At 35.0% G+C, this 576,716-nt stretch overlaps 4 protein-coding genes, 2 long non-coding RNA genes and 1 other non-coding gene across 15 annotated transcripts; 6 read left to right on the forward strand and 1 right to left on the reverse strand.

Moving 5' to 3' along the window:
- Positions 1-7,522: 7,522 nt before the first annotated feature.
- Positions 7,523-7,594, forward strand: trnam-cau (transfer RNA methionine (anticodon CAU)). Its single transcript has one exon. It is a non-coding gene; the product is annotated as a tRNA-Met (tRNA).
- Positions 7,595-8,421: 827 nt separating this feature from the next.
- On the forward strand, positions 8,422-31,026 carry elac2 (elaC ribonuclease Z 2). Its single transcript, XM_015356713.2, has 24 exons — positions 8,422-8,983; positions 9,217-9,267; positions 9,357-9,427; positions 11,233-11,297; positions 12,395-12,452; positions 12,871-12,939; positions 13,325-13,483; positions 14,270-14,325; positions 14,516-14,574; positions 14,666-14,738; positions 15,504-15,616; positions 17,699-17,797; positions 18,693-18,831; positions 19,687-19,772; positions 20,630-20,751; positions 21,692-21,788; positions 22,533-22,671; positions 23,331-23,369; positions 24,819-24,928; positions 25,783-25,882; positions 26,198-26,318; positions 27,408-27,486; positions 28,325-28,469; positions 30,192-31,026. The coding sequence occupies exons 1-24, from the start codon at positions 8,631-8,633 to the stop codon at positions 30,483-30,485; spliced, it is 2,697 nt and encodes an 898-aa protein (XP_015212199.2). The 5' UTR covers positions 8,422-8,630; the 3' UTR covers positions 30,486-31,026.
- Positions 31,027-32,672: 1,646 nt separating this feature from the next.
- On the forward strand, positions 32,673-178,815 carry dnah9 (dynein, axonemal, heavy chain 9). Of its 3 annotated transcripts, XM_006635123.3 has the most exons (69): positions 32,673-33,079; positions 35,007-35,203; positions 36,027-36,185; positions 37,662-37,792; positions 38,262-38,473; positions 39,858-40,091; positions 40,425-40,592; positions 43,115-43,231; positions 44,837-44,987; positions 45,172-45,286; positions 45,807-45,875; positions 48,928-49,054; positions 49,606-49,861; positions 51,206-51,447; positions 53,262-53,397; positions 53,494-53,690; positions 54,544-54,968; positions 55,247-55,469; positions 55,699-55,865; positions 56,217-57,087; positions 57,615-57,745; positions 58,340-58,466; positions 59,600-59,752; positions 61,146-61,271; positions 62,028-62,267; positions 63,214-63,374; positions 65,698-65,854; positions 69,040-69,144; positions 73,771-73,928; positions 74,667-74,805; positions 75,443-75,730; positions 77,134-77,344; positions 77,508-77,635; positions 78,047-78,155; positions 78,539-78,686; positions 79,543-79,717; positions 83,645-83,818; positions 85,364-85,571; positions 89,712-89,877; positions 90,869-90,971; positions 92,410-92,649; positions 100,283-100,444; positions 101,613-101,809; positions 102,627-102,789; positions 103,244-103,367; positions 107,744-107,886; positions 109,516-109,677; positions 110,323-110,556; positions 115,598-115,858; positions 118,578-119,003; positions 119,430-119,549; positions 120,243-120,431; positions 123,962-124,197; positions 124,636-124,758; positions 125,050-125,254; positions 129,189-129,353; positions 131,153-131,293; positions 132,835-133,005; positions 133,548-133,670; positions 139,584-139,777; positions 141,319-141,467; positions 143,483-143,610; positions 150,600-150,827; positions 155,851-156,042; positions 158,484-158,675; positions 161,333-161,503; positions 164,755-164,937; positions 171,547-171,936; positions 178,350-178,815. In XM_006635123.3, the coding sequence occupies exons 1-69, from the start codon at positions 32,729-32,731 to the stop codon at positions 178,575-178,577; spliced, it is 13,395 nt and encodes a 4,464-aa protein (XP_006635186.2). In that variant the 5' UTR covers positions 32,673-32,728; the 3' UTR covers positions 178,578-178,815. The 3 variants fall into 3 exon arrangements, with proteins under 3 accessions (XP_006635186.2, XP_015212044.2, XP_015212043.2); XM_015356558.2 differs by lacking the exons at positions 32,673-33,079; positions 35,007-35,203; positions 36,027-36,185 and adding an exon at positions 37,179-37,258; XM_015356557.2 differs by lacking the exons at positions 32,673-33,079; positions 35,007-35,203; positions 36,027-36,185 and adding an exon at positions 37,181-37,262.
- Positions 178,816-183,400: 4,585 nt separating this feature from the next.
- On the forward strand, positions 183,401-195,989 carry LOC107078458 (uncharacterized). Of its 3 annotated transcripts, none has more exons than XR_011190476.1 (4): positions 183,401-183,489; positions 191,423-191,489; positions 191,822-191,879; positions 192,990-195,989. It is a non-coding gene; the product is annotated as an uncharacterized lncRNA (long non-coding RNA). The 3 variants fall into 3 exon arrangements; XR_011190477.1 differs by having other exon boundaries at positions 193,324-195,989; XR_001479393.2 differs by lacking the exon at positions 192,990-195,989 and having other exon boundaries at positions 191,822-192,972.
- Positions 195,990-200,761: 4,772 nt separating this feature from the next.
- Positions 200,762-320,985, reverse strand: shisa6 (shisa family member 6). 5 transcript variants are annotated; one of them, XM_015356709.2, is made up of 9 exons: positions 320,916-320,985; positions 319,157-320,135; positions 303,309-303,469; positions 295,600-295,698; positions 292,789-292,857; positions 229,249-229,287; positions 217,818-217,880; positions 211,868-211,993; positions 200,762-204,599 (listed from the first exon to the last, which is right to left on the reverse strand). In XM_015356709.2, the coding sequence occupies exons 2-9, from the start codon at positions 319,699-319,701 to the stop codon at positions 204,019-204,021; spliced, it is 1,683 nt and encodes a 560-aa protein (XP_015212195.1). In that variant the 5' UTR covers positions 319,702-320,135; positions 320,916-320,985; the 3' UTR covers positions 200,762-204,018. The 5 variants fall into 5 exon arrangements, with proteins under 5 accessions (XP_015212195.1, XP_015212194.1, XP_015212197.1 ...); XM_015356708.2 differs by having other exon boundaries at positions 211,841-211,993; XM_015356711.2 differs by lacking the exon at positions 292,789-292,857 and having other exon boundaries at positions 211,841-211,993.
- A 211,131-nt stretch (positions 320,986-532,116) lies between these two features.
- On the forward strand, positions 532,117-534,418 carry LOC138241269 (uncharacterized). The gene is made up of 2 exons (XR_011190478.1): positions 532,117-532,576; positions 533,275-534,418. It is a non-coding gene; the product is annotated as an uncharacterized lncRNA (long non-coding RNA).
- A 20,794-nt stretch (positions 534,419-555,212) lies between these two features.
- Positions 555,213-575,324, forward strand: foxk2b (forkhead box K2b). The gene is made up of 9 exons (XM_006635372.3): positions 555,213-555,722; positions 568,718-568,912; positions 570,022-570,169; positions 570,695-570,841; positions 571,363-571,556; positions 571,973-572,169; positions 572,572-572,868; positions 573,371-573,580; positions 573,934-575,324. The coding sequence occupies exons 1-9, from the start codon at positions 555,427-555,429 to the stop codon at positions 574,119-574,121; spliced, it is 1,872 nt and encodes a 623-aa protein (XP_006635435.1). The 5' UTR covers positions 555,213-555,426; the 3' UTR covers positions 574,122-575,324.
- The last annotated feature ends 1,392 nt before the right edge of the window (positions 575,325-576,716 follow it).

A 576,716-nucleotide genomic window follows, 5' to 3' on the forward strand; every position in this document is an offset into this window, starting at 1 on the left:
AATGATGATTATAGTCAAATAATTTACTTGTTGACTTTCACAAGTCACAGTTTACAGCATGAAATATCTATGAACACTTTAAGGAATGAAAGTGTTACATAATAACCTTCACCCTTCATATATTTTCCCCAGGCAAGTAATGTTCAGTTTTGCATAGTTTTAAGTTGTCTCACATTGGTTTGGGCCCAGATAATTCTCTTTGGTCTGTTGTGCTAATCTTCAAAGAGAAGCCTGTCCCTTGCTGGATCTTGGATTCCCAGAAGACATATTGACATGGTGACCTCTTATGGTCAGCCAAGGACTCATTTCCCTCTTTGAACTACACCACAATGGCACAAGCAAAACACTTAATGAGATATGTTGCAGATAATAAAATGTGTCAGCCATTTACTATCACTGAAAATAAACAATTTCTGTTTTCTTCTGCCAGTGTTCTAGTGTATTGACTACATGGTTCACTGGCTGCAGAGCTTTATTTACATTACATCAAGCTGTAAGTCCAAATCTGCCTGGTGGAAAGATAATGCACTGCACAAGCTACAGAATGCTAAATAAAAACTGCATTAATATGCATGTTTGTTTCCTGAATAAATGTTTTAAAGTTTTTTAATAGTACAAAATAATTCTTGCTTATACTTATATAGTGCTTTTCTGGACACTCCACTCAAAGCGCTTTACAGGTAATGGGGCCTCCCCTCCACCACCACCACCAACGTGCAGCATCCACCTGGATGATGTGACAGCAGCCATAGTGCGCCAGAACACTCACTACACATCAACTATCAGTGGGGAGGAGAGCGGAGTAATGAAGCCAATTCATAGAGGGGGATTATTAGGATTATTACTTTTTCCCAGGAGGTCTCCCATCCAGGTACTGCTTAGCTTCAGTGGGTTGCCAGCTGTGAGTTGCAGAGTGATATAATAATAAGATAATTCAGCAGGTGAATTAATTTACAATTTCTAAAGTCCAATGTTTTGAGTCTTCCTCATCGATACTAATATAAGAACTTAACAACAGTGTGGAAAATGCGGACCCCAAGATACAGTATACTCAGTAATCCAAAGCATGCACATTTGGGTGGTCTTTTAGTTTTTGGCTTGCAAAACCCAGGCTCCTATGATGTACTCGTGGTCCTCTTTTAGAGAAGCCTGACCAGTTGCAAAAAAAACAGTTCCCCACAGAGGTATTAGTCGGCAAACTTCCACTGTGGAACAACTCTTCAGTCGTCTGACTGGAAGAGTCAGAACAGATGAATTCCAGGTCAAACTTTAATTTTTATTTCTTTATCTCTGCTTTATCTCTGCTTTGTGCCCTTTGCTTGCTGGGGCAGGCTATGGCCCCACGGCCCTGGATTGGAAGAAGCGGTTAGAAAACAGGTGGATTTTTAAAGGCTTAATATTTTGTTGTGGATTTGTAACAGTATTTGTATTGATAGGGATACACTGTTTCAAAATCCTGTGAAAAGACTGGTTCAATCAACTCTTAAACAATGTTTAAGACATTTTTGTCTAAGAAGATTATTTTTTTAAAGTGCAAATTTGTGTGGTCTACTGTTTATTGAACAATTAAAGTATTTTAGGCAACAAATTAAACTGGAAATCAAATAATAAAATAATGTGCAAAATGATCAAGTGTTAAGATACAGATAGAGTTCTGGAATAACGTCCATCTTCTATTTATATTTGAACAAGATGACAAAGGCCAATAACAGGAAGGGGAATTTTCAGTACAGATGCGTTTTCATTGAAGCATTGTCCCCACTGAACTCTTACAGGTACAAGAATTACATAAAAGATTAAAGCTGGGCCAGTGCTTTAAGAGGGTTTGGCAATGATGAACCTCTAGATAACTGGTAAGAACTGCATATAATTTTAGTTAATGATCTTTTCTTCTTAATGAGAAAATCTCAATTTTCACATTACATTTCATTTTTAACTCAATAATTCAATCCACACCTTTAATGGGAGACCTCTTTAATGTCGAAGTGCTGGAAGAATATACTATACACATAGGTATTTAAGTGTATTACATTAGTGCCCATTATACAAAATGAATCGGTTTTGGATAGGATTTGATTCGAAAGACAGGACTAAGTAACACACTATAAATAATAGGTAAGGACATTTTCCTAAATAAACAGTGGTACAATTAATTATATAAGCATTATTAATTTATGAAAGGGAAAGTAATGTGTGTGTTAGCAATCATTTATTTTTATTTAATAAGATCAGGGAACATGTACTTTGCTTTAAATAAATAGTGTGTTCCACCTACATTTTAACACATCTGAGGTTTACTAAAAGAAGACAAAAGAGAAAACCAGTTGCACAGAAAATGAAATGGTAAGCACATCAATACTGGCCTTCTAATACCAATATTAAGTAATGCAACTAAAAGGCCTTTTTGAATAGGGCTCTCCAACTATACTGGGACAAAATATTTTTTCTAATCATTGAGGGAGTTTCTAGCATTTGCAGTTATACTTCTTTCCAACCTCATATAAGATACATAATTACATGTTTCAGTACAATACCTATCATTTGAAACGGCTTGTGAAGTTAAAGTACATAATCTCTATAATTAATTACTCAAAATTATATATACTGTACCAATAAATGTAATTGCTTTAGAATTTAATTTTTTCCACCTCGTCTGTTTAAAATTACTGGAAAGGTGTGCAGCACATTTTGCAAAACCTTTTCTGAGTACAAAGGGCATGTGGAGAGCACCTGTATTTTTTTACAATAGTAAACTATCATCTTAATTACATGACAAATATATCTGGCAAATTGTCTTTTATTAGCAGACCAAAAATGCATTCTAAGCTGCTCCTGTTTGACGCACACAGCAACATTTTAACTGAAAACCAACTCACTCATAAGTGAGATACTGCAATTGCACTTTTTTTCATCTAAGCCTTCCATGTATGCTTACTGGCCAAAAAAAATAGAATAGTCACATATCTCTACTTACTAGAAATTATGTTTTGGACCACTGTACACAGCAAGAACAGCTTGAAAAGTATTGGCTGTATTGTATTCAACAAGGTTTTTAAATGTTTGTAGCTTTTAAATTGTTTTTCATGCAGAATAAGCTTCAGCTAAGGTACAACTGGAACTTAATTTTCCACCATTTTCACTTGCGTTCAACAGAACTGAGATTTGTTCATAGACGGGAGTAGAATGTAGGTCCACGCTGTTTTGACCATTGGTTTTACCTCATTCAGCAAGTCCATGTAAGCCTACACACTGCATGACTTTCCTGTCTAGTGTTTGAAAGCTCTAAAAGTTTTTGCACAGATGCTCCAGATAAAGAACATAATATCCATTTGCTAGTCCTCTGATTGCTAAGATCCTCCTGGAGTTCACTAGAAGCAGAGATTCAAGATGTCTCCAATCTGTTTCTCTAGGTGGAGAGAGATCATTTTCAAATAGTTTTAACTGTCCGTTCAATCTCTTTGTGATTGACGTTTATAATCAAGTGATTTGTCAAACAAATGATTTTTCAAGATGAACAAATACTATCATGCCCATTATAAAAAGCTTTTATCTAGAGGAATTGGCTCACATCTTCAAATATGAGACGTGAGTATAATAACCATAAAGCATTTAATCGAGACTTAACATTTCCAGTAACTATCCAGTTACCCTTTAAATTAGTCTAGTGGTGACTTCATATGGACACTGCTCTCCAAATGATTATTATAACATTAGCCTTCTGATCAATTATATTAATAAGACTTAGAAACAATCTGCTAGTTATTTGGTACTCATCAAAGTGTAATCAGAGCTTGTAAGAAGGGTGTTTATTGTCAGAGTCTTTTAAGCTTTTCTGACATATCTTATGTCAGAAACAAAGTATTGTTTCAATACTATGTAGTGAAGGACAATGAGCATAATAAGTGTAATTATAAACAAATAAATTATACAGTATAGTGCTCTGACAGACCTTTCAGGAAAGATACAAGCTATTCACTTGGAAGACACATAAAAATCATCACAAGAATGTCCCTGTTTTCTTTGTGAATATAATACATGTTCTACAAAGGCTTTTCTTCTCAGAAACTGAAATCAAAATTGTGAAGTCATATTCTTTTGCTAAAGATATAATTACTGAGGTATTGACTACATTGATATACTTGCGTGTTTTTCCTACTTTGTGCCATAACATTGTCACTGTTATCATCAGTTTCTGGATTTTAGAAAATTGTACACTAAATGCCAGATTTTGATCACCTTTGTGTGTAAAATACTAACACAACAGCAAACATCTTATAAAGCTTAAAGGCAAAGTTTTATTCAATTTGTTTTTTTAATGGGCTTTGTGTAGAATTTCAGAATTACTCCTAACAACATTGGTAGCAGTTGAGGAGTTCCTATACTTTTATTAGGATTTTAATTTTAACTGGGATAATGTTTTATGCCATGGACCTTGGAGTTGTGCAGAATCATTCTGGATGAAATCAGTAGAGTGCAGGGAAAATATAAGTATTAAACATTGTATTCATCATCATAATCATTGTGAATGTTTTTTTTTTCATTTATACATACATTATCTGTGACATTTAATTTTAAATGGAAGGGCGTAGCAAATGACTTTGTACTTTAGTCTTTTTCCAGTGGTAATGTTATTGTTGTTTCTTTTGTTTTACCAGTCTGTATTTTCCTTTTATTTAGCAATATTTTTGCAAGGGTCTTGCACATACATGCACAGTACTTTCCTGCCCAGGATAGGATCATTAATACATGCATTAGTGTCTTACTGTTTATGAATCGTATTATTTGTTGTAACTATTTTTGCTAGGATCCTCCTAGAAGCAGCAATTCAAACTGTTACCAATTTTGAATGTTTTATGTGTGGATCCACAATTGCCTTCTGTTGTGTTGTGTTGCGTCATGTTTCTGTTTGCCCTCTGTAAAGTTCGACATTTTGAAAATGTTTGTACCGTTACTGACCCCTACGTAACTGGAAACCTACCTGTCAATTGGGTCTAAAGTATTTAAACCTGGCCTCTGTGAGGTGACTAGTTAATGTGGTAGAGACCTACTTGTGAGAAGAAGGGAACTTTTTGAACTGTTCTAAGTTGGGTTTGTTATTTGCTTTGGGTGAATAAGGTGAATAAGCCATCAAGAATCACAGCTCTAATCCCAGGCATAGAGGTAATGGTGTTGAACTCCTTAACTGCCCTATCATAACAGCCATATAACTCTGCAACCCACAACTAGCAGCCCACGGAAGTTAAACAGGTGTGAGCCTGGTCAGTACCTGGCTGGGAGACCTCCTGGGAAAAACTAAGGTTGGTGCTAGATGAGGTGTTAATGGGACCAGCAGGAGGCGCTCACCCTGTGGACCATGTGGGTCCTAATGCCCCTGCATAATGATGGGGACACTATACTGTAAACAGGTGCTGTCCTTTGGATGAGACTTAAAACCATAGTCCTGACTCTCTGTGGTCGTTAAAAATCCCAGGGCGTTTCTCGAAAAGAATAGGGGTGTAACCCCAGTGTCCTGGCCAAATTTTCCTTACCAATCAAGGCCTCCTAATAATCCCCATCTATGAATTGGCTTCATCACTCTGTTCTCCTCCCCACTGATGGCTGATGAGTGTTCTGGAGCACTATGGCTGCTGTCGCATCATCCAGGTGGATGCTGCACATTGGTGGTGGTGGAGGGGAGTCCCCATTACCTGTAAAGCACTTTGAGTGGAGTGTCCATAAAAGTGCTATATACGTATAAGGAATTATTGTTATTAACTGGATAAGGTGACGAACAAGGTTGTATTCATGAGTAGTGCAGTACCTCCTGGAAGTTGGGGAAAATTAGAGAAACCATATGTATGCAACCCCAACCCACTAGAAGCAGCACTGTCCAACAAAGAGCAATTGAACTCGAGAATCCATTGTCCAGTTCATTTCAAGTTTGGAAATGTTAGGGTATGTTGCGTTATATTTAAATTATTTTTAGCAACATGTACTAGCCTTGCAGTCTTTGAAGTTTTGACTGTTAATGTGTTAAAGTCAGTAATTATATTACTGCACATGCCATGATCATCATATACTGTATTTTCATATCATAACATTATGAAGTGACAGTAGTGGTGCAGACACTGAGGATTTGGTAACATATTTTAAATCATCAAATAAATCCAAATCTACAAAAAAGATTGCTCTACCAAACATGAATCTTTGTTTTGCAAATATTATAAGCACAGAGCATGTTAAATAAGAAATCTTATTTTTAACAGTAAAAGCTGATGTTCACCTCTCTATGCTCTTTGTTTGATCAGAATCAAGCAGTTAAAATATCTTTTGAGTTCTGTGGCCCCTGGCTAGCAGACCTTATAGTACCTCACTTTTTAGCATCTTAGGTAATGGTTCTTTCATGGGAATCAATTGAAAATAAAAGTTTTGTTACTCATAACAAGGAACAGAACACATTGACAATTGTCACTATAAACCACACAAGACTGAATTTTGTACCTGTCTCACTGGATAAATATTATATTTAAACCACCCAAATGACAAGATGTGTTGGTTTTAGGGTAATACTTCTTTATTAACATTAGAAAACTACTTTTACAACAGATTAAGGACAGATAAGGCAAGTGTTCTGAAAAAAAGGGGGCAAATGTTTTATTCTTGGTAATGAACTTCAGCAAGCATGTGGGTAATAAATTTGTGTTTTAAACCACAATAACCTTTAATATTACTTTTGCAAAAAGCTTGGTTAAAATATCTTACAGAAAACAAAAAATATCCGTATAACCTGTTTTCATTTTGTTATCCGGTTACTTACAATTTATAAAAAATGTGAATAAAAAATAGAGTATAAGAGAGATATATATATATGTAGCTTCCACTTTCGACTAAGTCAAAAACTTTGTATTAGTATTATTGCCAATTTGGTTCATAAATCTTGTACGTTTTGCGCTTAAGAAATGTTGCGTTTTACCTAACATTATACATAGTTGCACCTTACTTAGACCGTACTTTCGCACATGATCTGAACTTGCCGTGTATTTTGCATATACTATAAAAAATATCTATCGTTTGTACATTTGCACTGTACTATAAAATGTGAAAGTACTGTACTTGTGTCTTATATATACTGTAATGTCTACATGTTCCGCGCATCTGTACTGTACTGTGAACACATACTGTGACTGTGTTTTTGTGTCTCCCCATCTTTTTTATATTGTCCAATGTAATTATGTCAGTAATGTTAATGCTACTTTTGCATCTGTGTGATTTTTGTGTTGGGCAGGTTCCGAATGTGCCAACACAAATTCCTGTACCTGACACGTACTGGCGAATAAAAGTGATTCTGTTTCTGAGTTAATCGTATCATAATTAGATATTTTAAATAAAACCTATCGATTAAGGTAAAGGCTTAAATAGGTAACTCGTGAACTGAAAATGTTACGCAATGACGATTTATTTATTTAAAAAAAATTATCATTGATGTGATTCAAAACTGTAAAGAAAAGTCATAATCAAAGATTAAAGCAAAAAAACCTCACCGAGCAGAGTGGCGCAGCGGAAGCGTGCTGGGCCCATAACCCAGAGGTCGATGGATCGAAACCATCCTCTGCTAGCTCTTTTTTTTTCTTCCCCCACACAGAAAAATAAAAATAAATTTCGCTATTAACAGATGTTAGAATAAATGACATCGTCTTCTGAATTATGAATTTCGGCAGTGAATTTAATACATACACTGACTGTGAGATTGTGCTACCTAAAACAGATAAAAACATAAATGGTAATGTTCACTTATATTTGGTGTTTGGATATATCACACCTTTTTGTGCAGTTTGATCTACAGTAGGTTATCCTACAGAAAAAGTTAAGTAGTTAAGAAAATTACCAAAATATCAAAAGTGGAGCTTTTAGCTTACATAAAATAGCAATATTTTCACATTTTAATGCAAATTACAAGAAGTGGTATAATTTCTCATTGGGGGTTTAGTAATATAATAGTAATTATATGTTTGTTTTACAACTATGGTAGTTAAGCATTAATACAAATTTCTACTATTTGTCTTTTATGTCATGAAAATGTCAAACACGGGTACTATTCAAAATGCACAAATGTAATTGCGAAAACAAGTTCTGTCTACTGTACTGAGCCGTTATCTTTTCTAAGCTTCAATTGTGTTTGTAAGCAATCAAAAACACTCATATTGCACATCAATATTTCCCCTAAATATTGATCTCTGTTGATTTTAAATGATTACACAAAAAACTCAAGATTAAACAATATATAACTTTTATTACACCTTCCTTCCTGTTTGCTTCTTTTTCGAAACAAGGTTTCTTACGTAGACAATAGGACTGCTCGGTTACACAAACTGCCGTACAGCTCACCGACAATTTTACTGTCTTCACGCGTTTATGATGAAGTCTGATGTCATCATAAAGCGCCGGAAAAGTGGTGAGAGTGGACCATGTGACAGTATGCTCTATTGCAGTTTAAGCCTTGTGACTAGAAGCAAAAAAGGTATTAAGTTAATGAAACCCTGAAAACGGAGTTTGCGGTACAAAGAAGAGAGGAAATCTTGAGGGAGGAAGTCAAATTTGACCTGGCCCAAGTGACGTTCAGTGTAATATCTTTAGTAGTTTACGTCATCTGAATGTTTATTTTAAAGAGATTTCTATTCTTCAATTGTACATCTTCTGTGCTCCTTCGAATTCCTTACCCTGTTGGCAATAAAAAAACGTGCTTTTACAGTGTATGGAGTAAAAACTCTGATTTAATCCAGCCTTGGTGCCAAATCAGATCAAGTATGTCATTGAATACGGCAGCAACCGAGAGAAGGGGTTCGAAAAAAGCTAATCAACGCAAAGACATTTTGAGGCACATAAAGTCTAGAGAACAGAGGAAAAACGCGGACCTCCACGGACCTGCTACTGTTTATGTACAAGTTGTGGGAGCAGGGAGTCGAGACAATGGGGCTACGTTATACGTGTTTTCTGAGTACAACAGGTAAGAAAACTACATTTCTATCTCGAATATGAAATGAGCCTATATTGCAAATTCCACCGACTTTTATTTAACTGTGAACATCTTCATTCCTCTATAGTTCCAGGAGTTTTGCTTTTATCATACATTAAAATGTTTGCTGTTATGACTTAGCGGGTACGAACAGCGAAGGTGGGACAATCGAACATATTTTTGTTTGAAATTCTAAAACATTACCATTTGTTCATTTTTTGTAGGTATCTCTTCAACTGTGGAGAAGGAACACAGCGATTAATGCAGGAACACAAGTAGGTGCCAAATTAATTAGTCCAGGTGTAGTATTTGTCAATTAAATATTGGACTAATTTGGAACTGCTGTACTTTGCTTTTCTTGCAGGCTGAAAGCAGCCCGTTTGGACAACATTTTTCTAACAAGAATGAGTTGGCAGAATGTTGGAGGACTGGCAGGTGAGAAGCTGCTGAGAAAAGTTTACATTCACCAGCTATTACCAGGAGTCCACATGTATTTGAGACTTGTATTTCTCTGGATTCTCTGGTTTCCCCCCACAGTCCAAAGATATATTAGTATGTTAATTGGGAAGATAGGCCCCCCTGATGTGTCTGTGTGCCTTGTGATAGACTGGAATGTTGCTTTCCAGGAGAGGTTCTGGCTCTCCTTCAACCCTGAATTGGAAAAAGCAGTTCGAAAATGGGTAAATGCATAGCAAACAATTAAAAAAAGGAGAAAAAATCGTTTCCACTTTTAAATAAAAAAATAGTTGAAAATAAAAACTTCTCAGGAAAAAGTTTTAGTCCCCTTGGATTTATAGGGTTAGGGATAGGCTTTCAACTTTGAATTTGTACTTAAGTCATTTTAGGTATTGTGTGCTGAAAATCTTTATAAGACTTTGGTAATACTTTGTAAAAACTGAAATAATGTCTTTAATTTTTGAAGGGGCAATATAATACGCTATGTTTACAGAATGCTGCTTATTAATAATACTGCATTCATGTAGTTTTAAAAAAAAGTTAAATGAAAATGACATGTTGTTGTTGTCATGCTGTTTGTGTACTATTTGTTTTGGTGTGGAGGTTACTGCTGCAGCCTCACAATTCTTGGGTTTAGCGCTGGATTTTGGACTGGGGTGTGGAATTTGCCTCTTTCTCCCTAACCATTTGGGCTTTTGATTGGTGTTGTGGTTCCTTCTCACCTCCCAAAGACATGCTATTTGTTATATTGGTGTCTCTGAATTGTGTCTGTGTGCCAAGGGAAGGAGTGGTGTTCTGTCCAGGGTGTTATCTCTATTTCATGATAGGCTTCAGGTTGCTGTGGCTCTGGCCAGGATTAAGTGGATTTATGAAAATGGATAAATGGAAAAATACAAGGCTGCTCACATATCAGATGATATAAATTGTTTTATCTTGTTCCTAGCTTGTTTATTATCTCATGCAACCTTTTTCTGGAAGGATTCCAGGGAGTCAGCTTCAACCACAGTTGAAGGGAGTATTACAGGCATACACAGTTTTCTGTAAAGAAAGGTCTTGTTTTCAGTCCTTTGAAATTAGTTTACTTGGGGCCTCCTGTAAAAGAGCATAGATTTACATTTGATGCACAAATGACTGTACAGTAAAATTAAATCTGTGCATTTTCTAACCACATTATCTTACACAGAGTTGCAGGTCTCCTGGCAAATAATGAGATAAAAGCAGAATAAACTTCGGACAGGATGCCAGGCCATTGCAGGGCACACTCAGACACAAACACACACACACACTCAACCAAGGCCAGTTTTCCCAGAAGCCAGTGAACCTACCAGTATGTCTTTGGACTGTGGGAAAAAAACCAAAGCACCCGCAGACAACCCATGTAAACACGGGGAGAACATACTCCATGCAGATAGCACCCCAGGAATGAAGCCCTGGATTCAATTGCTGCAAGGAAGCAATGGAAGCCACTGCACCACCAGGCCACTCATAAACTTATTCTGTATTATTATATTTAATTGCTGGACAAATTGATTGACCTCAAAACGCACCAGCAGCAAACCCTGGAAAAAACAACAGAAAAGGGAGTGCATCTTATGATTTTATTTCTGTACTTTTATGGTTTTGAGTACAAATCACAAGTGTGCCACTGCTTTTGTGCCCTTAAACAAGATATGTTTCTCAGTAAACTCTCAGGTGTATAAACTGATAGAAATATCAGTTGCTTTGGATAAATATGTCAAAAATAACAACATTGTTTATTGAGCCTTTGTTTTTTTTGTGTGTAGGGATGATATTAACACTGAAAGATACTGGGGTCCCTCAGTGTGTGCTTTCTGGACCGCCGCAGTTGGTGAGTAAAGCTTTTCACAGTTGAGAATGTTGTAGAATTCTTACAATTAACAATTCATTCTATTTATCTGGTCAGCAATACTCTTTTTTTTCTTACAAAATATAAGTGTATGCATTATTTTGCTGTTAGTTATGAATGTTTTGCCAAGCCTGAATGTTTCTCTTTTCTCATATTACTCCAACCCTCCACTGGCAATGGACACATCTGATTGAAAACTGTAGTTCTCACTTTCCATTCTGTTCCTTGTTATCTTCTGTCTCTTCCCTCCCTGCACTCTTCTCGCCTTCCCTGCTCCTCCATCTCCATCAGACTTTGCTTTTCCTCTTCATTCTCCCTCTTTCACAGTCAGTTCACTCTCCACTTTGTTCCTGCCTGCTTTAATGAACTGCTTGGATTCTGACCACATTTTAGAACTTGCTCAAGACTCATGTTTAGATAGATCCAATGATCTCTCAACTGCATTCCTCAAGTAAATATTAATATTCAAATTGTTCGTTCTCAAACTGATAATATGCTGCCTGACTATAAAGATGGAATATATACCAAGCGGGTGTCTACATTATTCTTACAAATCCACCCTTAGTTTGCTCTTCCACCTAGTTAGACTTAATTTTTTTGCTATCTGTATTTGCTATTTGTTATCTTACATGCTTGATTGTTGCTAGTACAGTATAATTTTCATTTATATTGTGTATCAGGCACCGTGTATCAGAATATTTGCTAAGCAAAAACTAATTTGTACTGCATGTCTCAGTTTGCAAATGTCTTAGTTATTTATACCTACTGTAGGTCTCTCACAATTAAACAAACCCTTTTTTAAAATTTGGTACCTTTAGTTATTATGTGTAAAAAGCCCAGTTTGGGTTTTAATGCTCAGTGCTTTAATACAATCTACATATCTGATACATAGTAGTTGAAGCTCTTTGATGTGCCTTCTCTTAGAGTTCTATACCACAGTATCATAAAAGAATTGTTTTTCGCATCATTTGGCGCCATCTAGTGGAGTTGTGTTGCTACTACAAATCGTTAATGAATTATTCTCTGATATACAGCATACTTTGCTTTTGCTGACTATTTCAATTTTCATCATATTTAAGGAGAAATATGTGAATGCCATTCGTGTATTTTCTGGACCATTGGAAGAAATCAAATTAGGTACAGTGCATATTTTCTTAAACATAAAATTATGTTTTATTTATATGTTTTGTGTTTGTGTAAACCATGCTTCCTCTTTTCTGTTCCCACTGAGATTCTCTTCTCTATTCAAGACTATGAAGATTTAATGATTTTAGTCTATTAACAAAGTGCTGGAAATACTTCTGTTTGCTCTTCTCTGAACTGATTCCAGAGCTTTTTTGTTACGCCATGACCTAAATAGTATACAGTTTTCTCTCTTATTCTTTTATTTAAAATCTACTTAACTCTCTTAGAGACAAATTAAGTATATTTATGTTGGTGCAGATTTTAAGTTTTAAGTCTTCATTATGGTTTTGCAAATTATGGATTGCTAGTACAGTACATTTAAATATACATAAATAAAATTGTTCTACAATTAAACTTTTTGTATTCCCAGCTGTACGACCCTACACAGAACCAGAATACTCTGATGAAACAATGACTGTTCATCAGGTACCTATATTTGGTAAGTATGAGTCGCAAGTCATAAAATTAGTATTAAAGACATTTTTGTCTGATTTTTTTTGTTGTGTATGGTTCTGCTTGATCCACTCTACTGTTTCCTGAGGTTTTTCTGCTGTACCTAGAATTATAATAGGAATGAGTTTAATAAAATTTCTAAATTTCTAACCATTCCACATTCTCACACATTTAAAAATGTATAGCTATGTGGCATCTCAGTTCTTCTGTACTTTGTGCGGCTCTCTGTATGAAGGGGACATGTTTGACATTTGAACAAGTAAGGGTTTATTCCATGCTGAAAAGAAGAGAAAAGAAACAACATTTCAGCTGTTGAGCCTTCTTTAGGTGTGACAGATGTTTGACATGTTTTTTTAAAAACTTCCATAAAGCCAAACTAAAGCCAGACAAAAGGAAGCATTCCCCCAGTCCGGAGAGAGGCAGCCCCAGTTGCTCTTCTCCGCCATGCCCTCCGCGGGCTGAATGCTGGAAACCGGGTGGCTTGGAGGAAATCCCGACTGAGCGAATGATGGGGAGGAGTCGCAGTCCAGGTGAACTGCCCTGAGAGTCATTAGCACATGTCAGTTTATTAAAGGGGTGCAGAAATCCTAATTTCTCAGACTGGTTATTAGATCTTGGTTACAAAATAAATTGATGTTCTAGTAAAATTTGACAAATTTCGAATTAAGCACAAAATCGTGAACTTTGTGAAAGCACTCTTAAGTTGCTGTATTGTTGCAAACCCCTGGCCACTGGCGAGAGCAAGATTTCCCACGAATTGCGACATGATGCGAGTATATGATAACAAGTAAGGCCACAGAAATGTTCCAAGATCATCTACATGCAGAATTAACAAGTATGAAGTATTTATCTGCAAAATATATCTTGCAGTTGAGAAGAGTATTTCTGTTGGATTAAAAGAGATGTAGCCTAATTACATTGTAAACAAGCAGGCTTGTGAATACATTACAGAACATGGCACTGTGCATACCTGGAAATTGTCTATTTTGTGATGTGAATTGAAGGTTTTACATGGTACTGTGTAGATTTTGTTTTTATTGTAGTCAGAAATGCTCTCATCTTTCTAACTTGTTGCAGTTCCTCTTTAAAGAACAATGCTTTGAAAAGGTGTTAAGCAGTCTGTGCCTTGTTAACTGTTTGCTCAAAAGTTAAACTCTAGTGTCTTCTTCACCTAAACCTTATCCCAACTGTATTGGCATTGCAGCAGATCTGCTGAAGGTGGGGAGGATAAATACCCTGCTGCTTTTACTGTGAGTGATTTAGAAGTTTTTGAAATTGGTATTAAGTGGTTTTACTCAGTGCCTTGTGTCATGCAGGTGGAAGTCCCAAAACAACAAGAGATCCTTCTTTGGTTGTTGCTTTTGTTTGTAAGGTAAGGGTGAAAAAATCTCCAATGAAAATTAAAGATTTTGTAATCCTTAAAATTTAAATTGCTCTGCAGGGAAGATATCTTATTTGCTACCAGGTAATTGCAGGAGTCATTGCTCCTAATGACTGTTTTTCATATTTAAAAGGATTTGTCTTAATCTTTCTTAATCTTTAGTTAATATTTCTATTTGCAGCTTCATCCAAAAAAGGGGAATTTCCTGGTGTTTAAAGCCAAAGAACTTGGATTACCAGTGTAAGTGGCTTATAAGGTTTATATTTCTGCCCCTTTCTTAACTTTATCAAAGCCTAGATGTGATGTTTTTTCTACCTTCCACTTTTTTTAGAGGTACAGCAGCTATAGGCCCCATCATCGCAGCCCTTAAGGATGGGAAAAGTGTAAACTATGAAGGGAAAGAGGTACTTACAGATTTACATAAATATTATTGAAGTACTGAAGCTTTCAAACTTAATCATCTTTTGTTTTCTTGTGCATGGAAATTCTCCTGCAAAGGGCTCCTCAGCAGATCAGCCAGGTTGCTGTCTCAGAGTGCAACAGTTCACAGTTGAACTCTGTGGCCCAGACATTTCTAATTTAAACCCTGTTCTTATCACTACCTGATTGTGACTGACATTTCCCAAAGTTGTGATGCACAGTTGAATGAGTGTCACTGGGATTGGTTTGGTATTAGCAGGCCGGAGCTCTGTTGGCTTTTGGTGCAACAGTGACTCTTGTGAATTGTTGGATGCCTGTGGTGATGTAATTGAGAGATATGCCACTACTGTAGTAATGGCAGTTCTTACTATCCTGTCAGGCGCTATGGAATCTATAACATGTCAGTGGATGAATGACGCTGGTGTTATATGTGTCAGAGGACATATCTCATTCATTGCCAAGCAGTTACAGGACTCATTAGCAGAGAGCTGAGTGTTAAAATAATTTGTCAATCTAAATTGGAGGGATATACAAAAATTGCTGCATGATGTCAGTAGTTGGTTTTGAAAGAAATGAGAACTAGATGTGAATTCTATTCAGAATTTGTTATACATATTTTTAAATGTATAATTCAGTTCTGAAATGTATAATTGATTTTTTTATCTGCTTTTCTGACTCAGCTGAAAGTGAAAGAATCTCAAAATGCTTTCACTGTTGGTTTTTCACTTTTTCCTTGCTATGTAATATAGATTAAGCCTGACGAGGTGTGCACTCCTAGAGACCCTGGTCCAGTCTTCATTGTGGTAGAGTGTCCATCTGAAGAATTTATTGATCCAATCAGTACCAATCCACAACTGAACAGGTAACATCTGAGGATGTGGTTCTTCCTCTTTTTTCTGATTTTTTTTTTTACTGTTTTCCAGCATGTGCGATTCACCAAATTACAGGTGAAGTGAATATTTCAGTAAGACAAACCAGGTGCATTTGCTGGCAGTCATGTTTTCAGTGAAATTGCAAAAGAATGAAGCCTGTTTTAAGTTATGTTGGCAACTCATTTAACAAGCTGGCTCTACAGTGATGCATTTGTAAGTGCAGAGGACCGTTATTTAATCAAATATTTTATTCCCAGGGAGGTAGTTGGTTGTTTTAGTGATTTACAGTTCATGAGGCATTCTACCCTTCAGTGAGAGTCTGAACATTACATTTTAGACATGGATTTCTGTGGTGGGGATCAATATTTCAAAGATTTTTTTTAGACCATGAGGAGAAACACCAGCAAGGCTTAATATGTAAATTATTACTGAAGGTGAGTAATGTAAGGGCTTCCAAATTTATTCATACTCACAATGAAATTAGAACAATAATATATGTGTATATGAGCTTTACAGATTGACTTGCTATAAAACATTCTAGAAATAGTATATTGCAGCATTAGTAGCATTGCACAGATGAAAGTATTTTTTTCCTCGATAATTGAAGTTTACAATTCACGAGGGTCACATTTATTCACATTTAATATCATTTTGTAAATACTCTTCTGGTATGGATTTCACTGTTAAAGTGACTCCTGTAATGTGCTCTGAATGTATGCCCTTATTAGTAGGAATTTCTGACTATTCCTTCAGGCAGAATTTGCTCTAGGTCCCTCAAACCCTTTGGTTTCTGTTTGGCAACTGTTTTCTTGTGTTTTAGCCACATATATTAAATTGGATTGAGATCTGAAGATTGAGGGAAGTCAGGAACATTCATTCATTTCTATACATTTAGATATGTCTTTTGTTAAATTCAATGTTAAACTTAAGGCAGTTGTCAAGAATGTTAATTTCTGGTCAAATGTGAGCTTCTTGGGAACAAGGAAACCTGTTTTTTAGCCAAAATGTCTTGGTACTTGTTGGAGTTAATGATTCTCTGTTTTAACAGGGAATGTTGGACACATAGATGCAAAACCATACCAAAATATATTAGCCCATAGGTTCCACCACCATATTCCTTTGGGGACACAAATGTTATCTCAACATGATCTTCACCTTTTTATGCTAAATGATGATGCTGATGAGCACGTCCAAAAGCTTAGTGTTGTTTCATCTGACCTTAAGACATACTTCCAATTATACTATATAGAAGCAGTTGGCAAATTTCACCTACAGATGCCAGTTTGTGTTGGAGATCTCCAGCTGTTTCCTTTGCATTTATGGTTTCCTTCTGAATCACTTGTCTCACAGCCTGAGGTAGCAAGATATACACTTGAATCTTCCTAGATATGCTGCCACTACATCAGTTGCTTTGAATTTATTACTAATGTATGCAAAATGGTATACAGAAAATTGTATACTTTTTGTGTTTACCTTTGCAATCGTCCTCAAACTTGTGTAGGTCAATAACCATTTTCTTTCTTCAGAAAGCTTCACTATGATGGTACATGCTGCTGATGGTACATGGGAAACCTTTGGAGACAGATGTGTAGTTCTGGAGTTCTCAGTCGCACTTCCAAAGAGCAAAATGCAGATATTTTAAGAAAATATTTTTCTGAACGCAGACATTAGTTCAGAACTCATTCCGTTGCATTTTTATACATATTTCATTGGTGGCTTGAATAAATCTGTAGAACATTATACACTGTATACATTTTTATACCCTTAAAATTAAAGCTGTGAAAGATGTTGTCCAGTATCAGACAAGTGTATTATAATCTGCACCTCATACATATGTTCAGAAATATAATTGTTTCCAGCCCCCCGAAGAGTTTTCTTAATATTAGTTCTAAATTAATATGAATTCTTATGAATCCATTGTGGTATTTTTCCAAAGGTGACAAGTATCATATCCCTACTTACTGTAGATATAATCACATTTTTCTTAAATGTTTTAATCAAAACTGCTGTGGGCTGATATAAATTATGGTAAAAATTAATTGGTATGAAGGAGTAATCATGTTTATTTTCAGGTATCAGTGCAATGGAACAGAAGGCTCTCCATCATTGGTAGTTCATATTACTCCAGAATCTGTTTTGGATACAGACACCTATAAGACATGGATGGAAAGGTACAGTAAGCAGAACTAGCCCATTACATTTACTGTGTAGTTTTAGTTCAAAGTGTTAGAAACTAGAGTAGCTTTATGTTTTGACAGAGACCTGGAATTTAGTAATGATAAAGGAGTTTTTTTCCTTAGTCCTTAAAGTTGAATTTTAGGAGCAGTTTCAGGTGATATGTTTAAAAATCATTAAAAAACACATTTAGGAAAAGAGTAACTTTTGTACAACTAATTGGGTAGCTGCGTCAGCATGCATAGTCTGCAAAGGAACAAGTAATAGGTTTATTCCATGCTGAAAAGAGAAGAGAGGAAACAATGTTTCGGCTGTGAAGTCTTCTTTAGGTCACTAATTATACTTGTTACTTTGGTCATATTGATATGCAAATTATATCAGCTACGGTATCTTTGCTAGTTCTAGATATGACTTTTCAGAGTTCGCCAAACAACCATGTAGTGTAAGATGTGCACCAGGGTGCAGTACAATCTAGGACACATTCCAGGAAGCATTCCAATGCACGACAGCATTATGCACTAGAGAGTGCCTTGACCACGATGCATGAAGTGTGAAGTGTGCTTTATGTTTCATTTATGCTTTATGTGTATGCTCCATTTGTATGTTTTTATTTTCCAAAATCATTGCATACTTTGTGCAGTATTCATGATGGAGTTGTTTAAGTGAGCTAACTGATTTTTAAAAATCCCTGTATATTAAAAGGGCAATACAGTATCATTATTTTTTTTACTTCAACCAGTTATTGCAACCGATCAAACTGTAAAGAAATGCAGGTTTTCTTAAGGATTTAATTATAAAGATTGGTGAAATGTAATAAAAGCCGTGGACATGAAAGCATTTTCTGTGGGGTGTGCAGTAACTTGCAAAATATCTTTTCTTTTGTTTTGTCAGGTTTGGCCCGACAACTGAGCATCTAATTTTAAATGAACAGGTGAACACAGTTCACAACATTCGGAGCCACAAGATTCAGACTCAGCTCAATTTAATTCACCCAGAGATATTTCCAACACTAAAAAATTACACCACAAAGGTATGCTCGTGTGTGTTGCAGGACGTCATTTTGCTAAGAAGTAAAAAAATAATAATAATTACTAGAAATTATTACTTTGTTTTTTAGCAGTATCTCAGCATTGTTAATTTATAATGAATAAATGTTGAATATATCTTGTGAAGCACAGCATGTGACAACTATGCATGTCGTGGTTCATTGCTCTATGACACACTTTTCATGTCACTGTTAATGCTCTTGAATAATTGTGCAACCATCCACAACTTGAAAGCCATTAAATCTGTAAAATGTTTAAACCACCAATTCTGTGTCCTACTAAAGCATCTGTATTTAAGAAATACACTCGATTAGAAATACAGATTTCTCTAATTCTGAGTTTCGGAACATATGCTGTAATGATAATTGTGAAGTGTTTGCTACTGTAGTTGTGCATCTGTAAGTCATGTATTTTCAGATACAGTAAAGGCATTTCCAGTTCACAAATAGCATCCTCATAGACCTAATCTCTATCTTCTTGTTAACTGAACTATTTTTAATTCCTCATGTAAAACCAGGCACAGGTATACAGATTTATAATATTGATTATGCATTGAATACATTTTCAGGTGTGTTCTGTGTATAAAAATATAGATCGGATTTCATTGCTTTCAAGTAGTTAAATATAGATTTCAATTAAGCAAAAGTGTAGTGAAAGAGATTGTTACACCAATATCTGTTTAACATGCCTGCTGTATAATGTTAACTGTACAGTTTATACTGGCTGGGTATTGCTTACAACTGCAAGGCTGCTTCCAAATGTTATAATTATCGAGTCAACAGTTAAAAGGGCTGTTTCACAATGGAAATATCTTTTAACTGCTCAATGATTTTTTGAAGGACAAACAAACTGTGTTACATCTCCCTAATGTCAGAGGGGAGTGTCTGCTTAAATTCCAGCTGAGACCCAAGACAGAGTGGCAAAGGTCAGTTGTTCTACTTAATACTAACATGCACACATTTGCATACTTTATCAACACAAGATAAAATTAAGCATGTAGAGTAAAATAGAAATAGCAAAGTCATTGAAGCTTTTGGATTCATTTTTTTAATCCACATTAAGCACACAAATACATGGGCACAAATACTCTTAAAATGGCACAGATTGGATATTTAGTTTATTGGCCTAAATATTTCAGAATCGCTACATTTAAAGACTTTCAAATGACCACAGCCCCATGGTCATTACAAGAACAGTATCAGTTTCTTGTAGAAAATGTTAACCAGAATTTTTTATTTTATTTGAGCTAATTAGGTCCATTGTGATGTACAGTTGAATCAAAGGAAAGGTTTTTGAACAGATTACTTGCATTGAGATTGTACTTTTCATGTCCCCCCCCCACTTTATCCTAATATCCTCATACTGCTTTTCACTCTGTGGACATTCTACTCATTCTGCTTTCCCATTTGGCTATGGCCCTGATTGCTTCATTTAAAGACATCACAATTCTTTTTGATTCATTCAGGATTTCAAAACTGCAAGATGCTTCATAATCTTAGTTCAAATGGTTTGTATGCTTGACATACATCACAAGACACAAAGCATTATGCATTTTTTCTTTTTTTTATTACTGCATATGTTGCAATCCCAAGATTTTTTCTAATGCAAGACCTGTCTTAACGCCTTTTGTTTGGTTGTGGTAAATCATACATGTCTATCTTTGTAAGTGGTGAATTTAATCAGGTGGCTGTCTTGAATTATTTTTAATTGCACACAGCAGTATTCTCAGTGTGGACCCTCATAGATGCTGAAGATTTGATTTATTCTTGTTTTCTTCCACAGAGACGCAATTCCTTTGTGTGACTACGCAGAGTTTATTAAAGAAGCATCAGAGCTTCCTGGTTTTCTTAAAGAAGTAGAGGAATGTAAAAAATCTCTGTCCACAGATGCCTCAGATTTATCTGGTAAGAAACATTCAAAGAAACAACTCTTGATGGACAGTATTCAAATGTGGCATGAAGTTGTAATGTGCTTTTTGACAGACAAATTTATTTTTTAAAAAATTCAAAAGAATCCAGGATTCACATATAAATTTAGCATCTCAGGCAAACTCTCTCCAATGACTTAACTTTGAAATGTTTTCAAATAGATGATTGGAAGCACATTGGGAATTATTTATAATTTGAGAGTTTAATTCATAAGAATATTAAAAAATACTTTATTCATTGAAGCTAAAATTAATTGTTGTAAATGAAACAAGTTACTTAGCTTTAGAAATATTTGTATTTGTTTTTAATATCACTGTGTATAACATTAAGGTAGAAGTAATCTTGCTCTTACATTTTTAACGCTCAGTGTAAATAAACTGCATTGATAGTTCATTGACAACATAAGTAACTCAGATGTTACTGTAATGTATATTAAAAAATATACTGTTGTCAATAAGAAGTAAAATTCCCTTTTGAAGATTTTGTGGATTGCTTTTAAAATCATTGAACGATTTAAATTATTATTGTAACAACTTCAGAAGTCTGATTACAAAGTAATTTACTTGTCACTGTGCATGGCAATGCCTTTGAGAGACTGACATTTGCATTGTTACTATTGCATAGTTAAATTCAAATACAATTTCAGATGAAATTTTTCACATTTTGCACTAAAATTGTTTTATTTTTTCAACTAAGACAAAGTGATTATTTTGTAATAAGGGATTTTGAAAAAGCAGGGCTGTGATATTTTTTAAGGTTTAAGGAAGACTCAGTCTCAAACTGATTAATTTAAATACTAAGAGGTCTGATATGAAAATTAAAGTCTTAATAAATAATGCCACAAGACCATATATTTAGTACAGTGCCTTCAGGTTTGTCTTTATTGTCTTGGTACTTATTGTGGCTTATTTTCCAGGTAGAGCTGAGAGGTACCCAGAGGTAGTCTTTCTGGGCACTGGATCTGCTCTTCCTATGAAGATTAGGAATGTCAGTGCAACTCTGCTGAACATTAGGTAATTACAAAAGTGATTTGTACTCTGCTTTCCCAAAGCCAGGATTTTCATGATAGTTTTTACATTAAGAAAATTTAATTCTTTAAATTAATTTTCACAAAGCTGGATAATGCTAAGAAAAGAGCTATTAATTTATAATTTATAGGACTTTTTAGGCGCTGTCTATAAGATGAAAACTCGTTGGTTAATAATAACTGAATTTAAAAAGACTGATTCGGGTATGGGAAGTCACAAAATAAAATAGCCCTTCTTCACTTAAAGATACACATTAAAGATAATGTAGTTGCTGATTAATTCCACAATTTTCTCAAAAATCTAGTTTTTGGCTCATTAAATACATTTACCATTATTTGAAATAGATTTGCATCTACAAACATACCCAGTTCTTTGCTGATGGAAGTGTTAAATACTAATTTTGAGGTTCAAGACAGCAAAGTGTCCTGTATGCATACAACCTAAAGTGTGTAGGAAAAGTTTTTATTTTGTAAAGTATTATTTTTCCTTTATGAAAAAATGATTAAATGCTCTAGGTATCACAAAAAGAGTCATGGTTCACATGGGTTCGAATCCCAGATTGTACTCTTGAGTAACATCATTCAGACTGCTCTAGTAAGCGAGCATTTGTTCTCAGTTGACTTACCTTGTAAAAGGAAAAACTAAATATGGTACTCAAGGCATATTGAAGTGAGTGACAGAAATTGTTTTTATGTGTTTGAATGTACTGTATATGTTGGTCTTATCTAGCCCTACTCAGTGTGTCCTGCTGGATTGTGGGGAAGGTACTTTTGGACAGCTGTGTCGTCACTATGGCAACAGTGTTGACGAAGTTCTGTGCAACTTATCAACGGTCTTCATTTCACACATGCATGCAGATCACCACACAGTACGTAGACCATCTTTCTCGTCAAGGATAAAGTGACTGGCTCTCTTTGAATGTGAGAGGTTTTACAGTGTTATTTTAATTCGTATTAATTGTGCAATAGAACAACTAAGAACAGTTACTGTAAATGTTTTATTATTCAAAACCTTTTAATTTCTGTTGCTTTGACTTTAACAGTATTGATATGACTCATTAAGTGAAGAAAGTAAAGGTGTGTATATGTAACAGATAATTATAATTAGGCTTTAAGTGCACAAATTAACATAGCAAAACATTTGGCTTTGTAAACTCAGTGTTTAATCTGATTTTGACAAGTTAATTTGGTTATGTTTGGCTAGTGTAGTGGGGGCTCACTCATTTAAAGCTAAGCCTGATACTTATATTAGTACAAAAGAGATGATTATTTAATCAAATGCTTGCTTTTTGTGAATATGTAATTTAAAAGCAACTTAATGCTTCACAGCTGAGCAATTTTTTAGCAAACTATATATATATAATAAATTAAGTACTCAGATGTGTTGGATTGTTAAAACGTTAAAAATAATTTCTTTAATCCTAAACCATTTAAATTAAAAGGCTGTTTTATTACAGCTGTTTTTGCTCCTCTGAAGCACAAAATGTATCAAATTCACTGAAGATTATGTAAATGTTCTGTCTTTCAGGGATTATTGAATTTGCTTTTACAGAGGGAGAGAGCTTTGGTAAGCATACCATATACCTGTCTGGTAAAAAATCCCCAGTATTTTGATAAGGGACTGGTAGAGGAGCAGATTAGGTTAGGTTGCTTTCAGAAGTGAACTGAGACAGACATAATTCTTACTTGTTTTTAAAGGGGAACTGCAATGCTATTTTTATTTTGGGGGTTTAGAAACGATCAGCATTGATGAGTCCATTTCAACCCACAATAAAATAAAAATGTAGACAGTAACAGGTAAACCATTTAGTTCACATCACATAATAGACAAATTTCCAGGTATGTGCAGTGCCATGTGCCGTTATTCAGAGCGAGGCAACAAAACATCCGGTGAAGTGATGTGGCCTTATTACATTGTAAACAAGCAGGCTTGTGAATACATCTCTTTTAATCCAATAGAAATGTTGCTCTTGACTTCAAGATGGCTTTGCAGACAAATACTGCGTACTTATTAACTCTGTATGCAGATCACTTTGGAATATATCTGCTGCACAACCTGTACTTATTTGCTCGCACATCACATTTCATGACTAGTGACTAGTGAGCAGGAAGGGCCACTTCACATCACAATTTGCTTAAATTCTCACTCTCTCCCATGGAAAATCCTGGGGTTTGCGACAAAATGGAGACCACACAGTACTTTCATACTTCGACACAGTTAATGATTTTGTGCTTAGTTCAAAATTAGGAAAATTTTGCGACATGTTTGTTAATTTGTTTTGTTACTGTGATTTAAAAGGTCTGAGAAATTGGGACTGCAGTTTCCCTTTCAATTCTAGTTTTCCTATTCTTGCTTTGTTTTCATAAGTAAGGCAGTTTTATATATCATGAATAAACTTTTATATGTTTTTCCTTTTGTGAAAATACAGCTCAATGTTTACAATCTAATCTAAAATTATATGGCCACTTAAAGTAGAACAAGGCACATACAAACTGTGTATCAACAGTAAATGTCTACAAGTATAAAATTGGTCAAAACTGAATTAATGACTAGCTTAGGCCTCAGGTCTTATTTTTGTTTTAATATATCTTGATTGTTGCATTCATATTTTTCAGGTGATAGTGCTTTTGAGTAATTTCAGTCTTTTTTTGCCATTTTTCAGCTGTCTAATTTTTCTCTGCCTGTTGCTTCTAAACTTTATATTGCCTAAATGTGATCATTATAATAAATTGTTCAGTAGGCTTTAAGCAGTAGTTGGTTAATGCACATTTAGAAGCAAACAGCCTAAAGCCTGAATGTTTGACTGTAATTAATATTTATATAAGCAGATAAAATACAATTTTATGTAAATGGAAACCAGAATGCTGGGCCAGTTTGGAACTTTGTGGTCATTATTCTGCGTAATCTACAAGTATTATTAGGAGCATTAAAGGAAGTATATTCTTTCCCTCTGATGCATTTTTCAAAAACAATATTTAATGAGTGTTCTAAATAAACATCTTTGCTTTCTTTCAGAATTCTGTTGGTAGACCATTTACCCCCATTTATCTGGTGGCTCCCATTCAGATTATGATATGGCTCAACCAATATCACGACCACTGCCAGGAGATTCTCAGCCACATCAAGTAAGCAAAACATTTAGATACTTCAAATGAGTTTCCCTAATTCATTTTTCCCTGTTTATATCCTGCAAGTATTTCCATTTTATGCTTCATTGAATTTTTTCCTCAATGTAATTAGTCTTTAGTTGTACCACCAAAATGTGAAATGACTGGACAAATGTGAATGAAAGGATATCACATGGGGGAGTATTTCTGAATTAGGACATGATTTATGAAAGGATTTGGTTGGATGTGCAATTATCAACACCCACTAAGCTTTGAGAAATATTTTCGCAATGCATATTGGATGGAATTGTTACTTAACATGTCAAATAGTAACCTAAGCCAGGGCTTCCCAATTTTGGTTATTTCTGGCTTCTGGTTTGAATTATGTTTTGTCTGAGCTTTTAGTGAAACCCTTAATTGATAGAATGCATATGAATTATTAATAGCATATAATACTTATACCTATTGGTATTTAGCTGCATTTCATAAGTGTCTTAAAGTCTCCTAAGTTTGAGTTGAAATGGAAGAAAAAATTGTAAGGCTCCAATAAAATAAATTCATAGTTCATTTAAGTGAAAAGCTTGACTGAAACAAAAACCAGTAGGTGTGGATGTCCCCAAGATTGGGTTTGGGAGCCCTTGATATCGTAAAGTGGTGAAAATAGTTTAATAATATAATCTGCTCTCCGTGACAGTGGTGTATAATCTGAAAACAACATTGAACAAAAAGCAATTTAAAACTGTGTTAAAAATATAAGCATCGGGTATCAAAGTGCTTTTCATAAGCTCTGAAACATACAGTATCTGCTGTTTTATGATTCTTACAAGTCTAAAATGCAGTGGAAATACAAGCCTTACCTGTCTTTCCTTCAGCATTATCCCCACGCAGTTACTTGTTGAGGGAGCCGAGGTGACCAAATCCAGAACCAAGTCTTTCATTCATGCCCTGCACAAGATGTCCGATTTGGAGAAGGTATGGATACTTAAGGGAAAATACTGATTAACTGTAGTTAGAACACAATAGGACACAGAATCTGCCAATAAAACATACCTTTTTAACATCGGGTTAGGGCACAATGCAGCATTAGGAATATGCAGTTAATTGGGTAAGTTATATCATGAGAAATATAGACTGTATGTGTAGACCGACCTGCTTTGTATTACTTACCTTCACATTACCAAATGGTAGAAGGAAAATCGTTAATGGAATTGGTAATATTGAGACAGTAAACTGAACAGTTTACTGAGGTAACTGACAACCTTTGTGTTTCTTCTTTTGTGATTTTAGTTCCAGACCTGCATGGTTCATCACTGTAAGAATGCCTTTGCCTGTTCCCTCACACATCTGTCTGGGTGGCAGGTAGTCTTTTCTGGGGACACAATGCCATGTGAAGACCTGGTGCAAATGGGTTTGTATTTCAGCCTCTGTTGTGTATGTGTATCTAGACAAAAAAACATGTAAAGTTGCACTTACATGCAAATACTTTTTTAACCATTATATAATTTTTCTTTTTTATTAAAAATAAGAAATCTTTGATTTATGTTAAACAAGATCACCCAACACCTTGCATAATCATTCTAATAAGAAATGAACTCTCTGAAATTCACTTTAAATTAGTGGCTTTGTTTCAGGCAGCATATTGAACCATGCAGAATATAATATAAAGTGATGTTTCACACTGATCAAAAACTTTGCTAGTATTAATTACAATCTTGTGTATAATCTTAATCTGGAACACTTGGAATACTCTGAAATTTAATTAAATTCATATCGTGCTTTCTGTAGGTTCATTTTCATAAATGTATATTTTTTAAAACATTGTCAAATTCCAAACTATTTTTGAATTATATATGTCTTTCTGCCAAATAACTACAACTTTTTGAGTGGAAATACATTCTCAATCTTTTTGCTTTTTTGAGATCTTTCTGTAATGCAAAAAAACAATCATAAGCCTTAAATATTAATTTAAAAGAATCTATAAGCAAATCTATAAACAATTCCGTACGTTTTACGCAAATCAGTTTTTTATTTTAAAAACTGGTTGAAGAACATGTATTCTAAGATGTAAAAATTAAATCTCTTTACGTGAGTTGTAAACCATACGATTTTGTGCTAAGACTTTATCCACCTTTTCCAGTCTTGCTATTTAGTGTTTCATCAGTCATTCCTTCCTGTCTGAAAATCCTAAATCCTGCTAATCTTTGTTGACAGATGAAGCTTCACTGGTTTTATTTTTTAATTGTCTTCCACTGTTGGATAAACCTGAAGAATTTAATTTCAGTTCATTATGTCTGCTGGCAATTAAGGTCTGGTTAATCCTTACTATAAGCACGGCAATGTAAACAGACTGCTTTTGCTGACTAGCCTGCTTTGTCATTATATGAGGGGGATGAGGCAAAAACTGTTTCTGCAAAAAAGTTGCACTTTTAGAGGGGAGTTGCATCAGTTGTTAGCCACGGTGTCTGTAAAACCTTGGTCTTATTGTTGTATTTCAAAGGAAAGAATGCTACTTTACTTATTCATGAAGCTACACTAGAGGATGGAATGGAAGATGAGGCTGTTGAAAAGAGACACAGGTAAGTAATGTCTACAAAGGTGAAGAAGCTGAAAGTGGACATTTTGAATACTGTACAGATGTAAAATTCTAAAAATATCTGACTTTGTTTCTGTAGCAGTAATTCAAGATGAAGATATTAAAAATGTGGCATTACTTTAGCATGCAGCATTACACTTATTGGACTAATCAAGAAGATTTCTAGTTTGTATTAAAAAACAGTTTTTTAATGTAGTATTAGTTTACTGTAATTATTCCATTGATTCTCTTTCTGCATGTACAGTATTGACATTATTGGCAGACAGAAAAAAGTGGGTTAGTAATGCCAATGATGCATTATAACTAACTGTGTAAAAGTGAAATGTGAACTTATATATATTATGCTGCTACATTATCGTGTCATTGGTTGTCAGGTGACCTATTAGAAAATACCAAACTGATATTGGTATATCAGACTTGTATAAGGGAACACCTACAGACAGAATGCCAAGCAGCGACGTTTTTATAGGGTGACCTCGGGAAAACTAAAATACACAGCCATAAGGCAATAAGTGTTTTATTTGTACAATGTGTAACTCCAAAGATCACAAAAATGCATGTCTCTTTCTGAGCTCTTGCTAAACTACTTCAGTGGTGCTCTGTAATTCTAGTAGGTAGCTGTGTCAGCATGCGTCATCTGCAAAGGAACAGGTAAAGGTTTATTCCATGCTAAAAGGAAAAGAGACTCAACGTTTCTTTTGAAAATCTCTTGAATTTTGGTTGCATAACAAACCCAGACTGTGTAGTGTTATATTTTCATAGTCATGTGTTTTCAGAGTTTCAACTGTTCTAACTATAGAAGCAAAACATTTGTTTTACAGTACTACCTCACAAGCTATTGGGATTGGAATGAAAATGAATGCAGAGTTCATCATGCTGAACCACTTCAGTCAGAGATATGCAAAAATCCCCCTCTTTAGTTCAGATTTCAATGAAAAGGTTGGAATATCTTTTGATCACATGAAGGTGAGTATAGGTTTATAGTGGGGTGATGGCTGTATTGCTGAATCAATGTAGCTGTTTCTCACAGATAACTGTTAATTGAATCTGTATACAAACAGGGATATGTTTTTTTTTAAGTGTAATTGTCATCATTGATCTCATTACAAGCTAAAAACAGGACAGTGAACTTTGTATTCATTGCTGAAGGTGGTTATATATGAGCATGAGAATGACATTTTACAATTTTAAACCTTTACAAGAAGAAGAAAAGATGTGAGTGTGTCTACGTCTGTGTGTGCCCTGTGATGGACTCGCAACCAGTCCAGGGTGTATCCCGCCTTGCACCCTTTCCTTGCTGGGATAGGTTCATGAAGGTGGATAGGTGGATGAAGTAGTTTCAAATTGGATGCATGGCATTCATGTTTAAAAATAATTTTAGTAATATTTTTAATATTATTATCTATATTTGTATTAGATCTTTTAAGAAGGATAATTTGCTTTTAATAAAATAGCACTTTCCCATATTAAATATTAATTTCATGTGCTGTGTGTTCACCGAAAAAAATCACTATTCATTATCTGAAATGTATAGAACAATTCTGCAACTTGTCACTTAGTATTTGGAAAAAATAACAATTCTTTTATTATCTTTAAACAATGTTTACGTCTATTTCGATACTCCCAATAATTTACTGGAGATGTAAACATTAAAAAAAAATGTTGTGCCTTCAAAAACATTCTTTTTGAAACCTAGATTATTTCCTGTGGAATGTGTAGTACTGATCTTCAGTATCTATTTGTTTCTGTTAAAATACATTTGTACAGCTGTAAGAAACAATCCATGTGACACAATCTTGCTCAAGGGTACAATATTAGTGTCCCAACAGGGATTAGAAACCACAACCTTCATGTTGCAAGTTTATAACACTAACTATTAATACATTGTGCAGCAGATTGAGGTCTCTGGCATAAGATAGGAAGTGCAAGTAAAGAATATAGAGTGCACGAACTGAAAGTTTCTAGATCACAAAACTTTATAATAAAAAAACATAAGTTCTATTACCTGCATAATTGGATGACACTGACTTTTTAAAACGTCAAAAATAAAGTCCAACAATAGCCAGAAAATTATTAGGGCATTCAGTGTTATAACTGTCACATTCTCATCTTGCAAGAAAGCATTCCTACACTCTGCTTGTGTGAAATGGTTGTGTCCTTCTGGAATGTTGTCTCATCTACACTTGTTCCCACTGGAAAGGCAGCAAGTGAGGTCCCAGGATCTGATCAAAGCAATACCATGCAGTCTGGTTGCAATCAATCATTACAGGTGGAGTTCAGTAACAACTACTGTAGAAGCTCTTGCCCAGACAGTCGTGTTACCACTTCCTCATGGATTTTGATACAAAATAGTGTCTTATTCTGCATGTCTGGGTCTCCCTCATTAATATTCATCACTGTGGAATACATGAAACCTTCAGTGCTGTTTCCTTCATTTCTTCATTAACATTCACTAACTTAAATCACCTTATTTGCACCCAATCAACTCTCTGTTAAGGTGATTGAGGGCGTATACAAAAAAGTCATTCAAGTGCGTTGTGATCAGTCATGACCGGTCAATTAATAAAATTGGTGCCAAAACATTTAACAGTACAGTACCTATAATCTTAGCAAAAACCATGATCTTGTATCATTATGACTTGATGTAATGATCTAATTGCAGTATAATAATCATTGTGTCCATTTTAGATACGATTTGGTGACTTTGGAGCCATACCGAGACTTGTGCCACCGTTGAAAGCACTCTTTGCAGAGGAGATTGAGGAAATGGTAGAAAGACGGGGAAAACGGGAACTGAAACAGATGAAAGAAGCCAGTTTGGAGTGTCTGCACTCTGGCCAGCTTAACGTCGAAGAGATGGGGGGTCTTGCAGTATCAGGAGAGACAAGCAAAAGAGCACAGAGCTCCCCCGTGGGTGGCAGTAAACGAGAGCCAGAAGAGGAAAGGCAGGACGTGGGAAGCAAAAGACTGAAAGCTAGCTAAGAAGACAAGGAAAGGTGTTCAGTTTATTTAAAAAGAAAAATGTAAGCTACTATAATTAAGAATTTAATTTTTTAATATCGGATATTTGTGAGCTTGAAGTTCCAAGAACATTTACACATGAAATGATGCTGTATAACTAATAGTAGCAAAAGCTTTGATTTTGTGAAAGTGCTTTTATTGCCGTTAATAAAGTTAATTTATTTTGCCATCTTACTTTTTGTTTAAATCCTCTCCTTTTCTAGTTAAAACCATTTTTTAAAACAGTTTAAAAAAAACTGACATTTATTTAAAGACGAGCAGCATGGCAAGAAAGATTTAACTCTAAATGTAGCTTACATTGCAAATAATGGACTGTATGAATGTGTAAATTATTCAGCAAGATCTTTACAAGAAATGTTTTTGGAGTTAAAAAGTTATTGAGGTGTTAAGCTTGTATATTATGTTAAGAGATGTCAAGACTTCATTTTCACACTGTGTCAACAAAACACTGTTAATGTCTTATGGAAATAAAAATGGGCAAAAAGAAATACACAAAGCTCAACCACGGGTGTCCTAATTTGGTTTGAATACATCTCTACTGCAGATTCATGTGTTGATTTCTGTGGGAACCATGTTTTCAATGTAAGCTTGGATATTAAGAGAGAAAGATTACAAATGAGAGGAGGTCATTTGCCCTATTTTGCTCATTTGGCTGCTAGAGATTTATTTATCAAAGGATCTTTTCCAGCCTCATTTTTTTCAGTATCCCATGCAATCTGATTCAACAGCATGGATGGCAGTTCTACACCACATCAACCATTTATTAAGAAGTGTTTGCATTTCTAGCCTTAAATCCTCTTCTTAGCTTCTTCTTTTGTCATTCAATCTTCGTTTCAGGAAAGGTCCTGAAGTATTCATTTGTGTTGACTGCTTGTGAAGATTTTAAATACTTTAAGTCCCTTCTTAGTTTCTGTTCAAGACTGAATGGATTCAGTTCCTTTGACAGTCTGTATATGATATTCAGGTTCAGGAATTAAGCTTGTTGCCTTTCTTTGAACACATTTCAGAGAAGCAATATTCCTTTTTTTTCTTGACTTTTCTCAGCTTAATGTGTTGAAAATTAAGGTGAACGTAGACTACTCAGTTCATTGAAATCTCTAGGAACATTACAAGCAAAACAGTATCACTGACGACTAGCAGTGCTTCATTTTTGCTTAATTTCTATGTAGAAGCCCTTGGAAGTGTGTGTGTTAATGATGAAAATGAAAAATCTGTTTACTACCAGAGTATTGTCAGCAGCTGGTACAGGATTTTTCATTTTTATCTTCAAGTTTGTGGGATAATATTATCTCCAATTGCTATTGAAGTCACATCACCATCCTTATCTACCCCCTGTAGTGCCTGTCATATTCTGCTTCCTCAATTCATATTTAATACCTCATTAAATATATTTTGATTTTCATTTTAATGTTATTAAAATTAATCTGCACATAACTACTTGATTTCTAATTTCCAGAACTGGCATCTTATCTTAAGAGTTCACTTTAGGTTTATTCATTATTATTGATGTTCTAAAAAGACAAAGTCGCAATATTGTATATGATGTGTACAGACTATAAGAGCGCAGCAGAAGAATGCGTCATACAAAGCATAACGCTTCACGTTTCTGAGATCATGATTGTCAGAACGCTTCAGCAAGCTACTTGCCCTGGCAAAGGGGGTTTATTTTAAACACATTTTATTATCGGTCTCTACCATACTCTGCACGGGGAAATCAAGAGTGGTGAAGAATTTCATCACTGTGAGAAAAGCAGTTTCGCCACAATTCCATCTGCATGTTTTTCACTAAAATGTGATGTCATTTTCGATAAATCGAGATTAAAAGGCTCTTTTTACCATCAAAAGTGCAAAAATGCTTCCAAAGTATTCAATTTAAAGCTTTTCTTTGTGACGCTAGAGATGTAGTTTGCCCATGCATTTTTGACATTTAAACATTTAAGGCACAAAGTCGAATAGTTAACTTTTGTCTTCCTCAAGTGAAACAAAACTTGCAATCAGTTACTAAGGAGTGTATCCACAACCACCTGAAGAGAAAAACTTTCAGAGCCAAGAGAGCGTGTTTGTCTCTAAAGCAACAGCAACTTCATTAATGCAAACAGTCTGTTACTATGGGAGCAGAGTAAGAATCATTAAACTTAGGACCTGAAGTAGCGCCGGTGTTCACTCCTCCGCAATCTCTGTTTAGGTTACGAGGGAAAGTTAAAATGGGGGATACACCTGCTATAGATAAAAGATATGACTTTCTTGAAGAATATGTATTAAAAACATTGAAACTGAAGGCCGATCGTTGGCAAAAATGTGTAGGAACCGAAGAGTACAAACAAATAATTCGGGAGTTTTTAGATAGGACTGATCAAACTGTATTAGTTGTTTCTTTAAACGCAGCAGGGCAATTGATTCCCACAACTGAATTTCCAGCAAGCACTAAAAATAAAGCCGTTTACTTTGTGAAACGCTCCAAAGACCTTCTTACTCCAGAATCTATTAAAAATAGTTTATTATATGGAGATTTGTCGTATTCCCCACTGGATCAGTTTTCTGCGCTCGTGGAAGAGGTAAGATGACATAAAAGAACCTATCAGCTATTTGTTTTTCTACTGCGGAGTTTTGCAGCGGTAATGGTGACGTTACATTTTGTTGGTTTTGCAAAGTTGTGTATGGCATTTCTGGTTTAATACGCTTTGGTAGATATTGCAAACTAGATTTCCAGACCTTTAATGGCTGAGTTGCATAACAAATACACGACGAGGCTGAACAACACATTCACAATTAAAGAAGACATGTTTAAGATATCTGGTTAATTAAGTAAAATAGGGAGAGAACACCTAGGCTGTTAGAAGTGATTGCAGCCGTAAAACCTAAAACAAGAATTATAGGAAGGTTTCTTAATGGAAGAAACACATTTTTCCTGCGAAGGATGTTAAATAAGAGACTAAACTATTTCAATAATATCACGATTTTCTTAGCTTTGTGTTCCCAACACTTGTTCATGTTAACGGCTTAACAGTACTGGGCCTTGCTCAGCCGTCTGCAGCTCATGGATTAGCACAGGTGTCTGTTTATAGTAAAAGTACATGTGACCTTTCCCAATGATATATTTAATCTGTCAAATTCATTTTAAAAACTAATATCATGACCTGACACAGTGCTGTCTTGTACTTTTTTAATGCATTTTCAATTGCCCTGTAAAGCACACTTTAGAGCCTTTTATACTAGAGTTACTCAGGTATTAAACCCTAAACTTCACAGTGTACCTTAATGTTGGTTTAATGAAAACTGCCATCGCGGAACGGTCTTTATTGAGCCAGATAGAAGGCTCCACAGCCGAAATGTTGTGTTTTCTTTCTTCTCTTTTCAGCATGTTATAAACCTATTATTTGTTTATACATGCTGACTTGTTCAGTAAAGCAGTGTAAATGGAACGTAAAAATGGCCACACTGTACAGTATATAGACTGTATATAGACTGTGGTCTTTTCAGTTTAAATGTTTTTATAACTAAAACCTACTGTTTTTTTTTTCCATTAGTCGATAAAACTTTAAGGTTCTTTAACTAATCAGCTGCTTGATTTGCACTACTGAGTTTTGCAGTGGTAATAGTTGGTTAAGGTAAGAAACAAATTATTCAACCTGTTCATGTTGAACTAAAAAATAACTTGAGTTACTGAGTCCAAATTAAAGCCCAAGCTTACAAAAATAATTTGTTTCACATGTGCCTTGCTGTTAAAGACTTAGAATTTTGATTCATAGCACCTCAATTATTTGATTTCCACTCACACCGTTTTTATTATAGCTGAATAATAGAAGTTGGCGTTGCTGCATATTTTATATTAAAAGATATCCTGTTAGCTTTCATCTGTCACTTTTCTAATTGTAATGATATTTCAAATTTATAATGAGGTATAATTATATTATGTAAGTTTACGTTTTGATAAACAAAATCCAAGTACACCACAAAATGTCGTAACGAGTTACTGATTATTTTGAAAATATTTATGTCAAATGAAAAACTTTATGAATATATTTTTGTGTCCTCTGATATTGTGTGGTACAAATGTATCAAGACTAGTGAAATTCTGTAGAATGATTGCTCTCAGGAGACTCGTTGGTTGTGGGTGCTTCAAGATTAATAATAAAGGTTAAAATTGATGCCTGAATCTGCCAGTGTGTGTGAAAGAAAATTGAATAATCTAGCCTTTTAATGTTCATTGTACATTCACCTGGATCACAGTCATTTGGTAAAAATATGAAAACTGAATATAAAAACCTAGCCTCTGTTTGCTACTATAAGCAAAATAGCTTCTGTGTATTACAAAGAAATCTCTTAAATTTGAAATGGATTGCCCAAAAGTCAGTTTCATAAAACATTACAAGAAGTCTGAAATGTCATGTTTTATGAAAAGTCATGAGATTGAGAAGTCATGAGGCTGACAAATGACAAATGGTGAATATAGCTTTATTTTTTATGGCAATATTTTAATAGGTGGTAGTTCCTGTCCTGTCAAATAATAGAAACCATCATGACTGGCCACATGTAGTATCGCAGGATATTAAGCGACACATACATGCCCTGAAGAACAATGTCTTTGTCGTGGCTGGACAAGTCCGAGGAAAGACGTTACTTCCTCTTCCAGCTGGATCGGAGAAAGTAGAGCACGCTGCCTATGAGAGAGAGAAAAGGTAACGAACAATGGTTTGATTCAGATTACTGAAGTCTTGATTAGGTAGCTCTTCCATTTTGACACCACAATAATGTGCACCTGGCATGGTCTCATATGAAAGTGCTTTGTTATTAATCAGCTAGTGTCTTATCAGCCACACTTGCAGATGACTGTTGAGCGAAGCTCCATGCTGCTTGAAGTGAAGTGAATGCATGATTGCACAGCAGAGAAAAGAATCTTTCATCTGAAGCTGTCAGATTTTTTTGTCTTTATACAATCAAGTGCTATATTTTGGTTTAATTAATTCTTCATCCTAGCCAACTGTCGACGCAGTTTAACTTTCTAGAACTTAAAATGAAGTTATTGGTAATGGAGAAATCAACAGGGGCTTTTTTGAAAATGTAATGACTTTTTGGTACTCTTGATTGTTGAGTAGCATATAGTACGTAAACAGTAACACCTTTCTTGTGTGTTTTAGTCATGTTTTTCTCCTTGGCCAATATGAACAGTGACTATGAACTATGAAATATTGTCACAGACATTGTCCCATCAAAGCTGTCTTCTGAATATGCAAACAACCATCAGTTGTTGTTGTCTAAGGATTATTATTAGTGTTTAGTATTTGCAACAGACAGAGTTTCATTAAACAGAGATTTTCTGTGATTTTATGCTGTCTGCAAATATGTGTCTTGCAGGACAAAATATGACCTCTTAATCCAAATGGTATTATGCAGCATGTAATGTTCCTGACTTTAAGTGTTGATTTACTGTAGATAGAATGTTAACATTCTCTCTGCAGAGTTTTCAGATAACCATATTTTTTTCCAATGTAAATTGTGCAGTGGAGATTTGGCCGACAAAAGTATTGTACACTCCATTGAGTCCATAGTGATAGAATGGAGCCATCAGATCCGGGAAGTTTTGAAGAAGGATTCGTCAGAACCACTCTTAGAGGGCAAAAACCCAACACCGCATATAGAAATGCAGTTCTGGAAAAACAGGTAAATTACCAATACATTATTTCACATCATGTCGTCATGTCCCGTCGCCCTGCTTCTGTCAGTTTTAGGTTTCTTTGCATTTAAGCCCTTGAAGACTTCATTGGATCCATCATTGCCTCATTTGTCTAAATTACTTAACATCTATTAAGTGTTATCAGTCCTACAGTGCTTAGCTGCTAAAGTAGCATCCTCTATGAACTAATATTTACTTTGAATCCTTAAACTATTGTGATTTATTATTTGAGTGTTTTTCTTGTTGTAACTTTAGCTTTATTGCATCACAGTACTTGTAACAGTGATTTTCTTACTACCAACTATGAAAATGATACTTTTTAAATTTATGTGATAGATGCCAATCACCATGCATCCTGGAGTCTGCAAAATAAAGATGACCTTTTTTTTCATCTGTACTGTAGCTATTGCGAATTGTATTGTTTACCATGAATGGATTTAGATGATATTCCTAGCCCAAGGAAACTTTCATAAAAAATAAGGGTAAAATGGAGTGATGTAATCAAAATGGTTTCAGCTTGATACAGTAGGAGAAGCAAAATATGGTGCACAAATTAGAATAAATACAGTATCTGTTGTAAGGCAACACTGGGGCTCAGTAGTTTGTATTGCTGGATTCCATTCCTCAGGTTTCTTCCCACTATCCGAAGACAAACTGGTAGGTTCATTTGCTTAATTGGGAAAGTTTACCCTCATGTGTGTTTGTTGGTGTCTGTGTGTACGCTGGCAAGCTGTCCAGAGTGTATCCTGCCTTGTGCATGTTGCTTGCTGGGATAGGCTCTGGCTCCACCCTGACCTTGTACTAGAAAAGCAGTTAGAAAATGGATGAGTGGAAGTATCTGTTGTTGCTGTCTGAAGAACTGGTTTGTGAGAAGGTACCACAAGGTGTTGAAGATTGTTTAGTACTGATACTTCTTGATACCTGGTTGTAACACAGGGGGTGCAGTGGCTATGAGAGGCAGGAGAGTGAAGAGAATGAGAAAGTAGCAGAGAGACCAAGTGGGAGTATAAGGGGACAGGAGGAACTGGAGACTATAGAAAGCTGATTAGTAAAGAGCGTGGTAGGTAAGACCAAGGATCTTAAATTGGATGTTAACAGATATAGGTAGCCATTGAATTGTGTGATTAAGATAAGTGATGTACAGTATACACATTTACAAAACACAGGGGCTTTTTTGAGGAGGAGGTGGTTTGTTGATGCAATCAGGCTAGCTGGGAGAAAATTGCATCTTATCTTTACAATTTGAAAGGCTGTGACAAGACATTATTCACATGCTCTAGAGCTCTGTGAGAAATGTGCTCTATGATATGTCCTAATAACACTGATAATATGTGTCCTCCTGCACCGCTTTCTTATCTCAACTAAATACGTTGGATAAGTAAATCCAAACAGAACTTAGCAGTATTGTCTTCTTAGTTCGCTGTTTTCATATTTACAAATGTTTTCCTTTTTCTTTATTTTAGATATACTAATTTGGAGTGCATTTATGACCAACTAAAGTCTGCAAAGGTTGCTAAAATGGCAGAGCTACTGGAAATAATGGAAAGCAGTTATTACCCAGCATTCCTTGACATGCTCAAGGATGTTTTAGCAGGTGATTTTTGTGTTGTGGTACGCAAATCCTGTCTAGATGTGTGGGGTATTTTCCTTCTAGAAATACACTTCTGAAAGTCTTTGCAAATTAATGAAAATAAGCCTGTCAAAGGTTTTGTTAGTGACTGAAAGAACATTTTTGTACTTTTTCATAGATTTATTAGTTTCTATGACATCCTAAAGCCATTGGTCCACCACATAGCAAAATAGCAAAATAATTAAACTGAGGTATTTTAAGCAACTGTTCATTAATCATTAATTATCTGTGCTATCTTGTTTATTAAAATGCATTAAAATCCAATTTATACAGCAATGTAGACTTTAAAATAGAGAATCTGGATTTCAAGGTGAAAAGCTGTGCAAATGCATGTGAAGCATGTTTAAATTATATAAGCATTCCATCCTTCAGGTTGGTGCTTTTAAATAATGACATTGACCAGTTTTCCTGTTCTGCTGTGTACTCATTCCAGCTCTAGCTGAGGCCAGAGACATCAATATTCACCTGAAGCCTCTTCAGCGTTACTTTGAGGATCTGGAGAATGTGGAGTTTAATGAGGCCAAGGCCCAGATCAATCCCTTGATGCACGTTGTTTGTCTTCTGTGGGCAAACTCAAAACACTACAACAATCCAGGAAGAGTTATAGTACTGCTACAGGAGATCTGTAACTTGCTTATCCAACAGGTAAGACTTCAGCTTTTTAAAAACAACCGTAAAATATCTCCAGAACATATTAGTTGTATGATTCAGATAATTCAGTTCATTGCCTATATGTAATTTGGAGGCTTGAGTTTTTTTTGTATTTTCTAATGCAGTACTTTCTTATTACACCCACAAAGACAATTAACTCATTTAAGCGAAAATTACTAACCTTTCTTTATTGTGGGTGGTAAATGTAATTCAAAGGAAATGCTTCTTGTTTGAATAATTTAAAACAACTACGGCCTGTTTTCATGGTCATTAACTCTAAACTTACTTCATTCTCATTAGTTATTTTTAGAGACTCCCAAAAATAAGCACCACAGTTGCTCAGTATGCACCTGAGATATACAAAATGGATTTTAATTTAAAAAGAGGCTGTTGTAGAACCCCTATTGAACAGAGTGGTTGCTATACAACAATGGATTGTGGAGATTACAAGTATGGTATTTAATCTTAACAATGCCAGTATAGTGCTCTGAATAACATTCATAGGTTCTTTAATTAGGTTAGAACAGTTTGATTAACAAAAACAATCTAAAGGAAATCAAAATGCAACATATAGTCATTTAAAAATGGCAAATTCTAGAAGATGTTTGGCACCGTAGACAATTAGCATTTTCGCCAAGTTTAAACTGAAATTGTATTCCAATATAGATATTCCTAGCCTGAACAAAGTGTTAGCCCCTTTTCTAGCTGGAGAAACCTCCAGCTTGATTTACCACAGTTGTAATTATTGCAATAAAGAAAGGAGGACAGATGAAGTTAATAGGTTAATCTCACCTCTTGCTCACTTTCCTAATGACTGCAACATTTTCATACAAAAACATACATTTATACAAAACACACAACAAACAAAGAGCAACCACCATGTGATCAAATAAGTGATAAACTACAGATACACTAACAATATGGATGGTGCAGATTAAATGCATGCAAAATAAAAAGAGAAGATGCTGCCATCTTCCCCTGCCTAGGAGCAGAGTTCTGTAATGGTTTATAGATCAAGAGAATCATTTGAATGGCTTTATTGTTATGCCCATAACCATTTTCCAAAGAATCTAGCTTTAGAAACCTTAGTTCTTCAAATTTAGTTGGCAAGTAGTGACCAGACTCTTTATGTTTTGGAAAACCTGGGACCAAAATACATGTTAATTTATTGCACAAAGTAAATATAGAATCTATGCTTATTTTTTGTATGCAAAATGAAATGAAAGTACATTGAATCAAGAATGATAATAAATTTAGGCAAAAGATTAGTACAATAAAATTTTTCTCAATTAAACATTACACATACTGTATCTTTGGATTCAGTATCAATATATTTTGGTTTACTTCTTTATATATTTCCTTTTCCTTGTTTTGCCAGGCTCGTGCCTACCTGGGACCAGAAGAAATTTTGAAAGGTGAGACAGAAGAGAGTTTGAACAAAGTGCATGAGGCTCTGGAAGTCTTGCACCTCTTCAGGAAGACGTACGAGGAAAAGAAGGCAACTTTGAGCACGTACCAGAGGAATGGCCAGGAACTGAAAGGCTGGGACTTCTCCTCTGCCATGGTTTTCTCTGGAATGGACTGCTTCGTTCATCGGGTGGAGACGATAAAGGCAAGTGCAATAGGTATTTTTTTTCTTGGAATATATTAAAATATTCCTGTTCTTTATTTTTAAACTTTTCCCACAAGCTCTGAATTTTGCTCTTTAGCACTGTCCCAGTTTCATCACACTGTGCGAAGTCTGACTGTATAACTATGCCTTTATGGTAAAATGGATAACCCGTGTATCTATTGGCCCGTTGTACAGTATCTATTGGCCCTCATTGCAGACTCAAAATAGAATGTTTTTACAAGTGTAACTTTTGCAAGGAAACCTGCAGAGTTTTCCATTGTGTGCTTACTCACTCTTTCTAAGGGCAGCAGAGAAACATGTTTTTGGTTATAGGATGTGTTACTGACCACCCTGGACATGCTGAAGTTGGAGAAGATTGAATTTGGTGGAATTCGTGGGAAAGCTCTCAGCCAACAAGTTTTGAGCATTTATGAGGAATTCCAGGAAGTCTACAAAATATTCACAGAAAGGAATTATGACTGCCTGGACACAGATAATGTGGTGAGTGAAATGAAAATGTACCTTTATCAATTTATCAGTTTTTGAGGGTGACAGGTTCAGTGATGAAAAGTTTAAATAATTAAGTCAAAAGTAGTTATTTCCTGTAGTTCTAACATATCTCCCTATGCTTACCTGTACCTGTATAATGTTTCTTACTTTCCAATTTTTCTTATGTTTATTATTCAATTAAAACATGTTGATTGCATTAAGTGTAATTAAAATAGATGCACATCAGTTTATTGAAATTAGTTGCAGGAAACAAAAACATTTGTTGCAGAGCATATTTCCTTTGGGGTGATTATGCAAAATAACGTTTCAGCAAATAACAGAAGATTAAGATCCCATCCACACTACATAACCAATCTTGAGAACTATACTCTAAAATATTATGTATAATTGAGCTCAACACACCCACACTGATTAACAGTTTTTTCATTAGTCATATTATTGCCTTCACACTTATTAAAATGTAGTTTGGTTACAATTCCCAGCAGTCCAATGGATAGTGAAATAATCCCTCTGTGCACTTAAGTTTCTAATGTCTGTAAATATATGGTGATGGAGTCAGAGACTCTCAGTCTATACAGAGTACCCCTAATGGTGTGCACGCCCACAGAAAATATAGAGTTTCTTGGGTGTTTTACCTTCAGATGAGCAAGGTTCTGTATCAGTAATTGAGAAGACAACTGAGGCACACTCAACAGACATATTACCTATGGTGTTTCTTTGCTCCAGATATTAAACACTGCTTTTATTTCAGTATCAGACTACATGATGCCCCTGTCCACCAGTTTTCAAATTGGCCTGTCATGTTTCCAATATTGTGTGAGCCGCAGCCCGAGCCCCTGTATTTTACATAACCAAGACTTGTGCTGGAGGTCAGGAAAAAATGATTTGTTTTGAATAACTGTAGAATATTTTACAATCTTTTATTTATAAACAGGATTATGGACTACTTCCTGAGGTAATCTTGTGACAAGGTCCCTAGTTTGAATTTTTCTGTAGAAATACTAGTTTAAATAAACAGCAAAGACAAGACTTAAGTTCAAGTTCAAGTTTATTTGTCATTCCAGCCATATACTGTACAAGTATACAGTGGAGCAAAATATCATTCTCCAGGTCTACGGTGCGAATACTGACAAGACAATGCTATAGACAATGTAGACATAGACATTTCTGACAGGGTACAGGGTACATAAAGTGAAATGTGCATAGTGCAATTTACTTTACAGGATTGTGCAAAGAATTGTGCATAGAATACATCAGACAGTATGCCTGACATTAGGCAAAAAAGAACTAAGTTTCCAGATTTGGAGTAGGTGCAGTAGGTACCAGGAGCTTGTTGAGGAGCCTGACAGCCTGTGGAAAAAAGCTGTTACGGAGTCTGGTGGAGCTGGCCCGTATACTGTGATACCTTTTACCAGATGGTAGGAGGGCAAAGAGGTTGCAGGAGCGGTGGGAGGGATCGTCCACAATACCGAAGGCTTTGTGTGTGCAGCGTTTGTGGTATATGTCCTGAATGGATGGAAGGGAGGCTCCAATGATGTTTCCTGCTGTATTGACAATTCGTTGCAGGGACTTTTGGTTTGAGACCTTACAATTCCCAAACCTCCCTCGATGGTACCTCTATAGAATGTGGATATTATGGGGGAGGGAAGGTTTGCACTTCTCAGCCCCCGCAGGAAGATGAGACATTGCTGTGCTTTTTTAGCTAGGGAGGTGGTGTCCAAATGAGATCATTTGTGATATGCACACCAAGAAACCTAGTACTTCTAGCTGTCTCCACAGGGGAGCCGTTGATGTGCAGTGGGGAGTGATCAGCACAGGCCCTCCTGAAGTCAATTATCATCTCTTTTGTCTTATTTAGAGTATATTCAGGACAGATTGTTGTTTAACCACCAGTCCACTAGTTGCTCCACCTCCTCTCTGTATGGTACCTCATCATTGTTAATAATGAGGCCCACCACTGTCGTGTGATCAGCAAACTTGATTATGTAATTTGCACTGTGCATAGCAGTGCAGTCAGAGTTATCATCGTGAACAGGAGTGGGCTGAGTGCAGAGTCCTGGGGGGTTCCAGTGTTCAGTATAGTGGTACTAGAGATGTTGTTTCCAATCTGGACTGTCTGAGGTCTCTCGGTCAGAAAGTCCAGAATCCAGTTGCAGAGGAAGGCGTTGAGATTCAGCAAGCTCAGTTTCTGGGGGATGATTGTGTTGAATGCTGAACTGCAGTCAATTAATAGCATAAGACTTAAGACATCAGCATAAGACACAAGACTTAAGAGAAAATAAAGTTAAAAATAAGAGGGTCATATTGCTAGTTGTAATATTTCCTTTATCTTCTAAGTTATAGCTTGTGTATAGTGAGAATGAAAGAAAAGCAGTTTTTACCTGGATCATTTTTATTTTAATTATACAGTACCACTCTTCTGCATTTGCATTGAAGTTCTGCTTGGCATTAGAAAGATAGAAAAATGCATGTTTTGGTAACAAAAGACTAATTTTTGTTTCATGTAAATGCAGGAATTTGAAACGGATGTTTCTGCCTTTAAACAAAAAGTGGAAGACATGGACAGGCGTCTGGGTGCAATCTTTTGCCAGGCATTTGATGACGCATCTGGTTTGGAGCATGCCTTCAAGGTTAGTGCTAGTTACCAAGGAAACAGCCCCTTGATGAAAATAAACCGTTTTCATAGCTGTGCTTTACATGAACAGTATACCACTGTACCAACACAAGGATATAGAAATGCAGGTGTATTACCACCTGCCTTCATGTTTTAAATTGTGGTAGCATTTATGAAAAAGTAAAAAAATAAAAGATACTTAACTTGGTGTGTTCAACTAGAGTTTATTTTTAACCATCAGTGCATGATTTTTCTAGTGCACTAGTTGTGTATATCCAGAATTATTGTTTAGTATGGTTGTAAATGGTTATCACAATACATACAGTACACATCAAATGACTTAATGTGCAAAATCAAAAGTTATTTTTATTAAGACTTTTTGTTAAAAAGCCATAGCCGTATACAGTATGAGGTTTTAAACATAGACTTATGAAAATTAAAATTCTTATCAACCTACAGTAAATTGTTATTTTGAAGTATGATCTGAATAGTACATAGTAAAAAAAAAATTCAGTTTAGGCGGGAGGCAACATGTCACAACAACATTCTTCAGCCATTCCATTGCCTGATAATTGAAAAACTTTCAATGTTGTAAAATAAAAACAAAACATGAGATGAATACAACTATAATTGTGCTTCAATAACTATTACCCATACATTGATAACATGGAAGACATGATGTGCGGTTCAACAATTTGCCTTTTTTTCAGTGTTTTGCCAAAATACAATTTCTGTAATGACTTTTCAGTAATAACTGTGTTAAACAGAATGAAAATGGTGTACTTCCTTTTGTTGTAGTTATTTTTGTGTGTGAGTTTTGTGTGTGCAAGCTTCCTGTTTGGTTTTCTGGATTGTTCATCTTTCCAGACTGTCAATAAGCCACACAGGAATACTGTATGCTGTTCTGTTTTCAATGTTACAGAGCTTTCCACTGAAACTGAGATCATTAGGGTGTGAGTGGATGTCAGGGTCTTTCAGCACTTTTGTGACACATTTGGAATGTGTTGATATAAGCATTTACAGTGCTAAGTCTTAGCAGCTATGGTAATGTTTGTTTGAAGGATGGTGAACAACATATATAGGTATACAGTCTAATTTAATTTCATTGTATTTGTTTAAACCTTTTTTTCTTTACACATTGATTTTAAAGTCTTCTTCAGCCAGATCATGAAATTGAGATGATAAATTCTAAATTTAGCTTATAACATCTACCATTATGTTAAAAAGGTTTGCAATGTATATTATTAAAATAATAATATACCAATATACTGGACTGCTGCACTGGTCAGCTGTACGTAAAGATTCTGAAACACTGAAGCACTGAATTTTGCCTAAAAAAGTATTCTTAATAAATTATAAGTAATATGTACAGTATTATGGGGGGGTTTAAAGAACTAAAACATGTAATGGATCTTTCAGACACATATATCTTTATATATTCTTTATATATTTATCTTTATCTTTATATATTTTTAAATAGATTTTCTTTACTAATCTCTACTCTCTTTTTACTAATGTTTGCTTGGTGTTTTTGTGTGCAGGAAAGCTTTTCTTTTTACCTCTTAAAACCTATCGAATCTCACAGAGCTGTAAACAGATTTCTGAGCTCTTTTTCTTTCAGGTGTTAGACATGTTTGGCAGTCTGTTGGAACGTCCCTTGATAGCAGCCGATGCAGAAGACAGATATCCCCTCCTCATTAGCATGTTTGACAAAGAACTCGACAGCGCTAAGGTTCTTTTTAACAAGCATGTACACAAAGAAGAAGAACTGGGTAAGCGTCTTCATAGAAGAAACAAGCCTGTATTCAAACTAAGATGAACTTTGATGTCTTTTAATAAAAAAAATTACAGTGTGATGACATTATCATTTGTTGTGTTGCCTTAATCTGTGTCGTCATGATAACAGGATAAATAAGCATGAAGACCACTGACCCTGTCCCCCCGTTTTTATCTTAGGTTACACGCCTGTAAATAAAAACATGCCAGTTGTAGCAGGTGGGCTGCGTTGGGCTCAGGAGTTACAGGAACGTATTCATGTACCTTTTGGCAATTTCCGCCATATAACCCATCCGTAAGTAAAAACAGGTTAATAGTGCAAAGGCCTATGTGAATTTGTTGCAAGGCACTTAACATATAAGTTCCCCCTTCTGTTCATCTACAGTTGGCTGAGCTTTGTAATTCTATTTGGTTCAGTATTTACACTGTTTTAATACATAGAGCTTAATAAATCTGGTGCATCAAAGAGAAAAGACTTAATTTGGTGTTTAAATAGAAATGTTTTAAAAAATATGTGCAGTGTTTGTGTACTTGAAAAAATTGAAATAAACGACTCCTTGAGTCTTCTTGATTTATGCCGTCATTTACACTATATAAATCAAGTAGACATAGTTTTTAATTTTTTAAAATTCTTTTAGGAATAACTCTCCATTGTTCATTTTATGTTATTGGTACTGTACATCTCTTGGGCTATTGCAAATAAGAGTTTGAAAATAAACTTTTGTGTTCGGACCAAAGCTGATTTTGTTATATTTAAATAGAAAATTCATTTGTTTGGCTTTAGTCTTCATGTCATTTTATCTGTCACTTTGTAGATGTATGGAATCAGCTGAAGGAAAGAGAATGATACAGAAATATGAAGAGATGATGGAATTACTTGACAAGTAAGTCATTGCAGACCATGAGATCCCAAACTTCTATTGCTTACGTGATAAACCTGGAAATCCATGTGTAAACATTAACATTTTAAAAAGGCAGTCATTCTTTTTGTGCTGTATAAGCACCCTTTTTTTCTCCCATTTCTGCCATTGCCATTTTATCATTTACATGTGCAGAATAGTGTAAAGAATGGTTTCACTTTATGGAAGTACTGGCAGATCAGAATGGTGGTTACTTTACCAATCGAAGTTAAGAAGCTCCAGAGAAAGGTCTTGTATTACATTGTATCTTTGTACTCTACTTGTAGTGTAATGGTATTTTGATAGGTTTCGATAAAATGATGAATAGAGGCCTTGCATTGCTGTATGTATTACTGTTTTAATTTTTAATTTGGTCCTTGTCAGTTAAAAAATATTAGAATAACCTGCCATACAGTACAATGTTTTTTATCTTTCCCTGTTGTCTTAGTCTGTAACCTGGATAAGAACATAATGTTATTTTTAGAGAGTAGGCTATTTGCTCCATCCTGTTTGTTTGGTTGCTAGAATCCAATAATTGTTAGTAACAAACAAGGTTATTAACTAGGAACCATGTGTTGTTCAGTGGTGGTGTTCTTAATCTTGACAATACACACTGTGTATTTAAAAGAAAAGGTTGTAAAACTAGTTCTCATTGTTGCAGTTGAATTTCTTTACAGTTATAAGTGCTTCTTTGATGTTTGCAACATCCCTATTGGGTGTTGCTATGCACACGTTTAAATGGCTATGACAGTGAAAAATAACCAGTTACATAGTTACTAAGGTATTTTAAAAAAATCAAATCAAAACAAAACATTTTTTATGTGAAAGTTACATAATTCAGTAAATTATTTAAATAGTATTTCACCAAAACCCTTCCACCACAAGCTACCTTTTGTACCATTTTGTCTTTGACATTGTCACCAAGGTCTGTCTCTTGCAAGTTCAGGGCTATTCTGGGGAGCTGTCAGAGCTCTGTCTTTAAGAAATGTTTTATTTTAATTTCAGCATGGTGCATAATTCTGTTGCACAGAGCAGAGTAAAAGCATATCTTTATTTTATTACCCAAGGGTGAAACTCCAGAGCCATTGTCTACACTGGACAAAAGAAATCTTATTAAAATATAAAACAAAAGCTTCTGACAAAATCTTCTGGAAGTCCGTCTCTTGCTATAAATGTGAATCTCTCACATATTTGGTATACTGCTATTTGGGAGTTTCTCCTTTGATAATTACACCTGGGTTACATATTTCCACACTCTAGGGAGTGTTGTGTAGTCTGCTTGAAAAACAGAACTATAGAATTTGCCAAACTTAAAATATTTCTTATAATCTCCATTCTTTGGAAATTACCTGAAGTCTGTTTGAAGGATGTGTCCTGATTTCAAGGTAAGTGTTTCCCAGTTGAAAAATAACAAGCAAGTTTAACACTGTACCTCCAATGCCTGGCGTCTTGTTAGAAAGATACTTGTCTATTAGGTAACTGATTTACAAAAAAAGCAAGTCAAGGCAATTAAGTGTACATTATGTGCAGCCATTACTTCCCAGCATACAAAGGGGACTATGATTTATTGTTATTACTTTGCCATGTGATTGCTGTAGCCCTTGTTCCAGAGTTTGAGATGAATAAACCTTAAAACTAAACAGATCGGGCCTCAGTACAATACAGACATCCTTTATATGAGCTCTGTAATCGGTTTATTTACAGATTGATATGATGTTTCAGAGACCTGACATATTATGTGTCTTCAGTGTCACTGATTAGAAAGAATAGAGCTGATTTTATTTTTTTGTGAGTGTCTACAGACGGTTATTTAGAATCCCATTCTGTGTACAGTATTCCCATGAAGCTTGTAGTTACAGTGAAAATGTGCTTTCTGCTGTGATGAATCCTTCCCTTTATTTAACATGCTCTCCCTCATTTTAGCAGGGTATTGAGAAATAGCAGCATATTTCCCAGTTGACAGGAAACAGTATTTGTTTTGAAAAAGTAAAGGCACAAGTGAAGATTACCTTTTTGAAATAATATACCTTTGTTGCCTTTCCCCCTATATTTTGTTTTATTTTCTTTATTACAACCACATATTGTGGTTTTTAACTCATAAAATGACGTAATCTCTTTAAAATTGGAAAGAGAAACTTATTTAGTAGAACTTATGACTGATTTTATTTGAAATATGCCATCTAACATAGAGGATAAATCTTAGGAAACACAGGAGCACTTCAGAGGCTTCACCAATTAATAAACTCGAGGAACACTCTTGTCTAAATAGTGTGATTTTGACACTTTTGCCAACAGAATAAACAAGTAAGAACAGTTATTTTATGTTATGTTTGCAATTTAATACAAATTTCATATCTGAATTTTAGAGACTGGGTTACTTTCGTAGTAAAAAAGCAAGTTGTAACTCTAGCAAAGAAGTGTCTAGTATTTGAACTGACGTAGAGTCTGAAAAATGTGTGACAGCTGGACATTACAAATGTTACATTTCTAAGGTTCCCTAATATTCTTTCTCTGCTGTCATTTAAATATGCATTTGTTCCAGTTATGTATTTTTCCTCACACAGAACTTTATTCTTTATAAATTACTTACTGTTACTTACAATTGTACACTAAAAGGAAGCCATTTGTATAAACTGCAGAGCTAGGCTTGGAGAAGACAGACTTTCATCCTGCTTTGCTTTTGAACTTATTCCAAAACTATGCTGAACTTCGCTGTGACTTCTTTCATCCATACAGAACTAACACTTTTGGGATGAAAAAACAGAGTTTAACATTCTAAATGACACAGAACAAGAGAGACTGCATACATTAAAATAGTGTTTCATACTTGAAAACACACGCACACTATATTGATGTTTTTTTCTTTTACATATTTTGTTAATACTAGGCGATAGTCTGTTTGAGGGGATTTGGGTGGAAAGGTTAAGATGTAATTATTTGAAAGAATAGTTGAAAACTTTTAAAATGCAGCCACTGTTTGTGCTTTGGAGAATTCATAGCAACAGAGGAAGATACTTTATTTGATCTTGTGTTTCAGTTACTGCCTCAAGCTGTATGACATCTGGACTCGCACAGTAGGCGAAAAATCGCAGTACAACCTCACACAGCCCCTCCTCTCCCGAGACCCTGCGACAAAGCTTATTGCAGTCAATTTTGACCCTCAGGTGGGTTTGGACTTTACTTCTTCTTCCCCACCTTAAATTTAATACTCATCCTATAATTGCGGAAGGAGTACGGAACCGCTTTTAGAAAATGTATTAGAAATGTCTCGATATGTATTTCAGAAAAGGATACTTTTACAAAATACTAGGAAATACCAACTTTTACAAAATAATTTTACTTTTTTACAAAAATAATATTACTTTAGAAGAGTGAGATTATCATATTAATGATTTGTGATTTGATTATAAATTAAACTCAGTATGGTGCTATAAAAGTGATTTTTAGTATATTTTTCAGAGATGCAGAGGAATTTAATTCAGACTGAGCAATACAGTAAGGTTAAATGCAGTATGTGTTTTCAATTTTCGGCTTTGGAATTCCTGACCTGCGTGATACACCTGATTAATATTTAAACTGTATCTCCTCTCTCTTGTTTTGATTGACCCATGTAATTAAGCCCAGAAATAGTTTGATATCAGGTACAAATCAAAACCATCTGCTCTTTAATTCAGTTTCAGTGGTTTGAAAAAAATATTGTGCTTTTATCTTGCAGTTGGTGTCTGTTTTGAGAGAGGTCAAATATCTGGAATCCAGACAGACAGAGAAAATTCCCAGCACAGCTGCAAAGATCTACTCCAAGAAGGAGTTGTACCGACAGTATGTAGCCAACTTAGATCTCACTGCTGGCTGGTACAATAAGGTGATAAAGACAGTGCTAGAGGTTGAATTCCCACTAGTGGAGGGACAGCTACAGGACATTGATTCCAAGCTGAAAGAAGCAGAGGAGTCCTTAAACTGGAAGGAAGAAGGTGAGAGAAGTCTATTGATATTCCCAGCTTTTACAGTTTATAAATATCATCCTTTGAATGATTGCACTGTTTAATCTCACTCTGCGGTCCCTCCCACCCCTCCTGCAACCTCTTTGCCCTCCTACCATCTGGTAAAAGGTATCACAGTATACGGGCCAGCTTCACCAGACTCCGTAACAGCTTTTTTCCACAGGCTGTCAGGCTCCTCAACAAGCTCCTGGTACCTACTGCACCTACTCCAAATCTGGAAACTTAGTTCTTTTTTGCCTAATGTCAGGCATACTGTCTGATGTATTCTTTGCACAATCCTGTAAATTAAATTGTCTACGTTGTCTATAGCATTGTCTTGCCAGTGTCTGTCTGTATTCCCACCATAGACCTGGGGAACGATATCTTGCTTCTCTGTATACTTGTATATGGCTGGACTGACAAATAAACTTGAACTTGAACAACATGCACAAGGACTCTCCTAAATATTCCGCAATATCAAAAATAATGAGAATACTTCTGGTCCAGATAGCCAACCTCCAGTGGCTATCTCCAGCTACGACACTTAGGAATTCCATTAGATGTTCACAGATCTTTGTGATGCTATGTATACACCAGTCAACAAGAATTAAAATGACTCTGCATTAGTTTTTTGTGGTGGTTCCGAACCTTTTTACAGCCTGAATTATATTTCCTGTTTTTTTTTAACCTGATAGCCACTACCTGTAAACCTTTGAGGCTGTCTGAAGTGATATGCTAGCCGGGTCTGTTGTTGCTTTTAGCGATGAACCTAGAGGCATTTACTTCAAGAACCATGCCTCTTGTGAGATCTCCAATATCAATCTTACGTCATACTAGGTCACTGGGTGATATTACCACTTCAATGGACAAAACGGATCACTTCTAAGCCCTGTACAAGCACAACCAAGTTCATTCAGCATTTGGTTAGGCACAGTATTTCTGTTATGTTCAAAGCAGGAATGTGCATGCTAACTGCAGTGTGGTGATGTGACTTTACAGTGAGTTTACATTGGGATAGTGGAAACTTGGAGTGGTACTGTTGACACAGTCAAAGTGTAATTGGAAATGAATAATTATTGTAGTTTGGAAATCCTTTGACAGGTTGTTTGGAGAGGGGTAGATAGTAGGGCAGTGGTGGGAAAATGTGTTCTGTTTGATCAGTAAAAATGAATAAAAAGCAGTTTACAAAAAGGGCAAATGCCAAGAAGAAAAGTAGCCGAGTGTAGTAAAATTAATTTGCATCTTTTGTATTGCATTTATTTTTGAGATGTAGAAATTGTAGAGACTGGGTTTTTAACATGCTATTTACAAATGTCTCCCTATTCATATGAACAGGAATTTGGGATTATATCCAGCAAATCCGGGATGCTGTCCATGACCTTGAGAGACGACTACAAAAAACAAAGGACAACGTGGAGGAGATTCAGAACATCATGAAGTCCTGGGTGTCTCCCATCTTTGAGCGAAAAGAGGGAAAGAAAGATACTCTTCTCAACCTGGAGGACAGGACTGAGCGTCTGGAGAAACGCTATAGCCACATTAGAGACTCTGGGGACAAAATTCATTCTTTAATAAAGGTACTGGACCTGTTTCAACAGGATTTGTTTGATTGTTGCCTAATCATTCATCCTTATGATCATATTTTTATTCTTTGGCTGCTCTGAAAAATTATCAAGAAAAAAAGTGGAGAAGGCTTTCTGGAGCTTCTGTTACATTTGTTTTTGTTTTGTGGATTTAGGAAGAAAATGTAGTTTCCTGGAGCATTCTTTTTCAACTGTACTTTGTGATGTGTGCACTGCTATTACAATGCCCCTCACATTTTCCTGTCTATACATTTGATGATAAAATTATGAGCATACCAATATAAAAATGCGAAATAGCTAGAAAACATTTATTGGAATTAAAATGAACATTTGTTTGTAAAGACTGAGATTGGTTCTAAATAAAATGCAATTAATATGTTATTGCTAATACTGTACTACTGTTATGGTTATTGGAAGTGGCTGTTGAGGTGTCTGAAGAGAATGGTCAACATCTAGCTAGTGTCAACATTTGCAGTTCTCGGGAGCTTTTGCTGATGTGTAGATTGTGGGTTTGAGAAACATTAATCAAAGGAAAAGTCTGATTTACCTTGGATAATTAAGTTGTGGGTAAATCATTGAGTCATCAACCGTCCAGGAAAACAATATAATGAGACAGGTAGAGAAATGTAAGAGAACAGAGAGAAGACACATAAGAGAGAGTAAAGGGAGACACCAGAGGTGAGAAAGGTTCTTGTTCAGATCGACTTGAAGGACCCGATGCTAGTTAAGTATTTGAACCTTAAGAGAGTTAAGGCAGCTTGCCATTCTGTTGTTTTTTGGAAACTCTGATTTCATGTATAGAGAATCCCTAGGTTAAAAACGATCTCTCCTGACCTTTTTTTAGGAACAGGGTGATGTGTTATATAGAGAGAGTTTTAACTGTAGGCCTTTTTGTGTTTAGTTTAGAAGGCAGGTTTATCTCTCTTGTTTGCCTATTGGGTGTTATATAGGTTTTTAAATACTTGGTAGTAGTCTGGGGTTTTTCTGGTTGGTTAAGACATTGGCTTCTGGGTTGCCTTTTCTGTAAATAGTGTAAGTTTTATGCTTTATGTTGCATTGTGTTTTATTTAGTGAGTGATTATTATAATTCATACATTTACCTATGATTTATTACTCCACTTAACCCTATGCCAGAGAACAAAGATCAAAGTTCAAATAAAATCAAGATCTAATTATGGTGTACAGTATGGCCATAATTGGCCATTATGGCTCTGGTGTATTCTTGGCAATATTTACAATTTGGGGGTTATAATTATTTAATTTACTTACTGATTACTTCTTAATTATATATAGATACTTATTTTTTTAACCCCCTAATTTAAACTCTATCTTAATAGCACACCTTTGAAAACACTGGAAACTGATTAAAGGGACTACTTTCACACAAAACTATCATTTAACCCTAAGTTTTAATTTTAATCGCTCCCCCTGTTTTATTATTATTATCATTTTGTGGTGCTTTGTTTTTAAAGAAAGTAAGGTAATATTTTTTGTAAAAATTAAAGAATGCAGTATACATGAAGAGGACACATTCAAGGGTTCTGTCACACTCGGTTTTATCAGTTTTATTCTGAGCTTTATCGCTATGGCAACACCCTTCATCTATACAAAATGTATAATAACCTATTTCATCAAGTTTACAATGCTCTGAGTGTGACTCAAGGAGTCAACAGGCCTTAATATGAATGACTTGAATGCTCACAAGCCAGTATTGGACATTTTTATATTCCTCTGTAACCCTCTAGGAAATCAATAAAATGTCCTGATCTGTTTATTCTGTTTCTAATATTTTTCTTACTTTTTGACAGGAGAATCTAGACCTTTTCAAAGCTGATTCTGCCTCAGATGTTTGGAAAGCATATTTGGATTATGTGGATGAAATGGTCATAGATGGATGTTTTAACAGCATTGAGTGCTCCCTTAAGTTCCTCTTAGAAAATATAGGTAATACAGTATAATGCAGAGGATTACTTTCTGTTTCATTACAGGTACTGTTTATGGTTAAATGTTTATGACACTGGCTTCTTTCATTCCCCTCAGATTCAAAGGGTGGCATGGTGCCTTTGTTTGAAGTGATGTTGGATCTCCGTATTCCAGAGATGATGTTCCATCCTTCACTTGACTTTGGTGCCACTGATGGGTTTTATGACATGATGGATGGTATTATCAATGACATCTATAGGATTGCTTCACTGGTGCCACGTGTTGCTGAATACAACACATTTCCACATTATCAGGTATTATGGCTTCTGGTCATTTAGTGTTGAAATACAAAAAGGCAATTGACCCTTAAGGCTGAAAAATATGGCAATGAACATTAATATACTATTACTAAACACTCAAATAGTCATAAATAACTTTGCTCTTCTATATTTAACCTGCTTGAATACCATACATTATGCATCTATGTAAATGACATGTAAATCATTAGATCGAGTCAGACGTCCTATTAAGTGCTATTATTTATATGGGGAAAGTATTTCCTTCAGCATAGATTTTTTTAAAGCTACCTAAATTGGTGATCATGTATGTAATTGAAGTGTCTGTTTGGTAAAACGTATTTTAACATAGATTGTTAAATTTCTATGGTTATTTTTATTTATTTACCATTGTATCATATGAAGGCAGCACAGTTGTGCAGTGGATAACACTGCTGCCTTGTAGCCCTGGGGCCCTGGGTCCAATTCTGTACCTGGGGTGTTGTAAGTGTACAGTTTTTATGTTTTTCACGTGGCTTTCATTCAGGTGCTGTGGTTTCCTCCCACAGTCCAAAGACATACTGGTAGATTAATTGACTTGTGATAAAACTGGCCCTCGTGTGAATGTGTGCGTGTTTGTGCCTGTGTGTATCCTGTGATGGACTGGCATGTCATCCAGATTGCCTTGCTCCTGTTGCTTGCCAGGATAGGCTCTGGTTCCCCTGCAACGCTGTATTGGATGAAGCAATTAGAAAAAGGATGGATGTGCTGTGTATTAGCAATTAACTTACTTACAGTAGATGGATTAGCTTTATATTCCCTAGGTAAGATTATGCAGCAGAGTCTGATGGTTATAGAGGGCATACTTTGCCTGTATTTTCTGTCATTTCAGGCAGACATGGAAGACATGGCAGATCTGGCAGACATGCGACAATACCTGATGGATGGTGTTCAGCAAGTGATGTCTAAGTGTTGCGATTACAGGAACTCCTTTGACCATTACTCCTACCTCTATGTGGATGACAGGAAGGAATTCATGCGCCAGTTCCTATTGTATGGCCATGTCCTCACCAGCGAAGAAATAGAAGCCCACGCTGAAGATGGGGTTCCTGAGACCCCCCCAACACTTGAGCAGTTTAGAGAGCAGGTTGACTCGTACGAGAAAATTTTTGATGAAGTGAACCATCTAGAGCCCATCACCGTGTTTGATGGGTGGATGAGAGTTGATGCCCGTCCTTTTAAGAGTGCTCTGCTGAATGTCATCAAAAAGTGGAGTTTCATGTTCAAGCAACACCTGATTGACCATGTGACAAATAGGTATGACGTCCAACAGAACACTGAAGAGCCAGTCATGCAGTGATGGTTCTTATTATACTTCTGGTTCATATACTATACCTATAATTATACTGGTAAAACAGAATAAAATGGATAAAATCATTAATTTTGAGATTTATTAAAAACAAAGAATTATGTTCCTGGTGTGGGCATGTACACAAAATTCAAACTTAAAATATCAAACTTATTGCCATTCATGACTGCATATGTCTAAACGTGCCTGTCCCAAAGCTGTTATTACATTATGTTTGTCTCCACAGCCTGTCTGATCTTGAGGAGTTCATTAAAGTGGCAGAAAAGGAACTAGGCAAAAAGGTTGAGGAGGGCAACTACAATGCCCTGGTAGAGATTATGGGACACTTAATGGCTGTGAAAGAGAGGCAAAATAGCACAGATGAAATGTTTGAACCTCTGAAGCACACAATAGACCTGCTGAAGACTTATGAGCAAGAATTACCAGAGGAGGTGTACAAGCAATTAGAGGTATGCTTATTTGGCTAAACTTGTAATTTGTAGCAGAAAAAAAAATAGTATTGTGTTTTATATTGTTTCCCTGTAGAAGTTTTATTTTTTTATATCAATAAAAGTGTGTCCTTTGTTTTACTCAGCCTGACTTCACTATTATGTCTTGTTGAAGGCTTGTTGAGGACAGTATTATTGTTAACACTACACTCAATATTAAGATTTTGCACTGTGGTTTACCTCTGAGTAGGAGCTGCCTGAAAAATGGAACAATGTGAAGAAGCAGGCGGTCACTGTGAAGCAGCACGTTGCTCCTCTGCAAGCAAGTGAAGTTGCCAGCCTCCGAAGAAAGTGTGCAACCTTCGATGTAGAGCAATACAACTTCAGGGAAAAATTCCGCAAAGAAGGGCCTTTCAGGTAAAAAAGGAGGAGAAATCTTGAAGGCAGGGTCCCGGTTCTATATGTAAAGATGTTGCTGGTAGGACCTATCTTACATATCAGGATTTTCTTACAAATAATCTATGAGCTGTACTTTATAGCTATCTGCAGATTCCCAGTGTTTGAATTTTTTTTTGTCTGGGAATTATCTTTATATAAGAATAAGTATCAAGCTTTCAGGTTAGATTAAGAAAATTCTGTATGATTTAATTATACCTTTATGTTAGTTTGCTTTGAATGTAATGTTTGAATGTTTGTTTCATGTAAAATGTAATACTTTAATCAGTATACCATTTTCACTTTAAAAACCTTTGCCTTATTTCCTCATAGATTTGACTCTGTAAACCCTTACAATATGCTAGATACAGCTCACAAGCAGATTTCAGAAAAGGAGGCCACAATGGCTGCTATAGTAGAATCTGCTGGCTTGTTTGAGGTTAACATCCCAGACTACAAGCAGCTGAAGCAGTGCCGAAAGGAAGTTTTCCTTCTCAAGGAACTCTGGGATATGATCACGATTGTGAACTCCAGCATGAGTGACTGGAAGACAACCAAATGGAGGGAAATCAATGTGGAGAACATGGAGCTGGAGTGCAAGAAGTTTTCCAAAGACATTCGAGGCTTGGATAAAGAAATGAGGGCATGGGATGCATTTTATGGGCTGGACAATACTGTGAAGAACATCCTAACCTCCCTACGGGCGGTGGCAGAACTCCAAAACCCTGCCATCAGAGAAAGACACTGGCACCAGCTCATGCAAGCTACTGGGGTCAAATTCACCATGGATGAGGACACCACTTTAGCTGATCTCTTGCAGCTGAATCTACACAACTTTGAGGATGAGGTGAGAGGCATTGTTGACAAAGCTGTGAAGGAAATGGGTATGGAGAAAGTGCTGAAGGAGCTCAACTCCACGTGGACAAACATGGAGTTCCAATATGATCTGCACACACGGACAAAGATTCCTCTACTAAGGTCTGATGAAGAGCTCATTGAGACCCTAGAGGACAACCAGGTCCAGTTGCAGAACCTTATGACCTCAAAGTACATTGCCTTCTTCCTGGAGGATGTCTCCAGCTGGCAGAAGAAGCTCTCTACTGCTGATTCGGTCATCTCTATCTGGTTTGAGGTCCAGAGAACCTGGTCCCACCTGGAGAGCATCTTCATTGGCTCAGAGGATATCCGATCACAGTTGCCAGAGGTATGGACACTAAAACTGCTGCCTCTCGTTTGAGATGCACAGAAGCGTTAAATATTTTTTTAAATGTTTATTATTTGAGATGGTGTGATCTCTGGAGATAACAGTAAAATGAGGAAAATATTTTATAAACGTGTTATAAAATCTAGAATCTGGAAGATTATATCAAGCTATATTATTGTGCAGATTCTTGTGCATTCAGTAGTGTCTTAATTAAACTAATTCTTTGTTTCCAAAATAGTGTACTAAGAAATCTGCAACAATCTGCTTATACTTTTTAGATTTTTTTTCTTTTATGATCTTAATATTTGTTATAAGACATAAATGTTAAATTTATGGTTTTCCTTGTCCTGGTTTGCTGTGCTTTAACAGATATAAACACTGTATAAGTGATGCTTCTAAGTAATATCGGGTACCAGTAGTTAAAATGTGATCAGATAATCACGTAAGGTAATTTACCGGGTCATTTCATTATTAATTTTCTAATAATCCAATTTCTCAGAATTAAGCCATTATTATTTTTCCAACAGGACTCCAAGCGCTTTGAAGGCATTGATACAGATTTCAAAGAGCTAGCAAATGATGCTAATAAGACTCCCAATGTAGTGGAAGCTACCAACAAACCTGGTCTCTATGATAAATTAGAAGATATTCAGAGCAGGTGGGTATATGTACTATAAATACAATATTTAGATTTTTAGTGAGATCGGTTGAACTATAGTAATAGGGAGCAATTAATTCTAAACTAATGGAACTTAACTATCTTCTATTTCAAAAGAACTAAAAAGATCTTACCCACAAAATTAGATGAGAAACCTTCAAGCAAATTGTGTGGCACTAATAGACAAATTTGGTAATAGACATTTCAGCCGACCACGTTTTGGTTTTATTACGAGATAGGGAAAAACTCTCATTTTACTAGAACGTGACTTTGAAGGGACCGAAGATTAAAGTTATGGTTTAGAAAATATAAAAAGGATTATAAAATGGCAAAACAGGCTTAATGCAATACCGTAGTAGCAAATCAGAGGAGATTGGATTTCTTTTGATTTGCATGGACAACTGTTCTGAAACTGTTCATTTGTTTAATTCACTGCAGTAGTACTTAGAGCTGATCTCTGCTTCCACAAATGTGCTTAAGGATAATTAGGTAGTAATTGTTGAAATAGTATTGCTTTTTCCCTTAAAATAAAATTAGTTCTGTTTCATGGTAGAATATTTATCCTTAGATTATATCTTTTCTAAATTGCTGCAGGCTTGCGCTGTGTGAGAAGGCTCTGGCAGAATACCTGGACACCAAAAGGCTGGCCTTCCCAAGGTTTTACTTCATTTCCTCTGCTGATTTGCTGGATATTTTGTCCAATGGCACTGACCCTCATCAGGTAGATATACTTCTTAATTGTCTTAGGATCTGAAGAACTGAATAGCATCTGTGTAGTTGTGGTGAGCCAGTTGTGAAGCCAGTCTCATGATCTCATAAAAAAAAATGCATTGTCTACCACTGAGAGTCCATTGATTGAAGCTGCCGCTTCAGGTATTTACCTCAAGAGGGCAGTGATTTTCATTCTCAACCATTATCAACCTCAATGTACTGAACATGTGAAAATTATCTTGCTTAGAAAATTCTTTGTAATAACCCAGGGCCCTTACTAACTTTACACTAAATAAATTTGCTCCTGCCAATGAAAGAATTATTCTATTTTTTTTCACAAAAAATAGGTTTTACTTAATCAAGCTAACACTGTAGCACTTGAGCTTATATCTGCTTTAAAATCTGTGAACTTGTAAGTTTCTTGACACCCACAAGCTAAGTCTTGCTGTATCCAGCTTTCCATCAATTTTGCCTTGAGGTTTTCACACATTGTTTTCCACTGTTGTTGAAATGTGCTCTTATGATATTAAAAGCTGTTCTCGTTGCCTGACCCAATGGACTAATAGCACAATAGCCACGGAAATGTGCTTTTACACTGACATCATTTTAAAATTATACAACACATTATTACATAAGTAATTAATATGCTTGAGCACATATTACGTGGTGTATCCAAATGTTGTGCCAGTTGTCTTTTGGGAGATAAGAAAACAGGCAAATATACATTATTTTTTAGTTAACTCCTTTACACTTTCAAATCCAATATGAGATGCCATGAAAGACCTAAAGCTGTTGTATTTCAGCTCTTTAGCTCTGCATGTAAGCTCTTTTAATGAATAATATAACATCTGGACATACTATAATAATGTGCATATCTAACCAATATGAAGAAATATGCAAAGCTAGCAAGCTGTAAATATGGGACTGCAAAATAATTTAAATATCGGGTTTCTGCAGAAGGCATGCAAAATGAAGGAAAAGTAGCACATGTTTGATCTCAAAGAGAAAACTATTGAAGGGAAAAAGTAGTAGGTTAAAACATTTTATTACGTTTGCCCCCCAAAAAAACCTTAAGCAATGCAAGATTTCATTAATTTAAATTTCAGAAAGATTTTATCAATATGTTTTTTCTTTGCTCCATAGGTTCAGCGACATCTATCCAAGCTCTTTGACAATACAGCAAAGATGAAGTTTCAGACTGACGCTGATGGCAAGCCATCTAAAACTGGGCTGGGAATGTACAGCAAAGAGGAAGAGTATGTTACCTTCAATGAGCCATGTGACTGCAGCGGACAGGTACAATGGAATTGCTTTAACTACAGGTTATTAGCAAATGAATATGATTCGTAGTAAGCTGAAGTGAACATGGAAGTATATTGTACATCCATCCATTATCAGAAAGCTGCTTATCCTGATGAGGGTCTCAAATTGGAGCCTATCCAAGCTGAATAAGGTGCGAAGCGGGCATGAGAATGCATGACTGCTCTCTACGTGAATGATATGCCATTCCATCTCAGGGCCTCATGTACACTGTTTCTTAATTCATTATGCTTCACTCTAATTTCTAAAATAAAAAAAACATTTGATGTGTGACGGTTGCTGTAGAAATAACTTTTTAAAAATCAGTTCCTTTATCATTATTATTGATGTTGAGTTGATTGAGTTGATATTGATTATTGAGTTCATAAATATAAAATAGCATAAATATGTGAAGCAAAATAAATGTAATGACCTCTTATTCTCTTGTGAATGTCCCTGTAAAGCACTATGCGTGTGATTATGCGTGCAGATATGAAATTAATCTGATTAATCTGAAGCAATTATGCAGCTACATTCAAATAAAGTGTTGAAATTCTCCGTAATGAAAACAAGCGATAACATCCAATCTGTACACATTTTTAGAAGGGCTGTAATAAAGGTTTCTCATTGCCACAGCAAGGTCGTGTTCTTTGAGGATGTTATGTCCTTTAGAATGCATATTCTTGGAAAACATTGGATCATGTTAAATGATTTGGGGAACCTTTGAGTAGAGGTATTTAATATCATATTAATGGGTATTACAGTATATAAGCCCCTTAAGTCTGCATGCATCATCTTTGCAAAAAATTGTCACAAAATGGAACATTATAGATGTTTTTCCTCAGCCCAAGATAACTGTCTCCTTGCATAATAGGGAAATATTTTTGTAAGATTTCAATTTTCCATGTTGTAACTGTTCACTGTATTTGTTGAATTTCTTGTTTTCTCTTTTTCCGACCCCACCTCTTAGCACATTTTTGGGATATGGCTACATCAGCTGCATTTTAAATCATTGTATGTGTGTAAAGGAAAAAAAAAGTCTTTTAATGTTGGTCTTTTGACATCAAAGAAATTATGTGAGCTTTCTAGGCTGTGTGCTGCTGTATACGGTAAATTATTTATGATTGCCCTGCAAGGACTTCAAACACTGTTCATGAATATGTACTCAAAAAGATGTCATTGTCTCCTAGGTTTGAAGCTTAAAGTCTGGAAAATATTCAGTATATCCATCACTATCTTTTTTTTTCTCTCCATAAATAGATACAGTATATGTCCAATTTTTCTAAGTGAACAAATAAAGTATTTCATCCTATTCCTCACAATGCATTTCATGCCATTCCAAAAACATAAGTGAAATACATTCATGAGTTCTCTGAATGTTTGCTTTGAGGTGGAGGTCTGGTTGAACCGGGTGCTTGACACCATGAGAGCTACTGTCCGTCATGAGATGACTGAAGCAGTTGTAGCTTATGAGGAGAAACCCAGAGAGCAGTGGCTTTTCGATTACCCAGCGCAGGTATGTTTTTTTTTCTGCTAAACTCGAATTCCAGATACATTATACATATACATTTCTCATGCCTTGACTAATGGTGTTGTAATTTGTTTTCAGTTCACTGTCACTTGTGGCCGGTTTCTTTTTCAAGTAGAAAAAAATGTTGCTTAACATTTGATGCAAGCTTTCTTAATTATCAGTTCATGTTCAAAAATACTGTGGGAATACTCTGATTATTTTTATTCTTTGGAAATATGTCTTTTCTGTTATCTGCAATTTACTTGTTCATTGTTCTTTTACTTTAAATCCATCCATTCAAATTAAAGTTTAAAGTATCTTATCATGCTCTTTCCCTGTTACCTCTGCAGCTTTGACCTGATCAATTAGGTTTCTGTTAGTCAGGGACTACCAAGGGTTTCTATAAACCTTATACATTATACTCTTAATTAGATGACCTTCCATTGTAGAACTGTATATAAAAAAACACAATTATTTGTTACTGGTTTATTAGTCTGCATTAATTCTACAAGTGGTGTGAATTGAGTTCGATACCTTGAGTAATTATGATTTATGCTCCCAGTACAAGTGGCACTGGAATCATCTTATGCATTGGGTTTAATTGCTTAGGCTGTAGGGCCAAATCTTTAGGTAATAAATCAAGATTGGATACTGGCGGAAAGCAGAGTTCTGTATATATGTAGCTGCTTACACTAATTATACATTTTTCATGCTTGTTCAGCTTATACAAGAAGGCCATTTGAAATGCATCTGTATTTTTAGGTGGCTCTGACATGTACGCAGATTTGGTGGACAACAGAAGTTGGTATAGCATTTTCTCGACTTGAAGAAGGTTATGAGAATGCCATTAAGGAATACTACAAGAAACAAGTGAGCCAGTTAAACACCCTCATCACTATGTTGATTGGTCAACTCTCTGCCGGAGAAAGGCAGAAGATCATGACCATCTGTACTATTGATGTCCATGCCAGAGATGTTGTGGCCAAGATGATCGCTCAGAAGGTACAGAGTGCTAACTGCTTCATAATGAAAGTACCACATTAAAACATTCCTCTTTGTTAAATGCTTAACACATGCTGTTTCCTTCTGCTTTGATGGTTTTAGTAAGCCAGTGATTACAAGTGCTAATGCAAAAAATATGTTCACCCATTAGATCTATAACATTATTTACTGTTACATAACAGCTAGAGTAGTTATAGAAATTCTCCTATTTTATAGAGTTATAGAAATGCTTCAATTTTAACAATTCATGTTCTTTACCAATCAAAGTTATGGGAAAGTTCATTACAAGTACGTAGCTCTTGAGAGTACTTGTGTTGGCTGTCCATCTAAACAACAAATTAATTTGATTAGTGATTGATTACTGTACATCTTGTGTAATAAGAATACTAAAGATATAAAGGTTATTCTTATTAAATAATACTTCTGTGACAGTGGAGCACACCTCCCACTGAACTCTCTACTCCGCGGTGCGTGGGAATGCGCAGCTACAGTACCACACCTGAGGCTAATTAGGTCTGCTATTTAAGATCCCCACGCGTCTGCAGACTTTGTTCAAGTTTAGAACCGGAGCATTTACAAGACAGCTACAAAAGACAGCATACTCTTTTCTTTCATATACGATCCTCTTGTATACCGAAGAACGATTGCCTTTCCAGACAATTACGCACCAGCACACCGCTCACTCCCTGACCAAGGATAAGAAGCGCTCTGCCGGTGTTCAGGCAGGACCCTTTTGAACCCGACACTATTACACTTCTAACATCGTCTTTCAAACATCTTAGTGATATTCTGTAAAGACAGTACAGTTCACCAAGCACAGCAGACCAGGCATCCTTGTATTTTACTAACAGTTCTCAGTGTGTTGCTCATTTCTGATATGGTCTGTATAATATGCTCAGAAGAGACTCTCTATTTGACATTCTGGCGTTTTTTTTTTGTCCCACAGGTTGAGAACTCTCAGGCATTTGTGTGGCTGTCTCAGCTCCGACACCGCTGGGATGATGAAAGGAAGCATTGCTTTGCGAACATTTGCGATGCCCAGTTTCTGTATTCATATGAGTATCTGGGGAACACGCCACGCTTGGTTATCACCCCGCTGACAGACAGGTGAGCTGCAGGCATACTGCAAAATGTCTTTATAGTCAGGTCTCTGGATTGTTCTGAAGCTATGCTTTTATTTGGTTCTTAGAATAAGCCAGAAAGGATGTAGAAAAAAACGATGGAGAGTTATGGGATAAGGCTTTGTATTTGTTGTATTGAATACATATTACTTGAGTTGCAGTCCTTAATGACCATAAGTTATGTATGCATTGGCGCTAAATAGCACCTTGATTTGATAGTTGTTTTTGTAAATTCTGTAGCTGAGCCATATGCTGGGGCGAGGCATTGGAAATTCAAAACTTCAATGGGTGATCTTGCCAAGAGTCCCAGGGGGAACACAGAACCTGAATTCACATGTGTAAAAAAAAGAAACCTTTATGTCGGGAAGGGAACATCAGGCAGGGGTGGTTCGATTTTTCATTCCACAGTGTCCAATCCTAAAGTGCCACCTGGTAGCACCAGCTGGAAATGAGAAAATAAAAATGAATCCGTTTAAAAACACATTTTTAAATGGCCTTTCTTTGTTTCTCTGATACAACCAAAACATTAGTCTCTGATAAATCAATCACCATATAATTGGCTGAACATATGGTTAGTCCCTCATCTTGGCATTCAATCTCTAGCAGTGTCAGAGACCTGGCTTAGGTCCAGATCTAATGCAGAGAGCACATTTAAAACAAAGTGTGGGTTACAGAGTAAGTGGATTTGTGTGCTGTATTTTAGTTTTTTGGAGTCTGAAAATCAATAAACATATTCATTAGCTGTGTTTAAGTTTTCTCACTTTCTTCCCACCTATTTTTATTTGTCTTTTAAGGTCTGCCGAAGATCATTTAATCATAGTTACAGTACTTATGGTAGTTCACATTCTGGTTATACTTTTAAAATGTAATTTAAATAAAAAATGGTTTTAGGTTAAAACCAGTAGTAATACTAATCAATACCAACATCTAAGTTTTTAGATGGATTAACAAAACGTTTCTGACACTGTTGATTTACAGTGTCAGAAAAATGTTTATGATTCCAGAATTATTTTGACCTGCACCACCATATTGTTACAAATTAGTGGGGTCAGGAAATATACCCAACCATAAGTTAAAATGTGAGGCAAGTCAGAAATGGAGAAGTGGAGTAATGGCACATTACATTTTCTCTGGTACAGTTTTGGTGATAGAGAAAATAATCAGGGTCAGGCTTGATGACAGGACAAATATCTATCGACAATACTTCAGACAGACAAAACTTTCCTTCCACATCATGGATGCTCAAAAGTGAATGGAAATCAATTTCCCTATTCTAAAAATGCATCACTAAGAGAATATTTTTAGTTTGAACTTTTAACAATGCAGGAAGTTGGAATTTCCTAAAATAAATAAGAAAGCAAGATCTAAAATAATGTTAAGATTATTTATCCAGAATCTAGACCCCAAGACTAATTAGGGGGTACTTTCACATACAACAAGCCTTGAGGAAGAGGAGGGTGATGTTCCTTGTTCCATCCTTGGTGATGTTGAATGTTCTTTATTATGATTCAAGATTCATAATTAATCATGACGTTAGTTAACTGAAACAAACCATTATAACCTTCTAATCCTTTGATCATCTGTGTTTATCTGCCTCTTAGCTATCTCACATACCTCATACCCATTGTTTTAGGCTTTCTGAGTAAGGATTTGAGACAAGATGTGAACTGCAAACGACACCCCCAACAGATCATATAATACTAAATATAGTATATCAGAATATTATATAATGTGATTAACTGGTGTCCTGTCCAGGGTGTTCCCTGTTTTGCACCTGTTTGTAGGATAGGTCTTTCCCTGTGACACAAAATTTGATGAAGTGCAGTAGTTAGAACATGGATGGATGAATATTAACACAAACATATACAAGAATTGTAGGTATACAGACACACAATTTAAACACAAGCCTTAAAGTTCATTGTCAGATGAATGCATGGGTATTTTCTCTGTCAGTCATATTGCATTGTCCAGTAGGAAGACAAAACACTTTAGACATTGTCAGGCTCCTGGGTGCAGTTAACTTTAGAGATAGTGCAGTTAGTGGGTGTGTGGAACAAGCTACTCAGCTTTGTTGATGTCGATACTAATGGATTTCTCATAAATCAACTGGGTGAGATCTTTACAGTTATAGTTTGTTGCGATTATACAAAATAGCAAGATGGACGTGGAATTACTTGTAAATCTGTTACTAGTATATTCTTTCATAATTTACTTTGGACTAATGTAATGAGAAATGGGGGTAGTATTTTATAGCTGTTTCAATGTAGTATGAACAACATATAATACAGTATATATTACCTTTATATTAGGTGCTACATAACGTTGACCCAGTCTCTTCATTTGACAATGAGTGGTGCCCCAGCAGGCCCTGCTGGCACAGGAAAGACCGAAACCACTAAGGACTTGGGCCGTGCCCTGGGAATCATGGTCTATGTATTCAACTGCTCTGAACAGATGGACTACAAGGTACTGTACATTTCAGCAATGCATTTAGAGGAGTCAACATTCTTTAATAATTCAGAAAAGACAGTTATTTTTTATTAATGTTGCACTGGTATTTTCATGCTTGATAGGAATGGAGTGAAGAACTGACTAAAAAGTCAAGGGAACACTTGAAACAAATTAAATTGTTGGAATAGGGACTTAAATAATACAGAAGAGGAAATGTCTTGGGACAATATTTGGACAGTATAAATTTGGCTAATATTACTTGCTAAATTATAACTCCAATATTGGCCTCTTGTGGCAGAGGAGACAGATCTGGTTGGCTGGTCTTACTGCAGCTAAAGGGGTGTTGGTATTATGTTCAGTGCCTCTGCATTCCCTCTCCTGGCAACATTGAATCCTGTCTTATCTTGGTATTTGTGTAGAGCTTTCTAATGCTCGGATCCATGTTTCCAGGGAGATATATTGCTGTTATTCTGTTCCAGTTTTTTTTAATTAAAGGCTGGTTCACTGTACCCATATGGGAATATTGAGGAAGTGCACGAAGGCTCCTCCGTCCGCCTCAACCTTTGAACCTTTCCCTGTCTGACACATTGTACTTTCCCCAGCAATATAAAATGAGGGTCATAAGTGTTGAAAGAGAGGCACGTTCCTCACTGATGTTGCCTTGAACCTGTAGGTGATCTTTGAAACTCTTTCTCTTTTTATAACTTTGTTTCACGTAAATCACAACCCATACATCAGTTTATACATATTTGTGTAAACATATTACATTATTCAATAATAATAATTATGTGTTCCAAAACATATCTAGGACTCACACTGCCAGTCTTAAAAACTGGTCTTCTCAGTGCATTCTACTGTGCCAGAAAACATATCATTCACTAGTCCAATGAGGGTAATTTGTACTTTTGTGTTTTAATGCATCACAACAATTGAAGTTTCTGTGAGCACACTAAAAAACAGGCATGGCGAAACAACCAAGCTTTGGGTTGTGACAAAATGTCCAAAATACTTAGAACCATGGTTTTTAATTGTGGAGTACTGAAAAACTGACATTTTTTTGAACATACAGTTATCATACAAAAACATAATAACTTTGAAACTACATCCATCCATTTTCTTCCCATTCAGGTTCGTGAACCAATTCAGGCAAGCAATGGGCACAAGGCAGGGTACACCCTGGATGAGACACCAGTCCATTGCAGGGCACACACTGATATAAACATGCATGCGTATATTCACACCAGGATCAGTTTTCTCAGAGACCAATTAAACTACTGGTATGCTTTTGAACTGTGGGAGGAAACCGTAGTACCCGGAATAAACCATCACAAACTACAGTTTGGTACAATTTGTTTCATTGTTATTTTGAACTGAGTTTCATCTTATTAAGATCAATCCCTAGAAGCAAAGAGTCTTTCAGGGGAATGTGTCCATTGACTCATATTTATTTCCCTGAAAATGCACTCAATTCCTCTGATGTATAGGTTGTGACAGTGGTGTGAACGATTTACAGAGAAAGAATGTTTTGAAATTTATAATAATCTTTACTTCTTTACCTGAGATCATGTGCTACTGCTTATTAATTCTTGCTCTTCCCTGGAGGGTGTCAGTCATACTCTGAGCTGTTTATTAATCTCCATGCAACACCTTTCTTCCTCTGCATACAGGAGACAGATTAGTTCAGCTCTGATAGATTAGTTTATTTACCTCCCAAGCGATGTCTGAACAGCCTCCTCAATTTATTATTTTTTTTCCTTAAGACATGCTTATTTATTGTACTGTGAAATATACTGGTCAATGGAAGCACATCTGTAATCTCCAGGTACAGCTTGTTCTGCACTAAGTATCCTACCAAAAGTAGCATCATTAAATTACAAATATCTAAGTCTCTGTATCTTACATGAAATATATGAATACTTTTGGGGGAAGATTGGACTCTATAATTAATAGCTGAGAGATGCTAGATCAATTTAATAATTGTTTACTTTTATTTTTCTTACTTTCTAATGCTGGAGTTCAATTGGGAAAGATAGAAATGCCTGCTCGTGCTGTGTTTGTATTTAGACCACTCTTGAAATACCAAGATGGCTGCCATAACCTAATATCAAGGTTACATGCTCATTCAGACTCTTTTTAAATTCCTCATGAGTGCATATTTCCTTCAAATGCTTACAGTACCTGTCTCTTTCAAGTATTGATTATAGTAACAAGTAATAGTGAGTGCTCAAAATAAAAAAGTGACTTTAATGTATGTTATAATAATGTTATAAAGTTGTTTCTATGTATCCAGTTTTGTTCCAGTACGCTTTTTCTTATGTTATGATAGTGGTCCCATATATTGATGATGGTGATTTCGTTCTCACTTGAGCTCCTTATGGTGTTATTTAGGAGATCAAAGCAGTCAGTGATTCCTTTTAATTTTATATAAGGAAACACGGTAAAATGTGTTGTTCTCAATCATGTTCATGTGTCTGTGTTTTAATAAAAGGTTGGGGTTAGTGCTTCCAGAGGCTGCCCTATGAATTCCTTTTTTGTCGTTTGTATTTCTACTCAGAGTTTACCTTATAGTCTATGTGTATTGTGCTTTGAGGGGGTGTTGGCAATGATGTGTTGATTGTGTTATAAAAGTGTGAATATTAACGTTCAACAGTAGCTTGAATTATTGGGGATTGTGTAACAGTGATGCCATCCCTTTGAACCAAGATGGACTAGAATCCTCCTGTAGCAGAACTCTTTTTCAGCCTTGCTGAGCTTGTTGCTGTTGGGAGAGTGGCGCTGAGTCCTCTCTGAGCTCATGAGCTACCATGATTGGATCCTGACAGAGGCAGAGCAGAGCTAACATGATATATAATGATCACATGAATTATTGTGCATGCTGATCATACACAGTAATCTGGACAGAAAAAAGTATATTTGTTTTATAACTTACAACTTCTGAATTGCAAACGTGTGATTCTGACAAAACAATGATTATGAATCATTAATCATTTTAAATAAATGACACTTTCTGTTACATAGCATATTGGATCAGTCCGTTTCCGTATATGTTTAATTAGGAACAGTTAAAAAGTTAAAAAAATACTATATTCAGTTTTAGCAATGTACCTACTATAGCTTGGAATGCACTAGCAACATATTTTACCAAATCTCAAGGTTTTAGGTAAGGCAATCTTGTGACAATTATTTTTTCTTCCTCTCAGTCATGTGGGAACATTTACAAAGGCTTAGCACAAACTGGAGCCTGGGGCTGCTTTGATGAATTCAACCGGATTTCTGTTGAGGTGCTGTCCGTGGTAGCTGTCCAGGTAGGTGAGCTGTTATAATTATTGTTGGAAGCTGCATTGTAATAAAACCATTAATGTATGTACTTTACATAGGACATACTGTATTTGTGAGGGGCCTAGAAAATTTTCTTCCACACAGTGATTCTGCAGTGAGTGACAGTATGAGATACTTCTGCTACTGTATGTGCCCATACAGTTTCTAATAATTTCTTCTGTCATTTGTTTTAAGAATTTATTAATGAAGATCTCCCCAACACTTCAAAAATAATTTCTGAGAAGTATTTATTTTTTGGTTTTATTCTGTATTTCTGTAGCCAGCTTTGTCAGGACATTTATCTTCAGCTTGACAGCTTGACATATTGGTATTGCTCACTGTTGTGTTTTCAGTTGAGCTGTCTACAGTTAATTTATCATTTTGCTTGAAACGTGATTGACATGAGGAACAGTTTTTTACAACTGAAGATTCAATGTAGAATTTCAATTCCAGTCCAAATCTTGGGAGGGATTAGAGCTTGGCAAACACATCTTGTAGGAGTTCTTTGTTTCGTCCAGTTTTTGTATGCCCTTGGCTTCCTTAAACTAAGTTTATAGTGAATAACTGTGCCTCCAGAAGATAAACGGCATGTTTTACTGTAATTATTTTTAGTGAGTTTGACAGATTTCATGTTTTTTTCTGTCTTCTGAAGCACAAAGATACACAAAATAGAGTAACTTAGAAGATGCAGAGAGCAAGAAGGAGTGTAGGCAAGACTACAACGAATTTGTTCACTGTGCTCTTTATAGTAAATGCTATGTCAGAATTATGTCCATTGTATATGGAATGTTTATTTCCTTTTTAAATGCATTAACAGTAAAAACTATAGCCAATACAATACATATATATTTTTATTATTCTCTTACAGATACTTCTTGATAATCCAGCCATTAAAATCAAATTTCTTTAGGCTCCATCCAGGCTCCAATTCTGTTATCTTAGGGTAACAGGAAGAAAACTGGCTGGCTAACATACAGTATGTTTCTCAATTCAGTTTTTCATCGAGAGTGAATTTCATGCAATAAATGTTTAGTACGTTAGATGTCTCTAGAAAATAAGTCAGAGTGTAGGGGAGTAATGAAATACATGTAACAACTTTATATCTTCAGGTTACAAATTATTAGCTTTAACTTTATTCTGTTAAAGTTATTCATTTTGGACTAATATTCTGATTTCCAATAAAACAGTAAAATCACTTTAGTTTACGTTTGTGATTGTAGTTAATTTATGACTCTCTAGGGTGACTTATAACATTTTTTTATTTACTTGCAAAAAAGAGAAACAATTATAGTCTTAAATTAATAACACCTTTAAATGGTGTAACCTTTATATGGTGCTCTTTTTTTAATAACTTTTCTAAATTTGCTGTAAATGTAATTTAGCTAAACTTCGAATATCAGATCATTAAAATTATGTTTTACTTGTTTAAAATTATAGAAATGAATATATAATTTTCATAAATATGTAGGCTTCTCAAAGTGCTGTAAAGAAAGACAACAACAATAAATAGAATACACAAGATAAAACATAATTACAATACACAGAGGAGACCGTCGATGGTGGTACTAAGTATAGTAGGAGCAGAGGGGTAAGAATGGAACCAGTTAAGTAAAGGCTCTTCTAAAGAAGAAGGTTTTGAGTCTGGATTTGAAGGAGTTTAGAGAACTTTAGAGGTGACTCTTTGATATCCTTGGGAACAGAGTTCCAGAGCTTTGGGGCATAACAAGAGAAAGCCCTGTCACCCATACTATGTAGACGGGCTTGAGGAACAGGTACGAGACCAGAATTAGAAGAGCGAAGGTTGCGAGGTGGGGAGTAGGGTGATAATAGATCAGACAGGTACTGAGGTGACAAGCCATGCAGAGCCTTATAGGTGAGCATGAGGATTTTAAAGTCCACACGGAGTTTGACAGGAAGCCAGTGGAAGGACTCCAGGATAGGAGTAATGTGAACTTGATATTTACAAAACAAAGTGATTGGTATTTTGTAATCAAATGCTTTTTCAAAATATTGGTGGGGAAACAGCAAATTTTGTAACTTTTGTATTTTCAGAGCCAAACAAGCTTTATCTTATTGGCGTGATTTGTGTGTAGCAGGGTTAAGGACTTAATAATGTCCTCAGCTTCGCAGTCCCATTAAACTGCCTGTATAGTTTTCATGTTTTGTCTTTCACAATAAGAACACTTCTTCATACACCAAAATACTTAAATTAAGACATGGTAATTTCTAAAGTCATTCTTAATGAGAGGATTCAGTAGTTGAAGGAGATGGTAAAGTACACTCAGTGCGGCTTGCATGCTTAGCAGATCAGCTATTGTTGTAGTTTGCTCCATGAAGAATCAGGAGAGCCTTGAAATAAATGCACTGTTGAGTGCCCTTTGACACTTTAGCATCCCTCAAATAATGAAGCATGACATGTGGATATGTAGGACTTGCTGAAGCTTGTTGTGAGTAGTCTAATGCCCTTATAGACATCATGGTGTTTTTATTTACAATGACTTAGGTCATAACTTCCTTACAGTTTGTGTGCATTGCATCTTATCCATAAGTTTATCTTTTTTATGTTTAAATGTGTAAAGTGGGTAGATGTGATTTTTATTGATACCTTCATATATTTTTAGTCAGCATTTAATGTTTCAGTGTGACTGTTGTAGGTAAAAATGTATTACTTATCAGAATGAAGACCAAGAGAATAGACCCATGGAAAGCCTTTTTGTTTCAAGCAGCATATATGAATGCATGTAAGCTCTGTACCTCTTTAATGAAATATTGTTTTTCATAATCAGTATAATTTCATAATATATAATATCAGTAATTGAACCAAATTCCTCCCCTGCCGGTTGGCCCATTATCTCCTCAAAAATGTAAAAGTTCAGTACACACTCTTAGGCTGCAATGTAGTCAGGCAAGAGAAAGGTGAAGAAAGCCAAAGAAAAGCTGGAGCTGAGTCAGTGTTTTTGATTATCCTTTCATTACCAAAGCTGCTGCAGCTCAAATGAGAAGCACAGGTCCAGTCTTGCTAATGCTTGAAAGTAACCACAGAGACACTTAAATGGACCTTAAACTCCCACAGTTATCTTAGACTGTGGTCGATAATTGCTTTCCCACACGCTCTATAATGAGGTCACTTTAACCATTAAAGCACAGAAGCTGGAAGAATGTCTTGGACAAGGAAATAGTGTTCTAAAGCTTTAGAACTTCAGACCTCTGGCTCTGTGCTTAAATAAAGCTTGCATCTCAGGTGCAGTAAGCTTTTATGATCTCACCTGAGGTGTCAGTTTATGGTGGAAATCTCAGATTTCCACTCAGTTGTTTGAGTGACAGCTTTGCAGGCACAAAGAAAGAGGGCCTGGATAGGAAAGAACAGTTCTGTCAGCAGTATATTTTATCGGTGGCATGCACAGTCGGCAGGTTAATGTAATCTATTGACTTGTAAAATTGACTTGTGTAACACCTGATTTAATAGAAATTTTAGACAGCATAATTATTTTTGAGGAGGCTTTTCTAGATTAGTGGGCTACTTTATGTGATTAAAATTATTCAATTTGATTTCTCGCTCCTATGAATTAATATCCCCTTCTTTATACAATATTTGTTTTTATTATGGTTTACAAGTCCAGCTTTTTGGCAAGGTTATTACATTAACATAGCCCCAGAAACTTAATTTAAAATATATTTGTGCTAAAATAAATCAGGAAAATCTCATTTACTCAGAGTAGAATTTATTAGAAATTTAAAACATGAAAAGCCACCAGGAATGAATGTAGCTTATTAAAACAGCAAAAAATGACACTTGAGTGGAGGACAGGTAAATAATTTTATCTTACACTACTTAAATCAATATACATAAAAGTCTTTCCAGTAAATAGTGGTAGCTGTTTTCAATCTTACATAGATGCAGTAGTAACTGTAGTAGTGGTGCAGTAAATTACAAGATACATTGTGCTTTCCAAGCTGTTGAAGTCATTGCTGTCTTTCTATGTGACACATGCAGCAGTGTATATATGTAACAGTATACTGTAGTATCAACATGGTACTGTTTTACATTATAAAATGTTGCTGTTAGCATTTTCTTTGTGATATTATGTGGTGGTGCACACTAAGAATAGTTGTTGATGGCTTTAGAATTGAGGAGAGCAAATTTTGAACATATTCAAAGGGATTTATAATTTGAAAAGGCATCTATTCAAAACAAAAAAGAAAGGTTGATTTATCACTTCATAGTGACCTACCATCCATAAAGCCATTTATCTTTTAGCTAGTTCCAAGCTCCACAGTGCCTGACAGGAGGAGTGACAGCAATTAGAAAAGTGGCTCACCTCTCACTGACATCACAGCCAGCCTGCAGGCACCTGGGCAGTCACAGGAGTCACAGTTTCAAAGTGAGAGGTTTGAAGATCTCTAAGCTTTACCCCTGTGACTTTCTGCCAATTCCACACTGCTGCTTAAGGAACTCCAGTCACAGTTGAATATGAAAAGGCCCTGCCTTGAACTTGTGATGTTTTGATCAAAGAGCTTGACCTGCAGTCAGAATGGGAGCCTGTAACGAACTGTTTGATCAAGTTAGAAACCCCTGTAAAGGATGTTTTTGGCATTTTCTTGTCCCCTTTAAGGTTAAGAGTATCCAAGATGCCATCAGAGACAAGAAGAAACGTTTCAACTTCATGGGAGAGGAGATCAACCTGTTCCCTTCAGTTGGGATTTTTATCACAATGAACCCTGGATATGCTGGGCGTACTGAATTGCCAGAGAATCTGAAAGCTCTCTTTAGGTAAAGAACAAAATTACCCATCAAATAAGGAATTAAAAGAGGCAATACTTTTCCACAGCATCACAGTCTCCCCAGGATATTTCCTGCTTTTTGCCCTGCAGAATCAGAAATTATCCAGTCTTTGAATTCAAACATGACTCGAGTGGTGAATGATATTTTATACCTGTACAACAGTCAATTGAGTTGAAGTCAATCATTGCGTTTTTTAGCCTTTTCTGTAATTTTAGTTTCCATATATTATATAATCTATTCATTTTTAATACTGATATGTATTGTGTCCACTGGGTTTGCAAGTTATCGGCATATCCATATAGGTTTTCTCCCAGTGCTCTGGTGTGACATCTGGCCGTGAGTGTAGAGCCACATTGCGCCCTGTGATGGCTGGCTTAGTCCCTGGATCACTGTGACCCCATAAGAATGAAGCTATTACCAAAACATGATGGATAGGGCCCCGTTTACTTTCTGATTCCCGTTTTATTCACTAGGATTGTTTTTTCAGATTTTCATTTAGCAGTAATAGATTCTAGACTAGAGAGATATATGATTGTCTTTTTCTCTATTTTTTTTTAATTTGTGGTACAGTACTGTCACTAATTACATTATGTACTGTACAGTACATTACTTGTGCTGTTGTTATATTAAGCATTTATCTATAGGATGTTAGTGCATTCATATGCAATAGATGGTTGTATACATGGATGTCAGTATTTATTTCAATTTGCTGTTCGTATTTTTCAGGCCTTGTGCAATGGTAGTGCCAGACTTTGAGTTGATTTGTGAGATCATGTTGGTGGCTGAAGGTTTCCTTGAGGCCAGACTGCTAGCTCGAAAGTTCATCACATTGTATCAACTCTGTAAGGAGCTTCTGTCCAAGCAGGTAGGTTCTGAGCTATATTGAGTACTATTCAATGATTACTGATCATGGTACACTCTATTGGTTTTAACTATTGCATCAATACTGAATCACCTCTTTGAGTTGATTGGATACAGCTAATGAGGTGATTTAACCTGTTGAATGTATAGCTTGGTGAAAGAAAAGAAAGAAAAGTGTATAAGTGTAAGCAATTATTATACTAAAATAATATTTGTTTATAAAAAAGTATAAATGAACAAGCTTTATATGAACCCTAACAGGACATTAACTGCTTTAAGCTGGAGTCGTTTTTTTTAATTGCTTTTTGTTGAATAAAGTTTTTCTTCCATGGTGAGAATTGACTCACTTTAATATTTTGAGAAGTTTCTAAACACTCAAGAAACACTTTTCTTGACAATAGAAAAAGCCAACATCATATAAAGATGACTTATTTCGCTTCTGCCTCTCAGTTGAAATAACTATACTTATTGACTGATTTGCTTTTTCACGTCTTTAGGTAATAAGACTATTTTTGGTATTGAAACAAACATCTTCTACATTTTAATTTTAAAGCAAACTTATCTTCTGTACAAATCCAGAGCATTTAGCAAAGGGAAGCACAGTTTTCTTTGATTTTGTCAATAATTTTCTGTCACTTCAGGATCACTACGACTGGGGTTTGCGAGCTATCAAATCTGTGCTTGTTGTGGCTGGATCACTGAAGAGAGGTGACCCAGGGAGACCTGAAGACCAGGTTCTGATGAGAGCTCTCCGAGACTTTAACATTCCCAAAATTGTGACAGATGACATGCCAGTGTTCATGGGACTCATTGGAGATTTGTTTCCTGCTCTTGATGTCCCTCGGAAAAGAGATCTAGACTTTGAGAAATATGTGAAGCAGTCTGTTCTGGATCTCAAATTGCAAGCTGAAGACAACTTTGTGCTGAAAGTAAGTATGGAATGAACAATGTAGTTTGATCACTGCATACCCTGCTAAAGTTCCTGTGTTCTAAGGAAGCACACACTTATTATTCTGTTGGAAATAAACTAGACCTACAGTGTTGTCTGACAAAACAAGTCAATTTTCCAAGAGATGGGTGGGTGAAAGACTGGACAGACATATAAACTGAGTTACAGTTGTACTTCAGAAGTCTGTCCATGTCCTAATTTTTAACATTTGTGTGAGGAGCTATAGGCTATAGACTGTGGAGCTATCATATAGAGTGCCATGGGAAATAAGTGTAATCTTTAGAAGGTCAAAGGCTCAGAAAAAAAATGATAGTATTCTGTATTATGGTACTCAAGGAAAGCATTTAATACTCATGTTGTTGGAGAAGATGCTTCTTGGGAAATGGTTTATACCTGGAAGGAGCTACCAATGAAACAGAAGGTCAAGAGATCCATTTCACTAACAGCACTCTCAAATTAAGAAGCTCTATAGACTGTAAGCAGCAGATTCTCTTTGGCTGGTTTGAAATGTGGATTAGGTTTGTAAAGTGCTTATCTGTTAATAATGGTAACCCCTATGTGACATCACGTCAAAGCCACAATCACAAAACGTACTAAAATGATGGGCCTTACTGGAGCAGTAGGGGGTGAAAGCACAGTGAATTGTATTGATTGAGCACATCATCAACAGAAAACTAAAGGTTCCTCTGTCTCAAAAGGAAGCAATTTACTGTTGCTTTTAAAAAATGCTTAAGGACATCAATAGGTGTTAAAGCCCTGTGTTATGTCTCTAGAGTCCTGCTGTATATTTAAAGTGTTTGGGTGGCATTACTTGTTTTTACTTGAGCATGCTGTCAGCCTCAGAAGACATTGTCAGTTTCAAAAATAATGCTATGGATCAAATTGGATGAAATAAGCAAAACAGCTAAAATAATCTTTAGTCTGTGTATTGCTTTTTAATATTTTTTGCAGAATTTTTTATATCACACCATGTTGTTCGAGGTTTAAATAGTGTACAAAGATTTTAAAAATTAATGTACTGTAGTACAAAATGTGCAGATTTCACATGACTTGAGTTTTCTTTATTAACATCTTACAGTCAGTCTTAATTTTAGTCTAACTTGTCATAAAATATAGTTCTTTATAAATAAAATATGTATAAATTCCCATTTTTTTCTCTATAAAAATATAAAACTAATATATGTTAACTGTTATGTAGTATTTTGACAGAAATTATTTATTTTCTACAATCTATTTTTAAAAACGTAGGAAAAATAATTATTTTCACTTTTACATCTTGCTACCATCAAAAGAAGAAATCAGTCTGTGCTGGATGAGTCCTTTTAATAACTCAGCGTCCTGTGACAGCAGCTGATTTTGTGTCCTACAACCCACTGTTCTCAGGTGGTTCAACTAGAGGAGCTCCTGGCAGTGCGCCACTCTGTGTTTGTTGTGGGCAATGCTGGGACAGGGAAATCCCAGGTCATGAAGTCGCTAAACAAGACCTACCAGAACATGAAGCGACGTCCAGTCTGGGCCGACCTCAACCCCAAGGCTGTCACCAATGATGAGCTCTTCGGCATAATCAATCCAGCAACAAGGGAGTGGAAAGATGGTGTGTTCCTTCTCTGCCTTAAATTGAATTTGTTCTGTTACTAAATCTTTTGCAAAGTGAAATTGCTTCTTGCCTGATTTGTTTTATATTGTCAAACACCCAGAGGAAGCCTGATTTATCACATGTCTTAAAGATAACTGCATCTAAATGTCTTTATTATTAGGGCTGTTTTCTAACATCATGCGTGAGCTTGCTAATGTCAGTCACGATGGCCCAAAATGGATTGTACTCGATGGAGACATAGACCCCATGTGGATTGAGTCTCTAAACACAGTCATGGATGACAATAAGGTAAAGCTTTTTGTTATTAAATCTCAAAGAGATTCAGTCTCTGATTTAGAGGGTAGAAAAAGCTTTTCATCAGTGTAGTAGGTGACAGAATTGTTGGTGATCTAAAAGTTAATATCAAGATCTCTTACAATCACATTAACTGTATCATGCTAGCAAGGTTGAAAGGTTGAATTGATCTGTCCTCTGATCTAGGTAATGGTGACCCAAATGTATATGTCATGCTTACATTATTATCAGTGTCTAAACATTCTAGCAAGTATGTGTTTATAAATAAGGAATATCCATTCTAAGAAAATGTGAAATCACCTGTAGTGAGAATATACAACACATAATACACTGAATAATAACACCTGAATTTTTTTAGTCTGACCAGAGTTTGAACTTCAGCTTGATTTGAATCTGCTATAACAGGTGCTCACCTTGGCCAGCAATGAGAGAATTCCTTTGAACCCAACCATGAGACTGGTATTTGAAATTAGTCACCTACGGACAGCGACCCCAGCCACTGTGTCCAGGGCAGGCATGTGACTTTCTTCTGTAGCAAGGACTCAACTTGTTATGACTGTATATCAAATCATTCTTTGTTATTACATAACGTGGAATAAATATTTATTAACCTTCTTTTTTCAAAAAGAAAAACGCAGTTAAATGGTTAACCAAAATAAACTACTATTAGAATTTTGAAGTGATAAATTTGCAAAAAGCTGTTTACATAATATGGTGTTAGAATTTAGTTTAGAATTGTAAAGGCGTTGAAATTGCACAGACTAATTAATTGTACTAATTCCTTCCATGTTACACAATCTTGGAAACATATCTGTTCTTTTTACCTTCTGTCTAATGAGGGACATAGTTTTGTACTGAGTTCAGGTTATTCTCATTGACTTTAGTTTTGTTGTTCAGGTATCTTGTACATAAACCCAGCTGATCTGGGCTGGAATCCTCCAGTGACAAGCTGGATTGACAAGAGAGAGGTCCAGTCAGAGAAGGCAAACTTGACCATATTGTTTGATAAGTACCTTCCTCCCTGCCTCGATACCCTCCGAACAAGGTACCCAGCTAAAATTTAGAACATTTCAGAATAGGTAGATAACTCTGTGAAGTGAATATTGCTACTGTATGCAATATTTATAAATTCAATGTATCATTGTCCTGGCAAGCCATGACAAATAATGTAATACCCCAAAATAATATACAGTAACATTCTGAAATGCCTCTTTTCTAATATAGAAGACAAAAGGTTTTATGAAGTCAGCAGATTTATGTATTTAATTATTTCATAATGTTCTCCCAGCAAATTGGCATCTTAAAATTACTGTACCAGGTGTCTGGTACTTTCAAGCCTGTAATTATGTGTCTGTGCACTGGGAGAAAGTAATTGGTCCAGTTCTCTCCAAAGAGAGCTCATATTTTTGCTGATATTTTGGACGAAGATCCCAACAGCGTAAAATATTTTTTTTTCCGAAGGTGTTTAGACCTAGTTTACAGCATCAGCAGGTATGCATTTCCTTAGGAATAAATCACACTATTAACATTGCATCTGATGCCAAAATGATTAAATCAGTTCCATGACCAACTGATTTTCTACCTGGGCTGCTGTCTATGTGGAGGCTGCATGTTCTGTCCGTGTTTGCATGGGTTTCCTCTGGATGCTCCAGTTTCCTCCAACAGTCCAAAAACATACTGGCAAGTTAATTGGCTCCTAGGAAAATTGGCCTTGGTGTGAGTGTGTGTCTGCCTTGAGATGGAGTAGGTCCCATCCAGGGTGTACCCTGCTTTGCACCCATTGCTTACTGAGATAGTCTCAGGCTTCCCCAAAACCCTGAATTGGAAGAAGCAGTCAGAAAATGGATGAGTGGACAGATTATTTTCCCCTTTTTTGTTCAATATGTTTTTCTTTCTTCAAGATTTAAGAAGATTATTCCAATCCCAGAGCAGAGCATGGTTCAAATGCTGTGTTACCTCCTTGAATGCCTGTTAACGAAAGACCACACTCCTCCAGACTGCCCGAAGGAGCTCTATGAGTTGTATTTTGTATTTGCAGCCATCTGGGCTTTTGGAGGTGCAATGTTCCAGGATCAGGTACACATTTATTTAGCTTTCAACCGTTAAAATGTCAGATGTTTTTAAAATGCTATTATTTGAAGTTCAGTTTTAAAGCTGCAATTCATTTTTTGATTGTAAACCGTGTAAGCTATTTCCACCTTATTTTATAGTATTTCTTAGCGTGTTTTTTTAGTATGTGGTGTGCTTATGAGAGATAAGATGTTAGTACCCTCAGGTATGGTATATGTGCAGCTCTTTCCCCTCTGGAGTGACAAGGTAGTTCTGCTAAATATATATGATAAAAGATTCTGTGAATAGGCCTCTCCCTTAAACAATTCTCTGAGCCATCCTCATCATCAAATGACCAGTGTCAACCAAGGAATCAGTCAAAGATAAACAAAAGCTTTTAAGCTTTTTAAAATATTTTTTATTACAAACATGAAAACTGCTAATTTCTGTGGTTCCTGCAAAATCTTAGACACCATGAAACAATAATAGAGGTGAATTAGAACAATAGCAAGAAAATCTGTGTCTAAAGAATGGAAAATACCAAAAATAGGAAGATGAGAGCTGCCTCCTTTGTGAAAGATGACCTAAAAGAGAAGACCTTTTCTCTGAAAAGTTCTTTTCAGGTACATTACAAATCTTTATCCATGTACAGAAGGAAAAACATGCTGTAGCTTTAATATTTTACACATATTTACACATCTGCAACAAAACCTTAACTTTCTAGAATCCCAAGAAGGATTTGTGCTAAGTTAAAATGTATGTGTAATCTTTCTTTAATTACAGCTTTAAAGTCCTTTTTCAGGGCATGAGGTTTCATGTCTAACTGTAAACATGAATACAGAGTGGGGTGTTACATAACAAAGGAAGGTTATAAACTTGGATCAGCTTGTTGTGTGAAGCTGAGATTTTTACAGTTTCAGCTTTGCATTTTTGATCTTGGCAGCTCCATGGTAACATGACATCTGACTTCTTCCCTGGGGTAATAATTATTTTTGCTTTCAAGAAATGTACTTCACACAAAGAGGTAAAGTCTCCCTTCCTAGTTTGCGAGATGACCCACACCTCTTGTGTGTACTCATGCTCTGATCCAGCTGTGTACCACTGAACAGCAGCCAAATATTGCCAGAGCAATTTCCTCTGCCAGCCTCCACATCCTCATACTTTAGTATAAGATTAGGAAATCTGACAGTGAGTATAACTATATTAGTGAACTAATAACAAAGCTAGAAAGCAGTATGTTGTGGTTTTACTTTTACTGGGACTGGTATCAAGGTTCCAGTTATTATTAAATTATACAAGAAGAGAATATGTTATCATCTTAGAAATGTTAAAGGGGAACTGCAATACTATTTTTATATTTGAGGTTAGAAAGAATCATCATTGAGTGCATTTCAAACCACAATAAAGGTAAATAAATTTACATCACAATATAGACAAATTTTCCAGGTATGCACAGTGCCAGAATTAGGCACGGAAACTTTCGGTTACGTGAAGCTGCCCTTCAATGTTTACAATGTCATAAATTTGAGTATGAGATTATAAACAAGCAGACTTGAAAATACATTTTATTTAATCCAATAGAAATATTACTCGTTTGGATCTTTGAGACAGTTTTGCCGACTGATACTATGTACTTTTTAACTCTGCATGCTGATCCAGTTTATAACATTTCCGCGGTGAAATGTGTGCTGCACAACCTGCACTTATTTGCTTGTACATTGCATTACATTACTGGTCGATGTGGCCGCATCATGTTGAAATTTGTGGAAACTCTCTCTGGTGAGACTAAGGGTTTGAGACGACATGGTGACTTACAATACTTTCACGATGTTCATGGTTTTGTGCTTAATTCAACATTTCTCAAATTTATCTATACCATCAATGGATTCATTTTGTTATCAAGATTTAATGACTGGTCTGAGGCAGTGGGACAGTAGTTCCCCTTGAAGATGATATAATCTTTTTTGGTTGTTACAAGATAATCCAGAAAAAAAGATAATTCAAAATTAGATTAGCAACTAACTAAACTGGTTAACCAACCCATGATTAAACACTTTTTCAGGAACATTGTCTTTAGAAATCTTTTGAATGTAGAATCCATTTTCCCATCTCCCTCCTCTTACAAGTACTAAGAGATATGATAGAAAAGTTCCAGTTCATTTTTTTCTCAAACATACATTCCCTTGCTGTATCAGTGGCTAAATTGAGTGGTATAAGATTCATTTCAAAGTCAGTCACCCTCACTAACTGCAGTTCTTGACAGAAAGATATGATATTCAGAGAATTAATTCCTTTGGAGTGTCATTTTGTGCCAAAGGTACAATGCTGTGATAAACACCTGCCCTTTGCATTCGGAAAAGTGAACCAATATGACCACTGTATCTTATTGCATTGAACTAGACGTGGCCTTGAAAATGACCCCTTGATAATAATAGGACATAATAATAATTTCCACAGCGTTTCCTCAACTAGTGTGTTTTATTAAAAGTGAAGTTTATACACATAGTTTTCAGGATGTGGGGACACAGAATGGACTTCTATATTGTATAATGTATTGCACTATATCAAGTTTTCAAGCCAAGTATTTGTGAATTTCTTTTTGTTTAATTTTCAGTATTCTTCTCATTTTCTGTATATTAACTATATTTTAAATTTATATTATTCAGTAAGAATAAAAATTTCCTGTTAATATTCTGAGAGACATTAAAATACAACAAGAGATATCGATTCTAGTGCCCATTTGTTGTGTATTTAATAGCACACACATTTTAAATCAATAGCTCTTTGGTCATATACTTAATGTCATTTCCATTTAAACAACAAGCAGATAGACTTGTTGATTGTTAGTTATGATCAGCCATTGAAAGAGACATGATTTTAAAATGAACATGAGCATATCCTGCTTAAGTACTGAAGAATGGTATGATTGAAGTTGATTTGTGAGAAGACAATCACGTTCACCTGATCCATCTGCTTAAGAATTTGCAGACTGCAGCAGCTACAGCACATTAACTATTATGCATATTAGTTGAATAACTGGAACCCGATGGTTGCACAAAAAGGATAAACCAGTGATGGTCTAAAGACACAATTGTCATTTTTTATGGTTCTAAGAGCAGAGAAAGTAGTGGATTGTTCAGTTCACCAATTAATGCTGTTTTAACATCATCAGACCTAACAGAAGGCAGTGTGTGTGGAGGCTTTATAGCAAGCATTGGTGTGTTATTCAAGCTAACCAATGCGATGGTTGAAGTGTGAAGAAGTAGGCTGAAATCTCCTTTAATACAAGAATGCCTCTATTGTAGTTTGAGGGCAACCTTACTCCTCAATGATACATTGATGAAATCCCTAAATCAACAGATTTTCCATTCCTACAAGCTGATCCAAAAGTGTTGATTTTCTCCTTAAAACAATGCAAGACTAGTCATTGCTGGGCTTATAATGACATGATTTTGGAAAAACATTTTTAAGATTTCACTATGACCAGTACGGTCATCTGACCACAACCCCTTCTCTTGTTCTTAGTACTAGAGAATGGCTTGAGTGGGATACAACTGCAAGTACCCAATCTTTGCAACTTGGTTACAGCTGCAAAAGAAGAGGGGCAAAACATCTTGTGGCAGTCTGTCCAGAGGCTCATCATGTCTTATTTCAAGACTGCCGGGATTGTATTAATCCTCAGGAAGAGCATACTTGATACTGACTTTATAATATTCTTGCCTTGACAGAGTTGACATTTTAACAGAGTTTCACATTCTGCAATGAACATTTAGGGATTTAGTAGTTAGGGTCACATTTTGTTGATACTGTATATAGTAAATACAGCATGTAACATATGTTAAATACATTGTACCTGAGTATTTCCTTTCTTGTATCAACATACATAGCATGAAATTATATGTTTTAGATTAGCTTTGAAATAAGAAATGTTTTTTTTTGTTTTTTCATTTGCAGCTGGTTGATTACAGAGTGGAATTTAGCAAATGGTGGGTGACGGAATTCAAAACTATCAAATTCCCTTCTCAAGGCACAGTGTTTGACTACTATATTGATCCGGAAACAAAGAAATTTGAACCATGGTCTAAAATGATTCCCAAATTTGAATTTGATCCGGATATGCCTTTGCAGGTTTGTAATATATACATATATTATATCAAAGTGTATGGAAACTGACATTTAAAAGTGTAATTATTTGTACTTTATATGTTTAAAGTGTTATTTATGTACTATGGCACAAAGAAATGTATTCATAATCACATCTTTATATACAAGCATATCAGTAATAAGGAAATTAATTACCTACCCTGTGTTAAAATGGAGATGGACCTGGTATCTTCTCTTGAAAGAGCTTTCAGAAAGTGGAGCAGAGAAATTAACCATAAGCTTCTTTTTTAATCAGGATCTTGTGACAGTCTAATCTTTCTGAAATAGATTTAATTATCTTCCTGAGAGCGTTTTGATGGATGAATTTCAGAACATTTTCACTCATTTATAGAATGGGTACCCTTATGTTTAAAGGTACCAAGGAGAAAACAGTCAAGTTCACGAAGGAGCAGTTACATTGATTGTCTTTGTTGTTTGCTCTTGCTTTGACATTTTTTAGACTGACAAAAATGTGAAAAAAAATCTTTGAAGTGGAATGCTTTGAAATCATTCTTTCAGTATTCAAAGTTATAAATCTTCAGCCACAGGTCCTGTCTGTATTAATTATACTTTTTTGGATTCTTGTTTTGGAAAATTCCTCAGAACGTTTACTTTAATCTGATTAAATTGTTGGTGTTTTACGTTTATTTTAACAGGGTTCAGTTTGTTAAATGCAGTGACAATTGTCACAGTAAGGATCAAAACCCCAAACACAAATGACATTGCAGTGATTCTTGTATAGAAAATTAAACTCTTCCTGATTTAGAAGACTTTTAAAAAATTTCAACTCAAATCTGGAGGTGCTTAAAATGACAAACCCAACCGTTGCTCATAAGAATGCTTCCTTTTCAAATTGTGGATGAGCAAGTGAATAATTTGTCCAAGGGCAGTCCTCCTGTAATGCATTTCTAAGATAGATGTTATCTTTTACCTTTTTTCTATTCCAATTAACATTATGTTCATCCCTTTGAAGCTCAGGGAATCCTTTGGAATCATTGCTTTATAATGCTAATGATGGTTAATTTATTTTACGGACTGTAGCTTGTAGCTGTAGCTCCAGGCTGCATATGGAGGATACATTTTAGATTTGGAAACTTTTCAAGACACGCAAACGAAAAACCCACAAATACAGTTTTTATATTCTGAAATAGACCGCTGGAATGAATAAAACATTTAAAAAAAAGAAAAATTTATTTACACATTCAGGCACCTTCTGGCTGTGCTGTGAACAAAATATGAATAAAAGGCTGTGAGTAAAGTGCTGAATAGCTTGTTAACATTTTGACCCAATCATTTCTTCTTTTGATTCATGAGATGTGAATCAAATATGAATGGGATATGAATCCATTTGTTCCATTTGAAAGTGTGCTTTTCCAAACAGCATTTACAATTAACTTGTCTTTTTTGCTGCATTGCCCAATTTTTCATCCAATTAAATAAACAGGAATATCTAAACATTTTAACATTGCTTGTGATCTTAACAGCTGAACAAAAGCACTGAGATACTAATTTTGACTTGTGGGTTTGTAGGCCTGTCTAGTACACACCACTGAAACTATTCGGGTAAGGTACTTCATGGACAGGCTCCTGGAGCACAAACGACCTGTTATGCTGGTGGGAAATGCTGGGACTGGAAAATCTGTACTGGTGGGAAATAAACTGGGATCTCTGGATCAGGAAGAGTACATGATCAAGAATGTACCTTTCAACTATTACACCACTTCCGCAATGCTCCAAGGTAAGGTTATTTTATTTTCGCTGTCATTCTTTTAACGCAGCCTATCCATTCTACAAGCAACCTTTTAAGGATCTGGAAACCTCCATGAGAAGTTTTCCAGAAGCATATTTATTGGAACATGTTTTCAGCATGTTTTAAGTAAAACTTCCGGTAACGTGAAGCTGCCCTATGACATTGTAAACAAGCAGGCTTGTAAATAGATTTTATTTCATCCAATAGAAATATTACTCTGTTGGATCTTTGAGAGGGTTTTGCCGACAGGTACTATGCACTTTTTAACTTAAACTGCATGCAGATGCAGTTTATAACATTTCCGCGGTGAAATGTGTGCTGCACAACCTGCACTTATTTGTTTGTACATCGCATTACATTACTGGTCGATGTGGCCGCATCATGTTGAAATTTGTGGAAACTCACTCTGGTGAGACTGGGGGTTTGAGACAACATGGCGACTTACAGTACTTTCATGATGTTCACAGTTTTGTGCTTAATTCAGCTTTCTCAAATTTATCTATACCGTCAGTGGGTTAATTTTGTTATTAATTTATCATTTAATGACTGGTCGGAGAAATTGGGACAGCAGTTCCCCTTTACGATTATATAATCTTTTTTGTTTGTTACAAGACAATCCAGAAAAAAAGATCATTCATATTTATTGGAACATGTTTTCAGCACTTTTTAAGTAAAAATAATTTCTAACAAAAATGTCTAAAACAAAGTTTTTAAAATTTTAACACTGTACCTAAACACTTTTGAGTTTAGCCTTTATAATTATAAAGTGATTTTGTTTGAGTTCAAACCCAAATTGTACTGTTCATTTTCTGTAATTAAGGGTTTCCAGTAGTGGAACATATTTTACTGACATTGGTATTATTTTGCTGGCGTGTGAACAGTAGCTCCTGTAGCCTCCTCTGGTGAGAGCAGTTGTGCAGTGCCAAGATGGGTTGAATATAAACTGGCAGTTATGCATCAGTGAAAGATGATAAAATATTATTAATATGAAGTCAAACTAGTGAAAAAAGAGATGTCTATCCCAGTTTTTATGCACATTTCCATAGAAAATACAGATGAACTTCCATCTTAGATCTGTTGTAAGTGGTCTTTTTGGTTAATGCAATGAATAGTTACTCTGTAATCTTTACACCTAAAAACCCTTAAGCTAGCAATTATTTAATGGTCATTTATCTAAATCATAACAAAGTTTGATGCCCATAAATCTATCCCAGAAGGTTGTTAAAGAATGTGGAAACAATCATTGCTCGCTATTTTTTATAAGATTAACTAGTCTATTAATGTCAAAAGGTCGATGACGTTTTATGTGAACTTTGGGATAAGTGTATCTATAAAAATTTGTTATCTTACAGGTACATTTCTGTTACCTTTATAATAAATTGTTAACCCACCTTTTATAAATCCCTTTAGTAATAATATATCAATTTGAACATTATATTATAATGTTATATATTATTTATTAGTATATAATTATATATGGTTCATTAGATATAGAACATTAAAAAAGATCACCACACACATTATACAAATAAAAAACAAGTAACCATAATACTGTACAACAAGCGCCACACCCCATGTCCCAGTCCCTATTCCTCTTACCCCCACAACAGTACTCCCTGTACTCAGACGTTATCAAAAATCTTTAATAATTTTCCTTGAGGGCAAGGTAATATTTATATTTTCAAAAATTTATTAAATTGTTTAATTCTGCAGTCTACTCCTCAATGCTATGAAATAGACTGCTTAAGAATTGTGTCAAATCATTTACAGTCTGAATTTTATCTTGAGGATTAAGATGCTGATATGGGCCCCCATAGAAACTATTTCTGCTGGAAGAAAAAATTAAACAAAAATCCACAAATGGTTTTAAAATAAGTGGCGTAAAAGTGCTGTTACATTAACATTTTTAAACAATTTTCAGTTATTTCATAGTTGTTTGAAACATATTTTTTCTAAAATCTGCTTGCTTATTTTACTCTAAATATTTGCCACCCCAGAAAGAAAGAAGCAAACAAGATGCTTTTTAGGACTCCAGTGTAGATGTATAATTCTTTTGTTAGAAATATTACAGATACAAATAGCCTTTTTTGTACTGATTTTCCAGTGCAAATCAATTTTTACTGTGGTTATGATGCTGAATAAATGTTAAATGATTTTATTAGTTTCATTTTATGTACATTGATTTTGTATGTTCTTAATTGCAACACGAGACTCCCAATGTCAATATGTTCTCAGCTGCTTTAATTTTGTGGATTTCACATTTAATTTTAAAAAAGGCTTCGTTGGAAAATAAAACTTTGAATGTTTTTTATATTCATCTGTAGAATATTTAGATTGCAGTCTACATTTTTATCTGGAGAAAAATGACAATGAATATGTTGTGATGGTCACCATCAAATAGATAAATGGATTTAAAATAGGCAATTTATAATCATACATTGTTAAATTTACATAATCTTTAAAATCCTTTCTTAAATGAAGAAAAACCTTCTATCACATAAATTGCCCTAATTTTTCCAGAAAAATGTTCCGCAGATGCCTGCACTTAAGCAGATATAACTTCTGTACAGTAAAGGAACATTGAAAGTGTTTTAAGAGTCCAGCATGTGTTCTGTAGTGTCAAACCATTAAAGAAATAAATTATTAAACAAATCTGAGTGTAGGATACATTAATGTAGAAGAAAAAAAAAAGGCTAATTCATGTACAGTATTGCACAGGAACTTTTTCTGTGGGTATTGCATGCAGTGGCTATCAAAAGTATTCTCCCCCCTTGGAATCTTTCACATTTTATTGTTACAGTATGGAATCGTAATGTATTTAATTGGGATTTTTTGCCGTTGATTGACACAGAACACTATAATGTGAAAGTGAAAAAAATTCTGTAGATCCTCCTAAATTAATTCTAAATATAAAACAGAAAATAACTGATTGCATAAGTATTCTCCCCCCTTGAGTGAATATGTCGTAGAGAAACCTTGAGCAGAAATTACAGCTGTGAGGCTTCTGCGATAAGTTTCTACCAGCTGCGTACATCTAGACACTGCAGTTTTTGCCTGTTCTTCTTTGCAAAATTGCTAAAGCTCCCTTAAGTTGGATGGGGACCTTTGGTAAACAGCAATTTTACACACATAATAAAAAGTCCAAAGGTGAATACCCTTGATAGCCACTGTACAGTTTCAAGGGGTGCATATGTTGGTTTTTATGGTTTGGTATGTACTGTGTATGGTCCATTATGTGGATACTGTAGGTGATTTTTTTAAATAAGCAGTGAGTTGAGCTGGATGACCAATTTGAGAATAAAATGTAAAATATAAAAAAAGGCTTGCACTACACTTGGAATGCTTTAGCCAAACATTACACTTGTTTTTTTTTTTAATTTACAGTATATGTAACCAGATATATCAGTTCATAACAAGTTCAGATTTACAGAAGGAAGACATTCATGCAGCAGTAATTTGAGTGGAGACAGCAGCAGTGTCCCTGGGAGTGTTTGAGTGATGTGGGGTTCATGGCTGCACTTGTACTCTATCACCTTAAGTATGGGAACAGTGAACCTACCGTATCTAGGCCTCTTGTGCCAATGTTCATATGTGCTTAAGTTGCCATATTTGTTGCTGTGAATATAAACATTATTATATTTTAGCTGCCTTTGTAGTTTTCTGCCCATTTGCTTTGTTTTGATTAATTTAGCTCCCCTTGGGATATCGTCTAAAGTGAGTCAACTTCACTGGTACCCAGTACTTTCAGAATTTTGTAAGATTGTCATCTACAGTTCTCTGTGTGTGTACTGTACCACCACGTCTTTGAAAGGCACTGCAGTAAGCAGGTGTGACATTGATATGAAGACAGACTACTGTGACTTTGTACAGAAAATTCCAAGAAGAACTGTAAAATGTACAGTAAAAGTGATGTTATGAAGCAGGGTTATAGTCTATTCAACAGCCCTAAACATTAAATGCATTTTATTTAGACCCTGTCAAAGGTCAAAGGTGAATTTTGGATTTTAATATGGACGTCTTAATTTCTCTTACGGACCAGTTTACACATATACTAATTGATTAACTCATAGATAAAAAAGTTACAAAAATTCCTTTGTTGTGCATGTTTATTTTCTGTTTGTTTTCTAGCCATTTTAGAAAAGCCATTGGAAAAGAAAGCTGGTAGAAACTATGGCCCTCCTGGCAACAAGAAACTGATCTACTTCATTGATGACATGAACATGCCAGAGGTGGACACATATGGTACAGTGCAACCACACACTCTGATCAGACAGCATATGGACTACAACCACTGGTAAGTGTAGTTGTCTGTATTCATAAATCTGCAGAGCATTTTGGAAGCCTAATGACAAAGGAAGAATCAGAAGACCTTAAATTTGCTGCTACAAACTACAAGCACAAAAATGATTTGCAGAATTAAAAAAAATCTAGAGGTGCATATACATACAGTATGGCTTTATCTTTGATAACTATATTAATTTACAATTGAATTACAGTGTGGAAAAATAGAGCTCTGTATTATTATGATAAATACAGTAAGTTTACCAATATGCAGTATATATAGAAGCTCGTATTGGAATACTTACTTTACATTCAGGAACAAGTAAACGTTTTTTCCATGCTGAGAAGAAAGGAAACAAAATGTTTTGGCTGTGGAGCCTTCTTTGGGTGTGAAGAAGAATGTTTCTACTTACTGTTTCTACTTACGTTCAGGTTATACATTAAAATTGACTTTGTATAGACATAAGTGTTTTACTTTTTTCCAGACTGTATTGTAAAATGTTCAGTTTTGGTCAATGATTAATTGTAAAAAGTCATTCTTGCATTAACTGAAACTAGAGTGCAGTGATATTTGTTGATGAGGTCATCACTTGTCATTACAATTAGTCAGAAGTTAGGTTTTGCACGTACAAGGGTAACATGATGGTTGGGTGATTAGAATTGCTGCCCTGCAGCGTTGGAGCCCTGGGCTCAGTTCTAGACCTGGGGTGCTATCTGCATGGTATCTGCTTGTATGTTCTCCCCATGTTCATGTGAGTTTCTTTCATGTGCTCCAGTTTCCTCTCACATTCCAAAGACAGTCTTGTGGGTTAACTGGCTTCTGTGATAATTGGCCCTGGTGTGAGTGTGTGTCTGTGAGTGCCCTGTGATCAACTTGGGTCCCATTCAGGTTGTACCCTGCCTCGCACCTGTTGCTTGCCAGGATAGGCTTTGGCTCTCCCACGACCCTATATTGGACAAAACAGTTACAAAATGGATGGATGGATTTTGTCTCTTTGCCCTAGGTATGACAGAAACAAGTTGTCACTGAAGGAGATTCACAACGTGCAGTATGTGTCCTGCATGAATCCTACAGCTGGCAGTTTCACCATCAACCCAAGGCTGCAGGTATCTACTTGGCTTTTCTAAATGTATCCTGATGATTTATAATCAGCTTCTGGGAGCAATCTAGGCATGCTTAAAAAAAAGAATAAAAAAGGAAAGAAAAATTAGAAACATTATTACTGCAGTCACACCCACAGAGAACACTGTGTAACTCATCAAAAGGTAATTTGGGTTCTAATAAGGCACCTGGCATGGTGCTGCACTACTCACAAAAGGCTGGAAATAAAAAAAAGGCCAAGAGCAAAATGCCTTCTCCCACCAGCATTGCTAAAGCAAAAAGGGAACGTTTCAAGAAGTATATGTGGGCCTGCAAATAGAGCTAAAGTGTGTGTATGTCAACTTTCAATAAATCCTCCAGTTTAAAAAAAATGTATTTGCTAAGTAACAGAGACATAACCCATCTATTACAAAATACATTGTAAAAGGAAGGACTAACAAAACATTTAATACGTCCAAAAGTAGTAGAACCAAATGACCAAAAGTTTTTCTTTTCTTATACATTTTTGCTTTACCATGCTGATCTAATGTTATTGCATTAATTTTGAACACTTAATTTGAGTTGGTATATTTTATGGAATTGGTGTTTCAAAGATGCAAATGTATGGAGTAGTGCTTCCATATAAAAACTGGCTTCTCATATAAACAGGAGAAACTTGCAATAACTTTGGTGGAAGATTTGTCCTGGAAAATAAGATGATTGTATGAGAACTGAAAATTTGTTTTCTTTTATGCACCATTTTTTTATATTTACTCTCAATTACTGCTGTGTTACTTTTAACACATAACATTTTAAAGGTGTTTTAGCATAATTTAGTCCCTCATTAACAGTTCTCAGGGAGTTTTAACAGTTTGCTAAGACTTAACTTTTGAACATGGACATATTTTGTTGTGATAAACATCTCTTATACTGCATCATGTACTGTACTGAATAGATCTACACACAACAAGCTGTAACAAACAATACCAACAACATTTAACATGAAAATTTAAGTTTAAATAATCGTCAATCTACATTTTCTACAGTTTAAAAGTAGCATACTGATTGCAGTTGATGATAGTCACCATATTTACAGTACATCCGAATTGAAGCAGATTAAAAAAAAAAAAGATTTCTGCCAATGCTAAAAGTGTTTGGGTTGTTTCGGTTACTGCTGCAGTAGCACAGATGTACAGGGACATCTTTAATCTTCACAGGTCCTGACTCGTTTATGAATATTTTTTTAAAAAATCCATCCAGAGTGTCTTGCACCTGTTGCTTGCGGGGGTAGGCTCCAGCTCACCCATGACCCTGGATTGGATAAAGCATTTAGAAAATGGATGCACCCCATCCACAATGTGAACCCCCAAACTTGCAATATGGACAAGCATTATATACAGTAGATACATTTTGTAGTCTTAAATTAGAACTCTTCATTGGGTTACTTTTTGTTTTCATTTTCAGCGTCACTTCTGCGTGTTTGCACTCTCATTTCCTGGGTCAGATGCTTTGGGGACCATTTACAGCACGATACTCAGCCAGCACCTAAAAGTGGGGAACTTTGGAGTGCCTCTACAGAAGTCCACCTCCCAGCTTATCAACTTAGCTTTGGGACTGCATCAGAAAGTAGCTTCAACATTCCTCCCCACAGCCATCAAATTTCATTACATCTTCAACTTGAGAGACCTTTCCAACATATTCCAGGTAGGCTTTGAACAGTTTTCTATCTGTGTGTTTACAACAGACTAATGTAAATATATGCAACTGCATATTTAAAATTATATAAAAGCAATCATGTTCCTAAACAGTATATAAAACAGTACAAAAATAAATTTAGATTTTGGTTCATGAGATTATTTTAGAAGTCATGCTTCCCTGCCCCAAACCAAACAATGTTTCTGGACCTAAGCTGATGTCATTTGCAGCACAGAAGACTATTTAAGAAGTATTTGCTTGTGAAAGTTTACACCATAGAATGTCTAAAGTTAATTTTTGGAAGTGATTCTGTTGGCTTTAGTATAAGTTAAACATTCAGCTATCTTTCCTTGAAAGGCATGGAATAGAACTGGTATTCAGGTATGATTTTGTGGCAGAGAGAACCTGTAGGAATGTCTTGACAGTAAGTGAAAAAAGAATGGGTTACATCCCAAGGGGATAGTTAAATTTTAATATATAGCATGCATCAATACACCAATGTATCAATAAATCTTAATGCCTCAAAGCCTTTGATCCAGCAGGCAGGAGATCAATCAATGACCTACATGCATAGATTTTAAAGACAAAATCGCGTGTCATTCAAAAGAAGCAAAAGCATAAGCTTAATATACTTATTCTTCAATTCGTTCATTTTCATGCTTTCAGAATGATGCGCACAAGGCATTTAAATGGTTTTCATTAAATAAAAGTGTACAATTATTTTTTTCTATAGCATTTGTGATTTCATGATTATTTCAAAAGTAATGTCAAGTGTAATTGTATGAATGGACAGATGTAGAGGCTCAGGTGTTGAGTAAGGCTTTTACATTACCTAAATTTCAGTTTTTTTTAAAGAACCAATATCTATACAATATCTAGTATTTAATTATCCTGCTGAAAACACAATTATTTCATATTGATTTGCATATTGATAATGCCTATTGACAGTGCCATGATCAAATTATTTTTTGGTAAATTTCTCTGTCAAATCTCTGTCAAAAAAATAAACATTTCTGAATGTGTCTATATCACAACATGTTAGTTGTTTAATGTCTGGAATGTTTTTTGTATTAACAGTTTACATGTGTCAATATTTCTAATTTTAATTTTTAATTTTAAGTTTAATTTTTAGAAATAATGCATTGTTTCCTGTTGAATAATATGAATTTCACTCTAAGTAGTGATGTAGTAATGGGCTATTCATGAGACTTCCATATTCCTAATGAATTAATGATACAAAGTAACTTATTAAAAAGTTATTTTTAAAGAGATATTAATAGGACAGGAATGGGGCATGACAAGCTGTTTATGTCTTATTAAAATACCATTTTAATCCAACCTTTAGTTGAACCATTAAAATAATATTGGACTAATGATATTAAATATAGTTGACAGACCTGGTGCTGGTTGCATTAAAACTAAATGATTTACTTACCATTAATTGATCAAATTTAAAAATAGCATCAGTAAAAGTGTCACATAGTAGTACAGTGTTTTATCTAGTCAAGAATAATGGATGGAGCAGTATCTGTGGTTGTATTTATCTTTGTCTTTAATATAAGCTAGCCCTTGGAAGTAGTTTAATGTATTCCCTCTGGAGACTGATCAGCAGATTAGGTTCTAGTCAGACAAGAAGTTGACTGCCTCTGAGCTCTGAAGTTTGCTGCTCTCTTTTTGCCTTAGTGCTTTATTTAATCATTTAAGATAGTACCCAGTGGATATAACTTGGGCCTGGGTGTTTATTTTTTTTAAATGAGACTTATTTTTTGTAGACATTGAAAAATGGAAACACATTGTCCTTTTCAGTGCATACTGTTTCTTTTACTGTGGGGCTGAGGGCTTCACCATGCTAGGGCAATCATTGTTATAATTGTCAGAATGGATACTACCTGAAGGATAAAACGTATGTAGCTGAAATAAACTAATGCTTTTCTATTGAAATCGGCCAACATTATATTAGTGGCTTCACATTTGGATGGCAGGTGAGAACAAGACCATACAATATGCTGCCTGCCATATGGAGTGAGTTCATTGAAATTGGAAGAACCTTTTGTGCTTCATTTCTAAGAGCGTTTGTTATTTTTATTATTTTCTTTATTTCAAGACATATTTGGAAATGAATGAAAAAAAGCTCTTAGAGACCTTTCTAACCATATATGCATTTCTTTGAAGGATTGTCATCAATGAACTCTGATCACATTTCTTACTGCTTCTACTTACTGTAGTGCCATTGGCTGGAAGGGATAGAAAGTAAACTCTGTAACGAAAAGGAAAAAAAAACTCCCATTGTGCATGCAATTAGAACTGATTTATTTATTTAATGTTTATGTCTTCATAACTATAATTTGAATTGCAAAACATATTTGGATGTCTTTCAAAGAATGAATGAATGAATAAATGCATAAGCAGCCATATGTTATTGGCATCTCTCATACACCATGTGTTTAGTTAAAAGTTTTAGTGAGAATGACAGATCAAAGATACAGAGTACAAAGGCTCTTTTATGACTGTGGCATTTAGTAAGGGCTTTTCTTTTCATCATCAGACTCTGGTTTTGCTGTACTGAAAATCAAGGTCATAAATGTCTCAAGAATATAGGACACCTTTTCCCTGGAGGTTTTGTGAACATCTCACAAGCATTATTATTGGAGTACTGAAAGTAAGGAGTGCTATTTGTATAGCACAGCGTGATCGTAGTCGGTCTGTTTATGTTAATGTAGGAACTGTATTCTAAATGAACAGCTGATTTTTTGTTAAGCAATATGTCCCTGTTTCCTTTTGGCACAGGATTGTCTAAATTTAATTTTAAAAGGTATAAGTGTCTCATAAGAACAGCTTACTTTTTACTTTAAATTTAGGTCTGTGTGTGGTGGGTATTAGCTAATTATTACTGAGCTATATGGAACCATTGTAGCATTTTTTCTATATAAAGTTTCTCTACTCATTTAAAATATTGACTGACATTCATGACAGAAATGTGGCATTATGGATTCATTGATTGTATCCTGGGACTGATGGAAAAATACAGATAATATGGTTTTGAACACATTTTTGAATGGACAAATACTTCAATAAGAGTTAAATCTGATTACAAAATATAGTACTGTGAATTCTGCATCACAATAATTAATCTTATACTTCTTTTCAGATTTAACAAGTCACAGAAGTGTGGAAAAAAATGCATTAAACTGCCTCACTTTCAGAGGTTTTCTGTCTTTTTTTTATAAAGTTATAGACAGTGGAATATCCTTGATATAGGAATATTCCTTGATTAGGAATTCATGAGAAAAAAACTGTTTCTCCTGCATTCAGTGATCACATAAAAACTAAATTGCTCATTGCTTTGATCGTAGCTTAAGATATCTGGGATCCTGCCTGGGTCCCAGGGGGTCCCTGTGGGTCTCCCACTACTGTAATGAAGGCCTGTATTATACAGTGTACAAAGCTAAAGTGTGTATTTTCAGTTAGTTTTATGTAAAAACATTAATACGAAAATGTGATATATTTGAAACTCACTTCATTGTTTATTTTGTAAGAAATCAGTCATATCTAAACAGGATTATATCTTGTAGCAATGGGGCTTCCTTGTGTTTTGCCTTAACGAATTAGTTAAAATTGTTTAGAGTGCTGTTTTATACTCCTGTTGTTCTCTGTTTGTTTTTATTTATTGGCTACTGAGTTTCATGTTTCACTCTTCTGACTGCACTTAAAAACAGAGATGCAATCTGATGGAACTCCTCAGGTGTCCATTTTGGAATATGGAGTCTCAAGGATTCTAATCAGTTGTGTCAACATGTAGGCTAGTATAATCATCTTTCTCGTCATGTTATTCATAGATTTATGCTGGTGTTGAGTGTACAGCATATGCAGCTTGTCGCATTCTGTTTCTGTGCAGCACATTGATTTAAAGCTTGCAGAATTCCTGATTTCCTTCATTGAGCTGGCTTTCACTATTCTAATGTACTTTGAAATACTTGAAACAAGACGTGTTCTCAGAAGAAGGAATAATTTTAGTAAAGTGGAGGGTTATGTGATATCAAAGAAAATATAAAAATCATATGCAACCTGATTTTTCTTTTGTGAATTGCATTAAAGCATTTGTACCATTCTAATTCATAGAAGAGTTATCATTAGACTGACAATACATATCTGTTAATCTATTTAATGATCATTACTTTTTACAGTAAAACAGCCTGTATTTTAGTTGTTTCTTTGTTTTGCCATTGTGTAAACTTGCATTGCAGAAAAACATTCCCATCAGCAAGCTGAGCTGCTTTGCCGTGGTTTAGGGTTGCTTATATGTTTACTGTAAGCATTTTGCTGCAGGTTTTTGCTTTCCCTCATTGAAACAACACAGAATCTCCTAAGAAGCTACTTTTTCTGCAAGCATATTTATATACTGTAGTAGCACAGACTACATGATTTTTAAAGTCTTTTTTTAAAGAGTTTAAAGATTTTTCCAGTAGTTTACACAATTTTGCAATAGATTTAATTTCAAGAAATGCTGATTTTATTTTTCTGTTATTTTCAAAGTTTTCTTAGACAATGAAGAGTATATCTGTCATGAGATATTTCATGTCCGTGTGAGACTCAGGCTCAGTTTGGTTTTTTATTCATGATTTCTTTTACACTTGTGTGAAGGAGCATCTTCCAGATCCGTGTTATATACAAAATGTCTTATGAATTAGACATAAGTTACACTATACATTTGGCCATTTTAGATCATGTATATTTAACAAGTTGTTGGTAATATTAATCCTTACTGTTTGCATGTCTAATCATTGCAATTACTTGGACCATTTAACAATGTATTCTGAAGACAACTGTCACATTGCATTCAATATTGTGACTAATGACCTTGCCCTTTGGTACAGATGCAGTGACAGCTATGATTTGCATCAATGCTGGTGAAATGTGAAGCATCTGTTTTACCACACATTTTCATTCTACCAGAAGAAATAAGAAATAATGCGCAATATATGTGTATCCACATCTATATCCCACAGATTGGCAGAGGCTTGTGGTGTAGATGAAATGGAACTGACTCCTGCTATCTTAATTTCATGCTTGGCTACCATGTAATCATCCCAATGGCACGATGACAGGTTTAAATCTCCCAGTGGAAAACTAACAGGAGATGAATGGTGTCAGTGACCCCATTAATTCTTAGAGCCTGTTTTTTTTTAAAAATGAGAGATCGACAGAGTTCATTTGGTAATGATGACCTGCAATGATAGGTTGTTGCAAGGCATGATATCATCATATTTTGTTAATGATTTATAATCCTGAAATGTCAAGCACTTAGGATTCTATTTACAGAGGCACCGACCTTTATAAGCCATAAGAGAGGTTTTCTTTAAACAAAAATGTTCTCTTGTCTTTCAAAAGCACGCCCATTTCCCCATTTAGGAATTTATACTTGTCACTTATATTCTTGCAGATTTAAACAAATTGTGATTCTGATGTTTCAGGTTCCTTCATTAAGTTAAAGCATGGTCATTGATTTGGAAAGTGGCTTTTTAAGGGCCACATATCCGCTTGTATGTGGTGAATATGATTTTCTAATGATACTATGTGCTTGACATTTCAGGATGATAAATCATTAACAGAATATGACAATAGGGTGCACTGCAACAACCCAGCCATTGCAGATCATTGTTACCAAATTAACTGCAGATCTTTCATATTTTCTGGCATCTGCTTATCTATCTTGTCAATAAATTATATAACTACAGTATCTAATTTGCCTGTTTACCTATGTCTTTTCTTTTAGAAGAATCCTTTAATATATATTGTATTTTAAATCCATAAAAGCACCTTTTCACAGAGAATTTCCATTAATTCATTAATTCATCTTTTCTGTAAGTGCATCCAGGTGTAAAATATGACTGCTGAGAATAGTAATTACAGGAAATTGCTCATTGTCTGCAGCAAAGAAGTGTACTGTATAACACCCAGGTTTGTTGTCAGAATGAATTCCACAGTAAATGCATGACACGAACTGAGACAGGGGAATTTTTCCTTTATAATTAACATAATTATTTGCTGATGCATCCAATCATGATTGTCTCTTGAGTCAATCTGTCACACTTTTCCAGCAGAGAGCCTATAGTGATGCGCAGTAGGGGCTATGTCCTTCTCGACTTGGGATGCCATATCCAGACACTCAAAGTTGACATCTTAGTGATACTTTAGCATCCTGATGCATTTGTTCTGATAGCCTGGCAAAAACAGACTTCTAGGCAGATTTAGAATCTGAAAGTTGATACCGTGGTGCTGCTCTTGCGGTGGCTGTACGCTTTCTGTATTTTGTGCTGCATATTTTAAGGACTAAATTGCACACGTTGATGAGATGCCGATATGCCCTGATCTTCCATCTTGCTGCCCGAACATTTCCTCTCCTGGTATTATTTATGTGCTCATTTTCCCTTGAATCCAGTCCTTTCACTGTCTTTGAGATCCCACAGATGAGTTTTCATGAGGAATTCGTCTATTTCTTTCTTTTACCTGTGGAGTTTTTTTATTAGTCTTGGAAATGAGATCCAGTTAAGGCCAGATTTCCTTGTCAGCCATGGAAGAGAGATAATAGCTTGCATTTTGGTGTGATAAATTGATATTTTACTTCATCTGCTTTTTTAAAAATGAATTAATATAAATATTTAAGTTCCATTGAACTCTCAGGCTCTTATACATTATATATAAAACAATTTGTGCATTTAATAGTGCTTTTAAATGTAAGAAAAAATATTGGATCTGGACCTACAGTACCCAAGCACTAGACCCTTACTGTGAAAGTTTAATGGCTTTCCAAAATAAAGTGTGTGGTAGCCAGATTGCAAGTGTTTGTTTGAAAGATTTTTGATACTGCCTTATACATAACATTAAGCAAAGATGGATTTTAATAAGTGGTTCAGGTGGGTAGCTGCGTCAGCATGTGTAGGCTGCAAAGGAACAAGTAACAGGTATATTCCATGCTGAAAAGAGAAGAAAGAAAACATAAGTTTTTGGCTGTGGTGCCTCCTTCTTTGGCTCCACAACCAAAACGTTTTCTGTTTTCTTTCTTTTCTCTTCTCTTCTCTTTTCAGCATGGAATAAGCCTATTACTTGTTCTTTTTAATAAGTATATGACTCTTAATTTATAGTGGGATTGGTTGAGCAATTAATAGAAAAAGTACACAAGTGAATAATTATTAGATAATAATGCCAGGTAAGCAGTTATAGAAATGCACAGTGTGATGAGCGAAGCTTCAACAAATAAGGGTTTAAATTTATAGTAGTTGACTGGCCTTCTTGTAAACTTCTCATTGTCATGGTAAGGATCTTTCTGCCTTGATATAGCTTATTGCCAACAACTGTATCTACTGTATCTATCACAATGACCCCAATCAAGCAGTGAAAAATTTTAATTACATTTATAATTGAAGATTAAAATAAGAAAATGTATTTAAAACAAACAATATTTATTTTCTTAAGAGCTTATTACAGTTTGTACAATGTTTGGACCTTATTTTGCCCAACAAATATATTGAAGTATATCTATCGCTGTCAACTTTATGATAATACTAAAGTCTAATATATTCTGAAGTGAAAGAAGAAGGTCTTAGAAGTCATATATCTAATCTCAAACTTAATCTTTTTTCAGGGCATTCTATTCTCTACAAACGAGTGCTTAAAAACTCCTCAAGACTTGATGAAATTGTACCTGCATGAGTCAAACAGGGTCTACAGAGATAAGATGGTTGAAGAAAAGGATTTTGAGATCTTTGATAAGATACAAACTGATATGGTGAAAAAGTTCTATGAGGTGAGACTTTTCAGAGTTTGAGGACTCAAAGCATTTTAGGTCATTAGGTCAAAAATGCTTTGGAAGACCACTGACCGATGTTGCAAATGGTGCAAATGCTAATTAGAAATGCTTGCATGTCCTGACAGGCTGTAGTCCATGAGTCCTGCAAATTGGAAAACATTTTTTTATGTTTCAATTCCCAGCACACCCTGGCTTCTCAGGTTTAAAAATCAAAATAATAATCCTGACACTTATATAGCACTTTTCTGGACATTCCACTCAAAGCACTTTAGAGGTAATGGGGACTCTCCTCCATCACCACCTAAATTTAGCATGGAATGTTTACACAGGAGTAAAAATAAAACAACATTTAATTCATATTATCTAAATTCTAGTATTGTTAATACATTAGTAATGTTTAGAGATGATCCCAAAATGAACACAGTAGACACTGTGTGGCAAATATAAAAAGAAACACTTAAGATATGGCAAACACCTGGAAGATTACATATAGTATAGACAAGTGTACAGTATTACATGCAGGTAGCCAAAACATAAATTATAAGTGTTTAAGATAGAAAGCATTGAACTTCAAGATGCTGTCTTTGAAAAAGAGTTGTTTGCTGTACTGTATCCTTTATGTATCATTTTGATCTATGATAATTGATAGTCCCCAATTGACACGATCAACACATCAAGCTTACTTAGAACCAATGGTGAAACATGAATCAGGGCAAAAAATTCGGGAATGGGGAATTACAGTACATTTCAGAACTGAGACAAGGAGACTTTTTTAAGAGATGTGGGAGTCTACAACGCATTACCCTGCCATAATTTTATTTCAGGAAGACAATTGAAATACTTATCTAACATCCTAACAGGCCTCCCCTGATTTGTGACCTATTGCAATTATGGAGCCAACTACTGTGTGCCTTCCCAAAGCAGTAATGCCTATTCCTGAAACATATCCATACCTCTCATGCATTCATAGCACATAGTGCCATGCTGTAACATGAGTAATTGAATAGAGTACATTTGATTAATTTAACAAATTTTCTTTTGTATACAAAACAATTCTTAGGAAATCAATGGGAAGTCACGTACACCATTTAAGTAAAAGTATTTATAATTATAATTTTCAAGAAGCATTTAGCAAAGTGCAGATGTCTTATTCGTTTTACATTAGGATATTGAAGAAACCCTGGAGGAAACAAAGAAAATGAATATGTACTGTCATTTTGCCACTGGAATTGGGGAGCCTAAATACATGCCAATACAGTCATGGGAAACCTTAAACAAAACACTTCTGGAAGCGCTGGACAACTATAATGAAGTCAATGCAGCCATGAACCTTGTCCTTTTTGAAGATGCCATGTCACACATGTAAGGCGAACAAAGCATGTTTTCTAGATTTATTATTAATTGCATCATTAGTTAAAACCAGTGAGTTAGCACATTTTGCTTTCTGTGGTTTTCTTAAGCAGTGGCACTCTAGGGAAGCTTGGAACAGCAAATTGACCAGGTTAGAAGAAAAGAAAATATGAGGTGTATTTTTTACCGTATCAGTCATTGATATTATTAGACACATGTTATTGAGATTCTCATCCCAGCTCTGTTGATTGTGTCCTACAGACCAAGAGATTACAGGCTCAGATCATGACTGTATGCTTTGTGGCCATTTGTCACTATAATGCTAGTTTTTATCAACAGCTGTTGAATACTTTGACTGATTTTTTGCTGAAAATTTCACAGCTTCTCAGTAATAAGGTGAGGGTAGTGATAATTTTTAAGACAGTTAGTCATAGGTGAGAGGTGGGCTGATAGAAGAAGCTTGATGCAAAGTAGGTACAGAGGAGTGAAAGTGTATGTGATGCCATTTTGCAATCATCCGGAGAACTAGTGAAACCATAATTTTATTAGAGAGACGTTTCTGACTTTTTAAAATTTGAGTTGCCGGCGTGGTTAGTTTTAAAAATCAAAAGTGGCACCCTTGATGTTCATTAGAGCGTTTCAGTGTTCAAAGTGTAATTGTTTTTAGAATCTGTTCTTGACATATCATTCATTCCAATATCTGTGCCAGTCTCTGCAGTTTAGTTGGTTAGTTAGTAAAAAACTTCTAATGAATCTCATAAGTAATAGCTTCACTACTTGATAGTAAACGTTTTCCTCCTTGTTTAATCTTATCGTGCTGCCAATGTAGCTGCCGCATCAACCGGATCCTGGAGTCTCCCAGAGGGAACGCTCTCCTCGTTGGTGTGGGCGGCAGCGGTAAACAGAGCCTGACAAGACTGGCAGCCTTTATAAGCTCCTTGGAGGTCTTTCAAATTACTTTAAAGAAAGGGTACGGCATTCCTGATCTTAAGGTAAGTCCATGTTTAATGAATGGTAAGGCTTGATTAAATATTTTCACCGTATTTCCCCCTTCTGTCTCATTAAATCTTTTAATATCTGTGAGGCACTTGAACATGGAAAGAATGTGATTGCCATACATTCAAGTACTTTTGGCAAATGAGTTTTTTTTTTATCCAAGTTTTTTTTTTCTTTGGATACTGTGAAATCCTTGATATTAATGAAGCGATTAGCTTGAAAGGACTGCAACTAAAATTGTGCATCAGCACAGAAATGTAGACATAAATGCAAACATAGGGTAATCCTTGAAAAGTGAGAGCAGCTTTTTTAATGTACAAATGACCAGATCTATTTAATGTCTATGAAAGCTTGCGTTCTATAAAAGCTAAGAGAACCTTGCATTCTGTTTAGCCAGTGAGATTGCTGTGATGTAATAATGGATTTAAATGTTTGTTTTCTTTGACTTAGAATGATTTAGCTGCGCAGTACATAAAAGCTGGACTCAAGAATGTTGGCACTGTATTCTTAATGACTGATGCCCAAGTTGCAGATGAAAAGTTCTTGGTATTGGTTAATGACCTCTTAGCATCAGGTAAGACCTTATTTTGAGTCCGTAATTCTATTTGAAACAACAAATCAATCGATGTCGCTAATAAATTACTACTTTAGTAGTCCTGTGTTGAACTACGGTATATGTTATGTATAACAGTATTTTATTATTAATTAATATGTGAAAAATGTTGGTTTTATTTAAAACATTAATATGAAAAAAAATTGTTTCCTATTTATTTTTAACATGTTTGAACATAAGAAGAGTTATGTACAGTACAGTAAGACGCGGTCATCCTTCATGTCAATACCTAATACTTTTCATTTGAGTAGATTGTAGGTGCTTCTTGATTCATGGCCAACCTTACCAACCTAGTCCAGAAATCACATGCACTTATTCTGTAACACTACGCACCATGTTTCAGTTCTGATTTTGATGTAATGCCCTTTTCTGATTTCATCAATATCTTGTTGTATAATATACTGTAGCTGTTGAAAGTCTACACAGATATGTCATAATATACAATTGATGCATTACATTATGCAAAACACCTCGACAGCAGCCATATCACCCTGCAGCTCACAACTGGCAACTCGCTGAAGCTAAGCAAGTATGAACCTGGTCACTACTTGAATAGGAGACCTGGGAAAGCTACGGTTGCTACTGGAAGAGTTATTAGAGAGGCCAGTAGGGGGTGCTCAACCCGCAGTCTGTGTGGGTCCTCATACACCAGCATAGTGATGGGGACACTAAACTGTAAAAAGACACCTTCTTTCAGATGAGACTTAAATCTGAGGTCCTGACTCTCTGTGGTCATTAAAATTCCTGAGGTGTTTCTTGAAAAGAGTAGAGGTGTTACTTCGGTGTCCTGCCCAGATTTCTCCCTTGCTTTTACCAGCCATGGCCTCCTTATAATCCCCATGAATTGGCTTCATCACTCTGTACTCCTCCTCACTGATAGCTGGTGTGTAGTGAGTGTACTGGTGCATTATGGCTGCCATCGCATCATCCTGGTGGATGCTGCACATTGGTGGTGGTGGAGGGGAGTCTCCATTACCTGTAAAGTGCTTTGAGTGGAGTGTCCAGAAAAGCACTATATAAGTGTAAGGAATTATTACCTCAAAGAAATCCTTAAAAAGCAAACAATACATAGGAAAACCCATCACAGCAGGATAAAATCAGAAGCGCAACTGTCAGAGACACCATATTTAACATGCAGCTTCTAGACAATTTTGCATTTACTCACTACCCGCAATTCGTTCTCGTATTCTTTTAAGATATTCTCTCTGTGTATCTCTATGTAGTTGGTTTTTAATGCGGGGGTTTCGCCATGGTGCATGGGCAGAATAGATTAATTGATGAAGAATTTTTGTCATTGTTGAAAATTCACTGATCTTAAATTGATTAAATGACTTACTTACTGTATGTGTTAAATGTTTTTTTTTCTAAACTGCCTTTAACAAATGAGGAGGCGTATACAGGTTTTGTGTTACACTCAGAGAGTAATGGGTTTATTTCCTCCTCACTGCCCATAGATTTCAAGACATTTTAAGCAGTCCCACAGGAAGCAGACTCAGTGGGATGTGAAACAGAATTGTTGAAATGTCTCTGTCAGAACCATTTCTGTATGCAAAAGGCCTTAGAGGTTTTTGCATGATTAAGGAAAATTACTACATTTTCATAGTGAATATAGCATTATGTGTACAGTATTTTAATGTTTTCCCCCCATTGAAATGCCACCTCCCTGATATGCTAAGGAATAACCTTATCTGTAAGGGTTTTCTTATAAAAAGCTGACCAGACTAAGCAGCTTTCTTTATCTCTGTAGAATATGCATACGAATAGAATAATGAACAGCTATAAACTGGTCTTACAACATACCAAATAAATATTTTGAAAGTCTACTGAAAGCTTGCAGTTCATGTTTAATAATACACTTCATAATTCTAAACTTAAAATAAAAAATAACTGGCAATTTTCATTTGATATAAAATCAAGTTAATATTTTGAGTTACATTTTATTAAACAAGAGCTGGAAGTTATTAGAGGAGCAATCATAGTTGTGCCCTGTTAATTACAATTGTTTGGGAAAAGAAATGTCAGATTTGGGTTTTTTTTACGCTGCACTTTTTATAATACATTTTATATTAATAAAAACAATGTCTTCACTCCATTTATAACCTACAGAATTTAATATTTCTCCCAAATAAAATAATAAAATTGTAATTAAGATAAAGTTCACCATTATCCAAGAGCACATTGATCCACTATGTTTGCTTCTTTTAACTTCTTGTATTTTTAAATTCATCCAAAGGAAGAATGTAGCATGATAATAGAAAACAATTATGAATACTGCATACATGTATTTTGGTTATACAATGTTAATGATACAATGAAATATAAAATTAAACTAGATTGATTTTAACTGATTAAAAACTCTCTTTACAACACCAAGTGTATAGCATAATCTGGATCGGTTTGATTAGAGGGATGCAGTGGTTAACACTGACTCTGTGTTCAATTCCGGACCTGGGGTGCTGTCTGCATGAATTTTGAATGTTCTCCCCGTGTTTGAGTGGCTTTCCTCCTTGTGCTCTGGTTTCTTCCCACAGTCCAAAGACATATTGGTAGGTTAATTGGCTTCTGGGAAAGCTGTCCCTGTTGCGAGTGTGAGCCTGTCTGTGTCTGTGTGTCTATCTTGGGATGAACTGAAGTCCTGTCCAGGGTGTACCCTGCCTTGCGGTCATTATTTGCTGGGGAGGCTCTGGCTCCCCCGTGTCTTTGTATTGGAGAAAGAGGTTAGAAAATAGATGGACAGTATTGATTAGGAAAAAAAAATTGGTTCATTTTAAAGTGCGATTCTAAAATTTTGCATTTCCAGGACTCTAATCTCTTTATTGAAGCAGGTAGAAGCACAAAGAAAACTAACTGAAATTTCAGCATGAGAGTCATTTACATTAAAGTGTATCACTGTGGTGCTATTTGGGGAAAAAAGTTAAATAAATCCTTTTGGCATTGTTTAACATAGAGAACTGAGATTCTAGCAATATGGCATGTGGGCAGATGGTTTCAGTACCATATGTAGAAAATCCAACTACATTTTCATTCACCCACGTGTAGTTACTGTATGATTTTTTCACACATATCCATACATTTAATATACTGTCATGCTCTTGCATTGTGTGCACTGTGAGATTCTATCTCATTCCTCTCATAGATCACGGACAAACATGTGCCTGTTCACTGGTGTCTTAGCCCTTCATGCCACACGTTACATAAATCATCCCACAGATTTTAATAACATCTTACAGTAAGTTGGCTAATTAGGGAATTCACGATATACAGTAGCTGTCACATTCTCTTCTTGTAAGAAAGCTGCTATTACATGAGCTATATGAGCACTTGTATTGTTCGGCTGGAATTTTGTCATGTCAAGATAAGCCTGCAAGAAAATCAGTAAGTCAGGTCCCATAATGTGAGCAGTGTAGCACTGTATCACTACTGGAGTTCTAGTCACTCCTGTCCAGACTATTACATTTAAACTCGTCAATTGATTCAGGAAGATCTGCACCAAACCTTGATTCTTTGCTCAAGAGAACTTGGCTCCCCTGCTGGCAACTCCATCTGTGACCTTGCTCAACATACCAGTGCCACAATTGCATTGGTCTCTTGATCAATGGGGCATACCGGTTCCATAACATTCAATAGGTTAAATTGCCTCACGATTTGTGCCCAATCATCTCTGTCAGTAATACAGTGATTTATTTCTTATGCACTCAAATGTGTCACAGTTAACCATGAATGATCAATGAATCCAAATTATGTCAACAACAATTAATCAATATGCAGAATTTATGTATTTAAAAAAACATTCATGGTAGAATAGTGTGATATGTTTCTTTTGATGCCCAGTATATTAAGATTATTACACACATTAATATTCTAGACTGAGTCAAGATGGAGATTACAGTGCATGGGCATAAAATCTATGAGCCTACTGGAAATTTAGAAATATTTAAAAACCATGAGATTTAATGCATACCATGCCATATCTGTGAAGATATTGACAAATACCTAGCACTACAGCTGCCAAAGTACGTTTCTTATGATATGTTATTGTAGTAGACCTGATTTGTCCTCAACATATTTCTTTTCTTGGTAACTTCTCTGCAATATATAGTTTCAAACCCTGGCAAAGTCAATTAAAGTCAAAATGGACAACACAGTATTTCAATAACCTTACACTGCATGACTGTGATTAGTAATATACCTTTACACATATTACAGTTCTTTAATTTACAGTACTGTAATTTTTACTTGCATTGTACAAGTGAATTTCCTATAATATGTTTGGACTTTGCTATTTAGACATTTTGTCCTAAATTACTGTCAACCATATGTACTGTATATAACCACAGGAGAAATCCCAGATTTGTTTCCTGACGATGAGGTTGAAAACATTATCTCTGGTGTAAGGAATGAGGTCAAGGGCCTGGGATTGTTGGACACAAGAGAAAACTGCTGGAAGTTCTTCATTGATCGTGTTCGGAGACAGCTCAAGGTGTGCTTGGTTATCATCCTCTTTATTCTTTTGTGTTTCTACTGTATGTACAAAATTCGTTAACTAAGTTGAATTCAGTTTCTAGTTGCTTATGTATGCTTGGACCAGCACATCCTCATTTCTTTCTATTAAATTACTCCACTAAAAAGATACAGTCAGCTAGAGTTAAATTGCCCAATCCATATGAAATTAAGACATTTTTCATAGCATGTCATTGTAGCTTCAATCTACTAATAGTAGCAATGAAAAGTGCACCCTTGTTTTGATTTAAAGGAAGACCACTTAACAAGTGTTACATGTACAGATTTTGATGTCCAGTGAAAGATAGATTAGACAAAGTATTAACAGAAGTATGCCAGTGTTGTTTTTATTTTCTTAAGCTCCAGGTACATTATTCAGTTGAGCAAGACATTGAATTGTATACTGAAACCAGAATGGACATTTTCCTTAATTCTATGTCGATCAAAATCAATTTAGTTTATTTGTTCTTTTTTGTATTCTGTTGTAATTGGGACATTAGTGTACTGCAAGATATTCTGTTTTCTAATTGAAAAAGCAGTCAATCTAAAACAAAGCTCAGGAGATTTAGAGCCTTTGATTAATGATCTGTTGGCTGTACAATTCTAATTGGCAATATTTAGTAGGCAGAAGAATAATAAAGAATTTAAAAATGAATCTTTTGCCCTACAGTTCATTTGACACAAGTGTCATCATATTCTCTCTTTTTTAATGCAGTACATCACATTATCTATTTGCCACTCGTTGCAGAAAGACATGTCAAGTAGCATTTCCACTACAGCTTTTGTCTTTCAGAGGCTTGCTGTTCTTCCTGGAGTTAATTAATCCATTCTGTCTGTTTTATTCATATTTTCTAGGGCTTATTTAATAGTTAAGAAAAAAAAACACAAGCCTGTCTGTATTTTTTTTCATATCCATTATTTCGCTTGGTAATATTTACAGGGAAGGATACAGCTTTTGTGTTTGTTGCCATTTAAGAAGACTATTTCTCTCTTTGTTTTCCAAAGAAGCTGGACCTGAAACTCTAAAGCTACATTATTTTTCGTGGTTGCTGTGCCTCTAAAACCACACATTTAAACAGCGAATTGCTTTTATAGCTTTTAGTTGTTTGAAAACCATTTTGTCTGGAAAGAGCTAGCCTATGTCAAGGACCGTGACTGGGGCTGTGATTAGGATGCAGTAGATGGGCCATAAAAACAAGAAAGGCAAGACATGATAATGATTGCTGATATGGGAATGTATCCGATTCAAAATCAGATTTCAAAATACGAACCGAACATTGTTTGGAAATTAAAAATCAGCAGTTTTGTATAATATCAGAATTTTAGATGATTTCTTTTTTCGTCGGGAAAACCAGAGAAGAAAATTTAAAAGATGTCCTCTTTTTGATGGGACAGAAGCATAATGCCTTGAGATTATTGTTATTTACTGGACTGCTGTGGAGGCTTGTTATTTTATCCTAAATTGGAATGCTTTAACTGAAGGTCTGAAAAGCAAAGCCACCTTGCTGTTCAAATCAAATGTATTTTGATTTCATAAAAGATTCCAAATCTATAATTAGCTGAGATGATGCATTAATAACTATGATTTTACTTTGCTGTTCTTTTTTAGGTTGCCCTGTGTTTCTCACCTGTGGGAAACAAGCTGAGGGTACGCAGCAGAAAGTTCCCTGCTGTAGTGAATTGCACGGCTATTAACTGGTTCCATGAGTGGCCGCAAGAAGCATTGGAATCTGTCAGCTTGCGCTTTCTCCAGGAGACAGAAAACATTGAGGTGGGCACCGAGTCAAATATGTCAAATCAGAGAAGTGCTGGCACTTCTCACCTGAGTCAAAATCTAGTAGCTTAAAACCTGTACTCCCTGCTAACTGTATAGATAAAAGAAGACAGCTTGAGTGGATGCCAGGATCAAATGCACTGGCCAGTATTTTTTATCATTTCCTTTTTTTCATTCAATGGCCAGATGAGGAAAGACTATTAATCATTTTGTAAAATGTCCTGTTTAAGAAATGTAACTGTCCAAACCAAAACAGTCAGTCAAGGCTGTACTGTTTAAATTGATTTTACTGTTGTGATGCTCATTTGATATTCAATTATACATACAAAGACATAATATAAAACAATCTTTATAAAATATAAAATCTTTATAACCAGCTAGTCACGTCTCATCTGTTTAAAGAGACTTTTACTCGTCACAGTCTCTGATGCTCATTGGGTATCAGTTTATGTATTAGTAAACAGAAAGCTCAAACTCTATTATTATTATCTATATCTATATTATTTATAACCAACATGCACAATGCCTTTTCCCTTTTTTATCAAATTAACCAAATATACATTGAAATTGATCATTGCTACAACCTATAAACAAGATATTTTATTTTACTTTTCTTCTCTTGGCAAATTTACTATCTTTCAGCCAGCAGTAAAGGAATCAGTTAGCAAATTTATGGCTTATGTTCACACCAGTGTGAATGAGAACTCCAAAAGTTACCTGGCTAGTGACCGTCGGTTTAACTACACCACTCCTAAGTCCTTCCTGGAGCAGATAAAGCTGTACCAGAACCTTCTGGCAAAGAAGAGCAAGGAACTGGCAGCCAAGATGGAACGCTTGGAAAATGGACTTCAGAAACTGAACAGCACATCTGCACAGGTGACATGCTCTCATTCCCTATTTGAAAAGCACAGGCTGTTCATCTGGTGAAAGCCAGAACATTCTAGTTTTTAACAGGCCTTAAAAAGTTTCTAGGTCAGACAAAAACTGCTCACTGTTGCAGTGAATAAATGGAAGGAAAATATGCTTAGAATCCTAACTTTGAACATATTATGAAACAGTACCGCAGGGAACAATGTTGAGAAAATATTTACAGGAAAAATAAGAAATAAAATAAATCACATATATATATAATACAGTATTCTGCACATAAGTTGACCTGAGTATAGCACATTGTAAAGCAGTACTTTGCATCATTTACAATGAGGCCACAAAAGATCTGGTTTACTAATGTCAGCACCTTTGGTGTGTTAGTGTCACATGCTGCATGTTTATTATTACCACATAAATCTTGCTAATAAGTTTAAAAAAAAGTATCCCCACTGTATCTATTTATTAATATGCGCATGATTACGAAGGCATGCTTCAGCTCAAAAATCACATCTGCAGGAATAGATTAGGCTCCCACTGAAATTTTCTCAATCCCCCAAAAGACCGAGCCCCAAACAGCAAATACTAAAGCATTTGCTGACTTTAATTATTTTATAGCTCATTAATGTGTACAGCTGAGGGGAAAAGCAAAAATTATGAGTTTAGCATTTTTTACTCCATATTTGTCTTCGATATGTGCTCTTTAATTGGAGTTATTCCTATGCTATAGAACAAAAAATACTCGATTACTAAAAGTGTTTTTTTGATAAGGTGGAATACATTTTGAGTTTGGGTTAAAAGCTTTTCAGAGGCTAATGTCTGTAAGGTATATCTTTAATCTTAGATGCTTTCAGATGAAATGCAGCTCACTAATTGATGAGTCATCATGTTTAATATCTTAGGTGTTTTTACCGTTATTTCCCGGGAATACTTCTTGTTCCATCCAGTATTGATTTTTTTTCCAACATGTATCTTTACTAACTATGCTAATGCACTTGGAGTGGGTTGCTATCTAAGCCCTAAGATGGTTTGGTTAATGGAGCCTCCTACAGGGGTTTAAGTCTTTACAGTCAATTTAGGCACTTGTGAGTGTGTCCCTAAAGCTGAACTATCCAAAATGTGCTCATTCATTAATTTTCCATCAGTAATACAGACTCATTCTGCACTCTAAGGCTTTTATTTGTTTTTCAATAGATCCAAGTAGAAAGTTGAATGATTTAAGTTGGCTTTAAGTAATAAAAACTGTGTATATGTGTTTTGTAAATGCAATTATAGTGTTATTTGCAAGTCTCTTCCAAGTGTTATATAGCCCTGTTACGACCCCAAGTGTCTAGGGGAAAAGGGGTGTAACATTTAGGATAATTCTTTTGGAAGCAGGGAGAGTTTTGGTGAGGGACTAGGAAACGTGATAAGGGTAAGGAACTAGAGTGGTGCCAAAGGAAAGAAAATAACAAACAAAAATGGAGCTGGCTAGGACAGTGAGGGAAAGCTAATCTGACTACAAAAGAAAACCCGAAACACACGGTCTTCGGCGTCTTCAACACCCTAGCTAACCTGCAGACTACCCAAAACCATACAAGAGAAACGGCACTCACCCGTACTAAACTAGTGTACTAATACAAAATCTACTAAGTGTGTAAGTGTACCCAACAACCTAAACTAACCTTATATACAAAAGTTCACACAAAAACACAAGTGAACCAGGAAGACAAATAAGGGAAAACCAGAGTAATAAATAGGAGCAGGGTACAAAAAGAACACAAAAGTTGAACATGTAACACTGGGGCAAGGTAATGACAAAACAAGGATGAACACACAAACAAATGAAAGTACAAAGAAACTAACGTAAATCCAACAAAACAACAAAGCCGAAGCTATACGAAAATACACACACACAAAGCAAAACAAACCAACAAACGAAGCCGAAGCAATAACCAGGAGCGAAGCGAAGCGATAACCAAAACCGAACGGGACCGAAGTCAAACGAAAGGCCTCTCCTTGCTGAAAACCTCCAGGTTATATACTGAATAAGATGTGTTCTGATTGGCTGAGAGCTAATTGATGATGACGTCATACTGAAAGTGTGGTGTAATGGTGGGCCAATGGGGAAGGGAGAACAATCAAGGGTCAAGAGTGTGGACATAACAGAAAAAACACACACAGAACACACACTGGGACGTAACAAGCCCATATGACTATTAAAGTGCTCAGTACTTTCTTATCACCACATCTTTGCCTGCAATACACGTTTTCTTTCTGCTTTACCTATTTACTCTGTTTTTCATGTCATTCAAACAGAATGACTCCAGGCTACTGTTTTATGCTGGAAGGTGCATCCTTTCTTGTAATTAAAAAGAAGTGACATACTGTATACAGTCACATTGCTACAGCCTATACATGAAACCCCAAACCTGTTCTTCAAATATCTGTTCAGTTCACACTGCACACGGTAGGGTGTCATTGTCCATTTGGAGTTTTGTATTTTAGCAGATTGTTTGCTAAATACTTAAATGTGTAGTTTCAGTGGTGGTTGTCTTCACAGCTTGAAGTCCATCTTTCACTTTCAGCTGTCAAAAATGAGGAGAGTGAAACATTATTGTTAAAGCTTATGTGAGCACTATCGCAGATTGGATTGCTTAGGTACTGGTTACTAAACTCTACATCATTAATAGCCAACTAGATTAATCCTATTCTAACATATCTTGTTACAATCAAATTATCAGTTTCAAAACATCAAAAAGGTGTTTGCATTCCTTATAGGCCTTATGCATTTTTTATGTGTTTAATTGGCAATATTTTATAAATAAATTCCATAGGCTGCATGTTTGACAATATCAAGAATAAGTCAAGGACATGGCCATCTAAAATAATTATTTACCAAATTCATATAAATTAGTGTCAAGTTCAGTAACAGTGGCTGTGCCTGTACACCAAATGCATGACATGGCATATTTTGTTTTGTACATATCTGCATATAGCCAAAGAATATTCTAATAAACATACAGTACAATGGTTTCCTTTTCTTGGTTAAACATTCCCTATTGTCAGATTAAAATAAAAAAAAAAAACAATTTACCAACTTGGCACGTGGCATGTTGGCACAGTGGTTTGCATGCAGCTTTGTAGGACTGGGGCCCTGGGTTCAATTCTAAACCTGCGGTGCTATCTGCATGGAGTTTGTATGCTTTCCCATTGTTAGTATGGATTTTCCTCTGGGTGTTCCGGTTTCCTCCCACAGTCCAAAGACATGCTGGTAGGTTAATTAGCTTCTGGGAAAACTGGACCTGGTGTCTGTGTGTTCTCTGCGATGGACTGGCATCCCATCCAGTGTATATCCTGCCTTGCACCCATTGTGTGCTGGGATAGGCTTTGGCTCCCCTATGACCCTAAAATGGAAGAATCAGTGAGAAAAAGGATGGATGAGTTATCAACTTAATTTTTTGTGTGAAGGTGTAAGCCTGTTTCTGTATTTTGATGTTTAACAGCTTTGTTATAACTTCAGTTTCTTCAACTTGTTAATATGCTGCACATTCAAGAGCATCGGTAATGGCTTACTTACTATTGCAACACAACCGATACTTCTATAATTCTTTTTCCTTAAACCTGATTAGGCTAGGAATTACTTATGGGACCAATAATAAAAAATGGTAAAGACTGTGATTCACTAACAGTTGAGTTAGGAACCACTGTAAATAATTTTTAAAACTGCTAGTGAGTGCTAATATTACTAGGACTAAGTGTTCTAGCTTCTTGAGAGAATGGTGAAAGTGGAGTGTCTCAAATTATTTTTAAATGACACAATTTGAACAGCTGTTTGGTTCAGATATGAAATATGAAAGAGGCAGTATTTTAAGCACTTTTATTCTAAGACGTTTTGTACCTTTTGCTTTTTAATACTGTATGAATTGAAACATACATTATGCACTACATATTTAATATTTATCTATAGAACAAAACTGGAAAAATGGTACAGTATATTCTTTATATATAAAGATGACCAGAAATGATAGTTGCTTGTTTTAATTTTAATTTTAAAGTATTTTTATTTTCAAAAACAGCAGTTTGTTCATAAGCTATAGTGCATTATTACAGGTTTGATTATTAAGGTCTTTTGATTTTAAATTTAAATTTTATTTCAATTATAATTTCCTCAAATTTTAGAAAGGTGCAGTAAGTAAAAAGGTTAAACATTTTTAATAGCAAAAGTGCGCCAATTATTTATTTGTATGCTGAGAAAGGATAACATTAATGGACAGATAATTACTCTTTAGGGAACTTCAGTCCAGTAGGAGCAGTAATATGAAGCATTGTTCAGCACAACTTAAATAGAAGAAAATGTTTTCTATTAGCGAAGATGACTACTGCTACTGTACGTGCAGTCATTAGTCACATTTAGCAGTGACATTTTTGAGCATTTTTATTAAAAATCCAATGTGACATTTAGAAAAAAAATAGAAACCAAGTCATAGAAAAATTTATTTAAAAATCAGACATTATTGCTGTGATTCAGAAACAGATTATGAAGAAGGAATAATAGGATAATGATTAAATCTTAAATATGTATAATCCTATACACAATTTATACAATGTTAACACATTGTACTCTTTTTAAATGAATATACAGAACAATATAAGAGCAAATATTAGAGTAAAGGTAATATACCACTCATTTAATATGATTCAATAATAAACTTGCATAGATGGCTCCTGACTAAAACTTTTAATAGTTGATAATGTTTGAATGTGTTTTTAGTTGACCAAATCAAGGAGAGCAAACTATGAGAACTGAATTACAAAACTGTAACAATTAGTATTGGATATACAGTACAAGTATCTAAAATATTTCAGTGCCATTTATATGTTAGCTTCAGCTAAATTACAAAGATGTTACAGTACATACTGTATGAATGTCATTTCCGTGGTTATTGCTGGAGAAAAGCCTTTACTTTAGGTTTTACACTTACTGACAAAACGCATGTATCTTAAACCTTGGAGTCATCTGTGTGAGTGTCAGCAGACATCCCACATTTTGGCCATCTTGTCCTAACAGGTGGATGACCTGAAAGCTAAGCTGGCTGCACAGGAAGTGGAGCTGAAACAGAAGAATGAAGATGCTGACAAGCTGATCCAGGTGGTCGGGGTGGAGACTGAAAAAGTGAGCAAGGAGAAGGCCATTGCTGATGAGGAGGAGCAGAAAGTAGGGCTCATAGCAGTGGAAGTCAGTAGGAAGCAGAAGGATTGTGAGGAAGACTTGGCCAAAGCTGAACCAGCTCTCATTGCTGCTCAGGAAGCCCTGAACACTCTGAACAAGGTAAGAGCTTTGTGTGGGTCTGCCTGTTTGATCACATCCACTCCCTGAAAGAGTGCACATACACGTTAGATATAGATGATTTGCTGTTCAAAATCAAATCTCCTCTGTGTGTTACTGCATAGCCAATTTTTCAAATATTAAGGATTGTTTAGTGGATTGTTGTGTCCAAATGTCTAATGATATATATATATTACTAGAGAGAAATTTTTGGTGACTCTCAAGAACTTCTGCTTCCCTTTACTACCAAACTTTTAAACAAGGGTCCCTTTACAATATGTTATGCTTCACTATGGATTTACAGTAAAACATTAATTTTATTAAAATTAATTACATATCTTAGCATTGCTGTTATGATGCCTCTAATCCATTGCTATTACTACCCACGGTACTCTTCCATTCATAGTCGAAGATTGTATAATATGCTTTCCCTGTTGTTTCATACAACCTTTTGTTGTTCTTTAAATATCCATTGTGTTTTATCTGATATTGTTCTTTTGTGAACAGAAGCTGATTAACTCTGTCCTGTGGAGCATTTGTGAAATGTATGCAGTACAACAGTTATCCAGGAAACAATGCTTGTATGACATGATTCTGTATCATTTTAATTTGGCTTGAATAAAAATTTCTACTTAGCAAATAGATACTAATGGTATAATATGCATATAGTATACAGATTCAAGGAAAACATTTAAATGTCGGCTTTGAGATCTCTAGTAAGATTGACACTGAGATGTGAAAATAATTTATTCCTAGCCTTTTAATAATATTCATACAAACTCTTCTGTCTCATTATCAAATAGTGATATGTGGGGCTCTATAATTGTAGCACTTGAATTATATTTTGAATTATATATTGAATTATATTTCTTTAGTTTTTATGATAATATTTTACACAACCACTCATGTTTATTAATATAGAATGCCACAGCACTTCTATTAAGCAAATGTTCTTATGATGCATTCCTATTTTAACTCTAACTGGTTGGTTAAAGAAAATTCATTTCCTGAAAATTAACACATCCACAGAAACATGAAAGCTTTTTGTGGTGATATTCACTTGTTTCTTAAATATCCATGTTAATTATATGGATATATATAATATGTGAGTATATAAAAATTATGTTTTGTTTATAAATATGACTAATATTGCTCTTATTTAACATATGCATTCATATTTATATTCATATGGGAATATATCATCTGATGTTTTGCTTCTTAAATGTGCTGTTGGCTGTCTTAGTTTTCTTTCTTTTTACCTTGGTGGTTAGATAACTGTTCCAACTTAATCAGCTCTTGAAAATAATTCTTAACACTGAATTAAAGAAAGTGACAGTGTGAGCCAGTGTATGAGCACAGTGTTTCACTAATGGATAAAAAGGCCCGGTGTGCTGCTAATTTGTATACCCTTTTAAACTTTCTGTCAACGGTCTTTAAAAATGCTATTTCATGAGGTTTTGTTTGTTAAATAATGTAGTACAATGACAGAAAGTATTGTAAAATACATTTAATTAGAAAGTTGGAGATTTAACGCATTCAATGTGACCCTGTTATGATGACATAACCCCATAGAGTTTGTAAAATGTTGTAGCCTAGCTGGGTCACAAGACCGAACGTCTGGCTTACTGGATTTGTTTGCCTGCCTGAATGCTGTGTAGGTTTGGCAAGTTGGGAAATGTCTGAGAGACAGTGGATTAGGTTGAATGGAGGTGTCATGACTCGGATTACTGAGACTGATGCCTGTGAATCACTGAGAATTTAGAGAAGAAATGTTGAGGTGGGGAATGTGGCATAGATCGTTTTGTGTGAGCTGTTAGGGTAACATAGCCATCTGGGTCATAAGACAAGCCTCAAATGCCTGGGAGGAAACTAACTGAATTCCAGCTGTGACCTACCTTTTTTCTTACTGGACATCTGTATTCAGGGCAAAATAATGAAGTGAAATGGCTATAATATAAAAAAATATTCTTAAATACATTATTTAGTTTTAGCCTGCATATCCCCATTTCTCTTTTGGCCTTTCTAATATCCTTTTTTACCTATGCTTGTAATTATTTATAGTCCTCTTTAATATTTAACTAATTAAAAAATGTCTTTCCCCCTGAACTTTTTCCTAAGTTTTCCTAATTGCTTTGTTGAACAATTTGAGATTCCATTTTTAGCTTTTAATTTGCTCGCTTTTGGGATGAATTTGTCATTTACTTCAAGCAGAAACTGTTTAACTTTTGCCATTCAATCAACACCATATCTACCATTCTATCATTCTATTTCATGTTTGCTTTCAAGAATTTATCAACTTTTGCTTTGGACGTAACGTATACTTCAAAGCATTACATAATATGATTTCTGTTCCTTAATTGTTCTTAGGTTCACCTTTGCTTACCTTGGTTGTTTGAAAAGACAAGATCTATACACTTATTTCCTCTTGCAGGTTCTCCAACAAACTGGTTAAGAAAGCAGTAATAAATCACTTGTATTATTTCAGTTCCTTTTGGTGACATTCCTATTGGTCTTTCCCAGTATATTTGAGGAACGTTGAAGTCTCCCATACAAACTACTTCTTCTTTTGGACATAATTAATATTTTTTTAAATATTAGTATTTTTTTAAAAAGCTTCTACTGACTTCAGAAGTGCTTCCTAGGTTGACACATATTTTAAGCCTCCTCTTTGAAAAGGGAGACATTAGTACTTAATTAATACTCTTACTTTTCATTCCCACAGAATAACCTGACAGAGTTGAAGTCGTTCGGCTCACCTGTTGCAGCAGTCACTAATGTCACCGCTGCTGTCATGGTGCTCATGGCACCAGGGGGTAAAGTTCCTAAGGACCGGAGCTGGAAGGCAGCTAAGGTCATGATGGCTAAAGTGGACAGTTTCCTAGATGCTTTAATCAACTTTAACAAGGAGAATATCCATGAGAACTGTCTGAAGGCCATTCAGCCCTACCTCCAGGACCCGGAGTTCAGTCCTGAATTTGTGACCTCCAAGTCAAATGCTGCCGCTGGACTCTGCTCCTGGGTGATAAATATTGTAAAGTTTTATGAGGTGTACTGTGAGGTGGAACCAAAGCGCCAGGCGCTGAGTAAAGCCAACGCTGAACTGGCTGCAGCTCAGGAAAAGCTGGCTGCCATCAAAGCTAAAATCGCTGTAAGTAAAATGCAAAAAATAATGGGGATACCAGGGGTAAAAATGGAATAATTGTCTTGAGAAAAAACATTCAAAAAGGGCCTTTTATGTATTTTTTTAAACATTTTAATGTGATTTTTTAAGTCACTATTAACTTAATGAAGAAGCTTTAGAGTAGTGGGAGAGGGGATCTAATGTGAGTAAATTTCCAGTTTTGGTGAATCCAAACTAAAGCACAGCAAAATATATTGTGTTTTCTGTGAGGTTCCTTTAAACATAAGAAGGAATACATCAAAGCATTTTCTACATTTTCTAAACTTGATAAATAATTCTTTTGAAAAATATCTCCATTTGATCTTTGTCATGTAATGAGTATTTAAGTAATACAAGCTCCTGAGCTTTCTTCAGATCCTCTGTCAGCTGAAAAAAAAGATCTCTTTCTAATAGCACCTTAATGAGAACTTGGCGAAGCTGACAGCGAAGTTTGAGAAGGCTACTGCTGACAAGCTGAAGTGCCAGCAAGAGGCAGATTCCACAGCACGTACCATCTCTCTTGCCAATCGACTGGTGAGTGAGTCTGGCATGAGTTGAACAACAAAAATGTGTTTCAGAAATGCACGTCACACATAAGCATTTAAATTGCCACTGAATTTAAAATCTTGTGAACAAATTATTGTTCTCTTTGTGATTGGTATTTTTTTTACACCGTGAAAGATCATTTACTTTTTCATGCATGAGGAGAGACTTTCTGAAGGGAAAATTTAAAATTTTAGAATCCAATCAAATTATGTGTTTGATCCAGTATTTTATTGGAGCCACTTTAATGGCAGGCTACAGAAAGGTTAAATGAGCACATAAATAATTCAAATAAAGTGATAAAAAATAATTTTAAGGAATAGTAAAATCAATTTTAGTATTTTATTAAATAATAATTTCTTGCCAGCATACTTTAGGATTGGGTCTTAGCGATTTTTAATTAAATTTTCTCAGTCCTAAAATCTCATTTGTAACACATTAATTCACATTAGATAACACATTAGATTCAGTATTATCTAAAATAAGCATGAGATCTATGATTATACTTGTTGTTGGTAGTAATATTTAAATTATCTGGACTGTACATACAAATAGCTTTTTAGAAATATATTTCTTTGATATTCTATGGACATTCATTTAAAACATGAAAAATCTAGATTTAATTATTTATTGAGTAAATAAGGAAAAAGTGTAGTAATGGCCTAGCTGTTTCCTGTTTTATAGGTTGGAGGGCTTGCATCAGAAAATGTGCGTTGGGCTGAAGCGGTCAGTAATTTCCAGAAACAGGAGAGCACACTATGTGGAGATGTCCTGCTGATAACAGCTTTTGTATCCTATCTGGGATACTTTACCAAGAAGTACAGAGTTGAATTAATGGATAAGACGTGGAGGCCATACCTTCATCAACTAAAGGTCAGTTTGGTTGGTGTACTGAGAATTCGCAATTGTTAAAAACGCTGATTAATTAATCATCAAAAGAATTCTGGAAATATAATAAAATTAATCTTTCAAAAGGCATGCAATTATTAATCAGATCATTTTACAAATATGAGTTTTGGGGTCAAAGAAAGAAAGGGCAAATGTCCCCTTTAGAATTCAAATGGATTAAAGATCAAGCTTTGCTACTGTCAGTGGATATCAGCCATACTACAACAACTTGTTAAATGGTCTAAGTAGAGTCAGAAGTCCAGATTTGAGATTGAGATTTGCATTCTGAATATCCTTTATAACAATTCATTGAGTTTGATATTTTGCTTTCTTAGACCACTTTAAAATTTTTCAGTTTTAAAGAGTGGATGAAATTACATACAGTACTTGGAAAGCCCCATAAAATTGCAACTGAATGACAAAATGGCTTTTGACTACTCATTTATATCTATAGTAAAGTCCTTAATGATTCATCAGACTGATTTAAAATAATCATACTGTAATACAAATAATTGATTTTAATCAAATCATTGTACAGAGATCAATGAAGTAAGAGATCAAGTACAGAGATCTTGAAGTAAGCACCATCAAGTACTACTGCAGAATTCTAATAAGTTCTCACCTGTTGACGGACATTTTTGGCATAAATAAGAAACTTCCTTAGATCAATGTTTACTGAGTCAATGGCAGATGTAGGGCTTAAATGAAGCCTTCTAAAATGCTTTTTTCTTAACTTTTGAATCACCAAACCCCAAACAATGAAGGCCACAAATTTTGATTAACCAAACATGGTGAATTTTGAAATATGATCAAAACAAATGTGATATCTGTCCTAAGTGTCATCACACTGATGCTCTGTGACTATACGGGGGTTTCCACAAGTGTGTACAATGTAAGAAGTTAAACACACATGAATATAATGGCAGGACAACTGCCTACAAGACAATAATTAATATGTAATTGGGAAAATATGGTTATAGCATTGAAAATGAAATATTTGGCACACATCCTCTGCAGTGATAAATCCTGCTATGCACTGTTTGCTTCCAAAGGGAAGATGTTTATATTTTGACACCATGCTTTGTTCCACAGTATATTTGCCTTTCTGTTTAGTGTGCAGTTTACAGTATGATGGTGTTGTCATGTTTCTAATGGTGTGGACTACAATCCACAATGTTTCTGAAGAGCTGCCTGTCAATACATATTGTGTACTGTCAACATTGAAATTTATGATGAGGGTGGTTTGTGCATCTACCAAAATGACAACACACCATATCAGTAAAATAAGAATGTAGTAGAGAAGTCTAAAAGGAATGCTTTGAAAAAAAGCCAAACCTTTTCAGAGACTTCGCCACAAATTACAGAAATTAGATTGTAAAAATCTGCTGAATCAAATGTGAAAATAGTGGATTTCACCTTTTTTGATAAGGCCATATACAGAAAGTGCAACACATTTACAGATGTGAGCTTGTAATGGAATTAAAGTTGTGAGGTTTTACAGTTATAATTGCCATTGGACCTGGTTCAACATACTGTACTATTATTTTTTTAATATATTGGTAGGGAGGAGTATTTCTGTTCCTAAGCCTTATAATGCAAATGCATTTCATAAGTTGAAAAATTACTACTGTGTTTCTGACATTGCTGAAATTAAGAAAACATGAACATTCTACAAATTGTGGAAAAAGTTCAAAAAAGCATTTGTGTAAATGTCAAAGTAAATACATAATGCACTGGTTCATTACTTCAACGGTTAAAGCTTTACAGTTGGCTAAGTTTTAATTTACTTTTCATTTCCAGTGTTTAGGACCTGAGAGTTTATTACTTTTTTATTATTTCAGTCATCTGAAGAACACAGTGTTGTTGGGAAATAGAATTACTGTATTAAATATTAAAATGTCCATGCACTTAGAAAATCGAACTTCACCAGGAAAAAAATAAATATTTAAACTCCTTATCCTGCCTTAGAATGTCTAATCAGAAAGGCAAAGAATAAATTCCAACCACTGGATAAATTAATTTTAAATCCCATTAGTCTGCAGATTTGCTAGACCATGGAGGTTTCTCTTTCTTTTCTTGATAACTTCCTAACTTGTTTAGATACTGAAAATGTTTAATAGTTCTGTTTTTTTGGTTCTTTTTGAAATCAGACATTTGAGTATTCTAAAGCAGTGAATGTGGTAATGAGAAGATGTAAACACAGTAAATATAGTGGAATGACTATCCACAAGACCATTGGTGTTTTCACCTTTGCACAGTCTGTTGACTTGTGAGTAGCATTAATTAGGAGAGCTCACGGGAAGCTGTTTAATTTGAGAATGTGCTTAATTAAAAAAAACAATGATTATCCACACAGACATAAACAAAACAAAAAGATTCTCTTGTAAAATCACCTGTGATTCTATTTAACTAGATTGCAGTGTTGCTTCAGAATGCATCATTTATTTGGGGCGGAACACTGAGGCCCAAGTTTTGTTTCTTTCTTAAGCCATAGGAATAAACGCGGAACAGGCATTTGATATCAAATGCAATCATTTGCGTGCAATCCATGATCTTACCTATAGCTTCTTTTTGTAAATTATTTTAAAATGACTTAACTTATCTTCTTCACACCTTAAGAAGGCTCCACAGCGGAACATTGTGTTTCTTTTCTTCTCTTTTCAGCATGGAATAAACCTTTATTTGTTCCTTAATATCATGATCACCCCTTTCATTTTACTCACTTGGTATATTCCTGGTTTTCTTATATAAAAATAGTATTTTCTAAATGTAGTGTTATGTAGCATACTCTTATCACTTTGTATATATATATATTGGTATAAATTCTGATTCCCTTAATTAATCTAGGTTACATTCCTATGTCTGAATTCTTTTTGTTTTTCCTGTACCTCCACCTCTTCCATCTTTCCTGTCTTTGGCCTCTGTTGAAAGACTTCCCACATTTTGGAGTCTTTTCTTCAAATAAAGGAGAATATAATTTGCTTAAGTGATTTAAACTTGAACACATTGTATTCTTCAGTATGTGATACTGTACAGTTGCCTGATAAATGAATAGAATTCTGGACTCATAACTGCTGGGGAACTGGTAACAAATTGCAGGTGAGACACTGCTGTTTTATCTTTGAGCACAGTACTTCATCTAAATTGTTCCAGAAAATACCCGACTATATAAATGGGTGCAATTGTAAGCTGCTTTGGATGAATACCTGAGATTTATATTAGATGTGTAAATATACATACTGCAAAGCTTTGAAATATAAACATGTAGGGAGGGAACACAAGTATTGTATTTTGTAATACATCTTATGAATGTATACTGTATGTTAAATCAAGAAATGTAGAAGTGTGGAAACAATTCCAATTCCACTCAATTGAAGAGTATTTTTTAAGTATTCATAAATAGGACATGCATGTAGTGATCAGTGATGTTGCACCATGCATAATAAAAATACAAATAAACATTTTATTGGGAAATTGCACTCAATTCTGTTAACAGAAAAATGTTGCATTCATAGATCCCCATTCCAGTGACTCCAGAACTAGATCCCCTGACAATGCTGACGGATGATGCAGACATAGCAGCCTGGCAGAATGAAGGCCTCCCTGCTGATAGGATGTCTACTGAGAATGCGACCATTCTTACTAGTTGCGAACGCTGGCCCCTGATGGTGGATCCACAACTGCAGGGTATCAAGTGGATCAAGAATAAGTATGGAGAAGACCTCAGAGTGATTAGGATTGGCCAGAGAGGGTAAAGCATAGACTCTTTTCGTGCTCTTTTGTGTTTTTTAATTATAGGTGTGACCACTATTGATCAAATATTATATAATGGAATTATACAATTCAGTATCATGGAGTGGTAAACAGAAAAAATAGCTGTATACTGTACGTATGAAAAATATAAAAAGGTACAAATTGTAGGAAGCCTTTCATACCATATTTGACATATTTGACACAAGAAATACAAGAAATACTTTCTAGGTTTCTTTTTTTTTTCTTTTTTAATGTTGCTTACATTTTCCCTGCGACAAAGAGCTTGTTTTTTGTGTTATTTTGTTGTTGTTGTTTTGTGTTATTAAGAAGACTATATCAGGATAGAATTATTATTGTCTTCATACAGCTACTGATACAGTATTAAAATTACAATTAAAATATTCCTGTTCTTTCACATTTCACTTTTTTCACTCAGTTACTTAGATTCCATGGAAAGAGCCTTATCTGCTGGTGAGGTAGTTTTGATAGAAAATTTGGAAGAAACAGTTGATCCAGTCTTGGGGCCTTTGCTCGGTCGAGAGACAATAAAGAAAGGAAGGTGAGCATTTTAGAAAATATCATTTATACCTTGATGTTTCGTTGGCATATCTCTATAACATTATGTTTTTTTTTAAATCTCTGTATCTTCTGCTGATTTTCACCACAATTCTGAGTAACCAGATGTTACCCAATGTCTTATTACTTATTTTATTTGTGAGACCCAGTCATCTAATTGGCAACTCTGATGTGCAATGGGCTTGAAGAATTTCATATGATTCACTTTGATCATTTTTCTTGGAATGTTTGAGGTACATTGTTCTTGTATGTAATTTTTCTGTTTTTTTTTCAGGTACATTAAAATTGGTGATAAAGAGTGTGAGTATAACCCAAACTTTCGTCTAATTCTTCATACCAAACTGGCAAATCCCCACTACCAGCCTGAGATGCAGGCCCAGTGCACCCTCATTAACTTCACTGTCACCAGGGATGGGCTGGAGGATCAACTACTGGCTGCTGTAGTCAGCATGGAGAGACCAGACCTGGAAGAACTGAAGGCAAGCATACATAACTCTTAGGGACTGGATCAGAATTGTAGTCACTCTATCTGCTTTGGTGCATAGAAATTTCCCTGCTTACATTTAAACCTCCCAGGAAAGTACAAAAGTTTCCTCTAAAGGTGATAATAAGAATAGAATTATTCCTTTCATTTATATAACACTTTTAATCCCAAAGGTTCTCAAAGTGCTTTACGTATCGCCCCATCTGGGGGACACTTAGCAGTCGTTATCCACCAGCAGCCCCACTACACAAGATCTTGGGGAGAAGTAAGAAATGAAATATTTTACTAATTGAATTAAGGGGGGGGGGGCTTTTGGGATGCCAGATTGTTTCAGCCCAGAGTGGAATTTAGACAGAATCCCATAGTTAATACCCTTTGAAACTGTGCTCTGGGACCTTTAATGACCAAGTAGTCAATTTAAAAATCTCATCTAAAGGATGGCACCTCTTGCCTCCTGTAGTACAGTGTCCCTGATTAGTGTACTACAGCATTGGTCTGGAAATTATCTGGAAATCTGGCTTATTACAACATTTTTTACAGGGCAGCATTTTGCTGCAGTAATTGTTGCATTAGATTCTAGCAGTGTGATAATATATATTCCCTCTATTAAGTAATTAATATTTAATTGCTTTCTTTAGCTTTTGAGGCAACTTAAATGTAGCTCTTCGCTCACTTCGAAAGGACAGCTTCAGTTTCAGTCACATTTTAGGCAGAAGAATGCATAGGGAATATAATTGTAATATGCATCAGTAAAATTGCCGATGAAGCCCAGATGGAAGCCAAAGGCTTAATTATCTGTGAAATTCAAACACAGTATTTGCACTCATACACTAACACGAATGTGGACAACATTAATGCCTTCTGTGATAAATTAGTGTAAATGGAAATTATTCAGTATATCACATCTGGCTCTGTTTTATCACAGTAGTAACATTAATCAGTTTTAGACTGTTGTGGCAACATGAGACCCATAGTCAGACTACACTTGAATCTTGGAATCTACAAGGGTGTGGGTGGGTGGATCGAGATTAGCACGTTAGGGCAGTGATGATTAAAGATTTCTTTAAAATTTATCCTGAAACGTGGTTCACACCTTCCCCTTCTCTCAATGACAGACTTGTTTTCGTGCAATCTTCTCTATTCATATGCAGGTTTCGACTTCACACCTCTATTCCCCTCTGTGCACTTAACACCACCTGAGTAGCCTCTCTGCCTCTCCCCTACTCCCATCTCCTCCACTCTCCCAGCTTTTGTTCTCCTATGCTATTTAATCTTTGCTGTCCCCCCTGTCTTTCTCACACTCGAAGAAGGCTCCACAGCCGAAATATTGTGTTTTCTTTCTTCTCATTTCAGCATGGAGTAAACCTATTAATTGTTCCTTTGCAGCCTACACATACTGACGCAGCTACCAACCTGAACTACACTTGAATCTTATCTGTTTTTTGTTTTATGCTCTAATTCTCTTAAATGTTGTGAAATTATTATTTTTTTATTTTGGCGTATTGTAAACATTATTCTGCCAAACACCTGGTACACATTATATTTTTTTGCAGCTTTTAAACTTTTTTCAAAGCCACTGAAAAATTGGAGCACATTGAAAACCACTGCTATTAAAAATTAGTGTGCTTTTCTTAAATGTTTCGCTTTATGGTGACCCTGATTAGTGTTTACCAATGATCTAATCAAGCATGCATTTTATAGTGATACTGAAAGGGGGTCTGCTTATTTAAGGATTGCAGGAACACAAATGGCTGCAGGAAAACATTTTTACCAGGGAAAAATTTGAGAGCAGTATTGTTTCAAAGATTGTGAGCTGGAAACCAATACTTAATCTGAAGCTTTAAGTTATGCAGGTCAGCCAGATACAAATGTGAATTCATTTAATTTTTTACTTTTCTTTTAAAATTCATCTTAGCACATCTTATATAAATAATTTCAATCTTTCAAATTAGCTTTGATAAAGTCAAGACAGTATGTGTTTTAAAACAGTGACTTCTATTGTCAGTTCCTATTTGACATTTTTCCTAAATTCCGGGCATATGGTGAAAATTGACTAAATTAGAAAGTTAATTTTAATAAATGTCAACTACATGTCTGTAGTTCCCTTTATTTGTAACTTCATACTAGTTCAATGTTTTTGGACCTCAGGTTCCGTGAGGCTGACTGCATATAAAGCAGATCTCTTTCACTCCATGTCTAATTGTTTTACAATATTTACTGTGTGTTCAGATCAGTGTACAAAATCTGAGAAGAAAAAAAGGGATGGTTGTTTAGTAAGAAGCACTGAGACATTCTGCTCTGAAAATATTCAGGTGCTTTTCCATTTTATGATTTATCTAAAGACAAAGATAGATCTTGTTACTGCATAATTCCTAGCTAATCAACATTTTAGTCAGCTCTGAAAGTACATTGTTGTTTCCAAAATTGGATGCACTTACTGGACACTAGTTTACTAATTATTTCTCTGCAATGATAGGCATATGATCTAATTTTAATCCCAATTACTGTTTATACTGGATGGTTAATTGTTTGTTTTCTGGGCTAAGTAATTAGATGTACAATATGCCAGTGGATTTTGAATCATTAATAAATGACTCATTATAATTTTGGATTCGGGGCTGATATGCTTCTCTTCATCCTCTTTGAGACTGTTTACAATTTCAAGGTCAAATTCAGTCATTGGTATAATAAATCCCTCTGCATTTATTTAATAAACATATCATAAGGTATTTTTTAGCTGCTGATTAAAACAACCACAATAAATCTAGCTCATAAACATTGTTTGCAGACAATGCATATTGATACTGCTTCATGGTGAAAAACAAAAATGTTGCTTACTGTCAATTCTTCTTTTTTTTCTATCGGCTATATAAGTTATTCCATATACTGGACATACAGTATACTGGATATGTTATGCTTAAAAAAATCTTACTATACATTACCCAGAGGCATGGGGAAAAATTCTTAGAATCAATCATATAAAAAAAAAAACTTTTGCAATTACAGTACATTGTTCACCCTTTAATTTGTGAAAGAAAAATGAAACACTTTCCAGGAGAATGTAATGAACACACATATTGAGAAATAGCTGCCTACCCATTTTTTAGACCTGTCAGTAATGTTTGTTTTCTTTAAAGATAAAGTAATTTCTTTCTTTATAAGAGGACATAGTTTCTTAGCCAAGAATTGTTCAGTCATGTACTGCACTGTCTCATAGTTTATTTCATACTGACAGAAACGCAATTAATTGGCAGGTATATTCACTCAAGATGAATCAAGTTGTGTTTTTTTTTATTCTCTGGCCCCGGCTATATACCTGCCAATCAGTAACTTCAGTGTACTTTTCAACATACATAGGATTAAATTCCATTCCAACTTGTGTAGTTAGTTTTGTGTTAATAAAGAAAATGCCTCATTATTATGGCCTGCATATGTTGAAACTTTTTATTGAAGCCAGGCATCTGGTTACACCATGAGTCTGTTCAAGAAATGAGGAACAGAAAATTCTGTAAAACATAAACATCAATAATACTGTAGAAATGTATATTAAACTGTCTAGCAGATGTACATAAGTCAAAATACCTTTTAAAATATTTCAAAATATTTTGTGCGTTGACTTTAAATAAAATGCTGTCCCCTGCTTATTTCCTACAGTGTGATATAATAATCATCTGGATTACATGGGTTTAATTTAATGTTAAGCATGTAATGAAAGTGGGTTACCTCACTTTATAAGCAGTAGTAGAGGGAGGAGGAGGAGTAACGGTATCTATTAATTTTTCATTATCAAAAATTAAATACATTGACTTTTTTGTCCAGTCTGTTCAATTAATTTTATAAACTGTCAAGGACATATTCAGTCCTGTGCTATTTTCAAAAACATCTGAGATGACTCTGAGGTATATAAAAAAACTGTTTCTGCTTTCTAGTCCAGTCTCACAAAGCAACAGAATGGTTTCAAGATCACGCTGAAAACTCTGGAAGACAACCTCTTGTCTCGGCTTTCAGCTGCCTCCGGGAACTTCCTAGGGGACACTGAACTGGTGGAAAACCTTGAAACCACAAAAAGAACTGCTGCTGAGATTGAGGAGAAGGTAAAATATATGCTACCCCTTTCCAGGCTCTCCAGGTATCTGGACACTGAAAACCCAAAGATTACCTCAGGCTCCATGGACTGAATGACTGACTGTAGTTTTCAGTTCTCATTTCTTTCTGTATTACAGTGTGTGATTAATGAATTAGATAAGTGAGCTTATTTTTTTAAAACTGCACCACTGCTACAGGCCCTTGGCAGCTACAAGGAGCTTGAATGAGAACATTAGTGTTTTGTGTCTCCTGGCAAGGACTCCTGGACAATTTCCCTCAGGGATGTAACAGTCAAGTGGCCTAGATTTAATCTCTGTGAAAGGTGAAGGTGTTTTACAGTTGGAAAGTTAACTTGGGAAAAAAAAAAGCTTTGGCTCCTTTATCCTTGAAAAAGTGTTTGATTTGTCATTGCCTGTTTTTGCATGAAAATTGCGATCTCAGAATATCCTTTGTGTCTTGTCATGAAGCATACATTCAGGCAAATGTTCCTTATATGGCAAACCCATGAGCATTTTCACTTGAATTAATTAACTAAAATGTTATGTGGCCTTAAGGTTCTTTTTGTAAGAATCTCTTCCAGATGTATTGTTTCCAGTAGATTATTTTTTGTCTTTATGTGTCACACAACTGAAACAGATTGAATTTACTTCAGTCTTTGCTTTCCAATTGATCATTTACTGAGTCCATTTGAATACAAAGCATCTGCAAGTCCCACAGAAAATGTGTGGTGGCAGGAGAAGATACAACACATCAAAAATATTTCAAGGTAATGGCTGGAATGGGAAGGTGTTAAATGTGCATGGAGAGTCATAAATAGTTACAGGTACAGTATGTGTTACAGTGATAAAACAGAATCTGTTTCATGTATTTCATATACTGGCATGATCTCACTAAGGGCAAAATATATCTTGAGAAGTATGAATTAATTGCTGGGTACTTTATATTGTTTAGACATAAATCATGATTGTTTTTTTTTCCTGTTACACTTTAAATTACAGGATGATTATATATTACCTGTCCAGACGGGGGCAATAGTGTAAATTAGTAATTAGGGGTCTGGAGTTTGGTTTGTGTTGTTGTACCCTTGAAATGTCATTACTTCCCTTACATAGCCTGCTGTTTCAATGGGTACTCTTACAGGTCATCATTGTAAATTGGAATTTACTGATCAATTTATTTATTTGGTTAAATTAGGGATTAAAAAGATACAAGGCAAGAATTGTAACTCTGAGTCAACTAATTAAAATAGAAGCAGGAGGATGTTGTAATTTTGACCCCCCTCCCCAGATTCCCCCGTTGCTCTACCAATTAGGTGTGCATAAAAATGATGCATTAACTCCCATTTCAAGTTTAAAACCCTAAGAAATAATTTTCTTATTTCACAGAAAGCCTGTGAGGTTTTTTGCTATTTAATCAGCCACCCATAACATCTCACCCCCGATATATGCTGTCAACACGTTTTAAGTTGTTCTGCCTGATGTGGTGACATTTTTATAAAGCTCCATAAACTGCAATTATTTAACTTGCTTAAACAGCCCTCCTTCCTCACCTTGGAGGCATTTGTATCAGGTTCTGCGATATGCTTGATAAATGTACATTTTTGGCTTTTCAGCAGATTTCAGTTGTAGTGATGGTGCTGTTGATACTTGATCATTAATAAGTCTCAATGGTGATTAATATAAGAAAAAGAAAGATGAAAGTGACTGTTCAGTTTTCTGTTTCCTGAATACCAGCATCTATGCACACACTGCAGAAACAACCCCTGGTGCTTGTTAAAAGATGCTTTCTTTGGCTTCTTGTGTTCCAGGTAAAGGAGGCCAAGGTGACAGAAGTGAAGATCAATGAGGCAAGAGAACACTACAGACCTGCTGCAGCTCGGGCTTCTTTATTGTACTTCATAATGAATGACCTCAATAAAATCCATCCCATGTATCAGTTCTCTTTGAAGGTACTCTCTTAATGGCCTACCAGTTTACTCCAAAGAATCCCTTAATGGAATTCTTGTTGGCAGATAAACTGTTTTAATAAGTTATTTATTTGTTTTTAAAGAGATCATTTCTGTTCTGTTCATTATTTTTTTCTGTGCTGCTTGTGTTCCCTTATGTGCTTAAAACATCCTAAAACATTTATTTAATTACCTACTGTTTCAGACCTTGTGACGCAAGGTATCCTGCAGACTTAAGTAAATGGGTCTCAGTTATTTTATGTACCGCCATTTAACTGTTCAGTGACTACAGAAGGTTAACGCTGGTTGAGTCTGTAATTTTACACAATAACTATCTATTGTACTGTATCAATGATATGTACTATCGTATGACAAAAATGCATTCTATTGAAAATATACGGTGATAGTGAAGCAGTTGATAAATCTAGTGTCCTTATAAATAAACACAAATATCACTATACTGTATATATATTAAATCCAGTAGAAAGAACCAAAGTTCTATTTTTCTATCAACTTTATGTTCTGTGACTGTAACAGTAAGATCTGAACAGTGTGTTTGCATATTTATTTTGGATGCAGGAAATCAAATGTCCATTTGACCTACATGGTTTTTATCCTCTTTATTGACTTCACATTGCCTAAGGTGTTAATTTTCCAATTCATTCTCCATGCTGTGTAACATATCTTTAACTCTAATTTGCACAATTTGCTGCCAGCTAGTGTACAGTTATACATCTAAATAATGAGCTGTTCTACTCTCATACTTAGTGATCCAGTAGTTGATGAGATTTTTTAAAATCTGTTAAGTTAGCCTAATATGTGGCTTGAAGTGAGAACATTTTGAAGCAACCTGATTTGAGTTTTTTAAATTTTCAAGGGCATTACTAAAGCTAAAGCTTGTGGAATTACTCAGTGAAACACAATTGCAAACTAAAGAGATGAGACCAGGAAACACTTCTTTATTAGCAGTGTTGCAGAAGTCAGTATTTTGGCATCTGTTTAGAAATGAGTGTGGATGGGATCCGCAGATCACTTAGTTACTAACTACAAACATAGCTGCCAACATGGCCTCCTCTAGTTGGTAACCTTATTTATGATCTAAAGTTTGTATAATATCACACCATCATCTGCTGATGCTTTGTAAGCATGCATTGACCTATTTCACCATCATCTTCAGCTGTTTTTAGTTAAGTGTGAGTGTATTCGGTTCAATTCATAGTCTGCATAGTTTAAAAATTATACCTTTTCTTGTTTTCTGTTGCTATTAAGGTATGCAAATGCCCTTAATATAAAATAGGCATGTTAAAGTTATATATAATCCAAAAATGTAAGTCTCATATTCATGCATATACACTGAACAAGATGGCATAATGTGTTCAGTATACAAAATGTAGTGTCTAATGTTTTTGTGTATAGTTACGATACAAAAATTGGTTCATAATGGATTCATAAGTCTTCTCCCCAAGATATATAGTTGAAAAGAGATAACTGATCTACTGTACAATGACAATTTACATTACATCTGATATTCTTTCTGTATGCAGGCTTTCAGTGTGGTTTTCCAGAATGCAGTCTTAAAAGCCCCTCCAGATGAGACCCTGAAGCAGCGAGTGTCCAACCTGATCGATAGCATTACTTTCTCTGTCTTTCAATACACCACAAGGGGACTGTTCGAATGTGATAAGCTCACCTACATTGCACAGCTAGCATTCCAGGTAACTCCTTCAAAAAGTAATTCACTTTGTGCATTCTGAATTAAATAAAGTGTCTTTCTTTAGTGAAGGTCATTTTATAAAAGGTCACAAATTCATGTTAACATGGGACCATGTGAAACTACAGTAGAATATATTTTTAAAGATGCTAAAATAATTGAAGATAGCATATTCTGATGTCAGTTTCTTTGTGAGCATGGAAGCTTTCATGGAGTTTGGGTTTTGGTATTGGTAAGGAGGATTAATGGTGTTTTCTTTAATGGAATATTGGTATATTGTTTAGTCTAATAATGACATTGAGCAATTAGAAAAAAAATACATTCTTTTACAATGTTAGTATGCCAGTTATTCTTTTGTTAACAGTACTAAGTATGGTCAAGAGTATAAGTCTACAGAACTATTAATGCTCACATCTACAGTAAAGGATGTTTACCATGGCTAGAGAAAATATGAAATACATTATTAATGCAACACCAGTAAAGTTACAGTAACTGTTTTTGCTTAATAATTATATTAATTGCAATGTTTTTCTTTTTTAAATGTAGATTTTGGTTATGAATAAAGAAATCAACCCAACTGAGCTAGACTTTCTCCTTCGATACCCTGCTCAGCCAGGTGTATCTTCTCCAGTTGATTTCCTCTCCAATCATTCCTGGGGGGGCGTTAAGGTAAGGGTATTACACTTTGCTGAAGACAGGAATACAGTATATTCTAAAGGAATTACAATATTTTGCTCAAGTTAAAATGAGCACTATTGTTATAAAAACATCTAACAAAAAACAAATCTGTCCAATTGATCTGATTACAATATGTTACAATATAAGTTACAATATGAAGTTCAATTGGTCTTGGACCTCATGAAACAATTGCATATGAATGGTCATTTATTATTCTTCTAATTCTTTTGGTTTACTAGACTACAGAGAATATGTGTTACCTGGTAGTGCATATCATTCTTAGATGGAGTATGTTTGGATGGAAAATGTAATCTGATCAGTAAAATCATGTGTCAGTAATAGTATTGTGATATGTATTTTTAAGTTTAAAGGTAATTGAGATTTACTAATTGATAATACATATCTATATTTTTTCCTGCTGCTTAGTTTTTTTTATTCTGTAGACCTGTCCTGGCCAAATCAAGTTGTAAAACACACATAAACTTGAACTTTTACTCTTTGATATTTCATAATTTCCTTTGATGAAGTCCCTAAGAGTTGTTTTTTTCTGGGGAGAATTGCAAGTGTTCTTTTGAAATGTGTTAATATGGAAAACGTTATTGTTATTATACTTAGTGGTTATTTTTAATAGAGTATATGGAACAATGTGCAATTTGGTTTTGACTTTTAGATTACTGGGTAAGTACGCTAAGAGAATTAAACTATCCAAGCAATATTAAATCTTATTCTTTTCTCCTCTGAGACTGAAACAGAAGCATTACTATGTAGATATGCATTACATTTCAATTTTAAGTACAGTTTTTGCTTAAGGAAATTGCTTGCGTTTTCATTGTTTTCTATTTTACCTTAGATCATGGATTCTTTCCGTAATGGGTTTTTGCAAGAGTATCTAAATCCAGTCTTTGATTCCTCAAATCCTCATGTAACGTTCAATTTGACGTATTTAAGGAACTAATTTGAGTAATCTATAATTATTAGGGAGTTAAAGTGTTTTTTCTGTTGAACTTGATATATTCTAGAATTGCAACAGCTCAGATTTGCATAACACAATTTTGAGTAGTATTCATAAAACCCTTAATGTAACAACATCAAAAAGAAGCATTTAAACTTCTTTTGTATTAAATTTATTTTCCTCTACAGGAATATTGGCTTTGAACAACAGTTAACTTTTTTATTAATTTAGTCCTTTATGTGTCTTTCACTGCCATAGCTTAATCAACAGCTGTCAATTGAAATGTAACAACTTCTCGGGAAAAATAAACTAGAGATATTGGGTTACATTTGATATACAAAAGCTAGAGCACTGAAACAGTCAGGGAACTCAGGTTAAATTTTATTTAATTCAGGTGCTGTACCAATACTGCTACATAAACAAGAAAGTACGATTCCATAAAGTAAATATTTTCAGCCTTTGTTTATCCTTCCTCCTGTTGACTTTCACCTGTGGTGAAAGATTGTAACGTACCATGATGGAATGCTTAAACAGGTCTTAGAAAATTGCAATTCTTCCCTCTCTAATTGGCTTTGTTAAAATCTGTTTCAGTTTACACCTTGGTCCACTCTGCAGAAATCTCACTATTGTTTATGTTTTAATGTCCCATAAAAGTTTAATCAGTCCCTTGCCATTAAAACCTGAAGCACAGATGCCTTTTCTTTCATTTTAATTGTCCAATTTTTATTGTACAAGTAACTTTTACAGGCAATTTATACAGCACTGACAACATCAGGGCAGAAGTGTCGAGAATACCGCAGTCGCTTTATTTACCTAAATGGAATGTATTCTCCTGAGCATGCTAACAGAATAGACTAGACTTCATTTTGTCTGGTCAAAATCTAACAACTAAGAGTTTTTTGTATGAAGGAGACTTACATCAAAATAACTGTGAGCTATTTTCCATACATGTTTGAATTTTTATTGAATTACTTTTTATTTACAGTCCAAAAAGAAGGTGTTTTTTTTATATTTTTCTGAAGAGTGCTTAATGTATTTATACAGTAGGTAATGCTAAATATTAAATTCATGCATAATGCAGCATTAAATATGGGGGGGGGGCGGAAATTTTGTTTACATTTCCAATAGGAATGATAAGGTCAAACAGAGATTTTTTTTTAATACATTTTTTATAGATTTGGAGGCTTTTGTGGTAAACTGTTTTAACAATGGATGTTGTACTTGATTGAATGATTTTGTAAGCACAGTCTTGCAGCTGTCCGTCTTTATAATTGCTAGAAAGCTATAAAGGAGTAAAAAGCATACTGTATGTTTCAATGGAACAAGTAATAGGTTTATTCCATGCTGAAAAAAAGAAGAAAGAGAACACAACATTTCGGCCGTGGAGTCTTCTTCAGGTGTCACACCTGAAGAAGGCTCCACGGCCGAAACGTTGTGTTCTCTTTCTTCTTTTTTTCAGCATGGAATAAACCTATTACTTGTTCCTTTGCAGCCAACGCATGCTGACGCAGCTACCCACCTGAACTACATACTGTATGTTTGCTTCAAATCTTCATGTATGTGAGCAAAATGATCTAATCTTGTACTATAAATGACCATTCCATTCATAATTAACACCCAAAATTCATACAATTTCAGAGTGCTGTATGATCATACAAACCTACCATGATGAAAAAAAACTCCTTCTTCTTTTCAAAGCTATGAGTATGTAGCAGGATGCTGAAGATCTTTTGTACTTCCAGGTCAAGCACATGTTTTGTTGATTTTTTTAATACTGCATCTCTATTTCTAGACTCTTAAAATAAATTTCAAGCAAAAACTCAATCATCAGCAGCTAACCAGCATTAATATCTGGTGGGTTGTCTGTTTGTCTATTTTAGTATTATTTTCTATATCATCTTATACAGGTAGTTTTAATGTTGGTTGACATTAAATTCTCATCACCACATTATCATGCCTATGTGTTGACAGTGTGTTACAATATATCTCAAAGGCATTTCACACTATGTTTTCTCATGAAGTTGTTTATAATAATCTCTGCAGAAACAACTTAATTACTTATGCTCTATATGTTTGCTGTTATAATTAGCATGACTGATGATAATTACATTGTGATGTTTATGCTGCAAGATGTTTTTGGCAGAAAACATGTTAAGAAGACTTTTCAAGGGCAGCATGTAAAATCTAATATATACAGATCATTGAAAGAAACACATCACAACTGCAACAGATTCACAACGTGATTATTTAGGAAATGCCAGTTCTTTTGTAACAAGGCTCTGAAATTATATTGAACCAATATGACAAATTCAGATTTATTACGCTTAACATTATTTGCCGACAGGATTGATGGGCATGTAGTCTACTGTGAAAGTCACAGGGTTGTAGTTTATGTAACCACCACAGTAAGAAATACAACCTATTTACAGTATATAACTCACAACTAGATTGTAGATACTATCTTTAGAATTTTCTCCCTTTCCTCTCATTGAGATTATTCATTGTTTTTAGAGCCCAGCTCATCCCACAGTTGTTCAATGGGGCTTATAGGACACCCAAAGCATAATTATCAAATTCTCCTCTTTTAAGAAAGCCATTGTTATACAGTCTTAAAACAGGATGAAACAAGCATTGTTTGGATGTAATTTTGTCATGATAGGATAAGCCCTTAGGAGGCTCTTGAGTGTAATTCAGACACTGCTAAAACAGTTTACAGACCTCCTAGCAGTGTTTAATTTGTAAATTACAAGGTGTTTGATCTCAGTGTGAACTAGAAGGAATGGATATACTGTATAAGGGGTAACAGAGGAACAACAGCACTTAACTGTGACATTCACATAATGCTTAACATCAATATAATATAATATAATATAATATAATATACTTAACATTATTGTAATATATTTTTATATAATATATTTTCAAATACCATTATCACATGCTATTAAGCCTGCTCTGTTTTTGACATTTCCACTCTTATGGACATATAGTCTATCCATAGTATACTGTAGATTTCATTAACTGCATGATCTCCCACTATCTTATAATAGTACATGAGTAATCACTACGACAAAAATATCTAATTTTATTTAATCTAATCCTAATCACACTTCCATTTGCCTATGTTTCTAAGTCTTGCACCCACACTTTACTTCCACATATCTCTCTCACATTCCTTCTACCTCCCCATCTACACCCTTCCAGCAAATTTGCTCTAAATACTCACAATAGTAAGGGGGTGTGGGGCAACCTATCCACATGGCTTGGCTGCCATTTCCTCAACTAGGTGAGTCTCACCAAATATGCTATGCAAACAATATTTCATCACATTTTTAGGATCGAACCAAACTTCTGCATTTTTAAATTGAGAACATGCAATGTAAAATGTTCATGTTACAAAGAGGTGCAGCAGCTGTGCTTACAGTCCTCAGAAATCTGAAATTGAGAGATACTGGAGCTGAGCACCGGCACAAATTGATCACATTGTAGCAGGATTTTGTTCAGACTAAAGCAGAACTTTTGTCAAGATGTATTCTTCAGCTGAAGTTTACTTTAAACTGTGAAAACACAAAGACATTAATAAGAAAATATTGAAAGGATACTGGCTGTATGGTAGAACTACCCGGATTAGTTGATAACCTACTGATCATAAGAAATGTCCTGGGGAAGGATAAACCCCAATTCCCGAATTGATTATTGGGGTTTGTCTGTTTTCTCTGAGATAATCTAGGCAAGGCTTAGCAGCACACAGGATGGTCTTAAATGTTTGTTCTCATTACAAATACTTTAAGAATCAGCTTGAAGTAAATCACTGTGGTGCTAGGGGACCATTTCACTAACATTCAATAGCTTCAGGCTTTCGTTTCTGCTTTTTCACAAAACAAAAAGACTGTATATACAGTAGTGCTGTAATGGTATTCCAAGATCTGAGGATAAGAATGCCTTAAACCAAGCAAAACAACACACATTTCTTTCTTGTGGCATAAGCAGATTTAGTATTTTTGGTTATAAAGGAAAATGTTCATTCCACTCTCTAAAGAAAGCAAGTAAGGCTACTAATGTATTCATATTGTATGTTAATGTATTAATGTATGTTTAATATTGTCCCTTTACCTGTCTCTCTCTGATTCCTTCTGTTGTTTACATTTTTACACTATAATAACTATTTAAAATGTGACTCTAAAATAACAATGAAATAAAACCAGTGGGTAACTGAATTTCAAAGTTACATCATGACTTTGATATAGTATAAACATGAATAAAATATTCATATGGAATAAGTTTTTTGGGGAAAAAAAACACATACTGTATACCTGGCATTTTTTCTTCTCCTTTTTCTCTGTTTCTTGCTGATGCACAAGATCAAATGAAAAAAATGACTTAGATGCTAATTGGTCTGTTTGACAAATGATGGATTTTCTTTGAAATACAAAAAATACTATAGCAAGCACAAAGCTTCCATCCAATACATCTAATGTACTTCTGAATATTCACTTGGTAAATACAGTATGTTGTATTGTTATGATTGTATCTGGACCTCAAAAAGACAGTTTTCATTAAGTATTTTTAATATTTTTCATTCATTTGCTTGTCTGCATTTTCATCGGTACAGACTTCCAGAGGGTATTTTATATACAAAATGTGCAATAGTTATTACCTAACAAAATATTTAAAAAAGTGAAGTGCTCTCGTGTAGCTGCAGTTACAGTATATGTAAATGATTGAGTGTCTATGCATGCTCATGCTCATAGGTGTCCAGAAAAATAGTACATTCTAGAGTCATTCCCAGTTGTCTCTTTAGAATGTTTTGAATGCTTTTCTTATTTATGAAGGAGAAAACATGAACTTTAAACTGAATCTAAACCTACTGAACAGTTGGTCACCCATCTCTGGACTGCTTTAGTTGTTGAATCAGTATTTACAGTACAGTCTAATATTTCCATCTTCACTAGGCTCTGTCTGCTATGGAGGAATTCCGAAACCTGGACCGTGATATTGAAGGCTCTGCTAAACGCTGGAAGAAGTTTGTGGAATCTGAGTGCCCAGAGAAAGAGAAGTTCCCACAGGAGTGGAAAAACAAAACTGCTCTTCAGCGGCTTTGCATGATGAGGGCCATGCGCCCTGACCGGATGACATATGCCGTAAGGTAAGGAGCCTTCCATATAAACTGTACTGAAATACATCAGGTTTCAGTCTGAAATTCCAGGTCTTTTAGAAACTGCAGGATTCTCACGCTTCAGGAAGCACAAGCTGAGCAGTTGATTGTAGCTCTACAAAAATGCTTTTCATCCCTCTGTAGCCATCAGTAGTACACAAGACTGACTCAAAACAGAGATTTCCGTTTTCTGAAAAGACCTTTGTTGATGAGCAGGTACTGTAGATCACCTTAAGGAATATGCTAGCTCTTTTATGAAAGATCCCCTCCCTATTGTTTATACTTTTATTTTTTTACTGATCTATTGCAAAGCACAAATGTATGGAACTTGCCTTTTAAAGGGAACAAATAAAGGTTGATTCCATGCTGAAAAGAGAAGAAAAGAAACAATGTTTTAGCTGTGGAGCCTTTTTCAGGTGCCTTTTAAAATGACAGTTTGTCAAGGGTTAATAAATTCTAATTACTTATTAACTTAACACGTTTTCTTATTGATTTAATGCCTAATAATAAGGGTGTCTGAAATAGTTTACAAAAATAGATATATATATTTTTTAAAAGGCTTAGCTTGTTTAAAGCTTTTTATAAATGTATTTTCCTCTTTTATAAGTACACAGATGGCTCTAAAATCTGATTTCTTCTTATGTTTACTTGTGAAAATATCCTGAATAAAAAAACCAGGAGGGTTAAAAACAAGGTACACAAATTGTGTACCCAAGAGAGTACAGAGATTATTATTGTTTCTGATGATATTGTTTATATTATATTAAGTATGTATATTACATTATCTGTAATATCATTTAAGATTTTCAAATTAAACTTAATTATACAATTCATACTAATGTGTGTATTTGTTCTGAACTGATGTAGTAACAGGTATATTTCATGTATTTATCCCAGGTAATGTAAACACAAGCATGTGACAGCATTGACATTTCCATGAAAAATTGCATGTGGTCAATTTGTAACATGCTTACAAATAACTCAGTTGTTCTTATTATATCAATAATTATCTATTTTAATGTAGAAGTAGTAATTTAGCGTATAACCAGATATCCTTCTGAATAACTGTTTGAAGTTATCACTTTGCAGCTGTAGATGTAAGCTCATAAATACATTTTTTTGGCTGAATGATAATTAGACCAACAAAAGCTAAGTGACAAATGTGGTGACGAAACTAAAAAATAGGCACATGAAAAGTTCAAAGCAGTATGTACCAAGGTTCCAAATTATTTATATGCATACATTTGATACTACATCTCACATTTACAGAAACTAAAAGTATATTTCAAAATTATGCTAATAATATCCATGATAAATGTCATGGTGAATTCCACAATCCCTCAGTCAAATGCCTGATTTTAAAGAAGGAAAACATCATAGTGCTAGAGTTACAGCAAGGTTGTCTAATTAGGCTTGCCAAGCCATAATTAGGAGCTTTGTGAATAGTTTTTAAAGAATGTCTTCTTAGTTCAAAGCCACAGATGTGGAAGATACTGATATTATACTGTATATGTATACTTTTTTCTCCATAGGGATTTTGTTGAGGAGAAACTGGGTAGCAAGTACGTGGTGGGCCGATCACTGGACTTCGCCATTTCATTTGAAGAATCTGGAGCGGCAACTCCTATGTTTTTCATTCTGTCTCCAGGTGTTGACCCACTTAAGGATGTTGAGAAACACGGTAATTTTAAAAATCCTGTGGACATCGGTGTTTCGTTTGTGGGTCATCCCATAGTAATTTTGTTTTTAGATAAAATAAAAAAAAACTGTTCTGCTGAACACCATCTGATTTAGCAGTTATCTACAAATTAGGTCCTCTATTTTCAGACTTTTCTGAAAGTCTCTTGCCATGCACATAGCACTACACCCCCCACATGATGATGTGCGCATCATGTTTTTTATTGTTTTTAAACTGGGACAAAATAAAGAGGGAAACTCAAAATAGTAAGGTGAAGTTTACAAAAAAGTCTTTCCTTGACCATTGTGTTTTCCTGCAATTATGACTCATATAGTTTGTTTCTTATATCATCAATACTATACATTGACATTGTCTTTTTGAAAGCCTGTTGCCAAACATTAACAACTCCAATTCCAAACTTCTGCTCCCCTCTCAATGTGGACCAGAAGGTTATACTCCTTGCATGTAGTTTCAGGTGTTCATGCTGTGTCCATTTTGAAGTAAAAGCTGTTCCATTGGAGTGTAAAAATTGATTATCTGTGACACTAGAACAAACACAGCAAGGACTGCTAATACATTTAAGTTATTTTGACTTCAATTTGATTCATCTTAGCAAGTGTGCAAACAAAGTGCATTTTTACTTGGTATACAACTACAGTATGACCTAAATTCATTTCATTTCTCATATACCCATTTATCTGCAGTTCTTTAGGTTTCCAACAAAGCCATTTATTTTCAAGGTTATTGACTACCAAGCTGTGCTGAATAAGGATGCTTCTGGGATAGTTTAAGTCATTTTCCTGACTGATAGATTTCAAATTAAAGAGAGTTACACTTTTAAATTACACAACTGCCATTCACTTTCTGAATTGATTCAACTAAGAGTAAGTTAACTTCTTTCTAGTTGCCCAGCAGTAAATAATAATATAAAATCAGAGATCTGACACATAAATATGCCTACAGTATACAGGTATTAGACATATTAGTCAATAACCATCTACATTGAACAATAACCATTAAAAGTAATTCCTAGTTAAACATTGGTGTGGGCTAAATTCATTGCATTCTGAATAATTTTCATTACATCATGTTTTAATGATATCAAAAATTAACACATATGGTGCCAGAGAAATAAACTTCTCTGGTAACAACCTTCTGTGCTTCTCTAAGTGAACAATTTCAAAATTCATACTTAAAACAGGTGAGAATGACCGGTGGATGTGTGCAGCTGCTGCAGTAATGCAGACGCTGTACTGAACTGTGGTGCTGAAGCAGGAGATGAGTTTTCGAACAAAGCTTTCTGTTTTCCCATCAATCAACTCTACAGGCTCTGGGTAGTGACTGAAAGAATGAGATAGTGGGTACAAGTTGTGGAAATTAGGTTTCACTATAGGACAGCAAGGTTTACATTCTGAGATATGGTGAGGAGCTAGACAATCCAGGAGGATCTAGAGCTGCTGTTCCTCTGAATAGAGAGGAAGCAGTTGAGGTGGTTTGGGCATCTGGAAGAGACCCTTGGACAGATGGGGGGATTATGTTTCTCAGATGACCTATGCTGTAAGTGCCAGGAAGTTCCCTAGGAGGAGCTGGAGACTGTTGGTGGGGAAAAGTCTGATCTGCCTTTCTCTGCCTTACCACAACCCTTACCAGGAGTAAGCGGTTATAAAAAGGGTTGGATGGATACTTAAAACAATTTCAGACAAGGGCACACAATCTTGTACTCGAAAGATATGTAATGTTTACAACAGTGCTAAATCTGAGCAAAATAATCCTATAATTCTAAATTGTAATTAGGAAACTTATGCGAAATGGTAAAAAAAAAGATTTGTCTAAAATATATTGTCCATTTTTGTAATGTTTTATACTTTTTTAGCAAAAGTGTGAGAACAGAGAGGCTTAAATTAATCTGAATTCCATCAAATCTCCCTTGACTTTTGCTGATAGAGTTAATCTGTTCTGGGCTGTCTGTCTGAGCATATTTGTTTCATGCAATTATTAATAGCTGACTCTCATTTTAGGAAGAAAACTGGGTTATACCTTTGACAACAGAAACTTCCACAATGTTTCCCTGGGACAGGGGCAGGAAGTTGTTGCTGAGCAAGCCCTGGACCTTGCAGCCAATGAAGGACACTGGGTTATTTTGCAGGTACAGTGCATGCCCTGTAATGAATTGTAAGTAAAATGTATTTAAAAGAGTATTATGAAGGAGCACTGTACTTACAAGAGTGTATTAATTTGCAAAAGCAGGTTAATTCCTACAATGGGGGTGAACTGCAATCTTACTTACACAATGTATTCTACTCTTTTATTTACCACCGTTGAACTGCAGTACCTAACTTCCAGGTAGGGATGTATTGATGGATAAATTGCAAAACTAATTGATGATGTTGCCAGTTTTTTTGTATACAATTTCTGAGGATAGAAAGGTAAGGGTCATTTGCTGTTTCAAGTTTCAAGCAGTTTCAAGCAGGCGCACTTGTGTTGAATGGTTACTTTTTGCTTCTGTCCTTGTGCTGTGTGGATTCTCTGTGATTCTAATTGATGGATAATGATGGCAGTGCAAAACACAAGAGACCATGGGTATTGTAAATCATGCAATTAGCAGAACCTAATCTTCACTGCAGGATTTAGGCTGCAAATACAAGCAGTTGTTTAATTACCTGTGCATAATAAAGATGATCAATACATTTAAAAACAAGCCTTGCCAGCTCTGATCTGTCAGGTTTATCAATACAGAGAATTACATGTAGGCAGCTTTAGATATTTGTGCCCAATCAAGAACTTGTCTTGATCTAGTAGTCTGAAGTTATGAATTTTTAGGAAGAACTGCTCTGGATATCCACAGGCCAGGGAGAGTTCATCATCACTGAAGGTTAGTTATGACAGAAGAGGCATAGGAAGCTCTCCTAATCAAAATAACAAAAATCAAAATCTAATCAAAAATTCTCAAATATTCCTTAAGTACACTTCATAAACAGTTTGAAAAGGTATAAGATAATAACGGTAATATATCCTTGACCTCCAATCCAAATATTTTGTTTGCATTGAATGGCATATTTTAGTAGTTTTGTGTAAACATCGATTATATATTTTGAATATTTCATGTTGCTCTTTTGATTATTTGTGTGGATTGAGAGAAAAGGAACATATTCTAAACCATAGGCTTCTTGAATTTATACTAAAGTAAATGAAATGGTGTCTTTTTGTGTGGATTTTATATTAAAATATTTTTCTGCATTCAGGAAAAAAAATTGTACATTTTCACACTTTTAAATAGCTCTCTATGTCAGTGTCTTCTCAGAATGAACTAAGCTATAAGAAAAGCTATTCAGCAAGGCTTTTGAAGCCATGAGTCTCCCCATAGCTAGTATAGTGTGCATTCTCTTATGTACTGTACACTCTGCTTGTGGTGTCTGCTGGTCAAGTAACCCACTGTGTACAGTTGTTTTGCCCTCTCTAGACCTTTTTCGAATAGGTTTACAGGATAAAGTACCATTAACCTTCAAATTAACATTACCCTTAAGAGTTGACCCCTTAGACAAAGACATACTTATGTGTCTCGGCACTATCCTGCACTTCCTTCACAACAAGTGAGCTGTGCCATAGCTAAACATTTAACTGAATCAATAGATGTTTAATTTACAAACTGGTCAAGATTTGATTGAAAATTACAAGTAAATTGCCCCCATGTGGGAAATGTGACCACCGTGAAAGAAAGGGTTCCTCAGCTCTGACAAAATCTGGAGCAAACTATAAATCAAAAACATGCTGATTCCATCTGTCTAAGGCATTGCATGCAACTAATAAAGCACATACAAGACATCTTTTCCGGTTCTGTAACATTTTGTTCTGTTGCCCATGATTATGTTTTGGGGTATTTTGGTGCTTATTTTGGGAGATTATTGCTTTAGCAAGGAAGCTTGATTCTTCATCTTCATATAAATTAAGAAGGATGAAAAAATTATTCCTTTTTTTAGAGACTGTTATACAGTTTACAGACAGTACATGTTTAAATGATTAATGAAGGCTACAGTTGAGATCAGGAAACGGTACTACTTAATTACGTTGTTACACTGAGTGCAATGAATAAGTAACACAAAATGGACAATTAGAGTTAACAATCCCCTTCTTTAGTCCCATTGAAACACTGACATCTGTTTTCCCTTACACTTGGGCCACACTGCAGAGAAACCTTTAAAAGAAATGTTTCAGTCCTTTGGTAACACAATTCTGAAATCTATTACTGTCAACTATTATTAAGATGAATTTGAGTGGAGTGTCAAAAAGTAAGTATCTTGTAGTCTTGGATTTAGTAGATTATGCAACATGCACGTTTTTAGAGCATTTTCAGAGCTGGGTATGTGGAATCTGGTGGGAAGAATATTTAACTGTAATAGAGGCAAGTAAGATGTACTTACACCGTTAACAGGAGGTTGCAGGTGTTTTACATAGAAACCCAATCCATTCCAGAGTTTTCTCTTGTATATGAAAGGTCCTATAACTTGTAAGACTTCACAAAACAGTTAGTAAAAAAATGTTTTCAAATTTGTAAATCACCTATATAATATAATGATATCATTATCTTTTTGCGATTGTGATTTTGTGATGTAGGTTTTAATATCAGGTTACAATGCAGTCCTCATAGGAATATAAAAATGACACGTAGGTTCCTAGGTTTTAACCATAGTGAAGTGTGAATCACAAATACTGTTGAAAACAAGAATACTGAGTAGCAAATCAAGCAAAAACAACTACTAGAGGTAATGATTTATATTTCTAAAGGTTTGTTTTTTTAGGTTTTATCTGACAGCTGACAGTGCAATTGGAATGATTTTCCAGGTTTCACATAAAATGGCAAAATATGTCTAGATGACAGTTATAACAGCTAACTACTGTACTTTACTTTCTCTCTTACTCTCTTAGGTCCTTACTGGCCTTGGTTTGGCCACTCCTAAGTTACAGTTGCTTCCTGTGCTTCAGTCTGCTGTTGAAATTGCATATTTTTCACACCCAGAAATGATGTATACATTTGTGTTACATTTTCTGAACTTGTATTCCCTTGAGACGCGTGTACAGAACAGGAACTATACTTTCAGGCCCTGAAGCACAGAATCACAACCATTTCTCAACTTAGATGAAAAATGTAAATAATAACATTAGGTTAGAGGATTTAAAAAAAAGGTCACCTAATGGACTCTGGTTTTGTATGTTAATCTGTAGCAAGTTGAGAATTTTGAAGACATTTCCTTACTTTACTTTTCAGGTAGTATAACAAACATTGCAATTATTATTCTTTTTATAGACAAAATACCTTTGTAAATACATTTTGATAGACTTTAAATGTATATTTGTTACAACAAACATCAGTACAGAAATCCCTAAGTGCTCAAAAAGCTAGTATACCTTGCTGTCTAATTTATTCACTTAGTGAGGGTAAGGAAGATTCTGTGAGCAAAAAGAATGTTCAGTCATCTGTGCAGCTTATTTTCATATCCATATGAATCAATTTTATCTTGTCATGCATGAATGCTTTAAATCCAATTGAAAAGGTGTTTACCCTGAAGCTAAATGTTTTGCTTACCTTAGTCAGGATTTTCTGTGTCTTGTGCCGTTCGCAGAATCTGTCTTCCATTTTTATTTGTATCCTAAATGTCTTAAGGTTTGATTGCAGCTGCTTTAAGGTCTGTATGAACATTATCTCAAGCAAATACAGAATATGTAGAAAAGGACTACAGTATGTCATATTTTTCCCTACAAAATTATGTCGTACCCTAAACTTCAACTCAGTATAAGTGAATGATTCACTTAAAGCTAAGCTAGCATAGCTTATATGTATATCTACATATCTACAGTATATAATGAGATGCACAAACATTAAGCATTATTTTTAGAATTGTAAAGGGATTTCACTGTTAATGAAAATGAAAAAAAAAATCTGATCCATTGCTTGCAGATGCCTTTAAAATGTGTCACAAAACAACAGTTTTTAGTTAAAATTTTAGGGATGACACCTTGCAAATTAATATCAGACAAGTCATTAACATTTCATTATTCATCAGTACCAGACTTTATGAACATAATGTAACTTGATAATAAAAATCCAGTTAATTATTTGTAGAGGTCACTTCCCAAGGGTTATTGACACTTTATTTGTGCATTTTTTATACAGAAGTTATAAAGAATTGAAAAATCAAATATGATGCTCTAATCCAAATTGGTAACCATTATTTGCTTTGTTGAACTAAGCCTGTGCTGATTCAGAGGATGCCTTACACTTGTTGAGGCTATTCTCCTCTTTCCTGATTCTGGAGCATATTACTTGACTTATACTGTATAGTTCATTCAGTGACTTTCACAAGTATTCACTCCCTTCCAATGACCCCATTTTGTTTAATTATATGATTATTATTATACAGTATATATACATACAATTTTATGCCGGTATTTTGGTGGCATGGTATTGTAGTTCAATAGTTAGGATTGCTCAATTCCTGGGCTGTTATCTGTGTGGAGTTTTCATGTTCACCTCAAATGCATGTGGGTTTTCTTCAGGTGCCCTGGTTTCCTCCCACAGTCCAAAGACATACTGTTAAATTTACTGGCTTCTTGGAAAATTGGTCCTGGTGTGAGTGTAAGTAAAGAGTTAAATGTTTTCCTCTTAGGAGCTGGAAAAAATCAAATTCACAGGTTTCTTAAGTGTTTTTTTTTCATTGTGTACAATATTAGAATATTATCTTCATATCTTGATGAGCATATTCAAATACCTTGCAGCAAAGTTAAGCCTCCTGCTGAGAGTATAATGCTATGTGTTGCCCAGCTACTAGACAGGCTGCACCACAAACTGTCTTGCAGTATTGACATAAAAGTACAGCTGAATGGGATTCAGACAGAACACAGCATGACATTATTATTAACAGAGGAGATTTCAGGAATGAAGTGACATTTAAGCAGAGTTCCTTCCATTTTAATGTAATTCAGAAGGCATGAGTTCATTCACTAAACAAAGCAAAATAAAAGCCTTAAAAAAGGTCAGTCACTTCATTGACTGAATTCACCATTCCTGTTGAAAGTGTCCAGTTAAAGGTTAGGTAGTTTTGGTTCAGATTAAATCAAGTATTTAGAAACATTTATCAACTTTTAAATCTTCAATTTGTGGTTCATGTGATCCGAAATCAGCATATCTTTCTTGCACTCTTTACACTTACACAAATTTTCACTTTACACAAATTTTCCAAAGACTGATATTCAATTTAGTTTTCACTAATATAAGTATTGCTGTACAGTACATGCTTTATGTCATAAGGGGAATGTGAACAGTTTAGCACAGTATTAAGGAATAACTGCAGATATTGGCCAGATGTGTGCCCTGATTTGTTAAATGATATTTTGATTTTATGACGTTTAAAGACTTATTATTAGTAAGAAAACTTCTAACTTGTGACAGGTTTGAATAAAAATTTCAGAAGATGAAAAGCTCAGAGCATGTGAATTAATGTGCTCTGTAACTCAGTCCTTTAATTAGATTTCTAAATGGGCAGCTATTGGGAATATCAAGCTTTGGCTAGCTGCATTACCATATGAAAGTGGAAGGAATTTTCTCCAGTGTCCAATTTTAATCAATCCCATTTTGAATTTAATTTCTATACATACAGTATTTGTTTTTAAGACATTTTGAGGGGATTTCATTTTTAATATCTTTGCTAATAAGAGTTTTTGGGTAATATCTACATGGTTTTCAAAACTTTTGCTGGTGTTAATAAAATCTTGTGATTTTATTAAAGAATTTAATGAAGCTAGTGTAACAGTATCTTTTAGTACATGTAGAACAATTTTTTTAACTGCTTGTGTTGTAAAGATAGCAGAATGGATTTTAGGTTATTTCATAACCTTCATTCAGTTTGTACTGCATGTGCTCCCTTGTGTGCATGCGGGTTTCCTCCCACAGTCCAAAAACATACTGGTAAATTAATTGGACTTTGGGAAAACTGGCCCTTGTATGAGTGTGTGTGTCTGTGTGTACCCTGCAATGGACTGGCATCCTGTCCATAGGGTATCCTGCCTTATGCCTATTGCTTGTGGCGATAGTCTCTGGTTTTTCTGTGACCCTGTATTGGATAAGGCGGTTAGAAAATAGATATATGGATATTTAACCAGACTTTGTTTGTACGTGTGAAATACTTGTATAACCTCTTGTAGAAAAGTATGTCATTGGCTGTGTTGATTTGCTTAGTTCTTGAGACATTTTTCTCTAGCATTCTAAACAGGTTTGTTGTTTTATGTTTTATTTACATTTAATTTTTATTTACATTTTATTTACTGTTTTATTTATTGGTAAATAAGGGATCAGGTGGAAGTATAGTCCAAAACCTAGCCCTCCAGGACGCAAGTTGTGCATGTTTCATCTTTAGGCAAGGAGACATTTCATAGTAAGAAACATTTCACTGTGCTTTTAAGGCCACATAGAGCTATGGCGGACAACACTTGTCCAGTGGCACAATCCAGCAGGTTTAATGGATCACCCTTAATTCATCACTTCCTAATTATAAATAAATACTTGTAACAAGTTTGTTTTAATCACTGAAGCAGATGATTTGTTAAATGAACAAGTCACTAACTTGTAAAATAGTAACATTTCGGAAGTCCTCAAGGACTACAGTTGGCCATGCTTGACTAACTAAATTGTTAAAAGGGCAAATCTCAAGTCCTTAAAAAGATCTCCAGGTCTAGTAAAAACTTAAAGAATATTTTGGTGCATATCATGATTTGTTGTTGCTGTATTAATTAGTGGTGCATCCATATTAACAGTATTGATTGAGGTACAGATTTTTCCCATTAAGAATTAAACCAGCTGTAAAAGCTGCCAATTTTACAGTAGCCCAAAGGAAAGTATTTACAGCATTTAGTGTACCACAATTAACATTGTACTGCTAAATTAAACATAACAAATCCATCAAGATAAAAAGAGTATTTTGTTTTTATTTTCATCCTTCGGCTTTATTTTTGTTCATTCTCTTTTCTTTTTTTGCTCCCTCCTTTTTGTAAACTAATCCACTCATGCTCTTAAATGCTTATATCCTAACTCATATCCCATCTTCTGGTCTATTGAGCATGCACTGTTCCATTTTTTGCTACTAGAATATCCATCTGGTGGCCAAGTGGTTGGGTACCCTGGAGAAAAAATTGGAGCAGCACAGCGAGGGCAGCCACCAGGAGTTCCGTGTATTCATCAGTGCCGAGCCTGCTGCTTCAGCCGATGGACACATCATTCCCCAAGGCATCTTAGAGAACTCCATCAAAATCACCAATGAACCACCAACAGGCATGCACGCCAACTTGCACAAAGCTCTGGACAATTTTAACCAGGTAAACCCCCAAGATTTTCTTACACAATACAGTAACTTAAAGTGCAGAGGCATGTATTCTATAAGCAGGTGGGTCAATTAATGTAAAGGACTATATGGTTCCTACATCTGCGAGCGTTCAGTGCAGAGACGAGATGTGGATGCTGGGTAATGGGTACTTGGGCAGGCAGAAGTGTTTACTAGCTAGATTCATCTCATGATCCTTGTCGTGACACTGATTTCAAAGTTAAGTCATTTCGGAATGTTAAAATTCGGAGATGTCGAGACCCGACTGTATCACACTACCGTACTGATTACAATGTGACATACAAGGGAAGGTTGAGATGGTGGCCCACATGCTGCTAGTCTGGTTCTTTTCATATTCACATATTCACATGTGAGCTGTTGCATCACTGCCCTGCTGAATTTTACTTGGAGCTCATTTATAGTACTGTAATAATACCTTTTTTATGTACCCTCTTTGGTCATATCTGTATGGTTAAATAGTACTGTGCTGTAACTGTGTACAGTATTACAGTCACCTCATTTGGAGGAAGAGGGCTTCAAATCTGTACCAGCTCACTGCACAGCATATGGTGCACTTGAACAGCACAAAAGAGGAATGTAGCAAAAAATAGGATGTGGTGTCCACTGATAGGTGGTAATGTGTTTCATAAGTTTAACCATGCAGGCAATTTGTCAGCCAGGATTTTACGGATTTATAGTCTCCATTTGCCATTTTTTCAGCTTGCATAGCTCCTTTACTTTAGGGATTACACAGTGAGAGCATGTTTTCTCACCCTCAACGCTGACCTTCACTTTCTTCACACTGTTGTGCTTAAAGTGTAACTGCTTCATTAACATAAGGTTACATAAGTCTTTCACCAGCTGCTGTAGCCCAGGAAACAAATAAAATTAAGTGTAAAAAGGTATTTTTAAAAGAAAATTACACAATGTTTTCTTTATTTACCATGATTTATATGCACAATAATGTGCACTGCTGCACATGAACACACCATATTGGACCTAAGGCCTGATATCAGTCCCTCTCAGTTTCTTCTGTGCTGAACAGTTTTAGAATGCTAAAAGCTATGTTGACTTTTTTGTCATAATATGGAAGTTGAGTTTAAAATGTAATTTGAAACTCATGAAACCAAATCCATTTATGAGTATTTTACATTGCTTCTAAGGAACATGGTATACTGTATAATTCCATAAATCCTTGATTTCTAGCTTGCCTTTCAATTAAAAAACCTTACTCTTCTGTTATTTTGGAGAATACAATATTTTATTCTTAATGTAGTTAATTAATTGTAATTAATTAAAATAACCCAACTGACCTTAATTTACAAATATTTATGAATATTTTCTGAATAAGTGCAAAGTGTGTGATATTTAGTCAATATTCTGTGGATTGCGCATAATTGGATTGAAATAATTGATACATATATACATATACATATAATGTATACATAATAATTGATACATATAAATCCCTATGTCTTTAAGAATGTTACATATTGATCTGTCTAACCTAATGCATGTTGAAGAACTGGCTAAGGATCTGCGCCTGTGGCTGGAAGGTTGCCAGTTTGTATCCCGCGGCCGGCAGAGGAATCCTACTCCTTTGGGCCCCTGAGCAAGGCCCTTAACCCCAACTGCTTCAGGGGCTCTGTATAAATGGCTGACCCTGCGCTCTGACCTCAAGCTTCTCTCCCTGTCTGTGTGTCTCATGGAGAGCAAGTTGGAGTTTGCGAAAAGACAAATTACTAATACAAGAAATTGTATATGGTCAATAAAGTGATCTTATCTCTTATAATTGTAATTATACTGAAACGTTCATACTACTTCACAAAATCACTTAGGAGACAGATGTTTCTGCTTGTCTTCTCTAGTTTAGAATGCCATATTTTCTTTGACAGTCAGAGCATTGTCTTGGGAAGTAAATGAGGTGAGAAAATGTGTTAATTTTATGCTTAAAAAGATCAAAACTGTTAAACCAATGTTTAATCAAAATATTGTTATTAGAAATTTTAATATTATATTACATTTGTAATAAAGCCTGGAGTAACTTCTATGTACAGTATACAAAAACATAAACAAGCCTTTCCCCTGTGTACTTTATTTTTAGTAAATTAAATAATATGTTTGGACTTAATGTGAAAACATTAATGTTATGTAATTCCTTGATAGGCTTTTGAGTTGTGCATAATTATGCTGAAACACATTAGAAATGCAACCCTAGCCTAATGCAAAACAAAAAATGCAAATTAAATGGCTTTGACTGGTGGAGATGTTATACACTGACTACAGGTTTCTCTATTGTAAACAGCAGTTGCTATACCAATAATAATATACTATATGAGGATAGTTAACATTGCCATACAGTACATGTCCAAGTATTTGATTAGGTTCAACTAATTACTTGCTTTGATTTGGTACAGTATTCCAGAACATGATTTTGTCTTTAGATTGAAGAATGAAGTCTGACACTTGTCATGTGGAGATATCTTTATTATTATAATTTTAAATCTGTTGTCATCCATTTTCTACTGATTCTATATCTATTCCCTCATATTCTGCTTCTCCTTAGCACTTTCATTTTCCAATATACTGTAGTCTTCTCTCTTGAAAGAGTAAATGTGTGCTTTGTACAGTTTCTTGAAAAAGTACTATTAGACACTTGAATATATTTCAAGGTATGCCATATTATAATCATAGTTCCCCAATAGTTCTTTCACTTTGTTTTCTTTAATCTTGACTGTTTGAAGAGACTAGATAAATATATTGTACTGTCTCCTGACAAAATGAGTAATAGAATGATCATTAGCAATGTCTAACATTTTAGTTTCAACTGCTGATATCCCTGATGGTTTGTGTTCAATGTACTGTATGTGCGAAAAAATAAAATCTGATAATTATGTCTTTATATATTTATAAATTCATTATATAAGGTAAATTTGAGTACTTTGGGATTTATCAAAAATACAAACTAATGTAATGAAGAATACATCAATTTATCCATCCTTTTTGTATTTTAATTTGTATTTCGCTTGAAACCAACTTTACAGAATTGGTTCTTAATATTTTACTCTGACTTTTTCCCTTTATACCTTAGTTAATATTGAAATTCTTTGTCAATATTGAGCTGATTGCTCTACAGATACAATCATTTAAAAAAATTGATATGTATTTTTCAAGAGACAGCACCAAGTCATTTTTGTGCACTTTGTTAAAAAGTTGTTCTTCATTCTGTTTGACTTTCATTTACTTCTTAATAATCTCACAGTAGAGTTCTTTCTTTTTCAAATTAATCTAAAGTGAAACCCCCCTGTTCCTAAAATCCTTCTATGTAACAAAGGGGTTTTTGACTGTGTATTTCATTGAATCCTGTTTAGGAGCTATCATCCTTGTTATCAGAATTCCGAGCTTTGTATCTTATCAGACAAACTGGGAAAACCATTACCTTGACATTTACTTACAACCCACTCTATACCTAAACTGCAGATTCTTATCTTTATAAATAGAGGTACACATCATGGTGCAGCATTTAGACATATCTCCTTATTGAGAAGGACAGAAAGAAAATATTCTTGTCATGCTTTACCTTGATAGATAATGAATGGCTTGATAACTAACCTACCCCTCCCACTCCCCTAAAATAATCCACAATTTGTCCTCAAAAGTAAAGTCATTGTCTTAACGTTTCAAGGACAGAAACTATAATAATGTATCATTTTATCTTTGTCCTTTCCAGCTGTCACATGACAACACACATAATATTTGCAAAGGAACAAGTACAGGTTTATTGCATGCTAAAAAGAGAAGAAAAGAAACACAACGTTTCGACTGTGGAGTCTTCAGCTGAAACATTGTGTTTTCTTTCTTATCCACCATTTCTTTAATTCTTCTTTATGCATTCTCTTAAAAGCCATTTCAGTGAGAAACCAGGTTATTGGGCAATTACTGATTCCAGTATTTCAGCTCCTAACCCAGGGATAGATAACCTTTGTCCCTCTATATACCATTGCTATTGAGTGGTTGGACTTGACACACATTTGATTCAGTCTGTCATGGTTTATTTTTGTAGTGCGAAAGATCTGACTGGGAAAGTGTTTGTGAAAGTCATCCCAAAGTTTCAGTTTGCAATTACTGCTACAGTTTGATGATTATTGCCTTGGAGCTTCTGTCCACCAGGACACTGATTCAGTGGCACCTGCTTCCATGTCCACTTTCTGTTATGCTCTTTCATTTCCTCTTCTCTAGTGCACAGCTTGCAACTGTCTTGTTGCCTTATAGGTTGGAGGTCTTATCTTTCAACTCTCACTTTTTAGACCTTTTTTAGAAGAGAGAATTAGCATGATCAGACAGAAGTGTAGCAGGAGAAAGCTACAGTATGTTTTCTGATTGGATTGTTTTTGGTTTGAGTGTAATATAATGTTGTCTTTGGATTCCAGATGTGTCATTGATGGCAAAATAATACTACCTGTATCTCTATGTAGAATATTAACACAATGTCCTTGTTAATGTAATTGTCAAGTCGAAACATCTAATGTGTCTCTTCCACATTTCCAAAGTTGTTTGTGGAGTGAATAACAAAGGATTTTTTTTAAAATCATGCCTTCCAATACTAAAAGGATTTTATACGTTTAATTCACAACAGAGTAAACAGTTTTACACAGAGTTATAGCCATGACTGTTTCTGTTTTCCCTCTTGGAAGTGATACTGCCAGTGTTTTTCATTTAACTCATCTAAAACAATATGCCATTGAAGACCTGACAGGCAGTGTCAATTAAAGAAAATCCAGTCCTTTTGTTCAGCGTCATCCAGTCGTCTGCCTGTCTGGAGATACATGTAGTGCAGAAAATGAAAACAAATGACCGTCAAAATGTCATGGGAACAAGCCTAAATGATAATGAATGAGCTTCTTTAAATGTTTTATGACTGGGAATATCTATAAAAACAGCTATGGGGAATTTAAAATTAGGTACTTTTTTTTTCTTTAATTTTATTTAGCATATTCTTCTATTTTTTTCTATTTCAGGATACCTTGGAGATGTGTGCTCGAGAGAATGAGTTTAAAAGCATTCTTTTTGCACTCTGCTACTTCCATGCTGTGGTAGCAGAAAGACGGAAATTTGGACCTCAGGGCTGGAACAGAACCTATCCGTTCAACACGGGAGACCTTACCATATCTGTGAATGTACTTTACAACTATCTAGAGGCTAATTCAAAGGTGAGCGGTAGTGGGTTTTGGAACTAGATTAATTTATTTTAGATCCAGTTAAGGAAGAGAGGAATTAATTAATCCCGTCCTTCGGATGAGACGTAAAACCGAGGTCCTGACTCTCTGTGGTCATTAAAAATCCCAGGGCATTTCTCGAAAAGAGTAGGGGTGTAACCCCGGCGTCCTGGCCAAATTTCCCATTGGCCCTTACCAATCATGGCCTCCTAATAATCCCCCTCTATGAATTGGCTACATTACTCTGCCCTCCTCCCCACTAATAGCTGATGTGGTGAGCGTTCTGGTGGTGGTGGAGGGGTGTCCCCATTACCTGTAAAGCGCTTTGAGTGGACTGTCCAGAAAAGCGCTATATAAGTATAAGCAATTATTATTATTATTATTATTATTATTAAGTTTGTCATTTAACCTGATCTCTGTAATTGCAATATGTCATAAAATTCAGTTTAACCTTAAAATTCAGGAGGATTCGAATCAAAATATAATTGTATATTTAAAACATAACTATGACTTGCTTAGTGAACCAGAGTGAATTTTACACAGGTTACAAGTCTAACTAATTATTAGTTAGTGTTTATAGATTTAACTTTCATCTATAAATATGAGAGCAATAGAATTTAAATATTGAGCATTTTTTTATATTGTTCTTGTGAAGGGTAACAGATATAGAAAAAATTTAACTCCTCTTTGTAACAATTAATTTATATGATTGATAAATGTATTGTTTCCACCCCCTAAAAAAACAGGAATCATATTCCTGCCAGCACTTACTGTATCCTGAACCTAATTTTTGATTGAGTGACAGTCAATCTGTTTGGTTTGCAGTCATCAGTTCTTTGAAAACTGGTCATTAATAACAATATCCGTTAGCAAACAAAATATATACTCAGTTAATTTTGCAACTCAGTTATGTGTTCAAATCTGATGGCAGGTTTGGAATTTTTGTTGTCTTGGTTTACAAATCACCATGCAGAGAATAATAGAACACTAATGTATCTTAATTACTGGAAAAGGGGGAAAATGTTGTACTATGGCTGTGTGAAATGTTTACAAGTATGCCTGTAAATAATGAGTAAGGCTTACATTAAAACTTAGCCGAAATATTCCTTTATCTGAAGCCAGAGAGCAAGAGATGTTAAAGACACAGTTGTGAATTTAATTTAACTTCTATGACAGTCTTTAAGTAGGATATATATCAAAATAAGCTTAGAGCAATAATATGCCATAAGATATACTGTATATCACAGAAATACATCGATTGTGGTAAATGTTTAATATGGGACACCCGAGATAGAGTGGAAAATGGGAAAGGGGAATCTGTGAAAAGGCCTAAAAAACCTTGGGGCATTTAATAAGTGAAATGCAAAATATCCTTTTCTGTTGCCAGTTAAAAGGGAACAAAGGTAAATTTACTGTACAAGAATGTCAAAGGTGCTTCAAGTTGACAGAGTATAATATTTCAGAACATGGAATTTCAAAACTGCAAAGCTTTAGTTGAAATGTTTTTCTATGATTAACCCACTCATATCAAACTACTATTTCTTAATCGACCCCTAATTAAGTTTAAATATAATAGATAGCCTAATTTAGGGATTTGTTAAACAGAATGCAGGAGCAGCAGGTGTTTGATGTGGGGTTATTATCATTCCAACAATAAATTCAGGCTATTCTGTTCTGTAAATCGATCAGAAATTCTGATGCTAAAAAATCATGCTCCTACTTCGTGATTAATTTTAAGAGAAGTTTATAATTCTTAATATGATCAAAAATCAAAATTATGTAAATATATTCCACATACTGTATGTATCCTTGACACAATCTGCCCAGGACATGTAAGGCTTTTTTATTTACCTTAAAAAACATTTATTTCTAACACAGATGTTCAATTCTGTTAATCCATGCTCTGATGTTTATTTATCTGTAGGCTATCTAGAAAGTACAAATTAGTAATGATTGCAAAAGACTCATTATCTTGTCCTGATTATCAGATATGCAGTTCCTTTCTGTTTTTTTTTTCCAAGCTTAATTCATACCCATCATCTGTCACTCAGTTGTAATTTCCTTTTGTTTTTTCCCCCCAATTTATTTTTCACGAGAGGAATACCGTAAACAGAACAATTATATCTAGAACATCTGAGGTTTGAATTAAGTGAAGATAAATATCTTTAAAGAATTTATTTAATCTATTTAAATCCCAACAAATGTAATAGTACTTCACTTATGATTTTTAATTTTAGGTTTCGAACTATAAAAATGTTGCCGTTCAGATAATGATGTACAGTACATGGTGAATTAATAAAAGGTCAGAGTGGATTTCTGTGATGGTTAATTAACAAGCATGTACTGTATGATCAGGTTGATCATAATGATCATTGTTGGCTCCTGGCTACCTCAAGTAATAATCATCAAGATTGTCTGTAAATTCTTGGTTTCAGGTCCCTTATGATGATCTGCGATATCTCTTTGGAGAAATTATGTATGGGGGTCACATCACAGATGACTGGGACCGGCGGCTCTGCAGAACTTACCTGGAGGAGTTTATTAAGCCAGAGATGATGGAGGGAGAGCTCTTCTTAGCTCCTGGTTTCCCATTACCTGGCAACATGGACTACAATGGATACCACCAGGTTATTGCCAAGCATTTCCAGTTTTAAAAACAATTCAATGCCAATAGCTTTGCAACAAAACAATAAACATCAGATTGTGCAGTAGCTGACACTAAATCCTGCAACATCTGAAAAAGCTTGTTTCGTTTTAAAGCACAAATTTGGAGAAGTGATTATTTATAGTATATAGCTGTCAGACATAGGAAACTGTCCACATTTTACTGTGTATTTAGCAAACAAGGGACTTTTTGTAATGATTCATCCAGGCAATGCTCATTCAGTTTTTGCCCTTAAAGACATAACTTCCACTGTTGTGCAAGCCATTTATTTTTCTGGCCAATGTGAGGCAGTTAAGAGCACCTGCAGTTATATAGCTTGTCTGAAAATAAAAATCGATCTTTCTACTGTCTACACTGTCAAATCTGCACTGTTGATTCAGACTAGATCTGAAAATTGCCTTCAAAATTGCTGTGCTCTAAACCCAGCATGTATTTTAGTTCTTTTTTCCCCTACCTGTGCATAAAAGTATTTTTTTTGTTTACTCCCTGTCCATATCTGAAGAAGCATAATCAGCTAGGGTCTTACAGTATGTAAGGAATAGTAATCACGATAGTTGTTTTTCAGTCTTCATGCAAAAATGAAAATAAAAGAGATGATAATTTAGGGAAGCCATTAATCCACACATTACATTGGTTTTGCTGTACTGTCTGGCTGAACCATTACCTAAAACCAAGATGTGTCAGTATAGGGCTTAATGATTAATATTGTGATACCATAATTAGTGCACAAGATGCAACAGTGTTGCTGCAGGTTGTGCACAAAAATCGTGGTGAAGTTGTGTTTAGTATTGTTGTCTCACAGCTCTAAGGGATGGCTCTGGACACTCACTGTGGGTGTAGCCTGTGTAATAGTGTACTGTCCAGTGAGTGGTCCTGCTTGAGCCCTTAGCTTTGAGGCAGTCTCTTGTTTTTTGTTACCATTACCATTAAAGCAGATTTCTGATGATACTGTAAATGAATTGGTGTATCTTACATTTTTTAGTAAAAAAAAAAGAAATTCAATATAATAAATAATGTTATATTAAATATAATACAATTATATTAATTTGAATTATATGGACTAAGTTAAATAAAGCTAATATTGTTGATAAATACTGATTAATATTACTTTTTTATAGCAGTGCTTGAAAGTACTAGAGCAGCTTAGCACAGGTCTGAAGCAAGCTTATTTAAAAGGTGTAATGGAAAGCAGAAGAAGCTCAATGTCTGCTCTACTTTAATAATCCAAACACAGCCCCAATCCACCTCTTCTGTTACCATTAATTTCACATTTAGGGTAAGGACAATTGTATGTAACAAAAGTGGGACAATTACATTATAGCAGTGAGAAAAAGCTTTAAATTTAAATTCTTACTGTATATGTTTTCCAGTTTTGTGTTATCATAAAATGCAGGTCTTGACTAATGTACAGTATATAACACACATTTGTCCTCTTAATCCACAGACTAATTGAATAATTCACAAGAATAGCACTCAGTTTTGGCATTACTACCTTGTTACTGTTGGTTATTTGTCAAGAGCAATGAATACATTTTAGGGATTTGTCATGTTCCTGCCAGTGATTACATTTTTAGAGAGGGTTTATACACTGATCAAAAATATACACTGACAAGCCTTCTTAAAAATACAATTGGTATTTTCTACAAAGTTTAAATGTTCAATCAGTTGCTGTTCCTAGATATCTAAAACACTAAACAACACACAAGTAGCCAGTCTTTTTTTGGTTTTATGAATATTAATCTGAAACGTGCTTCACTGGCATCACCTTTCCAGTTTGCTTATCCGTTCAAAGTAATTCTATTATTAATTATTAAGATACTTTGCTGCTGATCTCAGAATGTTCAACTGCTTTGTACTCAAGTCAAAATTAAGGGGAAACATCACTCAAGGGCCCTGAATTTGAACACAGGGAAAAGCATTAGCATTAGGGCAGCCATGCCCAATTATCAAACTCAGAGTTTGGACATGACATTAGTTCTGAAGTGAGGTTTTTGAATCAGACTTTGCGCAGAGTTTAAGCCCTACCATAAGCGATAGTGGCTGGCAAAGGTTTTCAAGCTTTTTAACATTTCCTCCTGAAGTGATTGTTAGGATGATGCAAAAAGTGTTAGTATCATGCACTTAAAAACCCCATCTCACTATAATCCTGAGAGCAAACAATTCTGGAGATTCTTAATAGTGTAGTATCACTGGTATTATTACTAAATGTGCATATATTATTTAATTGAACAATTCAATAAAGTAAAATCATTGTTTGCTATATACCCAAACTCAAAAACTGTAGCCTCTTAAAGATTATACACCATGTATGGCTCATGATTGCACAGAAAATGTCACCTTCTGGTCTGTGCAAAGAGTGGAATCTTATATGAGCACAATTAGTTTGCATTGGAGAGGATTTTGAGTTAAAATCTTACTAACTATACAAGCCATTCCCTTCATCTCTAGTAATATGCCTTTCTGTGTTATCTTTCCCCTTCCTTCTTGGTAATCAAAATGGGGCCTTACTTAATGAAACTTACCACAGATGACCTAACTCACTCCATGATGAACTGTCTGCGTTTGTATTTTTACTTGAACTTTGGATTAGCAAACAAATGTCTCTTGTCTTCCCCATAGTACATTGATGACGTTCTTCCCGCTGAATCCCCATACTTGTATGGACTGCATCCCAATGCTGAGATTGGATTCCTCACTCAGACCTCTGAGAAGCTCTTCCGAACTGTGCTGGAGATGCAGCCTCATGACAGCAGCAGCGGTGAGGGAGGGGGAGTAACCAGAGAAGAGAAGGTAATCAAATTTGCTCACATCATTTCCAGCACTTCTGCAATCATAGATCTGTCATCTGATCTGCAAAATCACAAACACTATTTATCAGCTCCAATAATTTGGTTTCCCATCATTATTCTTTAGTTTTATTCCCTCCTTTATTATGTGTATAAACTGGAAACCAAGAAGAAAATTTAAAACTGTTTTTCAGCATGAATTGTTAGTTAATTATAAGGAGATTAAATTTATGAGCTAACTGAAAACCTCTTTTAATAAATGAAAATTCAGACAACTTCAAATTAATGTAAATTAACCAATTAAATAAGATTATCATTGTTAAAGAAATCACAATTAATAAATATATTAATACACTTCAGAATTGCCACTCCATATTTATGAAACAAACAGATGAAGTGGTGCCTATTCTCATTTCGGCTGTGAAATAATTTCATCATTCATAAAAATGACATTGACAAGAAGGTCTGAAGGTCATGTGTGATGTGGGTCACACTGTGCATTCAAGTTTGATACCCCTTGGTAAACCTTTAACCCAAATGGAAAGCATCAAACAGCAGGATATAGATGGTCAGAGACATTGCATTAAAGTAACTCCTAGATCACTGGCGATACTTGGCATTAGTTGACAATGATGTATGCGTTTTCTCGTTTTATCTTGTATGTGCTGAATTATATTAAGATGTGGTGACACAGTGGGCTGTGTTTGACTAAGAAAGAAAGCAGTGAGTCTTGAGCAGTCCTTTTCTTTTGGGTTGAACATTATTATGCTGATAGATACTGTACAAGGATTATCTTCATGTTGGTGTTGCTAAGATAAAGTTTCAAAATTTGTCAGTGTAATCCTGTGAGATCACCACAGAGAACAATACGTTACTAGTAAAAATAGCGTCCCACCCCACTGTACTACCGTTACTGAAACAACCTCTGCTGCCACCTACTCTGATTCATCAGATTACTGTAATCGTCAAACCGTGTTAGCAGCCATAGTTCTTGCTGTGCAGAAGTGATCCCTCAGGTGGTCTGGATCAATGACAGTCACATCTTGTCCTTTGGTAGCACTGCTGGAGTCTAGTGATGATAGATGGATGGACTGTGAATACTCAAGTCAGGTGACTTCACATTGCAATGATTCAAGAGTGTTTCTTTGCAGGGCCATTTCCACTGAGTGGTAGCATCACAGTAGTGCAATGAAACCATTTCTGGTTTTTGGTCTGATGGTATAAGATTTATAATAGTAAATACATAATGTAAATAGATGAGATGAGAAACAATTGCATAGACATTTATAATGAAAAGACTGAGCTGCCATTTAATAACATTGTTTCTCTTTTTTGATGTCACTTCTCAATATCAAATATACTGATGATCCTCCCTGCTTTTCTTTTATTATAAATTACAGCTAATATTGTTTTTAACATTCTGCATAGTTACTTTTCACTGTGGATCTTTTAGATAGACATAGGGTTAGTATATATGTTGCAGTTGTAAAGGATAGGGGAAATAAAGAGGGTTTGCATCATTCCAAGCAATAATGGAAGTTTTTTTAAAAAGCCATATTGCCATGGAGAAAATCAATCTGCAGGGTTGAGGGCTCCTCTTTATTTTTTCTGTTCTTGAGTCGAATAGCTCAGCGAATGAAGAGAAGCAGACTGATGTTTGGTTTCTTTTTTTTTGTTTACGCAGACAACAGACAGTTACAGAAAATATTAATTTCTTTATGCGTTTTCTAAGTCATAGACATTGATATGCCAGTCAAGCCTTTTTAGCAGTGGGTCTTTAGTCCCAATGTGAATATTCCAGTGTTCATAGCAATTCCGTATTTAAACACGAGGGAAGAATTTCTGCATTGTGTAAAAATAGAATTCTTTTCTGTTAGACATTTTTGCAAGAATGCATGTTTTGCTTTGCAGCAATTTGATATCTCAATGGTATTATATTAATGTCTGTATTATGGGACAAGACAGAAGCAGGTGAAGAATAGTGCCTCTTGTTAACTTACATTTTCTAGCATAAAATGTAAGTAATATATTTTATGTATTTAAACTGGAAAGTAGTATTTTTTGCAAAACACTATACTGTAGAAATTCTATCTATCTTAAAGTATTAGTTAAATATTTCATTGCACACGTTATTGCCATGAAGCATCCCATTTTTAAAAAATGGTATAAATCCTAAAAGAAAATATGTTTCTCTGTCAAAATGCTTTTCTGCTGATGAATCACCAGGGAATATTACAGTATAAGGTGCTACAAGCTGCACTGCTTTTAAAAAGAACATTTAAAAATACTTTCAAAAGTAGATTAAACAAAGATTTGACTTTTAAAGCATATCGTTTAGTATTCAGCTATTTGAAACTGATGTATTTGTCTTGGACATTAAGGGCTACTATGAATTAATAAAACTGGACAGAATAAGGTTTGTTAGCCAAAAGTAAATAAATAAATCTGATAAATCAGGGTGCATATAGTGTCAAATAAAGTACTATATATGCATCTAATAATTGCTCCCTCCGAGTCAATGATAGTGCGTGTTGCTATAAATGCTCTTGTCCTCTCACTTGATAGTTCATTTGCTGTGGTACCTGATGAAAGTGTCTCTAGAAGGCCTTTGTTGAGCATTATAGTCTTATTTCATTCATTCATGTCTCTGTCAGTATCTATAAAGAGTCATTCCTCTTCAGAGCCATCACTGTCACAAGAAATTCAAACTTTTTCTTCATCATAAGCCACTGTCTAGCTGTTAAAGCTGAGACTCTGCAGATGACAGCTTTGCTTTGTATCTTAATAAAAAAGATCTATCATTACATGGCACCTTTATATCTCTCTACTCCACCCCACTCTTAACTATCATGTTGTCTCACAAAATTGCAGGAGGAGATACAGCACATTCCATTTAAGACCAGAGGGCTTTGATAATAAACATTTTGTTCTCTATTTCTAACTTTGCTATGTTTTTATTAACCAACAGGAAGACTAAATTATTTCCAGTCATGGCCCCTGTTCAGACCTCACTCAGCAGGTTGCATTTAGCATTCATAGTCAGAGGTGTTTGTAGTTGAAACAGGCTTTGCATGGCAGCAGCATTAATACTGTTTCCATGCACAATTGTCGACCAAGTGAATGAACACTGAATCACCGTCAGCAAAGGAAATTGCAGTAGGCAGAACTAGGGTTCATTTTTCAGAAAACTGTCAGGATCTAAACTTACAATGCTTTATCTTTGATCCCAGTTACTCTTGTATCCTTTCCTACCAGGTGAAGACCATTTTGGATGAAATCCTGGAGAAATTGCCTGATGTGTTTAACATTCAAGAGCTGATGGCAAAGGCAGAAGATAGGACACCCTACATAGTTGTGGCCTTCCAGGAGTGTGAACGCATGAATATCCTTACCCAAGAGATCAAGCGCTCCCTCAAAGAACTAAACCTGGGGTTGAAGGTAAGGAAAGATTTTGTCATGGTCTAAAGTGTCACAGCTCCACTGGTGTTGTGCTGATGTTTGAGGGCTCAGGTTTTTTATTTTCATTTTATTATTATATTAAGTGATTTGATTAAACATTTCTAATGATTATGTATTTTAACATCATTGTAATGCATCATAATATTACAGACAAGGTCCATTTCATTATACACATACTATGCCATTTTTCCCCCAAATATTCTGATATTTAATTTATTGAGTGTTGGAGGCAAGTTTTGGAATGGAGGAAAATGTGTATTTTCTGTGGTTTTGTCAAGGATGAAGTCTCTTAAAGACTGATTGGACTTTTTGGAAAATGTAGTGACAAGGTAACATTGTTTGTGTAGAGAAATGGTTGAATACTTTAACCTCTTAACAATTGTTTCTACTGTCTCCTAGATATATTTTCTAGTGAAGGGCTTTATGTTACAAGCTGTTACAACAAATAATTATTTTAATTATAAGAATTCTGAATCAGGCACCCTTTTGATTTTGCAGTGGCAGCTACAGTGTATATATTTATATTCATTTTTTTCCAAGTTGTCATGCTTTTGAATATGATTCAGCTTTATTATACATTTAACAGTGTGTGGCTTTTGTACCTGAAACTGCACTGTATAGCAGCTGTCAGAAGTGTTTTAGTGCAAATGTCTTTCGGAAGACAAAAAGCAGCTCATCAAATGAAACAATGCATCCAATCAAAGACATATTACTTTCATGAGCAGTATACAAGGCCGAGGCAGTGAGTCTGTTTCCTTGATCATTTTTGCTACGTAAAAAGGTATTGAAGGCTCTTTAAAGCTCAGTGATGCAACAGAGCAGAGAGAGTAGATGATTTGAGAGGTCAGCACAATAACATCTATTCTAAAGTAAAGTGAGAAACAATGTAAAATGAACTACTATTGTTTTTAAATCTATGTAAATCTCCCAGGTCAAGGGACAGGTCTTTTGATGAAGTGTGTTTGATGCTCATTTGTGCCTCATATCTCATACTCTCGGAGGTACAGTACCATATGCCAGAAACAGCAGTTTGAAGCTGTGAAGTGACAGTGTATGTGCAATAGAACGGGAACCTTGCTTTAGCTTAAATGGAGGCTAGACTTTCTCTTTCCTCTACACAGCAACCCTTTCTTCTAGTTCTTTTATTCTTAAATGCCAGTGCCAACATTATGTAAATGTATGCATTCTAAACAATACATACATTTACATAAAGTAATATAAGATACAGTACTACTACAGCAGCCCTGTCACCCTGCAACTCAGTGTGAGCCTGGTCAGTACCTGGATGGGATACCTCCTGGGAAAAACTAAGGTTGCTGTTGGAAGAGGTGTTAGTGGGGCCAGCAGGGGGCACTCATCATGCGGTCTATGTGGGTCCTAATGTCCCAGTATAGTGACAGGGACACTGGTTTTAAAACTACTGTGTTTGCAATTAGTGTTTCAATGTCATTTCACCCACAGTGGCATCTTAAACTATTTATCACTGTGTATCAGAATAATTGGGTATTTTTAAATAAATTCATAGATTATGATTATGTTATTCACTGGGGAAAATAGGGGAAATGTAGGCCTTTTTCTAGGGCAGGAAAGCTCATTTTATTGCTAAAGTCTTATTGAAAATTTCAATAAGTTTAATTAAAAAAAAAGTCATTAACACCAAATCATGCTGGGATGGATTGAACTTGGTATCTGTGATGTCTTCTAAAAATAAACGATATTGATTTATTTAATGTGTCCCTTGTATGTCAGGCAGCTTGGCTTTTGGGACAAAAAGCAAATTAAACTTTATGGTCACTCAGCAAAATAAGGAGAGAAAAATCCTTGAGTCCTAATAGATAATCCATTAGTACATCTTGTGGGGAAGAGCTGAAAAATGTTCAATGCAAGCTAATTTGTAAAAACATGCAAACCTGCCTAAAGCTGTTAGCAAGTTAAACACGTAGTGGCGTATTAACCTATTAAAATGCTTAAATATGGCATTTCATTTTTTGCATATCTAATCTTTTGTATCACTGTTAATATCAAATATTCTACTGCTATTAAAATTAGACTATGTAAAATAAAGTACAAGAAAATAACTAATTTTACCATAGATTAAGCTCTCCTAAAACATTTTTTATAGCTTGCTTACACATTCACTTCTTTCGGTTTTAGGTTTTACTCTACATATTATTACACAAGGAGTGACAACGGTAAATGCAAAACACATAGTGTGTCCACTGGAATGTGATTCCAGAAATGACACTACAGTACATCTCATCCTAGAAGTGCTCGATAGGAGTGAAATCTGACAAATGTTTTGGCCATGGAAGGAGTGGAATCTGTTGCTGCTGCAAAAACTGTCAGACAATGTGTAATGTGGGGGCAGACTTGAACTTGCAAGAAGAAAACAAAGACTGGGTTGTCACTGTTCCTGTATACTGTTAGATTGCCACCAGTGATCAAAAGTTGTGTTCTTTCAGTTTGATGCTCTGACTTCCACCACCAAATGTATCCTTCAACACACAGATTTTATTATATCATTGTTATGTACTGTATACTCCCCTTCATCACTTTGCTATAAGTAAATATGGATTAATCTATGAAGGAGGTGTTACGTGACCAATTACGAAGCCTGATAGAAATGTATTCTGCACCACTGGAGTAATACTTCTCAGTGTCATTTCTGAAAATTTTGACATATTTAAGGTAGGTCTGGGCCATATGACCAAAAACATTATCACGATAAAAATTTCCATATCAGTCGATATCGATAATTATCATGATAAATGTCAAATCATTATTTCTTTCAAGTTTAAAGGCAGATTTTTTCTCTTGAGTGAAAGTTGAAGAAACCAGACAGTTAACTAACTGGTAAATTAAACAACTTTTTATTTTAAGAACACAACAATCACTTGCCAAACAGCAGAAACATTAAACAAATCCGTTAGCTGCCCGGTCTGCAACACGCACGCGCACTCGCGCAGTATTTTGTGCGCATGCGCATATCATGCGCCAAGCATACATGTATTTAAAACATTTATCGAACTTTTGTTAAAATTATATCGAGGAAAATTATATTGCGATAATTATCGTTATCAAATTATCGCCCAGCTCTAATTTAAGGTCATTAGGGTGAAAATACTACAGTATGTCCATATAACTTGATGGTGATTGTCTGCCAATGGCTTCTTCATTTGCTATTCATAGTTCTAGCTTTTGCTGAAGGAATCCAATTATGGAATTGTGTGATGCTGTGCCAGCATTGTTACATGAGTATGATCTGAATCTGCCGTATCAATGACATGATCAGTGCCTCGATTTTATTGGCATTATGACATTACAGAAATACATTTATCAGAAGTAGTTTGTAGTAGTTTGCTGGGACATTCCAATTTGAAGCCTGACCAGTACTTGTTTGTGTTCAGCATTGGTTACTTATAACATGACTGTGAATGGGAAACTTTCTTTCTTTGATTTTATGGTTATTTGTGAATCAACTCAAATGCAGCACAGGGCATGCACAGTTCTGCAAGGTTTAGTTGTTTGTTTCCCTATTTCTCTATACTTGAAGTTATTTTCTTTTTTTTTTACATGACGCATTTGTCAAGTGTCATGATTGGAAACAGAAATTAACATTTTATACTTTAAATGTATGGGTTAAAAAATGATAATGAGAGGTTATATAAATCTTCTGTCTCCTGACAGCTTTAATTTTCTCAGTCAAGCTGATTTCTGTTACCACAAAAAAATCCAGACATTGCTGCACTGTTTAGCTGACACAACAACACATACATACCTTAACACTGATAAAATCATCATGTCAAACAGCCAATATTAATCATAAGAAAATGTACTAAAACAAAATTAAACTCTTCCCATTGTCTAAACTGTAGTGATACTGCCATACCTGTATGAGTATGCAGGATTTTCCAGGCTGGTAAAAGCTATTTACTATTCTCATTTTTAAAAATCACTTTCAGTATATGCAAATGAGGGAAAAGGGGTGTTTTGAAAGTATTGTTTTCCATCATGATAATCAACTACCATAGACAACTACCATGTCAGTAAATCCTATTTATGAACTGGGGAAAAAAGCACAAAGAGACAATAAGAGTTACTGCCAAGGCAAAACAGATGGTAGGTTTTATGAATAACCCCCTTCATGTGAAAAATGTTTGGTTACAGTATAAAAAATGTTTATATTTGCCATATTTGGCATACACAGTTTTTTGGGTGGGGCAGTGGAGATTGGGTCTGTCACTGAACAAATGAATCAGTGCCACCACATATATCATACTGTGACTAGTCATTCTATGTTAACACAGAACACTAGAGATTTAAATGTATCTGTATTGATATGTTTCAGATGTGGATTTCAAGGTAAGTTTAATGTTTTGCCAAGGGAAATGGAAAAATGAAGATATCTAGCAATTAGATGTTCACTTTATATATACACCACAATGCAATATGAAATGAATTTCAGTGAATTCTAGTACAGGCTTAACCTACCTTAGGTCCTTTCAATCTGTACTAATGCAGAATATTGCTGCAAGTATCTCCACAATTATGTAATTAATAATTTGTGGAACAATGTAGCAATTTAGTAGTTTGGAATAGCATAGTACTGCAATGAAGTGGATCAAAAAGGTCACTTTGAGCAACATTGCTTTAGTGAAACATTGGAAAGACTTTGAAAAATTTTAAGCATGCAGTGTTGATTAAAAACATGCATCATCACAAAAAATGTCAGTGTGACTAAGCTGAATACCTCCAATAAGCCTGTGAAAAGCAATTTCTACAGTATGTGCAGCTGGTATGGCAGAAAACCTGTTAAAATGTTATTAAAATATAAGATGGAAGTGTTGGCTTTAGCATAAAGCAATCTTGTGTAATTGTGCTTTCTAGAACTGTTTTGTTGTATTTCTTTCAGTACCTTCAACTGCAGAAAAGAATTGGGCAAACAAAATTACAAACTGCAGATCATTCCTTTGGTCTGTGGCTTCTAAATTAGACCCCAGAAAATACAGCTTGTACTTATAGATATGCAAAAATTACTCTCAACTTCCAATTCAGAAGAAAACAAGGTTTTGCAAGATTTACAGTAGCATAATTAAGAAACTAATAGAAGCAGCATTATCAAATGCATGATGTGCTTTTTAGGATGGAATATTTATAGTTAAAACTGTAAACATTTCTATTTTATGTTGTCAGTTTTTAATATAACAGGCGTTTCACACTCATTTCATGGAGGTCCTAGTTTCTTCAGCTTTTTTATCATCTGAGCTTTTAGTTATGTAGCGTTTATAATTATTTAAATCTAGTAAATTTATATAACCATTTAATTTATTGTGTAATTGTAATAACCTGGGCTAGGGGGTGATTTATAAGATTTATAGATAACTTTAACTTTAATTAATTAAAAGTTGTGAGTAATTGATTGTAAAGAACATGAAGAAAAAGCTTGTATATTCCTGAGTAAGAAAATGAAGTTAATTCAGATTGGGGAAAAAACAGAAAGAAGACACTAGGTCCTCAAGGAACTGAATTTGAGTCTCCTGTAGTACACATTCCTGAATTTGATTAATATTGGCATCTTCTTCTTGGTAAACCTCTGAACTTTAACCATTCATGTACAGATTTTGCTGTTTTTCTACCTGGTAACTTTTATCTTGGATTTCTAATCCCAAAGAACTGCACACTCTTTGTAATTCTCACAAGTATAGACCCAGGAATGTGTGTGTGTCATTTTCCCAGCACACTTGTGCTACTGTTTGCATCTGTAAGCTGTTAATGAGGTCGCTGTGATGAATGAGTGTGCATTAGCCAAGGGCATATACAAGAAAGGGGGCTACATAAAAAAAAAACATCAGAATGAGCAATGGTTGCTACACTTATTTTTATTAAATTCAGGGTAGAGTGAATACCTTGAAAATGCTATTGAAAAAAAGTGCAATCATTTTTTATAGGAAAAAAAAGTCTAAGAGAGCCAAGAGCTGTTACAACTGAACAACATATGTACTGCAAGTAAAAGGAAAGAAAGCATTTGTTTTTGTTTTCCTAGACTGTGAAATTACAAATAATCTATCAAAGCAAAGGGAACCGCTTAAGTCAAAGAAATGCTAATAAAAAAGGTCTCTAAATGCTTATTTCGATCCATACTAAAATCTGTAATAAGAAACTAAAATTATCATGTAATAAAATGCTTTTATAAAGAAATATTTTACACTGTTATGATGACATTTACTTAAAATTAACTCAGGGTTCCCATGGTGATTTTGGTGATATTTCAATCATTTTATCTGGTTGTTTGATTCTCATTTTGTTACACAACATTTAATGACATGAAAAATCTGTCTCTGTTTTTACCTACTGTATCTTTATGTATATATGCGGATATATGCATTTTTCTGGAGACTTTGTTAACAGTTTGTTTTGAAATGTCACATAAAAATTGCACACTGCTTTCTCAGGATCTATTCCCCATGACAAAGCTGTTCCTAGCAGCACTGAATCATCTTGCAAATAGGTCATTCAGTAAGTGTTATATATTGGTGGATACCAATAACTACCAAAAGAAGAATCTTTTAAACTTGTTTTGTCTTTTAGGGAGAACTTACAATGACAAGTGACATGGAAAACCTACAGAATGCCATTTTCCTAGACCAAGTGCCTGAGTCTTGGACTAAACGTGCTTATCCATCTATGGCTGGGCTAGCTGGTTGGTTTGTTGACCTGCTCAACCGGATAAAAGAGCTGGAAACATGGACCTCAGACTTTGCCCTGCCGTCAGTCGTGTGGCTGGCAGGATTTTTTAATCCTCAGTCCTTCCTTACAGCCATCATGCAGTCTATGGCTAGAAAGAATGAGTGGCCCCTTGACAAAATGTGCCTTCAGTGTGACGTTACCAAGAAAAACCGAGAGGATTTCAGCAGCCCACCCCGAGAGGGGGCCTACGTCCATGGTCTGTTCATGGAAGGGGCACGCTGGGACACTCAGGTATGGTTCTAACAATTGTGAAATCAAACTTGCAAGCATATTTCTTTTCATTGATGTTCTCATTTAGTTGTCTAGTTGGGTTCTAGGTCTAGGTTCTAGCCTGATTTCAAGCAAGTATTTATGAGGTTTGATGTCTGAGCTATTCTTATATGGTAGATTAGCATCAATGTGCTACTGTATCTGATTGTTGATGCCGTTGTCTGAACACATTTGTGAAAAAGAAACAACAGCAGACAAACATCACAAACCTATTAAAAAAAAACATCCAGCAGTCAAAATATACTGTACTTTACGTGAAGTAATATTAGGTTAAGTATTTAAGTTTTGACGGTGCAAAAATCCCCAAATGATTTACAAACAAGTGTCTGACAGGGAAGTAAACAGACCTTTTAGTGAGCTGGTAATTTTATATTCAGGATGTGATTATAAATGTACTGTAAGTTGCAAGTGCCAGTTCCAATGTTTTCTACAGGCCTCACAAGCTCGCATAATATCACACTTAGATTAATCAGTCATTTACAATTAAAAATTTGGTGGTGGAAATGTGTTGTGTTTGTGTATTTTGATTTAGTCATGGCATGACTCATTGTTTTGAAACTGTAGGGGAAAATCACATATACAATCTGTATATAAACAATCTTAAAAGGCACTTTTGTCCACTAAAATACTGAGAGCCTTTTGTGATTCTGTAAAAGCACCTGAAGTGGAAAATAAATAAATGATACTTCCGCCTTTCATTTTTCTATAAGGACACAAAGAAATAAAATGAAGGGTTGCCTTCACATCTTCTGGAAAAAATTGTGCCTACCCAACTGTAAAGGTGAATTTAAGCACAGATCCATCTGGAGTATCTCAGCATTGCTTTGAAAAGAAAATGGGTTAGAACATGTAAATCTGAATCGGTGGGATATAATAAATGCATTTACAATAAATCATAATATTCGGCAAGATATTGTGTTCTTTGTGCACAATAATCCCAAACGGAGAAGACAATGGCAATGTCAGTTGGCAAGTTGAGGAAGAGAAGCATAAAGTCCAGTTCCTTCTGCTCACTAAATGATTTATTATTAAAAATAATAATATAAAATAATTGGGAGTAAATCAAATGCTGATTTAAACCTGAGAATTTGGAGAAATATCAGACCTCAGACATCACAGCAGTCTTTTTAAAAACACATGAAAAAGATCTATTTGCCCTGTATCAGTTAGGTCTAAGATTTCTTTATTCTGTCGGGAATACAAGCATGCAGGACATGGAATTGATTGGGAAAGGGTGTCTCCAATGATTTGTGGTTCCCAATCAAGTAATGCAAGGAGGCACAGGGATCACACCTATTCAGCTTAATTATTTTTCCAGCCATTTTCATTTAAAATGCAATAGACATAACATTTATTATTTATGTAATGCAGGGGTATTTAGAGTATTTGATGTGCAAAACTTTTTGGCTGTCTATAGCCTAAGAAAAGAATTTCCCTCTTCATCATTCATGTATTGCTCTGTCATTCACAAGGTTAGTAGAGCAATTTATGTTCTCAGAAAAGCACACAGATTACATTGTATTGCATATTGATTGCTATTTATCACTGTTTTCTGTCAGAGGAGTCTTTGATGATTGTACATTTATTTTTTTCTGAGCTCAATAATTTGCAGTTGTTGATTACGTTAAATTAGAGTTTTGGAAGAATACACAAGTATTGCTTATTTACTTACCAGGTATGTGGCTACTTTCCCCCACACTACTGTTTCAACTATAGTGTATGCAAAATATTTTTTTAGCAAAGCTCTCTATCATACTTTTCTGGTCTAATGGATAACCAACAATTAGTCAATAGACCAGATTCCTGTGCACAGATTTCTGGGATTTGTTTCTCATTACCTACTGTACATAATTTTGTTTCAAAGAGTACTGAACAACCCAATAGATCAGTCTATTGGCTGACTGACATGTTCCCTAAAAGAACTACGTACATTATAAAGCAACATTAGATTTCTGAGATACCTTTCTCAGCTAATGGCTAAGATCTAGAACAAAGAGAAAGTCACAATAGTTATCTGCAATTCCATTCTAGGTCTTTGAAGATCTAGCCCCCAAGGAACTATTGTGAAGCTTTTGTCATTCTAAATTCATTTGGTACTGCAGGTTCAGTTTGGCTAACATTTTGTTGTTGGTTTATGAACCCTTAAGATTTGCTTTTATTTTTACTGTTGCAAAGATTAAGAAGAAAACTGACAATTTAAAACTGACATTTTCCTTTTTTGCTTCTCCTGTATTTAATCCTTTCAGTTTCCTTTTATTCTGATACAAATGAGCAGTTTGAGAAACTCTGAAAAGGTTATGGTGAATCATGTAAACTGTCTTAATGTGCCAGCTTTGGCAAGCATGCCGGGCACCGCTGAGCCCTAGACTATAGCACTGGTGTTACTCATGTGTATGAGTACAAAGGGCATTACCACAGTCACTTGAAAGCCTTCACAGGCATGAAAGTACCTTCCTGAACTCCATTGAGAACAGATAATTATAGAAACCACCATAAGGTCTATTACCTATCAAGACTACCTGCTTGGTTACGTACCAAGCAGTCTAAATCACATGTAAGAATGAAAGCGTAGACTAATTCATTTTGGAAAATAAAAAAGATTGCTGCATTGCTCTTAGCTAAGCATACTGTACATAGATCTTAATAAAACTGCAAACCTAATTTAGAATTCCCTTAACATGTCTCACTTCACACTGGTGACACAGATTTGTGTGCTTTTTTTTTTCTTGTCACCTGCATAATTTTCAAAGAGTATTGAGCAATTAGTCATCAGAAGAAACTGAAGGTTGAATTTAGGAAAGTTGGAAAAGCTTTTCACTAACATAACAGGCTCCCGAAGGGCTATGAGTGATCTAAATTCACTAATGAAGGTGCCAGATGACCCACTTTTTCAAAATTGCTTCAGGTAAATAAATACCTGCCGTTAACATCTATAACACAAAAGCACAGAGAGAAATAGAAGACAAATTTTGGTCTGTTGTAAAAGCAGAATCACCTTTTTGTGTTGGAGGCTGGAATTTACAGTGTTAAGAAAAACAGTTTGGATCAAGAAACTGTTTCCGTATAGACATTTTGAGTGATGTATTTGTTAGAAAACAAAAGCTAAAATTCTATAGCTTTAAACCTTACCCTTAATGTGATATTTACTAAAGAGAAAAAAGTGAAGTCACTTGACTTGGTATTAAAAATAAATGTGTTTTCTTGTTTGTGAAACATTGTACTGCTGACTACACTCAGAGATTCACCGTTAATAGAATCTGGTCAAAGGGTGCTTCTAAAAAAACACCAGGTCTTGGTTTAAAAAAAAGCAGTGATTTCCAGACAGGATGAACAGAAAAATATGAATAAAAGTCCGTTAACTGTTTGAAGCTGAAATTTTTCAGTATATGTAAATAACTGCTTTACCTAGAGTAAAGTTTACAAAGTTAGATGTATTTAAATCTGATCTTGAGCATGAGTTATAATTTGAAACTGTCATAATTACTTGATTGCAAGATGATGCCTTTCAGCTCGGAAGTCATTTGGGTTTTTCAGTTTATGTAATTGAAGCTGATGATTACCACCTTAAGGTGGTAATATTCTTTCAGAGTAACATTCAGTTAAGCAAACACGCTTTTCTATACTGTATGCTGATGCTGGCTGATGGTTTTCTTTTTCTTAACAATGCAAACATAAGGTACAAACCAGATTTATTTTTTTCATTAGATTCTGATGAATGACATGTAACAGATACTTCATTTAATTAAACCCTTTAATTCTTTTGATGCTATAGTATAAATAAATTATTTTTTATCTAGAGTGTACTTAAATTCAACTAGTTTTCATAACTCCATTATCTTGCTGTGTACCTTTGCAAGTCTGGTCTAATAAGCACTTGGATGGGAGGCCTCTAATGAAAATTGGGCTGCTGCTATAAGGTGGCAGCTTTTCCCGTGGACCAGAAGTTCTAAGCAGAGTCCTAATATGCTGACCAGGGGGACACTGTTCTGAAGGAGATGCAGTTTTTTTTAGATAAGATTTATGCCAAGGTCTTGCCAAAGTCCTGACTATTTGGTTATTAAACATCCCATGGCACTGTATATATGTCCTGGATAAATTTACACTTTGGGCTTGTTAAATCTGTCCATCATCAATTCCTCTCATAATTCAAGTATATTTTTCACTTCACATCAATTTCTTCACATCACTTTGAATACTTGCTTATCTGATTCAGAGTCATTGTGGCCCAGGGCCTATTCTGGGAAGAATTGGGTGCAAAGCAGGATTCACCCTGGATGGGATGCCAGTCCTTTGCAGGGTGCACTCGGACACAATCACGCACAGGAAGAACATGCAACATTCATGCAGATAGCACCCCAACATGTGAACCCAGGATCCCCCCACTGCGAGGCAGCAGCGCTCACCACTGCACCTCCATGTAGCCCTAATTTTTCACTTCTGCATGTGATCTACTGTGTAATGAGCCTACAGACACATGTGGTTGTTTGTGAGGTAATCTTAGAGATACGTGTTTCTTATAAACTGTTACTGTATCTCCTTGGTAAATTTCTATTGAATTAAAAGTACTTTAAAGAAGGATTTAATAAACATAGACTTAATGTAATCAGTGGTCATAAATTATTTTTGTAAGCTTAATGAGATAATATTGATCCTTCCTGGATAGATTAAATTGTAAAGATTACATTGTGAGTTGTTTGAGTCTCATTTCATGACACTGCATAAACTAATGAGATTTTTACATGCAACGTATAGCAGTAGGGAGTTCTCAAGTGTCAATTTTTTTGTTTGTTTGAAGCAAAGATAGTAAAACATGAACAGAATCATGTACCTCAAAAATTCATGTGGTACTTGCTGTTCTTTAAATATGACTGAAACATGTAGTGGTGAGTTGGGCCCTTTTTTACATGAGCTTGCCTATTTCTTTTAAATTAAAACCTGACATCTTATTTTCATTGTTCCCCCTATTTTGGTGGAGATTCCTATACAGTACTTTAAAATAATGTTCCACATTTCTAATATGTCATTTGATGTAACTTAATTAAAGTGTAGACTTTTTATGTGTAGATCCAGTAAAATATTATCAACACTGCTTATTGGAGTAACCATAGTAATGCTGGACAGTATCAGCAATATCTAAATTTACATTTAGAATATTCAGTCATCCAGCTCTCTTAAATTTTCAACAAATAATCTTGGAAGGATGCATACCAGTATCTAGCATACAACTCATGTCTCATGGCTACCTGAAATGCAAAAGAGAAAACCTTTGAAGCCAGCTTGAACAACATATAACCATTTCATAGCTGAGCTGGGGTGTCAAACAACTTCATAATTCTGTCAATTCAGCAATTGTGAATACCATAAAATCTGCTGATGCATGGTCATGTATTGTGTTTGCTACAACATTTTTGATCATCATACTGCAGATCTGCAGACATGGGAGGATTGCTGTGCATCTTCATTCGTCCATTTCAAGGCAGTCTGTAATGTACAGTATGTAATACTTAGTGCCACAGCACACATCAATCTAGGAACAAGAACCATAGCAATTCATGGGCCCTGAAATGCAAAGCTGCATTTGTCTGATTAGCATTTGTCCAATTAACCTGTTTTACAAGCTACAATACTTATACACGAGACATGATGGCCAACTCTCAGTTAGTTTAAAAGAGAAGCATCTGTAAGTTGTCATTGAAGATACAGGTCATACAGTATGCAGGTGTAAGAATAGTATCACTGATGAAGGCTGATATCTTTTTCTAAATGCTTCTTTCAATTCTGTTGAATCTTTTGCATTCCTCCTGATTCTTGGTCACACAATAGGAAAACATGAGGATGGAAAAGGATCATTTTATTCATGAAGGAAGGTTTTGCAGAAATGTCACTGAATACATTTTTGGGCATTTAAAGGTTACTATTTAGGATTTCCTGAGTAATTCAGCAGTCATATGTATGCATGGAATTCTCTGTCCAAACAGTGAAGGCTGCAAAATTGTTTGCAGTCAAATTTGGATTGCAAATCTCTGGCTAGAAAATCTTGATGCTTTTTTGCTAGAAGTTGCCTTTTTAACATTTGTCTGAGATGCGTACCTTTGCTCTTATTTAATATCTCCTTCAGCTTCATCTTAAACTTCCCTTCATCTAATTGTGTTTTTGACCAATTTCCAAATGCTAGTCTTCAGAAACATTCATGAGTTTATTGTATTATTACAGTATTATTTACTCTATATCATTGTCACTGGTAGCCATTCTAACACGTTAATGATGTCTGTAATTTGAATACCAGGTGATCATTTTGATTTTGATTTTTTCCACAATGAGAATTCTGAATTAATATACAAAAGCCATCTTATGCTTGTTTTTTTTTTATTTAGGCTGGAATAATTACTGATGCCAGACTGAAGGAGCTGACTCCATCGATACCAGTTATATTTATCAAAGCAATACCTGTAGATAAACAGGAGACTCGCAATGTGTATCCATGTCCAGTGTACAAAACGAGGCAAAGAGGACCCACATATGTTTGGACCTTCAATCTGAAGACCAAAGAAAATCCATCGAAATGGGCTTTGGCTGGTGTTGCCCTCCTTCTCCAGATCTAAAGAAACAACTGGAAATAGTATTATAGTGGGATATTGTCTATACAAAACGTTTCATTGCAGATGTAATTGTGGGGCCTGTTGTAAGAACATATATTTTTTGTCTTTCTCAGTTCAGTAGGAACAATGTTAAAGAAATAGTTTTTGTACAGTGCTACAAAATAGGAATCTAATGTTTCAGTTATGCCCACTTTATATTGTTTCTAATTCTTTTCTAATAAACAATAGTTTACATTTACAATATCTAATTCTTTGCACATTTCTTTTCTGTTTGTCCTGGTTGAATGAATATTTCCTAACCAAACCATATTTCCTGTATCAGGATGGTATGCTGGGATGGTTATTGAATGCATCAGATATCTTTAAGTGCATATTTCTACTTTGTTCACTTTGCAAGCTTATATTCCTGTAATAAGATGGCTAACCTTTTGTTGTTTACACTCCATTGCTCTTTTGTTTCATTTCATAGTACTTTGGCAGAAAATCAAGTCCTGTAGCTATAGCTAAACTACAGTAAGTCACTGAACCTTTCTTCTGCACCATTATCCTTGTAAAAGAGTTTAAAACTAACATCTGTAATGCACAGAAGCTACAATTTAATTGTTGTATATATGTGTTTATACCTGCTGTTTTATCCATTTTGGCCTTGGAAATCTTCATTCATATTTCTAGAATTCAAAGTTGTATTCCAGAAAAGTATTGGTTAAAAAACATAGCATTACATCACCAGCTATGCCCATTCTTCATCTTTTTTTACACAATAGCATCAACAGCACCAAAAAAAAAATCATTTTATTTTCAAGCCAGATATTTTCCAATGTTCATTTCTGACACATTTCTATTTTTTCTTTGTTTTGTGTTTTGGTGGTTGTACTTCCTTCCCACTCAGGTATCCAGTCTACTTAAGAAGATATACTTAAATCTTCACCTTCTTTGAGAATCCAAAGGAAATCGTGCACATTTGACTTGAGTTGGTAGCTTGATAGCATTTGTCACAGAAAACACACTGTACCAAACAATATATGTATAAAACTTCATACAAAGAGATAAATCAATCAGGGTTGTACTGTATACAAAATCATTGTAATCTGTTGTTCATGTTATAATATGTACAAGGTCTATATACAGTATGATATGGATGATATTGAGATCAGTTAACTTGAATTGTTTAACTTGTTTTATTCAAGAAGCAACCCTGAAAAATCTTTGATAGCTTTAATAAGTGGAGGTCAGCTTGAGGAATAATTTTATATTGATTTTTTTCAGCTATACTTGCCATTTTATATTTTAAATAATTGAGTACTGAGGTTGGAAAGAAAGTGATGGTTTCTTACCACAATGATAGTTTCAAATCCTTTGCTTTAGCTGCATCTTTTCACAATAATTTTACATTGAACGTTTATCTTTATTTATGTCATCACACAGTCCTCCAAATGTTTTCATTCCTCTGATGATATTAGAAAATAAACATTCAAGTACAGAAAGATTTTTGTAGTATTTCTTCCTTAATAATTCTAAAAGTTATTCTGTAATCTTAGTACTATTGCACAGAGCAAACTCATATTTGTCACAATGTTGTCACAAAAGGCTTAAGGAGTATGCTCACTAAGTTTTCTCCAGGATTTTAAGCCTTTATTCGCCTTACTGAAAAAACAGACTTAATTGTTTGTGGAAAACATTCTTACCAGTCACACTAGTGGATTAATTCCACAAATACTTCCACCAGATGCTGATGAATATTTACCTTTTTGATCTTAAGTCTCAATAGAAGAAGACTCCCGTGTGAAGCATCAGTTAAGAGGTGACTGGCAGATTTTAAGTAATTTTATTCAACAATATATGCAGTTTCTATTTAAATTCCTTGTTTTGAAGGGGTTAGATACATCAATTAACATTTTTTATACTGTGCACACAATGATCACATTAGTGCTTTGTAAGCAAAACTGGATCGAGGACAGACTGAAGGACTAGAATTAAAAGGTTCAGTCAGTGTAATCAACATATCAGGCATTTTCAGCTCCAGGGAAATTAATATTATAATGCATAGACTGCTGTCTTCCTAAAGTAAAGGAGAACGGAGAACATGTACTGAGTTAGCAATTAGCTGAAAGAAATAAAAGTGATTGTATCTTACTTTGATGTTGTAATCTGTAACATGCAAAATTATATAAAATTATATTAAGGATATACAGTACATGGATATCAGTGATTTTGAAATTCTGTATATATTACTGTGCAACAATTCTAGAAGTGTTAGACACAGAAGTTACAGTAAGTATGGAATAAGAATGTAAGAAATGTTGCAAGTGACAGCCTTAAACTGGGTTTCAACCACTTTGCTGGGAACCCAGTTCTAGATACCCTGGAGTGCTGTGTCTAAAATCCATAGTTTTGTCCAGGTCTTTTAGAAATTTCCTTCATGATGTTTCTAATTTCCAGAACTGTCTGTTTTTGTATCACCTGTAAATTTGACTACTTTCCTAACTACTGAATATCAGAATCTAAATCATTCATAGGGAAAAAGTGCTATGAGCCTCAAATGAATCCATGTGGTACACCACAGTTTACATCTCCCCAGTCAGTTAGCAGCATAGGTGCTGTACCTATAAAGTTATGCACTGTTTCCTTCTTCTTTTAACCAATTATTGATCTACATTACCGCAGATGTTAAAATGGCTTCTGAGAATTAATCTTTGATGTGGAACCTTATATAAAGTTTTGTGGAAATCCAAACACTTTGTTTCGTACTTGAAGTGTCATAAATTAAACATACATTTTGCCTTTCTAATTCTTTGTTGTCTGCCTCTGAACAATTCTCTCTAAATTCGGTCTTTGTAACTTTACCTGTATAAGAGGTATTAGTATTGGTCCATTAATGTATTAGTTTTAAGCTGACTTAGCCCTTATAAAGCCTACAATTTGGTTATACTAAAATTTTCCGGTTCTAACAGCACTGTCAATAAAATGGGGCATGTGTGATATATATATTTATATATATAACTATATTTAGCATGTTTACTATATTTTCATCTTCTGTTATTAATCCTCTATGAGCCCCGATGTTACTATTAATATTTACAGCAGATTTTCAATTTTAGAAATGAAAAATGCTTTGCATTGTTTTTAAACTCTTTTGGAATATTATTTTCTCTCTTGAGAAAATTGAGAGAAAATTGAGAAATTTAGACATTTTATGTCTTTGAATCTTGTTTCATTTTACACAGGCAGTAGAACACTCTCTTCTTTCTTAATTTTTTGTTCTTCATTTTGCTTAGTAGTATGTTTAATGAAGTATAACCTACCTTCTTCTGTTTAATTTGTGTACACATGTTTACAGTCCACTATTTGCAAGCTCTTATTCCTTCATTGGCTGCTTTTCTAAAATCATAGACTTATTTTTGACACTCACTTTAGAGATTTAAAATGCAAGTCAAAAGTTACCATATTACAGACAGAGTATGCTGGTAGTTTTAACTTCTCTATTCCTTTCAAGGCTGCCCAGTGTTGGCACTGGGGAGCCTTATATACAGCTCTTCAGGTATTGCTGCTTTAAAGATTATGAAAACCTGCATACATACTGTACAGTACCAGCCCCCCAGGATCAGCATAGTGCACCACTGCATTAATTATATTCTGTATTAAAAAGACTAGGTCAATAAAATAATCTTCTGTAGTAAGTGTCTTTACAGACTGGGATAAGAAGCAATTATTAGTCAATTCAACTATATCAGTTTCAAGTTTCTGTTTTGCCTGTCAATGTATCCCATTGTGTGGAAAATTGATCTCCCTATATTATCATGTATCTCTCATTATACAGTAACGTCATGCATCCATGTCTACATTAGGTGCTCTGTAACACCTTTTTTAAAATGTCTATTTTCCATTTTTAACCCATCATTTCTACTTTACATTTTAAACTGGCTGTACCCTATTGCTCCACTACCTTGCAGGCTATCTAAAGTATGATATGTATTGTAGTTACAAGAGAATACTCAAAGACACCATTATTGTTTTATTACTTTTAATACAGCTTAGTTTGGATGAGAAAAACCCAAACTTTTCATTTAGAAATCTTTAATTCACAAAAGTCAGAATCTTCAAACAGTTGAATACAATGGAAGATAAACTGCTTATGAGCATCCAATATGAAGTGGTGTAGTAGCAATCTATTACATTTATCTATTAAGTCTAACAGACTCACTGTCGGGTGTTCCTCATCATTAGTGTCATGTGTTCCTCTCTACAAATCTATAAAGCTAAAAGGCTAATCTTCTTGTACTGGAAAGCACAGATCCGTCATATTTAAGCTTAAAACAAAATAAATATTAGTAGTAGATCCCTACATTTTTCAAACGTTTCTAATGTCTTGCAAGACATTGCTGATTTCAGTTATCCTTAAGTTTTCCAAAATCTGGAATTGGTAAAAAGTAACTAGCATATTATTTAAAAATATACTGTGTTTAATATGAAAACTTTATAATATATGCTCAAAAGTTAATATATTTTTCTAAATGCTGTCTCAAAGGCACAAACATCATGTCTGTTTATTATACAGTATATACCATATACACAGTATATTAAATTAACATTTTCAAGGCTTTTCTATTCTTGCCATTTGAAATGCTGTATTGGAACACATTACCATTGCAGTGGTATCCTGCATCCTCCAGTCTTACTTTCTTGCCAGCTGTATCTCTCTGCCCTGGAGGTTCATTCATTAGATGTTGCTAAGCTACTGAACCCCCTTTCTGTACAACCTCACCAGGCAACTGGCCAGCATGAGTTGAGGAAAACCACTTTTAGAAGATTTACTCTCAGAAAGCAGCTGTAGCACAGGGGACTGGTCATGGCTTTTTTCTTGAACCCGAATAAAGTGGTTTAATCTTTCATACAAACTATAGGGCCTCTGCTGTGCGTAAGTATTTGAGAGTCCCTATGTGACTCAACCTTTTCAAAACTACTGTTTTATTATTGTACTGTATATGAAAGAATAGCTGTGTATGCAGGATTAGCACTGATGAAAGAACCCATTTTATATATACATGATCCCAGTTGGTTTTATAACTCTCATCTACTGTATAGCTTAGGGATACTGGCTGGTGCACTGCAATTCAACGACACTATATTTTGTATGACTGACCATGAGAAAGTGCAATTTATCTAAGAAAAACCTAAACCTAAACCTAAATACTCTCTGACTCATGTTTGTTGTAGAAATTAAATGAGATATTTAATAGATTTTGACTATTTGGTTTCTTGCCTTAATAGAACTTTTAATTACTGAAAAATATCTGTGCATCTACTATATTTGTAAGAAGAATTGAAATTGTTTCTGTGTATATTCTTATTTCCAGAAATTATATCATGAAAAAATGTGAAATGGTAGTTTTAACTGGAAGGACAGGCCAAATTGTCTGTAGCAAGGAGAGATTGTATAAGAAACAGAATATTGAAAACATAAGAAGACACCCCCAAAACTTCTGATAAATATTTGCTCACAGTGATGGACAATGTATGAGATACATTTGTATCACATTGCTTTTAAAAAGGTATAATAGTTTCAGCAGTGGGATGACAACACAAAACTTTTACTTAAACACTTTTACCCTCAAAACCATAAACAAAACCTCTCTCAAATCCTTGCTTTAAGCTACAGTACATGTTATTGTGAAGAGCTTTGAACATATATATTTTTGTTATTGTTTTTGCTTAGATATCTTCCAGTAATTTTAAAGGAAAAAGTAAACTATCAATCAGTTATTACTCTTTTGGCAGCACATTTCTACTGCCTTTGCCAATTTGCCTCTAAATGTGCTGGCTTTGCAAGATGCACTTGAATCATGTATGATTTAAAAGTAAATAACATCTCTTTTTCGCCTTTCAGTTTGAGTTGTGTATTAAAAAAAATCCCAAAAGACCAATGAACCTATCACAATTTATTCTGGCACAAAAAATGTTCTTTTATTAATTTTCTACAGGGAATAATTGCATACACCTGAAGAAGCATTACGTGACTGGCATTTTATACTTCCATTGTAATGTTTCAGCAGTATTAATCTGACACACAAGAACAATGTTTCCCTTAGGTACTGTTTATACAGATTTTGAAGGAATTTGATTTTAATAATGCACACAGAGGCTCCAAAAAAAAGGAATATTAATGAAGGTCTGAACTGAAAAGTTAAACAGAGGCTTTTCTTTGTAAACTACTTTCTCACTGACCTTAAAGGTTCCTCATAAATCAATTAAAATAATATCTAAAACATTAACTTCTTAGGATCCCCAAATGATTAAATAAAATCAGGTTTTCCAAAAAGTGCATTCCGGATGGTAAATATTAAACAATTTCTAATTGTAAGCATTCACCTGTCATCCTGGAGGACTAAAAGCATCTCAAAAATTCAGCCTGTGACCTCTTGAGCAGACAAAGCTGATCAAATTATATATCCATTTAGAAAGATATATACGGTCAATAACGAAAACAAATGTAAACCAATCTGTATCAGTAATTTGACTGTCATATTTTTGCTTTCTTTCTCTTCTTGCTCAACAACTGAACTGATGTCCATATATAACATCTCATTCAGTCTTTTTAGGAAGTACAAGAGACTAAAATGGCTTGGCACATGTTTATATTTATATAAATCATTTAAAATGTAAAATATGGAAATCTAAGTCACAAGGATAGGTTTGCTATTTAGATCTCATTGTTGCACATACTGTATTTACTGCATATGACGGAAGATGCTCATTTCCTTACTTTAAGTTCTTAAGATATTCTATATGAATAAAGCATGCAGAGAGTTACTGAATAAAACTGCAGAGCAGTATTTTTTCAGAAAGGGGAAACTCTTTTTATGACGGAGTTACGCCATTTAGACTAGGTCATTTTACTTGGATGTACAAGACATCCATTTAAGAGACCCCCCGTGCTGTGCTCTTTAGATTCTTTCATAGAATGTGTGTGGGGTGTTTTTCCTGTTTAATAGTGTAGAATGTAAGCCCATGCATTTGGAGGACCTTTGACCATTTTTGCAGGTAAAGAACTGTGTTTCTGCCTTTTTAATTAGAGGCAGTAAATTCCCTTCAAAATTCTTTATATCACTACGATATATAAATAGAATATTCATTTTTTAGAACATTGTGCAAACTACACTTTCCTGAAGAATAAATGTGTGGTTATTAAAAACAGTGAAAGTATTCTCATGTATACATGCTTTATTAATGCATAATTGAGTGTTTCTCTGAAGTGCTACAGTATGTCAGCAGGCAAGATGCAAAGAAACAACAGTAAGTAATGGCATAAAGAGAGTATATTCCTAGCATCCACTTATCCTTTGTTGTAGTTCATATATACACTAGGTTGAAGATGTTACAAACATATACATACATGTATAAAACATCCAGTACAACATAAATGTTTTAATTTATTTATCCATACATACAGTATGTAGAGAGAATCTGAAATAACAAATACATAGTACAAAACCATCAATTTGAACAAAAGAAACTTCCAAGGAATTCAGGTCTAGGTTATTTTAATTAATATTAATATTTTTCCTGGTAATCCTAAAGCAATGTACAGTAGGACTGTTTTGCTTAAGAGTCCTTTGCAAAAGACTGTAGTGACTCACAAACTATCAGGCACTACAATGAAGTATAAAAAAATTCTGCCAATCAGTTTTTAATGTCATAATTAAAATGTAAATGTCAGCTAGTCTTTAAATGATTGTGCCATTTTATTGCGTATTTACAATGAACTGACTTAATGACTACCAATCATTTTCAACAAGGAATTACAATACTTTTCTTTATTCTTAATATATTGTCAGTGCTTTTTAAAAATTAAAATGCCAGGGGCATTTCAAATTCATAATGAAAGTATTATTGGATTCTTTCTCTTAATCATTCTTTGCAGAGTTGCATAGAGATATGGATAAAACAAAACTTTTACAAACCTGCTCAAGCATGTTTATTTTATTAATTCAGGAAAACTACTAGATAGGCTCAGATACTAGGTCAGTTTATTCACATCTTTGGCATGGTTGGTCTCAAAACACAGCACTGACTGTAGTATAACGAAAGGATAGAATAACTGTCTCATCCTTCAAATGTTTAGATGCCTAGATGGAATACAGCAATAATAATAAGTGCAGTGGTGTTTATTGTAAGTAACTATGTTCCCAACATACACACCCCCAAAAACAAAGTGAAAAATATAAAACGATAGTACAAGAATACATACATTAATTGATTTTTTTAAATCAATTGTTGTAGGCATCTCCTACTCTACACTCCTACCAACTGCCTCTTACATCTCTTCTACTATCTTGAGGAGCTTTTTTTCTAGGTTAAACTCCTCTCCCTAGAATATTCCACTGTAGAGCAAAAAATAATTGTACAAAATATAATCAGAATTCTGATATACACCTTTATCCAGTGAGTACAAAATAAAGCAATTAACATGATATTAACAAAAATAAAATATCATAACTCCTTTTATGTACATAAATATTTTAAAGAAAATACTACCCCCTCTTAATGGTATCTTCTTATAAATTGATCCACGCATGTGCAACGCTGGAACAGGCATTAGTAAACGAGCCCCTATAACCATGCCAAGGTTTGGGTTCTACAGGTCATGGGAGGAACCATTTTGCCGGTAAGAAATCAAAACATGTAAGTATTTATTTGAAACACGTGACTTAAACACCAATTTAGTTAATTGCATTTATAAAACAAAGAAAAACGGATGTTTGGTTTGAGTTAATGTTTACTTTTGACTATGCGTGAACAACCTTACTTTACCCTGTGTGAGCACCCACTGAGCAAGCAAAGCTATCCGCAGAATTCCAGACTAGGTAAAGTTTGTTTACGTTTGTTTGTATAGTTAAATGTTTGCGTAATCCGTACAGTGTGTGTGTGTGTGTGTGTGTGTGTGTGTGTGTGTGTGTGTGTGTGTGTGTGTGTGTGTGTGTGTGTGTGTACGTGGATACCTCACGAGTGCCAAATGAGTCTCCAGTCACAAACATTATCATTACTTGTTATAAAAGACACTCTTTTGGACAAACCCGGGAGCCATATTACAGCACATCTTTAAAGAACTGCCCTGCTGTTACCAATGTAATATTTAATTGAATAACACCTTCACTTGGCCAGTACTTGTTTTTAAGGTATCTGTTTTTGTTTTACAAAAGTGGTACATTGTGATGATGTTAATTGTCTTTAGTTCAGCGTAGTTGCCATTGCTTATCCTGTGTGCTTCACATCTTTGTATTGTGAATATTAACATACACTGAGAATATAATATAGTTCAATTTTCTTGACCATCATAACGTGTTTTATCTATTACAGGATTTCAACATGTACAGTATACGTAGGAACCTTGTTTCTGTAAATTATTTGATTGCAATTATGGAGATGTTCCATGAACTTCCTAGGTGAAGGATTCCACTCTTCCAGAGTGAAATACATTTCACAGTTTAGATAAGAACACTGACACAGGTACTGAGCAATTTATACAGTATATTATAGCTGCATCTTTAGATCTGCATCTTTAAACTGCTCCAGACTTGACTGGAAACCACTCAGCCACAGCACAAGAATAAAAATTGCTGAGAGGTCATTCATTAATGAAACTTGGAAACAAGTATTTGGAAGAGAGCCCTTAACTCATTCCCTTCAGCTGCCTTCTGCCCGGGAGCAAATACCGGACCTTAAAGTGTTCTTTCTAACATCCTTTAAAGTTTCCTTTCTAATCGCTTGCTTTCAAGTGGTGGTTTTTGTGCTAGTGCAGGAGGTCCTTTAGCTACATTAATTAAGATAAGACCAATAGAAATAAATAAATCGTTAAACATGGTGCTGCATGTACTGTATCTGGCAATCACATGGTGCTGTAACAGCCTCTTTTAATGGGTAAAAAAGCCTCTTTTAATAAAATGGAATATAAAGTCTTGCAGTTGTTCTAGTCCTGTTCACCACCTGCATGTTAGATTATACAGTATCTCTTTACAGTATATGAGAAATTGTAAGTTTGCTTGAAAACCACCATGTGGTTCAACTTGCCTATATCCCTATATTACAGTATGTGTAATAATATTATTTGTTGAATACATGGTTCTTAATATGTATTGATTAGATTTTTTGTTTATTCTACAATATTCCTACATGCTGCAGTATGTGACTCTATACATGTCAAATGTTGTTTTCACATACATTTACAGTCTTTGTAAATAGATCAGATTCCTGAAGGAGATCATTGAAAGCAGCAAATGGATATGGCTTCTGTTTTACAATCTGTAATTTTGGCCATTAAAGCTGGTGAACTGAGAAGAGCCGTGGTCTGATGCCAAAATCAATCACTTATTTTTTTATCAAGAGCTATGAAGAAAAACATCAGAATTTATGTGTTGCATTTAAATTTGGAACTGTGTGGCTTGAAGAAATAAAACTAAATGCACCAGATCTTCCATTTGAATTGGCTTTGTTTGCAGCGCTATAAGCACAATTGTAAACATGTAGGTCATGGTACTTTCTGGGCTGCATGGTGGCACCGTGGTTAGAATTGTTCTCTCTGTATTTACATGGACTATCCTCCATGTAAATACTGTATGTGTAATATATGTACTGTATACATATGAATTCTGTAAAATATTGGCCCTGATGTAAATCTGTATGAGGGTGGCATCGTGATTGCAATGGTAGCATTGTGACCTCACAGCTCTGGGGCTCTAGGTTCAATTCTTGAGGTGCTACTGTATGTGCGTGACGTTTGTGTGTTCTCCCCATGTTAGCCTGTGTTTACTCTGGGTGCTCTGGTTTTCTCCCACAGTCCACAGACATACTGGTACTGTAGGTTAATTGGCTTCTGGGAAAATTGTTCCTGGTCTGAGTTTGTGCATGCATACATGTGTGTGCCCTGTGATAGACTGGAATCCCCTCCATGGTATATCTTGCCTTGCGCCCTTTGCTTCCTAGATTAGGTTCTGGCATTCATTGCAACCCTGGACTGAGTAATATGGTTTAGGAAATGGATGGATGATGATTCCTTATCAAATGTCCATGTCCAATTTAACTAAATTTCAAATAATTGTACTAAAAACTTTGAAAAATGTGTATACATCAATGTGTAAATATGAAACTTCAGTGTGAGCTGTTGTAAGTTAACTACTTACTGTAAATGTTTTCAAGGATAGCTCTCAAGGTTGATCTAACAGTGAGAAGACAGACTTAATTGCTTTATTAACCACAGACAAAGGGTGGTCATTACAGTTCCACACAAACAATGCTGTGTTGTTCTACTGTACAGTGTGTCAAATAATAGTGTGAGAAACAAAATGGGAAATTAAGTTTTACAGGCAGCAATGCTTTTGATGATATTGTTAATAATGATCTGGGAAATCAGCACAGACTATTAAAGTATGGCTGCACAAGTCATTTTAAATGTTTAGTTAAAAAAAGAAAAATACTGTATTAGCAGATATATGCTATAGTGGCCAAGGTACAAATTACATAAATATAAAGTTTCTTCCTCTGACAGACTTGCTTCATTGTCATGTCCTGAGGTGGAACAATGGAAAAACAGGTTATTTTTGTTGACATATTGACTGACATGCAATTTCAGATGTCACTAACACGTATAGTATTTAAATATAGAGTGACTTTTTAAAACCCACCAGTCCATCCACTTTCGCTAATCTATTTAACTTTAGAGTGTCAAAGTGAACAATAGTCTGAACCATAGTCTGAGCTCTATGGTACACACACAAATACGGAGACAAAAATGTATTTTAAAATTAAGATTGTGAAATAAATAGTGGACATTGGAATAAGTTTGAAAGCTAAGAAAAAAAGGAAAGACGAGAGTGTACATTTATAAACCATGTAAACCCTGCTGGTTCTGGCAGTGACATGCAGTGGCATGTATAGTTTATGAAAAGATTACAAGTGATGCAGAAACCTGAAAAAGAGATAATGGGCCACACAGTAACGTTGTACTAAATGGAACATGGGACCTGCAATTGAAGCAAAAACATGTGTGTAAAGGCTATTGAAGACCGCTTATCTATGGTCTATTCAATATTCCTACTTGTGCTTATTATTTCATTGTTTTGTGTTATAGACATTGTTATATAGATCTCAAATAATTTGGTTTTACCCATTACCTTTGTTCCATAATATTGCTTCCTTAAAGCTTGACCTAATAAATTCCAAGTGAATGTATTTCAGCAATAAGAAGCTGGTGCAGGGGTGAGAATGAAAGAAAAAATGCCTTGTGAAGAAATAAGATGCTTAAGTAGTTTGTTTCTATGGGATGCCAGCCAGGGATAATGCACAGGGCAATTTTAACAAGCCGATTTGGACGTTCCAAAGACATCCATCCTTTGACTGCAATCTCTCGGAGCTAAAGTGCAACAAAACCTTCTGAGGCTGATTTATTAGTTCATTTTTGGAGGTCCCTAATGAGCTTCTGAATTGACTTTGTAATGAAGGTATATGTGTGCCTAAATCAAAGTGAGCAGTTTTTAGAAAACGAATAAGATTAGAGGAGCCCTAAACAAAGACAAACAGCTATTGACTCCTATTGTGCACCTTCTTAATAGCTAGAGTTTATTAACAAATATATTACTTCCCTGAATCAAACACCTATTTACTTGACTTGAAATCCCAGTGCAGTATCTTAACACATAGAATGTTTATACTTATATATTTTTTTATAAATATATACAGTATTTGTAAAGAGCAGCTTATTGTAATTTTGATCAAATAGATTTATCTTAGTCACTAATTTAAAATTGGTTTTCACATTATTTATGTTTCCATTTCTTTCTCTACTTTGTTTTTTTAAGAGTAAAAGCTGAAGTGAAAAGAGATTATTCTGTATACATGTCACTTAGAATGCATCGCAGATCTCAGGTAAAGCATTTCCGTTATTTAAAAATCAAACAACTAAGTGTAAACTATTAAGTTTAAGTGTTGCAAAATGCTGTTGCGTTCCTTAAGATGATGGATGGACTCATTTTAATCTAGTGTTATCATTCAGATTGTTTTCTAGACCTTACACTTTAAATTTTTAATTTGATCAAAATACAACAAAAGTATTCATACAATATTTTAAGGCATTTAGATTGTGAAATATTTATAGACCAATGTGGAATTTAGATTTTAATGGTGCTTAAAGCTCTGTCTCCTCTTTTTCTTTGTGGTCTATTTTATGTTTTTTTTTTAATTTTTCTATTTACCTTCAGGACTGAAGAGACTTCCACTAGAAGGCAAAACTGAAACTGAGTAATGGAGAAGCACAAGGTAAAATAAAAGTGCAAAATAGAGACATTATTTCCACTCTTTGTAACCCTATGAAATACTGTTTACCATTGTGAATTTATCATGGAGACTGGAAGAGGTTACCCAGCCATTTTGTTGAAACAGGTGCCTCGACTGCTTGCAAGAATGAGATCCACAGATCAATTAGCAGCTAGCAACCAATTGACTTCCTAAGCTAGACTTGCTGAATGGCCTCCTTTCAATTGTAAGTTGTGTTCTTATCATAGTATTGTGAACTTTCACAGTGGTTTTACCTTACTTTTGCTCTTCTCTACAGTTTACATGTCTTAACCGTTCTTTCTTATACCAGACCACAGGATTACCATTGTGTACTATGACAAATGTGCAGTAGGAACATGTATTATGAACGATATATCATGATACGTGTGTGGGTCAATGTATGAATTAAGATTGAAGGTATTGTATATTAAAAAATATAGGAAACCACAGCATAACTAAGGCATACTGTACCAATAGTAAAAGCATTTACAGTACCACAATGATATGTTAGCTGTGGCAAGAATTTATTGGGATGGCACAATTCTGTTTACAGATTTAACAAAAACATGATTCTCAAAAGTTAGTGTATTTAATCTGTTAAAAATAAATGCAGGCAGATGATTATAGATATAAAGTAAAGATGGACGAATTGATCTAAAATAGGTGTAACCTAGTTGCATAAAAAATAAATACATAGAATATATATACAGTATATACTGCACTGTAGCTAGCTTTACTTCACTAGGACACACATACATTAAAGCCTATTTCATCATAACTAATCCAATTTCAAAACTTGTTTAAATTCATTGAAAAGAGAGACTGTAAATGCATTTCTCGCAGCATGAAAACAAAGGATTTAAGAAAAAAAATGAAGAGCATACAATAACTTTTTTCCAATATGCACATATCTACACTTATCTGCATTTAGATTAAAATATGACACAACGATTAAAGACTATGGTATGCACTATGAAAAACAATGATAAACTGTTATGGGAAGATTTGCAGTGTTGATTGATAGCTTGTGTTCCAAAATGTGTCCTTCAGCAAATATACAGAAATATATCCATTTTGTCTTGTCTTCCCTAGCTCTCCATTTGTTAACACTGGTGTCATCTGCAGAACACAACGTCTGTCCTTGAATCTATCTACAGTAGTTCTCATAAGAAATAGATTTCTGGGATACAGCATTTTTGAGAACAAGTCACTATGAATAATGGAACATATGAATACTAATTAAAAGACAATTTCACAACCCTAGAAAGCAGAACTGCCTAAAGAGACTTATTTCTACCATACTGTGTATATAAAGCTAATTTCTATCTGTGCATTTAAGTATTTAAAGAAAGCTGAACTATAATAAAACTCTGTTACTCTGCCTTTCTCACTTCAACCTTTCAATTAAAAACTATATCCCCTTCAGCTATTCTTCAGAGAACAATTTCCAGTCTGAGACTTCAGAAACCAGTGAAGGCTCCCCGCATCAATCTAAGTGATGTTAAATATCAATATTATTGTGTGTTGTTACTTTCTTTTTATATCCTGTATTGCTGATTAAATATAATGAGCCTCTAGGCAGGTCAATAGACTCACTCCGTCTCATGAATCACAAACTGTAGCTGGCTGGAGGAGAGTAAGGCAGATTACCATTACTATCCTTCCCTGGCCCTAACAATCCCCAGATCTCAAAATAATTTGACACTTATTATTGTGAGGTGGAGCCTAATGGTACAATCCTGTGCAGTATTCTCCTCATCACATCTTGAATCGAATGAGATTGGGTAGAAAAATTGTCTGGAATTGGGATGAGCATATTATACTGTATGTGTCCTTTTCAAGTGGTTCTTTCTGTTTGTTTAGGACCAACATGTTGCTTGAAGAGGTATTGTTTTCATATTTATGAAATATTTCCATGTGCAGTTTGTATGTTTTCCCTGTGTTCATGTAGGTTTCCTCTAGGCACTCCGATTTTCTCCCACAAATCACTGAGTACTGGTAGGTAAATTGGCTTTTGGGAAAACTTTCCCTCACGTCTGTGTGCACACGTCCCATCCAGGGAATATCCCTCCTTATGTCTATTTCTTGCTGAGATAGGCTCTGGCTCCCCCGTGACCCTAAATTGGATGAAGCAGTTAGAAAATGGATGGATGAAAATATTAAAATGTGGGAATGGTGTTGCAATTGTGGTAATTCGATTGAAAGATTGATATTCTATGGGAAGACAAAAGCTTGTACAAGGCGAATGTGATTTTTGAATTTGCTGTGGCATCATGAGCTGACTCGTGCAGTGTATGCTAAGATTCCATCACCACTTTGACACTCTAACTAGGTGCTGAACTATAGGTGTGTTTTATTGCATTATTATTTCTTGTATGAAATAGCTCTATATAATGTAATTTTATTATTGTGAGATGTTCACTTATGTATCTCTGTCACTCTCCGAATAACTATATATTTTAAGAAAGTGTTCAAGTTCATTCATAGAGTATGTGCAGATAAATCCTCTAGTTTTCTAAAAAAAATATTTTTCACTTCACGTCTGCATTTTCTTATTTCACCCTAGAGTCAACAGATGCCACTGGTAAATATACTATAGGGGTGATGATCTCCAGCATTCCAAGTATAGCAGATTTGACAATCTACAGCATACACCGAAAAGCTATGCATTTGCAAGAAAATAAATCACTCCGAAGCTGAATACTGAAATGAATTAAAACTCAAGTCAAATTGCTTGAAAACGGTGTAAAAGAAATGGTGTTAATCCATTAGTAGAGGATATCAATCTCTCCTGTTTTCCTGTGGAAGGTGATTGGGTTTATGTTGGCACTGTAACTGCAAAATGTGTTTTAATGTCCTTTTTAATAATATAGTTTTTCAATGTCCTATCTTTGCATTTGACATAACAGCATACACAGAGAAACAGGAAAAAAAAATACTCATAAGACATAACTTCACACTTAGAAAATAAATGTATCTAACTACTGTACATTCACATTAAAATACTGTATATGCAGCATTCTACAAACATTTTTTCCCAAACCCTGCAGCACTGTGTCCACTAAATATCCTGTTGATTTTAAAACTGTGATTTTAATAGGATGGTTGCAATGCAGATAGAATAACAAGCTGTCTTATTAAACTTTTTTTCTCACTTAAGAGTGCTCTGTTTTGAGTACTATATTAGAATATCTTTGATGTCAGTGCATTAAAAGATACTCCACATTTCTCTCAATTATAATTTACCCTTTTTCATTTTAAAGTACCAATTGATCTTTAAAATGGATATCAATTTACAGCATCAAGAAGGAAACATGATTGGAGTATATAAAAAGATATTCACATAATATAACTCACAAGAATAAAATAATAATAAATGTAACACACTTACACATATGTAGCTTCATATATACAGGTTCATGTATTTAATAACAGACCTTATTAAGGAAGGGTCCTAGTCAATTTTCTTATCATTTGAAATTCATAATATTCTTCAGTTCATCATGCATATAGTGTAGTTAATTCACTATATTGTTTGTAAATTCCCAAACTACTTTTTATCGAAAGTCAATTTAAGTTAACTTAAAAAGGTTTTCTTAAATCATGTTCAAAATTCTTTCTTTCTCAAAACATTATTCTTTAAACTGATCACCTACAATTCTTTTTAGGAAATAGGTTAGTTATGCATATAATAAGTCATCATAATTAATGCATTTTATATTGCTGCCAGTAGATTTGTAATACTAGTATTTAAATTATTTTCATGTTATGTCTGACCAAATAGAACTCGTTTATTATTTTGTGGGCACGTACTGTATACTGAATGGGGTTTTCTCCAACATAACTGGTTATGTCCTTCTCAAGACCTAAAAATATTTGAGCACAAAATGTTATCTTATTTACGTGCAAGAACTGACTTTATTTGCTTACAATTTTGTTATAAGAAAAGAGCTTCAGCTATTGTACAAACTGGATATAAGACTAGTATTCATAGTAATCCTTTAATTCAACTGGTAGGCCAATTACATGTTATTAGACCTGGAAAAAATGTATATAAATTAATCTTCATTTGATTTCTAATAAAGAAAGTCATGAAAATGTATATACTGTACTTATTTCTTGATTAAAATGATCCTTACCATTTGGTAAAAGAGAACTTTCATGTTTTTTTTTTAAATAAAATTGTATTTTCTCATCACAACACAGAGGGGCACTTGTGCATTTGGGCACAAAGGATGAAATGCCACTTTGAATATATTTAAGGAACAATTAGCAATACCCATACTATTTGTGAGTTGTGCAACTCCTGCTTCTGTTGCTATGGCCAGTCATGTCAAGAATCTGAATCTGGTCAAGGACTGATGGTGTCATACAGTACCATAATGACTCACTCTCAAGCATTGTATACTCACTGACTCGCTCATAGGCTTTGCTGCTGCAATACAATGTTTCTTGGAAAGTCTTGCAGTATTCTGGTTGAAATTGCTGTACAGTAGTTTGATTGCCAAAGAGTTCTGATCCAAAAGGAAAACAAAACGATGTGCTGTGAAATTGTGATCCTTGATTTTCTTTTAATGTCGTGGACCTACCAGGTCAGTATATTCTTGGACAACTTCATCGCTTTGTTACCCCAGAAGTGAGTTAAAATAATGTGTTCTTTTTTTCTTATTAACACGTATAAATGTTATATTTATTAATTATATTATTATATACTCTGTATGAAGTTGAATATTTATTACACTGTCCTGTATCACCAGTTCATTACAAAAAACAATAAGTACTGTATACCATTGCCGGGTTTTGTTTTGAAGCCATTGATTTAACACTTCTGTCACGCCCCACACTCTCCCTCGCAAACGACGTCACATTCCCAGAACCTCTGCTTCCCAATCTCATCCCTGATTGAACCCAGCACATTCTCACATGCACCAGATTCCTCAAATTCTCACTCCCTAACCAATCATCCAATCACACCCCTTTCCTTTCAGTATTTAAACCCCCTTCGCACACCTTCCCATGCTCACTATTGAGAAGCCTTCATAGTATTCTCCAGTGTGTGTTTCCAAACTTTTTGATTGATCTCCCGTTACGAATCTTCTGCTTCCGCCTCTTGACCTCGCCTTCTGGATTTTGACTTTTGGATTGTTTTTGGATATCTCTCGTTACCGGACCCTCTGCCTCCCTTATCGACCCAGCCTTTGGATTTTGTCTTTTGGATTGTCCCTTTGCTACTCTGCGTCCTGTGGGATTCCGGTCACGCACAAGGATCCTCCTATTCCACGTATAGGTTCCGTGACATCTTCAGTATTAAGAAATGAAAAGGCATGCATACATCTGAGTTTGTGAAGACACCTAATAGTAATTGGCTCACTGTGCCTTTTAAAGCTGAAAGGGAGTTTGTACTCATAGTATGTGGAAGTACCTAGATCTTAAAGACTGAAGGTTCAGGTAAAATGTTAGCTATACTCTACATTCTACTATTCAAACTCCTGCTTTTTCATTGAATTGTCCATAAACTTCCAGCCTTCCATTTTCTGTTTTATCCAATACAGGGCTGTAGGGGAGCTGGAGCCTATCCCAGTGAGCAATCAGGATACACCTTGGGTGGGATACTACTCAATAACAGGGTACATACAGACACTCAGCCGAGGGCCAGTTTTTTCTGAAAGCCAATTAATCTACCAGTTTGTCTTTGGACTGCCAGAGGAAACTGGAGCACCTTGAGGTCACCCCCAGAAACCAAGGGAGAACATACAAACTCCATGCAGATAGCACCCCAGGAATTAGAACCCAGGGCCCTAGCTCTGGAAGGCAGCAATGTTAACCACTGTGCCAACATGTCACCCCGTTTCCTTCCAGATTGAATGACCCTTAACTAAAATGGCAATATCTTTTTGGAGCTCACACATTTATATTGCAACATGCATGAGAATTGCTTGCATTTCTCATATAATGTTTTTGAATTTTCATCCACCATTCAGAAGTCAGGAACCCATGAAAAAATAATAGAAAACTACATCAGCGACATCTAGTACCATTTTGAATTTATTTGAATGAACAGTATGAAACCCTTAAATAACTCAGAAAGCTTCCTTTTGCCCCTTTCCTGATTATACTGAAATTCTGATTTGTTTTTATATCACCAACATAATAATCCAATCAATCATAGTATAATTGCTTGAAATTTGTCTTTTAAGATGTTTGATTATAAGCTGGGACAAGTAAAGTCTGATTATCATATATTATATATGATTTGGGCACTGGTCACAGCAGTTCACAAACTTCTGAGCTGTTCAGTAAATAAAGGTTCAGTAGTTTGGTTTAATCCTAAAGAATGTGAAAAAGCACAAAATATGTATAGAGTATTTGGTGTGACTCACCTAGCAGACGGAATGGCAGTCTATTGTAAAGATCTAGGTAGGGAGTTTGTTCTAGGGGTGTACATAAAGAAAATGGGAATGTGAGAGAGATGTGAAGGGGCATCCTGGGTGTGAGACTTGTAGGCAAGTAGAAGTGTGTAAGATTAGGATTTAACCTTATTATAAGATTCTGAAAAATATGTCCTATAATAACAACCACTAAGCTTTCTACAATGAGGGCTCCTGGGCCTGTAAAAACATACTTTTCAAATAATGAATGCTTAAATTACCCTCCCAGGAGAAAGATTATTCAAATTAATATATAAAGTAATGAAAAATGCAGGTTTTACAGCTTTTCATTTCCCCTAAAAGGGATGAGCTTGGATTATAAAATGTAAATTAACATTAGACCCTTGTTTGTTTCATACATCAGTGCATCATACCATCATTAAATTATCAAATTATACATCACTAAAGGGAAATGTAAAATAGAAAATTCACAACATGGAAGAAAACTATTCATAAACTTATAATTAGAAATGCTAGTTTCAGTCTAATACCATCTTAATTAATTGTCTGTTTTTATGTCATTTTTTGTTTTTTTAGACGAAAATTGAGCAGAAACTAGATTGCAGATGTACTGAGATCAAATCAATGCTACTGTTTATTCTGAAGGGTTTACATGATACAAAAATAGAGGTAAAAACAAACAAGGCTCTTGAATACAGTATAACTAAAAATACATCACTTAAAATAAAGCATATAGTATGTCTTTAAAACAAAGAACTGTTGAAATGTATGCAGTGTGCCTGTTGTAGCATTATTCTTTTTTTAATTTTTTAAAAAAGTATTAAGTATTTAAAAAAAACAGCTGAGCATAATTGATCAATTCTGCATATGATTGTGGAAAAAATAGAATCACGTGAATGTGGTTTGGTTTTGTGAACTGTTTTCATTTAGCTTAGATAGGTCACCATTCCATATTAATTAATTCATAATTCTGAATATGAATTAGTTTAGTTTTGCTGCTTGACATGCATATGCTAACCAACAACACCATGTTCTACCCAATTAAATAAAGGTCATTATCCCCTTTTGATCAAACAGTGTAATGTAATGTATATGAAGGTGTTGAATTTACCAAAATAAATGTTATTTTCTGAAATAGGAAACTAGTCAAGACAAACGTAATGAGGGACTTATTTGTGTGAAGAGTCCAACTCTGGGTGACAGTGAGTCTAATCTAACAGGCAATGGACACAAGGCAGGAAAATAAATCATAACAAATAAAATTAATTTTATGCATGTTGAATTGATTCAAGATCTACTCTGATAAAATTTGTAATTACTCACTGAACCACCCTTTGTAGCTTCTAGTTTCTCGCTTTAGTTTGTGAAAGCAGAGAAGAAAGTTTAACTGAGAACTAAAGTATTGTAAAATATAACAAACTACCTTTAGGAACTTTGATATTTATTGAACACCATGGCAGTGAGGGTTACAGTAATTTACTACAAAGTCAAATAACTAGTTAACTTTATTGTTTCCTTGTTTATATATTTTTGTATTGTTTTCACTTTAATATATGGATCTCAGGTTTATCTATATCACCTTGAATTGAAAAATGGGATCCGTAGTACTATATTTGTGTACAGCAATGTCCATAATAATGTATGTTTAAAAGTTGTATCCATACACAGCTATTGTTATCTAAAATAGTGTTTTTAAACCAATACAGGTCTGGTTTGGAAATCACTGTGCATTGTTCTATGCATTGCTACTTAAGATGTTCAGGGCACCCAAGCATTACTCATTCATAAGCACATTAATACATTTTTTGAGAAGTATACAACTTAAGATCCTTAAAGGGAAGACATATTTTCTTGCTTTGGAAAAAAAAGGTGTGTGTGCAATATGGTATTGAAGAGATATAAAACACCATTAACCATGTCTTAAATATAACAGTTCCATTTGAAGAGTAGAAGATAAAGCTCAATCACATGCTATGGGTGTTAAGGCTTCTTTTTATCGGACTCTAGAACTCTTGGGTTCTGTGAACAATTATAGAAAATGCATATATAAGTAATACTTTTGATGATTGATATTAAAAAAAGAGTTCAGCGGTTTTTCAATAGGTGTTGCCCGTGGTGGTTCATCTGAAAAGTACTGTATTTTCTGGCTTTTCTTTAATTCTTCACTTCTGATGAGACATGGGACTTTGTGTATTTTTGAGAGGAGGTACACTTAATATGCGATATTTTCTTATTATATAATATAAGACCACAGAAATGCATATTATTGTGAACTGGCCAGGGATCCTGTTATATCGTTTTCTAAATAGGAGGATGGCAGTATTGTTAAGGTGAACTTGGTTCCTTCAGAAAAAAAAAATGAAGTGAGTTTGATAGTATGTAGAGATATGTAGTATGGTTCTGCAATTAATTGTTGAAATCTCTTTATTTTATTTTTATTCCATAAATAATTATAAATGAGAAAAGTGAAAAAAGTTCTTTAGACTAAGTTTACTAAACTGATTATAGTTTCTATACAGTACATACAGAATGTGCTTTATAAGTAAATTAGAACAACAAGAAAATTACAGATAAACAGTCAAATACTGCTTGTTTTGAAGCTTATTCGATGAGTAACCAATAGTTTGTGCAAAGTCACAGATACAAAGGTACTTTGTCATCAATACTACCATAAACATTGAATCCATAAATGGACCTAAACACAAGGATTATCACCTTACCCCTTTAAGGAATTAATTTTTCCAAAATAAAATGTTACAATAACATTTTCCTTGTTTTAAGCAAGTGAGTACTTACTACAAAATCTCTAATTATTTAATAATTCAAGGTAATCAGCTATTACAAAGCAACTTAGTTCAAAACGTTATGGATATAAAAATTTAACTTGGCAGGGCACAAAGCATGGTTATAAGAGAAGACTCATGACCATACAAACAGTAGACAGGAAGATGATTTTTTTGTTAATTAGCATTATTTCTAATAAAGATAGCCAACAGTTAATCAGCTATATAATGGTAGCAAATGTTTATTCTACCTTTTTGTATGAAATATACACATTATTTCTTGCTGGAAAGAAATGCATCAGAATGTGTAACTTGGTGTTTTACACTCCTCTCTATTAGTTTTTATTCTCTTTTTCTCTTGCTCTGTTTCTCTCTGATGGCAGTGCTACATAGTACACTTCATGTAGTACTTTTACTGCAAGAGAATGCTTTCACTTTGCAATAGAGGAAACAGAGGTGTTAAGCTAAGTAAGCACCAAAACATCCTGGAGTGTATTTCATAATCGGTACCAATGATCAGTGTTAAAAAGATCTTTTTTCCTTACACATTTTAGAAGTTATTAAAAGGCCCTCATGTGTGTATAGATACAACTTAAATGGGCCTAATTGTCATGTGCAGAATATTCACATCATACAGTGCTTTCACATCCTTTAAACAGTTTCCATCAAATAAAGCCATGCATACTTCATAGCTCTGCCACACCATGCAGGTTCCTAAACACAAGACCCCAAATACAGTAACTCAGGGCTTCATCTTGCCAAACAAAAAGGTCCCAAAAGGCTTGGAGAGCTTTCTTGTTAGAGTCTTTCATCTTTTTTTATCTCGGTTTTGCAAAGAGCATGACTGAAAGCTCCTCAAGCTCACACACATTCTAAATTAGGATGTCAGCATTTAAAAAGGCCATTTTGTATTGTACAGTATATCATACGTTTTCAAAGCTGATCCTCCACAAATAAGGAGAAGGCTTGAAGTCACATAAAAATCCCACCCCTGTACAGGAGCCAAATTGAGACTTTCTCTCTAATGAGTACTTCTGATCTACTCAGTAGGTTTTACCCAAGTAAAAAATGATATCATTCCCAGAACTGAATATTTTTACCAATACAATGAAGTGAGATTTGAACAAATTGAAAGTTTTTGCTACAATACTAACTGTTTTTTTTTTAATCTCTTACAACAAATCATACAGTCTTTGTTGGATTCTGATAACTAGTGATCTACTAAATCAATTGTTCTGGGCAGATTTAAATTAAATGTTTACTGCAGATTTGCATCCTTAATATAATTACATTAATGATGCATCTTTGAGGTGAGCACTCCCTTTACATACTGTATAATGAAAATTAACTTCAGTATAAATATTGCAAATGTTAAAAAAATATTATGCTTTTCATTTGTTAATCAAAGTTTTGTTCTCCATTTGAGTAATCTATACCCTCAGAACAAAACTCTTTTCCAAATTATGAGGTATATTCTACCTATATTTTTCTTTATATTGCTGGTACACTTTATATTTCCCTTGTTGGAGTTACAAAATCTTTTGAGATTACAAGGCCATTTCCCATTGAAATTGAGAAGAATGATGAAAATTAATAACATTATTTTTTGGGATTCCACAATATATAAGGCATTTATTTTTTTGTCAAAATATATCTGGACAAACATTTCACAGTTTTGATCCTTTCTTAGCTAGTATTAGAATGATATTTTCTTTGTTGAGTGTTTGATTTGAGTTACGGCAAGACAATGATAACAATTTAACCATTGCACAACAACAATTATTATTCCATTTTGACATATGCAGTTATTTACATCAATACAGAAGTATCTGATATGTAAGTGAATAAACATTTCCTGGCCAAGCACAAGTAAGACATACAAGTGTAAGGAATGGCAAAAAATTATTAGGAAAAAAAATTATTCTATGCTATTGCGATAAGCTTTAAGTAATATGTTCTTCTGTTGAGCACTGGGACACAGTTTGAAGTCGGGTTTCAACAGTGATTAGTACTAACTGTTAAACACATTCACTTTTTCATTCTACTATGTACTGTAACAAATTCATTATTGAACCCATTGGTGATGTTATATCTTCGTTTGTGGGTTGTGTAATATGAAACTGTGGACTTGGAAACTGTTATTTGGAACTTAAGGTTTTCTTTCATAATATCCTTCTTACTCAGGTGTGATAACAGAGAGTCTGTTTCAAAACTACTATCTATTCCTACATTATTGACTCTTGTTAACTTCTGTTGATATAGCCTATTTACAATCTTGAATGCAACGGAATTTGCTATTTTTAATAAGCTGATACGTGCTAGCCATTACCAAAAAAGAACAAAATTTTGAAAAAGAAAAAGAAATCGAGCTTTTGAATTTATTGTGCTTATTAACCCACAAAGCCACTTCAGTATTGAAATGGAACATTTTGAGAGGCACTGATAAAAGTGCTAACACCAGTTCAGTTCAAGAAGAATTTTCTAAAGCTATGACTAGGACTGGAAGTACAAATAGTAAATATATTTATATATTTATAAAGTTATTACAGTTCCATTCCAGTTTCACACCCTCAGAATGTATTTTTTTCATTTGATTTCTCTTTGAAACCTTATACATGATTAACCTCTGAAACATCAATCCTAATGTGTCAACATGCAAAGCCCTTAAAATTTCCCCTAAGAATGTACGGCTTTCTTTGACAGAAACTGTTGAATCTTCCTTTTGCTTCCTTTATCCATTTTTTTTTTAAATCATGACTCAAAGACTGGATGAATTGGAAAGCTGGTGCTAAAAGCAAATATTTTTTAAACATCTCACCAAAGAAATGGTTCAGAGAGGTCAACTTGGTCAAGGTCTCTGTATTGTATTTCGCTGGGATGGTTTTGATACTTGTAAAACCTTTATTTTTAATTATGGACATGTTTCTCAGAAAAGCTGTTAGCCGCTGGTTAAACAGTTACTTCGGTCTTGCTTGCTGTACGGTAGTGGTGGTGATGCCCTGGGATGTAGTGTAGCTGCTCCACTGTGTGGGTCCGTCTGGAAGCAAAGGCCTGCCGCTTGGAGGCAGTCTGGTTAATACTTAAAGTGTTATACGAATTGTTTGAGGCACTGGGATGAGAGTGCATTTTTGTCATCTTATACCGATCCATTACTGGCGTTGACACAAACACATCTGTGTGGGACAAAGCCCGTGACATGGCCTTTTCACGGAAGCCAGACCGTTTCAGTGACATCACCTTGTCAGGAGATAGGAGGGGGTCCTGGGATTGCAGGCGCTCTGCAGACAGGAGTTGTTCGTCAGAAAGAATGCGACCCCCATAGGATGACATGCTGTAGTCTTGCGGTGGAGCACGTTCGGGTGACAGGACTCTGTCCTGGGACATGGCTCTCTGCACCCTTCGGGGTCTCTCCCGTTGGGTGCCTTGCTGTTCCTGACTCATTTTAATGACATGCAGAGGGAGAGTTCCTCTGGCTGCTAAATCTGGTAGGTGCCGTTTCCTCATGTAGTACTCATCAACATCCTTTTCAGCTGGGGATAAGAGAAATTGGTTTAAAAACATTACCCTTTGCATTTGTCCTCCCCCATGTCTTTGCAGTTCATACTTCTGCAGTCAACACGGTCATTTAGTCTTGTTAATGACATGAATAAAACATCTACAGTATTCTGAAACTGTCACCCATCCACAGACTGCTTAAATATTATAAATGAATCCAATCTGAGGTCTTGTTTTGTGTTACAAGTCCTACGGGAGGTCATTCTTTATATTTAAAGTTTTATTGAAAACACAAAATGAATATAATGAAACTTGGCCAAAATCATTTTATTCAAACGTTTCCTTCTGTTATGTAATGAGTTTAATATGAGTTTTGTCTGGTTTCCAAAACCAAAAACAACTGCAGAAAATTATACTTGAAAACACTTAAATAATAACTGCAAATGTCTACTTAATCACAACAGGAATAACAGGAATAGCACTTGAATATGTCAGGGACATCACTTATTTCTGAAGACAATTTGGTAACAAATGATCATTGCTAACAGCTTCAAATTCACTGCTGAAATGACCATCATTTTAACATGTTAGCTACTGCATATTTTTCAAATTAAAATGCTGGGATGGGCAGCTGACAAGACAAAAATGAATCAATTTATCAATTTGTCAAAAATTCAAAGCAGTCCCTCTTGTAACTAGTACTGTAATTTAAGTAGAATTCACTTGCAAATGAAAGTTTCTTGAGGGCTAAATTGGCACAATTATAGTATAACTAGAAAAACATTCAATTTTCCACATCTCGTAAGCTGCACATCTACATAAACTCCACATCTCCATATCTAAGTAACCTGCTAGATTGTAGACCTTGAAGACTAGAGCTGGGTCTGCATTTATTGCATACCAACCAGTGGTTCATTCAGCAGATATTCTGTGTGTGTTGCACCACTGTGAAACAAAAGGACTATTTTACAGTTAAGTCTGAACATTCTGAAACCTTTTTTTGGTTAGGGAGGGGATCAATAAATTCTCAATATAATGATAATACATTGTAATTGTAGCTGTACAAGCTTGAAATGTTTGAAAACTACTCTCTCCTCTTGACTGCTACTCAACATGTTATTTTTTTACCATAAAGTGCGTCATGCTTTGTAACAAATGTGCACAAGTGCCATCATTGCAGTGAAAATATAAAACAGTCATTTGTTTCGCTTTCAGAAATCAAAACATTCTAGTATATTATTAAAGCTACTCAATGAGGGAACATGTGGCTGACACTGAAAGAGAAACAGCTTGATTAGACATTTTGCTGAAATGCAAATGGTCTATATCTCATCACCATAATGTAATCTAATCCACAATAGGGAATAAAGAAACACTGCTAATTGTGACTATTATGGTGATACAGACTAAGTCCATATTTATTAAGTATACTTAAACTCACAATAGATTTCAGTGTAGTCAAAAAGTCATGGAAAGATCTAGCAAGGATCAGTAAACTAACCATTGGTCAAGGTTGAAGATTAATGGCAAAAAGACTTCTTGTCTTTCATATAAATGCCACTTTAAGTGTTACTTGTGGCATTATTAGGAAATGTCAGCCAAGGCTTTTAATTCAGACTGCCGCTTGGAAACAATTCACACTAACTGCTTGGAGCTTGTCTAAAGGGCCAATTGGTCATATCTCTTTCTGTACTAAAAGACTGTAAGGCACAGTACATAAATATTAATGGGGGAGCAAAAATATAGGTACTCTATGACATCAAAAACGTCTGTCTAACTTTATTAGAGATTCTGTTATAGGCTGAGTTTAAGGAAAGACTGAAATCTATAGTATATACAATGAGTGTGTAAGCCTTGCTTTTTGCTTTAAGTTTTCAAAATGATGTTATTCTTAGGGAATGTAATGGTTTATGTAACCTCTGATTTTATTTTGTAACTCACACCTCTTGCCTCATCTAAATTTTGAGTTTTTTCTTCATTTTCCCATTATTTGTTTCTTTCAGATGCTAGCTATGAGTAATAATTATACATCCTGTACATATAGGTTTAAGATGAATGAGACTGAAGTTAATGATGCTAAACATTTCAAAGTTACAATGGAAATGGAAATTGTTAATATTCTCCTATAAATATCATTTTAAACACTTTTTGCTTTACTGCTGTTTTTTTTCTCCTACCAATGTTGTAGTAAATATACTGTACTTATAGTATACAAGCCTCTCAGTGAAAAAAAAGCCATTAAAATAATCATCAGAGGAAACATTCTACTGAGAGACAAGGTTTAGAGGTTCCTGCATAAGGTAATATATTACATGCCTGTTGGACATTTTTACTTTTTTTCCCTGATTCTGCAAAAATAAAGATACAACAATATAGAAAAAGAACAAAATGTAAGTAGTGACACATGTGGCATCATCTGTGTCTTTTCTCCCATATGGGAGAAAATAGAAGCAGCTGAAGACTTTGTGAGTCATTAGAAGAGATAATTATGATTATGGCAGCAATAACGATGGTAGCAGTCACAGAGGTCTAGACATAGCATGATTCTGAATCAGCATTCTGCCTTCAGAAATTGTTAAAAAAAACATTCCCAAGAACAAAATCTGTGTACAAAACCAACAGATGAACAGATAAACAAATCAATCAGGGTTGTTTACTAATACACTGCAGTTTGTTGCTCATGGAATAAATTAAAAAAATATTACATGATCCCCAGCACAAAATGTTTAATGTTTAATATCAATTAACAGTAAATGTTTAACTTACTGTATTCAAACAGTAAACCAAAAACATCTAATTATCCACAATTTAAGTGGAATTATGATCTATACTTTCCATTTAACCTTTTAAATAATTGATATCTGAGTGTGGAAGGAAGAAGGCAGTTTCTTGTCAATAGGCTTAAAATTATGTTTCTTTTGCTTTAAGACATGATTAAGACTATAAATTATATGTGCATTAAGTGCATTTCAATAAAGCAGTACTCATTTTTAGGTTGCACAGTTATAACGTATTAATCAAGAGACCTTTGTTTACTGTAGCTTTTTAAAGTAAAATTGATTTTACACCTAATAACTAGCCTTTTAATTTAAAAAACATGTATTTTACAATGCATTAATTTAATATGAGAATGATTTTTATTTTAACTGTTAAGATGGCACACTATGAAATAGTTTTACTGCTTTACATATTTTAGTATTTTAGATATTTAAGTATGAATTCTTGTCAGTGTTTACAAAGCATTAAGTTTTTATTCACACACATTATTAAAAAATAAACCAAATTGTTATTATCACAATAATAACAGTTCAATAAAACAGCACAGATAATTGCATATACTGTATATGGTACTTTTATTAGATACTGATATACAGTATTCATCCACTTGACAGTAACAGTGATCCTACAATTTTGTCAGTTAAATTACAATCTCTATAAGGGATTTACCACTTAAAAAGGATTTAAGGGATTTATAGAGCTCTTAAAGGGGATTTTGATTAATTGCCCTCTGGAAGTAGATTTGGGGGCAAAGTAACAATGGGGCCACTGTTAGAGGCTGCTAAAAACAGCTACTAAAACTTATGTAATTAGTCCTTACTTGTTGTAAATAGTTCAATTGTAATTGTAATTTAATGGAGTATTTTTTATTTTCATGTGAACTGATGATATACAACTCCTTGAAAAAGTATTCAGAGCCTTGCACAGTTTTCACATTTTGTGGCTTTGAAGATTGTACCTTGAAGTAGGAATTCATATTTGTTATACACACAACCTGTGCCACACAAAGATAAAAAAAAGAAAAGAGTAAATAGATAATGTGAAAGGAATTGGAAACGTAATGATTTAATAATTAATCAAAAAATTCTGTTGCAATCTAAATTAATTTTAGATTTAGACAAGCCACACAAATGATTGATTTCTGTTGGAGTACAATAAGTACATCAGAGAGAAACTCATGGAAAAAAATATAAGTCTCCATATATCCTTGTGAGGAGAGTCTACTCAATAATCAAGAAATGGAATGTGCATTGTACCTCAATATATGGCCTAGATCAGGCTGTTCCTCCAAACTGAGCAGCTGGGCAAGGAGAAAACTCATGAGGAATACCACTCTCAGGCCAACAACAACTTTGAAAGAACTGTAGAGTTCAATGGCTTTGAGTTGGAGAAAATGTGGATCAGTTAAAAATATGTAGAACAATACTAAAAATAAGTCATCTCAAAATCCATGTGGAGTTTGCAACTATCCACCTGAGTTATACTGCAAAAATGTGGCAAAATATGTTGTGGAAAGATGAGACCAAATTATAACTTTTTGGTCTAAATGCCAAGTGTTACATTTGGCACAGTCCTAGCAAAGCGCATCTCCCACTCACATAACATAAGTCTGAATACATATGCAATCAAAATATTTCCATTTTTCTCCTTAGGTTGTGCTGACATTTACTTTAACTTAGCCTTAGAAGTCTTCAGTTTGAACGTTTCGGGTACTGAATAAAATATTACATTTTAAAAATGTGTGCGCAAGACTTTTCAAGATAATTTCATAAAATTATAGCATTTCACTGAATACTTTTGCAAGGTGCTGTATACGATGCAAGTTTCACAGTAAGGAGTTCAGTTTGCAGTATTGTTTAATAAAGGTAGTTAAATAAACCAGTAGTGGTGGTAACTACTTTGCTTATAAGTCTAATTTTGTTATGTAATTTGATAATTGGGAGAAATATTTTGTTTCACATGTAATAATACCTGGAGGCACCCTAGACCTCTTTACTCATCTTAGTTTATGTTTCATGTTCTTCTCATCTTAGTTAGTGTTTCATTTGTCATAGTCCTCAAACAACCCTGAAGTGGGTTTCTTTCTCAGGATAAAAAAGTAACAGCATCCTGTTTAAATCTGCTATTTACTCTATGCAACCCAACTGAAATTTTAAAACCAGGAAAACCATAACTGGAGCTTAAGGAGGAAGGCTAATTTTTAAACCAAATGATTTGCTTTAGCAGTATAACTAGGAGGCTCTTATTATATTGGCTGAAGAGATTTCAGGAGGCAGCTGGCCAGTTTTTTTTCCCTTTTTGATTTTTATATGGCTATGCAACAATCTACTAGAGAAGGCTATGGACTTCATGAGCTGTCAATAACACTTTTCACTAGTTTGTGTCTAGCAGTTTGCTTAGAGAATCTCATATCTCTATTTTATTTCTTGTTATCAGCATAGATAGATGCTCTTCAGATGCAAACATTTAATTACTTAACCAGAGACAGTTATCAGGGACACTTCTGCTCCTAATTTCAAACATACCAGACTAGGTTAGAGTGAAGAGCTGCATCAACATCTAAGTGTCACAGAAACACTTTTTTATAGGTTAATTCCTCTTAATGAAAAGTTCTAAAAAAGAAGGAAAAGTTTTTTGGTTGTGGAGCTTCTTCAAAGGTCTAGGATAGAGAGGAATACTGTATGAGGCAAAGGAGTGAGGAAGAGTAAAGAAAGAGAATGTAAAAATGGGTAGGGTGATGAAAGGGGGCTATAAGGATGGAGATATACTGTAGATGACAAAAACCACAGAAACTGTGGAAGACAGCAGTGTGTAAATGAATAAAAAGATTAAAAAGAGATTAGCTGGCCATTGCGTGCTGGGGGAATGTGTGAACCAATTTTAGGGGACTCTTCGCTGCAACAGAAGCCACTGTATGAAATGGAAATACATATCTTATAGTAAATTTATACAATACAATTGCCAGTTCTTGCCATTTCAAGATCACCCAAAGGACACCATGCTTGTACAGAAATTTTATTTATTACATCTCTGGCAGACAGAGCCCTGCTCTTTATATTGGAGAAACAGAAAGAACACCGGATGACTGTCTCCATCCTTCCAAAGTGATGAAAAGACTCCAATACCAGAAAGTCATCAGGAGACAAAATGTTCTTTACAGTTGGTTCACACTGTCCCCTAGCAGCACTCAACTAATCTTGTTATAATTTTTCAATTCATTTATCCTCCTTTTCAACTCCCTCTAACAATTCTCCCATTTTTTTCCCTGTCTTCCCTGCCCCACCCATTGGCCTTAAGTCCCTGCCGTCTCCCTCCCCGATGCACATGAAGAAGCTCCCATGACAAACCATTTTTTCTTCTTTCTCATTACTTTTCAGCATTGAATTAACCCCTTAATTGATACAATTGAAGAAGTAAAAGCCATCAAAAATAATATGTAGAGTAAGTCTCAACATTATTTCATTAAAAAAGTCAAGTTCTCTGTCTTTTGTGTAGAGGGCAAAGTGAAATCCAGTTGATTTAAATGATGAAAAACATGGAAACATTTCTGTTCTTAAATAGAAATAAATTATGAAGACAGATAAGAAAATAATATATTCTAGTATTAACAAATATCAAAATTCTAAAATTTTACTTGAAACATTGGAAACGGATCTGTGCTGTGACATTTTCCAGAATGTATCACTGTAAGAAGTCATTTTTATTTTAATGCTGAAAACAACAAGACACCTAGACAACACAGCACATACTATATAAGCCACTGAAAATTCCAGCAACAGTTCTAGTAATTTTAGAAGAAGCTACAGTACTTAGTCTTACAGTGGGTTCAAGCTTCACTTAAAGTCTTTACATTAACACAATTAAAAGCCACATTGGAAAGTTAAATAATTTTACATTTTTCATTATTATTATTTCTGTAAATGCAGATGTAGCTATCACTGCTGTGCCACTTTTTATGTAATCCACAGTGATATCTTCTAAACACAAGGAAAAAATGTGCCTTTAAGTTAAATTTTCTCTGATCACCATCTCAAAATTAGTTGCTTGAATTTTCAATTGGAGACATTTCTGGAGTGTAAAGATGTATTTTTTGATATGATCTAAATGGTATGAGCCATGGAAGTTCTCAAATTGAATGCTAACTAAAATCAGTCGAGGGGGTAGTTCTATGTGCTTAATGTGTTAATTTTAATTCTAGAGACATATTTATCATCATTATCACAATATGTTATTGTCACCATTATTTATGATCTATTTTCATATAATAATTATAAAACCATTTTTTAATCACCAGCACGCTGATCCACCCCGTCTACTTTGAGACAGCAGTTCAGGTGACATTTTAATATCCCTCTGAAATATGGGGATATTATTGCATTGATGTGTACCTCTGCTAAGATAACACACAATGCATTCAGGGAAAAACCTTTGCTCTTTGTGCTGGTCGTCCAGACAGTAGTTAACAAATGCGTGGTAAATGTAATGAAGTTACACCTACTTAATCTCTTGAGAGAAGAGTATTTACTTAAATCAGATTTAACCGCTGATTCATAGGATGGTGGTAAATGGGAGAGGCTCTGGAAGGATCTGGAGAAAGACAAGTCATAGGGCTCCGTAGCCGAGGTAAGAATGCTGTTCATCCGAGGCTTTTCTGTGGGAAAACAGAAGAATTTGCCTTTATACACTATGTTGAAAATCACTTCACACAGTAGAAGTTTTAATGCTGAAAAAATCAAATGCTCAAGTAATAACAGATTTCAAAACAACACATATTTGGAACACAGGCTAGAACTAATTTTGTAAGATGAGATGTTTTCATTGTTAGCATTGTTGCCTCAAAGCAATAGGGCCCTGGATTCATTTCTTGGGGTGCTATCTATGTGAACTTTATGTCTTCTCCCTGTTTTTGTGTGGGTTTCTTCTAGGGGCACAGGTCTCCTTTCACAATCCAAAGACATACTGGTAAGTTAATGGGCTTCTGAGAATATCTACCTTTGTGTGGGAGTGTGCATGTCTGTGTTTGTGTCTGTGTCCACACTCTGATGGACTGGCATCCCATCCAGGGTGTATCCTGCTTTGCACCTGTTGCATGCTGGGATAGGCTCTGGCTCCCCCACAACCCTGTATTGGATAAAATGGATGGATGGAGATGTTCTCTTTGGCATAAAACTGAAAGCTGATACCATCCTCATGTGTTTTGTTTTGTAATTGTGTCATTTTTTTAAACAATGTCTGGGTTAATATGCAAAAATAATTATTGCTTTAATCTGTTCACATGAAGTTGTCTTAGAAGACAAACTGGGCCCATTGAAATGCAGAAGAAATACATTGCTTGCATAAGAATATATCTACATATATAATATATATATAATATATATTACAATATAAAAATGGGTCATAGATGGGGGACTGTAATGTTTTATGGTAAGGTCAATAAATATATTAAGCATTTACAAAATATGGCTGTATTAAAATGTTAAGTACAGCATATCGTGACCATGTAGGATTTTTACTCAGTGAATGTGTTCTCCCTGATTTACCCCAAATGTTGTCAAAAAGCTTTATAAATGTTCTATTTATGGTCAATTAAATTTAAAGTAAATTAAATATAGTAAAGTTTTGTGGAATGTTAATAAAACATACATATACGTACTATTTATCTCATCACCACTGAACATCTACAGATGCAGAAACCCTATTAAACCTTCACTTATCTAGTTTTATCTCAGCATGGGATGAGTCATACAGTATGTATAGGAACAAGTAATAGGTTTATTCCATGCTGAAAAAAAGAAGCATGTTCACACACCTGAAGAAGGCTCCACTGCCGAAACGTTGTGTTCTCTTTCTTCTTTTTTTCAGCATGGAATAAACCTATTACTTGTTCCTTTGCAGCCTACGCATGCTGACACAGCTACCCACCTGAACTAATACAGTATGTATGCTGCATGAAATATCAATAGCATAAGTCTTCATGTACTACATCAGTAGTTATAAACCAGGGGTTCCAAAAGAAAAAAAAATAAATTATAGCATGTGTAAAATCTGTGTAAATCTGTGTCAGAGGTGGATTTTTACCTGAAGTGTAGGAGCGTTAGTAATAATAACTAAAGATCTCTGTTTTGTTGTGTATATGTTGGGGATCATTAAAGAGGAAGATTTCTTGAACTCCAGTGAAAAAAGGTTGAGAAATTTTAATCTATACAGTGGGTGTTTATATAAGCCATGAGAGTAAGACTTATAATCAAAGGTCATAACTCATCATAACTTATAATCTTTATGAATGGCATGAAATGTACATAATGACTCTCAAAACTCATATGTGAGATCAAGTTAAAATTCAAGTTTATAATTCTGCACGAATAGTGATTATGGTTCTATAAAATCTACAGGACTTTATTTTGCAAAAAAGCTAATTTGGTTAGCCTGTACTAGAATCTCTGCAACTAGCACAGATGATATTTATATAAATATTTGTAGTTCAGAATTAAGCTTCTGGTAGAAATTGTTAATGTGGATATAAAGCCACCAAAATAAATGTAATATACTGTAAATAAACACACTTAAAATGGTATAGTATTATACAGTATACCATTGCAGAACTGACGTATCAAATTCACATTGGCAGCCGCAAGAGCACCAAAAGTACGTTTATTTGGAATCCTCAAGTCTGCCATGTATCACCATGGATTTAATTTTAAATCACACCTGAAAAATGTTTCTAACCTTTTTAATATTTACTGTAGGGAGGGCTACTCATTTCAAAGATTTATACAAAAATACAGCAATAGTTGTAATATCTTTGAAGCTGAAGACTCACAAACCCCAAGTGTGTCTCTTGTTGTTGCTGCCATAAAAAATGATCAAATGTTTGTTTTTTTGCTAATAATTTAAGTATGACACCCCTTTTTATATACAGTATGTAATATTTCACTAGTCTTCTTCTTGCATTGTAAATTGTACATTCCATTGTCTCAACACTATCGAGAGAAACTGGAGTTTCTAAACTTCTAATAAACCCTGCCAGTGTTTATTTCTTTTTGATTTGCCATGACATATTTAATTAGAATCAGGAAAATTCTTGACAAAAACCAGCAATGGTACGAGGCACCGTGTCATTGTTTTTCAGATTCAGATTTGTTTTGAGATATGCAGTTGTCATGGAAGAGAATGACTTGAGGAGAAAGAACTGGGCTGCTGTATGGAGCTCTGATCCTGTGCAGACCTCAATGGTATTTTAAAAATAGGGTAGGTAGCAGGGAGGAAAGGCAGAATGCCAAATTGGAAATATAACACTGGAAGCATTAAGTGAAAAAGAATAAGATATGGTCTGACGCTGTTTCTCTCTGCCTGATGCATTAGGTTATGCAGAGAAAGACTTTCCTCACTTCAGCTGAGAGCTGCTTATCAATATTTGTTTTGTGTAATCTTCAAAAACCCCTGAGAGAGAAAATAAAGAACAGCCTGACTTTCATAAACTATTGTATATCATTCTGTGAAATGCAAGTGTTGCATTACTTACCATAACTTACCATTCAATTTTTCGATTAATCTTAAATTAAAAAAAGCATAACCAATTGAATATATGCCTTATGCTTTGACATTGCCTTACATAAGGAATGTAAGACATAGAAAGATTAAAATCTAAAATCATGACCACATCAATCATGTTTTTATGTTAATTATGCAGCCTGCCTTTTAAATTAGCATATTGGTTAGTGAATATTCACTTGATACCTTACTGGATATTAAATTATGTCAGACAATGACTAATTCTATTGTTAGATATTAAAATAAAATAAACCTGCATGAATTAAGCAATCCAAAAGCAAAACATTGCCTTCAGAAGAAATGGAGAAAGAATACCCATCAGATGTATTCTAATTCATTTTTAAATGAATGAAATCAATTTACTGCTATTGTAATACGGTGTGAAATTTAAGAATAGATTTGCTACATGCTATGGTAAAATGCGAAACCTACAGCCTTTTGCCTTTTTGAAACCACCAGCAAAGCAGTGATCTCTGCTTCTTACTTTACACTGCTGGGTCACCTTCAAAGCAGGTTTTATTGCTATTTTGTTAATGCAGTGCTTCAAAAGTGCTGTGTTTCAGGTCTTGGAATCAGACATGAAAGAGCTAACTACTAAGGCCTTCAACTTTCAGTACTATAATTGAATTAGTTCGTGATTCTAGGATCTGACATACTAATATGAAGATACTTAAGACTCTTTAACAGACTAAAGGAGTTTTTTTTCCAGTTTTTTATATTTCATTAGAATATACCCCTATGTGTATAAAGTTTAATTACCAAACCTTCATTTATTTTGGTTCTTAATTTTGCCGCAGATTGTTAGAGATTTTGTACGTTCTTAAGAGCTGTGGATTCAAGCATCTCCTAGCAACCCCAAAGCAAAAAGGTTTTTACATCAAAATCACACACAAGATTACGTAGTGAAAATTATATACAGTAGCATCTTTTCATTCCCTCAATTAGTGTAGTGTAGTGTACCTAACTAAATGTAGGAAAAGTTGGAGAGAACCTTGTGATAGGTGACTCATGTTCTCTCTGTTAGCTTAATGCTACAGAACCTCCAACCCAATAAGCCACTAGGCTCAAGTGCAGACATTTCATTTTACCATGGCTAGAGAATTTTCAACAGGATTCTTTCAACTGATTTACTAAAAGTGCTCTTGGTTGAAAACAAATTGCTTTTCACATTGATTCCCAGAAAACAGACTACTTAGTCTGTTGTCATGACCTTTGACCCCAGATATTGTACCATCAGTTAAGAAACACTTAATAAAACAAAAGAGGTGGAAATGTGGAAATGTACAATTGTCCTGATCTTCAAATTAAGCTACTATTTTTATTTGTTTAAAAGATAAACACCAGGTTTTATCTTTGTTGCGGTAATATGTTATTGACACATCTCTGTTTTCTTGACAAAAAGGCATTAAAGTTTTAAAAATGTAGAAAGTTTTAAAATGTTTAAGTGCCATGTAAAAATATTAGAAATAATTTAGCAATCACTTTATACAGTAAACAATATACAGTTGGACACTTGAGTGCATCAAGCATTAAAAAAATAAAAGGTGTTTTGTAATCCTGTATATGTTGTTAGTATTACTAACCTAAAATGTATCATGTAACAATACATTTATTTTCATTTTTTCATGCTGACAAAGATGTGCTCTCTAAAACAAGAAAGAAAGGTCTACTAAAGCAGAAATGGATACAGATGTGACTGTGTAATATTTTTTTCTGATTGAAATGTATGCATTCTCTTGTGGTAGTAAGAGAGTAAACCATCGAAACCGAACCAAAGTTTTTACATTGAATGATAATGTGGTGCTGATATGAATGGTTTGTCATACTAACATGACCTCTTTTTCATTCAAGTGTGAATACAGTAAGCAATGTGTATTATTAATTATTTGTTTGATGCTCTACATGATGCTTGATGCTTTACTTGATGCTTTTGTTTGATTCTTTATGTGAAGCTATCTCACATAAATACTTCACACAATCTACAGTACCCTGCCTGGATTTTGCGCCTACAGTACTTATCCACTACTACACACTGTTGTCTGTATTTTCATTCTTTTGAGAATGTTTTACGCTTGTCTATGTATCATTTAAACATTATTTATGTATACCATTATTTCATGTTAAAAATGTATGTGTAATGTGTGCTGTAAGATCAAGCACAGGTCTAATAATGCTACTTTAAACTTACTTTAATATGTGACAAGTCAATCATTTTATGTTTTGTAATATTATTATTAAGAAATATATTAATTAAAATATTTCAAATATAATCATGGAATACTTGTCAACAAGAAGAGTTAGCTCTTAACTTTCTCAAATAAGTAATTTGTCTTTGTACAATTTACATCCATTTTTCACTTTCTGTGAAAAATTAACAACCATTAAATGTGAAAGTGATACCAATCCCCATTCTAAAAACACTTTCTATGTTCTTTTACCTATTGACTTTGGAAACAGGTTTTCTAAAAAAAATGAATCCTTGCATATATGTTTATATAGTGTTCTGTATTGCTTTTGAAAGGTAGAGAAAAGTTATGACAAAGTATGAAACCATGCAACATATTGCAAATATCACAAAAGTGAAATACAGTATAGCTAAAATAGGTCCAATGGTTAAAATGTTTAACATATTTTTACAATATTTTCTTACTATTATTTCCTGAAAATTGAAAACTAAAATTGAAGTAAAAGTTTCATAAGTATACATGTTATATTTCTTACATTAAAACTAAGAGAAAATTCTGAAAGTAATGAAAATAGTTTATTTTCCAAATTCTTATATTTGGAAAGTGTTAAGACACTTTTTTCTTACCAAACACATTTTGTCAAGTCAAATACAATTTTAATGATGCTGTGTTTTACACATAATACCTTTACTACAGTATAATCTTTTACCTCTATTATTGTCAGCTTTATCTCCTTACCATTTTTAGGTGTCTGGGTTGGGCTGGTAAGCCCCAGATGGTTATAGTTGTGTTGGTGATTACCTGTAAGAAAAGCAGACAAAGTGACATTATTGGACAATGTAAAATGACAGTAGTAATAACTCTTATTAAGGAGTGGAGTTTCTATCTTCTATTTCGTTTTTTTTCTGTACAAGCATATTTTTATCTTCTTGTATACAGCATTTCTATTTTTCACCACATTTTAAAACCTATAGACAATGGTGGGCTAATTCTGTCCTAACATTGTACAGCAGCTCGAAGACCAACTTAAGAAAGTGTCTGATGACAAATATCATGACTTTCTAGAACAGGGGTCCAGATGATACTAGTGCAGCCTCCTTACATTTTCATAAGGTGGGGATTTGTCCTGGCAGCCAAGAACTCATCACCGTCTCCTTGCTACCCTTTTCACAAAATATACACTGGGAAAAGTTTGTTTCACACAACTGCTGTTTTTACTCACTTGTAGATGTCTAAGATCTTGGCACGTTTGCTTTTTCTTTTTGGCAACTTGATGCACTTCTTTAGTTACGTTACAGTACAAGATATTATGATCAGTCCTTTGGGGTTTGAAAGTATTCCAAAAATGAAGAAGGATACCCCTGTTTTAGAGAGATGACATTGGGTTTGCATAGAGTATTCACACCCTTAGCAAGTGTGAATGCAGCACAAAGTCAAAGAAATCAATTACTAAATAGGGAAAAAAAACATCAAAACTGTTACAGACAAAAAGGACGGCACTTGTTAATTTAAAACCATACATGAATATGTGGAACTGGGTGGAAAATAATGTATATACAACACTACAACAGCATAAACATTATTCACAGCTTCTTTTGGAATGTATGAGTCTGTCTTAAATGAACACTAAGATACATTATTTAAAGCAGGAGTAGGATCATCTGCTTCACGCTGTTTTTTGACAAACATTTAATTATGATCCCAAAACAATAGTGCTATGAAATGCCCCATAACATAAGATCCAGGTTTATTTTTCATTGTAAGCATTGGCTTTATTGTAACCTAGCAATTAATCCAATACCTTAAAAAAGTTGAACATGTCTGAATGTTTTCAGGTCTGTAACCAAAATTATATAAAGGGAACCTGAATAAACACATTTGTTTTTACTTATTTCATTTATTTAATGAACTAAGTTATTCAACACCAACTGGCACTGTGTGAAATTGTGTATTTCTGTAATTGCCCCCTTAGTTAAATCAACCCAAGGGATAATTTAGAGTCAGCTGATTGAATACAGCCAGGCTTGATTACAGCCAGCCCTGCTCAATATAAACCTCACTTATTTTGACCCTTACCATCAGAGTCAAGTTGCCAGCACAATGATTCAACAAGCACATTATGGCACAATCAAAGGAAATTTATGAAGAGATAAGAAAAAAGTTGTTGATATCTATCAGTCTGGAAAGGATTACAAAAGCCATTTCTAAGGCCCTGGGACTCCACCAAACCACAGTTAGAGCTTTCCAAATGGAGAACACTGGAACAGTAGTGAATCTTCCCAAAATGTATCCCAATGGTGCAGCGTAAAAATCATCCAGGAAGTCACAAAGGATCCTAAAATAACATCCAAAGAACTACAGGCATCAGAAAGAGACTAGGCTAAAATGGGCTTCGTGGTAGAGTAGCAAGGCAGAAACCACTGCTAACCAAGAAGAACTTAAATGCTTGTCTCTTCCCAAGAAGTACCTGGATGATTCCCAAGCCTTTTGGGAGAATGTTCTATGGATAGATTAATCAAAAGTTTAACTTTTTGGACGACATGGGTCCCATTATGTCTGGCATAAAGCAAACACAGTAAAAACATCATACCAACAGTCAAACATGGTGGTGGTAGTGTAATGGAGTGGGGATGCTTTGCTGCCTCAGGACCTGGATGACTTGCCATAATTGAAGAAACCATGAATTCTGCTCTGTATTAGAAAATTCTTAAGGAGAATGTCAGGTCATCCGTCCATGAGCTGAAGCTGAAGTGTAGACAAGACAATGATCCAAAACACAAAAACAAGTCCACATCAGAATGGCTGAAAAGAAGCAAAATTAAAGTTTTGGAGTGGCCTAGTCATAGCCCAAACCTAAACCCAATAGAAACACTGTGGCAGGACCTGAAACGAGCAGTTCATGCTCAAAGACCTACAAATGTTTCTGAATTAAAACAATTCTGTGAGGAAGAGTGTGCTAAAATTCCTCCACAATGATGTGAAAGAACTACAGGAAACGTTTGGTTGCAGTCATTGCAGGTAAAGGTGTGCAACCAGTTATTAATTACTTTTTCAAACAGGGAATATGGGTGTTGGATAATTTTGTTTACTAAATAAATGAAATAATAATAATAAAACAGTGTTATTTGTTCACTCAGGTTCCCTTTATCTAATACTAGATTTTGTCTAAAGATCTGAAAACATCCAGTGACAAATATGCAATAGAGGAAATCAAAGAAAAAATACTTTTTCACGGCACTGTTTCAATCTAGTGAGTTTAATTAATCAAATCATCTTGCATCTAAAATGCAAATCCCAGCTCTAAATCCCCTTAAATTACATCATTAAGTATTGATACCAAAGCTCAGACAGTACGACCCTGTTTTATTAGTTCATTGCATTTCTAAAAGCACATTACATCCCAGCTATTCTGAGCCAACCCAGAATCCATTTAAAAAAATTATGATAAATTAAGTAGAGTGCTGTAGTGCGTTAATTTGGACTCTGTAGTTGAGGTGTTTAAAAATGCATTGAGTTCACTGGTTTCACATCAATTTTGATCAGTCATTTATCCCTGAGGTGTGAGAGCCTTTAGCCACAAGACAGTGTTTACAGTGACTCAAGCAAGGTGGACTTGGTCCTTTTTTATTTTTCATAGAGTAATGCAGGATTCAGACTCCTAAAAGTGCAGATGCTATACTTCAAGAATATTACAAATCTTTAATTTTACAAAAGTGGGGAGATATTGGTATACCTAAATTCTTTAAATATATATCCAGATATATACAGTATATTGTGGACATTCTCATTTACCTTTAATGAAACTGTCTGTTTATTGACCACATTGCTGTCATGTGCATTCTTAACCTCTCTGCAAGCTTGCAGATGTGTTCTACTGAGAAGAGGTTAAAAAATTAAAGATAATTAAGAGCTGCGAAGATACTCATACAAGGTTTAAATAACCCAACATGAGACAAATCTTGATTTATTCTTGATTATTTGAATAGCTCAGACATTCTGACCAAATGCTATTAAGAAAATATTTTATTTCTATGTAGGCAGAGTAAAACTCAAAAGAAGCACTGCCTAGAACTATTATGATATATTTATAACTCTGAATCACAGTTTTTCATGACTTAATCTTGTAATTTCAAAATGCACTATACTAAGACATTTAACACCAAATGACCATAATTTCATAAAGGTCACGTAAATTTATTGTGAAAATCGTAAACTCTGTATTTCAGTAAGCACCATTGCCCAGTTTGTTTCATCTAGGGACCAATTAGTGCCATTGAAAAAGCTTAGGTTACATGAACTCAATTAAAGTGTTTTTTGCAGAGTACATCTATATGCAATATATACATTTTATGATATTTGACGCTGCTGGGCTGGATTATTAAATTGTTGTCATTCATCTCAGGCTTTGTAGGATTCAATTGGAGAGTGATTGTTAAGATGGGGGAGGACAGGAAAAAATCAGACATGTCAAACAATTGTCTCTCTCTGCTCTCTCAGGAGATGTGAAAGAAATGCAGCAGAGACAAGAAAAGTGTTAGCTCCTTGTCAAACTCGCTGCTGAAAAGAAATCTTTACAGTATGTCTGGTCTAATGCTCTAACAAGCTTCAGCCACATGAATAGCCTCATAACAAACTTCAGAAAACCCACAAAGGAAATTACAGTGCTCAAAGAGTTCAGTGCTATTGCCTTGCAGAGAAACTCAATTTTGTCTCAGACATTTTGTTTTATCTCTTTTACTGAATACATTTACATTGAAACAACTATATTTTTTCCCATTGTATGTCACAAATAATTTTTTTAGAATGTTGCTTTCAGACACATTCTTTTATACCCATATAGCGTACTTTAAGGTACAATATGAGACTCAACAGTGATGTCATAATAAGGAAGAGCTTCCTAAGAGCTACAAAGAAGATACTCAGTGGAATTAAGTTTCAATAGGTGATGAATTATTTTACCTCACTCATATTAATGTTTGCCACTGTATACCATTTATAGTGTAAGCTTCACAGAAACTACTGTTCATTAATATAATATTTGACTTTGAATCTAAAGTTTTTTATCTCAAGTTTTTTCAAACAGGACCTCAGTTATCCCCAGCCCATTTCTGCTGAACACTTATCTCTGTATATGCCTTTGTAAGCAATCACTACCAGACATATAGCTGATCTTTTAAAGCAGCAAAGTCCAGTTGTAAAAGACCATATATCCAACAATCAAAACATACACCTGTATGTAAAATCTCTAATATCTCAAATCTCCAATTATAATATTACAATAAATCCCACACTCTGTCCACTCTACTCACTCACGCTGTGGTGTTAGCATCCTGTTAGTCTATCTCAGAGGTGTGTCATAAGGTCCTGAGCCAAAATGGCAGCCATGATTTTTTCACACCAAAATGAAGCAAGTCTAAAGAAAACTACTGCAGTTCAAGTAAGATTTTTTCGTTCTAAGATATTTCTGTTTAAAATTCTCTTTACTTAGATATTAACATACTGTACTCTAACTCATAGCATAATACAGTTGCTAACACACATTTCTATTATGAGACCAAGTCTCGCTGAGAAACTCTGAAAACAAATTAAACCATTTATTTTTTCCTGCTACAGGTTTTACACAGAAAGTTGGATCCCCTTCACAAAAACAGGTAAGCTACATTTCATTTTGTCTTTTGTATCCAGTCTATTTGGATAGTACAGTGTCTGTAAGCCAGTATAATTATTTAATGTGAGGGATGGAGAAAGAGGGAGTAGGGGTCTTCTATTCACAGAATCTCAACAAAATAAAGCTTAATGCAATTTCTAGGTATATTTTAAAGTGTAATTGCAACCCAAAGCTACTTTGTTTGAGCGTAAGTTCGATGTAACAACTAACAAGATTCTTGCTTGTATATTTATATGGCTTTAGTAGGATCTTGAAAATTAAGTTAAGAAGAAAATAAAAATGTAAAATCAAAGAAAACAAGCAAAATGTGATGGTTATAAGATTTGTACTTCATTTCTTACTCCAGATTCCATATTAACGCCCAGCTACACAAAGCTTTATTTATGTTTGTTTACCAGCCTCTCCATTTTGTATTGTCAATAAATCATGGGAATGACACATATGATTATGCATTATAATAGACAGATGGTATTGCAATGATTCAATACTGTGACATTTATGTACCTATTTTGAAAAGTGACATTTTTGCAAGAGCCACAGTTTAACAACAGAAATAAACCTTAAATAAGAAAAAGATAAAAAAGTGGAAGTAAAAAGACATGGACTATCAGTGCTGTCAATCTAATACAGCAGACCCTGGATATATTACTGTTTTTGGTGATTGGATGAGTTACCAAGTAGGCAGCTGAGAGACTAGATAAAGATGACTGACAGCAATTGAAATCCAAAAAGTGAAAGTCCTATGAAACCCTTCTGAAAATAATTAGGAGCTAAGACTTGCAGTCCTTTTATGTATGATAAACACAAACTGGAAAGTGTCAGTTTTGAATTCCCTTTAAAAACGTAAACAAGGTCACCACTGAACATTTGCATGAACAGCTGTGTAGCCTACAGTAATCTGTTACCTTACGTCACCCACAGGAGTCATGAGAATCTGAATTAGTCGTGATGCACAAATGGTCTCTTAGATTTTCCAACAGGCAAGAAAAGTAGCAATATCAGAGGGTAATAAAACAAAGTGCATTAAAAATCTGTCAGACAGAAAATAATCACACATACAGTACACAAAAGCAGAAGTTTTTCTGGTCAGGCTTTTTCAGGTGCTCAGGGGCTTCTAAGCCATTAGGACTATAGGGAGTTTAGGGGATTCTGAATTGAAGTACAGTACATCGCCAAGTCTTAGATGTTTCAAATTAATGCTTATAAGGTTGTGTAAAAGCAGTAAAGCATATTTGTGCCTGAAATAGGACTGCTTTCAATCAATATGAATGTGGAAGTATATACAGTACCCTGATGTCAAACAGAAAAGATTCTGATAACAACATAAGGCACATATAAGGATATGGTTTCATGTATGACTTCTTATTAAATAAAATACCACAAAAGACAAATGCGTTGTCAAAATCTACTGCTAATCTTTTTTATGGTTCAGCCTTATAATTCTACATAGCATTTGCATTATATGGGTTTTCAAAAACAAAACAAATCAGGATGGTTAACCCAAGACAACCCTGTAATTCTGGCTGACATTAAAGTACTAGGAAAGATACATCATTCTAAGACCTGCATTTATAGATAATTAGAAAACTGAAGAGGTGGCAACTTAGCATGGCACTGTAAAATAAACATGTTTTGGATTTATAAATATAGGCATGAAGAACAGCTATGAAAATGTTTATGCAAACAAAAAGCTGATTGCATTCTGTGGGTGTTTGTGAACAAATCATTGAAACACCTACAGGGTGTTGCACTAGATACAAAGTTTTGAAAAGAGTAATAGACAAAGCAATAATCAGGAAACCTAGGGCTATTCAAAATGTAGACCTTTGATTAGACAATACTTATGTCAATGGCAGAAATGAAAACACTAGCTAGTAGTATACAATAATGATAAACATCTATGAAGTGAAGTGTGGGTTTCATGTGCCTTACTGCATCTCAATGTTTTATGAGGGAAGCGCTTGTTCTGCATTGTTAGGCCTATTAGCATTGTCCACTACCACTCTATTATTAATATCTGATCAATCTCAAATAACAGAAAAGTTAAATCATAACCGTAAAAAAAAAAAAAATTACAAGTATTGTTAAGTACAGGCTGTATAGTAAGTGATTCTTATCAAAGCTGCCTCTTTTCAAACAGACCTTAATTCAGGCATATAAAAAAAATGGAAATTAAAGTTACTATCATTTGAAATGTAAATTATCATATTAACTCTGCCATGGGGTTTTCAGCAGTACAAGGGAATTCCCATTTCCTTTGTAAAATAAATACCAAAGATTGCTTATAATATGCTGACAAAGCACTTTCTATTAGAATTAGCATTATGTGCCTAAAATAATCCAACAACTCATATTTATTCATATGGATTTGTATTTTTTAAATCTGGGTCAGTATACTGTGTAGGCTACCCAAACACTCCAACCAAATCTCACTCTACAAAAATCTAAGAAATGTCATATGAAAGAATAAGCTATCAGATGCAATGCTACAACCAGGGTCTGGTCTAGTCTTCTGTAGATTGCTTCATACATCTCCACCAAAGCTAAGCCTTCATTTAAATAAGCGTCTAAAAAATAAACAAAAACATACTTAAAAAAATGAAAATCCAGCTTGCACAGGTCCTAAAACAGATAAGTAATTCTTCTGCTCTTTGCACATTTTGCGACAGATCTTTGTTGATGCACATATTGACCCATGAGAGAATGTATATCATTTCAATTGTGACTGTTTAGAGCACGTTAAAAAATGAGATAAGTCAGTCAGGATTTAAGGAAATGGAATTCAGGGATAAGAACTAAAATCTACGAAGGTTCATAACAAAGGATCTCTACCGCATTGACAAATGTTTTCTGATGGATTTTTCTATTGCTAGTGTGACCTCCAGGAAGGTCAGCTCATTCCTCAGATGGCTCATTGAACAATGCAATGAACTATGACCTACAACCTGCTGCCAGGATGATTTGATGTTCATTGGAAAGCAAGAAACACAAGCACAAAGTGCAATTCTTAAGTGCCTGAAGGTTTTCCTATTTGTTAAAGTGCATCTTATATCCAAAAAGTTATATCTTCCAAAACGTAAACATAATCATGCAGTCCAAACAATAATAGACACTAAACTAGGTAGTGTGTTTAGACTGTGTAGGCAAGAAGACTGAACTCGTGATCATACATTAGAGGGTGTGTGATATATTTCTTCAGTACTTCCACAATTTTTAATACTTTTATGGATTCAACTCAATAATTTTCATAACAGTTATGATTAACTTATTTAGTGACTTGAAAAATATTCAGACTCTTCCTAGGTGTCCCATTTTGTGAAATTACAAACTGATGGATACATTTTTTTAAAAAACTTATTAAGTTCAAAATTTGAATGCTCAGACTAAAGACTTACAGAAAGATACAGTAAGTGTCAACAAAATCTAAAGAGGAAAAAAAGAGAAAATGTTCTATTGTCATTGTATATGTTGATTCTCAGCGTTCAGATCAGTGAACTCAATATTCAATGGAAGCACCTTTGGCAGCAATTACCCTAAAAGAGTGTAGTTACTGTAAAAGGCTGCAAGTTTCTACGAGCTTTGCACTCCAATTTGATACAATTTTTGCCCATTTTTCGCAACAGATCTGCCAAAGCTCTCTCAAGCTGCTTTGGGATCAAACAGCAATTTGTAGTTTTCACTTCCTTCCACATGCGATTCAAGTCAGGACGTTGATTGGGCCACACAGGAACAATCACTTTCTCATTCTTAAACCACTCCAGCTTTGGTCTTTTACTTTGTCCTAGTGAAAAGTAAATATTTGTCAATCTATGTTCCCATCAGTCTTGACTAGCTTCCCAGTCCCTATTGATGAGAAGCACACTTATAACCACAATGCTTGACAGTAGGGACGGTGGTGTCTGACTCACTATGTTGGGTTTGCATCAGATGTAATACCTTGCATTCAGACCAAAACGTTTGTCTGACCACAAAACCTTTTGCCACATGTTTGCAGTATCACTTACATGCTTTATTGCAAACTCCATGATGGATCTGAGAAGGATTTTTCACTCTAATTTGTGGAGTGACAGGGATGTTGTTGACCCATGGACATTTACTCCATTATTCTAAGCCACTGAACTCTGTAACTCTTAAAATCACTGTTGCCTAATGGTGGTATCCCTAACCAGTTCACTCCTTGCCAGGCTATTCAGTTCAGAGAGACATTATCATCTAGGCAAGTCTGGGTGCTTTCTGCTTCTTAATGATCAACTTCACAGATATATACAAGAGATATAAAGGGTGAAATGTTCTTCTACATTTTTATTTTTGGTCTGTGCCTTTCTATAGCTTTATGCCTGACACGTTTAGAAAGCTCCTTAGTCATCACAGTTGAATCTTTGCTGAACAAAAGGACCTTAGAAAGATACGTTATTTATTCTAAAATTATGTGAATCACTATTATTGCACACCGCCAGAGGCCACTCAATTGTGAGTAATTTTGTGTACCTAAATTAATTTAGCTTTACTGCAGCAAAGGGTTTGAATACTTATGAAATCATAACTTTTCCATTTTACTTTTATATTCATTATGAAATTATATATTTTTGACTTTTTGGGGGGGGAGGGGAGGGGGGTTGCTTTGAATATAGAGAGTAGGTTGAGTATATATGAATTGTGACTTAAGTGTCATGACTGCAAATTTTAAAGCAACAAAATGTGAAATCTATGCAAGATTCTGATTTTTTTTTAATTCTTCCCTTCAGGTCCAGTGCGTAATTAGATGTTCACCCAAATATGAGAAGCACTTTTTTAATTCAAATGTCAGGGTGGTGTAATTGGCCTGGAGCTTATAATAAAAAAAACAACTAGAAATTGATCTGGTTGTCAACATATTTACCACAAGAGTGCAGAACAGTGTTGAACTATTTGTAAGTATAGTCTCTTGGGGATGGTTCCATTTGTTAATATTGGAGAAAGACTGTCCTAATAAACATGGTGCTCAACTGGGGGGAAAAAAATAGGATCTGAACACTTGGCAGAGGTCTGGGGTTCTCTGGTTAAGTCAAGATGCATACCTTGTTTGTAAATATTGTTATTTGTATGTTGTATGTTGCTTACTGTCTGTACTGCATTATTAATAAACAAAAAAATAGTAACATACTGCCATTTTGCTTAGCTTGTTGTGGTGATCGAGTGATTTTATATTCATTTTTAGTTATCCAAAATGAACAAGAGATCACAGTACACTTTTAAATTCAAGAAGGAGGAGATCCTGTGTTCAGAACAGCATGGGAATCGTCAGGCTGAAAGGCAGTTTGGAGTGGATTTACAGTCAAAACGTATATGATAAAGTTTAAAGCCTTCAAGGTAGCCACACAGCTAAACGTTCCAGGTCAAGAATTCAGAGTGTCCCGTGCCTGGATAACAGTTTCATGAGGAGGAATAGGTTTTATCATTGTGCTCTTGTCCTAATCATTTTGCCTTACACTAGGTTATGCTGCAAATCATTTTGCTTTAATCTCATCTATGAACATTTTTCAATTTTATCATTCCTTTTCAGAAGTTCTTTTTTACAATTTCCACAGTCCAAATTTCTGGATGCTGTTTATAATCAGGCGAAGCTTACATTTGGGTAAAAATGAAGTTAAAGAAGTTAAACACAACATTAATGTTTAGAGAAGCAAAATGATCTTCTACACAAACTGTATCACGATTGTTAACAAATGAATGATTATTAAAAATAGTTACCATTGACAATCAGCAGTAGATGTTCTTGTAAAAATTTTGTTTTCACCTCTTCATATATTATAGCAAACATTTAAGAAAATGATTTAATAAAATAGTTGTGGTTTTAACAAGCACCAGGAAAGGGAAACAAGTATAATTAATTGTGTCAAAAAAACAACTAAAGATTTCTATCTGCCATTTGATATGAAATCTTTATTTAGGAGTAAATAAAGATTCCTGCAATTTAAAGTTTAGCAACAGTTCACTTAAAAAAACAAACTGTTCCTTTTTATTAGTTCCATTCCATTTGTTCATTTGACTTACTACTTTGGCTTCCTAGAAGAACAGGAACTTGAAGGTTCAGCTACAAATTAGTTGCATCAACGAGTTGCTAGCAAGGATAAGCACAGATATATCTGATGTCTTCTTTAATTATTAAGAAGTAACATCATTCATAGCTGCCTTTATCCTGGCCTTAGCAGGTCTCTTCGTGACTGAGGAGGTCACAGCATGGACTAAAAGCTCTGGAAGACAAAGATGTTGACAAAGGACTTTAGCAGTAGGACGTTAGCTCCAATCCAGGCTTCCACCAGTCCGGCAAAATTTGAGTGTTGGCCATGACCCAGTCTTTGTGATTCTTCATCATCTTGTTCAAAACCCCAGTACCCAAGGATTTGTTTCAGCCATCTGGTTTGCTCATCCATTACAAGACACAAATTCCTTAAAGCACACACAGGTACAAATCAGCCCGGATAATCACTGAGCTACTGTAGGTTTAATATGCATGCCTACCGCAATGTGACTGCAACTGCACCGGCCACTGCAGGTCTCCTAGAAGACAGAATCAGGCAAAATGGGTAGATTGGAGTTCAACTTGCTATAAGAAAATAAACCATTTAGAAATGATGCCCGTGAGGGTATGACACTATTTTGTCTTTTAGCATATTTCTTTTTAATTTTACTCAAAATCATTTAATTTTATTTCTTCTAGGTTACATTTCACCCTTTTAACATGAATCAAAGAACAGCTGCTTTGTATCCGATGGAATGCTGAAGTATAGTTTGTTCATACTGTAGGCATCACACAAACTGGCAAATTGGGAACTGCTACTGTGAAACCCTTGTTCCTTTAGGTTACAGACAACAGATGTAATTGCTACAATACCATTCAGTTATTGAGTGCTAAAGGGCTAATATAAAGCCTTTCAACCTATTTTAGAATTATCTGATCTGAGACTTTGGAGATGGTCAAAAGAGAAAAAAGAGCCATTTTATGGCATGCATTTTTGTCTTTTCCACAGTTATTAAAAACCATTTTGTAATACAATTACATGTAGGCACAAAATGCACCCTAAATAATAAACTGTCCATTGTGTTAGCTTATTTATATAGATGACATCTTTATTAACATTACATAATTATTTCTTGAACATCTTATTCCACAGTTTTAACTCAACATTTTGTTCAAGGGACGTCAGGCTTTGTAAATATTCAGCAAACTGTAACAGCTATGCTCCTTTAATAGGTTTTTAATTATGAAGCAGAAGTTATGTGTATAGTGACAATTAGCCAGACAAATGTTTTAAACACAAGAACTAAACATGCATTCATGTTGATATATAATTAGTTTCATTTCTTTTATTAAAATATGGTGTTCTTCACTATGCTCTTTCCATATCTGACAGAACAGAAAAAAATAAAGGAAGCCAACACAATTGTTAATTAAGCAAACCTTTTGGATGCTATTTAAATCTTCCCAAAGACAGCGTTTTTTAAGAATGATGTTAATTAATACGTTTGTTTATATATGTATTATTATTACATGGTATGGCAATAATAACCAGACATAGTCATATACAATTGTAACATATTATGTAAACCTGTACATATAAATCTGACAGCAAAAGCTAGTACACTGGCACTTACAATGCTTGAAAAATCTGCCTACATAGAAATAAAAAGAAAACATATTTAAAATGGAATAACAAGAGTAAACAGCTGAACATTAAGATAAATAAGCACTAGTCATCATACAACATGCTTTTCAAAAGAAAGGCAGGAATTCACTGAGGGTTACATTGATGCCATTAATCCAAGAATGACAAAGTCAGTTTATAACTGTGAACAAAAGTTCCTAGGGTGAATAACTTTGATCTGTCTCTATTGATTATGTATCTGCTTTTTTTCTAACGTCTTTTAGTCATGGTAATTATTATTTATACACCTGTGGTGCACTGCTGAAGGTACAGGAATCAGAAGTCGTCTGCCTCTTTGTAACTCATGTACAGTACATCAAAGCCCATACTTGCATAACAGGTTGCCACAAATCCTTTTGCCAGTTCATGTCAAGACAGAAATTATTAAATGCAAAAAAAACAGTGTATGTATACTTCTGTACCTCTCTTCTCTGAAAGGCCTTGTATAGAGCTTGCAATCTGAGGTCATAAGAACATGAACAGGTGATACAGACTTATCTTACTGCAGGATTATGTCAATATCCTCACAGAGAGACAATCAGAGGTTGGTAGATCACAAGAATATTAAGAACAGTTTCTCAAATGCAGACACTGCTAAATTTATAGTCTCTCAGCATAAGATTCCAAATCCATTAAGGTTCTTCAGTACACCTTTTAATATGCCCTTTAAGAATTAATCAACACTGGAGAGATGAGATGATGTTCTTGTTGACTTACTGTATGTGTTCTTACGGTTCTTGCAATTGTAATATATTCAATAGAAAGAAATATAGTTGGGACCATGTGGACCACAAGCACTTTTGAAGAAGGAAAAAAATAATTATATTTAAAGTAAAAAGAATGATTCTTGTTAATATCTGCATACAGTATATATTAACATGACAGTAAAACACAAATTGCAAGAATATGCAAAAAACACATCTCACAATTCTAATGAATTAATTGAATTTATTAGCCAGCTGCTGTAGTTACCACAGTATAAAAAGAAAATTAACATCTTACTATGACAACAGGTTGCCTTTGGTATCCAGTATACAGTTAGATTTGTTTTATATTTGTGGAATTTTTTTCATTTGCCTTAACTTGAATTTAGCCAATGCAATAGCACATCCACATAATATGAAATAGCTGGTTCTGGACAGTAAATTAAGCAATGATTTCTGTTATTTAATTTTTGCTTTTTGTAAATAACCATTTACATAATCTATTGGTTTATATTTCTTGCAAGTATGAAATATTACCTGCTCTTTAGCCTGCAAGAGCTCTCTTTTCCTCATATTGTAGTATGGTCTTATGGTAAAACATGCCACACCTTCCTATATACTACAAAAAATATGTTCCTCTGGCCTGATAATAGCAAAACCGATACACTGTATTAATGAAGATGCATTTACTGCACTATAAACTGAGCTAAACAGCTTTTAGGATACCTGGCGTACCTTTAATCATTGTGGAATAATTCACATACAATCGGACGGTTGCTATACTTTGTATATACGAAAACAACTATACATTTTGATAAATTGTGCTGCTATATGTAACTTCAATTCATAGACTAGGAATATATTGTATACTCTATGAGTCAGTACATAGAAACGTTTTAACAGTGTGTCACAAGAGGATTGCATTAGTGCTTTTCATTTCTCGTAGTAGGATATCCACACATTTACAGTAAATGATTGTTTGGTTTCTTTGAATTAAAGTTCATACTAGAAAAAATGACATCATAAAAGCCCAAAATAATTAAACTTAATAGACCATATAAAACCTTATTACTCCAAGGTTAGGACATACAGTATATACTGATTTTAAAACATTTTCTAGACGTTAAAACCTGTCTATGAGTTAGTGCAACCGATTTCTCTTTTACATCCTTTATAAACTTTATAACATATAACTTAGTCCTGGATAAATAAAAGTAGATACTCTGATAAATTAGCAATTGGTAACTCAAATAAGATACCCTTCATTATGTTCAGAAATAATATATCCTTTTTGGCGAGCTTCCAATGGAGCTTTTCAGATTGCGCTCACCACATCTGTTTGTCAAGATGGTGTCTGGAACAGATTTAAAGATTTAGGCAGTATTTTAAAAGCAACTTTATTCCCCCCAACATATTATGATAATATGGAACAAAATGTCATCCATGTTAACTCATCTGGTAATTACTCACTGTAGCTACATAACGTGCATCATTGGAGGAGTAATCATAATTTTGCAAACATTTTAGGAAGTTAGAGATGGCTACCCCTTCTATTATAACCCATTGTATTCAGCTATAACTTCCTTTTTCTTCTAAATCACATTTACAATGTTTTTTTTTTTCATCTTCACACTGTCTTAGCTCCTTTTTAAGCCTGATAGTTTGATAGTCTTGGTTGTCAAAACTGTGTCAAGGAATCTCACTGAAAATAACAGTTAACAGTACATTAATAGGCAGTGCAATTATTAATAATAAAATGCATTAATAATTATGGCTTACACTTATATAGCGCTTTTCTGGACACTCCACTCAAAGTGCTTTATAGATAATGGGGACTCCCCTCCACCACCACCAATGTGCAGCCCCACCTGGATGATGTGACGGCAGCCATAGTGCGCCAGTACACTCATCAGCCATCAGTGGGGAGGAGAACAGAGTGATGAAGGCAATTCATACAGTAGATGGGGATTATTAGGAGGCCAAGATTGGAAAAGGCCAAAAGGAATTATTACTCAAATTGTGTACTGTATTTTTCCCCCCAAGAAAATTACAGTATATCAATTTCTGATCATAGACTCCAGGTGAAAAATACACATGCATTTTACCAGCAATACCCACATTTAAGACTTCAGCAGTAATTCCTACTGATGAAAAAACACTTTGCCATGCTAAAGTTATGAAAGGATAAAAAAAATACAAATAAAATACTGTTATTGATTTTGTTTTTACGAAGGTCTGTGTTAAAGTAATAAATATTACCAAAGGTATAGAATTGATGTAAATTAATGTGTTCATATTCTATTTGTATTTCTAATTATTAAATTATTTTTATCTACCATGTTTCACATGTGGTTGGAATTCATTAAAACTAAGATCCAAAGGATTATTAAGAAAACCTAAAATAAAAAAGACAGATATTTGGACAAAAAAAAAGTATTGCAGAAAATAAATATCTTCTAATATTTGTGCTGTAAAATGTTTGATTACCTGTACTGGATCACTTCAAATGCTGATGCTACTGTTAAGCCATCAAGATTTTAATACATAAGAATATGAAACCAGCTTTTAACAATTTTTTCCTTTCCAGGTCACTGCACAGAAGCACTATTCTTGTTTAGCAAACCTCTATATTTTGACACAGAATGGATTTTGCTGCTGCTGCTGCTGCTGCTGCTGCACCTTCAGTGTAGGAGATAAATAATGCATACAGCTTACATAGTTGAATCTTCAAAGTATAGTAGGGCATCTGAACTATACAAGGTTTCTTTTTTGTTTTTACCAAACACGTTGCTTGCAATCCCCAGATCCTTAGTAAGGCATAATTTGTTTCAGACTTGTACCTGGAAGTGTTTCATCAGGGCTAGAAACTGCAGTTTCTACATCCTAAGAAGCACATATTGTTTCTCATACCACAGAACTAGCAAGAAAAATGAATGCATTAGGTTTCATGAATCAAAACAGCTAGTAGCCTGGGCTTTAGTAAGAGACCCAGCAATAAATCTGATATCAAAGGAGCAAGAAAAGATATGAAAATATACTGCTGTGGGCAATGCAAACCAACAATACTTGGTTCTGTTTAGTTTATATAGAAATTGATTAAAGAAGAAACATAACTGCAGATCTGCTTTGGGAGTATTAGGACTTCTTAACTTGCCATTACCTTGGCTATTCTCTGAAGAAAATCTGCCAGGGAAATGCTGTGCTAGAGTAATACATTTTGATTTTCATATTAAGTGGTGAGGAGAGTCACAAAGATCCGGTATTGATATACTTTTAATAACACCGCATATTTTTTCTTTCTTTTGGGGTTAGATCAATCTAGCCATTACAGAGTAAGTGGTATTTAAGTCTTTAAACCTCACCTTCCCAGATGCCTCCAAGCTCCCACTACACCAAAATGCCAGACATTTGTAGTGAGAATTTGAATGCTCTTGAGAATCCTGGGGGTAGATATCACCATTCATTCAGCCCTCTTGACCCCTTTGACTTACACTATGAAGTCTGAATCTAGGATCAGTGAGAACACTCTCAGTAATCTGAAGAACATACCACTGTAGCTTTTGTAGTTAGAGCTAGATTCAAACCTCCATCTCAAAGTCACAAAAAGAGTATGAAGGAGTGATGTTATCACAGCAGTTTCATTTTGAGATCACTATGAGATATGTAACAACATTTACATTTCAAATCAATAATAATGAATATGCACAAAGCATCTCTTGTGGTATGCAATTACCAATGCTTGTCATGAAATGGCAACAGCTCATGGAAAAAAAAACCCAATACATGACCTACAAGATTGACAATGTTGTTATTTCACTTGCCACAAAATAGTCTTCCAAGAAAAAGAAAAATCTCAAAAGCTATGGAGAAACACTGTACTCTTCAGATTACCAGTCAAAACTGTCATAAAAATCTTCAAAAAATGTTGACTGTTTTTTGTATTATGATACGTTTAAAGGAGAATACTTAAATGTATAATATACCACTTTAAACCAGAAATATATATATCAGAGATGAAATACACAGGCATTTTTTCTAATTTATATTTACTGATATTGCTAAAAAACATGTGCATGTGTTCTATTGTGTGCTTGGTATTTTGTCACAGTTTGTCTCTCACCTACAGTATTTGAGAAACTTCATTTTAGCTTGGCTTGTACTGTTTCTGTTATTTATTTAGAAGGAAAAAATGGTGAGGAAATGTGTAAAATGCATGATTTCAGTTCATGTGTTACATTGGTGGAATTAGAAGCTTTTAGCCAATCATTCTACACTTTTCCTTTATGATCTGTTTGCGGTTCCTTATTTGAAATAGCATATATTCAACACACATGATAAAATATTGCATGAAATACAGAATGTAACCCTGAAACATAATAAGACAATAGGCTATTATAGTAATCATCAGGTTATCCTAGTCATCATATCATCACATTTGATCCTTTAGCTAAGTCGGAAAAGAAGGAGGTTTGAGAGCTAAAACATGATAATTTTGCAGAAAAACTACTCGATTGCCTTTTTTGTTCTCTTAGAACATTATATTATATTCCAGCAACCATATCACCCTACAACTCACAACTGGCAACCCACTGAAGCTAAGCAGGTGTGAGTCTGGTCAGTACCTGGATGGGAGACCTGGGAAAATCTAAGGTTGCTGCTGGAAGAGGTGTTAGTGGGGCCAGCAGGGGGTGCTCACCCTGTGGTCCATGTGGGTCCTAATGCCCCAGTATAGTGATGGGGACACTATACTGTAAACAGGCACCGTCCTTCGGATGAGACGTAAAACCGAGGTCTCTGTGGTCATAAAAAATCCCAGGGCGTTTCTCGAAAAGAGTAGGGGTGTAACCCCGGCGTTCTGGCCAAATTTCCCATTGGCCCTTACCAGTCATGGCCTCCTAATAATCCCCCTCTATGAACTGGTTACATTACTCTGCTCTCCTCCCCACTGATAGCTGATGTGTGGTGAGCGTTCTGGCGCACTATGGCTGCCGTCGCATCATCCAGGTGATGCTGCACATTGATGGTGGTGGAGGGGAGTCCCCATTACCTGTAAAAGCGCTTTGAGTGGAGTGTCCAGAAAAGCGCTATATAAGTGTAAGCAATTATTATTATTATTATTATTAAAGAGACTTCAGTGTGGATGTCTGCTTAGTAGCATCTGTCTGAATAATTTCATCAATGTGAATCGGTTTCTAAACCTCAATCTGTATAGCCCTATTTAATAGGCCACAACATTACATAATACAATCATTACAATTACAAAAGTCAAATAAAGAATGTACTGGAAATAATTAACATTGACCTATCCTATTTTTAAACACAACATAAAAGCTTGCCTGTCTATAGATGGACAGGCATGTCTGTCCATGTCCAGATGTTACTGTGAGATTATTAGTTGGTTTTGTTTATTCATGATATTTAGCTTTTATTTCAAAGGTTAACAGTAAACAAAAATAATTTGTGAGGATAACAAAAATATTATTTTTTTACTAACTATATGCATTTTTCTTTTTTCTCTGAGGACTTTCCTTTTGATATAAACATAATTATCCATTACAATTAACAAACCAGGCATAAATCAAATTCTTCAGTTTACTTTATGAAGTGCTCAGTATTACTATATTATTTACTTATTACTATTTTAATCATTAGAAGGAGAATTTGGGAGGAGAATCACAAAATTTCCTAGTTACATGTGTTACAAATTTTCCCTGATATTCCATTTTGCAGTATACAGATCATACTGGGTATTGTAAAACTCGCCAGTATCAGTACTGACTTCTATTTACTAGGAATTCAATTAGCAATTTTCTGAATGTTAAGGACAAATACTGAATGTTTCTGGCATTTGTTTACACATGTTTTATTTTGTACTGTACCTAACAAAAGGTTCTATAGCTTGCTTTAACTGTGCCCTCATCTCCATGCTGATATACTGTATATACTGTATATAGTGACACTGGACAATATTTACAAAATAAGTGTATTTAATTCATTGCTTTGTAAATGAAACCAAGATAATGAAAGTATTTTTTCAAGAAGTAAATGAACTTTTTGGTAAGTTGGCAAACCAAGTAGTTATCATAATAGAATTTAAGTATGCATTTAACTAAAAAGAAGGCTTGTTTGAAGAAAAAATGTGCTGGAAGATTTTCATATTTTAGTTGTTTCAAATATTGCTTTATTTGAATATTACTTATGTAACATTAATATAAATGTTTGAGCAAGACATGCCATTTTACAGTCTGGATATCATTAAAGGTGCTTCACTTTGTATTTTGAATGCACTTTCCTACTGTATTGTTAAAACTTCAGCTCTAAAGCACGGTCTGCAGGGAAATCGGTCTAAAGGCAGAGCTTGTGAACAGTTCGACAGCTACAAGGGTGATTCTTCTACTGATTGACAAGCTAAATTTCATTTTCCATGCGAGCAACCTTTAGACTGTGTTGTGGTTTGAATTGGTATTTGAGAAGCAGTAGCAGCTCCAGCAGTGTGGGACTCTAAGGCTGATGGGCTGAAGTGAAGACAGTGATAAAGAGAGCTACTCAAAGCACACACTGCTCAGGAAGCCATTATTGATTAGTTGCCTTTGTTGCCTGTGTGCGTAATGATGTGCATTGCTTTAAGTAACCAGAATAAACACTTGCTGTGATAAGCACTCCAGCATAGTAGTGCACACATTAATTAAACATCCTGGTTGGCATTATTTTGAAAGGCCTTTGTTTAAAAACAGCAAGGCTTACTTTTATTAGCATACTAAGAAATTAATTGGAAACCTGCTCCTTTCTTGCATTGACTATCAAAGAGGGTCTTGTTAATGTCTCTTCATTCTTGTTATACCTACACATCATAAGTGTTCTGGTAGGATTTTTGGCATTGTTGCTGCTTGGACAGGTGAACTATACCTATCCTTTTTCAATAAATGCTTAGTCCAATACAGGGTTGAACTGAGCATGAGCCAAACCATGATTAGCACATAGTGGAGACAAAGCAGGGTATATATCCCGAACAGTAAGCCTGTCCATTGCAAAATACATACCTGTACAAATATGGGAGACATTTTAATTTTTTAGTCAATTTAACCTAGATAGTACAGTATGCCTTTGGACTGTAGGAGGGAAATGGAGAAGCAGCTGGAGAACACCTGTGTGGTCAGAGTGTGAATATGCAAGCTGTGCATAGAAAGTATTAAAAACTTGAAAATTGAAGATCTGTGAGGCAGCAGAACTAAATTCCATGCTACCAGGCTGTCCTGTTGTAGTACATAATCAATAATATGAAGCTGTTTACCTGTGATTTAGAAATGTTTTGATCTATGTATTTGGCAATATGTTACTCATAACATAAATGACAGGTTTGGCATTAATTCGACTCAAAACTAGATACTCGTTACAGTATTAAACAGAGATAAAGTGATAAAAAATAAATATAAAACTGATTTGAATAAAGCTCAGCTCAGCACTGATTAGGAACATGAAATGGTAAATGAGCAGGTCAGTGGGGTATTGAAATGACCATTACATTATAAATGAATGAGTAAGAACAGGTATTCAAATTGTCTATGCTATACTGTGACATTTTACATTTTACATTATGGAGTAAAAGGGGTTAATTAGGTTATGAATCTACATGGAAAAAGCCCTTGCCCAGAAAAATCTGGGGCAAGTGGTACCATACTGTGTGTTAAAAACAATACCCATGACATTTTCATAGCAACATCAAAAGCTAAATAAGCTCAAGTTTAATATAAGGTTTTAAAGATGTACAGTACAGTATTTCCTGCAACGGACAAATCACTCATGTTCTGATCCTAAATTAGTTTTTTTAAATCCTTGTATTCCAAGGTAAATGGAGATCTCTTACTGCATAGCTTGTGTGAGGTCAAGGGATGAAAATCTTGTGCAGATCTGTGCAACTTGAGTATTCATGCCTAGGGACATGGCATGAGATACTTTATGACACTGCAGTGCCTCATCACTACAAATTTCAAATAAACTTTTGACATTTAAAAAATATATAAAACCACCATTATTGAATATTTATATTTTGTAATGCTCCTTATTACATACTGTATTTTGTACATGGCAGTTTCAAAGTGACTAAATTGTTTTTTCTTCATGAGATGAATGAGGTCAGTATATAGTTGAAAGAGTGTGTACTTATTAACAGAGCAAAATATAACATCTTCTATATACTTACAATAAGCAATGCATAATATGTTCCCCTTGCAATCACCATACTAATGTTACTTTACACAATGTTTTTATAAGCTTTCATAAAGAAAACCCCTCTCTGCACATACTGTACGTTTCTCCTTTCTGTACATTACACCAGCCCTCACTGGCTTTCAGCCTTCTCTTTCAATTATCTGATTTTGATAGTATATTATTCATTACACAATCAACATCAATATACATTAATACAATAAAATAGTATTTGGTCTATATGGTTAAAAATTCAGTACTTAGGAATAAAAAGCCTAAAATTACATTTTACTGAACTGTGCATAGAAAAAAAGTTTGGTCTTTATTGTGAATGTTAATGTTTATGCTGAAAGTAAATTATACAACCAAGGATGAATACAATGCTCTTCATTTTTAATGCTTTTTGTAAAATGATACCAAACCTTTCTTTTGCACTTCCCACTAAAATGCATCTATAAAAATCTTAATCATGTTTCTAGAAAGTAATTATTATACTTCATGCTGAAAATGCGTGTGAAGTAATTCTAAATCTCCCCATCCTTTCAATCCAGCAACTATTTAAGTGTTTTGATCAGGTTGGGACATGATGCCTTAATTAAGTATATTTTTATGCAATGGCTCAAAGGAGATGGAGAAAGTTCTTTCAAATGGTAAAAGAAGGGAGTATTCAGGGCTACACTTTCTGCTGCATGATCAAAGTGAAAAGAGCAATATTAATTTTAGGAATCATAGCTCATCTTCTGGAGACTAGCTCATTATTAAGAGATCCTGGCGACGAAGAAAAAATGTTGATCATAAAAGGACAATTTAGCTTCACGCACAGCAGTCATGCACATTCTACTTCAAGGCCTATGCTTAATGATCGAACTTTCCCTGTGCTTTGATTCACTCCAGTGTAGTATACTGTACGGCTCCTATCCCATGGAGACTTCTGAATATGTTTCTGTTGGGCAAATGATAACGAAATCCAGTTTTACTGGTTACAGTGCTCTTTAACCAGGTGAATGATGGAAAGCATTTGTTCCATATATTCTCTCTGCAGTCTGCTTATCTTGCTGAGAAATGTTTCCTCATGTCTTAATTTTTACACATCATTCTAGTGTATTACTTCTCTTAGTACCCTACTTGCATATGTAAACATCAGCATTGTAGATTTGCAGAAAATAAATACTCATTTGTGTTTGTAAAAAGAGGAAGTTATTTTGGGTGTGCATTTAATGTGTACAATAACTAAGTAATTTGTATTTACCCACAGTCACACTTGGTTGTCTTCAGGTGATGTAAGAGTAAATAGTTAATCCTGACTTGAGTTGTTGAATGTTTGAAATGCTTGAATCTAAGCTGTCCATTTCCTTCCCCTCAGTCTTATAATTAAGTTTAATATGAAAATAGACTTATTACGGTGATAAATTTTGAATGTCAGAAATCCATGAGCTTAGAGGAAAAGTCTCAGAAAAATCTCATGTCTCAGAACACATTGAAGAAATTGTTTAATGAATATCTTATTTTTGGTTAAATAAAACACATTATGTTAACACACGTAAAATTCACTTATCTTTTAACACATACTTTTTTATATAAAAACTGAAAAAAGCAACAAAGAAAGCACATATATTGTACTGAATAGACCATTCACAATTAAATTATCTGTTTGCTGTGGTATAGACAAAAGATAAAAGAGAAAGTTGTTCCTTGCATTCAGTGCAAAGGACATAGGAATAAGAATGAACTGCCTTTAAAGCAGAAATATTAAATTAAATCTTGACATACTCATCCAAAGAAAGTATTTTTCAATTTCAAATGGTCCCAGCATGAATAAAACAGAAATCATGGCAAAAAACAATCGCTGTTGTCCAGGGATTTGAATCGATGACCTTTCTCTTTCTCAGGCTGTCTCTGCACATTAATTGTGTTTTCAAATACTTGGCAGTTCAAGACATTTTCATATTTTTTTCAAAAATAATTGAGCCCTTCATGATATTGCATCAAAATAGTTTTTCGTCATGCCTTTTATGACCTGATAAGAACATTATAATTCTAGGAATGTGCAATGAGCTAGGCAGCTTTACTACTGAGTGTTACATGTTGAGGCCAGTTATGAACTCTTAAGTATCCATTGATTTAGCCTATGTTATATTAAATCATCTTAAGAGCTGATGGCTCTCATTAAGGGGAAAATATCTATATTTAATGTTTAACAATGTGTATGTAATACTGCCAAAATATAATTATTCTTTTTATGCCTTTGGACTGGTTATTACTGCATACTGTGTACAACTAAAGCACATAGTTCTGCTTTACAATCAACATCATATTTTTTAATTATCCAAGTAGTTTGTAAATACACTTTGGCCATAAGAATAATGCTACAGACCATAGTGGGTAACTATGGAAGAGCTTCAAACCAAGGGATGTTCACTTACAGTAGTTGTGCTGGGTGTGAGAGAGATTTATAGAATTTTCTTTGAGAAAAGAAGTATTTTTACCTTAGTTATTTAAGATCTAGGTAAATGATTAAGAGTATCAAACGTGAAGGATACAAAGACAGACACAGAGGAAGGGACCAGAATAGAACAAGAGAGAGGAGAAGACAGGAGGACAGAACATAAAGTGTATGCTTGGTGAGAGGTCCTTGTCCAGATCATCCATAAAGACCAGATCGGACCTACAGTAAGTACTGTATTTGAACCTTGCCAAGAGCTTGCTATTCTCTGTCTTTTAGGGAACTCTGATTTCTGGAGTGAAGAATTTCCCTGTTAAAAACGGCCTCTCCTGGTTAGTAAGTGCATTTCTAGATTAGGGCGATAGAATCCCATTCATTTGGTGGCTCTGGATTTGCAGAGAGAGATTTAAATGCAGGTTGTATTCTGTTTAGTATAGATGCACCTTTATCTTCTCTCTGGCCTTTTAAAGCATTATGAGTTTTAATACTTGGTAACACAGGGGTTTATCTAGGTATATAGGACATTAGGCCTTTGGACCGCCTTGTCTGTAAACTTATACATAGGGTAACTTGTGTGCTGTATGTTTATGTTGTGTGCAATGTAGTGTGTGCATTGTCACTGTTAATAAACATTTGTTTAACCCAGGCTGAATGTTTTCCTGAATTACTTTTTTCATCAAAGCTGTACCAGAGAATGAACAATTCATTTACCTCTAACTATACCAACCGCTTGGGTATATTCTTGGCAAGTGGGGGTTATGATAATTTATTTTACTTATTGAATAATATGCTTTGTCAATTTCCTGCTAATTCGAATATGCACTCCCACCCTCCTCAAATAACCCCCTCCCCCATTTGTAACAATAAGTTTTACCCCAGCCTTTTTTATGTATCATAGAATCAATATACCATATTTCTATTAACATCAAAAATATGTCTCCCTTTGTAGAACACTGATTCAAGTGCAGGTTTTACAAGCCATTGGATATTGAACAAATTTGTATACAGTATACTGTACAATATATGCAAATTACTGTTGTTGCTTGACCTCTATTTGTGCATACATTTATCTGAAACAAAATAAGCATGAAATATGAATTCCTTTGAAGCTGGCTTAAGACAAGACTTAGAGTTATTAGTTTACAAGTGACTGGAATACTGTAGTTAAATGTGAGTCTTATGTCCACCCATGCAATGAATCTATGCAGGGCCCTCTGGCAAACCTTTTTCAACACAAATATCACATCAAAATTGCTGTTTCAAAGCTATCCCAAAAGGATTGCTGAGAAAACATGAAGAAATATCATCACCTAGGCACAAGTTCAAGCAACTATGCAGAATTATTTTCATTTATAAATACTGCTTAAAAAATGCAAAAAAAAACAGCTATCATACTGTGTGTATATACAGTACACACACTTTATTTTAGATGGTTTATTGCATACATTGTATAATTGGTGTTAATTGCAAAACACAACTACTGGTTGCTGAAGGAAAGTGTAAATACCATGTCCAAGAAACATTTTGGTTGAGCATATGGTTTTGGTTCTCTTCATCTTTCTTTTACTGTATTTGGTTGTTGTATATCTGAACATCAACCTGTATTTTGCATTAAACTGAACAGGTGAACCACATCTGAAATTGTTTCATTTATCACTGTCCTTCAACAGGTTTGAGCAGGTTAAATGAAAAGCTCCTTTCAGAAGCTCAAAAGACAAGGTTACTACTATGTGTAAATGAAAACTGATTGTTCCTTTTGACATCAAGATTCATCTAATATCTTTGTTTTGTGCAGATATGCTGCTGAGATTGATATTTTCTTTTCTTGTAACCTACAATCATTCTGACAGATCTAACAGACAATTTTCAAACCTGCAAATAATAATTTTTACGTAGTGATGGGCTTTCACCACAGCAGACATTTTATCAGGTTGTCTCTTGACCTTTTCTGTGTTTTACATTTAAATGCGGTAAATCTTTCCCACTCTTTTTTCCATATTCTTGTAGTTTTCTATTGTTATTTCATTTTAATGAAATTTAACAACATCAACCACAAAATGGTTAATATTTACAACACAGATCTGCATACCTGTACTTTATGTTCTACACAGAAAATGTGTTAGTTTTAATTAAAAGATATAATAGAAACATAATGTGTGCTTCCTAAGCCATTCTCAATCAAAGCACATTGCTCTCAGTCTTAAAATGTGTGGAATGTGGAGTGAGTTTGTTAATGAGTTTGGTATGTATGGTTGCTTATACTTTGAGAGAACCAGAAATACTCCAAATGTATCATATATTATGACCCTCTGTATGACAATGATTTTATTGTTTTGTAAAGCAGAGAAAAAGAAAAACACCACCTGGTGCATTCTGTGATTTTTATCCACATACATAAAAGCATACAGGATTATATGTCTGTATGAACATTTACATCAGTGTTGTGGAACTTGCAAAAGTGCTCTAAAAAATTGAATAATATATTAAAATGAGTGAATTTACCACAGCAACATTAATAGGGCTCAGTGGGAGAGAAGAATCATTTAAAAATAATGGTATGCTAATTATATTCCACCATAAGATTTTGCAAAGCCAAAATCCTATTAAAATTAATGCAATATAGTTGTTATGTGATTGACGTCATAGAAGCTTAAATCAGACAAGAAACCTAATAGAATTTTGAAAATGACAACTATGTGATATTGAAGCAATTATTATTTGTATAGAAGGATAATTAATTAGAAAGTTAAGGCAAAGGTTTTGATGCAGAAGGGTACATTAAGTAGTCTAAAAAGTATTCATTTTTGTCTTTAACATGCACAATAGTTCACGTATGAAGTCTTTAAAGATTTGGGTTACGTCTGTATTGAAAAAGACTAAACTTATTTGTAGGCAATACATGCTACAGTACATGATATACAAATTTAATCTGCATCTGCCTCATAGTTCCAGCGTTTGAGGTTTCATCCAAAATGAAGGCATGGTGGACTACATGCCATGCCTTTTCATCTGCAGGATAAAAGAATGAGATGGATTTCTTCAATACTGTTAATCTCAGTATTTTCTGGCTGTTTTAGAAAGGGTCTTAAATATATTAGAAAAGAATATTACATGTAGAGTGAAGTGTGAGAAGACTGTTTTTCATTGATCAGACTTGTCATTTGAGTTCAGACAACTACATTGCATCAGAAATATAAAATCTGAGAACTTCCAACCATATAGAGTATTTCAACTTTTCTTTTGTCTTAATGCAATTCAGCAGATTTCATTTTTCAGGTAAAATCAGGAATTTCCTTAAATAAAATGGGAAAGTTCAGAAGTTAATGCATGTCTTAAAAACCTGGAAGTCAAATGAAGGTGTATAACTGGATAAATATATTAATTTAAAAGGTTACAAATCTAGCAATAGTGAAGAATTCATTGGCAAAGTTCCAATGCAGCTTATTCACTGAAAAAAGCAGTAGTATATAAAATGTAGGGTAAACACTATTACTGACTGCATCATGTACAGAACAACCACTACACATGTATGTCAAATTGCATGTGTAACAATAACAGAAAGAACCATTTACATCTGATATGAATATGAAAAATAAAGATGTGAAAGATGTAATGCATTAATTTTGCTCTGGAAACAGATTTTCATTTAGGGATGTTAATTTCACAGTTTGCCTTCCACCCAATTTAGACTAACAAGTCAGACCTGCTAACAAAGACTGACACTATTTCCATGTCACAATTCCATTTAAGGATGTCTAAGCTGTTATGCTATAAATTAAAGTGCTGTGTGACATCATATTGACAGATCCTAGAAAAGAACATTCCCATCTATACATCCATTTTCTAACCGTTTCATCCAATTCAGGGTTCCAGGGGAGCTGGAGCCTATCCCGGCAAGCAATGGGCACAAGGCTTGGTACACCCTCGATGGGACACAAGTTCATTATAGAATTTCAGACACAGTATGGTGATAATTTCCTATAATTTTATTATAATTATGTGTGCTCTGGTATCTCAACTAGAAGAATGACAGTACTGTACAGCTGTTGCAATTTGCTAGTTCTTATCTGTAGGGCCCATGTCAAGCTTTATTTGTGTTTTTCGTAAAGTTATGATGATTAGGTGCTGGCCATAGTATGCTTTGCATTTAGTTTAACTTGGAAAAATTGGGGTCACCCCATTTAATTTATAGTATTCTAGGATAAACTAGAATTTGTCCTTACAGCTACCAGTAAAAAAGGGGGTGTTACTGTGTGTTAAAAGTAATGGCTATGAAAACCAGACAGTGGGACACTGCTGTCCACTAGGGTGCATTCTGCGAAGAAATATGAAGGTGGTTCACTGTCACAGGGCAAAGAGAACTGATGAGTTACTCAGAATAGCGAGAAGATGACTCAGAGAGAGAGAATATTTCAGACCAGGCAGATGTTTTTAGGTCTGTGTGAAAAGGAGGGCATTTGGTACAACTTGGGATTGAGCACAGTCATCATGCTTACTCCTGTATATAGCAGGAAATCACATTGGATCTAGATTTACTTAATGCCTGGAGTCATGAAGTGCCTTAGCAAGTAATGCTTTAGTGCATATTACAGTTTAGCCTCTGGGTATTTGCAACAAATACGCGCATTTCTGAATAACACATTGTGTTTTGCAATATTGTATGCTTTGGGAACGTATGTCTTCTCACATGCTGAATTTACTACTGGCAACTGCTGGGTACACAATTTATACTGTCAAACCCCTATTTCACACACATATTCACTAATTGAATATAATATACAGTATTTTCTGCTTCTGTGTTCAATTCCTGACCGATAAGTTCTAAAACGTTCTAAAATTCTCCTAATGAATTGTATGTCATACACAGGAGCAAAATGTGATGATTGGATATTTCTGTAACTCTTAACAAGTGACAGTCTTGTGCTTTTGACATAGCTCACAGCAGTGTTCATTTGCCTCTGCCTATGGGTATTTTTGAAAGTCCAATTCCTTGGTATAATGGTATAAATAGTAAATTAATATTACTATTTTAAAGACTAACATCCTGAAATTCTGTTTCTGTTTTGTCAGATACTCATGAGAATGTTGTACTTTTATCACTGATAGATCACTTGAATTAGATCATAATTATAAAGATTTACCGTCATAAGTAACTGGGTTCCTAAATGTTAACCACTGAGGGGATTGTCTTGAGTTTATACATTAAATGGGATTAAAATGAAGGCACAATAATATAACCAAGATAATATTTTAAGTCTGGTAAACAAACCTATGTGTCTATTATTGTTTTTACATAATTTATATTTTGAAATTTTGCACAAATCAAACTACATCTTCTGCCTTGCCCTACATAAATCTTGAAATTAAAAATGGCTGATAATTATGATAGAAAATCATTTGCAAAAGGAGTCAATTAAATTTAATGAAGTTGTAACATGAGCTCCAAAAAATAGAAATATAAATAGCTTCAAACACATAGGCTACATTAACCTAAGAAGTTGCTTCAATCCCTTTGGATTTTGCCCTACTTTTCTGAGTTTAATAAAATACGAAAAACCTAGAAACCACATCAGCTACTGCAAAAGAGGAAAAAAGAGGAAAAAAATGGTGGTCATATAAGAAGGGCTTTTTACTTAAGAAAATCTGAAATTATTATTTGAATCTTTAAAGGACAATCCATAATCAAATGCTTATGTCATACAATTTTTAGAAACAAGTTTCAAAATACAAAACATCTTGGTCTAACTTGCTTATTTCTATAGGTTTCAATATCTAGTTGTACGTGTTTACTGTAGATATTAAAATTATCTTTCAATGTCTACACAGAATGCAAAATAAATAAAGCAGCACATAAATAATTTTTCATTACATATTTTGTAAGAATATAAATAAATGTAAGCAAGATAAAATTATTAACAATATGGAAATAGATGTCATTGGGCTATTGCAATAAAAATAAAAAAACAAAACAAAAACAGCCTCCACTTGAAATAGTTCTTTGTAACCAACAATATTAATTACAGAAAATGGAAGGATGATGTCATTTTTCACACATTCTGTGCTTTTTTAATGGCTTGAATGGCAGGTCTTCTAACCAGGCACTGTTTCTCATTTGTTGTTGAGATGCTGTGTCATTGCAGCTATTAATTAACCAATTAAGGCAGTTTCTTCTGCGAAGGCTTTGACAACACAAATGAGGTTCAGCCCCCTTAAAAAGTATTCTGGACTTAGTGGGGACTGCATCATATAAACTTATTTAAAAATCAAATTTGTGGGGGGAAATCAGAATATACGGTGATAGTTTACACAGTATATTCTTACAGAAAAAATGAGGCTCATGTGAAAGACAGTTATAGTTTAAAATTTTCAGCAACAGAACTAATTGAAGGGCATGACATTTTTTCTACCAAAGGTTTACTGTAAGACTGGAGTCTCTGGTTTTCAAATTCAGTCCCTGGTGACAACAGAAAGTCTGTCATACTCCTCTTATCATCACACATTTAAACATTCCTCTTGAAGAGTCTTTACCAAGGGAGATGTTGTTTTTTAGATGTACAATGAAATCAAAAATAAAATGAACAAAGAGAACCAACATTTGACTCAGAGCTAAGGTTTGTATAAAGACATCAGCATAGTAAAAAGCACATACAATACGGTAAATGACAGCTATAACATTAGATATCACTTAAGTTTTACAAGCATTTTCACAGGTGCTCTGTGACAATAGATAATATAAATTAATATGGTTTTGAGAATCAAGGAAAAAACCTAGTGAAAAAAAATGGGGAAAACTACATCCTTACCACCTTCTATCAGTGCGTTGCCTTTTCACTGTGAGAATAGAGAGCTCCTCACTTAGGACTGAATAACTTAAATCGGCAATGCCTTCTTTCAATGCAGTACACAATTTAGAATCCCAGAGCAGGAATTCCTTACTCTTTACTGTGGGATTTGATCACATGGCTTTCATCTCAACAGATTCTAAAAGAAAATGGGTTAGCTGAGGTGCAGGTGAATTCAACAGCAGGTAGGAAGAGTCAAATCGGAAACAAAGTTAACGCTGATGAAGGTGACATGATTTAATTTTGCCTAAATTTAAGTGTTGAAACACAGGACATCAGACTGATAAACATTTTGTTTACGATTCATTTTTGAATGGAGAGTTCTAAACTTAAAACTCATCTTCACTTACAAAATCAACATTACTAGAGATGTAACCATTTACAGTAATGCCTTATTCAATTTATCCTCTTTCATTACAACATGGCCTTAGAGGATTTAAGTGTTATGTTTTTAAGCAGAATGCGAATTTATCAAAGAGCACCTCTGAAGAACCTACATTTACAAGAATCATTCTGTACCCAGTAAACATTATTTTTTTTACATTTTCTACCTTTCAAGTGCTTACTTCTGTAAAACAAAAACACCGACATGTTTGTTTTATATAGTTTATATTATTTGATGGAGCTTTTCCTACTTCTTTATTTTATTGCTTTCCAATACATATATAGTATATATAATAATTTTCACCTGTTGCTTGCTAGGTTAGGCTCTGGTTCCTCCTCAACCCCAAATTATAAGAAGCAGTTAGAAAATCGATGGATGGATTAACAGTATACAAAATGCAAAAAAATACAACTTCCATATTTAAGGAATACAATATGTAAAGTGAAAGAATGCAGGGCTAAAATAGAAAAAAAAAACAGTTACTTTAACAGCTAGAGGACAAAAAATCATCAGGGAAGCCTTAAAATATATTCTTAACTAGGACACAATATCTAGGATTGTATAGGTTAACATTACCCACGTTTGTAGCCTACATTGTCTTAAAATTTCAGTTACATACAGTAATACACACCACCTTAAAGTTGTTCAAAATCCAACAATTATCAATCTATTCTATAAGGTTATATACAGTGTGTGTATCACCTAAAGTGTATATATTCTATAAGACTTGAAATTATTACAAATGTTTGCTTTGGTTACTGCAAAGGATTGAATTTTCTCTTTAATCCCCCCCGGCTGTTAATGGCTTCCAAACAGCAGGCCCTGATAATCTTCTAATTTTCCAATGTCACATGAATCTAGAACTATTAACCATCTGTCATAATTATGTACTGAGATTAACAATTTTTGTTTTTTTTCTTGTTAAAACGTACAATGTACTTAGTGTGTTTAGTAAGGCATGTCTTACTCCTTCATTTGATTTTATTGTTTCATTGAAGAGAGAAAAGTTACTTCCCCAGACATGAAGTGCGGAAATAAACTAAAAAGAGAATAACTGTTTATATTCTGTAATTGTAATGACTACCACAGGTGAAAATATACATACAGCCTTTTTATATATTATCTTTAATGATTGTAAAGGCCACTACAGTTTATTGTTATTTGCTTCTCTACACAATATGTTCACTTTACTGTATTATTAATTGCACAATGATAATTATAATCTGTGGCAAAGGTAACTGCTCAGTTCCTCAAACCCAAGGTCTTTAGGATGACATGTTATCTGAGCTCTCTATCACTGCATTAAAATGTATTTGATTAATTCTTCAAAATATGCAGCCCTTCAGCATTTGCAACCATTCATCTCATGTACACATTGACAAATGTACAACCCAGATTCCATAAAGACCAGCACAACAAGAAAAATGTTCCATCTTCAAGGATCACTTCCTAGTTCAATTTCTCTTCATCTCCGTCTTATTTTAGCTCAGGCTTCAGAAGGGATTGAATCAAAACACGTGATTGACAAAGCAAAATCATTCCCATCAATACTAAAAATAAAGTAAGTCAAGTCAGAAAAGCCAATAAATTGAAAGCATAAGTAATTAACTTATTTCAACTGGAAAGAAACAACTAATAAGATAAAGAAATTGCAGTCATGTACACAACTTGATTAAATAGGTTTTGCTTCTTCAGATTGTTTAAAAATCTTTCATGCCTGAATAAGGAAAGAGGAAAGCAATCAATCTTTTACTTGACACAAGGGAATAACTATGTACATCACAAAAGGATTATTTTTTTTAACTTATAAAGTCTTGCAAACACCCAATTAAATTAATACTCTAGATTAAAAAAAAATCATACTGGGAAAACCTAAAGTGCTAACATATGCACAAGAACAAGGCAAAATTGACTCCTATAGAATTAGAAAACCTGTAATGTTACCATAATCCAATTAAAATTAAATAATACATTATTTTACCTCATAACTATTAAAGAATATTTTCTCAGATTTTTTTTTAAATAAAAGGTCTCCTCCTAGTTTTGTATTCTTTGTCTGAAAGGAAGTGCATCATTGACACCATATACTCTAACCCAAAGCAATTTTGTATATACTGTAACTTAACAGCTTATGCTAAACTTTTCATCAAATACTGCAGTAAGTGGGCAGGTGTTTGCAGCAGAATAAGCCTATTGAGAAATGTGAAACGGTGCTCCAGCACCTATTTTGGCAAGCTTTGCTGGAATAGATAGACTCTTCTGATTTTAAATTAAATTTAATTTGTGCAGTTTGAGCTGTGAAACTGAAAAATGATTGCTCGCTTTAATCAAATACTTTAGCACTACACCACACAGAACCTAATTCAATGCTTATCTGTGCAATCAAGGGAGATATGGAAATGAGTGAGCTCAGTAGATGTTATTCTTCCCCCACTTTAGTTGCATGACAAACATTAATGGAGATATAATTACGTTTAGTGTATGCAATCGAATACAGCTCATGCTCACATCTTCTAGAAACCTTTATGCTTGGATGCATCTAGTAATAATGCTTTTAAATGCTTACAAAAATTAAGATCCAGCACTAAATGATAACCATTACGATGCAATATGGCATTTAAACAAGGTATTTGTTTAACTTTTGCAAACAGTACATTTTGTTTGCAACATAACGAACACTTAGCTATATCCAACATACAGTAAACATACTGTTCATTTCAGCAATTTTATCTCTTGCAGGAAATTCAGTGCTGGAATTGCAATTTTATGTTTTTATAAACTCCGCTTTTGAAATCACCATTCTCAAACCTCACTCAAACCTTTCATTGATAATACTGTATGTTCACAGGAGCCTGGTGAACTATGTGATTTATTATAAACCAACTTGATCACTGATAACAGCTGAACAGTTGTGCACACCACAGTTTGCCAGATTCTGATCTGTCCCACATTTACTCCAAATGAAAATTCTGCTGACCTGTTCAGGAAACCTCATGGTGTTTTCTTTAAAGAAGATGAAAAGATGTTATTATTTTCCAGCTACAGTATAACCAATTCAATCAGCTAGATATAGTGAAACCCAGCAGTATTATACGTACAAAATCTGAGGGAAAGGTCTGAATAATTAAAAGACCTCCTTCACTACTGTGGCTCAATGATTATGAACAATGCTTTCGACATTTGGTAATTTAAAAAGGGATATTTCCAGTTTGGAAAAATACAATATATATTGAATTCTTGTTGCCGTTTCAAAGGATTTAAGAATTCTCCAAGAATAAATAAGCAGTGCACATAAAAGGCTTACTAGCTGAAAAATGTAGGTGACAATAGTTTGCTCAATGTCACACTGACTGAGGTGTGTCTGTGAATTAACTTCTTTTTAGAAACCATAAATTTAAAGTTTTATCAAAACCGCAATTATTGCCAAACACCATTTGCATCTTTAAGTTTATATATCTAATCATCAAAAATTTGACACTAATTAGATACTGAATAAAACAGTAAAATTAAGACCTACTGTACAGCTTCAAATTTCATTAAAAAAATGTTGCATTAGTAATGAGCCAGCACTTAAGGCTGCCATTATTGAGAAAGTCAAACTGTTTAAAATAGGAAAGGAACAGAAATGAAATGTTCAAAAGGCTGTTTTTACTTCCTTTACTAATTGGTAACAGTGGTCAGTTTTCTTTTAGTCTATAGCAATATCATTCAAACACACTTAACATTTTAGGAAAGATTAAGACAAATACTAACTTCGGGCTTAAAAGGTTTCAAATATTTTAAACAGGTTCCAAACAAAAAAAATAAAGAAATACAAATGAAAGAATCTTGATATGTTTTCAGTTTGACAAATAGCACACTGTCAAAATGAAAACATTATAACCGACTGTAACCTTCTGGAGGATGAGCTGAAGAATGACCTGAAGGAGAATGGACCTGATCAGCCTCTTGGTAGACTGCTGTGGGATGTTCTATTCTTCCTGTGCAGCTGCAGTCTGCTGGCAATGGTTAGCAGGTCAAGGTAATTTTTTATAGACTGCAACACTGGGTGAGTTGGTCCCACAGATATTCTACTGGACTCAAGTTATGAGAAGAAACTGGTCCCAGTAAAACTGACATTGCTTTCCTGAATGCATGTCATTGAAAATCTTCTCCAGTGCAAATCAACATTTTCAGATTGAGTGATCACAAAAACTACTGTCTCAAGAATTTTATGTTTCAATGTTGCTGAACAGTGATGCCTCCCTTAATGTGCACCAAAGGTATTCTGACGTTAAAAGGGATTCCTTCCTATATCATCACACTTCTACAACCCCACTTGTTGGACTGAACAAAGCAACAGTCAGCCTGAGTTTCCAAACATATGATCTTTCATGGGTCTATCAGGGGCAAAACTGCATTAATCCATTAATAAAACAGTCCACCACATTCTCTGTCTCCACTTCAGATATTCTCTAGCCCTCAGAAGACAATTTCATTTCTTGGTTGTCACAAGGTTCATTCAGAATGTTTCTCAGAATGCATATTTTCACATAGGCAGTGAGCTATTGTCATTTTGCAAATGCTTATGTAATATGGAATGCCACATGATGTAGTCTCTGGAGTCAAAAAATATGCAAATCGATCAGACAGTTTTGTGCCACTGAAATGACTTGTGATGTGTGCAGTTCTGTTCTGCCCCGGTCGGAATTCAATCACGGTCGCTCATGACACAGCTCCACACCCTACATCGTGTATGATGGAATTATGTCATTCCACACTCTCTTTCTTCTATACGATTGCATCAGAGTAAAGGGCCTTATTTATCTCCTTTATACACATATATCACTGAGAGTTTAGAACTGTGTGACTGTGAGATTGATAAAGAGATGTTCTTGTGTGAAAACTCACTAATAGGAAAGAATATTTAGTTTTCTTTTTCAGTCCATTAAAACTGCTTCTGTGGCAAGTAGAATACAAACTCGAAAGAGCTTTGCTTTGATACAGTTGCAGCAATCTGCACTTTTGTGCTTGAGATTCTTTTTAATAGCAGACGTACTTAATTGGATCTTATTACAACAGAAAAAAAAATGACAATAATGGTTACTGTAAATACCTTATTCCAATTATCCTAACCAGGAATACAAAACCTCAGCACATTTTACAAAATGTAACTTTACCAGCCATTGTAAGGCATGATAAATAGGTTTCTTTAAAGAGGAAAACATCTCCCATTTTGCACATTTCCCCTGATAACAGTCGAGATTTAATGACTTTCCTGGTATGCTCTGCATTAGGCTGAAAATAGTCAATTTGCACTAGTTGTTTTATCTGAAGGTATAAGACTTAAAAGAAAATAATTGAAACTCATTTTAAAAAAATCATTTTAATTGACTAATTCCCTCTAAGTCGGAAGGGCACTAGCCAAAACAATTCTTCTGTTATGTAAGCATTGCTATGAGAAATAAAACATTAATGGAGAAATGCATGGCTTGTCTTTTAGTCTTTGATTTCCAGATTCAGTATTTGCATACAACCAAGTTAGGATTAAGTTTGAGAAAAATCTCAAACTTACATTAACCTTACAATCTGACCATCACATTTTGTGCTTTATGTTGTTTAATTAAGAATTTACTGCCACTCCAGTCTGATAAAAGGAATTAAGTCTGGGTTTATTTATGCTAAAATGCTGCAAAACATAGCTACTGGATCTGGAAGCAGGTTCTGGGATAAGCAGCACTCAGTAATGTAATGGATTCCAAGAATACATACCTTCAACTATAATTGTTATTATGATAATAAGGGTCTTTGCTTTCCTCAATTGAAGGACACGGCACTATTCCACTTAATAATAAAGGCATAGTCTATTTAATATTCTGTATATATTTATTCCTAAAGAAAATGTTATAATTTGATGTAGACTTGTGATTTTAGATAGGTGTCTAGAGACAGTCATGCTAACAATGTGTTTTTTTATTCTTTTAGATCTTTAAGAGTGAATGACAATAACAGAAGAACCATAAATGCAGTAATAGTAGTCACAGTGCCATTCACCAAAATAAACATTTGTACTGTAAAGTTGAATGAAGACTTCATAAATAGTATTACTTACATTGTCAACTCAGCCATAACTCAGAATCCATCCTCAATAAATATCATGTGATTCAATAAAATAAAACTTGAGTGAAATGAGAAACTGACAGAACAAGATCAATTAAGAATGGTTACTATGGTAACTTCACAACAGCACTTGCTTTCTAGAACAGACAATATTGAAATTACTAGTATTTTTGTGGTCTGAAAACCTTACATCCCCAGTGATACTAGATTAATTCAGCTAAACAGCTTGCAGAGTGTTGCTTTATTTACTGTAAAATGAAATGCTATACTTAACGTTCTAATCTCTACTTTCATAGAGATGAATTTTGAGTTGGTGCTTTTATAACTTTCAGAAAAAATTCAAAACAAAATCCTTTTCTTTTTTGTTTTTCAGCTTTTCTATTGTCTATTTTCAGGTACAGTGTTTACTGTTCTGAACAAACTCTGGGCACATTATCATTGTTATGTTGTATCAATGTATCCCACTTACAACCCCAAGAATCAACAGGGTATGTCTGAAAATTAAGGACATATACATGACCATGACCATGGATTCTGCTCTAAAAATCAAAAAGAAATGCAGTTTAGTTAAGCTATAAATTATTGTGAATAGCACACTGTAGTTGGTTATAATGATACAGAACTTTAATTGAATGCATGTATTCCATTTTGATGACTAAGAAATATTCCTGTTTTAAATTAGGTCAGTAAGCATGTTAAATACAGTAATATTGCTTTTTTCTCTTTTGGATTAAAGAAATAATCCATTATGGTGCAAGTGGCACATTCCTGCACGAAGCAGCAGTTTTTCTATAGAAGGCTTTACAGAAATTGGTTGCGTTACACTTATCTTCTTTATTCAAGTTAAACAGGCAAGTCAAATTAGCTGAAATTAGGCTAAATTAGTTATGCCCTAATTAGGTATTAAAATGAAATGCAATGTTGAGGAAATTATAATGGTTTGACAAAAGTACTTTTTTAAGCAAACCCAGTCAAGCTACCTTTGCTCCAAAGCAGACAAATTATTGAAACTCATTGTCTTTGCTAATCTTTACCTGAAAGGATTAATTTACTAAATTACTAAATAGCATTCAATAATAACATAATACATGTTATCTAACTATAATCATGTTTGGGAGACACGAAGAAAGATTTGAAGTTATTAATTCCAGAATAGTAAAAAAAAGAGAACTAAAACCATCTGTTTGTGAAGGCATGGTCTGATTTCCTAGAACTGTAATATGCTATGTGTATGAACTATATTAAATCAGCATTAACAACAATAAAAAGCAAGAAGAGTCAAACTATAGAAAAAGAAGGTCATATGTTCAACCTATAGCAACAGATAATAAACTATACTACATTTAAAAAGCATAATCTGGCAGTGGATCAGCATTATGCTTTTTAAAGATACTAATAATATGTGTTTTATAATATCTACACCAATAATATTTATTATTTATATGTATTATTTATTATATAATTCACCTCTGGACACAAATACCATACAGTATGTACAGTAGGTGGTGTTATGTTTTGTTTTCCAGAAATGCATTTGAATATGTACTGTATTGTGGTTTTTGCCAATGTTTCTAGAGTTATTGAACACAAAATGTCGTTGGAAACATTCCACAGACCACAGATGTCACCAGTATACATGTTCTGAAACACAAGGATACTAACATTAAACATGAATAATGTCAGAAAAATTATTTTAAGTTTAATTGCCCTGAAGCGTAAACTGTCTTTTAAACAGTTGGGACATCATAAATTACGTAAGTCTCATATGGTTCACTTGGTGATAACTTGTGGAGTAATATATACAAGTACTCTCTTCTTAATTTGTTTATCTCAGACCTTTTGTTAATTTTAATATAAACTGGTACAATATTCTCGATATATGTAAATATAGTTTATACATCTGCACTCAAACTTTAGACAAAAAAGAAATGAAAGGGAGACATTATGCTGCAAAATTTAAGTTTAGATGACATCTGCATGATAGGATAACAAGTGTGATATTTAGGAATGAAGTGTCAGTCCTTGAGAGACACACCTTGTAATTTGGGTAACAATGACTTTTAGTCCTTAAGTACTGTATCAAAGCTGTGTGTGCTACAAACAGATAAGAACCTCCTGTTCAAAATAATATCCAGAGTATTACTCTCCAGCTTCTTGACTGATATTCCCAGAGGCTTTGTCTAGCAGATGCGTGAATGACTTTCCAAGTTTAATTTAATGCTTTCATGCTTCCTTAGATTGCTACATGTGCTGGATAAAATCATTTCAGTGAGATTCAACTGCCTCTGATAGATCCCTTTTTGTGAGCTGAAATGCAACTTCTAGTGAGACAGAAAAGTCCACTCTGCATCAAGATGTATATTAATCCTGTTCATATAATAATAAAAAGAAATGAAATATTTCAAGAATCCTAAGACAAAGTCATAAGACAGTTTTGTTCTTTTCCTGGCTTGAAGAGTTGGTTGGCTGCCTTTGCAAGATGGACATTAGATGTACACTTCAAACCTTCTCAATGTCAAGACGATCCTTAAGCAATAATTGAGGTGCTGTATCTAATTATGCCTTTTCATAAATGTCAGCACACTGTGTTCAGTTTCCTTAGGTAATATTTTAATAATCCTGGTTGAGTGCTTCAAATATTCACTTTAAAAACTCTAATTTCTTTGGAAAAATAATGTTAGATTACACTGTGTCCTGGAACCTCCAGTACAGAAATAAAATGTTATTGTTTTTTTTTACAATCAAAAGCAACAGCATGTGAAAAGAGGAGGCTGTCTATGACCTATGACAACAGTGCAATTTGAAAATTATTTTTAAAAATCAAATACAATAACACCAAACTTCTAATTTCAAATAAACATGTTCTGGACTCATGCTTGTGTATTAAATGTAATTTTATGAAGTAAAGGTTTTGGCTATATTTAATTTAAATCCAAACATACAAACACAAGAATTTTCAAAACAGAAGAAAAAGGAAATTAACTCAAAGCCTTGAAAATCTGCTGCAGTCTGTCTTGGTGTACATGTCATAGTAAAAGCATAGGCTACAGTACGTCTTTATCCTATGCAAAATCAATCATATACATTTTAATTATGAAAACTAATACTTAAATATTTATTATGAGTTTATATTTTCTCTTTTAGGAAATGGTAAATGTCTTTTGGCAATTTCAGCGTTTATTACTGTATGATTATGAACCCAAAATATTATTATGTGGGAAAGTGTTATTTAAATTATTAAAAAACTATTGTACAAAAATGTAAGTCAGAAGTGTTAGGTTTAAAAATGCCTGGGCAATGTATGCATGATTTTGTAAAGCAAAGCTTTTGTGGCTTTTTGTGGATGAAAGAACCAGTGAACCTCCTAAAACTCAAAGTTTCTTTATTACTATCACTGTTACATTGTGTTATATCTGTAAATATCTGTAAATGGGCTCAGTCCTTTGCTCAATGTGATCGTTTCCTAGTATTTTTTTTTCTAAAAGCTGTAATTGAAATTGCTTATGATGTGCAGATAAGCACATTAGATTTCCACAGGATACTAAAAATTTGGGATATTTAAAATGTGATAAGAAATATTGCAATTTGCAGTTTCTTCCAAAGAAATAGACAAGTTTTAGTTAAACTAAAACAACCATGGAATTGACCTCTCGTCTCTTTAGGATTGCGTTCTTAACGTTCTAACTGAACAAATTTAATGACCTAATTTCTGAACTTTTTCATTCTAGTTAACATAAAAGGTTTCCATTGTAACATACTGTCTTTCAATTCATAATATCAAATGTTGTATACAACGTCTGTTGTATATTGAGAAAATTATAAAACACAAAAAGATTGATCAATTCCAAAAATAGATGAAGCTGCAAAAGTCTTACCCATAATTCTTAGTATTGCTGTGTTATGACTATTGAATTAGAAAGACTTAGACACTCTACAAGGCAGCACTGCAATTGAATAAAATAATGTATGAAAGTATGTATATATCCACACAGAAAACTGTAAATTGATGTTTTCTGGTTGCCAAATATAAAGTAATGACAATGTCTAAAATTCCACTCCATTCATGAACTATAAAAAAAACAGCCACAGCAAAAAGAAATGAGAAAAATATGCATCCAGGGAAAACAATTTACATGAAAGAAAACATTTTTTTTAAATGAATGTCCTTTATGTAAGTCACAATTTCACAATAGTGGTTGGAGAAAATAAACAAATGTGTCTACCAAATATTAAATGACCTTCATTACATCAGAAAGAACAGGACCTAGAAAGAAATACTAATGAGAAAATCTAACAATAAGATTAAAAACAAACCACATATACTGCAGCCAATCTTATAGTATAGTGAGTCAACATATGCAGTTTTTTACATCCTCAATTACTATCAACCTAGAGTAAGTGCAGCTTTCCCCTAGTAGTTTTCAGTTATGTTCAAAACCTCAAACGCTCCGGCATAAATAACAGATAAAGATAAAGTCTTCTAAAGAAATATTTCATCCAGGATCACTCAGCATGTTGCTAAACAGCATTTGAAACCTGCATATAACAGACATCCAGGGACTGACCCTCCCCCACCTTTCTGATCTCCCTCTAATGGTCCTCAAAGGCATTCCATTATTTATTGCAATAGCAGGGGCGTGATATTATTATTCTTTGTCTGCTGCTACCAGTGTTGTAATTGCTAACCCATTGCTTCTACTTTTTCAGTATCAATAATTTAAATATAAGTTACAATATTAAAACAGTAATTTGAATGTTAACACAGTTAATTGCCAAACCCCACCCCACCAATGCACCAACCATAAAATGCAAGTATTGTTGTATTAGTTAAAATATTTGAAATTGGTTTAACAGAAAGGATACATTACATTGCTACAAGTCTTTAATTTGTAACCTCCTGCTGTTTTGTTTGCAATTTGCCCCCTATAGTTTGGTATGTCTGCTTTTCACAAGGTACAGTGAACTTTATCTAGACATTCACACTGACTAAGAATGCACCACTAATGAGCATTATATGTAGACAATAGACACAAATGCCAATATGTCTTTGTTACATGTAGAAACGGAAAATGTACAGTACTTTGGAGACACTGGCTCATAGAAACCTCCACTGAAAATTTATAGTAAATTAAATACTCCTAAAAAGAACTTAAATTACTCTGTAAGATAGTGAATGAACTTGAACCATGTTTTTTATAGACATTGCTTTCTTTTATTTATGACAATGACAAAAGTTGGCAAGGTAACCATTAACTAACAGTATATTATACATGTCATATTTATACCGGTTAAATAGTACTACATGAATCTTTTAAAACATGATTATTCTTATTTTAGAATTCTGTTGTAAAGTTGTAATCGAGAGTTCTAACCATTCTTTTTTTCTTAATTTAAAATATATATATATACTGTACACAGTACCACAAGATACCTGAAAACAAGACTGAAAAGACACACCAGGATGACTTTTTTTATTCAAACAATATATATATATAAAACAAAAAGAGTAAAGGTACAATGTCCAATAAAGTGATGCAGTTTACTGGAATTGCCATGGGTAGCAAACTAAACGTGAAATCTGGGTTCTGACAGGACATTCCTTACACACATTTCCCTATGCAATGAACCTTATTTTTCTGATGAAATAATATTGTTGCAATAATTCTGCATTATAGACTTTATGAAAATCACTTTTACTTTGGTTTTACTTTGGTATTCCATTAGTTTTGATGTAGTTTCCAAGAATCTGAGAAATAGCTTCGTTTTACCTTATTACACTGTACTTTAGGTCTACCATGATCAGTATTTCTACACTAGGCGATTTGTTAAAGTACATGGAGATACCTGTACAGATACATGTTGTAAAGCATTAATCTATAAGGAAACCACAACAAAAATATGAAAGATATATGGTAAAGATCAAATATTCTATAAACAAACCCTATAAACCTACAAATATGCCATACGGTATATAGGTAAATTTACAAAGGTTGTTCTGTACAAGGAAACTGTTCATTTTTGTTAGAGTCTATAAAACTAAGCAAACAGAAATGCTTTCTTCCTAGCTCAATCACGTACATTTTCAAAAAAGAGCCTGCTGATTGTGCTCACCAAACAAGAACAGGAACAATTTCAGCTTGCATTGTCTACAGCAGCCAGGCTTCATGGAAGAAAAATGCAATAATATGAAATGCAGTCGACAGAGTGACTTAAGTGACAAAGGCAAGAGAAAACAAATATGACTTCAGTTTAGTTTTAAAGTGAGAGAGGCTATGGTGCCAAGGAGATCCACAGGGACTACACAATTCCACTGAAACAGCATCCTTTCCCAGCAGACCTGCATCAAAAAGCCTTACCGTATCCACACTCATAAACACTGTACTAAAAATGCTAGGACAATTTTCTTTTTCCTTTCAATTTTTAATGTTAAGGAAATTGATTTGAGGGGAATCATAATTGAAGCTGCAAAATTTTAATTCATTCTTTATGCATCATGCATCAGACAATATAGGCTGCTGGGGCATCATTTTAACACAAGTCAGCATCTGAGCACTGTTTGGAGTGGTGGGTTTTAGGATAGCAAAGTCAAACAACAAAATCTATCAAATCTGTTTGTCTATTATTCACCTCAGTAATCCTTAAACCTGCATAATGAGTGGGAGGAAGCTATTCCTTTCAAACGGTTTTTCTGTTTCTGCCAGTGCTCCCAGAATAATAGATTATAAGCTTCCTAATACAATATCTATAAGGTCAGCACTGACATGTATAATGAAGTTATGTCTATTTAAAACACTCAAAGAAATGGGGCATTAATGCTTGCTGATTTTAATTGATCAAGGAATGTAGCTGCAATATTGTTTGTAATATAGGCTGCTATGTTGCTGAAGGGCATAGTATTTAATTACGATTCACATTACTAATTAATTATTACCTTACTTTGACAGTATTAATGTCAGTGAATGTCAAACAGCGTTTTCTCAGGACAGAAATGAACAACGTTTCAATCCATAGCTCTCTGAGACGTCATGGTGAAACTCCCTTAGAAAAGCAATATATGTTTTGGGTTACATTTTTGACATTATTCATCCACTACTTTCCAGCAAGTTGCTATATTCTAGTCTGTGGCAATTTGAGTGTCCAGGAATAAAAACACACAGGCTATAACCTTCCATGGTGATGAGCAATATTTAAGATATCAAGAAATGTAACCAGAGATTGCTGTTATGGCCTTCAAGGTCATTTACTTGCTTTAAAGTCTATTGATTAAAGAAACCCATCTAGTCATTTATACAAGAGATCTTACCATCATTATGGATTTAAATATCTAGCTAATGTCTAGTACTCACCAAATTGTCTATGGTCCTCAATTTAAGTGGTGAAAATACTCATAATTTGTTTTACCCATCTAAGAGCAAAAAAAGCTCATATTATAGTTTTTTCATTTGTTCTAGGCTATTGAAACATTTGGTTTGATGCTTGTCAAATACCTACTAAGCAAGATTCTACAATTCAAGGCATTAGTATTATCAAGAAAGTTGAATCACAATGGAGTGTGAGAAAGCCAATTGTATGTTAAAAATGTAAATATATATTATATAAAATTTTTACTTAATTTATTTGTTCATTAATAATGAAGATACACATTAATAAGCATTGCATGTTGGTTATTAAAATGTAGTCATCATTGGTGTTACATTATTAAACTTGTGGTACTAGGAAGCATTTTACTACATATTAAGGTAATTCCTTATTAATATGTAACATGTTTCTTATCTATGACATTTACTGTATACAACTTCAATAATATAATTAACATAATAATTAATAATACAGTAATGAGTCTACTCTCATTCTGGTTTCTGAGAAAATGAGAATAGATGACACCCTGTTGAATGGAATTCAGGTGCATCATAAGCATTTTGATATAGTGTTACCAAAAAGATTTCTCCCTTTTATTCATTTATAGAGAATTATCTGAGAAATGCTGCATACTGAGATTCTAAAGACATGCAGCTTCTTGTATTGTATTATAGCATATTTGTAGTTATATTTCACTACTTGCACTTACCATTATATTAACAACAGTATTTTTGTGTATGTTTAAGACTAAGGTATAACACATTAGGGACAGCAAAGGAGATAAGAGGGATTATTTATATTTTATCAGTAAAAAGTATATTGTATAAGTAATAAATACCTAATATAAAATAAATAGGTGTTACTTACAAGATATGGAATAGGCTTACATACCTACAATTAATTGTTTTTCGTAAAAACGAATACATGCCTTAAATACTGTGCTCCTAAAATAAAGCATTACAAAGCATACACCTAAAAATATTAATAGATTTCACAGGAGAAACACATGGAACAATGAGAAACAGTATGCACAACAAAAATATTCATGTTCCTTCTGCTCCTTAAAGATCGACATGATAGTTTTGAAAGTATGAATGGACATGTGAAAATGTGATTAAGTCACACATTTTGTTTTACTTTATACAACTAATGCCTTCTGTACTGCTATGCATGTTGTACAGAAAAGGCAGAGAAGAGGAAGGGTGGGTTTTCAGATTATTTGAGTCAGATTTAGTCTAATCCCAGATTTATTAAATAAAATCAAGTCTAAATCCAACCAGATCCGAAACATCTGAAATTATTTATAAAGTAATTGTTATCTGTAAAAATAATCAAATGGATCATATATAGTTAAAATATTAATGTGGATCTTAAAATTAACCGTTTAATTTATAATGAATTCTGGACAGTGAAATCCTAATCGGGTACTTTTTCCCCATAACCTGGGAATAATGAAATGTCATAGAAATGTATACCAAAAGGTAACATCACACCATCATAACGTTACAAAAATGAGCAATCTATTAATATATGATATAATCTAACTGATATGTCTGTGCCCTTCATGAGTAATGAAGCTTGTGTAGTTGCTTTCAACAAGACCGAAGGCAGCCTGTCTGTGATAAGAAGTTGCTCAGAAGATAAAGTGTTCTGCTTTAACAATCAGGAGACCAGTCCAGAGAAACCAGGAAACACTCCCTGTAAAAGACGGGACATATCCTTGAAGGGAGAAAGCTAACAGACTAACCCATATCCATCTGGTCCACCTGTGTAATCATTTTCAATCTTCAGGGACTACCGCACAAAAAATCCAAGAAATCATAATCCATGTATCTGAAAAAACTCTGAATGAAAATGAATATTCAGAGACCATTCAGGAGCAGCATGTCAATAGATGCGAGATAAACCTGTCACATTCTGGGGACTAGAAAATATATCAGATGATGGCAGGATAGTGGTAGAGTGTTTCATTGACCAATGAATAGAAATCTTATTTGATAAACCTGGTAGAAGATAGTGTGTGGAGACTTTGCAATGAGCATCATGCCACCTGCTGCACTGTTCATGTCAATCTGTGGGGCAGTATACTGTATGTTTGGTAATGTGGGAATGAATCTCCTTTAATGAAAGTATACCTTGGTATGGATTAAGGGCAACCTTACTTCTAAGTAATCCATTCCAAAGTCAATGGGGAAGTATCAATATTTTCATCAAGACAATGCAACCCCTTGAATTATGTATTACGATAATTCCAATTTTTATGATTAATTTATCTAATAGAGGGAATCATTTAGAACTGTCAGCATAACCCTTTGTAGTACTTTAGTAAGGGTTGACATTTTGTGTTTCCTTTTACCTTATTTTTGTTTGACACTGTCACTTTACCTGAAACATTAAATTGTCCATATCTGAAAATTGTATTCTGAAATTCGCTTTCAGTTGTGCAGTGTTACCTGTCAATGAAAATCATACCAAATACAAAGGGAAATTAAGCTCCTTCGACTATTTTCACTGGAAGACGCTGTCACTATTAGGATTCCTCACTCTGAAAGCATAATTGAGTCAATTGTTTTTTAAACATGGTGTAACCATGGGGATTTCTTTCAAAAACAAGAAGTTAAAAAGGAAACCTTAAAGTACCTTGTGTGCTTTTTTGTTTGCAAAAGGGGCAACAAATGATACCAATGAATTTTCTGATACATCTGTCACCATTTGTAAAGCAGTACTATGTAGTTTAATGTCAAATATTGCCTTTTCAACTGAAAAACGGAAAGTAAATTGCAAATAAAATCTGTCAGCTGGCAAAAGAGGAATCTGGAGAGCCCTATTGCAAATCCAGTGGAAGCTAATCAGAAAACCCAAGTATCGTCTGTGGAATATCAATATCCTTCTGAATTAATGACGGGCCTTGGGCATACTCTTTGTGGGGCAGAACAGATTGGTTTGTCCCTGTGATTTATGGGGCAAGGTCTGATAGGCTGAGTTGCTCATTTCTGAAAACCACTGAAGGACAAAAAATTGAAATACTGTATGTATGGAATTATAATGCAAATGCCATTATTGGACTATACACAGGTATGCCTATTAATTACACATAGTGTGCAATGAATATTAAAGTATACTTTATGTAATAATAAAATAGCATGGCTAAATTAAGCAACCTATTGTAGCAGGAGTAAAGCTTGATTCAATGTTGTTATTCTAAGACCTGTTAGATTTGGAATAGTACATAACACCTGAATAGTTTGAATGTAAATTAATTTACAGTAGTAGTTGAGGTTTTATATTGCTCCCTGTAATCTATGCATGATTCTTTGGTCATTTAGTAAATAGCTTGTTTCACACAGTATACTGTATGTAGATGAATTAATGAAAATATGTTACTACATTATGTTTTATTCAACATAGCATTATACGTGGATTTTCTCAATGCATGTAGTGCATCTTGTTTCCTAGAACCTTGTTGTATTTTGGAGCGAATTACAATTGAATTAATATTAGGTTAGCTAGCAGTTACAGTATATCAATTTTGAAAGGTTCAACCAATTCAACCAAGAAAATTGCCTTTTTTAAGAAAATAATGTAGATACCAGAGAAATGAAAATTCAGTAATAATAGTTTAATGTAAGGCAAAGAGTAAATTCTACAAATTCATATTACCTAGTTGGGGGAACAGAAGTAGCTTTTTTATTGCTTAAAATTGCTTGTCACCGAAACGGTTCCGTCTGGCAAGCTACAGGCATTATGAGATTACATCAAAATTGATTTTTTGTGTGTGGCAAGAGATGGTTTATATACATCAGTGCATTCTATACATTTGAGAAGGATCCAACAGTAGTCATACAAAATCTAAAATTCTCTGAGAGTTGGAGATAATATTCCCCACCAGTTCCAGGTGTCATATACAGTAGTAGTATCTTAGAATATAGTGTTGTCTCAGATCTTGTCAGTATATTCACAAGAGCACAGGAAGCCCAAGGGTCAGCAGTGCAAGAGGGATTCTCTAGTTCACCAATTCATCTCACAGTCGGTGGCATTTTGGAGTCATTTTGCCTGAACGGCTGTCGGGGAATAGACGTTTTGTGAGACTGAGATGCAAGAAATCAGTTGGGTCTTAAGATGTGAAGTATTGCTCATTGAGACTTGTCTCCCCAGGGAGAAGCAGAAAGGCTTTGACAAGACAGAGGTGGAGTACTAGCAATGTTATTTTGTCAGCGTAAATCCAATCACACAGAGAACACTTTTCCATTTCCATGTATCTTTCAGTTGCCAACGAATATGAATATAGGGATAATGAACCTAATCATTCATATTATTTGTGCAAAAAACAACAAAGTCAAACAGAAGTTGTAAAGAAAAGTATAGTCAATGTGCTTTGAGGATTAATATTCCGTTTTGTAATTGTTCAACTGAAATTCTGCTTGAGTCACATTTCATATTGGTTTAAAGTATACTGTTAAAGGGTTCATGCAATTTTTTCAGTCTATGATTGACTCTTGCTGAAGTGATAGCATTCTACACAACCACCTCAAAAAGGCACTGTAGTCATTGATTCAGAAAAAAAATCTTTACATTTATCCAGTACATACTGTACGTACAGTAAATACATGAAAATGGCATATGTCAGATATTAAATTCCTCTAGCAATTTTGCTGAAGCTGCTACTTTAAACTAATAGTAGTTAAAGCAGCATATTTAAAGCACATGAAATATGATGTTGTAGTATACAGTATGTTACAAAGTAATCACCTACTGTTCCTATCAAAATAATCCACCAAATTTCAGTGCAAGACATACACCTGTTTGTCACAATTTGTGAAGAACTCAGCTGTTTTTCACACATTTCATATTCCTATCCCAGTGTGCTTTTGTAGTTGCGTGCAAATATTATAAGATTAATACACTTTTTCTCTTAGTACATAGAGAAATTTGTATACACGAATCAGAACTTTTGGAGTTTGTATTAAAAAGTACCCTCATCTGTCAACAATTCTATTAAAAACACATCTCATTTCGACCTTTAACATTACATGTTTTGAAACCAATTGCAGTCTTTGTTGTAAACCAACAATGTAAGAATGGACAGTTTTATACACCATATTCCTGCACGTGGATAGTGACGAAACTGAATTTGAGTTTAATACAGGAAATAAAATTTGAGCATTAAAAATAATTGCCAACAATAAAATAAAATCAAATATAATAAAGTGGGGATGAACAAAAACACTGAGACAAATTGAGCTACTTAACAAGCCATCTGGTAACAACTTGGCAACTATAAACATGCCAGGAGATTAACACCCTGAATAGTCCGGGAAAATATGCTGGTGATAATGAGCCATCTACAAATGTTCTAGCACAAAATAATAACAATAATACAACCAGTTATCAGCTTTGTTTTTTTCTACTCAATTCAAGCATAGCTGACAGGAAGACTACAGTATGTAGTTATGTATATAAAGCAACTAATAAGGCACATTAAACAACAAGATTGATTGGTTTGGAATTTTTCCAAGCTCCTTCAATTTCATAGAGTGTTCTCAAAACTGCAAAACCTATTGTGCAGTATTAGTTAACGTTGTTTTATTAAACATTGTTGCGACGCATATTGCATTTTTTTTACATGTATTTTTCAGAAGGGTAGGGGTAATAAGATAAATGTCATGTATTCTTTACAATTTTATTCTCTACTAATCCTTTATAAATGTTATAACAGAAAAAAGTGAGCTTTTGCTTTCCAAACAGATCCTGGTACTAGTATTGTTCAGACTCCAGGAAGCATGGGAGTCCCTTTTTACAAAATCCACCTGTAAGAAACTGATTGCCATAATAGTGTATTTAACTATCATAGATAATGGTGAGTGGGATAGTGAAACAATGTAATGAAATTACACCAATCATTATTGACATTGTTATCTTTTCAACACTACAATGGGTCATACAGTATGCTTCAGTGCAAAATCTTGAATATTTCTTGTTGCTCTTCTCTGGACTTTTAAGAACAGAAATTGATGTCTATAATACGATGACTAAAATTGTACACAGTATACTAAATGAGATCTTATTAGTGCATTTATACAATTAGACCTTCTACAATTTTAACATAACTTATCTTTATTTAAATTCAACACTTTCACTATATAGCTTAACCTGTTGCTTGCTGTTTCTAACTTCCCAGAATTGTCAAGAAGATATAAATGGTGTTTCAACATAAAAACATAGTTCTCATAATTAGCCTCTTCTGGCATGTTTCCCATTCTATATTTATAGTTTTCACCTGCAAAACCTAGCAACTAGACTACATTAAATATCTGCCAGGTGTTTTTGAACTGCTTCTGCAGTATTTACTAAACCTATTTTTTTATATATAAAGGGCAATTTAGCCTAGTTTACTAACTATATCTGAATCCAGATAATTGATATAAATTAGGAAGAGCATCATTTCCTTATCCCAATTTGAGCACTCACCCTTTATCAATACAGTATATACAGTATTTTTTGTAAATATTAACCAAATCTCACTTCAAAAACTTTGAGAAAAAAACAATGTTGAACAAAAAATACACTGCTAAACTTTCTATAACTATAACATATAGTGAATGTTGGATACACTTCTATAATTCTATCTTTTTATACAGTATGCTTACATTTTGTCACTAGAAATGGCATTTCACTCTGACAACCTGTATAACCAATCATTATGACCTATTGCCAGAGAAAGCCTTAACTGCTACCCAGCTGTTCTCCAGAGAGCAGTTCAGGTGATTACCACAGGGAAAAACCGAATGCTGCCTGAATAATATATTGTTCTGAATGCTGCAGAATTCCAACACTAAGCCAGGATTCTTGGAAGCAGCTCATCATCAGTATATTTATGTTGTATATGTCCATATCCTAAATGATAATAAATCAGCAAAAACATTAAAAGGCTTTTTGGCTTTCACTCAAAACAGAAAATATCTGCTCTTAACGAGCAGCAGAAAAAGTAGCCACAAAGCTTGTGGAGAACACCTTGACTGATGTTTCACATTAGAGAAAACTACTCTATATCCCACTGAATAACAAAGACTTGCTTCTGACTCATCTCTCTCTTTTTTTCCATTTGTGCTTCTTGCACTGTTAGATACCTATTATTTTCCAGCCCCGCACACCTGGACTCTAACACAAATAACATTTACAGGAATACTAAAAAGGCCACACAGCATGAACATTGATAACAGGCCTATGAAATGTGCAATTTTCTCATATTTGATTTATTGATGGGGTTTATTTTACAAATGAGCATTTGTGGATTTATATTTTCAGATATATTTCTAAATACAAAACATAATGCCTAGATAAACAAATCCTAAATTAACAGCTGTAACTTGACCAAGTCGAAACTTCAAGACAACTTCCTGTGTGACACAAAGGAAATGAATCCTTAAGAATTAAGAATATCTGTTTAGAATACTCTATCTGTAATATTTACAATTCAGTCTTTTTACTTGTATTATAAAACATTTGCCAGAAGTAGTCTACTTCTATGCCAAAGACACATTCAATGGGGACACTGTTTGTAGGCTAAATAGGCTGAATGGCTTTAAAGCTCTATAAATCTGTGAAGAAGAATTCCTGTTTCACAGATGCTTTGTAAATCCTTGCCTAACTAAAACATTTGTTAATATCCCAAACTGATATATTTGTTAAGCTGTAATTAAATTAAATAACATTTTATATTTTCTACTTTAATTCAGACTATTTAAAGTGGCTCGTGCATTTTATATACAGATGTTTCAATTTTAGTTTTGTCAAAAGAGCCAACATTTTAACGCAGTATACAGTATATACTTTTTTTCTATTGAGAATGAATTTGAGTGGACAACAAAAAGAGAGCTGCTGATCTTTTTGTTAATGTCAATCTGTCCTATAACTTAAAACGTCATCTTCCTTTTAACCCTTACAACTTCATAAGAGTAAAACATAACCAAACTTGCATTATTAGACAATAATTGATTCAACTTATGTAAGGCTAACGTTTCCTCATTTAAGTTGAAGCACTCTACAAAGCAAAACAAAATGAGCACTCCTGTTCATTCATAATAATAATTTTACAGTTCATACTGTGTTTTAAGTTAAGTACCATCAGCAGAAGACATGAAAAGAGCAAACTCATTTTGGAATTTTATAGGAATTTTATGGATGCGGATCTGAAATTAATGATCAACTGTGAATGGTAAAAAGACAGCAAATACATCTTTGCAATGCAGTATGCATTAAATCAGACAGCTGGACTAACATGGGGGGAAGATGACTTCATCTATTGACATTTAAGAACTGTTGTCTTTGTTCAGAAAGTGGGAGGTGTTTCCTGTTTATTGTACCATCTTTTATCCTTACTCGTCTCCCAGTTCAAGGCAATATTAATGAGGCTGCAGAGTATGAGCTTTTAATGAGGATTTTTGACAAGCCATCAGCCTACGAATCTTAATTATTAACTCTGACGGCATTTCACTGTTTCACAATTCTTCAGTTCTTGTTGCTGAGGAAAGCCTGTCATTTGTGGTAGGAGTTTCTAGTGATGCTAGCATGATTACAGTGAGTCAGGACTAATAAGAAGTGTGTCGTGGGTAGCAAAACCCATTTATCCAAAACTGCCCAGAAATTTGAGGGGAGGGAATCTACCTTCTGTTTTAACAAGGATCTTTTTCTTTACTTCAGAAAAGAAAGAAAACAGAAGAAAGGAGTTTTATATTTTATTTGCTATCTGTTGATCTACTGTAAAGGTATTTGTGATGACCAAGTAATCTTAATCTACTTTATGATTACAATTATATCTTTATACAACATTACATAATTAGTTTCTTGGAAAATAGCTGGGACTGTGCTTAGTCTCCCAAGATCCCATAGGTCTGTGATTCATGTTTTGTATGTTAATTTGGGACAAAGCTGAATCAGATGGGGCAATTAAATCCTTGGAACATAATCTGTTTTATTTGTCCTAGAGGGTTGTGCTTGTGAGGCTGTTCTCAAACTGAATCTCTCGATATGGAAGCATCAATTGAAGAATCAATTGGATGTGTTATACTTTCAAAACTGAGAAAACTGGGACTTACATACTGTAGTAAGTGTAAAAAATGGTACAGGTACAGCAACAATTGTGAAGATGATAAAAAAGTACAGAATACTTAGAAACACCAGTGTGTTTGCAAAAAAAACATTCTATGTTTTTGATAAAAATTAAGTATGATTTTACACAATGCCTATAAAAACATTGAATCTGAAAAGGGCTTCCATTAGTAGCTGAATTAGTAGTAACATAACATAACATCAATTCACAGAATAAAGGTTTTTAAAACCTTAGAATTAAAACATCTATTGGGACCATTTTTCCATAAAAATGTAAAGTAATGCACAAAACAATTTTAAGAATATAGTCTTCTAGCCTGGTAAAAGAATATTGCTGTTGTTTTTTAGATTTGTAAATTAAACGAGTCATGCACACATGAGAAAACCCTAACGTACCTTAGAATTATCGCACATATGTTACTGTCCAAATGTTTCAAATGTCTCAGACACAACTGAGTTACAAAATATGTAATGTTATAAAGTATGTATGTAATGAGCATCTACAATTTATTCCACAATTATCTCGAGTCTTCTACAATTATAAAGACCTTGATTTATTAATACAGATTAGAATGGATGAGAAGAAACCAAGTTTATCATTTAGTTATCTGTAATTCATATTGATCAGAATCTATGACCATGGCAAGATAAAACTATATATGATGAACTAATACAAAATGTGGTACTAGTTAATCCATTGCATTTAGCAATCATATCTAAACTGATGAAGTCAGGTATTAATTTTACCATCCAGATTTTTATAAATTATCTATTAGCATTAAGCAAGAGGGAAAACTATAAAGATTGGAACAATGTAAAATGTGTAAGGTTTTTTGCACAGCACTACATACAGTATCTACAGCTGTAATGACTCTTGTCACACATATTACAGCCCTTTCAATACTGCAAGTGAGTTTTCTCTGCTTAGTATTCTATGAACAGTGGTCAGAGTCCTTGCATTGCCTTATTCCTATCATGCTGACAGAAGCACTTCTACAGGCAACTCAGCCCTGTCCTTGCACTCTCCCTCTAACCGATATTGACATTCAGGGGATTGCAAAGAGTTCTAATCTTAAACAGCTGAGGATTACATTTTGTTACAAGGAGGTATTTTTATTATTATTACTTGTTTAGAACTCCTGTTGATCAAATGTGATATATAACAAAAATAAACATAAACATAAATAAAACCTGACGTGCTTCTAGTCAAAATCAGAATTTTAGTGTTTCTTTACAGCTTGCTGACCCCAACATCCCCAAACATCAGATCAAGTACAGAACTAAATGAATGACAAGTAGTGTATAATTACCCCCTGTGCTTAATTAAGAATTCTAAGGATATTGTTCTAAACAGTTAAAAACATGAAGTAGTAGTCTAGTTCCCCACTAGCATATGGCTTTCTAGCAATACGTTTTTTACATGTTCAAGAGAACATCAATCACATCAATCCATTCAGCTAAATAAATGATCAATCTTTTATATTCATGACTAAAAGAAAAGTGGTGCAATGCAAAAAGAGATGGAATGAAATAGATGAGTACAGGAGCATTACATTAAATTTCATTCAGATGGTTGGGAGATAATCCAATGGTTTGTTGAAGCACACAGTCAAACAAACTTGTTCAGGGTCTTTAAACTCAGATCCTCTTTACTGCACCTACTTGTCATCACAAGAAAATGAAACTTAAATATGACTTAAAATAAGAAACAATATAAAAATATAACAAAGAAATAACAAAACACTAAAAAACAATATAGATTTGCAAGCTGCAGCATGTAGAGCATATAGGCTTTCAGATGATTGATTTATAGGTTTTATGAAATCATTTGTAAGCAAACAAGTGTTCTTTTTGATTACAGCAAGAATTCCCAGATGATGGTGTATCATGGCTATATTCAGTCGGACCACGGAGCAAACCCTGGAAGGTCAATGTAGACAAGTCAAATGTAACTTGTGTGTCCTTGAGAGGAGGACAAAAAAAGAGCGCCCAGAGAAAAAACATGCAAACAAAAGAACAACATCAGTGTGAACTCAAAACCAGGACCTAGAAGCTTTGATTCAGTAGTGCTATCACCACACCACTATAAAACATGATTAAAGCGATGATTAAAACAGGTGCCTCTGAGTGAGACTGGAAAACTAGAGAGGACATATATGGCATTTCAGTTACTTGCTGAAGATGATATTATAATGCCAAAAGCTGTATGCATACCACCATTATTTTCTGCAGATTCTGACAAATCAGCCTCTGTCATTTATAGACACTTCAGAACTACGTATACTTTGCACACATTGTCTGGGAACAGAAATGTAACATTAAAATTATGTGTGCATATGTATGCAGTATTTTGATACATGCTGTATCTTGCAGAGAATTAAAAAAAATTGTGCTTCATTAACATTTTCTGTACTGCTTGTAAGCCATTCTAGCAGGGAATGAATCCCATTGATATTTAATGCATATGCTTTATAGAATGCATGGTCGTTAATAGCATTCAATTCTGACAGTCCTCTGGCAGACAATAATGCCAATTGACATTAAATGCCACGCATTTCAGCAGCACTGGGTTTTAGTCTTTAATCCTGAAGACACATGTCACAATACCTCTTACATGCTTTTGTGTTACACATAGTATTTAAAATTGGGAATTTTTTGTCATTTCCAGTCACACTGGGATATGCTGTTAAAATAGTATTCACTTTATATGTTTCAGGAACTTCCAGTCCCCAATTTCATTTGGGAAACCAAAAGTAATACAAATTACTGCCAATTACATGGACTGGGAAGATTGCCTATCACCATTTCAGTGTGAATTAATTTCAGTCTTAAAATTTCCTCTGTTTACACAGCCTCTTTTTTGTAGCAAAGTCGAGATGCACAGAAGTACATCTACTCTTAATGTTCTGATATGAAAGGTTGGATACTGCTTAACTTCATTTTACTGAGAAGTGAATGAATCCTAGGGGCCAGACAAACATTTTTCTCTTTTCCCATTACAAAACAGAAGAGTTGAGCTTTTACAACATGTGGTAGTATATTTGAACGAACAAAAAGTAACTTAATTGTTGCAAGCAGCTATTTTGGCAGAAGGATTTGTGCTCACGCACAAAAACATTTTCATGTCTGCGTGTGCAGAGAAGACTTCGTTTACTCCCAGTTCACAGTCTCAGTGTACCCGACTACATGTCCTAAGGCGGATCGTGAATGTTTTTATTGTCATAAAACTGGTCATGTAATTGCTGATTGTGTGGCACTAAAACGCAAATAACAGAAACAGCAAACTAAGAGCGCAGGGGTTGGTAGGACTATTTTCCATACTGCCGTGCCTTTGAGTAATGAAACAAATATTTCTGAAATGGAACATCACTTGTGAACAACTTATTGCTGCTCAGCAAGCGGACCCCTTTCTCTCTGGGCAGGATGTTTCACTTGTGTTTTCTTTCCTTTGTCTTTTGTTTACAAACATTAGATGTTTGTTCATATGGGTGGGGGTGTTACATCCCCGTGTGTGTCCATATGTTTTTTTTCCTTCCTGTATTCAGGTACCCCCCCCATTGGTCCATCATTTCACCATTGCTGCAGCTGTGACGTCATCATCATCTCTAGTCCCTGCCAATCAGAGCCAAAGATCTACTGTTTAAATACCTGAAGAAGTTCGACTCCATTAGCTTTCGGCTCAACTTCGGTAAGCTTTTTCGGCTCAACTTTGGTTAACTTCAGTTTGTGTTCGGATGTGCTCGCTAGTGTTCGTGTTTGTTCATTGTTAGCTTCGGCTTTGCTTGTTTCTTGGTTTTGATTACCTGTGTTTTTTATTACTTTTCTTTTTACCTTTTTTGTGCTCATTTGTTACACTATTCCTTGCTTGTGTATTTTCTTCAGTATTACTGTACCCCACTTTCCCATAATCGTGCAAATGGTTCACTTGTGTCGAGTTATTGTTAACTGTGAACTCATTGTACACCAGGGGAAAAGATAAAGGTAAGATCGTTGGGTTACATTGTGCACACATAGGTTTGTTTTCTGTCTAGACACACTAGGTTAGGGGCGTGTGCCACTTGTGTATTTTAGTTTTGGCTAGTTCAGTTTAGGGAAATTAGGGCGCATGAAGATGCCGAAGACCTTTTGATTTCTTTTTTTTGTTTGGGTTAGTTAGGTTAGACCTCACAGTATTAGCTAGATCTGTTTGGTTTTATTTTCTTTCCTTTGGCACCGCTCAAGTTCGTATTTCCTGTGTGTTATTGTGTCCTGTATATGTACCAGTCACTTATTCACTTAAATAAATAATAATAATAAATAAATAACTTTTGCACAAACTTTTGTTGTCATGCTTCCTAAGTCCCTCACCAGAAACCCACTCAGATCCAAACCCATTCTAAATGTTACACCCCTTTCTAAACGTTATCCCTAGAAACCTGGGGTCGTTCCAATAGTTCCAATAGTTCAATATTTGTTTCAAACAATATTTGTTTTGTGTTTGACTAACTGAAAAAAATAAATCAGCTTAAAATATTAAACCAAAAAAGCAAAAACAAATGCATGCAAAAACTATCACAGTTACAATAAACCATTGCTTAATGCGGCTAAATCTTCATGCTGCAAAAAATCCAGCCTTCATTTTTTAGTCATGCTATTTGAAAGTCAAAGAAAACTGTGAGAACATGCATGCAATCAAGCCATCATGTGCGTTATTTGAAAGTCTTATGTCTTTATCTGAATGCTGTCATTCTGTGAATGAGAAGCTAATTTCAATCATGTTATGTTTATTAAAGGCACAGTTATTACTTTGCTTCCAGAAACTCTCAGCTTTCAATTTAGCATGATTTAACAAATCTGCAGGGTATAAATTCATAAAACGCCTGTGAAATATTTTGGACCATTCTCTGATGAGATAGCACAAAACATCTTTTCGGTGTCAATGTACCTCTACTGTCAAAAAGGCCCAAGCACTATATACAGTATACAAACTATTTATACAAATATTGTTTCCAGATTTATTTTACAATAAATACATGGCCCCTTTCATTTGAGACCCAGGGTCTCATACAAAGTATGATTAGAGAAACTCATAAGAGTAAAATAAATGGTCAGACATAGGGAAGCAAATGTGCCATTTGACAGCCAGAAGTAATTTCCAGCTAGTAGCAGACTGAAGCAGACATTAATGTATGCTTTACTGTATATTTCAGTATTAACATGCTGATGTGTAACCAAGTTTCAATTCAGTAATTCTGTCTTGTTTAACAATTTCTACTTAAAGCATTAGCATACAAGAAAAATATCCTTTTATGTGTCATGGCATTTCTGTGTTGTTGCTGTCTATCCAATGCCAGGCATGGAACTACTGCTCTTTAGCAAACATAAGTACGGAAAAGGCTGCATTCTAAAATACACAGAGACACAGCTAATCACCTTGCAGAATAACAATCTGCATGAATGCATGATACTGTATATTATTCTTTTCCTGCTCCAGAAAACAAACAACGAAAAAAATTAAGACAGAAGTTTCATACTTCTGCATCCTTTTTATGCCACCTAAGTGTTAAGGATCAGCATCTCGGTCTGTTTCTTGCAGTGTTTGTGATTTTTTCAACCATGTATTGTGTTATATACTTCCCAACAGGTAGGAAAATGACTGCAATATTTTGTGTATTCCCAAACATCTCACATTGTGGGAAAAATATTCATAAATAGAGAAGTCCAGTCCAATCCATAATCAAGATGCACATCCCTTGAAAATGTCTTACCTTTTAAAAAGTATAGCAGGCAGTTCACTGCATTACAAAATCTGGAACTTTACATTAAATCCAGTCTGTCATGTTAGTATTATCAAAATTTATACTGACAGGCTACTCAAATAAACAGCCACACTAAGAAATCAGTTCTAAAATATTAATGTACTCCTCCAAAATGTATGACTCTATAAGAAAAAAGAAAAGCCAAATGCAGATACAAAGCAGATTTCAGTTTCCTCTGACCAAATAAAGATGTTTATGCATATACCTACAGTATACCTTTTGTTTCTATAATGAAATATAATCCTGCCTATCGAAAAAAATTAGTGTACATGAACAGTAATACAATATTCACTTCATGATTTTCACTGGCCTTAGCAACTTGTCTCAAGATTCCCAAATGACACTGAATGGTGCTCAATGTGCGAATCCCAGAACAGCTTTAATATGCTTGAAAAAATATTTTGCATCTCAATGAAGTGTTAGAAATCATATCTGTTTGCATTGCTAATTGTTATGACACCAAGCGTCTAGGGGTAAAGGGGTGTAACATTTAGGATGGTTTTGGATGCAGGTGGGTTTCTGGTGAAGGACGCATGAGAACAAGTTTGGTGCAAAAGGGATTTATTTTAAAGTGAATAAGTGACTGGTACGAATACAGGACACAATAGCACACAGGGAAAGGGAACTAAAGAGGTGCCAAAGGAAAGAAAATACCCCCAAAAAATGGAGCTGGCTAATTATGTGAGGAAAAGTTTATCTATCTACCAAAACAAAAACCCGAAACACTTGGTCTTCGGCGTCTTCTAACACCCTGGCTAACCTTCACTTACTACCCAAATCCATACAAGACAAAAGGCACTCACCCATCCTAAACTAGTGTTACTAATACAACGACCAACTACGTTTGCAGCAGAAGCATTTAGTTTTTCCATCAACATCAAGCTGTCACAACTTGAATTCCTTCTCCACCTCAATCTCCATTTTACAAATCGCAAGGCGCAACTCAAATTCTGCCTGTCGTGCCTGGGCTTTTTCCTGCGCCTCCATTTGCAAGCGGGCCAGACAAACTTTCAGGCGAGTCTCGTCTTTTGACCCAGTGGAGATAGGAGAGAACGGCACGAAGGGAGGTAGTGTGACCTTGACCTCAGCCTCTGCTAAGTCTTCGGTCACCACCTGCACCTCGTCCTGTTCTTCCATAGACATAGCAGGTTTAGTGCCAGCCCCAGGAGAACCATCATCCTTGCTTGCTAGTGCAAATACCTCTAATTCCACCAACCTATCAATCACAGCTCTCTTGATGTCTCTTTTAAGAGTTTGCTTCGATACCTGAACCCAGAAGTGATCTGCAATTTGGAACAATTTGTCCTTCCTACACTTGTCCAGCTACTCAAAGATATAATTACCTTGCCAAAAACACACTGCAAATCTCAGAATCCTATAACAGTCTGTATTCAATAAACCAAGCAACGCTAACGCGTCTCAATATGCACAAAAGTACAAACACCAAAAATTCTGCAGCCAAAAAAATTCTTAACAAGGGAATTTAATAGCCCCCAAAAATGTTTCAGCTAAACAACCTTTAAATTATTCCAGCAAGACTAACTCATGTAATGAGTTAAAATCATTAACTTTGCTTGCTGCAAGTCAGTTGCGAAGCAGGGGTAAAATGAATTAAAGGTGTAAAATCTATTTAGGGAAAAAAAGGTATACATCACCCTTATTCTGAATGAATAATATAACGATGAATATAATATTATATACAGTATCTTCATATATTAATGAATAATAGCCCAATAATATCAGAGACAGCTTCTAGTATTAAATTTAATGTTTGTCTCAGTGACATGTTGTCATCAGCTCTCATACCTACAGTATAAAAGCTATATGTCTTTATGCCTGGATTTGCTAGAGCCATATTATTTTAAATAAAAGATGCTTGACTGAAAGGCTAATTGTGGTCTATATTGATTTTCCTCCTTCTTAACAAAGTATAATGTTTTGCCCTCTTCTGATACATTACACAGAGTAATTCAAACCTACAATTTTTTTTTTTGAAATCTTTTATACTATAAAATTTAAAGCATGTCTCACTAACAATATTCTTTTTGGAAAGATAAATTTCTCTGGTTATTCAACCAAATTATGATGTGGTTATTATCAGATACGATTTTTATTTTATATTTTGCAGCTTCAAATTTTGTTCAGCAGTGACATGCTAGCAGCTTTGCCTCTGCAGCTGAGAAACAAAAACACTGCTGTAATTGGAACACAGTCTTCATGCATGATCTATATATTGGCTAATGGCAAGTAACACGATCTTCACTGGGGAATAACAACCATTTTTTTAGATCTAGCGGCTGTTGCTTTCTATACATACTGTCATAAAAACTCAATTACAGTATGAGTGAGAATTTGAGGTATTACTAACCAGTTTCACAAAATCATGTTCTGAAAAGGAAGTCTAATCGTATCGGAGGACAAACTAGGGTAGATGGATTGTATTGTGCTGTTTCTATTTATATTAACACAATTAATGAAGCTCAAGAACAAAGATAAAAAAAAGATCAACTATAACACAGAGCATTACAGTATCTTTAAAGATGTCCTTGTCTCATGACACAGGCAGAATCAATCCAATCCGTGAACAATAAACCATACTGTATAATTAATTATTGTTACGTCCCCGTGTATGTCCATGTGTTTTTTTTTTCCCCCCACTTCCTGTATTCAGGTAACCCCCACCATTAGTCCATCATTATACCATTGCTGCATTTGTGACATCACCAATCTACTCCTGGCCAATCAGAACCCAAGATCAACAGTTTATATACCTGAAGAATTCTCAGGTATTTTTGCTCAACTTTGGTTAGCTCAGGCTAAACTTAGACTGCTCATTGCTCGACCTTTCGCTTGTTTTGCTAGCTTCGGCTTTGTTTTGCTTGTTTATTTTTTGTTTGCATTTGTATTATCTTGCTCGTTGCTTCTTACTTGTTCTCATTGTACCCCATTTCTTGCTTTTGTTTTAATATTTGTGTATTACCTGTTTTCCACCATCGTGGAATTTGCTCACTTGTGTTGTTTGTGTTTAACTGTGAACTTGTTGTACACTTGGGGAAAAGGTATAGGTAAGGTCGTCGGGTTACATTGTGCACATAGGTTTGTTTTTGTCTAGACACACTAGGTTAGGGGCGAGTGCCACCTTTGTATTTTTCTGGTTCTGGTTAGTCAAGTGTAAGGAAGTTAGGGCGAGTGAAGACGCTGAAGACCTTTTGTTCATGTTTTTGTTTTGGTTAGTTAAGTCAGATTTCACCGTCACTGTATTAGTTAGGGTCATTTTGTTTTATTTTATGTGGCACTGCTCAGGTTTCCTTTTCCTGTGTGTTCTTTGTGTCCTGTTAATACATACCAGTCACTTACTCACTTTTTTTTGTAAATAAATCACTTTTGCACTGAAATTTTGTTGTCACACTTCCTACAGGTATGTCCCTCACCAGAAACCCATCCTGAATGTTACACCACTTGTAACATTATAAATACTTCTGATTTCAATAAGTAAAGTTCAGATGGCTGAGTATTAATACTATTAGTGAATCATAAAGAAGGCTTATGATTTCTTGCATAAAACTAAAAAAGCACAAATGAAGGAATGTCAGTTGGAATTTTCAGTATTGTGGGAGGACTGTCCAGGAGAAAAATCCTGTTATCATTTCTTAAAAAAGCAGTAAATCTAATCATACTGGTTTGGTACTTGATAAATGACAACTTTAGGGCATGTTCATTTTAAACAGTACAACAGCCTTTAAAAATATAGTAAGGCCCCTCAAATTACTGAATAGTTTCTGTTTTTAAGTAAAGCAAAGCCACTTGGACTCTTGTTGTATACAGATTTTTTCCAGTTTCTCATATTACTGTTGGATAGTAAAACAAATTGTATTTAATTTTTTTCTCTGGGTTATCTACACTGCTTCTGATTGGTCTCATGGTGTTCTTACTTTAAGACAACTGATGAAGGTGGCCTTTTGACTGAGGGCCTTTATTAATAAATACATGAGACATGAATATTGCACCTTAGGTTTACATCAAAGATTTTCAAAGCAATGTCTTCTTCATTCCAATGATGGCTTACTTCAGTAACACCCTAGTATGTTTCATTGTACCATTATTAATGTTTGAAAGTGAACATTCAAACAATTCCAAAGTTATATTCAAGCAGAATACAGAAAAGGAGTTAATGAACTGAGTCCATTATTTCTTTGAGGCCTAACTCTCTTCAAAAGGTCTAGGATAGCTCCAAGCAAAAAACAATTTTTAACAGCTCTTGAAAGCAAAGAACTATTCATTGTCATTTGCAATGCTTGTACTAAAAATGTATGTAACCCTGGGCTATATGTTAGCATTCCACATATGTGTCTTTTTACACTAAGAATTGGTGAAAAGTTTTTAATGTATTTTCTGTGGTCTTAGAGGTTTTTGTATTCTGAATATTAAGACATGAATTAACAATAAAAACAAGTCGCTACCCAACTAGAAGCGCCATAAAAGGAAGGCTATTTCCCAGCAGTAAGAATGTCAGTATTTTTATACTCCATTCACACCATGTTCAGTTGCATTAAATGACGTTTTGCCCTCCTGGTTTTGCCTAGTTAAAAGAAAAGATGTTGATAATTTATGATATAAAACTACACTACTGTATTTATGTAAGCGAAATATGTACTGGTAGTGAAATATGTCCCCTAATAAAAAAAGAAACCACAAAACATACATATACTGTAATTTCACTTAAGGCACAACACTTTGTGATCAACTGAATCAAAGCCAGCAAGTGATTGTTTTATTCTGTCCGAATCATTGTAATACAAAACCAGGTGAATCAAGGCAACTCTGCTCAATGTGGGTACAGTATGCTCAAAAGCCTTCTTTGAAGTCAGCCAGATTGCTTACAGGAAAAAATACAGGTATTTTAAAGCAAACTTAATACTTACGACGGTGATATATATTTTTTTCGATAAAATCATGCTGAAAAATCTTTTTAAACAAACTCTCTCCTTTATAAAATATAAAATACCACATATAAATTATTATATACAAAGAATCCTAATGTACTTTACATAAAGGATCCATATAATCCACCAATGGATTTAGGAAGTTAGGCCTTCCAAACAGAAGGGCTAATGTCAAATATCCTTCAAATCAAACATTATGTCAAGTTTACATTCTACAACAATGTTATGTTGCTTCAAAGGAAAGTGATACAGTTGGTAAATTTTAGAATGCTTAATTTGCTTAAATGCTTAATTTCTTTACTATTGAAACTGCAGTTGAGTTGTTTTAGTAGAAGCAGTGTTGTTATTTAAGGAAAATGAATAGATGTTGAAACATAAGTAGAGCACTGCAGCCAATAAAAACTAAAATTCAACATAAATGACCACTCACTGAAGGTGTCCAAAGTGACACCAAAAAGTAATTTTCCATTTTCTTTGTACTCTATAATAGAGTTCAAAATAGAATAGCTCCCTTGCCCTTCCCAGAATAGTACTACTTCAAATATCAAAACAGACAGCAGAAATTTTACTATAGTCACATGCAGTGAAATAAAGGGATTTTACATGTAAAAAACAATATTAGACAAGAAATATCCTATGGGCATATTAGAGCTTGTTAACCCCATGTACAAAATGATACTTTGGACAAAGTACAAGTACTAAGAAGCATAAAGGCACAATGGAAACTGTGACAGCACATTTTTTAATCCTACATTGGGTGAGGCCGACATGAAAGATACATGTAAAAAAAACATTTTCTTGGAACACCCAAAGTCATTCATTATCAGCATTTATTTTTAAGTGGTTTAAGTTTCTAATAAACCACCTGCTTGTCTTTATAGCTGCACCTGCCATTATATTATCCTCATTCCCAGTCTTGAAAGCCTATTGAAAGTAAAATAAGGTTGACTATTTTTGTAAACAGTACTTATAATTTGTTTGACATTTTATGGTGCACCTGTCTGTATAAATATATACAGAGAATTCTTTTGAGCTAAACAGAAAAAAATATGAATATGACACTTTATAAAGAGTGATTAATGCAAACACAAATACTTTGTTAACACTTGATTTGAGTACCATATGTGCCACACAGTAGGTACCATAAAAGTTATTTTATATATTAAGAGATTGCACAGGGTAAAATCTATTCTTGTTTTTTTAATGCTTATTCAGCAACCTTAATGCTTAATATCTAAATTGGGTTAGGCTTCATGTTTTTGAAAAAAACTATCAATGAATAAAACACTATACATTTATTTGATATGCTAGGGCTTATACTGTATCACCCATGTGTATTCTCAAAATCACAAGCTGTCTCTTAAATGAAGGCTTCTTTTTTATTCATCATATCCTGCATGTGCACCATAAACTGGAAACTATGAGTCCTTACGGCTTGTATAACAGTTTATATAAACTTGGAAGGTCACCAGGGAAAGACAGTGAGCAGCAAAGTGATTGCTAAATTATTACTTTAATAGCATAACGTAACCAAACACTGATAAGTTGTTTTTTAAGTTACAAGTTATTTATTCTATAGCTCTTCTGAAACATTAAGAGAAGTCTCTATTTCAAATCAGATGCCATGAGCACCCCTACCTACGCTTGGACACTCTTCACTGGGTTGACCAGAGATTTCCCTCAGTAAGTACATAGGTCAGTTCCAAAAGTTACAGATGTATGGTTTGCATACTGTAAGCCACAGAATTGCAAGTAACACTAAAAACCGGTAAGTAAGGGTAACACTAAAAAAGGGTAGAAAAGTGTACACTAAAGAGTACCTTACAACAAATTAAACTTGTTAAGGACATCAATGTGAATGTTTGTAGTAATAAGATGAGTTGACACACACAATACAAAGTATTATTAAAACACTAAGAATATTTTACTTGTTTATGGATAGCTCTTAAAAAAGTGATCATATCAGCAGTACAGGCTTCTCAGGCTAACCCAGTAGTAAAAATAAAGAGTGCACAGTATACTGTGTGATGTATATAAATTAAATAAGATTGAATAATTCAAAGCTTATTTTATTCTGCTTCACTGATGACATTGAAAACGATTAGGAAAAGGTCGGGAAATATCCCATCAGTTTACTAATGGTAAAGCCAAAAGATATCTTCATCAGAGTGTTTGCTTTTACTGTATTTCTACAATTTGGACTGTATGTCTGTTCCTTCTTTTTGTTCTTTGTCAAATGTAGCCACCATCTACAGAGAAAAAAAGAATTTGAGATCTATTCCTAGGAGTGAAAGAATAATGATTTCATTTTCAAATCACTGTCCTATATTGGTGGGTAACAGAAGATTCACATTTCTAATTTAAGGTGCAGGAACTCCAGTGAAAAGCTGGTCAAAGAGGTCTTACAATAAGGATCATCTTAGGTGAGGTTCATATTTGCTGCTGCTGTCACAGTTCTGATTCCATTGGCTAAACAGGAATATTATGTTACTTCCAATGATTTCAATGAAGTCATTGCAATAACCTTTTGCTTTTCTTCTCTCTCTAAAATGACTCTAAAGCACATAACTGATTAAATTTTCTTTTTCTGGGTGGACTGGTTTACTCCCAAATTCTGAAGACATGCTTAGTGAGACTGTACTTGTGTGTCTGTGCCTTGCACTGGACTAGATGTCTGTTTCCAGTGTATAGCCCTGTTACACAGTATCTACTGTATGTTTTCAAGATAGATTGACTTAATCCTGGTGTGATTCAGAAATGGCAACCAGGAAAAAGGGGTTTTCTGATAGTATATGGATGAGTAAGGGGATAATTACACATACTGTAGCCGGAATTCACATACAGATTCTTTGTCATACAAAATGAAATGTCATACATTTCTATAATAAAACATATTTAAATTTGTTAAATCCATTTGATTTTTAAATATAAATAAAGCTGATACTGTTTAGACTTTTAATTATTTTAAACTGTATTACAGCAGCACAATGCACAATGCAACGTAAATTGCAAAAATGCACTTGGAATCTGTCCAAGCCCTACTTTGTCAGGCATTTTCTTTTACTGTAAAGGACATAAAAACTCCCTTGCTTTTAACAGAGTGTTTCATAATTTCTAACTACGAAAATTATTTAAACTGCGACACTTATCATTCAACAAGAGCTCAAAATATCACAAGGATCCTCAAGAGCACAGCAAAGACTGTATTAAAAGAATCGTGTATCTAAAGAAATTAATAAGATATAATTATATTCGTGTACTGCAACAGGGCTGTGTAGGGCTGTTTCACCTCTCTCTTCGAAGTCGGGAGACTGTGAAACGCATTAGCACGTCAAAGCCCATTGAGGAGCCGGGCGCAATAATTGTTTTGTTCCTTGATTTAGTGATCTGCATTAATTACAGAAATCGAGTTCCTGCTTTTTGCAGACGACCTGGTCCTGCTGTCGCCCACAGAACAGAGGCTGCGGCAGAACCTGGCACTGCTGGAGCAGCACTGTCAGACCTGGGCGCTGACAGTCAATCTGGACAAGACCAGAGTTATGGTTTTCCAGAAAAAAAAGCCAGACCTCAGGGAAACAGGTACAAATTCACACTTAACAACACATTAACACCTAACAACCGGTGCAGGGCCAAATTAGGCCAGTACCCACTATTGTTAAACATACAGAAAAGAATATTAAAGTGCCCCTTTCCATTCATCTAAATATCAAAATATATATTCGCCCCGGGCAGAGGCCGGGAGCTCTGGGACTAGATTTCTGAATTTAGGGAAGAATGTTTCTCTAATCCCAGAGTATCTGTCACAGTGCAGTAGGAAGTGCACCTCTGTCTCTATTTCTCCCTGCTGGCAGTGGGAGCACAGCCTGTCCTCACAGCACAGCCAGGTCTGCCCAGTTTCTATGGCTAGGCTGTGGTCACTGAGCCTGTACTTCGTCAGGGTCTGTTTCTGTTTGTTGTTTCTTAACTTGGTCAAATATTCAGCTAATGTGTATTGTCCGTTTAGGATACTAAACTCTCTTTCTCGGGTGCGCGGGTGGTGTGTTGGCTCGCACTGTTGGCAGGCGGGAGCGCGGGAGAGCCGGGCTAGCAGGTGGTGACAGAGAAGAAAAATAAAGGCTTTCACTTCCTTTAACTCCGCAAGTCTGAGTTCTTGTGTCCGTCCTATCCAAACCCGAAAGTATTACAATATGTATCTATATAGCAGGTGGTGTACAGCTTTTTAGTATAGATTACACTTTTCTAAAACGTATTTAAAAAATAAAAACGATTACAATCTAATCTTTCCAAGTTTGATCCCAAAATCCCAAGAAAAATAAATCTAAACGGGGAGAAAGCTATGCTGAAAGTTTATTAAGATACTTAGAAGACAAAGATACTGTATCAATTTATGTTGCATTTGTCTGATTATGATTAAAAAAACACATATAATTAAACACGCATTTGCGATTTAAATCAAAACACAATTTAAATCAATATAAATGTTTATGTTGTAACGCATACTGTACAGCCTCCATTTCTCTATAAAAATTTAAAAGATTGTGTGTGCAGCCTAAGAGGGGGAGTCTACTATCAGTGAAAGCTGACAATCCTCCATACACCCATGTGAAAAATTAATAATGCCAATGTAAACGTTGTATTTACAATTTGTTGATTATAGAAATCTTAAGTTCTCTAAAGCTTTGTGAAAGTTGACACAGGCAGCAAAAGATCAGTTGCATTGGTAAGATGCGACACCAAAGACATGATTAATAACCTTTTAAATCTGAAGGGAGATCTAAAGGGATGCCCCCCACACACACACAATAGAAGCAGGAAGCAGAAGCAGGAACCGTTGTCAGAAGGGAAGAAGGTGACTATTCATTGTTATCAAAAATGACTTACAGTAAATTCGATCATGTTGTGATATTTAGAAATATTCAATTAATTAAAAGTCAATTAATTGTCCATAAAATTGCTATTCTAATTTTTCAAAGAAATGTTTGTTAAAAGAAAAGTCACGGCGCCGGCTGGATTTGATCACACAACCTGTAGGTTAGTAATCAGGCACGTAGACCATTGGGCTACTAGGGAAGTCGCATGAAGAGAGAGGCGAAACAGCCCTACACAGCCCTGTTGCAGTACATGAATAGAATTATATCGTTATTAATTTCTTTAGATACGCAATTCCATAATTTATTAGCAGAAAAGCTTAAAACTACCACTTTTTTACACACTATTTCACATGTTAGTTAAAGATTTCGATGCTTAAAATGTTTAGGGAGAAATGGAATACTGGTGTGTATTTTTTCTTTAAAGTACCGATTCCTGGAATCTGACTGGCTGACACCCTTCTGAAGTGGCTCCATAATATCTGGTATACGGAAAAGAAAGCATTGATAAAAAAGCCTGGATTCTCATGTATCTGATACAAGTATCTTTTAATACAGTCTTTGATGTGCTCTTGAGGATCCTTGTGATATTTTGAGCTCTGGTTGAATGATAAGTGTCGCAGTTTAAAATAATTTTCATAGTTAGAAATTATGAAACGCTCTGTTAAAAGCAAGGGAGTTTTTATGTCCGTTGCAGTAAAAGAAAATGCCTGACAAAGTAGGGCTTGGACAGATTCCAAGTGCTTGTACAAATGTGCTAAAGAAATTAGCAAAAAAAGTAATTCCTTTATCGTATTGGCTAGCTAATGTCCTGTCCTCGTTAGTAAGATCAACGAAATGCTGTGGTGTTTGTCAAAGAAAAAGCTAAAAGTATTTTCGTTTAAAATGACGGTTAGAAAGAAGGTGGACCAGCGTGATACTTTGAGTTTACAGCTTGTCCAAAGTCATTGATTATTAATACTATTAGTAATATCTTCAGTAAAGGCTTTGATGCATAAATATTTCTGATGAAGGTAGGTTCTGTACTTTTGTCCAACTGAGCAATCTTGCTTTCATAAAATATACCAACTTTTTAATGACTGATGATTAACATGCTGTAATACACAGTTTAAATTTAAAAGCTCAAATGCTGTACATGAGAGGTTAAGCTTTATTGGCTCCTCCTGGTGGTTTTACAAGGTGATTCCGTATACTTTCCGGCATGACGTCAAATGATGCGATATACCACGTGATACTGCGTGATACTGCGTTTTGATGCGATGCGCCCACTAAGGTATACTGCGAAATACCCCACCCATTTTGAATGGCTGCATCTGTATAATGAGAATAAGAAAGCGTGAATTGACATGATTCCAAAAAGTTCACAAAATGCAGTTAATACAGAGTTATCCTCCTGGCACAGTTTTGAGCCAAGTTCTACTTGTCACTTCTACACAAATTAAAAGAAGGGCCAACATGTGCTGAGAATAACTGCTGTCTTGTTATGCAACTCTGTTACAAAAGCCCTGAGGTGCTAATATTGACTAGGGCTCAGGACAGTGATATATATCCTACCAAAACAAAAGTATGAAATATTATATACTCTTAAAACATGGCCAAAATGTAAAACTCATTACATATGAATAAATTCACTTATAAGTTATTTATACAAGGTATAATACAGTATGTACTGTATGTACACACTGTACAGTGTGTATACAGTACATATACAAAGCATAATATTTATTTCCACTGTGGGGTATGGAAATAAAATACCATAACTTTCTTAAATGAGCTTTTTTAAAAGACAAAACTATTAATAAAGCAAAGGAATGTCCCTTGTATTAAAAAATGAAATACGAAAGGGTCTGTGACAAACTTCTTCAGGTTTCTAACATTTCCAATTTCCAGCTTGAATCTGATGAGTAAAACCTATTTAATTGTGCCATTCAGTAAAGACTGAAAAGATAAGCCTTACTTTAAATGTAGTCTGTATTCACAAAGCCAATAACAAATGTATTACTCTTATTAAGAACAATTAATACTTATATCACCATATGTACGTCAGTACTGGTACACAAAGAATAAGAATAAGCATACAGTACAGTATATATGTTTACGAATGGGTTTCAGTGAGACATAAAAAGAATGTTACTTATCTTTATGTGACGTTAACTGAAAATATTTAAATTGGCACAACATGATATTAATTAGTATACTTCAGAAATGCAATAGTACCTCTTCAAGACGGTCTAATACACACACACTGTAAATACAAAATGCAATGATTGCAAGGTACTCTACTTAAAGACACATCTAAATATTAATGAATTGGGTAAGAGGTATCTTCCAAGTGTATTCTTTCAGAAAGGTTATTCTTATCAAAGGAATGAAAAAGCTAAAGAATGCAAAATAAAAGAACAGCAAAACGAGGAATGGTATATCTCAAATAAATGACATACTTTTGATAGTCCTGTTAGAAACGATAGGTTCTGCTGTGTCTTGTACTTAACAATATTTAAAATTTTAAAATACTGCTGTTATGTTGAAATCAAATATAAATTGCCGAAGCACAATACAGCTTTTGCATTATTCAAGTATTTTCTGACACCGTATCTCATTTTGCGCATACGAGGCAGCATATTTAATATATGTTAATCATTTTGAGTCCATTATGTGCCGAGAAATCTTGTCAAATTTGGAATTATTCTTTGAGGATCTATGGGTGCTATATACTGTATGAGGATCTGAAACCATTTATTGCTGGACACTAAAAATTATTCACGTTATATTGCATTATTTCAATAATGTGTATTAATAATAAATAATGAATCAATGTCTTGATGACTTCAAATGCAATTAAAAATCAAACAGATATGAGTACGATGAAGATCCACCCATTTTTATGAAAAGATATTTAAATTACAGTATGGTATTATTAAAGAAAATACTTATTTAAATGGCAAATCATGGATTTCCTATTACTATCACAGTGATACTGTGAAAAGATTGTGCAAATAATGGATTCTAAAAGGAAAAAGAACAGCTGCTATTTCTACCTTAAATACCTCAGGGATTCTAAAAAGGAAGGTACATGTAGGGTCACTAATCATGGGTATTAGCTTGCTGCTTTAATAGAAAAATCTTCATAAGTGCCAGATTCAATTCCTATTGCACGTTTCGTAATTAAAGTTTTATCAGGGAGCACCAGCCTGGTTACAATCTATCATAATATTCTTTGGAAAAATACTTTGCATGTGTGTCCCACATCCTTGAACTGGATTTAAGAGACAAAGAGAGTGAATGGTTAAAGAAAATTAGTGTTTCTCCTTTATATGATCACAAACCATTCGTCTTTGACATACGACTGCAGTGTGAATAAAGTGGAGGATTTGATCAAACTGGGTTGTCCGTCAAGCCTGTTTAGTTTGAGCAGGTTACAAGTGAATTGATTTTTTTCATTGGAATCATTATATTGTATTTATATGAAAAATCAAAAGAAACTAGCCCCTCCAGGAACTGAATTTAGTTTCAGATTCCTTACAGCACTTAAAAGTGGGAGTACCTAGAACTCATTGAATTCTCGGCTCATCCTCTTCAGGAAAAGATTCTAAAACAAACTAAGAATATCAGTTTTTTTTGTGAATATGTTGCTTAAGACAAAACTCATTCTCTGAGATTCTTCACAAAGCTCTTCAAGAATTATTCACAGTACCTCATTTGGTAGATTCATTCTCTTTCTGGTAAGTTTGCAAGTACAGTAGAGGTTCTGCCCTCTGTCCTCAATAGGAGATTAAACAAATCCTGTAAGCCTCTGCATCCTAGATTTTGAATTAGAACCTCACAAATCATCTTTTCAGAACTGGTCAGATGATAAATCGTAGCATCTTATTTCCCATAGCATATTGGGAATTGTAGTTCAAATAAGCATTTATATCCTATCTGACCTTACGAGCCTCTTAAAATATATTTTCTTGACTTCTTAATAAAAATATAAATGCCTTTTCAAACGTATTTGGGAATCTTTCCTATTTCTCCCTTTTAGTAAAAGATAAGCTAAAACAACACCTAAGAAAGTGCATGAGTTTCACTGTAACTACCAATTTATCTTATGATTTTTCAAAAAGATATGTAATATAAATATCTAATTACAAGCAAAGCTCAACAATTCAAAAATAGATAATGGGCTACACTTGTTCAACTTCACAAAAGTTATGACACAGACTGTAAACAATGGTATCTTTAGATTTAGAAAGCAATGACAGATACAGAAATAACTTTCCCAAAGAAAAATGTTTTACGCTCAAGTTAAATGAATATAAGTCTAGTGCAATAATACATAAATCTTTCTAGCATTGTGGATTGATCAATGACATGCTCGTCATTTAGAGTAATGAAAAGCAATCTCCAAGGGTTTTTATTGTATTGCAACTGTTTGCTTTTGCATCAAATAAATCTGCAACAGTGCAATTCATATTCAAGACAAAAGAAATATTTATGGTAAACCAAAGAGGTTTGACTTTCTAAATGATCTACACCAGTATGCATAGATATTCCTATCTGAACTGTTGACCCTTGTGCCCTATAACTGGAAATGCTTTGAAACAATTTAGACCACATTCTAAATTAGAACATTGTAGTTTATATGAGTAAAAACATGAATCAAGTCTCATGTTCTAAGGATCCATAAACAACTATAAAAGACGCAGACCAACCATTAACAGTTCACATGGTTCACAAAACTCAAACACAAAACAAAAGTAAACACTATTGATTGTACCAACTGCAATCTAAGACATTCCCAATTGACTGACATACAGTATGTCTCAGATTGCATACACGTCTTAATATCTATGGATATATTTAGGAATTTTCTTATGTAAAAAAGTAAAAACAAATGTATCCGAAGCTTACACAGTTTCTTCCATGAATTCAATTTCCAGAGTTCATATCAAAGGTTGTCAGTTAGATTTTATACAATTACTATGGATAAAGTAGATGAATTCTACTCCTTATTTTACACTTTGTAAATGAAAACAAGCAACCTGTTGCACTTACCACAACAGATATTCCGGGTTGTCTTGAAAAATCCTGATGGTTTTTGACAACGCAGAAAATGCAGACATCAGAGTAGAAATGAATCTAATCCTCACAGTGACTCAGGCTTGCACATTTTACACATGTATCTATCTGCATGTTGTTCTGCATCTTATGAAGGTAACAAGATTGGTTTCTTTCCAAATGTCATCAAAAGTGATGAAAATAGACATTTTAAACAGTACTCACCTCAATACACAGTTGCTTTTCACAGAAAAAGGAGAGAGAATGTTTGGACACCATGATAACAGGATGACTTTATTACAAATGTTTTTTTTCTTTTCAAAGGACGGACAGTGATCTAGTAATGCTTAAACACTGTGCATCGAAGGGTGAGGAGTGAGGAACACAAAATCAAATTGGTCCCAAGGCTTTCAGTACCATTATCATGTATGTCTTCTACTGTATGTGTGGCATGGTATGTCTGGTATGACAGTGAATGGGCTTAAACTGACATTGGTTCAGCAGAAAGTAGATGGTTTATACTATTGATCTATAAAAAGCTCCTATTCAGTATTATACCTACTGTAGGAAGTAGACATGTCAGGATCTATGTTCCACTCGAACTGCCCTATTCCGTCTACTGATTGCTGCTCTGCAGAAACACAAGAAAATTTACTTATTCAACTACTTAACTCTATAAAAGTGACTTTATATATATATAGTTTTAGTTTAAGTTATACTACTATATATACATAGAGTTATTCAGAATAATTACAAATAACTTAAAATATCTCACTTGCCTTTTTCATACAAATTGGATTGGAACATATGCATTTTTTCATATAAAACCAAAAAAAAATCGAATAATTTCTAAAGTAATATATTAAAGCTTTATTGTCAGATTTGTTTTTTTAACAATACTTGTGTATTGTTACAAATCTGAAATACAGAGAGACTGAGAGTTATTAAATTGTTGAGTTTCTCTTAATGAATGGGGAACCAATATCTCCTTAAAATTAGGGCTATTATTCAATTAAAATAATTATTTGTGAGCATTAGTTGATCAATCAATAGTTTGGTTAGATCATTAATCAAATTAAAATAATGGTAGTGATCTAAAGAGTCTGTCTTACACAGTAATACTTTCAGAAACACTAAGAATGACAAATTTGATATAAAACAGACTTTAAAATTTCATTAAACAGCCATTGAGTAATCCTTCTAGCAAAAAGAAGAAATTTGTGCCTATTTGCTACACCATGATTAAAATTGTGCAATTTTAATGCACTTTTATAGCACGGTGTAAGAAGGTTGTCAATCCAAGCATTAGTTAGTTTCCAAGTTTAGTGGGTTTCTTGCAACACAAGAAACATTTTAGAATTTGGTTTTACTTGATGTCAAAAGTCATTTGTCCTGTAGTCGGTAGATATTCAATACATTTTCTCTGCTAGATTCAACTCTGACATGAAACCCTGAAATTCTGCAGCGCATTGTCCTGCTGTCAAAAGCTACTGCTGAAATCTTCGCCCAGTCGTTTGTGATTACCTATTTTGTTGTAAGATAGGCAAATATTGACTATTGTTTCTTGCATGTTATGATTGTTAAAATAGGAGGTGATTTATCTGATTTCTTGGCTGCTAAATGATGTAGTATCCCAAGATGGTTCAATGCATGATAAAATTTTGAAAAACAATTTCCAATCAATTCCTTAAATTGATTAATCTTGCAACTTAAAACTATACCATTCAGACTGACAAGAATATTGTGTCCATGTGTTAGTCCACATTTTAGTAAGAAACCTATGCAACAGGGGAGGGTGTGAGTGCAGGCTAATACATTGGATTCTTGTTAGGTGCATATTAATGATTTTGAGTTCTTCTTTCCATTCTCTCTGTATCCCGAATGTTTAATGATGTTTCAGAACATGCAGTGGTTTATATCTGATTCTTTTACAATCGTGGTAGCAATAGTATCTCAGATTAATATTATTTCAGTCTTTCTTTGGTTTCCCACCAAAGACATGCTGTCAAGAACACTAGACTTTTTTTTTTTACCACAGCTGTTCTTTATGACAAAACACATCTTATAAAAAATCATTCTACTTAAAATAACATTTACTGAAAATGAAAAATAAAACATATCTACTCTGGGAAAATATAGTATTTATTGGGCAGGTAGACAAATGTCTTGGTCTAATACTGTATGTGCATTTTTCCTAGAAAAACAGGACACATTTGGCAGTGACCTATTCCTTATAAATGTTTACAGAATATTTTCAAAGATGTAAAAGTATACAGCTGTGTGTTCAGGGCTGCAAAATTATCAATAAACCAAGGAAAAGAATTAAGAAGAATAATCAATACCCTCTTAATACCCCATCCCTCTATATTACATGCTACTGTACATTTCAAAACTATTGAACATTTTGACAATTTCTACTTATTCACTATGTATTAGGCGAAAGTACAGTCTTCCTCTCAAGAGAATATTTCATAACCAAACTTTTGAGGAGCTTCTGCTTTATTTCAGTCTAAAGTCTCACCTACAGTACATGTATTTAAAATATAACTATAAAATAACTAAAAAACACCTTTTGTTAAAGTGACAAATGGACAAGCACCTAACATTTGTGAACATTTTTTAAATCCTTTTTTTTCTTTTTTTTGTATAAAATAATGTTTTTTTCTTGAGATTTCTAGGAGGTGAGAATTTCTTTTAATTTACTTAGCATAATTGTTAATAAAAATGGTGTTACGATAAAATTGCTTTGTATTAAAATGTATTCAAGTGAGCTCTCCTTTACCTCAAGATTTAATTAAAAATAAAATGGCACAAGAAACAACACACTGTTTCCAGGGAATCCTTAAAAAATGTTGATAGGGCCACAATTAAAACAAAAGTTTAAAGTAAAATAATTCTAAAACACTATCAAATCACACTTAAAGCATTGTTTTAAAACAGCAAAAATGTCGAACTATTTGACTATTAGACTTTTTTCCTTTATGTACTTCTTAAAGTTTTAGTTCAGTTTCACATAACGTTTACTGTCCCCTTGCATAACCCAAGAAGTCAGTGGTTTGATGCATCTTCCAGATTTTTTATTAAATCTCTATTTGTCCTTTTGGAATGGTTGAGCTGAAATGTGAAGAAAAATGTGGAGCTTTGGGGACTGTGTGTATCATGGGCAACTTACTCGTAATTCTGGCCTTTTCGTCCATCACTATAACAGGAGTGACGATTCTCACATTTTCAAGTTGGGCCTGAAAGTGTAGGCCAACACTTAAACAGCAGGAGAAGAAAAAAGAAAGTGTTTCAAAGAACCTTTGCTTGTTAGCTTTTTCCCATATTTACAGTGGGAAGGCTGTCTCTTTTAAATAACAAAGATTTACAGTACCTTTTAGATGCCCTCTTCCTAAGGTCACAAATCCAGATGAGATGAAGTTGTGCAGATCAGGCCCACCGCTCCGAAAGTTTTCTTTTACATAGTGACCTCCTAAGATCCAAGAAATAAAAGAATGAAAAACATTTTTTGAAATTGTATCTCAGTTACACAGGCAAATTAAGTTCGGCAACTATGTAAATAAGAATAAATAAATTCAGCATTTCACCCACCCTTCTTAAGGATATATCTAAAATATAGGGTACTATATTATATAGATTTTTTTATATACTGTAAAAGTAAGATGTTTATTTATCCATCAATATAGTGGTATCCAAATATTTATTTGAAATCTTTGACATCTTTACAGGGGACTTCAGTATTTGGAAGACACATACATTCTTAAAATGTTTGTGTGCATGGATTATAATATTGCATTTCTGTTGAGAAAACTAAGATACATTTGTTTAAACTTTTGGCATACTTTGTACCCTAACAAGAAACAATGTTTTTGCCATCATAACATTATTTTCAATTGATTACATAACCTAAGACAAAATGTAATTCTCCAGGAAAATCACAATTTAAAATGTTTTAAAAAAGGGTTAAACCTTTGATGGTTCGAAAGAACTAAAATAAAAAAATGTAGACACCTTACAATTGGTTGTATTTATGTGTATCTTAATTTTAAAATGCAAATACACTTATATACTTCACCCTAAAAAGCACTAATGTTTTCATCAATTATTTTTTAGGGTCTTATCTGTCAAGCTCAGTTTAAAATTCAGTTCACAGCACTGCAGGGACCAATATTAATTCTAGATCTTCCTCCATTGAAAAGGCAGGCATCATTCATTTGAGACATTTAAACAGTCAATACATTTTCTTAAAGCGCCTGCTTTCACAGCACACTATTTCCTCGTTGAAAGTCTAAACATAACCTTATTTTGTCAAGGGTACATTAAAACATGAAGCACTGGTGAGATGAGCCTTCAAAGGCATTTCTGTGCATCATAACACCATTGTCATCTTTATCATAATCATCTGTGAATGGTGTCAGACACCGTTATTATAATCTTCTTTCCTTTCGTAATTTCAGAAACACTTTTGAAGAAGAAAATATCTAGTTGCATGGCAGTAAATTATACTCGACAGTCCCATTATTTTAAGCACCCCAGGAAAGCAATTGCATTTCTCACACTTGATAGTTATTCCAACTGATAAAGGTGTAATGGTACTAAATTCATGGAGAACCATTCATTAAGAATTTATAGGCTCTGAGGTACATACAGAAATGCTATTGTACTTCAAAGGTCATAACAGAGATGGAAAAATAAGAAGGGTGGGATTTGGGTTGGGGCTTCATCTTATTTAGTGTAGGAGGATTTTGAAGGCTGGTTTTTGCGGCTGTAAACCACACCTTTCCTGTAAAGGCTAAACAATAAAAACTACCACTACAATCATATATCCTTTAGCATATGCACTTAGCACAAAGGTCATTGAGACACCTTTTTAATATGGTTGCGTAAAGTGCTACTCTATATTGTGTAATGATTTTACTGTATTATTAATAATTGTACTGTATATTGTTGATGAGGTCTCATGGTTTTGCATGATTTAATGGAAAACCTCTAACCTTTTATAGATGCTCTGTGCTCTTTCAATTTGACTTTCACTTCAGCACTGTATCTGATGTTCCCTCAAATTGCATAACCCTTTTAGGATCACATTTCACCAACCCCAAGGCCCCTGTAAATCTACCATACATGACAGGCATTTTCTTTAATTAGGATTCTACGTAACTTTTTGTTTTACCGTGAATTGCAATACGAAATCTACTGTTATATATGCTATTATAGTCTTATTTTACAGAGGCATTTAAATAATTTGATTTTATATGGCACAGTTTAATCCCACATTCACTCATTCCCTAAAACTGTATTAAATGTAGTGTAATGTGCCATTTTAAGCCTGTTCCTCGTCAATTAAGGAGACTTAAATACACAGTATAAATAGTATACTTTAGGACCTTAGAAAACATGGTCTAACAATGTTTTGCAGATGAAATAAAAGATATAAAAGCACTCATGGAGACAGACATAAGAATATGACACTACTTGAACATTTTCATTGGTGCCCCTTAATCTTTCTACTCCATATTACCTCTGAATAAGATAGGAATGTGTTCTAAATGCTCTAAAAAAGGAATTAGGATTTGCTTTTGGATCTAAAGATGATTCTGCTCACCTCACAATCGCGCAATTGCAAGAGGTAATGAATCTTCATTCACATAATTCAATATACAGTACCCTGTTCTGTGGTTTATTGCATTAAGCCATGTTGTGGTGAACATTTGTTTTGACATTCAACAGATTAAATCACCTCATCACCTGAGCCAAATCAACTCTCTCACTAATGAGATGATTTATTGTTTGTGCAACAAAGTCACTTAAGTGTAGAACAATAATTCATGAATGATCAATTAATCAAAATGACAACAAAACAATCAATATCCAAAATCAATATATTGTATCTATCCAAGAATATTCATGCATAAAGTGATAAGTTTAAATGGATGCTCAGTATATATCAAAGGATACTTGTACTTGCAGGAACATTCATAGTGTTATTCATATGTGTGATGTGCTGTATATAAGCCATGTGTCAATGAGTCCATTTAATTACCTACCTTGATGCTTGTAAAATCTGATTTGGGGGGAAGTCCTGCTATTTTAAAACATGCCAAAATAACAATTTTTACATTCCATTAAATACTGAACTTTACAATTATACTTTAAATTTCTTTAAGAGATTTAAACTTATTTTAATTATTTTATTATTATTCACATACAATTCTCTCAGTACTTGGCTTTTAAATTTTACATGTAATAACTATTTCATGATGTAGCCCTTTTTGTCCTTTGTTTAAATCATGGTGCAAAAACTAGGACTTTCTTTATTTTAAAAACTTTTACCCAGATTTATAATGCTATTGTTGCATAAAGGCTCTGGTATACACCAACAGAAAATACCTGAATGATCCAGAGAAACTGGCAGAATTGTTAGAGAGCCAAACAGGACCCATAAACTCAGGTTAAGTATTTTACTGACACTACGTCTGTAATGCAGAGGAGAGCACAGTTGTCTCTGGAAGTTGAGAACAAAATATGTTACTGTACATTGGTTCACTGCAGCACGATGACTTTCATTTGTTCTGTCAATCACAGATAATAAACTTCCTGTGGGAAGACAGTCGACCCAGAGCTCAAGGGGGAGAAGAACAGTAAATGCAGTGAATTGCAGCAGTAAAGTGCAAAATTGGCAAACAGGGCCCTTCTGTAGTCAACCCAGCAAGCTTCTCTCCCATTCAAGGCCCTGTCTGCATTAATTGGCTCACAGCATAATAGCTGCTCTAAGGGGCTATTTTATAGTCTGCACCAGTACTCAGCCTAGCCAAGAAGCAAGAGTGTACCTTCATTGAATATTGCCATAATGAGAAATAACACACAGCACAATTAGACTAGGTCTTTAGACCACAGAGTTTTGACACAGGTGTATGCTACATAAAACTTACATTATAAAGACCTCCAGTCAGCCAAGAAATTGTTCATTTAAATGTAGGCATTCACAGTTTCACCCAGGGGGAAACAAAATCTTGACTTTACTAGTGTTTATATGGAAATGAAATGACTCCAAACATTTATAAAAATGCCTGTTGGCTTGCCTATTTTTAATTAAGCTATCTAACTGCACTTCTCTATGTAATGATACACTGAATCATTATGCATTTGGATAGTTTCTTTTCAAGAAATGACATGATTAGCTGCATTGAGAATGTTAATATGATTATATGAAAAAATCTTCTATTCCTGTGTAGTTCTTCCATTCTGTCACAGTACAACTTTGCAATCATACTATTGAGGTTTCCATAAAATCTTTTATTAGTATGCAGCATTTCAGTAGCCTGAAATGCTCTCTGGGCAAATTCACTAGTGATTCATTTTTACTGCAAAACTGGGACAAGATAGTAGGGCATTAAGAAGGTTAACTGATCATCCAAAGTAGGATTGGGGGCTTGTAAAACCTCTAAGAACCAGCAGAAGAATTATCTCAAGACTGGAATAGTCATCTTATGTTGCCCAGCAAATCTCTATCTTGATGTTAGCAAACAATTGCAAGTTTATAGGACTGCACAAAAACAAAACACAACTTTTTGTTGAAGGTTTAAAAAGTAACCTTTCAAGATTTAGCAATGTAAAAAGCTGATGTATATGAGCAACTGACAGATACGTAAAGCTGAGAAACTGTACCTTTAACAAGGCAAAACATAGTTTTACTCTTGACGAGAGAAAGTATTCCCTATGCTTATATTTAAACAAAAGTAAGACATTTGTTTATCTTAATTCAGTCTTCTTAGAATGTTTTTTTCTAACCTGATATGGGATAATCTCATTAACTGCTCAAGTCCAGTTTCTTGCCTATAGCCATCCTACATTTTTGCAGTATATTGAAGCTATTTTTTTTCTGGGAATAGAAAAGCTCTTGCTATATTTTCAGTGCATGGAACAATGGTGGGATAAGAAGAAATATTTGCGGAATGACCAGCATTGCTGTATCATTGCATTATATAGCAAATTATAAAGCTTTTATCTTTTAAATAAACAAAACAAATAATAAAATGTCAATTTAATCATATTCAGACATCTTACAGCAATTCTTTGAGAGATTTTTCTCGACTAAAACTCTGAAAACATCCTTACTTATTTTGGAACTGCCTAAATCTTCTGCAATAGTTCAGAAGTCAGATAAATTGGATTTATTCATCGATCACTGCTGGTATTGACAGGCAGATGTAATCTTAAGTATTAGAGAACTACAGACCCAACAAATTCTGAAACAATATTCATTTCGTCTTTAGTGTGCATATTCGTCTTTAGTGTGCCAGAAACACTTTATGTCAATGGCCAGGGTTATGCTATTGACATTTTGGCATCTACTACCTCCATTTCATTGCTACTAACATATTGTGACCAACAGTCAGTACTGACTGCGAGTTTGAATGAAATATTGCATATCAAGAAGCCTAAAACAACCACTCTTTGTTGTGTGTTCTCTCATATAAAGCCAGCCTTTCAAATTAGTTCAAAGATAAACTGCATCTGGTTTTAACTAGATAAATCAACTCTCATTGTGCTGTTAAATGATTTAATGAGGTGCTCTTATGTGCCATCTAATCTGATGTTCATAATTTAAAATTGGTCTGTGATGGGCTTTGTCCCATACACTGTAGGTTTGAAATAAATATAATTCTTACCTTTTTTGCAAATAGTTTAGTTTGTTTGTTGGTTGTAGCCACTTCACCTCATTGTGGTTTAACAGTCAGAACCACATTCAGAGGCAGGGCCTGATTTAAAGCCCAGGAAGCAATCGCCTGATGGCCACCGGCTTGTTTCCCGTTGTGCCCTCTTGTGGACTGGAGGGGAGCTGGTCTCCCCGTCCATTTATAAACACTGGTGTTTCAAAGTAATAACTCAAGTGTTTCAATAAGGTATTAAAATACTTTTACTATTTTATAGATACTATGTGTCTGTTTGGTAGTAGGGTCCTTTAAGAGTTTTTTGTGTTTGAAAGGGGAGGAGCCTCCTTAATAAAAGACAGAGGTCAGGTCCTATGGGGGGGGGTCTTCAGTTGGGAGCTAAAGAGGAAGGTGGCTCTGTGGAGATTTAGTTGCCTGCTCTCTGTTGTTGTTATTCTATTATTTTTCTCCTAAAACATTCAAATTCCTGTTCCAAATAGAAACTGCTTCTAAAGGATAGTATGAAGCCACTAGCAGAAAAAAATAAAAAGAGAAAGCTAAACCCTTTATTTTGCCCCTGAAATCAAGCATTTCCTGATCCATTAGGTATGTCAACAATGTCACCACCGAGGGACCCTACAGACATGTGCTGCAAAACACAGCTGTAAGTACAAACAGAAAAGAATACAACTTGTGTTAACACTGCAGGTCTGGGAATCAAGAACATTCTCAATATTCCTAGAATGTGAATCCCCTTATGTATTCAAAGTAAAGAAGAGGAATGGGTATTACCTACAAGGAGTCATGTGGAAGTTTCCTTAAACCCAAGAACAGGAAGTACATCTTTACACAAAAAGTTACAGTAGTCTGGGAAAGTTGCCCAGTCATGTTATTGAAATCAATACCCTGGTTTCATTCAAGAAATGGCTGGATGGGATCGTCACATAAATTAGCTACTAACTACAAATTGGGTCAGATGGGCCAGACTTTCTCCTTTATAACTGTTTTATGAATCTGTAAAATAGAAGAATAAGAATGTAATGTCTTCTGCAACTTTGTAATCTTTTTCACTAAAACACCATATTGGAATTAAGTAAAGAATTATAGGAACAATCTATAGTATCTAAGTGGAACACTAAACTAAATTAATACATTAAATCTATATTGGAAGACAACATTTTCATCAGCTGAATGCCAAGACAAGGCTACTATGGCAGCAGTGTGGAATACAGGTTAGAGTTCACATTTCAGATGGGACGTTGCTGTTGCATCCATGAGAAACACACTTTATTCAGAATGCTACACTAAAATGTCCAACTGTATAAACTGGTATAAGCATATGTCAATTTGGGTGAAACCATTTGCCACATTAATTTACAATTACATTAATTGCTCTGTGTAAATTAAATAATTGTACTTATCCAAGAATGGGTTATGATGGCCTATTTTTTCATGGTTCATACCAGTATAAAGCTGTTTATAATTTCATTATAATAGTTTTTGCATAATATATTAGTGAATTATCATCAAGAAGCAAAGAGTACAAGGTAGTATGGGGTGCAGACGATTCCCAGTCCATTGAAGGGAAAGGGACAATTAAGAGTAGCCAATCACACCTGTCTTTAGAAGAAGTTTAAAAGTTTTTTAGAAGGTTTCTAAAAAATTAGATTCCTTAGTGAAATCCCATGTGATATGCAGACTCCAGACAGACATTTGAACAGGAAACCAAATCTTGGACCCTGGAACTATGAACTGCAATGCCTATCTAGCCTAATATATGTAAGCAATGTTTTATTTTATAAGAACATATTTGATATTATCTGGAATCACATGTTATCATTTGATATTATCTGGAATCACATGTTATCAACAATGAAACATACAATTTAAACATGATTTAATTACAAATACAGTTGTCTGAACTAGAGAATGTCATCTGCTTGACATGTCTTTCTGGATTCTGTGAAGTCACTTCATCTTTTGTCAACCTTCAATGTAGCCACTGTTACTATAGTAACCCATAACTCTTAAATATCACTGCTATAGATAACAAGGCCCTATCTTGCCCTGGTATTTTACACTTGACAAAAGCAAAGTACTTCAATAGATGAAACCACTGTGCTCTGTTATTCAGATGCTAACTGCAGGCTAACTCATTTTTTCCAATTCCTTTGTCAGTAGCTTTAATCATATATATAATACAAGAAGGCTGCAAATTTTAACCCAGTGGTACATGTCAATCTCTACATCATTATTATGTTTAACTTTTAAATCACAATTTGTTTATCTCTAAAATATAATAGCTTGTAATCATAAACTCATGTGTGGTCAACTTTTAATTTTATCACGGACATGAACAACTTTTGTATCATTACGATTCATACCTGCCAAGGAAAAAACAAAACCAGATTTATTAAAGTGAACATACCGTGGTTTGTTTTAGATGTGTGGACTGGAGTGTAATGATTTTTGGAAGATGATCGTACAGGTGTGTTTTCTTTGGGTGAGCCATCCATCGCTGCAATGTTTTCTCGCTCGTAGTGAGATATCGGAATGGGTCCTTGTTGCCTTAAAATGTCTGCAAGGGCTCTGAAAAAAAAAGAAAACACAGTATTATTTTTAAATAGTTCAAGTACAGTAGGTAGCTGCATCAGCATGCATAGGCTGCTAAGAAACAGGTAACAGGTTTATTCTATGCTGAAAAGAAAAAAAAAAGGAAACACGTTTCGGCTGTGGAGCCTTCTTCAGGTGTCAAAGAAGGATCCTGAAGAAGCCTTCACACCCAAAGAAGGCTTCACAGACGAAACGTTGTGTTTCCTTTCTTTCCTTTCCAGCGTGGAATAAACCCAGTACCCATTATTTTTAAATTGCAATCTGGGGACGTGAAAGACAAAGAGTAAAATTCATATCAACATATATTTAGCCTTTAAATGATTTTTTTTCAATCTAGTTGCACCCCCCACCACAAATACCACCACTACCAAGCTCTGGAATCGAGAAAGAAAACAGAATAATTCTGTTGGACTAGTCCAAAATCAGGTGCAGCTGGTATGTTTATCACACATAAACCAAAATTAAATTGTTCAATTGTTTTTTCAAAGCCACACCTGACACAAAAGGAATTCTCCCCCTTAAAGACTGTAAAAACATGAAAGCTATTGTATGCATCACTTGTAAAGTGAAAACATCCTCCCACATTTTCTCACGAAGTTCAATTATTCTGCATTACTACAGATGCTTTCCATAGCCTTATCATGCATCAAAAAGGATTCAGGAAGATGTGGCCTTTTTCACTTCCAATCTTTAATTTTGTAGCTCTTAATTACAGGAGTTTTATACACTGCCTGGGTTTCACAATAAGATTTAATGAAAAGCTAAACTATGTCAATGTCAACCCATTGAAACAACCACACAGTGTATTTTTTTTTCAACCACATGTGACATTGAAAAATATATTAATAGCTTTTCTGTCCAAGCTGAGTACATATTTTTTAGCATATCTTGTCTGCAGACAGAACTGACCTCATTTCAGATATCCCAGCTGGCTCATATGACTTATACCATCGTCTTTAGTAAGTATACATACTGCACAGTCCTCAAAGGAAATCCAGAAGGCTGTAGAAAGCTTTGGGGCAGTGCTTAATATTTGTCTTAAAAGTTGGCAGAAGTACATTTGTACTGTACCATAACATTATCAAATAAATGACAAAACCAAATAAAGTGCAATATTGTATATCTGAATAATACAGAATGATGAATCAAGTTCTTTTGACTTTTACACCTATGCACCTATAATGGTAAAATTCTTAGTCCACCCAGCTATCCCATAATTTTAATTTATTGTGTGCATAAAATCAAAGAATTGTTATAGTAAATCCTAGAATAGTACACAGTTTTCTAATTGGATTAATAATTTTAACAAAGTACAAATACCATCATTTTAAAGTGTTTAGCAGCTTCACTATGCTCTATCAGTCTCTCAAATTCACTGGCATTTTCCATTCTCCTAGATTGAATACGTCTGTATGTTTCAAATCTCCTGTTTCACAAACGTGTCTCCTTAATATTTTCTTCCATACCAAACATAATAAAAATCTCTCCCTTTCTCATATTTCCTCAGACTTCATAGTTTATTCAGATACTTTTTTGTTGTTTTTTATTTAACAGGGATATTCTGTCACACAATTGACAGTCCTCATCCTAACCAAAGAAAGATCTTGTAAAACCAGTCCCTTAAGAATACCAGCACCCAAAACCACTTCCACTTCCCTTTCACCCTTACAACCCTTGTATTGCCCAGGTTATCAAACAAAATGTCTTCAAGTGGAACCTTTTTATATCTTCTTAATATCTATGACCACCTGATCTTACAGCTCAACTTTCTTGTCCACAGTTCCCTTAACCACTCCCACACTTTTTGCTGCAACAGAAGCAGTGCTCACCTCAAAATACATACTGTATCCAGCAGTAAATATTAATATGGTCCCCTTTAACAATGTCAAGATCACCCAGAGGGCATCATGTAATTTTCCCACAATCTAATTTATTGCATTTCTTGCAGAACATGTGCTGCTATTGGCATCATTGAAACAGCATTGAAGACAGGCCAGCAGTTACAGGAAACGTGTCAGAGCATTAAGGGTCAAAGACCCTGTTTTACCTCTCCCAACCATGATTCTATTGACCTTTGTCCTTTCATGGGAATTCAAAGATGCATAATCTAGAAAACCAACAGAACCCCAAACTATTGGTACACCTATCCCCCAGGACTCAAAGATTGACTAATTTATCTCTCCATTGATTTACACATTGGTACCTCCCACAACTGCCTCTGGATATCTGAACTCTGAGTCCCAGATTTCCATCCATTTAACATTCAGTACTGTACACCTACCCATTCTCATCTTTTTATATATTTCAATCTTTTAATACTGAACCTGCCTGTTTTTTTTTCATATCTCTGCTCTCCCTCTCTCCTCCACACAACTAAATAAGGCTCAACAGCTGAAACACTGTACTGTATGTTTCACATACATTTCTTTTCACTTTTCAATATGGAACTAACCTGTACCTGTTCTTTGCAGCTCCCAGATTGACACAGTTTACTGCTATAATTCTAAATATGATAAGAGCAGACCACCAATAAACAAAATGTTTATGTCTAATTTATTGAAAGTTATGCTTAACCACAAGTACCACAATATTTTAATTTACCATGCAGTTCTGTTTAATTAGAAATTCCCGGAGCACTAATACAAAAATAGCATAAATATATTTCCAATAAATTTCTAACTTAAGTGTTATTTACAAGAAATATGGCTTTGTAAAACTAAATGTTAAATACATTGCTGCAGTGAGTTTTTCTTGTGAAGTTCAAGACTGAGAAGTGCTCTAATAAATTTGCAGATGCCTCTACCTATATAGGTATAAAATAGTAAGGATTATTTTCATTTGGATATTAAGTAAGCTGCTGATCTGACTCGTGCATGTAGATAAATGCATTACCACTATATATAACTGACTTGGTGAGCACTATATGGTAATGCCAAAGAGAGCCATTGTAAAGCTCTGCCCCAAGTGTCACAACATCAACATTGCAGACCATATTATGTAAGAGCACCTGGTATACAACATTCACCTTATTTGCTCAGACACCAATTGTAAAAAAGATGCTGCCTGCATCGGGCTCAAAATCAGATCATCAGGACTTAAGCATACACATACCACTGTCACCACATCACTGTCATGATCAAAGAGCACAGTCACACAGTGAGACTGTACAGTAGGTGTAAAGTCCTATATAAAATATGCTGCAGGTCAGGTCCAAACCTACAAGTTTTTCAGGAACAAAACTGCCAATGCTTTTCTGTGCTACTTGGAAAAAAAAGTGCAAAAAGAAGCAAATTTTTAAAAAGGCTTCAAATATGCCTTCCATGAATTTCCATGAAAATATTTCAGAATCAAGTAATTTAACCAGACTTCCTTTTACCATCTTAATGTTAAAAGGAGCTTGCACTTTGCTCTTCTGAAGAAACTCATCAATACCAAATTCATATGAGCAATTAATGTGCTGTGTTACCTTTTGCAGTTGTTGAAATCATTTTACAGGAAAACAGAACTTGTATGATTTACAATCTTAGGATTTTTTGTAGATACTATGCATTACAATTATTTATCCAATATTCAGGAGGTGACTGTACAGTAAATGAGAATATTCATGGTAATGCTGCTGTTATACAGTAATATAAACAAAATAAGCATTTTGGGAAACATTAGGAAGAAATAAGAAGGGATATCCCTATGTTCTTATGTAGATGTAATATTATAAATTTAATATTCATAAATACACACTTTAGATGATACTTATATAAAATAATTATATATGTTGATCCAGCTCATTTAATTCCGAAGGATATAAATGTTCATTTACAGTATATATGGAACAGGGCTCACTTTATCCAGTGATGAGTAGTACACACTTGGGTGACATATGACAGCCATTATCAACCAGCGATATAACCATCAAGCTACAAGGTGTTATTCTTATATGAGACATTTAAAATGAATTTCAATTTTTAACAAGGTGTATTTCTACAGCATGGATTTATGAATAGTTTCTTTATTTGAAGCAATCAATTACTGGGTGATTGACTAAGTCTTCATTTAATTGTAAATGCTCCCATAATTGCTTTCAGAAGCATTTTAAAATGACATTTATCACTTTAACCATCATCATAACCTGCACCTCTTTTATATTGAATTTCACTTATTCAAAGAACATTTTATTCTATCTAGGAACACCCAACCTCATGTTGTATCTATTTTTTTTATAAACGTTTAAATGCAAATCTTATAAAAGCTTTAAAAAAGATTAATATCATGTTTTAAGATTTAAGATAACTTTTATTTATATTGGATAAAGAGCATAAACTTAAATAAGTGGGAAAATGTAGGAGCTAATTAACAAATGTCAGTTACATTTTTTGATTTCATCTCATAAACATAAATAGTAGGAAAACATGAACTGAATGACAAACTGCTTTCAAAATGTGTTAATGTTCACCTCACCAAATCCAATGGTAACAATTAATCCATTTCTAATGTTTCTGTGAAAATAAAAAATGACTGTATACAGTACCAATGCCGGTCCATAAACTTCCAAGGTTGCTTGTCAAGATCATTGCATGTGAGAGCATATAATTTGATCAGAAGCACCATAGAAGCACTATATACTGTACCTTAACCTTCCTCATTATTAAAAATACTCCACACTAGCCACACTACATTGCAACTGCTGACTATGTATTGTATCCGTATACAATGCCTATAAAAAGTGATATCCTTCTCAAAGTAAAACATTTTGTGGCCAAACAGCCTAAAACCAAGACACATTAAATCAGAAAGTATTTTTCCTTTACTTACACATTGTAATACACAACCTCCAAAGTGAGAAACAAAACATTATGAAAAGTAAATACAGCAATAATTCTGTTTGGATGCTCAGTGAGGATTTATACAGTACATACAAATGCAGCCTTCAGAATGCATTTCAAAATTCATGTCCACTGTAAGCTAGTTGCTCTGTACCATGGTATTATTCGGCATGCCAAAGTCAGTTTTTCAAGATCAATAGGTGGAACTTATGGTGTGTTACTGTAGATGTTTGTGAGATGTTAGCTTCTTTGAATTCACTAAAACACCAATATGTAACTTTGCTTGGACAAGCTAATTTTACCAAAGTATAATGATGCTTCTGTCACATGGGAAGCCGGCACAATGCACAAAAATCTAAAAAAGAATATGTATACTATACTGACATATTTATTAACTTTATACATCACAGTATGTTAAATATTAAAATAATATTTATAATAAATTAAGTAATATGAATGAACCTCCATAGAGTAGAGTTAACAAACATGTGAATACTGCCATTATCAGTGCAGTGTTACAGTGGCTCTGTGGCTGGAAGGTTGCCGGTTCGTATCTTGTGGATAGCAAAGGAATCCTACTCCGTTAGGCCCCTGAGCAAGGCCCTTAACCCCAACTTCTCCAGGGGCGCTGTAAAAATAGCTGACCATGCGCACTGACCCTAAGCTTCTCTCCTTGAGCGCCCCCTGCTGGCCCCACTAACAGCTCTTCCAGCAGCAACCTTAGTGTTTTTCCAGGAGGTCTCCCATCCAGGTACTGACCAGGCTCACACCTGCTTAACTTCAGTGGGTCGCCAGTTGTGAGTTGCAGGGTGATATGGCTGCTGGCTCCATATTAAAACCATACTGTATCATTGTAATGTATTTAAAAGCAAAAATGTACAGTCAAAGAAACAAAACAGAGGCAAGATTAAAACAAGTTTTGATATTAATGATTTTTTATCATGTACTGTATAAGTCACATTAAGTTTCATTGTAGCTAAGTCTGCACTATATTTAGATCAGTGAATTAAAATTGTTGATATTGAAATTTTCCATTAAGATATGATACAGTACGCTTGAAAACAATGTATGCAATTTAGTTTTGTGCTAGTAATAGCATATAGATGAAGATAGTCTGCAAGAAATCAGTATCAGAATCCAGACAGCAGGGAATTTTTCTAATGGCACAAAGACAATGGGCAGAGCAGAGTGTGCATTAATTATTTATTAATGGAATTATTTGTCTTACATATTTTAAGTTACACTGTTAGACTATATACTATCCAACCAAACATTTTTAAAGTTAAAAATGAGAGCAACAGAACTTAACTAAGCGGCTGCCCAGCTCACAAAAGCGTTTCACACTATTGTGTGAAACTACTGTGCCTTAATGTTTGTACTAGGAATTTACTGATATTGCAGATATTACACTGAGAACATATTGTTATTAAAATTCATCATATATCTACAATGCATTGTGTGGAATGGTTTTAAAAGCCAGCACAATGCCCTAATTTGAGGCAGCACATACAGTACACTCATACCTAGGAGCAAGTACAATAGGTGTGAGGGAGTACATTCACAACATATAAACTCCGAAGTCTCCAAGGGAAACTTTAGTTCCATTACACCTCAAAGTGCCATTATGAGGCAATAAACAACAAAGACTAGTGATGTTATGAAACCAAACCAAAAATGTGTTCATATTCTCCTTTGTTTCCCTGTCATCTCCTTTCCCCCTTTGAGGATGAGGAGGATAGGACCACTTGCAGAGAGGTAGCAAAAGTGGAGTTGGGAGAGGTATGCCACAAACAAAATGTGAATAAAGTGGGGTTTTATATCATAAGAAACCATAAACATGCTTTAACTTACACAACCTTTAGCCAAGATTGTTAGCACTATATGGCAACATCCTGGTGCAAAGAGGGGAAAATTAAAACTCATAAGTAGGACTTTTTTCTCCCAATTAGGAATTTGTATATTCTAGGACTTCATAAACTCCCATATAAAACGTTCATACACCTCTTGTATATGACAGGCTTCATCAAGGACCATTTTCTCATCCCAGTAAGGAGTACAAAGCTTCGGTGTGGCAAGAGCTTATTAAAAGAGTATTTTATCATCTTAGTTAACTCCAAACAAAAAAAAAAAGGTGGTGTGTCTCTTCTAGAAGAACTTCTCCGCCAGGAGAAGGGCTGAAGAGGTTGTTGAATTAGTTCCTCAATGCACAAATTATGATGGTTCAGCTGCAATAGCACTTATGTGCAAGAGTAAAAGTTTATTTGACAGTGCTCCCAAAACCGAATACACAGTGTGAAATAACTTTAAGAGAAAACAAAAAACAGATAACGCATCAAAACTATGCTTAGAGAGTTCTAATAAACAGAAATACCACCACACTCCGATCCTCATAACTCATAACTCATATCTCATAACTCCCCCCCTCCTAGCTTAAAGAACTGCTTAAATAAGGTTAGCTCTGCCCCCATGGAACATACCACTGTCTCTTCACATTCACATTCATACTTTACAAAAAAATGAACATTTGCCCCATGATAATTCATTTTTGCTTATGGCACTCTGTTGTACTAATAAGATTTTAAAAAATACACACACTCTCTTAAGCCCAAGGGCTACAAAGCCAGCCTGAGATCAGAGTACAGGTTTGGACCTCCCAAGCCACAGTCACACACGGAAGTCAGACGCCCAGCACACACAGCATAACAGCAGGAAAAAGACAGACAAGAGAGCTTTTTAAACAATGGATAAGTGCAAATAAACAAACAGAAAGTAACACTCACGTGTATGACTGATTTCGTACTGGGACACTGGTTGAGGAGTAAAATGTAGGTGTGTTTGCGTATGTATGAAATATGAAACTCCTAGCCAGCCATGAATGTGCATCCTGGCTATACCACTGCAGACAGATGCTTCTATATCAGTCAATGGACAATTAGAATAATTATTTTTGGGATTGATTCATATTTAAGGAACATATGGGGGGGGGGGGTTGATTAGAATATTTTAATGGCTTTATAATACATCTATTACACACTTGTATTACATATTTATAAGTAAAACTTACTTAAATTAGAATAAAGACAATATCTAAATGATCTTAATGTATACTGTACATGTATGTAAACCTCAGACTCATCCTGTTCATAGTATACATAGTATACATATTATTTGTTATATTTCATTATTAGAGAGTCTTTATTATAATTATGGGGCTATTTGTAGTACTACGTGTGCATTGGCTGGGGATCAAATCCAGAACTCCTGTATGGTAGGCAAGAATTCTACCACTGAATTCCTGTGTCACTGTGATTGGATAAGCTAAATTAAAAACTATGTAAATATATATAATCAACAAATAATTAAAATGACTGATTTTAGAATTGCAGATTAAGTGAAACTAAATTAACCTGAAGTGTTTTGAAATGAAACATGAATAAAACACACTGAATGAAAACTTGCATCCAATTGCTGAGAAACACACTATATAGGTATTATAAATTAAAAACATTTTGACGTAATTAGAGTAGTGTTGTTGTGGCAAAAGTGTGCTGACTTGTCATTCTTTGAAAATAATTTAATCACAAGTAATAGGTTTATTCCATGCTGAAAAAAAGAAGAAAGAGAACACAACGTTTCGGCCGTGGAGCCTTCTTCAGGTGTGCTTGTGTGATTTAAAGGTGTGATTTAAATCACTACAGGTTCCTTTTTTGTTGTTTACATACTTATTTAGTTTTAAATACAATATGTTTTTAAACTCACTGTGTATAAGTTAACGATCTGTATACTGTATGTAATTACAAATTAGAAAATTCTGTTACTGTATGGTATGAGTAGCACAAGAAAATCCTAATGGTTTAATGAACATTTCATTTTTATAATTAATATGTTATTATTTTTAACTAATATATTTAAATAAGACTTGTATGACAGCCACATGCAGCTGTGGTACATTAAAGAGTCACTGTGCCACTTGGTGATTCTACACAATAGTGCTGTCCTGCATTATTTTAGATTATCTGAAAAAATAAAAACGGAGAGAAGCTGTGCTGATCGCCATTCCTTGGCGCTTGTTACGGTATACCGCCTTACACCTCACACATTTTAAATGATTGCATCTGTAGGAGAGCAGAAGTATGCCATAAGAATTTGACCTCCTCTTCAACTTCTGTTAAATAACACCATCATGTAAATAGATGTTTTATTAAAATTTAAAATTAGTGAAAAGATAGCTATGCAAGATTTGAACTTTTGACACCCATAGAGTCTCTAATGGTGTTTGAAAATGAGTTCCATAAACACAGTGCTACATATTGTAGGAAGAAGCTCTTTTCACTCATAGTGTGCAGGCTGGCCTTAAGATAAGTACGAATGCCAAAATGGTAAAATAAGGTAAAAAACTGTACTAAACTCATGCAGTAACTCCAAGAGATGATCTGAAGCTAGACCATTCACTTTATGTGAGCAGGAGAACCTCAAAGTCTATTTCACAAGGTCTATTTACAAGGATCCAGTGCAAGAGAACAGTTATATGCTATAGTACTTTTCGTTTATATTCAGGCTGTTGAATTTCAGATATACTAAAGTCTATACAGTCTACATAGTACCTTAGAAAATACACTGGTAAATAAGCCAGTTCAATTTTCTCATTTAATCAAATAAAAGCACACATCAATATTTTAGCATCACACAAGCAGCACAAGGTCTTAAAGTTAGCAGTGCTATGCAGGCAAAAGATGTCATTTTGATGTTTTTTTTTTCAAAAGATAATATAGGCTAAAAAGTAAACCAAAATTTTACATAGAATTTAATTTATGAAGATCCTAAGAAAAACTTGCATGCAGTCATGTTCCATGGGGTAAAAAATAGCTTTATATAAAGGATTTTAATGAGTGGATTTCGGGGACTCCTCTGAGACATTCTGTGGTGACTCTTAAAGCTTGATGTTTTTTATTCAAATAATGCTGGTTTATGTATCATCATTCACATTCAAAAATCATTGTTATGTAGGTTTAAAGACAAAACATAGTACAAAGCTGTTAAAATGATATACAGTATTATGATGCCAATATTCCGTTATACATTTTATTCACTGGATTTCTGGGTGTTTCCTGTTAAGACGTTTAAGATGGAGCAAGGATTTGACAAGCCAACCACAGAATCTTTCAATTAAATCAAAATGGAAATAGTCTGTTAGGTCCAAAGCGCAGTAAAATAAAATAAAAAAATACACCAAACAGTATAATAAGCAAGCTGTGACCAAACTATAAGACTAATCCTATATTCCACTAAAGCTCTTAGGACACAGCTGTCAATTTTAATGTGGCAACCCAGTAGCATAAGTATTTCAATGAGAGGAGCTCAGAAAATAGACTACAACTGTGTTTTATATAGTTTACAGTCCAGTATTGCAGATTCCAGAGTTATTTTACTCAGAACATGGAAGGAAATCTGCAGAAATGTACAGTAAAACAATTTAAAAGCAAAGGCATGATGACATCTGATGAGTATAAATTGGTATAGCTTAAAAATATGAATTAATTTAGATTTTACTTCTAGAATGTATTGGCTAATAAAACATAATATTCAGAGGGGTATAATTATTTTGTGACATTTATTCTCCTGTTTTAATTTTAAGAATCATTTAGAAATTATTCTAAAATCAATTATTTAAATCAAGTACAATTATCTATGAATCCCTAATATACGTGTGCTTAATTTTTATTTATATCCTCTTTTTTATCAATATAATGTTGTATCAGTACATCTGTACCAGCACTTGCTAATAAATGTAACATGAATCTTTTTGAATCACTTTTAAATGATCAGCCACTCTTAAAATGTACAGCTCTATAGCAAATATTTTCAATCAAGATAGTATACTTGCAGTTTTAGAAAAAGCTCTACAGGGTCAGACGCATAAGGTTTTGAATGAGGTTATTCATTTAAGTAAGTGTGCTATATATCAGTAAAATGTCATTAGCTCATTGGAATTCAATAAAAGACAATATTTCATGCTCCTGGGTGATTTCACTTCATTCCATTCACTTTATCACAAGTCTGGCTTGTTTTATCACTGTCATTTACCATTCCTGAAACACAGTTACTTCACAGACACATTAGTGGTAGACAATTTTATGACTATGGTTATTAACAACAAGAAATAAATTCAGTAAATCCCAAACATTTTAGATGCAAAATCTTTATGTTTTGTATGTTTTTAACAAAGTAATTATTTCAGGTAGAAATTTCTGCAAGTAACAATACGTAACTAGGAAAAAATCCCCATGTTTGCTTATATAAAAATGGATTAATAACAATAGACTCAAATATGGAAAAGTATTACATGAAAAAAGCTCAGATCTTGTCTAACAGGTGAGAAATCAAAGATTTCTGATTGTCTTTGCCATTTCACGACAAATTGCAAAATATTGCTTTTTCATTCAGATACACACTATAAAACGTTTTTTCAGTTTTGCTGTGTGTATATACTGTACGCATAACCAAAAACACATCTGAAATTTGCGGTATGTAATAATGATTAAGGATAATTTTCTGTAAACGTTGATCCAAAACTGGTGGTGGTATGCCTTCTGAATCATATGGAACTGCCTATTCTCTGTTATGCAGTTTCTTTTTATGGCTTTGCAAATAATCTATATCTTGATTGAGTCCACATAATTTAAGTAATTGAAATTATCTGGCCTAACCTGACTTATCACATAACTGGATTTGCCATTTGAATGGAAATACAAGATGGCTTGCCATGTGATTCAGTAAGTTAGCGTTCTAGATCCTAATATACATTATAATAAAGGGATAACGCAATACAATGTACAGCTGTCCCAGTGCAACTTTGCTACTAAAATGAATGTGTTGATACATGTTGTTTTTTTAAAATATAATATATTAAAAAGTGTCTTTCCAGTTACATTGGCAAAATATGAGGATGTTTGGCTAAACATTTTAAGGTACTTATCAGAGAAGTGAGGTTCAAAGCTCTCTCCAAGCTGATAGTTCCCAAACTTACCAGTGATAGACGAATACACTGATCTGTTTGCATTCGTTTATAGGGATTTCAGGACTGTTACTTCAGAATGACATCTCAATAAGCCAAAATGATCCTCAGTTGGGTTTTACCTTCACTTTGCTTTGTACTGCTTACTCACAATTTCCTTATGTTCTTGCTCTTTCCCCTTTTCCTCCGCACACCTGAAAAAGGCTCCTTAGCAAAACACTGTGTTTTCTCTTCTTCCTGTTGTACTGTATGTTTCATTGTGGGATCAACCTCTTCTTGTTATTTTGCAGCTCACATGTAGACACACCTCTCCACTCAAATCTTTTCATAATTATGCTTGCGTGTTTGTGTGGTAGTCATTTCCAATAAATTACTTTATTTATATTTAATTACTAACTTACTGGGTTAGCACAGTAGTGCAGTGGTTAACATTGCTGCCTTGCAGCGCTGGGGCCCTTCAATTGGGCTATCTGCATGGAATTTGTATGTTCTTCCCATCTTTGCATGGTTTCCTCTGGGTGCTTCAGTTTCCTCCCACAGTTAAAAAACAAACTGGTAGGTTAATTCGTTTCTGGGAAAACTGACCCTTAGGTGTATGTGTGTGCGTGTCTGTGTTTGTATCTGTGTGTGACCTGTAATGGATTGGAACCCCGTCCAGGGTGTATCCCGCCTTGTGCTCATTGCGTGCCAGTATAGGCTCTGTCTTCCTCATCACTGTGTATTGCATAAAGCAGTTACAAAATGGATGGATGGACAAATGGATACTGTCTTAATTAATCCTGCTTTTTATGGTGAGAATTATTTTTAGGGGAAAAATTCCTGTATCCTATGAACAGAATCATACTGATTCAGAGTAAGGCAAATTCTAAGAATGAAAATTATTTGTGTTGTTTATTTCTTGTTTGATGTTGAACATTTTTGGTTCTCTAACAATCATAGCAATCACTGATGCTTTTTTTGCACTTTATAGATTGAACAAAATTTGTCCATTTATACTACATTAAATACAGTAGCTACACTGATACTGTAGGAGAAAGATTTGCTAGTATAATTTTTCTTCCTTTTAAGATAGCTCTTATCTTATTTATTGAGTATGCCGATGTTGAGCTGTGGTTTAAAGTCTTAACTGTCAGTCTAATATACTCTATACGGACTATGCAAATGCAGAGAAGAGTCACCTTTTACTAGACATGCAAGTTTGAAAATAACGTTTTTACTGTAAAACAGAGTTTAGGAAAGGTGGGAATGTTATTTTGTATTTATTTTTGTCCAGTTTAAGGCATCAAAAACCTTATACTTTTTAGATCAATTATCATGCAAAATTAAACCCATTTCTAATAAGTAATTTACAACAAATTTCAGGACAATGGAATGAATGTACAGTATGGATATTGTGGTAAGTATCAGTGAAAGCTATCCCACACCAGATCAATGGAGTTCATATATTTCACTGGAACACTCTTTGGTGTGATTATTCAATACTGATCATAAAATAATTTATTTTTGTACACAGCTGTTCACCAGAATTAATTCCAAAGATACTTCACAGCATTTTATCATCTAGAACACCAATGAAATGTGGCTCCCATCTGGGTGATTTGTGGCAGCCCTTTTGCACCACCAGGTAGAGGTGTAAAAAACAACTTTACTATTTCAAATGATTCAAATGAGAATTTTTATGATGTATCAAAATCCTAAAAGAAGAATTGATGACCGGCCTAAACCAATGGTCATTTATCTGAATAGTATTTGCATTTTTATTGACAATTTCCCTAGAGCTCACAAAGAAAAGCAAAGACGGAAATAAAGCCAGAACATCACAACTCATCTGTAGCTTGAAAGTTTTGATCCATCACTCAACATGAATCCCACTGAACATCTAGGGGCCCAACTTAATGCCAACAAAAGTCAACCATTTTCTGTGACTTTCTCTTACAGATTCTTTCTAAATGCTAAATTCATTCACATACTGTACCTGTACTGTAAGCAGTGGGTGTGTATGAGCAGCTTTGCATAAAACAGTCAATCACACAGCAAAGTATACTTTGCCGGTTTTGAATGTGGTTTCTCAATTAGCAATCCTAACACTGAAAAACAATTTTAAGGATGGCAACAATTTTATTCTTGGGCTGCAGCTGCAATTGTTAACATTTAGCAGAAGTTAACATGTTATGCAGTGGTTGCATAATGTAACATAAAGCACCTTTTCTTATATCTATAACTAAACACCTGCTCTTGATTTGGGGGACATTTTTTTTTCTATGTACAGTCCTAAAACTGTGCATGACTTCAACAAATAATACTTCAATGTCTTGGGAATTACACAAACATAAACTACTAAAGCAGGGAAGCAAGGTATAGACTTCATAAAACCCAAAAGCTTTATGTGTCATTTCTATGTGAAGCTGCAGTACATTTTAATTATTTGACAATGAAACCTCAGAAAATTCCAGAACTGATATATCCTCAGTATATTTGTATGTATAAATTAAAACATTAACCCTGTTACATTAAAAAAATAACTTTCTTGTTAGCTTACCACTGTAAATTAAACACAAAGAAAGCACTATGCCAAGGTATAGTAAAAGCATAGAAAATCCCACATATACAGCACAAAAGAACTATGCACTAAAAAACTATCCTGCATTGAAACATTTAGAAATCATCACCATAATATTCATCCATTTCTTTTCTAACCACTTTATCAAATACAGAGTTGTGAGAGAGCCAGAGCAAGCCACAAGCTCAAGTTGGGATACATACTGGACAACACGCCAGTCCATCACAGGGTACACACAGATACAGGGGTGCACACACTTACAGGAGGACCAATTTTTCCATAAGTCAATTAACCTACAGTACCAGTATGTTTTTGGACAGTGGCAGGAAAACTGATGCTCTGGGTGAAAACCCAAGTGAGCACAGGTAGAAAAGAAAAACCCAGTGCACATATCGCTTGAGGTCTGGAATTGAACCTAGGGCCCCAGCCCTGTGAGGCAGCAATGCAAACCAGTGTTTCATCATTCCGCCCTGTATCATAACATATTTTGTATGAAATGTCAAAACTGGACCATTTTGACCTTCACAGTACAATGGTAGTTTTGATATTTTGATTAAACTTCATAAGTAACATAATAACACCTGCTGTACATACAACAAAATGTTACTCTATGTACAACTAACATGTACAACTTGCTGTTACTTTCATATTTACCGTACTATATTGAAACCAGCTCCCCACCACTGTACTTATTCTCTATTAGGAAAGAAACTGGGTGGATTTTGTTAGTCCCTACTTAACCATAGTTTACTAAACAAAATATATTGTGTGCACTTTTTAACTCATTCAACACTCCAAATTATTGTTTACCATATAATTCCATTATCAATGCATAATAACAACTGCAGCTTGTGTACATGATGCACTATATTTACATATTCTATCAGATTTCAAATCGTATAAAACTAATTTATTTTTTAAATTCACATTTTTCAGATGTGTACAGTAAACAGAAATTAGGGAATTAATTTTTAAAATGTACTTCTACTGTTGCACAAAGTGAAAATATTAGTGTATAATTATATTGTATATGGTTAGGGGATATCAGGTTAAAATTTCAGACCAATTTTCTCGCTGTTAAATTTAATTGGTTAATGTATTTTTTTTTCCCCTTTCTGCAGCAACCCGAAATTTAGAGCACGTTTTTTTGGGGATGATATCATATATACCTGCTACTGTCTGAAAACAGATATTTATGGATAGCAATCTAGTTTAATAGTAAAAGCGTTATAATTAACAAGAGTGGAGAATAAAATCCATCAACTTACCTGTGTACATTCATTTCCTGAGGGGGTCGCGTTGCTTTGTCATAAGCAACTTTTGCTGAAACTCCGACAACGATTATAAAAGCTATTACCCCACAGGTGATATAGACTGTTGTGTTAGTTTGATCCAAATTCGGATCGTAAGTCCCTACTGTCGGAGTAGGAGCTTGAGAGGGGACGATGACCCATTTTGGTTTGTGGTAATTCCTACAAGTAGTCTGATCTAATCGATTCCCTTTAAACTGACAGCAGAACCGAAGGAAACAACTTCCGCAGCAGTAACGGTGATCGGTGTTATTGCATTCGAATTCTTTGTCAAACTGTCCGCTCACATCGTAGTAACCGAGGCACGTTTCATGATTGCCTGTTTTAGGCTGCACTGCTTGAGTGATGCTTGGAGTTCCCGCAGTGGGAACTACAGTGCCGTTCACCTCCTTCGCCTTGGGATTTCGCTTAGGTAGAGCATTCTTTTTCTTTCCCGTAGCGGCAGCAAGTACATTCAGAGGGTCCAAATATATCAAAAGAAGCAAAAGGTGCTGTATCCCCATGACTTGCCGTTTTTGTTTTTACTCAATTGCTAAAACCTTTTTTTTTTCTCTCTCACAAGAAATGGCAATGATTATTCCTCGCTTGTCTCTGCAGCCCTGAGAAAGTCTTGCGCTTTTCTCCAGGGTTTCATTTCAGACACCCAGTTCCAGCTGTATGCAATTCTTAGAGTTAATGAACCCATATTATGAGAAATGGGTGGAAGCTTGCAAAATCCGTCAAGTTCTGCGGGAAACTGGAGTCATTCATCGTGTATCTTCCAACGACGTCTTTGGTTCTCTGCTTGCCAAGATTTTATCTGATGGAGAAAACACCATATCTTGCTTGGAATTCAGCTTAATAACTGGGCGTTAAAGTCCCCACAGGAGATTTCGACGACTGTCACTGAAGGAGAACTCTGTTATTAATGGAGCTCTACATCTTGTTAATGTGAAAGCTGTGGTGACAGAAAAACGCATACAAATCTGATTTATTCGTAATATTTTGGCCAAGCATTACACAGTAGGGATATTGCATGCTACAACGGCAAATGGCCAAATGTAATTAGTAATGGACAAGACAACAACACATTGTAAGTTGAATACATAGGAACAACTAATATTTACCCTTATATGCAATTTACAGTGTTGGAATTCACATTGGGGACGTTTTGTTTTAGTAGTTTGAAATCAAAAGAAAAAAAGGCAAGTTTTCTAGCTAAACCATACATTCTGTTCATGCGATATTAAACATTCCATCGCATTTTAACACGGAAAAAATAGATTAAACACCACTTACAGCTCCACTGCTTAGGCAAAGTCGGGAAAACTCAACTCGTCGTTACTAATTTAATGTGTTTTTTTATTCCAATTCACACAAAGACCAAAATTTTAACATTTTCACACAATTTATAAACATTGCGGGACAACTTTGCGGAGGAAAAAGAAACTAATTCCCACACATCGTGCAACGTTTAAAATATTACAAAATCAATCAATGTTTAATACATGCAACAAAATCTAACAGAGTTGTGGTGAAACACTAATATAACTGCTGCGAGTGAACTGCTGCGTCTGCAATTTCTTTACAGCCTGCATTCTGCAGCCTTTTCTTAAACAACATTAAAGGGCTTTGCAAAAATTACAGTAAGTCTATTTACAACCTCTTCTAAATAACAACAAAAGGAAGAAACACATCTTACAGTAGAAACCTGCTCCTGCAACAGGAAAATACTTACCTCTGTGTGTTTCCAGCTGCTAAGTGTTTCAGTACTGGCACTGAATGAAAAGAGAATCACAGTATTCAGCTCAAGAGATGCTGCTCAGATCCGCCCACATCTCTGACTCTTACATCACTCCAGCGCTAGCGTCACCAATACACCAGGTACTAGTTAATTACAAACCACTCTCCAATAACATTGTAACTGGTTATGCCTACAGGCTACACAGTATCGTAATCTTCCCGCAATCTGGAGTCTCGGTTTATACAGTAGCTGCAGAAATGTATAAGACCTCCGCACTTTAAACAAAGTTTCTGCTCTCCCTTCTGTTTTGTTCTGCATAAGGTACTGTACGTTGGATTTTTTGCTCATCAAACTGGGAGTTTTACTTGAGTATGAACAATTAATACTTTCACAATATTTAAGGTGAATGATTTTAAAGGATTAAAAAGTCGTTATACTTCAAAAGTATAATAATCATTTTCATAAGTGCCTGAAAAAAGAATGAAGAAAAACAGTGACGAAGACTGAAAAATGAAGACCCAAGAGCTCAGCCCAGGAGAGAGGGACTTGAGACTGGAACTTGGAATTCAAGAAACATTATAGCTGCTCCCCTGTGAAACAGAACACCTTGTATTATGTTATTTCTAATATAAATGTGTACATTATTTATTTTACATAGTACATACAGTAGTAATAAATATATTTTTTATTTTGACTTGCATTTCTGTCCTCTATACTGAGCATGGATAGAACATGAATATAAATAAAGGGTAAGTGAACCTAAAAACGTAAAGAATAATTTGTACTTCAGAGATTCTGTAACAGTGTGGCATATGCATTTTTATACAGTATGTTTTAATAATTTGTTAGCCCTGTTTCATGAGTGTTCAGGAGAACAATTATTTTATGAATAGGATTTTGTTTTATTATAACCATGCAGAATGTCGCAATTCACTGTTCCATTTTTTTCTCAGAACTGCGTATAATGGAGATTATGCTCAGCCAAGAGCTGCACAACATACACCACAGGCAGTGTGAAAGACTTAATGTTTTCTCACCACTTAGAGCACCTCCTTCTCCCTAAGCAGGATGTGTGTTTATAAGAGAGCATTGACGAAGGTTCCAAAAAACAGTCCTTCTGTTTTTTTCTTCCTACATATTCATAGAACAAGTGACAAAAAGCCCTGGTCACTAGTCCTGTAGCACACAGTCACTGCAAAACAAATTGAATAATAATCTTTCTCTTATGGGTTTTGAAGATTTGGGCTAATGAGTGAAGAAGTAAACAGTATAGAAGGAACACATTATAGTACTTGTAACTTATGACAGAACCTACAAAGCACTGGTTTTCACTAAAGGTCATTTTAGGATCAAATATAAAAATTGAACAGAGCTTACTGTTGTATTAGCATTAGGAATAATTACAACAGAGTCAGGGCTGCACAGTAGCACAGGGAATTGCATTTCTGCCTTTTGCATTTTGTCCTGGACCTGGAGGTCCTATCTACAATATGTGAAGTTTGTAAGTTCTCATCTCCAGCCTAAAGACATACTGATAGTCTAATCGGCTTCTTGGATAATTAGCCCTGATGTAGTTCATTGAGTATTTAAAGCTGTTTTACACACTATTTTCTGTTTTGAGTTAACCTTAAAAATCTGTCTTAAAGTGGCCTAGAACTAAAGTATGTGTCCAGCTGCCAGCTGTACACATACTGTATGGTCTGGGTTTGTATTTGATTGCTTTTGTCCCTGTTATGTGTTGTTTCTTTGTCTTTCTACATCACCATATGTGATTGCTTGCTCTATTAGAGTAGAATGGGAATGAGAAATAAAGCAAGAAATATGCTAGGTGTAATGAACCAAAATATAGATTTGGCAAGACTGAGTTGTATTTACTGTATAAAGGTGGAATTGCAATCTATACAACTAATGTTAACACTGTATAGCCATTAACTATGTTTAGAAAGAATTGTTATCACAGTTTCTGAATGGATGGAGATGTTTGAGATGTACATCAAGTGGATAAGTACCATGTAAGCATGGTTTATATATGATATTGCTATCATATATACAGTAATACATAAACACTGCATGTTGTAAATAAAATGGTAAATAATTAGAATTAAGAGAGGTAACAATATAAGGTAGATAGATAAACTCTGTAGCATGAAAAAAAGAAACTAGTCACCTATATATTTTCCACCCCATTATGCTATCAAGCAGACATTGAATACTTGGGGTATAATCATAGTTATTTGCTGTAAGTAGTCAGAATAACTGAGGCAAGACCTATGGACTGATAAGACTTTCAGAGATTAAATAAAGATGGTAGGAGCGAATCTATATTGAACTAAAAAGTAGTCTCAATGAAGTGATTTCATTCTGCCAACCCATAACCAAAGTTTATCAATTCCTCTCTGTACCAATTAAAACAAAGCAAAAATACAATCAGTAGATTTCAAACTCAATGGGATATTCCTGACACCACAGCATTTAATATTATGTCTTTCACTGAAAGATCAGTGTAAGAACAGAAGGAATGTCCTTTTTAGTTTTGTGCTTTCACATGATTTCTACCTCAGATGACTCTTCTTTTGCTCCATGTCCTTGACCAGCATTCACAGGTCATGCACCATTTAATGCCCCATCCTGAAATGCTTTGGGCTAAATCCATAACCGTCAACACAGCATACTGTATGCAATGTGGAATCAAACTTTTGCCAAAAGGTCAGATTTTCATTTATACACTTCCATGTTTAATTTTAAAAAGAAAATACAAATTACTTTCTCGAACATTAAATGGCAGATATTCAAACACTAAAGCAAATATGTACTTCTTTAAATTGTACATAATACTCGGCCTTGTTATAATGCATTGGATAACCTTGCCTTGTGATCAGTAGAATAAACATGTTCTGCAGTAGCTACTGTATGTCACAATGCGTTTGCACTGCAAATACAACACAGTCTACATAATGACAGCAGATACAATTTTAGCACTCATCAGCTCACCAAAACACATTTTTCAATGTAACTTCCCCTGTAATTATCATTCTCTCGATGTATTAATATAGACAACAGGAATATGACAGCTTTCAAGCTATAAGTTATTGTTTTTTGTAGTCTTTGTACTAGTCACTGTCCACAAGGGAAAAAAATTACTATGGATGCCTTCTTCCTGAATATAAATGATTGGAATCCTACTCCATTGGGCCCCTGAGCACGGCCCTTAACCCCAGCTGCTCCAGGGGCGCTGTATAAATGGCTAACCCTGCGCTCTGATCCCAAGCTTCTCTCTCCCCATCTGTGTGCCTGTGTATCTCATGGAGAGCGAGATGGGGTATGCGAAAAGACAAATTCCTAATGCAAGAAATTGTATATGGCTAATAAAGTGATTTTATTTTATCTTAAACTATTATTTAAATTCGAATACAAAGTAAAAAAGAAAATAACAGTACGTGATCAAATCAACACTATCCAAAAATGTCCAGAAAGATGGAAACTCGTGATTCACTGTAATAAATTCTAAGGCATTGTTTTTACAATTGAAAGCACAATGGGTTAAAGTATCATTCATTTAAGCATATTTCAAGAGATGAAAAAAGTCATATTTTCTGGGTTATCTGTTAACTAGTTATGTCATGCACAAAAGAGAACAAAACAAGTAGCACAATCTTCCACTAAAACTTGAAGCATGATACCGTTCACATTGTACTTTTATTGTGTTTCTTAATATAGAAAGGCACAGATAGAAATAAAGACTTTGTTAGATATTAGAGCAATGAGTGTTAAATGCAGATGCAAGCAGAATACAAACCATTAGAAGCAGAATCATTATCTGATCATTTTATTTTGTATCCCCCTTCTTCACTTTACATCATCATCGTTAAAACATCATCTTCTGCCACTATTGGTCTACTGCTGGATGACGGTCTCGGCAAGATTCTTCCACACCCTGCTGTCTGTTCACATCCAAGTTAATGAACATGTTTTAGCATTTTACAGGAAGTTGTTTTTGGACTTTTTGGATCCTACCATTCTTTGGACTTTTGGTATTCTTGAGCCAACAATGATCTGATCTTTAGCCCATTTCTGCTTTAGTGTCTTGACGCTGATAATGATGTCCCATTCTCTTGTTTGTGCTCTGAATCATTATTTTATTTTTCCTGTCACTTATTGTTATACCACATATAAATATTTTCAAGTTTCTTTGTGTTATTTATAGTTTCTTTATAATTTTTGCACTTAGGGAGCAGATTGCACATCAAGATCTTAATGTTGGCTGCACACATTGGTTAAAGACATAACTTGTTAGACAGAATTATAATTAATTGAATGATCACATTTTTATGAAAATCTGGGTTACTATTTCAGATTTCAACATAATTGCAATATAACAACAGCCTTTATTCCAATTTGACAGGCTTATTTACTTACAGTATATTACAACGTATTTACCATATAGCTTAAACCATAATGATCAGTAATAATAAGCAATGATACAATTGTTTTTACAGTTTGTTGGGTTTTTCATTGTTAAGAAAAAAAATGTGTTGAACATTCTATCACTGCTGGGAAAAACAGGAATTGAAAGAAAATTACCTGATCCTTTTACTAGAACAGCAGTTATTCCACTGTTTTGATTAAAGAAACACCAGATGGACAAATCATAGCAAGACCATTTTGCCTTTTCAAAAGTTAGTCCTCTAAATGTGTTAAACAGTCAATTTATGTGACAGGTATATGAGTCTTAAAGCTGTTAAAAAGGTTAATTAATAGTCTGACTGAGTGATATCTGTTATGGACTACAGATTGTATAACAATTACAAATTTGAATTCAGGACCTGTTTCAGTTGTTTGAAATGGTTTCACAAGACTTCGTTCTTTTCAGTTAGCCTTTATAAGTGCACATTTCTAAATGTTATCTTGCCTAATTACAGCCATTTCATGCTCGATCAGTCTTTAAATAATACTGCCGCAATGTTTGTTAAACTATTATATCAAAACACATGCAGCAAACTTGCTGGCAACGAGGGAGAGAGTATCGATTAACTGATTGATTGATATTTACAGTATTTCTAAACACTTCTTCCCCACAACACATCAAGATACCAGTCAAGCAAAAAGTTTCCTTAGATGTTTAATTTTCTTTATGATCTGATCCATAGTGACCATAACAACATAACAGATTTAACTGAACCTGAAGTTATCACCTTGTTCAAAGGTATTAGTATGAGTTTTATTGTCAAAGATGGTGTTGTTTTTTAAGTACTGATACACATTAGAAAGACATTCTGAGTCTAGATTAGAGGTATATTATCTTCTGCTTTAGAGAAAAATAAAATAGAACAAAAAATTTCTTTTCCAGTTTCTTTACCAGAAAGGAAAAAAAATAATACCAGTGTCCCTTTACAGAGTCTCTAGTGTGAATTGTTGACATTCTAGGACAAGAGGTGTTTTATCAGCTATCCTACAGCTTAAGCCAAAGGCCTCGGTTCAGTTGTCCATATCTTCATTCAGGTCAGGGAGCTGTTTTCAATTGGAAGCAGGTAAATTCAGCTACTGTACATTCATTCTCCATGGAGTGTTTAATGGCAACAATAATGTATAATGCCTGTTGATACCCACGGAATTCCATTGTATTCCTTTAATTCACCACAAGTCCAACCAAGAACGAATTGTTCCATCTTTCATACAAAAACTTTAAATATATTAACTATGATACTTACAAAAAGTCACAAAAATATACAAAAGAAATAAAAATATTTATATATATCATATTAACCTCAACATGCTTTGTGCTAATGATAGTTTGCTCAGAGAAACTGTTTAGTTACAGAATAAAACAAAATCTAAAAAACTTCTATGACTAATTCCATACAAAATAGATAATCTAGAAACATTAACAAGAATTAATGATGATGTATTAAGCACATCTATCACTTGATTACCAACACTTTAAAGGAATAACATAAAGCAATACTATTCATTCTGACTGTTTTCTAGGATTACACATTTTTAAGTGACTGTTATAATAATGTGCTTTTAAAGGTCCTGTTCCTGTTGCTAAGCAACAACATTCTTTTAATTGCTGATACTATTGACTATCATCCCAATGAAATATTTAAGCATTGCTCCAAAATGTCCCTTTGGACATTAGGAAGCATCTCATTAATGAGTCCACAGAACCAATATGGAAAGAAAATAAAAACCACTAAATAGCCATCACCCAACAATGGAATGGAATTTACCCAAAAAAAAAACTAAAGAAATAAAGAACAGTTCATACAAAACATATGAAAATAAATTTGGCAGAAGTGACAGAAATGCTTACTGAACTTCTAAGAAATATCTCATCAAATGTCAAACATCTACAGTACTGTAGTTTGCATCAATTTATGTCAATTTATGTCCCAAGGTATTTTTGATAAATTCAATATCAACTATTAGTTTTTAATGACTAATTTGTCCATTATGCTTAAAATATTTAATCAAAGTGAAAGGATCTTTACTTGAAATGTGTTTATTAAAAAAATATGTATTTCATTAAATAACTAGATTTGCCACTGCTACATTAATTGAATATGGTGATAATATATAGTAGAATACTGATAGTCTTTGCAATTGATTAAAAAACCTATTTCAAGCTATGTAGTGCTGAGGAATAGCTATTTCATATTATTTGCTTTATCATTTTCCCCACACAAGTAGTTTTTAGTATGAAGTCTTCAAAGTTTCAAGAATTTGTACAGTGTTCTATCACTGAGTTTGGAAAGGTTGTTTTTCACAGATATGGAACTAGGAAAAATTGAGAAAATGATCATTTTTATTCTCACTGAACACTCTCTGTATAGATAAATGAATAAAAAAAATAAGAGCAGTCATGTGTCATAATGCAGTATGGAAGCAAGTGGATAACTGTATATACTGCAAGTACTGTACCCCAATCTCCATATATCTGCTGTGTGTCTGATACAATGAATAACTTTGAATATGAAAACATTTCTTTCAAGCTAGTTTTACAAGATCACTTCATCTACGCAATAAGAAAAACAGAATCTTCTTTAATACTACAATATGGAATACAAACTGCTGCAGAAACATAATCAAATATACTGTCTTTCTAAAGTCTGAAGAGAATGTGAATCATTACAAACCTGACCTAACTTGTAATATCTTTATCTGATCGTCTGTTTAAACTTCATCTATTACACAAATGCATTGAGAAGGGTGAAACAACAGAGCCATGTACTCTTTGCCTTTTCTTTAATGGCAAACATTGCCTCCACCTTTTACACATGTAGACATTTACTGTATGTTATTCTGTGTTTACACTTCACTGTACGAACAAATATCTTCCCTGTACTCCATTTTCAATGAAAACAGAGTAATTACAACCTTGTTACACAACAGAATTTCACTATAAATATATTGTTTTTACTGTAGGACACATTATGCATACAATACAAATGTTGAAATCTAATATTATTACGTCAGTTATCTACAGTCACAAAAGCAACAGTGATAGATAGATTCTTATTAAGGGATTCTGTTCTTAGGGATATCCATAAGTCTGAGAAGAAGCTGGACAATTTTTTAGGAAAGCTTACAGTTGTTGGACCAGCTGGAATAAAATACAGCAAAACAACAGCAGCTGATGCACTGTATAATGTTGTATACAGGGCAATTGCTCATGAGGAATTAAACTCAAATTAATTAATTTAATAATTTGTCTATTTCAGACATGTTCCATAGTTTAATTCTTATGCTCTTTTTATGTTTTCTTGCATTTTGTAACATGAATTCCATATACTGTATCTGCAGACACTTGCATCCCTAATTCTGCAAATAAATTTGGGTTTTTGCTGTTGCTTAAATTTTTTTTAACTACTGTAGGTGTTGATTTCAAATGCTAAGGACTAATTATGTTATACATACTTTCAACTGACACAGGAATTTCTGAATTGGAAACTGTGGATTCTAGACTTTCCTTGGGGAAAAACTTTTAAATCATTTTAACCTGCGTCTCAGTATCCAATGTTAGAACAGTGCTGGGCAGACTTTCCATTAATAGACTTATTACCTTGTGGCCTTAATAGTTAAAAAAATGTTAGAACAAACACACAAATCAATTTCATGTCACATTTGTGTTATTCCTATTACAAATGCACTTAAAATACAGCATACAAGTGGTGTTCATATGCTCCCACATTAGTGTTTTGGCCACAAATGGAATTTATATCAGAACATGACAAAATGAACAAAAGGAAAGCGGTACCTTTGATCCATTTTGCTTGTTTAGTTGCTAATAGCTTATTGATCCATTTTCACTAGTGTTCACCCCTGATTCCCAATACTTTTTTGCATTATTACATCTCAAGAAATTAATGACCAGTATAAAATGATTCATTATACGTTATTCAGAACCCTCCAAGAGTCATGTCATTTCAATAACCTATGGATGTAACATTAAAACTTTCACATGATAACTACATTAAATGTCTTACAAAAGCTTATGCATTCCATCTGTTCCGATGGAGAATGCACATCAAGCAATAGCTCAGAGAAACTATGTAAGAACCCACTGCGTCATGAATAATCAAAGTAAATTAGAAATTAAAATGCATAAAACTTGGAGATCTTATGACAAGTAGACAAGAAAGGGTACAAGGATTTTGATGAATTAATTTTCAACTTGATGTGCGTAAGACAGCAGTCACAAATTAGTCCTTCCAATGTCTGTTGAAACAGTAAATCAAACTCAAGAGCACAGATGAAAAGAGAAATTGTCCATTGGTGTTAAACAGATCATGGAAAAGAAATACAATCTCAGCAAAATGTCGATGGATGATGACAGGGTGGATATTGGCTCTCAGAATGATGAAAAGTGTTTTATAAAAATGAAAAATGATAAATTACATTGAGGCGGGGATATGTGTCAAAGTTGAAGAGTGTTTCTTCACTTACAGTGTAGAGTAAAAAGAATGACTTCCCAGCTTGAAGTTTTAAATTAGTTTATTACAATAGTTATAGAGGTCTGTGTAAAATACTTACTGAACAGGATGCTTGACCATTTGCTCTTTCATTTAAAGGAATATTGAAGCGAAACCTCCTTCCATGGATTCTTATGTATGGTTTGTACTGTAGCTATTACACATTGTATACAGTACGTGTGTTCTTAGGTTTCAGTAAAAATACAGTATGGTAGATGGAATGGCAACCATTTAATTGATGTAGTGGTCATTCAGCAGATATTTTTGATGTGATCCAAGCCCTTCAGTAGTCTTTTGAGAAAATTATGACACTTTAAGTACTATAGCACTCTACTAAGACACCATTTATGTGTGGTACGTGCTGTAGAATATTTCTGTTTGCTTTACTTTTCCTTTTTCACTTTAGGTGAAGCTAAAAATGGTGAGATCCTGAGAAAAGTTTAACCTTGAAAAAAGTACCAGTCCCCATTCTATCATCCCTGGAGCCATTTTGTCAATTTAAGATACCTCCCATTCAGCAGACAAATGGCATTTTTCACTTTACAGGTTGCATTTCTGCAGTAAGAATAATTACTTTGAAACTAAACCTGTACATTACTGCAGTGGTTCAATAGCTGGTATTTCAGTAGTATTATAAAATCTCAGAGCCTGGAACATAATGACATCCTCCTTTTATGGTATCCTTGCTTCATCTCTGTGATAAAATCAGATTTGCATAATGCAAAGTTATTAACTATCAGCATTTCTCATTTTCCCATGGCCGCTTGTTCAACTTTCATATCTGAATCGCAGACATAAGCCCTCCGGCATTTTATAGAGGAGCAAAGTGAAAATTCTTTCCAGCCATTTGTTGTAGCTAAAAGTATTTTGACTGGCTTTGAATGCATTTGCACTGTCACTGCTCTGATAAAAAAATATTAAAATCTGATAAATAAGATCCATTTAAGTGTAATAATACACTTAGACCTATGAAGTAAAAGCAAAAATAAATTATTATTAACATTACTGTATGTACTATAAATACTTTACTTGAAGCACACAATATATTTTCTGTCTCTGAATGCAGTAGAACTACAGAATTCTAATCAATCAATCATGACGCTGAGACAGCTAAGGTCCGTAGCGACTATTTGCCATTGAGTTCACTCACGCTGGACACTGGATATAGTGCCATTACCAATTTGCTGCACCCAAGTATGTCTCGGACAATCCTGCGGCCTTTTCCTACCTGGTGGCAGACGCCGCCGGGACTGCATTATACCATATTATTCCAGAAATGTCTTGAAATCAAACAAAATATCAAATAATTTTATTGTGGAATTTTGTAATATACAAAAAAATTGAGAACTTTAGAAAATGTATATATTTTTTCAGCATATGTTCTTTCTCTAATTTCTAAATTTATAAAGCTAACTACTCTGAAATCTATTCCAACATCTTTTACTGAACAAGAAGTAGACATATGTTATATTTCTGGCACATTTCCCTTTTTGAATTGGCAGCATACAGAGCTATTGTACTACTTTAAAAAAAGAAATTGATTAAAAACACTTTTTAGTATTGTGAGGTTTTTAGAAACACCTCTGTACTGCAATGCAAAAACTATTAAAAGAAAGCAATTAGTTCAGTCTTTTCTGTGATTCTTTTCTCTATAGGATTGGAAGATCTTTTTTTTTTCCTCTTACAGCAAATCGTTTGCTATCTGAAAGAAGTACTGATTTTATAATATCTGAAGAAGAGGTTCTTGCAATGTTCTTATCATGGATATTCATGATTCCCTTGCTTTAGAAGTTAGCAACACCTGCTGAATTCCTATTGTTGAGAAACAGGAATAATTATAAGAAGCCTCTCTGGTCTTGTTTCATCTTGAAACAAGAAATTGTATCTGATAGGACATTCTTTCCTCACTGCTAACATGAATATTCAAAGCTTTTTGTCCTTTTTTTGGATCATAAAAGAAACATTCCTTAAAAGCCCAGCAATATTATAAATATGCATGCAGATGTTTCTTCAATGATCTACACACTTATGTCTGAGGTGTTTTTGTACTTTATACATCAATGAATATGACAGATGTTATTTCAAGAAAGCTTGTTTTTTTTTTCCATTTTCATCCACCGTGTGCTACATTTCATTCAATAAGAAATTTCAAATTTAAACATTGAATTTTATTTTTTATAAATGTGTGTCTAGAGCACTGTGAAGATAATCAGATTGTATACTGTTTCCCAGTTCACATTTAAATAAATTTATGTTACATTAACATCAGTGAAGAAACATATTGTACTGTACACCAAGCAGGACTAAAATGATGCAAAACCGATAACTTGATGGTACTTTCTAGGTTCTATAACACTTAAGGTAGGCTCTACCAGTACTACACAAATGTTCTTACAATATAATTGGTGTTCAACAGTATGTGAATCCATTATTGTGATAGGGTTACATTGGAAGATTGTTTTTTTGGACCCATTATTTGAAGTATCCCTGCATGAGAGTAATCCTTAAGGTTAGCCTGCCTGGACAGCAACAATAGCTATCAGGACGGCTTAATGGAAGGGCTGTAGTACTGTTATTCCTGCTTGGACAGAGTCAGGAAAGTGGATGGAAGCAGAATAGAAGAAAGCAAATTGGGCTTCTCGGGTGCTGGCCAAGTCTAAAAAATCCAAACATATTGTATTTCTCCTGTGCTGAAAAAGCTGCATTGGCTACCAGTCTCTTACAGGATTTACTTTAAAATTTTCTTGTTGACTTACCAAGAGGAGCATGGTCTGCTTCCGTGTTTTGACTTCATCTTGTACATTAGGGGACCGACACCTTTCAGAAGTGGTCTCTTGATACCCTTTCAGACCACATTAAAGTTGCAGTTTCTGTTGGTGTTTTTAAATCTCAGCTCAAAACCTACTTGTGTTTGATGGCCTTCAATTCATAATCTATTTCTTTCTTATAATTTCACAATTATACATCGCTTTATTGTATTTTTGTTAACTGCACTTTCTATATGTTTAACTTCTGTAAAGTGCCTTAAGATTGTTCTGGATTGAAAGAGAGAAAATAATCACAGAAAAGACTGAAATACTGTATATGATATAGACTGTAAGAATAAAACCGATTGATATAATGCTCAGGACTATTGCTTGTTAGGGTAGATTTATATTTCTTTTTTATATTTCTATTTCTTCTTCATTTCTCATAGTGAATGAGGATCATTAACCCACATGTGGAGTCATGATGTACAGAAAAAGAGAAGGGGTGTAGAGTGGTTTTGTTGTAAGATGGGAAAAGAAAGACTTTCAAAAACCATTTTTTTTACACAAAATGTACTGCGAATTACTTTAGCTTTTAGCTGGAAACTGTTTATAGGCAGTTATGTGAGACAGACCTTAAAATCAGTCAGATTCTACCTATGAACAAAGAAACACCTTTTAGTTTTGTTAAACAAATATTGTTTTTGCTGTTTTAATGGTTTCTTTTTGCTGTTTGATCAAAGGCATGTATTGGACATGACTTTTTATCTTAGGTATTTGAGTGTTTATTTAGTTTCCTTGTAATTTGAAAGTTCTATTACATTAAGAATTAAATCAGGATTCTGTGTAAGTATTAATGGTACTAATCTTTTCTTTCTGACTGTGCCAGGGGGCCTAACTCTGTTTCCTTTAGCCTCCTCTCATACATACAGTAGGCAGGCAAACAGAGAGGGGGAGTGTAAAACTAGAAAATCTACTCATACATGAATTTGGCAACTTAAAACAATTTTAGAATCATTAGAAAAAAGGCAGTAATGTCTCCAAACACAGTTAAAAAAATAAATATGATCACTACATCACAATGTGGCTAGAACAACCACAGAATCCTGATAAAAGCAAATATCAAAACTGGAACAATGATCACGACATAGATACTTTAAATAGTTTTTTTGATTACTATTTGTATTAATGATTGTTCTTTGTTATTTTTGGGGATAAAAGTAGCATCTTCCATTACAGCTCTTGAGAAACCGTTTAAGAACTAAAAGTAGAAAAAAGCATAACAATTTAGAAATTAAACAGCAGACCCCTCTCTGTTTCAAAATCTCATATCACCTACCGTAGCTTGTTTCTTCAACTCTGAACATGTCCCTGATTAAGTCCTTGAGAAAGACAAAAAACAAACAAATGGATTTAATATAAGTATTTTATGTCACTGGGATGAGGTTTCAAAACATACTCCTAATTCATTTGAGCTTTATTGGTGTTGACATACCTGTAAAATGTTTTATGGTGTCAGAGAATAACTGTCACTTTATCTGCAGTATCTCATTACCTAAACTTCAGGGATCAAAATGGTATAGTTATAGCTTATCAAAACTTAATGTAATAGAACAAACCAAAACTGGATTTAATTTCTTGCAAATAGCTTAGCTTTTATATAGCACAAAATACTATATAACAACTGTTAATATTCAGCAAATTTAAATCAGACTGACATGTAATTAAATTATGCTTGCATATAGACTGGTTTCCCTCAAATTTTGTAATGCATAAAATGCTTATGATTTTGTGCACAAACACCCTATTGACAAATAATTTGAAATGTTCTTTAATAGTAAGATCTGTATTTACTAATTACTGAATCATCATCTCACATGGACATCATCATAGTATTTGATCTTAACTAGTATAGTATAGAAACATTCAATATGGTCCCAGTGTGCACTGATTATTCTGTGATTTTGGTTCTAAATTATGTTCGATGGGTCTAGACACTAGGCTTGTTAAGAGGTAACATGAAAAAACAAACATAACCCTTGATAGTTATTAGATGTAATCACATTCCTTGATGCTTTAGCACCATATACTTTGCTTTCACTTTCATGTCACTAGGGAACATCCACACATTATCATGAATGTGTTTTGATTGAGCTGAGGAACAAATAATGGTACTTTTTTGAAAAGCGTGATAGAAAAATGGCAAAAAATACACAGTGAGAATGTAAATGTAAAGGGTGTATATCTGAAGTTCTCATTTCATATCTACAGTATTCTGATTTGCTTCCCTGAATGGCTATAGATGTCCAAAGTTCATATACATTCACCTGGATAAAGACACTCATGGCATGGTCTGAGAATTGACCAATTGGTCAGAAAATCACATCATATTGCTAGATGAACATGTACAGAGTATTAGCCTAAATGAACCTTCTCTGACTGAAACTGGCTGACCCACATACTGTACACTGTTTATATCAATCTACTGGAAAAAAGAGTCTAACTATACTGGTGTAAAGAGAAGCATGCACACAAATCATCAGTGCTCCTCGTTCCTCTCTAGGTTTCAACAAGGATATTAAATTAAAATTAGATGGATAGGCCAGCAGGAAAGGCCTAAACATTGAAAACTGAGATAAAAAGAATGCACTATAGGAGGAATTAGTCAAAAGCTTGTGGTACAACACTAAACCTGTGGTTCTATATCACTACATCAAAGTGTGGCTATAACAACCCATTGAATCTATCAATAACATGAAAATCATTGGGTATATCATACCCCACTCATACAGTACCATAGAGTACTACAAAACAGATTGCAGTCAAGTAAGTGTGATTATCCAATTGCTTCATTGCTCTTTTAAAGTCCTTAATACAGTATAAGCCCAGATTTATGGCTAAGGGCCCTGTCCAAAGTACTGAAACCTGTTAAGTGGTTATTTATAAAGCAATGAAAAAGACAGAAAAAAAGGTAAAGTTGCTGAGCTTAAAAAAATTATTTCATATACAATATGAAGTATGCCACGTGTGAAGTTCAACTATACTCTAAAGTTTTAGTAAATAATCAGCCACTGAGCGCTGTACCGTATTGTTTTTATTGAGCTTCATGTTCAATACTACTGTACCTAGGGGGGAAGAAATGTTATTTTGATATTAATTAGTTCAATAAAGAGGAACTGTTTTTTTGCAATACATAACTTCATGTACTCTGTAATCACCATGTCTATTAAAATATTGTTTTCACCTCTGCAGAGATTGTTATCAATTGATTGTTATAGATTTGTTAAAATCTAAGGTATACTCATGTGATAAACTGCTGGCATTTCCTACTGTCAAAGTCTGTGACATTTAGTAGCTTCTTTTAGGTGTAAAACAGAAAGGCACAAAATATAAAACTTAAGGTAACAACTAAATTTCATATCCTATTGTCTAATGCAATAGAAATACACAGCATGTTATAAGTACATTTTGACCCATTTTTCACCCTTCCAGGCTAATTGGAGGAAACCTCCAGCTGAGATGCAGGGCCTGCTGGCTGACAAGGCTAGGCCAATAACCTCTGATCCCTGCTTCTCATAGCTGCAGAATATAGCACGTGATGGAGCACTTAAGCTTTGTTAGGCATTGCAATTGAGCTGGGGGATAGAATCATGATAAGCTTCAAAGACTAACAAAAGGGGAAAAAAAAGAATTGAAATATTGTAATGTAGCTCTTCCTCCAAAAATAAATATCTGCCCCAAGATCTATTACTGCCATTCGCCACAAATGATGAGATAACGTGTTAGCATAATGTAACTTCAGTCCTGGAGGGCAGTGTTGTCAGGGTTTTTCATTCCATCCTCTTATTGACCTAAATTAGCTAATCATTAGATTAATTGGGCCAGCTGGGCACTTTTCAAAAGTCTTTAGCTGTTGACAATTTAAAGAGACCTAGAAAACATATTGGATTCTGGCTGTCAAAGACTAGAGTTGTACACCTGTATGTTACAGAAATGTTCCTGTGGCTGTGCCCTTTGTAAAAACATTCTGTTTAACATTTCTGAAAAGGGCAAGAAGGTAAGCCTAACACTTGAGATAAAAGCATCTTACCAATGCAAGCTATTGATTGACTTATTGATCAGCCTACACTACTGAGACACATTAGTATATATTTTTAATAATATGCCAGCAAAGACATGCATATGTGAATCAATAAAAGGTTTTGTAAAGTAATTGCGATTTTCTAGCCTGCAATACAAAGATAATAAAACATAGTCTTTTTTTAAATTGGAAGATATCAACATAAGCACACTGCTATACTTTCCGATAAAAGCTTTAAATAAAAGTAGAGTATGCACTTTTTTTACCATTAGTGCATCAATGGTCTGGTAAAGAAGCCTCTGCTATATTACAAGAGAATCATTTCAGAGATTTTTGTGCCTCATATTACCAATTCCCCAAATTCTATTTTGTTCTAGTAGATTTAGAAATCAAATTCTCATCACACTGCAAATTAAAATAGAACAATGTTTAAAGACTGATCATAAATACACCTAAAGTGAATTCCTTTGGAATATCTTGGAAAGTTCTTTAAAATGAAATTATTACAAATGAATTTAAACATAGAAAAGCGATTTGATATGTACAGTTTGTACATAGAGTTAAACAGAGAGTTAAAGTTTGAAGAGTACTAAAGAATACTAAACAAGTTCATCAACTGGATCTACTGAAAAAGTTTAAGGTGATAAATATTCGCAATCTCTAAATTTAATCTTAGCATATACAGTAAATAAAATATCATGTTATCACTATAACAGAATGAGTTGTTTTAGCATGTTAAAGGCATGAAAATGATATTAAGTGACTATCTCTAGAGGATGGATCCTTTTTGTGTGTTTTTCTGATAGGAATCCTTGAATCGTCTTTGTCTTTCACAGTTGTTCGTCTACATCAGTTGTGAAGTGGGGAAGCAAGCCTCTTATGAGAGTTTCTTCATTGTTCCTGTCTGACAATGCCTTTCTTCACAAATTTATCCTTTATGCATGTCAGATTCCTCAACCAGGGCTATGACCTCATTTTTTTGGATGATCCCAAGTAACATGAAGGAACGTGAACTCATTTTTCCAAAGACCTGTGTCCCAGTATTTATGTAAATATTGCCCCAAAGACTGTTCCAAATGAATGTGCCACACTCAAGCCCAGGAGAAGCATGATAAAACACCAGAATGTGAAGGGGTAAAATAGGTAAACACGATACAACTGAACGTCATTTAATTTAATCATTTAAGAGAAATTGAAAAAGAAATCTCTCACATGCCCCTGGTCTCTCACCCTAAAGAAGGATTCCTTTTGTGATCTTCTTTGCATTCCGTGATACACTGAAGCTGTGTCATAATCCTCGAAACAGATACAGTATAACTTTTTAATTTGGACAAAACTGTTTTAAAAATTTTAGCAAAATGCATTTAAAAATGAACACATAATATCCATCCTTTTTTAACTACTTTATCCAATACGAGATTGCAGGAGAGCTGGAGCCTATCCTGGCAAGCAATAGGCATAAGACGGGATACAACCTGGATGGGATGTACAGTACACACACAGGGTACACACAGACACAGACGTGAACACACTCACACTAGGGACAGTTTCCCCAGAAGCCAATTAACCTACCAGTATGTCTTTGGACAGTTGGTGGAAACCAAAGCACCAGGTAAAAACAAAGTTTACAAATTGCACTGAGGCAGCATTGCTAACCAATGTACCACCATGCCACCACATGGTGTTTATATCTAAAGGTACAGTACATTTCTAACTACAGTTTTTAAAGTTCTAAATCTGTTTACCATTTGGCCATAAGGAACATTTCTTGCAACATTAAAAAATTAATTGATGCTTTTATTAGTCTTTCTCTTACAGTAAAACTTATACTTGTTTGTTCATGATTGCAGAACCTGCAGAGTTCTACAATGAATGTACAGTAACTGTCATGAAGAAATAATTAAATAACTACAGCATCCACAAAGCTGATTCTGAAGTTTTTGAATCTCTTATTTAATGATGTTTAGTGGCAGATGGATTTACTTCCCTTACATTCAATAGCACAGGATAAGCACTTTGTTTGTGCAGCCTACTTTTCATCTGTCACACTATTTATGTCAAGGCAATCATTTATGGATTTTTAGAAGTATGAAACACTGCAGGGGACAATAGCATTGAGCTCTGCTTTCAAAAGGAAAGATAGCAATCCCTAAGACAAAAAAAATATTCCTTACCTTTCATCACATACAGTACTGTAACTAAAAAAAGCTACAGTATAACATAAAGAAAACAATATTTTACCACATAAAGCAAGTCCTGCTGCTATAAAGCTTGATAGAGTAGGATAAACACTTCACAGATAAGCCATATTGAAATGAACTTGAAGTTGGTCTGGGACCAAAATAAAGGAAATGTGTACTGATTAGATTTTGACTACAAAGAATAAGTACTTTCCAATTCAATAGTAAGCATTCCACCAGAATACCAAGAAGGCGTGTCTGAATAATAGCTAATTTTAGGTTAAACTGAATTTGAGTTTATCACAACTGTAACCAGAAGTACTGTAATTCAGCCAATCAAAGTTTTTGGACTGCTTTGGAAAATGATTTGTTTAATTCACCAATATTAATAATGCAGTAAGTATGAGCATTTCTTGTAACAGACAGCATTAAAATCATACACTTACTAAAATACTTTGAAAGTAAGAGGGCTTGTTGGTTTTACAGTTGTTCAATAAAGCTTTCCTCCTCAGAATTAAGCATCAACACAAGCTACAATTTCATACCTATTATTCATAAAATACTAAAATGAATAATTCTGATCATGTTATTTTTCATTATAATGTATTTGAGTTACACCAAGGTGAAGATGTTAGGACATGAAAAAAGTGGTTTTAAAAATCTAAATAAAACTTGTGTTTCTGAGTTTCTGAATTCCACATGAATTTCATATTGATTTTGTTTGGTAACGTGGCAAGTATTGTACTCTAGTTATTGTGGTCCTTACTTTTCCTGTAAGCAAACTATAAAACTATATCCAAACTTCCTACTCTATAGCAAATTAATAGCTGGACAGTTTGCAGACAGTGAAATTCTAGCCATTTATCTTTTGTTAATCATAATACAAATTACACACTTCAAAAGTACCTAATACAGTAAATCACAGTGTTTTAAAACAAATGTAGTTCTTTCTTGGTAAAAGTAATTTATGTTTGGTAATTTAACCAGAGTGATTATTATACTGTTGATTTAGGCAGACTACCTTTATAAAAGTTCTGAAAAAGTTCTATAAAAACATTTCCTTTGTTCTACACTCTGACAAAGCAATGTTGGTTTTCTTTCATGGATAATGAATAAAGTTTTGTTTTTTGAAATAACTCAATAAATGGCAAACATGCAGGTCCCCAGCATGGAAAGGCAGCAATGCCAACCACTACACCGCCGTGTTGTCCAGGTACTGTATAATACACACATATATAATACATTTAATTTACTTCCACTTATTATTTTTTTTAATGTAGCTGCCAAAATTTCATTGACAGAATTAATCTTCCATCCATCCACATTTTCTTACCACTTCTTCCAATGCAGGGTCTGGGAAAAGCCAGAGCCTATCCCAGCAAGCAACAGGCACAAGGCAGGATACACCCTGGATGGAATGCCAAACCATATCAGGGCAGACATATGGACAGATTTAGTACTGTACCAGATATTTTTAGCATCTACTTTACCTACTGAAAGGGATTCACCAAGCTTTCTCTTTTATCTTCTGAATTCATTCTGTTTTCTTGTCACAATGTGCACTGGTGGTATGTGACAATTCATTTTTCACTGTATTGCCTATTAAAGTGTTTATATCTGTGCTGGTTTGTATCTTGTCATTTCATTCAGGTAATTAAGGCTATTAACGGCTACTGCACGCATCACTCATACACTGGCAGCACATGACAGTGTGCTGACTGCAGTATAGTCTGCTAATTTTCTTTATTGTTTCTGCACGATGAGACACTATGTCTGACAATCTGAGGAGCAGAACCGACACAACTAATCATCAAATCTTCATCCTAAAGACATTCATTCATTAACATTTTCAATCAACATTTCATTTTGGGGAACAAAGAACGTTCTCTTTACATTTACAGATTTTCATGATAAACAAATATTTACAAAAATAGAATTGACAAAAAATACAAGTTAAGCTTATTTTATTTATTATTATTAATAATGAATCTCCTGAATGTCTTAATCAGTAAAGATGCTCACTTGATACAGCTTGAACTGATTTGGGCCTGAACAGGAATTCCACTGAAGACATTGGGATTGCACAGGCTTGAGTCACCTAGAGAGTCAAAATGCTCCTTCTGGTTCTCCATTCCTTCATTCTATTCAATACAACAGTTGTTTCAGCAAGCAGTGTCAATGTCAGTAAAACACAGTATGCTGCTGATGCTGACTTCATTAATTTTAGAAAGAACCTGAACTTCATGGGATTCTTGAATCATTAAGCTACTTCAAACAAAGTGAACAAAATGGTCTTCTCTGTCTTGAACATTTCTTAGATTCTTGACTTCATTCTTATTCTAAATCTATCCATTTTATTATTTTACATCATAGAATGGCTTCCAAACCCACATAAGTTCTGTGTATTTGAGGAATTAACTCTTTATTTTAATGCCTTCGAGGTTCCTTTCAGTTCATGACATGGTAAATGAGCATACTTACATTCATTGGCAATTTATTCTTTAGATTTTTTCCCAACCATTGAATTATTTGTGAATTATTTTCTTTCTTTCTAATGAAATCGAAAGCATAAGTGCATGCACAAAGGTGCATAGTAAAGTATAATATTTAATATTAGGTTATACATTTTAAGGAATGACAGATTAGGAATTAAATGCAAACATGACGAATGAGCACATGAGCCTTTAGGGGAAGAACAGTAACTTTTAGTGCTAATAAATGCTAATGTTTTTAAGATAGAGAACTAGAACAATAAAAGTCTTTATGAGATCCTGGTGGAATTCATTTTTAACAGGTCTGCATTCAGAAAGAAAACAGGGCCAGTTAGGATTTTCAAGGTCTTGGTCATAAATTAACCAATGATGTCCGGAGTTTATGCATTGGCAAGATGACTTCACAACTTCAGTGTTATTGCATTGATAGAGCAAAACATTTCACCACTTATTATTGGAAATATTAAATCTATTGCCTTTTCTCTGCCCTACACATCTATCTGGTATTTTCTGTATCAATGGGTTTCTGTAGAAAGCATTACAGTTATTTACTCTTTAGAAATAGTTCAGTTTCTGAATAACATCTCAACCTGGTTCTGCTTACTGTATGTGGAGAAGGATACTCTTCAGCTGCTCTGAATTGATTAGACAATCAAGGGGTTTTCCTAATATCTCTAGATGTTCCCACATTGGCTCTGTACAAGCCTCAGATTTTCTTTTCCACACTGTTGTTTTTTTCACTTTTTTGATAAGGTGCTCTATATTCCAAAATGAAATTTGAGTGTGAAGACATACAGTACCAGTAGTTATTTGTCTCAAGTGTAATGTTTAATTGTTTGACATATTAAATGGAGGTCTGGGACAATTCTTGGCCCATTAGCTGTAATTCTATTATCATTAAACTGGGAGATGATATGAACACATCAGTCTGACAAGCCAAAAGCTAGAGTAATGCTTCCACATTCAAAGTAACATACTACAGTACATGACTACTGAGAATAGGCAAAATACTGTATTATGGGCATAGTCACCATGGCATTATAATCACATGACTAATGTTTCTAATATTCACATACTCGATGTATATCCTTTATATCCATAAAAGAATATAGATAATGGACAGTTGCATTTGCAAAGATGATTGTACTGTTCTTCATTGGGAGCTTTAGCATGTTGAAAGTAAATTTAAAAGGCAAAATGTCGTTTAAAACAAAAAATTCCAACACAAACAAAATATTTTCATTGCAAATCAACGTTCTCTCAATGAGGCAATTAAAGGGAGGATACAGAAAAACAACCAAAAGTGTTTCCCTTTGAAGTTAAATTTACAACTCCGGTCATCCATCTATCATTTGATGTCTGGTGACATGGAATGCAATCACACTCTCATGCATTTTGAAGGCACACTGTACTTAACATCACAAGTCAGTTTTGACAAACCCCCATAACTCAAACAATTTAAAAATCTGGAACTCTGTTTAGAGTGCAGTTGGTTTGTGGATTCTTTATTGATTGCAAAACTAAAAATTAATGACAAGATATGTGCTGCCTCAGAGCAGGCAAATTGAAAATAAAATAAAACCAGTATAGTGGAACAACCTGAGGCACCAATATATTCATATTCATCTATATGTCAGATTTCAAAGTTTTTATGACATTTCTGCCTACCAGCAACAAGGGGAGATTTTATTTAAAACATCTCTTTTGATGTTGCTGTAGTAGACTTCCACTGCACACTGTACCATATATGCCTGCAGCATCAGAAACACAATCTAATAAATATCCCTGTGTAGTATTAGCAGTTGAAAATGGCATTCATAAATGTTATAGCAATTCATATATTTGTGAGATTTCAGTAGAGTGGCTTAAATGTGATAATAACCTACCTTTTATATGTATTAAATGGATGTTAGAAATAACCCCTATCCAGAACATATTAGAATTGAACTAAACTGTAGACTTTCTTGAAAAGCTTGAAATTGACCACTCTCTAATAAAAATTAGCATTGATCCTTTCACTTCAGCCATCCAAAGCTGTTTCAGCACATTGTCTAATAATCCTTTCCCAAGGTGTGGAATATTAAATATTGACAACCACATATATTTCAACATTTCTTAAAAATATGTTTGTTTAGTGGAAAAGTTACACTAATTCATTCACATTAAAGTCTTCTCTACAGTTCCCTACAGGCGTAACACTGATACCGATCACAAGTGCAACACTGGGCTATGATTTTTTTTTTAAACAATCCTTTGTGCAACCTATAAGTCATTCCAATAAATACTGTATTTTCAAGGCAGTAACAACTGATCTTTTTTTAAAACAATGGTAATAATACTCAACAAAAATAAACACAGAGATAAACCTTACCCTCTCCACCCCACCTCCCTCTTTATGGGAGTAACATGATCATTAAGAGCTTATAAAAGAATATAAACTCATCCAAGGGTCTAAACATAATATAAAACTGAATGGAATGTCAAAAGTCTTCTAATTGGTGGGATTAAAAAGTCATCAGATGTCACATAAACCAAATCATTGACATACAGTACTTATCAGCTACAACACTCAAAACCGAAGGACTTAAAAGTATCTTTGATGACTGATCTACAGTATCTGAACTATGCTTTAATCTTAAATTGAAGTCACTACCAATGACCAGTATGGCTTTATAGCATGAATTAAGTTCTAAAAATGTAAATGAAAGAATTTTCTTAATTTGGGATGTATTTGTTTTAGTATTAGTGTTTATTTCACAGTGAGTTATAAAAAATCTCCTTTCAGGCTATAGATGTTGAGATACAGAAAAAAATAGATTTATAAATCAAAATTCCTACCTCTCTACTCCTTGAATTCTAAGATGTGGAAAACACATTTGAAACCCATTAAAATTGCATAAGTTAAAAAGCATTAAAAAGCAAAAGTACCTCTGCCTTCAATGTCTCTATTTGGCTCAATGTTTCTGCTTCTTTAATAGAGTAATTGATACCACTGACATTCCAAGACACAAAATTCATCATTTGTGTCATATTAATAAATGGGGGAAAGGGGGAGGGAGGCAACGAAGATCAAAATAAATAAATAAAATGGGGGTAAAAAATGGAAAATACTGATTAAGGTGTTGAGCATGCCGGTACCCAAACACAAGAAATCCACATACATATACCCAAGCATATAACATGTTACAAAACAATTGCTAAAAATAAAAAAAAAACAATAATAATAAATAGGTATATAAAAATATTTTGTTTAAGTACTAACAATTTATAAATTAAGTATCCATCGAGAGGAAATGGTTAATACGTCATTTTTATATTTAAAAAACAGTAATGGCCTACAAAAGGTTGTCCGAGCAGACTTGGACAGATCGCATCTTAGTGTAGGTCATTTTCAGCTTATCTGAAATTCTTATTATTGTAATTCTAAATATAAATACAGTTGCTTAAGGAAAAAGTACTGATGAATATTATACATACTGTAACACAACAGGGGTTCAGGTGGGTGCCCTTGCTGCATTAGGTCGGCCCCCTACCATCAGGGGCTTGAACCCAGGACTCCTGCATCACTCTGCAGGGACCCAGCCCAGTGAGCCAAAGAGAGATCTCTTTACAGCCCAGTAGCTGTAGTCCTGATATCACAGGGAAAAGCGGTGACGTCACCTGCTCTGGTACGCCGGCTCTTACACAGTGCCTGTCGGCCGTAAGCGTTACAATACAGTACTTCTCCTAAGTCAATCCACACCTTTCACACTTTCATAGGCACGCAGTTAGCATACCCAATCACAAACTGATCTGATGTTTTAGTATGGAATACACAGTACTGTTGCCCATTACCCAACTGGCATTGCAGACCCAGAACACTCTGGGAAAGCCTAAGAATCCCCCTGGAGGAGTTTAAGACTATTGTGGGTGAAAAAGAAGTCTGGTCTGTCCTACTCAGCCTGTTACAACCACAAACTTCACCAAGAGTAAGTGTTTAGAAAATGGATAGTTGGATATATTATTTTCTATTGGTATGCTGAACTTTGTGCATGCTTTGTAAAGATGTATAGTAGTTTAATAAAAAAAATAATTTCAATAAATGGCCATAGTAGGTTTGATTTTTATTATTCTATTTTAAAGCATCATAGGAATGTCTAAAGAAAGTTAAAGTGATGGATATTTTTATAGATGCTTCTGTAATTAATTAAAAAATTAAAAAGAAAACATATCACAACTCATAATTGTTAGCATTAAAGGTCAGAGATCATACCTCCTTTTTGAGCTCCTGGAGACAAATGTTGTGACACCATGTGTCAATTTTAATCAGACTGCACTACTGCTGTGATTCACTTAGAGAGAGAGGGTAAATGTGCTTTGTGAATGTTGTTCTTGGATTGTCACAACATGATGAAGTTGCCAGGGCATTTAGGGTTCATCTGTCCACTATGACAAGGCTCTAGCAGTGCTACTGACAAGAATCACTCATGATTGATATAGACATGGTGAACCACCTACAGTTTACCCCTATAACCCAGTGACATGATTTGATTTAGATGAACCACTTGGGATCTTTTCTGCACAGGAATGGATGAAAACACAAAGTAAGCATCATATGTCTAATTGCAGACATCAGATTATTGAGAGCTGCCAGGAGTTAATGCAAGTGACTTTATAATGGTAATTCAAAGTCACTGAGCTTCTCAGCCTCAGCTTGTGCATCAGCATGGATGATATACCCTTGGAGTTCAAAAAGAAGCATGCCTGACACATTCCAGGTTATCCATACTACAGCACATGTGTATAGTAGAAACCATGAAAGATTTCCTGAATTCTGTCTGATATTAAAATATGGTGGTAGTCATTATAGTGCTTTCTGCATATGGTACAATAAGTGCAATAAAAGCAGGGCTTTTGCACATTGTAAATATAGATGATAAATAGTAAAATTGAAATACTAGTAATGTTCATGATTATGTTGTTTAACTGTTTAAATAGGTACAGAGTTTAACTAGCAGGGCTTCCAACTTTATAATGATTTCTGACATATTTTACATGCCTCAAGGAAACAAATGTAAATAAGGTCATATTTATTTAAAACGCTATGGTATCATTCTGAATACTTATAATGAAACTAGGAGTTTTATAACTCATAGTCAAGTATAATCTTTACATACTGTAAATCAGCTCCCCAGTGCTCTATCTAGAGAGTAACCACATTATGCGTGCCATGGAAGAATTAAAATAAGACACATGACGCAAAACAAAGATCTAAGAAAGTGTAATTGACTTTTGCAATGATCTTTTACGTTTATTACAGCAGTATATTTTATGTTTCTATTTTCTAATCTTGTGAGTTCACTGAATGTGAGTTGGCTAATATTAGCTTCATAATAAGAGCCAACTGGTTTTCAGAATTTATTTGCAAACTTTATAATGGAAAATATGATGTGATATATGTAAAGGCTGGGATGTACCTTGCAAAACAGTGATAATAATATGCAATGACAATAACAGCAACATAAAATACAGAAAAATTCACAATGAATTAACTAGGGCTATTGTTGACTTCATGTCTCAGGCTTTGTTAGAGAGACAACATTTTTATCTTTTCTATTCATTCACATATTCTCGCTCTATGAAAATCATTTGTGGAATGTGCACACTTTGCATATGCATAGTCATTATCTTAAGAACACTATTGTACAATGGGCCTATATGGGCCTAATTCTGCAGATAACACTTCTTTTCATTCATTGTTTCTATTGAAAAGGTATTTATTATAGCTTTCCCCAAATACAAGCGGTGTACGTTTTCATGAAGCTGTAAAACTTTCTCTCTTGAGAACAAGTTTGACATTGTTCATCATTAGCAGCAAGAGCTTTTAGTGTAACAAGTCTGGCATCCTGTATTTGTTCATGCAGAAGCATTACTCCAACTTTGTATGGCAGACAAAGACTGGACAGCAGGGAAAACTAGCAGCAAGTCTTTTAAAAATGTAAGTTATAAAGACATCAGATGATTAATAATTCAATTCAGAGGAAACAGATGTGTGTGGGGTTCAATATAAGACACAGCAATGCAGATATAAGGGGATTCAATATAAGATGCAGACAATTATAACATTAGTTCACTGCTGATAGCTACATTTCTTTACATGGACAAGGACATTTTTTGATTGAGGCTACATACAGTAGTTTCATACAGTAGCTATGTTCTACAATACACATGACCCTGTCTGCAGTCTCCAAGGAGCTAAAGGCAGTTCAACTTAAAAAGAGGTCAAAGTTCATAACTCAATTACGTGTGGTAACACGTATAGTACTGTCCAACTTGACATACAGTATGTTTTAATTTTTAGCTATGGTGGTTATTGAGAATTAAATGGAATGATTTTCGGCCTTGTGGGAACATCCTTTATTAATCATTATTAACTTATGCCTTGTAACCATCATGCTGCAGCTTAAACCTAAAGCACTAACATTAATAATAAATAAGGATGCTCTCTCTAAAAGTATTTACTGTAGGAAGATATACAGTATACACACATTTAAGAAAGGTCTCGGCACTAGTGGAGTCACCGCAATAAGTGTGCATAGTTAAATCTTAAACAGAAAATTTTTATTTTAACTAAATATTGACAGCCACAATATTCAGCAACAGCTAATTGCAACAGCAACAGTTTGTGTTATTTCTGCAGGATGGAATATAAAAAAGATTTCAAACAAGAGGATGCTATTTGGTCCTTTAAGTTTCCTTGGAAGATAGCAGCTTAACTCAACCTTTCACATCTTGACAAAATCTAGGGTATTGAATTTGACAACAGTTTATCCCACATCCCCACAACCAGTTCTGTATTAATAATTGTAACCCACTTAGGAAGTTATGTTAGTATGGGCGGTATCTGATGCACAATTTTCACAAAGTTTGATTTTATCAACCTGATAACTTTACCCATGACTTGGGGGACCTTGGTTCTTATTTATCTCTGTTATACATACCAAAACATTTGCTTTTACATTTCAAAAATATAATTCATTAGAAAATACTTTGTTTTCTTTTCTTTTCTTTTAAATCACCAGTTCCTTCTAGCCAGAGGCAAATTATTTACATGGTAAGAAGACATCTAGCTAATGAGCTACAACCTATTAAAACATCTTATTATTATTTGCTTATTTACTGAGTATTTGTAACTATTATTTTATTATTATGTTTTCCAGCTGTATCTCATGGCACACACAGACCATTGTAATCATTTTCTCTTTTCTGAATATTTCTGGTCTTTTGAATAAACATACTAATGCTGGACAACTTGAATTATTATTTCAACATACCTTCATTCATATCTAAAACCTTTTTGTTGTTGTACATAAACAAAGATGCTTCTGTAGAGAAAACTGCATAAAGAAAGCCTTATCTTTCTAACTAACTGTCTAACCCTGACCTAGATAAAAGCACTCTAAATATATTAACAATGGCAGAATAGTAATTTTCATAAAAGGAAATGCATCCATCAGCAATTACGGGTTTTATTTGAAAATTTCAGCCCTTGAGTTGACTAAACAAACCTTTCAGAAACTACTTCATTTTCCATATCTCTTTGTTAGTTTTAAATTATTTAGAAATAGCTTTAGTGTGTAAACACAATGACACAATGTTATGTCATGTCATTTGCCAAACCGTTTTATATAGTCGGAGCCTAACCGGCAAACCATGAGCGCAAGGAAGGACAGGGCACCCCGTTCCATTGCAGGCCAAGTGCAAGCCAATCATACATGGAGACAATATGGAGGCCATGGTAAAGGCTGAGGGGGAAAATTTGGCCCAGACACTGGGATAGCTCCATACTCTTATCGAGAAATGCCCGGGGATCTTTAATGACCATGGAGAGTCAGGACCTCGGTTCAATGTCTTACGGAAAGATGGTGTGCCCACTACAGTATAGATGACACAATATCTTCAATAAATTTCAAAATTAATAAACTGAATACACTTTTATGGCAATTTAAAGTTCTGTAACAAATGTATATGCTAGTTTTACAATATGCTGCATGGCAGGGTTTTCTGTATGTTTCGGGTCATTGTCCTGTTGGAAGATAAATAACCTTCCAAGTCCCAGTGCTCTTGTGGATTGCAGCACGTTTTCCTCCAGGATTTTTCTTTGATTAGCTCCATCCATTTTCCTTCTATCTTAATGAGCTTTCCAGTCCCTGCCACAAAGAAGCATCCCCAAAGCATGATGCTGCCACCACCATGCTTCACTGTAGGGATGGTATTCTCAGTGTGATGTGCTGTGTTAGGTTTGCATCAAACAAAGTTCATTTATGGTCTCATTAGACCATAGAATCTTCCTCCAAATTGTTAAGTCTCCTACATGCCTTTGGGCAAACTCCAGCCAAGTTGTGATATGAGTTTTTTTACCCAGCAAAGGCTTTCTTCTTGTCACCCTTCCGTACAAGCCAGATTTATGAAGTGTGCATGCTGTTGCTGGCTCACGCACAGTTTCTCCCATCTCTGTGATGGAGGACTGTACCTCCTTCAGAGTTACCGTAGGCCTATTGGTGGCCTCCCTTACTATGGCTCTTCTTGCCCAGACATTCAGTTTTGGGGGACAGACAGTTCTCGGCAGATTCATAGTTCCATATCTTCTCAACTTTTTTAATGGTGGACTTCACTGTGCTTCGAGATATATTCAATGCCTTGGAAATTTTCTTATACCCTTGCCCTGACTGGTATTCTTCAAGAACGTTGTCTCGGATCTACTTGGAATGTTCCTTGGTCTTCAAGGTGTAGTGTTTCCTTGGAAATGCACTGACAATGCACATGTGCAAGGCACTGTATTTTGTAAGTACAATAAAATGATTTGAAGAGCTTGTATTCAAATACAGTATATACAATAATAATGCAACCTCTTATACTGTAACGCACTGCAGCAGCAGAATTGTGAATGGTTTTGGGGTGTGTGCTTTGCAACATATATGAAATATACTAGTGTTCTTATCATTTTAGACATTTTAACAATTATTATTTTACTGTTATATATTATGATAAAGTGCTGTGGAGCTTGCCAAATTACTTTAAAATTGTATTGATTTGGTTAGATTCAGTTATATTTGTTACTGTCGAGACTCCAGATTGCTTTCTGTTTAAGAAAAAAAAACAGAATATGCGTAATTTCATTCACCTGCAAAGGACTAATTTCCCTGATGAGAAAAAGAAAACAAGTACAGAAGTGCACAGCTCTTGGGAAGTTTATTGTTATAGAGCAAGGGATCCAACAGAGGCAGGAAAGTTCACAGAGTAACAGAATTCAGACACGTGATAGATATCTTTGCGCCATGATCAAAATGCTTTTAAATGACCCCTAAAACAGTTAAAGAGATTCACTGGCAAAAACTGAAGATTCATGAGCAGTGAAAGCAGCCATGGTAATTTGGAAACAGTTGTGTGAGAAACTTGCACAATTACAGTACAAACAAATACACCTCTGCGCTTTTAGAAGTACAACACCAATTGGAAATTCAAACCAAAAAAATATAGAATATTTGAAGAAGAGAGAAATTTTAAAGTTCAAGTAAATTATCCTTAAAGCTCTAAAATGGGTAGGTTTCATTTTGAACTAATTGATTTGGGTATAATAACTCTGAAGGATTAGTGTGGGTTATCAGCAGCTGTAAAGAAATTAATTTTCAGCATGGCCTCTCCAATTGCCATTACTGAATAAACTGATAAGTTAAGATCTAGGTACGAAGATGGAAATAATAGCAGCATTACCACTATATTTTGCTGAAAGTAGTTTTTTTTTTTTCATTTCTCCACCTGATCTATAGTGTCAATGTGCTGCTGGTGCATAATGGCTATGTGAGGTGCTACACTTAACCGATGGATAAAATGAGTGCTCTGTTATACAATGTGTTTAGTGATTTAGGATGCTTTGAGGTGAAAAGCACTATAGAAATACTAGGAGTAATGTATTACTAATTAAAAGCAGTACCCAATATTATTTTTGCAATATGCAATTACAATATGCATTTATTGCCAATTTTTGGTGTAGTATTTTTTCAATTGTAGATTCACTGCCTAGGCATTTAGTGTAACAGTAACAAGAAATTAAATTGAAATATTAAATTCAGTGAGAGAACGTGTTTAGTTATAATGTACCTTCTTCTGGTGTAAAATGTTTGGAAGCACCTTTTCAAAAGACCTAGGTAGATAGAACCAACATACTGTACAGTATCTTGAATCAGTGACATTATATTGTTACGTACCAGTGTGTGGTCTATGTGTTTATGTTCCACACTTCTGACTTTGATTGTTCTCCCTTCCCCATTGGCCCACCATTACACTATTGTTTCCGTATAACTTCATCTTCAATTGGCTTCTCGACCAATCACAACTCATCTTATTCACTATATAACATGAAGGTTTTCAGAAGGATGAGGTCTTTCATTTCACTTTGGTTCTGCTTAGCTTCTCTTCTGGTTTTGCTTTATGTGTGTGCATTTTTGTATAGCTTCGGCTTTGTTGTTTGTTGGTTTCTGTTTGTCTCTTTGTACTTTCGTTTGTTTGTGTTTATCCTCATTTTGCCATTACTTTGCCCACACTTGTTATTGTATCAACCACTGTGTGTTTTGTACCCTGTTACTTGTCTACTCTTGTTTGTATTCGTAGTTCAGTGTATTTGTGTGAACTATTGTGTATAGAGTTAGTTTAGATTGTTGGGTACGTTTTGCACACACGTAGTTGATTTTGTATTGTCACACTAGTTTAGTACGGGTGAGTGCCATTCGTTTTGTATGGTTTTAGGTAGTCAGTAGAGGTTAGGTAGGGTGTTGAAGATGCCAAAGACCATGTGTTTTGAGTTTTCTTTTGTAGTCAGGCTAGATTTCCCTCACTATCCTCGCCAGCTCCATTTTGTTTGTTATTTTATTTTCTCTAGTTCCCTTACCCTGTGCGTTATTGTGTTCTGTTTTGAACCAGTCACTTATTCAACTTAAAACCATCACTTTTGCACCAACCCTTGTTATGATGCTTCCTAGAACCTCACCAGAATCCACCTGCTTCTAAACATTATCCTAAATGTTACACACCTTTACCCCTAGACACATGGGGACGTAACACTATCATCAAGGTTTATGCAAAGAAATGGGCAGAAAGAGTCAGTGTGTGGCTAGAACGACACAGATTATAATATTTGTATGATTTTATACAGTCAACAAAGTTTGAAAATTGCCTTTGGAAGAATACTATACTATTTACAGTAGTAATCCATTAAGGTATTTTAATTTATTTTTTCATTACTGCTGAAGTAAAACGTTATATTTCTTTACGAAATATGTATTTAAAGAACATTACTCACATTTTTTCATTACTTCTACAGAATATATGCTGATTTAACACTTTGAGGACATTTTTCCATTTTCCACAGCTGGTCCAAAGCAGATTTTAAAGGCTTTGTTTAAGAGACACAGTGTACAGTACACTTATGTTTGCAGAGTCCTTCTGTTTCTTTGAGCAAGTGTCATGTAAACACACATTTGATCATTGCACAATATCAATTGTAACAATTGACTGATTTGGAACATCTTCATGTCTCTTCTGTTTTTGTTATTCATGAGGTAATTTGCATTTCTAAAGGGAGTGTCTGCCTCCAGGAGAGTACAGCTTGAAAACGTGGAAACTGACAGGACATTGCCATCCTCGAAACTAACAATTACAGTGTGACATGGCAAAATAGAGTAGTGTATCTTCTTTTCTGTCTGTAAACTTCCTAAGGTGTTTAAGACTTGCAGACTTCAAGACTTTATCCTTTTCGCAGAAGCAAACTTGAGTAAATTGGCTGCAAAACAATTTCCTAATCCACCAGTATTCCATACAGTGTTTCAGTTGAACATCTGAATGTTAATTTAAGATTATTAGTAATCTATATTTTATTAAACATCCAATATATTGTAAGCAGATCCAGTGCTCAATTTCTGTTTGGCTAACTTCAATGATGATCTACAGTACTAATGTAATTCTTTCTTCAAATGAATTTTTTCTTTGCAAATATGAGTTCTTTAAATATTTTTTACAAATAATGCAATAGGAATATCTATTTTATGTTTGAAGCAACAAAGAAAACTATTTTAGCCCTTTTTACCCTTTTTTTATTTCCCTGTAAAGGGTACTAAAGCTATAAAGATACTTTAGACATGAATAACAAAATCAATGTTTTTGCACCATCCCATCATTTTCCCTTTACAGTGCAGTAACATTGATTATGGAGTAAGAGACATTAAAAGCTTTTCTATAGGGTAGTTACTCATACACGCTTAAAAGAAAAATACGGTAGGTTATTTTGTGTGACCGTGGAACAGAACCTTCACAACTGATATTGTAAAATCAAAATTACACTAAAATTACATTTTTACATAATCCTGCTTACAGTAGTGTGTAGGATATGCAGATTTGTAATTGAAATGGTATGGGGACCTACTGTATAGCAAATTTTTGATAACAATAGAATAGCCCTTTTCTTATCCCATCCTGCTGCGTGAGAGAATCTCAAGATGAGAAAGTAAGGCTCAAGTGGGCTGGGAGACTTATCTGGTCCATCACCTACTAAGTGGTCCCTCTGGAGAAGTCATGACTGGTGTGCAGAGGAGAGTTCAACCTGAAAACCTGTATTAGTGCAAACTCTGTTCTAGGGATAGCTGGAAGACAGAGGCTAAAGGAAATGTTCAGAAGACAGAATTAAAAGAGTGCAAGGGCAAGAATACAGTAGGGGCAGAATAATAAAAAATTAACTTAAAAAAGGCGATTAAGCTATCCTCAGAATAAAAAGATGACTTGATGATAATTATTATTATGACAGTGTGTTCATTTAAGCCTTTTCAATAAAATAGAATGATTTCAAGGAGTAGTCTTGCACAAAAGAAAAGTTTTATATTAAAGTCTTTAATTTAAAATTCCATGTATAATTTTATTAATACTTCCAAATACAATTGTGAAAGACCATGTAAAGTTTGATTCTTTACTGAAAGGTAGAAAGAAGAAACAATGTTTCAGATGTTAATCGTTCAGGTATAAGGGAGAAACAGGCAAGTAGCAGGGATATAAAGCACAAGAGAACAAAGGGCAGAGAGAGTGAGAGTGTTCAATGAGAGGTAATGTGGGCGTGAGGTGTCAAAAGATGAAATCTGGAGAAGGAATCCTAAAATCCCTGTCAAAGCAACAGAGGTGAAATGGAAGTATTGACTTAGAGAGACATTTGATCCCTGAAAGTCAGCAAGTCTTCCTACAGTATGTCATCAATGTAAATGGCAAAGCATTTTCTGCAACAGATGCAGTAAATGAGATTACCACTGTAGATGTACATAATACTATATGGGTGAAGTTGAAAAGGCCTGAAGGGCAATACTGTACATTTACATGATAACATTTGCAGGTGATTCAGGCTTCTGTCACAGCTAAAGGTGACTGAAAGTGGATGGTGGCTGTAGACAGTTAAGGGAACTATCAAAAAGCAGGTTGCACAGTTTAGGAGTTTGATGGTATGAAATGACAGGAGGGTCTTGGAAACGTTTCCAGAAGAGGGATCATTCTGTAAAATGAAGAGGTTTTCTTTGATGATTCTGGGAGTAGAAAGGAAATTTGCATCTAAAGGAAGAATTACTGGAATATGGTTCTGGATCTGGGAATTCTGCATCTTGGAAATGAGGATTTCTTTGGCATCAGGTCAAGGCCCTATCAACACATTGTGAAAGGTATTGCCTGTCAATGAAAAAAGAGCACGTTTTAAAGGCTTGATTTTGGAGGTTTGTAACATCACCGCATCATTGGGAGAAAGGTTTAAGGGAGGTTGGGATGGAAGGAGCTGTGTGAATCAATGGGTTTGTACTACACAGATGTTTACAATCTAAGGTGGTTGATGAGGAAACTTCGGTTCTAAAAGGCAAAAATGGTAGAGTATACATTAATTGTGTTTTAGAAATAGAGGGAAGTTATGCAGAAATTGATGTAGTTTATTGTTGTTGTTGCTGTTGCTGTTTAAGCCGGTGGCAGCACCAACATTTTCATGGCCAAAGCCAGTATACTGTAGGAGAATTTCAAGTGAACTTCAGGCTTAGAAAATATTATCCGTAAACCATGCACCTTTATATTTTTTATCCAATGTTGAAGTGATTTTGTTCCTTAATCTGATTAACTGAGTTACACATACATATGGTAGTATAAACACAATATGCTTGTGTTCTGCTTGTGTCCTACAGTAAATACACTGAATAGAATTATTTGCAAACAAAGTGATTTGTGTGTCAGTGACCTCAATTTGGCAATAGAACTGATTGTTTTCCATAATCAGGGACTACAGAATAATGAAACCCTTTAAAACTAGCATAAATGAAAACGATCAAAAAAAATCTGCTCCTCTGTACCAATAGGTGATGTAAACTGTCAGTCCTAGAGTTTGTCCCAGTGGGCACAAAGAAATGAGGACAAGGTTTAATGAGAGTACCACCATGACAGCCTCTTACTCTTGCAAGCTGTTGTCCAGACATCTGGAGAGTAAGAAATCATGTGATGAACTCTGAGTTATAAGGAAAGGGAGTGTGAAAAAGAGACAGACATAAGCACTTGAAAAATGAATAAGGTTTAATAATGAAGAAATAAAGAAACAACATCATTTCCTCACTTGAGTCTGCATACCTTCTACCTCTGCCTCTCACGTGGGAAATGAAAAGTATTTCTAAGCATTTGTTTTACCCAGAACCACATTATTAATATCACACAGTCGTAAAAAACAATAACGCAGTGTGGAAAAATACAAATATAAATCAGAATGATTGAATATTCCCAGTTCCAAAATGCCATTCAGTATATGGATACATGTACAACAAGGAAACAAAAAAAAGCCAAATTTGTTTTTACTACCCGTCTCAAACTATAAAAATACTAGTTTGAATTCTTCTTTTGTTTTGATAATAGTATACAATACTTCAGCACTTAGAAGATTTTTACCAGTGAAAGTCCAAGTGCTGGATTGGAGATTAGTCACACCTTATGTTTTAACGATAACAGATGCCTATTACACTGTAACTGTAGTTTGTGAAAGAAGAAATTACAAATGAGGGACATTGTTAAAACATGATAACAAAATGTTTTAGTGTGACCACAAAATCATGCAAGCCAACAGTCTCTTTTTCTGAGACATGTCCGGCAGAAAGCTTTATTCATACCGAAGTATCTTTGTGATGGGCCTTGTCCCATACACTGTAAGTTTGAAGTAAATATAATTCTTACCTTTTTTTAAATAGTTTAGTTGGTTTGTTTGTTGGTTGTAGCCACTTCGCCTCATTATGGTTTAACAGTCAGAACCACATTCAGAGGCAGGGCCTGATTTAAAGCCCAGGAAGCAATCGCCTGATGGCCACCGGCTTGTTTCCCGTTGTGCCCTCTTGTGGACTGGAGGGGAGCTGGTCTCCCCGTCCATTTATAAACACTGGTGTTTCAAAATAATAACTCAAGTGTTTCAATAAGGTATTAAAATATTGTTACTAAGGGAAATGTGAAATGTAATTGACTTTGGTAATGGATGCTTGTTTTGATGTTTGTGTTTTTATTGAGGTGAATGTGTCTGTTTGGTAGTAGGGTCCTTAAAGAGTTTTTTGTTTGTGTTTGAAAGGGGAGGAGCCTCCTTAATAAAAGACAGAGGTCAGGTCCTGGGGGGGGGTCTTCAGTTGGGAGCTAAAGAGGAAGGTGGCTCTGTGGAGATTTAGTTGCCTGCTCTCTGGTATCTTTGTTGTCTCTGCTACTATTATTTAAATAAACTGGCCCTTTTTGACTTTCTGATGGCGGATGGCTTCATTATTGAAAACTGCTTGGCAGTGGTCTCAACAGATTGTACTGTGGGAGGAAGTGTGCGGTCACAATCTTATTTTACTTTTTATTACTATTACTAGACATATTAATATGTTTTGGGGAAGGTCCATTAGCTGGTATCTAATTTTTGTTCTTTAATAATGTGTATTTAGCATTTATTTCAATCCAACAATTGAAAATGATATTCTTGGGTGAATAATATCCCAAAGCTCTGCACCTCATGTGCTAGCAACATGTATGTGTTAAACCATTGGCTGGTAAGGTAATGTGATTTTCAGCCTATAGTTATGCTTACTTTGACAGCCGGAGGGCAATGTAACAAATTGAATTACAAAAAGGTTGGTTCTCTGGAAAAAGTATGTTGTTTGGTAAATTGAAATAATAAATGTTTATGGTTTATAATCCTATTGCTGTTTTTTTTGCAAGAATACACAACATTATTTTACTAAGCATAACTTTTACAAAAACGTTAAATATTCAAATTGTATTATTTTAACATTAAATTATGCTATTCTGATTTTTTGCCTCTCGGTATACCTGTTTCTTTTTTATTTCCTTCAATCAAAGTGGTAGCAAGAAGTATTATATAAGAAAGTTATGTAATTAACAAGTTCCCCTGCTTGCTATTTAGCTTGTGCTAGCAATTTCACACAAGTACTGTAAAAGAGGGGTTATGCAAAATTAATCTAATTCCTCAAATGTGTTACAATCCACAGCATTGCACTACATAATGATACGTCATGTTTGGAAATCAAGTTATTAAAAACACCAGAACAGAATACTGAATTTCTAGAACTACTGTTTCTAGAACAGCCTGATAATGTTTTTAGAATAATAAAAAAAGTAAAAAGAATGCTTTATGTATGTAGGTGGTTGTGTATGTCCTCAATATTTTAGAATGTATATTGTTTTATTATATCTCTCTCAATTGGAATCTCCAACTGTGTCTTTACATTTTTGCTTGTAGCAATGCCTCCTGGACCTTACACAAGAAGGATTAATGTCCTCCTCCAAACCAACAGAGCATCAGGATATTCATTCTTAATTATCCACAAGTTCAGGATGAGCAACAGCAATTGGAGGAGGGGCAGGTCCTCACTCATGTCACCACAAGGTACAGACCCCCAGGATATCACTGTTAAGAGTTAAGAAAGCTCTGGCCTATCTCATCTCTACCCAATAGTAGTGCTGAGCCAATGGTGTACAGTGTCTTGGGAAATCCTGATTATAGTTGGTTGGTGGCATAACCCAGGTGGACATTTCCAGCATCTGCATTGTACAGTTCAGCCTGAGCTTAGTGTTAGCACCTTTACTGAGCTGTGCTATTCTGGGGGCTCTAAAAGAATCCTTTTGTAACCTAAGGAATTTTAGTACCTTCTATCGTTAGTAAACAGAATGCTCCTTAGTGCAGAATACTAAGTTGTTTCATTTTTTGGGGAAGTAATGAAACTTTTTTGTAATGGTTTTCCCTTCATATTTTCTTTCCTTCCTTTTCCAAAGATTCCAGTTTGACTGTTTGCAACCCATTGTATTGTATTTGTTTTATCAGATCTTTGACTTTATTCCTTGGTCTATGGTCTGATTGTACCTTTCTTGAAATGCATCACATTTCTTTGTTTCTTTTCTAAAAATATTAAACACTTTTGAAATATTAACGTAAATAAATATTGTAAGCACTGTTTCGTAGCTTGGTCCCTAGTCTCTGATTGCAGTTTTTCATCTCTGTTCTTGGTGTTGAAGAAAGATACAAGATGTTAACTTTAAGTCCTTTCTGCATGAAGATTAGACTTCTAAGCAACAGGAGTTTATAACAGGAAAGGAGGTTAACTGATAAGGATTCCAGATGCGAGCTAGGAGAGCTAGGGAACCCCCTGGGGACTTAATCCATGACCATTTGGCCAAAAAGCTGTAAACTGGCCAAACACATGACCTCACCCCTTTACCATAATAACAGTGATGTCAGAAGCAGAGAGGAAAGGATATATAAACCTAAAGTTTGTACCAGCACTTTGAACAATATTTCGGTTTTGTTGTTTCTTGCGGGAAACGAGACTTTGGCTTTATTGTTCCTTGCATGCAATAAACTCATCTGTTTAACTTCATCTCGGGATCCAGAACCTTATTCTTTCTGTTACAACAGTGTCCTTGGAAAATCTCATTAAAAATAAGTCATTAACCACTTTTTAGGATTTCTTTTTCAGGTTCCATACTCCATGGTAGTGATTTACCAATTGATGTGGGGCATTAATGTCTCCCATTATAATTGTTAATTACTTAACACAGAATCCATTCTGAATAATTAACCAGTCTTAGAATTGTTCTAGGGAAGAAATAGGCAACCAACACCAGTCCTGAAATACTGCATTTATTTTGTTTTTCAATCTTTCTCAGATCTTAATGACTTAGGAGAATTAAATAGGTAGATAAGAAGTCAAATCTGCAGTGTTATCGAGATCTAATCAGGTGCTAATTGAAAGGTGCCTATAAAACTTACAAACCACCATTCAAGGACTGAAATTGCCTGCCCTTGTTCTGCAGCATACTCCAGTTGCTATACTCATTGAATTACTCTTTATGTGTCTGACACACATGAATTCTAAAATTCTAAATTTGAAGCTTCATGTCACCTGTCAGAACAAATTCCATACCCAAAGCTTGATGGTTTTTGTTTACCACAGCAAACCTTTTTCTATCTAAAAAAGCCATAAAGTTATTAGTTTGTGGATTTGATAGGCACATGGGTCCAAGATTTGATTTAATCTAGCCTCACTACTTCAATTTATGTTGTTGCACTGACATAAATATAGTACCTGGGCAGAACACTTTCCATTATTACTACAATCAGTTTCATAGTAAGAAATAAGGACTAATTTATCCATTGTTTATTGAATTAATGTTTCACCCAATCCAGAGTGAATGCTGTGTATTGTACAAAAACATTTCTATTAAATATATGTAATTAAATATATCTATTTTTATTATTAAGCTATCTATTTTATAGCTGCTTTATCAAATTTAGGGTCACAGGAGAATCAGATCCTCTCCTAGCAAGTAGTGGGTAAAAAGCAGAATACATCCTAGATGGGACACCAGTCCATTGCAGGGCACACAGAAACAGAAACATGCATACAATCTAACGAGGGCCAACTTTCCTAGAATCAAGTATGTCTTTGGACTGTGAGAGGAAATGGGAGCACCTGGTGGAGCTAACACTAATACAGGGAGAACATACAAACCCCATACAGATAGCACCCAGGTTCAGAATTGAACCCAGGGTCCCAACACAGCAAGGTTGCACTGCTTACCACTTTGCCACTGTGCAGGTGTCTTGCTGTTGTTGTTTAGTAATAGAAATAGAAGCTGATATCCTTGTTGAAGCTGATGTTGCAGTACAACCTAAGTAATGTTTTAAAAAATGTTCCAAGGAGTGTGTACAACAGCAGAGTTTGCTTTTTAAGTGCAGTCTCACCGCAGGTCCTTATAGAATACTTTTCTGAAAGTGGGTATGGGTTCTACAACTTTTTCTTGCTATTAGAGAATATTAACTCCAGATTAGCATCTCTACTTAATCTTTAAATTAAAATTGAGACTCTAAGACATTTATCCTGTTTTGTGATTGTCTTATTATCTTTTTATCATTATACAGTACAGTTATATGCAGGTGCAGGTGCATTATATCTAATACTCTGAAATAATTAATATCACAAAATTATTGAACTGCTGCTCTGTGTAGCAGATTGTTTTTAATTCTCTAACAAATATCTTACCCAAATATATATAAACATTTATTTTTTGTTCTATGTTTTTGTATGTACAGTATGACTACTGCAGATATTCTACCTTGATTTTTAAAATGGGTAATGTCTTGTTACAGTCTAAATACAGTCACCTACAGTATGTTTATCTATTGAGATAGAAAATTCAATCAAAGATCAGTTTTGTTAATACCTCAATCCTTTCTTATGCCTGCCCAAGCCTTTTCCTTCTGAAGCCTTCCTTCCTTCTTTTTAACAATTTGGAAACATTATCATATAATTAAGAACAGTTTTTAGCTCAAAGTAAAAATTATAATTATTCACCGAGAAATTGTAAAAGATGTTTAAGGGCTCTCACCCTGTGGGAATAATTGTAAGCAGGCATATTTGTTATGAACCAAAAAAGTACTCATGTAATTAAAATAATATCATTATGCTTATTTAATTCTATATGCACGCATTATTTCACATATTACCTTTGAGTTTCTTACTTGTAGGGAACCATATGCAAAAAGGTAACATAATAGGACTAAATTGCACTCTGAAAGTTGCTATGAGACCCAGCAAAACATGTTTGAGTATCCCTCAGGAATCTTTTTTACAGCTGTCACTGTTTTTTCACTCTTGGTGATGTTCTGGTATGAATATATGAACTAGGTCACAGCTGGTGAGAGAAGCACTGAAGCACATTTCCAATTTTGCGAGTTTGGGCTTTGTAAGGGTTTGGAAAAAGAAATCAACATCTTGTTTACTTTTTTTTTTCCAAGACAAGAAGAGCAGGGGGACACACAATAAATCATTCATTTGTTGTATGGTAAATGATGTAGTGTCAATCTCTTTAAAAGTATTTATTCTGCACTGCTTATGTGATTTAAGCTTCCTGGTAAGACAGAGAGAGAGGCTTTATGGAGTAGTACAAAACACATTCTGTAAATTAAAAAAAAACATAGCAATGGTTTTCTTAGTAAGCAGACACAAAATCATTTACTGCAATGGGGAAAAAGGGTTAAGACTCTATTTGGCTCCTCATTCATCACGCTCAACAATATCCCTTAGCTTATTGAAAGGCGTCACTCAGTATGGCATATTGTGAACAATACTTAGCATTAGAGTGTTTTTTCAACTCTGTTGTTTATTCAGGTTTAGCAGCATTTTCTGGTAGACTACAAACATAGATTACTATCAATCAGATCCAGGTTTATATGACTGAAATGTTGTTAAGGAAATGGCCTCGTGTAGACCATATATGTAGCTTCTATTTTATATATTCACCTGTCAAAATGTAGCATTGTTGGGAATGAAAATAGACAATGACATTTTACCCAGCATTTAAAACATCCATAGCTGCCTTGTGATAGCCAACAGTGGCACTTAATAAAATAGAAAAATGAAGTAAAATACTACAGTTTCCAATACTCTACAGTTATTTTGGATGTTAGAGATTTTATACAGGAGATCCAATTGATAACCAGCAACATTTGCTACCTGGAAAAGAGAGACATTTTTGAAAAGAGCTAAGTTTCACAGCCCTTTGATAAACTGTTTGCAGACATCTGGCATTGAATCGCCATTGCCCTGAAAGGCTCCCCACATAATTAGCTGAAAACGTTCCAGCGGGAACCCATTCAAAGGTGCTTGCCAAGAATGGCCACTTCTGTATGGAAGGATGCTCCCAAAAAGCAGCTGTGCCAAGTTACAGACATTTCTGTTTGTTTACGCTATCTGCTAAACATGTAGGCAAAGCTTAACAATCCCCTCTATATTCAAGAACATCAGAACCTTAAGAAAGTTACTTTGCTGTCTGCTTAAGAAATTATGCTAAGACATCATTTTTAGAGAGTTTTGTAACACATTAATGCTATATTTTAGATCTTCACCTGTGTAAAAGCAAGTAAGGTTGATAATAGTGACAGTAATAATACTAACAGTACTTGTCTTTATATAACTGATTGAATGCGTTTGTGCAATGTATAAATATTACTATCCTCTGATTTGATATATCATTTTCAATCTGTTCTGCACTTTAATCTTGAGTCTTCCACAGGTCTGATGTTGAGGAAATTTGAAACATTGACTTAATGTATTGGCATTTAGACCTTTTAAAAAATCGCAGCAATTTATCAGAGCCTTCAGTGCTCCTTCCCATTTCTGTCTTTCTTCAGATAACTACACCATATGCATAATCAGGACTGGATTGTACCGATTTCTATCGCTGAATGAAGCTCCCTGCTATGCAATGGAATTCACTATAGGTAATGACTTCCCCTGAGTGTCCAAAAATGTGAAATTTGCTTGATTTTAAACTTAAAATGCACCCACTACTGACTATACTGACGTCATCATTTCCACATGCAAGTGAATAAAATCTTGCCTGTGTTGTCTTCAGAGAAATGGCATAATTTGAAAGTAAATGTGCTCTCTAAGCCTCTGAAAGCCCAATAAACTAAATGCACACTCTACAGATTCGATTGGTGAAGATATTCAGTTGTGTTGAGCATTTATTATGCAAGCTGAAGCAAAAAAAAACTTTTAATGCATGATTTAAAACTTTCTACATGATACCTTCAAATCAGTTTGCACTGCCTCTCAAAATGTATTTCACATCACGTTATCAGATCCGTACACCTAATGTATCTTTGATTCAGTGACTTAATCTGGTCTATAAATTAACATCAACCCAAAGACGGGGTACAGCATTTTGATTCTGTGAAGGAGACCACTCAGGTTTGAAGTGTTAAGTGAATCAGATAACAGCACTTTAGATAACAGGGAAATGTGTCAATTATTTATTAGAATGAACAGTCTTGTAGTAGAGACAATACAGCCACAAAAGATAACAGTATAAAATGAAACAGGCACAAGTGTATTTGTCCTGTGAGTTATTCTGGGGCTGGTAAAGATTAACTACATGTAGCATTAGGCTGGTAATAAAATGCTTTGGAAATACAAGGAAACTTTACCATTTTGTTTGGGGTTTGTTTAAATGTAACAGTGCTACAGTACATACTGTACATCACCAGTTCTATAAAACTGAGGATGCCTTCATGTGTTAGACAGGTATCTGTGAGAAAATAGAAGATTATTAAAACTAATAATTATAGTAAAAGATTTTAGATTTACAGTAAAACATTATGAGGATGGACTATTATAGAAATAATTAAATCTTTTCTCTTTTTGAAACTTTGGTGGGAGGACTCCATTGAACCTAGAAGAGCTGTAAGAAACACTTTTTATTTGCTTTATCTTTATTAGCTATTTTTGTGACCCCATATATGAAGTAACTTGTGTCACAGCTAGGGTAGTTGTGCAGAATTGTCAACACCTTCACCTTGGTGTTTCCAAGAAGACAAGCAAAGTTCAGTTAAATATGACTATGTGCTCTTTAATCAGTCACCAGGGAGCTAATTTGTTTCCTGCAAATGCACCACCATAAGCCATTCCATACAAAGGCAAAGCCTGTTGCTTTGTCGTGTCAGATTCAGAGTCGTTTCTCTTCTACTACTTACAGGATTACAGTATATGCTAATTTCACTCAAGGATTCTGTATTTAGAATTTAAGGCATGCATGTTTGGATTTATCTCAAACACGCAATTGCCATTTTTATTTTGTGTACAAACACTAGCTTCTGTGAAGAACGGTTAATCTAGGTTATATAAATAAAATAGAATTCTATGAATTTATCAATGTTTCACATTTTTTGCTTTCCTGTGTGCACAACATACACAAACACATACACACCCAATTTGAAATTGCCAACTGTGTCTTCATGTCTCATTTTATGTCCTTCATGTCCCAACTCTGTATGGTTATTAAAAATCCCAGGGCAAAAGAGTAGGGATCTTACCCTACTGTCCTGGCCAAGTTTCCTAATAATCCCCATCTTAGTGTTCTGGCACACTTTAGCTGCCGTTGCATCATTCAGATGGTTGCTACACATCCAGATGGGTGCTTTACAGGCAAGGGGAGTCCCATTAAAAGACCATTCATGCAGTAGTTTTTATGCAAGATATACTGTACTAGAAAATGAAAGTTCTTAGTGAATTTAATTTAATTTTCTTTTCATCACTATACTTTAAAGAGTTAACAACGTAAATATTTATGGATTTACATAATCTGTAGTTCACTGCCCAGCTCACAAAATAGAATTTACGCATAGTTTACTACACTGCGTAGTTCTAATCTATACTTAGTCAGAACTCAAGAAAGGAAAACAAATGCAAACACTAATTGTCTGAAGTTTCAAATTTAAAGAACACAATATTCTCTTCAGATGTTTTTTTCATAGAGAAAGCTAGGATCTTAACCTATCTGAAGCAAGAAGCAGTACTGTTTTCCATCAGAACATCTGCAATATATACTTATTCTTCACGTAGAATAATATTTTATGTACATTGTATAATTTATTTATCAGTCCAGGACAGTTTATCTTGTTGCACAAATGTGCATAGAATATATTTTCTTAGTAGTTGGTACACTTGGGAGATTTACAGTTTTCACTGGCTGATCAGTGTAAAAGCTGTGTGTTCGTCAGAAAAAGCAAATGACTTTCCACTCCTGGCTCTGTCTCCTAAGTGCTTTTGGTGATTCTACAGACACACCAAATATTAAGCACAGAAACAATTGATGTTTTTTTGGAAGGCAGACAATTTTACATTCTACCTCATAATAACCTTGTACCAGATGGTGTTGATCAGACTCTGAAGTAATGCACCTACCGTCAATTACTTTCAACAGCTGCACCTGGTACTGTTGTGTATGCAAATAGAGAGCGAGTTTTGCAGCCAAAATGTGTAAATTTGGAGCAAAACTTTGTTAGAAAAACATGACTGCAGATATTACTTTCTAGAGTAACTGTGTTATCATGGATAATTGTTTCCCAGTTCCAAGCATGTAATATTCCGTACAATTATAAAACGATATTTAAACATAGTTAAAATTAATGTCACTACTGTATGCATAGCTACAAGGAGGACAGAGACTTCTTGTAATTCAATGCAGATATTTTGTACGTCTCATATACTGGATTTTACATGTGGCGTGTTGGGATGTAAGGGCTTTGATCTTTTTTTAAATTAGGTTTTTTGGAATTTTTGCCAAATTCAGATGCTTATAAGGTTGGAATTCAAGGCCTCTGGAGGCATTTCCAACTCTTTGTTTTGTGTGTTTATTTGGAGAAAAAAAAAGTTTAAAAGAAACTCAATATTAAATTTGACATCTCAATTTTAATTGTTAATTTTAAATATATCAAATTTAATTTTATGAAGAAAATTCAATGTAGAAATTATTTGATTACTGTATATACAGTACCAATCCAAAAGTACTGAATAACTGCAGTCAATAAAAGAATGAATGAATACTTCATAAAGAAATGAACATTTATATTTTTGAGTATGTTCTGCACACAGGAAAACAAAAATATGAGAAACACTGGTATATTTATAGAATTTGAATTTATTAATATAATCTAGATTAACCTTTCTTTACAGAAGCTAGCGTTTGTACACAAAATAAAAATGGAAATTGACACCTGAAGAGGGCTCCACAGCTGAAACATTGTGTTTCTTTTCTTCTCTTTTCAGCATGGAATAAATCTTTACTTGTTCCTTTGCAGCTTTCGCGTGGTGACATACTGTAGCTACCTACTTGAAATACTTTATAAAAACACAACCACAGCCATAGAAGATAATATGGACCAAATTCAATAATTAACTCTATTAAAAAATGTTAGAATTATTAATTATTAATAACTGACTGAGTAGCAAAGTGGTTAGCATTGCTGCCTTGCAGCACTGGGGCCCTGGGTTCAATTTGGGAATTGTGAACTGTCTGCTTGGAGTTGGTATATTTGCCCCAGATTCATGTGGGTTTCCTCCTGGTGCTCAGGTTTTTTTTTTCCCAGAGTCCAAAGACATACTGGTAGGTTAATTGGCTTCTGGGAAAACAGGCTTAGGTGTGAGTGTGTGCGTGTCTCTGTTTGTGTCTGCCTGCCCTGCAATGGACTGGCACCCTGTCCAGGGTGGACCCCACCTTGCACCCATTTCATTTATTGTGCACAAGGATGCCCCACTCTACCAAATCAACACTAGCAACACTTTCAACTCTGGTTAATGAGGACAATTCAAAATTATAAACAATTTAAGAGATACAGTAACTCAGAATTTATTTTTTTCAGATTAATCTAATTTCTTAAATTGAGAAAACACAAATTGAAAGAAGTTTTATTACTATTTGTTGTTTTTTTCCAAAAACTGTGGAACTGTATCATATACTATTATTGTATGCTGCCTTTCAGTGTGATACAAAACATCTTTTGGAGAGTAAGAGGTGGAAACGAAAGCATTTGCCATGTACTAAATAATGTGCATTTTGTAATTCAAAAACTGCAGTCAGTGTGACTGTTTGTTCAAATGATATTCTGCACATACAGTATAAAGTATAGATTGGGTGAGAATTAAGTGAAATACAAAAAGTGTTTGTCTGAAGCACAATGTACTTAAAATGGTTAACATCAAAAAGGTGTTCTGCCCACAAAGGCTGATAATAAAATGTAGTGTAACATGTGTAATGCTCATGATGGACAAAAAAATATTATTAATGGTATATACTGTAGCATGGTATGATCTTGTTTGTCTCACCCCAATGATGAGCATTACAGTACATAGTTACCACAGGTGTTAACACAACTCAGGATTTTATTTGCAATCCATAAATAAGGGACGAATCTGGTGTTGACCTCCCTCACCAGGATCCCTGGAATTTCATGCTTTTCAGAATAGGTTTGAACAAAATCCTTCATTTAGAGATTCTGCAGAATTAATCAGTTGCTTTTTGGACTTACCAGTTCCGTTAGAATCTTGTTTGTTTAGATTACAGATCTCTGTAAAATGGCAGCTCATTTATTCAGCATTCCAATGTTACAGGTCAGCAATAGTAAGACAGATGGGGGGAAAATAGCCAGCAGCATGGAAAAAAATAAGATTTAATATTAATTATATAAGAAGATTCTGAATGCCAAAGCAATTATAAAGCCATCTACCTGCTGGTTTAGAAACAGGGAAAAAGTTAGAGGTTATTGTTGTGAGCCATACTGCCAGCTGTACCAGATTCATAGGAGGGATATACTGTAGTCTTATTTAAATATTTTTTATAGTGAATCACTCACATTTTTTAATATGCTCCAATTCAAGGTATATTATTTCTACCACTGACTTGTAATCTTCCCAGCAATCACTCTGAACTCAATAGATTTTATAGTTCTAAAAAAAATTATATAACATAAGAATCAAATTAATGGCAAAAAATAATATGCAAGCCTTTTGAAAAACTCCACTTTAACTGTTACCTTTAAGGCTATAATTCAAAGTCTTTTCAATTCTGCAGCACCTGCTTGAAATTATTCTTACCAAATCACTTGGGAAGAATGAAGGCTGGAGGAGGGAGCTGCCATGTAGCATAGGAAATACTTTTCATTTGCTTTTTTGAATTCTTCTTGCATTTTTTTTGCTTAATATTTATGCTAATGCAGAAGCAATGTAATGATAAATTAACATTTAAATGCTGACTCTTCACTAGTTTCTAATGTGATTTCAAGCACTTGTTTAGTGGATAGATTTTAGTTTTTAATGTTTTTGAGTAGAGTTTGTTATTTCAAACCTGATTTGTAAAACAACACTCCTAATCAAGCTCTACTTGTTTACATCCTGATATGAGATACAAGTTAAATATATACAGTAATCTACGATTTTGTGTGATAATATTTAACTAGCTTCCTCTGTGGATTGATTTTAAGTGACTAATTCCAATGTCAGCAGGTCTTAACGAACAGAAGAAAACATTTTTCTTTTTAAACAACACTCGATTAATTTGAGTGGAAATTAATTTCTTTCTATTGACAAATCAAGCCACATGTTTTGTTCATTAACTTTATAAGCTTATAACTTTTAGGAGATTTATACTGTATTCTAAGTAGAGAATTGTATAAGACAAATAGGGCTGCAGTCTGCAGAAGGGCTCCATATTTTATTTTATTATTTTGCTTTCTTTGCTTCCAAGAACTCTTTTAAAAGAAATTTCAAATCAAGGCCTCCAGCCTTGCAAAAAAAAAAAAACAATTGAAATGTCTTGCTTACTCTGCAGTTTGTAAAAGACAAATAATCTGGCCTTTTTTATTTCAGATATTTTCTGTAACTACTTCCTGAGTTGTTTCCTGAGTTGTTTCCAGGTATTTCAGGACCTACAGTACACTTGAAGATTAAGACAACTAGATATTTTATATATATATAAATAAATGTATATCAGTGATGACAAAAACAAATTAAAGCATTAGGATGAGGAAAGGGTACTGACAGCATTAATATTTTGTGTTACACCCGAAGAAGGCTCCACAGCCGAAACATTGTTTCCTTTCTTCTTTTTTCAGCATGGAATAAACCTTTTACTTGTTCCTTTGCAGCCTACGCATGCTGACGCAGCTACCCACCTGAACTGTAACATTAAGGATATCTGTTTTCTTGTGTTGAGTTTCAAAAACTTTCCACCATTTGGATTACACAGGTAAATCTTATGTTGCAAATGCTTAATGTTTCTTACATTTTCAATTTCTTTTGTTAGTGATATATACTGGAAGATGGAAAGGGCTGTGATGGACTGGTGGCCCTGTCCTGTGTGCCCACTGCCTGCCAGGATTGGCACTGACTCCACCACAACCCTGAATTGGAAGAAGCAGTTAGAAAATGGATGGATGGATTTACTGTATAATTACTGGTCTAATTAAAACTGCTTTTTTCATAGCAATTTTTTTCAAAAGCTTTTTCTTTAGGGACATGGTCTTCTATGTGACTATGTTTTTCTATGTAATAATTTAATCCTAAAGCAAGATCGTCAGAAGATTCACACTCACATAGACTGTACACCATGCAAAACATAATTGCAGATGGAAATAGTAAATTCCACTTACATTTTGCACTTTGTAATGTCCACATACAGTATTTTCTAAAGTGATGCTTATCTTTATTCACTGGGGTATACCATATCACATATAATTTCTTTCTTCTTTGTGGATCTTAACATGAATAAATAATGAGTGAGCAATTTTAGCAGCCCACTGAAGTAATACTTCTAGGTTGGATATATGAGTAATACTCCAGAGAACATCTGCTCAGCAAAAAAGACTGAAAAAACAATACAAACTATATATGTGTCAAAGCACAAAGATAAAAATCTTGCTCTGAGAAGTAATCACACCCTGACCTCTTACCCCCAAAACATTATTTTTCATTCTATCAGAATTTTCATAAACATTGCTGAAAAGATATCTAGAGAAGAGGTCAAGAAATCACTGAATGTGAGTTATACAGTTATTTATTGTTTCATAAACAATAAACAAAACTAAAAAAACATTTTGATCTTTATTGATTGAAAACAATTGCATTACAAAGTCAACAGCCACAAGAGAGTGATTACCGAAATATACTGGAAAAAAGGTTAAGGATAACAAAGGAGGAGGAAAGTATCTGTAGAAGACTACAACTAAGGAACCATCTAATAGGTGTGATCAGTCCAGCTTTGCCTTTGACAGGACTTGATCACAACTGCTCATGGTAAACTCTGCCTTCACAGGTACTGTACACAGCAACGCACTACAGAAAGCAATGATTTCCCCTATACAAAAAGGGCAGGTCTCCTACGAGAAAAAAATCAACGTTTAAGTTCAGTGATAATAAACTATGTTATAGGAACAGTATCTGAGAAATATAGAGAATCAAAAACCACAGGACAAATACAACTAAGATGCTTGAAAAAGTGAGCACCTCTAAAGCAAATTACTAATACTGTACATCTAGTCAGAGGAACATCAGAATAGTTAAAACCAATCCAACAACCAAAAGCTTAAAGAAAGATTTAGAAACATCAGTCATAACAGTGCACAGAAGTGCCCTAAGTTTCTTAGGCAGTAAAGAGCTGTTTGGACTGTCCAGATATGTGAATATACTGTATATATGAATAGGATTCTGATTTGCCCAAACATTTTCACAAGTCTGATTAAATTACAAATGGACTCTTCCTAAAAATCTGACTTTTGCAGAAAAAAACTAGTATTTTAGACTAAAAGGAGAACATTATACAGCATGTGCTTTGAAAGAAAGAGATACTCTGGACATACTGTAATATCACTATAGGAGATGGAAATAATCATCTGATTTATATCAAATTAATTTGGTTTTGTATCCAAACATTCCACAATGTATAATAATACTGTACCATCTGCTCATAGGCTTTCTTCTTTCAACAAGACAGTGACCTAAAACATATGGCTAAACTGCTCTGGTGAAATCAATGATAAATGTTCTTGGATAGCCTTCAAAATCACCACACCTCAATCTAATAGGTATGTTTTCTGCTGATTTGAAGAAATCAAAGAGCCAAAACAAAGAGGCCAAGTATTGTTTGTCCAATTTTACTAATCTTAAAGACATAAGCAACATAGAATGCACCCAGATGCCTGCAAATAACCTTGAGATCCCTTGTGAATATATTGTATGAAAGCTGTAGCAAAAGTACACAAAACAAACTGATGCAAGGGTGCCAACAGTTTTCTTTTTGATAGAAATGATTTTTAAAAATAATATATTGTTTAATTAGAAATAACTAAAGTCCGTTAAATTCTTGTTTCCATTTTATGAGACCATAAGGTAGGACATAATGTGGTAATCTTGCTCATTTGGAATCTAATTAATCTGAGGATCTCATTCAGCCAGTCTTAGAAAGACATCAAGCAACATCTCAAATTCATCTGTTTGAACTTTCTCTTAATATTGTAGCATTTGTCACTGTTATGACTGTACTTCATACAATTTATTGCTTTTGTCTGTTTGAGGCAATGATTCATCCAAAAGATTTAATGAATTCATTACAACTCAAGTAATTGTACTATTTTAAATAATTATATTAACTTTTGCATTTTTTTTATTTTACAGTTCATTTTGAACAGAGGTTACCTTACAAGACAGTATCATCTAAATATAGTAATACTATTACTTCTAATATTATGTGTGTAAATGATAATTGTAAATATTTGGTAAGCAGTTCAATTTTTTTGCTCCCATCGATGCAATATTTTATTAGTTTAAAATTAAATGTCCATTTTAATTACACAAGGGTCTTTCAAAAGGCAAATGCAATTCATAAATAAAACAAGCAAGTCACCAACTAGCATTTACTGGACTGCTTCACTCTACAGCTGTGGTGTTTGGCACATGTTTCCTGTTTTGGTACAGTAGTTTCTTGGTTCCTCTATAGGTCTTTATTGTGCTGTCCATCAGTGCATCATGTTCACTGGCAAATTTTTAACAATTTGAAAAAAATGCAACTTGAGCATCTGTCACATCCTACCTGCAGTCTGAAACATACCACCCTCTGTGTTTCACATCTGTGGACCCATGAAGCCTGGTGTCTGACGTTTTTATGTAAAAAAACAAGGGTAGTTGCAACACTGACTGAAAAGACTTATCTTCCAGCTGTTCTTTGAGAATGCCCCATATATTATGGAGGGAAAATACAAAATGGAATAGCACTAACTATGAACTATTTTTTTTGTAAGAATTATTCCAAGAGTTTGATAAACTGTAGATTTGTCATTGAGTGTATGTACAGTATACATAAACAAAATCAATGTAGGCTAGTAAAAAGCATAACCTTATAAATGAAATATCCCCAGGAGTGCATTACTTTTTTAATACACTTATTGGCTACCTGTCTCCAACTGGGTGTTTAATAGAGCATGGTAAAAAGTTGGATTGAAACATTATTAATGTCACTCAGAAAATTAAGCACCCCAAATCTCTTATGATGTGTCAGGGGGCAATAGACAATTAGCCATACAATTTTGAGTGATATCATAGGCCTATTCTACTTAAAAATGACACTTGACTGACAGTATGATTGCCTCTCAAATGACCACTTCTGGGATTTAAACTGTTTACAATAATATGGTGTTGTGATCCAGGATATATAAAGATCAGGATATGATGATTAGTTTTCAAGACATTATAAACTTCTTGTCAGTTAGGGTGTTCATAACTCTTTTTTGGTGTTACACTTTTCATCTCTTTTCTCCACACATTATTTCCTAAGCCTTTTTACCTCACACATATTTGTAAATGCAGCAGCATGTCCTATGTCCTGAGCAGCAGTGATTGTCTGAACTTAAAAAATGACAGCAATTGCAGTATATGTTTTCATAAGATTTTAAGTGTTTTTTTTAACTAACAGCAATTCCCTTTCCCAACATTTTAGTGTTTTCAATAGGATGGTGGGGCTCAGGTTATCTTACTACAACCCTCATTACAACCAGCAGTCATTACCAAGGATGAAGAACTCCACAGGATTTTAATTGGCAGAAAATGTGATGATACATAAAATGTGGACTATGTTTAAACACTGTGATCATACTTAAGAAAAGAACAAACCTTTACAATTTAGATGTCTTACATGGTCATTATAATCAGTAATTAAAAAACATACATAGCCTTACTGTTGACATGCATTATAATTTTTTTTTATAAATTAGTATACACAGAGTGATGTTTTTTAAAGAATGGTAGAAATGACAGAAGGCCAGTTAACCCATTTTGCTCTTTTAATTACTAACATCTTATCAATCTAAAGATGTTATCCAGCTATTTCTTTTTAGATCTTAGAAAAATAGCTTCAACAACATGGATGGATAACCCTTTGTATTAAGAAGTGCTAGGGATTTCCATGTTAATGCTAATGCACTCTTTCTACTTAAATAGTCAGGTTCTCTTTTCACAATCTTTCCTGGAATTCTCCTCAGCATTGACTTTCTCATTTACTTTCACAATTTTAAAAACATCTCTAAATTCCCTTGGACTCTCCACTGTTCAAGTCTAAAACAGTTTTCAGCTTCCTCAGCTAAGGGGATTTCTTTATGACCCAGACAACCTTGACCTTCTGTCAACAGATTCCATATCATTCCTTAATGTGAAATAATAACAAACATTGCAGATGGTATCTTAAATTAGGTCTTGTTAAAACATTGTATTATTTGAAGATAGTTTTCCTCAACTTTAGTTCAGGAAAGGGAGCAGCTCCAAGAATGATGATGGGGTGGAGGGAGAGAACAAAAACAAAACACATAAGTGAGCAAGAAAAATGATATTTATATGTATGTAGGCAGAAGTGTGCAAGATTAGAGTTTGACCCCCTTCATGACATTTGTTCTAATATTCATTTATTTTGCCTGTTCTAAACTACTGTAACTCGTAAACATTACATTTTTTTTGGTGTCCTTTGCTGCTTCCCACTATTTTTGTGTCACACACAAGTTTGCTGCTTCTGCCACAAATATAGATCATTTATGTAAATCAGAAATAGCTGGAGGTCTTGAACAGATTCCTGGTGTACTCTACTAATTACCTCAGCCCAACTGTTCTTTCCTCTTACTATAACTGCTTTTTGTCCATTAACCAGTTCACAATCTGCAGTATCTTTTCGTTGAATATCTACATTTTTAAATATGAGAATTAACTTTTTATGTAGAATCATAATCAGTAATGTTTTTAAAGAAGGAGTGGGTACTTTGATTTTCTAACGTATTATTTGAATGTTTTGCATTTTGTGTGTCATTAGTTGGGTACACTTTTTTTGTTTTCACATTTAAGAAGCAGTATTTAAGGAGGTTCACTTCTGCTGTGTGAAACCCATAGCAAAGAGGTTCCTACAATAGGTAAAGTGTATTTGTGGTAATGCTTGGCAGAGAAAGTTGATAGGCTGCAAAAGATTCCCATATAATTAAGCAGGTGCTATGGAAGATACTTTTTGACAACATTCTGGCTAAATATGTGTATTTTCATTTTTTGTATATATACAGTTTATATACAGTATATAAAGCATTTTATCTTCTCGTGTGTATGTGTGTGTAAAGTATTATGAATGACTTTATTGAATTTTAACCTTAACATACTGTGTGTATCTACTTTAAGGTTATGGGATGTGTGGCTCTGCAGGTTGGTTACTGTCACAGTCAAAGTTTTCTTCATTTCATTTTTCTTTACTTTTATTATTTTTATCAATAACACATGTGCTACATTCTGAAAGGCTTTCTGATTATCTATATATATATATAATATTGCAGGATTTACATGTACTGAGTATTATTTAAGCTTGTTTGAAGAATCCAAAGCAATAAATAAAAGAAGGCAAAACATGAAGTACTGTAACTTCGAACCATTTTCATTGTGTCCTATCAGTGCAGCACAGCTTTGTCTTCACTGAGCTCCTGTTGTTATGTGCACCACAACAGCAGGATCATCCAGTCATTACTAAGGATAAAAGACACTCAAATATCTCTCACTCAGACAAAGATTTGAATGATCCAAAAACACAGAACTTAATGATGGCTGATGTAATCTTTAATTAAAAATACTGACATCCTAACATGAAGAACAAATATCACAGTACAGTATGATACAATTCCCTCATCATTACCGGTGACACATTTTTAAAAGAGAGCTGCAGTAGCTGTTCAGTGTTGCAGCAGTATTAGATATTAATGTAAATACAAATACTGTATGTTGAATGGCCTCATTCACATCCATAACGATTTTCAGCATTGGATAATCTTTTACATTTTCTAGAAATCTAGGGATCTGAGAAAATAAAATAAACTAATACCCCCACTCTCTCTAAATGTAGTGTTTCTAAATGTTTTACAAATATTTGTAATATACAATACATTATATTTAAGAGAAGAACCATAAAATGATAAGGCTGTTGCAGAGCTTTATAAAAGCCTCATAAAAGGAGGACTATTTGGTATAAAGCTATAATTAAATTATTATTAGTAGTAGCAGCAGTAGTAAACATGAAGGGGTTCAGATATGTATGATGGAGCCAGATTGTTTAGAGCCTTAAAAGTCTGTAACAAGATGTTATATCTAATATGTGACTTTTTTGACAAAGTGGAGATTTAAGTGTAGAATATGCTGACAGGGTCTGATGTCAGTTAGTTACAGAGTTTTGGACATATTACAACTTACTGAGAAGAGAGTTAGGGAGACCGTACAGCAAAGTTGCAGAAATCAAATCTTTATGTTATATATATATGTATACATAAACCAAGCACTCAGCATCACACATTGATAGAAATTTACTAATGTGGTAAATATTTCTAAGATGCAAAAAAGAGAATTTAACATAAATCTGAGTATCATCTGTATAACAGTGAAACTGAAGACCATGTTTGCGTAGAATCTGACCAAGAGGAAGCATATAAATAATAAAAAGCAATGGGCATCTTATATGCACCTAGTCATCTTATTTAAAACTGTGGACTTTGTTTCAGGTCTATATTCACCATGTTTGATGAGCCATTTAGATTAATTTACAATAAATAAAAATAGAACTGGAGTCATTCTATGCCACTGTAATAGCTTCTATACTACTGCAATATGCATCCTCAACAGGTAACCACAGTGCCTAAATACACATCTGCACTATGCACTTATTGCATGGTCTACCATGTTTTTTTTTGTTGTTTTTTTTTCACTACTACGTATTTATTGTTCTTGTTCTGTACATTGTGTGGTGTTGTTTGTTGTACTATGTATGTCTCGAGAGATCAGCGCGATTAAGAATTCCAATGTACGTGTACAGATGGCAATAAACTACTCTACTTTCTACTAATTCGGAAGTCCCCTCAAAAACTCAAATTAGTTTGCTTTACATTAGATTGGGACATCAATACAATGGAAATGCACTTTCCATGTTGTAACCTATAAAGCAACCTGTTACTCAATTTTTGTTTTCTTCCAAAATTTCAACCTCTGCGAACATTGCAGTCACTTAAAATAGCCTGAAAACCAAGAAGCAATCTGATCTTCCCTCACTGCTCTTGTGTTGCAGTGATAAAATATGAAGCACCAAAAGAGCTGAACAATTTAAGAAATTGAGGTCTTTTGTTTGTGGCTTTGAAGATTGACCTTTGCCAAATTGTTATCATCTGAAGGGGGATGATTCAGTCAATTCAATGTTAAAAGACCAGCTGATCCAGAAATACTCATAGTTCTGTCATTGTAAACAGCTGGCAACATGTCATTCAGCACTTCCGAATAAAGATACCCTGTACCAATCTGTGTGAATATTAATTTTATATTTTATAGCTGGTCTGAAAATTGTGCACAATGCAGTTTCAACACTATTTTACCAAGGGGATACAATATCCAAGTTACAGTATCTATGACTGGCTATGCATAAGCCTTAGTATATTATCTATCGCATAGATGGACACAGATCCAGACAAAATCTTAAATTTATTTTTTTGGTGATATTACCATGAGTTGAGCCAATATATTGTGCATGCTTTCAGCTACTGTAGATAAGAATAGTTATATATATTTACCTTGTTAATTACTGGAGGTTAGCAAGATATTTTCTCTGTCCATGTACTGTATAATGCAATGAATTTCTGTAAAACTGCACCACTCAGTTTTATGATACACAATTTTTATCATCTCTATTTAAAAGTTGTCATATTCACATTTTCAAAGCAGCTCAAAAATGTCTCGCTTCTTTTAAGAGAACCTACAAGGATTTTATTTAACAGTTCATCATGTTAATATTAAACAAGCTTCTTCAGAAAACTGATAAAAAAGCATCAACAAACCCTGTCTCTGTTGAAGACATTAGGCATGAAATTAATAATGTATAAGGATTTGAAAGATTTAAAGTTAAATGAGCATAAAATGTACCACCTAAAGTAAAGAAATGGTCAGGTGGCAGTTCTCCAATTGAGAACATGATTACATGTTAGAACATGGATATACAAAGGTATACATTTATACATAATATTTCATTTAAATCTGTTTATTAAACATAAGAACAGCCCTGTTTTTAAAATTTTCTGATTTACTTGCGTTGCATGCATGCATGTTTTGAAAAAATGATAAATCTGAAGTTAAGAAGATAACAAAGATATCTCACCCATTAGTGATTTATTTGTGTAGTGTGTGTTCTGGACACAGAAACACTATCGTTCTCTTTTTACTTTAATCTATTGCCAGGACCAGTGGAAAACATGTTTAGACAAGGTAATGAAATGAAAATTCACAGATGCAACACTTCAATATTTTCATATTATCTTTGCAAAACACTTAATATTTCTTGTTGTTCTCACTTGAGCAAGGACAAACAAAACATTGGTCTGATGGTAAGAAATTTAATAAAACCCCAAGATACCATCTTATACTCATTTGGACTCAAATTATCATCTGTATTGAGCAATTTATAGATCAATTTTCAACTGCATCTCCTGCTTAACCTTGTTAAAACAAAATTTATGTATTCAATAAAAAGTTCCCGATTTATAAATATCTAGCCACCTGACTGCATAGTGCTTTAAATTTCAGAAATCATATTGATAAAATACAAAATAAAGTCAAGCCCTCCCCATCTTGCACTACAATGACAAAGTTTACGCATTGGTCTCTAAAGCTGCTCTTGGGAAACTTTATGTTATCATTCTTTAGTTAGTTTTATTACTGGCTCTCCCTATTGCACTCATCATTGTGAGCTTTATTCTTTGATTGATTGGTCTTCCCTGCATTCTAGACAAACTTTTCACTGGTTAAAATGAATTGACAGATCTTAATTTGGAAATCATCTTTCCTACCTTAATACTTACTGTTAATGATATTCTTCAATTTTCCTGATATGGAAGTGGAATAAATAGATTTTCAAATATTTTTGGTTGTTGTCTTTTTAATGTCTCTTTATAAATTAATTAGAATCCTCACTTAATTTCTTCCTTTTGTAGGGGTGTAGAAACTATGGTGGCTTAATATAAAGAATGCTTTAAAGAGTCTTAAAAACAATGCCCAAGTGGACAATTTATAATTCAATCTTTCTGACTGCTTTAATCAGGTTTGTAGAGGGAGGGTATTTGCAGAAGTAAATAAGCTAAATTTTTAATTTACTGTGGGCAAACAGGGATAATCAATCTGCCTTTGTTTGCCAGTAACATAATTCATTGCCTGCACTATCTTGTCAACATAAAATAATATATGAAGTGTAATTCATTCTTCCTGACATCGTCATAACTACATCTACTGAAATGCCACATTTCTCTTCCAGTGATTAAAGGTTCTGTTATGCTCAATGCTTGTTAAGGTATCGTGCCAAATACAGATATAGTATCTTAAAGTTCTATCAAAAAAACTTTAAACTCAAGAAATCTTTAAAGGTTATACAATAATATAACTTTCTATGGAAACAGTAATGAATAAAATTAATCTTAAAGAATTTAGTTTCTCACAGCATCACATGCTATATTGTCACCCCAAAGTTTTGAAACATCTTAAATATAAGCAGAAAAATTTACATTAAATTGATAATGATATGAAGCATCCATTGATTTGTTTTCTGAAACTGACTAATCCATGGCACAGTGCTGTAACCCTTTAATATGTAGCCCTTCTGATCTTCTGCATTCTGGAATTGTGATACATCCAGCTCCTTTATCAATTAATAATTGTTATTAATTAATTATATCCTTAATTATCAGGTAAGACAGCATCGTGTTGCAGTGGTTAGCATTGCTGCTTCATAGCTCTGGGGCCCTGGATTAAATTTCAGATCCAGGGTGCTACAGTATCTGCATGTATTATGTATGTTTTCCCCGTGTTTGTGTTTGTTTCCTCCAAGTGCTCCAGTTTCCATCAGTAACTATTGAAAATGATTTTTAATTCCCAAAGATTTCTATGCAAATGATAAAGCAGCATAAAAATAACCGAAAAAGAGTTTTGGGAAACATACAACACCAATTAGCTCATATTTAGAAACAAATTTTAAAATGTGGCCTCATTATTGCTGTTAAAATGCTTCCATATCCAAACTTAAAAAAAAAAATCAGTATACTTACACTACTACTGTAACTTGCACTCATGAATTATTAAATGGATCAATTTAAAAGTGGCTTATATTTATTGCTTGGTAAAGTATACCTTTCCCAAATTATAGAATGACAAGAACTCATTCCTCAAAATAAAAACAAGATGGTGAGATTGCATTTTCATTGCCATAAGAAGCATTTCAGTGAATCTTTCAGTGAGTACAGGGAAACACGTCAGTAAAGGGATGGCAGACTGGTACATTTTGCATTTATGATGTTATTACAAAATGGCAATGATTAGTACTATGTTCCACACTCATTTCCAAATCTGTCTGGAGAAATCATCATATGGAAATCTACTGTAATATGTCTACTTAACTACTTGTACTCAAATAAGATGTCGGAAGATCTTGCAACTTATTACCACAATTTGTCAACCTTGTAAAATTTTAAATAAGATTGCAGAGCATTTGCCAGAAAATAATTTATCCTTTTATCTAGGAGAAGAGGGATATCAATTGCCAAGAGCAAGCCAAAAATGACTGCCAAGTTTAGCCATAAGCGATTTATAAATTGATAAATGACTTTGTTGATGTGACCAGCTATCAACAACCACAGACTTTAATTTTTTTGTCTAGGATCATACAGAAATAATTACTCATGTTACAGTCCCAAAATATGTTTTACGCAAAACTAAAGGACCGCTTCACACTCCTTACATGATTCTGGATGTCTCCTTTGCTCTGTCTACAAATGTTTAAAGCAATATTCTTTAAACTGAAGGTTTCTAGAAAGCTCAAGTTTTCTGTTCAACATCACCTAGGATGTTGCCTGTCGATTCCTTGCCTCCCTGGCTTCAAATTTAGAGCATTAATCTCTTCTCACACTTGTGTGGCATCTGTCAATATCTTTTTATTGTACAAAATGTATGAGGTTATAGTAGGTATTTTCAATCATTTATATCCAACCTGCTGTGGCCTAGAGGCAGAAAAAACAATCATGATCTGCTTTAGCAGTATTACATCTTATTTCACCCATTTATGGTAGATGCAGTCTTTAAAACACGGAGTACAAGTGTGGAATGCCCTTTTATTACTTTCCCAGTGCTGTGTTATCTGTCTGCCTTGAGATACTCCTACACAAAGCCTTGTCAGTCCTCTGGGAGATTGCTTTTGTCTAGGATCTCAGAATCAATACAGAATCAATGCCTCCAACTTGAGGGCTTCATTGTGCTAAAATATGCCTGTATTCTCATCTTTTATGCCATTATTTTTTTATATTGTAGGAGAATACTCTGATAGTATATATTAAATATATACTGATGCACAATGAAAACACAAAAGGGTGAGTTTTACGTAAATATCCTCAAAGGGCTCTAACGGTGCATAATTTTACTTAAAATAATGAGCACTTACAGTAGTTTTGTTGACAAAGTAATATTGGACCCTAGGAAAACAAAATAGTGGTAATGAGTTTTCTTAGGAAACACCAAATACTCAATTTTTGGCATTTGAATTCAGTTAAAATGACCAATATGAGTTGATCATTGTAAGTATGCATTAAATATTAAGATTTTAATTATTGTTAGTACAGTGAAACACAACATGTACAGACTACTATCAGCATTCCTTAGCACCCTGTCTGTGAGAGACGTTGCCCAGAGAATGAAGTATTCTGCTTTGGCAATCAGTTGACTTGTTCAGAGAAACCTACAAAATGGCTGTGAGGGACAGGCAACATCACAGAAGGCAGAAGGTCACCATGTCACATCTTCATAATTCTTTTCAGACTACAGTTGCTACAGTGCGAGAATTTCCAGTAAGAAATAACCCATAACATTATAATTCAATAGTACAAAATCCATGTAGCTGTAGCTTTCTGTCTGCACGCCCAGAATCTGTCGAGGGTTGACAACTGAGTGATATACATGTCTAGGGTAACATTTGAGGTGACAGCAATGGTGTCACGATTGTAATCCCTCCCCTTTAAGGGTGCTCCGGCTCGTTCACTTTTTAGTTGATTTTGTGCACCTGCTCCCTGTTCCTGCCTCCCTACAAAAGCCAGACGCTCAATCTGTTCCGGGCTCTGCATTGGTTTCCAGTACCAGCCGAGTCCAGGACCTGGAGCACCTGGTCCCATTCCCCCCTTTTCCCCCCAACGCTTCGCCGGATCCCGCTCCGGCTTTTTACTTTGTCTTGTTCGTCTTGGATTGATCACCCGGCTCTGAACATTTGCCTCACCATGGATTTCCATTTGGACTCCCTTTTGGACTGTTCGCCCTGGACCCCTGTTCGTCAAACAGCCCTGTTTCTCGTCTCCTTTCTGTGTGTGTTCACTCCCTTCCGGATTTTCTCTTCTGCATAGGGTCCTGAAAGACGTTTCGTAAATAAATGGGAAGGATAGTATGCTTTCCTTACTCATAATTTTGATTTTATCACTGACAGATCTAAAGGAAGGCAACGTGTAGGGACTTCATGGTGAGAGCTATTCAGACTGTTGCATTCTTCAAGCCACCCAGTTGTACAAAGCATGATGATGGGAGGTGGAACTACCCCAAAACACAAGAAATTCTTCGATGGTGACTGAAGATAATCTTACTACTCAGTGATATGCCTATTATTGAGCAAACTTTACATTCCTGCAAGCTTTTTCCATAGGACAACCCAAGACTACCATAGCACAGCTTAAGGAGAACAGTTGCAAGGTGTCAGGAGTCTGCTAATGCTTGAAGGGATCTGCCGCTAATGTGTGACATTATTTTATTGGGTCACATAGAAACCTACTGTAGCGGCAATGCTTGTTAATAAGACAGAATTAAGTGTTGCAGTGCTTTCCCAAATGAGGCCCCATCTCTCTCTTCATCTCTGTGGTGCAGCCACAGAGAAGCTATTCATGCAGGCTGATTTAAAGATGTTTTCTTTTGATAAGGGACTGCTCCCAAATGGGGATGCACTTAGCTAAGCCTGGCTATCATGATCAATGGTCATCCATTGGCGCCTATCTGTCTAGGGAGTGCCAGATGGACATCTGGACTGCATTCCTAAGTGTCAGGAGTAAGTGACTCATATCTCACCTTGATCAACCAATCAGGGACTGGTAGGGCCGAGTAACCCACGTAGGACTCTGATGCCCATTAAACTTTCAGCCAATGAAAAAGCTGAAGTTCTTCCAGGTAAAAACAGGCAACACAGAGCTCCAAGACAATTCTAGGACTATTTCTTCATACTATTCCAGTAGGAGAATTCTAAGGAGAATTCCAGGGAGCAGAAGGCTCCCAAGGGCAGGACATTCTCGCAGCGCGCATCCTGACCATCCTGAGCCTCAGCCCGGACAACCACGGAACGGCCAGTGTGTCCGAGTGCCAGAACTTTCCTTTATTCTAAGGGTCCAGAGCGGAGGTTGCCAGAGAGTAACCCGAGGATCCACCCGAGGTTAGTATCAGCAGCGAGCCTCGTGAACAGGTTGGAACTGTGGACAGCTGAATCACTATTCAGAACTAGCGCTTCATCAGGAACGAACCGGTCCTCTTCCTGACTTGCTGGGATCCACAGTCATCTTTTCTCCTGTGCATAAACTTTGCTAGTTAAAGCCAACACTAACTAGCCGGTAAGTGAGCATCAGCAGCGCACTGTTGCAAGCCACACAGCACAGCCTGGCACCGAGTCAGAGAGCGCGGATTGGACAGCTTAGAAGCCTGCAACTGTTTCTTTGAGCCCGCAGGAGATCTGAATCCCCAGAGATTGGATGAGTATTCAACTTCAATGCATTACAGCTCGAGAATTCAATTGTTATCCCAACCACTTGATATCAATTTAATTCCTAAGAGTTATTTACTTGTTTTGAGTATCTAATGTAGAAGTTGTAACCAAGTTCAATTACGAAACGGTCTAAATGAATGATATACTGAACGTATGTCCTCTTGATATATGTAACTCTTCGTAACTGACTGAATATATACCTTTTGTATTCTGATAACCCTCTCGATAAGATCTGTTAGGTTTACATGCATATTCTATGTATTAATAAATGTATCCTCGTGTATTAGTACAGTACCTTTGTGTGTGCGTTGTTTGAGTTATATCGCATGGTTGGATTCTAAGGCCATCAAAATAATAATTTTGCGATTTACGGCTACAATTATTAATTGTCCCCGTAAATGCCCAAATCATACAGAGTTCTCTGCCTTCAGAGAGCACACTACACTACCATGATTCTCTGATCTATCTTTTTGTTCACTTTAATACCTAAGTTTTAAATACTCCATTGAACTTTCCATTTCAGTATCTGCATGTCTAAAAATAAAAGCCTACTGTGAATCCAAATGTTTTTACAATATAATTATTTTGCTTGATGGCTAGACAACATGCAAAGCAAGCTGTATTTTAAAGGTTGCATGTATCCCACATGTTAAGCAGATGTTTCTGGTTTACGGTTTTTTATTTATAAACAAAACCAGGTGTACTTCACTGATCATTACTAAAAATCACGAAAACAATTAAGCAACATTGCCTTTAATCTAAGCATACATTACTGATTTATTTTACACTAGGAATAGAATATACTGTATACTGTATATATTTCTTATGATTGCAGATATTTAACAAAAAGAATGTGATATACACTCATACCCCAGTATCCGAATCTAATATACAGAAGGCTGGAGACCATAAATCTTCCAAACGTCAGGCAAGGAGTGCAGGGAGAATTTAGCTAGGGTGAGATCAAGAGCTTTAAGTGTTGAAAACAATACTGAGCACAGCTAGAACAAAGAGCAAAGTTTAAATAGTCTTGCAGAGGGGAGACTTGGTGATGTAGGGACACTGGGCAAGTAGGGATTGGCTACTGCTTTCTGCTTGATCTGCACAACTGCTAAACAGATGAAGTAGGCACTAGAGGTTGGGGTGCCCTCTGGTGGCGGGATGCTGAGACTGTAACAAGGCAAATTCCGCCCAATTCCAAAACGAGTTCACTTAAAAACCACTGTAAACATACAGTATAATACCATCCAGACCATTATAGCAAGCTTAGTGAACAACGTAGTTCTACTCATACTGTAAAATAGCTGTAAAATTATTAAAGATATCATTTTTACATTTTTCATTCTTTCATAATAGATTGCTATCCAAGCGATCGGCTAGGACAATGTGCATACTATTGTTTACTATTACGCTAAAGAATCTTTTTCTCTTCCTTAAGACCCCATTATGAACAACAACTACAAAACAAACACAAAAACACTTTGAAAATGAGAACACAAGTTTTCGCTGTGAACGTTAACAAAATGCTGCTGCCTCACGACGTCCTTAACCACAATGTTTTGCACCCACACAGTAACAGACAGCTGTTTGGTGGCACTGAATTCAAATGGTTCTCAGCCAAAATGGGTCACTTTTAAACTTCAAAGATTGGATGAGCGAAATTTTGTTCTTGTAATGAATTACAAGGTACAAATTCTTCATGTTCAGATTAGAGAAAATTCGTATACCGAACATTTTCATACCGGGGTATAAGTGTATAATCTGAAAGTGTAAAATTATTATTTAATTGATATCTATCATGTTACAAGTTAATTTTTGTTTATAATACTATTTAACATCATTAGATTTTGCCATGATATTTTTTTACAGAGATTTAACACAACAATACCAATAATGGCATTTTCATTTGGAAAGTAGAGAAAATAGCACATTTGAATAATTTCATTGCTTTTCTCCATAGGGTTCTGTCAAGCATTGAAATGTCTAACTGTGAATAATGTAATTCAGTCTTTACACATGTACAATGCTCAGAGCGAGAGAATTCCTACTGTATAAACATTGTTGATATTTCTATCCATGCATCACCATCCTTTCTTCTACAATGCATTTCACCTTCCATAGAAATTGCATCAGGAATATGATCTGCTTGAAGGTCTAATTCAGAAAGCTTTTTGAAACTGAATATAGAAAGACATTACAAGATTGCACAAGCAGCTAAAAATAGCTTTCTTGGTTTAATATTGGGCTACACATTTAGTTCTAAAGGAAACAGAGAGTACTAAACAAAGAAAATGCTGCTGCGAAAAAGAATTTCTATTGGAGCTGTTGTAATGGGAAGTATCAGGGGTATTGCCATAACCTTTTTTTCTTCCAGACATTCGCTTTAACTATTGTCATACAAAATGTGCTGGAACCATCAGAGGATGTGAGATCTCTCAAAGTATATGGTTCACTTACATTTTCATTACCAGTTTTGTTCCAGATGGTTGCATTGGATATATAATAAAACCAGAAGCCATATAAGTGCTTCAGCTGAATTGCTGTAAGGCATGTTCCATCATTTTTGCTTAAAATCTCCTCAATACGTTTTGAGGCTGAAAATAGTCTCAAGCATATGGTAATGCCACACATCAAAAAGTGGTACTATATTTTTTGAACAGTTATGCTCTTTGCCTCCTGGATAGATTAAATTTGGTGTTTCCCAGTGAACTGTCAGCTGTTAGACTGCAGGGATTCATCAGATGATACACAATGCTTACATTCTGTAAAAGTACTGCCTGTGTTCCAATTATCCAGTTGTTTCTAAACTGGCTACATATGAAAAAACAGATAACAATGTGAATTTAGAATGGACTGCAGTTGATTTTGGAAATGGTTCAATAATTTCTGTTTTAGGTTTCAAACCAAATGTTGTCCATGCCCTATTTGAAATTGTTAATTACCAGGGGTCTGAGGCAGCCCTTTTCACTGATATACTTTTTTAAGATGATCCCTGTTTTTAATGGGATTACAACACTGATTTTAAAGAGTTAAAAATGTATTAAATAGAAGCTGATGTGAGATCTGAATTTTGTACTGTCACAGGAATATTCAATGCACAAATTACAGTTTAACCCACAGAGCTGTTGTACCAGTTGCACAGATTTTGATTTTTAAGTTTTACTCAATGTGTCTGATATAATCTAAAATATAAGATATGAGGGTGATTGAATAAGTAAATAATACAAGCTCCCACAGTAATGTATGTATTTATATATACAGTATATTTTAGCGCTACATGGGGTGCATGGGGGCCGGACTATGGGACTGTATATAGTGGGAAGGAGGCAGGGAGACAGTCTCTTCCCTTCTGTGTCTGTGTTAGTGCAGGTGCAGCACTGTAATCCCCATCCCTGTGTGTGTACCTTTCCCCGGTACACAGGGAAAATCCATGTGTAGTTTCAGGAGTCAAAACTTCCAGGATGTTCTTTGTGAGATGATGACACCTTGAATCAGTAGCCCAAGTATTTGACCGCCTCCTGCAACCAGTCTAGTCCATTTGAGTGTGCTCATTCAATATGAGCCTGTCATGGAGAAAAAATCCCACTGAAGGCACTATAAACCTACTGGTTCATTTACAGTACATACAGTATGACACCAGCATATGATAGTAACCTTTAATATTTGACCACCTTGGCAGAAGGACAGTCAGGTTTAAACATAAAACATTATAAATTGTTATAAAATACACTGTACAATGTGGTTAAAGTCAGATAAATATTACTGTTCTATGTAACATGTGCAGATAATAATTACTTATTTGCTTATTGTGTGTGTTGTTCGCTCAAAAGAAGAAAAACAATAACATTTTACCTCTGATAATGGCTATGGAACATATCCAGTTTGTATTTGTATTTCAATTATATGCAGAATTAAAAGCACAGGGAAACCTTAGTATTCACAAGTACTATAGAAATACCTCAGATTTAGCACAATGTTTTTCTTTTTTAGTAAACAGTGTTACTGCATGTTGTACCTGTCTTTATTCTAGCTAATGTGGACTTACTTCTGTACCTTTAAATTCTAACCTTTACAGCTGACTGAACCAATGACACACATCTTCAAAAATATACACCAAACATTTCACTTAAGTAGTTCTATCTATCTAGGTGGGTCATTTTTTATATTTAGAAATCATAGAACCATCTGTTTCAATATTAATATGCATTGAACTCATGTATAATTTAATAACATCTCTTATAATTGAGGTAATCAAGACAATTACATACAGTACAGATTCAGAATTTTAAAGCAATTCTTACTTTGGCTGGGTTTTGTTTTTATATTGACACTTTAGAGTCTACCTAAACTAGTGTAGCATGCTGAAGCTGCAGTTAATATTTCACTCTTAGTCATAAAACCATAATTGCATTCTGATCAAGTTATTTAGAAGGAAGTTACATATTGAGAGAAGGCCATTGGACTAAGCTAGCCTGCTTGGACACATTTTACAATATATTAGGAAGAAGTCTAGTCGTCTATTACCTGCATTATTGTCGTTTATGCTGTTCATTATATAAAAGTAGATTCTTAACTTTTATAATTAATATAGTAATACAATGATTATCCTATCTGAACAACAGTAGTGACATTTGTAAAGGTGCAGAGATTGTTATTCTAGGATCTTAGAAACCTGAGGACAGGTTAAATAAAAGATTCCCCAAAGGCTCTTCCTCCTGCTCTGTTCCTCAGCTGATGACAGAAAAAAACGGGGACAGGGTATTCCTGGAAATGAAATGTTATTTCTCTATAGATCTACCTTGTCTAAATATGGTGAAATGTTAATTTTGGACTCTCCAGCTGTCTGCCAAGTTCACTTGATTAATGCTTCCTTTTTCAACTTCTGCTGGCAGAACCAGGGCGGTTCATCCTCTACCTACTTTTGTGCAGCTTTGCAAGTCACACAAAAGTGTGTTAGATCTGTGTTGTGATTGATTTAGTGATAAAATTGTCGCTTGATTAAGTAAATGGTTATAACTATTTTTTTTCCTTGACTATAGCTATGGTCAAAGAGCATATGGAACCAGGACACACTCATTGAGGACTGCAAACACCACATTGATTAAAACAGCTTAAAGTGACACATGGTGTGTAATTATGTAATTTCAATACCCAGATATATTCCATTTTATGTTCTTATTACTTTTATTAGAGACATAAATAAAAGTTTTTTTACTGGGGACAACCCACTAAAAATTATTGGCACATTAGATGTTAAAAGGTTTCCTGATACATGGGAAGATGAACCAGTTTAAATGTATTAATTTCCAGTCACAAATGAGGTCTCAGGATATATTTGTTTCCTTTTTTACCTTTGCTATGGACTACACAAAAAGCACATGGATAATTAATTATTTTGTCTGGGCAGTTAGGCTTCTTTATTTCTCTGTTTCTTAATGTTTTTTTTTATTTGCAGTTTTTATTTTTTATAACATACTTTGTGCTATGCTGACCTGCTTGTCTCATGCTGTGATAGCTATGCCATTTTTCTGTGCAGAATTGATTACATGCAAAGCATTGTTCAAATCCTTCCTTATCACTGTTACGGATGCTGGCTGCATGACAGGTATGGATGACATGTTCAATGAGACATGCATCATGTTTCTGCTTAAACCACACATAACTTTAAAGAATTGCTTAATAGCAAAGATTCATATATATTATAGGCACATATATTTACAGTATGAACATGTAAAGTATGTGTATGTATTTACTTCTGCAAACTAGAACACGGTGAAAATAAAAAAATAAAATAAAAGCACTCTACAACTTAACACTCTAATCTTTGGGCTGAACAGCAAAACTGTCAGGCTATAAATGACTTAAAACCCATTTAGCTAACTGCATTCTGCACAGTCAGTGAAAGTTCATGGAGATGGGCTAGCTATCTATATATTACTTCAAGAAAGTGATATAGATTATTTTGGGTCACATTTGTTGGAAAGAAAACAAAAGTTACCCAAATTTCAAACTAAATAAAAGCTTTAACAGTAGATTTATGTTACTGCTTTGTGAGTCCTATTGCTGGTTAAGTAACTATTGCTGCTGTTTAAGTAAAGTACAGCAACTACTTTAGAGGACTTAAACACTGGTTTGGTCCATTTAACAACTGGGCGTTGAATCACACTCTGCATATGAGTGCTATTTAGGTTCCGTCCATTTAAATTAAACTGCTGTCTTAGCCTCCTAGTCATGGTTGTTTGCATTAAGTTTGATGGTGAATCACTATACAGATGTTTACTGTATATCTGTACACTGAATGTATGTTGGACCTGATATTTTCTATTACTCAATTATCATAATTAGTAAAATTCCAGAAGCCTTTTGACCTTTAACACCGTGTACAGTACAATACAGTATACTGTATAACTGTATATATGTACAGTACTTTGCAATATACAACCTATTTTTACTTAGGAAGCATTTATGTGAGATTTGAAAACATTTGACAGTAGCTTATATTAAGAGAAAAGTTCAACTTTAATTGTGCATTACAATATATAGCAGAGTAGGCATGCTGTTATGTCAAAAGGGTTGATTTACAAGTCTTGAGGTAAATATAGTTTTACATATGAAGAACCATTTATTCAACATATTATTACAGCAAATCAAAAATGATTGTGTCTCAAGGAATCTGTCTAAGACAATCTAATTTCTAGCATTTCTTTAAAATAATTTGCAGAATTTTATCAGTTTCCAGTTTAACAGTTTAATTCCATGGCAAATCCCTTGTACTGTAAACTTTCTTAATCTCTGTCATGCAATATACTTATTTTAGATACATCATGGATAAGCTCTATGGAAGCTGTCTTTGGAAACTGTAGAGAAAATTAATATTTAAGAAAAAAAGTAAGAGTAACAAAATTGAAACGCTACTCTTACATACTGTATTACTTTTCAAATGTTCTCTACAGTATTATTGCCTAGACAAACTCATTAACTACACCATAATTTATTATTAGATACTGTATTAGTAAATTCTAAATAATTGAGAAAGGGAAATGCTCTATAAATAACTGATTCCAACACAATTTCTTCACAATTAAACCTAGTGCATTTCAAACAAGTAGGCTACATAGTAAATGTCTTCATTCTTATGTTTTAACAGAACTTTCCGAACCATTTTCTGGATAGTTTTAGTTTGTCTGAATAGAGTGAAACCTAACTAAACTTTAAGAGGAACAGTTGAACAAAGCTCTAAGACAAATACACATACTTACATTACATCAGAATCAAGTGGTTTTAAATTAGATATACAGTATTTTTTTCTGACTACAATACATATACAGTGGTTGTCTACTTGGAAGACATTCTACTTCAGCATTAGTATTTTTTTAAAAACATAAAATTACAAGTAACTTATATTACTTCTTATGTTTGTTCTTAAGCAGTTTGTATTGTAAAATAAAGCTTCTAATGTCAAGCTATAATTATTAATTACTTTCCATGCACTCGAAGGCGAAGTATTATTGTATTGCTTTGTGACAGAATTATCAAACAGGTCTTTTAGGCACAGTAGCCTCCCCTAATTCTTAATTTCATTTTGTGCAGATGGACACCTTGGAAAGATTTATTACCTGGTGCTTTCTTTCTTTCCCTGTTTACAGAGACATTAACATATTGCCTAAAATAAACTTTGTAAATTAAATTACAAGGATTAATGTTTATCTAAAGACCTTTACTCAAGGGTTAGTTTAGGCTCATTAGAAAAAGAGAGAACAAAGGGAAGTACTCTGCAGATTTCCCACTGCTTTATCAGGAATGCTTGGCTTTTATCTCACAGATTAACTGTTCAAAATGTTCTGTCAAAGCCTTAGAAGAGAAAAGCTCTACATTTCTAATTAACAAACTCTATTTTTTATTGTGTTGCACTACTACAGAGCTGGAGCAGAGCAGAGAATAAGTATTTTGACTTTGAGGAAAACACATTATCACATGACCTAAAAAGCTCAGTGCATGGCCTACAGGTCAATATAAATAACTAAAGGGGTTATTTTTCAGAGACTAAACTCTTTAAATACCAATTTCTCATTTATAATCTATAACAATAATTAAGAAAAACAATATTTGTGATGGGAATACTATTACTGAAGCCTAGAGCCCATTAAATCAGCTTGTATTTTCTGAAAACATTTAGTTTTGTTGCCCTGCGATGGACTGGCGCCCCGTCCAGGGTGGACCCTGCCTTGCGCTCGTTGCTTGCTGGGTAGGATCCTACGTCCCGCAACACCGTATGGTATAAAGAGGTTTGGCCAATGACATGACATTTAGTTTTATGCACTGCATAAGAACATTCTGTATTTATCAGTATTTGTGTGTGAAGTAACTAAAGTTGTCATATCTTGCACTGAAAACAGATGTGCCATGTTAGTGAAAGCATCTGCAGTACTGTACAGTATGTACAAAATGTAATTTTCAATTTAAACAATGACTGCTTAACACGAAAGTTAAAAAGTGTAGCTTAAGCCATACACAGAACTTTTTTTGGACAGCGCTTTTAATACAGCATGAATGAAAATATGGCAGGTCAAAAATAGTTTTGCAGACCATAGAACAGTTATTACGAAAATTCTAAGATTGCTCACAGAGGTGGTATGAAGTATGACACAAGCAGAAATGAGCGACATTGCTTTGACGTGCACATCTACTGTACAGGATGCAATTTTTAAGCAGAGGTTGCTGATAGATGTCTTAGACTCACTCCATCACCTCAATGAGATGCAATTTTTGCAAAAGCCTTTTCTTCTTAGAAAAGAATTTTGATAGCATATATGATATTTTATTACTAAAATCCAAACTATATATCACATGAAACTATATATCATATGAAACTTTTATAATTTTTATTTTTGCAGAAAAGCTTCTTGGACAAACCTTGAAATTATTTTTTGATGGAGGTTGTTTTGGATAATATATACTGTATAATAGTTTTAAATACATCTGCTGCATTTGTTTCTTTATATTTTTTAGCTAATGGGTTACTTAAAACATAATTTTCATTTTAGATTTATGATTTGTCAGGCTTTTAATAGCAAACAATAGGAAAACAACTGGAACTGCATATGAACCATTGTGTGACCTTCTCTTTGGGACTACCAGAAAATCTTATGGGAATACATAAGAGTGTTAGGGGAGCCATTGCATTTTTCAAGCCCCTGTGAAATAAACATGAAAAGCAAAGCATAAAACAATCACATGCAGTAATTGAATAACAGTTCAAAGTCAAAAACAGGCACATGCATGGGCTTCAAGGCTATCTTATGTATCTTAAATTCTGAATTCATTTATTGCAATGGCAGATGGAGCCTGTAAAAATTAGTTTGATTCCAGTCAGCAAACTGAAACCCTGGAGAATTGGTGAGAATTCATTGCATGCATCATTTGTTCCTTTAATTTAGGGATTCTAACTTGAGGTAAAGTGGTTTATGCCTCAACAATTTCTCTTCTCATTACAAAAGATGGCGGTCTCAGTCCAGAGATTTTCATCCATTAGTTTCACAATTCCGGACACATCTTATTAGATGTGTCTTATAACTTATTCAAAGAATGGTAAAATATTACAGGAACAGGAAATTCTAGATTCTATAGATTGCAGATTATGAGTTTGCTGTGTGTTTTTCATGTTCTTCTCGATTTACAAATACAGAAAATCTCAAGACGCTTGGATTTATGAAGCAAATAAGGCTACCTATAAAATCACCATATTGTTTTCACTTACCTTATATAACTAGACAATAATACGATCGAAAATCTAATGAAGGAAAGGTTCGTATTTTTCACTGCTTTTTATTTTAAAGAACAGGATATTTATTTTGATTTTGATGTTTATTGTATTGCAAGCAAGTATGATAATAATGACATGTATATACCTTACAAAACTATTCACTTGTAATTCTCCCAAAAAATTTAAGTGTAACTCAATAAAATATTGTGATCTGGCAGGTCTCCAGACAACTAGTTTCATTACAACATCTGTCATCCTTCTGAGTTTTAATGGTCTTGTCTCTTGTCTAACCCTTTGCAACTTTAATATAAAAAGCAAAAAAAAAATACAAACAGTCCCAACAGAAGTGTTTGTGGTTCTAACCTGAAGGAAACACAGGCCTCATTAACAACTTAGCACTTCTCCCTTGTGAAGAGTTGTCAGCTGTCTGCATATTAGAATGTAACATGAGCAGCAAACATCCTGGCATGATTTATTCATTGAGAGTAGACCTGAGAAAGGTTTTATATCATTTATTAGCTTAATAGGTCAAGAACTAAGTATGTACTATCAGGAAAGGAGTTGTTACATAACAGTAGAATCATCATAATATTGCAAATGATTGAACACTAATTTCCAGGGGGTTTTAAAGACCAAAACTCACAAAATAGTTTTGAGAGGTTTGTTAGAGTAGTTTTCAATGGACATTCCTTTTGATCCCCACAAAAGTAATTTTATAGTGGGGGCTAGGAAAAGAAATTGCTTCAGAATTATTCAAATATTTCAGTTCATACTGGTAATGTTCATAGAGATAAAAAATCAGCTCTAATTTTGCTTGTTTTTATAAGACTTGACTATGCCAGGGTAAGATCATTATTATTATTACTATTATTATTATTATTATTATTATTATTATTATTATTATTATTATTATTATTATTATTATTATTATGAAATTAAAATATAAAACTATTAGAAAGGTTCTTTCTAAGCTGATGGTGGTTTACATACAGTACAGTAGGTGTGGTCACAGCAGTGTGGAGTAATTTGGGCTCAGAACTCAGGAAGCTCCTGTAAATACTTTAATGTAATGTTATAACATACTGTATAATGGGGTACACTAGAGGTCAGCTATATAAAAGAGAATTTATTTTCAACTGAGAACAGGCCATTATTGCAAATGAAAATTTGTTCTCAATTGATCTATCTGGTTAAAAAATAATTAAATAAAAAACAAATAACTCAGGGACAGACAGGCTTATTAAATTAATTACCATCAATGTATAGTGCATCTCCTATATGTTGAACCAAGAGCATCATAAACTATCCTCACTTGCATTATTTTCTTTAGAGGAATATAAGGCAATTCATTATCTGAAATGGAATGTCTTATGGGCTGTCCTAAAACATTTTAGTCTTGTTCATTAATACTATTATTTTTGTATTTAAAAACAAACAAAATGATAAGTTTAGCTAAACCTCTGCGGCAGTTTTATTCCTACCTGTAAAGGACACAAAACATGTTCCATTTACAGACCATTTGAGCAGCAGGTAGAAAAAAAAGAAATACTGGAAAAATAAAACAGATTCATAGCAGATGTACTTTAAAAGTGCTACTTTAAATGTTTTTGACTAATTTAGAGTCTTTTGGTGAACTTTTGTAGCACAGTTATTTAAGTCAAGATTTCTAATATACTGTAAATACTGTACTGGAAGTGCCCGAGCTAGGGTTAGGGCTCACCCATAGCTAGACATTTTGTGATGCATTTGCTGTGCTTTAGCATGCATCTGAAGTGTAGGAAAAGTGCTGTATTACTTTTTCCTCAAAAAAGAAATTTGTCCCAGTTTTGTCTTTTTTTTTTGAGCCGTGCACATGACATACAGTGTGCTGAAAATAAAAAGTTTGAAAATACCTTTTCTACATGCTTAAAACTCCTGTTTTTTGCATTTAAAAAGAGATAAAATGATACGTTTAGTCAAACCTTACTTGAATTTTAGTCCTAAATTGTAAAGGATTCATTTCAGCAGCAAGTTGCAAAATAAAAGAAAAACTGGAAAACTGAAACAGATTCACAGAAAAAAACATTTAAGATACTTTAAAACTCCAGCTTTAATTGTTTTTGACTAATGTGGAGTCGACTGGGGATTTTTTTTAGCACAGTTATTTAAGGCAAGGTTTCTGATATACTGTACATTCTAGAAGTGCCCAAACTAGCGTTAGGTTTAGGGTTTGCACAACAGCTAGACTAAAATTCAGGAAAAGTGTTTTATCTTCGTTTTATCTTCGAAAAATAAATTTTGCCCACTGCTAATGTTTTTGCTGACCCAGGGCGCCTATCAATCAGACATGTGTAAATAGTCTATAGTTTGAAGACACATTCTATATGTTAAATGCTCTTATTTTCTGCATTTAAATAGAAACAAAATTACATGTTTAGCCAAATCATAGTGAGAATTGTAATCCTCACCTGTAAATGACAGACAACAAGCTTGTGACACTCTTCACTCTGTGAGGCGTTTGCCCAGTCTTTAATTTTGTCTTAGTGTTTCTTTCTGGAAGCTTTTACAGTACATGTTATCTTAGTTTTGTAATCTTTGCCAGCTTGACTAGATGTCAACTTGACTTGACATCTATCCCAGAATATAGTTTATTGATATACTGTGGGAACAGTGTTAGAATTCTAAATTAGATAACTTTTGTACATTAATTGCATCATCCAGGTGGATGCTGCACATTGGTAGTGGTAGAGGGGAGTCCCCATTACCTGTAAAGCGCTTTGAGTGGAGTGTCCAGAAAAGCGCTATATAAGTGTAAGCAATTATTATTATTATTAATTATTATTATTATTATCACTCAATATCTTTCCTCATAATAAGTTCTCAAGTCCAAAGACATACTGTATACTCTTGAATGCCTATTACCTGCAGTTTAATAAGATGACTTTTATGAGGAACTTTATTAATTCCATTTTACAAATGTTACATTGATGTTGTTTGTTTCCATTATTACTTTTGCTTGTTCTTCCTGAAAACCTCCATGTTATATACTGAATAAGATGCACTCTGATTGGCTGAGAGCTGATTGATAATGATGTCATACTGAAACAGTGGTGTAATGGTGGGCCAATGGGGAAGGAAAGGTCAGCAGTGTGGAACATAACAACAAAAACACAGAGACCACACACTGGGACGTAACAGTAATGTTCTACTTTTTCTAGCCTTTTTCTAGCCTTTTCTATACAATTTGACCATTTTTTATTTACAAAGAATTATATTTAATTTTCTTTAGCTGTGTGGTGTTCCTTTTTAACCATTTTACAAGATTACTTATTTTTCCCTAAAGAATGTTGGGCCAACCCTGTAATTGATTTATTAAACCATCTGGGATACTGCTTTCCTAACTTTGAATTATTAACTCATAGGATGGTCAACCAAGTCTCTTGTTTTGGACTCTACCTGCATAGTTTCAAAATATAATTTAAAGCATACCATGTTTTGATCACAGTTACCTGAAGGTTCTGATACCTGTTTTGAAAACAGTCTTTAGCTTTATATACCATTTCATGTACAGGTGCAGATATTCCTATTTGGGTTTTCGTACTTTATATTACTGAAGCTGTAAGTATTCCATTATAAATGCTTTTTCCATTACACATTCTTAACAACTTTTTATACAGCATGTCTTAACCCAGGTGGCATATGATACTCTTTATGCATCTTGATTAAGTTCCTGTGCCTGAATTCTCTTTCAGATAAATTGTGATACGCAATCACATATATCTATTCAGTAGTGTGACCAAATCCTATTTAAAGTAATGTAGAGAAGAACTTTATTAAATTTGTTCTAACTCTTCTAAGAGAATGGAAGCCTGTCTATGTGGATACAGCTGACAGGATTCCCAAAAGACATTCAAGGAACCCCATTGCGCTAATACAGAATTCTTCAATGATGGAGCCTGCTTGTGGTGTGTGAGGTTCTGATACAGTATTGTGAGCTTTTGGAGTAACACAAATCTAGAGATTGAAGGAAGATGTTGGAATTACACCTCTGAGCTGAGGAAGACACTGCACTGAACCTGAAGGAGTGTCAATGCTAAGGCTGTTATAGTATCTTCCTGTGGAAATAGAGAGTAGCCATTTACTGATGTTGTTGTTGAACAGACATGTCTGACTGAGAAAAGGAATTGCCTGAAATTGGGCTTTAAATACTGAACACGATCACTCTGGCTTGTCTGGTCTCTTTGCAATGACATAATGAGTGAGGACCAATTCTGGTCAGAACCCTCACAAAAAATAGCAGACACAAGAATGATCCTCAGTACTGGTCTTGAGAGTCATAGGATATTCTGGATTCCACTGTTGTGATCTTGAAGACTTAATTGAATTAATGTCTTACAACTGGGGTTTTAATTAAAACTTTTTCAAAGTCTTACGTTTTTCCCAACAAAACCTACAGGACTAAGCTCTCCAGAGTCAGTTGTGAGGACTTTTTCTCTAAATGTTAAGTACAGCTATGGACAAGCTGCTATTCTGCTAATAACATAAACAGTCATTATTCATGTGAATGCTTAGGTTTAAAAATATTGCAAAGACACTTTTTTGTTTTTTAAGCTATATTAAATGAGGTGGGGTCATTTGAATTCCCCTTTCTTTATCAGCAACCTTGTGTAAATCATAGGTCTCACAATTAAAAACTGACAGGCATTCGAAGCAGAGATGCCTTTCAGAATGCTGGGTACTAATTATTGCCTAATGAGTGAGGCCTTCCATCTAACTAATTTACTGAGTTGAAATATGAAGCATACATTCTGTGCTTTATGTTTGTGTTAATATGCTTTCTGGTAATAAACCCATCATCAAAGGGCTGTTATTTGGATGCTTACATTTTTAATATTCCTAATCTTGTGTTTTAATTGAAAAAAAAATCTAATGAATCAGATATAATCAGCCATTTAGTATTTTATTTTGCCCACAGTAAGTAGTGAACAAGTTTGTGTTTTTCTATTATATATTCATAATTTATATGGGTTTTTTTATCCAGAAGGTATTTACATATTTTCAATATGAAAATATCCTGTCCTTCCCTGGAAAATGTAATCTATTTAGCAAGGTCACAGTGTAGCTTAGAGGTGATTTAAAAACATCTGTCCACCTTATAAAATTTGAACACATGATGGTGGAAAGAAATCCGATTTAAAACCATACCTTTAATATTATCATCTTAGTTTTATTCACATATACTCTCTGACCTTGTATTGAAAGCTGTAAAGATATGGAATATATACTGCTGCAGAGTAAGTCATCTCAGCTTATTCTGAGTCTGATATAGTCCATTTAAAACAATACTGTAAAATCTAAAAAAAATTAGATGGAGAGGAAAAGAGGTAGAAACATACAGTATACTGTACAGCAAAATGCAATCAAATTGCTTGTGTCCACAGTCAATTACTTCTAAGTACATATTTAAAGTGTGTTATGAGCAGGTGCCACCCAGGGAACCGGGGCAGACGCCAAATGATGTATCGGACCCAAGGCGTCACACTCCAGGGGGAGTGGCCAGCTTGCTGCCCCTTGGCCAGCCTGAAATGAGTCCATACAGAGAACTCTGTAGACAGACTTCAGAAGAAGAGGCTGCCTCGTTGTAAAGGGCATCCCGCCAGGATCACCTACACGTTCTTTGGGTGGGGTTGCCTGCCCAGACCAGGTCATCGTGCACCATCAGGGAACTTCTATGGTGTACCCAAGACTGAGCCAAGGGAGTCATCTGCTGATTCCTGGTCTGAAGCTGAGTTCCAGCCTCTCTTCCGTGCAGCGATGCGAACATCAATGTTGGATCGCCGAGGAGAGACTGAGCAGGGTATAAATACCCCAGAGCGCCTGATGCCGTGAGAGTTCTCACAACAGCCAGGTGCTCTGCAAAGCACAGGACAGAGTGTAGACAAGGCTGTCAGCCACTGCAACTGCTGTGTTACAGCAGGGGCGGGATCAGCATAACAAAGTGTTTTTAAAATTTTATTTTTAGATGTTTTAATAAAGATTAAAATCAGAATAAGTGGTTCACACACTTCACATTCTTTTTCATTTCAGTGCAGTAGTTTACATTGTATATTTCTGTTTTTCCAATGTCCAATTATAAAACATATTTTATTACAAGGGTGTAGCCCACTGTGATCCACACCAGCATACACAGACTGAACATGGATGGAAAGATAAAGCCTTTCAAAATCATGTTTCATTATATTAAAAATGTCAGAATTTTTTGTCCAGATATTATTTTAGTCAGTCTCGTGGTGTGGACACAAAAGTTTGCTATTTCTTAACATCACTGCCATTTTTAGTCCTATGCGTAATACTGATATTTCCTATAACCAAAGCCCTGACTCTGATCCAAAACTTAAATTTGTAAAATTAGATTTTGCTTCAATGTATTCCAGTAGCTTCTAAAGATTCAGCTGACATACAGTCGTGGTCATTGCTCTGACAATCACAAATTTAGGCTCAGTAAAGCTTGGGAAAATGGGAAAAAAACTACACTTGTCATTCATTTACTTAGAAAATATTTTTTTAAGAATGTTTTCAGATTAAACGCCATTAATTGGACAAATTACACTAAAATATTTTGCTCTATGTGTGATTTTGATAAATTAATATACTGTATACAGTACAGAGGTGAAAAAAGCCATTTATTTTTTTTCTAATGATCAATGATGAATTTATCCATTCTTTTGTCAATGCAGACAATAGAAATAAAAAACTCATACTGATGATAACTGTCCTTATTATCATTTCTTTCAAAGCATATTTTTAATATGCTTTCTGAGGAAACGTAAACAAGAAAAAATATCCTCCATCTGTTGCAGCAAGACCTCCTTTTCTTGCTGAAACTGTTTAATTAACAATATCTTGGAATTATAGAAAAGAACTGCTGGTTAATTGGAATATTTTTTCTAATATTTAAGCAGCATCTTAAATTGACAAGAACACTGGAAAAACTGGAATATAACAATTTGTTATTATGGAACATTTTGTGCTAGAGCTGGAGGTTTTAAAATATGAATGATGAAGAAATAAAGGACCTAATGAACTCTATGACAAAACAATAGTTTTTCCGAGCTTGGAAAGCTTCAAAGTGTTTATTAAATTATCTTAATTATTATTTGCCTAGCAGTAACTCGCATTTGTATTTGAAATCTAAACTATGAAGTTGCACAGCTAGCAGAACCCAAACATCAAGTCTAGCATCAAGTGACCCTACGTCCTCAGCTTGAGGGCTTTGGCTTCCATTCGGCGTCCTGACTTAGCCGAGCCTGGGGCTCGGAGCACCTGGTCTCGTCAGTCTGTTTTAACCTCCTGTCCTGTTCCGGATTCCACTCTGGATTTTATCCCTGTCTTGTCTTGGTTAGATCATCCGGCTTTGAATTTTGGACTGCGCCCGGATTTCCCATTTGGACTTCCCTGGACTTGCTTGCCTGCGCTCCCCCCTTGCACCTGACCACTGTTGGTACTGTCCCCCTGTTTGCCATTCCTTCCTTTCCTAACTGTTTTCCCCGTAGCCCTTTTCCAAACACTTCCGGATTATACCGTCTGCACAGGGTCCTAAACTACGATTCGTTACAGTAACAGTTTATAATAATGCTGTATTAATGTGATGATAATTAACAATTTGATATTGAGGTATGGCTGCAAGTCTGTAGCTGGGGTTTTTAATTGATAAATCCAATCCAGTTAAGTTGCCTGACCGAACTTATAGATGTTCAAGCTGGAATGCATTTATCAAGACTTTAAACTGGGGGTTTTTACATTTTACCCTTTTAAATGTAAGATCTATGTTTTCATTTGCCAGTCCAGTGCAATCTACCAGCGTGAATTTAAAGCTCTGATATAGGAAAAACAGACTACCTGCAAGTGACTCATGCTACAGTGAACAAGTAATGTTTCCCATTTCAGAAAAAAGAATATCCTACCTTAATGTGAGCACTGGCACTGACAAACTTACTTGAGTTTTCTTTAACGTGTTGACACTGCTGATCATGTCGATGATATTTTTATTGTGTCCCTGCAGCTCGACATTCAACTCATTCAGCAGTTTAGTCAAGTCCGTGAGGAATGCTTAATCCAGAAGCCACTGGTTATCCTCTAATCGGGCATATTCACCATGTTTAGACAACTTGAGAAACATGTTGATTTCAGGCAACAGCTGTCTGAACCTCACCAAAAGTTTGTTTTTGAAATTTCCAAATAGCAAGTCAGCAGCCTCAGTAAACGCTTTTTTTTATTACTTCTCAATCCCTGAATGACTTTTTGTGTTGAGCCAGCATTTGGCTCACATGGAACGATGTGATGATTGCCGCTTTCCCACTTGTATTAGGCCTCGTGAAAATAGATTGCTGCTAGTTGAGGTTTAAATTTTCCACTTTTCTTTTCTGTAACTCACTATTAGCGGGAAAGTCCACATCATATGTTTTGTGTGCAGTTTTGAAATGTTGTTCTATATTTCCCTTTTTTGCATAGACGCTAGCATTGCAGATTTGAATGCAATAGTACTCAAAAATAAACATGCACCCATTTATTGTGGTAACAGTAAGTTTTTGGTCTCATTGCTTCATCATTTTTGCTCAAACACTACAACTATCAATAGGCAATCAAACTGCTTGCAAATTTGTCATGACCAGTCTATTTCCCTCCACTATGCACTGTAGCGAATGTGGGGTTCGTGCTGCAATAACCAAAATAACGTTCTTGGGTAGCACGCACAACACTCTTTATTTATGGAGCTTTTTTCCAGTGTCAGCCAGCACTCAGGGAAGATACTTTTACAACACATTCGACAAGGATAAAACACACACAAGGGCAGTAAAACATATGACATTACATGCACATATCTTAATGAATTTTTAGGCTATTGAAAAAAGAAATAGTCAAAAAGCCCATTTATTTTTTGCCAAATATTCCTGCCATCAATCGACTGGCAAGCACTCCTGGATCGACTGTTCGATTGTGATCGACTGGTTGGGCACCCCTGCTTTAAACCAAATTATATATATTGCCTCAAATCAAGGCTATTATTGTAAATCTGTGATTTTGGATTAAGTTACAAAAGGATTTGATAAAAGCTCATATAGGTGTCCATTTCTCATCTTTTCTAAAATGGTCATCAGACTGAACAATTTCAAACAGAGTAAAGATTTTAGTGAAATGATAGGGTATTATACTGTAAATATCTTAGGTGTTTTAGAAATAATATTTTTACTGCATGGGGTTACAGAAAGAGACTTTGCTATGTCCTAAATCATATCCATCAGAAACTTTCTTAGAGACCTGTCTTTTCATTTAAGTTTTTAATATATAACTTGGATTTACTCTTGGCTTTACTGAGTCAGGTTGCTATGAATTTCTTTCTTCTGATTTTTCTTTTTTTTTGTGCTTTGTTGCATTGCATATGTGATATCGTTCAGTGTTTTACTTTTTTTTTTTAAAGTGCTCATTAACAAAATTATTATTATAAACTTCATCTAAGATGTTGGACATTGATTGGCACAATGTACTGGCATGATCACTTTAGCTCTTGTGATATCATCAAGCCACTTAGTGGATGACTTTCGATTACAATGCACCAGAACAGCAGTAATGATGTGGATCTGTATTATGAGCATGTGATCTACTGTTTCCATACACTACTTAAAATTTCATTCAAATCTACCGTAACACATATATGGGATAACATGTAAGTATACATATAAAATGGATAATTTATAAGTATAAGGTGGGAAACACTGAGCTTGAAGAAACTATCTATACAAATATCTTTACATTTGTTTTTGTTGTTTTGTTGTATTTCACATTATTGAAATATTTTATACAATGTGGGAAACATTAAATTGGTATGCAGAAAGATGTACTTAAAAATGTAGGAGTTAAATCATAGATTATGTAAGAACTTTATAATGCACTTGTATAACCAAATTTAGAATATTACATACTGTACACTTTGGCAACCATGTTACAAAAAAAGACATAGCTGCTGTGGTATCAGTCCATAGAAAAGTAATCCAGAACAGATCTTAAAAGAAATGTTCTAAACTAACAAGCTACAACAGCTGAATATTTTAAGTATTAGAGAAAGAAGATTAAAAATGTATGTCATTTAAAACCTGCAAAGGCATCGACAAAGCCAAATGAGACTTCTTCAAAATCAACAGTGAAACATTAAGCAGAGACCACAGGCAGACACTATGAGGAAATTTATTTAAGAAAAAGGAGACAGCTTTACACAAAGGATTTTAGGTGTCCTCTTTCAACAATTGGTTAGATGGGATTTTTAGATCAATAAGTTACTACCACAAATATTGACCTAGATTGGTTTCACTTAGATTAGTTTACCAAAGTTATCAAGAAAGCTGCAGATATAGGGGACTGAATTAGAAATCTCAGAGAGAATCAAGAGAGTATTCAACAGCATAGTGTGAAATATGTTTAGATCCCTGTAATCAATGAACGGAATAAGTTATTTTGGATTAAAGTTTTTCCCATCAATTCTAATGACAGAACAAACAATGATGATGAAGATGGAGAGCTCTGTTTTTTGCCATTGTGACCAGAAGGGATTTCAGCAGCCTGGTTGGAACACAAGAGGTTGGACTATTGAATAAGATACATAGATCGTATTAAAATAAATAACCGTGATAAATAAATTACACAGTTGACTCCAATCTGCCTCAGTTTTTAAGTATTTTCAAGTATCACCCTGCTGCTGATACACAAATACAGTACAATGTGCTTGGTGTACCTTACAGGCAATGATTAAAATTCCAGTAAGATTGACTAAACGTACAGTAAATTGTTGTTTTTAAATACAAAAATATGAGTTTTAAGAATGCAGAAAAGCTGTTTTCAAATTTATTATTTTTGAGGATTTCTGATTGAAAAGTGCCCAGCTCAGCAAAAATAGCAAAATTCGGCAAAATTTCTATTTTGAGGAAACAGCAAACAAAACTTTCCCTGCACTTCAGAAGCATCCTAAAGCACAAGAAATGTATCACATAATGTCTAGCTGTTCTGCAAACAGTGGCACTTACCCTAGCTCAGGCACCTACTGTATGAAATGTATATCAGAAACCTTGTGTAACGAACAGTTCTTTCCGGACCCTATGCGGACGACACAATCCGACGAAGTGGGGGAACACTGGGGAAACGTCATGCAGGAAAACGGGGCTGAAGACAGGGGGGCGTGTCCAAGGTGCGCTGGTGCACGGGGGAGGTGTGGCAGAGGCGAACAATCCCAAAGAGTAATCCATAGAGTATCCAAAACACGAAGGTAAGTCCAAAACCAGGAGATCCATCAGAACTCGGAATTAAAACCACGAAGGCCGGGTCGGAACCGGCGGACGGGGAACAGGAACGGGAACGGAGGTTAAAACCTTAACGGGACCAGGCGCTTCCTGGTCCCGGACTCGCACGATATGGAAATCAGATGCAGAGCCCGGAAGAGCGTCAGCGCCTGGCTTTTAAGGTGGGCAGGGAATGGGAAACAGGTGCAGAGAATGAAGTCTTTAGTGAAAGGGCTGGAGCACCCTTAAGGAGGGGGGACTATAGTCGTGACACCTTGCCTAAAACAAATGAATTAAAAAATTCTCAAAACCCTTACCGTAAAAAATATTTCTTGAGGAAACAGCAAAACAACACTTTTCCTGCAGTTCAGATGCATCCTAAAACACAGCAAATGTATCTCAAAATGTCTTTCTCTTGTGCTATCCCTAAACCTAACCATAGCTTGTGCACTTCCGCAAAGTAGACCTTGCCTTGAATAACTGTGCAAAACAATTCCCCCAAATGACTCTGAATTAGTCCAAAACATTTAAATTGACAGTTTTAAAGTATTTTAAATGTAAGTGCTTTGAATCTGTTTTAATTTTCCAGACTTTATTTTTTTGCAGTCTGCTGCTGAACTGATCTCTAAGCTAAGGTGTTTTGTGCCCTTTACAGGTAGGATAAAAGTTGCCGCTAACGTTTGGTTAACTTTGCATTTCATTGCTTATTAAATGCAAAATATTTTTATATTTGAGAGCAAAACTGGATGGATGGCATGGTGCAAACAAGACAATTGATCAATGATCAATGATCAACGAGATTCAATAATGCTTGGTTACTTTAACTTCGACTGACTCACTTTTGGGATACAATTACCGCAAGGTGGACCACGCCATCCAGGCCACAGAGAATGTCTGTAAAAACAATTATCAGAGGAACCATAAACCACTCGTTCTAAACCTGACTTGGGCCCCAAAATCCAGCGCTGGGCTTTAAAATGGTCTAAGTAGTTGGTAAATGCTAACCCTAAACCTACCTGGGGTGTCAACTGAGCATTTCCGCAAGCTATATCTGAACGTCTCTGGGCATCGGATTTTGGCAATGTCTCCAAACCAAAAAGGATGAGTGGGAAACAATCAAGACCATTGATCAAAGCTCTTGCAAGTGTATGACATTGAATAGTTCTTGGTTACTAAGTTTGATCCAACAGACTCAGTTTTGGCATACAATTAACGCACTGTGCACTGTGCCATCCAGGCCACAGAGAGTTTAAGAAATAAAAACTTCAGATAGAGGCAAGAAACCACTCATTCTAAACCTGACTTGGGCCCCAAAATCCAGCGCTGGGCTTTAAAATGGTTTAAGTAGTTGGTAAATGCTAACCCTAACTCTACCTGGGGTGTCACCTGATCATTTCCGCGATCTATATCTGATGGTCTCTGGGCATCGGATTTTGACATTTTCCCCTAACCAAAAAGGATGACTATGAAACAAACAAGACCATTAATCAAAGCACTTGATTAAGTGTATGACATTGAATAGTGCTTGGTTACAAAGTTTGATCCAACTGGGTCAGTTTTCGGATACAATTACCGCACAGTGCACTGTGCCATACAGGCCCCAGATAGTTTCTGAAAAAAAATTCAGATAAGAGCAAAAAAACACTCATCCTAAAACTGACTTGGCCCCCAGAATCGAGCGCTGATCTTAAAAATGGTCTAAGTAGAATGTGAATGCTAATCCTAACCTTTTTACATAAAGATTTTTTTTTACATAATGTAATTATGTTTTCAAACTTTTGATTTTGGAACATTTTTGAGTGACAAGTGGCCAAATCACCAAAAACTGAATAATTGGGTCAAAATTATTTTTTAAGGAAACAGTAAAACAACACTTTTCCTGCACTTCAGATGCATCCTAAAACACAGCAAATGTACCTCAAAATGTCTTGCTCTTGTGCTATCCCTAACCCTAACCCTAACTCGGGCGCTTCCACAATGTATTTCAGAAACCTTGCCTGAAATAACTGTGTGAAACAATTCCGCCATTGACTCTAAATTAGTCAAAATCATTTACAGTAAATCAGCAAATCAACATCGCCATGCTTTGTTGCACTTTGCCTCCCTGATGGCACTGGACAAGTTGGCCCTCACAATTCTAAGGGCTTCCTTTTCACCTGATCTGAATGCTGCATTGCGAGTTCTTAGCAGTCAGCCATGGCTTCTGGTTGGCCAATGTGATAATAGATTTAGAGACAGTGACATCACCTGTGTACTTGCTGATGTAGCTAGACACAGTTGCTGCATACTCCTCTAGATTGATCTACTGTACAGGTAGTAATGAGTAGTCTCTAGTACCACAATACTGAACAACAGAACCCCCCAGGGCTGTGTACTCACTCCTGTTCACGATGATGACTCATGATTGCTGATTGCACTGCTGGATACAGTGCAAATTACATAATCAAGTTTGCTGATGACACAACAGTGGTGGGGCTCATTAGTAACAACGATGAGGCACCATACAGAGAGTAGGTGGAGCAACTAGTGGTGCTTAAACAACAATCTGTCTTTGAATGTAAATAAGACAAAAGAGATGGTAATTGACTTCAGGAGGGCTCACGGTGATCACTCCCCACTGCACATCAATGGCTCCCCTGTGGAGACAGCTAGAAGTATTAAGTTTCTTGGTGTGCATGTCACAGATGACCTCACTTGTACTGTACCATCAACACCACCTCCCTAGCTAAAAAAGCACCACAACGTCTCCACTTCCTGCGGTGACTGAGAAGGGCTAACCTTCCCCCCCATACTATCCACATTCTAAAGAGGTACCACCAAGAGCATCTTGACAAACTGTATCATTGTTTTTGTTTGGGAATCGTAAGGTCTCAGAATGCAAGTCCTTGCAACGAATTGTCAATACAGCAGGAAACATCATTGGAGCCTCCCTTCCATCCATTCAAGACATATTCCACAAACGCTGCACACACAAAGCCTCCAGTATTGTGGACGATCCCTCCCACCCCTCCTGCAACCTCTTTGCCCTCCTACCATCTGGTAAAAGGTATCACAGTATACGGGTCAGCACCACCAGACTCCGTAACAGCTTTTTTCCACAGGCTGTCAGGCTACTCAAAACCCTGGTACCTACTGCACGTACTAGAAATCTGGAAATTTAGTTATTTTTTGCCTAATGTCAGGCATACTGTCAGATGTATTCTTTGCACAGTCCTGTAAAGTAAATTGCACTATGCACATTGCACTGTATTGCATTGCACTTTAGCATTGTCTTGCCAGTGTCTTGTCTGTATTCACGCCGTAGACCTGGAGAAAAATGTCTCGCTCCTCTGTATACTTGTATATGGCTGGATTGACAAATAAACTTTAACTTGAACTTTTAAAGGTATCTGCTGTAAATTTGTTTCAATTTTCCAGATTTTATTTTTTTGCAGTCTGCTGCTGAAATTATCTTGAAGCAGAAGGTGCTTTGTGCCCTTTACAGGTTGGATTAAAATTGGCATTAAAGTTTGGCTAAACTTAGCATTTTGTTTGTCATTAAAAGCAAGTTTTTTGCAAGTAGAAATGATGTTTCCAAACTTTTGATTTTTGATCGTTTCTGACTGACAAGTGCCCGGCTCAGCAAAAACTGCAATATTGGTCCACAATTTTTTTTTGAATCAACAGCAAAACAATACTTTTCCTGCACTTCAGATGCATCCTAAAGCACAGCAAATGCATCACAAAATGTCTAGCTGTTGTGCGAACCCTCACCCAATCCCCAGCTTGGACACTTCTTGGACATATCTATCAGAAACCAGCAGGTACTGTAACAAATAAAATTGAAATCCTCAAAAACATCATTAGAATTAAGGTAATCAAAATAAATACTAAAACATGAATCAGAGAACACAAGTAGAAACTATGGGGAAGTGTACAGTTTTTAAACCTGCAGAGGAACATTTTTAATTTATATTCAGGGTTAGTTTTAGATTTAGCAGGTTAGAGTACATACAGTACTGTAGTTATAACAGTTGTCAGCAAATGATAGTTTGAATAAAATCACGAACAGTATATAGCAAAAACAATTTAGAAAAAAATCTAAAGCAGTCATCTATGACAAAGCTGCCAGAATTCATTTAAATTAAAATCTACTTCATTCACTGATCTAAATGCTTTTCAATCACTTTGCTCTGGGAACACATCCAAGCCAGACCTCAGAAGGCTGGAAAGCAATGTATTAAGACAGTATATTAATTTGATGTGCCATACAAATCCAGATACAATTGATAGATCTGACCTGAAATTTGCATGAGCCATGGAAATCACAGGTCACTCCTTCTTAATCATTTCAGGATTCACTTTTCTTAATTTCTAGTTTTCATTTAGGTTGTACGTAAAATCTGCTCGTTTTAAACAGGCAGGTAATTAGTTTTAACACAGGGCACAAGTTATCAAATAAACCATATCTAATCATGAATTAACATGTTTAGGGAATATTCCAGCACTCTAGATCAAAGTCAGCCAAGTTGTCTTAAGTAAAAAAGTCACTGTTATTCAGATACAGCTTGAGCCAAAAACCCATTAAAGCAGGGACATCTGTTCATTGAAATATTTCAAGTAAATGTCGTCTTTCAATTCTGAATGAATGTTAAACTGTTATGATCATAGTATTCCCACATACAGTATACACTAGTTATATTATAATTGCATAAGGTGTGTCTTTTATTTCCACCTCTTGGAAAAGTGTACTAATTAATGGTCATTATTATTTTTACTTTAATATAGTATTATATTTGTTTTGTAGATTTATTCTCAGAATAGATATAGTAACTAAAATCGCTAGAACAAATGGAATCATTTGATAGTTTTATAAATATGCAATGAAAAAAATGTTACAATTATTGACAAAGATCAAGGGATTATAGATTGAGGATCACCAGTGCATTGCAGACATGGGAACAAGACATGCAAAAGACTGTTTCAAGCATAATACATACAAAAACAGCAGGTTATTATTGAGCATTGCATTTTTTACGTTATATTTTGCCTTTGTCCCTTCCTATCATAGCACCCTGCCTTTAAGCAAGGCTTCAAATCTTATCCAGCTTGATCAATGGTAACACCTGGTCAGTGGGCCAGACAACACTTCCACTCATAGGACAAAGCCAAGATAACAGGTAGAGGCAGGAAAGGAGCACTACTGTGCTGTATTCCTAGACAATAAGGTATTGCACAGGACCATTTGTTGGTGTTGGTTTAGTTGGTGCCAAATCAGCTAAAATATTAGATATAACCAAAACACCGGCCAAGAGATTTTCACTTGTTTAAAAATCAAGTTCTGCATTTTGGTTAAATATGATTATCAGTGTCACGTTTGCACTAGTCAGAAAACTACTTACTATTCTTAGATTTGAAAATCAAAATGAACTTATTCTTACTTACCTTGAACTGACTCTTAATGTTCTGACATTTTCTTTTCACAATTTCATGTTAAAGCACTATACGAAATTCATAAGAAAATGGTGTTGAATAACACAAAAAAAATTAATATACATGCCTTGAGAATATTTGCATTCTAATAATTAAGTGAAACTTATGGCTAAAAGTTCAGAGAAATTTAAAAGGAAAAGGCTCAGATTCATCAATGATAACCTGCATATGAAGATTTCAGATCTCTGTGACTATGAAGGAGAAAATGAATATGCTCCACTTTACTAAGAATGTTTTCTTTTAATTTACCAACCTGTAAATATTCTTATTGATAAAATAAAGAGCATACAAGTGTTTTAAGAAAATATGAACATAGTGATTGCTGTGATAGTGAAAATACAAAAAAAAATATATTCATATTGCATTCAACTACATATTGTACATATAATGCACTTATATCTAAAGAGACTTCTTTTTTTAATTTAGTGACCAATAAATGTGGATAATTCAAGTGAACCTGTGTTGAGAGTTTAAAACTCTTTCTGGTACTTATGATTATCAAATATAGAGTTCATAAACAGATTCATATTTGTTATTAAATAACTGTAATTACATCCTCTCCTTTGGAGTTATTTTTGTACATAGCTAGAAACATAGAAAGGGATGTTTTTTAACCTAAATGAACAGGAGTGAATCAATACTGGTTTTCCAATAATATTGTTGACAGGAAATATAAACTTTATAAAAGAATTCTGAGCATGGCATTGTAGCCAGAACACAAAATTATATATTCTTTTTAAAGTACTGACTTACTATACCTTATAATATCATATCCTTCATGACAGAATTATTCTTAATTCAGGTTTAAGACTTTTATATTTTAAGCATTTGTATCTTGTAACTTTCCATTCCAGTGGTTGTGAAAGTATGTACTTCTGCTTTTGTCTATACATACTTAACTGTCAACCTATGTTATGTTGCAAGGCATAACTGTCATATGTTCCTGGTAGAGTTACAAAAACAATGAGGAACTTGCTTGACTTCTCTTCGCATGCACAGCCAATGTCAAATCCTTTTCATGGACAAGTTTTATAGACTTTACTGTATAAAAATACCACTCTTTATAATATTTCTGTGAGTCTGGCCTGAAAGAGCTAGGCTCCCATATGCATATGTAATAAAGAAGACTTCTGACACACTGACACCCGAATTGCTGTCATTTGTTTAACACAACATTCAGGATATCATTCCATCATCTGGGTGCAAAACAAGTAAATTGTTAAGAGACAAAATAATATGTTAAGTATAGATTTTGAATCTCCGGGTATACAAGCATTACTAAAGTCAAGGCAAGAAGAAATAAAAGCACAATATGAAGAAGATAATGTCCCCATAATTCTGTCATTAGAATTTTTCACAGTAGTACATATGCTACAGTATTTATCATTTCATACTGCTACTTCATACTGGGTTTCTACACAAAATCTTCAACTCTCTGGGATTCATGAAGATTCATAATAAGTGTTTGAAAAATACTTGTTTTTTTTACTTTCACATTATCATCCATTTTAGTGTTGAAACAGAACAAGAGCTCTTCTTGAAGCATGATTCTTCCACTGTTTCATATAGAATGCTGTAGAAGCCAGCTTGGTAGAAAGCAAGCATTTCTAGCCTTTCTGATTTTGCAGCTGATAAGCAACAGCTCACTCCTTGAGTCTGGAGAAAAAATTTAGAGAAACAGACTTATTCTTCCATTGCAAACTTGGATATTTTAACAGCAAAGTAGTAATGCCAACACATTTCAATGCATAAAGTATCATAACAGAATAAAGCGACTCCACAGAAATTTCCAGTAGTTACTGAAGGACACAGAACTGAAAAACTTGAATGTCATATATTTCATTTTGAGAATCTTAGCAAATTTGTTAGGAGAAAACTCAATAAAATTCAAAAGAGGAGTATTGCCAGATTCCACATTGTCTATGATTACTCAGACTTTCTTTAGTTTTCCAAAGAATGTGCCTAGAGCATTTCATAGCATCTCTTTAATCAAATGCATGAGATGTTGTTTAAGAGATGTATCTGCAGACAGCAGGCATTAATTTCTACATCTCTGCACCAATTTGTATTCTAATGATTTCATAGAATGAAATACAGCATTATTTAAAAATCTTAGATACCATCCCAATTCAGATTTAAATGACTACTGATAGTCTTCAGCTCTCATAAACTAGGTATATATACATGATACAGGCATGAGGATTTTGATGCTTGGAAACTTTTTCTTTGTTGGGTTGCTGTGTATTCTGTAAGTGTTATACAGTAGGTCAAATCTAAATGATTATTGTTATGAGTTTGGCAGCAGTAGCTACAGTATACCAGCATTATTATTAGGAGTTATAATAGTCAGACTCGCTTTTATAATATTTATGATTAATCACATTAAGATTAAATACAACCTTAGCCCTGTGTTTATGTGCCTGTGCTTATTTCCCAGGTGCTTCAATTTCCTCTCTCAAATACATACTCCACATATTTGATTCTCTCCTCACTGGAGTTTTATGCCCATGAAAGGACTGCTGTCTCCCTTTCTTATAATCAGACCATGAACAGAAAAGATCTTCTTGCTTTCACACCGTTTTTGCAGGGTAAGGGGACTATACAGGTAGACTACTGTATCATTAAATAAAAGTGTAGTAAGCAGTAACCATGAAGGTTTGGCTCTTTTGTCTGGGCTGCAGTGGGATGTTCTATATCTCAGAACTCTGATTACCATTAAAATAGGTTGGAAAATATAAAACTCAAATAATGTGTTTACATTTAAAGTTTATCCTTGAGTCATGCCATGAGTAAAATTTTAGAATTAAATTAAGATTCAATTTTAGCCTGTGAACCATTAACATATATAAAAGTTCATTACATGTTTAATGTGAAATCAAGTTTGTTTTTTTCCTTCATGGCAGCATTTTCAGCATAAAATGCATTATGCTTGCAAAAGAAAAGGCCTTGAAGTTATATCTTTTTGTGCACATTATCAGTGACATTACACGGTCTTAATTTATTACCTGTCAGAATGAAATAGATGTCTCTTTCAAAGAGAGAAAGAGAAAGAGACTTTCATTGGCAAGTTTTACCCCTTGCAGCACCACCATAGCACACTCTTGGTTCCATCTTTAGCATTTCTATATTTTAACTGTCTTTCATTGTATTAAATTTTTATGATCTGAAGGATGCTGTAATATAGAGCAGTTTAAAACAATCTAATCTAAGGTCAAAGTATCAAAGGCATTTACACACTTGATATTAAAGCATTAAAGATTCATGTCTCTATTGAAACATTCTGTATTTTTCAGTTCCTTTCAAAAGCTTTCAAAGAAATAATCATGAGAAGAAAATAACTTTTCTTACAATCTTGGGAAGTTTTCCACTAGTAATTTTTTACGTACCGAGTAATATAACCAACTTGGAAATGTGTACTGTAGATATTATTTGTGTACATATTGTATATATTCTTATTTTCTTCGTATAAGGCATGGATGTCCCAGCTGCAGAATTTGGTAAGAGGCCCAAAAAAATGTATTAAATGCTAAATTTAAAACAGTGGTTCTTTAACTGTATTAGTAGTCGGACTTAAAAATTAAAAAAACATAAAAATATATTTTTAAAAAATTTTTGTGTCCCCCACTGTCTTTTTTATATAAAAGGATAGATCTATCATGCAATAAAATGTTAATAATGATCTAATATGATAGATGAGATTAATTCAAAAGTTAAATATTGTGTTTTATTATTTGGAACAGAGAAAAATCATGTTTTTGTTTTCTTTTTTCAGCAGAATGGTCATGAATTAATGTACCTTGCTCTTAAAACCATTATGGGTCTTTTATTGTGTAGTTGCAACAAAACAAACCAGTTCTATAAGCTCTTTCTGCTCATTACTCTGGCAACTCATAAGTATCTAAAGTATTCAAAGCCCTAAACAGTGTAAGTGTCAACCTAAAATGATTATCTCTGTACAGTTCGGAAACAAAGATACCTTATATTAACCGACAGTACTAGTCAATTATATTAATCATTTTTGGAGTAGTGGTATGTGATGTATTGACCAGACTGCAAGATACATATTCAAAATATCTGCAATGCTAACATAAATATACAGGTATTTACATACAGAATACAAGGTTTATGCATATGGAATTCAAAGCCTGACCTGAGTGTCCACTAATATACAGTACATGTTATTGTACAGTATATTCTCTAACTTTATTTCTCATGTTACTTTAATAAGCTACAATTTATATTAAGTTCTGAGTTTGTTCCTTAATAGTAAATTGCTTTGGAAATCATATTTCATTTAGTTTTGAAATGGGATCCTATTTCTATAATTTACTTTGACGAGGACCATATGTACCCATTATGTATGAAGCAATTACAGTGTGAAAAAATGAATTGTATGACTGAAAATGAGACCTGTCCAGTAAACTGCCAATAGTGATCATCTATTATTTTCAAGATGTTTACCAATATGTTTTATATTTGTTCCAGTATATCAATTTGAAAACCTTCCAGGCAACATGATATTCTCTAGCTTCACTATATGGTGCTCAAAACACTGATTCGTAGATTTTAAAATGTACTGTAAACTTTCTTTGCTTTTATTTAAAGTAGATTTTCAATATACTGTGGTGTAAGGAGATTACTAATTTCTAACTTCTAGGAAACTTGGTTTGCAAAATTGTTCATTTTTTGATTCAGTTGAATACCACATTAAGTATTTGTTAATTTTGATTATTGTTTACCTCTGTGGGCCATTTTCATTTGTTTAATATTTTGGTTTGGATCTCTTCAATGTTCCTTTTAGCAGTACAACACAATAACATTTTCATGAATCATTAAATAAAGTTTTAAAGGCATTAACATTTTAAAGGAAAAAAACATAGTTTATTTATTTAGACTTCATATAAATATAAATATAGGGAGCTGCTTTTGTTGAATAGATTTTTATTTATAATTGCAATTAATATGCATTTTCTTAAGGCTGTTTGAATAAATTCAGTAAAGACTAAAGTGAAAAAAACAACTTGGAAAAAACTGGCAGGACTTTATTATTAAAGATATATTTTCAGAATTGTTTTGTTCTTTTTTTTCCTCCGGCTGCCATATGTTTGTTACTTTATTCCTTACTGAACTGAGGTGTGTGTCATCAAACAAAATATCATGAAGTGTTTGGATAAAACGACAACATTTTATTTGAATATATATTTATCTTTTAATTTATGTAGGTTTACCTATCTTTATGGCTACATTTTTTAGTTTCCATTTTCTCTTTTGGTTTTAAAACATGTCATCATGAAGATGATGAAGACTATGACAACTATTCTTGCATTCAATATCAGCACAACTCAGCCATTGTAAATTATTAACAATATGGCAGTATATCTGTACCACTATCAATATTATATTGTATCTCCAATTACAAAACCATTGTAAATCCTGAAATTAACACATTACCCATTTTAATTTTTAAAATTATGTACAGTACCACACAATCTCTTAAACAACTGTAGTGTAGTGTGTGAAGGCACCAGTTCTGTAGGGTTTGGGCATTTACTGGGACAATTATTAATTGTAGCAGTAAATCACAAAATTGATTCTTTTGATGGCTTTAGAATCCAACCATGCAATATAACTCAAACAACGCACACACACAGGTACTAATACACAAGGATACATTTATTAATACATAGAATATGCATATAAACCTAACAGATCTTATCGAGAGGGTTATCAGAATACAAAACGTATATATTCAATCAGTTACGAAGAGTTACACATATCAAGAGGACATACGTTCAGTATATCATTCATTTAGACCGTTTCGTAAATGAACTTGGTTATAACTTCTACATTAGATACTCAAAACAAGTACATAACTTTAATAAGGAATTAAATTGATATCAACTGGTTGGGATAACAATTGAATTCTTGAGCTGTAATGCATTGAAGTTGAATACTCATCCAATCTCTGGGGATTCAGATCTCCTGCGGGCTCTCTGGAAACAGTTGCAGGCTGTTGCTGTCCAATCAGCGCTCTCTGGCTGCGTGCCAGGCTGTGCTGTGCGGCTTGCGACGGTGCGCTGCTGATGCTCACTGGCCGGCTAGTTAGTGTTGGCTTTAACTAGCAAAGTTTGTGCACAGGAGAAAAGATGACTGTGGGTCCCAGCAAGTCAGGAAGAGGACCGGTTCGTTCCTGATGAAGAGCTAGTTCTGAATAGTGATTCAGCTGTCCACAGTTCTGACCTGTTCACGAGGCCTGCTGCTGGTGCTAACCTCGGGTGGATCCTCTGGTTACTCTCTGGCAACCTCCGCTCTAGACTTTTAGAACAAAGGAAAGTTCTGGCACTCGGACACACTGGCCGTTCCGTGGTTGTCCGGGCTGAGTCTCAGGATGGTCAGAAGGCGCGCTGCGAGAATGTCCTGCCCTTGTGAGCCTTCTGCTCCTGGGCCGTCCTGCCCTGGAATTCTCCTTTGAATTCCCTTAAGAAAAGTCCACAGAATTCTCCACTGAATCTCTTGAATCTCTCAGGCTCTCTATGTTGCCTGTTTTTACCTGGAGGAACTTCAGCTCGTTGATTGGCTGAAAGTTCCATGGGCATCAGAGTCCCACGTGGGTTACTCGGCCCTACCAGTCCCTGATTGGTTGATCAAGGTGAGATATGAGTCACTTACTCCTGACACTTAGGAATGCAGTCCAGATGTCCATCTGGCACTCCCTAGATAGATAGGCGCCAATGGATGACCATTGATCATGATAGCCAGGTTTAGCTAAGTGCATCCCCCTTTGGGAGCTGTCCTAGGAAACCTTATCAAAGAAACCTTAAATCAGCCTGCATGAATAGTTTCTCTGTGGCTGTACCACAGAGATGAACAGAGAGATGGGGCCTCATTTGGGAAGGCTCAGAACACTTAATTCTTTCTTATTAATAAGCCTCGCCGCTACACAACGTACAATTAACTTGGCTTTTTCAACATGTGTCAAAATAGTCATATAAAACCTTTTATCTCAAAAGATCTGACAAGAACTACCACTATATTTCAAACATACAACACATTTGTGTGTGAAATTGCAAATTACATTACTAAAAAAGGTGGATTAGGATATTTATGAAGACTGCAGAACCTTTGAGACCTACCAATTCAAAAACTGTTATCTCCTTCATTCAATTAGTTTTCTATTACTTCACTATTTACTATAATTGAAGACTTCAAAATAGTATTTTTGGATATGTGTGACACTGTCCTTAGTGCTTAAGTGGAGTACTCTTTGTTCTCCTTTGATTCTGCTGCTGAATGGTGACAACTTAATAGGCTTAACAATGTCACAGAAAAGGATGTGGTCGCCTGACATTTTCGCCACCAAAAGAATGATCACATTTTTTTCAACCACCACACACCCTTTCCTGGTGCCACTGGGTGCTAGCGTTTCTTCATGTTGCTCAGATAGAGTTGTCTACTACACTGGTACTTGGTACCATGGAAAGAACCATACAAATCTGCAAGACAAGAGTGTAACATAACATTGTCGATGCTAATGCCATCCTTCAGATACTGAGCTGGTTTTGCAAAATCCCTGGAATCAGCTGGGAAGGGGTACATTCTGGGAAAAGGCAAGAGGGGTTTACTCCTGGAGGGGGGAGGTTCAAGGAAGGGGATAAGGAAAGGGAGGGAAAGGTTCTGTTCCTGGAGGGGGTAATTGGTTGTATGTTTGTTTTTTTATTGTTCTGATTGCAAAATTAAAAAGGAGATTATATGCTAATGTTATTACTAAATATGCCATTTGCTAAATGTTTATCAATTTTTATTTCGAGACAAAAAAAAGAATACATCATTGTGCTGAGACAAATCTTTAATAATTTGAAAATTTGCTTTTTGTCTATCATTTTATAATTGATTCTAAAATACAGTATAAAGCAATTATTTTAGGCTATAATAACGAGAAGCTAGTTTGTAAATTTGGGCTCTATCAAAGGAATTTGAATACACAAAAAAGGGAATTCCATCAGGGAATCAGTGTGATTTTTGTCTTTATCTTTGTTGTATAGAAATTAACTAGGGTTTAGTTCCAGCATTATCAACACACATCGGAGAATATAGATAAAGTGCCCTGGTGATGAAATTAATCATCACATTAGAAACCCTGCACTTAAACAAAGTAATTGCTTTTTAAAACTTACAAATTAAACAGTGTCTTATCTTGCAGTAGTCTAGAAAATGCTTTTTGTTAGATATTTCTTTGAATCACCTTGGACTAAAGAGCAAAGATTCAAGTTAAGTCTAATCAGCTCTAAAGAGGTTTTTTTTTTAATGACTGCACAGTATCTGCAATACGTGAGTTGGATGCATATATCCTGATGTCAGTTGCATTTAACTGCATGTAGAACCTTAGCTGGTAGTATTGATACTGCATCATAAAGAGGAGGCAGAGACTAAATAACAAGTCAAGAAAATACTTTACGGTTGCAAAAAATTGCTTAGCATGTATCAGCAAAAAAAATTAGATAAATCAAGCAATGAATCAACTACATCTTGTCCTTCACCCAAATTTGCATTGGTGCAATGAAGCAAAGTTACACTATTTATCAAAACAGTTGATTGAGCTTTCTAGAGTGGTAAATGAATGATTTCCAGTGTTTGAAAAAAAAGCTGTGCTCTCTAATGGTATTTATCATTTTAATAGGTGGCACACAAATGTTATTGTCAAGTATTCAAACTTTCCCAGGCTGTAACTAATGATTCTTAACCGATAAGATTTTAAGAAAAAAACTCATTTATTCTCTATGTACAAACAATAGCCGTTTGTACTTATACAGTACATGGTTTGTAATTTGTAGTTGAAAAATAGCATTTCAATCTTTCTTCAGGTTGCTTGATGAATGAAAGTTCCAGAGTTGTTTTCATAGAGTTACAGGTACATAACAGGTAAAAGATGATAACCCAACTTCCACTATTCACCTGCTTACTAGAAGATTAATACAAGACTTCAACATTTCCTTCCAGCATTTTTTTGCTCAAGCATCCATCCATTAAATTCATCCATGTTTTGGCTCTTTTACAAAGGGGTTCCAACTATGTAATCTACATAGAAATTCAGTTAAAGTAGACATGTACCCGACATAGCCAGATAAATTGAAGCATACCATTAAGTTTTTATTGCTCTGAATTCTAGTCTTATCCATATCACTGGTGGAGTAATTTCTATTTCTTTAGATGTCTGAATTATGAAGAAGTGATCTACTGTGTCCATACAACACTTCAATGTCATGCAATGTGCCCCTTTAACACATTGCACTGCAAGGTCAGTATCTGTTTAAACTTGTAGCAATTATTAATTGAACGGATTCCATTATAATACCTCTTGTCAGGTGTGACACCTGTAAGAAGGCTCCACAGCTGAAATGTTGTGTCTCTTTTCTTTTCAGCATGGAATAAACCTTTATCTGTTCCTTTAATACATTTTATATCAATATAACATTATTCAGTTATATGAATGAAGTGCTTTGTTTCAGAAAGCTCTGTAACTGTAAATATGTATCCATAGAAATGTTAGTGTCATTTAAATTATCTTCATGTAGTATTTTACTATTATTCCCTTCTATTTTAAATAAATCTTCAAGTTGGTTTGCCTTTTACATTAAAAATAAACAACCTACAGCAAAGATTAGAATGGCATTTTGTAAAAGTACAACTGCTATGTTTACTGTATGTGATAAGGTGCTTCATTTTATCATCTGCTGTATAATCTACGTGTCCATTATGTTTTCTTTATACAGTTTGCAAAACCTTCTGAAAATCCTTCATTAGTTTGAGGGTTCGGAAGATTTGAAAACGTTTATTCTTATTAGTGGAAATCAGGTTATGTGTGATCTTAGTAATGGCAATAAATCCGCTACCTACAGTATGCGTGTTCATAACCTGGTATCAAAGACCACAATTGATTAAACAAACTGCAGAGGCAAACACATTCCAGTGTAGCCACAATTACAGACTGATAAAAACAGGAGTTTTCTTTCCCTTTGTGAAGGTTTCACTTTCAGGACTATTCTAAAATATTATTTGGAATTATTAGTTTGCAGACTTTCTATTGTACAGATTGAACATCATACGCATATTAAGCAGTGGAAGGCAGACTCATCATATCTATCCCTTGCTATCCAAGATTGAGAAAAAAAATGACTAACCTTTGAGAAACTGCATGTTCCCCCAGGTTTTTACCCTGCACACAGAAGATTTAAACATTAGCTGAATGATTTTGCTGGTCAGGTATGGCTAAATATATCTATTGCATCTTGAAATGGTATGTAATTAAATATCAACTCTTAAGTATTCCTTTTAATACTTTATACTATTGTTAAAACATTTGAAAAGATCATGAGTCAAAGGGTATGATATGCAAGGAAAAGATGAATGATTACTTATATTGTTACAAAGGGGATTTACAAAAACAGTGAATAACAAGAATTGAATGTGGAAGACCGCCGGCCCCATGGAAGACCATTTCCGCGCTGGCTGGATCGGCTGAAAGACAACATGTGCCTCCGAAAAGTCACCTGCCCAGACGCCGCAGACCGTATGAAGTGGAAAAATCGGTGCAAACAAGCAGACCCCACATAAATGTGAAGAAGAAGAGTGAATAACAGGAATTGACAGAATGGCTTAGTAAATGATTAAATAATCACCCCCAACAATCACATTCTCTGGCACAGCTTTGGTGAAAACAGTAATAATTTAGGCACACTTCATCAAACAAATATTTATTACCAATCACAGTGACACACACTACACATGACATAAACATATAACATACAAGTTTCTCTATGTGCACAGTATGTACAAACAAGGCATTTTAGAGACCCAGAGACCCAGGGGAAACTATCAACTCTTAAATAATGCCTACAGAGGCCAAAATTAGAGAGAAGCTTCCTTCTAAACAGAATGCAATACAACCTGCAGTTAAATCTCTCCCTCTGCAAACCTGGATGCCACAAAATAAATGGGAGCCTATCTCCCTATTCTAAAAATGCCCCCACCAAGCAGAAAATCCACGTTTTCTAAAAATACAGAAGCTCTCTTTAGCAAGGTTCAAAAACTCCAACAGGCTCTTTTTCAGGTGATTTAGAACTAGGAGCTCACATCTAGCACAAGCTTCAAGTTTCATCTCCCCCTGTCTTCTTTTTCTCATGGTCAGACCTTTTATCTTTCCTCCTACCTGTCTTGGGGTCTTCCCTCTTTTTTCCTTCTTCTGTACTCTGTCTTTTATCCTACACTTTACCCGGAACTAAGGTAAACCAGATGATTCTTTTGATCAGTGTTTCTCTCACCCAGTACAAATAAGTAAACATCCCTTGGTTTGAAGCTCTTGAAGTAGAAATATTGACAATTGTTACTGTAAGTATTGCCCACAGCAGAAACAAACACAATGTTTCGGCTGTGAAGCCATCTTTGGGTGAGGGTGTGTATACATGCATTTTCTGTTCTGTATGTCATCATTATTATCTTTAGCCATTATTGATCCACTGTTTGTTAAATACCTCCCTATGATTCCTCAACAAATATGTGTTTTCAACTATTTTCACCCTCACCACTAAATAGTAATCTCTCCATCTTACAGGAATTCTCTCTGGTAATGTGTGGTCTCTTAGTAACCAGTTCAGTAGTTCCTTGTACTAATGATGATATGCTTTTCTTTAGCCTTCTTTCATCCATTTCATTCTCGTGTCCTGCTCTTGGCATGGGAGACCTGAACATTCACACAATCTCTCAACTTTGCTCCAAGCCCATGTAAACAAGTTTGGGATGTCTCTCAATGAATGCTAATATTTATTAATCAAGGAATCAATAATGGTCCGAATCTGCTGCAGCAGCTGCCTATTTAAGGCAGCTCATGCCGTTGTGGCACTGCTCTGACATTGAGCTTTGAGCTGTCTGAGTATGCAGACAGTTCACTCGGTATTTACTCATTTAACTAATTTGTATTTCTTCAAGACTGTTGATTCATCGGAGTTCACTGTTGTCTGTCAGTTATCTATATTCCTCCACTGGCCAATCTTTTTTTGCAGGTATCTTCTCTAAGGCTACAGCTCACCAACTAGCTTCCAGTTTTTCTGCTGGGAGCATCACCTTGACTCAGCAGCCTTCTCCTTAGCCCTGCTCAGACTTTTTTGATCCAGCTCTTTCTGCAGATTACAGGCAGCCTTTTTTACACTTGACAATTTCAAACCATTTTAAACTTGCAACACCTCTTACCAAATACACCCTCACAGCCACTCACTGTCTGGATGGAAAAACCTGAAGTACCCTTTGACCGAGTGCTTGTTTTTTTCTTTCTTTTGATGAATATGAAATACTCCAATATTTTCCTCTACATTTTAGGTATGTTTGTGAGTGTGTATGTGATAAGAATGAAGTATGAATGATACTTACCTTTTTTGTTTCCCTAAAATCACTGTAGTGTTTCCTCCAGTGGAGTATTGTATTGTGTTGATCAAGATGGCCACCAGTCACCTTTTCTGTTTGTAGTATCCTAAAATGCTCCCACAAATGATCTTAAAGGGAAAGGTTACTGGTGAGCCATCCATAAATAACAGATGTAAGGTTATTTGTTTTATTTTAATGGATATAGAACTGTTGCATGACACTGGTAAAATGTATACATTTTTATGGATGGTTTTATCAATGGTATGTTTCTGACCACAGGACTGCCATTGGCTGGATGTTATTTGGGTGCTGTCCTATTTCTTGATACAACTATACTACTATCATGCATGAAAACCCCAGCAGGGTTGCTAATCCTGATATAGTAATACATTTTATTTTATATAGCACCTTTACAGTTGCTTTATAAAATATACAGTGCTTTACAGTTGTACTCATGCCAGCACACCTGGCACCAACTATCATGCTGCAGTCAAAGTCACTTACATCTTTTTTCATGCCCAATCTCTCTCTGAATTACACAGCTCCGTGAAGTTACCCCCCTTACAGACAGCACAAACGATGAAAATCATCTCATTCATTAGTGGTATGCTGTGCCAGTTCCCCTACAATGTTTTAGGGGGGCTGGGCACAGTCACCCCCGAAAAACAAGGCATTATATCTCAGGAACAAAATCAGCTAGGAAGTTACTTTCAATGGTACAAACCGGCACAGACGTAGCACAAACAAATGAGACTGGTCTGGCTCCCCTATGAAGTTGTAGGAGGGCTGAGTGACATCACCTACCCCCCCGCCCCTAAAAGAAGGTGCTATATCTCAGAAAAGAAAAAAGCTGGGAAGTTATTTTCAACAGCACAAACCGGCACATACGTAGCACTAATGAATGAGGTGGTTTTCATCGTTTGTGCTGTCTGTTTGGGAGCCAACTTCACGGAGCTGAATTACACGCACACATGATCTGTAAGTAGCTGTATACCTACTTTAAATACAGTTGTCTGCACATATGATTCTGTCACTGATTGCTGTCAATTACACAGGAAGGACAAGTGTACCTAAAAAACAGACCACTCAGTGTAATTAAACTTTTTTATGGCATATGTACAATGAGACTTGTCATTCCAAAGTGGTCAAATTAAGCAATCCTGTTCTCTGTACTTTATGCAAGTATTACTTGGGATGAATTATCTAATAGCATGGTTCTAGTCAATGGGATATGTGATTCTTATGTTGAGAGATTTAACTGATTCTCCGTTGCTTCTTATTCATTAATTTACCTTTAAGCAAAGTGTGTTTTCCTCTACAAAGTGCCCTTCTGTCAATTGTAACCAAAATAGAACAGGTAAACTGGAAGTCAAGGAAAGGAATAATGAAATTGCAATCCAGTCCCAAAAGGGGTGCTGTATGCAACATGCAGAAACACAGGCCTGCCTTTTGATATTATCCACAAGTGTATAGCAAAGTGAGGCTGGAAACAGCTGTGCTTGAGGGGCTATCATTTATGAATGCACCCCCTGAAAGTGCTACAGAGAGATAGAGAAATAAAGCATCCTTCTTATCTTTTCCCATGCAGACACGTACAAGACAGACTAGCTCTTTGGCATATCCCTCCACCTTCACCCACAGAGTGTTTTCAAAAGGGATTATTCTCCACAGAAGGGAGAGTGGATTTAACAAAGGACCTTTTTGAAAAACTTTCTGTTAAAAGTCACCTCACAAGTGATGTTTTTCTCAGACAGCACACTGTACTGCAATTTAAAATGCTCCATCCCAGGGCTCCAGAGCAGTTCAACCAGTAAAATCAATGACCTCATGATCAGGTTGAGCTCTACTACTTCGCCCAAGTGACAAGTTAAAACCTAGATCATACTAAGACACTTCGACAGTGATTCTCCAAATGGTACCACCAGGGGAAGACTGGAATTCGTAAGCAATCCAATAACTCCTGTTGGCTTGCAGTGATGTCAATGACAGATGTGCCACTCCTCCACATGGTGCTACCTCTCAGGCTCTGTAAACTGGTTCTGTCCCATATGTCAGCACTTGTGAAATCCCATGTATTTGGTTGACTATTTGGCACTTTAGATTGATTTTGCACTGCACTCTAAAATACCCGAAAAGGATGTGTTTTTTAAATCCTTGCATTCTCTAAAAATCTGTTATTTGCCAATTTGAATGTATTACAGGCTGTTTTAGGTTTTAAAGGTGAATGCTTATAATGTTTGCAGAAAAATTAAGTGTAAACAATGAGTAAGAAGAAAGGCTCCATAAACCTGTTCTGTAGAGTCTACAATTTGAATTGACACTGGATCTTTGGACATAGACAACCATGCCCTCAAACCCAGTTTACAAACCTTTTAAATGTTACATGATTCTGCCAGCCAAAGACAGGTGGGACCACCCCTTTCTGGGTGATATGCTTTTTGCATCATTGGATGCTTAGTGATGTCAATTTTTACCAAACGTCCAACTGCCAGTGAGGTAGGTGACTAGTGTACTGTAACTACCAATTTATGAAGCTCTCAGCTTTCATAGCACATTAGAATACCATGTGAATGTATCTCATTCTCCCCTGACAGGGCACAGGAACACTATTCAAGGAGTCAAATATTAAAACAATCACCACCAGTTCCCAAATTAATGGGTGTACAGTATGTTGAATATATAATTGAAAACTCCAATTAAACAGTAAAATACTGTCAGTTTTTTTTATTATGTTTCCCATTCTTCTTTCAGCTCATTTGGTACTGTAAAATCATACAGTACATTAAACCTTTTTACACATTTCATTGCTGATAGAACATTTGGTGAATAGTGAAGTGGGGAGGCAAAGACAATGATTTTACTTTAATGGTCTTACACAACAGCTGGCACTCACCATTGGACATACTGCTTTAGGAACTGGCAAGGAAAACTTCATTGTCCCAGTTCAGACTATACATCTGGCTCATTTTCTCCCCCTAGAGAATTGTTTTCTGCCTCCAGCTAATATCATTATTTTTTATGATAGTAGTTGATCAAGGAATTTATTCAAACCACAACCACAGACAGGACCTGACAGGACCAATTCACATGTGAATTAACATGCCTTCCATCTTTGGCAGTTTGCAATGGAGGTTTATAAAGAAGTAAACAATTCTACTTCATTGTTGTCACTGGATATCTGAAACCTGACGTTAAGTGAAAGGCAGATTAGTTAAGGTGGAAACTTTAATATAAGGGATATTTGGCCTTTTTTGCATGCTATTTTGCACATATGTGATATCTTTTTTAATAAAGTCCATTAAATTATAGTTATGTTGTTGTTTTTTCTCATATTTCTTTATATTCTATAATGAAAGGAATAGATTTCATTTGAGAATCATCACTGATATCCTTTTTCATAAGATTTAACTGAAATTGTCTTTGGAAATACCAAGTGAATTATTTGTGCAACCAGCACATTATGGATAAATAATTATTTTATAGAAGTCTTCCTATACGCTATTTTAATACCCAGAATACCATGCCTTAATCCATACTGTGTTCATTAGATTGACTTCCATTGATTTTTTTATTATTTAATTCCTTAGCAAATTACCCAGGGCTGTTTAGAAAGGAACAAAACAACAAGGTAAACAACAGATTGTGATTTGAAGTACAAAAGTATTTCAATAAAGTAAGGTACTGCAATGCTGGTATACAAACATTTAACACACGTTCCGCATACAAACAAATAAAACAATATGTACTGTGACAGTTGTAAGCATATGCAGTAGGTGTGTGTAAAATGTGGACACCCTGTTTATATTTGTTCTATGTCAAATAATAACTGCAACAAGTGACTTACAGTATGGTAGTCACCTGTAGTGGGAGTTTTACTAGATTATGTAATTATACTGTATGTTGCCTTATGTGAGTTTCACATACCACTCTATTGGTTTCTGCTTTGAAAGTTGCTTGCCAAGAGTATGGATACCCTCCTGAATGTGTATTATGGTATATTGTGGCAAAATATAGTAAAAGTAACAAACTACAGCAAAATTATTAAAACCATCAATAAGTGAGGCAACCCATGGTATCAATTATGGCAAAGCCAATACATAACATAAAAATAGGAAAGTCAAATGAAAATAGTAATACATCCATCTTTGCAGACTTTCATCTAGAAGCTAGAATCACAAGTGATATTCTTAACAGAAGTGAAAAAATATACAAAACAACTTTTCACATTGCAGTAAAGCAAATTACAATAAGCAAAATGAGTTCTTGAAAAGGCCTCTCAGAGGAGGTGACAGGGAAGTGTAGATCATAAGCTAATTAGTGCCGTCCATAGCTGAAATATTCACTGGAGACAAAGTATATTAGTTTGCAAAACACTATTAAAGTTCTCCACATTATTCCTTTCCAAAAGTGATATGGAATTTTTTTTTTGTTTCTTCTCAGTGCTAATGTTCTCTTTAAAATGACTTTCAACATCAAAAAAGCCTTTTCCAAAGCTGCTTGTACTTTAGTTCTCTATCAGGAAATAAGAGAAGCAAAAGTCAAGAAAAAAATGGTTCTAGGTATACAGTAGTAAATCAGTTGAGAAGAAACTGTAATTTATCATGACAACCCAGCCAAGAGGCACATGCAACTATGAATGAAAAAAATACTTTTCATACAGGAAAACAAAATAAATAAATAATAAAAATTGATAAACATGAAATGTATAATACAGATATATTTACTTCAGTGGTTGTAAACTGTAATCTTTAAAAGTTCAATAGAAAAACCCATTGGCACACTATTATGCAATACATCACATTTGAGAACAATGATGACTTTTGTCAATAAACATTCAACTAATAATTATTCAACTACTAAGTGAGCAGGAACTAGAATTTACTAATGTTAGTAAGTTGCCAAAGCATTAATGCTCTGTTAATATATTGCAGGCTATAAATAGCTTATAATTGGAATGCAAAACCACTATTCAATGTGAGAGTCTAGTCCTACTGTGATGAAGTAATAGGAGGCACCATCTTGGCTGAAAACTGGGTCAATGAGGTGACATCCTGAGTGAAGTAACTGAAAGCAGAAAATCATTTTAACAGGTGTTAAATTAGATACATCTTAAATGTATGGTTGATTCAAAAGTATGACTTCAAGAATAGGACTGAATTTGGGATAGGCTCATGTGGAATTAGCCACACCTTCAATAACCCAGAGACTTACAGGTATAAGAATGTCTAAGCATCTAAGCTTATAAGCAGCCAGAAGCCATATCTGGCAACCCACTGAAGCTAAGCAGGTGTGAGCCTGGTCAGTACCTGGATGGGAGACCTCCTGGGAAAAACTAAGGTTGCTGCTGGAAGAGGTGTTAGTGGGGCCAGCATGGGCCTCCTAATACTCCCCATATATGAATTGGCTTCATCACTCTGCTCTCCTCCCCACTGATGGGTGATGTGTGGTGAGCGTTCTGGTGCACTATGGCTGCTGTCGCATCATCCAGGTGGATGCTGCACATTGGTGGTGGAGAGGAGTCCCCATTACCTGTAAAGTGCTTTGAGTGGAGTGTCCAGAAAAGCGCTATATAAGTGTAAGCAATTATTATTATAAAATCACAAAACAAAAGAGCAAGATATAAATCTAGTTGCTGCTAGTGTCAGAGGCACTAGCAGTATAGAGTCATCCCAAACTAAACTGGATAAGCTGGGAGGGAGAATCAGGCCTCATAGAGGTTCTTAGCGGTGCCAGAGTGGTCTATTAAAAGACTCAGGAAGCCACAGGGTAATTTGAAGGTAGAGTGAATCCTGTACTGAGGTTCATGGCAGGGTTTTGCTAAGCAGGTGGCTTTTTAGTCAGGTGCAATGGTGAAGAAGTGTGTTTCCGTGGAACAAGAGTGGTTTGCTGGACCTGGGCTGACAGGAGAAGAAAATCAGCATCTGGAGGAGGGCAGCATTGCTGATCCTCTTAGTGCAAAAATGAAAACTCATTCCCGGTGAAGTGAGAGATCTGGGTGACATGGAGTAAGTTAGATGAAATTTTGATAGAATTTGATGATTTTGAAAAGTAAAACTGTTTGAGAAAGAGAGAACTCCCAGAAAGAGAGAATAGAGAGAAAGAGGACAAGCGTAATTACAGAAAAGAAAAGGAAGACATGTAATAGCTTGCAGTCCACTCAGTCTTCCCCCAAAAGGGGTCAATGATATGATCTATGGTCCCACTATAAAGACAATGAAGTATCACTCCAAACAACAAATTAGAAAATGGGACAGTGCTGAATTAGGTCTCATCTGAAGGTGATGATATCACACAAGGTTGAGGTAAAGGTTCTCACAGCTATCAGAAAAAAAATATTCTTTCATCACAGTTTTTATCAGTTACAAATGTCTAGTATTGAAGAATACACCATAGATCTAAAAGCATTCAGATAAAGGAATTAATTTTTTTCTGTAACTTGGAGAGAAGAAATTCTATGAACTAATTTAATCAGATCCACAGACATGATATTGTACAATTAATTTTCAATATTAAAATGAAGAGGATTAAAGTGAAATGCATGAGGCATTTCAAAGCAGATGGAGAAATTAGCCGAAACAGTCCACATTAGCAACGACTCTTTAAAATCTGAAACAGATGACATCGGCCAGAAGAACAAAGATTTCCTGGGGATGAGGGTGGCAGGCACGCTTGTCAAAATTCAAATCCAACAGCTGTCTGATGCTTTCCCAGTAAAAGGATAACCAGCTGTGTTGAGTGCAATTTAAGAGCTACTGCTAGGTGGCCACAGACTTTAAAGAAAATGGAACTCAGAAGATTAGAGCTGACAGCAGCAAGCAGCATTCGAATTAACATATGCCCTCCACATTTCAAAATTTGCATTACAGTTTATACTTAGCCTAAGCTGGCAATACTTATGCAGTAAGGAAAAAGTGTTTCAACAGAAGTCATGCTAATATGCAGTGATCATTAGAAAGTATCCCTAAGCAGACTAAGTCTTAGGCTTGCCTTAAACCAAACAGATGTTGTAAAGTCAAAGAGATACTTGAGAGAAGAAGATAGTAATATGTTAAAGAAATATGCACGCATGCAAATACATAAACACAGAGGTCTCTCACATTCAGAAGAGTGCCTTCAAATACAAAGTAATTTGTCCAGTTTGCTGAATACACACATATATATATGTGTTTGTAAAGTCCATTTATTTTTTTCTTTATATTCTTGTTTTCTTAAGCATTTACCTCTGGATTAAGAAAGCAATGATGGACTTCATCATTAAAAATGTGTAGTCTTTAACACCGTTTTAATTTAAATCAAACACAGGTTGGTATATCATTTAGTATATCATTATCCTCTCTCATTCACAATTCCCACCCAAGAAAATCTCTTTTTATATATGTTTTGGGTATACTGTATGCTACATAAATCTGGATTATGTTGGATTTTGGTTAGTTTAATATTAGTAGTACTGTAGCCAATGAAGCCTGAATAAAATTCCCTCAAAGGTCAATAAGTATCCAGGGTATCTAATGATTATTTTTGCACATGGCTTTTTGTTAGAACTATAAATTATGAATGCAAATTCATTAATACTGTTGAAATACTGTATTAGTCACAAAACAACAAAATGCATCACATAAATACTAATACATATTTATGAGCTATATCCTCCATTAAAATAAATCAAAAACTATCTGGTTACTTAATATAGTCACTGTGATCAATTTTACATTCTAAATCAGTTGCATCTCCCAGAACTATGAAGCCAAAAAGCCACTATACTTACAATACAAATGATGTCTGCCTTAAGCCCAGAAACTTGGCTTGAATTATAGTTTGTTTTTATTTGCTTGGTCTCACCTTCATGCTTCGGCCCACTTTTAGATATAAATCTCTGTTTCTTATCCTTGATGTCATGATTATGATCCAAGGTACATTGTGTTCACTAACAATTTAGTGGAGAATTGAATGAACAACAGAACCCCTCTTAACTCAATGACACTTAAAGCTGTTCATTTCACGTTATCACTTCTTACTTCACCATTATTTGACCCCTGAAGGCTTATTATGTACTAGAATTGCCAGTTTTTGGGGTGTAAAGAGTCAATGGAATTCCCTTTTTTGATTTTGTGCAATTTAACAATTGCTTTTTCATTTCAGGGATGCAATCTTGTTTGTCCAGAAATAGATGTGGGCTTTGCCACAGTGAGAGTTTGAAAGGACTGTGGTAAATGCAGCATGAATGCAGACAACAGGCAGGCTCACCACAAGTTGTTTTAAAGATTAAAGTGTCTCCCATGTTGACCATAAACTATATTTTCTGTGAAAAAATCAGTTTATCTTTTTCCCTTTGATATTCTCTTTAAACCAGGCAGCTTTATATTATTAGTTTAACATCATTTATCAGTCTCACATACTGTTTAGGACTAAGACATTTATCAGTCTCACATACTGTTTAGGACTAAGACAAGAGGCTTTGCAAAACACATTATTAAAGAATGAAAGCCATATTCACCATTAATTCTTTAAATCTAATGTTTGGTTTGGTCTTCTAAAGCTGTTAGAAAAGTTTATAAAAACAATTCACCTGGCCGACACTTTGTATAGCTGCAGCTTTTCATCAAACAAATGAAAATAGAAGGTTAAATCTGGCTTACAAGTTTAGAGCTAAAAGAAAAAAAATGTTTAAAGAAAAAGAAAATGTAACATTTTAATAAAAGGTGCAATCTATCTTATATAAAACACTCTTCAATGTTCTGTCTTTTCAAAAAGCATTCAGAAGTCACTATGGATTAAAAGATATATGAATATTGATAATATGGCCATTTCAAAGCCAGAAATTAGGATCTTTTGAATATATAATCCTGCTTCACCAATATTTAAGTAAAGTTTGTTTTTTTTTCAAAATTTACAGAACATACTTTCTAGTGAGTGGATTTACAGATTTTAGGTGGATTAAGTTGGTTCATATAGGGTGAAAATGGAGTTCAACCAAATTTGTGAACATCTGCAGATCCTACTATCCTCTTTGGGTGTAGAGGGCTGAGTGGATTCTGAAAAGAAAACCTAGAGAGTGAATACATTTTCCTTAAGTAATGTAATGTAAGCAGGCAATTGTTATCATAGATCATGCCTAGTGTATGAACATTTGCCTGTCAAAGTAGGTAAAGGAGTGAGAACATACCAACTGAACAAAATAGTTCCAAATAGGTGAAAATTCTTGACATTTCAGGGTGGTGCCAAATATTATTGTGATGCTTTGTTCAGAGGAAAATATGGTTTGTGTTTTTCTTTCCTATTCTTGGTACTGACCAAACATTTGCATGTTCCATTCTATATTGCAGAAAAAAGTAATAATAATAACAACATTCTGAGAAGTGAAACCAAAAAAAGGCAGACAGACTCCAATTGTAAACAAAATAGGTGAGAGAAGCAACCATGGCATTATGAGAACTTTAATGGCCTTATATAATTAGTCATATGATTCACCAGAAAGGTTTCATCAGAGAAACTATGGGGCTCTTTTCAGGCAAGCAATGACATTGTTTAGATGGAATAAAGTAAAGCCCTAAGGCAAAAGTGGAATGAACAAGCAATCAGCCATCAAACTGTTTCTAGAAAATTTGAGTAGGAGCACTAGTTCCCCATGCTTGGTTTGGATTAGTATTCCAACCCTATACTTCCTTTCACCATTCATGGGTAATTGCTGTCTAACAGCTCTCTCAAGGCAGTTGTTTATCAGCACAACATCTTTCAAGCAAGCAGGGCTTGTAAGTCAGTATTTTTTTCTTTAAGCCTGTTTTGGAAAAATATCATTAAATAAACCCAACGTTGTGCTAAAACAGATAACCTGTCTTCATTATTTGAAACCTGCGAGCTGCACTTTCACTCCACAGGCATAAACCTAGAGGAAAACACAGAGTACAAAGCAAGAAAGCTGTCACTCTGTGTTGAACAGATATGACATTAATTAAATGCTGTGGACCACATAAACAACCATCACAGGTGAATTATGTTGTAGCAAATAACTAGGAAATTGTCATATTGTGATTTAGCAGCACTTTTAAGTCCTAATTACCACACTGAAGCTGGAGTTATAATTGGGCTTTATTGATGTTAAACTGAAATTAAATTGTAATTATGACAAGGTAAATTGCAGGGCATTTTCATTGAATCACAATTGTGCTTACAATACAACTACAATGTAGTCATCTATTAATTCTCTAAGATGTCCGCATTGATAATTAGGACCATTTGTCTGTTTTTGAGCCCATTACAGTTGAGGCACAACGCTAAAGGTTATTAATTAATATAAATATTTCTAAAACCACTACAGACCTCATCAGGATTAGTGAACTGAAAATAGATGGATTTCCATTACCAGGTCAAGTAATCTTATACTGTATATATTATATATATATATTATATAAACATTCAAAATAAGACCCCATTCTATAATACTAAATTATCAAAAAATAAGTACTCGAATATTGTATACTGTACACCTTCTAAATACACCTTCTTAATGGTATACACTTACATTAATTAAACTGTGATAGGGATTACAAAAACTATGGCTGTAATACTTTGTTCAATTTTTAACTTTTTATTTTATTTTCATTTTATTCAATTTATTTTAACCAAGATCATATGTTTTTTAAATTAAATAAATGCATAAATAGAGACATTTGACCCAGCAGCCTCCCTCTGTTGCATATCATCTTTTCTTGAGTGATTTGCACTACGTTCACATTCACATTATCATAAAAAGGTGAAAACTGAAGTCTCTTTCATGACATCAATCAGTTATGTTGTGTTAATTTATTTTTTGAATTTATTTTAATCTCTTTTAATTTGTAATTGTGCAAAAAAATTTCTGGTTGTCTGGTTGTATTTGCCATCGTTGGGGATTTGAATGTTGAATGCATTGACCTTTATGAATAGAACAGCACATCTGAATCTCACATCTTGCTATTACCTGACATTTTTGCTGTCTCCAACCTCTTGACCAAAAGGCCACAAAATCCTCAAGTTTATGTTAAAAGTGAAAGGCTTTGTTAAATCTCAGTAATAAAGATTCTTAATATTTAGTGGTTGCACACTGTATACGAATAATTAATGTAAACAATTTGCTGTTTTTTTGTTTTTACAAATGCATTTGGTTAAAGGAGAATCTGTTTTTGAAATTTAGACAGTATATGAAAACAATGAATATTCAATATACAGTATATTGAATTAATATTAAACAATGAAAGTTGAGCAAACTGAGAAAAATGTGTGAGAGAATAATGTGACAACTGAATTGAGTAAGAAGGTTTCAGTTCTCTTGCTGCTTTGAGTCTATTTCTTGGGGAAACAGTGAAACATGATCAATTTTTGGTCTTTTAATTTAACCTCAAAATAAGCACCAAGGGACTTTTTGAAAAAGAAAAATATTTGCTGTAGACATCTACAAAGCCAAAATGTTTTGTAAATGGAATTAACTTTTATTTAACCTTTGCAATTGCTCATAGTGGCACAGCTCCACTCCGGTCTAACCTCTAAAAATATTTAAACATGTTGGTCATGTCCCAATGTGTTAAATCAGCTAAAGCCATCTTGAAAACTCTGGAAAAAAGAAATCAGTAATTAATAAGTATAGAAGCAAAGCATATTGTCACACTTTGAATTAAAATTATTTAAATATTTGTAATAATCTTTGTGTTACCTTGACAAGGCAGCTTGGACCTCTGTGTAAATGTAGAGGAATGTGGTTGAGAAGCCCCTCAGATTTCCCATTGGCCCTTACCAATCATGGCCTCCTAATAATCCCCATCTATGATTTGGCTTCATTACTCTGTTATAGGATATACTATTACCTTTTTGTAATCTATGTATTTTAACTCTGAAGTTATTCACTCTTCTTATTATAATCCCTGAGTGAATGATCAGCTTTCATATCACAGCACATTGTTACAAAATTACATTACAAAATTACAGCTGCTTTAGATACTTTTCAGTTATGTTACAGAAGCTTATACTCCAGCTTATTTCAGGAAATTCTGTATGACATCTTTGGATCTCAAATCTTGTACATTATCCTTTATGCAGTGATGTAGGAGGTTTAACTTAATGTAACAATTAGAAATTGTAACAGTAAATAGCAAGGGTACTGGAAGACTTTTTTAGAATCAATCAAACATAATAATGTACAGTCTCACACAGGTATCACCCTAGGAATTAAATTTAGGGTCCCAGCATTGCAAGGCAGCAATGCTAACCACTCCCCCACTGAGTTGTCTACCTTCTGATTCTATGTTCAAGTTATTTACATAATAACATCAATGACTACTGTGATAGACTAGTAGCGTCCCGTCCAGCGTTCATCCTTCCTTGCTCCCAGTGCTTCCCAGGATAGACTTTGGGCCATAATACCCCAAACTGAATGAGCAAATACCTCACAGTGAGAAATATAAGGCACTATTTGCTAAAGGGTTCTAAATACACCACATGTCTCAGCAGAAGGTTTATGCATTCACTATTCTATTGGCAGGAGTCCTGTAGCAGATGCTGCCAAGCATTTAGTGCCTCTCATGAGTATTCAAGTGTTTGCTACTTTACCATCTAGAACTTTTATCTCCCTATGTGGTCTGCAAATACTGTGTTGCATCAAGCAAAGTGACTATAAGCTAATATATTACATATTTACAGGATGTGTTTAGTCACTGTATACTGTACATGCACTTAACATACTGTAGTAAAAACAGGATTAAATATTTTGTACACAGTATAACTTCCCCCTTAAATGAGTATTAACCATCTTATGGTGGATAAGACCTTAAAGATCTTCACACCCACAATATCATGGTGAAGATAAAGTTCACAAAAATTGCAAATGCAGCTTGCTTAGGAAACTTGAAATACTTAAAGCCAGCACAGACTAAAGAAAAGGTGTGCCAGACAGTGAATTATAGAGTAGACTACTACAAACCCAACGCACGTTATAAACCTTATAGATGAAAATCACAAAGACAGCTACAGCAATTTAAAATTGTCAGCATTAAGAATATAGAGGCTGAAGTTGCAGCAATGCCATTTCTTGAGCTACTGCAAGCTACTTAAATTCCATTATGTGGTGTAACACATATTGGCAAGCAGTCGAGACATTGTGAAGAGTAACTGGAAACACTAGAAAGGAAGGCAACAAATGAGAATAGATTACAGTGATTCGACTATTTATCAAGGAAAGCAGAAGCATACCTAAAGAAAGATATTGCAGCAATCCAAAAGGAAGGCTACTCGATCGCCTTCGTATCTTTAGCACCAGCTATGTTCCATGTCCATCTTTGAGTTAACTAAATCTAATTACAGAAGGGAAGGATTACAGATGAAATGTGGTGGCTTAAAAGTATGCCTCTTTTATTTCTTCAATGTTCCCAAACTATAATGGGATGAAATAAGTATCATAAATAAAGAAGGGAGGAGTTAAGCCTTTATCATCTTCTTAGTCCCTATCTTTGGATAACATTTTGTCACACTAGGCAAGGTTCTGAAAAACCCTTGTATTCCTCCAGCTCTATGTGAAGTGACTTTCTTTATATAACCAGAAGGTGTTCTGAGAGATGAGCAGCTAAGCAGCAATGCAATCCTATTACCCCTTGAAGTCTTAGCTTACCGCTAACTTTGCTGTGGTGTTGCAATAGCCTTTATCACTTATTATATCCTGCACAATTATAATTTACTGATAAAAGTAAATGGATAAGAGTCATCTTATCTATCATGAAAGTCCTTTATTAAATAGATCCTATAGCTTCACTATTAATAGTGCATCTGTTATTGTAAGGAAAGAATGTGAAGTTGAGATGTGACTAAGACTAGTACTTGAATAATCTGCATTGTATTACACCATAGGGTGCGGGTCACCTCAGCTGTGCTCTTTTTGCTTGGCCTTTAGTGATATGGAGGCAAGCTGCATATCAGTGCTGTTAATATCAGAGTTAGTCATGTATTTTCTGTTGTTATTAGCAGGGTTTTATAGGTCCTAAATAATCCACAACAGTCAAAGGTGACACAAGAACATCTGTCTCTCAAATTTAAATATGTTATGCCAACAGATTTACAGAACCACTATTATATGCACTCCTCATGGGCCTATATTGACAATACCTTTGATCAATTAACTGAGGCCAAACATCCCATTGCCCTTATTTAGCTATGGCCAGCTGAGAAACATGTTTTTGATCACTTTTCTGACTTGTCATATTACAGAATTAAAATTGAAAAGAAGCAGAAGAAGGTAGAGATTGTGCCATATCTTGGGCACATAATAGAAATCAATTTTTCTGTTGTCCCAGTTGACAAAAAATAATATGTCTAACATAAAAAAATGTATGACATAAAATAACAATAATGTTGGACGGTGGAGGTGAAAGTCATAGCAATTTAATGCAAAGTGAGAGGGGGCATTGTCCAGTAATACATACAAATATTCAGCTACTTATAATTACGATGTGTATTTCTTTTATCTGTTCAGTTTATATCAGAAAGAATAGCTAACCATTTGATTACATTATCATATTTGTCATCTGCTGCAGGTTGCCTATGAGTAAACACCTTCTGATGCCTCTTTCAGTTAAAAAATTATTCAGTCATGTTTTTTATAAGCGATGCTATCTGGTATGAAAATCTAATTTTGCAATTGTCATGTTAAGTTAGTTAACCTGCTTCTAAAATTGTCAAATTAGCAGATTTAAATTAAATGATATAAGCCATCAAACCACAGCTTCAGGAAAGGAAATTGCAGATGCTAAGAGTCCAAGTCAGCAATTCTGACAGCTTCAATAAAGGCCATTGTAAAGTGCATTGTTACTACAGAAATCTAATTTTTTCTTTCACCTTATTTAAATACAAATTTTCTTACTTCACCGTGTACATTGAAAAAGGAGACAATTAAACCATTATTTTTTTCTCTTGGATATTTCTAGTTTCATTATAGGTCTAATAGTATATTTTTGTAATACAAAAGATTATGCCTACTTGCAAAATGTTGGAAAGTGGTTTGTTGTTCACATTGTATCATAACCAGCACATCCTGATAGCATTAGATTATCTGGCACAGATAAGTTTAACAATTTGACTTATTGCATTTTTTAAATACTTGCCTAAAAATGTGGACAATTTGTCTATCCCATTTACTAAACATCTGCAAAGGATACCTCCCTTCAAATCTCACCATTCCAAATGTACATGTACACTTGTTGTCACTTCAGTATATTTACAAACTTACTTCTCAAAGAAAAATAAAATATAAATGAATAAAAATACAAATAAAAATAATTAAAGGATGTAACAGAACCACTACTGTAAATGCCATCGCTATTGTAAAAGTGATATTTTACAGCCATCATCTATTGATAGATGGAAATTAATATGAAATTGCAGACAAAGTGCAGACTCCTAAAGATCTTGTATGACAAATGGCAACATATGACTGTGAAACATGAAGGGGAAAGAAGAGCTGAAGCATTTGAGAAGAAACTTTGAAGAAAATGTTACAAGTGCCCTGGACAGCAAAGAAGACAAACCAACAAGTTCAAACTGAAGTACCAACAGGAAAAGAATTGTCAACAGCAGGGAAGAAAAGGAAGTTGCAACATTTCAGATATGTGTAAAGACAAGATACCTCATACCTCATTAGAAAGAGACATCATGTTATAAAGTGTCAACAGAAAATGAGGTAATGGAGAACCAAGGACAACCTGAATGGCAATTGAAACATCATGGACAGAGCTGGTGAGAACTGCAGTCTGCAGAGCAAATGGAAAACAACTAGCTGGTTATGCATCATCCATGCTGCATCAACCCACCATCAGATAAACAAAAACAGCAAATGACGATGAAGACGATAATGATGATGATGGTGATAATGACTCTTTGAATAACATAACAATAAGTTTTAGTCTGTAGTGAACAGTGCACGAAAAGGTATTATGTTCTTAATGTTTACACTCCAAATTGAATAACCTTTTAACTTTATTTGGATCTTCGGTTTTATAAAAGACACATTTTGGACAGGTATTAAAATTGGTGATACAAGGGGTTCGTGTTATAAAAATGTAAATATAGACAGCTGTACATGTCAGTGAAAAACGAATAACATGTGAGAGATCCATTATTAAACATTGGAAAATATACTGTCTATATATTACTTATGCAGTAGTTTTATCATTTCAGTCACATATTTTGCAGGAGTGTGGGTCTTCATAGAGATATCTGGAGTGGAGTTTTTTTTATTTCACCACTGCTGTATAGTTTTGGCCACATTTATTTTTTTTAAAAACCTTATTTGATGAATGGTTCATGTCAGATGGCAGGTGAACCACCTTAAAATATTTCTTTTTCTTTTCTTTCAAAATAACTCCAAACACAAAGCATCTCTGCTGTACTTGTCAACATAAAAAATCTGGCAAATTTCGATAAATGCCACTGTTAGTTCCAAAGCTGTTAATGACATTTGTTACGAATTCTACAAAGTAAACCATTAAAGAGAAACATGAGCAAAGTTATTGAATAGGCAGTTTCCTATTAAAAATAACCCTGCTGGAATCTTCTAGAAAGCAGCAATTTCATGTGTGTTGTAATCAAACACAGAATAAGCCATAAAACAGCCCTCTAAAAATGTTTAGAGTGTATTTACATTTTTAAGAAGCCTTCATGGTATTCTGGAAGATTCCATTTTCATTTATAAGAAATGCAGTTTAATTCAACTGCTGTGTCTGAAACATCAAATTAAAATTAAGGATCCTTTCAAAGGCCAGATGGTAGCTTGCTGTTTTCATGCTTTACTGAGTTGCCGGAATTTAAATTTTTGCTCGACTGCATCTATACTTTCCATAACACCTAGATTACTCTGCTGGTAATCATGTGAAATTGTGATTTAATAAAAAAAACAGGCTAATCAAAATGTTACCAATATTATAAAACTATCATTAAAACCCTATAATAAAGAATTAAATGCATGTTGAAATGTTCAAATATTTTCTAATTACTTTCTAAAAAACATCAAATGGACAACAAGCTTCCAATTCCTTCAAGTAACATTCCTTCAAGGCACCTTTTAGATTGCGGAGGGCACAGTTGCACAGTGGCACAGGGGTTAGCACTGCTGCCTCACAGTGTTGATGCCCTGGATTCAGTTACTGTGTTGTGGTCTTTGTGGAGTTTGTATGATTCTCCCCATGTTTGTGTATGTGTATATGTGTGGGAATATTTGAGTATGATTGTATGCACATGTTTGAGTATACATGTGTGAATGTATATGCTTGTCTATGTACATATATGTGTATGTGTATATATGCTTAACTCTGTATGTATGTACTATGCTGTATTTGTATGATGTATAGGTACTGTACTGTATATGTGTATGTACTTTGTGTTTATCTCAATGTGTGGGTATGAGTGCAAATATGACAGACATATATGTGTGTGTGAATGCATATGTGCGTATGTTTATATGTATATGTACAGAATGTGCATGTATGTGTATGAAGTCTATATGTAGTGAATGTTGTGGATGTGGATGTATGTGAGTGTATATTCAAACAGATGTATAAGTATGTGTATCTACATGTACTTTTGTGTATGTGTGTTTATCTATATATATCTATATGTATATGTATGTATTGTATGTGTCAGTAGTGTATGGATCTGTATTTGCATGTTCCAGTAAAGATGTTGCTGTTCTGGATCAAACCAGTCCAGTGAAAATGAGCCAAAGGAATGTCCTACATTAACAAGCTAAAAGAACTTAATCTTTTTTTGTCTTGAAAACAGAAGATCACAAGCAGATCTGATTTAGCTATTCATCCATTTGCTAATCTTGTCATCCAATATGTGGGAGGTCTCAGCCTATTCCAGCAGATAACATGTGCAAGGCAGGACACTCATACAAGGGCCAATTTTCCTAGAAGCCAATTGACATACCAGTACTGTATGTCTTTTGAATGTGGGAGAAAATCAGAGCACCCACAGTCCAAAAGGAAACCCAAAGGAAACCTACAGAATTACAGGGAGAGCATACAAATTCCAGATAGGACCCAGTAATAGAACCCAGGGCCCTGGTGCTGAGAGGCAGCAATGGTAACAACTTTGTCACCATGCCGCCTGAGACCTGATTAAAGAATTCAAAATCCTCAAATGTATTATCCAGTGAAACGCTGACTTTCAGAGCCAAAAACAAGAACCACAGGACACAAATGGAATTACATATACAGTACATACATTATTACCACAAATTACTACCACCGCATACTTTACTCTGTATATATATATATTACTATCACATGTAAAACTAAGAACAGAAGGCACATTGTTACATAAACAGTTGTGGAAGTCTAGGGCAAGCTATCTAACCATGTTGCTGAAGCTAATACTTTACCTCCTTCTTACTGTAAATCCTTTGTGATATCCTTGGACTATGAACAACCAAAAAACTCATAACCTTGCTCATGTTCTTAGGAAAATCTTTTTTCTGCCATTTCATTTGTGAAATTAAAAAGAAACATTTGGAGAATATTGAAACAGAAAGAAAAAGTTCTGCTGTCTCCCTTTCAGTTGATAAAATCAAAATAGTCATAAAGTGAATTCCCACTTAATTAATAAATCCAAGCACATATTTGCTTCTGATTAAATATCCAGTAAGCACAAAACTTGGTTGCTAAGGTCATGCCACAGTTTTTACGACCCCAGCGTCCCGCTCAAGACGTAGAAGAAGGCATAGACCACACTAAATCAGCTAACCTATTGGTTCGCTTAATTTCTGACACAACCTCTCCTCTCAATGTATTTAAGCACCTCAGCCACATCTCTCAGTATTGGGTTTACCTGTTGAGCTTACCTCCCAATTAGTGTTTATTTCTTCTTGTGTACCTTCGGACTCTCTTTTACTTTTGGGCATAGGTTCTCAGATTATGATTCTGGTTTGGTTACGTACTCATCCTGGGTATTTGGACTTCTGGCCTTCATTCTCCACTATGATTATGGATCAAGGTTTTGTTTTAAGAAGATTGCTTTGGCTGTACCTCTTGAACCCACATAGCGTCCATCTCACTCGGCTGTGATAGCCTCCAACATAACAGCAGTGGGCAAAGAAAACAGAATTAACATTAATGAAAATACTTGGCAAGTGTCATAAGTAGTAAAGTTATTCCATTGAAATCCTTCCCCTCAACTGTGAGCTACTGAACAGATTAAACAAACATTTCATAATACAAGTGTGCACCTGGCACATATTAGTGCTTCTGCAGTATCGTGCATTATAATAAAATTCACTGTATTCTTAATCTCACACAGCTTTCTTTTCTTTTGAATCTGAGAGTAGCTTTATGAAATTAATCTAAATCTAAATTCATTCTGAATCACACCTTATTGTTGTCATCCATCAACACTGCTCTCTCATATACCATTAACCTTATAAAGTTTTCCCTTAGAGCCCAGAGGGAAAGAGATATCTACCATTCTTCCTCTGTTATTTTTTCTCCTTTGTCTTCTTCCTTTATTTTGTCTTAATTAAAATTTAGCTTCAGAGTCAATGGTACAAACTATAAACAGAATGATTCTCTGAGATAAAGCACTGTGTTCTAAAACACATATGAAAAGTTATTTTTTCATAAACTGAGGACCATGCAAAAATCTTTATAAGATAAAAAAGCATAACTGCACAATAATTATTCTAAAACTCATAAAACTATCCAGATGTTGGCCAAGCTTGATCATTTTTAAACGAAAACCTACATTAAATGGCAGCATACAGTATAAGAGTCATACACAAATACATTTTTAGTGTATTGTTCAAGAAACCAGCTAGACTTTAATAAATCCCCTACATTTTCTTAAATATATACTAAAATATAGCAAACTTATCTGGCTTATATTTATCAAAAGTGCACAAATGACTTACTTGACAAAAACAATTATTAACATCTGATTAACTGTTTAATATATCAGTCATGTTAATCAATCTCAATATTACTAGATTTGCTCACACACTGAAGGTGCAATATAAAATTGTTGCTTTAAAAGCCATATGTGATAAATATGTCTAGTATTTGGTTCTTACTGATGGATTGAAGATGTCTCAAAGAATGGAACGAAAACATCAATTTCACATACTGAAACAGGTCTTTAAACAAACTAACTGATGCAAGAAAAAGAAATCTGGTACACTCAACAGCAGCGAAACCAGAGAAAGAACGATGGGTGGCTGTAAGTTCTTGAAATTGACATTTATGTATCCTCACAAAACCAAACAGTCAAAAAAATAAGAAAGTAGGCAGTCATTCTTGATTTTCACCATGGTGCCTGGAAAGACCCTTTTCACTCAGTAGCATACAGCATGTAAAGACTTTGGTCCCTTAAAGGTTAACATTATCAGGAATTGAATGACTTCCAACTTATTACATAATTTTATCATATAATATTTTCACTGGAAAATATTATATTATAAAATGCTTTTTCCTGGAAATGACATCCATTCCTTTCAAAATCTAGAAACACCTTGAAGAGGTTATGTAACGGGAGCCGGTCCTCACTCCCGTGAAGTACGTAGTTTAGGACCCTATGCATACGGTATAATCAGGAAGCGACTGGAGTAGGACACCAGGGAAAAAATGGCAGGATCAGGACAGGATGACAGACAGAAGGGTGTGATGACAGTGATCCGGTGCTCAAGGGGCATGGCGCAGGCAAACAAGTCCAAAACAGTCTAAATAGGTAAACCAGGGCACAGTCCAATATCCAAAACTGGAAGGTCCAAGATGACGACAAGAATAAAAACAGGGAACAGGGACATGGAATCAGGAACATGGAAACTAAAAGAAGAGTAACGAGGGCAGGCACTCCAAGCCCCGGACTCAGCTGGTCAGGATGCTGTTCAGAACCCTGTGCCCTCAAGCCACGGACATGGGGCGACTTGATGCTAGGCGGGCCTCCCGGCTTCCGTCTTCCAATGCAGAGCACTGAGCTTCAGAGGCACGAGGTTTAAATAATAGACAGGGAACAAGCGGCAGGTGAATGTAATAATGAAACTAAAATACAAAAGGAGGGCCCTCTAGAGGAGGGATGACAATCATGACAGATTATTAATTATTAGCTTTCTGTTCTTGTCCTTATTAACAGGGCTCAAAAACCAATTCTACTCAAGGTGGCATCTCAGGTAATTGTTTTTAGAACAGTGATTTATTCATTGCATCTCAAGGTATCCAATAACCATATTCTTTGAAAGGAACCTTAATGGTGAAATTGGTCCACTGCAGTGCAGTTGGGCCCTTGCTACAGGAAGGATGTATTAATTGAACTAAAACAGTAGATACAGAAAATGTTATGTTCAATGACAAGCACAGGTGGGTGCTGCACATTTGTGGTGGAGAGGAGTCCCCATTACCTGTAAAGCACTTTGAGTGGGGTGTCCAGAAAAGCACTCTATAAGTGTAAGGAATTATTATTATAGATGGTGGTGGTGGCAAAACCAAAGCTACTGTAATGTCAGAGTGGCAGGCTAGCTCTGACCACATAGGGTATATTTACATAAAATGAACTAAGACAGATATACTGTAACTATTAATGAAAATCTGGAACTGGCAGTTCTATTGTCCAACATTGTGTTAATGAGAAAGATAAATCTGCTCACCCAGGCATAGTTACACAGTGCTGTCAAACATGCTTATTCTACAGCTTTAACTAAATTCCCACTCTACTGCAATACTCAGGAATACTTGTCATAAATGTATAATTTGTCTTTAAATTATCTCTTTGTTTTTGTACACATATTTATGGACTGGCATCTCATCCAGGATGTAGGCAAGCCCTGTGCTTCAAGACTAGCCTCTTGGTTGCCAAGATGCTTCTAGGAATAATCAGCTAATGGATGGATAATTACTTTAAACAACAAGTTTCAAACACCTATCAAACACCCCACCCCATCAAGATTTCAATGAATATACCCGTAGATAAAGAAGTCACAAATCTAACTTCACACATTGAGCTGAACACAGTATAATGTATTGTTCTTATGTGCATGTAATCTTTCTCTACCTTTTGGGCTGATGAAATATGGACTGTCAGTATCTGTAGACAGGAGTAATGTGATGTTATTTATTATTTACTTTTAATCTTTCTTTGTCATCAAATTTCCTTCCCTCCTGCAAGGAACCAAAGGAGCCTGGGTAGACTTCTTTTTTTATCTCAAATGTAGAAAATGTTTTTGTGCTAAAACCTCCTGCATGGGAATGTGTTTCTATATTATGCTTTATAACATTTAATATAATTTGAGGATGCTTTACACCAATTGTATAAAACAGGTCATGTAAACCCCCCCCCCAAAAAAACTAAAAGCCAAAATACTGAATAAACCTAAATAACTTGTTTTTCAGATAATTTTATATATTTCAGGGACTTTATGTCTGATTTTTTTCCCCAGGGGATGCTGCCAATGGTTAAAAAAAACTCAACAGGACAGTCTTTGTAAATAAAACAATTGCCCAAAGCTTACATGTTCCACGTACACAAAATAAGGAATGTGTTCACGTCAGGAAAATAAAAATACTTTGCAGCTGTTATTGACTGAATTACCTAAATATAATGAGGCCGTACAACTATTGAAAGCTTTAACCACCTGGAAATTAATTAAGATTAAAAGCAGCCTACAGATTTGGAATGTACTTGTATTTTTGTCAGGTAACAAAGCTTTATTAAAATGTGCAAAAAAGGTAATTTCCTTTTAATAACTCCCCAGTGGATGGCTGGAAATCAGTTACCCTTACACCCACCCTTTCTCTGAGACCGACACTTAAAGGTTAGTACTCACACCAAGCAAATTCTGATGCATTTCCTTGAATATGAACTAATGACTGATTCTTTCATCATAAAGGGTACTTCATATTAAATGAAAGCTACAAACTCATTATCACCCAATCTCCTGGCAATGCACCCAATATGAGTGACTAAATGACAAATGACAGTATTGCATGAGTAAACTTTTCATCATGATAACACTTCCCAAATGTACTTTAAAATATACACAGTAGACATGTGATTAACCTGTGATCCAAGTGAAGTTTGTTGCTTTGCCTCCCCTACTCCATGAATTTCTTTATGCCTAAAAAGACAATCACTTCCAAAACTAGTATATAAAAGCAGGGTTCTTTAAAATTGTATTAATGTTGCAGATATGTCTCTGTACAATCAGGGCACAATTTGCAGTCTAAGACGTAAACTTGAAAAATAACCTCAAAAAGGAGAATAGAAAACAAATATCCTTCATTTATTATCTTTAAATTAGATCTACATTATTTGTGATTAGATTAAGAGGCCCATCTGTAACTTCTAGAAGGTTTCAAGTTTGTCAATGGACTGACTGATGCAGATAAAATTTAAAAAATGAAATAAAAGAACAGTATTCCAGATCAAGCCTGTTCATGAACATTTCCAGTAGTACCCCTATTGTTGTATGGGTTGCAATACTGCAGTGTGCCAGACTGTTTTATAATGTTATAGTCGTAAATCAGATTAATGGTTCTGGGTTCTGGATATTTTTCTAACCAAACCAAAGGGTAACAGGGTTTTTACACATAAATACAGATCTCAGTTATTGTGATGCCACATATGCAGTACAGTATATGTGGCATCACAATAATGCACACCTGAATTCACATTCTCATAAAAAAATCTAGAAAAAAGGGACAGTACACTTGGAACCTTTAAGAAAAAAAACAAATAAGGTTTTGTTACTGGTTAACTTGCACAGACACAAAGGACATCTGATGAGACTATGTGTCTTTTCCTAGTTTTGATTCTTCTTATGCTCTTGAAAACAAGATATACTGTATGAAGTTTACATAATTAAAAATATATTTGCTTTCACAGGACTATAGACCATAGATTTTTTCTCATTTCTGAAACACAAACTCCTTTTACGTGCTGTTAATCATTTTTTAAAGCTACAAACTTGAAGGCTACAAACCATTCTTCTATCTTCAGATGTACTGTTTTTCATGTGTGTTTTGAGAAAAATAAAACAGCTGGTGATGTTATTGCATCTGACTCAATATGTTCTCCAGGGGGCAAAGTCGCTGTTTTTGTAAATGCTCCAGAGATCTGAACTTTTAGAGAAATAATTGGGCAGATTTTTTACACTGTTTTTATCATATTCAGAGACTGAAATATTTCACTTGGTACAAACGAATCATTCGTGCTAACATTTCTTGAAAAATACTTTTTAAAGAAAAATGTTTGTGTTTTTTTTTATTATGGCTGTACCTTTGATTCTGCTGGCTGACTATTCATTTGTGCAAATCCGTATTTCTTTCTTGAAAGAGAAACAAAACTAAATGCTCAAAGGAAAAATGGTACAAACACATACAGTATTAAATATTCAACTATGAGGTCATTGATTCAAGATAAGTGCCTTGAATACTTCTGAAATCTTGGACATGTTAGACTTGGGGCCTTGGACTCACTAGATTTTATTTCATTTCATGGATCTCATAATCCTTAAGAATAGCATCTGACTATCAAATTTTCACATCACACACACGGTTATGTGATAATAACGTATTTGCACTCAATTGTTTTATAAAAGGCTCACATTTTCCTACATGGAGATGGTGTTATACTTATTATTTTGCAGTACAACAAGTTATAAAGTTAACCCACAGAATGAAGCAAAATTTAAATCCTTAAACTGTTTAAATCCTTTCCTTTGAATCTTATGTCATCCATATAATGGATTTCATCAGATCTTGTCCTACTGGCAACTTACATTTTGGTTTCTTGTTTCTCTTAAAGGAAAACTAAAGCTTCCTTCACCATATACAGTAAGTGATACATAGTTCTTTGGTGAAAGAATAAAACTCATACATGACTGAGCAATTTCTGAAAGAGATAGCTTTCCTGTTTCTCTTTTGTCGATGTACCTTTTTGACTGTAGCATTAGAACTCGTCTTGTATACCTGGATTAGAAATGACAGATTGAATCTGATAAATCTTGTTCCTTTTCAAGAAATTTTATTTCTTCCAAGTAGTGTCTGGATCCAAGAATTAAAATATACTGGGGTTTAGTATCTTTAATAATGTCTCACATTACTGGCAGGAGACTGAGTGGAACCTTGCTTTGGAGCTTTATCTCAGATTTGTTTTGGTAATGAAGTCTTTTAACCCTGTGTCCAATTTGTAGTATCCCATTTTAATTATTTTTCATGTATTTTAATAAGGTGTATGAAAATTGCTTGTTGCTGCTAAATATTGCTTGTTGTCATATAAATGCTATCTCAGAGTTTAAAGGAAATTACTTTGTAGTATTGAAATGTAACAGGTGATAAATGGAGGGGTTCTTCAATTAGAACAATTAGCTATCCTATTACATCACCACTTATTTTTTCAAAGAGGAAAAGGGAACTACTACTATATCACATGAACAAATAGTTTCTTTTATTTGGGTTGAACATGATTTAATACCAGTATTTTAAAATGGTATGCCAATCCTTCACTTAAACTTACAGAAAGATAGAACATTTATTTTTTAATTATTATTATGCACTTTAGTAGCTGAATTCATATACAATTAAAAGCTTACCATAAAACAAATCACACACTACAATTAATTACATTAACATTTAAAAATGCTGGCACAACCAACATGCACAAACAAATGCAGTGAGCAGCACTTTTAAATGTCAAATGTTATATGCAAGTAAGTATTTATCTCAATCTCATAACACCAGGGTCTGCAACTAGAGCATCAGTTATCACATTCCCAGTCGCCTGTGCAGTAATGCATTGTAATGCAAACTGCCAGCAGGCCTTTCATTTCCTCACATGCCCCTTTTCTCTGTTTCCCATCTCATTGTCTATTCTAAGGGTTCAAGGGCATGACAATTATTTAATAGATCAATTTCACAAGAACAAGCCTGTTGCAAGAAACATGTAATATCAATAAAACAAATTAGAAATATTGTTCAATAATTAAACTTTAAGCTATTTGAGGAACATTCTTGAGAAAATATGGCTATGTACATACACACATAATGAGACATTGTCACAATACAACAGTGTGTAGTCAGAAAGGGGCTAAAGGGCACAATGATCATGTGCATGTAAAATCAGTTAGAAAGCAAGAATTCAGAAAAAGGTGAATGTTGAACCGGAATGCAGTCTCCAATCATTGCGGACAGCCAGGACTGGCCAGTATTGTCACATCCGAACATCGGTGACTTTTCATCTTCACAGAACATGTCTTTGATGTCTTATACTAGAACATCTTCAAATCACCAGACTGTTACTTTGGCATTTGCTTGCCAGCAAGGATGACAGTTCATTTGTTAAGATGACAAGACGCAGACAAACAGGGCTGTGTTTGGCTCTGTCCTGAGTGAGACTGGATTACTAATTGCTTCCCAGCAGTCTACCAGTGACTGACTAACACCCATAATTTTGGTCACAGGTACTTGTGTAGAGCAAGCACAAAACGGAAGACATGAACATAAAGCTACAAGAATTTAAATTGTAGCTGTTTCACCCTTGAGGACAACATACCCTGAATCCTAGGACTTTTTTCATTAATTTTCCATGTGAGCAAACCTGAAAATTCTTGGACTCACAAATTAGCATTTTGGAAATAATGGAAATGAAAATATTGAGTACATGTTAATATCATTCTATTTTTAGGTTTTTGCTATTACTGAGCCTGAAGTTAGTCTAAATATAAATGAAATCTGAACTTTTACATACAATCATTTTATTGTAAAGCCCAGATGCATAATTCTGAATATGCAATTTTATTTAATCCATTTAATTTTTCTGTCCCATAACAATGTGGTTTAACAGACCTCTGAGCAGTGAAGGATAAAGCTTTACCTGCCATGTCGTCAATTAATATCCTCAACTGTAATCTGTTTGATTGGGGTGATTGGGGTGTTACAGACTTCTTCCTCTTACACCTAGCCTATAGAGCTTCCCTCTAGCAATGTCTGGGTTCAGCAAGAAGATTTTCTTAAATTGGGAGGAGTGCAAGTGGCTACAATTGGCATTCACTCTGCCAAGCTGAAGTAGCCTTGCAAAGTTTATATTCAATATATGGTAAATTAAAGAATATTATAAAGGGATAACTGATGATAAAAAGTATCTACTATACTAACTCTAACATCCAAAACATCCATTCACCATTATAGAAGTGTAACAACCTCCAGCACATACAACACCATGAAACGTCTGAGCCAGCATGTCACCTTAGTTTTGCACATTTTAAGTGGTCTCTCTGCTTTTGGTCCCCCTCTGTGATCCTAGTTCTTTCATAGTTCTTCAAGACGACGTGATCCTCTTCCTTCTCGGTTGTTCTTTACTTAGGTGTCCCCATCCACGTCACTAGATCTTCTCCCTGACTCTTCACTCCATCATCATTAGTCACCAGGCACTTGAATATTCAATCAAATTGACCGTGTTGCCCAGTTCTTAATCTTCACTTGTCTCTATTCACTTTAGCAACCAGGCACTTGAGTATTCAAATCAATGAACACTGTGTTACGCAATTGCAATTGCCATCAAATTCACATCAACTCAAGTCTTTGCTCTTACTCTTTATCAAGCACCAGATCTTAACTACAAGCCAGCAACTCTTCTTGTTATTTTAACAGATGCAATTTTTTAATCTGTTAACTTCTGATTCTCTGTTACCCACACTTGCTGCATCCCAGACATAACGACTGATTACTTGTTTTCTTCTCTTACTTCTCATACTGAGACTCCTCATCTGTTCACTGATAGAAAGGTCCAGGGAGTACTTGGGATACAACCCTTGCTATCTAGACTTCTCTCTTTCAGCTGTGAGGAAAATGTATTCTGCTACCTAGCCCCACTCCTCCAGGTACCAAGGTCTCCAGTCAGTCCTGTTTTGGCTGGCCAACCATTTCCCTCTGCACCTCACTTTCACCTCATTGAGCCTGGCAAACATTCTAAACTTCCTTATAAATGCCCATCTTTAAGCTTCATTCAGGCTGCTATAATACAAAGTGTTAACAGTCTTAAAAAGAGAGTGCAGAGATTGCTCTCAGGCCAGTTACTTCTTCCTAAAATATTTAAGACCACCATATTTTTGCAGCCACTAGAAAGAAGTTTCTTCTTCAAATGATCAAATCAAATCAAAGTTTATTTACCAAATGCACAACAATACAGCGTGCAGCAGTAGTTGCTGGCAATGAAATGTCTTTTCTGCAAGCTCAAAAGAATCACAGAAATCATAAAAAATCACAAAAACACAAAAATCACAAAATTGAAGTTATGAAAATAAGGTTACATAATAATAGATGTAATATAAATGGAATAAAACTCAATATGAGTAGAGCTGCTATGTGTCCATGGTGTATGCAATATATACAAGTAGTGCGGTTATGCTGAATACAGTGAAAACTGTGTGTCCATTTAGCCATTACAGGTGATTTGCTAAAGGAGCTGCAGGTTGGCTATTTAGGATAGGGACATAACTTACACAGCATTTTATTCTTTATTTAGAATGGGACGAAACATCAAGTAAATAACTCCTGCTCTGTTGTTCACATTATTATTTGCCAAACCCTAATTAAGGCGTGATGTGAATAGTGGGTTTTATTGGGGCAACACACCTGACTGAGAAAGTCTGTCAGTAAGGAAAGGACTGTCAGAAACCTCTACTCCTTTTAATGAAGGACAAGACAAGGAGCTGATGTAAGAAAAAACGGAGAGTAGAGGGAAGGATGTGAAGACAAAATGTGTAAGCATGTAAGTAAGAAGCTTGAGATACTGTACAGGTAGACAGAAGTAGGTGAGATTAAGGTTTGACCTCATCTGAAACCTTTGTTTTATTCTCCATACATTAAAGTAATGATCAATATGTACCCATTAAAATTTACATGACCATATAGCACCTTATACTTTATAATGCAATCTAATCTTTAGTCTTGCAGAATTAATGTTATCCCTTAAATACCAATATACTTATAACGTCCAATGAATCAAGATAAATAACTTAGTTTCACACTAATTTTTTTTAATTCAGTATTTCTCCATTTATGTTGTCTGATCCTATTGTTAAAAGAAAGAAAAATAATATTGTTACAGCACCAACATCCAGCCACCGGAGGGCACCAACACGCTCACAGCTTATTTCACCTACTCTGGGCAGGCGAGGGTTAACCAGGTCTCATTAACTCATGACCACACCTCCCCTTCACTCTATTTAAGCCTAGCTGTCTACCTTTGCTCAATATTGGGTTTAACCTTTTGGGAAAAAATTCAGAGCCTTTTTTGTGATTTAGTTTGCTACCTGTTTTTTCTGGATTGCCTTCTCGACCCTGTCTTTTGGAACTCAGCATTGGTATTGACAAACTGAAAGTCTGTTGTTTTGGACTTTGAGCTATTCCATGGACTACAATTCCTGAACACTCTTTTACGGCTTCCGTAAAAGCATTCGCTGCTGTCAGCATAACAGAATACTGAGCCGAATACATGGACCCCTGCGTAGCAAGAAGAAATTTATGTGGTGCTGTCTCAGCACTCACTAGAATTAAATCAACTGCAGTCGACCATCCAGCAGATCTTCAGCCACCTGTCTCGCCTAACACCCTCTGCAACCTACCCCCATTATCCACCTATCATTATCCCTGAAAGGGATGAGTTGATGGCAACCTATCTAAATGCTGGGGTTTCCTAGCTTAGTATTCTCTTGTTTTTAAACTACACTCCATGGATTCCCCCATATTGCAGGAAAAGCTTGCATTTGTTATCTCTTTATTAACCAGTTGAGCTCTGCAGTGGGTTACCGCTCTCTTGGGGCGGAGCGGTGGCTAAGGATCTGGAAGGTTGCCGGTTCAAATCCCGCAGCTGGCAGAGGAATCCTACGCCATTGGGCCCCTGAGCAAGGCCTTTAACCCCAACTTCTCTAGGGGTGCCGTATAAATGGCTGACCCTGTGCTCTGACCCCAAGCTTCTCTCCCTGTCTGTGTGTCTTATGGAGAGCAAGCTGGGGAATGCTAAATGCTAAATGCAATTTCTTGAATTAGGAATTTGTCTAAGGCTAATAAAGTTGGATAAGGATGCCCCAGAAATATCTGAATACGACCTTTTTCAAGAACAATTAAAGGCCGTTTTCCATCATGCGGCTCCCGGACAGGATGCAATTTATCGCCTGCCTACCCTCCATCAAAGAAAACGCACTGCCACTGAATATTCTGTAGAATTCCATGTACTAGCAGCAGAAATCACCAGGGATGATGAAGCCCTTTTTCGCCTTGTCAGAAGAAATAAAGGATTGTCTCACACTAATTTCGTTAAAAGGGAAAAGTTTGGAGGAAGTCATTAACCAGTTAATTGACATCGACAACAGAGTCAGTGACCGTTGCAAAGAAAAATTCTGGGACCATGCCACATCCACATCCTAGTTTCTCCAGGATACACTGAATCTGCATCTGAACAACCCATGGAACTCGGTCATGCAAAGTTGTCTTCCAAGGAAAAAGAAAGATGCCAGAGAGAAGGTCACTGCTCAGCTAGGCAGGTTCCAGGCTCCCCAGCCAAGAAAGAACCGCTGGTGAGTGAAATCCCATTACAAATTAAAACCCCCGAAGGGCTCTTCAGCCCTGCCACAGTCTCCTGGTGTAATACAACCCTCTCTTTCCTCGCTTTTATTGATTCAGGGGCAGCCGGGAATTTCATAGATTCAACCTTGGCTCAAGCCTGGAATATTCCTCTGGAGCCTCTGGATACCCTTTATGAGTGCAAGCCTTGGATGGATCTACCGTAGCCCCAGGATGAAATAATTGGCAAACCACTTTACTCACCCTGCAGATCGAGGTCAACCATTTCGAGAACATCTGTTTTCTACTTCTGGACTCTTCTACCTATCCACTTTTACTCGGCTACCCATGGCTAAGATCACATAACCCACATTTCTTGGGCTAAAAGCGAGCTTTTAGCATGGGGACCATTATGCCAACTTAATTGCTGTCACCTCCCACTGGGCGGTGTGGTGGCTTTGTGGCTAAAGATCTACGCCTGTGGCTGGAAAGTTGCTGGTTAATATCCCGTGGCCGGCAGAGGAATCCTACTACGTTGGGCCCCTGAGCAACTGCTTAACCCCAACTGCTTCAGGTGTGCCGTATAAATGGCTGTCCCTGCGTTCTGACCTCAAGCTTCTCTCCATGTCTATGTGTCTCATGGAGAGCACGTTGGGGTATGCAAATAGATAAATTCCTAATACAAGAAATTGTATATGGCTAATAAAATGATCTTATCTTAAAACTTGTATACACTTCACTTTCTATGACGGAATGTTCTGAGATCCCTCTACAATACTCTGATTTACAAGATGCCTTTAGTAAACAAAAGGTCATGTCCCTTCTTCCTCATTGACCCTATGACTGTGCAAATGATCTCCTACCGGGAACCCTACCACTCAAGAGGAAAGTCTACTCACTGTCGCGTAATGAATCAGAAGCCTTGATACAATACATACAGGAATCACTTGAGGTGGGCATCATTCATCCTTCAACACCCCCTGCTTGTACAAAAGATTCTTTTTTGAGGGGAAAAAAAGGATGGGGGTCTACGACCTTGTATTGACTACTGTGTCTTGAATGAAATAACCATAAAGAATAGCTACGTTCTACCTCTGATACCATCTCCATTAGATTCTGTTCAAGGAGCCACTATCTTCACTAAACACGACCTCCGGAGTGCTTTTAACCTTATCCGCATTGGGGAAGGAGACATATGGAAGACCACCCATGGTCATGCCTTTCAGTCTTGTAAACACCCCTGCTGTCTTCCAGAATTTTGTTAATGACTTATTCAGAGACTTAATATGGAAATATGTCCTGATTTACCTTGATGACATATTGATTTATTCTCGCACTTTTCAGGATCACATTTTCCACATTCGAGAGGTACTCAAAAGACTAATAAAAAATAAATTATACGCAAAATAAGAGAAGTGTGAGTTCCATGTCTCCCGAGTACAATATTTGGGTTACATCCATTCTAAACATTTGTTTACTACAGCTCCTTTTCTAAGCCATCCTGATCCCTCTCAACCTTTTGTTGTTGAGGTTGATGCCTCAGGCCACAGCCAAGTTTCCTCCAAAAACGTACATGCATGCTACATCTGCACCAGGATCAAGTCCCCTAATATGAAACAGGCAGGCCCTCTTCAACCTCTAACTATACCCAAATGCCCCTGCTCTAATATTGTATATCAGCAGACTTTGTTATAGACCTGCCCAATAGTCAAGGCTATAGTCTATTGTTGATGGATTCTCCAAAGCTGCTCATTTTGTACCATTACCTGCATTACCATCTGCTCCCGAGATGGCCGACTTGTTTGTCTAGGACATCTTTAAACTCCATTCCAAAAGACATAGTTTCGGATTGTGGACCGCAATTTATTTCCAAATTCTGGAAAGCCTTTTGTAATTCAATCCATTGGACAGATGGAATGGATTAACCAGGAACTTCAGACCTATCTATGTGCTTATGTCTCATCCACATGGACTGATTGGGAGCATCTCCTACCCTGGGCGGAATACACACACAATTCACTTTTCACCTCCTCTACTAGTATGTCTCCATTTTTGTGCTCCCTAGGTTACCAACCAACACTTATCTCGGAATCATCTCCTGACTCCCCTGTACCCTCCAGTCAGGATTACATTTCTAACCTCCAAAGATTATAGAATTTGGCAAAATCCACCCTTCTACATATAGCTAACTGACAAAAGAAGACCTCCAACCGACATCACCGTGCCATACCCAGGCTCCTACATGGTCAACTGATAAGGCTATCAACACGAAACGTACCTCTCCAACAACAATCCCTCAAAATGGGTCTTGGGTACATTGGTCTTTTCCGTGTCAGAGCACAGATAACAACCCTTACCTACCGTCTGATATTACCACCTTCCCTCAAGATCCATCCCACATCTGTCCTGCCGGTCTGCTGCAACCTTTAAAGGTGACCAGATCAGGCATTGTTCCAACAGGACCTGCCTTATTGCACAAGCTGTATTGTTGGACAGACTGCTTTAAACAAATTGACAACTTTTTGTAAAAGTATATAAGCTATAACTATATTATTCTCATTCCAGAAAATATTGCGTTTCTTTTTTCCATCAGTATACAGACATTAACTTTAGTATTCTTTGTTTTCATAAGAATTACAAAAAGACACATTTTACTACATTGGTTATTTATCGGGCTCAATTACATGTATGAAATCTTTAAAACTTTTACACTTTATAGATACAGCCACAGATTGAAAATGAATGTTAGAATGGGATGCTGTTAGGAGTTTGCCTGTGACTTAATTTCATTATTATAAACAGGCTTCTGACAGTTGCTTGCTTTCGTTCAGCAAGTACGTAGGAATGGAAAAGAGGGACATGAATGACAATTTTCTCCAGGCATATCTAATACCATACTCAACAAGAATAGTAATTTTGCAATGTATAATTAATAAAAAGTGAAAATATTTGTTTCATTGGTTAAGAGTTTAAGAATAGATTTTGTGTATAGATGTTTGCATTCACTCAGTGTTATATGCATGATTATTGTTTTATCTTACAAATTCATGTTCATATTTTATTTATTAATTCTCTTGAGGTTATCAGGGTTTGAAATCTTAAAGAATTTAGTCACCCTTTACTACATATATACAATCTGTTTTATCTTTAAAAAATGATAGAAACCTCATGATAAATAAATATTAATTACATCTCAAGGTTTCCAGTACATTTTACCAACAAGATCTAGAAGTGCTACTACACACAAAAATGCTGGGCATTTAACAACAAAAATATAAACATTTTTACAGTATCTTCCCTTTATTCTAAAAAAATAATCTCCAATAAATATTTTCTTTGTCATGTTTTTGTCTTATTTCATTTTAAAATAGCACTCAAAGTTAATGCTTCTTTCCTGCTTGTTTACAGGTTATTTGTATTTTGTTGTTGCAGAAAATTATATAAAGCAATTTAGCAATTATTCTGAAATTAGAACAGCCAGGGCCTTAGGATAGTTCATTTTTTAGCCTAAGAATATGAAATTAAGAAACAAATCTTAAATTGACAAGAGTATTGTAATATTTTTCATTACCAGCAGCACTAATCCTTATGACAAAAAGAGACATTACTTCATTGTTTTGCACATAATTGTTTTTTTTAATTACCAGAGTTTCCTGGCTCTGAGGGCTGTTTTCAAACACAAGCTTCTCAGTTCCTGGTTTTTACACACTTCTGACAAAGATGGTATCCCCACTGAGAATCTGAGACATTCTCTTAACCAGAGTCAGTCCTTACCTCCAAGCATCAAACTGAATTGCAACTGTCATCCAGAGGGTCAGTTACCATGGCAGCATGATCTAAGTTGTCTCCACGACTACCAAACTGTGTGGCAACTTAATCCCGGTCTCCTCAGTAAACATATATCTGATTTCACACTGCAGAAGGTGGAGGAAATCTGCTCAAGGACGTTCGCTGTCTTGTTCTTCCTTCAGAAAGTGATTCACCATTTGCATAGGCGTTATAACCAATTCAGACTGCATTGTTCAAGAGTATTATTTAAATATACTGTATGCCAAATAATATTGAAAACAAAAATCATGCTTGAAAAAGGAAATCTATGTTAAAAGAGGTACATACTTTTATCTGCACTTTATTTTTTTTCTAATGAACAAAGCAATTTTGTTTAGCTCATTCATTGCTGTCCTCACTAAAGAGCAGTGGCTTTTACCTAGTATTTAATATGATTTATTTGTGATCTATAAGAAACACATATTAAATAAAGACAGTCTGCCAGACTCAAGTCTGCAATGGCCATAATGACATTTTAACTTTAACTTTTTGATTATTGTCAAAAATCACATCATTTTTTATGGTGTTATCCATCAACAATTTAAAATTATACTCTTGTAATTATTAGATATTTCTATATATTCAATTTATCCAATTAAAATAATTAAGAAATTGGAAGCTTGGGTGAACCAAAAGTCAATAGATATTGAGAGTCTTAAGCCATAGATTAACATCTGTGATGTTAAGTATCAATATCAAATAATATGATTTAAATAAGAATATTAAATTATCTATATTAAAATTAAAGGCTTTCGTTTAAGATGTTTGACTGTATCCTTTATCAACCTTAAAAACAATGTGCAACCTAAGATCACACATCTTTTTTTATTACCAGCAATTAACAATTACAATACAAACTGAGACGTCCCGCTAATTTAAAGTACAAATCCACAAACACTTAATCTGTCACTTTATTTTTCAGGTTTGAGTTGGAAAACTAGTTACTAGCTTTAAAATATTTCTACTTTCAAGTAAATCATTATCTCCAGTGTTCTCACACTGATCTCTAGCCTGTATGTGACATTGTTTTCCTATTAAAAGAAAAATCATACAACCCTGAGGATCTCATCATACTGAGGTCTATATGAAGTGAAGTGTGTTTGGAGTGAATAAGTAGTCAGCTCAGTTATCAATTTTGTTCTAGTAAGGTCACACAGAAAAATAATCAAAGAATTCCAGGGATAATTAGGCATCTGTTTTTTTCCAGTGAAATATGGAGGGAGAGAGGTCTTAGAAATTCAGAACATTAACAGATTCCAAAGTTGAGTTTTTCTCTACCTTTAAGCTTTCGTTAGGAACAGTCAGGCTTTTCCCATCCAATTCAGATGAAAAGCACTAAGACTGTAATATCCACTGATGAATAGCTCACCAGAGATATTGTCGTGATCAAGCTTAAGAAAAACTGAAAAGAAATTCTACATGGTGAGAGTTTAAGAGCGGAAAAAATAATGACATGATTTCTGACTACTTTGTGCTATACAAGAGATGTTATCTGTCTTCTGTGTCTGCAAAAAGCACAGCACCTCATGAGTCACATAAGAGGAATTTTCTGATGTAAGAGATCTCCTAATAGCCACAGAATATGATGACATGTTGTGCCAAGTGTGTGAACATCTGAGGCCATTCATCTTCGCCCTTTGCCTCAAAATCATTGATTGTACTGCCTGAATGAGACATTTCCTTTTAGAATGAGAAAATTTCATAGCATGAAATTAAAACAATAATTAACCGCTTGTCTGTTCTTATCCAACTTCAAATTTAAATTGCATTTTGTCTCTTTACACAGAGAGAAGTGTTTTTTTATTCAGAAGACCATTTATACATGGTTGTTATATAGTAAGATATGACAAAATTGACAGCACAGTGGTGCAGTGGTTTGCATTGCTGACATGAGGGGCTGGGGCTTGGCTTCAGTTGCTGGGCTGCTGTCTGTGTTTGTATGTTCTGCCTTCATTTCCCAGGGTGGATGTGCCTGTGCCATGGATTTCTGGGAGTGTAATTCTGTGGACTCAATGCATTCATTTCAGGCTCTATGCAAATGTTTCTTCACACAGTTACATTAAACACGGCTTTTTACTCACGCCATTTGCTACCTGGAAGTGGTGTTGATTTGTATTGCGAAATAGAAACTTCTGAAGATGAAATTTCCCATCTCTAATTTCAACTTTCTAAAAGCATATTCCATAATAAGTTTTTCTAACTTAATACCTTACAGTATCAAATATCATGAAGTTCTGATGGCTAAAAAAGTCACCTTTAATATATTTAACATTTAATGATAACGTGATCCTGTGCTGCAGTGGCAGACGTTCTTTGATAGTAAATATTGAATTGAACTGAATAAATCAGCAGAGATCCTACAATGGTTCCTCAGCTTTTTTCATAACACAATTAATCTTTGTTTTTATTAAAAAAGAAAAACTGAGATGTTGGTGCTGCATTGAAAGTATATTTTATTGTTGGAGATAGGTGTGGTAAACAATGTTTTAATTTCTTCTATTTTTGAATGGAAAGTAACGTAAAAAAAATGGTTTACAATAAATGAAAGTCTCCCAAACACAGATGTACACTGTGAAATCAGTGCTACATGCTTTTCTACTGACTGCAAAGTGGGTGGGGACTGCAGCCTAGTTTACAAGAAACTAAATTGATCATTCAGTGAACGTGTAGCACGAAATGTCTGACACACAGGGCTTTGCTGCAGGGTGCTGATTTGAAATCTGAAGGAAAATTAACTAGAAACCCCACTGCACTTTCACAAGACAAAATTAATTTGTACTTAGGATTCTTTCATTGCACAAGTCATTTAATTGCAAAATGGGCTATCATAGAAGCATTGTTCTCTGAGATTGATCTCTTTATTGATCAGATAAAACACCATGTTTTCAGATTCAAATCTGTACAGTGCATGATTTCACATCAGTGGACTTTACAACAGAAAACCGACTCAGCCATTCTTATCAGGAAAGTATGTCACAGTATTGCATTCTGCATCCTGAACAACAATCAACATTAGTCTGCTATAAAGACTAAGCAGTTTAGATAAACATACTCTTTTGGCTGATATGTGCAGAAACAATGTCATGATAAAATATTCTCAAGTGTGCAAAATCTATTAGGATTCTGTCACCTGTCCAATTGTGCCTACAGTTGGCTCTAAAATAATTTATTTGTACAACTAAAGCTTGATTTTGCACAACAGGTATACTAATAAGACAGGTTTTGAGCAAATATGTATTTTTTCCAGTTTTTCCAAATAAGATAAATTATTCTTTATAAAAAGTTTTAGAAGTCCATTTCTGTTGTTTCCTCACGTGTTTTCCTTTTTTGTTATTTTAATTTATACCTTCGAGTGCATACACTTAATTTTACAGGCTTTAATGAGCATATACTGTTCTTGCTCATTAGAAAACCTTTCTCCAACTTAGGAAATCAAGCAACTAGTGTTAGGAAGTATTCCTTAGAGTCTCCATGGGTAAACCTAATTAAGAATGAATAAGTGTGACAAATGTATCAATTATACAAATACTAATATTTTAAACATTTTTTGAAATTTCACATTTTTTTGTGTTCTGTATTCTCTCTCCTTTCCTCTTTAGATTGCCTAAGTGAATATTATAAAGTAGTTCATGCTAACTAAAAGGAAACATATGACACAAGGAATAAGGAAGGAAAGGAGCAGCTTGTGTTTGAATACCCAGGTGCCATGAGAACAGTATCTCCTGCCAGAGCTACCAGAATGGATTAGTCTTCCGAGAGCCTTACTAGAGAACTCGGAAAAGTGAAAGAAAAACAATTCAGCTCATTTAAATATTTCTGACAACTTTTGAGATTAACAAGTCTAAAAAAACAGGTAAAATTAAAGAAATTACCTGCCAAAATCAAGTGGGAAAATATGTTAATATTGTAGCGTGTGTAATTACTGCTGAGAAGTAAAGAATATCAATTCATTTTCCCTTGGACTGATGCACCTTCCTGGTAAACTGCATCACATCTCCAGCAATGATTCCTGAGCCACTATGACACTACCCACCTGTCTCGATTCCAGCTACTCTTCTGCATCTCAAACAGTGGAAGAACTAAATTCACAGTAAGGAACTTGTAAGTAAATTATTTAATACACCTAAAATCTAACATTTTACCAATAACATACCGGCAGACATGACTGGATGGTTGTATTTTACATTGCTGTGGGTGTTGAGTGTGATAATTTTGGGAAACTGTGCAGATGTTACACTCACCGAGTTTATCACTTATCAGATGGTAACTGTGATGGATATTATCAGTTTTCAATTGAATTTCAGTACAGAGAAATCTTTATTATAATCTCTTCTCACGCAATTTTCTAGAAATGGCTGACGCAATTAGTAGTGACTAGGTAGTATTTGTCTATGCAATTTAAAACCTTTACTTGAGGAAATAAATGGATGCATCAAAGATAGGAAGATATCTCAAGATGAAGATGAAGAAGTTCCAAATGTACAAGGATAGGTATGAGAACAATTTAGCAACACTGCCAAATAAATAACAGAAATGTAGTATTGTTTTGTCTGTGGATACGTGCATGCATTTTTAGTCAGGGAAGATCTGTGTAAAATATTTATGAGGACCAAATGTGCACTAAAGAGCAGTGTCTAATTCTTCCAATTTGCATGAATAGTGAGTAGTGTTTTTGAGTACCAAAAACGTTAAAGAAAGGACATATATAGCATTAGTCTTCAGAAGAAGACGGATAATTTTTTAATTAGCTTCAGAGCTCATGAGTTGACAGAGATGTGATCTACAGTAGCCTGCCTTACTTGCTTCAATCACTAATAAAAATATAATCTCTGTGTAATCCTCAATAGTTTAAATAAAAATGTTTCTTTTAACAAAAGTAGTCTGTGATATGGCTGATTCTCTTGAAGCACATTTAAATTATTTGAGTATTATATATGGTTCAAATGTTAGGGAAATGGCTGTACCTTGTTAATATAATTAAGGCCCTTCTTTAATTAATTTAGACAGAATTACACCATATTCTAGCCTTACTGAAGTAAAGCAGTGCAAGTTTATCACTATATGGAGACTATTTTAAAACATTAAAAGTAATACCTTGAAATACGGTGTTGTACCTTTTGTAACACTATGGTTTCAAAAATCATAATAAGGGCCTTGGAAATCTGAAAACAAAACTAAACATGATCTCTTAAACATTTTCCTTTTTTACCTGTTGAAGCCTATATGAAGAAACATTTTTGGAAATCAATATTTTTTACAGCATAACTACATTAATTCCACAATACGCAAAGTATAAATTAAGAGACATTTATGCTCACATAAGTGAGCATAACCTGGCAAGGAAACACATTCTTAATAAAACAAACACATACAGTACAGTTATGTATAAGTGCCATTTTTGGAACCTAAATTCAGACTATTGTTGCATAATACCCAGTATCATAGATAAACTTCCCAACAATATAGAACTACAATGACACATGTTCTCTTTTTCCATGAATGTTTTCCTCCTGTCAACCTTCCTTTGTTGGAACCAATTAAAGGGACCCAATTATGTACCATGACATCACTCTCCTGCACCTTACAAAATCAATTACTGGATTGATTAGCTACTAATTAGATAATGAATGTTGTCTAAAAATACCTATTGCAGTGAATAAGCAAGAGGACATCGAGAATTAAACAAGCAGAATTGATTTTCAGATATTAATTTCTTAAACAGAACACTGAGAATGAATTATTTAGATACGCCAAATTGCTGAAAGGGATGGTGACCTTTGGAAGAGTCAAAGGAAACTAATTAATAGCAAAACTTATTCACTACAATCCAAGCCCTAAATTCAATTTTTAACATGACAGATCTTAAAGTACCCTGATTATATTTTTAAAACGTATTCCGTCTGATTTTGGGCTTGTAGGAACATGTGTTAATGACATTTTTATTCTTGAAAAGAGCCACAGAGACCAGTAAATATAAGCAGAAATGGAGCCCTGTGCTGTCTTAGTATCATAATCCATGAAAGTCACCATCTCATTTTGGGTCATCTGTCTTTCACGTGTAGTGCTTTGGTCTGGTGCCTGGCAGTCAATCTATTCATGAATAGGCGAAGATTATATTTGGTGTCAGCAGTGGCATATCATCAGTCTTCTGAACAAGCTGCTTGCTACTCTTCATATTAATTAAACCAAGAAGGGTATATACTAGGCAAACTATTTTATTTTAAGTTGACAGCTGTGTCACTTTTTATCTTCTCTTGTCAAGCATTAAGTAACCCCATTTACCTCAAAGGAGTCTTGCTTTTATGCATAAAGATAAAATGCATGTTATGCTTTTAACTCTTTAGCACATGAACTTAGCTATACTTGTTAGTGGTTTAAATTCCTTGTGGTTTGCATTAGATTATTGGAGTAATGTATATTAGCTTTTTCTTTAAATTAAGTGTGGGAAATTTCCTTAGACTCCCACACTGTCAAGTATATATATAAATATATAGTAGGAGTTGTCCTGTGCAGTTCTGCAAGCACCTTATGAGTAATGCATCACTTCCTTGAAGCATTGCAAGCTTATTGGTGCAAAACGTGGGGAAGACCCACGTTTTGCTGTACCATTGCAGGATGATGACACCCTGTCAAAGAGGCTTGGCCTATTTTGTGGCACTATGTGAGGAATCCTGGTCACAGCTGGCTACTGACATAGGCTCAAACTGACGTGGTCTGGATTATAGGTCTCAACTTCAGCTACAACCAAATTGACTTATTCATTGAACCACTCTGGATCCCCAGCACAAATTTCACATGTGTGTGGAGAAAAGCTCAGTGTTTCCTGAGATTAACCCACTTAAACCAGCTCCCTGTACAATGTTTCCATGACAATGCCCTGTAATTTACTTTATTATTCATAATAGAGTAGGTAACACATTCAAATCAAAATGAACTGAAATTGCTAACAGAAGTGTATTTTCTGTTTCTTAAGAAATGACCGCATTAACATGTGGTATTGAAGAAATCCGATACCTTGTTTGCAACAACTCTGTTTCATGCTCACAGACAACAGATGCAAATGAAAAGCATCCTGAATTGCTTATTTGCTGGAATTACTATAGTTTGAGAGACAACATCATCAAAGTTGTGTGCAGAATCTAAATATGAGAAAAAGCTTTGATTTAGTCCTTTATGTAAATTAACACAGTACAGCACATAACCTGACTGCATTATGAATGCAATATTAAACAGAATTGGATAATCCTAAAAACAGGACAGTTAGCATTATTTCATAAATGTATAGTATTAAAAAATCTGAATAAAAAATGTCTAGTTTTCCTGTCCAGGAAAGGGAAAACAAAGGTGGCCTGTCAGCAATATTGAAAAAAATGCTAATGCTCCACATTCTGCTTGATAAATTAGAAAGAGAGTACTGGACTAGGCTGATTACTTGAAGCTATAATGGACTAATTTCAATGGATGCACTTGCCAGGTAAAGTTTGGATCTGAGCACTCATTAATTTGCAGACCTTCCAAAAATACCATTGTCCACAACAGGAGCCTTGCCTTCATCAAAGAGTCAATAGGCAGTGACTCTTGCAGGTAGGAGGGGGAAAGAGCAAGTGACAACCTGTCCCTTTAGAACACACAGCTGCTGCTGATTAGAGGACAGTACAGCTACACAGAAGCCACTGGGGAACCTGGAATAATTGCTGGAGTAGGAGGGTAAATTCACAGAGAGAGCAATCAGTGGATAAATTACTACAGAAGGCAAAAACCAAAATGTGGCTCCAGCCCATGGCTTTCCACTTTTCCAATCACATCAGCCAATCAGAGATAAAGCAAGATTTAGAGTCACACACTCTAAATCTTGAATGTGTCCATTTAGCACAAAGGAATGAGTGATACTCTTTGTTCTTAATGGAGCAATAGAACACAGGCAACAATTGAAGTCACGCTTCCTAAATTAATATAAAAAGATTGATATTTTGTATCACTAATCCATAATGAAGGTTTGCATCAAGGCAAAAAGTCCAGTACTGTTGTATACAAAAAGTAAGAAAACTTTTTTTTCACTTTAGAGGTTACCAATACTAATATTCAATACTTGTGGTTTGCTTTAGATCTGATTAAATGTGGATAGCTTTAAAATAGTGTAATCTTTCTTGCACTATAGGATTATATATTCGTTCAGGCTTACTGTACTGAAAATTGATTATTACATTGCTACATTCTCAAAAGTAATTAACGTTTTTATGAAAATCTGCAGTCATGTGATTGTTCTTAAGATGACAACAATATGCAGATGGTTCTTATTACTCCCAGAAACCTATTTTTACTGACCTTAGAAAGATATATTAGTGTAACATCTTTGGCTGTGTAGCTTGGCTTTCAGGTAAAAAATAACATGCTACTGATAAATGCAAAGATATTTAAACAGGAAATCTAGTGCAGAAAATAGTACATATAAGTGAGAAGTGGCTTTGAAAAGATGTTTTTAAAGACAAAAGAAGTGTTTAGTTTATGAATAAATTTATAAACTGATGACATGCCGCCTGAAAAGCCTGTGCTAATAACTTAATTTAATGTAAACTGCCATGTATTAATGAGTGTTCCTGCTGCCTAGAGCCTTTATTTAGTTTGGCTGTCTAAGACTCCTTTATATATTACTTTTGTTTTGACATTTAAATGAGTACACAAAGCTGAGTGAATAAAATCTCATTGAAGAGCCCCGTGAGCAACTTTTTTTTCATTGTGATGTTTTTCCCTGCTTTCTACTGGTGATTTAAAAAGTGTCCATTGAAGCATTAAGACAAATTCAGCACAGTCTTTCTTGTTTAAATATTTGATGTGCACGAAAGAGCAGTGTCTAATCAGTCCAAGTGACCATTTTATTTACAAAAGTGAATAATTTTATACGTGTACCATATACATCTGTCACTGTCATGTCCTATTGAAAAAGAGAAGCTTGTAAATATTAGGTAGCAAAGTGAAATCTTATTTAGTCAGTGCTTACTACCTGTATTTGCATGTAATATTAAGTGTGATCTGTCACATTAACTTGCATAATACGATTTGATGCTATTTATCCAATCCTCATAAAAACACAGCTGTCACCGTAGGACCTAAAATAAGAAGCACTGCTTTAATTAATACATTTCGTAAAGTGTTTTAAGACTTTTATACAGGAATTTCAATTACTTGTGCAACAGTTAAAATTTTCATACAGAGATAAATGATTGTTAATTTATTTGTTCAGACATGATGTAGATTTAGTCCTTCAGCCCATTCCAATTACGCAATGCCCTAGATTCCTCAATAGTCTTCGTACTGTATTTCATGCAATGGGAGACCCAGCCTTTTGACATACTGTAGCAAAATTCACCTCTGTCCCAGGAGGTACTGTACGGTGCAGGGTAAGATGGTGACTGGGAGACATATATAAATCCCCACAGGGGACAAGCTGCACACAGGACATATGTTATTCTTCATTTTCATAAAAAGCATTTATTGCATTTTAATGAGAAGAGGATTTAATTTTAAATTAGTTCAGCAAAAAACTGAAATTATCATATAGTATCCCTTGTATTCCTCCACTGGTACATATTTAATGCTGATTTTATATGCTATTAGGCATTTTTTCTAATGTTTGTTTACCAAACAACAAATACATTTAATTAAAATACAACAGCAAAGCTGAATACAGATTGTAACTTCCAGATTACTCACTTAAAAATGAAAGTGATATTCATTTTTAGATAAGATTTTCAACAAACTTTCAGTACAAGAAGGGACTTTATGTAAATCAGAGAATTGCATTTTATTTGCATATGTTCTGTTTATGATGTTTAACTATGCTCTGCAATAGCCTTATACAGTACTTTATTTGATGTTAAAGACCAAAGCTTTAAAATCTTACTTATTGGGTTTACATATGTAAATCAGAACAAAACAAAGTCTTCACTAAGCTATGACTGTTCTAATGAAACACACAAATCTCGAGAGACAGAAATTGTTCTGCAATCATACCCTCAGTGACACAATTTTTGTTTAAAATGAAGGTAATGCAAACCAGAAGGAATGAGACTTTTAATACTGTATCTCCAACTTAAACATCAGCTAAACACTTTCATTACCACGTACCACTTCACCTACCTGAACAGCTTGAATCGGGCTTTACTGATTATTTAAGAAATGTATTTGTTCATTCCTTCAGTAAAAACAATGATTAGAGCCACTGAGGCAAGACTCAGATCTACAGGATAAAAAATCAAGAAACTCCACATAAAGTATACATGTCAAGCAAACAAATTCACTAACTTGATTAAATAATTGAAGTCAGTCAATAAACAAAGACTGTCAAAATTCATAGTTACCTATTTTAATAACTGAAGTGTTTTTATTTCAGGTTTGTTGATCATCAGTCTCACAATCTATACTTGGTGTCCTTTTTGTGACAATTGATACTTGATGTCCTTTTTGTGACAATTGATAGACAATTTGTAATCAGGGCCAGCTGTAGGCATAACTAAACTAGGCGACTGCATAGAGCCCTCGATGTGCAATACAACATATTGTAACGCAACGGGGTTCAGGGGTTCAGGTGGGCGCCCTTGCCGCATTAGGTCGCCTTGTTGAGCTAAAGAGAGATCTCTCTACAGCCCAGTGGCTGTAGTCCTGCTATTACAGGGAAGGGGGATGACGTCACCGCTCTGGTAAGCCGGCTCTTACACACCACTGACGGCCGTAAGCGTTACAATATTTTTAAAATTCAGCTGTGAGCGAAAAATTCCCTATAGCGCCTACAGTATTTCTGCTGCTGCTGTGGATAATCCGAATGGAAGCCTAGTGGACAAAAATGACTAATCATAATCGAGTACGTAATGTTTTTGAAGCGCAGAAAAGGAGACCGAAATAAGCGATTTAAAAACAGAGAAAAGCCATATCATGTCACTGCAATAATGCATAATATGTGTACTAATGTAATAATGTGTATTTCATTTGGTTTTGAGTTTGTCAAATCTACGTAACTAGCGAACGGTAGACATGTCTCATTTTCAAGCTAGACACTTAAAGAAGACAAGTAGACTATTTGAAGTGTTTTTAGTAGAAATGAACAAATTCACGTTTTCCGCAATTGTATACTGTACGTGCCATGTGGCTAAATACATACCACCTAGCTAAAAATCAGCGCAGCGTGGCCAAACAAAAGCGTGAAAGCAAATACAGTACAAAAGACTGCTCATCGATGATAGATAATTGGCATTGGAAGGCATTGAAAAGCTGAATAAAACATACAGTACCTAAGGTCGAAAAGACAGGCAAATTGATGTACTGTATAGAACGTTTCTTTAATAAAACTTTCTCATCTGCTCAACCTTACTGATCTCACCCCCCTTGTTATTTGCGTGCACTTGTTTTTTATGTGTAACTTATTTTCAAGTTTATTTCTGCATTTCAAAGGTTTTAATGCAGTAATTTGGAAATTATGATGTGCTAAAATATGGCAGTAACATAGATCCTGTTTATTGTTATGAATGCTACTTTATATTAAGTCAATGTTAAAATACTTCATCTTTGTAAAATGTGTGCCTTCTGTTTATGTTTATTATGTTATATTTAAAGCTGGTTAATAAAACGGTTTCAGTTATATCATTAATTTATTGTATTGTTTTAGGTACTTAAAAAAGGTTTTGTGGGAGCTGATAATAGTAGTGTACGTGTAAATTGTCATCTGGAGAAGCCTCTTTAGATGGTCTTTGCTAGGGCCTCAAAAATGTTGGCTTTGTGTGTAGTGAATAATTTTAAGCTGACTTATTTTAAAAATAGCTTGTAATATTTGGCTGTTGTTTATTTAATTTTTTTTAATATATCCTGCTTTGTCTGAGATTTCAGATTGAAAAACAATTGTAAAACTGCATGCGTTGCTGCTCGTAATGTGCACAGAAAAGGCCATCATGAAAGTGTTACCAAAATACTGGCAATAGCACAAGAAATTAAGACATATTTTGTTTTAAAAGTCGGGAGACCATATGTTGAAAAACAAAAATCGTGGGAAATTATCAAAATATTAATTTTGTGTCCATAAATCCAGTTCAGCAGCTATTCAAAATGAGGCTGGGAATAAAAATAGATTCATTGTGAAGGCTTCCCAGACACACCCAGTAAAAGAGCACGGGCTCAGTAAAAGTCCTCAGCTACAGTATCACAAATTTTAGCCTGGCTTGTGCTGTACGTGATTGTTCCTGTCTGTGTTGTGCCCTGTGATACACTTGTGTCCCATCCATGGTGTACCCCCCAAAGCTTCCTGAGACAGGATTCTGGCCACTGTTACACTGAATTGGATAAATGTTATTGAAAGTAATGTGATGTAAAGGGGGATAAATATCAGTCTGTGAAGGTTTTATTATTATAACTTACAGAACATGATATAAAGTATATTAACAAATGGCAATCTAATATTTTTCCTTTACACTACACTGCTATTGGTATATATGCATTTGAGCTATAACCCAACATGATCCCTATCCACTGTTGCGGTCATTTAAGCATACAGTACCACATGTGTGAAATTTAAAATCAATATCTTTCAAGTCAAATGTAAAATTTGAGGTCATTCTTTTAATGCATCCAGGGTGTTTGTATTAAACTTATCATATATTTATTTGCTGTTTAGTATTAATGCCATAGAATGAATTATTTACTCTGCCTTTCTATTCATTTACCCTTTCTCATTCTAGATGAGATGTGCACATTTTTCAGTCAAATTTGAGTACCACTGTTTGCCAATTAACCCTATTTCCAGAGATCTTCCTGCAAAGTTGCACAGAGGACTTCTGGGCAGCTCTCATATTCTTACGTATTTATGGAATTTGTAGAAAATACTATTTAATTATTCCAGTTTTAAGTTAACATTTAAAGGTCATTCCATTTAATGGCATTCTACCATTAAGAATCAATATGTTTCCTCATTTACCAAGTTCCAAGAAAAAAAAATTGCTTTGTGCCAGATTTCACAGTCATTTCCAATGCACAGCAGCCGTCTACCTAATGTTCTATTCACAAACACAAGGGACCCGACTGCTCCTTAGCAACCAATGTGCTTTGCAGCATCAGCTATGTATTCAATATGTTTTATTTCACAATAATTTTTGACCCATGTGGGTAGCATTTCAAAGTATCTATCCCAGTGAATGGAGTCTGCTAAGAGTCACAGAAAATATTCCATTATGTAAGATATTGAAAAGAGCTGTGACGTAAAAGTAAATGGGTCCTTCAGTTCCCTTGGGACATCCTTGAAGGGGAGTAATCTGTATGCTTTGTTTTCCTGTAGAGGCACATCCCTTTGCTCATTATCAGCCCTATAATGATCACAGTTGAAATTAGTTCAAGTAGATAGCTGTGTCAGCATGCGTAGGCTACAAAGGAACAAGTAAAGGTTTATTCCAGGCTGAAAGGAGAAGAAAGGAAACACGACGTTTCGGCTGTGGAGCCTTCTTCAGGTGTCAGTTGAAATGAACAGTGCACTTAATTCTTTGGTATCTATGGAATGCATTACCAAGATTAAAACAATCAAATTTTTGTCTCTAATTATTCTAAAATCCTCTAACTGTGCCTGCTCTCCTTATTAACACTGAGCTTCTTGACTTACAGTATTAAGATGTGCATCCATCAGTTTGTGACATAAAAGAAGACTTAAGCATATCAACAGATTGACAGATTGAACATCAAGGAACAGCTAGTATTGGAGAAGTCATGGTGTCACAGAGGGTTAATTCATTAAACCTTTAAGCCCCTCTTCTATCAAGAACTAGAATCCTTTTCAATTGAAAGGAGTATTCCTCCTTTAGGATTTTCTTACTTTCTTACAATACACAAACTTGTAATTATTTTATACATACCAAATCATGAAATAAGAATGATATAATGAAAGTATTAAAGATCAGCTGTTGAAGTTGCTCTTATTCAAGTTTTGTACTTTAATCATTGTGAAGCGTTATTATTATTATTATTATTATTATTATTATTATTATTATTATTATTATTATTAAATTGAAAAATTAAGCTAATATTTGCAGGTGTGTCCCCACTCATTATCGGTTTGAGCCAAACAATAATGAAAGAAAAAATTAACGTTGTGAAAAAAATAGAATTAATTTGAAGTTCATTAACAACCTGAATTAAAATGTCCAACGTATTTTTAACATCTTGTTCCTGAAAAATATTGACATACCTTATTTTCTTTCTACACAAAACTTAATATAAAGTGAATGAATTTAACCTTTTTATAGCGGACTTACAGTATTTGAGGGCTAAATCAATAGTGTGCAACCTACTATTCTTGAGTCACATGAAATCTGGGGTGACATTATCCAAGTTTCAATTATAAATATTGAATCTGTAAAAGTTTTAGTCTATTTCAGATACTAGTTTAAAAAATAAATTACAGTTACAATTTGCTTTTTGAATTTCTTGTTAATTTCTTGGTTTTGGTAGTAGCTTTTAAACTTTGTTGTTTAAGGGATTTGACTACTTTCTATTGTTATGGTACCAAATTATTTGACATGCTCTAAGAGAATAAAGCTCTGATCCTTTTAATATCTTTTGGCATAATTTTATTAACTTAGCTTACATCTGCACTTTACGAGAATTATTAAAGTTTATTTTGCTATTACTTTAAAAATTAGATTTTTCCACTCACTTACTATGTGTAAGGTTTAGGAGGAGCTGGAGAATGTTGCTGGGGATCAGTCTGTTCCCACCACAAACCTCACCATCAGTAAGTGTTGAGAAAATTGATGGATGGTGTGTTGACAGCAAATAAGTTCCAATTTCCCATCAAATGACATTATGATGTACCTAAAATATCAAATACTAAAAAATGACTAAACAATTCTCTTGTTTGAAAGATCAATAAAAGTGCAGAAAGCCAGATTCTCCAAACACAATACATACCCAGACCCTAGACTTAATGTTTTCTATAGAATTCAAGAGAGCAAGTAGTAATCTTTTTTATTATTCTTATTTTCAAGGTGAGACGAATGGCCCTCTGTTTTTTATATACATTTCTGCTACTGGGGACCTTCTACAGGCGGCTGGTGGCTTGGAATTGTACTATAAACTGTTCCTGCAATGGACTGAGCAGTACTTGCTGTCATCCACACCCAGCTCTGATCTTCCCAATAACAGGGCATCCCAACACAACAGTATTACTTCTGGATTCCTGCAGCCACTTTCGTCTCAATAGGGAAACTCTGCAGAACTTTGCTGCACTGGAAAATATATCAATTAAAAGAACCTACATTGCCTACATTGACTCTGATGCATTCCACCACATTCCAAACCTGAGAACGCTAATATTAGAAGAAACTAACCTCAGTAACACAGCAATTCATCATAATGCCTTTCATAAATTGCGCATAACAGTGCTAAGCTTCAGGAGTAATCGACTGGTTCGAATTGGCCATCAGACTTTTTCTGGACTCATAAACCTGCAACACCTTGATCTTTCTGGCAACAACATTGCTGTGATTGAGGACAGCAGCTTCACGGCCCTGGTGAACCTTCAATGCCTAAATCTGGACAATAATAGCCTCAACACCATTACTTCTTTATGGTTCAGTGGTGCCTCTTTGAACAATACAAACTTGAAGATCAGTCTTCTAGCAAACAATCTGACCTGTGAGTGCAGGTACAGAGGGATAGATCTACCTGAATATGCATGGTTTAAACGTTCTCTGATTTTACCAAATAAGTCATGCCTACTATATAACACAAAAGAAGAATGTAAACCACCAAAGCTGGAGGAGTTTTATCAAGTCATTCATGGAATAGCATTGCAGCCCCTAGATCTGCACTGTCCTGTCACAGGGTTTCCTTTCCCAAAAATTATGTGGATTCTTCCTAATGGTTTGCAAATCTCAAATCGTAGCTTTCCCCCATTCTATAACATTGATGGAACCTTAACCATTCAGCTAGTGCACTCTAGTTTCGGAGGACTTTATGCTTGCATGGCAACAAACATTGAAGGCACAGAGATTGGCTTGTACAATCTTGTCATATCTTTTTCCCCTACAAAAAAGCCTCCTTCCAAAACCAAAACTCCTATCATCTTTCCCACTCCCTCTACGATAATAGTATCAAAGAAACTGTGGGTGATTTTGTGGTTATCGATAGCTATCATATGTGCGATTTTCAGCATTGCCCTTTTTTGGACCTGTAGGTGCATTTTCAAGTACATCAGACAGCATATACATGGTGGTTTCACTTTCAGCAGGTTTGTTGATACCCCCAACATCTTAACTGTTCCTGAGAATCCTCACCCTACCCCTGATGTAGAAGGCAGGCATTTGCAAATGATGCATGGTTTAAGGGATATTGGGGAGGACACACAACCAAGTCTGCCTGTGCATAGTAGTGGAAACAACCAGCAACCAGTGCTTAGTGTCACAGAAACAGAAACAGGAATGTAAGCAATGCAGGTTTACACAAAAAAGATAAGCATTCCTGAAAAATTTGCTTTATGTAGTAGGTGAGCAAAGCCAAAATGTGCCTTAGAATAATTGAATGGATATGAATCCTTAATATAGAAAAGACCACAAAACTAGAGAAAATGGTCATACTCATAAAAACTCATATAGTAATAAAAAATACAGGGAAAGGGCAGCCTTACAACCCCCCTTGAAGAGAACCTCTGTATTGGTTAATCCAGTTTATTTGAAATTCACAAAGACTTTGTCTTAAGTTTTAGATCGTGTTATAGTAACAGTTATAGTAATGTCATTCAAACTCATGGCAGTTAACCCCATGATCATTCACATGCCCATGATTCTATTTGTGTGCCATGTGAATTTCTAGTACAAACTGGAAAAAACAGATACCAATATATTCTTCTACAGGTAATTACAAATCTTCTTAATCTGTCCATGTTAAGGAACATTTATAAAAAAGCATGTACATGTTTGATGAATGACCTTAACTTAATGTATTTTATATATTTATTAAAGAACAGCAAGATCTCTAGATATTTAAGTAAACTGTATAGTGTATTTTTTCAAAGTAATACAGTTTAGCCCATTTCTTCATTTGTTTTTTATAAGTTCACTACATGCTTTAAAATAAATGTATAGGGTATTCTCCCCAATATTTTTAATGTCATGTGCTGCAAGAGACAATAAAGCTTTTTTTAATATTCTGTTGAACTCCATTCCTTTCTCAGATACAGTTCATTTTGTTCATTTATGGTCCTGCAAGCTTATTTAGCAGGGAATTCTAAACCTAAGACACAGATGCAAGGGAACTTGGCACAGAGCAGGTCAAGACAATGCTTGGCTGCACAAACTGATATTCTGAAAGACACTTTGGCCTATTAATATTCTGGTCTCATTCTGCCCTTTTACGGAGCCAGAGATGGGACTGCTTAGGCACTGAAGCACTTGCCAATGGAAGCAATTCCTGAATTTCAAAAACATGACCTGAAATCTAATTCATTCATAATCTGTTAGAAACCAATGAATGGCTATAATTGGGTTGCTTTGTGCTTTAAGCATATAACTTGCCTTTTCTAAATGTCCTTAAAAAAGAATGTTAATTCATCAGTTTCTTTCTAAATCCAGGACACTGACTCTAGGTAGCCAGGATTGTGATGGTAGTCTAAATTGAACCTTGAATCTCAAGGAAAACTAGCAAAGCTTTCTCATTAAGGAAGCTTAAATTGAGGGCAAGTTTTGTGTTTTGTGGGGCTTTACAATTAACAGTTTAAAGACTTCCGAAAAGGAAAGTCACCTGTCAAAAAAAGAAGTGACAGGTATTGGCTTGTAAATCATATTATATCACTTTCAGAGAAGCCTCCTTCGAAAACTGAAACCCCTATCAACCTTCCTGCTCCTTTTATGATATGAATAGCTAGGGAACTGTGCATCCTTTGGTCACCTAAGGAATTAGGTGTTTGGTGACTGCAATATTACAACTGAAATAAAACTGATGCAGTCATTGTTCCTAGTTTGCTCTACAGAGCTGAAACACCGGACTAAATAGTGGAGGCATGTAAAAGCAGAGGAGTTGTGTACCTTGTAGAAGATGTTGCCAATCAAATGGGAGCAAAGGGGAGGACAGATGCACCAACATCAGTTTTCTGAAACTGACATCACAAACACTGAAGTCATTATCATCCATCCTCAGCTCCTCTGGGTTGTCAGATCATATGCTCCAAAAAAAGGTACTCTTCACCCAGCTAAGCCAAGGTAATCACATCAAAGTAATCACACAAGGATAGAAGAAGCTTTTCAAAGGTATGCTAAAAGAAAGCATGAAGAAAAGCAATATCTCCACCATCTCCTGAGATGTTATGGCTCTTATTATGACCAACCCTGATGGGAGAAGAATATTTGGAAAGGAAACCAACTTTTTAACTACCCAAAGTTGGTAGAACAAGGAAGTAAAGGAGAGTTCACCATAATCAGCTTGCATTAGTACATGACCAGATTTCACCTAAGATAACATCTGCTCAAGCTGCCCAAGAGAGTGCAGATCCTATATCAGTCTTGTCAGTCACCTTCATTCACAGAATACTACCAACCATGACTGTGAGGCATTGCTAATTATTGAATATAATTAATTCAAATAATTGAAATAAATCCTAAACTTGTTTGTGCTTAATTTTTTTTTTAATTTTAATGTCATATTATCAATTCACATTTCCAAATCTCTTCTTAATGTCAAAGATTGCTAGTGAAAAAAGAAATTGAAACAAAGTGAGGCTCTCGATAAGCACCAAAAGAAAACTGTTAAAACAATACTTACAACAATGTTACCAGATTGACAGGTATATATATTTGCTGGTACTTTCAATTAATAGAAATAAAAATCAAGAAAATAGTTTGTAAGGATGTATTCAAGGCAAAACATGCATCCAGAAAGAAGAAACCGCATAATTGCCCTGCAATATTTATGAAGCACATCATTCCTGATTTTTATTACAGTCTTGTATTTGAAGCAACCTACATTATTGCTTTTGCCCTTCAGGTTTGGATGTCTTTCTTAATTGCTACAGCATTATGGTATTTTGTCCTGTTTGGTAAAGGCTGCTTGACTACTGAAATAAGAAGTTAACCCTGTTATTGTTATCAGCTTCATTGACTTCATTGCATAACCACACACTATATTAGACAGCCAACGCTGTTTACAGGGATATAATGCAGTGGATTGTTTGCGGAGAAAGTTATATTCTTTAAACTATACTTTTAAAAATTACTAATTTAATTTAATACATTTTACATTATCAGTTAATAATATAACAAAATTATCAGCTATTCAGCTGGGATACAAAATCTGAAAAGATTCCATTTGGTTTTGTAAAAAAATCCATCCTACACAATAAGCTAGGAAACCATATTAAGAAAACAAATAAAAATGCCGCTGTGTCCATGCAATGAGATGACCCACTGGGAACTTTCATTTTTAAAAGGGATAAATGACTCTCATTATTTTATAATAGCCACCTTTAGTTTTCTGCTACTTTCATCAATTTTTCAGTCCCCTTTGTTCCACATACAGAGTTCAGTAACTGGAACTAGTCACCAGGAGAGGCATACTTTATTATGTGATTTTATGCTTTAAAACAACCTAGAATTTTAAACTCATTAAGTCTTTACCTTCTAAAAGGATCATCTTTTATTCTTTTAACTTAATACCACCAATTATGTTTTCCCCACTTTGAAATAAACAGTTATGCATGAAGCCATGTGACAGTGACACCTCCCTGAGAACAAACGTATCAAGAAAGCAGGAGAAAATTATCAGCACAGGCTCTGCCTGAAAGAAAGACACAGTGCTAAACTGTAGGCCCTGGTAAGTTGCAAAAGTTGTCTGCTGAATGGCCTTCTGATTCTTGACAAACAAATCCTAAAAGATCTGCAGGCTGGAGGTACAGTGAAACCATACATTCCATGCAATGTATACACATTTGCTTTAGGTTTATGGCTCCATATCTTATGCTAGAAGTTAGAGTAATAACATTTTAGCCTTCTGTCACCCCCTGGTTTTGTTATATGAAAAAACTAGGTAGGTATTTTTATTCATGTGGTTTTGCTACTTTCTGGAAAAAGAAATATATTGTATAGCCTTAGAATCAGACCAGTACTGTCCCGGGTTATTCTGGTAACCCCACACTTGAATATTAATGTTCAACCGGAGAGTCCTGCAATACCAATATCCTTTAAAATAAAAATGTACATTTGATTTACAGCCACTAAAGTAAAAGGATGATTACTAAAGTGATGAGTTTGTGTCTGTCCTACTATACATCTGAGCATAAATCATTCTAAACACCTTACACAGATAGCGGAGAGGACTCACAAAAAACACAGCACCATCTTACAACAATCTGTAATAAATCACTTTGCTTTCTCTTTTACAGCCCCATTATTATAACAATTTAACATAGCACAGCAGTTAAGTTAGCATGGAGATAGTTACAGGCAGTTTCATTCAAATCTCAACAGGCAATATTTATGACTCTTAAATACTTTTCTTCAGAAAAGCTCAGAAACATGTTAATGAGAAATGCCCAAAGAGATTACAAATGTAAATAAATAAAAAGGTAAAGTAAAACCAGAAAGTATACCGTATACCTAAATCTCTGTATTGCATACTATACTTCTTTAATTCTGACCTTTCAACAGTGAGATGGAGTAATAGGCCTAAATACAGTATATATATAGATATGTGCATAATTAAAAGAAGACACTATATCATTATACAGTATATTTATACATGAAGGATGTACAGTAAATTGCATACCCTCACATTATCCCATACTGATGATATTCTTCTTACAGTGCCAAGGACATGAGGATTTGAGGTAAATACAGAATCTTAGAAACATGTGGGATCCTATCAAAACTGAAATTAAAGCTGATATCTCACTAAAATAAGTCTATCAAGCATGCATTTAGACATTTGATCATTCACATTGTGATCATGAAGACAGTCAATAAATATATTGTAATTTTACCATTTTATTGCTTTTTTGTAATTCCTGCATCTGACTATGTAGTGCAACAGTTAATGCTTGGTCCTGACTAATGTACTCAATTGAACTGAGGTTTCAAGACATTAGTTTAGAGACTTCAAGTTACCTGACCTAAGTCCAATTTGTTTCAAGAGGCTAGCCATGTGTCCTTGACATGCCTAGCAATATCTGTCAAAGGGCAGAAATCATGTGCACTCTAATTAAATTGCATTAAAAATTCACGGCTGTTTCACAGAAGCAAGTAAAACCAAACAATCCTAACCCAGCTCATTTGTGCCCGTTGATAAAGTAACGCCCTGTAGGGAAGGAATTCAAAAATAACCTCATGACATAAATGATCAGTACAAAGAAAATATTTCATTGTGCAAGTGGAATCAAGCTATTTATTTCAATTGTGGGGAAATTAATATCTAAAAATGAGATATTGTAATAATTTAGGGGAAGCATGAATCCCCATATTTTTAAAACCTGGCAAGTATTCATTAAATTCCAATTCTTAGGGGTTTATAACTGCCAATTTAATCATGAGGGCAGACAGAAAAGCTTTAGTGAGTATTCTGTTTCTCTGGCAGATCTAGCCTAGGTCTAACTTCTTACCAAGGCGCCAGCCAAAAATAATGTCTGACCAGCAGGAGAAGAGAATTATCAGTTAATGTCAGAGGCAAGGAGACAAATAACTCTGAAATTGAAAAAGAAACCATTCTACAGTGAGATGCAAGACTAGCAGTATTAGTATAGCACCAGTGAAAACCAGTTAAGATTTGATGCCGTAATGGTAGCAATAAAAAGTGAAGGATTTTGTTCATTATATACAGAAAATGTTGTATCCTACTTGTTCAGATTGTATGTCTGTTATTATAATAGAGGACTTTTATTGTGGTGTTTCTATGAAAAGCTAAATATGATATGATTCCATGCAGGACTTTAATAATGTTAATAAACATCTGCTAAATATGTTTGTCCAGTCTTTTTTTCCTTGAGTTAATAATTATTTGCATTCATTAATGAATTCTACACTGTAGCAAACCTAACCTCTTTGAAAGCTAAAATGTGAAACCATCTTTTGTTAAAGGAACACACAGCCTAGCCTATTAAAAAGTGGCCATGATGGTTGAGTGCAATTTAGCTGGGTTGGTGTCACAAATGACCCACTGAGGAAACGGGAGGATGGACCCTATGCGGTACCTAAGGGGTTCCGAGGTTCGTAGAAAAAGGTAGCAGAGTAGGTTTCCAATCCAGAATAGGGCAAGGCTGAAGTCGTAGTCGAAAAGGCAGTTCCGTGATCAAAATGTGAAGGTCAATCAAGAAGGCTTCCAAATCTGAAGGGGCAAGACAGTAGACGTAGTTGAAGCTGAGTTCCGTGGTAGGTAACAAAGAGCAAGAAGGAAACAGAATCTAAGGCGAGGTAGGTGCACAAAAGAACAACCAGGAGTAATACCAGGCGAAGAGCAGAGGGTTCAGAAGGGTTTAAGTACTGTGCGAGGAAGAAGGTGCATTGATTGATGAAGTGTCGTGGTTGGCTGATTTGCAGGGGTGGTGTCGTTTGGCAGAAGTGCTCAGGGCTGGAGTGTAATTAGTGCGGGTGCGTTTCCGTGTGAGAATGTGGTGAGTAGAGGGCGTGACAGTTGGTGAGGCTGAAAATAGTGTCACGAAGCGTTCTTTCAGGGCCCTATGCAGACAACACGATCCGGGGGGAAGTGAAGAAAACACGGGGAAAGAGGCATGCTAGGGGCTGGGAGTGTCCATGGTGCGCTAGTGTTCAGGGGAAGTGCGGCCGAGGCAAACAGTCCAAGGCAGTCCGAGGCAAATTCATGAATGAAGCAAATGTCCAAAACCAGGTAATCCATCCTGACAGACAAATAGAATTAAAAACCGGAGCGGGATCCGGCGGAGGGTCGGGGGAATAAAAAGGGGGTAACGGGACCAGACGCTCCCTGATCCCGGACCCAGATGGTCAGGACACCGTTGTGAAGCCTATACCGTCGAGTCGCTCCTGGATTCATGGGTAGGCGGGCTTCCAGGCGTCCATGTTCCAAAGCTGAGCCCCGATAGGCAGGAACGTCTGGTTTATATAACACGGGGGGCTGGAACTGGAGGCAGGTGTGGGAGATGAGTATCAACAAAGTAGGGCTGGAGCGTCCTTAAGAGGAGGGGTTTACGATCGTGACAAATAGGCAGTCAACCAGTTCTGTAGATAAATTTGATTTACATATGCAAAACTAGATTATACCCAAAACAGATACAATAAGAAAGTAATTTGGGGCTTGATTGTAATGGAAAAACTTAGTTTTTGTTTTGCATAAATAACGTACAAATCTTGATTGATAATTTTAGTAAGATATTTATGTTGAAGCCTTTCTAAATTTGGTAATCCTCATACAATTAACATAATATTCATTTTTTGTGGTTAACAGAAATGTAGTCATAGGATATACACTGAAATTACACGAAATTAATTTCAAGCTAAAGTGCAAAATGATAGCTCAAAAGTATTTCAAACAGTTTAAAATAGCAATCAAATTTCACCTCCACTGTGGACTCTCTGAAGCTTACAAAGCTTTTTTTTATCTAATCTTTATTGCTTTAAAAAAAGATCAATAGATGCTGTTTCAAACAACTAAAATTGCTGGGAAGCTTTTGCTGGGTTAGTTAAAAGTTTCAGTTGCTGCTTCTTATAATTAATATAGCTGTCTACATATTCATACCACAATGAGACACTGCAATAAACTGATAAACCAGATTCACTTCCCCTGGGTCAAAACACTTTAATATATGCAATGCATTCTGACTCTCCCTCTCCACAGATAATAAACACTGCCATCTAGTGATATCCATCACATTCGTGCTGTCAAAAAAGTTAAAAGAGCACTTGGGAGAAGTTCAACTGAGCTTTTGCACACAACTGTAATGTAAGTTAAATGCCATGTTCTTAAAGTCCAATTGTCTTTGTCAGAAAGACAAACAAAATTAAGAATTTTACTTTGAAAGAGGAGAGTTTTGAATCCCTTTTTAAATTTCACTGCTCCAGCTCCATTTGGGCCACAACTAAGGGGCTTATAAATGTCACAATTGTACTTTAAGAGTTCTGTTGGATTAAACTATTAATTTAAACTTGCATCTCAATGGTGTCCATATCAAAATGCCTCCAGAGCAAATAATAAAACACCTGCTGTTTTTCAATTAGGTCTTTCACAATGCCTGACCTTTTAACTTCATTGGTTTCAACTACATGACTGAAAAAATGCAACTGAGGTCAAAGTCAAAGTCAGGTAATTAATTAAAATGGGCAATTACCATCCCCAAAAATAAATGAATTAACTGAAAGCTACACTGACCTGCAGCAAAATGACTTGCTATTAAATGAAGAAAACTATATAACGCTAAGAATTAGTCATTTGTTAGTGCTGCATGTAGTCTTATGAACATATGAAAGATTACAAAAAAATTGGGACCATTGGTGTCATATTTCTCATTAGGTTGCTAGTAACTGAAGGATCTGATCTATTTTTTAATTACATTTTTAAATGATCCTACAGTAGGTTATCTGTTTCAATAATATGGCTAGGTAAACTGGTCTAGTCTCGCCACTAATTCTTCTATAAATCCATTTATTTACGTTTCCTGATTTCAATCTCAGATATAATTCTTTTTAATTTCTTCTTACATCCTCTGATTTTTTTCCACTTCATCCACTGGTTCTTTTTTAAGAAATGGACCTGGCTGAGGTTTAAATAAAAGGCAACATACAATGATAATGATATGAACTTACAATAGGTTGCAAATACAATCTAAAGTCTTAAAAACAGGAAAGATGACAAAGCTAAAATCCTAATCAAACCTAGGTATCCTTCTCTAAAAGACGTAATACAGAGATGTAAAAAATCTAATCTTTTCAATCGTGGACTAAGGCAATTAAGATGAGATTTGATAGATGTATTCAATCAAACTTACATAACTCCAAGACTGCCTGTATAGATTAGCATGTTTATGCCAGTTTCATCAGTAAGTTCATCACAATCGACTTTGTTCTAAGTAATCGGAATTGGAAATTGGAAATTGGAAATTGTCTTGAAAAAATTAACCCAACAGTCTAAATCATAACTAACAATAAAATCTTTTTTTACAGTCGCTAATGGAAACTACAAGTTTGTCATTTAAAATGAGAATAGAAAATATTTTTTTAAAAATAGGTGGTGGATGTCTACAACAAACTTGCAAAAAGCTAATTCCATCAGATTATTAAAGAAAAGGATAGAGGAGATTCTCAGATCAGATTGCTCCTACTAACCAAGCTGACCAGATAGGTTCAGTGCCCTCCTTTCATTTTTAACCTTTCTTATATTGAAGTTGTTGAAGCTTGCTAATACATTCTTGTCTTCTGCCTTGAAGAGTATTTTTTTCTCCATTCCTTCCTTCTCTCACTTAGAGTTGGTTTGTTTGTTAGTGACATACTGTACATACCAATGTGATATTTGCATTGTGCTAGGGCTTAAAAGCACAAGGGGCCAGCTACAGTTTTGCTACACACTGTATAAACTTGTGTAAAGTACCAATTAGAAATGAGACACAGCTCAATGCTAGTGCACTTACAAAATTCATACTTCAGTGTTTTAGATATCCATGAGCACAAGCACATCTGGGAGCTCCAATCTGGATCACCTGCATGATGAAGATTTCTGCTACTGCTGCTTTACTACTGATTTCTTGACAAACTCCTTGTAGACACTCTTGAGACATACAACATTTACATGGCCACTCATTCAAGACACTTTACACAAGCACTTACACAAGCACTAGCATACTTCTGCTTTCTGATTTTATTGATACCCTAATATAATTAGCACAAGAAGGCTCTCTGTAGCATAAACACAACATACTGTAGAATTAACTTGAAGGTATAAAACTGTGCCTTACAGAAAGTTTTCTAAGGAATTTATTAAAAATGAGTCCATATTTGCAAGAACGTTGAATTCCCATTGTAAGGTTGAATGTGGTATTTTTGGACCTGAGATAAGCAAAAGCAATTTTGTCATTACATAATGTACAGTTCTTGCTTCAGACATACAAGATTTTAAATCTGGCTCAAAATGTTATCTTTCCCGATACAAAACAGTTAATAAAAACATGATGTAAGTGATTGTATCACTTTTAATATTCCTTCCTCATGTTACAAGAGGAAATATTAAAGTGGTAATTGGCTATTATGAGAATATATTAAGTGAGAACTGAGGAAACAAGTGGTCCCTAGACCCCTCTAAAATGAATGAATTCATGTTTCATAATGAAACTCTTTTTCAGAGTTGGACTAATCTTGAAAATATCTTTTCCAAATAATTTCCAAAACATTGCAAAGCTTATTAATGATTTGTTTTTTGTGAACCTTTCCCATGATGATTTTTTGTTATTAATGATAGTATTGTGCAGTAAACATAAGATAATTGTAAATCATGGTACTGTGAAAATAAACACAAAGGTTATGTGTTGACCTGCTAGACTTGCATATCAGAAGAAAAGTGCATGCTATAGGGCTGGAGACATGTAATGGTCTTGCCTTTACATTAAGGATGCGATTAAAGGTCTTCTCTGTTCATTTCATAACTGTTATGAATAATTCTGCTAAAATCCATTTAAAACACCATTGTTTTTACACAGTAAACAATTTGCTGACTCCCTGTAGTTTTAAACAAGATGAACTACTGCCCTATTAATGTAATTTCCTTTTGCAGTCCGCTCTCCCTATTTGCTGTACAACTGGAAAGAGGTAGGTGGTTAATTTCTGTCCTTACATAAAACAATTACCAGTTATTATAATAAATTATTGTTCAATTAGTAAAATATAATACATCTACATGAAAGAGATATTTATTGAAATGTTAAGTTTACAGCTAAATTTACTATCGAGAGATGTATTCAGATTCTACCACAGGCTGCTATTGAAGAACCTTTTCTAAACAATTTCTCATTTCTACACCTGATCTGCAGTGTGGCTGGACTTTTGTTGCATAATAGCTGCTTCATATCTCTCAGGTGAGTACTGCACTTCAAAGGCATATGAAGTGGGTCTCCTCCAATGTATAAAGAACTTAGGGAACTTTGCTGATGAGAAGTTCTATGAATTCAGTTATTTACTTATTAAATAGATATGAATTGGAGCAATGTACACATTCTTCATTGCTACCTGTGTGCAGGGGCAGAGGACTGTTTGAGACTACCTGAAAATAAAAAAGGTATCAAGGCAAAAGCTCCCCATGTGTATGTTATGACTTGTGAGAGCCAGTCTGTCTTCATCTTCAATTACTTTATCTTTCTAAATGGTGAGAATTTGTTTTTACCACTTCAGAAAATTTTTGGTTTGGTTAAACAGTTTAAGTTTTCAAGGACAAACAACCAGAATGTCCTCCATATTGTGCTGACCAGAGCTCATAACCCTGGTTCTCAAGGCAGCTCTTATCTTGGATCGCTTTTGTCTGTGTGCAGGCTTTCTACAGTACATGTCTTCAAAGCAGCAGCCACTCAAGAGCTAGGAGAAACTGTTTAGTTGGTCCAGCTAAGAAAATACTGAACTGATTTAGGATGTTAAGAGATGACTGTAAACACCAGTCGTCCACGGTCAGGTTTGCACTACCCTGTTCGAGACCCATATGGACTTCTGGTCCACGAGAGAACCAGGGTCAACAAAGACTAAAGAATAGAGACCATTCACTGAAATGATTTGACTTAGTCATTAAACTGAAATGACACACTGAAGATCCTTAAGCTTTCCACATGCATGTTTAATATGTTGGTCACTTAGAACTTCTGTCAATTGAAATTCTAAAGGCTTGCAAAACATACATTCAGTTTACATCTTAATCAAAAGTTCAGTTCCAGGAAACTGTTCTCTAAGTCATATTTTACATAAGTCAGATTTCAACCTTGAGCCACACACACCTTTGTTTTATGCTTCGACGATAGTAGGCTTGTGTCGTATCCTATTCTATGTACTACTCATATGAACACATTTTGTAATATAATGAATACTTTATGTTCTGCAATAGAATAAAGGCAAAATGATTCACAGAATAGAAAATAATGGATGAAATGAATACAATTGTAAAAATAAAAAATATCATGGCAAATATTAGAGGTTATTTAAGGATTTACATATATGCAAGTGTAAAATTTCTGATGGTATGTAAAGTCATATGTAAAATCACACATGTGGAAGTCAACTGTTACTGTACATAACTCCAAGACTGTCTGTATAGTTTAACATATTTTATCCCAATTTCATCCGCATGTGAATTCATCACAATCGACTTTGATCATCCACAGCAACCCGTTGCATAGCGACTCAGTAAATAAGAACTTACCTCACCAACCTGACCTTGTGCAAAACAACTGTTAAAATGGCCTTACAAACCAATTATCTACTGTCATCTTGTTGTAGTATATACCTTACATTTGTTTTATTTTTTTAGTTTAAGATAGTGTTTTGATTGCGGACAATATTGCATGTACTTGCCTGGTTTTACGTGTTTTCCTCTTTCAGCATGCATCATTATCAACTGGTTTTATTTGATATCACAGTCCTTCTTACTCTAGGATAGTACTAGAAACTTCAGGAAGGCCTAAGGGTTTGCTTTGTTGTGCTATGTGCAGCATGCAGGTCTGAAAGCCTACAGAGAAAGCAGAAATATTGTTTTGTGAATTTTCACTGGCTTGTCTGTAAGTTATCCTGTCAGCATGATGCTTGGCTGTGTTGCCAACAGCAGAAGACAGGTCATCTGAGATGATTCAGACGAGCATTTGCTGGTCAAAAACGTCCCCTGGGAGAATATGAATATGTCGCATTTTTTATTTGTTTTTTTTTCCTTCGATGTTCTCAGTGGTCTTGATCAGTGCAGAATATATTATATATCCCTAGAGGGTTACAAAAAAAACGTCTGAGCAGAAGAGACAGAGGCTATTCTTTTTAAAATACTAAAACAGAATTCCAATGAAATGAAGACACAAATGCCACCCAAAATTGCTTTTTTCTGTAAACATTCAGCCTGCAAATGAATTTAGATCTGTAACCTCTTGCTTTACAAAGTGTATGTGATCCCAGTTGAAGCATAGCAACTCCAAAAGTACTTTCAATAAAGTGTCTCTCCCTTCTGGTCTCCCATTTAAGATGCTGCTAAAATCAAAGAGGCAAACTGACTGTGACCATGATACAAATTTTTGTGTTTCAGTTTTCTGAGAAGATTTGAGAATGTGTTTTCAATGGAAAGTTGCTTCAAGTACTTTGATGTTCCTCTGAGTTGTTTTTATTATCAAGTTACTATAAGTATACATGTGCCCCGACTAGCTTTCTTGGTAGAGCATGAGACTCATAATTTCAGGGTAGTGGGTTTGTGTCCCACATCAGGCACCAGGTCCTCCATGTTGGAGGTTGGGCACAAGGCTGACAACCCTGTCCCGTGAAAAACTAATGTTACGGAAACAGCAACAGGATGTTGCTGTCCCTACAGTACATGCCAGAAGGCATAATGGGTAAACATCCATCTATAAATATACTGTGCAAACTGTATTTATAAGAAATTGCCTTTTTTATTTGTTTTTAAACTCCAAAGACTTTTATCTTTCCTATGTATCATGCATTTTTACATAATATATACATATATGTATGTATGAGGAAAACTGAGATTAAACAAATTCTGATTCTTAAAATCCTTGGATACGTAACTGAAAACTAAAATGTTTGAGTCTGAGAAACACGTAACATTGTTCCAATTGATCTTAGAAGCATAAAATAGAACTCTTACTCCGACACAAACTTAAATACAATGACCAGCCTTAAAAACAAGCCATACACTTATAACATGACAGATGTCCCATATACCTAAGGGCAAAGTATTCTGTGGAAGATTCCTACCGGCAAGAGATAGAAAAGAAAGAGAAGCAAACTCATTTTAATCCACACATATTACCTCCTGTAGGTCTGACAATTCAAGGAATGGTAAAAAGAGTAAATAAACATCAAGAAATCTGGAAAATGAAAAAAAACAAATTTAATTTTAAAATAAGGCCCGCAAGTTAAATAATTTAGTAAAGGGATGGAATTATTTTTAGTGGAGTTGCTGTGTGCACAACACAATTGAAGAAAAATATATATTTCTTGGAAAGCATCTGTGAAATAATTCTTATTAAAGTATACCGTATGTTACCCAGCAAACATATTCGTTTGTTTATCTGCAGGCTATACTACAGTATAATATGTTGTGTACCTGTAACTGTAGCAGTGTTAATTTTGTGATGGTGGTAACTGTGTTTCATCAGCTCTTGACACTTTTATGCAGTAACGGCATTACCAAAATATTAATGTACAAAATACTGTACATTACTCTTCATTTACAGAAAAATAATTCAACTTATTTCTGGCCTATATAAACCAAATTATATATATATAACAAGATTTATTATATATATCAAATCTTCCCACATTACTGAATTAATACAAAACTAAATACAGCAAACTAACTTCAGCAACTAACTTAGGTTTTAAATTTTATGCCAGTGCATTAAAGTGGGACTCACTAAAACACTAGTTTTTTTTGGATAAGGCAAGAAGTGAGTGTTCTTATCATGTTCAGAATAAAATGGCTATAAGAGCAAAAAATACTTCTATTTGCAGACTTTTCCAACTCATGTTTGATGCATGTTATTCAGAATGTTTGAAGAACCATTAATGTCAGTTGAGGAGTGTGGCTCTTGAGATGGATATCTTTTTTGCACGTAATTCAAAATGATCTTTTCATTGCTGCATTTTAAATTATCAAGGTCTCCATCTTCACCTTAATGTGAGATGTTTAGAGCCCAGGGCATTTCAAAGAAAGACAGTTAGGCAAGAAAATTAATTCAACACAAAACTATTTTAAAATATTGACCTCACTGATGAACTGAAAGTAATTTAAACAAAGATTTTACCCAGATATGGGGGAAAAGGGTTTTTAAGTGTCTGAAGCGTAAAACCTTCCTCATCTTCAGAAATTTGCGAATGTTTTTTCTTCTGGTATTAAAGGTCTAACTGGGATGGTTACTTATGAGAACACTTGTTATTCTAAAGAACTTGACTTTCAATTTTAGCACTCTCCCAGTAATCAACGTTATGACTTCTAATGAGAAATAAATCAGATTGCACTAAATTAATGAGACATCAGCTCTGCTGTCATGGAATTTATTCTAGAATGTTGAGATTGAGTTTATCTCAATACACTCAATGCAAACACTTAATGACTCCCTACTGCTTGGGCACTGACATGATTTATATGCTGGCTACTTTTTTCTTACTATTAGCACACTGTAGCTCAAGAAAAATCAATTCTGTTGTGGACTGTCTAGGACTCTTCACCCAAGGGAATAATTTATACTTCCTATTATTAATGCACCAAAGAGAAATTGGCTCGTGTATCCATGCAACCAGTTAATTATTTTAAAATTACTTTTTATATTTAAACATATATACAGTTCTGATGTGAAATGGATCTTACCTGGGGTACACCTTCAAGACTTGTCACTGTTTGCTTTCTAATCCATTCATAGAAATCATTACTTGAATCAAGCCACTGAAATTTTACATGGGCAAGTATGTGTAAATGTTTACTAAGCAAAAGGTATTTGATCTGACAAATTAGCTCTGGAAGCTAACCTTGGGTCCTCTACACATCATTAATTGTTTATTTGCACTCGGCAGGACACTGTAAAATATATAGTATTTAAATAAAATGCATAGATTAATTAGCCTCTGTGTTTGAATATTGTTTAAGAAACAACTGTTTTCAAGTATGTATATTTTGATTTGAATTATACATATTTGCTCATAACACCTAAATAAATACAGATAGTACTGTATCTAGGTAATATTATATATATATATAAATAATACTTTTTTTAATATGTGTTTAGTAATCCACTATACTGCATAAGAATGTTCATATGATCACTACTTTAATGGTATGTAAGAAGGAAATGAAGAGAATTATACTATCAATGAGATGTCTGTTTATCATCCTAATGGGTATTCAATAAAAACACCAAGCAACACTGATGCAGTATTTGGTTGTGTCAAAATTGTTTGCAGCAGCATCTCTTGCTCATAAGCAAATTGTGCTTTTCATGGTAATATTTGGTGAGCATTTTCCAAGTTTAATGGAGTAAAAATGGCAACCTGCTAAAATAAAAAGAGGAATCTTAGGGCTAAAAGACAAAAGACATGCAAAATCTACAGCTTTTTCTGACTTTCAAAATTAATATAACGGTCTGTGCTCAAAAACAAAATTGTGGACCCTTCATTATAATCAGGTTTTCCCTTATTACTGCTGTAATGATAACAAGCAAAAATCTTTTAAAAAACAAACTTAAAGAAGCTTGAAGGCAGAAAACTGAATAAAGGCAGTTGAGGGCAGACAAGGAAAATAAAAATAAACTTAACAAAACCGACAAGGAGAGGTCTCTACAATGTTGCCTTGTCAGACAAGGCTGAGGCTTTTAAGTACTCACAGTACTAAATGTATTTTATTACAAAGAGCACATGGGTAAAATTCACATATTGTATCACATTTGGTATTTAGATCTGTGTTTGAAAGAAGTAATGAGAAAGCATGTTAAAAGATATTTGTACCAGTAAACCCATCTGGCTACTGCTTATCACACAGTAAGAAGTAAGAAGTAAAGTCTTTTCCTAGAGCCTTTTTCCCTTTTACTGCAGATTCTCTATACAAAACGTAATTAATCCAGCATGTGCAAACCGACAGTAGCAGGCTCAAACCCAGGAGACTTCAGACAGGTAAAGGCAAGTTCACTCATAGTTGCAAACCTAAGTCTTTATTAAAGAAAATAGCTCAAAATAACCAAGATATACAGTAGTCTCCAACTTAGTCTGTCAGGTAGTCATTTACTCCTTTACAAAGTCTAACTAATGACAGAATTGTGCAGGTTTTATAAGTAGGTGTCTCATGCTCCAGGCCAGATGCCTCTAAATGGTGGGATAATATCTGGCATGCCATGCTTACAACTACCTCAAGCTAAGAAAATGTTCAAAAATGTTACACATGTGTATATTTTTTCACAACATTTGTCAGGTTGAATTTAATCTGTTAGTAAAGTTCTAAAAGCTTTGTTTAATACTGGAGAATTGACAAGGGCACATGGTCAAATGTTGTAAAACAAGTTTGATAATCGAAGGAACTGTTTTGGGGAGAAAACATCAAACATGAGGTCCCTGTTTTTAGAAGTGGTTTTGTACTGGAAGCCTGCCATAGTCAAAGAAGATTAGAACTTGTTGAATACATGAGAGTAGCCTACAGACCAGCGAACAAAATAAACTACATTATATATTAGGGCAGCACAGTATCCAAATGACTCAACCATTAACGCTTTTTGTTGGAGATAAAGCTAGACATCACCAGTTCAAGCCTGCTTTTTGCCATTAGCCTACAAGGATTCCCAAAATGCTGCCATACAATTATTTGAAAGTTGTTAGGCTTGGGTGAGTTTAATTCAGCCACAGTATGCTTGGTTGGCCAAGCAACAGCATTCTCTGGGACTTGCTGGTAGTCTGTGACAGAGTCATCACTTATCCTTTTGCCAAACCTGGCATTACAGATCCCTATGAGTGGCACAGTGGTTAGCATTGCTGCCTCACAGTGCTGAGGCCCTGGGTTCAATTCTGAACCTATCAGCATGGAGTTTGTATGTTCTCCATGTTTACATGGGTTTCCTCTGTGTGCTCCAGTTCCCTCCCATAGTCCAAAGACATACTGTTAGATTAATTGGCTTTTGGGAAATTTGTCCCTAGGTCTGAGTGTGTGTATGTCTTTGTTTTTGCCTACAATGAACTGACATCCTGTCCACGGTGTACCCTGCCTTGCACCCGATGTTTGCCAGGTTAGGTTCTGGCTACCCTGCCATACCAAGTTGGAAGAAGCGGTGAGAAAATCAAAATCCTTGGATGGAAGGATTGATGGACACCTATGAACACACAGAATGTCAGATGGGGAGTATTATGACAGTGGACAAATAGGAAAAGACATCAGAGAAAGCTATATTGTAGTGGATCCCCAGTATCATAGTTCACAGTCTTGTCACGACCGCCAGCCAGCAGAGATCAACCCACAAAAGAGCTAACCAGTGCCAGCAGCGGGTTGATAATAACAAGCGCCGCCGCACATGTTAATCCATCAGCTCACGTCCAATCATGCGGCAGGCAGCACTATTTAAACCATCCTAACCCGCTTCCCGCTGCTCGGTATTGAGTCTTCTCCTAGAGAGCTCTACCTCGCCTTTGTTTGTACATCGCTTGCGATACTTCTCCCGGCTTCTGAACTTTCCTTTTGCCCTTGGACCTTGAACCTCACCTGTCGTTTTGGATTGTATGCCTGTCTCTGTATCTTCTGGCTTTCGAACTACCTTTTGCCTTTCAACCACAAACTCGCCTGACGTTTTGGATTATACGCCTGATACGATATCTACCCGCTTGTTCGTCTACATAGGATCCTCATACCTCATCACTGGGATTCGTTACAAGTCTGTGTTCCCCAGTACAGGCACAGAGTTTACAGTGCTTATCTAAGTTTATTAACATCTGTTGATTCCATTAGAGAGAGTAAAATAAAGAAGGTGGAGGTAGAGGAAATTAAAGCAGAAATGATTACCTTAATGTATAGTAAGTCTGAGGCTTTTTTGTCAGAGGCATCTAATGTGATATTAATAAATTAGCATTCCTGTTAACAGAATCAGTCAGGCATTTCTTTAGTTTCTGTTTTCTGCTTTCACAATGTGTCTCTGGCTATCATGAAAAAGAGTCAGACAGACAGAGACAGAGAGATAAAGACAAGATTAATGCCTTATGCACTCAAGAATACAAACTTGACAAAAGGTTAACACACCACAGTGCTTTGTAACATTAAGAAAAATACCTACTGTACCCACAGTAGACATAGGTAGTAATTTCAGTAACTTAATAGGAAGCTTAACTACTATATGTGGTGAGGGTTAAATTTCAGTGCATCCAGCAGGTTTTGAAAGAGTAACATTTTTAGTACAACCTAAGTACAATCTTTGAAATTATATTTTTGCTTTTGTTGTGTTCTGTTTTAATGTTTTTCCTTCAGACCTACGGTAGCATAAAACTTTCTTGTGTTATGGGGGAACCAAAGTTAATGCCATTGAAGGGCACTCCTAAGTATAATAGGGATCTAGTGAGGTTATATATGATACCATCGAAAGGAGAATGTGGTTTTAAGCTTCATTTATCACATCTACCCAAACACCTTACCTCAGCTAAAGCCAAGCAAACACCGTTCTTACATACAGAAAAGTAACAAACCTTTTCCAAGGATGATTTATATATTTTCAGATTGCTCAAGTGATATCTTAGAAATGAATTATCTTTGAATTGCAAGGAACAGTTCCAGAGCTGTTGATGATTATCCTGATAAATGTGGACTTTCATATCTTTAGGCTCAACAATGCCATTTATTTGTGCTATACACATCCATAGAATACCATGTATTCATTTCTAAGACAATCTGTCCATTACTTTGCCCTCTATCAAAAAATGCCTCCAGCTAATGTTTATGTAATACAAATTACTTTTTAAAAAAATCCTAAAATGAAAAATCAGTCAAGGCAGGTCACTTTCTGACAATCTGAAAATGTCTGTTGATTGAGAAAAAAAAAACTGAAAACTAGAACTCAGAGGACAACCAAACAATATTCATTAGTTTTCAACTTATTAATGCTAAAATTCTGTACTTTTTACTCATACTGTTAGTGGAAGAAGGTTAAACCAATCTGTCTCCAATGGAACGCATTTCACATATCTTTACATGAATATTATGTTTTAGCACTTAAAACATTATTTGACATTAAAGTAATAGAGTAATAAACAATTAAGAAAAGTAATAATTAATTAAGATATCATTTCCATCCAGTAGATGCATGATGCTGATACTCATGGATTCAAAAAGTTCTAAAATGAACATTTGGGTATTTCTGTGTTATTAATAGTAATGTTTTCTCTTTTCATGGTGGGTTCAATGTGCCCTGTGTACTTCCACTTTTAGTGTGTTTCAGTAGGTGTTTGTAGAAGAACCAGGGGAACAAGGACCTTCTTCCTTCCTTCCGTAACACTTTTAATGCCAAATGGCAAGACAGGGCTAAATTAATTAAGAGTCAATTGCTCCCAATGCACTCAACTCTACCCTTTGCTCTCAGAGTACAGAGGGACTTAGAATTAACTGCATTTCAAGTGGCAGATCTAACATGAGTTAAAACAAAACATCTACTCTCTTCTCTATATAACAATAATAACAATAATAATAATAATAATTGCTCGCATTTATAAGTTGCTTTTAAATCCAAAGCATCACAATATTTACAATATTTATACATAGAAGAGGACCAACTTCACCCACCACTGAAGTGCAGCACCCACCTGGTTGGCATATGCCAGAAATTATGTACTGGTAGAACCACAACACAGATCAAGCAGGAAAGAGAGAATTTGCATCAGCACTTAAATTTAGGGGGGAAATTAGGTAGGACAGACTGCAGAATGAAGATCTGGAGCAACCTGTCCAGGGTGGAATTTAGCCAGGAAACTGTCTTCTCTGTCCTCTCCCTAGTTTCCTGCCTGCTGTCCTTCCGGTCCCTCTCTTTCCCTTGGGCTATATATTTCCTGGTCTTGCACTCAGCCCTCGCTCAGCATTGACGTTCGAATGTCCTGAGACCCGCCTAGCACCAGGTCGCCCCACGTCTGCTATCTGAGGGCATAGGTTTCTATACGGCACTCCTGAACTCTTTGCACTGACGAGCCCGGGCCTTTTTCCCGTCTCGCCGTTACGCATATGGGTCTTTTTCCGCTCTCCTGCCTCTCCACGGTTAGTCCCTTTGGACGTCCGTGACAGAAACTGGGATTAACAAAACTACTGTATCAAAAACTGTCAAAGGATCTTTAATGGCCAGGAAAGTTTAACAGCTCGTTGAAAGGATGGCACTTCTACAGCACAGTATCTACAGTCAACATACTGGGGTATTGCATTAGAAATTCCAATCTAGGCTTGAACCGACCTTTACATCAGCCAACACCATTTACAACCGCAAACTGCTTAGTGGTCTCCTGTCCTATGGCTATCGACTAAGGCTATTCTAGGGCCTATTGTCTAGGGCTAGCCTTGCTTAGCTTCTGAGATCTGACAAGCTAAGGCAACAAGGTTGTAATACTTCTGGACTTTAATATGACTTTCTTTTTTCTTGTCATATTGGTACTCTCCCACTTTTATAAAACTGGAAAACTAGACAAGTATGATGGTAGTGATCACTGGGAGAAAGGCTCGAGTTTTTTCTCTCATAAAAAAACTAAAATTTTAAATGGTTTAGCACACCAGCCAAACCCAAAATAGTGATATACAGTATATTGTAAAGGAACATCCATTGTTGCTGAAAACAGAAGAAAAGAAACACAATGTTTCGGCTGTGGAGCCTTCTTTGGACTACCTACTTGAACAATAGTATATTGTAATTAGTATTAGGTGTTTGTGGTAGGTTGATTGTCACAGTGTATTCTGACAGGCCACGTACCATGAGAATGCTTTTTCCTCTTCACACTTTCATTGTATTTCAACTTCCCTCTCACCCTTTATAGTAAAACATATTTACTTAAGCAACAGATCTAACATCATACTGGGAAGCAATTACATGAAGAAATATTTCTTGAATTCTGAAGGTCACAGCACCCTCCACTCCACACTCCAGAAAATACTATATATGTTATAGAGTAACCATCGTTATTAGCATACCTTCATGCCTATTTGCCTGTGTAGCACTGAGTTTATATTGTCCCCTTCTCTGCTCTTATAGAAAATAAGAAAACCCTTTACTGCTGCTTGTTGAGACTTTAATACTCAATTTATTGATTAGCTGACTGATATATAATTTTTTGTCAAAGATTATCTGAATTTCCAAATTACTTTAAATATTAAGATCCTGATACAATGTATTTATCTTAGGAACACAGTCACACTGTATCTCAATTTCATGAATTTGAACATGAGAATTGAAAAGAAGTGGAAAGTTGTGGTAGGGCTGAACTGCAAAACGCAATCTAGTGTACATCCATCCACCCATCCTGCACTTAAAACTTAAAACTAATAAGGGTTCATTAGGAATATTTACTTAGGATAATATATCATATCAAGAGAAAATGTGATGCATTTCCTTGTGATATAATAGCAAGAACATGTTGCCTTGTCACTTAAATGCAAACATCATATAAAAATAATCTTCTGAGCAACATCCATTGTTGCTGTACAAGTTTAGTCTTTCACCATTTGCTGTTAATACTATTGTTATAACCATGTTATTACCATATTATCAACATTAAATTTTCTTACCATTTGCTGTTATTACTAATAATCTGCAGAAGAACAGCTGTGTTTTATTTTAGGAACTTCAAAAGCTTTTGTCAGACTATTGGCTATTTTCCATATGGTTAATCTTAGAAGTAAAAAAAACTTCCATGTCTATAATATTCTTCTCTAATTCCACACTTTATCATCCATCTTCTTGTTTTAACTCAAAGCACAGATTTTTTTAGAGTTTTTCTCTCCACATCTTATCAGTTTCATGAAAATGTTACGTTTCCTTAGTGAATGTACTGTATTTCCTCTTTTTGCCTTGATCAGTTTTTTTTAGATAACTACCATTTTTACTGTATTTGTTGATGTTGGTTTCTTCTCAGCATAGCAAATTTCAGTTCTTATTTTATTATCTTCCATAGAGTAAGGATAACTCATTTGACATTTATATTTACATTTATACACAGCATGTTCAATATGTGCTTTATAAAAGGTTAATTTGAATTAATAAACTAATATGTAGGATTAAACCATAGAGAGGCAATAAAATGCATCAAATGAGTATTGTAAGCATTAGAATTTGTTGTATTTTTAATGCTTGTCAGTATATTAATCACATTCAATAACTTTTCTCCAGTGGAAAACTGAAAGCAACCATTTATTTTTTAACTAACAGTAATATAACTAAAAGTTATCTTCTATGCATTAGTCAAAGTATATTTCACTATGGAAAAAAACTATAATCAAGATTTCCCTGCTATTGTTGAATCAGATGTACATATGAAATATAGAATCTGCTTGTAGATGTGAACATTGCACATGCCTTCATAGCAATACATTGAAGTGTTTGCAGAATGGAACAATTTCATTATATTTATTGGATGTTCTTTCTAAATCAACAGTTTACATCTATCCTCTTGTTGTTCATTCCTTGTATTTTTTTTTACCTAAAGTGTGGGTGGAAAGTGGGATGAAGTTAATGTCTGACTAAGAACTTCACATTAAAACTATAAAAAGGGATTATAAGTATGTGTGTATATTTTATAATTATAAAAAATGAACAGTTTTCACAGTCATTTCATTATCTTGGAGATAAAATATTTCACTTATGCATACCACGAAGCACTTAAAAAGCAGATTTCATCATGGTGACATCCAAATAAGTCAATGAACTGAAAAATTGAGAGTTTATATTGTCTTCAGAGATGAATGTAAGGCTTTTATTTATCTGCCACTTGAGGCGATTTAGAAATGTTGCAAAATATGAAAAACAGTACACCTACTGTAGATAGAGGAACCATAGATCTGATAACCTTGACTGCTCTTGAAATCAACAGACTGACATTGTGTAATCTGCATAACATCAAGGCAGAAATACATTGACAACATTTTGAGGCAAAAATCAATGACACTTCAAACAAAAAGCCTACAAGAGAAAAGAGCACATGAAGAATGTTGCAAATTGAACCTACACAAAGAAATCTCCTGAATGCAATCTTAACATTCTATCATGATGGCACATCCATTGATCTTGTTTTTGCAGATGGAAAAATCAGTAGAATCTATAAGAAAATTAGACACAAGCAACCTGCCAATTAATCAGCAGCTGCTATTAATTAGAAGTAATAGCAATGTCATATGTAATCTTGTTATTTCACATGATGTATGCAGAACACAGTGCTAATGTCTTGTCATACAGTGGCTAATACAGACTCTCTCTCAGGGTGGAAAAATTTTCCTAATCTTCCCTTTTGAAAATAATGGGATGAAAATTCAGAATGGCAAATTTGTCTTACCTTACTTTTTCTGCACTTTCTTGTGTGGCGTTATCAAGAGACATGCTAAACTTGTGTAACTTTTGTTGCTGTTTTTAACATAAGTGACAACGCGTTTCATAGAAGAAATAATAGAACAGAGTATGCAGTTTTTCCTTCAGAAAGAATATCATAATTATTCTTGTGCCAAGTATTAAAAATAACAGCTATTGACTACACTCTAAACTAGATCAGCTGTAATGGTTTTGGTGACTATGTATTACTGAACCAGTCACATTTATTAAGTCCTACGCATTTCCATAAGGGTTTAAAAATAAAACCAAACAAACAAAAAGCCTCTTCAAAGAAAATCAAACAAAAGAAGGACATTTTCTGAGTGTCTGAGTAATCATGTGTATTGGCCAGTGCTCCTGTGCACTCCTCATTGTAGATTCCAGATTCTAAAGAGGTTTAAAATGTATCTTTGATAGGCATGGAGAAGGGCAGCATTTGCGTCAGTCGGGTCAAGCAAGCCTCTGATTGCCTTTTAGAAAGAAAAGATCTGTGTGGGGTGCAGCTATTTTCCCAAAGAAGCAGGGCCAGGCCAAATGTGCCAGTTATAAATTGGTCTACTATCTAATAGCTACATTGACTGTTATGATTTGTATTTATCCTGTGTTAAATTTAGAATTAATCAGTTGTTAAATTGGATTTCTTCCTATGTTTATTCCATCTAAGAAGGAAAGAAATAGACCAGGTGTTGTAAGGTAATAAACTTTAGACAGAGATTGGTAAAGTTGTATACAGTATATAATATATAGGATGCTATGTTATTGTATTTGGCTAAATAAGACACATCTTCATGTCTGACTAGTTTTACAGCCGCTGTATAAACAGCCATCAAAAGCTGAAACTGACAGCTGCTCAGCTACAGTAAACTGGGGGAATATGTGGGTGGTCAACATAATACCTGTCCGCAATATTTAAGAAGCTATGTTGACCTGACCCACACTGTTCACTCTTGTTCTAGTGAAAGAATGCATCAGGTTCAGGCTCATCTGCCAGAACTTCTTGTCTTTCGGGTGATTTATGACATCACAAAAATGACAAGCCTTAGCCCCCTGTCAGTTTAAATGTGTGTGTGTATATGACAGAGCATGATGCACAGCAGTAGACGATGCATCTAGGAGAAACCCCTTCTGACAGCTGAGCACTACTCACTCATATCCCTTCATTTACCTGGTGGTAACAACCCCATCTACAAGATGCTTCTCATTTGCAGCATTGACCTTGAGAATGATGGATTGGAATCAGAGACTAGCTTTTTTTCCACCAGAGGGTGACAAGGGTAGACAGTAAGGAATTTCAGCTTTATTGACCTGTTTTCAGAGTTTGAAAGAAAGCCTTGAGATCTATAATGTTAACTAAATGTGTCTGACCTTGGGAGGTTTCAGCCAAAGGACAGCTCTGTCTTCATTTCAGCGCACTTTAACCCTGAGCTGGGTCATCAGCTGTGACAGCTGCCTGCCCCACTTGCTGGCAACCTCCAGTACAAATTGTGTGTTTCTGAGAATAAATGAATTGAGCTTGACCAAAAACACATTCAATTTCTTTACACATACACACTGTAATAGTTCCACACTGGACTAAGAGGTATCAGACCAGAACAAAAACTAGATTTAATTAAACATATTAAATGTCAGTTCTAGAAAAGAGAAGCATTGATTAATGTTTCCTCACATGTTTAAACTGTGTAAGGTACTGCCAACCTAATCCCCTCAAACTGCTCCACTAGCAAAGTGTTCTCCTTTGTTCCTCCTGGAACTACTGTGTTAGGATTTCAAACCTCCTCATGAAACCAGATTGAGATGAAACACACCTTATTACTGGACAATGCAAAAGAAGTTTACTTTTAATTAAAAGGTGATGAGGAGGTGTTAGACACAACAGCGCTAAACCATATGATGTGAAAGCACAACCATATTAAAAACCTCTCAAAAATATAATGTGCCAGTCAGAAAAAAAAATTAGAAAACTAATAAGAACCAGATACATTTGGCACCGGTATATGTGAGCCCTTTACTCTAATATGGCTGGAGCCACTGCTTTGATCATATGGTTAGTTATCAGTCTGGACACATCAAAAGCTCTAAATTTTATTCCTAAATAAAATTAAAAAAGGATAATAATAAATAATGCAAAACTAGTTACAGAATGGGTAATAACAAATTGAATAGAAGTCTGTCTTAAAACATGCACAGAAATGTTCTTCCACTGTAGATGTCGGACAGCACAAATGTGATAACAAATTGTACAGTATGTTTCATTGTAGAAAACGTATAGTTTTTGCAAACATAGGTATCATATTTACTGATCTAACACACCTTTGGAACTACCACGTGCTACCTAAATGCTCCACTTACGAAAATTAAACTTGACTGCATGATGTTGAGCACAAAGCATTTCAATGCATATCTGTCCCTAGCATGTATTGTAATGCATTATCTGTAAAAAACATTTTTAGATACTATTTTAACTTCATTTACACAGAAAGTGCCAACTTTTAAACAATTTTCACTTGTTAAAAGGTATTATTGTGCCACCCAGCTCAGAAAAAACATTCCACCGCATATCACTGACAAATGAGGTAGTGCCCCATATGACACCGAAGATGAATATATATTATGAATTATCGCTTTCAATTTAAGAACCACACCTCTCATATTTTGAAAGCTTGCAATATTATGAAAACGTATTGTGATAAAGGGCTCATATGATCTCTGCTGATCTCTATCACAAACTGTTTCCCTTGTTCACCTGTTGTCCTCATTCTGGAACAGTTGTACTTCATATTATATATATATTATTATAGCCACGCTATCTATGTATTGGTTGTTTGTATCTGTCTTACCTGTTATGTTTACACATTCTTGTTCTTATCTGTTTGTTTCCGCATTTCATCTTAAATCAGCCAGCAGCCATATCGCCCCACAACTCACACCTGTCATTAAAATCCCAGGGCATTTCTTGGAAAGAATAGGGTTGTTACCTCGGTGTCTTGGCCAAGTTTCCCATTGCCCTTTACCAATTATGACCTCCTAATAATCCTCATCTATGAATTGGCTTTATTACTCTGTTCTCCTTCCCACTGATAACTGATGTGTGGTGAGCGTACGGGTGCATTATGGCAGCTGTTGCATCATCCAGGTGGGGCTGCACATTGGTATTGGTGGAGGGGAGTCCCCATTACATGTAAAGCGCTTTGAGTGGTGCATCCAGAAAAGCGCTATATAAGTGTAAGGAATTATTAGTAGTAGTAGTACTAATAGTATTATTATAGTATATCAGGATTAAAGAACTGTCACAATTGTCTTCCCTCCTCTAGAGGGCGCTCCTACCCTTTTGTATTCCTGTTAGTTTAAGTTCCTACACCTGTGTCTTGTTACTTTTTTTATTATTTAAGTTTGGCGTCTCCGCTTTTCGTCGCTCAGTATTGGAAGACGTCTGAAGGCTAGCCTATCCACCGGGCTCAGCCATCACTGCCCCCCTGTCTGTCATCCCGTCCTGATCCTTGCCATGTTTTCCCTTTTGTCCTTCTCCAGCCACTTCCAGATTATACCGTCCGTATAGGGTCTTTACTACGGGTCAGGCTTCTGTGACAATAATTCGAGGTTTCTGTCATTCCATAGGATCAAGAGGTAGAGCTTTCAGTTTTCAGTTTCAGGACCACAGGCTGCTATTTTTTTTGTTTAATTTGATTAATTTTCTTTTTTCTCTTTTTGTGAACGTTGTTTTCCTGCAGAGAGATCTTTAAGTAAATAACCATTTTTGCACATTTATTTCTGTATTTTTATGACTTCCGTGACAACATTTGAATTTACGTACTAAAAATGAATGTACTGTACATGTGCCCTGGGGCTCTGGGTTCAATTCCAGGCCTGAGGTGCAATCTGCAAGGAGTTTGTGTTTGCCTTTGTTTCCTCTGGGTGCTCTACTTCCCTCCCATAGTCCAAAAACATACTGGTAGGTTACTTGGCTACTTGGAAAACTGGTGTGAGAGAGTGCATGTCTGTGCTTGTGTCCTGCAGTGGACTGGCATCCCATCCAGGGTGTATCATGGCTTGCATTCTGGATTAGACTCTGGTTCCCTCATGTCCCTGAATTGGAAGTGGTTAGAAAATGGACAAAAGGACGGATAGATTGATACGTAATGAATGACAAGCAGGCTCTGCAGTCAAAACGTTTTATCCTTTCTCATTTTCAGATTGAAATCAATCTCTGTGTGATCAGACATACAGTTAAGTGAAAAATACCCATCAGTCACTAAGAACAATGCATAGGACAGACGTACAGACATTTGGACCATTTTATTCATCACTATTACTACTACATTTTTCATACTTGGTTTACCAAGTTTGAAAGTATACAGACAGCACTTTCTCATCTTAGAAGCTATCTAATGTGCATTTATCCATCCATATAGCTCTGCTTATACTGTATGTCTACATACATACACATATATATATACAGCTGAATGATTTTTATATTGATTTTAGAGACAAAAAATAATCTCCTAAGACTTAGAGCTCAACTGCCTGTGATAACAGGTTAACACGGTGTCTAATTTTATCCCTGTGTGGAGTGCATCCATGTTAAGACCATGGGTCCTTAGGGAAATTAAGGCTGGAGGGTGAGTCAGTGTCAGTAGAACTTATTGAGTCTGGAGGGCAAAGATGTTGCATCTTAAAATTTCTAGACCAAAAACCATCTGCTACAAATGTGCATCTCTCCATGTATATAATAAATATTGTAATACTGACTACTCTTCTCATTTATTAAGTTAGACCCAAACTCCAATACCATGATTTCTTCAGTGAGCTATAAATTCGAAACACTTTTGGTCCTGTAATGGAAACAATCTCACAATTGATCTTTGGCTCTGTTTACTTTATAGAGTGAATCGTTTATAGAGTGAATGGTTGTTTTTTTGTTGTCATTTATTTTAACTCATACAGTATATACACCTAGGACCTTTACAATGTAGTCATCCCAGCGTTTGATTGTGTACATCTTTATGTAATTCATGTCTGCTATTAATTAGAAGTAAGAAGCTAGATAAGCAGCAGCCATGCCAGGTCACTCTTTTTGTTTCAGTTCAAGACAAATAAAGCTTATTGTCATATAACACTGCAAAACATTTGAGTATAATCAATCTCGTGAATTTTATTGAATCTCTTACCACACATTTTCTATATCATCTTAGCTCTTTTGTTATTCATTTCCTTCCCTATTTGACCACCTGAGGCTAAGGATAAAGAAGTCTGTTAATCCGTCACTGTATAATATCAGCTATAAATTCTATAAAATTGCCAGGGATATTTTAACAAACAGAAAGTAATTAATCTTTACTTTTAGAGAGATTATGATATTGTTAAGACTCTGTTCCAAGCTTTTAATTTTAAATACGATTCCTTCTGGAAACACATTGATCCCCAAAAGTGCTTCATGCATGGAGTATTTTTCTGTAGGATAACAGAGGAATGATTACATAGATTTAAATCTATTGCTGCGTCAACATTCCTTTTCAGATGTGAAAAATATTTAGCTCTTTGGTGATACTACAGATTTATAATAGACTTTTAGGAAAAGTTTTTTTTGCATGCTATTGGTTAAGAATTGTGTAAAGCTCAGATAATATCCATGTGTATTCAAAGCAAAGAAAAGTCTTTGTGGCTTGCACAGTATATAGGGGTCATTTTTTAGCAGATATGAAACACTTCAGTTCATCGTTTATCTATAATTCATATGTCGCTTTTTCTTCAAAAGAGCAGAAATCTGTTCTGGAATTAATACAAGGAAAGATGAATGTTAAATAAAAGGAGTTTTATTTTAGCAAGAAGATTTGTTTAACAGTGGTGTCCTACTTCTTGATTACACATTTAGTTTACAGATCTAGTTTAGCTTAAGTAACGTGCCCCATTCCTGGAAAATATATAAGCATATCTTCACATCAAACTTTTTAGGCTTTAGCAGTTTACTCTAATTTATTATGTTTGGACATACAGTGGCCAACAAATGCCACATTTTTTCAGGGTTACCTGACACCGTAAAATTGTGACGCCAAAACTGATGCTGCTTGCACAATGGGCAGAATGTGAAGCACATCAGTGGCCCGATGCCACTCCTCCCCAGAAAAGCTTTTATAGTCAAGACCTAGAGTTTACAGCATCGATCTGGTAATCTCTGGAGCATTCAATTCTGCTCTGTGACTCAGCCCAGCTTCTGCTAGACAAGTGTCCAAATCAAAAATGCTATCCATTAAATTGGGCGTAAATTGGCACCCGACTTTACAATCTCACATTACTGTGGTAGAAGAGACAGATATAGAAGCCTGTAAATCTCAGCTGTCTCATTCTTTGTTGGAGAAATGGAAGTCTGGGTAGGAGACCAAAGTGAGTCTCACTCTCACAAATGACCTCTTCAAACCTATACTCTGCATGACAGTTTTAAGATTCTTTTCCTTTTACATGCACTACCTATTGAAATATCCTCCTGAAATTACAAAACTTAATTGTAAAAGATCTACATAATTAAAGGACAGCTTTTATCCTTAACTCACACACTTAGAACTGAGTTCACCATTTGTCACCAAAAGTCTTCACCTGAGAATACAATTCCAGTCTATCAAATGTTTATTATAAACAAAACATACTGTACAGTAGGTTCAAAAGACCAGGCAATTGCCATGCAAGGGCAAATAATAACAAAATTAGATTATATCATGATTATTATTTTAAAATATTGCACAAGAAAACTATTACTAAAGAGAAACAAACTCAATGATATGAATGCAAATAAAACTCAGTATGTTATATTAGTGTTATGCAAATAACACTTAAACGACTCTTTTCATCACACCTAGGAATTGTAAAGCATTCCAAACATTAAAAATTATGCTTTGAATTTAATTGCCTTTCTCATTTCATCAGTTATTTTGGAAAGACACATGTCTACAAAACATGTAACGCAAAATTCCACAGCAGCACTTAATAATAAAAAACACACATTTTAAAGTTTAAAGCCAAACCTAACATTAACATTAATTCAGGAATAAGAGTCAATAAATTTAATCAAATAGTAAATAGCACTTTTTAAACAAATGTTCTATTAAACACACTAGTTAACCATTACTTTATGTAATGAGAACGTCACCTCCCTCAGTTTACTTCTTTTAAATTAACCATATATATAATACTATTTCTTAGTGTTTGTTTTACATCTCCATATTTGTCATGTTTAATAGTGCACTTTACAGCAAACAGTATTTTGTCCTCTTCTGTTTTCCTTCCATTAGGATGTGACCTTTTTCTCTGATTTACCAAGCTGTTGAGGATTTTCTGTTTTTGTTCTTGAGTTGCGCTCAAATGCTATGTCCAAACACAGTGTCTGCAACACTGTCACTCTGTAATCCGTTCCATTGACATTCATCCAAGATTTCCCAGAGGATGTTTTATGTCTTGTAGGTTATCACTTCAACAACTTGTCAACATGTAGTGTGCAAGAAAACCTCTGACTCAGACATAGCTTTCCTTTCTTGCTGCCCAATATTTATTAAAGACACAACAAGATACAGTAGCTTAGTTCAAGGGGTAAGGTTATTGCCAAACTGTGTTTGTATCATTCCCCTTGAGCTACTCCCATAAATGTTTAGGTAATTTAATCTTTGCAGTTGAACTATGGTCTCAAATTAATTATTTTTTGTGTTTTGTTACTAAACAGATGCTAAAGCTTCATGGTTTGCAATTATATTCTTTAAGGTTCTATGGTATTCCCTTCTTTATGCTTAGACCAAAGAGTGTGACAACATTTAATGTACAAAGCCACTGTATTAAGAATAACTTTCAGATTATAACTAAAGACAACAAAGCATATTGTTTGTGAACCCACTCAAAATGATTGAAAAGGACTTCTCAATATTCATGTTTTTTGTGCATCGTTCATAGATATATATGAAGCTCCTTTGAAGTCTGTGGTATGCTAGAGTCCATAAATGGAACCTTTTATAGAGTTTGCTGGGGGTGAGAAGGAGTGTGCAGTGAAGGGAACTGTTTCTGTGTTATGTTTCTTTGATTTTTGTTCAGTTTTTCAAAATTTTAAACTAGTAAACAAATTATCCACAAAAAAGGTTGCTATGCATGTAACGAAATTGCTGCCTTATTTTTGTACGAATTGCTCCGTATTTATAGAAGGAACATAAAGAATGATCAATGTGACTAAATTTTCCCATTTTTGAAAATACATTTCAACCCTTCACTGATGGCATTTCCTGAATACATCTGGCTCCAAGCATGATTGTATTACAGCTCTTAAAACCCCTGAAGAACAAAATACTTATGTCATATAACATATTTCCACTGGTCTAAAGACATCCTAAATCTTTATATTAGGATTTTGCCTTGTCTCAATCTGTAGTACATGCAGAGATTCCTTGTGAATATATGTAATGGTTGATGCAACAAACCATTGGAGTCCCTTTGGGCTTCTTTATATTCTAAACATACATGTCAGCTTTAAGTTCCAATTAAAACTGGCTCAACTGTCCACTTGACTAATCCCTTGCAGTAGGTAGTTTATGCCAATGCACTCTCCAATTCTGAACGCCCCAGAACTTCCTGTCCTTATCTCCTTCTAATATGGCATATGCATTTTGTTTGAGAGAGTGTGTTAAGAAAAAGGACATTGCAAACTTACAACAGAGAAACCATTTTATTTGTATGCAGAACCAGGCAGTAAGTCATCATTTTTCAATTGAGCTGTATTTTCTTCAACATATCCAACTAATACAGACTGACATAAAGAAAACTGACCCTTAGCTTGCAGAATGCATCCCAATGTATTCTGTAGACTAAGTAAATACCCTATATACCAAAGTTTTAACTTTTTGTGTGGATTTCTGTGGATTACTGACTTTAAGATGAGAGTTTCATAGCACTGGAAAAATTATCGCATTTCTATCATGTAGCTTTGATCTCGATTTCACCGACTGTTTTGTGCTGTTAATGCATTTTTTTTAATCTGAGATTGGCAGAGACTTCAAGAAGACATCCAAAACAGCTTTTCACTCTGACAGATAGAAAACAGTTCCTGATGTAATGAGATTTCCCATTGATTGACACCCGGGACTCCTGACAAGACATAAGGGAGCCATTACTATGAGCAATTAACAATCTGTCCTCCTAAACCAGGCCATATCTGTGAGTCTGGCAGCTTTTAATAAGAATGCTCACCCCTATCTTGCCACTTTTCTGCACTAGTCCCTTCAGATTAGTTCAGTCTTTGATTTCCACTCAGAATAGGGCCTTTAGTAAATTAACAGTCAGAGCGTAAAACTCAGGGAGATCTAAGGGCTAATACCTGATGCAGACAACATTGCTAGCTATATAATTGACTTTGGTAAAAGTTATGTGCCTGATGCCAAAAGGTGTGGCTGAATGTTAAAAGGCAAGCAAATCTGACATCTCTCTGATATATTCTGCTGCTTTTGCTCGAGCACTGACTGCACATTTCTGTAAAATGTGAAATTGCCATCTGAATAGATTTATACATATGAGAAAGTCAGATACAAATGTGAGACCTTTTGTGAACTTTTTAGAACAGAGGAACATAAAAAAGTTGCAAACAAGAGGAGGCCATTCAATCCAATGTTTATTACTTGAATGAAGCTAATTGGTCTGATCTTCTCTTCTTGAATGAAGACATTGACTTCAACAACATGGTTGGGTAGTTTTCACCTGACCTCCCCAAGATCTAAAGAAATGCTACCTATTCCCAGTTTTAAATGCTCTGAGAAAATTAGTTTCATAATGACTCTTGAGACCACAGAGAAGAGTATACTGTAGAGTATTTCTCTGTGGAATGTCTTGCAGATGAAAGTGTGGGGTCACCACAAAACCTAAAGCATAGCAAATTCTTTCTCTATACACCTAAACATGAGAGGTACAGTAGGTCCACAGTCCATAACCAGCACAAAGTCTTTAGGCACACAATCACATGTCCATCTAAATATTCAATGATACAATGATCAATTAAATCAATGATCAATGAAAAGGCAAAGTGACTATAAAGATTATATCAAATTTGTATTTATTTTATAAAACTGAGTAACCAACAATACCCATTCTACAACACTCAACAGTACACAACTAATTTCTTTTTTTCAGGGACAACTTCTTCCATAGTAAACTTCTTCAACCATCCTAACAACATCTCCTTAAAATCTTAAATGATAAGTGTATGGCAAGTAGCCTATACATTTATAGTTTTATAGATTTATATAAATTCAATCACATGTTGACCAGATTAAGCATTAAATGTTTTTGCTCCAAACTGAACACAGAAACACACATACAAATTATATTCACAAACTGTATTCTCATTTTTTTATTGATGAGAACAGAGTGACAAAATACAGCATAACGTTTCCTGGAGATCTTTCCACCTTTCCTTTATGCATACTGGAGCCTTCCTTTCAAACACTTATTTCTAATGCCAAATAACCCCAATAATATGTAAAACCAATTTTATGTCATTCAAAAAAGAAATCTGTTTTTCATCCAATATTTCGTCAGAACGTCACAGTGTTCCTACATTTCAGAATGACCAGTCCTAACATGCCCATTCAAGATGTGACACTTTGTCCATAATGTCTTAAGCAGGTACCCCTTTATTTAGCTGAACAAGGTGTTAGTGGTTACTGTGAGAGAATTGAAAGACATGAACTTCACAACAGAATAATAAGATAAATTATGTCTTTTTAACCATTGCAGGGTGTCCATGCAAAAGCTAGCCATTTTAACCTTAATGCCTCACTTTAAAACATCTGCAATCACACAAATATGGAACTCTATCAGTGACATTCCAGCCTCTGCAGTCTTTCTCCCAGATTCAAGCCACCATTACAGGCACACCTTAAAATAATAACTTTTATTTAAAAAGCACCTTTCCAAACCCAAAGATGCTGTACATCATGAATAAAGGAAAAGACAATAAAAGTACAATAAAAGTAAATAAAAATATAGTGTATTATAGTGTCCAATCTACATAGTCTGAAAGAATATACTGTAATGATAAACTCCTGTTTATTTATATATCCCTCTATCCTTCCCATAGAGGGAAGTTGGGATCATATACACTCACTCACTCTGGCGAGTACTGTGGAAGGCACCCACGGAAAAACATGAAAGCTGACACTTATGCCCAGAAAAAACGTGTCTCATTCAGTAATACTCTTATTATGCACCTTGTGCCCTGTTGCACTCCACAGAAATATCAGTGACTGACAGGTGTCAAACTGAGTCATGTTATCACTGTAGAACATGCTATCTGACCCCATTTTTTAACTACGTTGATAATCACAAAACTAAGCACTCAAGATCCACAACACAGAAGAGCATTCACACCCCCTGCAGCACAAAACTGGTATGTCTTTTTGTCCTATCTGTTTTAACATGCCTGTGGGGGCCTGGCATCCCATCCAAGGTATATCCTGCCTTGCACCCATTGAAGGCTGGGATAGGTTCCAGCTCCCCTGCAATCCTGTATTTGAAAAAAGCAGTTAAAAATGGATGGATATTTTGACACGCTTTGCACTCAGACTGGCAGGAGCTGTTGCAGAAGTCAAACTCAGGCACTAACTACACATGTAAATGTGTCATATTAGATATTACAAAAACATGTTCTAAGAATTTTAAAAGTATGTACTCCTCTTTAAAAGTTTTAATTGAAATGTTTTTCAGTTTTCTTCATTCTGTTCTCTTTTGTCTCACATTTTCCCTTTGTAAATTAGACATTATTTCCTAGCAAGGTAGAGTAAAGCCACTGTGCCAGAAAGCACAGATGCATTTTTCAAAGTTTCTTTATTGGAGTGGATTATAAAGTATCCCCTTGAAGGGATAACCTACTTACTCAAATATCTTTATGAAAAAAAAACAAAGTAGCTCAAGAAAACATATTGGCTTTTAATGAAAAAAATGTTTTTTTTTTGGAAAAATTGTGTTAAATTGTGTTAAATCCTGTACAAACAGTATACTGATCTGAAACAGTTTATGGAGAAAATATAAGTATGCTCACTTTATCAGCTCCTTAGCACAGTATAAACATGCACTTCACAGGACCCAATGTCCATAGCCTATAATGACAAAAGTTCAGACTGTAAGCACAAAAACTAAGTATAAGACATCAAAGATAAAAATGAATTATTTTATGTTTTATGAACTTTTGAACATAACTATGTTTTTTTAATTCTGATAGCACATAGACATATATTCCCAGAAAAAAATCCAATTTTAGGGGGTTGATAATTAGATTTAAGTACTTCAGTATCAAGTACTTCAATTATTATAAGTTGTATAAAAAGTGTTTAGATTGCACAATGGTAAATTCTTTTCAAACTGATCTTTTTACTTGGATCCAATTGCCAGTGTTACTGAGACTCAGATCACTGACTTTCAGCATGTTTCAATGTCACCAGTGAAATCATGAGGAATTAAAGAACAGCAATCTTCACCCTCAATATATGTGATATTATATTTGTTTTTTAGCTTTATTCAAACTATCAATGAAAGATCAAATATTTTAACTGCCATACTCCTCTGAAAATACAGGTTATCCCACTTAGGTATGTATGGTTTTGATGTAGTTAAGTATGCATTTAAAATCCTACGGGTGAAAAATGGTTTAATTGAAATTCCCTTTCAGTACACCTTACAGGGTGTGGAGGCAATACAAAACACATACCAGTAAAAAAAGAAAGCTCCTTCTAAAGCTAACACAAACAGAATTCATCAGGTCAGAGGCCCAGAAAGCAAAGATAAACAATCCTACAACATTACTATCCTTTCCATCCCTTTCAAACACTTAGCAAACTTAACATGTACATCTACCTACAAATACATTAATGGACAAGAAGAGGGTATGGATCCTTTCAATTATAACTATCTTCTATGCTCTTGTTCTAGAAAACATGTAAACACACCAAAAATATTCTCTATTTTAGCTGTTTTAAAAGTTTAGAACATAAAATTCAGAATTTCACTCATTCATAGAATTTCCTTTAAATACATGCAAGCCGAGTCAAAACAATCAAATATATAATATGTTTTTTCAGCAAAATATTCCATAGGTTTTAATCCATAAACATTGCTAATCAATTTGTCTGATACAATCTGCAGCCCTGAGGATATGCTGCCCCCATGTGGTTTACAGTGCAACATTATATATTACTGTTAAAAGGCTTTTCACAGCATTATTTATACCGAATTCATACCGAAAACGTCTGGATGTTACCACTAGTGCTGTACCCCAGGGCACAGGGGCAGACACTGTAGGTGTTACAGACCCAAGAGCTAGGGCATCACAGTCCAGAGGGAATGTCCGGCTCAACGTACCTCGGGCAATAGACAGGCTGTAAACAGTTTATTTTTTTACTGTCACCTAAACACCTAAGTCTTCTGCATGAACCAGGTCCTAAGTGCAGAACACCTAAAATGTTTACATCTGTTCAGTAGATATTTGTTATATATTTTATACATAATATATGTTATATATTTGTTCAGTAGATATTACCTGTTCTGGCAGCTAGAATCGAATAATTCTTCTTACTAAGTCTACTTTGAATGTATTTAGGGTTTTGGAGATTTTTCTGAGAAATAAATTAGATTAACTGAATTGCAAGACGTTTCTGGAGTACAGTTAGCAAAAGGTATATTCTGCTTAATGAACGGCTCAGATTTCTTTGAATATACAACAGTTGCAATTGATATAAGTACAGTATATTTGGATTTAAAAAAGGGCCTTTGACAAGCTGCGGGAGATCTAGGTAATTCATGAACACAAATTAAAAGTTGGGTAATGTGTATAAAACAGAACAGAGAAGTTTGGTCTTAGGTAGCATGATTAAAAAGATCTCTGTTAGAATCACTGCTCCGCCAAAGTTTTTGGAATGGTCTTCATTTTGGTATATTTTTTGCTGTAAAAAAACACAATTCAAAAATAATAAATACTATTTGGTACTGGTCTGACAGTGGTAAATTAAATTAATTTTCTTCAGTTCTAAAACATTACTTTGCAGGTTCCAAAACTTCACATTGTAAATATCCGGGTGGTACAGGAATTTAAGAAGCAACTCATGAAAAGGATTTACATATTTATGCAGTGACTTGTCTCTAATCTGTTTAGGGATTTGTGGGAAAGAGAATAAGTATACAGTATGAACGTTGTGAAAAGTGTAGAACTGAAATAAAGGGAAGTATAAGGACATACAGTATAAGTTCAAGTGGGTAGCTGCGTCAGCATTTGTAGGCTGCAAAGAAATATGTTGTGTCAGTAAGACCTTGTTTACAATATTGTGGTTATTTTTAGTCACCCTTTTGGGAGGAGAACATTAAAGCCAGCAGCCATATCACCCTGCAACTCACAACTGGCAACCCACTGAAGCTAAGCAGGTGTGAGCCTGGATGGGAGACCTCCTGGGAAAGACTAAGGTTGCTGCTGGAAGAGGTGTTAGTGGGGCCAGCAGGGGGTGCTCACCCTGCGGTCCATGTGGGTCCTAATGCCCCAGTATAGCGACGGGGACACTATACTGTAAACGTCCTTCGGCTGTTTACAATCCTGTATATACAATCCTGGCCAAATTTCCCATTGGCCCTTATCAATCATGGCCTCGTAATAATCCCCATCTATGAATTGGCTTCATTACTCTGCTCTCTTCCCCACTGATAGCTGATGTGTGGCTGCTGTCATAGTGTGGCAGCACTATGGCTGCTGTCGCATCATCCAGGTGGATGCTGCACGTTGGTGGTGGTGGAGGTGATCCCCATTACCTGTAAAGCGCATTGAGTGGAGTGTCCTGAAAAGCGCTATATAAGTGTAAGCAATTACTATTATTATTACTTCCTACAAAGGATTATCCCTGGTCTCAAAGGAATAAAGGATCTGTTTTAAAAGGATCTGTTTTTTTCTTCTGTTTTAAACAAATAGAATTATGATGGGATTTCACGCAAGTCTTCAAAACAGGAAAAAGTATTGATCTCAGCCTGCTGGATTACTTTGGGGTAAAAAATGACACAGATAAAGGTATAGGAGTCTAAATGAAAATGAGGTCCTTTTGGGACAGAAAATAGGAGTAACATCTTTAGTTTAAGAGTTATCGTTTTCTGAAGCATAATACCCATTGTTAAAGATGGGATCAGTCAAAAACATATTTCGATGCTTTAGAATATTAGGCTCCTCATAAACCAACAAGTATGGTGAGCTAAATAGTATCCTTATTCTATTTTACAACAAATAACAACACCCAATAATTAAGTATATTGAAAATGTTCATTGAGTGTTTTAATTATAGTAAATTTGGCTTAACTTGCTTGGCCAAGGGCCAACCTCCTAGCCAAAGGATGAGGAGTTTGGGACCCCCATGCCGAGTGAGGAGTGACCAAGGGGCAGCTGCACAGCAGGAGATGGGATTCAGGAGGGATGCATGATATTAATGCAAAGGAGAAAAGTGGCTCATCTGTAGTAGTTTTGTTTTCACTTGAGGAAATGACATCAGTAATGATTACAATTAAGTTCAGATGAGGCCTATTATTTTGTCCTATACTACAAAGGCAGTCTATATGAAATTGTTTCTTTATATGCAGCAATTGACATTCTCTGCTTGGATTTTATTATATTGCTGTATCATATTTATGCCAGTAGATGTCGGTATACACAAGCAATACATAAGCAATATAAAAGATCTATCCTTAAAAAAAATAGTAGCTATTTAATAATTATTATCAGTTCATCGGCTCATTGGCACATGATTTTGTCGATGCCGAATAGCTCTGCTGTTTCCTTGGACATCAGTGCAATGAAATTCGTTTGCATCTGGGCACTGTAAACAGCTGTGCATCACCTATGGAGTTTTAAACAAAAGGACAGGAGGAAGTCAAACCCTGATTTCACGCAGTCACGCTTACTCACGTAGAAATATCACACTTCTTGCTAACTTGCATTTTTGTTTAGTTTTCAAATCCCTCCCTCCACCCCATCTTCACTTTTCCAGCAGCTCCAAGACTCACTTCTTCATTAAAGGACGCATATCAATAGCCCTCTTCTCCGCATTAATTAAGATTTCACCAAACTATTTTAGTTCATATTAGTTCTCTAACCCTTGAAAAACTGTAGCTTTGGAGAATGCTGCGAGGTGTATCAGTTAACCATACCATGTGAATCTGTTTGTACACCCATAGGATTTCAAAAGCTGGATGTGACTAAGCGGTATGTTTCTGAAACGTGAGACACCTTGTGTTATTTGCTTCTGTCACCTTTGCAGGGGTGACCTTTCCTGTTTACTTTCTCATTTTCTAAGCTGTCACCCTAGCTTTTGCGAAATAATCTTGCCTTTGTCACACTGGTTTTGTGTAACTATCACATCTACACCCATCTGTTTTAAATTTCATTGCAGTACGCCCCATAAACACTTTCAATAGCCAAAGGCCATCCATATTTTCAGTACTCCCTGTGCCCTTATACAGTATGTGATGTCTTCCCTACCATCAGAGCTTGCCTGATTCTCTCCTGACAATTTTGCTGATTTGCAAACTTAAGCAAAATTACCCTTTTTCTTGCAGCTGTCTCACTGTGTGGGTTTTTTTATCACTGCTATGAAGTCTTCTCTATATTTCACAGCTGGACTTGCTCATCACATTATTTTTAATAAGTCATGGCTGTGTGACTAAAAAACAAGTGCATGATTTTTTTATTACATCTCGCACACTACATACAAAAGGGATATTTTAGTTGTAAAATTGAACAAATTCAATTTGATTCCATTTGACACGCAATAAAATAGCATTAACCTTTAATAAACAAAAAATGTAGACAGGTGATTAATTTTTCAATTCATAGACACAGCTATATGGCTGTTTTTTAACTGTACTAAATAATAAAAACAGTCTAAAGTTTGAATGACATTAGTTATGTAATTATGTGCTTTTTATAATGTTAATATTTTATGTTACGCAAGGTTTATAATTGCCTTAGGCAGCAATTTGTAAATGTATTGCATTTTGTATGGGACAAAATGCTTTAGCACCTCTTATGCCATGAAATGTCCTGAAGGGGATTCTACAATTTTTTACATTTTTTCCAGGGAATGGCAATTAAATTAATATACTTTCCTGTACCTTTCACACACCAGAAGGTGTCAGTAATAACCAAAATCTTCAAACCTACAGACTCTTACCATACTATAATGTCTAACGACCTGTAATGTCTTTCAAATGACCAGTTGTACCAATATGCTGAATTGTCGATTACATTATGGGAGGTTTTCTGTTCCATATTGTGTGAAGAGATGGTAATGGGAGGGGGGTGTTGATGAACAAAATTGTTCTATGTCAAAATCAAATTAATGTAAAAAAATAGAAGTTATTTTATAACCTATTGAAACTGAGGTTTTTCATTTTCTTCACTGCAATTTCTAAAAAGTGTCATTACATAATGGTATGTTCATGTTGTACACTTCTTTTCTTCATCATAATGGTTAAGGGGGAAAGGTGATGCATGCAATTTTACTGCATTACTGCTACTGTCCATGAGAAAACATTCACAGAGGTTTTTGATCTATTTAGTAGTTTAATAAAATCTGACAAATTAAAGACAAGAGCCAATCCTGAGCTGCTTGAATGACTAACAATAAGACAGTTTCGCTACTCCTACACTGGGTTTCTGCCAAATATTGGAACATCTTATTTGTCTTGTATCAATTCAATTGGTTGTCTGGAAAAAGGTATAACAAAAAAAATGTAAAATTGTTTGCAATTAAATGGAAATTTCCTATCGAATGTAATTAAACGATTTTGTTTGATTTTGTTTACAACTATATAATGTTATTGAGACATAATACAGGAGCTGTTCATGCAACCCATCCATCTATTTTCTAATGCTTCTTGCAATACAGGGTCATGGGGATGCTGGAACCTATCCCTGAAATAAACAGGCGCACGGCAGGATACACCCTGGATGGGACGCCAGTCCATCGCAAGGCACACACAAACCTGCACACACCCACTCCAGAGCCCAATTTCCTAGAAGCCAATTAACCTACCACCATTTTTTGGACTATAAGAGGAAACTGAAGCACTCAGAGGAAACCCATGCAAACACAGGTAGAACATATACTGTAAAAACCAAAATTTATTCAGGTCCCAGCATTGCAAGGTACCAATGTTAACCACTGTTCGTACTATTATTAATAACAATCCTTAAATTAAGTTTGAAGTTGTTTGCTACCATATTGCAATATCTTAACACTGTTCATTGTTTTTTTTCTGTTGATTAAAAAATATAGCAATAATGTGTATATAGAGAAAGTTATTCTAAACTGAACTGGGCACAAATATAATCTGTCAAGGAAGTCAAAAGTTCTGACCATGTTATGTAATTTGAGATGAAACAATATAGCTTGTGAAATAGATAAAATGTGTTTTATTATCAATTTAGTTGGCACTGCTTTCTCTGAAAGATAAAAGTGTATGGATCTTACTTGAAACATCGTTTAGAGTTTTGATATATCCTAATGACCAAGCAAATTGCTATGTGGTCAGTGTAAAATACATCTACATTCCAGTTTCAATGGTCAAAGAAACAATGTCAAGGTAATAGAGGGTAAAACAGCTTTTCATAGCTGATCACTTCAACTTTGTATATGCAAAGCGGGATTATAACTCTGGTGGTTCTGTTATCAATCATTGTGAAACCTCCAAAGCTAATATTTTCATCCCCCTAATTTACAGCAGCTTGCTTGCTCTTGAAAACACCTGGGTGCTTAAATACTCACAGGAAACGTACACACACGTTTTTTAATGTAAACCTGAAATTTGTTTCTTGTACTGAATATAGAGTACATACAATATTTTTGCATACATAAGTGGTATGTTAATGTATGTGTGTCCAGACTCCCTTATATAGTAGATTTTATTATTGATTTCTGTATTTACTGTGACTATTATATATTGTTCTTTTTACTGTATAACCTTTTGTATTTTGCTGGTCCATACCTTGTGCTACTGTGTGACTTTTCAATTATGAACATTACACTTTATTACCTCTTTGGTAATAAAGATGGATATTGACAGGTAAATTGCATGCATGTAATAATCAGGAGAGTTAAATAAAAAAATACACAGCTCACTTTGCAGTCTTTGGAGAAACTGAATAAAATCCTATGGAAGTCTGCCATGGTAGATTTGTAGATTTTATGTGCTTTTATAATTTACTTTGCTTTGCCATGGTTTCATATGACTCACTGCTCTTTCCTATGCTTTACCAAGCTTTAACTCTGCTTTTACCATCACACCAGGACTAAAGGGTTCACCTTCAGATGTGATAAGTAGTCCTAAACAGGTGGGAGAGTTTACAGTAACTAGTGAATGTGTTCAGGGACTGAGGGGCACTCCAGCTGCATCTTTCAAGATGGTCATATAATCTGCAGCACAACAACCAAATGGATGCTGGGAGGAGGAGACACGGACTGAAGAGGGGTGTTATTGCTATTGACAAATGACTTGAGAAGCCCATTTGAGTTTGCAAATGCTTGACACTGACTTGATCATTAGCTGAAGAGGCAAGAGGCTTTAGAGAGGAAGTGTGCAAAATAGCAGGGGCACTGTTATTCTACAGACTATGAAATGTGATCCCTAAGGCAGCACATGGGATTCTCTCAAGGCAGAACAAGGAACTTATTATCTGACAGATGAAGGAATAACTGCAACAGTTCTGGAACACAAGCACAGGAAGTTTCAACAAAACAATACATGTAAGTGTCAGATATTATATAATCCAGTTATAGGATCAAATGAATTCATGTAGTGTAGAATTCTTTATATCGGGAATGACTGTAGAAAACTAATGTTATTGTTCTTACTATTCATTTGTTAATCTATGTCACATATCCTGGTACCATTTGTTAAAAAAACTTTTTAATCGCGGTATGGATACTTTAATCTAATTTGTTGGAAATATGTAAATGCCTCAAAACTGAAAACAGTCAAATTCAGCGATAATGTCTTAAATAATTTTTGATAATTTCTTAAATAAGGTGATCCTGGTCTCCAGAGTTACAAAGGCTTTATCAATAACATATAGTCTTCTTGCATACTCTCTTTTGTTAAGTAATATCATCCTTCACAAGGCGTGGTCTTAAAACCTAAATTCTAGAACTGCTGATCACAGATTTAGTTCCCTTTTTCTCCTGCTTAAAGCTCCTGCATAACATTAGAAAAAATGTCAGGCCCATGTTGTGTACACCCTACAAAGGATTAATATCAGAAACAAAACAACACTTTTTATTCTGTTCTGATAGATTTCTAGCAGCCAATGCTTCTTAGATACAGTAGTAGTGTGAGTTGATATACAATCCAAACCCTCATTTAAAAGACAGTAGATTTTGTTTCAATTAACATATGTAGTGATTTAAAGATTGCTTCTTTCAAAATATTTCGATATTTCTTCTTTGTATTATGCAAAAGTTTCAAATATTGCATATTTTATATAGAAACTAAATTATAAATACTTAAAATAACAGCTCTAAGTTGAAGGACACAAAAATAAAGGATGTTTTCTCAATTTTCTGTATTTCAATTGATGCAGCAACAAAACAACAGGACTAATTTGTTTCAGGATTATATTGTTGGAATGGAGGTTATTTTTATGGGCTTGGTTACAATACACAGGTATGAGTGGATGGATTAACTTAATGAATTGAGTCAAAGTCCCTCATACACCCAGAAAAATAAATAAACAAATCTGCATGAGACAGGAATGTAGAATGTAAGAAGCAAATGGGTTCTTATTGTTCATTGATACTATATTGCCTTTAAACTTTCGATTTTTATGCTAAAACTCTTTATAAAGATGTTTATATATTAATTATTATTTTATCTAAATGTTTAAGTTAAGCAAAAAAAAACTAACCAAGAACTATAATTTCTATTGTAAACAGTATCCATGCATAGGGTGGAGCTCTAAAATATTTTACTACTACAAAAAGAAATAAACATACAGTACCCTAATAAATATCACTTGAGAAAGGTTTAAGACATAGAGCCTGTTCCTTCTAAATATTTAGCAGTTACAGGTCACCAATAATATAAGAGTGCATTTATATGTTCATGGAAAAATGTACTTTTTGTTCCTGCCACAAAATAAGTTATTTTTTCTAGAAAAAAAATGTTTTAATTGGCCTCCCCAGCCAGGTCTGTAGGAAAACCTCAGGCTTTTATCATCTTTGTACCACAAAGGCAAATCAATGAATTCCCAAAACAGATAGTAAGTCACTCTGGGCTTGGTCTGGACTAGGATGTGAAGATCAGCTCCTCTGCAACTACTTACACCCGAGTGGGAGGAGTATACTGTAGGTCCTCTATGTCATTAAGCACAGCACAATGCCTTTGGACCAGCTTTCATTAGTCAACATTTTCCTTCTCTCCTGCATCACTGCTTGTCTCTTTGTTATCTGATTGGAATAATAATAGTCTGTGCAGCATATAGTCAATCAGTTCCTGAAAATATTGCATGATCTTTCCTTATAAAACATAACTGAAATATGCAATCATTCAGAGAAAATGTCTACATCACGTCTACATCTTTAAGATTAAATTCATTATTAAATCTTTCAGTATTAGCTATAAAGAACCATTTGCAGTAAATGTAGAGTGCTGTAGAGAAATATTTTAATATTTCATGGGCTGTTCAAATATTTATTCTTTCCCACCACTATTACTGTACGTCTGTGTGATATCTCTGGTGTGACCTGTGTAAAAAGGGTTATCTTTTTCTAAAATGTGCTTTTATATTTTATTCAGAAGCACTGTGGCTAATGCCAGCTGTCAGAGCTGGTGGCCAGTGAATATACAGTAATGTATATACAAACAAAATGATTGCACACTTATAATGTGAAAAATCTGAAAAACTTCCCAGAACAATTTAATCTATTTAATAGATAACAATACGAAATGACTATCAAAGTCACTGACTATCAGTTCTCAATTATACCTTCTAATTTCATCTATCGTAGCATCTGTTGTTTATTATTGTAAACTAACAACTTGGCCAAGCCAGGACATGAATCAGCCTTATCATGGAAGAAAGCCTCCTCTTACATATCACCATGTTTAACTGCAGAATGTTGTTAATCTGGCTGACTGCTGTATTGTTCTTGCAGGAGAATTATCTGCATTGTGAAAAGGGAACGCCAGGCTATGGAGATGAGCACAGAAAGTGTTGCCTTGGGGCAGAGGTCCCGTTCAGAATCTAATGATTTGCTGACCTTCCAGACAGAGAGCACAATATTCAGCCTGTCAAGGAGTGAATCCCTCTGGACCAATGAGTCCCGCAGTGCCTGGGAAACCTATCAAAAACCCATCATTGTTATGTCCGCAGGCGGGGCCATTTTATTATCTGGAATTATCCTGAGTTCCATGTATTTTGCAGACAAATACAGAAATGCCACAGAATTCCTCGGACCAGCTTTCCTGTCCATTGGGCTTATGATTCTGGTTTTTGGACTGGTGTGGGTTCCCATTATTAGGGAGAAGAGAAAACAATCATCAGTAAAAAGGCTTTTCAGTTATTATAAACCTCCATTCTTCCACTTATGAGATGTCTGTTATGCTTACCTTGCATTTGGGTGTGGAAGGTTATGTTTCATAGATATTCGAATGGAGATTTCTCAAACCTGGGAAGAAGGATTAGGCAATCTCTTGAAAGCTGAGCATGAAATAAGAAGCTACAGACAACAAACCCATTCCATTCCAAGAGCTACAAAAAAGAGTTATGCTTATAATATTTAGGACCTAAAATAGTTATGAATCCATTACTTTTAAAACTAACCCTCCACCTTCCCACAACATAGAAAGCTGAAAATAGCAACTGCATAAATAAGAACCATACTGATGAGCTTGTCTTTTAAAATACTACAGTATTCTTTAAAGAAACCATTTCAGTCTCAAGTACTGGTACTTTTCTGGAGGACAAATCTACTGCAAATGGTGGTGCGTTAATCCAGAATTTCAAAGCTGCAATTGCAGTGTTCAAAAGACTTGTGTACAGATTGAAATGTCAGTATGTAGTACATTCACAGGAAGAACACAGCTATGAAGATCAATATTTCATCCTGTGTTGCTAAAAAATATCGAGACGTAAGCACTTAATTGATTAATGGATTAAATGAAATGCGACTGACAATGGCTTCACAGGGATATGATGTTGTGTGCTCAGCATTTACTTGTCATCCAAATGTTGCATCTCCATCTTGACTACTTTTTCCTTATCACAAAAGGTGAAACCAAAGTTTGATATCAATGGCATTTTTAAAATCATTATTTAAAAACAGTACACTGCTGCTCAACTTTCGCTGTGCTGCTTAAGATTCTTTCTTAATGTTACAAATCAGTGACATTGTAGATTAGGACAGAAAACAGTAAAAATGTATTTTGTTTCTAGGATGAAACTGGGCAGAAATACTTAGGATGTAAGATGGAAATAACTGCACAAGATTGTTTTTGTACCTTTATCTCACGTTATTGTTATTGAGTGTCTGTGTATTACCCTAAATCCACATGGTTGGACAGGAAACTTTAAGTTTAGTTTTCAAGACATTATATTAGTTCAAAAGGTATTGCCTCTTTGGAAGTACACAAATATCTGAAGTTTAAATTCTAATTTGTAAATTAAAATCTGTAGGTTTAATGTATTAAACCTCTATTTGGCAAGGTGTTTTGTATGTTTTCCACTTTACGATGATTCAGCAGATTGTGTTTTTTCATTGAAATACATCAGTCTTTTGTTATCTAATCTTTCCATGAGTGTAATATACTTCCTGTTCCTGAATTATAACTGTACTGCTCTGTGAAAAGTAGAGTTATAGAAGTATGCCTGTTGTTACCGGCCTAATTCTCAAGTTTCAACCAACTGAATCAAATCAGGCTCCTGCAGAAATAGCTCATGGATTGCTTTTAATGCAGTTTGTGCTGGACTCCAGTTGATATGAGAAGGAGAATCACACAAAAAAAAACGTTCCTGTTCTCTGAGCACATTTCCGTAATCCTTCTTTTGTGAAGGATTAGTTATTCCCCTACCCTCACATATCAGCCTATTAATAAAGTGCAAAATGTCCAAATGCTCCACTCAAAGATTTTGCTGTTACAGTATCTAAGAATAAGGCATGGAGTATTATAAAGAACTGAGAAAAAACACAGTAGTTGTACTATGCATACTTTTCAGAAAACTGTTACTCTAATCACCTTTCACTACAAAGAGTCAGAGTGTGTCTAAAGAACAATGAAAGTTTCATTCAATGCTTTCACACCTGAAACCAAGCTCACACCTGAAGAAGGCTCAACAGCTGAAACATTCTCTTTTTTAGTTTGAAATAAAACCTTTACTTGTTCATTTGCAGCCAACTCAAGCTGGCACAGCTCTCCAGTTGAAAGTATGTATAATATTATCCACATTCTATCTGGAATTACAAATGGACATTATCTGAATTGTTTGGTCATGTTCCATAACACCAATGAAGATTTATAATGATTAATATTTTCGAATGAGTCTACATTTTTGGATCAATGTGACATAGTGTGGAATTTTATATTACAGTAAGTGGGGATTAGTTGATTTTCCAGAAATTTCTAAGATGTGCTCCAGAAGAAAAATATCATGAGTTCTATCATGGGTGTTTTGGGACAAAACTGTAGGACAGATTTAATTCGTAGCAATGTAGAAATAGAAACTACAAAACCTTACTGGAAATCCTCGTTTGATCTTCTAAATGTGATTCTTATTGTTTACGTTTTACAGTGACAGATTACATTCCAAATGGGCATGAATCAACTTGAAACAAATGGGCATTAATCAATATACACATCAACTTTGTAAGCATTTACAAAGGATTAAAATTAAAACATCAGGTTTGTGGAACTTGTTTGTACCATTGGTAGAGAAGGTGAAATGAAAAAATAGATTACCTTGTTCATTCCATGTTTATCTAAATTGGTGTTTACAAACCAGTGCTGAGAGCTTTTATTCAATATAATCATCATGAAAATTAATAGACATTTCTAACTTTTATTTTTGCAATTACACACAACTCCTACCTTGTTTGTCTGTTTCATACATTAAATCATTTGGGGTGATTCTTTTAACATGGCATTTACAATTACTTGGTAATTCTAACAACATATGGTATGTGTCAAAATGTGATGCAAATAAACACATTGTGTAAAAGATGGAGCAACCATTGATTGTTATGGTCAATTTATTTAAATAAGAAATAACTAGATTAGGTATGTTTTGTGAAGGAAATTATAATATGAAGCTGCAGTGTCCTAGGACATCAAATGGAATCAAATTGCATCCTGTCGTTTTTGTCTTCTTCACAACATGTGTGACTCTGCAATGGGAAAGGAGTTCTCTGATGAAAGAAAAATGAGTGGGTTTTCACCAGGTGCTCCAGTTTTCTACCATATCACAATAACATACAAGTTGAACATACAATCCAAAAATTGGATTGACTACTTCAAATTGTCCACTGCCATGTTAATTCCCAATATGACCAATACTTGCTATGGGACTGAAGAGAAATCAAGCCATTGGAGCTCGATCGGCTGAATGAACCTTCATTTGTGGCCTGGATAGCAAGGGAGCATAGCAGTGAACACTGCTGCTTCACAGTTCTGGGGTTGGGACCTCCGCAGTCTGTGTGGAGATAGAAAGTTCTCTCCATGTTTGAGTGGCACTTCAAATCAAAACATGCCATTTGAATTTGACCTCTTTTAAAAACAATTTGATATTACTCACATTCAGAATATGTTTAGAGTACATTTAGTGAAAAGTTTTTGTTGCCTGAAAGAAAAAAAAAGGACATGAGAAAATAAAGGGGACATAGATAATTGAAAAGGACTAAAAAAGGCCAGACAACAAGTATGGCTGGTGTCCTATTTTATTTGATCTCCAATGTCCTTTACTAAGGAGTTTAAAATCATGAATACAACTATGTATAGTGAAATGTATACCAAAGCGGTTTGTTGAATTTGTTAAAACTGTGAAGGTTTATCAGAATATTGGTGGATAAAAAGAATGGACACAGGAAACAAATTATATGAACAAGTGGTCAGACTTGAACATCTCAGATATTGCTTGGAAATGCCATCCTCCAGAGAGAGAATGCTGAAAATATATCCTAACAGTTTTCGGCACACACCAAGTGAATCACAAGAAATGAACGGCAACAAGGGCAATTCATTAAGTCACACTATGTATTGTAAAAGCTCTAGCACTAAAAGACATTTAAGAAATATATAGAGATTTGTCTGTATGCATATATACTGTGTAAAATAATGTATTATTATTATTATTATTAATATTAATAGTATTATACCTTGCAACAAAATTGTTCCACGTTTTACAAATGAACAATCATTACACTCAAAAACTGTAACATAATATGCACAATCTAATTTCATACAGGAGTTTGTACCAACAGACTGTGATCAGAAAACTGGGTATTTTCCACTTTACTACTACTTTCTTATTCAGAAGGAAATACAGGTGTTTTGACGTTATTACCTGAAGCAAGTGTCCAAGGATAGGCTGTTTAATATTGTAATTTACATTGACGTCAGTGGAAGGTGGTTCTTGGGACAGGTATGATCTCCAGGTAAACGTAAAAGAATGCACTGAACAAGGCAAACTCCTCTTTTCAGCCGTTATCTCAAATTCTTTACTTGACAGAATGGCTCCGAGATGTATTGGGAAGTGCATTCCGTTATTTATTCTCGGTATTGTTTTTGATGTTATCGGCATTACCCTTTTATTAATCGGAATTTTCGCCAATGTGCAGCTTCGTGGTATGTTTTTCGGAGACTTTCTCATTTATACTGGTGCAATCGTCATTTTTCTTAGTCTAATCTGGTGGATTTTGTGGTACACTGGAAACATAGAGGTTTCGATGGAGGAACTAGAGAAGAGTATTCCGAGTAAAAAGAACAGTTTTGCACAGTGGGCGAGAAAGTTCTCCGAAAGACTTTCCCAAGGCGGTCTGAAGACTTTGGAAGCCGGAGAGAAGAAATGCATCGGAGTGAAGGACGTGGGGAACGGATCGCTGCATGCCCATTCGACTTCAAAAATTACGTGGGAGAACTCCGATGGCAGTGGATATGACAACAGAGGCTTAGATAAAACTTCAGACATTATCCTGAGCGAAGAAAAAACATTGGAACTGGACATTTTGAAAAAGTCGGAAGCGCTCTTGCAGAACATAGCAGAAGGGAAAGTGGAGATGCTTCTTTGACGCAGAATGAAGTAAGTTTTAAAGTTTTTTTACAACCCTTTACTCAGCTGTGTTAACGTAGCCACTTGTTTCTATGGAAAACGTTGTTAATATTTAAAGTTACATTTAGGCAGGTATTAGGGAGGCTGCTTAAAGGGTATTTTTCAATAGAGAATTCATGGTGGTCATTTAGCTTTGCGCAAAACCACTGGGGAACTAGTGCGTCCCGTTTTTCACGTGAGCTTTCACCTGTAACAATACATTCAGACTTACTCGACAAACCTGTTTGGGGTGTTTACATTATGAAATTGTGAATAGTCAAACTTTAAATATATACTCCAATTACGTTATATTCCTTTTGTGGACTGGTCACATGTTCCCCCTGCTTATTCCGTATAGTGCACCGTATATTTTAAGATGTGATATAGTATAGAAATAGGTACTTTCCAAATAAACGCTGTACCAATGGCCTGTACCGTGAGTGTAATACTTGCATTCCTTCCTCTTTATGTGGGAAAACAGGCAGCTTTCGGTTAATTAATGGTGGGTAGTAGAAATGGTTCAGGACTTCAGAACATTGGCAGGGTTTAAAAGTAACCCTGTAGGTTTTTCAAACGTGAAGTAAAAAAACGAACTGTTAAAAATAATGTTACCTGTTTCACTTTAATATTTAAATTGCCATGACATTCATACTGTTGCTTTCTAATTCTAATTGGTCTTTGGGGTACATACATTACCTCGTCAAAACAGGACCAGCATTTGTGGTTAATGCATAATGCAGGGCACCTGTTGGGGCTGTTGGTGCAAGAGTGAGAGGGCTTCCTCATTAAATATTTCACTTGGCTCTAAAAAAGAAAGCCATTGTGCTTGCAAATGTACCAAATGTGTCAGGGGAACATATTGGGTGATAAAGACATGCCAGCACTACATACAAAATTGTACTCACTTGAGTCTGCCAAGGCCTTATTTAAACAGCCATTAGATGTTTTATTGGTTTTTCATACGCCATTATTTAAACTATATATTAGTTCATGTTTGAGAGAAACGGATATGAAACGCAACAAGCTATCAAACATAATAGATCTAACTTGCATCCGCTTATCCACCACTTTTTGATTTAATGAGTACAGGAGTAATGTCCATTATAACTTGTATGGAACCCTAGTGGTGTACTTTACCTAATTCTGTAGGTGCAAATCTGGTGTTTATTAGTACTATTATTAATAATAATAATAGAGAGAAAACAACGCTTTCGAGGAAAAAAACAGTTTTATTCTACTGAACATGGTAATGTCTATTACACAGTTATTGGACATTATTAATGACTCCAAAAGTTTTTTTTTTTAATATTCAGGCAATTTGTTAATAAACCACACTGATGTGAAGTTATTTGAGAATTTTAACATTAAAGGATTTGTCCCTGTTTAAACCCATCAATTTATTGTAGTACTTCTGTTTATATTTACAGCTCTTTTACTACCCCTGTAATAAGTAAATTGGCCTACCCATTGCTGTTTTACATAAATATTTGCAAAGAATACCTGAAATCAGACCTGAAAGTGCATAGTTACCATTTCTTTTGGTAGATATGAGCTTCATTTAGTATTTGTTTATTATGGGTTTACATAGGGACATAGGTAAACAGTGAGTTGAGCACTTGCTAGTTTGTGTGCTATTTGCCTCACGATACAAGAATCTGATTAAGCCATTTTTAAAAGATCCCACGGAGTTAATTAGGAAAGTGTTGGGATGCTTGAATCCTATGGGAAGGTATTTATGTAAACGTTCTTAAACAAGGTATCATATTAGCTTTGTCTGTGAAAATCTGCATCTTTAATAATTTAAGTCTTGAGTTATTTCTTTTCAGCTGCACTCTAAAGCAGTTGGCAATTAGGAAGGCTCTTCCCATGGTGTTGCATTTTAGATGTTCATGTGTTAATAAGTTTAACAAAGCTGATCTTTTGACATCTGGCTGGAAGGTTAAGAAAAAGAGGCTGGATTCAATTTCTTGCTTTCATTTCTCTGAAGTGGACATTTCGGCCTCGTTTCCTTGTTTGCTATTTGCTGGTGCCACACCTATTTGTCTTCCTTGCACTGCAGGTGAATTGGTTCCATAGAATATCTCCTTCAAAGGCTGATAACGTCACTGACTATTTACTTCCTTTAATGTACCGAATGGGAAATTTGCTTTGCAGGCAGGTAAAAAACATGCAAAACAACATGAACCCATTTACAAATAAGAAACATTCATGTGTAAGATGAGAAAAACAAGTTCGTAGGTTAAGTGTTCACTATTTAGAAAAAAACAAATTGTTAAGCAGTGTGTGGGATGGATACATTAAATATATGCATGATGGAAAAAATGAAGTAAAATCTACAATTAGTTGTTCAAATTAAGTGGGATAATAGTCATGGGGTTTCTGTGGGTCTTTACATGTGGGTTCTTTTTAAAAAAAAAATAAGAGTCAAAACATATTTTCCAAAACTACCCTTCTCCCCCGAGCTCTGATTTGCATTATATTAAAGACGAACATTATTTATTGGATTGGGATCTTCATATACTCTATCCTGAAATGAATCAGTGTTGTGTATGTCAAAATATCATTCATTTAGGAGGGAATATGTTAGGCCAATGATGTATTTTCCTTCTTTGCTTTATAGGTGTCTTCAGACTGCTTGGTCTCATTGATGCTCTTCTTTGACCTGGGGTTTCAAAGAAAGCACAGGACTGTTTTGTGAATAAAAGGCTTGGATCCTATGATCAGTTTGACCGAAGACCTAAAAACAGCCAGGATGCACCTGTTCAAATGACTGAAAAGCCATTTCACACAAAGCTCAGGGAAGAAAACCTATTGATTATTGAAGAAGTCTAAAGGGATAGAATAACATACAGTAAATTCTAGTCTTTGGTATTGTTTGCTTGTAAATAGCGATTTAACAAACTATTTTATTTTTATTTTCTTATGTCATCTCTGTATTCAGAAATAGATTAATGAAATAAAGTTTTCCAAAAAAATCTGTGTTTTTAATCTAGCACAAATGGTTTGTACTTTAACTTGGGTTTCTAGCTCCATTTGACCAAATCCCAATTACAAACACTGACTGCATTTTCTTTCTTTGTTCATGATGAAGGGATTAAATATTAGCCATTTATAATGTACTGGGAAACTAGTTCACAATATGCTTGTGTTTGTATTAGCAGGTTGAAACATGAATAATGTCATTTTGTCAAAAAATGTAAACATTTTACAGCAATGGATGGATTCTGGCTCACTTTAAACCATAATGGGCTAGTGATAATGACTGTCGCATGGTTTGATAATGGATCAGGTTTGATTCCTGTTTTGGGTTTTTGTTGATTGCTAGAGTGATGTAATAATATAAATGGGAGTTTTTAATAATCCCAAGGTGTGTAATTCAACCACATTAAGGTTTTTCAAATGTTGCATTAGTAAGAAAAGTGAGGCCAGAATTAAATTCTATATTATCCCATTTTCTTGCTTCTTTGCTCTCAGATAATGAAGAGACCGAAGAGTCTGTTTTCTTTCCATTATAGTGCAACTCAAACAATTTGTCATTCATTTGGTTGAGCTGTAAGTATACCATGGCAAACTTGATAATTAGCTAGCTTGAATATTATGATTACAGCAATTTCTTTCAGACAATTGAAGAATTTAATGTAAACTTTGTGAGGCACATGTGATTTTTTTTCTCAATTTAAATCATCCTTGAAGTTGGTTTAATGTGACTAGAAAGCTACTTCGTGCACTACATCATCGAATGTGTATATCAGAACTAAGTGGTTTGGTATGGAATTTTAAACAGTATATGTATGGAAGCAAAGACAAAGATTTTGTAACTTGAGATTTAAATAAAAGTTTGAAGGGAGGGAACAATCTAACTATGCCTACTTCTGTTTATCTGTATAAGTTGTCAGAAAGCAGTAAGGCACCGCAGACAGTGGCGGAGGAGTATAGGCTGAATCCGTAGACTTAAGGCTGCAGTCCAGCTGGTTATAGCTGGCAGCAGTGGAGGAATAGTGTCCAGAACCCAAGCTAATGGGTTTTGGGGTGTTTTCAGTGCATTAAAGTGGAGGCTCAACCAGAGCTTGCCAAGGGTAGCTGAAGGCGCAGCAAGGGGAGCGAAGATGGAGTCCTGGAGAAGGAAAGGTAGCTTTGAATAGGCCAGCTAAGAAAAGCTACTTGGAGTGCCTGGAAGAGCTCTTCTGAGGTGTGGGAAGCTAAGTCTTCATCAGGACCTGGAGGAGAAGCAGGCACTCATATGCGAAGTGTCAGGATCACTGTTTGTGGTCAGACTGCTGCACGTGGAGCTGATCCACTGCTGAGGGCTCAATGTTGATACACTTCCAGAGTGGTAATAGGGAATAAATACAGATTTGTTAATGGGATGATTGGGTACCTGCTTGGCGGGAAAAGGGATGGTCTAAGAGGGAAGCAGCCCAAGTCCTCAGCTCCACAGGAGAGCCGCGATTCCTCACATGAATGTCACAGTCTGGGGAAACCAAGGCCTGAGATCCACCTCTTACCTTGGTGTATCATGATTCCAATCCACCTACTTGCATTGTGACCTCACTTCCTCCATCATATTGTCTTTGCAGCAGTTCTGTGGTTCGTCACTCATGAGTGGTATGAGCTTCATCCTTGCTCTCATCCATGTGAATTAAGACCACAAATCATTTAAGTTCAAATTGTCTCTGCTCCATCTTAATGTAAACAAGGGATGTTGGAAATACAGACCCATACCAATGCTTCAGACTTCTCTCAGATGTTTATTTGGCTTTTTCTGTGGTTCTGAAACCTGTGCTCATGTAATGTCTTGCATAAAGGGAAGAAAGATTTAAGAAAGGTCTGTTGGCTATTAACTGCCATGGTAAGAGAAAGTTCTCAATCAGAACGTTTGAGATACGTAGCAGCAACGCCCTGCTTTTCAAAACCGGAATAGTTTTAGAGGACTCAGTCCTTTACTTGTATCTACTCTTCTTTTGTAAATTTGTAATTTATTTTTTCTTATAGTGTGTATCTCTTTGCACATGCAGCTCTTCTGGCTGCAACCACACATCAGCTATCAGTGGGGAGGAGAACAGAATGATGAAGCCAAGTTATAAATGGGGATTGTTAGGAGGTTTTAATTGGTAAACGCCAATGGGAAATTTGGCCAGGACGCCGGGATAACACCGCTACTCTTTTCGGGAAACAACCTGGGATTTTTAATGACCACAGAGAGTCAGGACCTCGGTTTTTAGTCTCATCCGAAGGATGGTACCTTTTTACAGTGTAGTGTCCCCGTCACTGTACTGGGGCATTAGGACCCACACAGACCGCAGGGTGAGGAACCCCTACTGGTAACACTAACACCTCTTCCAGCAGCAACCTTAGCTTTCCCAGGAGGTCTCCCACCCAGCTACAGACCAGGCTCACACCACTTAGCTTAGCTTCAGTGGGCTGCCAGCTGTGAGTTGCTCGGGATATGGCAGCTGGTAAGTATGCAAGTTTCTCATTTCTAAGGGCCAGAGTGATTTACTCGTGATCAACAACTACAGCTGTAGAGATTCTAAAAGTTATAGCTCATATATTAAGTAATTAATACCATTTTAAACTCAGTTTGTTTAACTCTGAGACCAGTAGGTACTTATGACGACAGTATGCACATTGTAAAACATGGAGCTGATTTTAAATAATACCTTTGAACTGGGTAACTGTCCTAACTGCAACCCTGTTCACTGTTACCACTTCACCAGCAAAAATAAAGTCCATAAGTAGTCCTATAAAATTACTTGGCAAAATATTCTGGCCGAATACAAAGCTAACATGGATGAGAGCTGCTCAAGTAGTGGAAAGTGTACACAGATCAAGAAGTAGAGATCTGCAGCATTAAACTGGTAACAACCTGAGATCTTCAAAGCTGCTGAGCTTGCTTTTCAAGTTTTGTGATATTCCATTCATAGCCCAGAAAAAATGTCTCAGGCAAGCAAACAGCAGACCTGAATCACTGTTGCAAGATCTACTTTATAATCAAGGGCAAGTCTAGTTATCATACTCAGGAGCTCAGTATAGCTGAAAATACAACATCTACCTTGTCAGTTTTCTTCACATTAATAAAAAAGTAATTTTAGTTTACACTATTAACTTCAATTTTTAGTGTTCTAACAATTTCCTAAAATGAGTTCATGCTATGTTGATAAATTATTATGAGAACACTGCTGATCCTGTTTGTCTTGTATGTTTTAGGAACCTGATGAGTGCGAAGTGCTGAGGTCTGCTTTATTTTCCTTTTTGTTATGATTAGTGATTTTGATTATATTTTTCTTTCAAAGGGCAGACCTGTGGCTCTGTGGCTAAGGATGTGCGCCTGTGGCTGGAAGGTTGCCGGTTCAAATCCCACAGCCAACATAGAAATCCTACCCCACTCGGACCCTGAGGAAGGCCCTTAACCCCAACTGCTCCAGGGGCGCTGTATAATGGCTGACCCTGCTCTCTAACCCCAAGTTTCTCTCCCTGTCTGTGTGACTGTGTCTCATGGAGAGCAAGCTGGGGTATGCGAAAAGACAAACTCCTAATGCAAGAAATTGGATATGGCTAATAAAGTGATCTCATCTTAACTGAAGAAAGTGCTAGATCATGCTTAGCACATACAGATTCCTGACTAAGTATGCTTATTATATTCACAAGTTTAGTTCAATACATGAAATATTGAGTTCTTACAAATACAGTGTAAGATATACTGTATGTTGTTGGTAAACCACAGGTTATTTCTACAGGGCTTTTAACATGACAAATACATAAGCAAAAAACATTGAACAATATTTCCTACAGAAGTACAGTAAGGAAAAGGTGGAAAAGCACATAGGCCCATGCACTCAATACATCCATTATCAATGTCCTGCTAAGGATCACATATACAGTCATGACATTTTAATCTTTCATACCGAAATGTCCACCTTTATAATGACAATGTCCTTTTAAATCTAGGGGGTTACATTCTGCTGAGATCCAAAAAGAAGTTAAAATAGGTAGTCAGAAGAAGCAAATTATTCAGTACGTGCCATTGTACCAGTCTTCCTTGACTTTTGAACTTCATTCTGAGCATTTTTTTATTGCAGGCAATTACCACGCCTTTGTCTTCGAAAAGGTTACTTATCCATTTCTCTTTGAGACACTTGAAACGTATTAAATAATTAGCTACAAGCCAGTTTACTTTCTTAAATATTTGTAATTTCATTTCTTTTTCTTCTGAAAAGACGAATTAGCAAAATCAATGCGAGTTAAATTTACACAAATTAAATCAACTCATCATTTTTTGGACCATGTAACATCAACTTTCAGAAATGTTCCTAGAAATAAGATTTAGATTTTAGAAATTAGAAATAGATTTTTACAGAAAGTACACTGTGCAACCTTTCTTGCAATTGTTACATAAAGTGAAATAAATATTTTGTTCTGTACATGAGAACAGTTTTGGATCTGCTCTCCTTTCTCATGCTTCTTTGTTGTTGCTGTCTGTGTTATTACAAACATGTTTGGTATGTTAGACATGAGGAACTGCTCTGTCCTTCGATAAGCATGTGCCAGTGTCTTTAAAAGTGCAGGTGTCTGTCACTTGGCTTCAGCACTTCTTTGGTTCTCCCTTCAACACCACTGGAAGCCCAGTTTGACATGGAGGCCTTTAAACAACTTGGGCGATGTTTTGTTTTCTTTTTCTTGGCTATCCTGTTTGATGTAATCGGGCTCATTATATTTTTGCTTGGGATTTTTGCTCCATTCAGCTTTTGGGACTGTTTTGTTTTTTCAGGACCAATTATCATTTTTCTCAGCCTGGTCTTCTGGATATTTTGGTACTTGGGGAATCTTACGGTCTCTCACGAAGAGTTGGGGATACTGTAAAATGACTTTTCTGCCATGCCAATAAACCGTTGAAGCTTGAACAGTGTAGCTGGTACACTGCATGTATAATCTTTCTGGATTATACTACACTGATGGAAATAGAAGAGCTCTCACTGGATAAATGCACAAAGCCTTCTTTGGACACAGAAATATGAAATCCTTTTTAAAAAAGGTTTGTTTTGTTTAGCACATCACATTTGTGAAACTACATTTTACACCTACTTTTACATCTACATTATTAATAATGATAATCAAGTTGAATTATGTCATTGTCAATGAAGTCTGTGACAATAATGAATATGTTTAATAATTTCTAGTTAAAGGAATTACTGTATATATTTAAAACAATGACCTCTGTGGACTGGGCTATAATACTACCGTCTTCAATTTTATTTTTTGTGGTATATAAGTGGTTATATAAATATAGCTGCTCATTTTTTTTTATTTAGTGAAGTCCCTCACTTGAATTATGTTTATTGTGAAACACATTGTTTCTACAATAGGAGCTTGTGTCTTTCCCCATTTGAGTTCACACATACTTTATATTAGTCACATAATATTTTGAACAAGCTAAGCTTTTTAGTCAGCAATTCCATATGCCAGTAAAACAAATTTACGTCAGTATGGAAAACGAGATTCAATTTTTCTTCGTACAGTTGTATAAATGCACCAGTTCAAGCATTACACTAAAGCTCCTCTAACATTTAAAAACAAAATCTCAGCACTACCTTCAGATAATATGAGATTAGTTAATGCTAAAAAAGCAATAACCATTTTTAAATATAATACCTATTGATTATACAATTTATTTAACACAATTATCGTGCACTAAATCCTGAGTACATAAAAATGTTGTTGTTTTTTTCTTAGGTTGCTGATATCACCTAATTTTCAATGAAGAACATTCTTTTTTGCTTCATCTTGAACATGTATGCAGTACTGGAAAATAAACGGTCAACAATACATAACAGAGATCCTGAAGACACATACCAGCTGTGTTTTATACAGTCTTTACTTTCTGGGACCTGGTGACAGCCTCACCAAGGGGTTACAGCTGTGACTCAGTTTTACCACTTACGTTATTCACAAATATGTGTGTGTGTTTTGGTTGATGGGTGTATTATAGTAATTGTCGAGAGAACTGTTGAAAAACTGTCACAGATTGTGTGTTCTGACAAACAAGCGATGTTGAGTATTCCAACAATGTAAACAGTTTTTTATTTACAACTAATCATTTTCTTTTAAACCTAAAAAGTGCCAAAAAATATTTGTTTTAGGTCTTTTGTCACCCCATATATACAGTATAGGCATTAGAGTGGAATGGTAAATAAGAAGTCTCTACAAATATAGAATTACAAATGTGTGTATTTATTAGAGAGGAAGATGCTTCACATTAATTTGTTTAATCTTACACCATGAAAAATACAGTACTTTGAAATATTTTTTCTTACTGTAAAATCCTCTGGTGTTAGTTTTCTGAACCTCTGAATGTTAGAAGTACTCCTGTTAGCTGCAGATGTTAATACAACAGTACTCAAAAGAAATGAAGAATGCTTACCATAAAAGTTAATATATTATTTTTACTAATAGTTCTTAAGTATTGTTAGGATATTACACTGAGAGAATTAGGTTTCTTTGGTTGATTAACTGAATTTTATTGTCAGAAAAAAGGGATATTTGTGGAGTGACAGGAAGCTTCCTTCATCTAGAGCTTGAAAACATTTTTATTTTTATTTTTTTGATAATTTAAAATGAAGAATTCACAGTCTGTCAAAGACTGGGAGGCAATCACGCCTTATTTGCCAGTTTGAGATACATTAGAGGTGGTGTATTTGAGGCTCTTCAGATGCTGAGAGGGAAGAGCTTTTGTACAAATTAAACATAAAATAAAAAGGATATTCTTAACTTCGAAGCTAAAATGTATCCAAAGAACTTTATTCATTGTTTTAATTAAATTCTCTACTGAATGTTATTCTACTCAATATTTATTAGGAGTAAAAATAAATAAGTGTTAGCAGTTGCCATTCTATGAATCAGCATGGGTTCTGAAAGTATTTTAATCAATGGCTGCATTATTCAAAGCCCCCCCTGCTACATTTATCAATCAGAAAGATGTAAAAATATGTGTGGAAAAAACTCATCTAAAACAAGAATATTTAATAAGATTACTCTGGTATTACCTTTTTCTTGTGTTTCAAAACTTAAATAATTTCTTTTCCTGCTATCAGTAAGGACATGTACGGCAAGTTGTAGAGAAAAAAAAAACATACAATAAAGATTAATCTAAACTGATAGATCTTATTTCTGTTTGCAGCCTAGTAAAACATGTATTTTTAAACATTTCCATCTCTATTTGCTACTAAGATATATTAAATTTTCCACTCTAAATGCAATGGTTTTGAAAACTTTTTGCCAGAGTAACAGATACTTGCTAAACAGGATTTGTCACACCATTATCTGATGTTACCAATCCTACTGCACAAGTTTTTTCTTTAAAAATCCTAATTCAATCAAAGGACTACAATATGAGTAAGTATGTTGTTCATAATGAATCAGCTTTTTCTTTGTGTTAGGAATTTTGGCCATCCCTCTATGCTTATTCCAAATATGTCAACAACAATGGGGTTAGCCTAAGAATTACAATAATTTCAGCCTCTCAGAAGTAGGTTAAATCTTATGCATTAATGTAATTTCTTAGTTTCTGTGATTGTTCAGTTTTTTTGGAAGTTTTCTGCTTGAAAAGAAAAGAACACTGTGTTAAAGCATAACAGTGATACACTAGTTTATATACAGTAATATACAAGTTTGCAATAAAACTCTTATTAATTGTCTTAAGAGAATTATATAATGCATTATTCCTTCAATTGTATATTCCTTTACTCTCAATTGGGCTGAGGATTTTACTTTAGTTGAAAACTGTGCTCTTCAGACCACAGGTGGCAGTTTGATACATACGTATAACTTGACTTTTAGCTTTAATAATATGTTCCTGTCTTTTAGTCATTGTAATCACTAGTGTTTCTCAACACTGTAAAAGCAGAAAAATCTCCTACACTTCCATTGGTATATGGATCAGCTGTGCTCTGTGAAGGCCGCTTGCCTTAGGCGTGAGAGTAAATGGTGCATCTCCAGACTTACTGTGTAGCTGCAGGCTGAGAAACGACAAATGACTGAGTACAGGGATTTCAGTGGCTCTGTCAGATCTGTATAGTTCTCCAGTCTTATTGGAAAAGGCTGTGACAAGATGAAGTTTCTACTTTCATTATTAGCCAATTCCTAGAGACAAGCTGTTCACCTGATCTAATTCTTAGTGTCTATGGAATTAGTTTTTAGAGGGCATTTACCTTTCTCTGAGTTATTTATGAAAGAATAATTGTCAGAAGGTGCAAGGCAGGGTACACACTGGATGGGGCGCTAATCCATTGCAGGGCACACATACACTCTCACATGGGGGCCAATTTTCCCAATAGCCAACCACCAGCATGTCTTTGGCCTGTAGTAGGAAACGATTTGCCATTTTGAAGTAAATTCAGTGCATTCAATCTTAACTAGAGTACCATTGTTTAGTTTTTATTTGTGTGTTCTATTTTTTATTATTTTCAATGGGAGAGTGTTAGGCTTTTGAAGGATACTACAGTTAAACAGGTAAATTGTGGTCTTACGGTTTTCTTTTTTATTTATATATATAAACTACATTTATATTCCATATACAGTATGCAGTATATAAGATTTGAGTTTATTGCCTCCTAATATTCCTCCAGTCCTGTTACATGTTGTGTCAAAAGACTATTGATTGCCTAAAGTTTGATTTAGACTTGTGAAATGATTTTTGCTTGAAAAACAGTATTAAATTGTAGTTTAAACTGAATTAAGACTGGGACTTAATACAGACTTTTAACAAGTACAAATCTAGTGCTCATTGACACCTCATATAAATATGCTCCATTTTGAGCTCCATTATGTTCTCAGTTGTTTTATTAAATGTCTGAGTGTCATTACTAATGTAGTTGGGCAGTATTCATGGAAATGGAAGCCCAAATATAGACCTCTTTCATTAACTGGATTCTGGGATACAGTATAAAGCTTTGTCTGCCACACGGATTTAATTTTCCAGTTAACGTCAAAGTCACAGTCTAACATACAGTACATACCTTCTATCACCTCAGAGTAGCCCATTAGTACTATATATTAATGTAATAGAATAGAAAACCTCTTTGTGTGGCTGGCAACAAACATGGGGAGACAAAGTTCTACTTGTCCATTAAGAACCTGTCTTCTTCTTTCTATCACTTTGTCTTCCTATGTTTTAGAATAGCTCTTTGCTCTGAAGATGTAGTTTCACTCTAATGCAAATTGTAATCTCACATTCAGCAATACAACGAGACACAGCAATAGCAAAGACACAGCTGACAAACTACAGTATATACTGTAGATCTGAGTGAAAACACCACACCTGCTATACAGAAAAACAAACAAGATTGAAGGGGAACAACCCTAATTTACATTACAGGTCATAAATGATCTTACATGGGAAAATTTGCAAAGATGTGAGCAGAGCAGTGTAAATTTCAGTACAAACTAGAATCATTAGACTCTTTGGAATAATAAATATAATAAAAAGCAGTTATTACAGAACATTTTGTTTTAAGTTAAAAAGTGAGTATTGATCATTATTTTTTCTTTTACTATTACAGCTTTTTGGATTAATTCAAATGGAGTGAAAAAATGTAGCCCTGAAACAAGTTACATAACACACTTTGGAAAGTTCATAACAAGTGAAAACTCCGCCTTGGAGTTTAGAACTATTTTAATTGGAATAGTTTGTAACAGTACATAGTTTTTAAAATAAAAAAAAATGCTAATGTTTCTTTCACTGGCACTATAATAACAGACCATTTCAATATCTCGGAGTCTTGCAGCATTATTTAGTCTGCATCTGAATATTTAAAAAATTAAACATCTTTCTTTTGCATTAGGTTTTAAATCTGACAGTAAAATAATGACAAGAGATACACCATCAGAGCAAGTGCTACTTGATGTTCCATTTCCTTGGGAGGAGAGGTTGAGAGAAGGATGAATGCCACTGAAATGTGCTCACTTCAGGCTGAAATTAACTTTGGCGTATTGACAAGAAAAAGTAGTATTAAGAGTCGTAATGGAAAAACTGATCCCGATACCAATAGCTGATGTAGACAATAATGAAATGCTATTTCCTGAGCAGGATAGCACAAAGTCACAAAATGACACGCAAAAGGCCAAAAATTACAAGACAAATAATTTTCGCTATATATTATTTTCACGTTATAGATAAATCATTCATGGATTTCTTTGAATTGTAGTATAAGTCATTAAAAAGTCATATCTGACATTCACTGTTTTTTTCCACCATAATTTATACTTCATACTGTACAAGGTTTTCATTGAATGATGTATAACTGCACTAAGCATATGGTGAATGGTTATGTTTCATTTCATTAGAAAAAAGCACTGCTAACTGGTTAATTATTAGAATAGCATTAGAATCAAGCAACCAAATTCAAAATCAACTTAAGTTTACCATTATATACATTTTATGAATCTACTGGACAGCTGGACTGCTGAGATATATTATTGCACTGAAACAGGAAACAACAGCACATTTCTGTAATGTGTAATTTGTGTTTGCTGTAAACATGAAAGTCCCTTTTGATTGTGGAATGATGATCTCTAAAGGTATCACATTGAAAATACAAGAAAAGCAAAAGGTACATTAGACTGATAATGCTTCATTTTTTGTTCAGTCTCTGTCACTGAAGCATTAGCATGTCTTGTGTTATTAAGCTTTAAACAAATTAAAACTCTTGTCTTTCATACAAAGTGGGTAGGCGCCTTGAAAATACATTTAGTTACACTTCTGTCAGCCCTTCTGTCACAGTCTCTACAGAGCTGAGTATCAGAAATGCAATGCACCAATAAAAAAAGGGAAAAAGGTACAAGTGAAGAAAAAAGGCACCCAAGAATACAATTTATCCACTTTACAATAATTTTTAGACAAATGAGAGTGTTTGGATGGACAATTGTTTATTAAATAGAAAACAAAGGGTACTGTAAGGGGTGAATGCTCAAATTGGGGTGTTGCAATTAATTTCATAATTAAATTATAATAATTTTTGAAAGATGAAAAAAGAAAAAGGAAAGAAACATGAATATGTTTTCCAGTCCCAATTAATTTGCATTGGCCTGTGAAGCTAAATGGGTCTTACAAAACTTATAACACAGACAGCTTGAGATTAATTAAAACTTGGAAATGTAGTATAAATGGGGACTCACACATGTTCTGTTGCTCATGATATTTGAAATGTGAAAGTGCAGTACTATTCATGTACATAATTCTGCTGGTTAGCAACAAATAAATGTAAAACAGCACAGCGGATAGAATTTTATCATGTTATCAATAAAATAAAATGGATGTTTAACTGCTACTGATCATAAAGACCGGGATTGAATGTATCTTCTTTTCTGTTTATTGATCTTCAAATCAAATCTTCTCCATGAATGGGTTTATTTGTAAAACACAGAAATAATTTGCACTACATGAATAAAATGTGGATCCCATGTATAAGCTCTGTAAAATGTAAATTGCTTTTAAAGTTGGTGATAAACTCTTTAATTGTAATATTAACAAGGAGGTGAATTGAGATCTGTTGATCCCTGGATGTTTTAAAAACAGCTATTTTTAAAAGAATAATAGTCTTTGTATCCCTTTTTGACAATATAAACAGAATAAGCCAGTTAAAGATTAATGACTACTTGAACTAATGGCATGAGATCATCAGGAAATGATGGTGCTTGCTCACATTCTAGCAAATTTTATTTTTAAATTAATTTAAAGGCTCATTTCCTTGCTCACAGGACAACCATCTGCTACAATGAATACAAAAATCTAGAGAGCCTGGTCAGAACAACACAATATGATACTTTTTTATGTCACATGGCAGACAATGGCAAACTGCACCAGGTATGAAAATACTGCTTGACTTCACATAAGGTCATATGTAAATTAGTTACACCTAAACATGCAGCATATAAACAGCCCATGAAAACACTTCAAAAGCCCACAAAATGTTTTTATAGTGTGACTAAAATGTTGTACTCAGACTTCATAATTATTATGAATTAAACCTAGAATAGTTAAATTGTTACTACCAAAGAGCTATTACATTTGAATGTTTAGGAGAGCAGGAAGAAATCATTTTGAGCACAAAAAATTAATTAACAATTATCATTAATCTTACAATTAAGTTGAGTTGTCTGTCAGTAAACCAGCTTCTAAGATTATGATGATCAGTTACTAATCTGTAATGGTTTCTGAAGGATATAAGGAATTTTACAGTCTTGCCTTTATCAGATTTTTATCATTGCACTCTTTGCTTCAGATTTAATGTCCTTCTGAAGGAGCAGTGAGAGAAAGAACCAGATCTTTACAGAAGAGTATCCTGTCAAATCTGGTTTAGATCTGATACTTATGAAGTTTTCCTTGTATTTCTGTAGATACTTTGTAAGCAATAATAATTGGACATACAGTGACTGAATCATTATTAATGAAACAACATAATGCCATCAAACAAGACACTGTTAGTTCTGGTTTAGGACACTGTTTTCCTGCTCTGTGATGTTATCCCCAAGGATTTAAAAAGTAATTAAGAGATTTTGTAAGTATGGGTGTTTTAGGTTGTGAAATAATTTTCCTGTTTTACTTGTATTTCCAGCAGCAGTTTTTCTAGAGCTTCCAGTACCCACACCTGTTTTCTTTCTCTTAAATATGCTGCTGCAGTCAACCAACTGAAAAAGAAGGAAGAGTTTCACAAGGTCTATTGTGTTTTTGCTCTGCGTGTGTGTTCATTGTTCTATTATATCTAAAAACATGTCTTCCAAAGGTCATCTTAAAGTACTAATCCCTCAAAGCTCAACTATATTCTTCAATGGCTCTTACACTGTATTGTACTCATATTTTTAATTCTCAAACTGTTCATGTAATTTGCTGATTACACTTATTCTCTGTAGAAATAAACACATACCAACAGAGTGTTTACATTACATTACATTACATTACATTACATTGTTTACATGCACTGTTTCCACAGTATCTATATTATATTTTAGTTCTTACTAATTTATTTGGTTTTGCAGCACTAGTGCTGGTATTTGAGCTTGTGCTATCTTTTATTTTTACCTTACTGTACATTCACTATTGACCCTCATATTTACACATAAGTATTTTATATATATAGTAAGTTGCCATGGTAAGGGCATCTGCTGAGAAAATAAATAATACATAAAAATACATAAGCTATTGACAAGTGTGGCACAATGCAATAGTTAACATTGCTGCCTTACAGCACTTTTACCTTGGGCCCAATTCCTGGGCTACTATCTGTGAGGAGTATTTGTGATCTCTCCATGTTCACATGGTTTTCCTCCAGGTGCTCCAGTTTCCCCACAATCAAAGGACATACTGGTAGGTTAATTGGCTTCTGGGAAAACTGGCCCTAGTGTAAGTGTCTGTTTGCATCTGTGTTAGCCCTAAAATGGACTTGAGCCCATTGCTTGCTGGGATAGGCTTGGGCTCCCCAAGACCTTCTATTGGATAAAGCAGCTAGAAAATGGATAGATGGAAATAACTGACATTGAGTCAAAACTGCTCTTTATTGCAGTATTATTGAATTCACTCTGTATATGACAGGATATTGAAAGGAAATGTCATCCAATTGCATTAAAAATGCACCAGCTGTATGTGTACTATACCGCACTATTTATGTAATTACTGTCAATTCCCAGATAAGGCCTTTGCCATCTTGTTTTCTTCTGCAAGACCACAAGGAAGCACTTTGCAGAAGGTGCATTTTTTATATACAGTATGCTAATGGAAATGTTAGAGTCATTTTGTAAGGCAAAGAGGAAACAGAAAAGTGCTGTATGGTTTCTGATAAAAGGAAAAGGAATTCTGGGAAATGAGCAATGGAAAGTAGTGTAATGATTTTCAGGCACACCCCTTCTTCAAATGCCTTAGGGCTTACAAATGCTCAAAATATCACAGATTGTAGATTCAGCCCTCCTAAACAAAATGTCTGGTGTCATATGTGTCGAAAGTTATCCATCCAGAATGCCACACAACTCTCTCTCCTAATCACAAAAATACACAGAAACAAAATAAATTCAAGCATAAATGAAACCTAATCAGCATGTCTTTGTGAGGTAAAAGGAAACGCACACAAAGGAAAAGCCAGCAACATGCAGAGCAATTTGGAAACGTCCAACACTGCTGGAACTAATCATTTTCATACCACTACACTGACTAATAAGCAATGCTGGAATCAAACTCTGGATCCTGGAGGAAAGACAGCAGTGCTAACCACTATCCCAAAAGAGTTCATAAGATTTGAATCTTTTCAAAAAGTTTTTTTATTTGGTGTGACCACAGCGATGCTATTGAGCATCAAAAATAGTGTAAACAGTCATATTTACCTTTGCAAAAGTACTTATACCATTATGTGTTCATTAGTAATGACTGACATTATGTTTTACAAAAACAAAGAAAAACATTTTTGTAAATCAGTTATATTATCAAAACTATATTATTTGAAGTTAAAATCAATCACATACAGTTCTGTATACCCTGCCTTTGGGTTCTCCTCTTACTCATTGCAATCAATAGTTATTTTTTCAGCTCTGGGTACTGTATATTTTAGGTGGAATTTCTATTAAATTATTTCCACATATTTCCTTCAGCTTCATCAAATTGGAAGTTTCATTTATATAGTGCTGTAGTCAGTCTATGGCAGCTCCACTAGATTCATCTTCATCTATTGAGAATGACAGTCAAGAATATTCTATACATCTGAATTCCTCTGTGTGAAATAATAAAGAACCAGCTCCCAAAAAAGACTGAACTATAGTTTTCCCAATTCACATTCCAACACTGAGAAATGGGTGAAAGCCCTTTTGTAAAACAGGTAAATGCAAATCACATTTAAATTTATCTGATCTATCTAGTTTTGCAAGTTAAAGTTAAGGTTAAAACAGTACACCTACACTGCCTAGAGAGTACTGGGAACTTATTTTAGTGTGAACTACCACATTTTAAACAATATCTTTTTTTCACAGTGCTTAAAAGTGTTGTATTTGTTGTTTCTTTTAGAACTATGATCACCAATTAAAAATAAAGTTACAAAGAACTAAATTTTACCACCACTAAAAATGACATGCTTCATGTTCTTATGTCCTTGACAGAAAATTTAAATAGGCTACTTTTATTGGGAGCTCACTTTTCTCAATGACTAAAAATGTGAAAATAGTGCTTATTAATACAAGTAAATAATTGATACATGAATGTTATTTAGAGTTCTGATAGAATGGGACCAGAAAAGAGGTTCACTTGCACGCCAGATAACAGAATGATAAAGATTGATCCCATGTGGCCTTTTCCCCATTACTTGGAAAGTGTATTCCAAAATCAACTGTTTGATGCAAAAAGTGACTTTGTATTCTTATTTAAGCTCTTTCCAGTAACACTAAGGGGTCTCTTTGCTGCTGAACATACAGGATCATTAGTGAATGATCACTTACAATTTAAGAATTAGAGTTTTTTTTTTACTTCCACGTACCCAATGCTTTTTTTGTGTTGTGCAAGGGTTAAGTGAAATGAGGCATTTCTCAGTAAACAATATTTGCAAATGTTTCAAAGTCCCATTGGGATGATGTGGTATTTTTCTGCAATAGCATTAGCAGTTCACTAGAAGCACAATACAATTCCTAAATGGACAGTAAAAGCTTTCCAATGCAATTACAGTGTTAGACTTCTTGTATGGAAAATACTTATTTCCCTCAATCTATGTATAAGACCTTCATCTTGAGCTGGGGTCTTTTGACACACAGGCAGATGTTTACACCGCTGAATGTTTTGAGGAAAATGGCATTTTTTCCACATCTTTGAGGTCATTTTAAAACTCCTCAATTGAAACCATACAACAATAGTGCTTGTAATTGACAAAATTATTTGTGTTTTGACACACAGATACACTTAGACATTTGGTAATTAACAGCTGTTAGCTTTCAAATCTGGAAATGAAAAGTTAATATTATTGCATGCATTCTGAATAAAGAAATTAGAGTGAACGTTACTCTTCTATTTTTTTTAGTTGAAAAAGTACAGAGTACAATAGCAGTAGAGTAAATTCAGTAATATTTTATAAACTCCCTTTTCCTCTGTAATGTGCACTACAATCACTACAAACACTGCAACTACAAGAAGACTAAAAGACAGTAAAAAACTTTAAAGTTGTTGATGGTCATCTTATACAGAAGGTATCATGGCATCAGTTTTCAAACTCTAGAATTTGTGTTCATTGAGTTTTTTGTATTTGTATAAAGGATGATTAGTCACGATTTCAAATTGAAAACATGCTCACAAGAAATATTAAAAATGTTTTGCTTTGAAGTTGATTAACAATTACTTTTCACAAATATATTAAATGCATTTGAAAACTCAATAAATGGCACATCTCTAACAAAATTAAATAATTGTGACTATTGGCTGTATTAATAAATCATATTGTCACATATTTTTTGATTTGCCATTTGATTAAAAAGACCTTGCTTTATGAATTCAGCTGAAAACGTGTAGCTCAGTGCGACACCTGCTGTTAGAAGCTGATTGTAAATTTAATATTCTCACCTAATTCTTCTCGATATCACTGAATTTTCCTAACTAGACGATTTTTAAAATAGCAGTACAGACAGAGAAACTCAAAAATATATTACTGTGTACTTTAAAATAAACTGATTTATAACAACATAATAAATAACTAATTTAACCTATTATCATAAATTATCTTATCATAGCTATTATCCCCAACTTCACACCATTAGGTAAAAAATTGGAAAGATCCTCTCATTTTCTAAAAGCAAACATAATTGGTACTGCTTTTATCTTTTTATATTGTCTTATATTTTATATAAATATATCAAATATATTTGATATATATATATATTATATACACCTCAGGAACGCTCCAGGGCCAAAACATTGTGTTTTCTTTCTTCTCTTTTCAATATGGAATAAATCTATTACTTGTTCCTTATTAGATATATGTACTTGTGTTTTTTATATTATGATTCAGTGTGTCTCCTAGGTCTGGATTGAATTTTGACATTTACACTTTATTTACTAAATTACTTTAATGACATTTTTATGTATTAAGTATTTGTATTGTGATCTGTTCCCTTTTTATCTGAAAGTCATTTTAGGCAGTGAGTTGTAATTACAAGTTAAGGAGTGAAGAAATACTCCTTAACACTTATTTCATGCTTGATGAGTATAACATTCTCTACCGTTGATTGAACTGGTTTAAGTACTGACTTAATCTCATTTTACGAGGTGTTTTACACATTAGTTTTGTGTAAACCTGTTTACACCGGGTTTAACTGGTAATGATTTTGCAAAGTGATGGTGGTCAACCTTTCTGATTCTCTAAAATGTCTTAGGTGTGCAGGGATGGAATGGAAAACCAACAGGTTTCAGTCATCAGGACTGAGCAGGAACCACTGCTCTAGGAGGTCCTTTGGATTAAGTTCCTGACTACCTGGTCATTAAAAATCCAAGTGCATTGTTTGTAAGAGTAGAGTGCAGATATAGGGGCTTTAACCCTGGTATCCTACATTAATAATAATAATAATAATAATAATAATAATAATAATAAAAACTTTATTTTATATAGCGCCTTTAAAGGTGGCTTCTCAAAGCGCTTTACAGGATGACAAATTATAATTATATTATGGTATTTTTTCCTATGTAAATTTAAGCAGTTTCTACACCTTCTAGAGGATCCCAATACAAACACAAGGAGAACATAACTGCTCCATGCAAGTCAAGAAATTAACTCACAGCACACACTCTGCAAGGCAGCCATGCTAACCACTGCACCACAGTGCCACCCTCATGTAAACATTAATCTATGTAATAACAATATTTATGATACAGTTTGTTTTTGTTATTCTTTTTTTTTTTCTTTACATAATTCTAATAGTATGGGATATCAGTTGGGACTAATTGTTTCTTTAAATGCAGCACAAATGGGCAGAATGAAAGTACTGACAGCTCTCCCTAAGCCTTGTGTCTTTCAAAATCTCACAAGTACAACAATTTATTTGTTTTATTTATTTTATAGATTTGAGCAAGTCTAAACAAAAAAAAAGAACATATCCTGCTTTTTTTAGCATACCCTATGTAGTCAGAACTGTAGGTGGGGTACACCTACTGTATAAATCAGCTTTCAATCTGTGAAGCAAATTGAAAACCTCTTTGCCCAGGAATATTTTTATTTCCTTCTCGACACACTCACATAAAAGGAATAATATGAGAAATGTTCGCTTAATGACTATGATTCATCCTACTCATTTTTTACAAACTGCAGTGTTTCATTTAATAAAGAAGTCTGTGTGAAGCCTTTCCTAGTCTAGAAAAACCCCATAAGAATTAGAAGTGCAGAGTTCAAGAGGAATATTATTGGACCCTAGTGAATGTACCCTGCTTTTACAAACGTATATGCTTTTACATACATATATTGTGGTGATTTTTTGGTTTGTTTTTAAAAGATCCTGAATCAGATCTAGTCACACAATTTTATAGAACTCTAATTTAACTTTCTAAATATTGTAACGCTTACGGCCGACAGGCGCTGTGTAAGAGCCGGCGTACCAGAGCGGGTGACGTCACCGCCCTTCCCTGTGATAGCAGGACCACAGCTACTGGGCTGTGGAGAGATCTCTCTTTGGCTCACGGGGCTAGGTCACTGCAGAGAGACGCGGAAGTCCCGGGTTCGAGCCTCCAGTCGTGATGGGGCCGACCAGATGCGGCAAAGGCGCCCGCCTGAGCCCCCGTTGCGTTACATTGGTGTCAGAAGTGGGATGGGATAGCCCTTCGCCGGGGACGGCGATTTAAGCGGGGTAGAGTGTAACGCTTACGGCCGACAAGCAGTGTGTAAGAGCCGGCGTACCAGAGCGGGTGACGTCACCGCCCTTCCCTGTGATAGCAGGACCACAGCTACTGGGCTGTGGAGAGATCTCTCTTTGGCTCACGGGGCTAGGTCGCTGCAGAGAGACGCGGAAGTCCCGGGTTCGAGCCCCGAACGGTGCAGGGGCCGACCTAATGCGGCAAGGGCGCCCGCCGGAGCCCCCGTTGCGTTACATTGGTGTCAGAAGCGGGGCGGGATAGCCCTTCGCCGGGGACGGCGATTTAAGCGGGGGAGAGTGTAACGCTTACGGCCGACAGGCGCTGTGTAAGAGCCGGCGTACCAGAGCGGGTGACGTCACCGCCCTTCCCTGTGATAGCAGGACCACAGCTACTGGGCTGTGGAGAGATCTCTCTTTAGCTCACGGGGCTAGGTCGCTGCAGAGAGACGCGGAAGTCCCGGGTTCGAGCCTCCAGTCGGGATGGGGCCGACCAGATGCGGCAAGGGCGCCCGCCTGAGCCCCGTTGCGTTACATTGGTGTCAGAAGCGGGGCGGGATAGCCCTTCGCCGGGGACGGCGATTTAAGCGGGGGAGAGTGTAACGCTTACGGCCGACAGGCGCTGTGTAAGAGCCGGCGTACCAGAGCGGGTGACGTCACCGCCCTTCCCTGTGATAGCAGGACCACAGCTACTGGGCTGTGGAGAGATCTCTCTTTGGCTCACGGGGCTAGGTCACTGCAGAGAGACGCGGAAGTCCCGGGTTCGAGCCTCCAGTCGGGATGGGGCCGACCAGATGCGGCAAGGGCGCCCGCCTGAGCCCCCGTTGCGTTACAATATTTTGAGTACTTTATTGTCAACAAAATAAAAGGCACAGCCCAACTGATAGTTAACCATAAATCAATATAAGCATGTATTGTTCTAATTGGTTCCCTTTTAGTAAAATTGACTATTTTAGAACAATTTATTAAGCAATTCTTTAACACCAATACACAATAATATTATACATGATAAATTGTGTGTATTTCCATTTTGTCCTGTTTCAAGAACCTATGGCTTCCTGTCCAAGGTATATCCTGCATTTTGCCTGTGCTTGCCAGGATAGGCTTTGGCTCCCATGCAACCCTGTATTAGATAGTGTTTAGAAAATGGATGGATAGAAGTACTAGCGGTCTGAATGAGGAACTTCACTGATCTGCTTTGGTGCCTTTTTCAATTAGAACACTAGATGGCGCTGCTTCATCACCATTCACTTAGCTGATCCGAAAACCTAACCTTTATTGCAGTTGAGTTGATCACCGTGTACATCAATTTATCCAGTTGGTTTTCAAACGCTTAATAAGCTTGCTCGATATTTTATTATAGTTTTGAAAATCATTCAAATACATTATACTGATACATTCATCCAGAAAAGAATATATTTTGCTTTATACATTCACGTGTATATGTTTAAATATATATGGGAGAAGTTATGTACTGTATGAAGAGGAAATCGGTAAAAAGACACACCCTGAATAAGATGATAGGCTAGATTGATCGGATGCAAATGCACTTTGCAGACACTCGGAGAGGTTCTCAAGAACTATTTAATTTGGAGAGCAGGTTAACATATTTAGCCAGTCAGGAACTGGTTACTGCAAACGTTAATGTGTGTTAGACAGAAAACATCTACCAATTTGAGGTTCTCAATTCTCAGTCTAACATTTTGAGGTTGATGTACCTCGGTTTGCTGTGAAAACTGTGCAGCTCTCAGACAGAAAGACTGACAATGGTTTGACCATTCACGGGACATGAACTACAATGAGCATGCATGGGCTAGCCCCAGCAATCGGTGGGAAATCACCTCAGGTAAACTCACAACACTCCTTTATACAAATTCCAAGCTGCCAATGGGTGACACTCTGATTTCTGATTTGGGTGTATTTATGATAGTTTTTTGTATTTTATTGCCCCCACAAATTTTATATGTAACAAAAAAGGTGTGATATTTTCTTTCCAGTGTTCATTTTGTAGATCCAGTGGTATTTATTGTTGGGTAATAAAGGCTATTGTTCTAAACGTTGCATTATTAAAATGTGATGCAAATATATAAAGGGTTAAAAACATGCACCTTCATTCTGTAGAGCAACAGGCTGTGCTATTTCCAGTTCACATGGTTACTAAAGACTGTGTTGTAAAGAGAATGGAGCACAAAACTAATCAACTGATGTAAAAGAATACTCTTCCTTTTCTGTGGTACAGCTGGCAGACATGGAGGGCACTGCACAGCTTGCAATTATCATTCTGGAAGAGTACAAGTCTGGCAGCTCCCTCAGTCACCCTCTTTCCATGCTTTCTTCTGCCATTGAAGGACTATCTGGCTATAATTTCCCTCTGAAAGACAAAGGGCACCACATAACGCTATGAACTATCATTATTCTCTCTATACATTTGCTTTAAACATTGAAAACAATGTTGGGCTGCCTTTAACTGCTTCTACATAAAGTAAAGTAAGAATTACTCAGATAGATTCCTTAAGGTTTAACCACAACCTGTTTTAAAAAGAATCCTTCTATTATTCTAAACACATAATAAAGACTGCAAACAGGCACTGACCATATTGCTTGTTAGGTAGTTTAGCAGCTACATGCAAGTATATCTGAAATGTTGTCCAACAGGTTCTAGCAGTACCTCAGAGTTTGGGCCTCAACCACATGGGAAGCCTCTTCCAGATACCCAAAACTTTATAAAAACACATTTCAAAATCCCCTGTTCTAAATAGAATTTCACATATCACCTTTGATCGGAGGCTTAATCTTAATAGATATAATGTGCTTCTTCACCAAACAATTAGAAAGTGCAATACTTCTTCTAAGTATAAAATGAACTTATATTAATAGTTCTTTGATAAGTGTTTTATGTAATAAAATGTGTAAAATTACAATATATAATAAATCAAACTAGATTTAAAAGTAAAAAATTAAACGTATAAAATACAATTCTGTTATTATTTCTTATTAATAAATATCATGTGATTTCAAATTCATGGCATAAAAAGTGAGCACACCTAAATTGCATATTCCTGGGGAATGATTTGTAAAGTGAATGTTAATTTCTATGATGAATAATGTTGTTCAAATGGTTTTGGTCTGAAATGGTTTTGAACACTGAAACAAAGATAAACCTCTCTATAGAATGCTGTATTTCCCTGAACAAATCTACTTGCTTCTGTTAGAATCTTATTTACTTAGTCTTATTTCTGGACTTAGGCAATTGTCTTTTGGTCAAATATCCTTAATGCCTCCGTAATTGTTTCTCAACTGTGTGGTCTGAGGAAGGAACAGCTCTAAAGTTAGATGTTGGTTGTGTTGTACTGTACTTTGCATTTCAAATTTGTATTCTTTTCAGGCAAGGAACAGCAGGGAGCTTCACACTTGCACATATAAAACCAACACTGGAGTGATTAAGATTAAGATAATGAATGTTTAAGAAAATATTAACTGTATGGATTCACTTTCCACAGGCATAAAATGAAAACCCAGAAACATTGCATTATTTTTTGTACGTTTCTCACAAATTAGTGATTTTTTTTATGAATCCAGTATTTTGTCCAAATATTTTCCTCTACAGTCTCTGTGTTTCAAAGTACTTTAACATCACAATTACATTACTGTTTGTAGTTTCTGTGACCCATTATCTTGCAACAGTGTATAATTTTGTATTCATTCACATTTGGCATGGTTTCATTTGTCTTCTGAAGACATATTTATATAAAAGGTTTACACCTAAAAATGCCCAGTTAAACACTTTTTTTGTTGTTGTTAATACCTAACTGATCAAATGATCACATTCATCCATTTCATGAAATAATTCAGTTTCAGCTTCAATAACTGGGCACGATAGCTTGTTCCAGACTCCCAGAAACCTTTCAGTGCTTTTGAGTGTTATGAATTATTTAATCAGGTCCCCTTGTAATCTTCTGTGATCAATATCAAAAATGATGTATTTATTTTAGCCTATCAGAGTAGGACATTGCTATTATTCTGTGAATATACATTATTGATTGTTTTTGGACTGATTTCAGAGCTGCCATGTATTTGACAAAATATCCTAAATGAGGAGTTGAACAAATTTGACATCCCTTGATTTAAATCCTATAATTTAGACTATATTGTAAATCTTGACATTTCGTTATTTTATGGGACTTTTTTATTGTTTCCTCACATTTTCTAGAATACAAAAAATAATGTCAGAAGAAACTATCTGTATTGTTTCAAAGTATGATTCAAAGCCTACCACAATATGATCTTAGTTCCCTAATGGGTTTCTTAACCCTGTTTTCTTTTATCTATTTTGATTGTTTGGAAATACTGAATCAATACAGACATTCATTCTAGGAGATGCTCTGACAAACTAAATAAGAAAGCAGAGGCTGTGTCTGCCGTTTCAAATTTGGTCTGTGACATTTCTGATGGGTTTCACATGATCAAAACTCTGTTATGATTGTATTTAGGGCGGCATAGCAGCACACTGGTTAATTTTGCTGCCTCACAGCACTGAGATAATTTCCTGGGGTACTATCTGCACAGGATTGATATGTTCTCTCCATGTTTATATGGGTGTCCTCCAGGTGCTCCGGTTTTCTCCCGCAGTCCAAAATCATTCTGGTGGATTAATTGGCTTCTGGGAAAATTGGTCTTGGTGTGAGTATCTGCATGCTTGTGCCTGTATATGCCCTGCGATGCACTGGAGTCCCATCCAGACAGTATTTTGCCTTACTGTTGCTTGACAGGATACGCTCTGGCTCCCTTGTGACCCTGTACTGGATAAAGCAGTTGGAAAATGACTAGCTGGATAATTGTATTTAATGACCAAACTGCATCCCACTTGCACAAATAGCCCAAAGAGCTCTGTGTTATACATACGCATAATATGGATTATATATAGATACCAAAGGAGTTCATTGTATTCTGCCATTCTATTAGTATCCTCCAGTTTGTCTCATGAGACGTATAGTAGGTCATTATGAAATCTGTGTCGTGTCAGTTATCAGAGCGAATCTTTGTCGGAATCTATGGAAAACAAAATAAATAGGTTGCAAGTTATTTTAGTTATCAGACAGGGTTGCTGTCGCTAATTGTCACAAAAATAAAGCCATAATAATTGAATATGATACTTTAATAAATCATCATCTGTTAATGCATTATTATAATTTTAAAAATTCCTATCAAACTGACAATCAGATCAACTGATCTATTAGGCAAATTGCAATGCAAGCCATTGTCAGCAGGACTTCACTGCATTAAGAATCTGATTAAGTAACACTGCTAGCTGTAACCATATATATGTGCTCAGAAATGGTTTATGGCTCCAAATCTAAACCTTGACCTAGTTATTAGATGAGTATAAGCCGTGTGTATAGTGGGGTGGAGCTGAAAAGAGAACAGGAAACAATTGTTCTGTTTGTGGCTTCACTTGCAAACCTAGGAAGGGAGGAGGAGAGCGATTGGCAGGCAGGGATATGGGTGGGGATGATCAAACTCTAGCCCACAGTGGGATCAAAACATGGGTTTCCTGTTTATCTTACAGAGGGCAAATTCCACTATGTGAAAAGCCATTGGGGGATGAGGTGTTGTTAACACCACATCGTGGCACTTCATTGCTTAACAATACAGGGTACACATGGCAGCAGATGATTGGCTTGATAGTCAGCACTACTGCCTCAAAGCTTCAGGGTCCAGGCATTGCTTTGGTGCTTGCCTGTGTGGAGCTTTTATGTTCTCTCAACGTTCACATGTGTTTATACCAAATCTCCCAGTTTCCTTCTGCCATCCAAAAACACACGTGTCATGTTTGAATAACTGCTTGGTATTGTTATCCTGGGGATTTCAGTGCCTTTCTCACTTAGAAGCACTATTCTTTTTGTTAAAGTACTGAACTTACTTTACTTATTGTTACTGTACAGCATGATGTCATTTATTTTTGGATGCTGGGTATCAAGGTTGCACAGTGGTTAGTATTGCTGCCTCGTAGCTCTGGAGCCCTGGATTCAATTCTGGACTTAGGGTGCTAACTGTGTGGATGTATGTTACCCCTGTGTTCACATGGGTTTCCTAGAGGTGCCCCAGTTTACTCCCACAGTCCAAAGACATACTATTGGGTAAACTGACTTCTGGGAAAATTGTCTCTGGCGTCCCAAACAATGTGTATCTCGCCTTGTGCCCATTGCTTGTGTAACAAGACGTCAGTTAGACTTGCCAGGATAGACTCTGGCTCCCCTTCGGCTCTGAATTGGATGAAGCGGTTAGAAAATTGATAGATGTTTGTATACCTACAGTATGTGCTGCTTTAAATGCTTTTGCTTGCAACAATTTATTTTTCTTTCCTTCATTTTAATTATTTTCTCGTTAACTGTTTAGGGGCAGCATAGTGTAGGGAATAAGTCTTTGGGTTAATAAGTGGTGGGTTTGAGGTCCCTGCTGCAGACATTCCTGTTGTACTTTTGTACCTTATGGGAGTCACTTACTCTCTGTCTGCTTACAACCGTGGAAACCATGGTAAAATCTAACTTAATGAGCTGTTGTGACTCAACTGTGAAACATACCTATCTACCTTTTTAATTGTGAAAGTTCTGCAAGTTGTAGATTTTTTGTTGTTGTTGATACTTTTATATTGTTGTTGGTCTCCTTTGGTAAAGACATGATTCCAATATAGTACGTTGTTGTTTTATTAAAAATAAAACCTCTGAATATGTTCCTCAAATGTCGACAGTGACTCCACAATTGGTTTTACAAGACTTACTGCTCATTGTGTTTTTAACAATCGCTTAGCAGTTTTACCTCTTTACACTTGCTACCCAAAATTCACGTTGGTTTTAATCGCGTTATTCGCAAATTAACGCAATCAGATCGAAAATTAATTTCTGCACTCTGACACTATATGAAACGTAAATCGTTATTTCCTGCAACGTTTTCTAATTTATGTAAACGTTATATCTCTTATGATGTCTGACTCGTTTGTTTTTTGCCTAAAATCTTACTTTTTTTTGTTATGCAATTGATCTTTTAAAATCCTTTTAACAGCACACACACCCAAACTGTATTCTTCTAAAAGGTTACCGTTACCGTTTGCTCAAGAATGAAATGTTTTGTTGATTTGATCTCATTTCTAGGGTTGACATTATGTGTAGTGTTAAAATGATTTTTCTATTTTATGTCACTGAAGTATACTGCCGAAATTTGCAGTAAGAACTACAAAGCAAAACCATTATCTAAATTCAAAGCGGCCTCTGCCCGATTTTTTTTTCACTCGGGGAGTCCAAAAAGTGAAAACGTCATGGTTTAAGGACAAACGTTGTTTAACGCTTCCGACTTCGATTTATGCGTCTCAAAAAACAAACACAGCTTAATTCTTAACAGAGCAAAGCATTGGTTTCTTTGATGTGTTGTGTAAAGAAATTGTTATTCTTTGAGATCAACCGTGTTGGCGTAGAACTGGTTAATTCAGTGCAAACCCAAGTACTGGTTAAAGTATGGAGAAGCCTTTTTTTTCCCTGAATTGGAACACACTACGTTCCCAGCGCAGAGCGGTATCTAGCACCTTTTTCTTCTACGGTATCTATAGCACCTGGTAATCTCTTGTCATTAGGTGCTGATTGCTCAGTTAAACATGCCCCACCCCCATAGCCTTCTTCTGTGTTTACAAACAGTCCTTGCTCGCATAGGTCACTGGCCAGACGCCACTGATGATGTCACCGAAAAAAAAGCACATGTCTGCATGCCACATGAATCCCCTTGAAAAGTCGCAGCCCAAAGGCTTCGTGAAGAACGAATTTTTAGCCTTTGCATTCTTTATTAGGGGGGGTCAGGTGATATGGCCATGGTCGCTCAACTGTCTGGGATCTTTCTGCTGCTGGTTTTTAAGTATTTTAAACTTAGGCTTTGCTCACCGTGACCTCCATAATAAACCGAGCCTCATGGTGTATTCTGGGTACTTAGGTTTGTAAACCTTGCGCCGCTGCAGACATTTGTGCTGCATTCAAAATCGGGTATGGATTCTATTAGGGACGGGGTGCTTGTTCCAAATACAGTAAGCTCAGACTGAAATGTGAGATGCGGTTCAAAAACATTAAACTAAACATGCGCGACATATCGTGTTTCATAAACCATAGCGTAACACGTTACTCCTTTTATTGCTTTGTCTATAATCGGACAATTTTGATAAACGAAGATGTTCACGTGTTATTATTTACTGCGTTACAATCCAGTAAGCCGTTTCTGGGTACGGTCAGAAATCCAAAAGATGTCGATTATTATTGTTTCTTCACATTATTATACAATTAGTGGTAGGCGTGAATAGTACTGTAATGTGCGATGCATGTTTCAGCATTACTTTGTAAATATGATGAGAAGTTATTTGATTAGAATACAGATCATTGATAAACTGACAAGAGTATAGAGATCATGCACTATGATGTACAAAACCCGACGGCTTCCTTTCTCTGTTTATGATTTAAGGTTCCAAGCGCATTCCATTCTAGGAAGGACGTTTATAAATTGTTATAAGGGTGTGTCAGATACAATATTTTAGTATTCTCCAACCATATCCAGAACGCTTAAAGACGGAATCCTCTCCATTTTACCACACGCCGGTCTCCTTCTTTTTCAAACCACCTTTCATTTGCGTGCTAGTTCACAATGCAACCAAACATGCCAGCTTTACCAACCGGCCATAACTTCATTTCCATTGGTGGTCTCCCTATAACTCCACGTCCTTCCTCGTTCTTCATTGCCTAAGACGATTGTCAGTCACCTAGCGCCCGCCTCCTTCGTGCTGTTTGGTTGGTCCTTTCTCCTTCCCTTTCTCTCTGTGTCGCGGCGGTGGGTCGGAGCCGCTGTCCCTGGTCTGGCACGTTCCCTACTAAAATTTACTAGATTTAAATTGGATTCCCCTGCTAGAAATTACGCAGTTCGCAACCCATTCGAGACCCAAAATCAGACCTATCCCCCCACTCTCTCCACAAAAACGTTTGGTGTATTAGACCCCACAAATTCAGTAAAATGGCGGTGGTGAGCGGGGTGTCCGGGCCGGCGGTAGCCCGGCTTGAGGGCCGTGAGTTCGAGTACCTGATGAAGAAGCGCTCGGTGACCATCGGGCGGAATTCGTCGCAGGGCTCCGTGGACGTGAGCATGGGCCATTCGAGCTTCATCTCCCGCCGACACTTGGAAATCTTCACCGCCGGCGAAGACGGGACCGGCGGGGGAGATTTCTACCTGCGCTGCCTCGGCAAAAACGGGGTGTTCGTGGACGGGGTGTTCCAGAGACGGGGGGCTCCTCCGCTACAGCTACCAAGAGTGTAAGTAGATGTTTATTGGTGTCATTGTTGCTGTTCTCCCCATTGCACGTGTTAATGGAATGCAGAAGGAAACAATACAGCAGATTGAAAAACGTGTGTGTGTCCCAGCAGTTTCAAGCACGAGTGGGGAGGGGGGAGTCGTGCATTATCTAGTAAATATTTTGGTTCGTTTCTGTTATTCTTTGTAGCTATTCGCTTTATTTCTGCCTCAGAAATTAGGATGCATTGTTCCCGGAGATCACGTTTACTAATACTGTGTAGAAATCGGTGTTTCATGCGTGAAGAAACCGATATTAAAACATTTCCTCGTTTGTTTATACAGATTTCTGACACCGTGATAAGGTTCTAGTTAATGCTCGCTGAATGGTATACATGCGATATCCCGTGTTGTGGAATTGAGCATGATAAGGATCCTTCAATGTATAACTTACATTGTCCTAGAGAAATAAAAGGACGGTTCAGGTATTGCATTATCAATGTTTGGGTTTGCAATTACAGTTAACTATTGAAACTTGAGCACGTCATAATGCTAATTTAACTGGAAGTGTTTTTAAATACTCGAATTGAATACAGATGGTAGCTTCCAATAAGATTTTTACAACTAAAACCTCATCTCAGTTTAAGATTCAGCTGGTTTTCTCCTTGAAACTTATGCGCTGGATAAACGTGCTCTAGGTCAGTCGCTCGCTTTTGCACGTCGCTGCTTGAGTTAAGTGTATTATCTGGCCTACATACGTTCTTAACGCTGTGGCAAAATTGGCTGTTGGCATTTTAATTACCGTGACGAATTAGATTCGCAGTGTTCAATAGCATGCATGGAACAATTATGAAAAAAGATGTTTTCACCATACTCTAGCCTATTGTGAGAATTGTGGACGTTTTAGGATTGTACAGTTGTAATTCAGGTTTCTAAGACTAGAAAACATCTGGTTGTTAATCACATTTGCCTGGTGTTCTTAAGGTCTGAAACTGGCCACTGAGGACTAATAAAAGTAGAACCATGCCTTTTAAAATGGTTTTGAGTGGCACCTTTTTGTGTCACGTAATAAACTCGTACCTTTGGTGAATGCAGCGTGGTTGTGTTTTTACTTTACATATCAATTGATTTAAAAGAATCAGATCTTAGTCATGTGTTTGAAATGCATTTGAACACCTTTGAAATTGTGCTTTATTAAAGAGCCCACTTAAGGCTAGCTTCCGGAGACGTTCTGTTAAAAACCCCCCTTCCAGTTCTATTTTACCGTCTTTTACGTATTTACTGTTTTAAGTAACAGCTATATAAAAATGTCTGACATATTTGGTTTCCTCATTGTGTGAGTGAATACAGCCACCGGAAGGAAATCCTGCTTACAAGTGCAGGAATCTGAATCATTCATAAAACATTTATTTACGGTGTTAAAAGCAACTGATTATAGCTTCCTTTTGCTTTGGTTTATGTAGCAGCTTGCAGAGTGAGCAATACTAGTTTTCACAGGATTCCAGCCAACAGTTAATTGTTGACTGAAGAGGAAATCTGGAACCATTTCTTTTGTTTTGGAGTAGTTAAGGTTTTTGATAATCAGCAACTAAAATGTCTGAAAAATGATGTTAAGAGTTCAGTGATATTTTTTTCACTATGCTTTTTGAGATTGTTGGGGTTTGTGAGCTATAACTGAAATGGAAAATATACAGTACACTGAGAACAGTCTGCCACAGCTGAAGAGAAGGTGAGTTTGTGCAGAGTAAAAATGTTTATATTGCTACAGAGATGTAAGAGACTTCTTTCAAACAAGTATTGATTTGGAGTAGGTTCATGATTTGAGTCTTTGGCTGTGATATGTTGTGCCAGTAAAGTATATGTTTTGGTTTTGCCATTTTGTATTGGTTTGACTGCCTTGTGTTGCTTAATAGAACTGTATGTAGTTATCAAAGCACACAAGTATGGAAGCATTCATGTTGTTTTAAACTGGGAAAGATAGTTTGAAATTCCCTGGCTATGCTACATGAAGAACAGATAATTCACATTTTGGTCAGTTATTAAGTCATTAAAATGTGTTTTTGTCTTGGTAAAAGAGTCTTTATAGTACACCTTTTCTTCTTCTCACCACTCATGGTGATATATTTGAATCCTTCTTGTTTTAAGAAAGTTCTGTTGACCCAAGATTTAACATATTTATGTGTTTTTCTTAAAAATAAGCATTCATACTTATTGTAACATTTTCACTTCTATTTCAGTGTAAAGGTGCTATATTTTTAAGAACAAGAGCCTACCACTTTTTAAAAATTAAAAAAATATATCAGTGGAACTGCAGAGTGAGACAGCTCTCACTTAAAATAAATGGTGATATCCTACAAAAATATTTTGAGAACTTCATTGATGCCTTCTCCTTTGTAACGGAAGTATTGATGGGGTGGGGAGGGTGGTGACATCAGTGGTTGTGTATTTGACTAAAAGAATTCACATACTTTTGAGAGTTGCTTCAAAAACATCTCATTATAGAATTTTCCTAAAATTAAAATTGTATGGAACGATACTGGATCTAATATTCCCTTTGTCGTAAATACACATTGCTGGTAGGTATTATTATTGGTTTTTAAGTTTTTTGAAATGTATTTCATTTGTGATGGTTTATGATACCAAGGCTGTATTGACTGACATTGTGTGGAAAGATACCTTGTGTAGCCTTTTCAGGTGTTGGCTGGCATCTTTTCTTGAAGTTGATGCAGTCTTTTTCTTTTTGCCTTTTCTCCAAAGCTTTTCAGTTCTGTCCTTTTTTCACAAAGTGAGTCATTTTGATAAACACTCTTACACATTGCTTGAGTCAGCTTAGCCGATGTGATAGACTAAACAACACTATTCATTTTTTAGCTTCAAAACACATGTACAAATTGATTCTGATTGATTTCCCAGCCTCCAGGGTCATCATGTATTTGGAAAATGGAGCCTACATTGGGCTATAGTTTTAGTCACTGTTGCCATGTCAAAAAGGATAGTGTATTTTTACTAATTATTGAAAGTGCATGTTTAAAGAATAATTCATTTAATATCTTTCCAGATTTACATGAAAGAAAGTGAATAGCTGACAAAGACCCTTCACCAGTGTATTGTTGAGTACAGAATTGGCAATTTCTGAATTTTGGTAATAGAGTGATTGTTTCGGTAGTTAAGAATAGAAATGCCTTCTGACTTACTCGATAAGATTGTTTCCAAATGTCCATTGGCACTGTACCTTCAGAGCTGAATGATCCAGAAAGTTAAAGAGTGGTTCATATGTAATAAAATACAAAACTGTCATCATTAGTGCTGCTTATTTGTATCATCGGAAATAGTTCCAAAATGATTTGTTTAATGAAAAACATTTGTAGACTGCTGCACAAGCAGTTGGTAAAGAGTGCATTTATTTTGTATCATCCAGATAGACACTTAGGTGTATTTTCCAGAGGACAAATATATAGCAGATAGTCTATTCTCAGTGGGGATTTAATCAGTATATGAGTGACATTGAAGGCAATGATAAACAGCCCATGTGTCTGTTTATCTCTATATCTTTGGTGGTATTTAAATAGAATTACTAAACCATATTGGTTTAACTGTACATTTAGCCTCTGCCTACATTGTTTAGTAAACCGTGGTCTTAAAAGACTCCTGAACAGTCATGCCAAGCACAGGCCCTGCAACTCTGCAGGGACAAGGTATAGAAAAGTAAAAATGATGTGTGATATAAAATTGCATTGTTTCCAAGAACCAGGGGCAAACTGGTCATATTTACTTTGTCTAAATTCGAAAAGGCTAGGTAAGAGCTGTCTGGCATTTTTTCAAGAAATCTATAACCACTGATTTCTTTTTGTTATACCTACCCGCATTGGAATAACCAGAGTCGATATATCCCACCACACCCTGAAGTCTGGATTAACTCTGAGTGACAGTTGGGGCAACACCATTGGTTATTCTAGTTGGTTGTTCCTCTTTGGTGTATTTCACACCTTGACTTGCAGTTACTTGCAAGTGACTTGCAACCCAACAAACTCATGCATGGGACAATAAGTATAGGCTTAGTCCTCCAAGTTACCCACCTTTGAGTCACTAGTGTTTTAACCTGTCACATGTACCGGCTGCAGGGACCGCTGTGTTACTGAAAGCCAGTGGAGAGCTAGTCAGTTAATCTTGTGGTGCCCTTGGCAGCGTTCAGCCAGTTTTGCACTAGCTGCTTGGGGGAATCCCCATCACCACCAGCTTGTCACATGTTCCAGGCTTGAACCCATGATTCTAAAGCTCATCTTGCACTCGGATGAGAATCTGTTCTGGTATAACTCTTTAGTTTGGTTGTAAAGACAAAATGTCAACTCTAGACTTGGAGTGAGGTGTGTGGGAGCACATTCTTGCATGCTGTGCAGATAGTGTCTTCTCTCTTGCCGGGATATTTAATTACCAAAGACACATCAGAAATAAAAGTTGGGAGTCTCTTGGTCTAGCATTTCTCCAGGTAGAATTTTGTGAAGCTTTGTATGAATACTTTATCTAACAGACGATTCATCTGTCCAGTATGGGTATATTGCCTTTTTTTACCTATTTCCTGACAAATTGGTTTGGTTTCTAGAAGCAGAATGTATTTCAGAAATGTGTTCAGGTGGGACACTCGTCTTTTGGAGCATGAAAAATCACTAAGACTTTGGGTGGAATGAGTAATTGTAAACGAACTGTGAAGTTTCATATCACAAAGCAAAAACCACAGGCTAAACCTGAACCTCCATTTTTTGTTGTTTTTAAACAATTTCCTTTTTTTACAATTAACGGCCAACTTTCAGTATTAAATTCAATTAAAAAAGGTATTAGAGCTGTTTGAATTCACGTCATGTGTGAATTAAAGACTGAGAGATTAACAGAATTAAGAAAATGTGCATCATAAACTGTAACATACTAAGTGTTTAAATGCAGTTTGACTTAACCTGCTAGATGGAGGTCCACCCAGAATCATTAGAGTTACATGTTTAGAATTCTGTAGCAGTGGTAAAGTGTTTGAATACATTTGTGTAAAAAGTAATAGTTGCTAAAACAAACTATATTTGCTGGTATTGAAACCGATATTTATCCAACTATGCCAGAATAGAGTGCATTGTTTTTCACGAGTAGCAAAAGGCCTTGCTGATTGATTTAAACTGCAGTTTATTATGTTTTACTTTATTGCTCAGGTTTTGGAGTAGATTTCAAAGAGTACTGTTTGACATTTCAAAACCTGCTAAGGTAAAATTCTTTTCTCTCAAATCTGGATAAGATTGGCATGAGTTAAAATTTCATTTATGCTGTTGCCTCATGGTAGAAGAAACAATCCTTCACCGAAGCTCAACAGTTCAATAAGGTGGCTGTAATTTGAAGAAAAAAGGAGTTTATACGACACAGCAGAAAATCTAGTTTAGATTTGTTCACTTCTGGCATACTGTTTCGTCCTTCTTCAAAAATGGTATGATTCCAACCACTGTTTTAATACATGCAAGTCTGTTTCTGCATATATTTATGATGGTTATATTGATCTTTATAGTCATAGTGGAGATAATTTTGTGGTAACGTTTTTCTAAGTAATAACATTTGCAAAGCAATCCTGTGGAGTAGTTGTTAAAAAAATTACCACATATTTCCTTTTCACATTAGCCACTTTGCAAAGACTGTGACATTGGGGACATTTCTAAAAAGGGGTAGCTCCCATGCAATGGAACTGTTTAAATGTCAACCCTAAGTACATATTCTCTCAATTTTGAAAGAAAAGATAGAATTTATTATACTCAGAATTCATCATGGACATCATTCTCTATATGGACATCATGAGCTATATCAGCGCGGGTCAACAAGTTAGGTATTTATAGCCATGACAGTTTGATTATTGCTTATTTGAAATCATATGATTTTGCGACGTTATCCTGAAACAAAAATCCTGCTCCACTGGAGAACAACCTTTGGAGATGGGAATCTCTTTAAAAAAATACTCTTTTCACAAAAATTGAGCCTTAGGTTGTCATTGAGGTCCTGGCCAAGGATGGTGATAAAACTGGCGTGCTGAGTGTGAGGACCCTGAAGCAGACCCGAGGTCAGGATGCCCTGCTGAGGTCATCACTGAGGACCATCATATCAAGGCAAATGAGAGAGCAGCGAGATGGCATTTCCCATGGAGCATTTCAGTTGTCATCCATGGGTGTTGAAGGGTGTCTTGAAACCCTAGTGCTCAAAGTTGGCTGTAATTAAAATAAGCTGTCAGTTCCTTGAAGTCTTCAGTGAGTATCCAGCCAATCTTTTGCCAGTGCAGAACAGGTGAAGATACACAAATAGACTGCCGGGATCCTGAGGCCAAACAAATCCATGCAGTGGAAGCATCACACAAGATGTCTTCTCAATGTCACACGGTTCATTTTCTGGGGTTCGCAGGAATTCTTGATCGCAGGGTTAAGACAGCAGTTAATTATTGAAGCGACTGATCTTTTTTGTGCTGAAAAAAGTAGGGAATTGTAGTTGCAGTCTACTGGGGTTTTGAATGCGCTAAATGCTGAATCCAGAAAGCAAGGAAAATTAGATTTATTCAGCTGTGCCTTAGATTGAAACAAAACAAAAGTTTTCTTTTAGACTAGAACATTGAGGCATTTTTATGTCTGCTTCTCTTACATACCTAGCGTGGCACCTGTAGCAAGGAAGGCTGGACTTTTCCCACTTAACAGCACCTTGTTGCTTAGCTGCAAGCATGCCAAATTAATAATACATTTTTGCAAACTCTTAAACTCTCTCCGTCCTCGAAAATACCAATTTCAAGGGAGAACTCTTAAATGCAGCTGAGAACATTTAAACATTGTACTACTTTGATTGGTTTTGCTGCATTTTACTGTGTTGAGGGCTGCAGTTTCAGTTCCAGTAGAAGCAGCTGCCAGGCCACTTGGAGAAAATGGGTGGATTTAGACACAGCTGTGTTGTTGCAGAGGGAACATGTGGCAGCTCTGATGGTCTGACTTTCCTAAGTTTTTAACTGTTTATTACTGTTTCTTCATGCTGCGCATCCCTGAGGGGCGATTAACATGTTAATGTTTTTATACCAAAAGTAATGTATTTGAAGAGTTGAAAGATAAATATTTTTTAATTTCCTTTTTACAGATCTAAAGGTATTTGTTTTCCTGTTTCTGTGTAAACTAGTTTTACTAGTGCTTGTATTGTGGAGGAGGTAAGCACTTTGTAACCACCCCACAGCTTCAAATGCAGTGTAGTAAACTAGTAAGTCTCTCCACTGGATTATAATGCTAAACAGATAACTTGTCTTACTGGAATATTGTGCCAGGTTGTTGAAAGAGTTGAGGCAGATCAGAGAGACGCAAAAGCAGGTAATGCTGGCCCAAGGTGTGTGGCTGCTTGATGAGAGTGCTTCTGCACACAATTGCCTTGTTTCTCACAGTGTCATTTGTTAATGTGACACCAACAACTAAATCACTCATCATGGGGTCCAAACTGCTTTTGAATTTTTTGAAGTCTGAATGCTTACGTCTATGGTATGAGGCCTGGCTGTAGGCCAGATGTGAAGTCTTCTGCATTGCTGCCCTAAAAAGTTTGAAGAAGTGGGCCAAGTGCATTGAAGTCGTTAGGGATTATAGTGAAAATAATGTAGAAGCAATATGGACTAAATCCACCTTTGTGCCTTTATCTGTCTACTTCTGTGTTCTGCAAGACATAATGGGCAGATGACTACCAGTGTCAGAAATATAATAGTTAATTTTGATAAAAAAAAGCTTGTTTCACATTCTTGAATGTAAAACAAGTTTAAATAAAATAATATCTTGAAAAAACATAGAATATTTGGCAGCAGAGTAGTTTCAATATACTAAAGTGAGGTGTATATATTAGTTGTATAATTTTTCTCTTCACATACTATAAAATCCTGTCTTGTAAACTATACTGCCTAGGCTCTAGGGCTGTCTGACAAATACTAAGGTTGTTAGCACACCCACCAGGGTTGGCTAGTGTGAACCTTGTTTACCAACGATTCAATTCACCTGTGTAATAGCCAGCTTTGTTTGATATACCCTAGCACAGTCTTGCTTGTTAATGCTGAAATATTGTTAGATTGTGTTCTATAAACAGTGATTGGTTTATAGAAAAATAGCCCTGAAATGTATGAACATTACAAAGTGTAGAGAAATACTGCTATTTCTTGGCTCTTATTTCCTGTGGCAAGAGTAAGGGTGTATTATTTCAGTGTTCAGTATTTTAAAAAAATGCACGTGCAAGCAACCTGCAATTATTCCTGTGTTCTCGGATTCAACAGAGAGAAAAACATGCTTTTCGAGGCACAATTGCAACTCTTTCTTGTTTGCGGACTGCCTAGCTCTTAACACCTATGAAGTGATTTTGTCCTGATCCCCAATTTAGACCCACTGCATCATGCTCTTCTCACATTCCTTTTGCTCCAGTATTACAGTGCTTATACAGTATTACACGTAATTTTAGATTTCTATTACTAGATAAGTCCTGCCTGTTGAAAGTGTTTGCGAAGAGAAACCACAGCTGATTAGGTGTCTACTGTATTATTAGTAGTAAATGACTTCTTCATTTTTAGTACAGACCAAAAACCGAATTGTCCTGTAATGACACGATGAGGGTGTATTCAGGTATATTTTTTCCATAAATGCTACTCAATGCATTCCAGAATCAATCTGTTTTCAAAGCTGAAGCTGTATTTGTGAATACCTGGAAAATTGCTAGAGGACATCTTGCATAATATCCAGGCAAACAGAGATAAGACCTATCTACATTTATTGTTATACTAATGTTTTCATAGTTATTTTGTAAAACCACTTGGTATGTGACATCCCTAGATTGCAAAATACAGATGTTTAGGGTACTGTCTTAGAAGGAGTACACCCTTATGTTTCATTTGAGTCTAAACCAAGCTAGACTTGTAGTGAATTTGCAGTTTTTACACAGTGAAAGGTGCTTTTCTTCAATATAAAGTCTTAATAAATCTGGGAATAACTGTTCTTGAACTACAGCTGTTTCACATGAGGTCAGTCTTAACTGGAGGAGTGCTTACAGAAAGTTGTGCATAATAAATTGCTTGTGTTAGAGCCCCTAGGATATTTTCTCTTACCCTGAAATGGGCCTAAAATGAAATTGCACCATTGAAAACAAAATTCAGATGAAGGAGCTTTTTCTTCAGTTTCTTACATTTTAAAATGGTGTGGAATTGCTTGGTTGTTAATTAATATGGAGGTCTTAAAGTTCTAATATTGAAATAGACTGGCATTAAAAGGTTTACTTTTTTGTTTACAGAGTTGTTTTAGTGTATCGCTAAGAAACACTCTACTGGCATCTTAAACAGTTGAGTCTGAACTGAAACAAAAGCTGGAGAGCGGGAAGCACTCCGATTCTGCTGGAGCTTGTTCTTTGTACTCCTAGTCGGGGGAGCCTCAGATTCCACTCCCATTACATGAGCAGCTTTCATGAATTACTGTCTGGTTTACACCAGCAGCCCTTTGCACTACTTCTCATTGATTGCTGCTTTCCAGGGTTTTTGTTTCTTCTTCTTACACAACATTCTCTTCCTGCACTGCCAAGCATTTTGGTTTTCTGCTTTCACCAGCTAAATAAATTATGCCAATACTCCTTTTTTTGTTGTTGTTGTTGCTTAATGGACATTTACTGTTTTTGAAAACTTGGTGAGTTTTGGTCATTTTTTGATTGGAAACTTGTCATTCAATACCACCATCAGCAGAGGAGGAGATATAATATTTTGAATAATGTGATATAATTCAAAATAGAAACCTTCTTATTTTGAAAAGATGTTGCCTTAAATGTTCAGGTTTGTACTTTTTAATTAAATTTCTGATTTTGTTGTTTATTTACTTTTACCAAAAACAGAATTCAATTATACATACCACTTCCACAGAAATATTAAGTGTATATCAAATTAAGCTTGAATTGGTCTCCAAATAATAGGGTAGGAATAGCCGTGTGGAGCTATACATTGTTGTAGATGGTGAAAGCAGTGAAAATGTTTTTGCAATTGTGAATCATACAAAAGGTTTATAGCAGGGAGTAAGGGATTAAATAAACTGGAAAATATCATGTCAGTTTATCATCAAAATTTACAAGGACAGTTTCAAAAGTCAGTTTATAAGGTCAATTTAAAACAGTCTAGAAGTCTAGACATTTCCTCTGGGCTGTTTTACATAACCTGGTTTATGTAGTTTTAACAGGATTTACTTGATAAAATTATGTCCTAGTTTCAGGAGATTTTTTTTCACTTTTAATTCTGTGTTGATTATTTAAATGATCACACAGTTGCTTTTTGTAGATGGATACAGAAAAGCTGAGCAACAGAAATACCTGACTCCATGTTACTACACTGCAGTGCAAAAAAGTTTTGACTCAATTTTAATTGGACATGGAAGTAGCAGCTGATTTGGAAGAATTCGCACAGCTATATTCTTATGAAATTTCATTAGAAAGATTTAGAGATGATGAATTCTGTGCTTATCAAATAAATTAAGAGCCAGCAGGGATTGTATACTCCAGTGATCCGTTACATAGCGTTCAAACCACAGTGAGGCAATTTCATTGCTCTTTAGTGTGGAGGTATTTAAAGATGATGACTGGGTAAAATTCCTTTATTTGAGTTCTGGGGAGGAAAGTTAAATTCTCACTTGTAGAGAAATAACTTTTCAGTGTATTTTAATATTAGATCTTGAGGCTGTGCTATTTCTGATTTATGGGTTAATGAGCCATTTATCCTTGCATTGGTCTGTTCTACACCTGGTAGTGGTGAGGAAACAGGATTGTTAAAGTACTGTGGCTAGCCTTTGTCACACAGTGAATACTTTCACTGCCAAGAATGCAACTCCTGTCCTGAATGCTTAGCATTCTTTTGCTAAAAAGGTTTTGTGCTTGTGTTGTGATGTGTTTTGAATGAAATGTACTGGTTCAAATAGGTCAGTTAAAATCTAAGCAAATTGGTATAGTCTGGGTGTTTCTTTGAGGATTATAGTGAGTTTTTAATCTTCCAGACAAGATGTAGAAGGAGCTGTAGCGAATTTGTTAGCGGTTGTTAGTAGTTCTGCTTATTCAGTAGTATAAAATGTATTAAAATAACTTAATTAATGTTTTTTAAAACAGAACACCGTTTTTGGCAAAATAAACCTATCTTTAGTAGATGTTATTTAAAGAAATAGTTTGCATATACTATAGAGATTTAAATGTATACTAACTATTATAACCGAATGGCGTGAAAGCCAAACTATCTGACAGATATTATATAGATCCTTAGGTGGTTAATCGGGTAAAAGCCCTGGTATATTTATCTGAGCAATCACATCTAAAAATTAGTTGAAAGTTAGAATTTATTCATTTTAGTGAAACTAAAACTACGAATTAAACAACCATTATGCACTCTGCCCAAAGTCCCCACATTGTTTAACTTGTAAGTTATTTACATCTAAACATCTTTAGAATAGGAGTTTATAAACCATGAACTGAGGGCCTTATAGGCTTCTGCATCCTGATGCCTGATTCAAATCCAAATCACTTTGCATTTTTCCCACAGGGTCTAAGTTATTTTCATGTATTTAAGTACTATATATAAATGAAGTGTAACATTTCTAAATTATTCCAACTTATATTCTTCACTTGAATGTTATGTTCAGAAGGGCAAGATAATACTTATCTTTTTGCATTTTCCTTCTGGAGCAGGAGTTCTAAACTGCTGTTCCTGTATGTTGATAGGTGGCAGTGTCTATCTTTCTGGTGATATGTCAAAACTGTGGTTCTGACTACTTTGCTTGGCACTGTTCATAAATGATGGGAGTGTTAATTCCAGTGTGGAATTCAATCAGTTTCTCACCTCTCTAATCTAATCCACTATATAGTGGGGCTGCTGGTGCTTATTGGCTGGTGGGTGTCACACCAGGGGGTGCTGCGCTGTGTTGGGGAATGAAGTGGGACCTCTCTTGTATCTTCGGATCCTCTGGCACTCTTTCCACTTTCCTTGTATAAGCCACAGGCTCAATGTCTAATCCTTAGTTATTAATTTAGGCTTGTTTTGAAAAGGAACACATTCTTGACAGAGTATAGGTCAACAAACTTAAGGAAACAAAGTACAACATAATCTTTTGAATAATATTTAGTCATTGGTGAGAAAACAGTAACTGAGTGTGCTTTAAAGTTCTTAGGGTTAATTTTACATTTGGTAAAATGACTTGTGCCTTTATTTCCGAGCAGTGGGTTTTTAATCTGCAATTTATAATTATAGTTTTGCAGTATAATCTATCACTAGAAATTAATTTGTTTTTTTTTAAAAAACGTTTGTGATTTTAGAGCTGCATCCTCTCACTGTAGTTGCTAATTTCTTTAATGTTTAAACTAACACCTTTCCTTTAAGCTGCAGCACATGCACAGCTGCTTTTCCTTTAAATGCACAAGGCTGATTTGTCGGTCCAGTGTCAGTGACACTGGCTCTCAGCGTGTGTCATGTAAATATTGCAGAAGGTTCAGTCGGTGTATTTTGTGGCACACTGCCCGAGGGGGAAGCGAGTCAACACAATAAGAGCTATGATCACCAGACTTAGTGACAGAGGGATGGTCTGTAACTCTGGTGTTTCTGTGGCAGTGCCAGTAATGGCACACAACCGTCCAGTTTGTACATTCTAGCTCCTCTTTTACTTCTTCCACATGCTTTTCTCCTGTATGCATTAGAGGTAGAATATTAATGCTAAGGTAACACCTTCTCGACCCACTGGCACCATTTCATAATACATGCAACAGAGAACACAAGCTGGTTTGGGTACATCCAGATAGAGCCAGAAACGAGAACGTTAAGATATAGAAATGAATCTGTTCAGTGGCCTTAAACAGGGGTTTCTGAAGGTTATGTACACTCTAGGAGAATGATTTGTGATGTAGTAGACCTGAAGTATTATAAGGAAGCATATTTGTCAAAAAATTAACACGTTTGTAAAATAGTGTTCTATACTGATGTTTTGATTTTCTTTCTTTTTAGATGCACCTTTAGGTTTCCCAGCACAAATATCAAGATCACATTTACAGCACTGTCCAGTGACAAGAAGGAGAAGCGAGAGGCTCCAGAGTCACCAGTAAAGCCAGTCCAGCCTCAGATCTCACCCTTAACAATAAACATTCCAGACAACATAGCGCATCTAATGAGCCCACTTCCTTCCCCTACAGGAACTATCAGGTATGTTTCTATTACTCAGGAGTCATCATGTATGCTATTCATTTCAGTCTGCTCCTGACTGGGATTCTGCTGAATGACACGCAGCATTATGTTCTTGACCATTCACAAAATGTATTCTTCCATCTAGTTGTAGAGTGTGTGTGTGTGGGGGGGGTAGCATCATCTCTACAATTCAATCCTTAAACCACGAAATGAAGATTGGGCATAGAGATTGATTCGTAAAGCATTTTTTAACATCTGGTCTTTTTCTGATGTTAAACTTGAATGCGGCGCATTCTGTGCGTTCATGTATCATATGTTATCCAGTGTGTTTATGGTAAGTTTTGGGGAGGAAAAACTCACTTCACTAAGATTATGCCAACAGAAAGATTTATTGCATTTTTGTTTGTATGTTTAACACTTAGACTGATGGTCTCGATTTGATCTATGTATTTCCATCAGATGCACTGAAAATGTTTATATGCATTATACTCTTCCATTTGATTGTGAGGATAAGAACTAATTTGCATTGCTTCAGAATGATTGCCTGAAAAGGTCAACATCACAGCACTTGAAACAGCTGAGTTAAATAGGCCTACATTGTTGATAAATTTTAGGAATGGTAATTACAAATCATGTGTGTTGCTGTAAAGTCTAAATGTTTACTTCATTTTGCCTGGTCTTGTTCTGAAATGAATTACCTAGCTGTCATATTTTTTCCATTCTGGCAATGCACTCTGCCAAAAGCTGATGATGTTAACACAAGACAATTAATGCAAGATAGATTTTAAAAGCTTACAATAATTCATTCACTTGTGCTGAGTTTTATTAAAACAAAATGTCTGGAATATGTTTCACAGTTGTTTTTTAAATACTTTCAGAGTTTGATTATGTCCTCATTTTGCAAATCCACTAAGAATTAATTTTCTTTTTTCCATCCTTTCACTCCAAATTAATTTTGTACAATTTGAAAATTTTTAATTTCAATCAAAAATATGTTCGATTTAATGTACTTTACAATGTTTGCTGAATATATCTGAATACATCTCAGCTGCTGATGGTAGAAATATTCACACAGGTCTTACTGATCTTTGCTATAGTTTAAAAATCACTGGGCTCCTGTTTTGCAGTGCTGCCAACTCCTGCCCATCAAGTCCACGAGGGGCAGGGTCTTCGGGGTATAGGGTGAGCCGTGTTATCGCATCTGATCTGCAGCTTATAGGGGACAACTCGCAGTCAGAGAATGACAAGGAGGCATCAGGAGGAGATAGTCCCAAGGTAACTGTTCTGAAAATTTGGATAGTCATGCAAATGTAGGAATATGTGTCCCAGTTTTTAAGATCCCTATTTGTACATTATTGTTTCAGTGACTTGAGATCTACACTGTATTTTCTAGGATACAAGGGGTAGAGGTCTGTATTGTGCTTTCTTAAAACATTTGCAACAAACCAGTGCAGAATAAGTTTTTTGCCTGAATCTGTATAGAAAACTTTATATGTAAGAACAAGATTCAAGCAAATGTGTAAATGTTGATTTTAGAAAAGAAATTGCAATGGCTACTCAAACCTAGCCAAACATGTCTTTGGGAGGTGGGAGAAAACTTGAACAAAGCTGTACTTACAGGAGACATTCAAGTTTCTCCCCAGTCAGAATTGAACTTGTGTTTTGAGAGTTAAGATAGTATTGGTGACCACCATTCCATTGTGCTGCTTGCGATTAGACTGAAAACTGAAAAACAGCAATGGATGAGTGCATTAATTTGATCATACACCATTTTAATACAATGTTTTTTTTTACATGCAGGATGACTCCAAGCCACCGTATTCTTATGCACAGTTAATAGTACAAGCTATTACAATGGCCCCTGACAAGCAGCTCACACTAAATGGAATATACACACATATCACAAAAAACTACCCTTACTACAGGACAGCAGACAAGGGCTGGCAGGTAACAACTTCTGTTTCTAATTATCCTTAAGACTTGTTTTGTATCAAGGCATGGTGAGAAAGCATTCTGATTGAGTAATCAAGTTTTATTTTCTCTGGAGGAATACCGATTGTTTTTCTTTAGCCTTTTCTTAAATGAAGAGTATTTGGCATGTTTTAAACAAGTAAAACCACAACATTCTTTTTATTCAAACCATGCAGGCACATAGAACCAGTATCCTTAGACCATATGTTTGTACCACTTATATTTATATACTGGGGGGACAAGAGATTGGAGTTTTAAATACTCCTACTAGCCCTTCTGTTGAGATGGATTTGATTATTTAAATGGTTGTAATGTTAAGCAAATCAAGCGATAGCAATAGAAGGACAATTTTGTAACAATTTGTATGGCTTGATTTTGAAGTTGTATTGAAAATTTGCATTTCACTAATGTTGTAATAGGTGACACTTGATTAATAATTTATGAAACCTAAACAAGACCTTGGTGCTGTTTATACTAACACTCATCTTCTGTTTTAGAACTCAATTCGTCACAATCTTTCTCTGAACCGCTACTTTATTAAAGTGCCCAGATCACAGGAAGAGCCGGGCAAAGGTTCTTTTTGGAGGATAGATCCTGCATCAGAGAGCAAACTCATAGAACAAGCATTTAGGAAACGAAGGCCAAGGGGTGTTCCTTGCTTTCGAACTCCTTTAGGACCGCTGTCATCTAGGTAATCGCACTTTTCATAGTGTATTGACTATTTTCACCAACATTGCTAGAATTTAACTTTCTTGATCCTTAAGAATGGCTTATGTAGTTTACATATACTATGTAAGTGGGGAAAACATATTGGAAAAACTGCAGTGTATACTATTGTCTGTCTACAACAGTGATAAACAATTGGTCAGAAGCTAATTTGTGTTACATTGCAGTTGCCTTTACAGGCGTATTATATTATCATTAGGTGGATTCTTATAATTCCTGCTTGTGATCATGATAATATTTTGATTTTGGGACTACAGACAAATCAGAACCAAACCAAAAAATCAGGTAGAACCGAAATCTTGGTTTTTAATTTTTTAGAGTTGTGTATTTTTAGATGTCCCATTTAAGTGCTGTCCATTGCTTTCTTTTCTTCCCTCACAGAAGTGCCCCAGCCTCTCCAAACCACTCTGGGGTGTTATCAGCTCACTCCAGCGGAGTGCAGACCCCGGAGAGCCTGTCCAGGGAAGGCTCCCCTGTCCCAATGGAGCAAGAGCCCCCATCCGCTCCTGCCCCAGCTACTGCAGTCCAGCCCAAACTAGCAGTAATACAGGAAGCTCGCTTTGCCCAGAGTGCACCTGGTAAGAGAGATGCGGGCCCCTCACAGCTGAAATATTGCTTTATTGATTGGCAATGTGCAATTCCTTGGTTTCCAACAAAACAAATTTCCCAGCGGTTGAAAATTATACTATTGTTGTATTTATCTAAATGTATAATACAAACGCCTAAAACATCATGAAGCAATGCAGTTTTTATCTCATTTCATTAAATGTTTTGTTACTTCATTTATAACAGAGCAAATTTCTTATATAGTTATTCTCACAGAAAGAAAGCCGGGTTGAGGTAGTCAGTCATGGGGAGCAGAAAAATTTTCCAGAATCATAAGAGGTTTTACATCAGTAATTTCATCTGTTTCCTAGGACTGAACTATAAACAAAAGTTTACCACCAGACTGAGCTAATTTAATTTAATTTCTGTTACAGGGTCACCTCTTAATAGTCAACCAGTTTTAATTACAGTCCAACGACAATTACCACAGACCATTAAACCTGTCACTTATACAGTTGCCACTCCTGTGACGACATCCACATCCCAGCAGCCTGTTATGCAGACTGTTCATGTTGTCCACCAGATCCCAGCCGTATCGGTTACTAGTGTGGCTGGACTAACACCAGCTAACACATATACAGTGGCGGGCCAAGCAGTGGTCACTCAGGCAGCACTAGTTAATCAGTCAAAAGCAGAACCACAGGAGAATGGAGAACACAAAGAATTAAAAGGTAAGGATGGCAAGTATTTTCTCTTATTGTGAGGTGTAAAAATTGGTATTGGACATCCAAATGTAGTAATGGCAACAATGTCTTACAACTCTTTGTGTAATTTTATATTGTGCTAAATGTAGGGATTTGTCTTCTCTTTACATTTTAAGCACAGTAAAGCATTGTCAGTTGTTTTAACTTGTAGAACTTGTAGTGTTGTAGAAATGTGGAAAAAGTGCAGGGTGTAGTTTTGAAGCTGATATCCAAGTGTCATTTAAGAAATGGCTGGATTATATCCTTGGGCTAGTTTGCTACAAGTGATTTAAACTATGCAGTCCAAATGTAGTCCTCTTGTTCGTAACCTTTAATTTCTTATTTAAAATAGATTCTTTGGAATGTATAAAATTGAGCTTTCATTTTAAATTGTACAAAAATCTTATACTTGTAGTGCTTTATTTCACTGTTGTGTTTGTCGTGTTTTTTTATTGTACTTGGCTAATTGTTCCTCATTTTTCTTTTGCAGTGAAAGTAGAACCTGTTCCTGCTATTACCCATGCTGCTATTGGAGCTGCTAGTCGTATTATTCAAACGTCTCAGGCTACCCCTTTACAGACAGTTACTATTGTGCAACAGGCTCCTCTTGGACAGCACCAGCTACCAATAAAGACCATAACACAGAATGGCACTCATGTAGTCCCCATCACCACTGCCATACAAGGACAAGTGAATACAGGTAAGGTAATGCTTTGTAAATCTTCTGGTGTGCTCAAATACTGTATGCTTGTAAACCTTTAATGCAGTTTTTATTTTTGCAGGCTTAATATTAAAATGTTCTTATTAGGGAGTTTTTAATTCCAGCACTAAATCATTATAAACAGAGTGAGGCATTTATTTGTTTGAGATTTTATTATAGTGGAATATTGCCCATCAGATGTGAAATGTTTTTGATGGCATACCAGATATTTGTTGTACCACAACACATTAAAAGTGAATAAGAGAAGGGTAACTACATTTCTAGATGTTCCCAGAATTCACAGCAAACCAGAGGAAGACCTTCCTGCTGACAATGTTTTGTTTTTCCCACAGTTGCCAGCCCACTACATATGTTAGCAACCCATGCTTCTGCATCAGCCTCTCTTCCAACGAAACGGCAGAATGGAGACCAGGCAGAGCAACCGGAACTTAAACGTATCAAAACGGATGAGGGAGAGAGCATAGTCATTGCAGTAAATGTGGACACTCCTGCTGTGAGTGAACAAGGCAGCCAGAACTAAAAACCTTTCAGTCACTGCCCTTTTTTTATCGACTCGAAGGTGCCAAAAGGAGAAGATCAACTTAAACCATCTTTGAACTTTGGAATGTGTTACCACCCTATGGGTTTAAATATAATAATAATAAAAAAAAGAAAAATAGTAAAAGAAAAAAAACATAGGTACCCTGTGAAAAGACTGTTATCAGGCAGCACTGGAAGAGCACAGGAAGCCTTAAAAAACTAACTTAGGAGTAAGAATCAAACTGAATGGAAAAACGAGGCCCAGGTCAAGAGGCTGTATTGTACCTCCTGCTCAACTACCTCAGTGCACACTGGGAAATGGAGAGGTGTGGAGGACTGCAGCTAAATAAATGACACGTCTGATCTCTTAAACTTTCAAAATGGACTGAGCACATACCAGTGTAACGGCAGCATGACAAGCGCTTAGTGTAAACCAGATTTTAAAACAATAGTGTATTCTGCAAAGGGAACAAATGCGTGGAGCCATTTCCTATATCTCGGCAGCTAGCCTTTCATATTGACCTACCTAATGCAGTTGTTAGTAGATATGCAGTATTTTGTTGTTCATATGTGGAAAATTAGGATCTTTTTTGGGTGTATTTTCATTTCTGTAGGCAAAAAGAAACAACGGGGTCACTGACATTTCAAATCACTCCATCTGTACTTTGGAATCACAAGCTGTTTTTTGTATGTGGAATTTTTATGTTCAGTGAAAATGAATGTAGTTTCCTTTTTTAAACTATCAATGGAGTGGTTTACTTTTGTCTGTTCTGTCAGATCCAAATGAAGCTTACTTTATTACACCTACAGATTTTCATATTTTAACAGATAACCTAAAATATATAAAATTATTCCATGTGTAGTGATCAAATGCTTTATCAAGCTTGCATGTAACTGATTAAAAAATGTAACTGAGCCGTTAACTGAAAATGAACTGAAAAAAGAACTGCTATGAATTTGACCAGAGCTGCACTTGATTAACCTGTTCCTAATTTTATTTTTTTCTTTTCTTTTTCCCTCTTAATCCTCTGCTGTTTATTTTGTGTTGGAGCTGGCAGTCCCTTGCTTGATTATTTTATTCTGTTCAGGCTACAGAAAAGTTTCTCTTCAGATTGTGTATGTTCCAAGCAAAAAAAATGATAGATGTTTGTTCTGCTTCAGTGGGTAAATGCTTTTTTTTTTATAAATTAATTTAAAAACCTTCCGTGAAGTTGAACTATTCTCCGTCTTTTCATGCACCACCAAAAGACAAATTACAAAGGTATCCAAATCATCTGACGAACTATAGAACCTAATGATGAACTTTTACTTTGTGATCCTAGTTTTTAGTTTTCATTCAGCTTAATGGCCACAACAAATGCACAAGCCTGAGAAATCCAGGATGTCTGGTTATAGTTACTGATGGTTTACACAACATATATGCATTGATATTCCACACCCTACTATATTGAAATAGTTTTTCAGTTTTGAATAGGATAGTAATTTTGAGTTGAATAGTAATTTGAGTTTACTGAAAACCCACTTGCTTAGAGTCCAGGTTGAACTATGTGGCCTAGGCATCATTGATTAAAGTTGCTACCTTACTGTGAGCGCGATTTCCCAAGCAGCAGTGCAGGCTTGGCAGAGCATTGAGTACTGGGCATTCTTGGCTTTCTTTGCGACAGTGGCGGCTTCTGCAGCTAACAGTGGTGACAGTACACTGTCATATACTGAATTTTCAGTCATGGTGTTTGTACTCCAATAATGTGCACACAAACTTGAGTATCATATGTTTTGGATCTAACCCCCTGTTCCACACAGTTCTGAGAGGCACCACAGAAGTGAAAAGACTTAAGAAGCTACATGACAAGTGATGTAAGTGCTTTACTGCTTAATCTGTGATGCTGGAAGGTTATACAGTTACCTGTGAAAAATGTTACAGATGTGCAGTAGAGTGAAATTCCTGCATTGAAGCATCCTTGACTAGTTTTTAAAGCATGTTTAATACTATTCTCAACCTTCAACGTGTGCTATTAGTCTTCCTGTACTCTTCTGCTCATTTTTGCATATTTGAGTGAGGTACTTATACATAGGTTTTTCAGTATGTCATGTACTACTAATTTCATCAGCCTCCAGCTCCATCAAGGCATCACACTTCCTTCCTTTACTATGGTCTCTTGCCCTTCATATTATCTTTCCCTGCTTTGATAAGTTAAGTGTATTTTTCAATAAAAGTGTTCAGTGCTGAAATTTACAGTACAAAATAGTACATTAAATTAAACAGTTATGTTTAGCTGTGGAACTAGTTGTATTTTAATCCAAAGAAACTTTAGTAGCTTTGTATTAAGCTGTATCTGTATTATAGTCTTAACTATGATTGTTTTTCAGTGCTTTAATGAATCTCTTTAATTTTGTGTCACAAGGGGGGAAAAAGCAAGTAAGGTTTCTTGTCCCTGAAAATAGGAAATAGCTATGTACTCTATAGGTGGGTTTTATGAGTTGAGAGAAGTATGGCTTTTCAAATTTCACCTTTTGATGAATGAAATTTGTATAATCTCGTATAGATCCTTGATCCACAAGGGCAAAAACTAAACTCTAAACTGCTCAACCTTTTCTT

The sequence above is a fragment of the Lepisosteus oculatus genome, chromosome 9 (assembly GCF_040954835.1).
Source record: "Lepisosteus oculatus isolate fLepOcu1 chromosome 9, fLepOcu1.hap2, whole genome shotgun sequence".
NCBI classification, from domain to species: Eukaryota; Metazoa; Chordata; class Actinopteri; order Semionotiformes; family Lepisosteidae; genus Lepisosteus; species Lepisosteus oculatus.

Excerpts from the sequence above, each read along its gene's own strand:
- shisa6 (XM_015356708.2), bottom strand. The coding sequence starts at position 319,701 with ATGGGGATACAGCACCTTTTGCTTCTTTTGATATATTTGGACCCTCTG. Across the intron at positions 292,858-295,599 it reads AGGAAGAGGGCATCTAAAAG|AGCAGCAATCAGTAGACGGA; the intron begins GTACTGTAAATC and ends GTGTTTCTGCAG. Across the intron at positions 217,881-229,248 it reads GCAGTTGCAGTCACATTGCG|GTAATCACCAACACAACTAT; the intron begins GTAGGCATGCAT and ends CTTTTCTTACAG.
- dnah9 (XM_006635123.3), top strand. The coding sequence starts at position 32,729 with ATGGGGGATACACCTGCTATAGATAAAAGATATGACTTTCTTGAAGAA. Across the intron at positions 83,819-85,363 it reads ATCCGGATATGCCTTTGCAG|GCCTGTCTAGTACACACCAC; the intron begins GTTTGTAATATA and ends GTGGGTTTGTAG. Across the intron at positions 119,550-120,242 it reads TCTCTCTTGCCAATCGACTG|GTTGGAGGGCTTGCATCAGA; the intron begins GTGAGTGAGTCT and ends CCTGTTTTATAG.
- foxk2b (XM_006635372.3), top strand. The coding sequence starts at position 555,427 with ATGGCGGTGGTGAGCGGGGTGTCCGGGCCGGCGGTAGCCCGGCTTGAG. Across the intron at positions 555,723-568,717 it reads CCGCTACAGCTACCAAGAGT|ATGCACCTTTAGGTTTCCCA; the intron begins GTAAGTAGATGT and ends CTTTCTTTTTAG. Across the intron at positions 573,581-573,933 it reads ACAAGGACAAGTGAATACAG|TTGCCAGCCCACTACATATG; the intron begins GTAAGGTAATGC and ends TTTTTCCCACAG.
- elac2 (XM_015356713.2), top strand. The coding sequence starts at position 8,631 with ATGTTTATTTTAAAGAGATTTCTATTCTTCAATTGTACATCTTCTGTG. Across the intron at positions 14,739-15,503 it reads TAAACTATGAAGGGAAAGAG|ATTAAGCCTGACGAGGTGTG; the intron begins GTACTTACAGAT and ends TATGTAATATAG. Across the intron at positions 17,798-18,692 it reads TATAAGACATGGATGGAAAG|GTTTGGCCCGACAACTGAGC; the intron begins GTACAGTAAGCA and ends TTGTTTTGTCAG.